Source organism: Megascapheus bottae, chromosome 25, assembly GCF_031878675.1.
Source record: "Megascapheus bottae isolate mThoBot1 chromosome 25, mThoBot2.hap1, whole genome shotgun sequence".
In the NCBI taxonomy this organism is placed as follows: Eukaryota; Metazoa; Chordata; class Mammalia; order Rodentia; family Geomyidae; genus Megascapheus; species Megascapheus bottae.
The window spans coordinates 22126659-22687912 of NC_143533.1; the positions used below are offsets into that span (position 1 = coordinate 22126659).

Genomic DNA, 561254 nt, shown 5'->3' on the forward strand with positions numbered 1-561254 from the left:
TTAAATGGACCTTAGGTTATCCATGCTGGTAGTGTTTCTTTTTATAAAATTTTTCGTTGTTATTTTTTTTTTTTGCCAGTCCTGGGCTTGAGCTCAGGGCCTGAGCACTGTCCTTGGACTTTCTCAAGGCTAGAGCTCTACCACTTGAGCCTCAGCACCACTTCCAGCTTTTTTCTATGGTATGTGGTACCTAGGAATTGAACCCGGGTCTTTGTGCATGCTAGGCAAGCAGTCTATCACTAGGCCAAACTCCCTGCCATGATCATCAGTTTTAAAAAGTTTTACTCTCAAAACTTGGTGAATTAACTCTTGGTGCCAAAACATTTGCTACTGAAAAAGTGCTCCAGGGATCAGTAGTGTTAGCTGTTCCTGAGAACCTGTTAGAAGTGCTCACTGGCCGGTTTCATTCTGTCCCTGTTGAATCAAAATCAGACACAATATGTCCTAATGGTTTGTCTGCACTAATTACAAGAACCATTGACCTAACCCTACTAGTTCAGAAGGAATTCTGTCAACCAGTGGTCATCTGGCCCAGAGAGATATTTCTGGCAAACATGTCTGATCTTGGGAGGGTGCTTTAGTGTCTGTCTGGGGATAGAAGGTAGGGATACTGCCAAACATGACTTTATAAAGGATACCTTCCTATTACACTCAAAGAATTACCTTGTTCTAAATAAAGCTCCCCTCATCAAATGTCCAGGACTTCAAATGAACCCTAGTCTCAATTGGTTCTGAAGCTTTCAAGTGCATAGACCCTATGACCTTAAGTGTCTTTCTTATTAAAATAGATGGCTGTTCTGTCCATATGTAGTTCAATAAGGCTGGAATTAGGAAGGCCTGAAGCTATTTTTTTTTTGCCAGTCCTAGGCCTTGAACTCAGGGCCTGAGCACTGTCCTTGGACTTTCTCAAGGCTAGAGCTCTACCACTTGAGCCACAGCACCACTTCTGGCTTTTTCTATGTATGTGGTACCGAGGAATCGAACCCGGGTCTTCATGCATGCTAGGCAAGCACTCTATCACTAGGCCACACTGCCTGCCCCAGGCCTGGGGCTCCTTCTACGAAGGTGGTACTGGTGATACTAGTCTACTCCGGAGGCTGAGATCTGAGGATCGGGATTCAAAGCCAGCCCGGGCACCAAAGTCCGTGAGACATTGATCCCCAATTAACCACCAGGAAACTGGCAGAGGAGCCACGAGTGAAAAAGAGGCTCAAGGACCGTGCTCAGGCCCTAAGGTCTCTTCCTTCCTCTTACACCCAGCGTTGAAGGGAAACTTCCTTTGGAGGGTGCAGTGCGAGCCAGACCGGAAGGGGCGGGCTTTCGGCGGCGGAAGACGCACTTCGGGCGGCGGAAGAGGCGGGGCTTCCTTAGCAGGAAGTTCGACGCTGATGATGATGGCTGTGTCGCGGAAGGTCCTGTAGGGGGGAGGTCCCGGGCCGGATCCCTGTTTACCTTTTCCTCGGGCCTGGTTCCGCCCGCCAGCCTAGTCCGTACCGCGCCGGGTGGGACGGCGGCAGCGACTGTCTCCTGGTCACCATGCACGACGCTTTCGAGCCGGTGCCGATTCTGGAGAAGCTGCCTCTGCAGATCGACTGCCTGGCTGCTTGGGGTGAGCGGAGGGGCCGCGGGGTCGGGCCGGGGAGCGGCCGCGGGGTCCGGGCCGGGGAGCGGCCGCGCCCATTTCCCGGCTCACGGAGTTTTCAGTGTCGATGGGCAAAGCGGCGGGGAGTTGTGAGCCTGCCGGGGGCCTTGAGCTGGCTCAGATGCTTGGGTTGTTTTCCAGGTGAAGGACAGGCGATCTCTTGGTTATTGAGCCTGTCCCTGTAAGTGTGCACCTGCCGTTGACTTGGCTGTGGGCAGCTCATAGACGCTTTTAAACACGATTTCATCATTATTATAGAAGTGCTGAAGAGAAGACAATTACACAAGTTAGGTAATCATTAGATTTCTTTTGGGACAGTGTTCCCCCTTCCCTTCTTTTTTTCGGTCCTTTACCTTTTTTGAACTCAAGGCCTAGGCACTGCCCTTGGGCTTTCTCAAGGCTAGAGCTCTACCACTTGAGTCACAACACCACTTCCAGCTTTTTTTTTTTTTTTCTATGTATGTCAGGCCGAGGACTCAAACCCTGGTCTTTGTGCGTGTTAGGCAAGCTTTCTTCCAATAGGCCAAACTCCAGGCCCAAGACCTTGTCTTTTAAAGGGGGAGCTAATAGCCTGCCTGGCTGAGATCTGAGGATCATAGTTTGAAGCCAGCCCAGGCTGGAAAGTCCCTGAGGCTTTTAACTCCTGTAAACTCAGAAAAAAGAAGTGGTGCTGTGGCTCAAGTGGCAGATTGCGAGCCTTGAGCACAAAGAGATTCAGAGTCAGCACCCAGGCTCTGAGTTCAAGCCCCATGCTAAAAAAGTGTGTGTGGGAGGGAGGAGTAAAGAGAAGATGAAGTAGATTTGTCTTAACCTGTAACACAAAAACAAGCAAAAATCCTTTTTCCAGGACAGAATGTGAAACTAAAAAGTCTGTCCGTAGACATACTCCCCCTTTTTTTTCTTTGTTGATTGTGGGTCTTGAACTCTGGACTTGGGTGCTCACTCTGAGCTCTTGCTCTAGGCTAGAAGAGCTCTATCACTCTGAGCCATAGCTCCACTTCTGGTTTTTGAGCAGTTAACTGGAGATAAGAGTCTCAGGAGGACTTTTCTGCCCAGCTAGCTTCTAACTGTGATCCTCAGATCTCAGCCTCCTGAGCAGCTAGGATTATAGACATAAGCCACCCTTGCCCAGCTTAAAAACTTAACTCTTAATCTAACAAAGTGATTGCCTTACATCCACAGTGCCCAGCTGTATGTAGAAGAACATCCTAGCAGATTGTCAGGAAACTGTGGCTTTCAACTACATTTTGAGTTTATCCGTGAGTGGGTGTTTCTGATCAGAGTCCCTAACTCTTTCCTGTTAATGTCCATAAATGAAAGGTCTTTGAAAAGGTAGCTTAGACCCTTAATCAGATTTTACTCTGAGCAGGATACCCAGAACAACCCCGTTGGCGCTGATTGTGATGGCATCCTGTGCACTATCAGTTAACACTATCACCCAGTCATTCTTGCAGATTTGTTTGTTTGGGTTTTTGTTTTGTTTTGTTTTTTGTTTGTTTTTTGCTGTCCCTGAGTTCTTCTACTCAAGGCAGCCTCCCTACCCCTGAGCCAAGCCCTACTTGCCTGTTTTCTAGAGGTTAATCGGAGATAAGAATCTCAAGTCCTTTTGTGCCGGTGCTGGCTTTGAACCTTGACCCTCAGATCTCAGCCTCCTGAGAAGCTAGGATTATAGGCATGAGCCACCATGCCAGGCCTTGCAAAAGTTTTAATGGCCACTCCAGCTGGGTTCCTTCACTAAAAGGCTTTACCTTAATGTGTGCCTCACCTTGTTTAGCACCAACCTCTCTAAAATTATGTCTCCCCACAAAAAAAGCTGTTCTACTCATTTAGAAAGGATCTTCCTCTAGACATCTCAAGAAAGCCTCCATATCCTGGAGGAAAATGATCTTGGAAGAAAATGAACACAATGAAAAACCTGAAGTAATGCATGGAGAAATTTCTTGGTTTCTTCATCAAATATCTATTACGTTCCTAGAGGCATTCTATGTGCTAGAAACAGAATGAATATAAAAGTATACTCCTAGAGTACACCCCAAAAAGTGGAGGACAAAAATGTGAACAGATTGTGATTCAAGATGAATGGTCCTAGAGACATAGGCTGCCCATTCCTGAAGCCTATGGGAGGTGTACCCAACTTAGCCTTAAACATATGCCTCTGAGAAGGATGGACACTGCTTATCACACATGACTTAGCTTGTCAGACTACCAATTCTTTGCTGGGCATTGGTGGCTTTTGCCTATAATCCTAGCTTCTCGGGAGGCTTGAGAATTGATGATCCCTGTTTGATGATTCTCTGTTTGAGCAGAGAAGCCCATTACATTTTGTAATGTATAGAGGGGTTACAGTTACATTTTCCAGACAGTAGGTGTATTACTTCTCACACATTGATACCCCTTCTCATGTTTTTGTCCCCATTTCCCTCCTCCCACCCCTTCCCAATCATCTTGTTTTCCCCCCTTCCCTTTCCTTTTTCAAATAAACAAATAAACTTACATACAATATGCCAGGTAACAAAATCATATACAGTAACAATATGAGATTAACCAAAGGGCAACAAAAAAGAAGAGAAATAACATAGTACATTAAGAACAACAATCACGCTAGATAAAAGCTCTTGTTTCTATATCCTGGGGATCCTTTCATTTAGCCTCATCCTGTATGACTTTATGAAGCCCATGAAATTTTTTTACCACCATTTATCCAGCAAAAAGCCAGAAGTAGAGATATGATTCAGGTGGCAGAAAGCCAGCCTTGGGGTGGGGAGAAACAGGTAGAATACAGGGCCCCACGTTCAAGCCCTAGTACTGGGGAAAGAAAATAGTGACTCTCCAGTCCTTCATAGGAACCTCTTTAACTCCACTTTGTCTGGGTAGAACATTCTTTTACCTGTGCCTTTCATGCACATAACTTTGAAACAATAGTTTTGTCCTGTTTTGATTATTAACCAAATGGGAGAACTGATTTATTGTGTAGATATTGTGCTATCCTTCTTGCATCAACTTGAGCTTATATTCTGACTTTAGCAGATAGTTACTGCTTGAGGTGGAAGGTTTTCCAGGAACTCCTGTGGGTCAGATCATGCAGGAACCAGGAAATGGAAGTATGGAAAACCACTGATTGTTTCTCCCAAAACTTCAGAATTGTGTAATCGAGCATTTTCATTTAGATGTCTAGTAACATGGCCCAAACTATTGCTAAAAAATAATGTGATTTTTTTTTCTCAAAAACGTAAAAAGGAAAAAAATTTTTTTTTTCTTCAAAAATTGGCTGGCTGAAGTCAGGATAGGACTACTCCTGTAATGCTTTCTTCAAAACAGGCATGTGAATTGAATAGAGTTTTCCATGTTCTACTTCAGCAAAATTTTCCAGCAATGTGTTATTGCTAATATATGGGGTTTTTTTTCTATTTCAACATATATTAAGAATATCAATGTCTTGCTTTGCATTGTTCTGCTTTTCCTTTTGAAATATAGAAGAAAACAATCATTATTTTTCTGGATGACTAAGGACATCTACCTGGAGAAATATTCCTAATATGAAACCTGATCAGTTTTCATAACTATAATTACTGCCTTTCAACCTCTGGCCCACACCCATCCTTAGCAAGTGAATCACAGCGTGTGATAAGGAGTAAGATCAATTGAGGTTAAAATCCCAACTCTGCCATCTCTGCCCCTTGTGAATGGACAAGCTATGTATCTTTATGTAGCCCTCTACTTCTTTAGCTATAAATGAAGAGTTAAAAAACGGATGTGCTTCAAATACATCGAGTGTTAGTTGTTGAAGTAGCATAAGATACGGATTTAGCATTTTTGGGAATACCACCGATGCTGAATAAAGGTTGTTTGTACAACTAACCATAAGAGTTATGATCCATGTGTGGTTTTCAGCTAATCCATCACTAACACTGCTAGTGTGTCTAGGGTCCTTCATGGCTGTATAGCTCAAAGGCAAGGCTGGCTGAAGTCAGGATATGAGTCACTAGGTAGGCTTTTCTAGGAAGACTTAAACCAATGAGACATTTGAATGAGGAAACTGAAATAAAACCTTGCCCTTTGAAGAAGGAACACTGTCATTGCTATACCTGTTGAAAGGAAAAAGAAGCTGTGACAATGATTCAGAGTCTGGCTCCCAAACTCCCTTCCTCTTCTGGGCATAGTTTACAGTTGAGTTCACAAGCAGAAGATGCAGATCTGAAGCCCCTAACGCTGTGGGTTCTCTTGACCACGTCTCATGTCTAAGAATCATCATCATGAGATGTCTGGTACCATTAGTGAATGAGTGGTTTGTACTGCCTGAGATTGTGTGTCAAGCAGACACTACCTTTTCTGGTTGTAAGACAGAGACTCAAGAAAGAATGAAAGGACAAAGATGTTAGGCCAGCTGGCGATCATTTGGGGCTTCATGCTGCAGATAGTTTGGATTCCCAGAGGTGAAACAAGGCAGTTGCACTTCTCAGCTCTAGGACCTGACTGATTTTCTCAATCTGGCCATGCAGGATCTCAGCAGAGGCCATCCATCTCCAGTTACTGGGTCACATGGACATGATGGTAGTAATTCTGACATGCAAGAAAGAAACCACTGTTAGCAACCCTTAATTTGTGGATCTTAGAGACAAGGTACCAGTGGGACTGTGGCCTACTGCAACCACGCAGAAATGAGGAACTAGATGGTGTTGTATGCCACCTTGGTGCTGTTGGCTGGTAACATTGGATGTGTTGGTCAGGCTCTCAGCCACATACCTGTTCCACTTGTTCATACATGAAGAGCAGAACAACAAAGTTACAGCAAGGAAGAACTGAGCAACAGAACATAGGACATCAGCCAGCAGTTATTCTTCTTGGTAGAGCCCTTGTAGCCCAGAAGGAGCCTACAGTGACGAGTACCCTGCCCCCATGGGGAAGGACAGGCTGTGGAAAAACACTCTAAAGCTGTGGATCGAGAGAAGACCCCAAAGCTTAGAGTGCAGCTTCCATGGAAGCCAAAGGCAAGAAAAGCAGTAATTTCAAAGCTGGTGCCTGTACTGGGATAATTCTTGTCCTTTTGTGGGCTGTCCTTTGGTTCAATGACTATGTCTGAGGTGGCTGATGACGGAGCCGCTAACAAATGTCAGGGGCTATTTGTGTAAAAGGAAAAGTAAAGGGAGAAAAAACACCAGCAAAAAGTCCTTACATCTTTTTGGTCAGTTTAGTTTTGAAACAGTGAAGCCAGGGATCCTCTCAGTATTGTTCACATAGTAATTTTGCAGTAAATGTTCTTGATTGAGTCTCAGACATTTCTCTTCTTCCCTTCCTTTCCTTCCTTCCTCCCTCCTTTCTGTACAGTGCTGCAGATCAAACATAGCGCCTCACGCATGCTCGACATTCTATCCCTGAGCCACAATCATAGTCCTCTTAGCCATTTCTTTCTTTTTTTAAAAAAAAGTTCTTTTTTCAGTTCATATTAGTTGTACTAAGGAATTTCACACAAGCATTTATTATACTTGCAATCAGAGTAATGCCTTCGGTTGTTCTCTTGTTACCAGTTCCTCCTCTGCCTCTTTTTTTGTCTTTCAGTGCATTTCCTAAAGCCATCTTCATAAAGAGATAGTGTATTTCCATATTGCTCATCTCTTAGACATTTCTTGCATATAAACGTTTCTTTGATTTGCGTAACACTTGCTACCAGAAGCAATCCATTTGCTTGATTTTTTGATTATTACAAACAAATGTATCGGCTAAAGAAATAGGGTTTTACTAAAGCTAATTGACATTTCTCTGGGCTCTCTATTTTGCAGAGGAATGGCTTCTTGTTGGAACCAAACAAGGACATCTTCTTCTCTATAGGATTCGGAAGGATGTTGGTAAGTGTCAAGTTTTCTAGAACTGAAAATGGTGGATTAATGTGCATGCAAAAAGAAAGTATTTTTTGTTTTGTTTTGTTGCCAGTCCTGGGGCTTGAACTCAGGGCCTAAGCATTGTCCTTGGGTTTTCTCAAGGCTAGTGCTCTACCACTTGAGCCACAGAACCATTTCCAGCTTTTTCTAGGCATGATAGGCAAGCACTCTTAACTAGGCCAAACTCAGAGCCCCAAAAGAAAAGTTTTGATTTGACTGAGATACAGTTTGAAATCAGTGTTACATGGACGTAAGAGCGCAGTGGGAATATGGGGAGGAGCATTTAAGAACCCCCAGAGTTCTGTTTTCCAAACTGCTTCCAGTACTCCTCCCCTCCTCACTTCCCATAGTAAGAAATACCACTGATGAAAACGAGACCCCTGGATGAACGGTGTGCTGTGGGAGGGGGAAATGGGGACCCATGAATGTAGATCTCATTGACTTGTGAGTGGTAGACTAGAAAGAGAAGATGTGGGTTTGCATCCAGTTTTACTTCTCCAGCCATGTGACTGTGTGCAGGTCCTTTCCAATGTTAGCTTTCTCTTCTCTAAACTCTGTATCGCCAAGCTGTTGGGGCTATATACAATAATAGACTTTCAAGGACTTTGAGTACTAAAGCTTTAAACAATAAAAAAAAAAAAGTGAAGTATTTGAAACTTAACCCTGCTAAAGAGTATCTATCCTTTGTTTGTTTGTGTCAGTCTTGGAGCTTGACCTTAGAGCCTGGTCACTGTCCCTGAGCTTTTCCACTCAAGGCTAGTGCTCTACCACTTTGAGCAACAGTTCCACTTCTAGGGTTTTTTTGGTAGTTAATTGGAGATTAGAGTCTTACTGACTTTCCTACCCGGGCTGGCTTTGAACCTCGATCCCCAGATGTCATCTTCTCTTCTCTTCTCTCCTCCCCTCCCCTCCCCTCCCCTCTCCTCTCTTCTCCTCTCCTCTGTCTGTCCCTCCCTCCCTCCCTTCCTCCCTCCCTCCCTCCCTTCCTTCCTTCCTTCCTTTTTGCCAGTCCTGGGGCTTGGATTCAGGGACTGGTCTCTGTCCTTGGGCTTTCTCAAAGCTGGTACTCTACCACTAGAGCCACAGCACCACGTCCAGCCTTCTCTGTGTATGTGGTACCAAATCCAACTTGGAACATTGCACATGATGGGCAAACACTCTACTACTAGGCCGTGCTCCCGGCCCCAGATCTCAGCTTCTTGAGTAGTATCTGTCCTTTATTGTAGAAAAAGCACTTTATTCCCTTTTCCTAGTTTTATTTTTATGCTGTTTCTGTGGAAAATGAATGTTTAGATATTATGTCCTAAAGCAAACATTGAAGCCAACTTTCATTATCCAACTACAAAAAGCAGTTCTATAGCCCAGTGAGCATCTCCATCACACATCTGATGTCTGAATAACTCTAGGTTAAGTTTAGTTACATTGTCACTGGAGAGTACCCATGGTCTCTAGAGCCTGGATGTCCCCAAGATCCTTCTGGAGAAAGCCTCGTACAACTGAGTTCACTAATGTGCTTGTTCTTATTGTATTGCCATTTGCAGTGATGATACAAGAGTAATGGTAATTAAATCTGCTGGCCCTCAGCCAGACTAAGGCAGTAGTGCTAGCCTGGGCTACCTCTTGTGGTAGTTTGTTGTTGTTGTTTTCTTAAGCTAGTTTCACTTAAGAATGATCTTGAGTTTCATTTAAGAATGATGCCACAGAAAAATTATAATTGTTTTGTATTTTGATCTCTGGTAACACGTGTTTAAGCAATCCCTTTTGATGTAATGGGAAATACACATGATACCCCTGCCAGATGCCAAAGTGCCAGTGGCCGATGGCTGTCTTGGGGGAAAAATACTTTTTGTGTGGTTGAGTTACTTGATGAACTGGAGAGTGTCGTTTTTGCTTGACAGAATGACTTTGATTTTTCAGATTGTTTGGATATTTGGTAAACCTTCCTCTCTCCCCCCTCCCACCTAAGCCTTGTCGCTTCAGAGAAAACAACTGGCAATATTTGTTAGAAATGATCAAGTTCAGGAGAGAATTAGAATTCTGGAAAGCATGACCTCTCCCATGGGTTTGACAGATTCTTAACACTTCAGGATGGCAAAAATTAAGTGAAATTTAGTATTCTACAATTGCATGTGCTTGCATTTAGAAAATGACATTATTGATAGAAACAATATTTTCCAGATGATCCGTGCATGAAGTTCCTTAATCATGTGTAAGTAAAAGATCCATTCAAAGTAGAAAATAGACCAGTGGATTTTTTTTTTTTTTTTTTTTTTTTTGCCAGTTCTGGGCTTGGGTCAGGGCCTGAGCTCTGTCCTTGGGCTTTCTCTATCACTTGAGCCACAGCACCACTTCTGGCTTTTTTTCTATGTATGTGTTACTGAGGAATCGAACCCAGGTCTTCGTGTATGCTAGACAAGCACTCTACCACTAGGCCAAACTCCTAGCCACCAGTGGATTTTTTTAAAATATAATTTTATTGTTATTATTAAGGTGTTGTAAAAAGGAATTACCATTTCATAAGTCAGGTGATGAGTACATTTCTCTTTTGGACAGTGTCGCCCTTTCCTTTGCTTAGACCAATGGTTTTCGTTGTTGCTGTTTTGTTTTTTTGTTTTTTACTTTTTTACAAAAACAACCAAAATATTATTTATTTAATATACATTGCAAGGACTTAGGGATTTAATTTAAAAAACAGAAACATAACAAAATAATACCATACCTCAAGATAACAAGAGTCCTGTGCAGAGGTCAAGGAAGAAAAGGGACAGGCAGACATAGGAAAACACAGACAACACAAGAGAGGCAGGACAGCTCAGTTCAGGGGTATTAGCTGGAGACTTGTTTTGAGTAGGTTTCTCGTAGGTACTTCTTAAAAGTTGTGGGGTTTTTTCAGAGCTCGGCAGCATGTGTGTTCAAAGAGCTTTCCATGTTTGGCTGTCCTAGCAGGCTCTGGATAGAGAGCAGGATAGACCAGTGGATTTGAAGGTGATTGTTTTTGTGATTGTTGTTGCTGTTGCTTGTGGGACTTGAACTCAGGACTTGGGCACTATCTCTAGGCTTTTGTGCTTACAACTAGAGCTCTACCACTTTGAGCCACAGTGCTATTTCACAGACCAGTTGATTTTATTTTGACATAGTATGAAAAATTAATGATAGGATTGAGATTACTTCCTCATAGCAAGAAATTTTCATTACCAAGTTTTATAGTTCCAAAGATCACATGATGATCCATAATTATCTGAAAAAGCTGTTAAAGTATTTTCCCAGCCAGGTGCTGGTGGCTCATGCCTGTAATCCTAGCTACTCAGGAGGCTGAGATCTGAGGATCCTGATTCAAAGCCAGCCTGAGCACTAAAGTCCATGAGACTCTTATCCCCAGTTAATCAGCGGGAAGCTGGAAGTGGTGCTGTGGCTGAAGTGGTAGAACACTAGCTAGCCTTGAGCTGAGGAGCTCGGGGACAGTGCCCAGGCCCAGACTTCAAGCCCATGACTGAACAAAAAAATATTTTTTTCCTTTTCCAACTATGTATATCTGTGTAAGGACAGATATTTCTTAGATACTTCAAAATAATATATTAAAATAGATTAACTGTAGAGCTGGAGTGGAGTTCAGCGTTGGAACATTCGCCTAGACTAAGAGGGCCCATGTTTGCTCTTTTAACACTACAACAATTAAAAATACAGTGTTTTGAATGCAGAAGCACATGTGAGAAGCAGATTTTTAATGCAGAAGCACACGTAAGAATCTAGCTTTTTCTTTTTTTTTTTTCTCTGATCATGGGGCTTGAACTCAGCCTGGGCTCTGTCCCTAAGCTCTTCAGCTCAAGGACAGCACTTAACTCCTTGAGCCACAGTGCCACTTCCAATCCAGCTGTTTTCTATCAAACCTTTAAAGAAGGTTTGCAAAAGTATAAAATAGGACTTTTTTATTTTGGAAAGATAGTTATCTTTTATTACAGTATGTTTTATGCTAACATAAATAGTCTAAATACTGCTCCTTTGAGTTAATATATTAGCTAATATAATATGTTTTAAATATAATGTAAGTGACGATGTACTTCAAGTGTTTACTAATTTTAACGTCCAGTTTGGTAGGTATGCATAGAAATAACTCCCATAAAAACTTAATTCTCAGTAATTTGTATGATTAATTATGAAGGGATCCTAAGACTAAAAGTTTGAGTATCTTTGTCATAAAGAATTTCAGACTGGAAGTGACTGAATTATTTTTTCTCTTACGGATGTCATATCAGAATACCATGGCAGGTTCTAGAATCTCCCTGCAGCTCCAGGGTGGCCCCAACTGCGCAGAGTGACACATGAAGGAAGGAAGCCCGTCATTGGTGGCATGAGTCCTTGGCTGCCCCAGAGAGCCTGCAGTGACTCCAAGGGATCCTGGGTACCTGGGACTGTAGGGAAGAGCCTGGGATTGCAGTATGAGCTGCCTCCACAAGGCGGAAGAGGGTAGCTGGGCATGGCGCAAGTGCAGGGTCAAAGTCCTTTCCTTGCTTCCAGGTTCTGTTCCTGGCTGCTCCCTAGCTGCTGAACCCTTCAGGCCCCTCAGATATAAATTTGGAATAATAGTAATAACTGTGCTATGGAAAGGACAGTTGTGAGATTCCAGAAAATACATATACATTTTAACCCAAACTTGATACCTAGTTATTGCTTAATGATAGCTACTGTATTATGATAATTACCGTTTGATTCTTCAGTGACTTTTGGGACTGAATACAATCGTCCCTTGCTATATTGCAATTCACTTATTTCAGTATTTCAATATTTCAATGTTTTTTGCCTAAAATTTTTAAAAAATATATAAAAATGTTAATTAAGGCAGCCGGAGCACGGCCTGGTGGTAGAGTGCTTGCCTAGCATGCACGCAGACCCGGGTTTGATTCCTCAGTACCACATACATAGAAAAAAAGCCAGAAGTGGTGCTGTGGCTCAAGTGGTAGAGCTCTAGCTTTGAGAAGCCCAAGGACAGTGCCTAGGCCCTGAGTTCAAGGCCCAGGACTGGCCAAAAGAAAAAAAAGGTTAATTAAGGATAAGAGAATAGGAAAGGTTGGGCTGGGAGTTTGGCCTAGTGGTAGAGTGCTTGCCTAACATTTAAGAAGGCCTGGGTTCGATTCCTTGGTGCCACCTACATAGAAAAAGCTGGAAGTGGTGCTGTGGCTCAAGTGGAATAGTGCTAGTTTGAGAAAGCTCCAAGATAATGCTCAGGCTCTGAGTTCAAGCCCTAGGACTGGCAAGAAAAAAAAGAGAGAATGGGAAAGATTTATAGGAGAATGGGAAGGGTTTAAGGATATATAAATATGTATGTATCTACAATAATATAGTACTGCTACCTCATGGATTTTCACCTATTACAGGGGTCTCTTGATTGTAACTTCCATGATAGGTGAGGGATTTCTGTATTTTTGTCATCGCCAGCAAAGCCTGAGGTCACATGATCTCATGACCCATAACTTTCTTCCCCTTTTTTGCAACAGTGCCAGCAGATGTAGCATCGCCTGAAAGCGGCAGTAAGTGTAGCTCCGTTATATTGCACTAGCTCTGGAGATGGTGTTTAGAGTGGCTCTGTCCCTGTGGTGTAGGCGTAGGGTAGCTGGCCTAAGATGTAAGTGTGCTTCTGGCTGGCTTCTACTGTTTGGGCTCTTTAGATTTGACTATTAATGTTTATATTCTTCGTATGAAACACTTTGCCAAGGTATTTTGTAGGGGAAGATGTCACACTCTCAAGTACCTTGCTGCTTCAGTAAACTTTCTGCTGATGCCAACAGCGCATGTAACCCTCTGTTCTCAAGTTGCAGTGGAAAGTGCTTCTGTGCTTAGTAAAGGCAGCTGCCTATCAGATCTCTGACTTCTAGTCTTTTAGGAATTGTAAAGGTTTATGTAGGAGAGCAGAATAAAGCAGTGTTTTTGTTGCTTCAGTATGTATCTATGTTTATTTCTTTTCTATAGGTTGCAACAGGTTTGAAGTGACCCTAGAGAAGTCCAATAAGAACTTCTCCAAAAAGATCCAGCAGGTAGGGAGTAATGGTTATGACTGTGGTAATATTGGACTTGTCTGCAATTGCTCTAATGGTCTCTTTTCATTACTATAACAAAGTGTCTTAAGCAGACTACTATATAAGGAAAACAATTTGTATATGTTCAAGGAAGCTGTTGGCATCAGCCTGGCTCTGGGGAAATCTCTCATGGCAGGAGTACTCTTTAAGAGGGCGAAGGCCCATGTCTCCAAGCAGGAAGCCAGAGAGTGAGTCAGAAAGGGACTTATTCTTTTACAACAGCCTCCCTTGCGAACCAGTTCCAGGGTCTCGTGAGAATTACTTCACTGCCTCCTGACTACATGCCCCACCTCTTAACATCACCACATTAGAATCAAGCTTTCGACACATGGACACTGGGACAATATTCATACTGTAGTACCCTCCAAAGCCAGGACTTTTAAAATAATGTTATTTATTAACTCGTTAAATTCTCTTTCCACTTCCTTTTCTTTAGGGATGATTGCCTATGTATCATGTGTCTGTACTCCTGTTTCACAAGCAGAAATTGTGGTTGCATATCAAAATGAGTCATCTGCCTGCAACTGATCTAGACTCTTCAGTCCCGATTTTTAATCACTGTTAAATGGACATTTGCCTAAAACCTTGTTAGAAATGCTTAATTGAGTCTTATGATTTCCTGTTTTCCAGATCCATGTGGTTTCCCAGTTTAAGATTCTAGTCAGCTTATTAGGTAAGAAAAAGTTTGCTTTTATATTTCACATAATAATAACAACAATAGCAGCAACAATAATAATAAACATGTTTGGGGCCTGGTGAGGTGGCAGTACAGTCACCTTCTTGCTTCCTTACTTCCAATTCACTCCTTGTAGCATCAGTTACCAGTTATGGGTAGAAAAGAAGGCCTCAGAACAGAACGTTTAGCTATTTTGCAAAAGAGAAATACAACAGCCACATAAATTCTCTACATTTTCAGTATAATTGTTCTTTTTTATTTTTTTGCTATTGTTTTAATTTCTTACTGTACCGGATTTATAGATTAAGTCTTTCACAGGTGTGTAGTAATAGAAATGACAGTGTATATATATGATTTTGTTGCCATCCCAGCTCCACTGGGAGTCTTGCAACAAAGGTCTCTCATGAAAGATTATTTTACTAGCTTTGACTAGACAGATCTTTAAATGTTTGCTGTGGGTGTATATCACATAATATTTGTTTTGTGTCATTAGAGCTTCCTAATATAAATAGCTATGAAAGTCATTTCTTGCACAGATACTATATTATACATTACTAGATTTGAGAAAGACAAGTGTGACAGAGCTCTTTCTAAAATCTGCCTGAGTAGTTAACAAAACCAATATTACACCATTATCAACACCTGCCCATTTCCTTCTTGTGTAGATGTTACACAATTACATTTTTTTCTGTCTTGAAGTAGTTATATTAGAGAATGTGAATATTTATGGTGACATTTTACCTCCTTCCATATAGAAAATAACATTTATGTCCATGACCTGTTGACATTTCAACAAATTACTACAGTTTCAAAAGCAAAGGGAGCATCGCTGTTCACATGTGACCTGCAAGTAAGTGGACACAGATGGGCTTCTACAGTGGACTTTACACAGTACAGTCCTTCTTACCATCCATGGGGAAAATCACACTGATGACCCTAACCCAACAGACTCTTACGGGACAGTATTTAATTTAGGATTATATTAGACTTTCCTCTGTTCTAGTGCAAAGCTGAAATTTTGTGATAATGATGTGCTAATTAGAATTCAAACATCTATGTGATAGGACTCAATTCACTGAAGTATTACTGTACCTGCTTCCGGTGGGGAAGTGAGACTGTAATAGTATCATGAACATAATTATTCATGATGTTAGATTGACTGGCTCTAAGCAGATTACTATAGCCTGTTTGTTTTTTTTTATTAAAGAATTTAACGTTGATTTTTACATCATATTTTAAATGACAAGTTTAACAAACAAGTGTTCAAGAAGGGAATCTATTTACAATCACTGGGACTTAGTATTTAGAACTTAATCAAAATTAGGCTAAGGATTTGTATGTCATAGAAGCATATTAATTTATGAACTAAAACATTATAGAGTCATAGGTTTTCATGTCTATATAGTTAAGTTTGTATTTCCATTACCATGTCCATATATAGCCTGTTTTTGTTGTTGTTTTGTTTTGTTTTCAGTCCTGAGGCTTGAATACAGCGCCTGAGCACTGTCCTTGGGCTTTCTCAAGGCTCGAGCTCAACCACTTGAGCCACAGCACCACTTCTGGCTTTTTTTCAATGTACCTGGTACCAAGGAATCAAACCTGGGTCTTTGTGAATGCTAGGCAAGCACTCTACCTCTAGGCCACTCCCAACTAGAATTTTCATTTATTTATTTATTTTTTCTTTTCAAAAAGATTTCTCAGCTGGGCACCAGTGGCTCATACCTGTGCGTTGGTCATAAGGAGTTTCTTTCCCCAGCTCATTCAAAGGATTGGGAGTGTCCTGCTATCACTGACATGAGCTGATTCCTGACCCAGCTCATGACAACCATGTGCTAGAATAATTTCCTGGCATATACAAGGCCCTGGGTTCCATTAAAGAAACGATGATAATAATAAAGGAAGTAGTTATACTCAAGGAGTTTCCTCTGGCTCGTGTACATGGTGCTAGGCTCTTGGCAGCCAGCCTTGGGGATGAAGTGTTTCTGGATGTGTGATAGAGAATAGTGTTCTTCCCTGCTCTTCCAGCAGCATGACCTCATGTCCATTCTAGGTAGAAAATGTGTCATGCCACTGTATATGACAAGCATTGTGAGTGCTGTGGGTGTCTCTTCCTAGCACACGGAGACTGGAGAGGAGGTGTTGCGACTCTGTGTGGCGGTGAAAAAGAAACTGCAGCTTTACTTCTGGAAGGACAGGGAGTTCCATGAACTGCAGGTAAAATCAGTGTGTGCCTGCTTGTGGGGTAGGAGCTGGAGCTGTAGCCAGCTCATGGCGTGAAAGACTTCTTGTTTGCTGCGCAGTTCTAGGGAAGTTCAAGACTCTGACTTCTAGTTCTACCCAGTCATCCTCTTGATAGGAAGCACCTGAGAGCGCCATCATGTCCCCTTGTGATAAAAGTCGGCAACCTTTTCAGATGTACTTTGTGTAGTTCCTGGGTGACTTATATGAAGTGTGGTTTCCTGACTTGTTCTGAAAGAATTGTGTGCAGACTTACACCTATAATCCTATAATAAGACTATAATCCTAGCTACTCAGGAGGCTGAGATCTGAGGATTACAGTTCAAAGCCAGCCCTGGCACTAAACTCTGTAAGACTCTCATCTTCGATTAACCACTAGAAAATCGGAAATAGGGCTGTGGCTCAAGGGGTAGGGCAGTAGCTTTGAGCTGAAGAGCTCAGGGACAGTGTCTAGGCCCAGAGGAGGAAAGTTCAAGTCCCACGACTCAGGGGCCGGGGCCGGGAGGTGGGGGGAGAAATGGTGCTCAGTCAACAACGAGGGATATTTTGCCAATGGGAAGTGGAACGGTAGAAAGGTGGTGGTATTTTTCCATTGAACTCTTGCTCTTTCTTTAGGGGGACTTTAGTGTACCCGATGTGCCCAAGTCTATGGCATGGTGTGAGAATTCTATCTGTGTGGGCTTCAAGCGAGACTATTACCTGATAAGGGTAAGGCCTTATGATTTTGCCAATATTATTGGTTTACCTTGGGAAAGATGATTGATTGGCAAACCAGGGTCTGTGTGTGTGTGTGTGTGTGTGTGTGTGTGTGTGTGTGTGTGTGTGTGTGTTTATTCCTTTAGCACTTTCCACAGATGCTTGTTTAACAAGCCAGAAAAGCCAACTCTGTTTTCTACATGGTGGTTCTCCTCAGCATTTAACTTACTATTAGAAAAGATAATTAGTATTATCATGCCCTGCTGTCCTAACCTGTGTGTGTCCAGGAATTCTGTAGATCTGTATCAAGTAGTTTTAAGACTGAGCACCTTATCCCCCAGAACCTTATTAATGTACAATAGCAGTCATTCTTTTGGGTATGCAATTCTGGGTTCTGAAAATGCTTGGAGTTTTGTGGCATTAGGCCACAATCAGAATTCACAACAATTACATCATTCCAAAATTCCCTCAAAGTTTCTTAGATTTTCTTTTCAATTCTTTTTTTTTTTTCCCTTCAATTTGAGCTGGTGCTCAAGACTGGTGCTCTACCACTTGAACCACAGCATTACTTCTGGCTATTTCTAAGTAATTTATTGGGGACAATAGTCTTACAGAATTTCCTGCCAGAGCTGACTTTCATCTGCGATCCTCAGATCTCAGTCTCCTAAATAGCCAGGAGTTCAGGCATGTGCCAGCCACTGGTAGTGTCCAGCGGTATTGATTTTTTTTTTTCCATTCCTGAGGCTTGAACTCAGGGTCTGAGCACTGTCCTTGAGCATTCTCAAGTCTAGAGCTCTACCACTTCAGCACAGCACTTCTTCCAGCGTTTTCCTGTGTATGTGGTACTGAAGAATTGAACCCAGGGCCTTGTGTATGCTGGCAAACATTCTACCACTAGGCCACCCTCCCAGCCCTGTTGACTCTTGGTTTATGTAATTGTACAAAGGGATTTCAGCTCAACATGTCAGATTATGAATATGGGTGACTCTTTTTGTGTCCTCCTGTAACAGGTGGATGGAAAGGGGTCCATCAAAGAGCTCTTTCCAACAGGAAAACAGCTGGAGCCCTTAGTTGCACCCCTGGCAGATGGAAAAGTGGCTGTGGGTCAGGATGATCTCACCGTGGTGCTCAATGAGGAAGGCACCTGCACACAGAAATGTGCCCTGAACTGGACAGACATACCGGTGGCCATGGGTGAGACCAGCAGCTTTTGTCCACTCTGGGCTGAGATTGTGTCATTCCTCTTGAGTAGTATTAGCAGAGCAGTTCACATTGTCCAATTCACTTAGTTCTCCTTTTATGACCATTAAAAAAGAGCTAGTCCCCGTGCCTACTTTGGAGGCAGAGATTGGGAAGATTGCAGCGCTAACCCGGGCTACATAATACATGCACATGGTGCAAATGGTAGAGCCACCTGCCTGGCAAGTGCAAGGCCATGAGTTCAAATCCCATTACTGATTTAAAAAAAAAAAAAGGTGGAAGAAGAGAGAATGGAATAGACAGATATAATCCAGGAGTTTATATTGGACCAATAAAAGTTAAGTTTTGAGTCGTGGAAAGTTCAGTAAAAGTGCTCTGGCATGCACCTGTAATACCAGATACTTAGGAGGCTGAAATAGGAGATTCAGGAGTTTGAAGGCAGCCTGGGCAATGCAAGCCACATGGTAAGATCTTGTCTGAAAGAAACCAAAGTAGTGTTAGGGGTGTGTGTGTGTGTGTGTGTGTGTGTGTGTGTGTGTGTGTGTGTGTGTGTGTTAAAGGAAAGCAGTCCTTACCATTATGAGGATCAGATAGAGAACAACCACTCTGAGAAAACCCAGTAGACCATCAGCCATTGTCCTGGTCTGTGTGCTGCTGTAACTACTACAGACCAAGTTACTTAAAAAGAAGAGACCTGGGTTTCCCCACAGTCTGACAACGAGGAAATCTGGACCAGGACACCAGTGTGGTGTCTGATGAGCCCTTTGGGCTGCATCCTCAGAGGCAGAAACAGAAAGACAAAGGATAGTATGTCTGTCCATGGCAGAAGAGCCGAGGAGAGGACCATCCCCTCTGCAAGTTTCACTCCCAGCAGCCCCACCTCTCAACACTGCTGCACTGGGCTTTGACTTTCCAATACGTGTGTGTTAGAAGTACCAGAACATTGAAATCATAGGCACCAACAAGTGGAGCTTTGTGTCTTCGTCCCTGCACAGACCTCCAGCAGGATTACTGGCTGGAACCAGATAGGGCAGGCATACACTGTCCTCCTCTTGCCCTTTCCTTTTTTTTTTTTTTTTTGTGGTTCGACCTGGGTGCTGTCCCTGAGCTCTTCAGCTCAAGGCTACCACCCTACCCTTGAGCCAAGCCCCACTTCCATTTTCTAGAGGTTAATTGGAAATAAAGTCTCAGGTCCTTTATGTGCCTGGGCTAGCTTTGAACCTTGATCCTCAGATCTCAGCCTCCTGAATAGGATTACAGGCGTGAGCCACCACACCCAGTCCTTCTCTTGCCCTTTCTAAGAGAAGGAAACAGTTCTGCCACCAGCTTCTCCATGCGCGCCTTTTGTCTGGCCTGGCTTAGTGTGACCCATGAGCAAGGAACACATGGTACTTTCCTCCATTTCTTTTGGCATCACTCAGGCAAAACAACATTTACCTTGTTGTTTTCACTTTTTTGAGACATGTTGCCCACCACACCCAGCCAAAGCAGTGCTTTTTCCTTCTGTATTGCAGCGTAGGGTCCCAGCTTGGTACATGCCCTGTGGTGTTTGAAGATTCATTTCAGTGCACCATAGTACAGGCAAACGAAAGTCAGCCCATCCAAAGCCCAGAGTTGAGCATGTTCTCTCTCGCAGAACACCAGCCTCCCTACATCATCGCGGTGTTGCCTCGGTATGTAGAGATCCGGACGTTTGAGCCAAGGCTTCTGGTCCAGAGCATTGAATTGCAAAGACCCCGTTTCATCACTTCAGGGGGGTAAGGAATTTTTCTGTAAGCCACCACAGGATCCAAAAGTCACCTGCGTCCTCAGGAGCGTTGCTCTCTCACCTAAGTGTTCCTAATCCTGCCTCCAGATCCAACGTTATCTATGTGGCCAGCAATCATTTCGTGTGGAGACTCATTCCTGTGCCCATGGCCACCCAGATCCAGCAGCTTCTCCAAGACAAGCAGTTTGAGTTGGCTCTGCAGCTTGCAGTAAGTGTGTCTCCAGTGTGGGTCTGAGTTGGCGTCCTCATTTTCGGACAAGGTGAATTTGCTGTAGACGTTTGTATTTAGTTGGGACTCATAGAATAAATACTGAACTAAAGTCAGGGGGTTTCTACCTGAAAAATACTCATGTAGCTAAGCGATTTTTACCTTGGTCCTGTGTTATCTATCCAAATGTAGAATGCATGCCAATTACAATAGTATCTTCTAGAACTAATAGGAGTAAAGTAATTGAGTGGTTTTGAAAATGTAAAGGTAACACAAGGTGGTAGTCATAAATGTCCTGTGTAGTCTGGTTGACTGCAACAAGGAGATGGCCTTCTCAGATCTCTAACACAGCAGACGCTGGGTTTGGATAAGTTGACTTTTTAGACATCCTAAAATCATCTCTATTTGTTACATTCAAGCACAAGTCTTACTGTATTGCTGTATTATTCAGCTTTTCATCAGTGTAACAGAATGCTAGACACAGACTACTTTTAGGAAGAAAAGAGGTTCATGTAGCTCATCACTTTGGAGGTTCAAGGTCCAAATGGCATAGCCTGAGCTCTGGTTTTAAGTTGCCGGTTCACTGTGCCACCTTCTAACATAGAAAGGGATAGCAAGAACCTTGGCAGGTGCCAGCCAACAATTATCCCTCTACTAGAGCACAGGGGCCAGGCTTGTTTCTTTTATAAAAGCCCTCTCAAACTATATCACGTACCATGCCTGATAATTCATGTCTAATAATCCCAGCACTTAGGGAGGTTGAGGCCTTGAACTCTTCATTCTCCCAAGTGATGGATTACAGCAAGCACCCCCACACTTGGCTTTTCTTTTAAAAAAACAAAAACAAAAACAATATGGGTAATCACATATTGTGACTGTTTTGGTTTTTTTTTTTTTCCCCTGCCAGTTGTGAGGCTTGAGCTCAGGGTCTGGGCACTGTCCCTGAGCCTCTCTGAGTTCAAGACTAGCACTCTACCACTCGAGCCACAGCACCACTTCCAGCTTTTTCCATTTATGTGGTGCTGAGGAGTCAAACCTAGGGCTTCTTGCATACTAGGCAAGCACTCTACCACTAAGCCACATTCCCGGCCCTGGTGACTACTTTTGAAGAGCAACATTATTATTATTATTATTATTATTATTATTATTAATTTATTATTATTTTTTTTTGTCGGTCATGGGGTGAACTGTGGGCCTGGGCGCTGTCCCTGAGCTCTTTAGCTCATGGCTACCACCCTACCCCAGGGCCTGGGTTCTGTGCCTGAGCTCTTTAGCTTAAGACTACTGCCCTACCCTTGAGCCAGGGCCTCACTTCCTGATTTCTAGTGATTAATTGGAGATAAGAGTCTCACAAGAGTCTCATGGCTTTGTAGTGCCCAGGCTGGCTTTGAACCACAATTCTCAGATCTCAGCCTCCTGAGTAGCTAGGATTACGGAGCGAGAGCTACCGCGTTCGGCTGAGGAGTAACATTAATTTTTGAATGTACAATGTCTGATTTAAGACAAAAGTTTAGTCTTCAGAGTTAGACACCACTAATACCTCACATTGATGATTTCTTTTTTGGGGCATTGAATTTGAACATCTTAAGATCCTTTCTTTCCATTCATGCATCAGGTAAGGAGCTGGGGCCACATGCAGCTGCATGCCAACAATGGTTGCTCTTGGAAAAGGACAGAAGAGGGAGGAAGGGGATCGGAAGAAGGGAGGGAAGAAATTAGTACAGACTAGTCGAAGAGGATGCAAGGGGAAAGGGTTATCAGGAGAATCAGAGCTGGTAACAGCCCCGTTGATTAACTTTTTGCTATGAGCCATGCTGGCTGTTCCTTGTGGCTTTCCACATTCTGGGCTCTTGCATGCGTGCCACCACTCAGCCTGTGTCACATTCCCAGCTATGGGCAACTCCAGTTAGTCCCTCCTGGACCCCCATTCACACTCTAGTGACAGGTGCTTCTGTGGTTATTCTCCCCCTATATTGTGTTCAAACTAAACTTGCCTTTATGCAGATTAGGCCAGTTTTTTCCATTACTGTCATTGTTTGTATTCCAGGATCAAACCTGATTGTGTATCCTAGGTGTCTCTGGCGTATGATAGCTTCTCTATCTTTCCTCTCTCTCCTAGAATGGACTGCATAAATACTTGTTGAGTGAGTTCTTGTCTTCTTCAATTTCTTAGGAAATGAAAGATGATTCAGACAGTGAAAAGCAACAACAAATCCATCACATCAAGAACCTGTATGCCTTCAACCTCTTCTGCCAGAAGCGCTTTGATGAGTCCATGCAGGTCTTTGCAAAGCTTGGCACAGGTAACAGGCAGGTGTGGCCTTGGGGCGGATCTTTCATGTGCTTCATCCTCATCCACATTTTTTCTGTGTGTATCTTTTAACAGATTTATGATGATAACTTTATGTGTACTTCATTAATTTTTGTTACTGTACTGCTGTGTACATTCCTTAACTAAAATTTGTAATGACATCATAATGAGGAATTGAACCCAGGGCTTCATGTATGCTAGGCAAGCACTCTGCCACTAGGCCATGCTCCTGGCCTGCTTAAGACTCTTAAGTGTACTGAAAAATGGAGTCTTTCATCTTTGTGGCATTCACAACTCTCAGAGTGGGAAAGAAATCCTTAGTGCCACTTGAACACAGCACAGTCATGCACTGTGAGTTATGAAGTTCCCAGGGGCAGCTGGGAAGAGCTATGTAGGTCACGCGCAGTATTTTATTATTTCATCCCAGTGTCTGTGGGACTGCAGTAAATTTCAGTGAGTTAAACGGTAGTTACTTTTCATAGCAGGTTACTTTTCTACTTTATATTATTGCCAGTTATTTTACCCATTCATCAAACGAAATCTAAATACCCACAGTTTTGTTGTATATAAATATATATACATATATACATATATATGCAGTTTACACAAATAACATTTCCCGGCCTGTTGTCTGGATTTTTTTTTTTGGAATTTTTTTTTTTTTTTTTTTTTTTTGCCAGTCCTGGGGTTGAGCACAGGGTCTGAGCACTGTCCTTGGACTTTCTCAAGGCTAGAGCTCTACCACTTGAGCCTCAGCACCACTTCCAGCTTTTTTCTATGTATATGGTACCGAGGAATCGAACCCGGGTCCTCGTGCATGCTAGGCAAGCACTTTAACCACTAGGCCAAATTCCTGGCCCCTTTTTTGGAAATTTTTATCCTGTACTTCTAAGAGAATTCCTAAGTGTTGAGTCTAGTTCTACATATGCCTGTGTTTTAGAAGATACATCATGCCATTTTGTAACATTTCACATGGAGTGTTCAGATCATAACTATGCAGCTCATTGAGTTCTTCTGAATTTAGACGTGTTCTGTTTTTCTTTTTTCAGTGTGGAACTTACCTTGTGTAGTTAGTCATACTCATGTTTTATTTTATGCTTAAATTGTCAGACTCCTTTGCAGAGGAATGATGCCTACCTTTCTTGTAGATCCCACGCATGTGATGGGCCTGTACCCTGACCTGCTGCCCACAGACTACAGGAAACAGCTGCAGTACCCAAACCCACTGCCGGTGCTCTCTGGTGCTGAATTGGAGAAGGCTCACTTAGCTCTGATTGACTACTTGACACAGGTACGTGTACCACAGGTATATGGCAGAGTGTAGCTGGAATTCACAGTACTTGCTCCTCTACAGTAGGGAACTGTACACATTCTGTGAGTGCTTTTGAAGTCTGTGTGGGGCACTGCTTCTTTATGCTTTCTTTGCAACTTAATGATACCATCGAGCTATTTCATATCAAATTCTCAAAGCAAGAAACACCCAACTCCTAATACAACTCACAATAAGCTATTACAAGAACTTCAGGGTGCATTTCAGTTAGAAGAAAAAGAATAAGGTTTTTTAATACAAACCTTTTCTCACTTCATTTAGGAGTTCACTTACTGCATTTCATTTACTATTATCAGTTACTTTTTAAAACTTGCTTTTGTTACTGTAGTCTCATATGAAACTGTGTACTATTTCATAGCTTGCTTTTTAAAATTGAGCCGTATATTGTGAAATTCTTTGTCAGTAATATTTTTCTTTACCATATTTTCTTGGAGGTGAGTATTTAGATTTAATGTCTTTTAATTTACTGTTACAGAGAGATAGGTGAAACTTTTAAGTCAACACTTTAGTCTTATTGTAAAAGCTTCTTAGCCCACAATTTCTGCCATAGGAAGCTATTGTTTATAGGCTGTGTCCCCAGAAACCATAGGAATATTTCCCTTCTTCAGTATTTTGTAGACCTGTATAAGAGATATTGCAAGTATTGCCTGCCTCTGCATCAATGAGTGACTGCAGGTCTGCTCAGGTATGCTTGCGCTTAGCCTGGGCACATTCTTGATGTTGGGCTCCAGCTGTGGGGTATCCAGCTGTGACTGACAGCCCCTAAGGCTCACACACACTTGCCTCTGCATGCACACTGCACAGCCCCATGCCTAGAGAAGAGGTTCCTGGAATCTTTCCCAGTGCCGCCAATGTCTTTGCTTGAGGTATCTGTGCATACTTTCTTCCCTGGCCTTCACTGACTCTGTGAATGCATGAACTTAACTGACATCAGAATTGGTGTAGAGAGTTGGCAAGGCATAAAGGCCATAGGCTTTGCCAAGTATACAAGAATGCGAACTGGAAGATTCCACTCATAAAGCTTTATTTTTTCTATGCCAGTCTTGAACTCAGGGCCTTGGGACTGTCCCTGGGCTTCTGTATCCAACACTAGCACTCTACCATTTGAATCACAGCTCCACTTTTGGCCTTTTGGTAGTTGATCGAAGATAAATGTTCACAGTCTTTCCTATCTAGACTGGCTTTGAACTGTGATCTTCAGACCTCAGCCTCCTGAGTAGCTCGGATGAGCCAGGGTCACACAGTTAATTTTTAGCTGTTCAGACTGGGAATCTATATTGCATGCTGGCCTCAGACCCATAGTCTTCCCATCTCAGCCTCCCAAGTTGCTGGGATTATAGCTGTCACGTCCAGGTATATGGAGTTTGAGACTCGGCGAAAGCTAGCCTCAAAAACAAATAGAGGCTGGGCGTGGAACTCACTGGTAAAACCCAAGTTCTGCCTAGCCTAAGACCCTGGACTGCAACGACAAAACAAACCTAACAGATAATTGTTGTTAATTTGTGGTAATTTGGCAGTCGTCGATTTTGGTCTCAGTGTGAGAGCCTGTTGATTGGTAGCATGAATGGATACCGAGCGGCTGAGTTACCCAGTAGCTCAGGTGGTAAAGACTGAGATGCTGGCCAGGACCACCCCCTCATTTCTGGTCTTGGCAGAAACGAAGTCAGTTGGTGAAGAAGCTGAATGACTCTGATCACCAGTCCAGCACCTCCCCGCTCATGGAAGGCACTCCCACCATCAAATCCAAGAAGAAGCTGCTGCAGATCATTGACACCACCTTGCTCAAGTGCTACCTCCACGTGAGTGGTCAAGCCCTCCATCTCCTTGCTCCGGGGGCTGGCAAGGGGGCTCTGTACGAGAGGGGACTTCCCACTAGTAAGAGTGGCGGGAGCCAGCTCCCATGGCCTGGTGTAGCCAAGTCTGTGGAGTTAGGAGGATAGGGTAAGGTACTCGTCTAGAATCTTACAGCTGACTGCTCTTCCCTGAGAAGACCAGAGAAAGTGTCTCAACATTGAGACACATTGTGCGAAAGGACATAAATGCTTTAAAAGTCCCCATGTCACCTCTCTGGCCTTTCAGCCAGGGGTGAGCGGTGAGGGAGAGGTGAGCCCCCTGGCAAGCAGCTTCCACTAAGGTCCTCTGCCCCTCCCCCAGACGAATGTGGCCCTGGTGGCCCCCTTACTGCGCCTGGAGAACAATCACTGCCACGTGGAGGAGAGCGAGCATGTGCTGAAGAAGGCCCACAAGTACAGCGAGCTGATAATCCTGTACGAGAAGAAGGGGCTCCACGAGAAAGGTGATGGGAGGAGGGCTGTGGGCTGGGGATGGGATGGGATGTCTCGCCTGGATGGCTCATGACCTTGTTCTCGGGCTCTGGGGCAGCTCTGCAGGTGCTGGTGGACCAGTCCAAGAAAGCAAACTCCCCGCTAAAAGGCCATGAAAGGACAGTGCAGTATCTTCAGCACCTGGGTGAGCCACCTTTTGAGAGCAGTGAGAGACAGCTCCGCCGCCTGGACCTGGTCCCCCTCCTTTGCCCAGTCTGGGTGGTCAAGTGTCTTCCCATCCTCCACTCCATCCTTCCCTCCCTCCCTTGTGCCCAGCCAACTTTGTTCCTCTGCTTTGCCACTAATACCTTCAGAGACCAAACTGACCGCTGATTAGCGTGTGGCCAGCTCAGCAGGGCCTTGTGGAACCTGACTGGCAGGTGTTTGAACAGGTGCTTGAACATCCATCTTGTCCACAGATGACTTCTGAGGCCACAGACACACCTGTCCTGGACAAACCTCTGACAAACCTCTTCTTTTCCTGTAGGCACAGAAAACCTGCTTTTAATTTTTTCCTACTCTATGTGGGTACTGAGAGACTTCCCAGAAGATGGCCTGAAGGTAGGTTATGGAGCCCCTCAGAGGTGTGACGTAGCTGGGGAGACAGTAGTGGATGCAGGGGGAGGTGGCAAAGTGGCATAGAGAGCCACCACCGCTGCCACAGCATGATCTGCCACACAGCTGGGAGTCACTGCTGCCTCTTCAGAAGTGCCTGTGACCCACCGCTTGGTGGAACTGCACGCAGTCAGCTGATTCTGCTGCTAGAACTCAGCTTTGTTCCAACAGATATTTACCGAGGATCTCCCAGAGGTAGAGTCTCTTCCACGAGATCAAGTGCTCAACTTCTTAATAGAGAATTTTAAGGGTCTGGCTATTCCTTATCTGGTAAGATATGTTTTGGCTTTCTGGACTATATAATTCAGTTGTCAGGCAGCTCCAACTTCAGGGGTCATATCCCTTGGGGTTTGGTGAATATATATATAAAGTTGATTGAGTTTCCTCTAAAGAAGGAAACCAAGCTAGAAATGGTATTGTTGATGACACTGTCTGAGGCTAGTAAAGTGCAATAAAAGAATGATGATTTAAGGGGGGGAAAGTCAGACCCATTCATGTAGTCAAACTTAGCTATCACCACAGGAAAATCAAATAGATTTTACATACCAGAATGCAAACTTTTTTTTTTTGTTTTGGGTCAGACATGGGACTTGAACTCTGGGCCTAGGCACTGTCCCTGAGCTCTTCAGCTCAACGCTACCACCTTACCCCTTGAGCCACAGTGCCACTTTGCGCTTTTCTAGTGGTTAACTGGAGGTAAGAGTCTCATGGTCGTTCGTGTCATTAGTGGTTAGTGTTGTTAGTGTCTGGTGTCTGAGCCTCCGCATCACATCCAGCTCAGAATGAAACATTTAGGATTCTAGGATAAAATTAGTAAAAGGATTTTAGGGTAGAAATGGGGGGAAAAATCACTTCCTGGCATTGCTAGGCACATCGTGACATTTCCTGGTGGTTTAGAAGAGCTATTCCTTGCTGGGAGTGGTGGCACATGCTTGCCACCTAGAGAGCCCCTGCTGAAACAAAAGCCAAAAACAGAAAAGCTATTCCTGCCAGGCGTGGTGGCTCACGCCTGTCACCCTGGCTACCCGGGAGGCTGAGATCTGAGGATCAAGGTTCAAAGCCAGCCCCTGCACAAAAGGACCTAAGACTCATCTCCAATTAATCTGTAGATAAGGGAAGTAGGGCTTGGCTCAAGGGTAGGGTGGTAGCCTTGAGCTGAAGAGCTCAGGGACAATGCCCAGGGGTAGGGTGGTAGCCTTTAGCTGCTTGAGCTGAAGAGCTCAGGGACAGCGCCCAGGCCAAGTTCACGCTCCATAACCCACAAGAAAGAAAGGAGAAGAAAAGAAAAGAGAAAAGAAAAGAAAATCTATTCCTGGTGATATCTGGATGTAACCTGTTGGCCTTTAAAAATGCAAGGTAGACTCGGAAGCCAGGTACCAGAGTGGAGGATACTAACCAGACAGGCCTCTATGTCACTGCAGGAGCATATCATCCATGTTTGGGAGGAGACAGGTTCAAGGTTTCACAACCGCCTGATCCAGTTGTACTGCGAGAAGGTGCAAAGCTTGATGAAGGAGTACCTCCTGTCCTTCCCTGCAGGTACCAGCTCCCACTGAAAGGCGGTTGGCACGGGCCACAGAGGCAGACTTCAGGTGCCGTGTGTGTGTGTGTGTGTGTGTGTGTGTGTGTGTGTGTGTGTGTGTGTGTGTGTGTGTGTGTGTGTGTGTGTGTGTTTAGAGGGGTTTCTTTTTTTTATTGAAAGATTTTATTAACGATGATTTTCTTTTTTTTTTTTTTTGCCAGTCCCGGGCTTGAGCTCAGGGCCTGAGCACTGTCCTTGGACTTTCTCAAGGCTAGAGCTCTACCACTTGAGCCTCAGGACCATTTCCGGCTTTTTTCTATGTATGTGGCACCGAGGAATCAAACCTGGGTCTTCGTGCATGCTAGGCAAGCACTCTACCACTAGGCCAAACTCCCGACCCTTAACACTGATTTTTACATCATATTTCAGATGTCAGGTTTAACAAACAAGTATTCAAGAAGGGAATCTATATGCAATCCCTGGTACATAAATTTTAGAACATCATTAAAATTAAGCTGAGAGTTTGTATGTCATAGATACATATCTAGATATGTATAGATATATATATCTATATAATGTAACATTATGTCTATAGAGTATATATCCCATCATAGACTTTTTTCATTGATTTTTATTAACACTGATTTTTATATCATGTTTCAAATGTCATGTTTAGCAAGTATTCAAGAAGGGAATCTCCATATGCAATCACCGGCACATAGATTTTAGAACATAATTAAAGTTAAGCTGAGAGTTTATATGTCATAGATACGTATCAATCTATATAGCATTGTATCTATAGAGTATATATCCCATCTTAGATTTTTATGTCTATGTACTTATATCCAAGACACAAGACCGTATCCATAATCTTGGGTACCGGAATATTGAGTCATCGCTCTTGTACTGTTTGGATCTAATATCCACTTATCAAGCCATGCGCCTTTTGTTCCTTTGGTCTTAACTTACCTCGCTCAACATGATTTGCTCTAGTTTCATCCACTTCCCAGTGAATGCCAGTATTTTGTCTGTCGGCTATGTAGAATTCCATTGTATATCTGTACCACATTTTTTGTATCCATTCATCTGTAGTAGAGCATCTGAGTTGTTCCATCACTTAGCTGTTGTGAATAGTGCAGAGGTGAACGTGGGTGCCATGTGTGGTTTGAGGAAGCATGCCTCCCTCACTGTGCTCTGCTCAGGGGCACTGAGTGACCACGGCCTGCCATGTGAAACTCACATTAGGATCTGGACATGTATGAGAATCCTCCCTGGAGGAGAACAAAGGCAAGATGACAGCTGCGCCCTTGAGAAACTCATTGGCCTGCCAGGGTTTCTGTACTCGGCCTGCTTTCTTAAGCTGTTGTTTTTGGGACCGTAAAGTAAAAGAACACTTGGAAACCACTGCGGAGATCTTTCTGATCGGAGGTGTTGGGGGTAACGTCTCTAAACCATTCCCTTTTCTTGACTCCACATGGCTTCACCACAGCATTCTTTCATATCATGTTTGGTTTCCTTGAAAGGTAAAAGCCCTGTTCCTGCTGGAGAAGAAGAAGGTGAGCTGGGAGGATACCGGCAGAAGCTGCTCATGTTCTTGGAGATTTCCAGCTACTACGATCCAGGCCGACTCATCTGTGATTTCCCTTTTGATGGTGAGTGTCTGGCTTAGACCCGAGCCACTTTAGCAGGATGTAGTGTGGAAGTGTCTTTCCCTTTTCCCTGTTCCCACAGCAGTGGGCCTGGGAAGAAGCCAGTATTGCTGCTGGAGTTCCTGCTTGTCGAGTCACTTTCACACCATGTAGGTGGGAACCACTGCTAACTGATAAGACAGTCATGTTGTAACCTGTCACTGTTCTGGAACATGCTCTTGGCCAGGTTCATGGCTCAGCACATTCTACAGTCTGGCATGGTTTATCTGAAAGAGACAAGTTTGTCTGATGTGTAAGCTGGGAGTGTTTGCTTACCTCCCCATAGTGCCTGGCCTGGCAAGGACATTATTCTGTATGTGGCTATCGTAGGTCCTTACCCCATCTATATTTTGTTTTTGTGTTTGTTTTCATTTCCTGGGGTTCATTTTGATAAATATGATCAGATACACATAGGCATTGTGCCTTTGTGTTCCTCTCCTTTGAGCTCACTGTGTGTGAATGTCTAAAATCCTGCATAGTGTATCATGTCCCCATGTATTTAGATCTAGCTTCCACGTATGAGAGAATATGTGTTGTTTGTCTCTCTGAACTTTGCCGATTCCACTTAACATAATTTATTTTAGGTCCACTCATTTCCTTGCAAATAGCATATGATTTCTATCTGGCCATTTTAAAAATATTGTCATACATGTATAAGGGTGGTTTCATTGTGCCATTTCCATACATGCATACAATGCATTCCATCAGTCTCACCTCCTGTAAAACTGTTCCTTATCACCCCTCTCCACGTTCATAAAAGAATTTCTAAAGGCTTCCCTGTTCATCTATACTTTGACCATGTTCACACTCATTCACCCTTCCTGTGTACCCTCCCCACTCCTGCTGACCCACCACCACCAACAGAACCAGTTTTCCCTGGTGTTCATTGTTCTAATAGCAGAGTCCCTGCTGTCGTCCTTATATAACAGTGGTGACACGCGTACGACCCTTTTCTCATCTTAGGCCTCTTAGAAGAACGTGCTCTCCTGCTGGGACGCATGGGGAAGCATGAGCAAGCTCTCTTCATCTATGTCCACGTCTTGAAGGATACCAAGATGGCCGAGGAGTAAGTCCCACCTTGTCCTTCACCTCCCACACAGCAGGAGAGGCCAAGTTCACCCTCATGCTCCTCTACTGGAGCATAAATCCCCTCCCATACCAACCCCTAGTTGTAGGCTTGAGTGGGCCATAGAGATGTCTCAGCCCCTGAGTATGGTTCCCCTCCCTGCTCTTACCACTTTCTCCCTTGCAGATACTGTCACAAACACTATGACCAAAGCAAAGATGGCAACAAAGATGTAAGTAGTGGTAACCCAGGGAGCGTGGGTGCATTTCCTGCTTCTCTGGTAGTCTTAACCCCTTCCGGTTATGACCTCAGTGCCACAATGGCGATTGCTCAGTAAGACAGAGCATAAGGTGGCCTTTGAATATGTTTACTGAGGGAGAGGCAAGGTGACCATAGGTTGTAGTTTGTTGATAGTTCTTGATTGCATCAGTTTCCATCCGTATGATTATTAGTCACATTTGCAGCTTTCTCACGAGTTCTGAATCTATGTGACCCAGCTCTTAAGGAGGAAGTAGGGTGCTACTTGGATCCGAGATGCTGCTGAGTGAAACACAGGACAGCTACTAATGATCATCTAGTTCCGCAGTCAAGAGTGCTGAGTGCAGAAATCCCGTAGCACTAGAAGGGAATGGGAGCTGGGTGCTGGTAGTTCACAGCTAAAATCCTAGCTACGGAGGAAGCTGAGATCTGAGAACCACATCTCAGAATCAGCCAGCCCAGGCAGACAAATCCAAGAGACTCTTAGATAGCAGAAAGGTCAGAAGTAGAAGTGTGACTCCAGTGGTCAAGAGCCAGCATGGCAAGAGAGGCCAAGAGTTCAAGTACCAATACCGTCATTTTTTTTTTTTAAAGAAGAAATAACTGTGGTATACTATTTTCTTTCTCTTTTTTTTTTTCTTTTCTTTTTTTTTTTGCCAGTCCTGGGGCTTGAACTCAGAGCCTGGGCGCTGTCCCTGAGCTGCTTTTGCTCAAGGCTAGCACTCTACCACTTGAGCCACAACTCCACTTCCAGCTTTTTCCCTTTATTTGGTACTGAGGAATCTAACCCAGGGCTTCATGCACGTTAGGCAAGCACTGCCACTGAGCCACAATCCCAGCCCCTGGCATCCTGTCTTTGGTTTATTTATACCTGATAAAATGTGGCCAGAGTCTCAGCTTTCAAAGCCAAAGAAAGTGAGATCCTTTTCCAGTTACGCTGGAGTGTTAACAACTTGTAAATCTTGTATATGGGGTATTTGGATCATGGCTGAGTGTCAAGTGCGTGGTAATGGCTGTTCTCTAATCTTTAAGACTGCCCAGTGCTGAGGGAGGGTTCTGGGAGGGCTCTACCTGTCTGACTATGTGACTTTTATCAATGAGACAGGTTTATCTGTCCCTGCTTCGGATGTACCTGTCACCCCCCAGCATTCACTGCCTTGGGCCAATCAAGTTGGAGCTGCTAGTGCCTCAGGCTAACCTCCAGGCTGCCCTGCAAGTGCTTGAGCTACACCACAGCAAACTGGACACCACCAAGGTCATGGTCCTCCCCAGGGAGGTGGGGTGCCAGGGAGAAGAGGAACGGGACGACGCTTCCATGGCCTGAGAGCTCTTGGCCTCAGGGCTTTCCTCATTCTCACACCTGGGCCGCCTCATTCTGTGGCTTCTCTTTTTCCAATCCCAGGCCATCAACCTTCTGCCAGCAAACACTCAGATCAATGACATACGCATCTTTCTGGAAAAGGTCTTGGAAGAAAACGCACAAAAGAAACGGTTCAACCAAGTGCTCAAGAACCTTCTCCATGCCGAGTTCCTGAGGGTATGAGCTTTCCAAATTCCAAGGTGGGCTTTGATGCTCAGTTGGAGACCATTTCTATATGGCCGGTTCCTTCTGAGGAGCGGCCACGTGTAGGCATGGAACAATGCAGCTCAAGCTGATGCAGCACCAGCCTGACATTTCATTGCAAGTATTTCAGCAAGGAGATTCTTTGAAGGCTGGAAGTGAACATAGAGCTTCTCCCCTAATCTTTCCCAGGTCCAGGAAGAGCGGATTTTACACCAGCAGGTGAAGTGCATCATCACAGAGGAGAAAGTGTGCACTGTGTGTAAGAAGAAGATTGGGAACAGGTGAGCTTCCACTGCGAGCAGCACTCAGACTTGGGTAGAGGTCCATCTCCTGCAGGGAGGGAGGGCTTAGGATGGAGTTCTGCCCTCTAACCAAGGAGGTTGTCCTGACTCCTTGGACTTGAATGTTGAAAGAGAAGATCATACCATCTGGCAGTGGATTCTAAGAGTTTAAATCCTAGAAATGGAATTCTTGCCTCAGTACTGGGATTGCAGGCATGTGCTACCAAATAGCATTTGAAAGTGGTTGGAATTATTTTATAGGATACATTCTTAGTTTAGTTTTCTCCCCCCTCCTTTTTTTTTGGTGGTGGTTATGGGATTTGAACTCATAGCCTGGGTGCTGTCCCTCAGCCTCTTTGTACTCAAGGCTAGCTCTCTATCACTGGGACTTTTGTATCCAGGCTGGCTTTGAACCTTGATCCTCAGACCTCCGCCTCCAGAGTAGCTAGGATTACAGGCGTGAGCCACTGCTACCCAGCAGTTTAGATTTCTCTTTGAGACATTCCCTTATGCCAAGCCTCTGAAGCGTGCAGCTCTGAAGGTAGGGGAAAAAAGAGCTTTGAACTTGTAGCAGCATAACTTGGACAAACTCTGAGCCAGTGACATACTGTATTAAACCAAGTTCCATAGTCATTGTCCTTTCCTTACATGGTTGGAAACATCCTTCTCTTTTGAAAGATCCAGCTCACTGGCGTTTGTTAGAGTAACACAAAACTGGTTCTCATGAGCCAGATCTGAGCAGTGAGCCATACAAACTAGCAAGCAGGTGCTCTCCCACTGACTATACCTCTAGCCTTGCAGTATTTTTTTTTTATTCTTTATTTAAAAGAATTTTGTTTTTCAGTGTTAGGATTTGAGGTCAGTGTATAATTTGCAGGGCAAGTGCTCTACTGCTGATCTATACCTCCAGCCCCGTATAACAATGATTTTTTTTTTAAGAATTTATTAACGTTGATTTTCACATCATATTTCAAATGAACGATGATTGTTTTTGAGACAGGGTCTCACTGTTTGTCCAGAACCATACCTGAAATATGATCCACCTATTGTATACTTCCTGTTATAGCTGGGATGACAATTAATTGGAAATGTCCCCTTGCACTTGAATTCTGTGCACCCTAGCCCTTTTCTTGTTCTTTCTAACAATGGAGAAACCTTTGGCAGGATGTTCTTTGGGGTTTGGTGGGCTGCTTTGGGGTGGCTCCTGGAAAAAGGGCCTCTTGCAGGTGCTAGAGAAGAGTTTCGTCAGAGGCTTTCCTTCCCCTGAGCTGTTCTCTTCCCCTGCAGTGCGTTTGCAAGATATCCCAATGGCGTGGTCGTACACTACTTCTGTTCCAAAGAGGTAAACCCAGCTGACACCTGAGCCCAGCAGCCCATATCCCAGCAGTGGACAGCTCGGCTATCCCAGAAAGGTGAAGGAACAGCCGGCCTTAGGAGTTTGAGGTTGACACCACCAGGTGTCTCCCGATTGGACACGTCTGTCTACATTGCGCCCTGGAGCGTCTCTGAATTAATAGACTCACGGTCTGCCCTGGCCAACTCTTCAATAGAAAAAGAGATTCATCATACTTTACACCATTATGTGGCAGGCGGCTCCAGGGAATTTAACACCTGGTGGGACAGGGTGAGGTACACCAGCTTGCCTTTGCATACTAGTCACCTAAATAACGGGACTCTGGCTCAAGTGTTTGTGCTCACGGGGTTGCTTATTGGGAGGTTTCTGTTAAGACAAGTGCACAGATTTGTGAAGACCTCTCAGAGTGGCTGCCTGGAGTAGCCCATGGGACAGTACCGGAACTACTCCAGCCACAGACAGAACAGCTCTGACTTCTCCACAGTGTCCCCAGTCGTCACCCTGCTTTTGTGTCAGTCTCCCTTTCTTTCTATTTATTTTGCCCCATTATCTCCCCTCAATGTGCCAACTGGGTTCTGGACCTTGGGCATGGCCAACACTCAAACGAGTGCAGTGAGAAGCAAGAGGAAGTCTGCTTCCTGGGAGCACATGGACGGTCAGTGGTCAGCGATGGTGTAAGTAGCTCTTCTTCATGCAGAGCTGTCCGTGCAGATGTTAAGGAGAGTGCCTCGTTGCGTGGGGTCTGTGGTTGCCGAGGTGGGTCCCCAGAGGCATTGCTTCCTGCCTCGCTCACCAGCTGCTTGAAAAGGTTTTTGTTTTTGTTTTTGTTTTTTTTCCTTTATAAGCAAATTACTTGTGTTTTGGACACCTTTCTCTTTTCCAGCCACTTCCCATCCTCTTGTCTTCCAGCTGGGCCTGATCGCTCCCTGCCCTTGTGTGGCAGGGTTAGAGGAGTACTCAGATAATGCAGTGGCCTAGCCACTTGATACACAGTGGGGCCCGCCCTGTGTTCTGGCTGAAGGGCTGGTGATGAGTAGATGAGACCACTAGACATGCTCTGAAGAGACAGAGTGAGAGCTGACATGGGGCTCCTCAGGTCTGTGAGCCCAGCAGCACATGGAGAAAGAAGCCATGCTCCCAACTAGCCCCAGCTTTCCTCAAGAAGCATCACTGCCCGGCTGAACAGCACTGGACACCCAGCCGGCCCTCCACTGCAGGAACCTGCCCTGCCGTGTGGGCCCTGCCTTCCCAGACCGCCCTCCCGTACCTTCCAGTCTCTTGATAAGGAAGCAGTGGAATAAAGAGTATTTCCTCCTGTGTGGTATACATACATGATCTCGTTCTTCAAACTCTTCCTCCTGTGGACTCCCACCGACGTATGGAGAAGACTGGGAAGGAACGCTCTGTCCTAAGGACCGATGGAGATGTCTTAACTGCTCATAATAAACATAACCAAGCAGGAAGCCAAGCCTCCTTGGGTGTCTTTTTTTACCCCATTTGTGGACTTCATTGAAAATGACAACGAAAGGGTAGTGCTTTAGACAAGAAGAGAAAGGGATAAGCCAGTCAGTGACTAGGAAACAGAAAAACGCTTGCCTTAGAAATGCTTTTATCTCTGCAGCCAGCGGGGCCAGGGCGAGGGTGGGTGAATAGGTTGGCCGCACAGGTGCCGACAGAACATTTCCATCGTTACAGTCACGAGAAGTCTCGAATTCCAGGTAGCCCAAGTAGCCTGCCCTTCATGTAGCAGGGCCCTGTGACTGGAAGGTTGGGGGTAAGGGGCTAGAATTGGAGGGGAATAGAGGCGTTTGAGAAATATAGAAAATAGTCCACGTTGGCCAGTTCCATAAAGATTTGGTCCATGTTGCGTGCTTCTTGAGCTGTCTGGTCATCCTAAGTTCATCCTGAGGGCAGTAGAAACTCTTCAGTTAGGAGTGATGACTTCATTGAAACTATCTTCAGTTATGAATGATGACTTCACTGGGTCATGCAGCAGATGACTTCAGAGAATAATACATCCCAGAAAGGACAGTCGGGAGCCTGGCTTCTAGGCTGGCTCTGCCATCCACTGCTGAGGTTCCAGGAGCACCCTCCACGTTATCCACGGAGATCATGAAGTACGTGGCCATTTTTGAGGCTTCCTGTCCCCACCCAGCTCTTGCCATTACAGTCCGAATTGAGCGGAAACGTGTTCTCCCACCCGCACATGCTGGGCTTGCCCACTGGCAGACATCACATTCCATGTGGTTCTGGCAGTTTCTGGTCCCAACTTGTCCCATTCCATTTTGGAGTTGAATCACCTCTTGGATGATGCTCTTTCTGCCTCTGTAGTAGAGTTGACAGGATCGTGTATTTGCTTGCTTGAAACGGTTCGGGCTGGTCTTGAACTATGCTGAAGTGATTCGTACACCTCTTCCTCCTGGGCTCTGGGACTGCAGGCATGTATCCCAATGCCTAACCATGTGACTGGATCTTAGCTAAAGAAAAGAAATGTAGCTCCTAACAGTTCACTGCCCCCAGAAATCTTTTGTTTTCTTAGAGACTCTTTTGCTTCAGCAAGTTAGATCACTGTCCAGAAAAAGATATCAGATCTGTGTTCTGAGGCTTACAGTAGTAAAGAAGACTCCAAGCTTTCATCCCTAATAACCTGCTTCCTGACTCCCCTGCTTTATACCACCTGACCGTACCCCTGCCTCTGTTCCTGAACCACCCAGGTATTTCCACTGGTGGGAGCCACCAGCTCTTCTGGCTTCTCCTCACCGTTTTGTTCCCATGCTTAGTAAGGGTTTGGCATACAACAGACTTGTAGTGTTTGGGGAATAACAGACTGAGCCCAAAAGAGATGTGAAACATCTTCGCGTCTTGATGAAACACGGATCGATCCAGAGGTGTCCTCTCGGCTTGACTTGAGTGGCTGGTTTCAGGCTTTGCTAGCATCTGGAGGGAGCCTCTTCCGCTGTGCATTGTGGACATTGTTAAAAGGGCTGTGTGGGTCCTGGTTGGAAATAGGAATGCCTGGGCTCTCCTGAACCCACTAAAGAGGGAGTAGGACTGAGGCGCAGATATTTATTTTTCACACCCAGCTTAATGATCACAGGGGCTGGGTTGGGCCACCAATGCTAATCAGCGACTTCCAAGGGTTTCTTGGAGCACTGCCTGCCTCTTGCCTGAGAAGTGCAAACACTAGTCACTTCCTGGAGCTCATTAAACCCCACCTCCAGCAAGGGCCACTCAGCCCCAAGTCTTAGCACAGTGGCTGCTCTCTCCTCCCCGCTCCAGTGTTACCTGTCAGACCTGAGCTGCAGATCAAGTGGCTCTGGAGAGCAGGCAGACTCCCTGCTGGGACCTGGGCTACTTACTATGTTCTGGGACCTCTGGTCAAGATGGCTGGTGGGCAAGGGGCTGCCTCTCCTGGGGGCAGTGCTGCTGGGGAAGAGAGAGAAGAGGAGACCAAAGTGGAGGCACTGGCAGGTAACATATTGGTCTTACCTGAGCAATGTGACCTGGAGAGTTCTGGAAGCCAAGGTGCTGTTTGAGAACTAGGCTAGCTCCTGCATTGGGTGTTGATTTGATAGGACCTCTTGCCTCTGACTTAGAGATACTGGCTAAAGCTTTGCCTTTTTTTTTTTTTTTTTTTTTTTTGCCAGTCCTAGGCTTGAGCTCAGGGCCTGAGCACTGTCCTTGGACTTTCTCAAGGCTAGAGCTCTACCACTTGAGCCTCAGCACCACTTCCAGCTTTTTTCTATGTATGTGGTACCAAGGACTCGAACCCAGGTCTTTGTGCATGCTAGGCAAGCACTCTACCACTAGGCCAAACTCCCAGCCCAGCTTTGCCTTTTGACAGTTCTCTCGTAGTAGAAAATGGAGAGTGAGTTTTGTGACCTTGGCATTTGACTGGTTGGTTTTGCCAATAGTGAGGGATGGAAGTTTGTAGCATCATCAGTTGGCAGCTTCACTGTCAGCAAGCTGCTATCTGATATAACCTCCTCTGAGCACGAGCTGCAATTTCCTGACTCATCAGACCAGTACCAGCCAGGTAACTCTTGGCTCACTTCCCCGACCCACTGCCTCCTAATCTGTCTTAAAGCCTTTTGTATGGAAGCTAATGGGAGTCGTGGATCCCACCTCTCTCTTAATATCTTTAAACGCATCCCCCCTAGCTCTCAAGCTACAGCAGAATCACTGGTGTCTCCGAGAGCTGCAGGTCTAGGATCATATCCATACTCAGTTCAGCCATTTCATAGTGAAGCTTAGATTTGAACCAGGCTCACCAACGGTGAACCTCCCATTGCCTGCTTTCATTCTTCAAAGGCCTCCCTGTTGGGAGCCAGAGTAGAATCAAATTGTACCTTGATTTGCATCAGACCATGGCTTTATTGTCTTATTGTTTTATGGCCTTATTCTGTTTAAATGACCTGAGATTTACCATATGAATGTAACAGTTGGAAGTTCCCTGGTTTCAAGAAGGGATATAAGCTGGAGTTGAATAAACGAGGCAGTCTTTACTTGGGCTGCAGACATCCTGGACCCGGTGTGTCTGTCTCTTCTATTTTTCCTAGTCCTTGCCCCCTATTTCAGGAACCCCAATCTGCGAACCCTGGTTTGCTGCCGGCTGGCCCCGGCACCTCCCCAGTACAGAACTTGTAGAGTGGCACCAGCGACCCTGGGCCAGACTAATGGGACAGGAGCTAAGAACTTCCCAGAATTGAGTTCCTGGAGTCCTCTTGTTTTCAGCAGGAAACCCATCCATACTATGACCTTCAGGTGAAGGTGCTGAAAGCCAGAAACATCAAGGGCACGGACCTGTGTGAGTGACCCTCTACCCTGTCTTCTTTCCTAGTCTTAGGGCCTCCTGGAGCTCAAGTACATGTGTGCATGTGTGTGTTCTTACATATGCATGTGTTCGTGGGCGTGTGTATGTGAGCATGTTATTCGAATCAGGTAGTTTCAGTGAATTATACAACAGTCTGCGATGCTGAGTGACCTTTCAACTGGCCATGATGGACAGGCCAGTTGAATAGGAGGTATACCTGGTCAAGATGGAACCTGGGACTCCAGAGATTTCCCTTGTCGCTCTCCCCTGTGCCAGGCCCAGTCTCCCCCAGGAAAGCTGTCCTTGCAGTAAGCTGAAGGCTAAAGACCTCTCCCCCATCTTCCTTGCAGTGTCCAAAGCTGATTGCTATGTACAACTATGGCTGCCTACGGCATCCCCCAGCTGCGCCAAGACAAAAACCGTGTCTAACTGCAGTGACCCCGAGTGGAATGAGACCTTCCACTACCGGATCCATGGGGCTGTGAAGGTGTGTGCTAGTTCAGGGCCAGGCCCTGGGAGGCAGGGATCTCCTCCTGGGCGCTCACCTCAGCCTGCCCTGTTTCCAGAACATCCTGGAGCTCACCCTTGGTGATGAGAACATCCTGAGCAGCGACCCACTGTCTGTGCTGTTGTTTGACCTGGGCGTTCTCCAACCTGGCCAGCCCTATCGACATAGCTTCCCGCTCAACCGGCAGGTGAGTCCTGGTGCATCATCAGGAGCCGTGCTCCAGAAGACAGGTCCTCTAAGTCCTCCAGAGCTGCTGACTCAGGGGAGAGGGACCCCAGCAACACAGACCAAGCGTCCTCCTCAAATACTGCCGGCATCTATCTCCTTGAGAGCACGGTCTTTTATCTGCCTCTGCGGCAACTGAATCCTTAGACCATCTGGCACACGTCTCTGAATGAGTGACGTTCCATATGGAGGCTTTCTTTTTGTCAGTTGTAGGGCTTAAACTCGGGGCCAGGACGCTGTCCCTGAGCTCTTCAGCTCACAGCTAGTGCTCGGCCACGTTGAGCCACTGCGCCACTTCTGGTTTTCTGGTGGTTCATTGGAGATAACAGTCTCATGGACTTTTATTTTTATTTTTTATTTTTGCCAGTCCTGGGGCTTGAGCACTGTCTTTAGGCTTTCTGAAGAAAACACTCTATCACTTGAGCCACAGCACCACTTCCAGCCTTTTCTGTGTATGTGGTACTGAGGAATCGGGGCTTCATGCATGCGAGGCAAGCACTCTAGGCTACACTCCTGGCCCTTTTCATGGACTTTTGTCCTGGGCTGGCTTTGAAGTGCAATCCTCAGATCTCAGCCTCCTGAATAGCTAGGATTACAGGCGTGAACCATGATTGCCTGGCTGCGTGGAGCCTTTCTATGCCCATGAGAAGCCACGCGTCTCCTGTCTTAGTTCCAGGAAAGGAGCAGGGCTGGAGGCAAGGACAGTCGCATTTCAAAACAGGAGCCTAAAAATAAAACAAAAACTAACAAACAAACACTGGTGTCCTCTGCTCCCCCCATGTAGGACTCACAAGAGCTGCAGGTGGAATTTATTCTGGAGAAGAGGTAAGTCGAGGCAGAGCCCAGTGCCCGCCATTTCCTCCTGTGCTGGCCTTGCAGAGGGAGCAGCCTGCATCGTATGCCCGTTTTTGCATCTTGTACTAGTCCCCCTAAAACAACAGCAACAACAATAACCCTACCGTGCTTCCAGGCTCTTTCGATGGTCTTGGTCAGATTGTTGTAATTGCTCTGCAAGGGAGCCAAATACCCCCCACACCTCTCATCTCTTGCAGCCAGGTACCTGCATTGGAGGTCATCACCAATGGAGTCCTGGTGGTAAGCTGGGAAAGGTGGGCTTGGGGCTGACTGTGGAAGAGGGGGCACGAGGGGGTCCTGCTTGTCTCTGAAGGACACTTAAACCCTTCTCAGAGGGGAGGCATGCTAGAAAGATGGAGAACATGAAGACCCTTTCCTGCCTTCCCAGGGCCCCATTCCTCTGAGTCCTGGGCAGGAAGCATAGGACAATCTTGGGGCTACTACAGAAGACCCCTGTCCATAAAACATAGGCCCTAGAATGTCTGTTTCTTGCCCCATGTACCCCCCACCCAATCTTGGTCTAGTCCCTGGGGCTCCCTGGCTCCTAAGGCATCTGCTTTCCTCAGGCTCAACCCTGTCTGAGAGTCCAGGGCACCCTCAAGACAGACAGGACCACCTCGCCTCAAGAATTGGGTGAGTCTGGTGCACAGCTTCTTGTCTTACCCTCTGTCCTGAGGGCAGTAAAGGAGGAGTGGGGGCTGCTATGACCCTGAAATGGGAAGTTCTTCAGTTCTCACTGCTCAACCAGACAGAGGATGGAATGGATGACCCCTGAAGGAGTGATCTTTTTGTGTCTACAAATGGCCAAGCATACAGCATTCAGGTTGTAGCTGTCAAGCTATAGTTCTACAACAGGCATCTTCAAAACCTCAGTGGCACATAAGAAACAAGGACTTAGCTCTTGGGTGACAATAGATCTGGTGCTTGGCAGAGCTCACCTGACTGAGACTGGGCTTGGTGGGGGATGGGCAGCTTATTGCTTCTATCTCTCTTTCTTTCACCTCTGTGACAAGCAGACAGGCCCGGACATGTCCCTGAGGCCTTACGGACCCAGTAGAAGTGAAAGACAGCCAACTCTACATCCTCCTGTGATCTTCCAGCTAGGAAATGAGGCCTGAGCAACTTGTTTCTCTCTGACCATAAACCTCCCCTGAGGGCAATGAGTTAGAATGAGGGCAGTTGAAAACTGGCAAGTCATAGAATAATAAATCATACATATTCTGTATAAGTAGAATTATATAGCTAATAATATAATTTCAGGATTATCAGGCTAGGAACAAAACTCCACTCCCTCCCTACCCTCACTTTTCTCCTTCTCTAAAATACTTCCACGATGCTTTTCCTGTGGCCAGCGTGTCTGAGAGTGACGAGGGAGATGAGTGTGGGGGGAAAGAGGGAGGAAGGGTTGTTGTGTTCAGGTGATGCCATCCTGAGACACACGTAGGCTCTCCTGATTCCACTCTTCCGCACAGGCTCCGGGCAGATCCAGCTGGCAGTGCCTGGAGCTTATGAGGAGCCACAGCTCTTGCCCCTGCAGCCAGGTCTCCTGCCCACCTTCACCTTCCATGTGAACCCTGCACTGGACTCCAGGCTGAACGTGGAGATGAAAGAGAAGTTGGAGATTGTGCAGGTGAGTGAGCTTTGGCAAAGCCGGGCCCGTGGCACTGGAGCAGCACCTGGAAAGCATAGGCTCTTCTCTTCTCCGTCGCTTTTTGGTGTCTTCTCCACAGGGTGGCCCGAGCACTGAGCTGGATGAGGAGAGCATCCTGCTCTCTTCTCTGCCCTTGGGCCTAGAATTGCAGCGCCATGTGGTCCTGAAGGAGGTAAAGCTCTGTCTGGAGGACCCCTGTTTTTTGACTGACAGCCAGGGGTGGTCTGGGGAAGGGGGAAGGGACAAGCTCAGAGCAGTTGGGAGCTCCAGCATGCTGTCCACACAGACCAGTTACTGGACAGCAGGGCTGGGGGGGGGGGTGGAAGGGCTCCTGAGAGAGTCCTGCTCAGTGTACTCAGGGTATGGTTGCTATGTCTTTCAGGGCCAAGAGGTGACTCTGAGTATGAAGGCAGAAATGAGGTGAGTGAGGCTTCAGGCAGATCCTTGGAGTCTCCTGGGGTCTTTCTGAGGGGTGGGACTGAATGTGGGTCTGCTCCCATGATCCATGGGTGAGGCCCCAGCTCTCCACTGAGTAGTCACCCAATACTCACCTGCCCCATCTGAGCAGCTCTGGGGACCTGGACCTGCGCCTTGGCTTTGACCTCTGTGATGGGGAGCAGGAGTTCCTGGACAAGAGGAAGCAGGTTGTGTCCAAGGCTATAAAGCAGGTGCTGGGATTGGCTGAAGCTCCACAGAGTGACCAGGTATGGGGTGGAGGAGGAGCTGGCTCCCAGAGGCTCTAGGACCAAAGCCAGCCCTTCTTCCTGAAGGGAATTGTAGTCTAGGAGGTAACAGGATGTCCAGGGGACGGAGGAGGAAGTTAAACAGGACCAGGACAATGGATCCAGTCAGGAGTCAGAAGAACTGGAATGAGGGCCTAACAGTCTGGCGAAGGCTGGCTGTCTTCCTCAGCTTGGGCTGCCATAAAACCACCATACACTGGGAGACTTCATAGTAATGTTTTCTTTTTTGGGGGGGGGGGGTCATGGGGCTTGACTTGGGCCTGGGAGCTGTCCCTGAGCTCTTCAGCTCAAGGCTACTACCCTAACCTTGAGCCACAGCTCCACTTCCTGTTTTCTGGAGATTAATTGTAGATAAGAGTCTCACGTTCTTTAGGTTCTTTAGTGCCTCGGCTGGCTTTGAAGCCTGATCGTCAGATCTCAGCCTCCTGAGTAGTTAGGATTACAGGTGTGAGCCACCACACCCGGCTTAGAAATGTTTTCTTACAGTTCTTGGAGGCTGGAAGCTCCATGTCAAGGTGGGCTGTGTGTACTGAGTGCTCAGGGCCTGGGCCTGGTACCACCAAGGAGACATGCCCAGAGAACTCATCGTCAACGTATGTGGCCCCTGGGCGCCTGACTACTCGAGCCCAGAAACAACAGGGCCCTCAGTGAACTGAGGCCAGGGAGCACTTTTTCAAGACGGGAGAAGAAAAGCCAGGGAAAGGAAGCAAAAATCAAGGCAGAATGATAGACTAATTCTTGTAAGGCATTAATGATGCCTGACGTGGGGAGGTAGGAAGACAGCACGATAGTGATACTGATTGTCATGATAATCATGTCCAGGTACCTGTGGTGGCTGTGTTGGGGTCTGGGGGCGGAACCCGAGCCATGACTTCCCTCTACGGCAGCCTAGCGGGGCTACAGGAGCTTGGCCTCCTGGACACGGTGACCTACCTGAGCGGGGTCTCCGGCTCGACCTGGTAAGTGGGGCGCAGAGTAAAAGTGAGCCATGGAGAGGCAGAGGTATGTCCCAGAGTTCTCGTGCAGTTCACGGGAAGGGGCTGGATGGAGCCTGTCATGAAGGAAATCAGGAAGACCAAGAGGTTCCACTGAAGGGGGGCCCTCGGGGAGGGGCTGAGGGCATCAGGGATACATGGGGGGCGAGTCCCTGACAAATTGTATGTCTCCCTCCCTGCTGGGTTGCCCTGCCTCTCACTTGCAGCCTTCCTCTCCCGCCTCCCCCCAGGTGTATCTCCACCCTCTATAAGGACCCAGCCTGGTCGCACGTGGCCTTGCGGGGCCCCATTGAGCATGCGCGGGCTCGGGTCTGCAGCAGCAAGCTGGGGGCAGTGTCCACAGAGCAGCTACAATACTACACTCAGGAGCTGGGGGTCCGGATGAGCCATGGCCACAGCGTGTCCCTCGTGGATTTCTGGGGCCTCCTCATTGAATATTTCCTCAACCAGGAGGTAAGCGAATGTGGCTCATTTCTGTGTCCCCTCTCTTCCCAGCTTATTTCTGCCTTGTCTCTCAGGCTAAGGTACAAGCCTTGCAAAGCTGTCCCTCGAGGATGAGCTCTCCCCAGGGGAAGGGGTGAGACTAAAGTGGACCCACAGCACATGACCATCTAAATTTCCTAAAGTGGTGGAGGAAGGGGCAGGCCACAGGTTTTGATTTTGTTTTGGGGTGTGTGTGTGTGTGTGTGTGTGTGTGTGTGTGTGTGTCTCCTGGGGCTTGAACTCAGGGCTTGGGCACTGTCCTAGCGCTTTCTCAAAGCCAGCGCTCTACCACTTGAGCCACAGCACCACTTTGGCTTTTTCTGTGTATGTGGTACCAAGGAATGGAACCCAAGGGCTTCATTGTATGCTAGGCAAGTATTCTACCACTAGGCCAAAGTCCTGGTCCAAAGGTCACAGTTCTTAACCTTGTGTTTCACCTGCACAGCTTTTCAAAGCCACCCTTGCCTGGGCCCCACTTCCTAAGATTTTGCCCTGGTTTGCTTTGAGATAGTTTCTGCCAGTACAGTCGTGGTGGTAGCTCCTAGAACCATAGGCCCAGATGGTCACAGCTCAGAGCTGCCTGCTGGGACACAACTGACCCCATGTGTGGCTATCAGTTGTGGGTGTGTGCCCCACCTTCTAAGTAAAGAGACTACATTTTAAATTAATTTAAATGATTTAGTTAATGATTCCTTGCATTCTGATCTGTTTTGTTTTATTGATTGGGAATTCCCATAGACTCTGAAATACAGAAAACCCACAGTGGCCAGAGCTGCTCCCTTACACAGCTGCCTTTACAGCCCTGGTCCTGGGCTCTAAACGTTTTGTCCTATGCGCATGCCACTGTCCATAAGATGTGGACCTCAGGTGATGGAGACCCTAAAAAGGCCAACCTGCTTCTCTTCTCTCCTTTCCAGGAGAACCCTGCCAAGCTGTCTGACCAGCAGGCCACGATCAGCCAGGGTCAGAATCCTTACCCCATCTATGCCTCTGTCAACGTTCACACCAACATCAGTGGGAAAGACTTTGCAGGTGCCTGGGTGTGGAGGCCAAGGAAGAAGGCCTGGGAATGGCGGTAGGAGGGTGGGTGAGGGGCAATCAGGTGTCTTGACAAGATTCCTGCTCTGGCACGAGTGTCCTGGCAGGAAGCCCCTCGTGACCTCCTCTTCCCCAGAATGGTGCGAGTTCACCCCCTATGAGGTCGGCTTTCCCAAGTACGGAGCTTACATCCCCACCAAGCTCTTTGGCTCCAAGTTTTTCATGGGAAGGCTGCTGCAGCTCCAGCCCGAGCCCCGCATCTGTTACCTGCAGGGTGAGTCTAGACTGAAGGGCCAGGGGACAAGCAGGGCCCAGGCCATGACCTGACCCGGGGTCCCTGCCTGCCTCCGTAGGTATGTGGGGCAGCGCCTTCGCAGCCAGCCTGGATGAGATCTTTCTGAAGACCACTGGCTCCGGGCTGGGCTTCCTGAACGGGTACAAAAGCAGTGTGAACGTCCCAGGTGAGGCAGAGACCCCACTCCTGCCCCCACAGGCCTGGCAGAGGGATGAAGAGTGAGGAGGGGATGGAGAAAGATGTGTCTCTCATTAGATTCAGAGAAGTTCTGAGAAAATGACTTCTAGATTAGGGTCATTCTAATCTACATGTGCCAGCTGTGATAGGGCTCGTGATACAGCTCCTGGTAGGCTCTTACCTGGTATTTGGGAGGCCTGCATCCCATCTCCAGCACCTTTACCACACACACACACACACACACACACACACACACACACACACACACACACACACACACACCCCTCTAAACCTTCAACTCAGCAGTCCCTTAGAAGACATCTTTTTTTCCACTCTATCCCCTTAAGGCTGAGTGAGGGTTTTATCATACGGGTCCCTTAGGATTATAACACATCCCCATCATGATCCTTTTTATGATTTGGATTTATTATTTCCTGCTGAGTCTTGTGGCTCACACCTGTAATCCTCATACTTGACAGGCAGGAAGATGGCCATGTCTGTGGCTGGTCTGGGCTACATAGGAAAACCCTGTCTCAAAGAAAGATGTTCCCCTTCCCTCAAATTTCTTTTTCTTTTTTTTTTTTGGCCAGTCCTGGGGCTTGAACTCAGGGCCTGAGCACTGTCCTGCGACTTTTCTCAAGGCTAGAGCTCTACCACTTGAGCCTCAGCACACTTCCAGCTTTTTTCAATGTATGTGGTACCGAGGAATCGAACCCGGGTCTTTGTGCATGCTAGGCAAGCACTCTGCCACTAGGCCAATCTCCCGGCCCCACCTCCAAATTTCTTATCTCTTTATATAACCTCTCTCTACTCACTCATCCACCCAGTGGGCCACATGCCCTGCACGTGTCCTGTACTGGGCCCTGTCCTGTGTATCGCACCTATACCTACCACACATAGCAACCCAGCCCAGGATTCTTCCTGTTTACAGCGTAGAGCTCTAACTCAAACTTATTTTCAAGAGGGCAACCAACTGGTCAACTGGTTAACAAATGCAAAGTCACAGGTAATTTCCAAAGCATGGCAGCACAAGAGAAAAAAAGCAGCGGTCTGGGGCTGGGGTGTGGGTGGGGAGGATATGAAGTATGGAAGCCAGAGGGGCTCCCCTGAACTGTAAGGGCCACTGGACCAAGGAGGGTGCCACTCTCTGCTGCCTTTCACTCTTCCCTTCTCCCTCCTCTAGATGACTCTTCAAAGTCCCAGCCTCATGACCCCACACGGCTGCCAACCAAGCTCTTCACGCCGCAGGGACCCCTCTACCAGGCCATGCTCGACTTATTCACCTCCCGCCTGACGGCCGCCCAGACCTTCAATTTCACTCGGGGTCTCTGCCTTCACAAGGACTATGCAGCTGGAATGGAGTTTGTGGCCTGGAAAGGTTGGTCTTTCCTTGGGTAGGGTGAGACTGGGTGGGGCTGGTGCTTTTGGTGGGGTGTCTGAGGCCTGAACTGTGATCGTGGGCTCCTTGAGGCCTGCAGGAAGAGTCTGATGACTCAAGCTGGGAGGCAGAAGGGAAGAGAGAGGGCTGGGGTGGGAGAGCCTGGCTGTCAGAGAAAAGGCGAGAACTCGGAAGAGAAGGTATGACTTCAAAAGCAGGGGCGGCTGGACTTTCCCGTGCATCTTGCAGACACACACCTAGATGCCTTCCCGAACCAGCTCACACCCATGCAGGGCTGCCTGTCCCTGGTGGATGGAGGCTTTGCCATCAACTCACCTTTCCCACTCACGCTGGTACCCCAGAGGTCTGTGGACCTCATTCTTTCCTTTGACTACTCCTTGGAAGCCCCTTTTAAGGTAAGGGGGGAGAGAGGGATGAGGTGAAGGGCAAAGGGAGAAGAAGACAGTTCTGCTGAAGGCCATGCGGGGTGTTCGGAGGCCACCCTGTGTGGTAGCCTTGACCTCTGCTCTGTGGCGTGTGCCTTTTCAATGGCGGTCCACTGTCCCCGCTAGAGAAGAATTGTCGGGGTCATGAGAGGGAGTGGGAGAGGACACCAAAGGAGGCGGGCATCTTCTAGACAGTCCCAGATGACGTCTCATATTCCTTTCCTGCCCCAGGATGGGCCTGGGCCTCCCGGCTTTCCTTGCTGTGGTAACAACCACCACCAAGGTCCCTTCCGGGTGAGTCCAAGGGTGACTCCCTCAAACACTGCAGGGCAGCAGACAGAGGTCATCGCGTGCATGTGGGGCTGGTGATGCCACTGGCCCAGCCCCTCTCTCTTTGTTCTCCTCCTGGCCCTGTTGGGTCCAACGAGAGCCTGAGATTAGAGGACAGATAAAGACTGCTTCAAAGCTGCCCTTGTAGTCACCCCGTCAACCCTGTGACACCCCTAACCAGAGCAGAGCGGGGGTCCAAGAAGGAAAGGCCAGGTGACAGGGAGGAGTGAGGATGCCACTCAAGATCTAAAGGCAGTAGATGGTTCCTTCTTGGCCATTACTGATTACAGTGAATCTACTAGTCTCCCTGGACGTATATTCTCATTTTTATCTGACAAGCGACAGAGCTGCCTGAAGTCAGGATCTGTTGGGTCCGGGCTGGTGCAGAGCCAGTGTGGAAGGCAGGCAGGGCCAGGAGCTCACCTCCCCCGCCAAGGTCTTACAGGTGGCGGAGAAGTACTGCCAGGACCGAGGGATCCCCTTCCCCAGGATAGAGCTGGGCCCCGAGGACTTGCAAGAACCCCGTGAGTGCTATCTGTTTGCCAGTGCCGATGACCCCCGCTCGCCCGTAGTGTTGCACTTCCCGCTTGTCAACAGCACCTTCCGCACATACCTGGCCCCAGGTAAGGGGAAGTCCCACTGTCCATCTGACCTACACAGCACTGGGGCGAGGGGAGGTGGTGATGGATGCATTCCTTAGCAGTGTACAAAGCGTGTCTCTGGAGGGCCTGGGCTGGCAGCTGTTGGCCTGGCCTCCCTTGGCTTCAGTGTTTTTAGCTGTGCCATCTTCCCTGGTGAACAGGGGCTCAGTTAGGATCCAAGGGACACCCCGTTCCCCAGGGGACCCCAGCCTAACCTCTCTTCCGTTCCTCACCCACAGGCGTGGCACGGCAAACAGCTGAGGAGAAGGCGTTTGGGAACTTTGACCTCAGTGGGCCAGACACCCCGTATGGCATGGTGAACTTCACCTACCAGCCTGAGGAGTTCGATCGGCTGGTGGCCCTGAGCCGATACAATGTTCTGAACAACGTGGAGACCGTGAAGCGTGCCCTGCTGCTGGCTCTGGACCGACGACGACAGGCAGGCGAGAAGGCTGAGGACTGAGCAGGTGGGAGTTGGAGACCTGGGATACTAGGACAGCCTTGTCAAGGGAGGGATGGAGGGGTGGGGGCCTTGATGAAGTTCTGCTTCCTCCCCCTCCCAACACCTACCCTGAGGCCCCTCCGGCCTGGAAAGTTGCAGGCCTGTAGTCTGGCCCTCCCCTGTGTTTTTCCAGCGCGGTGGGGGACGCTAGGTGGAAGAGGTTGCTCATTTACCAACGCGTTGTGGACAGAAGCAGACAGCAGCCTTGTTGACCCCGTCAGGGCCCAGGCGCTGATAGCCTCCCCAGAGTGGGGGCTGAGAGCCCTGAGGTGTGGACTTCCATCCTTACACGGAGACCCCAAGTGCCCGGATTCTGTGCTGTCCAAGAATAAAGAGTGGTCATCGCCATGCTGACCATGTGTCTTGCCAATCACACTCCTATTTATCTCTGGCCTTTCCTCTCCTCAGAGGTCACCATCCTTCTCTGCTCACCTTCCTGAAGCCTGGCCTCCAGCCATGGGCTATGCGCTTGTGAACAACTCCTGAATGAGTAGAGAACTACATTCATGCACATATGAATGCTTCCTCGTCTTTGGGAAGCACTCTGATGGTGGTTGGGTTCTCATTCTATTGTAGGTAGCCATTAGGACTTGGTCTTATATTTTTTTAAACTTCATTGATATAGGGCCGGGAGTTTGGCCTAGTGGTTAAAGTGCTTGCCTAGCATGTGCGGAGACCCGGGTTCGATTCCTTGGTACCACATACATACAAAAAAGCTGGAAGTGGTGCTGAGGCTCAAGTGGTAGAGCTCTAGCCTTGAGAAAGTCCAAGGACAGTGCTCAGGCCCTGAGCTCAAGCCCAGGACTGGCAAAAAAAAAACAACAACAACAAAAAAAAACTTCATTGATATATAGTATTTAAGCACACATTTTAAACATTATCAGTGAACACCTTTATTTTTTGAATTTTTTTTTTTGTAGTACTGAGGTTTGAACTCAGGGCCTTGCACTTTGCTAGCCAGGTACTCTTTTCCCTCAAACCACATTTCCACTCCTTTCTTGCCTTAGTTATTTTTCAAGAAAGGTCTCATGTTTTTGTCCTGGCTGGCCTGAACTATGATTCTCCTATTCCTGCCTCTGGTGTAGCTGGAATCCCAGCAGGCACTACTGCTTCTTCTTTGTTCTGTTCTTTAACGGTGACGATAGTAATATAATATACCTTAAGGCATTCTGCTCTTTGTTCCATGAGCAATTTCTTTGATGTAGGTTCTTCTTGTCTCTCATGAACTTTGCCTTCTTTATTAAAATATGGTAATTCACAATTGTAGTTGGTACTTCATACATTGCTTCTCTGCCTAAAGCAATTTCAATTTGGTTTCTAGATATTTGAAAAAAAAAAAATCCTGCCGGGTGCAGGGCATGGTGGCTCCCGCCTGTCATCCCAGCTACTCAGGAGGCTGAGATCTAAGGATCAAGGTTCAAAGCCAGCCTGGGCATAAAAGGACCTGAGATTATTTCCAATTAACCTCTAGAAAACAGGAAGTGGGGCTTGGCTCAAGGGTAGGGTAGTAGCCTTGAGCTGAAGAGCTCAGGGACAGCACCCAGGCCAAGAGTTCAAGCCCTGTGACCCACGCACACACACACACACACACACACACACAAAATCCTGACTAACTCATTGGGCAACTGAGCGGATATTGCTACAAAACTCCTGACTTAATCGATTGGGCAACTCTTTGTTTCTTTATCTATTAATCTCCACATTATAAAAATATTGGGCTGGGAATGTGGCTTAGTGGTAGAGTGCTTGCATAGCATGCATGAAGCCCTGGGCTCGATTCTTCAGTACCACGTAAACAGAAATGGCTCTGTGGTTCAAGTGGTAGAGTGCTAGCCTTGAGCAAAAGAAGCTTAGGGACAGTGTCTAGGACCTGAGTTCAAGACCCAGGACTGACAAAAATAAATAAATAAATAAACAAACAAATAAATAATATATATAGTATATTTCATATAGTACATATAATATTATACATTATATGTATATACTAACTACATTTAAAACAGTAAATATGCATATAATATATACACATATGATACATAATGCATATACACATATAATATGTATGTGTACTATTCTTGGTTGCTCCATAATACTTTGACCCTATCTTTTCTCAACTGCACCATATTGTTATATTATCATTTTAGCAAATATTGATTATTCATGTTATGACAATTATGATTATGTGATATGTTTCTTTTTCTTTTCTATGGTGGGGAAAAAAGGTGAGCAGAACTCTGTTAAGACGATCCCAGTTTAGTGGACGCCATCCAAAGCGCCATGATTAGGAGTGCTATGAAGGCCACCAGGTCCATATGTTGCTCCTCTGCAGGGACGTGCCTTCCCAGGCTAGCCCTGGGCACAGAGGGCCCCTGCCCATGTTTCCTGAATTTCAACCAAATTATTCATTTGTATATTATGGTCCTCCAAGTTCAGGGGCCAAGACGCCAACTTTTCTTTCTCTCCTCCTCCCGGAAGTATGGCAGCTTGCTTCTTCCAGCATATGTTGAATGGGCACCTTCTAGAATACTCTTCATAGAACTCACAGTTCAGGGCCTGGGAGCATCGCCTAGTGGTAGAGTGCTTGCCTACCATGCATGAAGCCCTGCGTTTGACTCCTCAGTACCAAATATTCAGGAAAAGCTGGAAGTGGTGCTGTGGCTCAAGTGACAGAGTTATCCTTGAGCAAAAAGTGTCCAAGGGCTGTATCCAGGCCACCAGTTCAAGCCCCAGGACTGGCAAAAGAAGAAAAGGGGGGCTGGGAACATAGCTTAGTGAGTGAGGGGGGGAGGAACTGTACCGGGGTTTGAACTCAGAACTTGGTGCTTGATAGCCAGTTGCATTACTGCTGAGCCAATGCCTCCAGCCTTTTTTGCTTTGGTTATTTTTTTACATGATCTGGCCTAGACCTTGAGCTTCCTATTTACACTTCCTTCCATAGCTGGAATGGCAGATTCCAGGCCCAGTTGTTTTCTTTTGAGATGGGGGTCTTGCAGATTCTAAAACACTTGAGCTGCTCTACTGGTGGAGAGGCTCAGAGGAGAAAGATGGATTGTACACTGGTCAGAGGCTTCCTGAGGTGAGGACCAGGCCTGTTTCCACACCCCTGGCTTTCTGTAGGGTGGCTGGCAGACGCTTAATAAAGATTTTTCAAACAATCCATGTTTTGGCTTGGCTTTCCCCTGGCCTTTGCTTTGGGAGAGGCCCATCCTCTCCAATAGCTGAGAAGGAGGGGAGGGACCAGGGGACGCGTTCTGCTTAGTCCTGAGTGGTTCAAGTCAGGAAATCACTCTTTCTCACTTGTCAACAGAATAACTACTTCCTTATGAGGCAATGCACAGACCTGCCCGGGCCTTGCCGTTCCGTGGTCATTGGTGCCCGATGCCAAGGTGTGTGTCATCCATCCTCACTTCACACCATGCCCTTACCACGAATGGTACCAGTTGCTTCAGGAATTTTACCTGGAATTGAGCCTCCACAAGGCATCGGCAACCTCTCCCCTGCCCCAGCTTCCGAGAGCTATTTCAGGAGAAACTACCGGGAATGGAGAAAAGGAGCCTTTCTTTCCCGGATTTAAAGTGGAAAGGGGCTGACATGCAAATGAAAAGCCCAGAACGCCATCTAGTCATTCAGACAAAGCTTGATCCAGGGATTTCCTCTTGCCTGCTCTGCGGTGGCTCACGCCTGTAATCCTAGCTACTCAGGAGGCTGAGATCTGAGGATCAAGGTTCAAAGCCAACTTGGGTACTAAAGACTGTGAGACTCTTATCTCCAACTAATCCAGAAAACTGGAAATGGGGCTGTGGCTGCAGGGGTAGGGTGATAACCTTGAACTGAAGGGCTCAGAGACAACGCCCAGGCCCAGGGATAGGGCTGTAGCCTTGAGCTGAAGGTCCAGCGTTCAAGCCCCATGACCCACAAAACAAACAAACAAACAACAACAAAACTTCAGAATTGTTAGCCAGTCTCTGATATTCTTACAATAGTTAATATAAAAGAGCATCACAGATACAAATGGCATAAAACAGCAACCATTCTGTTCAAGCTCATAGATTCTAAGGGTCATAAATTTGGAATGTGCCCAGACTGGAATTGGAATTATCTGAAGGCTCCTTTACCCAGGGCTCTGCAACCTGGCTCTGCCTCCAGTACTGATGGGCAGCCTGTGTGCTTGGGCTTCTTCAAGCATGGCAACCTGAATGTCAACTAGAGGCTCCAGACTCCAAGGATCTCGGGAACGTAGGAGAAAGCTTCTTACCATCCAGCCTTGGGAGTCAGTGGTGCCACTTTCCTCAGTTCTGGAGAAGTATAACTCCATGACAAGCCCACCAGATTCCAGAGGAGGAGAATCAGCCTCTAGCTCTTGGGAGAAAGGAACAATTCTAGAAGATTCTAGCGAAACATGGAAAAGAAGGTATTGGAAAGTAAAATCTGCCATGACTCCTACCATGTTTATCTCATCTATAAGTTATTGCAGGTGCCCCCGCTACTTGTAGCGCTGGAGTTCTGATCATTTATGTCTTGGAATTCCAAACAAATCATGGAAAAATGTCCTCAAGGCATAACAGGAGAGGACTTTTGTGTTGATCAGGGGCCAATTTAAAAAAAAATCTTTAAATCACAATTACAGGTGCCTGATTCGATTTTTTTTGTAACAGACTGGGTTCTGTCTTTAGATATTTCAGGTCTTGTTTCTCTTCCTCTACCCGGTCCTTGTGGCACAGAGGACAGAGCTGTACTTCAGGGGCCACCTCTGGCCTCTGTTGTCACAGTGTCAGATGAACTGGCACAGGGTAGTATTTCTGGAAACTATCCCTCAACCAAACCTCCAGCCATTGCTTTACTAGCTATCAAACTGGCCGCGGCTCATGTAAATGTATTCCGTGAAAGTGGACTAAGTGTATCTCTTATTCTCCTTCTCCCATCCAGGCTAAAATCCATGAGGACATTTCTTCTTGCAAACTAGACTTAACCATGAGCATGAGAACCTACTGCTACCCCTCTCAGAGACATGGGAGGGATATGCCATTAAGAAGAGTCCACACTTAAGCATCCTTAGCTTTATGATTGTGCCACCTCCATACAGCAGGTAGTAGCACATCCTCCTCCTCCTCCTCTTCCTCCTCTTTCTTCTCCTCCTTTCCTCCTCTTCCTCCTCTTCTTTCTCCTCCTTTCCTCCTCCTCCTCCTCTTCTTTTCCTCTACCTCTTCCTCTTCTTCTCCTCCTTCTTCTCTTCCTCCTCCTTTTCCTCTTCCACCACCCCCTCCTCTTCTTTCTCTTCTTCCTTCTTTTTCTCCTCTTCCTCCTCCTCCACCCCTCCCAACTAGTCTTATTATGTAGCCCAAGACTTGCCTTGAACTCATGATCCTCCTGCCTCAGCCTCCCTAGTTCAGGTACCCCCACCCCAGCTGAACCAGTCTCTTAGGGGAAGAGGAAAGGGTGCTGGATGACATTGACCTGGGGTGGAGTCCCAACCTGTTTATAGGACGGTGACACTTCCAAGGCTGGCACATTCACGGCTGGTCCCATTCTGTTGGGACAATCAGCTGCCATCGGCCAAGGAAGGACTGGGGCTGGAGCAGAACTGAAAGGGCTGATATGGAGAGCCTGTTACGTGGCCATCCTCACCAGGTAAGAGTATCTTCCAAGCCTGTGGGCACCAGTCAGGGCTTGGGCCTAGGGGAAGGGTGCATCTGAGAAGCCTGGCACAAATGAAATCAGGGTGATTCTGGTCTCTTAGAGGGGTGAGGCAGAGGGTGAGTGGGCTGTGCTTTGGGATGGGGGATTGGGAGAGCAGCGGGGGGCCCAGGATAAAGAGTACTCATCCTGAATAACCAGACAGCAGCACCTCAGGACCTCCACCAGCTCCCCACAAAGGTTTATGTTCCATGTCAGAGAAGAGTGTCTGCAGGGCACAGAGGAGACCTGCCAGGCCTGGAGCTTACCGCCAGTCATGGACTTCCTGGGACTGGATGAAGTCCTGCGGGTGTCGATATATGTGTCTCAGAACCTCAGTGAGCCCAAATCCTCACCCATTGCCAATTGCTTACTGGGTCCAGGAGCTCTAAGGTTGTATCAGGCCAGGGAAGCTGGTAGAATCGATTCTCGTTACCCCTGCCACGTGTTTTCCCCCAGCCCAGATTTCTCATCCTTTATTGGGGACCAAGGCAAATAGAACTGGCTCCACAGATCCCTCTTGGCCCCCTGGAGAGTGCTCACAACAGGGGCTTATGTACAGATCTGACCAGCCTCTTTTCCCTTTGGCCTGAGCTGTACCCAGAGAAGCAGCTTTAGACCTACGTTCTTGTAGAAATGACGTGGTCAGAATGGGCTAGACACCAAGGAGCCCTAGGGGAGATGGAGAGGGACCCTTCACTTCGCAAAATGACATCTCCTGTGTCGAAGACCCTTTACATCCCCAAGCCAGCCAGTTGTGGAAGTTTCCAAAACTCCCTCCTTTCCTTCTCTTCGCCTCCTCTGGGTCAGGGGTTTGGGGCATGAGTTGGCCCCTTACCTGGGAAGCACCCAGACCTGCCTGGGTCTCACCGAGCAGATCTGCTTCCAGACTCCAACTTAGCTCCCCTGGTACCAGCTGCAGCTTTGCTGGCACCTTTCCTGCTAGATCAGAGGCCAGAGCTCACTGGAGAGGCAGGAGCTGGGCTGGCAGGCTGGACATTTGGGACTTGTTCTGCCTCTGTGTGGCTTAGGGAGGGGCAGGGCCTGAGGCTCTCCACCCAAGCCTTGGGAATGTAGACTGACACAGGAGTTGTAAGCTTCTGTTTGGAAGTCTGAGCCTGAACTCAGTCATTATGAGTTGAGCAACTTAACCTTTCTTTGTCAATCTTAATTTCTTCATGGAAAAACATGCTAGTACTGTAGGATGAGATTTGGGGGAGAAAGATAAAAGGAGAGACCATTCAATAATAGTACAACAGCTAGACACACTGTGAGTATTTAGTCACAAGAACAATTGTCTAGAGAGCATTTACTTTGGTTGTTATTTGTTTGGTTAGGGCAGAGCTGGGGTTCAAACTCAGGGCCTAGGACATACCTAGCAAGAGCTCTAACCACTGAGCCACACAGGCCTGCTCCAAACCTGACTGGGTGTGCGGATATGTGTCTGGGACACTGCTCACATTTTTTTTTTCTTGCTAGGCGTTCACATTTTTGTCTTAGATCGCCCCGTTAAGTCAATGTGGCTACCGTTCCCCTGCAGATGACGAAATGCAGAAGCTTAGTGACCTATCCAGGGTCCCCCAGCATGTAAATCACAGGACAGGAGTTTAAATGCAGGGGATGTAGCTCCAGAGCCTGCCTCTGCTTCCTAGAAGAGACTCAGCGGGTCCTTCCCCAGAGCTGCCACTTCACACCTGTTCAGGGTTAGCATGTCCATGGGAATGGCACTCCTTGGTGCCCTGCCACCAGGGGCCTGGCAGAGTCCTTCCTGGCTGGGGTGAGGACTGCCAGTACACATTCCCTGCCTAGGTGATGTCCTAGCCTGACAACCCCATTCTGAAGGTCCCCCATGTGGGGGCTTCCTGTCAAGGGGATGCAAGGCCTATGGTCCTGCCAGGTCCTGTGAGTCCCCTCAAATCATAACAGGGAGCATAGAAAAGTCTGGGCAGCCAGAACTGTGAGGAAACACCCGGGATCCCTCTGGACCCTGGCAGTGCCAGGGACTTGAACATCCCCTAGTGTCTTGATCCCTGCAAGGCATCCACACCCCATTGTCCTGTGCCTTTCCTCCTGCTGTCCTCTCCCCATGCACCTTCTGTACCCTCTGGGCTCTCCCCACTTTCTTCTCCCTCATCACAGGCTTTGTCTGAGGCATCATGTGACCCAGTGAGTATCTTAACATACAATAAGCATCCACCCACTGCTCACTTGCCCGGCCACGGCTCCTGGCATTGCCAGCTTCATAACCAAGAGCACAGGCAGGCCGTGCGTTAGTACCTGTGTGTGTCCCAAAAGCCACTGGTCTCCCTCAGCCTTAGCCTTCCTTGAGGAAACTGGAGGGTGGCTTATGAGGAGGCAGTCACACACGTCACCGAGGGACTCTCCTTCCTGGGAGCTCTGGATGAGAGGTGGCCAGTGAAGGAGATCCCACAGACTCCACCCCGAGGTGATCTGTCATCCCCTGACAGTTATAACCTGGAGCCATGACCCCAAGGACAGTGGGGGACAAAAGGCCATTTGGTCCCCAGAAAACCTGACCACATTACTGGGGCTTAGGAGACGGGGGAAGGGTTGCATCTTACAGCCCCAATTCCAGGTGTGGGTGAGAGAATGTGGAGGGCTCAGTTTCATGTGCCTCTCCAGGAGGAAGCCTGCGCCTGCTGCCGGCTCACTGTGAAGGTCCTGGAGGCACGGAGGCTGCGCAGGACTGACTTGTGTGAGTGACTGTGTCCTGATCTCTGGAAGGTCCAGGGGTGACGGGACCCAGGGATGACAGGATCCAGGAATGACGGGACCCAGGGTGACGGGACCCAGGGGTGACGGGACCCGGGGGGGACAGGATCCAGGGAGGACGGGACCCAGGGATGACGGGACCCAGGGATGACGGGACCCAGGAATGATGGACCTGGGGATGATGGACCCAGGGATGATGGACTCAGGGATGATGGGACCTGGGGATGACAGGACCCAGGGATGATGGACCCAGGGAGGACGGGACCCAAGTATGATGGACTCAGGGATGATGGGACCCAGGGATGACGGGACCCAAGTATGATGGACTCAGGGATGATGGGACCCAGGGATGACGGGACCCAGGAATGATGGACCTGGGGATGATGGACCCAGGGATGACGGGACTCAGGGATGACGAGACCCAGGGATGATGGACCCAAGGATGACGAGACCCAGGGATGATGGACCCAGGGAGGACGGGACCCGGGGATGACGGGACCCAGGGATGATGGACCCAAGGATGACGGGACCCGGGGATGATGGACCCAGGGATGATGGACCCGGGGATGATGGGAGATCCCCAGGCCATGCCTTGGGGCTGCGCTGTACTGGCCATGGTGGTCACTGGGGTCTTGGTGGAAAGGTAGTGAGGCCCCTGGACAAAGATCTGAGGGATTCTCTCTCCTGTTGCTTCCTTTGACCTTGGCAGTGAGTGAAGCAGACCCGTACGTGACCTTGCAGTTGCCAACTGCTCCTGGAATGAAGTTCAAGACTAAAACAGTCACCAACTCCAGTCACCCTGTATGGAATGAGACCTTCCATTTCCTCATCCAGAGTAAGGTTAAGGTAAATTCCAGGTTACCACTGTCCACTCATTAAGCCCAGGCCACACCCCTCACTTTGGAAGATTTGGGAGGGAGTCACACTTCTTCCAGGCTTCCCAGAAACTCTGCAGATGAGGGGTGCTTTTATACTCTGGACTGTGTTCTGTGAGTGAACGTGTGCAGAAATGAACATGTCTTTACCTTCCCTGGACTTGAGACCGATCTCCATTGGTGCCTCTCGAAGGCCAGCTGTGATGTGGAGACAGCAAGGATCTCCTGAAGGGGCATTATGGGGTTCAAGGAGGCACTTTCTAGAAGACCATCACGTAACATCTGGAATGACAGGCACACACCACCATCAAGGTGGAACCATTGAGGTGGAATCTTTTGGAGGGGAGCCGAGGCGGGGGTCAGTCCCGAGGCTTGAACTCAGGGCTTGAGTACTGTTCCTCAGTTTCTTTTTGCCCAAGGCTAGCACTCTATCACTTGAGTCACAGTGCCACTTCTGGCCTTTTCTGTTTATGTGGTACTGAGGAATGGAACCCAGGGCTTCATGAATGCTAGGCAAGCACTCTACCACCAAGCCACATTCCCGCCCTTAAAGGTGGAACCTTATGAACTGTATTTTGCGGGAGGTAGGATTGAGCTGTCCTCAAATTCCGATCTCAATCACCCCCACATCTCTGCCTCACAAGTTTTAGTCATGGTGCCTGGCTCAGGATTCTATTTTATTATTTATTTATGCCTGTCTTTAGGCTTGAATTCAGGGCCTGCGCTCTTTCTTGTTCAGGGCTAGCACTCTATTACTTTGAGCCACAGCTCCACTTCTGTTTTTTTTGGTGGCTAACTGGAGATAAGAATCTAATGGGGACTTTTCAGGTGAGGCTCAGAGCTCAGCCTCTTGTGGAGCTAGGATTACAGGTGTGAGTCACCAGTGCCCCGCTCTCAGAGTTTATTTTTGATAAAAGCAAAAACTAGCAGAGGGACACAAGGGATTTTATTGGATATCCTTATGTCTCTTTTAAGTTTTACAGTTACATGTAAGCTGATGTTGTTTTACAAAGACGATATTCTAAATTGCTGGGCTTTTTTTTTGTGTCCCCCAGAATGTTCTGGAGCTGAGTGTGTATGATGAAAATTTAATTGTAAAGGATGGCATCTGCTTCAGGGTGTACTATGACATTTCAGAGGTCCTCCCTGGCAAGCTGCTCCAGAAAACCTTTTCTCCGGGTCCCCAGGTGGGTAGAGAAGACCCACCCCGTCCAGCTCCAGGTTGAGAAGTTGCTCCCTTTCTTCTGCCTTTTGCTGTCTGAGCTCATCCACCGGGCAGTGAGTAAGCCCCTCCCAGAGGGATTTGCTGGTTCACAGGAAGGAACCAGCCCAACCCCTACCACTCACTCTGTGCCACAGCTTTAATCATGAGGAGGAAGGCTTGAATTTCCTAACAGCCACCTGAGGGCAGTATGGAATCATCTTTCCTGCTTGCTGAGCCCAAAGCCAGTTTGGCATCTTGAAATTCTTCCTGCTGATAGCAGAGAGAGAGAGAGAGAAAGGAGTGGGGCGGCCTCAGAGGAGACCCGGCTAAGTTTGTCATTCCCTTCAACCTGGCCCAGAATCTGGGGCGGGGGGGGGGGGGGCGTTTCCAGGGAAGAGAAGGACCTGTTTCTCTGCAGACACTTACCTAGCTGAGGTTAACTAGGGCAAGGAGTCCTTCTTGCTGCATACCTCAGTTTCCTCATCTGTGAGTTAGACATAGTCACAATAGCATGCCTCCCTTAGAGGCTGCGTGATGACCTCAGTGTCGTGTCAAATGTACGAATTGACTTGCTCACCCTCTTTGGTTTCAGGGACAGGAAGAGCTAGATGTGGAATTTCTGCTGGAGAAAACGTGAGTAATATCCCACAGCCCAGTGTCTGGGAACCCAGTTCTGCTCAAGGAAATGGCTCTGACCTAGATCTGGTGTTGGAATGTCCCGCTGTGATCTGCTGATACTCCTGCTACCGGGTCCCCTCCCTCCCCCACCACCTGCCAGAGAACTTGGGAGAGGAAAGCCAGTGTTTCCCCTGGCCTGCTTTCTCCTCTCACCTTTCTTGCTGCATTTCAGCCATCTCCCCAAGCCTGGATCTTAGCCAGGACATCAGAGCCCACAGTGTCACTCAGAGAGCCCCTCGTATGTGTGGTCAGTGCAGAATGTCTTTCTTTGCCTCTGCAGGTCTAGACTGAGTGCTTTGATTTCTTTTCCCCCCAGGTCGGACCCTCCAGAAAATCTCATCACCAATAATGTCCTTGTGGTAATGATCTTCTCCAGGCCTAGGGGAGGGGGGCTCGGGTGTGGGTGAGGAGGGGCAAAGCTTTGTGGTAAGACACCCCTTCTCCAGAGCCTCCCAGCCAAGTGGTCACCTGGGGCTGTGGGGCTTGGCAGTCTGGAGCTAAGGGGTGCCCCACCGGCTCCAGAAGGATGGCCTTTGTTTGGCTCTTCTCTAGAAGCAGCAAATTCCCAAAGCTGCAATGGCCAGGAATGGCCACAAGGTGGTGAGCGCGGCGTGAGCTGTGTGGCCGGGGCAGCGGTCTCAGGTCTGCAGGATCTGCACGTAGAGCACAGACCTTAGAGTGCTGCCTCCAGGGATATGCAAGCGCCTATGTGATGGGCCAGTTCTTGGTTTTGTTTTTATCTGGTCCTGAGGTTCAAACTCTGGGTGCTTGAGTGCTGTCTCTGAACTCCTTTTAGCTCAAGGTTAGTTAGTGCTCTACCTCTTGAGCCACAGTGCAATTTCTGGCTTTTCCTGTGGTTAATTGGAGATAAGAGTCTCATGGACTTTCCTGCCGAGTCTGACTTTGAACCACGATCCTTGGATCTCAGCCCCCCTGAGTAGCTAGGATGACGAGTGTGAGTCACCCGTGCCCAGAGCTAGTTCCGTTTTTGGAAGAATGCGCATTAAAATGGAGTCACATCCATGGCAGCTGCCCCTTCTGTGAGGCAAAGGGGCCTGTAGTAGGTGGATAGACGCAGCAGTTCCTGGAAGGGTGCCAGGGAAATGGCAGGCTGTGCTATCAGTCAACATGCTGTACAGGGAGAAGCTGGGGGCCAGCCAGCGTGGGGGAGCAGTCAGGAGGTGTGCTGGGCTACCATTCCAGTGCTCTTCTGCCACCCGAACTGTGGTCTGGGGTTTGTAGGCCCTACTCAGAAGGACTTGCAGTCAAAGATGCCTCCGGGCCCCAGGGTTCAAAGGTAGAGGAAGAACCATACTCGCAGAGCTTCCAGAATCTGAGCAAAGCTAGGAGAGCTGGGATAGGATGAGGAGGGGCTCTCTTGGCTGCTCAGGCTGCTGGGCTGTCAGGGTCTCTGATCCAGTTCCATTCAGAATCCCGTTCGTGTTCTGTGTGTGCTGGTGGATCTGGGACAATTGAAGAGCTCAGGCTAAAGGTTGAGGGGATCTCAGCTTAACTGCACACAGGTGAGCCTCTGCCCACAGTGTGATCTGCCCCAGGCTCGAGAACTGTCACAGCTGGACGTCTGCGTGGACAGAGCAGAGAGCGCCATGGTGGCTGCAGGTGAGACCTAGCTCCTCTTAAGCTTTCTGGACCGCTACTCATCCACGTAGCGATGGTGGTACCTCAGTTCCCAGCTGGGGCTCTTGGTCCCCTCAGGCTGACCTGCTCACTGGCTTCCTAGGTCCAGAGGAGCTGGAGTTGGTATTGAAGGGGTCCTATGAGGACACACAGACGTCTGCCCTGGGCACAGCCTCTGCCTTCAGCTTCCACTACCTGGCAGCCCAATGCCCAGAGCTGAGTGGACACCTGAAGGTGGGTGTCCATGTCCCCCTGCCTTTAGCCAGCTCCAGCTGCTGCAGGCCCTCCCTGATTTCCCACCAGCCACCCCTGGCCCCCGTGGCTTTGTCGGCCTCCCCAATCTTCCTCTGTCTACCCCGTAGGAACAGAAGGAAGGTGAGCAGGGACTGGGGCCTGCAAAGCCATGGCAGCCTTTGACCTCCCTGTGGCTCTTCCCTGAGGCTCAGTATAAATCCTCATCTGTATGCACCCAGAGGCTGAGCAGCCTGGCGCTGCCAACCTCTGCAGACCACCTGGCTCAGGGTGCTGCAGCCGGGTTTCTCCTGCTTCTCCAGCACGCCGAGTATCTTCCTTACATTCCTCTGCCTCTTCTTCCACCTCCTCTCTTCCTCACGTCTCAGATCAGATGGTCTCTTGTCAGAGGAATCTGCTGGGCCCCCCACCTCAGACCCCATCCACACACCCACCTTTGATACTCTATGATATCACATTTCATATGTCCTTTCTATTACATTCCTTACATCAGCTCCTAACTTTGGTTTTTGGTGGTGATGGTGATGGTACCGGGGTTTCATCTCATTGTCTTGCACGTTCTAGGCAGGTGCCCTCTCACTTGAGCCACACTTCTAGCTTCCCTTTTTGTTTTTGCTTTAGTTACTTCTCAGATAGGGTCTTGTATTTCCTGCCTGGAATCTTCTAGAGTTTCTGCCCTGCCTCCGATGTATGATCTCCCATGTAGCTGGGATTACAGCTACTTGTTTCTTGAGATGGTGGTCATGGATTTTGCCCAGCTGACCTTGAATCATTATTTTCCTGATCTCTGCCTTTCAGGCATCTAAAGCTATAAGTGTATGGCACCATAATTGGCTTTAAAACCTGAATATGTATGTATGTATGTATGTATGTATGTATGTATGTATGTATGTATATGTGTATGTATGTATGTATGTGTATATGACTCATTGAGAACAATGACTTTCATTCTCAAATGAGTAATAGCCATTATTATTTTCGTCATTTTTCCTAACCACAATTGTTACAGTCGGTTTATATTAACCAGGGAGAGATGGTGACTGTCTTGTTTACAGTCTAGATACTCAGTTAAAGTTTGTTCAAGGAATGAATGCCTATTTCTCTCCAGAGCTCCAGAGGCAACAGCTGTAACTCTGACATGTTGGCTGGACACCTCTCTGTGCCCCTAAGGTCACTGGCCTTGGGGGAAAAGGTGACAGTGGACATTCCTGGTACAAATGTAAGTAATTGCTACTACTATGACTTCTGGGGAGGAGGAGGAATCCATGGCCTTAGGGAATCCTTGTGTCCTCTCAGGGTCTAGAGCATTCTGAGCAAGTTCTCTTACTTTGATTCCAGGCCCCACCAGTAAGGCTGCAGCTCAAGGCAGACAGCTGGTAAGGGAATTCATATGTGTGGGGAATGGCAAGGGACAGCCATCGCAGAGGCAGGAGGCTGTGGAGTTCTTGGAGGTCACTTGGCAGCTTACGATGGCCTTGGCTCACCAGGAAGGGACCTGTGTAGACCCTCTGCCCTGTGGCTCCTGACCTGTGACCTCTCACCCATGGATCCTGACCTCTAACCCTTGACTCCTGGTTCTTCCTCTGTCCCAGCCCTAAGGAGCTGGATATGCACCTGGGCTTCGATCTGTGTGCAGAGGAACGGGCCTTCCTGAGCAGGAGGAAGCAAGTGGTAGCCAAGGCCCTGAAGCAGGCCCTGCAGCTGGACAGAGACCTACTGGAGGACGAGGTCTGGGGGTGTGGAAGGGGTGTGGGAATAGAACCTGACTTCTATGCCCGTTCGACACTCTGGTCCCCATAGAAGAGAGAATGAAGGTGTGGGAAGATATGGGCCTTGAGGGAGCTTTGGGGTTCTTGTTTTCCTGGGGGGGCTCTGGCTTAGCCTGAGAGCTGCCCCTTGTTGGGTAAGGACTGGTCCTTGCTAAGGTAGCCTGTGTCTGTGTGTGGCCCAGGTCCCTGTTGTGGGCATCGTGGCTGAAGGAGGAGGTGCCAGGGCCATGACCTCATTCTATGGCCACCTACTGGGCCTGCAGAAGTTGGGCCTCCTAGACTGCGTGACTTACCTGAGTGGCATCTCTGGCTCTACATGGTAAGGGTCAGAGATACATTGTGTGTGTGTGTGTGTGTGTGTGTGTGTGTGTGTACAAGGTGCAAGCTTGCACCTTTCTTGGGGCTTGAACTTGAGACTTGGGTGCAGTTCCTAAGCTTCTTTCGTCCACCCTACCACTGGAACCACAGCTCCACTTCCGACTTTTTTGGATGTTTGTTGAAGACGAGAGTCTCAGGTTGCCTTTGAACCACGATCCTCAGATCTCAGCCTCCTGAGTAACTAGGATTACAGGCGTGAGCCATTGGCGCCCAGCTATAGATAGCTATGTTTTCTAAGTAGGCAAGAGCTGGAAGAAGACTGAGGATGGGAGAAAGAGTGGGAGGCTGTGTGCTGGGTGTCAGCTGCCTACCATCCTGTACCTTTCCATCCCCTAGGACAATGGCACACCTGTACTGGGACCCAGAGTGGTCACAGAAGGACCTGGAAGGGCCCATCAGCCATGCCCGAGGGCATCTGGCCAAGAGCCAGTTAACAGCCTTCTCTCCAGAGCACCTGGCATGCTACCGCCAGGAACTGGCGCTGCGGGCCAAGCAGGGGCACCGCACGACCATTGTGGACCTGTGGGCTCTGGTACTGGAATCCAAGCTCCACGGCCAGGTAGGACCCTGCACAGGTGGTGTGAAAGAGGTATGCCCCTGTGTGTGTGAATGTCAGAGGGACCAGTGTGTCCCCTTAAAGAATGTGATGATCACCATCTTTTTCTGCCTAGTTGAGTTAGGTTCTTTTCAGTAATTGTCAGGTAACAAGTTTCCCAAGAAGTTTCGTCGGTGTTTTTGAGTCTGTTAGGATTTCTAAGCTGCTTTTTTTTTTTTTTTTTTTTTTTGCCAGTTGGGACTTAGACTCAGGGCCTGAGCACTGTCCTTGGACTTTCTCAAGGCTAGAGCTCTACCACTTGAGCCTCAGCACCACTTCTGGCTTTTTTTCTATGTATATTGTACCGAGGAATTGAACCTGGGTCTTTGTGCATGCTAGGCAAGCACTCTACCACTAGGCCAAACTCCCTGCCCTCTAAGCTGCTTTTATTTTATCGATCCTGGTGTTAAAAGCCCAGATTTTGGAACCAGAGTCCCCGGGTTCTAATCACAGTGCATTTTGCTGTGTGTGTGTGTGTCTTTTGTCAACTGTTTGATCTCTCTGTGCCTCTGTTTTCTCATCTGGACAATGGAGCTGACAGTGGTGCTGTGATCTTAACAAGGAAAAGAATTGAGATCCTGTTTCCCATGGTCTACCAAATAGCTGAAAGCACACATTTAAGGTGTTTATTGATAGGGAGGTCTCACTAACTTTTTGTCAAGATTGGCCTTGGACTACGATTCTTTGGTTCTCCACCCTTCTGAATAGCTGTGATCGGGGGTTTATTATCAGCTCTCCACAGCTTTTCCTGCGCACGGCTGGCACTCTGCTGTTTGAGCTATAGCTCTGCTTCTAGCTTTTTAATTGAAGATAAAACTTTCTGGGAGTTTCCTGGGCTGGCTCCAAACCTCAGTTCACAGCTCTGTCCGTCTCCTGGTGTCGCTAGGGTTCCAGGTGTGAGCCTTGGACCATTTAGATGCTTCTTACCATTTCCCTGGAGGAAGCTTCTGCTTTTTCACCTTTCCTTTCCCGAGTAGAAGGTCTTATGTTGTGTTGGGGACGAGAGTCCCAGGGTCCTCTTCAGCTGATTTTAAGCTTTCCAGGAGGGGAGGAGGAGAGGAATAGGAAAGGGGTAGGCCCTCCCTTGGCACGCTGTCCACATCCATCCACTGCGCATGTGGGCCGTGGGACGAGGGGCTGCGCTTGCTGCTGTCCTCCTGACTGTTCCTCCCTGGAGATACACAGAGCAGGAACCTGCATAGCCAGGAGTGATGATCCAGTATTTGGGGCCAGTCAGAACTGGCTGCACACATTACCCATGCCCACCACCGGCCTCCAGAGGAACACTTACCTCTGCACCCCCAGCATGCACCCCTGCCGCCGTCCTGGTAGACTCTCTACCACCAGGGCCCTCGTGTCCTCCCTCCCCAGGTGACAGATCACAAGCTGTCAGGACAGCGGGCAGCACTAGAGCGGGGACAGAACCCGCTGCCTCTCTACTTGAGCCTCAATGTCAAGGAGAACCAACTAGACACCCTCGACTTCAAGGGTACACACCGAGCTACCCCATCCTTCTCCTCCCCAAATCCTCCACACCCCAAGTATGCCGGGAAGAACTCAATCTGGCAACTCCTGGTCGGGTTGCACAGCTTTTTTGGAAGGGTGGTGGCACAGGCAGGGGTGGGTGGGAGCAGGGAGCATCTGAGGGTGGGGAGAGGGGTCAGCCCGGAGTCTGCATTCCTCCCATCTGTGGAGCTGGTGGAGGGTCACCAGGCCCTCTCCCCTCCCCTGCCCGTCTTTCCTCCCACCCCATAGAATGGGTGGAGTTCTCCCCCTACGAGGTCGGGTTCCTGAAGTACGGGGCCTTCATCGCACCCGAGCTCTTCGGTTCTGAGTTCTTCATGGGGCGTCTGATGAAGAGGCTCCCTGAGTCCCAGATCTGCTTTCTGGAAGGTGAGGGGTGGTCCCTCTGAAGGCCCCAGCCAGGTGTCTTCCTGGGCATGACTCCTGAAAGTCAGGCCTGGGCAGACTTCCCCCGGGGGAAGTCGGGGAGAGCTGGGCAGTGGGAACGGCGAGTGCAGGGAGAGTCCTCTGTCTGCTTCCCCTTCCCATCAGCACCCAAAGGTGGCTGACTTCTCTTGGGGGTACGGGGTGGGGCCTTCAGCTATCTGGAGCAACATTTTCTCCTTGAACCTGCTGGACACCTGGCATGACCTCACCTGCTCTGGAGAGGACTGGAAACAGTGCATTCAGGACAAGATCCAGAACACAGGTAGGAGAGGGGAAACTGAGGAAGGCCTGGGGTGAGCCTAGGGGAGGAGGTGTCTGAGCGGAGGAGTGGTGGAAGTTTCCCAGCCCCTCACCAGAGCCACATCTGTTTCTCTGGCTGCAGAGAAGCAGCCCCTGGCATCCTCCCAGAATGCCTCGTGGGTGGAGGGCTCATGGCTGCAGCCTGGCACGGCCCTGGCACAGGCATTTAAGGGCTTCCTGACCAGCAGGCCACTGCACCAGCACAGTGCCAACTTCCTCCACGGCCTCCAGCTGCACCAGAACTACTGTGAAGAGAAAGCCTTCTCCACTTGGGCAGGTAGGGCCAGCCATGTGCGCGTGGCTAGATGCCCAGCTGGGGCCGGGCCCAGAGGAGTCTTGAGAGTCACAGCATCCATTTCCAAGGTGGGGTCTGGAGACGATCCCCTGGGGAGACCTCCCAGAAGGCTGGGGGTGGGTATGTACAGTCTGGAAGCGACATCAGAGGTTAAGGGGACAAGGACACAAACATGGTGGTGACCCAGAGGGGTGGGTGAGCTATGGCAGGTGGCTGCCTCTGACTCTCGCTAACTCCTGTGCCAGACTGCCAGCTCGATGCCACCCCCAGCCAGCTGACCCCCCAGGAACCCCAGCTCTGTCTAGTGGACTCTGGCTACTTCATCAACAACAGCTACCCTTCCATGTTTCGGCCAGGCCGCCAGCTAGACCTCATACTGTCTTTCAACTACTCACTTGACTCACCTTTTCAGGTACCTCTGGTCCCCACCCTGGGGACCCCAGACCCTCTGCCCACTCAGACCAAGCTCCAGGGCAAGCAGCCAGGCTACTGAGGCACAGTCCCATATCTCCTTGTCCCCAAGGGACACAACAGGCTTTCATCCACAGGCCTGCCAGGGGCTTCGGTGAAGACAGGAGTCACCACTGCTTGGTGCTGGGCTCCAAGGATGGGAAGCTCTGTGGGGAAGAACAGCTGACAGTGCTGTCTTGATGCCACAGAAGCTGGCTGGGGTTGGGACTGACCCAGCATTCTCCCAGAGCACTGATCTGGACACTGATCCTCCCTGTTCCCTGCCAGGCCCTGCAGCAGACTGAGCTGTACTGTAGGGCCCAGGGGCTTCCCTTCCCCCGAGTGGAGCTCAGTCCTGAGGACCAGTGCCAGCCCAGGGAGTGCCACCTCTTCTCCGACTCCGCTTGTCCTGACGCCCCTGTTCTGCTGCATTTCCCACTGGTCAACGCTTCCTTCAAGGACTTCTCAGCCCCAGGTGAGGGCAGCCCTGGCCCCTCACAGCTCTACCCTGGAGAGGCTTGAGGCCAGCTGCGCCCAGGTTTTGCACATGCCACTACCACTTCCCTGCCCCACAACTCCCACCAGCCTTGATAGCTGATACCCACATCCCTGCTTAAGGTCACTGTCACCATCCCAGGCTCCTTTGGCCTCCATCTTCCCCTAGAAACCCAGAAGCCCCTGCACACCTCGTCATCCTGCTTTGTATTGGGGAGGGGGCTCTCTATCATCCTATCCAGTCCATTGTGGGGCCCCTTCTCAGGAATCTGGGCCTCTCCTAAGCCATGCCCTCCAAATCTTATCCCTTATCACACTACTTTCTGTCTTCTCCTTCCAGCCATTGCAGAATCGTATCTCCTTTGAGTGAGAAAGACTAATTTCTGTCCTCCTGCACTATTCCCTGCTTTCTAGTTCTTGCTGTCATTCCAAATCTTCTAACTCTTCCTCTTCCTCTCCCCCCCCCATTCTTTTTCTTTCTTTCTTTCTTTTTGTCGGTTGTAGGGCTTGAACTCTGGGCCTGGATGCTGTCCCTGAGCTATTCACCTCAAGGCTACCGCCCTAACCCTTGAGCCACAGGGCCACTTCCAGTTTTCTGGTGGTTAATTGAAGATAAGTCTCATGGACTTTAGTGCCCATGCTGGCTTTGAACTGTGATCCTCAGATCTCAGCCTCCTGAGTAGCTAGGATTATAGGTATGGGCCACCACGTCCGGCACCACATTTGTTTCTTAACAAAGATTTGTTTCTCACACACAGCAGAAATTCTCATTTTAAGCTTTCATGAACTTAAAAGAATCTGTTCCTAATTCATTGGGCTTCCTTGTTCTGACTGTTTCCATTTTACCTAGAAGTAATGTAGGGAGCTGCTGAGAAGTCAGAACAACAGAGCAGTGTCCTGCTACTTACTTTTAACTTTTCTGGGCGCAGGGCCTAGAGATCCGGGAGAAGGAAACCAGCGGCTCATGTGGGAACAGCTCCCTTGTGCTCCCCTGGGTGGGCCTGACCTTCTCCCGCCTCTGTCCCCTCAGGTGTCCAGCGCAGCCCTGCAGAGCTCGAGGCTGGTCAAGTGGATCTCAGCCAAGCCACCTCCCCCTACGCCCTGTTCAGCATGACCTACAAGGAGGCCGACTTCGACCGTCTGCTGGGGCTCAGTGACTACAATGTGAGAAACAGCCAGGCCGCCATTCTGCAGGCCCTGAGGACCGCCCTGAAGCCGAGGGCCCCAGAGGCCAGGCCATCAGGGGTGCAGACATGAGGCTATTGAGGGGCCCACGACACTAAGGGCTACAGGGGAGCAGAACTCTTCCAGGCCTGGGGCACCTCAAAACCACTCTCACCACTCAGAGCCACCCAAATTCTCCATCGTGTCCAAGATTGCGTTGAAAGGAGTTGAGAAGATTTCTACCCCAGGACCCCAGGCCAGGGCCTAGAACAGTGGTCAACATGGGGATTACTTTCATCTCTACATGGATTAGGTTTGGGGTGACTTTAGGCCCCCACTCTCACTCTAAACCCTCCTCCTCATCCTCCGTTCAGAACACAAGTCTCACGCTTCTTTAGTTGGATTTATTTCTCAGAATTTTATTCTTTTAGATGATACTGCAAATGAAATTGTTTTTCTTAATTTCATTCTCAGATTGTTTATTGCTCTTTTGTAGAAAGGTGATTTATTTTTGTATTTGATCTTAATATTCTATAATCCTTGATGAACCTATCAGTGCTTCTATGGTTTTGTGGATTCTTTAGAGAGATCCTGTCATCTACAAATGAAGATGGTTTTACAATGTGTGTATGTGTCTGTCCTGGTACTAGGCTTGAACTCAAGACTGGCACACTACCACTCCAGCCACAGTTCCACCTCCAGCTTTTTGGTGGTTAATTAGAGACGAGAGTCGTAGGGACTTCCCTGCTTAAGCGTGGCTTTTAACCACAATGCTTAGAGCTCAGCCTTCTGAGTAGTGTAAGTCACCTGTGCCTGGCTGGATCTCATGTTTTATCTTGGGCCAGTCTTATAACAGAGCTGGAGGCATGACTTGATGGTGTGATGGCCTAGAAAGCACAAGGCCTGAGTTCAGACCCCAGTGCCACCAAAAGAGGAAAAAAAGAAGGAAGAAGAAAACCACCATTATTAAGTACAGTGCTTTTCTGGAGCTTGCAGTTTTAGAGTCATCCCAGCAAATGGTCTGGGGACCTGCGTTCTGCTCAGCTTGTGATTGTGATAGAAGCAGTGTAATGGGACTCAGAGTGCTGGCGGCGTCCCCTTGAAGGACTTTGTCCTCAGCTTCAGGCACGCTTGCCTGATGAATGAGAGGTGCAGGTGTAGCAAAGCTCTTTTCATTGAGACCTTAACAATGCAGAGCCGCCGGCTGGTGAGCTCGACACAGCTCTTGTATTGGTCTGGGCTGGGGCTAGTAGGAACTAGGCAGGGTTCCAGGAAGTCCTATCAGTTCCACCCTAAAGAAGGCTGTGACACCAGCAGATGTCAAGCCCCCACCGATAGGCTCCTGAAGAGGTTACACAAGGCTCAGCTTACAGCCAATGGCCCCTCCCAGCTGAGCCCAGAGACAACAGGCAGAGACAAGAAGCCCTGTGGCCTGTCTCAGCACCTGTGCTAGGGCTAGGCTGCATGTCTGTCCTCTAGTCACCACAATGGTGTGCCCACCATCAACCGAGAGTCATAGCTTTTTCCTTATCAAGTTGAATCTACCTCAACAATGTGAGAAAGGATTTGTATTAACAAAATTATAAAAAGTTAATAAGTTACAAACAAAAAGGAGAATAATATGAAATGGATTGCCTAATAAAACCCAACACAATCTCAGTCTGTGTCAAAAGCTCTTAAACTAGGGCATTTACGCAACCTGATATAGGTTCCTTATGGTGGTTTGTTTAATGTGGCTGGGCCACAGCACCTAGATATTCTAGATGCTTTCCTGGAAATAATTTTTAAAAAATTAGATTAACAGCCGGGTGCTGTGGCTCATGCCTATAGTCCTAGCTACTCAGGAGGCTGACATCTGAGGATTGTGGTTCAAAGCCAGCCCAGGCAGAAAAGTCCATGAGACTCTTATCTCCAATTAACTTACCAGAAAACCAGAAGAAGAGCTGTGGCTCAAAGTGATTGGGTACTAGTCTTGAGCACAAAAGCTAAGGGAATAGCACCCAGGTCCCGAGTTCAAGCCTCACAACTGAAAAAAAAAATTAGATTAACATTTCAATTGGTGTACTTTTAATAAAGCAGATTACCTTCCATAATGTAGGTGGGCCTCATCCAATCAACTGAGGGAATAAAGACTAACTGCCCCCATCAAGAAAGAATTCTCTCAGCAGAAATTAAGGGGAATCTCAGGTTGAAGTCAGCCCGGGTCATAAAAGTTTGTGAGACTTAGGCCAGGAGTTTGGCCTAGTGTACAGTGTTTTCCTAGCATGCAGGAAGTTTGACTCCTCGGTACCACATACATAGAAAAAAGCAGGAAGCGGTGCTGTGATTCATGTGGTAGAGCTCTAGCCTTGAGAAAGTCCAAAGGAAAACACAAATAAGAGGATCACACTCAATCAGGGCCAGGCAACTCTTATCTTAAAAATAACCAATGCAAAAGGAGCTGGAGGCATGACTCAAGTGGTGGAGCACCTGCCTGACTAGCACAAGGCTTTAAGCTCCTTCCTCAGTACTACAACAACAGAAAAGGAAGAAAAAAAAAACCCACAAAACAATTGATTGCCTCTATATCGAACATTTTCTTGTCATTATTCCTAAACACTAATGCAATATAACAATAATATATAGAGACTCCAATTTTTGAACTGTTGTAAGTTACCTAGACACGGTTCAAAATAGACAGGAGAGTATGCTAAGGTTATATACAAACACTATTCTCTGTGACATCCTGGAATGGCTGAGGGGCTGAGGGAGACTCGTGCGCGTGCGCATGACCCTGCGCCTGCGCATGCTCACACACGGTTGGTGGGTCTGCTAGTCCTCTAGAACCCAGCGAGGCGGGGACTGCGCAGGCGCACGCGCGTGCGCACAGGCGTTCTATAGTTCCCGCGCTTTGTAAGAAGCCTGCGGAGGGCCATGTACGCAAGGAAGAGCCAAGCGCTATCCTGAAGGGTGAATGAAGGTTTCCCTTGTTTCTCTGGTGACGGAGGGGACGGGAAGGGGTGGGTGTGAACACGGTGAAGGTCCTGAGCCCCTTGGGCCGGGCTGGTCACCCCACCTGACACCTGGCATTGAACCACTGAGGCAGAGACCCAGCCCGGGCCCGCCCGACGTCACGGCCAGGGGCCGGATGAGGAAACACCAGCTGGCCTTCAAGTGTGTCGCTCCTGCCCATTAGTACAACAGGACCCAAAGTACGAGTCTTGGGCTTCTCCTGGTCAGAAAAAAACAACTTGTGAGCATGGAGGAGGGGCTGGAAGTGTTTGCAGCAGTCCCAGGGAGGCCACGTTCTCTGCCCAAGGTTAGGTTATGAGGCAAAGAGAGGGTGGTGAAGTAACTTATTCATAGGCCACTGAGCCAGCTGCAGCCGGAAACCAGGACCCAATCCAGGCCATCCCCGATGCGGCCAAGGCCCATTTTCCCAGACAGGACGAGCCCTGGGGAATTCTCCATCCCATGCAGAGCCAGCACCCAGAGCCATTGGTAATAGTAATCTCTGGGTTGGCTAATGCATCCTAAGCTGGGAGACTTTCGGAATTTCTCATCCTCTCAGAATTAGGACGCTGGGTTTGTGGTGCAACCTAGGTCTGACTTACCCAAGGGGAAAGGCAGGCTGCTTAGGACTGAGGGTTTCTGAGGTTGGAGGAGGTTCTGGAGACCCTGGGTAAGTAGGGCTGGGTGCCCTACCTAGCACCTGGCATTGAGCACTGAGGCAGGGGCAGACCTGGCTGCCCTAACTCTACTGCTTAGGTATAGGAAATGAGGAAGACACTAGGTGACCTCCACATATTTCTCACCTGCCCACTCATATACTGGGGCCCAAGGCACAAGTGATTGGCTTCTACTGGTCAGAAGAAACAACTTGTCCTCCTTGTGGTAATGGCAGGAGGAGAGGCTGGAAGTGTTTGTGACCCCGAGGAGATCTCTGAGAAAAATAGTGGGTGATTTTTTGATCCCAGATCTCCGAGGGGAGGTGGTAGCCTTATGGGAATGGAACGTTGAGGTTGCACTGACTACCTGGAGCAGAGTGTGTGGTTGTGGGAAAGGTCCAGAATTCAAATCCTGGCACTGTGTGCCTTCAGATCATTATTCAGGTTTTTAAAGCCTCTTTCCTCACCTTTGAAGAGGGATAATAGTTTCTTCTCAGCAGTTCTGGAAGGAGTTACACAGATTAGTATCAGTGAAGGATTTGACATAATACCACACACCCAGTTGGTAGATAAGTGGTGCCTGTTTTTTTTTTAATGTAATTTTATTGTTACTATTAAGACATTGTATAGAGGGGTTACCATTTCCGAAGTAAGATGAGTGCAATTCTTTTTGGACAATATCACCCCTTCCTTTACTTTTTCCCTCCAATCCCTGCCCACAAGTTGCATAGTTCATTTTCCACATAATGTATACTGAATGCCATACTTCATTTATTCACTCTTCCTCCATTTCTGTATTCCCCCTTAATCCTCCCAAAGATAAAGGCAAACCAAAAGACAACCCCAACAACAATAAAAACCTCTATCTCCATTTTCTGGAATTTGTTTTAATGGTATTTTAAATGTTGAGAGGAGTTATACCTTTGGGTTCCTCCCCTAAAGGTATCCTCCTTTAGTCTGACTGTGTATGGATATCTAGAGTCCTGGATAAGTTATTATGTCCACTGTATTTTAGATCTTGCTTCCACATATGAGAAAAAACATGCACAGTTTGTCTCTCTGAGCTTAGCTTACCTTACTAAACATGGTTTGTTCTAGGTCCACCCATTTCCCTGCAAAAGACATTCTATCTAATGGACAAGTAAAACTATTGTATATACATACCACATTTTCTTGATCCACTCATCTTTTGTAGTATATATAAGCTATTCCCATAACTTGGCTATTGTGACTAGTGCAGCAATAAGCATGGATATCTTAAGTGTCTTTACCATATCCTGACTTGTAAGGGGGTTGTTATTTTTTTTAATTCATGTAATTATTTGGAGGATATACTTGCATCCTTATTTTGATACAGCTCTATGGAACTGTAATACCTTTTTTTTTTTCCAGTCCAGGACTTGATTTTAGGGCCTGAGCACTGTCCTTGGACTTTCTCAAAGCTAGAGCTCTACCACTTGAGCCTCAGCACCACTTCCGGCTTTTTTTTCTATGTATGTGGTACCAAGGAATCGAACCCGGGTCTTCGTGCATGCTAGGCAAGCACTCTACTGCTAGGCCAAACTCACAGCCACTGTAATACTTTTATGTCCACAATGATCCCTTGTTCAAATATACCTTAGGCCTTTGGTTGATTGTAACACTTGCTCTAATTCTGGTTTGAAAATCCTAAACATCAGTGGGTAAAGGCTGCAGTTCAGCTGTGTACCACCAGGGCAATGTAGAGAATGACTGACTAGAATGGCCCAGGTAATCTCTAGACAACAAGCATATGCATCACTCTATAAACCTTTCTACATTCATGTATGCATTTATTCATGTATTTACATATTCACTGCTAACAAGTGTTTACATGCATAATATGAAGCAAAAATACACGTGAAAAACACCCAGACGAAGCATCTCACAGTGCATCACACATAGCCCTGAGGCATGTAAGATTTTCCTCTGTGTGTCTAGGAGATCCATGAACAGAAAAATGGAAAAGTACATTTTGTTGTATTCATGTAATACAGTGTTAAGTTGCTATGGAAATGAGCATTGTACCTTACACAGAGCAGCAGGGTTGGATTTCATAAGCCTAATGCTGACTGCAAGAAGTCAGATATACATGGGTAATACGGAGTGACTGCATTTACATTAAGTGCCAAAATTGACTAAACTAATTATGCCATTGGAGGTGTACCTTGGTGAAGGGGTGGAGCAATTAAAAGGAATCATAGAAGGGTTTGTGGGTTCGCTTCTTCATCAGTGTGCTTGTTACATAGATGTGTCTAACAGTCGTTAGAGTATGTTTTCCTTACTTTCACTAAATACCTGAGGCTGGGGAATGTAGAAATTTGTTTCCTACAGCTCTGGGTGCTAGGAAGTCCAGGACTGAGGGGTTGCATTTGATGAGGGCATGTTGTTAGTAGGGACTCTGAAGCCACAGGGTGGTAGAGGATGTCACATGGTAAGAGGGGCCCAAGGCAGCCAAAGTGGTTTTGGTAACAGACCCACTCTAGAGCTAAATCATTAACTGATTAATTCATGAGTGGATTAATGTATTCAGATTCATGTATTCATGAGGGCAGAGCTCATATTACCCAATTACTTCCAAGGCCTCAATATCATTAGCTTATGACTTCGGAGATTAGTTTTTTCCATCACACAAATTCAAAACACAGAAGACAAGTGAAAAATCTGTGTCTATGTCTAGCATGCACCAAATGGGGAAAGGAAGAGAGTGGAAGCATGGCCTGCCTAGCAAGCCCCAGGCCTTGAGTTCAAATTGAAGTACTGCCAAAACATAAAATAGAAAACTCTGTGGGGATAGCAGCAAAAGAATGGTGAACCCTCATCAGCATAGAAAACCAAAGTAACCTTGCATTTCCACAAGCCAAGCAAGTGTTCCGATCACTCCTCCGTGCAAAACTCTGCCTGGTGGCCTGGAGGAAGGGAGTGACCAGGTCTGACCTATCTCAGTATGTCATCTTGCTGGCACTGAGGAGTGGCCAGGGCAATCGCCTTGCTCAAGACAGTTGATCAGAACCTTTCCTTAAAGTAAAGGTGCTCATGAATAAACTTCCTGGTGCTGGGCAGAAGCCTGCTTCTAACCTAGGTTCTGGCCTTCCTCGGCCTGCCAGGATCTTCCTCTCCTTCAATTCTAGGTCAACCCTTCATCTTTCCTACCTAGGGGAAACCAGAAATGGTGCAAGTGTGTGTGTGTGTGTGTGTGTGTGTGTGTGTGTGTGTGTGTGTGTGTGTGTGTGTGTGTGTGTGTGTGTTTAAGCTCATACTTACAATTGAAAAAGTCCTGATGGATCTGTTAGTAACTGGACAGCCGACAGCTCTTGAGTGACCTCCTGGAAGTAGGAAGAGGAGGACAAGGGCAGCCAAGCCCTTCTCATCTGGGAAGGGGTGTATACTCCTCCCACAACATCAGGAAGTTTCCCCAAGTTGTTAATGCTGCCCTTCAAAATCAGTAGGGATATACAGCTTCTGTTTACCCACCTGAGCCCCTTCCCTTCCTATTTATCCATTTGGAGGATTTTTTTTTTTTGCCATTCCTGGGACTTGAACTCATGGCCTGGGGGTTGTACCTGAGACTTTTTTTTTCTCACAAGGCCAGTGCTCTACCATTTGAGCTAATGCACCTGTCTGGCCTTTTCTGAGTAGTTTGTTGTAGATAAGAATCTCACGGACTTTCCTACCGGGGCTGGCCTCATACTGTAGTCCTCAGATTTCAGCCTCTTGAGTAGCTAGGATTCGAGATATGAACCACCAGTGCAAGGCACATTTTAGCGAATTTTTAAAAGTGTTTCATAAGCTCATTCAGTTAGAATACTTCCGCATGGTGATGTTTGTTTAGGAGAACAAAGTTTAAACTTCTCTAGGGTTGTAAAAAAAATTAATTAATGTACAAATCAGCCTGGATGCTAGGCAAGCATTCTACCAGTAAGCCACATTCCCAGCCCCTGCCTTTCTAGGCAGGCACTGTACCACTTGGGCCACATCCCCAGCTCCTATTTTTGTCATTTTTAACATAGTGGAACTAGGGAATATTGTAAGCTAGCAGGTTCATCATCTACCAAACCAAAGAGAGGGCTTGCTAGCACAGAATAAATCATCAAATTCTATTCTGGCCCACAGATTCCACCGTTAGCTTTGATAAATACAATGCTAGGTTTTTATTTTCAGGGCTTAAAATAGAGATCTGGGGGGGGGGGGGAGGTCCTAGCAAGAGCCAAAGGAATGAGTCTCCTCACTCTCCCCTGAATCCAGTCACCTCACCTCCATCCCTCCCTCTCTCCCCACAGCAGATGGAGTTGCACACTTCTAAAAATAGCCTCTGAGCAGTGACAGCTGTCTCTTGAGTTTGGCTCCCAGCCCTGAAGTGCAGGACTAAGAGAAGCACGAGGTGCTTCATTCCAGCTCTCTGCAGACCCTCATGCAGCACAAGAACATTCTCTCCCCTAGAGTCGGCCCAGGTCGTTCAAAACACTCCCAGAGACTCAGGACTTCTATTGCTAAGCATTCTGGCTTCTTTTTCTCCTTAATAATTTACTTGGCTTATCTTCTAGGCGATTGGATGGCAATGGTGCCGCTTGCTTCTCTCTTGAAATTCCCCTGAAATTCCCCGAGGATGCTCCCTCCACAAGGTCACTTGGCTTTTAAGAACCAGCTCCGGTTCCACACAACCTGTCTCAAGCCCCGGACACAAGGAAATGGCTGAGCTGCATCTCCAGGTTGGGGAAGGCCACCCCGGCCCACAAGGGGATGAAGAATTCAGCAGAAGGGAAAGAGACTGCATGCAGTTCAAAGACACACGGGGCTTGGAAACTCCAGACTTCCCATCTTTCCTTCCCATGGATCCTTGTGGCTCTCAGGTATGTCTGTGTTCTGGGGCAGGAGGAAGGGGCTCTCGGCCCCTTCAGTGTGACCCCTGCTTTCCTTACTCAGAAGATAACCTGTGTGGTAGCAGAGTTAAGAGGGCTTTCCCAAAGGACTCTCTTCCCCACTCCCCCTTCCTCATCACCTACCTGCCTGACCTTCCTCTATGCTCAGAGGCCATGCATCCTAACTCTGCACAGTGCAGAGCTTTGACGCTATGCCTTATGTGCCAGCTTCTCTGTTAGGCATCTGCCTTTGGTGAGAAATGGAGGCATCGAGATGCTCAGCCCTGCTCCCCTTACTCTCAGGCAGCAGTGACCAGGTTCCCTCCCCCCACCCCGCCACAGCCCCATCACCTCCCCAGGGACCCAGCTGGGCTCCTGCCCCTCTGTGGATACCCCATCTTGATGAGGCCACCCTGAGCCTTGGCTATGGATGGGGTGGCCTGGCCCCAGGTCTCACCTGCCACCTGTTTCACCATCACACTCACCATAACCCAGCTCCACTCCCTAACTTGGCGGGCTGTTCCACTGAGGTGTGGTGACTCTTCCTAGAGTCATAAATGACAAGAAGTCCCCAAGACTTCCCTCAATCGCCCCCCCCCAACCCTGCCACAGTGAAGCCTTTCTCCACAGCCCCTTCCAGAAGTCTCTGCGTCATGGAGACGACTGGGCCTGCGTTGGCATGCTCGCAGGGGAGACAGGAACAGGGGTGACCAGGCTGGTGACCTGTCCTCACCTGCCCACCTGCACGGCATGCTAAGCCTCCTGACTCACATCTAAAGGTGGCAGCTGCAAGGTGATGGCCGGGCAGCGATGACAGCGCAATGTTCAGTGTTTGTGAAAGTGTCAGCCACCCTGGAAAGGGCAGGAACCCGCATTCCATCCCGTCCCTGCACTGTCTTCTAGCAGTTTCTTCACCTCTGGGGAAACAGTGGTATGGTTCGCGCAGGATGTGGAGTGCAGCACCGTTGTCCCCCCGTCCTGTCATCACTGTAATATGCATAAGAGTACTTTCTAAAGGCGTTTGGAATACACAGCAGGCAGATCCACCAATAACCCAGTTAACCCAATGCAGGAGCCATTCCTTTTCAGTCCTTTTCTCTTTAGATAATGTTTCCGCAAATGTGCTTATGATATTCATTCATTGCGTTCACCAGGTCTTTTACCCTAGAATAGTTGAGGATATCTTCTAGATTGCAAGCTAAATGACTTCCTCTTCCTCCTCTTCTCCTCCTCCTCTTCTGTCATAGTGATGAGGATTGAACTCAGAGCATTGCAAATGCCGGACAAGTGTCATACCACTGTGCTAAACTCCCAAGCCCTTCGTATGATCATTTTTAATGACTGGATAATATTCTCTTGTATGTATATAGGTGCCAGACTTTATTACAATTTATAGTGAATTGTCAATTTTTATGGGTGTTTATTTTTTTTCTATGAATTTCCATGGAATTTCCTAGACACTGGTCAGTTGACCGTTCTCTAGTCAGTTGTAAAGTGTGAATAAGAGCGAATAAGAGTGAAAGGGCCTCTGGGTGCTGGTGGCTCGTACCTATAGTCCTAGCTACTCAGGAGGCTGAGATTGAGGTTCAAAGTCAGCCAGGGCAGGAAAAGCTGTGAGACTCTGATCTCCAGTTAAGCACCAGAAAATCTGGAAATAGAGCTGTGGCTCAAGAGGTAGAGGGCTAGCCTTGAGCACAAAAGCTCAGGAATAGTATCCAGGCCTGAGTCCAAGCACACAGACAAAAGCGAAGGGGTTATTGGTTGGCTCTGCAGAAGAGGGAGTTAGATATATGTGGGTGGCTTTTGTGGCAGAAGGTCGTGAACATGGCATGTGGGCATGGTAGGGTCTTCATTGCTTCTGTGGCGGCATTAGAGGGAATGGCCCATAGCTCACAGGGCCTACATAGCTTCCCTCCATCCCTCCGTTTTGCTCTTGGTGGGATCCTTCCAGGGCTGTTCTGTGGACGAGGCCTGGTGTGTTTCTGGGCACAGTCAGAGGTCCCCATTGCTGAATGGTACATTATGCAACCACACTCCTGCAAATGCAGCTCATCACACAAGCTGGGCCTCTTTTCTGTAGTTCCCTTCCTACCCCTGCTCTGTGGTAACTTGGTGCACACTCCCTTAAGACCAGGAAGCAGGCCTGGAGCCTCCGTATAGCCCAGGAGCAGGGATTTATGGCGCTCCCACCATGAGCCTGGTATTTTGAAGTAGAGCACAAAGTAGGTCAGGTGAGCGCTACCCACATGAAACCCACACTAGTGGGGGATCCAGAGGACAAATCAACCCAGGAATGTTTCCCATAGCAAATATGAAACAGGTGATAGCAAGTGACTGAGAGGTGATGACATCAGACAGGGCTAACATTTGAATGAAACGTCTTTCTCTCTTTCTTCCCTCCCTCTCTTCCTTCCTTCCTTCCTTCCTTCCTTCCTTCCTTCCTTCCTTCCTTCCTTCCTTCCTCGTCATCCTTCCCCCTCCCCCCTCCCCCTCTCCCTCTCTCTCTCTTTCTCTCATATTAAGCCGTGAACTCAAGGCCCTACTCATGGCTTAGGCAGGACTCTGCTACTTGAGACATGCCCATTCCCTTTTAGCTGTTTAGTGTCTTGCATTATTGTTCAAGCTAGCTTGGCCCTCAGTCTTCTTACCTATGGCCTGCTAAGTGGCTAGGATTATAGGTGTGAGCCACCAGCATCTGGCTCTACTTTTCATTTTGATTTAACTCCTGTGAGATGTCCCTTACACTACAACACCAGGACAGAAATGGTAGAGTGAATGGGAGTAGAGGCTTCATTCTGTCTTGAGTATCTGTCCATCCATCTGAAATTTGCCATGCAGAAACCCAAACCTAGGGCCTTATACATGTTAGGCAAGTGTCCTACCACTGAGCTACACAGCCAGGTACCCTGCCTTTTTGATATTTTAAATTTCAGTTACTATTAAGCAGTGATATCAGGTGAGCAGCTGATAAAAGACTGGACTCGGGAGTTAGGTTGAGGGGAATAGACTATATGGATGTATAAAGCGGAATCTAGATGGCATTTAAAGCCCGGGTCTCCAGACTGCGCTGTCCTCTTACTGCCTTTCACATGCATGCAGGAGAGAGAGCCATCAAGAGACAGAGGGCTGGGTGTGGTGGTAACCATCTGTCATTTCAGGGCTTGGGAGACTGAGGTAAGAATTGTAAGTTCAAGCCCAAATGGATTTTCATAGTATAGTCTTTGGCCAGCTTGGCTTGCATAGGCAAGATCCTATCGCAACATAAAAGAGAGAAGCCAGATGCTGATGGCTCACACCTGTAATCCTAGCTACTCACGAGGCTGAGATCTGAGGGTTGTGTTCTAAGCCAGCCTGGGCAGAAAAGTCCCTATGAGACTCTTATCTCCAATAAGTGGTGCTGTGGTAGAGTGCTAGCCTTGAACACAGAGAGGCTCAAGGACAGAGCCCAGGCCCTGAGTAAAAGACCCAGGACCACCAAAAAAAATTGTATATATATATGACAAAACTAAAGGGAGATTATATGAATATGAGGTTAGAAGGAAGCAGTGTGATTACTTTTCCTGCATCCCACACTATTGTCTTTCTAAGCACGGAGGAGGTGGTTTCAGGAAGCACCAGATATCTGGCTGCTTGTCTGTGTCTTTCCTCCCCCTCCTGACACAGACCTGGTTGCATGATGGGTGGATGCTTGACTGATTGGCTGCTGGCTAAGGACTTAACAGCTTCCTACTATCTCTGAAATCAAACATGATATCTACCTCCACCTAACTCCAGAGGCCTCTGCCCAGCTCCCACCCTCCAGGGTTCACACCCTATACCACCTCTCACACCCTGGCTTCCCAGTCGTGCACACCTTTTCTGCACCTCCTACATGGTGTGAGGCAAACTTGTTGTCACTTCTTATTTCTGCTGTCTCTTGGAACCTTGCTGGCATCTCAGTTTGGTTCCTCAGTTCTCTTCAGGCCTGTCTCTCTATGCTATGCCTTTCTCTACTGGGCTTCTACCAAGAAACCGTTGGTTTGCCCCTAAGCCTCACCAGCCCTCTCATACCCATCCACTTCACTTCCTGGCTCAGTCCCCTTGGTGGCATCCATCCATCAGGACAAAAGAGGAATTCCTTACCTACCTGTCACCTACATTTCCAGATACTTCTTCCTCACTGTGCCGCAGACAGGTTCCGTTCTGAAGCAAGCCCACCTTTTCTACCTCTAGGCTCGCCTAAGCTGTTCTCCTCACTTGAAATGCTCGTCTTGTAATTCACGTGTGCTCAACGGTGAGTTTTTCTTCAGGCTTCAGCTTAAAGGTGGCCTCACCTACGCGGTCATCTGGATTCCTGCTCCATCCCCTGTGACCTGGTTCCTGAGCTTTATGGCACTCTGTTCTCTTCATAACACTTGGTGACAGTGAATTGTTTGTGATTATTTGCCCACTGCCTATTACGCATACTTCATGAAAGCAGGTGTCATATTAACTTTGATACCCAAGGCCTATGGCATAATTTGTACCATGTAAGACTTGGCCATTGACGAGCTAGCTTTTCCCATCTTCTCCGGTCTGTGCAGACCGGTAGATTCTCTGTCTCCCAAGTTTACTTAGTTCATCCAAACTTGTTGCAAAATGATCAAAACAGCCCTAGCTACTACAGTTCTTCTTAAATGGTTTTTGTTGTTTTGTGTGCTGTCCTCAGGCTTGAAATCAGCATTGGCACTCTACCACTTGAGTCACCAACTCCACTTCTGGAATTTTTGTTAGTTAATTAGAGATATGAGTCTCATGGACTTTCCTGCCCAAGCTGGCTTTGACCTTAGATGCTCAGATCGCAGCCTTCTGAATAGCCAGGATTACCGGCATGAGCCACCAGCATCTGGCCCATTCAGGTTTATTGTATGCCAGATTCTCCATGGCATGCTATCAGATTCTCATGGTATTCACGATAATCCTGTAAATGAGTCTCAGAGAGGTAAAGCGACTGACTTGTGTCACCCAACCAGGAAATGCCAGAGCCAAGACACAAATGAAGGTTTCTGACTCCTCATCTCTTTCCTCTTCATTTGTCAGTAAGGGTTTTGTTTTTCCCAAGTCTGTGGATGCTTTTGTCATGAGCTCTTTGTAAGTGACCTCTTGCAGTTAGTGTTTTGGGGTGTCTACCACCTGCATGTGACATGTGCAAATATCCCCTGTGCCTTTTATGAGAGCATGGTACCCCACAGAACAAAAGGCTCCATGAGAGATGATAGAGTGAGTACCACTGGCAGCTCCTGGCTTACAGGGGTCCTGTTTGTTCCTAGCTCCCTCCCTCTCCAGGCCAAGCTGGCTCTGTCCTATCCTCTCCTCCCTGCCTGTCCACAGTACCATCATTCCAGTAGTCACATACATATTAGTCAGCAGAGGTTGGCCTGGCTTCCCCGAGGCCTCTCCCACAGGTCCCCCAGTCAGCGGATCAGATTAGCATCTGTCCTCGGAGTCCAGGGCTGACCAGGAGAAAGGAACAGAATGTTAGAGCTGCAGCTGGTCATCGGGATTCTAGGCCAAACTCCTTGCTGGGTCAGCTGTGTCCTGCGTGTCTCCTGACCTTTGCGTGTCCTCCCACCAAGGCTCTTATTTCTGCCAGCAAGTGTGACACAGCATCTTTTGTTGGGATTTGTATGTGTGTGTGTGTGCTAGTACTGGAACTTGACATCAGGGCTTCACACTGCCGCTTGACTTTTTCTGTAAAAGCCTGTGATGTACCTCTGGAGCCATACAAGAGGGGTCCCGGGGCACAGGAGACACGAGGTCCAGTGGGGGCCAGTGTGGAGAGACTTGAGTGGGAAAGGTCCACGTCTGGAAGATGTGCCTATGCATAACCATGCATGCACGTGTGTGTGTGTGGCCAAGAGTGTGGACTGTCAGGTCGGGGTGAGGAGTGTGGGGAGCCTTTGCTTCTTTGGCTGGGAGTGTGCGGGTCTGTGTTAGCATGGCTGACCACCATTTCTTCTTCTGGTCCTCAGGGCGAGAGCTGTGATCTCATCTTCCTGAGATTACAGGCATAGCCACTGGTGCCCTGCTTGAGAAGTCTTATTCTTTTTTTGGGGGGTGGGGTTTATAGAATTTTTTTCCTTTTTTTATTGTGATTAATAGAAGGGTTACATTATATTAACCAGATAGAAGGTGAATAACTTCACAAACATTGATACCCTTTCTTATGACATGGTCCCCATTTCCCTCCTACCCTCCTCCCCGAGAAGTCTTATTCTTAAGCTGTAAAAGTTCTTTGTATATCCTGAATACAAACCCCATTGCACAGAGGATGTGCAAACACTCCTGTGGGTTGTCTTTGCAACTTTCTTGTTGCTGTTTTTTTTTTTTTTCTTGAAAACATGAGTTTGTAATTTTATTTATTTATTCATTTATTTTTGTGGGTCATGGGGTTTAAACTCAGGGCCTGGACTCTATCTTTAAGCTTTTTTCTTTCTTTCTTTGTTTAAAGCTAGGGCTCTACTTCTTTGAGCCACAGCTCCACTTCCTGTTTTCTAATTGGAGATACGGGTCTCATGGGCTTTTTTCCTGCCAGGGCTGGCTTCCAACATGGATCCTCAGATTTTAGCCTCCTGAGTAGCTAGGGTTACAAAGATATCAACCACCAGTGCCTGACTTAGTGTTTGTAATTTTTGATAACAAATCTATTTTCTTTTTTTGTAACGTGTGATTTTTGTGTCGTGTCTAAGAAGTCATACCTTGATCCAAGGGATGAGAAATTACTCCCATGTTTACTTGTGTTTACTGGTTCTCACATTTGTACTGGTCCTGGAGCTTGAAATCAGGACTTTGTGCTCTCGCTCAACATTTTTTGTTCAATGTTTGTGCACCACCACTTAAGCCACAGCTTTACTTCCAGCTTTCTGGTAGTTAACAGAGGTGGAGTTTCATGGCCTTCCCTGCTGGGTCTGGCTTGGAACCATACTCCTCAGATCTCAGCCTGTTGAGTAGCTAGGATTATAGATATGAGTCACTAGCACCCAGTTTCTTGTTTATTTCTCTTTAGGCTTATTCATTTATTTATTTATTTTGCCACTCCTGGGCTTAAGCTCAGGGCCTGAGCACTGTCCTTGGACTTTCTCAAGGCTGGAGCTCTACCACTTGAGCCTCAGCACCACTTCTGGCTATTTTCTATGTATGTGGTGCCAAGGAATCAAACCCGGGTCTTCATGCATGCTAGGCAAGCACTCTACCGCTAGGCCAAACTCTCCGCCCTCACTTTATTTTTTGTATATAGTGTTTTGTTTTATGTTGTGATTTTTAATTAAGAAAGCTTATTTATTTTTATAACTGGACATCTGTGTTGTATAATAAATTCAAGTATAGACATATGTGGATGTGCACTTCCTATTCCATTGACAAGTTTGCTAACTTTTTCAGGAGCATCATCCATTTGGAAAAAGCATTTCTTATATTGATACATTCTCTTTATAGTTTTCTCTTCAACTACATAGAATTCAGTAATGGTAATACGTTATAATTCATAGATATCACTACCAGTAATAAGCAGGTAGGTGATTTCTAGTCCTTCACCATTAAGAAAAATAGGACAAACCAACATTTTTGAGGATGCAGGATTTATCCGATATGGTTTTGAAAGAGTGGAATTTTTTGGGCATAAATAATGTAGTGGGGTCTGGTAGCTCAGGCCTGTAATCTCAGCTATTGAGGAGATTAAGATCTGAGGATTGAGGTTTAAAGCTGGCCCAGGCAGAAACAAATCTGAAAAACTCTATACCCAGCTAATCAGTGAAAAGGCAGAAGTGGATATGTGGTTCAATTGATAGACTGGCAGCCTTGAGTAGAAAACAAAACAAACTAGAGTGGAAGGCCCACTACCGGCACGTGCGCATGCATGAGCACACACACATATACACAATGAGAAATAGCTTGTAAAATACATTAAAAGATAATTAGGACATATCTTACACATATAGAAATGAGTAAACCACATCTCTGTCAATATGTGTGAATCTTACAAAGATAATGAGTGCATAGAAAAATTGTGCTTATAGCAGAATGTATAGTATTATATACTGTTGATGGGTCTGTTTTTGGAAGTGTTGGGGATTGAACTTAGGGTTTTGTGCATGCTAGGCAAGTATTCTACCTTTTGAGCCTTTCATCTGTACTTTGGTTTTGAGATAGTGTCTTGCTAACTTTACCCAGGCTGGCCTTGAATTTACAATCCACTAATCTCCAGTTCCTGAGAAGCTGGGATTATGACCGGTGCACCTGGGTATAAATAATTTTAAACATGCACAGATAATACCAGATCTAGCTTAGGTATGCATACCTCTGTAGAAAAGGCATAAAGAAACTCGTGGGAACACGGGGTGTGCATTCAGTTAGGGCGTCTCCATCAGAGATGGAGGGAAGTGATGGGGTAAGACTCATTCACACAGGAGGCTCCAGAGGCACCTTTTAGGCTGGCTAGTGGACTTAGGGGTGTTTATCTGGTTATTCTGTATATGTTTTGCATATCACAAATATTGCTTAACACTCCTTTTTAAAGAAGGAATTCAGATTGTAAGATAAGCTGGCTCTGTTTTTCCTGGATCAGAAAAGCATACTCTTTGCATTTGAGTGCTCTCGCTCTCTCTCTCTCTCTCTCTCTCTCTCTCTCTCTCTCTCTCTCTCTCTCTCTCTCTTCTCAATCTCGCTCTCCTTCCCTCCCTCCCTCCCTCCCCTCCTCTCTCTCCCCCTTCCCACCTGTTGGCGTCTCCAGGTGTGATGGTCCATGTCTATAATCCCTGCACAAGACATAAGATGAGGATGGCTGAGACTTGTCCGGGGTAAAAATGTGAGACCATTAAAAACAGACATTAAAGCAAAAAGGGTTGGAAGTATGGGTCATGTGGCAAAGCACATGCCTAGCAAGTTCAAGGCCCTGAGTTCAAACACTAGTACTGAAAAAAAACAAGTCACCCTGAAAACATAATCATTGAGATCAGTTGTGAAATTGTCATTAAAATTTTGTGACTTTTTTTTTGGGGGGGGGTCATTGGGCTTGAACTTGGCCTGGGCTGTCCCTGAGCTCTTCAGCTCAAGGCTACCACCCTACCCTTCAGCCAAGCCCCATTTCCTGTTTTCTAGAAGTTAATTGGGGATAAGAGTCCCAGGGACTTTTAAGCCCAGGCTGGCTTTGAACCTTGATCCTCAGATCTCAGCCTCCTGAGTATCTAGGATTATAGGCATGAGCCACTGCGCCGGGCTATCATTTTTAACATATATATTTAATTGACACATAGTTGTGCACATTTATGAGGCAGTTGTGAGTTATTTTCTCAATTAGCATGGGACATGACTTCATTTCCTCAGACTGCTACCTGCTTCTTCCTTGGTTTTATTTCACTGGCCTGCCTCATCTTGCCAGCCTTTTCCTTCTCTCAACTCAGCCTTCCCTCTGGCAGAGGACAGCTGCTTGCCCACCCCCAGCTGGGGGACTGGGGAGGGTGTGTCCCCTCTCAGCCCCACCTCAGCTTGCCAGATGTGGAATGGAGTGATTCACAAGGCTGGTTGGTCCCATGACTGGGAGAGGCTTTCTCTGTACTGGGGATTTCACAAAGGCAGGCTTGGGATATGTGAGCAGTGGGTGGACATGTGACAGGATTGACTTCAAGTTGGGGACCTGAGGGTAATACGGGAGGATTCTTAAACTGAGGGGAGGAATTAGGGCAGAGAGAAAGAAGACTTTCAAGAGTTCTTGACCCATCATCCCCCAAAAGGGGGCTCCTGAAAAGTAAAGCACAGATACCCTATAAGAGGACATGTCCAATCTAAAAACTTAGAGCATCTCTGTCTTCTCCACAGACCCTCCACAAAACCCAGATGTAGCTACCAGCTACACAGCCAGAACTCCTTCAGCCATAAGTGGCAGAGTATCTGAAACTAAATTCAGATAAGCATAAGCCAATAGAAAAAAAAAAAGTGTGTATCTGGAAAGTTGCAGAGATGTGTAGGCTTCGGGGAGAGCTGGATCCAGCACTCCAGGCACCATACTCAAAATTTTCTCATTTTCTCTACATCTCTCCTCGTCCTCGTCGTCATCATCGTTGTCGTCCTCCTCATCCTCCTCCTCTTCCTCCTTCTCCTCCTCCTCTTCTTTCTTCTTTCTTCTTCTTCTTCTTCTTCTTCTTCTTCTTCTTCTTCTCCTCCTCCTCCTCCTCCTCCTCCTCCTCCTCCTCCTCCTCCTTCTCTTCCACCTTCTCCTCCTCCTCCTCTCCCTCTTCTTCCTCCTCCTCCTTTTTTTGTGGGTCATGGGGTTTGAACTTGGCCTGGGCACTGTCCCTGAGCTCTTCAGCTCAAGGCTACCACCCAACCCTGAGCCAAGCCCCATTTCCTGTTTTCTAGAGGTTAATTGAGATAGGAGTCTCTGATCCTTTTGTGCCTGGGTCGACTTTGAACCCTGATCCTCAGATCTCAGCGTCCTAAATAGCTAGGATTACAGGCGTGAGCCATTGTGCCCAGCTCCTTCTTTTTTTTGAGAGGGTGAATTTGGATCCTTTACTGGAGTGCCAGTGATGTGCAGGAAGATTCCTGTCACAAAGACCCATAGGCCCTCAAATACACTTAACACTGTTAAAAAAAAAAAAAAACAGCCATGAGAGCTGGAGAGAAAAGAAAGAGCAGAAATACAACAAACCAGACCAACTCCTATGGGGAGCTGAAGTGGGATGCCATGTTGACCGGAGATCCACGGAAAGTCTTAAAGACTATCTTTCCACATGGTGACAAAAATGACCGGCAGACACTCACAGCTTACTTCTTCCTTAGAGATTATAGTCTGCAGAAAAGAGGGTAATTGTGCAATCCTTCAAAAGAGGAAGAGGAAGAGTGGGAAGGAGAGAAGAGGAGGATGACTGATTGTGAACCAATCACCGAGCCTAAGGGGATAGGAATGCTGCTTTGCAGGATAAGGAAGATTTCCTGTGGTCCTCAGCATCATCAGATCCCACAGGAAAAGTGTTCTCTGAGCTGAGGAAGGGGAGAGACTCTGGAAGGCAGTGGTCCTCTACCAGGATGCCCCACACATTCAGTCACTAAGCACCCAGGTCTGCCAGGTCAATGGAAAGCTGGCCCCCACCAGCCGCAACCAGGCAGGCTGGGTGCCCTTAGTCTCAATGCCCTATCTTCTACTCCCATCTTCGTTAGAGCTCTTCAGGCCAGGAGCCCTGCGGTGAAGAGGCTGGCAGGGCCAGGGAAAGGCCTGGCAGTGGAATGGGATTGGGCCCTCCCAGCACACATCCCCTCACCACTGCGCTGTGTCACAGGAGCCAGTCAGCTATCCGCTTCTCCATCTCCTCCCTGCAAAGTTAACAAAACCTTAAAATCAACCGAGAGGCTCAGAAAATCTCTGGCATTAGGTCTTCCCAGGAAAACAGCCCCTCTCCACTTTCTCTTCACCTGCCTGAACCAGCCATCACCTGACTGTGAGTCAGCAAAGGATCCCAGGCTCTGAGGTCACTTCCTCATTGCTGAGGTCATTTCCTGAACCACCCTAGGTCTCGCCTCTCTTGGTCAGTGAGAAGTTCCCCCATCTCTGAGATCACTTCCATATCCTCCATGGTCTTCTTGAGCTCCCGGCTCCAATACTAGAAAAACAGGAAGCACCAAACAAAAAAAGAAATTCAAAAGCCAAAATTTTTGTCAATTAATAGAATATGTTTAAACAAATCTTTGTCAACAAAATTCATCAGAAGGTTGGGCTTCATTTCCAGGGCCTGAGAAGAGAGGCACCAGCTTTGTTAGCAAGGCACATTAGAATAAACGAGTGAAGAGATAGTAAGATTGATGGGAGGGTGAGGGTCAGGTGAGGCCAAACCATTAACCACCATATGGCCAAGATGGTAAAATTCTGAACAAGTCATGACGGTAAGAAAACTTGGTGGAGAGGCTGGGAGCATAGGCTGGGGTAGAGTGGAGTACTCGCCTAGCATGCATGAAGCCCCGGGTTCGATTTCTCGTTACCACATACACAGAAAAAGTCAGAAGTGGTGCTGTGGCTCAAGTGGTAGAGCGCTGGCCTTTAGCAAAATATGTCAATGGACAGAGCTCAGGCTCTGAGTTCAAGCCCCAGGACTAGTGGTAGAGTGCTTGCCTAGCATGCACAAAACCCAAGGTTCAATTCCTCAGTACCACATACATAGAAAAAGCCAGAAGCTTGCATGAGATGGAGATGTTGAACCGGATTATATAGGGAGAGGCAGAAGGCAAGAGATGCAAGAGCACCATAGCAGATGCAGAGTGATCTCAGAGCCTGGGGAACCCCTCTCACTGTCTGAGGGAGACTTGACCAGGACGGTTCAGGAAGTGACCTCAGCAGATGAGGATGTGACCTCAGAGCCTGGGATTCTTTGCTGACTCAGTCAGGAGATTGACAGGCAGGTGATTACTGGTTTCAGGCAGGTGAAGAGGAAGGGGGCGGGATTGTTCTCCCAGGCAGATCTCACACCTGGAGTGTTTGGTTGACCTGGATTGGTTGTAACTACTTTCTCACTGGGACAGTTAGAAATGGACCTTCCAGTCATAGCCTGAGCTGTGTATCTGATATCTGGATTCCACACTGTTTCAGTCACTTTATTTCCCAGCAAGAGGATAGGCATCTGCTCCCCCAAAGCCTGCACCCCAGGAAAGAGCGATAGCAACTACTCCCAGGCCTACATGTAACATACACAACTCATACACAGACACCTCCATAGCCTCACATACACATTCACATACAGTACACCCCCACACTCTGTATGCAGTGGGGCGTGGCCAGCCCAGCTTCTGCACCTGTCAGCCCTGCCCTTGGCCCTCCCCCATCTCCTATCTGGGAGGAGGTCGTTAGGAAATTACGTCAGCCAAAATGGAGCAAGTAGGGAGCTATTTTGCTCCACTAGAACTTGACTGGAACCAAACTCTCAAAACACAGAACAAAGGGAAGGGGTAACATTGTCCAAAAAAGAAATGTACTCACTGTCCGACTTATGTAACTGTAACCACTCTCTGTACATCACATTTATGTTAACAATAATAAAATGGAAAAAGAAAAAAAGACAGAGGACCAGGAGTGGGGAAGACTAGAACCTTGTAACGTGGTACTTTGTGTGGTGGAACTGCACTCGGATCAGCTGAGTCACCAGAGCTGGGCTTGCAAGTGAGTACACCTGGCCAACTTTTGCCCTGTGGAATCTGGAGAGATGCCCTACAGAGCTGCTGTCAGCAGACTTGGAGGAGCCCTGAGCCAAGCAAGAGTGAGGGCTGCCTGGCCCTTCCCTGGGGAGAACCTAGGGCGGGCTTGGGATGAAGAAGATAGCAAATGGGAGAAAGAGGAGGGTGAGCAGGGAAGTAGAGCAGAAAGGGAGGGAAGCGAGGAGATGGAAAAGGGGAGGAGTCGCTGCAGCCCGAGGCTTTTTCACGAGAGTATATATGACGGCACTGTACCATAAATCAATCTGATCTCGCTAGTCCACTCCTGGGTGTTGGGGCCAAGCAACTGGAAGCTTATCTTACGTAAGAGCCTTGTGTGTGAAGGTTTCAAGTAGTTTTATTCATAATTGCTGAAACATTGGAAGCAATTTTGCCCTTTCTCTGTTGCATAAACAAACTGTAAAATCCTAGTGAAATATTACGCAGAATGAACTCCTCATACCCAGCAACTGCACCGATGAATCTCACAAGCCCCACTTCTGTGAAACCCACAAAAAGTATGTCCAATCTGCAGTGATGATGGGAATGAGTCCTGGTTAGAGGCCCCCGTGAAGCAGGATTCTGCTCCGGCCTGCTGGGGTGGCAGAGGTGAACTGAAGATATGGTGGATGTCTGCCAGCCAAGCCTCCCCTCTGACACCTAGGGTCTATGTTCCAGATTCCTCTGCAGCTCTAGCTTTCCCCAGCCCTGTTCAGTGGAAGCCAACGGTGTAAGACAGCTTGAGGGGCTGGGAGTGTGGCTTAGTGGTAAAATGCTCGCATGCATGAAGCCCTGGGTTCGATTCCTCAGTACCACATAAACAGAAAAAGCCAGAAGTGGTGCTGTGGCTCAAATGGTAGAGTGCTAGCCTTGAGAAAGCTCAAGGGCAGTGCCCAGGCCCTGAGTTCAAGCCCCAGGACTGGCAAAGAAAAAGGACAGCTTGAGGCCCATAAGAAGAAACACATTTGTTCAGGGACCATTTGCAAGCTACAGCTTGCCCCAAAGAACCACACGAGCCATGAAGGAGGCACACCTCCCTTCAAGCTCACCAGCTCACGTTGTCCGTGCTCACCACTGACAGTCCTCTGGAGTAGGAGAACTGAAACACGCCACTCAAAAACCTCCCAGGAGGGGCAGTGATAAGAGTGCTTGCCTAGCTTGCATGAAGCCCTGGGTTCGATTCTACAGTACCACAGAAACGAAAAATATAATTAATAGGTTGGGAATGTGGCTTAGTGGTAGAATATCTGCCTAGCGTGCATGAAGTCCTGGGTTTGATTCCTCAGTACCACACACACAGAAAAAGCCTGTGGCTCAAGTGGTAAAGTGCTAGTCTTGAGCGGGATGGGAAAAAAAAAAAGCTCAGGGATAGAGCCAAAGCCCTGAGTTCAAACCCCAGGACTGGCACACACAAAAAATGTAATTAACTGGGCGGGAAGTTTGGCCTAATGGCAGAGTGCTTGCCTAGCATGCATGAAGACCCGGGTTCGATTCTTCGGTACCACATACATAGAAAAAAGCCGGGGGTGGTGCAGAGACTCAAGTGGCAGAGCTCTAGCCTTGAGAAAGTCCAAGGACAGTGCTCAGGCCCTGAGCTAAAACCCAGAACTGGCCAAGTTAAAAGAAATGCAGTTAACCAAAGGATAAAGCATTACATTTTTTTAAAAAAACCTCCCATGGGCCACACTGTGGACATGAAAAGGACCCACTTTTTTCACTTGCTGCTAAACCTCCAATCTCCTTTCCCAAATTCCATGCCTCTGCTGATGCCAAATCCAGAAAAAAAGAGCGCCCTTTCCCCTCTTTTCCTCTGGGTCTCTACCCTGCCTTAAAGGTCAAGTTCTTATTTTCCCACCTTCAGGAATCCCCTTCTGACCTTCCCATCCCTGAGTGGCCACCATCTCTGAGTAGCTCATTTTAACCTCTTTCACAGAGATCCCAAGGCCATTTGCATTATGTGTATAGGAGATCCTTTGGCAGACCCAAGGTTTCTGTGTTTCAGCTGTTAACTGGACTATGGCTTACCCCACCTCACCGTGAATTAACCTCTAGGGCCCAGCTATGGGCAGCCACATGCTAAATCCCTTATCTCTGTCTTGAACACCGTCTTCTGAGGCAGGAGCTATGGCATCTCCCTTTATTACAGATAGACACATTCAGACTTAGAGCTGCTCAAGGTCTTGTAACTTCTATGTATTGGAACCTGGACCCCTTTACCACTCTGTGCACAGTCAGCGCCAGTGTCGTCCTCCCTGGGGACACTGGTAATGAACAGATTCCATGTACAAAAGGTTATGAGCCAGAGAGGAACACAAAAATAAAACTACCTCCTTGAAAATAGACCGGAAGTTTGCTTGTGTGTGTGTGTGTGTGTGTGTGTGTGTGTGTGTGTGTGTGTGTGCTGGTAGTATGACTTGAACTCAGAGCTCTCATTTGGCTTCTTCACTTACGGTCGGCACTTTGCTACTTGAGCCTCCTCTTTATTTCTAGATTTTGCTGGTTAATTAGAGATAAGAGTCTCACTGACTTTCTTTTCTCCTGGCTGGTTTCTGGATGCTCACATCTTAGCCTCCTGATTAAGATGGCAGACATGAACCCCTGATGCCACAGTCTTAGGAGCAGAGACTTTCTGAGATGGCCAGATCTCTGAGATACAGGTGCAAGGTACTTCAAGAATGCTTACTGTTGAGCTGGCCCTTAATTTTTTTTTTTTACAAAATCAAAAGAAAATGGGAAATATTTGTGAGACAGTTGAATTGATGACACAAACTTTAAACCTACATTGGAATGAAGGTCCTTTCTTGTTCTATTTCTATTTATTGTATTTTATTTTTTATCAGTCATGGGACTTGAACTCTGGGCATGGGCATGGTCCCTGAGCTCTTCAGCTCAAGGCTACCACCCTACCCCTTGAGCTGTAGCACCACTTCCAGTTTTCTGGTGGTTAATTGGAGATGAGAGTCTCATGGACTTTAGTGCCCAGGCTGGCTTTGAACCTCAATCCTCAGATCTCAACCTCCTGAGTAGCTAGGATTACAGGTTTGAGCCACCACACCAGGCCCTGTTTGTTTGTTGTTGTTGTTTTTTTAATCTTTATATTGTGAAATAAATTAAGTCTTGTTAGCTAGAAGTTTTGAATATATTAACTTGAATGATTTATATTTTAAAATCTCACATGACCCAGACTCTAATGCTCATTTTACTTCTTTTTCTCCACCAACCCTGGGGCTTGAACTCAGGGCCTGAGCGCTGTCCTTGGGCTTTCTCAATGCTAGACACCTACCACTTGAGCTACAGCACGATTTCCAGATTTTTCTTTTTCTTTTCTTTATTTTGGCCAGTCCCAGGCTTCAGCTCAGGGCCTGAGCACTGTCCTTGGACTGTCTCAAGGCTATAGCTCTACCACTTGAGCCTTAGCACCACTTCTGGCTTTTTTCTATGTATGTGGTACTGAGGAATCGAACCCGGGTCTTCATGCATGCTAGGCATGAACTCTTACCAGGAGGCCAAACTCCTGGTCCCTCATTTTACTTTATATTTGGAAAATCACAGTTAATTATTGTGTCTGTGTTAGGAAATTAAATTTTACCTATCATGGGGAAAGCCTTTAGGAAACACAAAGTGGACTCTCAGTTGCCCAGGACAGTGGCTTTGTGCCCCTCCTCAGTGCTGTGTGTGTGATAGTTAAAGCCTGAAGCCTAAGGGCCACACTTCCTTCCTTCGTGGTGTTCCTACTTTATTAGCCTTGAGCATGGTATATATCCTCTCTCTGACTCAATTTTTATTTAAAATGAGATAATCACAGTATCTATTTCACCGGCAGTATAAAACATTGGCCCAACCCTGTCACTTTGTAAACATTCAATAAGTTGGAGCCACTTTGTCTTGATATTTGAGTGACATTCTAGTAAGTGAATGTGCCAGAACTAATTTTGCCACTCCTTGACTGATGGGCATAGGTGTTTCTAGTGGATGAACTAGACAAGCCATTTTTGAGTCCTGAAAAAGATTATGGTCTGGTAGAAAGAAGCAAAAAAAAAAGAAGAAGAAATGAGATCATCCAACATGTCATACATTAAAATAACCAGAGCAAGAGAGAAGCAGGCGGTGGATATTGTAGAGTCACGATGGGTGAGAAAGAGCCAGTCTGGACACAACAAGTTCTCCATTCAGTCTAGGGAATCAGGAACACAGAATCCTGATATGAGAAATAATTTGGCACAATCAGGGAAGGAAGGAAGGCTGCGTGGCTAGAATTTAGGATTAATGAAAAGAGAATGTACTTGATCAGTAAACCACAAAGACCTCCCAGAGCCACAGCAAGATGTCAAGAATGTGCAGAAGTTGAGGTCAGATGATAATCAGGGTGATCATGTGATCTGGCTTGTTTTGAGAAGATGGCCTCTTAATTTTCGTGTGTGTGTGTGTGTGTGTGTGTGTGTGCGCCCGCGCACACACACGCACACACCCTAGGACTTGAACGAAGGGCCTAGATGCTGTCTTTGAGCTCTTTTTGCTCAAAAGTATCAGTCTACCACATTGAGCCATTGCACCACTTCTTGGTCGCACAAACTTTCCTACCCCCGCTAGCTTTGAACTGTGATCCTTAGATCTCAGCCTCCCGAGATAGCTAGGATTACAGGTGTGAGCCACCAGTGCCCAACTTCCTTCACCTCTTTCTATGGCCTTTGAGGGACTTTGGAGCTGTCTGTGCCCACTCAGGATACTTTGAGGACATTCTTACTGTGCCCGATCAGTGACCGTCTCTTTTGCTGAGGAAATCCGTGGTGCCTCTGCGGCCATTCTCCCATCATCACCTGTCATAACCCAGCATTCACGTGGTCTGTGGTGAAAGCTAATTCACTGCTTTAGTTTTCATTTCCCAGCGTTCATCTCTTTTAGAACTCATCTTTTTTTTGTTCAGGACAGGTACTCAATTTGGAATCTGACATTTTCCCTGGTAGGATTCTGCTCTACTACCTGAGCTATGCTTCCAAACTCATCTGTGTGAAGTTAGGATGGTATCTTTTTTTACTCTATTAAAAAAAAAAAATCACATGCTGGTAGCTCACACTTGTAATCCTAGCTACTTAGAAGACTGAGAGCTGAGGATTGTGGTTTGAAGCCAGACCAGGCAGGAAAGTCTTTAAGACTCTTTTCTTCAACTAAAACACCAAAAAAGGGCCAGAAGTTTGGCCTAATGGTAGAGGGCTTGGCTAACATGCATGAAGACCCGGGTTCAATTCCTCAGTACCATATACATAGAAAAAAAAGCCGGAAATGGCGCTGAGGCTCAAGTGGTAGAGCTCTAGCCTTGAGAAAATCCAAGGACAGTGCTCAGGCCCTGAGCTCAAGCCCAGGACTGGCAAAAAAAAAAAAAAAAAAAAAAAAAAGCACCAAAAACCAAGAAAAGCCAAAAATGGAGTTGTGGTTCATTAGCCTTGAGCAAAAGAAGCTCAGGGATAGCTCTCGGGACTCAAACCAAAAACAAAACAAAACAAAACACCTTGGCCATAACATCTGTTGGATAACACCAAAACAAGCAAGCAAACAACTCCTCTTCAGTTCAAAGATTACAGTTTCCTTCTTTGACTTCCATTGACCTTCTGGTTCTTCCCATGTGTCAATCTCCGCTACAGCCCATCTTTTTATGTGGCCTGAAGTGCTATGTCCTTCTATTCTGTGTACTTGACTGGTTTTCCATGTCATCTGTTAAGCTCTTCTTTTACCTTTAATGTGCAGTCAGTTTTACCGTCCTTGAAGTGTCAGGGGCTGAATCCTAACCCCTGTCTCTGTTCCTGCTGGCTCTCTTCTGTGCCAGCAACGTATTGTTTGCCCTCCAGTGGCTTTGTGGTTTATCTTAGGGTCGATGGAGCAGGCCTCTCCCCCTTTCCCATATTATTAAGGAGGATTTTTGCTATCCGTGCATATTTACTAAGAGAGGAAATTGAAGATGTACTTTAGTGGTTAACTTATGCTTACAGCATCTTTCGTTTACTATAGATTTTCAAGCTGGGGCTTGGGGCTTGAACTCAGCCTGAGCACTATCCTTGAGCTTTTTTTTTTCCCCCTCAAGGCTAGAGCTCTATCACTTGAGCCACAACGTCACTTCTGACTTTTTTCTATGCATGTGGTACTGAGGAATCGAACCTGGGTCTTTGTGCATACGAGGCAAGTTACTTTTACCACTAGGCCAACTCATCCGAGTATTATGTAACTATTTGCTAATATGTTACTTGAAATCATCTTTATACTTTTAAGATTGGATAACAACTAATGTTAGTATCGATGTAAAGTATCAGTGTAGGGTATTAGGGATTTTGTTTTGTTTTGTTTCATGTGGGTCATGGGGCTTGAGGCCTGTGCGATGTCCCTGAACCCTCCAGCTCAAGGCTACTGCCCTACCCTTGAGCCAAGCCCCACTTCCCGTTTTCTACAAGTTAATTGGAGATTGATTGGAGTCTCAAGTTCTCTTTTGTGCCCTGCCAGATTTTGAACTAAGATCTTCAGATCTCAGCCTCCTGAGTAGCTAGGATCACTGGCGCGAGCCACCACATCCTGTTTAGGGATATTTTTTGAAGGGGGTCTGTTGTTATTTGTGTGTGTGCTTGTTTGTTGAGACAGTGTCTCCCCGTCTCCGTATTTTGCTAGCTGGCCTGGAACTCTGCATCTTCCTACCCTACCCTCCCAGATACTGAGACTATTTGATGTACACTACCACACCCAACTGAAAAAAAAAATCACTTGTGGTTTTAATGGTCAGTCTCTATTCATGGTTAAGACATTCTCCCTTGAGTTTATTTTTATGAGGTGTAAAGTTTGGGACCTCACTTTATTTCCAATGGGAAGCAAGCTTTGCCAATAATGAATAGCCATCCTTTCAGTGCTGATTGAAAAATACTTCCTTTACAAACATTAAAATTCCATGCCCAGCCAAGGGCTGTGCCCAGGCTGTTTTGTTAATAACAGAGGACACTGGCATACACCACAGCACATTTGACACATTTTATGCATGGAGAGACAGAGGCTGAGAGCTGCAAGCTCCAGCCAGGTGTGCAGACCGGCCAGGCCAGCTAAAGAGAAGCTATGGGCAGGTGGGGACAGGCTCCTGAGCCTCTCGAGGGGTAAAGGCAAGCGCCTCCCCCCTGGCTTCTCTGGGGAGGGAGGCCAGCCAAGCTGCTGCCAAGAGAAATGTACATCTCAAGGCCAAGAGGATTCCACAGTGTGCTCGGTGGGAGTTGAGAACCGGCCCAGAAGCCCTCACGTTGTCACCATGCCATGGTGGGGCCGGGGCCTCTTGCTTAGCTGTCCTCACTCACCTCCCACCCCACCCTTTCCTCCCCAGGATCCTCAGTTTCCCCGGCTCCCGTGAGACTTCACACTGGACGCTTGCTGTTCAGGGTAGCCTTCCTCTCCCCAAAGTGAGGACTGCGGTGGTCTCCCACAGCCGTGCCCACGGAGGCGGACAGCCAGCCGCAAGGCAGGCAGGAAGTGCTTTCTAGCAGGTCTGCCCCTTCCATCCTTGGGAGTTGCAAGGTTGCGCTTTGGTCAGAGGCTCAGGAGAGCATGGAGGAAGTATGCTCCACCCACCCTCGCCTCCTAGGCCGCCCATTTCATCCAACTCGGCCCTGTGCTTGAGGAGAACGTACTGATGAAATGGACCCACCGTTCTGCCACCTGTCCCCTATCATTTGCATGCCTCCTAATCTTCTCTCCCCATCCCTACAGGGTTTCCTACTTCCCCCATTTCAACACCAGCCATCCTTTTCTTCTTAAAGGTCAGCTTCGGTCATGTCACTTCCGTAGGTGGGCCAGTCCCAACACCTGGGATGCCAAGACAGGAGACTTTCCAGTTTTAGGCCAGTCTGGGCTAGGTAGAGACATCTCCCAGAAACAAACAGAAAACCATCCACGACTCTCCATTGCCTGGTCACTAAGCCAGAATTTAAGCCCGGCCTCGGAGAGCTCTGTATAAACCCTTCCCATCTGGAAAGGTCTGTCGTTCACTTACACAACTAAGATTCCACCGGAGGAAGTGACCACCGACTCTGTGGCTCCACACTGGTTCCTTCACGAAGCCTGCCTTCCCCCTGCCCAACTTCACCACCTCTGTGTCCCCATCTCTACCCTCCCACCTCCTCTCCCTACCCAGGCACCAGGCAATTTTCATACCTAAGCATACCCTGCTTTCTGACCTCCCTGCCCTCATGCATGTCCTCCCCACCTCCTAAGATGCCTTCAACGCTCCTGTCATTAGCTGTTGAACTCCTAGCCAACCCGTAAGGCCCACTGCACATGCCACCTCCGTGAAGCCCTCTTGGGGGCCGTTCTTGTGCTCTCCAGCTGGGGATCCCTTTTCCATCTTGTCTGCTCCCTAGTAAGTTCAGTGCGGTGACAGATCCCAATACGCCACGGGCCTTCCAAATGCAAAGGACGTCCTGTTAATCCTTCTAGAGTACCTGTCCCTGTCACTGTCACCCGTCACCCGAGGGAGACTCAGACCTCAGCATTGGACTCCTCAGCTGGACTTTTAGCAACTACAGGCTGCGATCTCTTATCTTCGCAGCGTAAGTGCACAAGTGAAGTGGGATTAGGAGAGTCTGTGGAGGAGTGTGGCTGCTATGTTTGTGTCCTTGGCAGTGGAGTGGCTGGCAGGGCAGGAGGGACGCGTCAAGGGTAGCTGCTCCTCCCTCTATAGAGGGCCAGGCACGGATGGGAACTCAGGTCCCATCTGTCCTGTGTTCATGTTTAGAGCTCACCCACTGCTCTATAAAATCATTCCTATCTATGGGCCAGAAAATCCGGTTGTGAGGCCTCAGGCAAAGCTCAGGAAGGGAACTCCTAGAGTCCAGCAGGCCAAGGGCAGAGCCGTTCAGCCTGTCAGGCCCCTGCGCCAGCCAACCCTACACAGAGATAAGGATCATCGGGGCGGGGCTGATGCAGCCTCCATGCTGCTGGGGACCAGCACCGCCTCCACCCAGCCTCCCAAGAGGCCTCTGCCTCTCTCACACAGGGACCCCCATCCTGAGCCTGGTCTCTCATGAGGTCCCTGCGCCCAGCCTCTAGATTATTCAGGAGCCACGGGGCTGAAGTGGACTCAGGAGGGAGGTCGCCATCTCCCAGGAGGGGCCCCATCCATCATGAGCAGCATGAACTGGAGGGACGGGACTTCCTTAAGTCAGCTCGGGAACCCTAAAGCCACAGGGTCCAGCTTCTTCTTGTACCCCCTGGGTCCCCTGTTGGCCTCTAAATTTCTAAGACCTGAGGACCTGTGGTTCCCTTGGTACTGAGGGGCCTCGGCTCAGGCACCCCATCCTTCTGGCCCACCGTGGCCACTCCCTGGACCATCCCAGCCTCTGCCCAGAGGCACCGGGAGGGTGGAGCTCTGAGTCAGAGTATAAGTTCCTGATCTTGCCACCCAGCTGGAGAGCCGCCACGATGCTCCCGAGGCAAATGCCCGTCTGGGTCTCCCACTCCCAGACAGACCTGTGCGAAGCCGAAGATGACAGGTGCTTACCCACCTGTGCCTTGAAGGTGAGGGTTCAGTGCTGGAGGCAGGTGGGAAGAAAGTGAAGGGGAGGGACCGGCGGATGGGGCAGGACACGAAGCCTAGGAATGGCCAGTTGGTATCGTGTATTCCCGAAACCATGGCTCAGGAGCCTCTTCCTACCACCTGGAAGAAATGTTTTAGTCCAGGGCTGGAGTCCTCGGCAAATGCTGAGCCACGAGTATCCACCAGGAGGGGCTGTTGTGGATGTACTAAACCTCCATGCGCTGTGTGTGTGTGTGTGTGTGTGTGTGTGTGTGTGTGTGTGTAGTGGGTTGAGAATTGAGGACTTTGTCAGTCAGCTGCCATCAGCCACAAAGCTGCGCCCCCAGGTTTATGGTGTTGGCTCTGGGATCTGGCCAACACCTCCCGGCCTCTCAGGGAGACCCGCTCACTGGGTTGTGGATCTGTCAGCCTGCCTGTCTAGGCGTAGAAACACCACGGGGAGGACTGCCAGCTAGCTCCTCGAGGGCAGCCACCTCCTGCTCAGTACCTCCTGAGGCCCTTTCCCTGCCCTCACCAAACCGCTGACAGAGCCAGTGGAGCCCTGCAGGGTGTCTTGTCCCTTCAGGGGAAGAGATGAAGATTCTGATAAGTCTCCAAAGGGCCCCAGAGGGGCACGTGTCCAATGGCTCTCAGCCCTGGCCAGGAGAGACGTTGTCTCCTGGCTTACTCACAGGACTCCTCGGGCTGGCACTTGTTCCTGCCTTTCCAGCCTGGTACAACTTTCAGAATCTGGAACCAGGACAGATCTGCCACATACAGGGTGACAAAGTAGCTGAGAGCTGAGGGCTCAGAGTATGACCCCATAGCTCCTCCTGGACAAGCTAGTTGTCCCTCTTGGGTTCTGGGGGGTCTGAACCCAGTATTAGGAATTCCTGCCATGACTCTCCACCCAGTCGGGATGACAAGAAGGGAGGGAGCTGTGACAGGCCCCTCGTGGATGATCCTTCATCTGAGATACTGCTTGGACTGGCTGAAATCTGTTTGGGGGCTCCCAAATATTCCCTTCTCAATAATTGCCTTTGGGGAGGCTGATATATCCTACAAGGCACCACGAGGCTGGTCTGAGCTCTGATGCAGTGTGGCACAGGCCCAGTGGCTACACTCAGCTCTGGAGAGAGGAAATGCCTCCCTGGCGGAACCTGGCTCACCCTGAGATCTAGAACTTCTGAAACTCTCCTCTCTCCCCCTCCCTCACCAGGAGTCAGACTCTGGCAACCCATCTGTAACTAAATATTCCCTCGGGCTGATTTATGGCAACAGTTGGACCCTTGAGTATAAGGAGAGCCATTAACCAGTCTGGCTCCCGTTCTGAGTTGTGAGGGTGAGGGTGGTTTCCAGGTGGAGGGAAAGGCGGGGTAGGCGGATCCTAGCTCTGTAGCTTCTATCTGTGGGAGCCTATAGGATGCCATCTTTCCAACCTGAGTGTGTTCCCCTGGGAAAAACTGGGGTCTCTTCCTCCCAAGCTGGCTGAGGCTTAGATAAGAGCCCATGGGCTCAGCACACCAGATAATAAATTTTGTTCACCACAGCCTCCAAAAGTCATCCTATAAAAATAAGAGTGAGCAGAAGCAGCACTGGATTGTAGAGCAGTCAGACCCGAGATTCAAAGTGGGTGTCTCTTTTCCATGAGAACCCTGGTCCTAAGTAGGTCTTGGGGCAAAGGGGAGTCCTAGTAAGATCCAGCCTAGAGACCAAGGCCAAGGCCAGGGAGGGGGCTGGGCTGTGTGTCTGCAGCCTGAGCAAAGGCTTCTGTAAGGGCCAGTGTCTAACCTGGCCCATCCCACTCAGCTCTGCTTACGGTTCAGGAAGCCGATTACACCTCAGTGCTACTTGCCTCCGCTATTAGAGCCCTGAATGCTTCTGGCTCTTTAGTCCCAGGATCTGCCACGCTGGCATGATAGGATTTGGCCTAGCCCTACCCTAGAGCTGTAGTCTAGTGGCTGGGTGCCTTGTATTCCTACTGTTACAGAGTTTAACTTTCACCCTAATCCCTGGACAGGACATCCTGTTTCAAGGCTAGGCCATGTCCCTGTTTGTTTGTTTGTTTGTTTGTTTTGTTTTGGGGTTTTTTTTGGGGGGGTCAGTCACAGGGCTTGAACTCAGGGCCCGAGCACTTTTTTTGCTTAGACTAGCACTCTGTAGCACCACTTCCAGTTTTCTGGTGGTTAATTGAAGATGGGTCTCATGGACTTTCCTGCCCAGAATGGCTGCTTCGACCCTCAGATTTCTGCCTCCTGAGTAGCTAGGATTGCAGGGGTGAGCCCCTGGTGCCTGGCTCCTTGACCTTTTGATTTCAAGCACCGACTTGGATTCTACAATCACAATAGTTTCTGGTTTCCATCCATCTATTCATAGACTGTGCTGGGCTCTGCTGTTTCTTTTTATTGTGTCCATTAACTCTGCTATGGAGTTTTGGACAAAATATGTTCATCCTTGCCATGGAGGATCTACTTTTCACACCTGGTTCCTTTGGTTCCATGTATGGAGTATGGTCCGCCCTCCGTACTCCCCACCCCGTGTCTCTCAGCAGAATTGGGTCTGTCCTGCACATTTCTGAGATAGAACGTGCCATCTGTGGTAGACCAGCCCGGCAAGGAACCCTCTGGAGTGACTAGAAAATAGCAACTTTTCCAACGCCCCAAATGACTGTGTTGTGTTCCAGGCACTCTCAAAGCGATTATGGGATGTGTTAGAAGAAATGCTGCTGGTGGGCCGGGCATGGTGTGGTTTGCACTTGTCATCCAGCTACGCAGAAGAGAGATTGGGAGGGCCATGGTTTAAAACCAACCCTTTGCGTGGGAGCAGAGGTGGGGTGGGGGACAGCATGACTTTATCTGAAAAACAACTAAAGCACAAGAGGGTTAGGTACACCACTCCAGTGGTAGAGATAGCATCTACCTAGCAAGCACAAAATCTGGAGTACAAAATACAGCAGCTCCAGAAAAGAAAAGAGACGCAGTTTGTAGAAGCATAGCCAGTAGAAGTTTGAGTGTTATTTGGGTGGGGGGAGGGTGGGCATTGAGAGAATTCGAAGTGAAAAGCAGGCATCTGTCAGGAAAACTGGTGATAGTAGGAGATGAAGATGAAGGCAGAGGAGACAGGGCGACCCCTGTGTTCACCTTGGCCAGGGGTCACTTCAAGTTGGACACCCAGTGGTGGCAAACGAAGTTTGAGAGTCAGAGCTGGATTCATATTCCCACCGAGACCCCCGAGCCCGGGACTTAGCCCCAGCTTCTCTTACCTGAACACCACGGTTACCGCGGGCGGCTTTGGAGGTGATGGTGAGGACTAAGCCAGATCCTCGACGGGGAGGTTGTGCGCAGATAAATTCGTGGTAGATCCTCCACAGACGCTCGCTGCTATTGCTGAATTAGACCAAGAAGGGAGAAGTGGTGGAGCTCTTTGGCAGGCGTTGGGGTTGGATGACCTGAGAGGAAGTTTCTGGAAGGCAGAAGACCTTTGATGAGGTTTTGAGGTGACTGTGCCATGTTTTTTCCCTCTCAAAGCAGACACTTGGAAGCTGGGCTGTAGACAGTCCCTCCTACAGACACCAGAGTGGCTGTGATGGCTGTGAGGGTGCTGGAGGGTCCTGGATTAGAGACACGCAAAGTGTGGATAGGTTCCAAGGAAAGACTCCTGCCTCTCGTGAGGCTTTGGCAACTTCTGTCTGGCCTTGGGGTCTCTGAAAAAGTGGGCAGCAGAACTTGAATTGGCAGGACTGTGCTTCTGCCAAGGGTGGTTCCTGCTTCTCACCAGTCCACACCACAACTCTCTGTGCCAGGAGAGAGCGCCCAGGAAAGTTCTCATGGTTTCAGAGCTGACCCCACAGAGGGCTAACTCATAAAAGGCGGACCTTTGTAGAACTGTGCATTCACCTCTTGCTGTGGTTTTGAGGTAGCTGTTTTGGGGAGAGGAAGAGACCCTGAAATCTCATGTCTGTATTCAAGAACTGAGTAACTCAACTTTCCTGGGACCACAGTTCTATTGAAGCCGCAGAAAAGTCTGGCGAGGACTAGAGGGCACTCACGGGGCTGGGAGCATCTATCAGAATCGAGGTTGTTTAAGGTGACCAGGAAGTCTCTGGGGAAGGGGAATGAGACATGGGGAGGGGGCCCAAGGGAGGTGGAAAGGCCTACACTGAAGCTAAGCGCCAGGGTGGGGGTGAGCCCCGGGCATGAGGGAGTCCTAGTGAGCAAATGCCCAAGCTTGCTGGGTGCCAGTCCCTCTTCTTAGGCACACTCCACCTGCCATTTAGGGTGAATGAGGGGAATTATCTTCTCTCTGTGGGATGGAGATTAAAAGTTTTTCAGTGAAGGAGAGGGGAAGCCCCCCCCCCCCACCAGGATCCCCGCTTGCACTTTCTGTATGTAAGCATGCTTCAAGTCTTAGTCTTAAGAATGTTCAGAACCCACCAGGCAGAGGGGAAAGCAGATACCAAGGCAAACAATGGGGACATAGCATGCAGGTGGCAGCGAGCCCTGCCCAGGGGACTGGCCTCGGGTGGCAGCTGTGTGAGTTCACCGTCCTTTCCATCCTCAGGAGGGCCAGTACCCGTGCCACGAGTTGACAGTGAGGATCATCCGGATGAAGAATGTCCGGCAGGCCGACGTAGGTGAGTGGATATTCCTGTGCCTGCCTGCCTGCCTTCTCAGCTTTAGAATTTGGATGGAGGCCCTGGCTGGAGAAATGGTCAGGGGTGTGTGGTGTGTGTGTGTGTGTGTGTGTGGTGTGTATCCTCTGGTTGTATTGCACACTCTTTGTGGTGTACGTCTTCTCAAACCCCTCGCTCTGGCAGGCACCCCGGCACTTTCAAGTGTGTGCCTCTGTCTCTCCCCTCCACTATCTCCCCATCCTCTCCCTACACTGCAGCCCCCATCTCCCTGCTCCTCTTTCTCCCCTCCCCTCTCCTCTTCCCTCCTCCCCTCTCACCTCTGTACTATCCCCGACCTCCACTCTGTCCTCCCCACTTTCTCCTCTGTGTCCATTTCCAACTTGCTCTTCCATGAGATGTTGGGGTGAAGAAAAGGCACCAGTCGCCGGCCCTTTCCAGAGCTCCTTCACATAGAGCCCAAATCAGGCTGTAGCGGCGATGCCAGAGCCCACGGCCCCAGGTCTGCAGCCCAGCATCCTGACGAAGTGGGACACAGGACCGTCCAGCAGTGTCGTCTTTGGCTTCTACTGAATTCTGAAGCCTAAGAGAAATCAGAGAGGCTCCGCGTCAGGGAGAAAAAAGTGAAGGCATCAGATGACAAGATGTGTCCTATACGTTATTTTTGAGTTGGCCTTCAGGAGATCAGCCCCTCCCCATCCTGCCCTCCAGAGAGGCAGCCTGGCTCCCCCAGGGAGAAGAGGCCCCGTGTCCCCTGACCATGGCCACAGAGGCACCCCTACTCACTAGTGACCACACAGGAGTGGCTTAAGACCCACAGGATTCCCTAAAGATAAAGGCGGGCTTGTGGCAACAGAAACACAGCCATGATGCTGAGTGTACATTTTGATGAGGAAAGATGTCCAGGCCCCCAAAAAAGCTGTAGAGGAGGACATTGCAATCCTGTCACTTCAGAACTTAGGGCCAGAGGACACAGAGCAGGGAAGGATGGGAAAGGTTCATGGAGTGCCAGAGTTCTGTAGGCATCCAGAGACTGGAAGTCTATCTAGGAGCGGCTCTCCTGGGTCAAGGCGGAGGACAGGGGGTGGGGGAGGCATCTGTTCCAGCATTAGCCTCCAAGCGAGCCTTGGAGGAGTCAAGCTGAGCCTCTGAAGGGTGAGGCGTCCAGGGCGCAGGCCAGTGGAAGCAGTCTCCAGCAAGCTTGGGCCACTGACTGCCACACAGCTGGCCAGCTGGCCAGGGCCCTATCCTTTCTAGCTTCTTAGGGCTTTTCTAACACACCAGTGAGTGGTCTGAAGAGCCAGTTCCCTGGACAGGGCTATGGCCACTTTGCCTTCTCTGCCCACAACTCAGTGGGTCCCTCACTTGGCTCCCTATTGGGCAGAGGTCACCCCTCCCCCCAGGAGCGCCCTGGTTCCCACACTCTGGCTCCTCCTGAGGTGTGTCTGTCCCAGCCACTCCAGTCATCCCGGTTGCACACTATTGCACACTACACTGCCTCTGCGTGCCTGTGCCTGTGCCTTCTTATTGACTAGGGTCCTTTCTTCTCTCTTTTCTCCTTGCCACACCTGTCCCCTAGTCACTGGTGGGTGGTGTCTGGCTCTACCTCTATTAGTCTCCTCTCCACCTTCCCCACATGCCCTTCTGGTGTGCAGGCGCCCTTTGAGGTTCTCTTTGGGAAGTCCTTGTTCTTTGTGCTTTCCTCACTTCTCCTGAGTAACTACAGGGCCCGTATGGCATTGGAGGGTGCCAGCCCCCAGTTACATTGGGCCTGGACCCCACCATTGTCATGGGCTGGGCTGGGTTGCCATCTTCCTGGTTAAAAATAAGATGCCTTTCAGCTCCCAGGTCAGTCTTGATCATCCTTCCTAGCTGCAACCAAATAAATAGCTCCCGAGCTTGGGCCTCAGACCTATGCCTTGTTTTCTAAGGTTTTGGAAAGGCTAACAACAATGAGATTTCAGAAGTTCAAGGGTGACAACCTTAACTAGAGCAGAGAGAGTGCTGGCCCAGCTCAGGGTCAAGGCAGGGAGACCCTCAGACCAGAGACCTCCCAGCCGTCGAGACTTTTATTCCTCTTGAGAAAGCAAAATAAAACCTCCATCAGCAGCCCAGGGGGGTCAGGTGGGTGTCTTCAGAGGGACTGGGGACAGAGTGTTCTGATCTGTGAAGCTGTTTGAGTCCTGTCTGCCACCACAATCCAGGAAGGAGGCACAGCAGATGAGCAGGCACCTTGTCAGTCCATGAGAAACAAGAACTGGAACCCGTCTTTGGCTAGGAAATGTCCTGGTGTCCCTGCAGCCTCTGACTGGGTCACTGCAGCTTCGCCATCCCTTATGGCTCATGGGATAGACACTGTCCTTGTAATCAGCGAATGGTGCTGCCTCCAGATTGGCATCTGCGTGCTGGTAATCTTCCCTGTCACCCCTCGCAGAATTCCAAGCCATGGCTGTATTTACAGTGGGAAAGATTTCTGCAAAGGAATTTTTTTAAAAAAGCCTACTATAGGGGGCTCCTACCTATAATGCTAGCTACTCAGTAAGATCTGGAGGATTGAGGTTTGAAGCCAACTCCAGGCAGAAAAGTCCACAAGACTACATCCCTCACAAGAAGCCACACTGGAGGCATGGCTCACATGCTGAGCTGGTATTTGAACTCAAATACTAACCTCTCAAATTAAAAAAAAAACAAACCTGGGGCCGGGAGTTTGGCCTAGTGGTTAAAGTGCTTGCCTAGCATGCAGGAAGACCCGGGTTCGATTCCTTGGTACCACATACATAGAAAAAAGCCGGAAGTGGTGCTGAGACTCAAGTGGTAGAGCTCTAGCCTTGAGAAAGTCCAAGGACAGTGCTCAGGCCCTGAGCTCAAGCCCAGGACTGGCAAAAAAAAAAAAAAAAAAAAAAAACCTGAAAAATAAATTCACGATTGGAATGTGTGTATCTTTCGGGAGTCTTTTTCTCTTAAGTGGAGATGTAAACTTAAGGCTCAAGTCCTGAGATATTGCTTCAAGAGTTCAGTGGGAAAGTTTGAAGCATAGATTGGTGATGGGAAAGTGACACCAGGGGGACAAGGCCTTACCAGTGCTTCATGTCATGTACACTAAGAGTCAATAGTGAAGAGTTGGTCTGTCCCCGCCTGAAAACTCCCACATAGGGGACAGACCTGAGGGAGATGATGTCCCCAGCCCAGAGGAAGGACTGGTGTCCAGGAAAAGCCAAGGGAGGGGTCCAGGAAGTCTGATCAGGTCCTAGGCGGTCTCTCTTTGTACTGAACAATGGGACATAATGAGGGGCTTACCTGGATGTGCAGTGACTCAGTCTAGGATTTCCCGGGTTCTGACGCAGCACTATAGCAGGAAACTGAGTTTTTTCATTCATCCATTTATTCACAAGAGAGTGTCTGTTCTGTCACCAGGGCTAGATACTCTCAGCCTCGTGGCCACAGAATCAAGTTGTTCCTGGTGTGACAGAGCTGTGGGTAGCTGTACTATGCCATGAGAAAAGCCAGGGGCTTGGGGACAGGGATACCTGGGCAAGACTTGGCACTCAGGAAGGTTCCCTGGCAAAGGAGGCGAGAGAAGAGGCAGAGGGGTCCAGGCAGAAGGAGCAGTACCCGCAGAGGCCTGAGAGGGAGACATCACGGCACCTTTGGGAAGTTGGAAAGCCACTGAGTTTGGTTGGAGTCTGGAGTGTGTGTGTGTGTGTGTGTGTGTGTGTGTGTGTGTGTGTGTGTGTGTGTGTGTGTGTGTATACATGCGTATGTACATGCAGGGCAGAGGTGGGAATGAAAAGACAAAGCTGAAGTGGGGAAGATGGCAGGAGAACCACATTGGAGGGCAAGGGCTCCCCACTTAGGGCAGAGGGGAGCCCTTGGGGATTCCCTTTGGTTCTCTGGGGGGAAAAGTGTGGCCTAGGAGGTTGGGAAGTGGCCTCTATGAAGGCACAGGGCAGGGAGAGTGACAGGTGGCAAGAGCTCAGCGGGCTCAACACTAGAGTCAGAGAGGACACTGGGCTCCTGGCCAGGACACCTGAGTGGATGGCGAGAGGAACGGGCCAGGCACAGGGCCGGCCGTGGGTGACGTCATCATTTCCTTCCAGTTCTGAGTTTGGTCGTTCTTTCTGCTGGAGCTAAGTCATTATTATGACATCTAATGGAAGCATCCTCCTACCTTTTTGGGGTTTCGATTTTGCCATTTTGAGGCAAGGTCTCATGAGCCCAGGTGAGCCTCAAATCTCCATCCTCCCGTCTCAGTCACTCAGACAGGCGCCACCTCACCCTTATTCAGCAGGAGGAGGGCTGTGAGTTCTTATGCTTGAAGGGCGAGCTGTATGTATAACCAGATGTCAGGAGTGAAATCAGAAGCCAGGAATGCCTGTATGCAAACTGTGGTTACCAGCACTGATAAAGCTTTCGGCATAGGAGAGATGATACAGGACTCTGTCAGTTCCGGGGGACAGCCCTGGTTCCTTGCTCATCTGTGATTATTAACAATAATTATGAAGTCATTGATTCCATTTTGCAATCTAGAACTCCCATCCTGATTAGCTTTACCCTCTTGAAGACTTATGCAACTGCCTAACTTCCACGGAAGTCTACAGATGTGACTTAGCCAACATATCTCTGGGACAGGGACAAAAACAGACATGGCACCTTTTCCTCCCTCTTCTCAGGCAGAATGGACCAGGGAAGCCAGGTTGGACTGGCTATTCTTTGCCTTGTCCCTTAGACTCCAACCGGAAGGTTGGGGAGACCTTGTTCTAATTTGGAAAGGCCCTATTGGGGTCAAAGCCTTTGTCCCTTCTGCAAGGCAGGGAGGGCACCATCACACTTGGTTGTTCACTGGACTTGGCTACACCTCACCGGGGAAACTAGGATAGGTTTGGAGAGCTAGCTGGGCACAGTTGAGGATCGGGTCCTGGGTCCTGCTGAAGAGCTGGCTCCTGAGCTTTTCATGGCCCTTTCACAACAGACTTTCCCTTCCCCATCCTCATGTCTCCTTAGCCCAGAGGAAGAATTTGATTCTAATCTTGTTTCCCTGGCACTAAGTCAGGAGGAGGTCAACTGGACCTTCCAGATGGTGATGACGCAGAGACTTGTGTGGTCATAGCCTTGTCCCCGAACCAGCAGGTGTTTGCTCCAAGAGTGGGGTATGCCTGTCTCAGGCCACCTGGGCTCGTGGGAATGGTCAGTGAGATCTGCCTGCTCCCTCTTAGGGCTCAGGCCTGGGAGCGGGGAAGGCTACAGCTGAGAGGAGGCCTTGCTCCGGGAGATTTGTCTGGGCCTCCCTTTCGAGCCTGTCTGCACTCATGGTGTTTCCGTTCCCTTCTCATCCATCCTCGTCTTTCTTGGACAGTGAGCCAGCCAGACTGCTTTGTGAGCCTCTGGCTGCCCACAGCCTCTCAGGAGAAGCGGAGGACCAGAACCATCTCCAACTGCCCAAACCCCGAGTGGAATGAAAGTTTCTGCTTCCAGATCCAGACCCAAGTGAAGGTGAGAGACGGGGATGGCACCTGCCTGTCCTGCCTGCCTCTCTGAGTGGATGCCTCCATGACAACCAGACTCTGTCCCCTCTCCCCCTCCATGGGCACACACCAGAATGTGCTGGAGCTGAGCGTCTGCGATGACGACACTATGACCCCAGATGACCATCTCTTGACAGTCCTCTACGACCTCGCCAAGCTCTGCTACCGGAAGAAAACCCACGTGAAGTTCCCCCTTAACCCAGAGGTGGGTGCCGAGGCCAGACCCTCAGCCTCCTGCCAGTTATTCCCGTGATGCCTTTTGCCTAGGCAGGGGGAGCACTACCGCTTCCTAGCTGATTGACTGTGAAAACGATCCAGCTTTCTTGAGGTCCTGTGAATCCATCTGCAAGCCATGACAGTAACCATCCCTCCACACAGGGTGACTGCGAGGCTTAGGTCCATGTACCCAAGGCAGCCAAGTGTGTGTGGGTGGTGCAGATAAACATGTCTGTAGCATGTCCTCAGACACAGAGCCCGGGGAGGGTGCAGGAGTGCAGATCTGCAGGTGGTCAATGCAGGACGAGTTAGTGTGTCCGAGCACCCAGAAAATATCCTTGGGGGAGCAAACATCGCTGCTTCCACCTCAAGTGAACTCTGCTGGGAAAACTGAGGCCCCATGAGGCCATGGCTTGGCTTAGAGAACAGTGGAGGGCTGGGGATAGACCTGCAAAAGGGGCCTCTGGAAACAGAGGAAGGCCCCCATGCTGGCTCATCCCTACATACAGGCAGGGCCTCAGAGCAGAAAGAGATGTGGATATAGTCGCAGACACAGCTCACAATCACCTTCCTTCCCCTCCTGCCAGGGCATGGAAGAGCTGGAGGTGGAGTTCCTGCTGGCCGAAAGGTGAGTGGGCCTCAGCCTCCTGGAAATGAATTCAAGGTCATGACCTTCAGGTGGTTTTCAGAATTGGCTTTGCCTTTTTGCCATCCTCTCCTCTCCTAATCTGGCTTCTGGCACTCACTCTGTGCCTGGACTCTGCAGGGAGCTTGCTCCTTGTAATGGGGTAGGTCTGTCTGTCCCTTCTCCCCATCCCCTTTGCCTGCCTGACTTGGGATTGGCCTGGGGATGCAAGGAGGATACCTCCTCAGAGTTTTTTGTCCAAGGGATCTTGGAACTATATTTTTATGAACTTTATTTCCCCTTGACAGCTGATTGGCAAACAAAAAAATGAGCTTCACAGTGTATAAACTCGAGGACCTCTTCTCCATTTCTTATTGGACAGGACTTTTGGGAGGCAGGATTCCTTGGCTTGTGATGTTGAAATATGTCAAAGCTGATAGTAACAGTGGACCGAGGAGATAATCATCTTGAGTTAAATGTGGTCTTTTCTTCTTCCTAGTGTTAAGTAGGTATATTTCTTTAAAAAAATATTTTTTTTTGCCAGTCCTAAGGCTTGAACTCAGGGCCTGAGCACTGTCCTTGGACTTTCTCAAGGTTCTACCACTTGAGCCTCAGCACCACTTCTGGCTTTTTTCTTTGTATGTGGTACAGAGGAATTGAACCTGGGTCTTCATATATGCTAGGCAAGTACCCTACCACTAGACCAAATTCCCGGCCCCAGCTGGGTATATTTCTCAAGAACCAAAGGGCCGTGCTATTTGTGGCTCACTCTGTTTATATTGTCACCTTTATGAGAAGTATGTCACGAATAGAGGAAGTAACCATGCGTTCCCATTTTGTTTTTCAGTCCCTGCCCCCCCGAGACCCTCATCACCAATGGCGTGCTGGTGGTAATTATCCCTGTGGGTTCCTGGAGTTCAAGGTGGCCTCTGGCTGCTGCTGTCAGCAGAGAGGACCCAACTGGGCCCAGACGGAGTCAGGCTAAAGGGCTCACCAAATGGGGTCCAGGGCAGGTGGTGGCAGCAGCCCGGAGTGGAAGAACATAACTAAGCATCATCTTGGCGTAGAACCCCACATTCTAGAAAGATGACCCCCTCCTCTTCGAGATCTCCCTGGCAATAGAAGCACCCACCCAAAGCCGCCTCCCTCCAGACTCAGCCTTGATCCTGTCCTTCACAACCTCAAAATTACTACAAGCTCAACCACAATGTTAAAATTATTTCACAATCAGGCCTGAGTGCAGTGCCTCATGCCCATAATCCCAGCTACTTGGGTGGCAGAGATTAGGAAATCTTGGTTTGAGGCCAGCCGAGTCAGAAAGCTCAAGAGAACTGCCATCTCAGCCATCAAGTTGGGCGTGCTGACGCATGCCTTCCATCCCAGGTCCTGGGAGTGAGTCATCAGCGGGAGGGTTAGGGTCCAGGCCAGTCATGGGCTAAAACACAAGATCCTTTCTGAACAGTAACAATGCAAAAAGCCTGGGGACCAAACGAGTAGGGTTCAATTATGAGGTTGAATTCACACTCCAGTATGAACCCCTCCCACACACACATAATTCAGTTGTTGGTACCAATATTTAATTAAGTGTCTCCCTGGGTTCAAGGAGACCATCCTTTCAAAAGGTGTGGAGTCTTCAGGCAGTTGTCTCATCTCTGCTTCTTGCAAAGGCAATTCCAGTCAAAGTTCTTAGTTACAAAGCACTGAGCTGACCCCTGCTTGGGGTCAGATCTTGGCTGCCCTGAGAACATGACGCCCTAGGAAACTGAGGTTATGGGTCAGCTTCATTTTCCAATACCTGCCTTTGAGTGGGGCAGCAGGCCTTGATGGGGTTCAGTAATGAACCCAGATTGGGTTTATTTAGCATGAGCCTAGGACCAACCAGCACTGAATTTGTCCTCTCTAGGAGAGGGAGGGTGGCTTGTGCTCCCCGGGGACACTCATGACCCATCTTGCTTTGTGACAGTCTCGACAAGTCTCCTGCCTGGAGGTTCAGGCCGAATGCAGAAGGATGCAGAAGAGGAAGAAAAGTGAGCATCTCCTCCTTGGGGAAGCAGGAGGCTGGTATATAGTAGGTCCACCTGGCCAAGTCCAAGCTCTCCTGGACTGGGGCAAGGAAAAAAACCAAAACTCAGAGTCATCGCAGTTTTGGGGGTTAGGACACGCTGTCTCTTCTGGCTGGCTGTATAAAGGGCATGTATTCTTTCTGGCACCCACATGGCCCTAGATGTCTCCAAGCCTAGCCAGTGTCCTGGAACCTGCCATATGGCAGCCAAGTGGGAGCTGGTAGCCCTCGGCTCCTCTAGTTGCACCCCTTCTTCTGGGTCACCTCACTATTGACATATGTGGCAATTTGTAGCTGGATAGAACCTCGAAAATCCACTACTCGCCCTGTTCAGCCAGGCTCACCGGTTGGCCCAGGGGGTGATCAAGTGGTGTTCCAGACTTGGGGAGCAGGCAGGGATGAAGAGGCCTTTGCTCCTAAAACAGTGGCATACTGAGGGCCTTCTTTCTCTGCAGGCAGGAGACTTTGGGGGCTGTTCTGGCAAAGCTCTGCTGTCTCTCAGTAGGGTTCTCTGAGGACTCCATCTCTCAACATGGTTTAAATGCAGGTGCTAGAGCCCTCCCTCGGCCTGCCCTGCCCTAAGGGAGACACTGGGGAGGGGTATGTGGCGCTGGAGACCCCTCCTGACACCTCCAGATAGGCTTTCAGCAGGGCCAGGTGAGGAGTGGGAGGCTCCCTGGCCTCACCTCTTGTCCTTTCTCCCAGAAAAAGATCTCTTGGTGACAGTGACCGAATCCTTTGAGAGTACCCAGCGCATCTCGCCTTGCTCAGCCCCCTGCGGCGTCCCCAACTCTGCCTGCTTCCACTACCCCAAGTATTTCCAGCCTCGGTTGCATGTGGACCCGCCCAAGAGTCACTGGAACTGTGGGGTATGAGGCGGCATGGTGGAGGGAGAAGGAGGGGACTAGGATGGAGATGGGCTACTGAGGGAGACGCTCACCCCCTCACCAAACCTACCCATCCTTCCAGCTTTGCTGCTGTGGTGCCCACAAGCACAGCCCGGTCTGCCAGCCCCTCCACTGCCTCTCCGAAAACCAGGCAATGACGCTTCCTGTGGTGAGAGCCTGGGTCTGGGAAGTGGGGGGTGGGGAGAGCCAGGGGGGCGTAGGGAAGGTGTCATGGGGCAGGAGACACGAAGTCCAGTAGGAGCCAGTGTGGAGAGACTTGAGTGGGAAAGGTCCACATCTGGAAGATGGAAGCAGAGACGCCATGTGCCTGCACATAAACTTGCATGCACGTGTGTGTGTGTGTGTGTGTGTGTGTGGCCAAGTGTGGACTGTCAGGTCGGGTGGGAGTGTGGGGAGCCTCTGCTTCTTTGGCTGGGAGCGTGCTGGTCTGTGTTGGCATGGCTGACCAGCATTTCTTTCTTGTCCTCAGGGCGAGAGCTGTGAATTACACCTGAAGTCTACACCCTGGTAAAGTTGCCTGTTTCTGTCCTTCCCCTCCCGCACTCCTCAGGCAGTTGGGAAGTGCTGTCATTTCCCTGATGGCCGGTGACGTGAACTCCTGTCCTGGGTTCATCTGACCGCTTGCACACCAGACACCCGTGTGTCTGTTCGAGTCCTCTGTCCACGTTTCAGGCAGGAAGTCTTATTATTAAGCTGCCAGAGTTCTTTGCATATTCCGGATGCAAGCCTCATCAGATAGAGGATGTACAAATACACACTCCTATTCCATAGGTTGTCTTTGCAACTTTCTTGGTGATGTCTTTTGAAAAACAAGCATTTGCCATTTTGGATGGCATCTATTTTCTTTTTCCATCACCTGTGAGTTTGTGTCATATCTAAGAAGTTCATACCTTAAGCCGGGTGCAGTAGCTTACTTCTGTAATCCTAGCTCCCCTGAAGGCGGAAATCTGACTATCGTAGTTCAAAGCCAGCCCGAGCACAAAAGGACCGGAGACTCTTATCGCCAATTAATCTCTAGAAAATGGGCAGCGGGCAGCGGGGCTTGGCTCAAGGATAGGGTGGTAACCTTGAGCTGAAGAGCTCAGGGACAGTACCCAGGCTGAGTTCAAGCCCTATGACCCACAAAAAAAAAAAAAAAAAAAGGCATACCTTGATCCAGATGGGCTTGCAGCAGGGCCAAGCCAAATATTTACTCCCATGTTCCCTTCTAAGCATGACTCTAGCTCTCATATTTAGAGTGGATGGATTTTTAGTTACTTTGTGTTTGTGAATGTGCCAATTCTGGGATTTAAACTCAGGTTCTCGCTTAGCTTTTTTGCTCTAAGCTAAACCTCTGAGACTTGAGCCTCACCTCTACCTCCAGCTTTTTTGCTAGTTGAACCATGATCCTTGGATCTCAGCCTCATGAGTAGCTAGAATTATACATATTAACCACCTGTTGTCCGGCTTAGTTAACTTTTGAACACAGTATAAAGTGGGGATCCATCCTCATTTCCTTTCTTTTTCTTTTGTCTTTTTGTCAGTCGTGGAGCTTGAATTCAGGGCCTGGGCACTGTCCTTGAGGCTTTGCAAGACAAGTGTTCTACCACATGAGCCACAGAGCCACTTCCAGCTTTTTCTGTGTACATGCTACTGAGGTATCGAACCCAGGGCTTTGTGCATGGTAGGCAGGCACTCTATCACTAGGCCACACTCCCGACCCCAGCCCAATTTCTTTTGAATGCATTCGTCGGAAAGTATTCTTTCTCCCATTGAACTATCTTTGTGCAATTGCCAAAAAATCAAGTGGGCATAATTTCTGTGTATCCTTTGATTAACTGTCTGTCCTTGGACTCATTCTCTAGTGTCACTAAGGCTCAGTTTTGCTCCTGTCAATTGAGCTCCTCTGGGGATCTAGTGAGATCCCGCCTGTGAGTTACCCACCTGTGAGTGAGATGCTCTTTTCACTATTTATACTGGATTTGTACTCATTCTGTGTGGATGCCAGAGACACAGTTATTCCCAGCACCTGAGTCCACAGGCCAGCACTGGATGTAGAGGGCCTGTGCTGGGGCAGCTGGCCCTCTGCCTTCCAGGAGACCAGACTTGGTTAGCTGAGACTTGTGTTGGAAACTGTCCAAGTCGGTGTGGGTGAGGGGCAGGGCCTTGAAGATGTAGGGATGTAGGTGGGAGAAAGGAGAGCGGGACCTCAGGGGGAGGCTCCCTCTTGTGGTCAGCCTCTTGTGGTCTTCACAGGAAGGAGCTTAAGGTGAGCTCAGGTCAGGTCAAGTTCATGGATGCCAGCCCCAGAGCCAGTGCAGGGGGTGTGGTTAAATTTAAAAAAAAGAATAGAGTAACCATGGGGCCTGCTATGGCGCATCTCAAAAACCTGTGGGGTGATGGGGTGAGACTGGGGGTGCATCAGCACCCAGGAAGATATGTGTCTCGGAATACTGGGAAGGCACAGGAGAGACCCCACCATAGACCAGGCCCCTCGTCACCTATGTGTGGCCTTGGGGAAGCCTCTGTGAACTTTGCAGACCCTTCCAAGGAGACACAGGGCTCAGTGAATCCCTCTGGGCAGTCCCAGAAGAGGTCCTGCGGCACACGGCCCCGGGGGACTCTGAGGCTTTCACACTGGGATCTCAGTATTGGCAATGGTTCTGGGCTCCCTATCCTGGTTTCCAGACAAGAATGCTGGGTTCCATGTTCCAAAAGGGATTCATGACAGAGCTGGGCTTTAAGCCTGAGTCCATCTCACCCAAAATCCCCATCAGCCCCTCGGAGGCAGAGATGACAGGCCGGCTGGCTCAGTTAGGGTCCCTTCTCCCACAGCCCCGACACGCTGGACGTGCGGCTGGGCTTCAACCTGTGTGCTGCGGAGCTGGAGTTCCAGCAGAAGCGGAGGCCAGTGGTGGCAGAGGCGCTGAAGCAGGTCCTGCAGCTGGAGGAGGACCTATGTGAAGACGAGGTGGGTGAGCAGGGCCACCAGCCCGGGCTCAGAGCCCCCCTAGCCATGCTGGTCCTTCCAACTCCCCCCTCCTGCCACCCCAGCCCTTCCCTGGCCCAAGGGCAGTCCTACGACCACCTTGCCTCGGGGACGTTTCCTGGTGAACGAGCGCCCCACCACTCGGCTTTGTGTCCACGGGGCTGGGGAGGGAAGAGGATAGAGGGGAAGACCCCAGTTTTATCATCTGTTAGCTCTTCTAATCCTACTTCCAGGCATTTACCACGCTGGGTAAGGCAGCACCGTGGGAGTGGCGCTGAAGTCTACTTCTAGACCAGCTGGGTGGCAGGCCATTCTGCAGGCCCAGTCCTCTCCTCCCTGGCTTTGCCCACCAAGCCCTCTGTGCCCCTCAGGTCCCGCTGATTGCCATCATGGCCACAGGGGGTGGAGCGCGGTCCATGACAGCCATGTACGGCCACCTGCTGGGCCTTCAGAAACTGAACCTCCTCAACTGCACCACCTACATCGCTGGCCTCTCCGGGGCCACCTGGTAAGCAGCTAGGAAGCCCTGTCCGGTGAAGCCCAGGACGGCAGTGAACAGGCCTGGCCTGGGAGGCAGGGAGGGGTTTCCAGCGACCTCGTCCCTCCTCCTGCCTCAAGTCAAAGGGACTCACAGCCAGGCACCGGGGGCTCACGCCCTCACCCTAGCTTCTCAGGAGGCTGAGATCTGAGGATCCTGGTTCAAAGCCAGCCAGGCAGGAAAGTCCCTGAGCCTCTTATCTCTAATTAACCACCAGAAAATCAGAGGTGGCTCTAGGTGGAAGAGTGCTAGTAAAAAGAGCTCAGGGATAGAAGTCAAGCCCTGAGTTCAAGCCCCACGACCACACACACTGCTTGGGAAGTTTTGCCATGCAGTGCAATTGTGATTAGAAGTAACAATGGTCACTCTGCCTCCTACCCCTAGGCCCTCCCCCCTGCACTCCCCCCACCAACCTCGTTCTTCCAGCCTGAATCCAGTGTGCTCAGCCCAGAGCTGAGCTGGCTGCAGCAACTCTGCTTGTGTCTCTTCCAGGACCATGGCCAACCTGTACAGTGACCCTGAGTGGTCTTCCAAAAACTTGGAGCCTGCTGTCTTTGAGGCTCGGAGACACTCGGTGAAGGATAAAATGCCCGCCCTGTTTCCAGACCAGCTCTGTAAATTTCGAGAGGAGCTGCGGCAGCACCGCCAGGAGGGCTACAAGGTCAACTTGACAGAGTTCTGGGGCCTGCTGATTGAGTACAGTCTGTGGGACAAGGTAGGCACTCAGCCTCTCCTGGGTCCCACACGCTGTGGGCGTCTCCTCATCTGGGCTTCTGAGCCGCCGTGGCCAGTAGTCGTGAGCTTCCGAAATGCATCATGGGTGTGCCACTGCCTCACATTGCCTGTGGAGGATGGGGGTGTTGGAAACAGCATGTCCTTCAGAGCCGGGCCAAGATCCCCGAGTGAGAAAGCAAGGAGGAAACCAGGCAACCGTGCTGTGAGTCTGACTGCAGTAGGGAAGAGAGGCCAAGTAAGAGCACCCTAGCCTGCCATGTGGCCTTCAGAAGAAGCGTTAGCCGGATTTGGCTATGAGCAGGGGGAGTCCAGAGGGATGAAGGCCACCCCTACTAGGGGTCCTCTAGCCCTGAGATTCTAGAACAACCTGCGGCCGTGAGGGACAGCCCTGAACTGAGGACCCGGCTCCACTTCCCTGTGGTGGGCTGGTGGCTAGCGCAGCGAGGCCGCCTGCATTCCCTGGGTCACATTTGGGAGCTGACAGCTAGCGATCCTGCAGCCTGTGGGCGGCGGTGGTGAGGATCCCACAGCTGTGGAATGGCGGCAGGTGGATTGTGCTGTCCCCCTGGCCAGTCCTGCCCCTTGGGAACGCTTGTCAGCTTCCTAACCATCCATCTCTCCACAGAAAAATGAATGCAAACTGTCCCAGCAGCGTGCTGCTCTGTGTCGGGGCCAGAACCCCCTGCCCATCTACCTGACCATCAATGTCAAGGATGATGTAAGCAACCAGGATTTCAGAGGTAACCCTGGTGAAGAGATCCAAAAGGGGACTCTTCTTAATGGCACAGACACCTAGCACCTTGTTCAACACACACACACACACACACACACACGCCACGTTGCCAACCTCCATATCAAATAGCAATGCCCAGAGCTGATTAAATAAAATCAGCTTTGTTCGGCTGCGCAAGTGAGGCTGCAGGATGGAGTCCCTCAGCTTATTGGGGGTGCATTTGATGGGCTTAAGCTGCTTGGAGGGAAGGACTGAGCACTTTATCCTTCCTCGGGGTTACTTTTGGGCCTAGTTAATCTGGCCTTGGGGAGCAGTGATGAAGCAGCTTGCAGAGCTATTTTGCCCAGTCATGGGCGCCACTGTATGGCCAGTTAGGGGAACTGCGGTCTTAAGATTCCAAGCTTCCCAAGGCATTGGGGTGGGAGTGGAGGGTGCTATGGACATAGCCCTTGCCTGAGACTGACACCCTCTCTGTTGCTTCCTGTGCAGAGTGGTGCGAGTTCAGCCCCTACGAGGTGGGCTTTCAGAAGTATGGGGCCTTTGTCCCCACCGAGCTCTTCGGCTCAGAGTTCTTCATGGGACGACTGAGGAAGAGGATCCCTGAGTCCCCCATATGCTACATGCTAGGTGATTTCTGGTTGGGGAACTCTCCTGGCTGCCCAGTTCCACGCTGGAAAAGCCTGCCTTCGAATTATGGTCATCACAGGAAGGACCTCATCGTGATGCAGGGCTACCCTTCAACACATGACCTTCCTGGCATTTGTCATCATCACCTTCATTCAGGACATGAGCTCCTAAGCCTACCTCCAGAGACAGAACCACCCCCATATCCCCGCAGCCCTTGAGGCCCAGAAGGACCTGACTGGAGTCCCGAGGGGACTACCCCAGCATCCTGGTGTCCCATGCTCTCCCTGGGGTCCGCACAGAAGCAGGCTGGACTCTTCTGTAATTCCAACTCCCACACTGGCCCACCTTCCCTGAGGACTCAGTGCCTGGGACCCAAGGAGCCAGAGGGGACCACAAGGTCAAGGGCAGAGCCACCAGGGAAGCCTGGCCTAGCTCTCCTGTTCCTGCAAGTTCCTCTGAGTACAGGCCTGGCGGAGACGCCCACACTTACTCCTTCCCCTCAAAATGGCCTTGCACCCATCAAAGGGGACATCAGAGGCCAGGCTCACCTATACAGCTGCAAATGTTTTCACGTCTGTCTATTGGGCCTAGCAATAAAACTTACCTTTTCCTGGAGTCCATGTGAATAACTTAACATGAGTATTATTATTGATGCCACATTAAAAATAGTATGAAAACGCCATTTATGCGTCCAGAACTTCCACTCACGGTGGCCTCCCCGCTAGGTCTGTGGAGCAGTATCTTCTCCCTGAACCTGCTGGATGCCTGGAATCTCTCCCACACCTCGGAGGAGTTTTTCTACAGGTGGACCAGAGAGAAACTGCATGACATAGGTGGGTGAGCTGCTGGGGAGGGGGGTGTGGATCAGGAACTGTCCCCGACCTGTCATCCGAGCCATCTTCACTGCAGCAGCAAGGAAGGCTGGATTAACAGCGGTCAGGTGTGGCTTTGCCCAGAGTTCCCACTGTTGTGATCACCTTCCGGGCCTTTTCCCTCTGCAGGAGATGAGCCGATCCTACCTGAAATCCCTAAATGTGACACGGACAACCTGGAGACCACAGTGATGATCCCGGGGTCATGGCTGTCTGATACGTTCCGGGACATCCTCACACATCGGCCCTTCATGTCTGAGTTCCACAACTTTCTTAATGGGCTGCAGGTGCACACCAACTATCTTCAGCACGGCCAGTTCTCCAAGTGGAAAGGTACCTCCCTTCCCTGCTCCTGCCCCGGGGAGCCTTCCCCAGGCCTGGCTCTGTGGGGAGGAGGGACACATCGACATGGAGTCTGCCATGCAGAAAGGAGAATACCCCTCTGGCCATGTTCCTTGGCTGGGAATGAGGTGGCTGGCTCCCTCACAGCCAGTCCTCCTGCAGTCCTCCTGCAGGTATCACCTTGAACTGTGCGGATGCTGTCAGCAGGGGGCGCTGCGAGCATATAATTATTGGCAGTACAACCTCAGCAATAAGAGCCGGCCCAATTGTAGAGGGAACTGGACCCAGGGTAACCCTAATTTATAGGATGGCTTATACTATGTTGTAAGCCCTATGGCCAGGTTATAATGGGTTTTCCAGGCTATAAAAGACATGGGATTTGAACTTCAAGATCAGCCCAGAAGATCTGGGGGACCCCTGGACAGAAAGAGGTAGCCTGGAAGTGTAGACTGTGGAAGGAAGTCCCAGGCAGAGCTCTCAGCCTCCACCAGGCGCCTCCAAACTCTGGCTGGCAATCAGGACACCAGGCAGGTTGGTGACTGGAAGGCTTGGCTTTTAGACACAGTGCTGGACAACTTTCCAAACCAGCTGACACAGTTCTCGAAACACCTGTGCCTGCTGGACACGGCCTTCTTCGTCAACTCCTGCTACGCGCCGCTGCTCAGGCCCGAGAGGAAGGCCGACCTCATCATCCACCTGGGCTACAGCGCCGGCTCCCAGACGAAGGTGACGACCGAGCACTCAGGATGGGTGTAGGACTCGGGAGAGGGGAATGACGCAGGGTGTGAGGCTGGGTAGCCAGGGTGCACACAGTGGCTTCACAGAAACTCACTTAGCAAATCCCAGTTTTCTTCTCACCTTTGAGCCTTTGCCACGCTTGGCTATTCTCCAAATGCAAATGAAGGGGATTAAAAAAAACTTAACCCAAACAGAGCAGCCGATCGATCGATGGATCGTCAGGCGGTGTACCATTTGCAGAGCTTATAATGTTATAATGTTCTACTTCATCCCCAGAGACCGTGGTCCGAAAGAATTTTATTTACTTTGCGAACATTGTGGCTCTCTTAGGGAAAGACACCACTGTTGCTCTACATTGTGTGTGTGTGCATGTGTGTGTGTGTGTGTGTGTGTGCACGCGCACATGCGCGCACATGCCTGTCTGTCCTGGGACTTGAACTCAGGGCCCTAGCACTCTCCCTAAGCAGCTTTTCTCAAGGATAGTTCTCTGCCACATTGAGCCACAGCACCTCATCTCATTTTCTGGTGGTTAATTGAAGATAAAAGTCTCACAGACTTTCCTGCCTAGCCTAAGTTTGAACCAGGGTCCTCAGATCTCAGCCTCCTGAGTAGCTAGGATTTAGAAGCAAGCCACTAGTGCCCCGGTTGTTCTACTTTGCTATATCCTAGCCCCGAAGTTGGGGATGCAGGAAGAAGTACAGACAGACATTTGGGGCGATGATGATGGTGGCCTGTGTTTATAAATGACAGTGTGCTGTCCCATATGACCTGGCGTGGTCCTCACACCAGCTTCTGAGGTGGATGGCAGAGCTTGTGCTATCCACATGTTACAGATAAGGACACTAAGGGACAGAATGGGCAAGAGGGTACAGGTGTGGCAGCAAGGCACTTCTCACACTTAAGTCCTGAATTCTCTCCATTGCATTATTTTTGTTGTTGGTGGTGTTATTTTCTTCAGGCTAGCACACTACCACTTGAGCCATAGCACTATTTCTGACTTTTTCTATGTATGTGCTCCCGAGGAATCGAACCCAGGTCTTTGTGCATGCTAGGCAAGCACTCTACCACTAGGCCAAACTCCCGGCCCTGGTGGTGTTGTTATTGATGTAAGACTGGAGATTTCCCCTAGGGCCTCAGTCTTGGTAAACAGGTGTTCTACCACATCTCTAGCCTTTTATTTTACTTTAATTATTCTTTTTAATAGTGTTTTTGTCCAGGGTTGGCCTTCATCAGATCTTCTTATCTCTGCCTCCTGTGTAGCTAGAAGCACAGATATACACTTATGTCCAACTTATGGAGATGGGATCTCTCTAACTTTATGCTCAGGCCAGCCTCAAAAAGTCATCTTCCTGATCACTACTTCCCAAGTAGCTAAGATTACCGTGCTCTATCACACTTCTTTGGAATCCAGTCTCGTGATACGTCAATTCTAAATTCTGTGCCTATCCATAGGTGCCTGCCCCGCCACATCTGGGTCGTCCTTAGTCACTGCTACCCTCACAGGTCTATCCAATTCTGTGTGTGTGTGTGTGTGTGTGTGTGTGTGTGTGTGTGTGTGAAACTTCTTATCAGCACTTCTACAACCATGTGGGAAAAAACACTCACCACTGGATTTGCATCTGTACAGCCTTGGTGATTTACATTAACCTGGTTTTTGTCTAAATATAACCACAAATTCACTGGCAGCGTGGCTCAGTGGTAAAGCCACAGCCTTGCAAGCCTGAGACTCTGAGTTCAAACCATAGCACCTTCACCACTCAAAAAAGTGAAATCAACATATAAAAAGACCGCAGATTGGCCAAGTGGTTGGGGACGGGAGTTGTTGGCTGGGCAAGTCAGGAAGCTGGGCCCAGAACATGGTGATTTTCACAGCAGTCTCACGCATCGGGTCCTGTGCTCTTGCAGCCCCTGAAACAGACCTGCGAGTACTGCACGGAACAGAACATCCCCTTCCCCAGCTACCAGTTCCAGGAAGGCGACGATAAACACTTAGAGGAGTGCTATGTGCTGGAGCAGCCGCAAGAGCCCACGGCCCCCATCGTGGCTTTCTTCCCGCTCGTCAATGACACCTTCCAAAAGTACAAAGCACCAGGTGAGCTGCCAGGACCAGGGCCAGCTCGCCCAGGGCACAAGAGCTCTTGTCTTTGGACTTGTGGAAGCCGTCCTTCCCTCCCTCCTTCCTTCTCTTCCTTCCCCCTCTATTTCCTTGGCAGTTACTGGAATTAGAACTCAGGGCCTTATGCTTGCTAAGGCAGATGCTCTACCACTTGTGCTGTATCTCCCACCTTTTTTTTTTTTTTGCCAGTCCTAGGGCTTGAACTCAGGGCTTGAGAAATGTCCTTGATCTTTTTCCTCAAGGCTGGTGCTCTGCCACTTGAACCACAGCACCACTCCTGGCTTTTCTATGTATGTGGTACCAAGGAATGGAACCTGGGTCTTCGTGCATGCTAGACAAGCGCTCTCCCACCAGGCCAAACTCCCATCCCCTGCTTTAGTTATTTTTCCTACTGGTTCTTAATGATTTTTGTCCAAGCCCTGGCCAGGACCACAATCCTGCCTCCAGCCCAGGCAGGGTTACAGCGGCATGTTGCCACACCCAGCATTTATTGGTTCTCACATTTCCCTTGAGCTGGCTCAAACTGAGATCCTCCTGTTTTTTGTCTCCTAAGTTGCTGGGGTGCCAGGCCTAAGCCACTGCACTCTGCCACATGTACTGATACTCAGCTGTAGGTCCAGCAATCCTAATCCATGCCCCTACTCTGAGGAGCATAGAGGTGCGTGTGTATGACTGTCACGCTGCATCCACTGCCTTAGCCTCCTGAGGGCCTGTTCTACCCCGTGACAAGTGTTTGACCATAGGTTTAGGGATGGGCAGGGAAGACAGAGATAGAAGCAAATCCTTACAATCACGTAGTAAAGGTTGACAGCGACTCTCCTGCTGCCCTGCTGCCTCTAGGCGTGGAGCGGACTCCTGAGGAAATGGAGCTGGGCCAACTTAACATCTATGGCCCCAAATCTCCATATGCCACCAAGGAGCTGACCTACACTGAGGCCGCCTTTGACAAGCTGGTGAAACTCTCGGAATACAACATCCTGAATAACAAAGACAAGCTCCTTCAGGCCCTCCGAATGGCGGTGGAGAAGAAGAAATGCCTGAAGAACCAGTGTCCCCCCTAGGCTGCAGGACGACCCATCCATCCTGTGGTACTGTCACAGGCCGCTGGCTTTGCACACGGGGGCTGAGATGCCCTGAGGCCCGCCAAGGAACAGTCAGGCTGGCCTAGGTTTCCTAGAAAAAAGTTAAAATTTCAAAAGTGTGAGACAAAGGGAAGTAAAGCCTGCCGTGGGGTCGATATGACACCGGGAGGAGTCTGATGGCCGCCATAGCTTAAACCGGCAAAATGTGGACTGCGAAAGAGACCTCAGACTCAGAGCCTGACGTGGGGGTCCCCCCAGCTCTCCCCTCTTCCCCCCTTCCTCCCTGGCCAGCCTAAGGGAGAGTGCAGGAAGCCTGAGGAACACCCAGGGTTTCTCAGGAAAAAAACAAAACTTAAAAGTTTCAAAGTGATTGTGTCCTTAGGCTGGAATCTCAGTGTCCAGCATCAGAGAAGGACCAAGCAATGTGAAAACTGTAGCTCCGGGTCACACATTCAGGGACTGGGGTGGGGGGTGGGGTCGCTGCTCGCAGAGAGACTCCCACTGCAGCACCTGTCAGCGGGCTTACCACTGTCCTCTGGCTTCCAGTGCAGCTATTTATTTCTAAGTATGAATCCTCTTATTTATCACATCCATGCCACTGCTCAGCTCTCATACATGACTCAATGAAGCTACAAAGGAAGCACTTGTGGGGGCAGGGGCAGCTAGCCCTTGAGAAGGAGATCTATCTTCCTGATTCTCAGGAACCTGAGACTCGTTGGGAAAGCCCCACTCCGAAAGAAGCCCAGTCAACAAGACAGTTTTCCCTGCAGGCTGGAAATGTCACTGGAAAGAGATGGCCCAACTGATAGAAGGTGAAAGGAGAGAGCAGAAAAGCAACAGACCCAAGGGGAGCTCTGTAAGCCTGGAAGGCACAGCCTTCCTCCTGAGAAGCATGGTCTCTAATCTGCCCTTTGCTATTGGGAGGTGCCTAGCCTAGGCACCCAAAGTTTAGCCAAAGTGGGTGCCCGTGTACATCATTGCTACTCAGAATGCAGCGGGGAACTGACTTAGAAAAGGCTTCCCAGCCACACTGGATGCAGCCCTCGCTGGAAGGACGCTTTTTGCAAGAGCCCTATGCAGGACCTGTTGTCAGGTCAAGGTGGCCAGGCGCTGGCCCTATCAGAACACAACACGAAGCTGATAAAGTCATGTGTCACTTGAGTACCAAATAAAACAACCATGTGGATAAATGTTGATTTGACTGCTTTCATGGCCTGATGTAAGTGAGACACTCGTGACTCCCGCCCTGATCTCTGCCCTGGCCCGTCCCCTGCTCGTCCTTCCTGCCTGCTGCTTGCTAGGGCTGGAGCAGGAGTGGGCTGCTTCTGCCCTCCTGCCTCTGCTGACTTAGTGTCCTCCTGTTGGGTCCTCCCCCTTGTGGAGGGACCTCCTCTGCTCTTAGGAATCCAGGCCACCAACTAGGGGACTCTAACCGAGTCTGCACAGGCTGCCTCAAGCCAAAGGCTGCCAGGAAGGAAAGGTAATGCATCTGAGGAACCCTGCCTCAAGTACAGCAGGCCTGACACAGTCTCTGCTTCTCTGGAACCTAGATTTTGGTTGAGGAAAATGTGGAAAGATTTTAATGCATGCTTGATGAACTGTACAGTACGTTAGCTACCAAAATGACAACAAGGTTCTTGCTCTGACAGCCATGAGCACACATGGTAGTGCAGAGGTCCCAGAGGCGGCAGCTCACCTCAGTCCTCCCTCCCTCCTCAGCACCTTCCTTCTCTTCTTTTCCCAAGAGAGCAGCCTGGTAGCAACTCAGCCTCGGGACAACCAGCCACCCATTCCATATCACATCGTGTGTGTCTCTCCATCCCCAGGAAAACACTTCTCCCCAAGGTCACCAATGTCTGCTAATTTTCAAATGCATGGAGACAGTTGCTTCTAGCCCTTCACAGGCCTTAAGGTACTTGATCATTCCCAGATCCTCTCTTCACTGGATTTGTCAACAGCAGCTTCATCTACCACAGCTTGCAAATAATCACTGCATGCCAGTCACTGAGGTTGTTTGGACCAAAATAAATGAGAGACGAACCACAAGGAGCTTCCTGTGTCTCCTGCAGGAGTCTCATGTGTACATCCAGATCCTCAGATCTCAGCCTCCTGAGTAGCTAGAATTAGAGGTGTGAGCCACAGGCACCTGGCTGAGACTCGTTTCCAAGTAGCCACCCCAACAGCCAGAAGTGGATCTGTGGCTCAGGAGGTAGAGCACTAGCCTTGAGCAAAAACTTCAGGGGCAGCACCTAGGCCCTGAGTTCAAGGACTAATACCAGCACCAGGAAAACAATAATAATAAGGAAGTTAGGTTCACCCAGGAGTGATTTCTTTTTCAAGGCATTTGATCTTGAAGTTGTGACCATATTTGTTTATCCACCCACCTACTGATGGTCACTCCAGTTACTTCTTCACTGTTGTAGTAGTTCTGGACCTGTGGGTGTGCACATCCTTCTCCAAGACCCTATCTTCCATCCACTCTTTTGGCTCTCTATCCAGAAGTGAATTGCTTAGAAGGCACCAAACCAACACATACACTCTCTCTCCCCCTTCTCTCTCTGTCTCCCCCTCCCTTAATTTTTCGAGGACCCACATCCAGTTTTTCGTGGTAATGTGCCTTTGCTTTTGTAAATCCCAGTGAAATTGGGGGTGGGGAGAATAAATGCCCTGCCAGAGGAAGAAGGAACCTGCCTGTCAACTTTTTTTTTTTTTTTTGCTTGTTTTTTGGTTGGTCGTGGGGCTTGAACTCTGGGCCTGGGCGCGGTCCCTGAGCTCTTCAGCTCAAGGCTACCCCCTTACCCCTGGAGCCACAGCCCCACTTTCCGTTTTTTAGTAATTAATTGGAGATAAGAGTCTCGAGTTCCTTAGTGCCCAGGCTGGCTTTGAACCGCGATCCTCAGATCTCAGCCTCCTGAGTAGTGACAGGCGTGAGCCACCGTGCCGGCCATCGCCTGTCAACTTTCTTAACCTGTGGATGAGCAAAACCTTCCAGAAGCCCAGACAGCCTGCCGAGGGAGGTTCTCCTTTGAGAGCTAGATTTGCTCGGCAGCTGATGCCACCCGGTCAGAGGTGGGGCCCCGGCGGTCAGAGGGAGGGAGGCCCGGGGATGACGCGTCTCGGAACTACCCGGACGCGCCACACCCTCCCCCCCAGCTTCCAGACCCGCTCCGTCATCAATGACTCCTTTCTATTGGCTGACGCTTCCACCCCTCGCTTGGCAGAGGCCCAATGAGGAAAGTCCTGTAAGAAGTCTTTTGAATAATAAACTGCGCCCGTGACGTGGCGGCGGCTGATTGGCTTCGGCGGCACGGGGGCGGGGCGAGGTGCGGGCGGCGGCGCGGGCGGCGGCAGCAGCTGTTCAGAGCGCGCGCGCGCGGGCGAGGGTGGAGCTCGCGAGCTGCCCGGGGGGTCGCGGAGCGCCACAGCCGAGCGGGCACGGCGGCGGGATGTTCAGCTGGATGGGGCGGCAGGCGGGCGGGCGCGAGCGCGCGGGCGGCGCGGACGCCGTGCAGACGGTGACGGGCGGCCTGCGCTCGCTCTACCTGCGCAAGGTGCTGCCTCTGGAGGAGGCGTACCGCTTCCACGAGTTCCACTCGCCCGCGCTGGAGGACGCCGACTTCGATAACAAGCCCATGATCCTGCTGGTGGGCCAGTACAGCACCGGCAAGACCACGTTCATCAGGTGAGGCCGCCCCGCCGGGCCCGGCCCGCGCCCCGCCCGCCGCCGGGGCCGCGTCCTCCTCAGGTGTGCGCGCGTCACCTGCGGGGGGCGGGCAGGGGTCCCCGGCCTCCCGCGGCCTCGGGGAACCGGGCGTGTGGGGGGGAGGGGGGCACCCTTCCCTCCCTCTCCCCCCTCACGGAACCTGCTTCCTCCGAATCCCCTTTCTCGCAGTCGCTGAGGTGAAACATCCCCCCCGCCCCCCGCAGCCCTGGTCGGCTCCATCCCGTCACCTGGGCCTGAGGACCCAGGGGAGGGAGGGAGGCAGGGAGAGAGAGAGAGAGGCCGTGGACGGTGAGAAGTACGGTGCAGTGATGCGTAGGGCTGGAGGTGGATCTGGAAAGGGGTGTGGAGTCCCGGGAGGGGGGAGAAATAAGGTCTCTAAATCCAATGCCTGGCCCCTGGGCGGAACGAATGAATGAACGAGTGAATGAATGAATGCATTCGCGGGCACTTGCCGAGGTCCCCTCGTGCCACTCGCCACCAAGTCTCGGCTCACCTCGCCCGAGGAAGTTAGCTGCGCGTGGCCACCGTGCCAGCCTGAGGGAAGTGTCAGGTTACGCTGGTGAGTTTCCATTTCTCCGCTGGGTCGTGGCCTCCCGGCTCACCCCTGACGACCGACCGAAGGCTTCGGAAGCCGTGGCTGCGCTGCCCCACGGTTCAAATCATAGAGCTTCCTCACGAGTGGTGTTTGATGAGAGATCTTTGCCACCGAAATGGATTACTTTTCAAATAAGCTGTTGTCATCCCCCCCCCAAAAAAGAAAGAAAATCAGCTCCTTAAAAACTTTCTTTCTTTGATAAAGGAGACTGTTTTTTTTTTTCTGGGTTAAACCTGCTATCAGTTGAAACAAAGTGAAGCGTTTTAGAAATTGTAACAATATCGTCTGCAATTGAGATTCAACAGGTGTTAACTGCATTGATAGTTGGATTCGTGTCATTTCTAGGAAGTAGTGACCTCTTTTTTTTTCTTTTCTTTTCCTCCACTCCAGTGACCTAAATAGCTCTACAAATAGAGTGGTTGTGGAAGGGGAGGGGAAAAATAGAGTAGTTGTCACTCCAAGAAGTTATGTTAAATGCAGGCCTGAAGATAGGCTGTGAATGAATTCTGTAAAACAAATAAATGGTGTATCGAAATGTACTTGTAGACAGAAAGATGAAAGAGAATGTTACAACTTATCTATGAGTCTGTTGAGAGTATTAAACATTACCCCAGATGATCAAAAATGAATGATAGATTTCTGATAGCTTTGGTCCATATCATTCTATTATTTCTTTGGAAGGAAGTTTGTGGAAGAGTTTTAAGAAAGGTCCTGAGATCTGACTCCTGGTGATTTTTATCCACCCTGACCTGTTCTCTCCAGGAGTTACAGTCCTAAGGTGAGGTAGGAGTCAGCAACAGGAAGCCACTTGTTTTTTGAAGCCTTTCCTGGACTAAATGGCCAGGTCATTGGAAAAGAGGCACAAGGTAGATAGGAAGCTTGGTGAGAGGACACTCTTATCTCTGGATTTGATTTCAGAATGGATTAGGAGGAATGATTGGGTTCTGAGAGGAGAGCCCTTAATGAAAGTACAGCTGTCCTAGAGATCTGGAATAGTTAAACAGAAGGATTGGCTCAGGGTGCTGGTCTTCCTGAACCCCTTCTTGGTTAGATCCCAGTTAGTGACCTGTGCTTTTTTGTTGTTGTTTTGCTTTGTTTTTAGCCATGGAGCATTCAGAGCTCACACTTGTGAGGCATCTGTGGAGGGCACACTCATTGATTCTCGTCTGTCTGGCTTCCAGTACATCTCAAAAGGTCACTGATAACCAAGGCCTGCACTGACTGGAAGAGGGGGCATTCTTCCCCCATTTCCCCCTCCTCATTCCACCTCAGGTTAAAGTGTGACTCAGCAAAGCCTTTAGTAATGAAGACTTACTCTTCCTGCCATTTGTCCTTGGGAGCCCTATTAATACGTGGTGGTCAGGGGTGAGTCAGTTAAGTATGCCCCTTGTCCTGATGAGGTTTCCTAGGCGATATGCATGGGGATCCTGGGTGACTAGGACCTATGTGCCTCTGCATGGCCCATCCTGAGAAGCCAGCCAGGGTCAGGAAGAGGATGGATCACGAGCCAGTTTGGAAACTCTCCTCCTAAGACAAGACCCTCATTTCAATAACAACAAAGCTAGGTATGGTTATGTGTGCCTGTAATCCAGTGGGAAGTATAAGGCTAGTCTAGGCAAAAAGCAACCCCTATCTGAAAGCAGAACTTTGCTTGTGCTTGTTACCCTGCTGGTGAAAATAACCAGAACTAAAAAGAGCTGGTGACATGACTTAAATTGTAGAGCATCTGCCTAGCAAGCATGAGATCCTGAGTTCAAACACCAGTAATACACACACACACACACACACACGCGCGCGCGCGCACACAAAGAAAAGGAAGAAGTGGTGCTGTGGCTCAAAGAGTAGAGCACAATCAACATAGTCGTATAAGGTGATTGTGCTTTAAGATTTTAAATAATATTTAATAGGGAGAAGAGGACCGGGGGCCACTTGCAAGATAGAAAGCAAGCCCAGGGGTGGGCTGAGAGGATAAAAGGACCGGGGACAGAAAGAAGCCACTCTAAATATGATTGGGACTGGCAAGAACTCAGAAGAGTGAGAGGCCACAGCTTGAGACTTGTGCTTCCTCCATTTCTCCCAAGGCAAATGTTAGATGTTCATTTCTATTAGAAGGGAGCCTGGCTGTGTTCCAGAAAGTACCCAAAGGAGAAGTGTTCCCCTCCCTGGGGAGGGGAAGTGTTCCCTGGGGCCTGCCACAGTGGAAGCTCAGAAGGATCTGGGCACATTGTCTGGAAAGAACTCAAACTTGCAGCTGTACCCAAAGAACTACTCGGTGATTTTGAAAAAAAAAAAAAAAAAGATATTAAATGCGGGAAAGTATCAGGAAATTGGAAGCAGGCATTTTCCAAAAAGGGCAGGGGTGGGGGGAGTGGGTTCTAAATAAAAACAAAGGAAGGCCCATTTCATTCCCTTGGGAAGCTGTGATTAAAGAGAAGTGGAGGAACTCACGAGGAGGCAGCCTGGTGCAGTTTGGGGAGTGTTGGGGGGTCAGTGGGCTTAGGCCAGGGCCTGGATGCTGTCTCTGATTTTTTTTGCTCAGGGCTAGTACTCTACCACTTTGAGCCACAGCTCCACTTTTTTTTTTTTATTATTTGTTTGTTTTTTTTCCCTGCCCAGGCTGGCGTCAAACCACAGTACTCAGATCTCAGCCTCCTGAGTAGCCAGGATTACCGGTGCGAGCCACCCACGCTGGCACATCTTTTATTTTCTTTGCATGTGGATGACCTCACAAAAAGCAAGGCAACAGAGAAGGGTAGCCAGCAGCACTGGGTGCTTCTGGGAAAAGAAGCCAGGGTGACCTTCGCAAGAGTGGAGCGGGAGGGAAAGTGGTGGATGTGAGAGCCGATGGTGATGGGTTGGGTGTGAGCAGGAGGTGAGGCGTCAAATATAGAAAGTCCTCAGCAACTGGGCTCTGAAGGGAGGCGCCATGTTCCGGTCACTGGCATTGAGGCTGCCTTAATGAAAGATGATCATGACCTCAGCAGAGTTAAAAGTGGACAGCAGATGGGGGCTGCAGGGACAGAACAGCTGGTGTTTGTCAGCCAAGAGGAGATAGAACTTGGAGCAGGAATTTTGAGAAGGGCAGGAAGAAGAGATAAGAAAGATCATAGTTTGGGTGCCAGAGCAGGCAGAAAGTTAGTAAGACACATCTCAGCCAGCAAGCCAGGTGTGGTGATATGTGAGTTATGCCAGCTTGTCCAGGTGGGATAGGTAGGTATGATTGCAGTCTCAGCCTTGAGTAAAAATACAAGACCCTACCTGGAAAATAACCAAAGCAAAAATGGCTAGGCAGTTGCTCAAGTAGTAGAGTACCTACCTAGCAAGTGACAGTCCCTGAATTCTGAAAACCTCAGTTCTGAAAAATAAAAATTATACTTATGTATATTTGTGAATGTTCTAGGGCTGGCTTCAAACCACTATTCAAACCACTAGGATTACAGGGCTGAGCCACTTTCGACAAATGGTAGCTCCAGTTCCTCTGAGTTCATTATTCTTTATTTTCCAAATCACCATTTTCTATTATTGAGAGAAGCCTTAAAATTACATTGTTAAGTGCTTCCAAAAATATCCCATTGAGATCCATTTGTACAGGGCTGGATTATATCTCTAAATTACATGTTTGCTCTTTGCCAAGCAGGAGGCCTGTGCCACTTAGAGATATCTTCTGTATCTCAGAACAGGAGTGTGTGTGTGTGTGTGTGTGTACATTTGTGCATTTGTGTGCATGCATATATGTGCTTTCCTCCTGTAGATTCTGTAGGGCTTCTAATGACCTTAGGGCCTTTATCCTCTCCCTAGCCTACTGAGCAGCTAGAATTACAGATGTGAGTCACCAGTGCCCAGTTTTATGGGAATGTCTTTGATGTCAAGACTTATAATGTATCAATCTGACCGTTGTAAACTGTGATCAGTCTTCATAGGGGTTTCTTTTCCGAAGTAACTTGACTGTGGACTCTCTTTCTCCTTTGCACACTTGTTAATAATCTGCCGTCATTGCGTTACACAGAATAGTGTAAAGGAAAGGCCAAGCAGCATTTCAGGAAACTCTATGCATTGCATCTGTTTCAGACAAAAACATCGAAATTATAACCTTTTAAATCAGTTATCATTCTTAGTGTGATTAATTTGTAAGATATTAAAGCATCAGCCAAAAGCGTGTCTCAGGGCAAAATAATAAAGGTAATAACATTAAAGTTATAACTATAGTTCTCCATCTAGAAGGCACAGGAAGGGTTGGGGTGTGGCTCTGCAAAGGTCCTCTTACTCAGTAAGCACAAAGCCCAGCATTAAATAAAGAAAAAAAAAAAAAGCTAGGTGTGGTGTTCACATCTGTAATTCTAGCTACTCAGGAGGCTGAGATCTGAGGATCGTGGTTCAAAGCCAGTCTGGGCACTAAAGTCCGTGAGACTCTTACCTTCAATTAATCACCAGAAAACTGGAAGTGGTGCTGTGGCTCAAGGGGTAGGGCAGTAGCCTTGAGCTGAAGAGCACAGGGACAGTGCCTAGGTCCAGAGTTCACAGCTTGAAGCCAGCCTCTGGCAGGAAAGTCTTTGAGACTTAGTCTTGAATTAACCAGCTATAAAGCTGGACTGGGGGTTTGGGTCAAGTGCTAGAGCACTAGCCATGAGTAAAAAGGCTGACAGAGAGTGGTCAAGGCCCTGAGTTCAAGCCCTAGTATCAGCATTAAAACAACAGACAAAACCACTCCACAGGGGCCGGGAGTTTGGCCTAGTGGTAAGAGTGCTTGGCTAGCATGCAGGTTCCATTCCTCAGTACCACATACATAGAAAAGCTGTAAGTGGTGCTGTGGCTCAAGTGGTAGAGTACTAGCCTTGAACAAGCCTTGAGCACTAGCCCAAGGACAGTGTTCAGGCCCTGAGTTCAGTCCCCAGGACTGGCAAAAAAAAAAAAAAAAAAAAAACAACCAAAACAATATCATGAAAGACTGGAACACATCCATGGCTCTGACGCCTTCATCAGCAGGGTGGGAGGCGCACAGGGAGGTGGCAGTTCCAAGCCCAGCCCAGCACTGGGAAGTTTGCATTCTACTGATTGCTGGTCAAAGGTAGAGGACCTGCCCAAAACATTCCAGGGTTTGGGTTCAACAGACTGCAGTTTCGAAGATAAAGTCAGTAAACAAGCAGTCTCAGTGATCACAAATCAATGATTTAACTGAAGACAGTGGGACGAAGATTTCACATCAGAGAAGACAAGTTGTTAAATAGAAGTTGGGTGGGATATATATATATATAGATATATATATAGATATATATATAGATATATAGATATATATATAGTGAGGAGCCAAGTTTTATTTCTTCAGTAATTTGAAGCAAAGTGAAACTCTGAAGTAGAAGAGATATTTAAGGATATTCTCAGCATTATTTATAATAGCAAGAAATGGAAGCTACTTTTTAATTTCTGTCTGACTTTGAAGCTTTCTACCTGCTGTGTGTGTGCTATGGCACTGAATAGCACCTCCAGCCCCCAAATGGATGTTATTTAAACGTCTGGAAGTTAAGAAATGGCAAACTAAAATGATGCATACTCGATTTAGAATAATATACAGTTGTCCTGCTAGATGGCTTATGTCTTGTAATCCTAGCTACTCAGGAGGCTGAGATCAGGAGGATGGTAGCATGAGGCCAGCATGGGCAAAAAGTTTTAAAATCTGCATTTCAACCAATAAAAACTGGGTGTGGTAACATATACCTGTTATCCCAGCTATCACATAAATAGGATTGTGCTCAAAAAAAATGTGAAAGCAAGAAAAGCTCTCAGACTTCTTGTTACAGTTTAACTTCATTTGTATAGATTACAATCGCACTAAGTCCATGGTAAAACATCCACCATCCACCCTCCCGCCCAGCTGCTCAGAATACAAGTATCTGTTCCTTTTTATGTTGACAGCTTGGCCCGGATCCCTTGGAGCTTTCAGCACACCACTAGCAGGGCAGGGAGGACAAGGGAAAGGAGCCCCCTCCCTACCAGACGTGGTGAAAGTGCTGGGAGGAGGCCCCACCCTCACAAGCCACCAGACATAGAACTCAGACACCAACTAGCAGTGTAGCTTGGCCTCCACCTGGCTCATTGGTGTGTGTGGTTGGCTGGATTACCTGCAGTGACCATTCAGACAAGTCCAGTAGGAAAGTATCTATCAAAGGTCACTTCCTTTGTGACCTTGAGCAGGTTATTCAGCCTCTTTGATTCCCATTTTCCTACCTGTAACATTGTAGGAACCAAGTGAAACAATAATATGTTGTTCCTTCTCAGTAAATGCCAGGTGGTGGTACTGGATTTTTTTCATGAATAGATGTTATTTAGGGAACATCTTTAAATAATATCTCTATTCTAGGTATCCACAGCATCCCAGAAACGTAGAAACACTGGGAAAAGTTAGAATTGGCAATGGCATTGATGAAAGATTCAGAATCTAGCTCGCTAAAACCACTCTCATTTTCCATTTTCCATGGAAAATCTAGGTTTCAGGCTGGGATTATGGTTCAAGTCATAGAACACCAGCCTAAGAAGGGCCAATCACTGAGTTGGACTTGCACTACCACCAACACCAAAACAAAAAACAAAGAGAAACTTAGCTTTTGAGGGTGACATCACTTCTCAGAATGACACCAAAGTGTTTGGCAGTTGATTTCAGTCCCTCCCCCCCCCCCCCCCCCGAAATAGGCACAGACTTCATCTGGGCAGCCAGGACTTTTTAAACAAATAATTTGGCCATGGGTGTGGAAGCTTCCCACCCCTTTCCTGGGCCCTTCCCTGGCTGAAGAGCTCCCTGTGGCAGGGCCAGGATAGGGCTCTGTCCCAGGCACCCCCAGGGCTTTGCAGGAGCCACACATAGCCACCTGCAGCAGCACAGTGAGCACAGCATGGCTTCACACACAGGGCAGGAGCTCCCCTAAGGGAGGAGGCCTTAAGCTGGTGTGGGGTGCTCTGAGTGGCTGGCTGGCTTCTCTTCGTGTGTCAATGGGACCGTGAATGAGAATTGCTGTGCTGAGCAGAGTACCCTTCTAGCCCTGGAGGAAAGACAGGTCTAGATTTCAAGCTTTTCTCTCTCTGTCTCTTTTCTTTTCTTTTTTTTTTTTGCCAGTCCTGGGCTTGAGCCTAGGGCCTACGCACTGTTCTTGGACTTTCTCAAGGCTAGAGCTCTACCACTTGAGCCTCAGTACCACTTCCGGCTTTGTATGTGGTACCCAGGAATTGAACCCGGGTGTTTGTGCATGCTAGGCAAGCACTCTACCACTAGGCCAAACTCCTGGTCCTAGATTTCAAGCTTTAAATGTTCTTTATCAGCAAAAACTCAAAACTGCTGGCTTTCCCTTTTTCTTTGCAGTTCAGTATGCATTTCTAAGTTTTTAAGGGAAGAGGTGGAAATCGCATCCTGGTGGGCAGCTTGCTGGCCTCTTGCGTGGTGACATGAGGCTCAGCTGCCCTTTCTTCTCTCTCTCCCACCAGATACTTACTGGAGCAAGACTTTCCAGGCATGAGGATCGGCCCTGAGCCCACCACCGATTCCTTCATTGCTGTCATGTACGGGGAGTCTGAGGGCAGCACCCCCGGGAATGCTCTTGTCGTGGACCCTAAAAAGCCATTTCGGAAACTGAGTCGCTTTGGAAATGCATTCCTGAATCGGTAAGGAACTGCTGTCGGTCACCCTGTGTAAACCTGCTCTTGTTATTTATTGCCAATTACATATAAAAATCAGAACACCAATCTGTGGTCTGTCTAGAAGAGAGAAGTCAGAGGACCTGCTAATCAGATTCAAATAGTTCCCCATCACCCTTACCCATCCATGCCCTCACTGCGTGGAAGTTTTTCCACATGATGTCATCTCACTTGCCAAGTTTTGCTTTTGTTTCCTGTGCTTTTAGAGTCTCAGCCAGAAAAGCATGTTTCTGGCCTAGAAGAACTAACATTGTTATAACATCCAAGTTTTCTTTTTGAAACCCTTTCCTATCCCTCCCATCCAGCCCTCTACTTCCCTCTATTGTGATCTTAGAGATTGGGGGAGCAGCCTGGGTCAGAGGGTACAGAGCTGGGGGAGCAGCTGGAGCCCAAGGAAAGGAAGTAGAACTGGCCCCAAGGCCCAGCAGGAGACTTGAGCTACACTTCTCCTTTCTGGATGTTTCCCAAAATAGGAATGGTTGATCCTGTTGACTGCTGCCAGTCCAGAGGCTGAGGTTCCTCACTGTATAACCCTGCACCCTAGGGGGCATCATTGTGGGGGGGCAATAGTGGAATGAACACATGCCCCTGCATTGCAGCCGGTGCCTCCCATGGAAAGCCACACTCTGTAGGGCCCCGATTGACCTGGAGATAAGCAGTAGATGGAGTCACAGTTAACAGTGACATGTAGAAAACTTTCCCCCTGGAAGATTCCATCACCCCTTAAATCCAGAGCTATAGGAGACCCTAGTGATCCAACACTGAGAGAAAGTGGGGAAGGAGCCCTCCTAGATGGGCCTCCCAGGGAGCTCTGCCCACCAGGCAGGCAGCTAGACTTCCTGTCCTAGGACTCAACCTACAAGGTTCTAGGATCTCTGGAATGTGAAGGCTGGTATCTGTCCCCCTGGAAGGCTGTTCTAGAATCCTAAGATTTCATTAACAACACCGGTAGTCTTAGCCTTTGTCTCCTGACAAAGGCCGACAAGAGAAAAAAACTGCTGCTTTTCCCAAATTCTCATTTCATGAAGCCTGAGTTCACCAGAGGAAAGAGGGAAGAATGGATAGTGGGTTGTTCTATTGTCATCATGAGAACAGTTTGTTAGCTCAGCGCTACTGGCTCATACCTGTAATCCTACCTACCCATGAGGCTGAGATCTAAGGATGGTGGTTCAAAGGCATCCCTGGCAGAAAAATCCATGAGACCCTTCTCTCCAACTGACGAGTAAAAACCTGGAAGTGGAGCTGTGACACAAATGGTAAACTGTCAGCCTTGCAAGAACTGTCTGATGCCTTGAGTTTAAGCCTCAATGCTGCCACTAAAATAAATACATAGCCTTTTGTTTTAATCCCAGATTCATAGCAGGTAAGTGTAGGACACAAGTCTTCAGGAAGGCCTCTGAGTGGCAAATTTTATGACCTCAGAACTTAAAATGCCCTCTGAATAATCTGTTCCAGACTTGGCTCAAGCATTAGATATAGAAACCTAAGGTGGCCGGCTTTACATCCTTGGCGTGTATAGTAAAGAGGTGAGTTGGTGCACAGAAGGGTTAACATACTTCTGCTGGGTTACTTGGCCTAAGGGACAGTGCTGGGATTGGAGCCTAGGTCACCTGGCCTCTGAGTTTTACTAGGGAGCACATGGCTCATGTGAAATTGGCACCATGTAGGTATGGTTGTAGCAGCCCTTGGGGAACACCAGAGGGATTGCAAAGGCTGGAACCTCTTTTTTTTTTTTTTTTTTTGGCCAATCCTGGAGACTTAACTCCTTAACTCCGGGCCTGAGCACTGTCCTGGGGCTTTTTCAAGGCTAGCACTCTACCACTTGAGCCACAGCATCACTTCCAGCTTTTTCTATGTATGTGGTACTGAGGAATCAAACCCAGGTCTTCATGCATGCTAGGCAAGCGCTCTACCACTTGACCAAGCTCCTGGCCCCTGGGACCTCTTTTTACATGCCTATTCTTCTGGAAACAAGGTGAAAGCCCTCAGGGTCAGCAACCAGGCCCCAAGTTCAATCCCCAGTACCAGCACATACACACACCAAAAAAGAAAGAACAAAAACAGTTGTTTTCTGTGGAGAGTTTTCACACATGTCATGGTAGATATGGTCTTCTCTTTTCTACCAAGAGCATCTGTCCTAGAGGTCAAGTGAGAAGGCACATGCCTAGAATCCCTGGAAGCAGAGGGAAGAAGATTGTCAGCTGAGGTTGGATGGGTAAAAGTTTGAGACCCCTTCTGGAAAGCAAACTAAAGCCAAAAAGCAAAAGGCGCTAGATTGTGGCTCAAGTGGTGAGGTCCTGAATTCAAGCCTATTCTACCAGATCAACCCCCAAACACCAGCCAGTTCATCACAGATAGTGCCAGGTGAGACCCAGAGAGTGATAGCACTCAGGTTCCATAGCTGCTTGCTTTTTTTTTTCTTTATTTTTTCCATTTTTTGTCTGTCCTCGGGCTTGAACTCAAGGCCTAGGCACTGTCCTTCAACTTTCCTCAAGGCCAGCTCTCTACCACTTGAGCCACAGCACCACGTCAGCTTTTCTATGTGTGTAGTACCAAGGAATCAAACTGGGGTCTTCGTGTATACTAGGCAAGCGCTCTACTGCTAGGCTGAACTCCCAGCTCAGCGGTGCATTTCTAAGCCCTGAAGATGAACTTTCAAAAATGACAAGGCACCAGAACAATACAAGTAAGGGTCGGGGTCTAGAACACATGTTGCCGGGTGGAAATGGTTTGATGGGATGTTGCTGCCCTTGGGGAAAGCATCCGCTGGCCACTTGTGTTGGAGCTGGGCCAGAGACCAGGGTCATTGCCGTCACATGCTTGTCAGGAGGCTATCTGTCACCTCTTGAGGACTGGCTGCTGTCCATGGCATCTGGCACTGGGGCCTGATGCGCCAATTATACCTGGGACTGTCCAAGGAAGGACAGATCCCCACACCCCTGAGGTTTGCCTTATTTTTGTTGGTTGAGGGGCTTGAATTCAGGGCCCCGCACTACCCCTGGGCTCTTTTTGCTCAAGGCTGCCGCTCTACCACTTGGAGCCATAGCTCAATTTCTGGTTTTCTGGTGGTTGATTGGAGATAAGATTCTCACAGACTTTCTTCCCTGGGCTGGCTTTGAACCTTGATCCTCAGATCAAGATGCTCGTGAGTAGTTAGGATTACAGGTGTGAGCCACTGGTGTTTGGCTTGCAATCTGCTTTAGAGTGGCCTGTCCCTACCCCATGTGCTTTCTTCATAGAGTGGGATCCAGTTCTGCACACAGAACCCCAGCTCTCTCCCCCACTCCCCCCCAGCACTGTGCTGTTCCTCTTTTTGGCATCTTGTTGTCGAGGTGGAGTGCGCTGGGTTACTAGAATATGAACTGAAAGCAGGCTCCCACGTGGGCTGCCCTCCACATCCCGAGGCCTGGGAGTTATTGAAATGCCCTCTCTGTGTGCCGAGAGTATGCGCAGCGTGAGTTTTGAATCTGTCTCACACTCCTACGAGTTTTGTGGTTTGGAAAGTTGGTGCTGTGATGAGGGGTTTTGAAGGACCTCAGGCTCCCTATGGGAAGGGGTGGTGTGAAATCATTTGGTGCAGGCACAATGTGCTCAGGGTTGCCATACGTGGAGGGCTGGCTGGCAGACAGGAAGGGCCAGGGCCACCCCAGCAGTGCTCAGAGCTCTGCTCTCCCCCTCCACTCCCCCAGTTCTAGACAGTGGAGGAATAGGCTCCTCCTCAGAGCTTAGGGACTGTGCTGGTGACTGCTGACAGTGGGCAGTGGGGCTTGGAGTGTACAGGGAACAGGAGAAAAGCAACAGTGAGGAACTCTCTTGAATTCTCTGAAATTTATTTATTTATTGGTGGTCCTGGGATTTGAATTGAAAGCTTCACACTGGTATGCAAGCAATCTACCACTTGTACCACATTCTTGAACCCTTTTTGTTCTAGGCTGTTTTTCAGGTAGGATCTCCTACTTTTTACCTGGGCTCAATCAGCCTTGGACAAAACTCTTATGCATGACTCTTGAGTAGTTGGAATTATAGGAGCATGCAACCACTCCCGGTTAGTTTGTTAAGATAGGGGTATTTATGCTTGGACCACAGTCCTCACGACCTGATCTCTGCCTCCCGAGCGGCTAGGATTACAGAGTGATTCATTGTACCAGCTGATTCCTTCTATTTAGCATTCCAAGGTTTTTTAACTGTATAGATTGAATTCTGTTTGCCCACCACCAAATATGTTAGATTGCAGCCTCAGCCAGCCGGGCATTATGCGTGACCTGGAGATGCCACTGCTGCTTTGTGCTGCTGGCTTCTCCTCCTGCTCAAGGATCCTATTAGCTTTTCCTCTGTCTTCCCAGCTGACTTGGGAATACAAGAAAAATATGTGAAAGCCTCTCCTGTCCCCTGTCCCTCTCCCCTACTGGAGGAAGCATCTTCCCACGCAGAGGCAGAAGCTGGCCACTCATAAAACAGGAAGAGGGGAAGCATTCCATTTCCTCCGAAGACAGCCAGGCAGAGCCCGGTGTGGCCTGTCTGTGGTCACTCACAGTTCACAGGAGGAATTCGGAAAGCCCTGCTCAGCCTGTGGGCCAGCCACCTCAGGAAACTGAGGCTTAGGGTGGGACACACTCTTGTCCACAGAATGGTCTTGGTCAAGGCTGAGCAGAACTCGAACCCGGGTTTGCTGCTGCATAGACCAGGTCCAGGCGGCTGACTGCACATAGCATGGGGGCCTCCAGCTCCACCAGGGTCCCCTCACCCTGTCCTTTCCCCTGCTCCCAGGGTATCCCTAGACCTCCCACAAAGGACATGGGGTGGGTGTTGCCAGTGGTGACTCCCTAACTGGGCCTAAAGCCCCAGGAGGTGTTGAGCTAGACTCTAAGGCTTAGGAAGTTAGATGGGGTCCCTAGGGCCTCAAGCTCTCAGGCCGGGGACTGAGGGTTAAGGGGATAGTACTCCACAAAGGAAATGTGGGACTCCGGGGCAAAAGCTCAGGGAACTTTGCTGTAGGAGCACAGGCTCCCTGACTTCCAAGTCAGGCTGATCTGGCCTGGCGCTGAGTGACTCTAAGCTATGACTTCACTTCTCTGAGAATGACCGAGACTAACAGGAGGATCAAATGAGGTGATGCATGTACGGTACCCGAGCATTAATAAAACACTGCCATGGTCAAAATTACCAGTGTGAGACCACCTCAGCCTACCCCCACGCCTGTCCATGGACCCGCCTCTGTCCTGAGGCACCACTGAGCCCTAGCTGCTGCTCTACACAAAGCTACCTAGATCCCTAATTCTAGCCTCCGCCCATCTCCACACCCCGTCCCCCCACATACTTTACAGGTGCCGGGGAGCCCCTATTGCTCACAATTACCGGCCTGTATGGAGCCGGCTTCTCACTCCACCTCGGCTCGTGTCTTCCAGGTTCATGTGCTCCCAGCTGCCCAATCAAGTCCTGAAGAGCATCAGCATCATCGACAGCCCTGGCATCCTGTCAGGGGAGAAGCAGCGCATCAGCCGAGGTCAGTGCCAGCTCCCCCCCCAGGAGGCTCTGGGGAGCATCTGGGGACACGTCTTTCTAGAGTCTTCATTCCTTTACCTTGTCATGTACTTCTGGTACTCAGCTCAGTCCCTGAGGTCAAGAGTTAGACTCCTCATGGAAGGTACCTAACGGGTAAGGAAGGGCTGCTCCAGGCTTCCAAAGCCAATCAGCTTCTTTCTGCAATCAGGAAAAAATAAATAAACTCAAAATGTTTTTCTCATAGGCATCTAAGTCTATTTTCTTCTTTTATAAGAGTAGCAGATGTTTGCTAGAAAGGATTGGCTCTGCATGAGGGTATAGAGCAGATTCACTATCACAATTATGAGTGGCTTTCTCTCATCCACAGAGGCTTGTTCCTATGGGAATCCGAACCTTCCTCACAAAAATGTGATGGCCACACATGCCCGCTACAGCTTAATGTTTCACCTGCGCTGTCATTCACCACTGTCTTTCCCTGCAAAATGTTCATGTTATGTTGCTCCTTTCAGCAGTGGTCTGGGCTCCATGAAACACATGGACAATCTGTTTAACTAATTTGTTGACATGGTGGTGCCACCAGTGTTTTACAGAGTGTCACAAGTGATCAATTTTTTTTTGGTGTCTTCGTATACCAGTGAGTGCCAGTAGATTTTGTTTTTGTTGTTGTCTTACTGTAGTTTAGGCTGGCCTCAAATTGTATTGACTAATCTCAAGTCTGGGATTACAGGCATGTAATACCAGGCCCAGATTCCTCCTTCTCTACCTCCTTCTCCTCCTCCTCCGCCTCTTCCTCCTCTTTCTCCTTCTCTTCCTCCTTCTTCTTGCCATTTTGGAACCATTAGTTTGGTCCATGAAAGGTGGCAGTGAAAGTGTTTTATTGTGAAAGAAAAATAAAGCAGGACCATAGTGCATAGCTTTTCTGAGCCACTCCTGCTTTATTCTTTCTATATGTCTGACCCAAATAGGCTGGAGGAAGTGTGTGGCATTGGCAAATTTTTGTTCTTACCACCAAGGTTTAAGATTTCTTGGGGCTGGGAGCATGGCCTAGCATGCACAAAGCTCTGGGTTCAATTTCTTGGTACCACATACACAGAAAAGCCTGAAGTGGTATTGTGGCTCAAGTGGCAGAGTGCCAGCCTTGAGAAAGCCCAAGGACAGTGCCCAGGCCCTGAGTTCAAGCCTCAGGACTGGCAAAAAAAAAAAAAAGATTTTACTGGTAGCCTTTGGCTAGTTCTCATCTCTGTGTTCTTCAGTGTTTCTCTTTGGCTTGGCAGTCACAAGCATCTGGCCCTCGGTGTTGAGGCCTGACCTGATGCTGTCCAGCAAGCTTTGAAGATGCTTCCTTTTTTAACACTGTATGATACGATCTGACTCACATCCTGGTCTGACTGCCCATAGCACGTACTTAACTCACATCCTTTACCCGGAATAGCACAGAGGACTCAAGGCTGGGCCCTGCTCTCTGCCAGCACAGCCGCTGCCACGGTGGGTGCTCAAGCTGCGGGTAACAGTGGATGACAGCGCACCATGGCCAGGCATCCTGGGCCAGGGTGTTGGGGCATGGTTGGTGGTTGGAGTGTCACGATATCTCCAACAGGAACCCTCCCCCCCAAAATAAGGAAGTACCTTAACCCTACTGTAGCATAAACAATGGCAAACAGGGCTACATCCTCCCCAGCCATGCCCACATCCTCACCTCCAGCTCGGCCTTCCCCTGCATCAGCGTCTGTGCGGGATGATCTATGCAGTAAAGACTAGCTGAGTGTATTGATGGAGCTCTGCCTCTGAAAAGGGAAGGGTAACTGGCGTCCCTCAGCCTGCCTCTTCCACGTCCCCTCCTGCAGCTGATGGATTAGCCCTGAACAAGCTCACTGACTTGCTACCCGCTAGGTAGGTCCTGCACACATTTAGAATCCACTTGGCATGTATACTCCCAAAATACAGTAATGGCTACCAGGGACTGTGCAGTATCTACACTGCCAGTCACTTGGGATTTATTACCTGGTTTAAAGCCTGCAGCTGCAAAGCTGGCTTCACTCCTGCTTCCACCTTCTCCCTCTCCTCCTTAGGACCTTAGTAGATGAAACCAGTCACCTAAGAGATTTTGGAGTGCTTGCTACACTCTGCAGACATGCCTGCTCCTTAGCTTAGCTATAGCTAACAAAAACCCTTCAGGAACAAAATCTTGCATTCACTTACTGAATAGTAGCTTTCTTGGCTGTTATGAAGACTTACTTTGCCATCTAGCAAGGATAAAAAATGTTCTTATGAGCCAAGTGCTCATGGCTCACACCTGTAATCCTAGTTACTCAGGAGGCAGAAATCTGAGGATCACTGTTCAAAGCCAGCTCCCAGAGGGAAGTCTATGAGACCTTTACTACCAATTAACCACAAAAAAAAAACAAAAACAAAAACAAAAAAAAACAAATTCAGAAATAGAGCTATGGCTCAGTGTGGTAGAGGCTTGAGCACAAAGCTCTAGTACCAGCACCAAACAAAAAAGTTCTCATGTATTAGTGGTCATTTTAGGTGTATACATTCTTACTGATTCTTTCCTTGGTGGTAAAGAATGCGTGCACTCTTGTGATGTAGCCCCAAGTGAGTGGGGCCGAGTCTGAGCTGGGTCGCTGTGTGGAATGCCCTCTACTTTGACAGGTATCCATACCACTGACCGCAGTGAGGAGGACACATGAGTCCTGGCTTTAACTCCCAGTCTGCTGTCAGCCCAGTTCCTCCACTTGGCTTTCTAGCATATTGTTGATTGCAAGTAGAACAGACATAAGCTGGACATTTTCTGGACTCGGCATGAGTACCAGTGTGTTCCTGCCTGCTTGGGACGAACCTTGGGTCTGGCTCTGGCTTTGATCGTGAGAGCCCTGTCGAAGCAGGAGAAGGCTCTCAGCACCTGCAGCATGGCTGTGCACTGGTCCAGCTGTTTCAGCTATGGTTCCTGCTGCCATGAGGGTGGCAGCCTTCCATAGTCTTTACTCTGGCAGCAAAACAGTACAATTTCCCCTTTTAAAAATGTGAAAACTAGTCAAATGCTGGTGACTCACTCCTGTCACCTACTCAGGAGGCTGAGATCTGAGCATCACAGTTCCAAGTCAGCACAGGCAAGAAAGTCCATGAGACTCTTATCTTTAGTTAACCAACAAAATGCTGGAAGTGGAGGTCTGGCTCAGGCAGAAGAGCAGGAGAGCAAAAAAGCCAAGCAAGAGCATGAAGCCCTGAGTTCAATCACACACATGTAAATAACTCTAGAGGGGAAAAAAATCCTTGATCTGAATTTCCCAAGGAGTCTGCTATCTAGAATCATTACCATTGTCAAATGAAAACTGGGGATTTTTCCTCCCCTTGTGTTGAAGGCCTTGTCCCTCCCCCTGTCCATTAGAAGGCAGTGACTAGAACAGAAAGGATCCTATCAGTAAAAGCAGTAACCGGTGGTAGTATACACACAGGAGCGTCCACACACATGTCAGAACCCAGCAAAGTGTGGCTTGGGTTTAACTGTGGCAGACCTTTCCTCTGGCACCCGCTGTGTGACCCATTGAAGGAACTGCCAACAAAGCCCAACTCGTCAAAGCCTCCCCAAAGAATTGCCTGAGCTGGGAGCCTGGGCTGGGAAGTCAAAGCTGTGATTAATAAGGGTATGGGGGTGGGGGAGCAAAAACAGACCATAATCAGGGAAGTACAAACACATCTACTTGACAAGTTTTTCTAACTTTAAAGACAAAAGACCGGATTTTGATGGCTGCCCAGGAAAGGGGCAAGAACATTTAGAGAAATCCAGATAAGAAGGACTTTCTCATCTCAGGCTCTGGTGACAAAAAGGATCTAGAGAAACCCATGAAGGCTGGCCGTGGTGGCTCACACCTGTAATCCTAGCTACTCAGGAGGCAGAGATCTGAGGATCTAGGTTCAAAGCCAGCCCAGGCACAAAAGGACCTGAGACTCTTATCTCCAATTAATCTCTAGAAAATGGGAAGTGGGGCTTGGCTCAAGGGTAGGGCGGTCACCTTGAGTTGAAGAGCTCAGGGCCAATGCCCAGGCTGAGTTCAAGCCCCATGACCCACCAAAAAGAAAAGGAAAATAAAAGAAACCCATGAAGCAAAGGAGAATATGTCTTCCCTCCTGAAGACCTGGGATGAGTGACTCCCCAGGGGTGCTTGGTGTAGTCTTCACCCTCACCCTGGCAGTACTGGGGTTTGAACTCTGGACCACGTGGATATTAAGTAGGTGTGCTGCTACTTGAGTCCTGACTACAATTCTCTCTCTCCCTCGAAGCTGATATGACTGACGTACACCATCACGCCCAGTTGTTGGGGTTTTTTTTAAGACTTGTTAACTTTTTGTCTATGCTGCCCTTAAAGTGAAATTCTTCTTTGGCTACTTCCCCAGTAACAGGAATTCCAGGTGTGTGCCACCCCACCTGCCCAGTGCAGGGCTTCTTGATGGTTGTTGTTGTTTTATTTCTTCGCTTTTTCGCTTTGTTCAGGCTCTCGGCCCTCTGAGGAGCAGAATTTAGGGGGTGTCAGCATGAAGAAACCTAGATAACACAACACAGGTCCTCAAGGCTCAGATCACGAAGCCACTTTTCTATTTCCAGTTTGAGTTCAATGACCCGACTCTAGGCTTTGTTTGATTTGGCATCAGTGGAAAATTGTCTACCCCAGGGGCTAGGGCGGATAGCTGGTAATTTGTAGGCAGATCCTGTTTTCTAGCTGGTAGAAGGAGTCTCAGGTTGGGCTGTGAGAGGCAGGCAGAACACCGTTCGCTCCTTGGGACTCGGCAGGAAATTCTGATTTCATTCTGTGTCAGGGAAGTGTGGCTGGCAAACACATTCATGGCTTCTTTTTCACGGGAAATTCCACACCACCTATGTGGCTCTTCAAGCCCCAGATGTGAGCACAGGCTCACTGCAGCACAGAGGGCAGCTGCAGGCCTGGCCACTACAGGTAGACGTTAATATTTTAAATGCATAACTGACCGTGAGGAATGACAGTTTTGACGTCAGCCTAACCCGAGGAGTTTTCCATGGGAAACAAAACCAATTCCTTTGAGGATGCAAAGGCCACTTGTCTTCCTTTGTATGTGGAACAGCCATGGCATACGTGGAGCGTGGAGAAATGGGTAAATCAGGGTTCCTCTGTCTTCTGAGTAATCCGAGTATTCCTTTGTACTTAGTACATTGTTAGGTGCTTCCCCTGCCTTGCTAACCAGCTGTTCTTCACAAAAGAGGAGACAGTTGGCCCATTCTATAGAAGAGAAGACTGAGGACTGAGAGTCAAGTAGTTTACCTAATATTGTCATACAGCAAAAGTGGTGGCTGTTCTCAGCAATTGTAGTCTTCTCCGCCTGGATCTAGTGGACCCATTTTATTTATTTCTGGCAGTGCTTGGATTTGAAGGTAAGGCTTTCTAGTCGGGTGCTCTACCACTGAGCCATGCCTCCAGGCCTTATGTCACTTACTGGTCAACAGAATTCAGTAGAAGTGATGCTTCGTGGCTTCTCAAGTCTGAATCATAAGTCCTACTTGTAGATTCTGCCTGGATCTCTTGGAATGTCCGTTCTGGGGGAAGCTGTTCAAGATGGTTGAGGACCTAGACCCCAGTACTGAGAGGAAAAAGGGGGAAGGGGCCCAGGCAGCCTGCAGTTTGGGCCCTCAGAACCACCAAAGGCAATGAGTTATTGGTAAACCACTAAATGTCAGGGTAACTGGGGACTCAAACTAGTCAAGCTGGGTCCTGAGCCATGTTGTTAGCCACCAGAGACATGGATATACAAACAGGCTCAACACCCAAGCCAGTGACCTCATCCAGTGCCACAGGCAGTGCTTGATGCTGTCCCCTCCAAACAGCAATTCTTTTTCCCCTCAACAATTTCTGATGACCTGTTCTCACACTCAGGGCAGTGGTAAAGGATGAGCTTTCTTACATCGATCGGGAAGCTGAGTTCACCTGTACCTCCTAAGTCAGATACCTGTTACTTTAGGCTTGACACAGCAAGCTAGGTGCTGGCAGCCTCCTTGGCACATAGGCTGGGGGAGGAGACAGATGATCCTTTATACAGAGAGAAAGAACAGTGCAAGTTGGAACAAGGCTTCCTTCTGCCTGTGCTGAGGGGATGGGGGTCTCTGAAAAGCTGGCATTTAGGTTGGATGTAGCAATGCAGGGAGGGACTCAGGGTGAAGGCTCACTGGTACAGTGCTTGCCTAGCAAGCAGGAAGCCCTGGGTTTTGAGCCCCAGTACCACCAAAGCAATGAGAGTTTGCCTAGTTGAGCTGGGAGCACTGTGTGTAGGAGAAGGTACCACACGGATTAAGGGAAAGCAGGAGGCTCTGAGAATCTCAGATTGCGTGAGCAAGGTTAGAAAGGCCTTGCTGATATTAGCTAAAGGCCTCAGACAAATGCAGAAGTTTTACTCTGAGAGCAACAGGAAGTTATTGAGGTGCTATCTTTTTTTTTTTAACTCTCTTGATTACCCAGAATCATCTTTATAAACATCTGGGCATGTCTGTCCTTGTCAGAGACTGACCAGTCCTGGGACTGACTGCTCCTTCGTTTCTGTGGGTTCTCCTGGTTGGCAGGTTTTCCCTTTCCTTGGTGCTGGGCTGTGCCTGTTTTTTGTATGGTCTCCCTGCTCCCCTCCCACCCCTTCTGCTCTGGAGCTGATGTGGCTGGTTTAGGTGCACTGCAGACTCTAATAGGGATTCCAGGATGCAGCTGTTACGACCTGGGGGATGTGTTTAAAGTTCTGCCTCCTGGCTCCCAGTTCAGCATGCCTGGGCAGGGCACAGAGGCTAATGTCTAGAGGTTGTACTTCGGGAAGGCCCCACTTTGAGGATTGTGGGGTTGCATTGGGCCACCACTCCTGAGCCGACCCCTCTAGACATCTGCCATCCCCAGTGAAAGACAGGATGCTGGTGAAGTTGGACTACAAATTGGCTTGAGCTGCCCTGTGTCTCCTTTCCCCCAGGACAACAGGGAGGACATGAGTCAGGGGGTGGGGGGTGAGCCCGGCATTGGACAGGGCTCTGTGACTAACCAGTGGGTCCCAGAGCAGGGCCGGAGCAGGGCCTCGACTGGGAACAGAGGTAATTCTGCCTTGCAAGAGTCTCCAAGTGAGCAGCCTTGTAGGCTGGAAGGGGACTCAGGGCTTGAGCTGGCTGTCCTCCACGGGTATGTACCGCCACAACATGTACAAGCTCCCAAAAGGCATTTTGGACTTCCTTATGAGTTTCTCGCTTGTTTTTTGAAGTGTAAAAGATTTGAAACCTAATCTTCCTTGGGATCATGGGGACATTCTTAGACCGCTGTCATTGTATTCCATTTTGTTTTGTTTCAGTGCCAGTCCTGGGGCTTGAACATATGACCTGGGTGCTGACTCTGAGCTTTTTTTTTTAAGCTAACTATCACTGGCCACAGCCCCACTTCAGCTTTTTTGGCACTTCATTGGAGATAAGGGTCTCCTGGACTTGCCTGTCTGGGCTGGCTTTGAACTACCAATCTTAGATCTGAGCCATTGGCCCCTAGACATTTTATTTTTTAATTGTTTTTGTTTCAGTAGCAGGATTTGAACTCAGCCACATACTTGCTAGGCAGATACTCTATTGCTTGGGCCACACCCCACTCTCAGCCATTTTGCCCTCCTGTGTGAATCCAAATCCTGACATAAACCACAGGTTCCATTTTCATGCATACAAATAAACTACTGCACCATATTTGTCCTCATTCACCCCCTTCATTATCTCTTTCCCTCCCCGCCACCCCCCCGCCCCGTCTCCATAGCATCTCCTCCTGGCTAACAGACCACGGCTCTTTCTTTTTATAAGGAGCTCCCAGCCTGGTCTCACATGGTCCCTATTGACTTGACTTATCTTGTCACCTGTGGCTTGATCCCCAGAATAACGACTTGTGTGAAGTCCCTTGGCTTTAAGAGCAGGTAAGCTTGGACTGTGTTGAGGGAGCTGGGCTCCGGCCTCTGGCTATCCACCATAGTGGGTCGTTGAAAAGGAAGGACAGGTGTCAGGACGGGGTGGGGTATTCAGAGTCAGGGTCAAAAGTTGCTTGGCAGCTTGGTTCCAAACTTGTCATCTCAGTGTACCAATTGCTCTTTAGAAAGTGGTGGCTTGAAGAAACATTGTCTTTCTGCCCTTGTGAACCATAGCATGACAAGGTGGATGCAGTCTTCAGGCACTTGCCTTCTTACACTTGGGTGGAGTCTGATACTGGCATTTTGCCTCAAGAAAATTTAGTACCAGCAGTGTTTGCCAAGCTGCCTCGGTGTGTGTGATTTATGGGTGTATTGTGCAAAATCCCCTGGCCTGACACACACAAAGCCCACTCGAAAGATGAGAGATGGCCTGTTTCCATGTACGTGGTTCCTTGGTTCTGTTCATGCTGATACAATAGTAGAGGGCTGAGTTTGAGGAATTCAATTACTTCTGAAACATCCTTTAACCTTTCGTCATTTCCTTCTATATAGGGTTGTTTGGAATTAGATGATGACTGAATTTCTTTACCCCTATGGGAAACATATAAGAGCCTAAAAACTGGCCCTTGTGGAAGGCTACAGTGGAAGGAATAGAATTAGACCTGTTACTTGCTAATTTTATTATTTCAAGTTAGTCATTTCAGTGCCCTAAAGCCTTCTACATTCTGCTGCGATTCCTATAACTAGTGGGTACTTATACTATACAAATTCCGAGCTAAACTGACAGTCCTGAGAACTGACAGAGAAAGTTCCTATCCAGAACTGCCATAAACAGCTGAAATTTTAGATCCAGAAAGAATCCCGTGTGTGTGTGTGTGTGTGTGTGTGTCTGTGTGTCTGTGTGTCTGTGTGTCTGTGTGTCTGTGTGTAATAGGACTGGATGAATGCAGGGTTTTATGCTCTCATTTGTTTTTTCTGCTCAAGCTGGTGCTCTACCGCTTGATGCACAGCTCTACTTCAGGCTATTTTTTGAACTGTGATCCTTAGATCTCAGCCTCCTGAGTAGCTAGGATTACAGATGTGAGCCACCCGCACCTGGCCAGCTTGATTGTCTGTTGTCACTGATTGTCCCTCCTCTCTGTAGAATCTAAGGCCCAGCCTAATGAAGTGTGTGCTTATGCTCATGCTTCCAGGACCTCTAAGTGCTCCTTGGTGAATTTTTACCAACTTCCCTCTCCAACAGTGAGCCTAAAGCATCACCTAACACTACTGTCCCTTTCCAGTGCCAGTCCTCTTTAAATGTGCCTGCTTCTTGGCCTAATTTTTAAGCTGAGATAGAAAGTGAGATTAGAAACTCAGTTTTCCCTTTCACTTGGTCACCTGGCCAGTAACAGCAGAGCTCACGGGGCTCCATATTCTAGAACCTTCCTCCATCCCCATGTCTGTGGCCTGGCATGACAGTGCGGCTCTCCCCACCATCCTGTGGGAGCATGTACCCCCCACAAACTACTCAAGCTTATCTCCACAACCTTCCCGCAGGAAGGAGTAACAGGCCAAGCTTGCCTTATTTATTTTAGGAGACAACTGGCACAGAAAAACTGGCTTATAGGAGCTTGGACTGAATCCCAAAGGGAGGAGTGGGAAAAGGAGTCAGGGTAAGCAAAGCCTGTTTCCTGGGCACACCTGGTCCCAGTTTCCTGTAAATGCTGCTGTGTGCACAGGCCACCCCTAGGTCAGGTACAGTGAGACAGGGAGCACTCAAGGTCACGGCCACAAGTGAGACATTTCGGAAACTCATGTGGAACCTCCCCAAAAGATCTCAGGATTTTTGTGTGCACATCTGGCAATCACACATGACCACGGCATGTGCTCTTCCTGGACGAGGATGAATGTCGCCACTTTCCACCCCGCATCCAGGGGTCCTGCACTACCCCTCAGCAGCTCCCCGCCCTGCAATGTTGGCCTTCCAGAGTATTGCAATGAACATATAACATGCCTACTTTTTCACTTTTATGTAAAAATGATCTCTGTTCAATGTAGAACACTTGGATAGCCACGCATCACGAAGAAGTGCCTTCCAGGGTGCCCATGGTGCTGGGTGAAAGGGTAAAGGTGCTGGATTTGAACTCTGGCTCCCCTGGGAAAGGGCTGTGTATCTTAGTGTGTTTGATGGCACCCACGCCAGGCATGGTGGAGGACCCCAGATAATACCGATAGCCAGCTCAGGGCGAGGCAGGAATGGAGGAACTCAGTAAATATTTGCTGCCATTGCTTACTCTTAGCTGTCATTTTTCTCTGGACCACAATAAAATGTCCAGACACAGACTTTTCCAGTTGCAAAGTAAACGCAGCCTGGAAACAATGCCAAGACTCCTCGCCCATGTTTAACTGAAGTGGCTCTGTAGAATGTGTGCCTATGTGATCTCAGATATTAGATGTTTATTTTGAGATGATTTGCACTTCCTATAGCTGGTAACCGCCTTTCTAGAACAACTTATTTTAGAACTGTTTAAGCAACTAAATCCTTCTGACTTTCTAAAAACAAGTTCATTTTATTTTTTGTTTTGTTTTTATTGGTACTGAGTTTGAACTCAGGGTTTTACACTTGCTCTGCTGATCCATGGACAGTTGAACCATGCCTGCAGCCCAGCTTTTTTCTGGTTATTTTAGAAATACCCAGGCTTGCTTTGAACCATAATCCTCAGAGCTCAGCCTCCTGAGTAGCCAGGATTACAGATGTGAGCCACCAGTGCCCAACTTAAAGTTATACTTGTTCAAGTTCGTTCACTTGATTAATCCGGATGTATCTTATTTTCATTTTTACTGTAGCAAAAACCTTGAATGTGACATCTACCCTCTTAGCAGTTTTATCCCCTACTTCCCACTTATCTAAAAAAGAAAAAAAATGGGGAGGGGAGCAGTATTGGGTCTTGTGCCCGCCCTCGAGCCCCCAGCCCTCACCAGCTTAATGCAGTATTGTTTGTTCACTGTGGGCATGCTGTTGCATTGCAGATCTCTCAGACTCATTCCTCGTGCACAGCTGGACCTTTCCCCCCCATTCATGAGCAGCCCTCATTCCCAAGCTTGGACAGCCAGCACTCCTGTCTCAGGCAGGTCTTAAACTTGACTAATGTAGACCCCACAAAACTGACACTGTATATCATCTGGCTGGCCTTCTCTGCCTGCTTTATTTCCCTCAATCAGATGTCCTCAAGATAGCTCGTATTGCAGAACTCTCTCCGTTTCAAAGGCTGGATACTTTTCCACAGTATGACATGCCCCATTTTCTGTGTCCACTTACCTATTTGTGGGCACCTGTGCTGTTTCTAGCTCTTAGCTTCTCAGCGATGCTGCTGGGACGTGGGCTGCACTTGGCCCTTGGAGATGATCCAGGTGGACTTCTCAGCAAACACCCGGACGTGGAGCATCTGGGTCCTATGTTAGTTCTACCTTTAATTCGTTTGTTTGTTTGCTGGTCCTGTGTTAAGCAGTAGATCCTGTGTGTCTAGTGGCGAACAGAATGAAGAGTAGTCTCTACCCTGGCGGGGTTGCTGTCTTCTAATCACCAAATAAATATACCATTACTCAGTATGGTGCGTGAAAGGAAAATTAATGGAATATACAGAGGGAAGCCAGGCATGGACATGCCTCTACTCCTGGCTACTCTGGGGCTGAAATTCAGAGGATTGTGGTTCAAAGTCAGCCTAGACAGAGAAGTCCACAAGATTCCATCTCCAATTAACCAGTAATGGTTAGAATGGAGGTGTGGCTCAAGTGATAGAGCACAGTCCGAGCGAGCACAAAGCCCTGAGTTCAAACTCCACTACTGTCTAACATACACACACAGAGGGAAGATGGGCAAGCTGGAAAAGGACAGTACTCCCAGCTACTCCCAAGGCTGAGGCAGGATTGACACTTCAACGCTGCCGACCTGAGTAACTTATCCAGACCCTGTCTCGAAACAAAAATTAAAAAGGGTTATGGGGTCAGCTCAGTGGTAGAGCCCTTGCTTAGCATTTGCAAAGCCCTAAATTTGATCCCCAGTACTGAAAAAAAAAAAGAAAGAAAATATATCATCAGAGGAAAGTTGATTGGGGTGATATAGAGTTCTTGCAGCAGGATTTGTGTGTGGAAAGAGCATTACCACAACCCAGCCCTGTTGTTCCACAGCCTGTGGTCCAACCTGGCAGGCGGCTGTGCCAGGCAGGAGCTCCAAGGACAGGCCTATCTAGAGGAAGCAGGAGGGAGGCCTTTCCTGCTGGGCACAAGGCGGGCATCGGAGCCCTGGAGAGTCATAGGTGGAGACAGGCCAAAGGAAAAGTCTGGACAACAGTGGAAAGACAGGGAAGTGGAGGGTGCCTTTGGGGCCTCAGGTGGTTTGTGGCATGGGACAGGAGAGCACGAGAAAAGGCTACATAGGAGGAAGCTAGTCATGGAGACCTTATTGACACATTTTTCCTGGAAGAATTGGGCCTCCACACTTTTGGGGGGTTCCTCTAAGGAGCAGGAGCCATTTGAGGGCTGGAATAGATAGGCAGGAGCCTCAGGGTAAGGACATCTGGGGACACCTCCTAGCATTCATGGTGCCGCCTCTAATGAGTCCTCAGTGGACTCTGCTGGAGGACACAAGGGTGGCCACAAGACCCCAGGTCACAATGACAGATCCACACACAAGCACCAGGCAGGGGCAGGGCCTGCTTGGAGCCCAGCTGGCTTTGCAAAGAAGCAAGGTTTTCTGGCGGTTAATTGGAGATTAACATCTCATGGACTTTCCTGCCTGGACTGGCTTTGAACTGCAAAAACTGGACGTGGCTCAAAGTGGTAGAACCCTAGTCTGGAGAGAAGAAAGCTCAAGGACAGTGCCCAGGTCCTGATCAAGCCCCACGACTGACGACGATGACGATGATGACAACGAAGAAGAGGAGGAGGAGAAGGAAGAAGAAGAAGAAGAGGAGGAGAAGGAAGAAGAAGAGAAGGAGGAGGAGGAGGAGGAATCAGGCACTGGGACCAAGGCCAGCCTCGGGCACAAGAGGAAAGTGGGCAGCAGAGCATGGCCTTGATTCTGCCTCCCATTGTCCTGCATCCTCTTATTGGAACACATTGTGTGTTTGAAACCTAGGTAATTAGAAACTTGGCTCTGGAGAGAAATTGAAGGATTTCCCCCCCACACACACTCCTCTTCTGTTCAAAACAAATTGACAAATTTGCTTTCCGCTGGCCCTGCCTCCTCCCTCCCCTGTCTCCCGTAATTACCTGAGCCAGGGAACAACTGTGGCCCCAAGTGCCGTTTCCTGGCAAGCCTTTCTTGGCTTCCACAGGAAGCCCCTGATTGGGTAGACAGGGCTCCTTCCTTCCTGGCCCCCTCCCCTTGTTCCTGGAATGCAGCGCCAGGAATGCCAAGCTGGAATCTTCCCATGACAGATTATCTTTCCCAGCTCCCTGTCTCTGGACAAAGATAGAAACTAACTTTGAACTGATGATATCTCCCTCTCTCTCTCTCTCTCTCTCTCTCTCTCTCTCTCTCTCTCTCTCTCTCTCTCTCTCTCTCTCTCCTCTCTCTCTCTCTCTCTCTCTCTCTCTCTCTCTCTCTCCTCTCTCTCTCTCTCTCTCTCTCTCTCTCTCTCTCTCTCTCTCTCTCTCTCTCTCTCAGAACATCTTAAAAGAATTGATATTTCAGGCTGGGAGTTTGGCCTAGTGGTTGAGTGCTTGCCTAGCATGCACGAAGACCCGAGTTCAATTTCTTGGTACCACATACATAGAAAAAAAAAAGCCAGAAATGGTGCTGAGGTTCAAGTGGTGGAGCTCTAGCCTTGAGAAAGTCCAAGGACAGTGCTCAGGCCCTGAGCTCAAGCCCAGGACTGGAAAAAAAAAAAACAAAAATTGATATTTCTAGACTTGAGTGAATAGAAAATGTGAAAAACCTATTGAGTTCCATGTGGATAGTTTTGTAATTATACAGAACTACATATGCATGTGCACTGCATGCATACACATATGTGCACATGTGTTCACATGCATGCACCTGGGCACTGCCTCACTGCACCTGGGTCTCCTCCATTCAGCATTCTTGCTCCTCATCTGTCATCGTGAGCACCTCTCTTGTCACCTAAACCGAAGGCCGGTGCCTGTGAAATGGTCTAACCTTCTCCACAGGACAGTTCATATTTTACATTAGCCTCTTGAAGTGCCTTCCCCATCCCCTCCCTTTGGTAGAAATGAGGTTTGAACTCAAGGCCTTGGCTTCGCGAGGCTAGTACTTGACCATTTGAGCCATGCCTTTTTTTGCTGGTTATTTTAGAAACAAAGTCTCATGAAATTTTCTGCTTAGGGTTGGCCTAGAACAGAGATCCTTCCAGTCCCAGCCATGTATTGAGAAACTTTTCTACCCAGACTGGCCTCAAACGTCAGCTTCCCAAGTAACTACGGTTGCAGGCCTGAGCCTGAGCTTCTTTTTCCTCTCTTTTTGATAATCTTGGCCTTCAGCAGAGATCTGCAGGCAGTCACTGTGCCTACAAACTGCCAGCAGCTACCTTAACAGGCATTGCCAAGGTACAGGGCTCCGTCATCCTCAGAGATTCATTTCAGTTTCCTGGTCCATCAGCAGTTCGCAGATGAATGCAAGCAGCCGTGGGTGCTTGCTGGATCACTCGTTTATGTTTGCTTTGCCAGCTTCACTGATATACAACATAGGATAAAATGTAGCCATTTTAGTTGTGTGGTTTGGTGGCAGATTTGTGGACACATGTAAGCCTCACCGTCATCTTTAGTGGGGATCCCTTCACCCAAGCCAATTGGCAATCATTCCTATCCTCTCTCTAGCCACAGGCCACACCAACTGCCTTAGCTTTGCCACTCTAGCATTTCTTGAGGGTGGAATGCCCCGTTTGTGCAGATGTTGCAGCAAGGATGTGGCTCACACTTTACTGCTGGCTGGTGGCTAGCCATGTGCCAATGCACCATGTGTCCATCAACCTGTTTGGGACTGGGCTAGGAACCTGAGCTTTATAGCTGACCCTCAAGGACAGTTCCATGCACATCTGTGGCATTCAGTAATAATAATTATATGGGCACCAGTGGCTCACCCCTGTAATCCTTGCTCCTAAGGAAGCTAAGAGCTGAGAGTTGGGATTCAACACCAGCCTCAGCAGGCAAACCTGAGAGTCTCTTACCCCTAAGTAACTAGCACAAAACCAGAGGTGGAGCCCTGGCTTAAGAGTTAGAGTGCCAGTCTTGAAAGGAAAAACCCAAGTGAGAACATAAGACCCTGAGTTCAAGCTTCAGTTGGTCCCTGCACACACAGACACACACCCAAAGAACCGAGCAGATCTGAGGCCTTAAAAAGGAAGAAACATCTGATGGGTATATGACATGATAGCCTTGGGGATATTACACTGAGTGACAGCAGCCAGTCACCAAGGGACAAATAACTGTGTCATTGCTCTTGTTTCTACCAAGTGCTAGGATAGTCAGATTCCTACCCAAAGGAGAGAGGATGTGGCCAGGGGCTGGGTTCAGCATTCCCTTTGAGGACAAGAAGGACATCCTGGAATAAGGACTTGGCCACAGGATCTTGTGTAATCCTGAGTGCACACGTGCAGTGGATCTAACCTGCATAATGCATACTAGGCCAGTTGCTCTTGGGCTCAGCTAAAAAGGTTCCCTAGTCCAGAACCTTTTGTTTAACACCTTTAAACCAACTACTGTGAACTCAAATTTAAGTTAAAGTGTAACAGTTGTGTCACAGCCTAGCAGTCAACCGAGGCCGCCCAGGAGAGAAGGTGCTGTCTGGCTGTGCGGGCGCAGGCGGGACAGCTGCAGATGGTGAAAATGGGGAACCAGGAGGGCAGTGGCTCTCCAGTCGTGATGCATGGTAGCGAAGCAAAGAGAGCTGAATCTGGGTAATGAAAGCAAAAGTGGGGATTTGGGGGGCCCAACCATTCCCAACTTGTCCACTCAGTGTGCACTGAAATAATAGCATGTACTTGTTTTTTGGGCCCTATTAAGGCTTGAACTCAGAGCCTTGCATTTGCTAGGCTATGCCCCAGCCCTTTTTGCTTTAGTTATCTTTGAGAAAGGGGACGCATGTTTTTGCCTAGAGCCAGCATCAGACTATAATCCTCTAGTCTATGCTTCCTACACAGCTGGGGTGTTTAACAGGCTGGTGACACCATGCCTGGCTTGTTTGGTGAGAGGTCTTGCTGGCTTTTCACCCAGGCTGTCCTTGCACTGAAAAATCATCCTATCTTTTTCTCCTGAGTAGCTGGGTTTGCAGACATGAACCATCATACCTGGCCACACAGCATTTTCTTTCATAGATTTCCAAATCTTCAAGATACCAGGTCCTGTCACAGGGAGATCCACTGAGAAAGCACTTGGGGTCTGAGTCAATCATTGCTTTGGAAAAAGCAAGCTCAAACAGGTCCTTCAGTGGGTGGGTCTCAAACAGCTTCCTGGCACCCAGGAAGCCACAAGTTCATTCAGCTACTGAGGGCTTGGCGCTGTGGCCTGAAATCTGGGGCTATCTGGAGCACAAGTCAGTCTCGTGTAACAGCTGTACTTACTGTTTCCCTTGGAGACCTTTTGTGTGCTGGCAGAGAAAACATCTTTACATGCTATGCTGTCACCTATTCAGTAAGTCTTTGATTTTCTTCTAACCAAAACTGACTGCTTAAAGAAACGGGAATAAACTGGCCCGCACTGCAAGCTCTGCATTTGTCCTCCTCATTCCCAAAGAATCAAGGGGACTGCAGCAAGACAGAGCCAGAACAGCAAGAACCCAAAGTACCTACTGACATAAGCTCCACCGGGTTCTGCTTCCTCCCGTCACACTAGTTATTCAAAGACGTCCCTGGAACCTCGTAGTTCCTAATGGATAATTTTCCTCTAGCTACTTCCTCACTAGCCTCCAAGCCCGAGCACCCTCCATCCCAGTACCAGCCAGGGTCCTCGGTGGACATTAATGCTTTTGGCATTAGAGGTTTTATAGATCCATGGACTGTTGATTCACATTTTAATTTTTTGAGTGGAGAAAGTATTATTAGAGTTTAAACTCTGGACTGTGGCTTTATTGAGCAGGTGTTCTACCAATTGGGCCACAACCCCAGCCCATTTTTGCTTTTTTAGTTCATTTTTCAGATAAGAGTCTTGCTACTTTGTTGGCTGGCTTGAACCACAGCCCTCCCATCTCTGCCTTCCAAGTAGCTGGGATTATAGATACATATCACCATATCATACTTCTACTCTTAACATTTTACATGAATGTAACTGTGTGGCACTTACCTGTGATGTTTTTACTTAACACTTTTTTTTGTTACTTTGAGATTTACCTTTGTTGACAAATGAAGATCTTGTTCCTTGTCACTGCTCTATAGCAGTTTGTTAACTGAATATACTAGGCTTTGGTTTAAAAAAAAAATACTGAAATCTGCGTACAGTGGCCCATACCTGTTACTCTAGCTACTTAGGAGGCAAAGAGCTGGAGGATTGTAAGCCAAGATGCTGGCTTTTCCGCTGAGGAACCTGAGATTAAAATAAGCTTGGGGGTCAGTCAGGCCTGCCCTGTTCGCTCCTCGTGGGAACCTGCCACCCTGGGGAAATGCCTGAGAGTCTTGACCTTGGGCTTGAAGAGTGTTTACTTGACTGGAAGCATTGGTAAGTGGCCAAAGAGGGGTTGGTGGAATTTGTTATGGTCCTGGTCATTTTAAAAAAAGAAATTGGCTAAGGGCCATTTCACAGAATGGCTGTGAGACATCATTTTACACAACACAAATATTTAGGACACACTTAATCTATAAAAAGTTCCGATGACAAATGGCAGTCACAACTTTGCCTGGGCCAATCCTTGACCCAACACACGACACACTTGGATTCGAAGAAGGCGGTTTCTCCTCTCCCAAGCTTGCCAGATGCCCCAAAGTCTTCTAAGTGGCCTCTCCGGTCTCTTTCCTCTCTGTCTCTGTCCAAAAAGTGGTGCTTGTCAGAAATAAGAGCTTCCTGGCTGGAAGTCTATGGTTGTATGGAATCGCTAGCCGGTTCCCACAGTGTTCCAACAGACTGTGCTGGGCGACATCCGAGAATCACAAGGACTTACTGAAGTTACCCTCGTGTACTGCCCACTCTGTTCCCTGAGAGGGGTCCCCAGGTTCCCCCACTCACAGGATGCCTCCAGCCACCCCCGGGGCGGGGGACATTGACCTCCATATGAAGTAACCTTCTGGTCATGGGGCCTGGGCAGCCTCCTGCAGGCGTGCTTGTCCCTGGACTATGTGGTGTGATGCTGTGCCCTCCTCTCCACCCAGGGTATGACTTCTGCCAGGTCCTGCAGTGGTTTGCGGAGCGGGTGGACAGGATCATCCTGCTCTTCGACGCACACAAGCTAGACATCTCAGATGAGTTCTCGGAGGCCATCAAGGCCTTCCGGGGCCAGGATGACAAGATCCGAGTGGTGCTGAACAAGGCGGACCAGGTGGACACGCAGCAGCTGATGCGGGTCTACGGGGCTCTCATGTGGTCGCTGGGAAAAGTCATCAACACGCCCGAAGTTCTGCGCGTCTACATCGGCTCCTTCTGGGCGCAGCCCCTGCAGAACACAGACAACCGCCGACTCTTCGAGGCTGAAGCCCAGGACCTCTTCAGAGACATCCAGGGCCTGCCCCAGAAGGCTGCCGTGCGCAAACTCAACGACCTCATCAAGCGAGCGAGGCTGGCCAAGGTGAGCTAGGGATGGGGGGCACCTGGACAGCCCCCTTGTGCTGCAAGTCTGCTGCCCTCCTCTCCAAAGGGAGAGGAGTGGGGAAAGGGCAGGCTCCATTCCCGCAGCCCTCGGGGCTGGAGTGTGTGCTGGGTTAAGAGTAGAGCTTTGCAGCCAGGCAACAGTGGCTCGCGGCTGTAATCCTAAGACAGATCTGAGAATCAATGTTCACTGGAGGCTGGGGTGGTTTGAAGTCTTTGCCATCACTCGGGGGCTCCCCAGTCTTACAGCTGAGCCTCCTAGCATCCCCAGACATGTGTGCCTGGTAAACTGAATAGAGGTCAGATGGCAGCCAAGTTCTAACATAGATCACATCACTCTTCCAGGACAAAGTAGAGGAAAAAAGTAATTCCTTAGAAAATCTATGTATTACTCGTAATGCTGGAAATCGGCACTCAGTTCCTCAGAAGCGCCCAAGAGTTTTAACCAGTGCAACTTTCCCAGGCCCTGCCCCAGGGCTTCTGCCTCACTTGTGTGCCTGTGTACACATGTGTGTAAGCTCTCCAGGGATTTGATGATGAGATTGGGGTCCTGAGGTCCCTCAGGCTCCCTGAGGGATAAGATATAGGGTAAGCAATCCCTCCAGGGTTGACTCATCTGTTAGTGACCACTCCAGGATGGGTCTCTAGAGCCACTGGTGACACCCTACCCTTGGTTTTCTGGTTACAGTAAGCACAGACATCCCCTCCTTCCTGTATCTCCCCCCCCCCACTCCCATCTCACAGCAGCTGGTGTCTGGTCTGTGCAGGAAAAGCAGGGAGCAGCTGTCTTCTGTGGCCCTGTGCATAGCAGCCTCTCTCCTAAATCAAAAGAACACATTCTGGCTGCCACTGCTCCAGCCACAAGACCACCATCTCCTAGATTCCACTGTACTTCCTTGAGATCTCCCAGTGAGAACATATACATTCTGTCTCATGGTGCTCTGTGAGTCACCGTCCTTTATCCTGTCTTCCTGCTGCCAGCTGCTTCCTGTCCAGAACTATGTATGGCTGCTTTTGTTCCTGTCCTGCAGGACAGTTGTACTAACTGCTTTGCTGATCTATGGATCTGCAGCTCTCCTAAAGGGATTGTTCCTTCATGCTTTGCCTTGGGCCTAATGCCTGATAACAGGAAGTCTGGTTTTTGCCCATGCAGCAACTGACCCCCTGACAGCTGGTGTGGTTGAAGTCAACTTCTAGAATGTTGAACAGCCCACACTATTTAATAACCAAAGCTGGTAGCTCATCTGATAGCCTTGGCAAATCTCAAGAGGTTTATTTATTTATTTTGGGTGTGTGTGTGTGTCTATTTTTTAATGCTGACAGGCATTTTTAATTTCCTAGTCCTTGCTGAGGGTCAGGTGACAAAAGATACAACTATTCTGTCGTCTCTGTAAATCAGAGCAGGGAACTGGCTGGAAGTATCACATACCATCCCGGTAGAGCAGGGAGATGGACAGACTGCACAGCCTACATGGAGAGAGCCACAGTTGCTGCTCTGTGTTCTCACACTGCACAATGAAAACCCTTGTGCTAGGGTGTGTGTGTCGGGGGCGGGGGGAGGGGGCATCAAATTTGCTGAGCTTACTTATAGGAAAAGGCTGGCTTTCCCCCCCCCCCAGTTCCTAAGAATAGTGTCTGACTTGTTCCTTTTCACAAAGAAAAATATGTTTGAAGCACAGAAACTTCTAGCTCCAGCATGTCAGGGCTATGGTACATGGGGAGTTCCAGGCCAAGCTGCAGGGACAGGAGAAGAGGCATGGCTTGAGTACAGGGCCCTTAGTGGGGAACTGATAGCTCTCCCTTTGGATTTTGTACTATTTATTTATTTATTTATTTATTGCCAGTCCTGGGACTTGAACTCAGGGCCTGAGCACTGTTGTTAGGCTTTCTGAAGGCTAGAGCTCTATCACTTGAGCCACAGCACCACTTCTGGCTTTTTTCTATGTATGTGGTACTAAGGAATTGAACCCCGGTCTTCAAGCATGCTAGGCAAGCACTCTACCACTAGGCTAAACTCCAGGCCCCTGTACTTGCATTTTTTTAAATTGTGTTGGAACCCAAACCTATAGCTGCCTTGTACATAGTAAGCAAGAGACACTGAATGACACCTCTAGGCCTCTCTCTGTAGTTCGGTCTTTGTTGTTTGGTACTAGGATTTGAGCTCAGGTCTTGTGCTTGCTGGGCCATCTCTCTGCTGCTTCAGCCATACGTCCAGCCCTCTCTCTACCATTCTACCTTCCATTTGTGAGCTTATTTGTGGTTAAAAGGACAAGGAGCTTTTTCACTTTGGAGTACTTATCTTCATACAGTTTTCCTTTTACAGGCAAGAGTCCTGCCAGGCTGACCCAGTTTGCATTGCATGTCTTGCTCTGTCTGGTCTCATCAGTCACCGCGCACAGGCCCCCTTCCTCCTTAGCTTATCCAGGAAAGCCTGTTGCCCAGAAAGGTGAAGAGACTGCCCTGAGTTTCATAGCCCATGTGTTAGAAAATTCACATTCCAAATCTACAGAATCAACCTGCTTGGTCCAGAGTACTCACACAGAATCCAGAGTAGACGGTGTCTGCTGAGGGTCTTACTTCCTGGCTTGTCATTCATTTCCTGGCTATTAATCTGTCATTCTGTGTATTCTAGAAAATACACACTCCACAGAAACCCTAAAAAGCTGAAACGTCTATTGAAGTGACATTTTGAAGCCATGTCGATGTCACCTAGTTGGTGGCAGGTCTGAGCTGTTGGAGGATCTATTTATAGATGTGTAATTCTGCAGAATCCATGGCCCACCCAGGGAAAGCAAAGGTGTCCACATTTTAATCCCGCTCAGAGTGCCATAAAGAAGAGATTTAAGGGCTAGGAGTTGGTGGCTCACACCTGTTATCCTAGTTACTCAAGAAGCTGAGACCGGAGGATCACAGTTTGAAGTCAGCCTTGCAGGAAAGTCCATGAGACATTCATCTCGTTAACCACAAAAAGCCTTAAGTGGAGCTGTGACTTAAGTGGTAGATCCGTAGCCTTGGGCACAAAAGCTCAAGCCCCAGGACTAGCAAAAAGAAATTAATAATACAAAGAAAATAGATACTCTTTTCCAAGAGCTCTGAGGTTTAGTGGTTTCTCTACTGAAATGTAATGATTTAAACTACTAGGGGTTGAACCCAGAGCCTCACACCTGCAGGGGAAGTGCCCTACCTCTTGAGCTACACTCCTCTCCCCGCGCCCCTTTTTCTATCATTTGAGCGTTTTTGTTTGTTTGTTTGTTTTTGTTTTTAAAACTAGGTTCTCCATAATTTCACCTAGACATAATTGGACCTAGACTAGCCTCAAACTGGAAATCCTCCTAATTCTCCCTCGTGAGTGGCTGGAATTATAGGCATGCGCCACCATACCCTGATATCTATCCTTCTGTGTGTGGGGGGCAAGGTGTCATGGGATTGAACTCTGTCCCTGAGCTCTTCAACTCAAGGCTACTGCCCTACCCCTTGAGCCACAGCACCACTCCCAGTTTTCTGGTAGTTAATTGGAGATAAGAGTCTCATGGACTTTAGTGCCCAGGCTGGTTTTGAACCTTGATTCTCAAATCTCATCCTCCTGTGTAGCTAGGATTACAGTCATGCGCCATGGTGCCCAGCCCAAAGTCATCTTTCTGTAATAAATAATCACAAATAAAAAGCCAGGCAAGTCCACTAGCAGACCCCACCCTTTAGAAACACATTGCCCAAGAGTAGGAAAGGTCTCCACCCAATTGGAGGTCTTGCTCAATTAAAAAAAAAGAAAAAGAAATGAGGAAACATTTGAGGAAGGAACAAGTGCAAAGAAGAAAGAAAAGAAGAGCTCAGTGCTTTTTCAGGGTTCACTGTAGTTCTGTGGAATTTAGTGTTCTCTTCTTAAGTCTCATGTCAGGGAGAGCCTGGCTTTTTTTTTCTGTCCGTGCTGTGACATTCCTTCTGAGGAGGTGTTAGGCATTCTGTCGTTCATGGATGCTTCCTGACTTGCAGTGAAGCCCGGGCCCAGTGCATGTCGAGAATGCTAATCCCGCTCCACCTTGGAGCTTTAAAAATAGCTCCGCTGCTGCTCCTGCCCATATACGGAGTCCATATGCAGAAGCCTGTGTATGAAGGTCAACAGCAGCCTTTGCGGACCCCTTCAGTCTCCTCTAAGGCCCTGGCTAGCTTGGGGTTGAACAGACTAACAAACCCTCACCCAACAGAAACAGTCAAACACTTCTCTCCGTCTTACTCGCTCATTAACCCAGGTCACCTCTTAAACGTTTGTGTTTATATCATTATAAACCTTCATGTTCTTGTTTTATTTTGTTTTTTTAGTGGCACACACCTGTAGTCCTAGCTTCCTAGAGAGTGAGATCTGAAGAACAGATGTGGGTCAAATCCAGCCCCAGTGAGTGGCGGTGCATACTCTAATCCCACTCCACCTTGGGCTTTAAAAATAGCTCAGCAAAATCTTGGACTAGATATGTGGCTTAAGAGGGAGAGCAACTGCTGTGAGCAGAATAAGCTGCAGGAGAGCAGGAAGCCTTGAATTCTGGCACAAAAATAAATGTAAGATAGATAGATAGATGGATAGATAGATAGATAGATAGACCCACTCTGAAAATGTACTAGTCCTCCAGTTTTAAGTGCTCTCTAGCAGATTATGTCTTCAGATGAGAAATGTGACACTCTGCCCTTTTCCGGATGTTTTCCCTACACTGCAACCCAGAGCCACATCTCAGAAGGAGGCACCCCTTATATCATGAGTGTTGGTACTTTCCCTTCCTCCAGCCAGATCCTCTCCTGAGCACACACACACACACACACACACACACACACACACACACACGCGCGCCTATCACTGAACACATTTATTGATGTTTACCTGTTGGAGTATAACTCCCAAAGCTAGAGAGAAGGACTCCCTCTCTGCTCCCCGAATGATTAGTCTAGAGAAAAATGATCATTTGGGTGACTCTGGGTCATCACCACTGAATCATTGGAAGCTTTTCAAATTTTATACAAGGACAAGGATAAATTAAAAAAAAAAAACATACAAATGTCAGAGCTCTCAGAGACCAAGGCCATTCACTTGTGGATTAAATGTTTGAGACCAAGTTTATCTTAGTATTATTCAAATAGAGTTGATTAATTATTCAGTAAGGACTCAATAGCCTGAAATCACCATCCTGGCTCCTGCTTCTGGCCCTTAGCCAACAGTTAATAACTGATAATGTTCTTCTGTTTCTAGAAGACAAAGTTTGTTCAGATGTAGGGTCTCTGATTCCCATCTTAATTCTGTGAGACAAATGTTGTCATTTCCAGTTTGCAAATGAACAAACTAATGTGAGGGATCAGGTGACTGTCCCTCAAGCTGTCCAACAATTTGGTGGCCATGGCAGGAACTGTTGGTGTTCTAACACTAAGGCTATCCTCCCCTCCTCCCTCCTCTTTCTGAGCACTCCTCTCTGTTCCCCATCTTCTCCAGTCAGGGGTGAGGAATGTGGCCTAGTGGTAGAGTGCTTGCCTAGCATGCACAAAGACCCGGGTTCGATTCCTTAGTACTGCATACATAGAAAAAAAAAAGCCAAAAATGGTGCTGTGGCTCACGTGGTAATGCTCTCGCCTTGAGAAAGCCCAAGGACAGTGCTTAGGCCCTGAGTTCAAGCCCCAGGACTGACAAAGAACAAACAAACAAAAAAGCCAAAGGTCCCAGGCTGTCCTCTTCCAACGGTCTCCAGTGCAGCATTTCTTTAGAGAGACATCTTTGACACAGAAGGCAGAAATGAGCTTTTGGCATTGTCTATAGATTTGAGCCACTTAGCCTGTCCCCTGGGTACACCAGGCGCCTTTGAGAACTGACAGGACAGGGCGCTTCCTGCAAGAAGCCACAGACCCTACCCACATTCCTGTGTGTCATTCAGAATGACTTTGGGCCATGATGTGTTTTGGGTGTGTCAAAGGGAAAGCAAATGGTTTCTCCAAAACTTCCCAGTGAATCAGGAACAGTAGACATCAGACCTCAAATCAGCTTTCTAAACTCTTGTTCTGTAGGACACAGTTCATTTGGAATTCCAGCTTTTCAGCAGCTTCTGGAGCATTTTGACTCACCCACAGGATAGAAATGAGGCAAGTGGAAGCTGGTGCCAGCTCCCCGCCTCCTAGCAAGCTAATCTGTGCTTCCAAGATTATAATGCACTGCCTACCTTCATACACTTTTTCTTCTTCTTTTTTTTGGGGGGGGGAGGGGGGCTGCTGACACAGGGGCTTAAACTCAGGTGCTATCCCTGAACCTTTTTGCTCAAGCTTAGGGCTCTACCATTTGAGCCATAGCTACACTTCTGGCTTTTTGGTAGTTAATTGGAAGTAAGAGTCTCACAGACTTTTGGACTGGCTTCAAACCGTGATCCTCGGATCTCAGCCTTCTGAATAGCTGGGATTCCAGGCGTGGGCCGCCAGCACCCAGTGAGATAAACTCCTTAAAGCTAGAGTGCAAGCTGGACCCTCCCACTGGGTGCTTGTGTTCAGATGTGTTCAGGACTGGAGGAGAAGGCAGCAGAGTGGAGACTTGTACAGGACACTGACGCAGTCTGGAAATTATAGCTGAGAGCAGCATGTGGGCACCTGACGAGTAGGAGGAAGAAGGGAAAACCAGCTACAAGGTCTGTGTGGCAAGGCCCTGGAAGCCTCGTGCTCAAGACAGTGTGTTGGCAGGGGACCCATCACAGGGGGACCTAGGGAAGGTGGGGGTGAGCCACACTGAGGAGCGGGAATGAGCCATCCCCATACAGGCTCCCGACAGCTCACACTTGGCCCCACGAGTAGGCAGCAAGGGGTGCTGGGGGCCCTGCAAGGGCTGACAGCTGTCCCAGGCCTGGCCTGGTCCCTGGGAGAGGCAGGGAGGATGTAGTAAGAAGCCCGATGGTGGATGGCTGGGCTCCTAAGCAGGCCGCTCTGAGCCAGAGGAGGGGTACTGACAGGCCGGCCCTGAGGTCCCCAGCAGGCACAGCCAGGAACCTGACGCAAGGACAGCTGCTGGGCAGCTGCTTCTCCCCCACCGCCTGCGGCAGCCCCCACAAGTCCTCCGGGACTCCCCAGCCCATCCACAGTGAGCCAGGCGGCCATTGTCCAAGGGAGGAGGAGGTTCATCCTCCTTCCTGTTCACTGGGCCGTGACCAGAACTGTAAACCAAACATTCCCCAACTTCAGCTTCCCCTGGTTATCGCTGGAATCTAGTAAATACTTCATGTTGTTTTTTGTTAAAAGTAAGCAGGGTTAGTAGTGACAGGAAAAAAGAAAAGAAAAAGAGAGAGAGAGACTCCACATCTGTTCCTTGAGCCATTCCGGTGGCACCTGTGAGGTTATGGGAACCTCGTACAGATAAGAAGGGTTACACTGAGCTGGTGTTCAAACCTTGGCCACATGTTTCTAGCCTGGCCTTGCTTGTATGTATCTGTATACACAGACCCTCCACTGAGCTGTAGAATGTATCCTCCTCTCCCTCAGTTTAATTCCTGTTCTTCTGCAAGATCATAGTGAAGTCTGTTTTCTTTAATCAGATTTTCCATAGCTCGATCCGCATTTTCTTTTTATAACCACTGCTCTGTGTTCCATCCTTTCTTGCTTTCATTACTTATTTGACTCATGAGTAGCTCTGTGGAATTCAATTGCTACAAAGAAAGTTGTTTCAGATTGTGTGTGTGTGTGTGATATGTATGTGTATGTGTACTGGTACTTGGGCTTGAACTCAGAGCCTTGAGTTCTTACTTGGCTTTTTCTCTCTCAGCTGCCACTCTAGCTATGCTTCCACTTCCAGCTTTTTCCTGGGTATAGATAGATTTTCACATTCAAGGCCTGGGCTGGCCTAGAGCCTTGATTCTCAGATCTCAGCCTCCTGAGTAGCTAGAAGTACAGGTCTGAGACACAGGCACTCAGCTCACATAAAGCTTTTGTAAACAGCATAACAGTCTGACAGTCCTGAAGTCCGAACTTGGTGGGAAAGTAGAAAGGCCAAGGAAGGCTGGCACAGGCCTTCATGGCGGTCCAGGGCTATTTGGCCCCAGGGTGATTGATCTTTCTGGGACTTCTCCCTTGTGAACCTGGTGTTCCTTCTCAAAGAGACCCTCTACCAACCGCCTGGTCCCAGACAGCTGGCCTTGCACAGCCACGACTGTAATGCCACCGGAAGAGTGGTGTGGTCTTGCCTCATTGCTCACTGGCCCAGTTTCGGCACAGATCAGCCATTGACATCAGGCTCCAGTTTCACTTCCTGGAGCTCCCAGGCACCAGGAAATTTTCTCTGAGGTCTGGTTAATCAGAGCTCAGGTCCTTCCCATATAGGCCCTACCCATCCCACTCCCTTCTCCTCCCTCTGCCCCCCCCCCGCCCCCCATGCCAGAATCACCACTGAGAAACAGCAGTGAGCGGGAGCCATGGAATTTCCCCCAAGTCACTCGTCCCCCGTTGGATGTCTTTTAGAACAGAATTCCAAAGGACATCTTCTAGGCAATTCCACCTTACCCCTCCCGGTCCCCAGCCAAACATCCCAGCTCACCTGGGAAGCACATGGCTCTCAGCAGTGTTCTGGCCTCTCTGGTCCTCCAGAACCAGCATTAGCACACACATTAGGTCAGCAGTCCTTCGGGCTCTTGCTGCCTGGAGCTGGTGCCTGGACACCACCCACTGTGATAGTTTCCCTTCTGCCTGGACCCAGCACTGCCCTCCCCTTGCCCACAGATCCTACCCAGAAGCCACCTCTTCTCTGGACCTCAGGTCTGTGGTCTTATTTGTCACATTCTGACTCCCTGTATTTTCCTGGTTCCCCTTCTTCACACTTGACCCTCCCCCACCTGTTTTGTTTTCTTTTTCTGCTGGTTCTAGAACTTGAATTCAGGGCCTCACATTGTTACTCAGCTGGCTAGGCTGGTCTTCTACCACTTGAGCCACAGCTCCACTTCTGGCTTTTGTTTTTTTCTGTGTATGTGGTACCAAGGAATCGAACCCAGGACTTTAGGCATGCTAGGCAAGCACTCTACCACGAAGCCACACTCCCGGCCTAGTCTAGCTTTTTTGTTGGCTAATTTAAGATAGAATCTTGTAGATTTTTCTGTCTAGGCTGGCTTCAAACCCAACTCCTCCTGGTCTCAACCTCTTGAGTAGCCAGGATTTAAGTATGAGCCATCAGAGTCCAGCTCCACCTGACCCTTGACGATAGGATTTCTCTGCTCATTCTTCTGAGTGGTCCCATCTAACTCCACTGCCCTTCCCCGATCCGTTCCTATACAAGCTTCAGCTTCCAATCTGTCGTTCATGCCAGTGCTCCAGATCCCTCTGTGAACATTCCATCCACCCTGAGGCTTCCCTTCTCCCGTGGAGCCTTGCCCACCCTCCGTGCTCGAGGGCCATGGCTCCACGTGGTGTCTTGTTCGTTCCTTTTCTCTGAAGCAGTTCCAAACAGCCTGTCCTCTCTTGGTATCCCTTTCAGGTACATGCCTACATCATCAGCTACCTGAAGAAAGAGATGCCCACTGTATTTGGAAAGGAAAACAAGAAGCGGGAACTTATCAGCAGGCTGCCAGAAATCTACATTCAGTTGCAGCGAGAATACCAGATCTCTGCTGGAGACTTCCCTGAGGTCAAGGCCATGCAGGTACTGGGGACCTGAGACAGTGTCCAGGGAGAGGGTGGAAATGCCAAATCGCGTCATCCAGCTGCTTTCTGGGGACACATAAGAGGTCCGTGGTTTAGGAGGAAGGAAAATGTAAATGTATTCATCTGATTGGTGATCCAGAAGGATACATTCCTGTGGATCAAGTAGAAATCTCCCATCTTTTAAGACCTTTAGCTAAACAGGACAATAGTTCACATGAGGAAGTCAGGTGAGCAGCCCGGCCAGAGGGGATGTGATTTATGGCGCAGAAGAACAAGACGACTCCAAACCCTTCATAGTTGGCTTGGTTGTCCTGCAACCAAGTAAGATGAATCTCAAGGCTGATGTACTTTCAGTGTTTAAACAGCCGGAGGCGGGGGGAGGGGGGAGACAGAGCCACTCTGCCCTTTCCCACCCTCCGTGCATTTGAAAACCGCCCTGGTGAACATGGAATCCACTGAGCCAGGAGCCAGTCCAGGAACTTGGGCTGATGGATACAATTATGGATGGATGTAATCATCCCAATGTAAAAAAAAAAAAATGGCTGTTTTGGATGAGCCTTGCTGGTTCTCGTGCCCTTCTGGAAGGCAATGATGGTGGTGTTTTGTATTCCACGCTCCCTGGCCAGGCCTATGGGGACCACAGGGACGGGAGTGTAGGGTTTATTTCCTGTGTGCTTCCCGAGCAGGAATAGTAAGACTTCCTGGGTTTTCCCTTCTTGGGTTTTTCAAGAACTCTGCCCTCAGAATCCCATCCTCCTCTTGCATCCTCTTCCCAGACACAAGGTCATTGTGTGCTTGGGGCTCAGGCTGGATCATGAGGACAGGGTAGGTGTTTGTACACGCAGGGGAATCCAGACTGCTTACCCAGCAGCCCTGGGGTTTTTGTGTAGGAAGTCTCTTTCGCCTCTTCTCTTCATCCTCCGCCTCAGCCCAGTTCTCCGTCCCTTCGGCTGACCTAGGCACTTGGCAGCAGGAGCCTAGAGTGCTGAGGTTGGGGTGCCATGCTAGTTGGGACCTCTAGTCAGCCAGAGGTGGTAAAGGACACAGGAACTAAAGCACCCTTTAGAAAGCAGCCTGGTCACCCACTGTTCGAGGCAGAGGCCGGGCCATGCGGAATTTGCACATAGCCAGCAAGTGTACAGAAGATGCAACAGGCTATTCAGCTTTGGCCTTGCCCCCCACCGTCCAAGTGCGGGGCTCCCCTTCCAGATTCAAGAATCCAGAGGATTCTTGCCCCAGCACACCCCGGAGGCCACAATTTTGATTCTGTGTTGAGAACAAGGATGACATCCAGCTACAGGGGACAGCGTAAATAGAAATGGCCCATTCTTGTTGTGTGGCTTTTAGGAACAAGCTTTGATAAGAAGGAACACCATGGACAGAGAAGACACATTATCTCTTTGAAATGCAGGTTATTTGACAGTGTGGTTGTATATTAGAGACAAAGCCTGTAAATAAGTAAATCAGTATATGACGAGAATATTAGCAGAGACTATTTCTAGGTTTGTTTGTTTTTTAACCAGTCCTGGGGCTTGAATTCAGGGCCTGGGCACTGTTCTTGGGCTTTCTCAAGACTAGAGGTCTACCACTTAAGCCACAGCACTACTTCCAACCTTTTCTATGTATGTGGTACCATGAAATTGAACCCCAGTCTTCGTGAATGCAAGCAAGCACCTTACCACTAGGTCAATTTCCAGCCCCAGACCTGGGTCTTGAACTCAGAGCCTGAGCACTGTTCTTGGACATTTTTTGCTCAAGGCTAGCACTCTACCACTTGAGCCACAGCACCACTTCTGGCTTTTTCTGTGTATGTGGTACCTAGAAGTCAAACCCAGGGCTTCATGCATGCTAGGTGAGCACTCTACCACTAGGCCACACTCTCCACCTTCCAGGTACTATAAATTATTTTACATTTTATTTATTTATTTATTTTTACCAGTCCTGGGACTTGAACCATTTTTTTTCTCTTTTACACTAGAAGTATAATGTCTGTGTCTGTGGTACTGATACACCACACACACACACACACACACACACACACACACAAATACACAAATTCCTAGCCGACCATCACATTGCTCTCTCCAAAGTCAGACTTTTCCATGAAATCTCCCTACCTGGTCTCCAGAAAATCTCATACCAGGATGGCGGTCTTTCTCTGCTCCATAGAGAAGTACTCAACAAACTAGTAAAACTTCCGGGGAAAGTCAGATACCCTTGATGGAAGGTTTCAGGTAGCTGTTAGGGTTCAGGACCAGGGACAGTTCATCTCTTGTGATGGACAGGTGCTTTCTGTCCTCTGTGGGGAGGTGGGGTGTGCGGGACAGCGGGGAGAAGGAGCGTCCCCCAAGGATCCCCTGAGCCACCGAAGAGCTCAGAGCTCTCAGTTCCTGTGTTCACTGGGACAATCTCTTCTCCCTCCCCATACTTGCCTTTTCCCTTAACACTGACTTTTTTTTTTCTCCTATTTCATGTCAACCTTTTCTCACTGTAAGTAAATTAAAGTCTTTTTCCAAAGCCAGCTGAAACTAAACATCTGGGTGTTTTTTCTCCCCTTTACAATAAATGCTGTAATAACCCAGTGCTGCTGCGTAGACTTGTGGGTGGTCCCGTCTGTGTGGGACACGTAAGTAGAAGCTCTATTTGGAAAAAAAATAACTAAAGCAGAAAAGGGCTTGGGTGTCACTCAGGTGGCAAAGTTCAAGTCCCCCTAGTATCACCGTCAAGAAGGCAGGGAAAGAAGATTTTCTCCAGGTTCGAGGGGGTGGGGGAGGAGCACACATCCAGCAGCAGAGACCAGCAGCTGTAGAAAAGCCTGTCACGGAGCGTGTGCTTTCCCCTCCTGCAGGAGCAGCTGGAGAACTACGACTTTACCAAATTCCACTCGCTGAAGCCCAAGCTGATCGAGGCCGTGGACAACATGCTGAGTAACAAGATCGCGTCCCTCATGGGCCTCATCAGCCAGGAGGAGATGAACATGCCCACGCAGCTGGTGCAGGGCGGGGCCTTCGACGGCACTGCCGAGGGCCCCTTCAACCAGGGCTACGGGGAGGGCGCCAAGGAGGGCGCCGACGAGGAGGAGTGGGTGGTGGCCAAGGACAAGCCCATCTACGATGAGCTCTTCTACACTCTGTCGCCCATCCACGGCAAGATATCGGGCGTCAACGCCAAGAAGGAAATGGTGACCTCCAAGCTGCCCAATAGTGTTCTGGGCAAGATCTGGAAGCTGGCCGACTGTGACTGCGATGGCATGCTGGACGAGGAGGAGTTCGCGCTGGCCAAGCATCTCATCAAGATCAAGCTCGATGGCTATGAGCTGCCCCACAGCCTGCCGCCCCACCTGGTGCCCCCGTCTCACAGGAAGTCCCTGCCAAAGGCCGACTGAGGGCGGCCATGAGATAGGGTGGAGGGGTGGGGGGAGGGCTAGACCTGGGCCTGCAGCCTGCTCTGCCACTGACCCACTGAATGACTTTGGACAAGGCTCTGCCCTCTCTGTGTGCCTCAGCTTCCCCCTCTATCAAATTTGGAGGGTCTATTTTAGATACCAGATGAGCTCCTTGCACCTCCAAACTCCCCGAATTTCTGTACAAGTACTAGAAGGAAAGGGAGAATGGACAAGGGGATTGCAAGTTTTAAGAAGAAAGGGAAATTAGCCAAAGAATACCCACAACCCTTAAGAAATTGGACAGGTAGCCACGGGTGTGGTGGAGCCACAGGAGCTACAGGAAGTGAGCCGGGCCTCACCTGGAGCAACTGAGTCTTGTGCACTGTGCTGGGCTGTTTGTCATCCTACGTCTCCCCGATACCTGTCTGTATCACAGGGCACCAAGGAGCAGCAGAGATAGCTTATTTATTTCGCCTGATGTGTTTCCTGCTCTATTTAGAGTAGACAAAAGATGGAGGAGAGAGTTTCTGCTCTCTCCAGACTGACTACCAAAGAGAAGATGGATGCCCGGCTTAGAGAGGAGGCACCATGTCTGTGCCCTGTCCCTTCTGCAGGCCCTAGGCCAGCAGGGCATGTCTGCCCCAGCACACCCGCCCCGCCCCGCCCTCCCAGCACCTCCGAAGCCTCGTTCACTTAGGAATTTGGAGCTTGTAACCTCTCTTCACCCCTGCAAGGCCTCCTGTTGGCATTTCAGCTCACATTGATGTCAAGGGAATTTGCTTTGCGGATGAGCTTACCAAACAGATTATAGCAGAGTCTGGGCAGACTTGAAGTACAGCATGGAAAAGAGGTGGTTCGCTTCCATCGTCAATGGGGTTCCGGGGCCCCCAGCGTCCGCAGATGATCTTGGTGGATAGCAGGACTTAAGCGCAGCCAAACCACATCTTGTTGTGTGCCACGTCCAAGGCCCTGAGGTCACTAGTGAAAGAACGCAGGAGAGAGGTTCCAGGGCCTCAGCCTTGCCTGGACTGTTGGATAAGACATCAGTCCAGTCGGAGTTCCACGCCGAATGTTGTAAAATACACATTCTTCATCAACCCTTTTCCAGAACCTTCTCTGAGTCCATGAGGTCATTTCAGGAATGCCCGTCTCCAGGCCGGACGTGGCATGGTTCTCTGTTCTCCCTAGTGCTTCTCCCCCGCCAGACCCTTGAGTAAAACCTCAGAGGGAGCACGTGTTCAGATACCTCCCACCACTGCCTCTCTGCTCAGGGACACAGCTCCAGGAGGCAGGCAGGTCGGTCCTCTGTGTGTCTGTGGGGGTTTTTTTGCTGGTTTTTTTTTTTTTTCCTGTAGCAGAAAGTAACAGAATTAGTAACAGCTGCATCATGGAGGCCCTGCCAGCCCCCAAAAGGAATGAAATCAGAATGGTTCCACTGAGCCTTCCAAAGACCACATTTCTTTTTCACCTGCCTCTGGTGATGTCAGTGTACACATCCCCTAACTTACTTTAAATAATTCTGTTTTCAGAGAAGTAATTATGTAGTATTTTTCCTGGGGGAGGAGGGGGAGAGCATACAGCCCAGCTTTCTGCTGGTTATTTTGGAAACAGAGTCTAGGAAACCTCGCTGTCCAGGCTGGCTTTGAACTGCCATGCTCCAGGTCTCAGTCTCCCAAGTAACTAGGATTGCAGGAATAAGCCATGAGCATCCAGCTGTGTGGTGTGGTTTGTCATCCGGATGAGCACTTTTTAATTAATAAGACCTACGAGGGGACTGCAGGATGGCTCTGTGAGCTAGCACAGTGGGATTACCAGAGGACAGCTTATGGAGCCCCAGTTTATCCAGAGCCTCAGTCAAGATGCCAGGGAAGGCTGACTTTGTATTTCGAATTGTCCTGTTGCCTTTAACTGCCCAGTTGATATCTATAAACATAAATATATACATATATTTATATCACGTGTGTGTGTCCTTTTATATTTGTCTGTTTGTTCATGCATAAACCTCACCACGTTTTGCCTTGAAAGGTGTAAGGGGAGATGCGGAGGCATAGGTAACCCTCTCCCTCTGGGATCTGGTAATGTTCTTGGGGGGAAAGGGAAGCATACGTGCTCTTCTATTTTTATTTGTATTGTTAATATAAGTCGGGTAAAGAAGAGTACCTTTCTTTTGGGACAATGTCTATCTCTTCTCTTACTCTCTCCAGTTTTTCCCTCTTATCCTCACTCACAAATTATATAGCATCTTGTGAGTATCATTGCTGTATTTGTTCGCCCTTTGTCCCAACATTTCCTTGCCATATAAATGAACAAATAAGACAAAAAGAAAAGAAGATGAAAGCCAGGCATCAGTGGCTCACACCTATAATCCTAGTTACTCAGGAGGCTGAGATCTGAGGATCAGGGCTTCAAAACAAGCCAGGGCACAAAAGTTCCTGAGACTCTTTATCTCCAATTAACCCCCAGAATACCGGAAGTGACACTCTGGCTCAACGTGATAGAGCACTAGCCTTGAGCTGAAGAGCTCAGGGACAGCGTCCAGGCCCTGAGTTCAAGCCCCACAACCGACAAAAAGGAATAAGAAGACCGCAACAAGGGGGGAAAATAACTTAAACACTTCATATTCTCTCTTACAACATGAAGTCATGTATCATGTAGGGTTCACTAGACCTATGGTGAGGTAGAGATCAGGAGGATTGTGGTTCTGGGGTAGTCTAGGCAAAAAGTTAGAAAGATCCCCTCTCAACTGAGAAAACCACACATGGTAGTACATGACTATGGCCTCAGCTATATAGAAGGACATAGGAGGAGGCAAGCCCTAGACAAAAGCATAGAACCCCATCTGAAAATAACTAGAGCAAAAGGGGGCTGATGACATGACTCAAGTGGTAGAGTGCCCCTTGTAACAAGGGCAAAGCACAAAATTCAAAGCCTAATACTGAAGAGGCTCAGAAGAAAGGGAAACGTGTTGGCGACCACGTGAGGCTCTGTGTCTTCAACGCCAAGTTTGCTGACTGCAGAACACCAGCCCCACTTCCTGTTGTGCACACCTCACCTCGATCACATTGCTTCTTGGCTGGGCCAGAATCACCTTAAATGAGGAAAGGTTAATGTGGGCTCAGGGTGGCAGAGTTTTTAGCTTGTGGTCAGCTGCCTCCACCCTGAAATGAAGTAGAACCTCAATGGAAGGGGATGAGGCTGTTCAACTCTTAGAGGCCAGGAAGGAAAGGGGGCACAGAGAGGAAGGGACACAGACTCGGGACAAGCTACACCCTCTAAAGAGTCCCCAGTGCGCTACTGGTAAACCCCACATCCTCTCATAGTCCATTCATCTGCGAATCATTGCTGCTTTGGTCCACTGATGAGGTCAGACCCATTAAGACCCCCAATTACCCTGCTAGCCCCACCTCTGAATCCTGCTGTACTGAGAACCTACCTTCCCTCCCTTAAACCATACAGCTTCAAGACACCCAGTTTTCAAAATAGCCCCTCCTTGGTGCGTTTGTACACAGGGAGAGTGGCAATGCTTTCCCTGATTCCCAAGAAAATCTAAGAGTCTCCAAGTCCTGTTTTCACCAGCCCAGGGCCTCGTGTAACCCAGGCCTGAGCAGTTCTGAAGTAGGGAAGTGAGTGCTTGCTCCTCCCCTCTTACTCTCCAAGCTGTAAGCTGCTAAACAGGGCCGCTGAGCCCATCTGAAAAGAAGCTTCACTCGGCAACACCCCTAGCTCTGTCGGGGGGACACAGATGGCCAAGTAGCTTCTGCCCCTTGTTCCAGCCCCACAGTGCAGTCCACTTCTTTCCTCCCAAGGCTCTCACTGTCACTCATGTAGCATGACCCAGGCTACTCCTTTCCCCTGACGGCCCTCCATCCCTCCAGGGCCATATCTACTTCTCAAGTGAGCCCTTGGTACTTTTCATTGGTAGGTGGCAGCTTTAGCTCAGGGCTGTGATTCTTCCTGCCGTCTAGCAGGAGTTACTGAACTCCTGTATGTGTCATGGGGTTGGGTACATGCCTCCTTCCAATCTTCCCCTAGCCTTGTGGCCTGTGGGTCCCCTAAGGGCTAGCTTCTCTCAGGGAGCCTGTACCTCTCCCTGTGCCCCAAATACACATTCCTTTCAGCAGATCATCACGGAGTTTATTCCAAGATCTAATAGAGTGTTTCGGGCAAGTGATCCTTTACCCAGTGCAGTTGACACACAGTTGGTCTGTTTTATTTTTTGTAATCTCACAATCTCTACTTGTTGATCGACAATCTTCTGAAGCCAAGTCTACTTCTCTCCTGGCTCTGGGGCTGCCTGGTCGTGTGGCTCTCAGGGAAGAAAGTATGTATCCCTTAAGCTCATTTTGAAAGGAGGTGAAGGAGTGAGTCAGGGAGAAGATGTGGTCTCCCCTTCACACCATCCACTACCCCCCATTCTTCCCATATCCTTCCTCCCAGGAGACTCCACGAAGAGGCATCTGGCTCTAGACAGGCTGGAGGGGAGGCTCCACCCTCACCTGAGAGAGCCTGAAAACCAAGACTGGGGGAAATGGGGAGATGGCAGCTTCAAGCGCTTCAAGGAAGCATCACAGAGTATTCCTTCCCTCCACCACCACCCCGACCCCAGAGGCTCAGGCTACCTAGCTCTGCACCTGCCTCGTGTGTACCCCCAATGGCAGACACTGGGGCTTTTCCCCCTGATACCCGTCTACCCTGCTGGTGATGCAGACCTCCGCTGTCCTCTGAGCCAAGAATTTGGGTGAGTAACTCCCTCCTGGTCACAGAAAAAAATCTTCAAAAATGGACATGTGGCCTAATTTAACCCGCTGAGAGCCAGGATGCCCACCTGACCACCAGGGGGCAGGGTGGAGGAGAGCCTCTATGGTTCTAGGGAATTCTGGAGCCACCTCCTCCCATCTGGGCCACGCCCTACAGCTGGGAGAGGATAATGTCGCCTGTGTGTCTTTACCCCTGGCAGTAGGGAAGGGAGGAGGGTGGCCCAGCTCCACCCTGGTCTCTAATGCCTCTTCCTCCATGCCTGGCTCCTGCGGTCTTCAATCTCATCTAGCTAGACCAAGGTGAGCAGCCCCTCTCCATTCCACCACCCTCACCAACCCAAGGTGCAGAGTCAGCTTGCTGTGGCTGAGGGCCTGGTAGCCAGGGCTCTGAGAAGAATCTGGAAAGTGGGGTGGGGCAAAGGGTCCTGGATACCAGCCTATCAACACCAGGTCTTGCTGGCTTAGGCTCCAGGTCACAAGCCACACCAACTGCGGGGGACAACGTGGCTAAGCCTAGCCCCAGACCCCCCCTCCAGCAGAGAGGTGATCAGTACCCAGCCTCCATACCCAGACCTAAGGTGAGTCCACCCCATCCAGGTCCAGCCATGGCCTCTGACTATGAGGCAGGCCATATCCGAAAGCTGCAAGCTCGACAGGCATGCATGCAGGAGAAGATGTTTCACCAAGTGGGTCAACAACAACTTCTGGCAGGGCTGGGTGAGTGGGGCAGGGTGCCCTTCCCCCAAGCTGACCTCAGGTAACCTTTGGGGTCACCTGCCTCAGGCTGCTCTGGCTTCTACAGTGGAGCAAAAGACAGAGGTCTTTCCTCTGGAGCCATGGCTCAAGTAAAGCCATGGATTGCAAGAGTGGTCTCTCAAGCCCTAGTACACACATACCTGCACACACACACACACACACACACACGACTGAGACCAGCCAGCCGAGCCTCCCCCCGCCCCCCCAGGTGCCGATTCCTCTCATCGGACCAGAGAATATTGTGGACAGAGACCAGTCACCCATCCTCGGTCTCTGGATCATCATTCTGCAGTTCCAGATTCCCCACATCTCCCTGGACAGGGTATGTCAGCCCAGCCCACTGTGACCTAGCCCAACCCTGGCCTCCCTGACATTCCTGGGACTGCTCTGTGACGCCTACAGCAGGTCTTGACATCCTTGACTTCAATATTCCAGCCCAGAATGCTGGAAATGTTGCTATATTCTGAAGGGAGGACTAGAAGCAGGCCTCAGACCCAGCCTGGACAAGTTACCACTAGGGAGGGGGAGCCTGGTCTGTTGTCCCCTGCTTGGCAATAGAACCCTTAACGTTCATGCTCCATTAGAGAAGATTAAACATGCAAAGTCCCCGGTATCTCCAAGACCAATGGTCTAACTTTTCCCATCCTACCTCTTCTTTCCCTGCAACCAGATTAGAAAGAATCAAGAGTGGAAAAAAATTATATTTTGTTCATTTTTGTAGTCTTACGATTTCTCCAACAGCACCTGAAATTGGGTTCTGTAAGTTAGGAAAGCAATGAAACCCAAATGAAAAGAAGCTACAGACAGCCAAAAACCCCAGGCCTGTTCAGGAGGGATTGAAAACAGACAACACTGAAGCCTTTCATAGCCTGTTGCAGCCCTGAAAATTTAAGCCTCTGCCAGAGATTCAGGGGGGGCAGACTTCCCCCACCCTTAATGGGGGCCCAATCTCTGACTGCACCTCCTTGTCACTGGAGGACGTAAACACCAACCTCAGTGCCTACCAGGGAGATGGAAGGGGCCAGAGGCCCCCAAGGCCAGGCGCAGGCCAGGTGTAGAAAGCCTATGATGATAGGGAAGGGCCAGACTTTCCTGCTTCGAGGCCCCAGGTCAGCTAGCTTCATGACTTGCCTCTCAGAAGGGTCAAAACTAAGAGCCTGGAGGCTGAGATCTGAAGATTAAGGTTCAAAGCCAGCCGGAGCACAAAAGGATCTGAGACTCTTATCTCCAATTAACCTCTAGAAAATGGGAAGTGGGGCTTGGCTCAAGGCTAGGGTGGTAGCCTTGAGCTGAAGAGCTCAGGGACAGTGTCCAGGCCGAGTTCAAGCCCCATGACCCACAAAAAAACACCCCCAAATCCTAAGAGCCCCTGCCACTGTGGTCATCAGTTGCAAAACAAAAGCAGCTGCTCTGTGGTAGCTGCTTCCAGACACAGGGCTTCCCAGGTGCTGCCCATCCTCCTCCCAGGATAAAATCGGGTCAGCAGCAACCCTCTCTACCACAGCTACCCACCCCCTGCCCCCCGGGCGGTGACCACACTGCCCTGTCCTGCCAGAAGGAGTTCGGAGCCAGTGCAGCCCAGCTGTCTGCCAAGGAAGATGTGGTGTCAGCGGAAGACGGCCAGCTACGCCAGCTTCTCCCGCAGCTGGAGCGACGGGCTAGGTTTTAATGCTCTCCTCCACGCACACAGGTACAGCCCCAGCTTCGTGTCCACCCATAGAACCCATAGGCTCCCGGCCTCACCTGCCCCCAGGCTTTGAGAAGTCAAAAGGATCGAAGTCTGAATCTCTGCTCCGGGACAGGCCACAGAGATGGCCAGGTTTGCCTTCGGTTCCTGCCTTCACCCCGTGGGCCTCTGGGTTCCCTGCTTGTCTTGGTGTCCCCGCCCCCGGCCCAGCCCCTGTGCCAGATTAACCTTCCTCTCCTGCTGGAGCCTGCTCATCCCTCATCCAGTGTCAGGTGACCATCATAAGAAAAACGCGGCGGGAGGGGGGGGGGAGTTTGGCCCAGTGGTAGAGTGCTCGCCTAGCATGCACGAAGACCGGGGTTTGATTCCTCAGTACCACGTACATAGGGAAGAAAAAGCTGGAAGTGGTGCTGTGGCTTGAGTGGTAGAGCTCTAGCCTTGAGAAAAGTCCAAGGACAGTGCTCAGGCCCTGAATTCAAGCCCCATAACTGGGAGGAAACACACACACACACACACACACACACACACACACACACACACACACACACATACACACATACACACACACACACACGAGTGGTTCACCTCGCTCATCCCAGCACAAATAGGATCAGAAACCCAGGCCAGCTAGGTATAAAGTGAGACTCTATCTCAAAATTAACACACACACACACACACACACACACACACTCAAAAAGAGGCTGGCCCAGTTGCTCAAGTAGTAAAAGCTCCTTCCTGACAACAGCAAGGCCCTGAGTTCAAACCCCAGGGCCACCAAAAAGATTTTTTTAAAGGAAAATGAATTTTTTTTGCTTGAGCTCAGGGCCTGAGCACTGTCCTTAAACTTTCTCGAGGCTAGAGCTCTACCACTTGAGCCTCAGCACCACTTCCAGCTTTTTCTATGTATGTGGTACTGAGACATGGAACCCAGGTCTTTGTGCGTGCTAGGCAAGCCCTCTACCACTAGGCCAAACTCCCGCCCAGGAAAATGAATTTGATACAAGTTGAGATTGGCCAATGGAAGCACTTGCTCCCGTTTTAAGAGACTGACAAAGGAAACCAGAATGTCCTGCTGAAAAGCGCTTCCTGCCTTTCACCACCCAGGCCAGACCTGCTGGAGTACAGCTCCCTGCGTCCAGAGCGCCCACTGCACAACCTGTCCTTGGCCTTCCACGTGGCTGAGCAGAAGCTTGGCATTGCACAGCTGCTGGACCCTGAGGATGTGGCAACCCCACAGCCAGACAAGCGCTCCGTCATGACCTACATCTCCCTCTACTACCACGGCTTCTCCTGCCTGCACCACGGGCAGACTGTGCAGAGGAGACTCGCTAAGGTTGGGGATTAGGGGACACAGGACAGTCACATACCGGCTGTGTGGCTTCGGCCAATTTGCCTAACTTCTCTGAGCTCCATTGGTAACATGAGATGATAACAAAGTTGCTGTGAGTGTGCAAGGGAATATAAGTAAAGTATATGCCTGGTATACAAGGGCAGGCAGGGGACCAGTGCCCCCTTCTGTCCAGCCCCTTCTTGTCACTCACAAACTGCTAGGCTCTTATTGGGATTAGATTTAGAAAGCCAGGGTCTGCAAGGGCAGGCATGGGAGAGGCTCTGCTGGGTTAGGGGCTATCTGGCATCCATGTTTCTGGGAGGTTCTTTAACTCTCTGGATGCGATGGCAAAGCCTGAGGCCTGGGAGGGCTGTCCTGCGGGTACCTGAGGGGGTGGTACAGACCAAAGATTCAGAATACAACTGTTTTAGCAGAGTACATGCCACAGGGGAGAGCAAGAGATTCAGAGAGGGGCAGCCTGCAGGCTGCCAGAGAGGAGGCTAAATAAGGTAGACAGAGAAAGGCAAGGCTATTTCAGCATAATTACGTTAGTGGAGCCCCATACCTGCATCTGAATGCACACTGCTTCCTCTTCCCTGGGTGCTGAGGAGGGAGGTGTACCCTTTCCTATAGGAATGAGCCATAGCCCCCTAGGGCAACTAGCTAACACCCATGCAACAGGAGAGGCCTCCATTGCAAGCCTGACTTTCCCTCTGCCTCCACTAGATCTTACTTCAGCTCCAGGAGACAGAGGCACTGCAGACTCAGTACGAGCAGCTGGTAACGGACCTGCTCCACCGGATCATAGAGATGCAGATGCAGCTGGAAGCGAGAGCTTTCCCAGACATACTGTCCGCCATGCACCAGCTTCTAGCAGCCTTTGCCTTGTTCCGAAGCCAGGAAAAGCCACCCCGACTGCAGCTCTTCCAGCTGCAGACTGCTCTTTGTGCCCAGAACCGTAGGCCTTTCCTACCTCGAGAGGGCCTTGGAGCAGGCAGAGGCTGCCCGGAGCCAGGCCCTGCAGCAGAGGCTACTAAAGCTAGAGCAATTGGAAACTCTAGCCTGGCGCTTCCAGCGCAAGGCAGCGCTTCGGGAGAGCTTTCTAAAGGATTCAGAGCAGGTTCTGCACCAAACCAAGGTCCAGACCCCCCTAGCTAACTCAGTCACTGAGGAGGCAGCCTCCCAGAGGCTGGGCATGCTAGAGGCCAGCATCCTGCCCCAGGAGGGGCTTTTCCAGGCTCTGGCTCAGATTGCAGATGACCTCTGGCAGGAACGGTATCACAGCTGGGCAGATGTGGTCTACAGGTGAGCTCAAGCACAGGAACCATTCTTACAAGCTAAGGCTTTGCTTCCACACCCCTCTCCGACATTTCTGCTCTGTCCTGGCCATGGAATGACTTAGGGATTTGGATGCCTGATATTCATACCAGTAATTCATCCCTTTAGGTAAAGAAGTAGCTTTTGTGTGTGAGTATATGGGTAGGTTCATGTGCGTATGCTGGTGCTTGCACTTAGGGCCTTCCAGTCTCAATTGGATTTTTTGCTCAAGATTGACTCTAGGGGCCAGGAGTTTGGCCTAGTGGTAGAGTGCTTGCCTAACATGCACGAGGACCTGGGTTCGATTCCTCAGTACCACATACATAGAAAAAAAAAAAAGTGCTTCAGGAGGTGGAGGCTGTCCCTGACCAGCTGGGGGAGCTGCAAGTGGGGCACGGGGGAATCCAGGGTGATGGTGAGATTCTTTCCCCAGCGCTGGTGTCCCCAAGAACCAAGCTCCCAGCACCACAGGACCGCAGTGACCACTGGTTTTCTTTGGCAGTTGGCAGCCAGCTTCCCAGCCTGTGGCCAACAGCGGACAGAAGTAATGGAGCTGCTGCAGAGACCTGACCTGCTAGAGGCCCAGGTCTTGGCCTGTGGGGCACATATGGGCCACCTTGCCCACCAGACTTCAGAGTTGGACTCCTCCTGGGAACCAGTGTGGAGATGCTCCAGGCTAAGGCCCAGACACTTGACCACATCTATCAGAACCTGGTGTCTCTTGTCAGGGCCCGGTAAGAGCCTGCTCCAACTTCTCAATTCTTTCTTTTTCGCTCATGGGGCTTGAACTCAGGGCCTGGGCACTATCCCTGAGCTCTTTTGCTCAAGGCTAGTGCTCTACCACTTTGAGCCATGGCTCAAAACTTAATTGGAGATAAGAGTCTCATGGACTTTCCCCCCCCCTTCTGGCTTCCAACTGTGATCCTCAGATCTCAGCCTCCTGAGTGGCTAGGATTACAGACATGAGCCACCAGCACCCAGCCTCAACCTTCTCTCAATCTTCCTAGACACCTCAATTCTTTTTCTTCTCAGGCTCAAATAATGCTGGCCTGGCAACTTCCTCTACCCTTACCAGCCTTAAGGCTGAGTCCATTCAGGGAAAAGATGTAAGGGGCACACATCTGATCCTAGTAGGGGAAACTGCCACCACCACCACCACCACCACCTTGTGCCTAGCCACTGAGGACACCCTGCGTGGGTCTTGTGGTCCCACAGGCGCATGCTGCTGGAGCAGAACCCACAGCAGGTGCAGTACCTGCACAGCTGTGAGGAGAAGGAGGAGGAGGAGGAGATCTGGTTGCACAACTGCAGAAGAAAGTTGGTGGAGAAAACAACCTTGGGCCGGGACCTCAAGGAGATCCCAGTCGCCCTGCAGAAACCCAAGGTGCGCCCCCAGGTCCTGAGCTCCCCGCTGGAACACGCGCCCTTCTCCTCCTTCCCCTCCGTCACTGCGTCGCCCCACTCGCTCTGCTAGGTCCTAGAGGCTGAGCTGCACTACCTCACGCAAAGGGGTCGCCACCTTAGCACCCACGGGCCCAGGAGGAGTCCAGATCCCCAGGAGAGGGCGGAGGCAGTGCGGAGAGCTTGGGAGCAGCTGCGGACCGCGGCCGGGCGGGGCGCCTCGCTGCCAACAGCCTTACACGTGGCGCAGGTGGCCGAGGGGCGGGCGTGTGGGCGGGGCGGGCGGGGCGCGCATGCAAACAGCTCTGCTCATTGGGCAGTAGGGGCGCGGTAGGCGTGGCCTGCTCTAAGCCACGCCCCTCCCGCAGGACCCAGCGGGGGCGGCGGAGGCCGCTTCGTGGCTGCTCGGGCAGCGGCGGGCGGTGCCCGGGGAGTCCTCCTGCCAGCGTGACCAGGCAGGGGCCGGACGCCACCAAGCGCAGGCCCCGCACGGCCAGGCCGGGGCTGAGGACCTGTGGCCGCGCCACCTGCGGCTGGAGCATGGCGTGCGAGCCTCCGCGGCGGAACTGCAGCGGCTGTTCTAGTACAAAAATTGCAGGAGTCCATCTGGACATATCAAACTTGATCCTGGTGGCACACAGCTGTCATTCCTAAAAGAGGCGGATAATCACTCAGGCACGCCCAGGCAGGAAGCGAGACCCTATCTAAACACAGTCAGAAACGGGGCTTGGGGGCATGGCCTTCTTAGCAAGCACAAGGCCCTGAGTTCAAACCCCAGCACTCCTGGAAAGCAAAAAGAAACATTCAGGCCAAGAGCGTAGCCTAGTGGTAGAGTGCTTACCTAGCATTCACGAAAGCCCTGGGTTTGATTCCTGGGTACCATATACTCAGAAAAAGCCAAAAGGGGTGCTGTGGCTCAAGTGGCAGAGCACTTAACCTTGAGCAAAAAATGTCCAAGGGCAGTGCCCAGGTCCTGAGTTCAAGCCCCAGGACTGATGTGAAAGAGAAAGAAAGAAAAGAAAGAAAGAGTCATAATTGTGGCTCCAGCTATGCAGGAGACTGAGACAGGAAGCTCTCTTGAGCTCAAAACTTCCACGTGTAACATAGCAAAGGGATACAGTGTGGCTTGGTGTGGTAACTTGCTTAACCTGTGTGACACAGGGGTGGGGGGCAGGGGGAGACCATCAGGACTCTACCCTGGGCTCGGCCCTATGGGGTGATTGAGCCCCAGATTCAGGACAGGGAGCGGCAACGAGGTCAGAGAACCTGGAGAGGCGCACGGGGCCGCTGAGTGAGCAGAGCCAAGGCCCGTGGGGAATTGAAATGAGTGGGTGCGCTGTGTGCCGGCTGGATGAAGGGACAGGGCACAGCGGGGCTCTAGCTGGCACTGGCCTGCCCGGGGGCCCGGCATGGACAGCAGTGTGGAGAGAGAGCGTCTTTCCTGCGGGCAGCAGCCTCACCCCAGCCCCCCACCCTCTCTGCAGCTCCGCAGGGCCCAGCTGGAGGAGGTGGTCTCCATGTTTGGTTTCTGCAGCTCCTGTGGGGAGCTCGGGTCCTGGGTGGAGAAGCAGGCAGTCCTGTTGAGAGCACTACAGCCCCAGGGCGACAACTTGGAGGTCATGCAGCACAAGTATGAGGTGAGAACTACCGGGTACCCAGAAAGGTCCAGGGCTCCTTGCTGTCCCCTGCCTCCTTTCACCTCTCCCCACATGGGTCACGCCTGTGCTCCTTTCCACGTGCTATCTGAGGAGGGAGCCGAGGTCGATGGCCCTGCTCTGAGGCTAAGGATCCAAAAGCTAGCTGACCAGAGGCAGGTGGCGGCACCATGCCATGACCAGAATAGTCCCTTCACAGCCCTGGGGGTGGGGCATGGAAGAGAGAAGCCCACCTCCAGTGACCTGTGTCCTTCTCCAGAACTTCCTCACTGCCCTTGGCCTGGGCCAGGGCCGCTGGGCTGAGGTCGGAGCTGTGCTGAGCAGCTGAAGCAGAGGTGTCCTGAAAATGCCGCAAGAATCCAGCAGATGCAAGAGGACCTGAGCCAGAGGCAAGAATGAAGTTGACACAGGTGGAGGGGGCGCGGGGAGGGGGGACAGGGCTTGGGCCTGGGCCTGGTGCCTCGTGCCATGTCAGGTAGAGAGAATGGACAGTGAGCATCAGGGACCAAGAGGGAGGCCCTGGGATGGATGTGGAGGTGTCCTCATGACAGAGATGGCTCTGTGCCCTAGGTGGGGACAACTGGAGGCCCTGAAGGAGGAGAAGGGTCTGCAACGAGCACAGTGTGCAGAAGTGTGCAGTTTTCTGCAGGAGTGCGGCCCCATGCGTGCCCAGCTGAGAGACGTGATGCTCTGGCTGGAGCCCCTGGAGCCAGGGTGCGCCGAGGACAGCTGCGTGCCCTCAACAGACCCAGCAGAAGATTCTGATGCTAGAGAAGAGAATCCAGAGCCTCAAAAGATTGGTGCAGGTCCAGCAAGGTGTGGGCAGGCAGTGGAGGAGGAGGAGGGCAGAGCAGAGTGGTGTGGGGAGGACGAGGCAGGAATTAAGAGGAGAAGTTGACTAACGTGCTGTTTGTCGGAAGGGCTGGGGCAGAGGTAGGGACAGTGACATAAGGTGTCGGGGGAAGGAAGTGTCATGTGCTGGTGCTGCTTCTGGGCAGGGATGGGGTTGGCTTTGAGTTGTTGCCACTTTCTGGCGGGACACAGGTCCATGGCAGTGTCCCTGGGCCTGTGACCCCCAGGGTGGCAGAGTCGGGCCCTACGGAGTGCCAGCCGCTGCAGGAGCAAGTAGAGATGCTGCAGAGGCTGCTGAAGCCGTGAAGGGACGAGTGGCCCGGCGGGTCCACGCCCAGGCGGAAGCTTGGGTCCAGCGGAGCTTCCTGCAGGAGAGCCGGCAGCTTCGGCTGTGGATGCAGCGCCTCCAGGCCCGGCTGCGTGGCGAGGAGGAGCCGGGGGACTTGGGCTCAGCCCAGCGGCTGCAAAAGGAGCATGGAACCCTGCAGGAGGAGATCTGCCTGAGGCAGGAGAGGTGTGGACTGGGGCAGGAGGGTGGCCATGCAGGAAAAGCCTGGAGGGTCTGGATAAGGTGGGAAGCCAATGTGGTCACCAGGGGAGAGGCGTAGCATGACGTCTAGCATGGTGTTTGAGGCGGGTTTATAGGAGCCATCCAGGATGCCTGTGTTCTTCAGGAAGGGTCCTGGGACACTGGTCCTCTGGGACTGTGCTGGTCCAGGTATGGCCACTGCCCTTTGGGAGAGTGGATGGAGGCCTTCTGGTCTGGCTGTCTTTGCCATCCTGGGTAATATGAACCCTTGGCTGCTGGAGTCAGGCGGGTCAGGAACCCACCATGACACCGAGAGGCCCTCATAACAGATGCACCTCTCTTCCCCGGGCCAGTGTGGAGACACAGCTGTCAGCCAGGGCCACTGAAGACAGACAAGGAACCACGGGGCTAGCTCAGGCGCCTCCTGCTAGTTCCCAGAGCTCCCTGTGAGGGGGGAGGCAGGCTGGCCCGGCATCCCGCTACACTTTGACCTCTGCCCATTGTCTCGGACGGGCCGCAGCAGCTGGAAGCTCAGGGTCGCCGCATGGCTGCCATCAACTCCCCACACTCCCAAGAAGTGGCCCGTGCTGTGAGGCTCCTGGGCCAGCACAGCCGCCCGCAAGCTGGAGGAAGTGTGGGAGCAGAGCCGGGACTGGAGCTGCAGAGGTTTGGTGAAGAAATGGGTGGCTTCACGGCCACCTGTGCCACCCTGGATGCTTCCTGTGCCTGGGCAGCCTGGGGTATGGGTGTCGCTCCGGCACCACCCGGAGGCTCATTTGCAAACACCAGGTACAGCACCCGAACACGGGTGGGCACGGGGCGGACGTGGGTGCTGGTGACCATAATGAGGACAGTCTGTCTCACCCTACTTCCCAAAGGCAGAGTCTGTCTGCGCTTTTTTCCTGAAGACTCCATCAGGCCAGACCCCCACCCGCCAGATCCTGAAGCCCCACTCTCCTCCCCAGCACTGGTTGGTAGTGCCAGGGCAGCTTGGCCCTGTGACTGGAGAGTGCTCTCCTCTGTCGCCTTTACTGGACGCGCCTCTCCTCGTGGGGTGTCTCCGCTGCCTCTTGCTGGCACTTTGTCATTTCAGCCTCACCTCGTCTGGCCTGCTTCATCTTCTTCCAGGCTCTGAACACCATCCCTTGAGTTAACAAATGCCCTCCTTGAAAAAGCTGCCTCCCACCGGGAGTCTTCTGGTTTTAAAGGGATGGCAGCCTAGAAGCCCCCGCCCCAGCCCTGTTCCTAGAGCTGGGGCCTCAGGCCACACAGCCCGCCCTGAGACTGAGGAGCTTCATTGAGTCATCCACAAAAGTCACATGAGATGGCCTCTGTGTCCCCTGCAGGGGGCAGGCCTCGAGGCAGCTCCCCTGTGGGCTTCTGAGCTTTGGGCAACTTAAGTTGTCTTAAGTCTGTCCACCTCTTCCACGTCAGTGGCAGGTCTCACATCGTGCCTCGTGTGTCCTCCCTCAGGCCGGCCACACTTCCCAGCCCTTGTCCCTGAGAAATAATGAGCCAGGAGCAGGCGGCTCACGCCTGTAGTTCTAGCTACCAGGAGGATGGGATCTGATCCGGCAATTCAAAGCCAGCCTAGGCAGGAAAAGCCATGAGACTTTTATCTCCAATTAACCACCAGAAGGGGAAAAAATAGAGCCATGGCTCAAAGTGGTAGAGCAAAAGAGCTCAGGGACAGCACCCAGGCCCTGAGTTCAAGCCTGAGAACTGACAAAATAATAATTATAATATGCTCTCGGAGGGCAGAGAGCATGTCTTCATTTTGTCACAAAGTAAACCCACCAGCAGGATTGGGTGGATGGGTAGATGGATGAGCGCAGAGGGGACTGAGCTGAGGGGTGGATGCTGAGTAGATGTGTTATACCTGGATGGACGGGGGATAGATGGACAGGTACAGAGGCTGCCCCGGTGAGTAGGTAGGAAGGAGGAGGATCATCTCCCAGTCTGAGCCTTGCATGCACGCGTCCTCACCTTGGCAGATGTGTCAGGAAGAGTTGGCTCTTCGCTGGAGTTCCATGGTGGAGCTTGAACAGAGCGTCCAAGACCTCCCTGGCCCCGAGGCCCCCGGGCAGCTGGATGTGGTACAGAAGAGGCTCTGGGAGCAGCTACAGGCTCTACAGGAGCTGTCTACCACTTGGTGAGGGACATTGTGACCCTGCCATCAGGAGATACACGGCCACAGCTGGCTGTGTGCTCCTTCCCCAGCCGCAGGCCCGGCCACAGGAGGCCGAATCTTCTGTGTGTTGCTCGCAAGTCTTTCCATAAATTCTTCAGTGGAGACGTGCTGGGCGGGAACTGAGCCCGCCTCTTGCTATCCATTCTTTCCCACACCCGCCCTCCTCCTCCTCCTCCTCCTCCTCCTCCTCCTCCTCCTCCTCCTCCTCCGCCTCCTCCCTGGGTCTACCAAATCCCAAGTCACACAGCCCCATCCTCAGATCAACCTCCAGTGACCGGCCAGCTGCTGGGGGTGGGGCGGGGGGAGGGGGAGGAAAGCAACTGATTGACTTCTGGGGACTGATTGGCTGTCACTACAGGGGCCAGGAGCTGGAGGGGACCCTGAGGTTCCATGAGTTCATGAGCAAGGCTGAGGAGGATCTGGCGAGACAGTCAGAAGCAGGTGGTCAGGGCAGCCGAGAGCCTGGGAGAGGAGTATGAGCAGGTGCAGGTAAGAGGCTGGGGGTAGGGAGGACATTTGAGGCCGATGGAAGGAGGGCTGGATGGGAGGGTGCAGTGCCAGGCGAGCAGACTTCAGGAGTCAGGCCCCATAGACTCAAGTCTGCATCGCCTGGCTCCCCGGGGGGCCTGCTCTGACTAGCTGGGGTCACCGTCACCCACTCCCCTCTCTCCCAGCACCTCTGCGCTGAGTTTGCAAAGTTCCAGCGCCAGGTGGAGGTGGGTGGCCAGCGAGTGGTAACCTGCCAGCGGCTGGCAGAAAACCTGCAGGAGTGTGGGCACCGCATTGGCACCAGGGCCCACCAGAGGCAGCAGGACCTGCAGTGAGTGCCGGGCAGGAGGGCTGGGTTGGGGGGGAGCTGGGCAGGAAGCCATGCTTCGAGGGCCACGGGGCGCTGACTGGGGCTGCTCTTGGGGAAACTGAGTCACCACAGGATGCAATCTAGAAAGGAGAGCAAATGTGGCCTCTGCCCTCAAGGCGTCTCTGATCCCAGCAAGATCAGAGAAGCAAATGACTGCTGGAAGGACATCAAGGACCAGGCTGGGGGGAAAGGCAGGGATTTGGCGGGACCTCAGGAGGAAGAGTAATGGGAAGCTGGTGAATGGCTGCCCCCCCCCCTTCCCATGGCAGGGCCTCTTGGCTGGAGCTGTGGGAGGTGACCTAGGCCTGCAGCCACCTGCTCTGAGATGTGGAGGCCACCCTCAGAGCTCACAGAGACCTTCTGGAGGCCCTCACCCAGCTCCAGGTGTGAGCCTCGGGGATGGGCACATCTCCAGAAGAGGATCCTCGCTGGTTCCGTCGTCCTCTTCCATCCTTGGCCCTCTCCTGCCTCCCCTGCGACGTGGCCCAGGACCTGTGGGGACTAGAGGCCCAGCTGCGGCGACACGAGGGGTTGGAGCAGTTGCTCAGGGGCGGGAGCAGCAGGTGAGAGCCCAGCCCTGGGCCCCTCTGGCCTGACCCCTGCCACCTGGATTCTCCAGCTGGGGCCATTGCAGATGGCAGAGCCCGAGGTGGGCCAGGGTCTTGCAAGAGGAGTTCATCTTGGGGTGGTCAGCACCCCAGCCTCTCCCCCTTTTCTTCCCTCTAGCTGCAGACGCTGCTGGAGGCTGGTGGCAGGCTGCAGAAGCTGGGGCAGGGGCCTGGGGCCCGAGCTGTGCAGCAGAGGCAGCAGGCAGTGACGCAGGCCTGGAAGGTCTTACAACAACGCATGCAAGGGTGCAGGGCCCGCTTCCACGGGGCGGGGAGGGCCTGGGTGGGCGTTTGTGGTTACCCTCCAGTTCAGGAGGGAGACGTGTGGACAGGAAGAAGAAGAGCATGGACACCCCTCCCCCGCCCCGGATGTCAGTGTGGCGCTGGAGGCTGGCCACAGGGGTGTGGCCTAGCAGGGGCTCCTCAAGTTCAGGTTGGCATCCACCCTGGGGGTGACAGGACCACTCTGCAAGTCCCCACCAGCACAGAGGAGTTAGAACAACCTGGAAATGGGTCTAGAACCCAGAGACCCAGGGGTTCTCGATTGCCGTCTGCAGCTGCAGCTGCTGCTTCACACCGGTAAGCGGCTCCGTGCTGAGGGTGGAGAGTGGGGTGGGGGTGGAAATTCATCTGCAGGGGATGTGGACCTGTCCTCTGACCCTAGCTGTGGCTGTTCCAGGAGTCTCACTGTCCCGGTGCCTGATAGTCAGGGGAGCCATTAACGTGACACTTGAGAAAAGGCACAAATTTAGCCCCCTCCCTAGCATGTCACCCTCTGCTTGTCACGTGCTTAGAACCGACAGAACTATCTATACTTGCTCCTCTGAGCAAGGAGAAGCGTGGACAGGGCGTTTGTCCACAATCGACAGAAAGCTTCTGGTGGAGGGCGTGGGGGCAGCGCGGTGAGGGGCTGACGTGGGCAGGGTTTGCAGACCCGGGGCCTCACAGCATCCCTGCTCCAGGCAGCGTGGAGGCTGGATGTGTGCGTGGACTTGGAGTCCGAGGGTCCCTGCCAGCAGCCCAGCCTCCCCAGCTCCCCATGTTCTCCTGGGATCAGGTACAGGGCAGCCAGCATGCGGACAGAGGTGCAGATGGAGGACGGCTCCCCAGAGCCCAGGCTTGGCGCCCTCCAGTGGCTTCAGCTGGAACTGCAGGCCCGGGAGGGCCTTCGGCAGCAGGCCACCCAGCTGGGCCAACAGCTACTGCATACAGGGGCGTCCACCCAGGAGGTGGGGCCCCTTCCCTGGCTCTCCTGTGTCATGCCACCTTCCAGCCTGAACCCCCGCGTGCTCATCCCCAGGTTCAGGACGGGCTGCGCACCCTGCAGGAAGAGCGTGAGCAGGTGTCGCAGGCCTGGGTGGGGAAGCAGGAGCCGCTGCAGGCCGCCGTGCAGAAGCAGCAACTCTTCAGACGATTCAGCCCCCTGGAGAAGCCCCTGGCCTCTCAGGAGGTGAGTCTCCTGTGCCCCAAACCCAGCCACCTGCCCCTCTCCCGGCTTCCTTCCGCCCTCTTCTTCCCCCGTCCCTTCTCCCCTGGTTTTGGCCTGTGTGCTCACATGGGGCTGGGAGGCCAGCATGAGCCCTCCCACATGGCCACGGGTGCCTGGAGCTCCACCAGCCCCCAGGCCAGGACCCAGCCAGAGGTTGGCCATACCCTCTACGTTGTAAAGAGGCCAAGAGGCCGCTGAACCCCATCCTGGACCCTTGTGAGGGAGCTGGGGCGGCCGCCTGCACCAGGGCTGCCAGCCAGGCCAGCGGCCGCCCTCCCCCTCCCCCTCAGCCGGGGGCTTCGCGTTCTGCGTGTGAGGTGACTCACCATCAGGACTAAGGTTCGTGGCCACATTGGAGGCCAGAAGGTTGGGGTCCCGGCCAGTTGTGTGTGGAGAATCCACCTGATCCCGGCACTAGCAAGGCCAGGCTCCCAGGCGGAGGGTCCCCCAAGACGCCGCCCCTCCACGTCCTGTGCTCCAGCCGGGCCCAGGGCCAGAACCATTGGACTGGGCCCTTCCTGCCCTGTGCCTGAGCCAGCCACCCCACCCCGGGCCTGGGCAGAGCCAATGTGTCCCCCAGGCTGAGGACTGGGTCCTGGATCGAGTCCAGTGGCTGAGGGAATGGGCTCCTGGGCACCCGAGAGGCTACGGGAAGCACTTGGGCACCGGGCCTTCAAGGCTGAGGTCCAGGCACATGAGCCAGTCCTCACCAGGTGAGGCCCAGGGAATCGTGGCCCCAGCCACTGTCCAGGCCCCCCCCGCCCCTCCCCCTGCCCTGGCCCTGGCCCTGCCCCCCACCCCTGCCCAGGCTGCACTACATGCAGACTGTAGAATGGCTGAGCAGGGGACCTGGCCAGCCTCCCAGGGTCCCATCTTCCAGCAGGGGCAGGCCCTGCTGGCGCTGAGTGGCCCGCGGGCAGGTGACACCTCCCAGCAGCTGCAGGCTCTGCAGGAACTCTGGGGGAAGCTGAGGCAGGCAGTGGGCCACCGGGACCGGGACCTGGAAGACAAGTGGAAGTTTCTAGAGTTCCTGCAGCAAGTGGAGCTTGCGGAGGCCTGGATCCAGGAGAAGGAGGGGGTTTAGCTGGGCAGGGAAGGGGCGGGAGGAGGGAAGCTACAAAGCCCCTCTCTGGCTGCCCAATGGTGCCCTAACGTTGGGTACAAGGGGCCTGGCACCTGTGCCAGTGCCCCGAATACTCCCCTCCTCCCGGGCCTGCGCAGGAGGTGACGCTGAACGTCCAGGACCCAGACCGGGACCTCCATCACTGCCTGCAGCTCCGCAGGCAGCTCCATCAACTCCACGACGCCATGCTGGCCGGGGTGAGGGGCCCTTGGGAAATCCAACCCGGCATCAGAAGCCTCCACGCTGCTTTACTGCCCCAGGGCTTAGGCTGCGGGAGCCTTGATTTGCTGTGCTCTGCAGTGCACTGGTGCCGGCTCTGGCCACGCTGGTGTGTGCGCCGGTGCTCACGTGTGACTGCGCCCAGTGTGGCTGCTCGGCTGGCTCCGCTGTTGCCCTTGGCTCTTAAGATGTCGCTGTGCGGGGAGCCTTTGCGCTACGTCTGCCATTTATTGTGCATCTATTAAAAAACTTCCTGAGCAGTCGTGCAGGTGCTCAGGGCCCTCCCGCGGGTGGCTCGGCCGGGCTGTGGTCCTCACTTCGGGGGATTCACATGCACCCCGCCATACACAGTGCACAGCAGGCCACGGGTACATGAGGAGCATCAAGGACTTGGCGCTGCAGCTCCACAACCGGGACCCCGAGGAGGTGAGGATCGGGCATCAGCGCCAGCTCAGCGACAGGCCAGTCCCGGACCAGGCAGGAGCAGTGGGGCCCCCTCAGGCCCTGAGGTTCACCGCCACTCTTCTTGGGCTAGGAGGACAAGTTTCCATGGTGACCTGCGACAGTACCAGCAGCGGCTTGAAGGCACGCTGGAGAGGCCCGCCCTCTCCCGGGAGCTGGACAGGGTCATGGAGAGCATTGGAGAGAAAGTGAGTGGCGAGGTGTTTTGGGGGTGCGGCCACCAGGCTCCTGCTCTCGATCTGGGGCCTGGGCCCTTTGTGGGTGCTGTGAGGGCTTGGGTAGCAGCGCACGCAGCTGGCAGGCTGTCCCTGTCTCCCCTGTCCTGAGAGTCCAGAGCTGCAGCGAGCCCAACCCCCACAGCAGGATTTCCCCGGGTGGCGTTGGCCACAGCACAGGTCGGCAAGCCCGGGCCAGCACAGAAGTGAAGCCCTGGGTGACATGTCCAGGTCCTGTCCCCGCATGGCGGCCAGACCCTCTCCTCTTCATCTAAGTTCTCGCCAAAGGGGTGGAGTCAGGAGAGAGAGAATGCCAGGAAGCGAGGCACAAGCCCAGGCTGAAACCCTGAGTCCCTCCTCAGCCTTCCTCCCCTCAGACAAGGGGCGTGTGGGTTGCTTTCCACACGAGGGGTGTCGGGTGGGGTGCCACGCCTCCCTGTGGTGGCGGTCGCAGTTGAGAGCTGCCCCCCTAGGCGGCCGTGGTCGATGCCCCGGTGGGCGAGGCGGATCTGGACAGTGTGCAGAGGCTGCTACGAAGACAGGAGGCGCTGGAGCGGGAGGTGGACGTCACGCACGCACACGCGGAGGGGCGTAGCTGGGGTGGACGCAGGCCCGGGCCCTGACACTGAGGGAGAAGGAGAGTCAGGACCTGTGGGAGCCCGGGTTTCCATGACCAGGGCCTCCAGGGGTCCTGGGAGCCTCTGACCCCGTCTTCCGCACAGTCCCTGGAGGGTAGAGTGGGTCGCCTCTGTCAGAGGAGCCACGTGGCAGCCAGAGTCTCGGCCTCAAGCAGCAGGAGCTGATGGACAGCTGGCGGCGGCTTGGGAGCAGGGTGGGGAAGTGGCAAGAGCCCTTGGCCTTGTCCCCTCACTGGCCATCGCTCCAATGCCCTGGCCCCCACATGTGACTTACCCATTTCCCCTAAGCTTCTGCAATGTCACCATGATTCCTAGTGCATGCCCTGGACTGTAGAGGATGATGCCGGGGTGGGGGTGCGGGGTGCGGGCTGCTTGGTGGCCCTAGGACCAGCTGATGAAAGCCCCGTGACCAGGAGGGACTCACTGGAGCCCAGCACCAAGCTCACAAGTACCAGCTGTCAGTGCGGGAACTGCAGGCGCGGGCACGGCGGCTGCCGGCTGACATGAGCGCGCGGGGCGCCCCCTGCAGCCCCGAGGGAGCCCTGCGCCTGCTGGAGGAGCACCTGGAATACAAGGCGAGCAGGAGGGGCCGGCGACCACCTCTTCCCGGGGCCACCTGTCCGCGTGCCTCTACCTGTCCTGGTCTTGCCTGCGTCTCCTGCCCTCCTCCGTCCCCCAGCACGGTGGGGTCTGAGCACAGCATACTGCAGGTGGAGCTGGGGGTTCGCATAGACGCCGTCAACCTGGTCCGCAGCCCTGGACAGCGCCTGCTTGCTGCTGCCAGACACCCCCTGGCCTCTGGCACTGGCCAGGCCCTGGCTGCTCTAGAACAGGAGCTGAGCAGCCTGCAGGGGCCTGGCAGAAGTGCGAGCCGCAGCTACAGCAGGCCCTAGAGCTACAGGTACGAGTCTCCCAGCAGCCCGGGGCCAGCTCAGAGCCAGAGGGGCCTCCATGAGCCCCGCTCTGACTGGCTCCTCGCTGGCCTTCTTGCCTCTTTTTCACCAGCTGTTTCTGCACTCTGAGGAGAAGGTGGAGCGCTGGCTGTGCAGGGAGGAAGCCGCCCCCGCCGAGGGGCTGGGGTAGGCGCCCAGGAGGGACCCAGCCACCACTCTTAAGCGCAGCCATCACGGAGCACTTCCCTTCCCACACCCGGCTCAGCCTAGAGAGAGCCGGAGGGACCCGAGCTTTGCTGTCCCCATCCGCTCTACGGATGAGCAGAACTCGTGGAGATCTCAGAACTAAGGCCTGACGGGGTCTCACGGGAAGCGCAGAACGTGTGGAAAATGGCACGGCCCACGTATAAATGTGGGCTCTGCCTTGGGCGTCGCTGCCCAGAGCCAGAAGCAGCATGAGGAGCTCAAGCAGTGGGTTTGGGCCAGGCAGTGGCAGCGTGGAGGAGTCTGGTGATGATTCTGGGGGCGAGGGTCCACCCTGATGGGTGTGGAAGGTCTGGAAGGACGGTTGGGGTTCAGCGTGGGGGGGTGGGTCCAGTGGGTGGGATCAGCTCCCTGGTCAGTTTCAGCTCTTGCTCCACCAGGACCCCTTGGCTCCCTTGGAGACCCTTGTGTGGAGGCACAAGAGGCTTGAGGAGGGGCTGCGGGCGCAGGCGGAACACGTGAGCACCCTGGAAGCCACAGCCCAAGGCCTGCGCCAGGCTGGACACCCGGAGGCCCAGAGCTCCTTGGACAGATGCCAGGAGGTATTTCTGAGGTATTGATGGCTCTGGGGTGGCGAGAACTGACAAGTTTCTTCCCTTGGGCTGAGGGTGTCCTCCTGTGTCCCTGCAGGGTTGTCCCTCTGGGCGCGCCTGTGACCTCGACTCCTCCAGTGACCACATTTTACCTTAGTGACCCTCTTTAAAGACCTGTCTCCAGATGTGATCGCATTCTGAGGCTCTGGGGCTAGGACATCAACATAAGAATTGAGGGGACAGAGCCGGCACGGGGGGGGGGGGAGGGGGGGTTCACGCCTGCCATCCTCGCTACTCAGGAAGCTAAGATCTGAGGATCAAGGTTCAAAGCCAGCCAAGGCACAAAAGGACCCGAGACTCTTATCTCCAGTTAACCTCTAGAAAATGGGAAGTAGGGCTTGGCTCAAGCGTAAGGGGCCAGTCTTGAGCTGAAGAGCTCAGGGACAACGCCCAGGCCCAGTGTTCAAGCCCCATGACCCATTAAAAAAAAAGAGAATTGGGGAACAAGCCAGGTATGGTGGCTCATGCCTGTAATTCCAGCTAGTTTAGAGGCAGATAGGACAGTCACGACTCCAGTCCTGCCCAGGCAAAAAAGTCAGATAGCTCCAAGAGCAGTTGTGCACGCTAGGGCACATGGCACCCTGCGTGGGAGGCGGACGTGGGCCCACACGTCCAGGCGTCTCGCGAAGCCGTGAGTCCACACTCCGTGACTGTCCCCGTTTCAGCCTCCACCTGGCACTACAAGGAGGGGGTGAATGCCTGTTTCTGGAGTAGGACTAGGCTAGAAGAGATGCATGTGTGTCTCCTATATACTCCCCGGTCCTACAGATGAACCTGGCCCCGGAGCCCCTCCTCCTGCAGGAAAGAGGCGCTCACGGATCGAGTGAGGACGCAGGGTCGCTGCTGCAGACCTTCCTGCAGGATTCCCATGAGGTCCCGGGTGTGGGGCAGGAGGTGGAACAGGGGCCTCCAGAGCACGTGAGCTGGAGTGGAGCCTGACTCTTCCTCTGCTCAGGCGGCTGAATGGCTGCAGGAGAAGAGCCTGGGGGCACTGGAGGAGGGGTGTCGGGACCCCGCCACGCAGTCAATGCAGCTGCGGAGGCAGCAGAATCTGCAGGCTGAGCTGGACGCTAGCGCCCAGCTGCCACAGGAGCTGCAGCCGGTGAGGCCCTGCAGGGCTGGGAGCTGGGAAGGGGCACAGAGCCGGTGGCTGGCACCACACTACACACGGCAGGCTCCGTGCCGGCAGAGATGTGGCACGCAGTCGCTTCCTGGGTCCCTTCTCCACAGGCAGAGCCTTTTCCGTAACCTCGCGAGTGTACTCAGTGCAGCAGTGGTGTGGGCGTCCATTTTAACATCCCCTCGCCACTGCCGAGCCAGGCCGGGCGGGCATCAAGCTCTCAGCCTCGTGTGCCTCATCACTGTCCCCTCATTATGCGGAGGAGGAGAGGAAGAAACCCGCTCGAGGCCGGTGGGGTGGTCATGGGAGCTGGCGTAGGCGCCCAGGTGCCAGATGCTCTGAGTCTAACGTGGGCCTTGGGTGCAGGAATGACGGAGGCTGCTGCAGGGCGGACACAGGAGCTTGAGGAGCTGTGGGCTGAGCTCCAGGCCACCTGCCAGGAGGAGGAGGCCCCTCTCCAGGAGGCTCGCGCGGTGAGGCCGCCGCACAGGACTCCAGGCTCTCCCCGCGTGCTCACCCCGCCCTGCCCCAGGCCCTGCACCTGCAGCGGAGCCTGGAGGAACTGGAGAGCTGGCTGGCGCCCATGGAAGTGGAGCTGAGGGCCCCTGTTGGGGGCCAGGACCGGCCTGAAGTGGACGAGCTGCTGCGGGCCCAGGCGAGCTCGAGTCCGCCACCGCCAGGCGGGCAGGCAGGCCCAGGCCCCGGTGAGGGAAGACCAGCGCCTCAACAGCGCCGCGAAGGAGAGGGCGGGCCCGGCGCTGGTTCAGGGGCAGATCTGCCCGGCTGCAGAAGGCTGCCCGCCCACCCCCCTCCACCCCTGCCTCAGCTCCTGTCCTCCCTCCTGCCTGCACTTAGGGACCTAGAGTGGCACAGCCCCTCCACCATGGCAGGTTCCAGAACCTCCGCGAGGCTGTGCGGAGCGCGGGACACACCGGGAGGCCCAGGCCCTCCTCCTGCAGCCCCTCAGGGACGCTGGCGAGGAGACGGCCTGGTGCAGGAGAAGCTGCCCCTGGCCACTCCCGGGACTACGGGCAGAGCCTGAGCGCCGTGCAGCACCTGCAGGAGAAGCACCAGTTGGGGTGCTGGGAGGACAGGCTTGGGGCCAGGGTGGGGACACTAGATGCTTTGGAAGGCCCTTGCAGGGCATTCCTCGGGGCGCCGTGGGCTTCAGGCCACGCTCAGGGCCTCCTCCACAGAACCTGGAGAGTGGAGAGAGCAACCATGAGGCCCTGACCTGGGTGGCGGTGGGCACAGGGTGCAGGCCGGGCACTCGGCCTCCGGGGAGGTGACCGCGAGGGTGCGGCAGGTGGAAGGCGCCGTGGACCGCCTGCGGGTGGCAGTGGCGCAGAGGAGGCTGCTGCTACAGCAGGCCCGGGAGACCCGGGAGCTTCTGACAGAGGTGAGACATGGACTGGGGGTGGGGAGAGGGGGAGCTTGCAGGTGTTGGGGTGCTAGGCCTCATGTCTCATTACTAAGGCAGACTACCGAGAAAGCAGGGCGCAAGCTTTCCTGTTTCTAAGCAAGTTATTTTATTTTATTTTATTTTTTGCCAGTCCTGGGCTTGAGCTCAGGGCCTGAGCACCGTCCTTGGACTTTCTCAAGGCTAGAGCTCTACCACTTGAGCCTCAGCACCACTTCTGACTTTTTTTCTATGCATGTGGTGCCGAGGAATTGAACCCGGGTCTTTGTGCATGCTAGGCAAGCACTCTACCATTAGGCCAAACTCCCGGCCCCTGTGAGCAAGTTTTTAGCTGGCCTGAATCACTTGTTTGAACCTGAACCACTTCCTAATGGTGAATATAATCACAAATAAGAACCAAGTAGAACAGTGACTAAAATTCGGTGTGACTATCGACAAAAAGAAAACCCATGCCTGAGAATAGAGAAGATGCATTTATTTTGGTTTTGTAAGGAAGAAAAAAAAAAAACAACGAAAAGATAAAACCTGAGTGCTCAGGGCCCCTCAGACCAGCGGCACTCTCGTGGGCTGGGCACTCTCGTGGGCCCGGCAGGCACTCGCAGAGGCACAGGCACTGGGAGCTGATGAGGCTTTAAGCCCTGCGGTCTAGATAGCGATCTGCGCCCTGGGGTAGGGCCGGGGAACACTGTTGGGGGCACACTGTTGCCCCAGCTTCTTGTGGCTGGCCGAGCAGAGCCCTGCTCTGGACAACAAGGACGTTGGCCAGAACACTGAAGCCACACAGGCCCTTCGGCGGCGGCTGGAGGCCACCAAGAGAGACCTGGAGGGGTTCAGCAGGCACATCGGGCAGCTGCAGCCCTCCTGGAGGGCAGACAGCACCCAGACAGGTAGGCTGGAGCTAAGCGTACAGGCCCGGGCTGGCGGAGGCCGGCCCAGCCTGTGAAGGAAGGACGGGGACCAAGCCACCTTCTGTGCTGCAGCCCCTGGGTACAGGCCCAGCTCCGGGAGGTGACAGGGCCCACAAACAGCTGCCCCAGAGAGCAGAGGGCAGGGGCCGGGGCCCGCAGGAGCAGCTGCAGCAACACCAACTGCAGCGGGGATCCTGCCCCTTGACGCCTGGCTCACCTCCAAGCTGGCCGCTGCCGAGTCCCAGGACTGCGGGCGAGACCTGGAGGGCGTCAAGGTGAGGGCTAGCAGACCTGGGGTGGCTTCCCACATGGGGGGCTTCTGTGGGGTCACCTCCAGAGGTGAGGGGTGCAGACCTCCTCGTGGGCTGTGGGCAGTGGCTCCAGCATCCCCGGCCCCATGGCCCTGCAGGCACTGGAAGAGGAGTTCGAGGCTTTCGGAAGGGAGGTCCTGCGCCTGGGGCGGCCAAGCTGCAGGCCCTGTGGGAGCTGGCAGCCCCCCTGGAACAAGGAATACCAAGGTGCCACCCCCAGATTCAAGCCCAGAAGAGCAGTGTCCGGGCCACTTGGGAGAGGCTGGAGCGGGCGCAGGTAGGAGTCCGGGGCTGTGTGGGTGCGTGGTGGCCTCTAATGCTGAGAAGCAAGAAGACCGAGGCCCACGAGGCCCGCCTCCAGTCCTCTGCTGAGCTGCCTCCTAGCGTGCCTCTGGGAACCAGAAGCCCTTCCCGGCTGCAGCTGGCACATCCCCCAGCTCTGGCCTTCAGTCCTTCGTCCCCAGCTCCCTCCTGCCTGCTTTCAGGACTCAGCCTTGGCAGTCTGCTCCCCAAGCCCCAGGCAGTCAGGCCCTACAGAAGATGGGGTGCTCTGCAAGGCTCCCCAGAGGTGTTGCCTATAGGCCTGCACAGGCCCACCTGGACCCCTAGAGCCCCTGGGCCCCCGGGCTGCAGGGGCTCGGCCTGCCCTTCAGGAGGGCCCTGGGCACCCCCTCACCACCTGGAAGTCCCCCAACATGGCTCGCCTCCATGGTGCCACGTCTAGGACACTTTCTGTGCCCGGGGCTGTGAATGAGTCCTTGCTCAGCAGCTGGCCCAGGAGGCCACTGGCTTAGGGGAGTGGGCTGAGGCGCAGAGCCCAGCCCGCGGGTCCTCCCTCCCCCTCCAGAGCCCAGCTGCAGCGCATGAGGTGCGTGGCTTTGAGCAGGCAGCATGGGAGCTGCAGGGGGTGGGGGGGGCCTGGGTGCAGGAGAAGAGCGCCCCTCCGAGCCCACGCCAGGCACAAGGGACCTAGATACTGTAGTCTGCTAAAGGCACAGACGGGGCCTTGCATCTGGGGACTGCTTGGGCACCCCCAAGATCCCAGTCCTCTCCCGTCTGGGCCCAGGGTCTTAGGTGTGGTTGGAGGGCCTTACCTTGGGTTCCATTACCGAGGGAGCTGGAAGCGGTGGAAAAGGAGGTTGCACGGTTACAGATGGACGCCTGCCAGCAGGGCCGGAGATACCCTGCCACCCAAGAGGGCCTGACTGCGCGGCTGGCCAAGCTGCATGACACCTGGGCCACGCTGCGGGGGAGGACCCGGAACCCAGGCCAGCAGCTGGAGCAGGCCATCTGAGGTGTCCCCCTCCCCCTGGCTCTCCCTTCAGGACCCCCTCTTCTCTGTCCGGGGGCCCTGCATGATAGGGCACACTGTGGACAGGCCCAGAGGAGGCGCAGGAGAGGAGAGGCGGCCAGCACCCATGGCCCGGCTGCTGGGCTAGGTCCCCTCAGCCAAGACAGGGCAGGCTGCCGGGGGGCTGTCTAGGCAGACGCGCAGCTGGCTGGGACGAGGGACTGTGGCCACCTGTCCCCACTGGGCCACGCCCGCTCTCGTTCCCACTGGTACCTGTGCTGCCAGGCCCGAGCCCACATCCTGAGGCGGGACACGGGGCGCGGGCGACCCAGGAGCCGCGGTCCCGAGGGTGGAGGGGCAGGGCCTGCCTCTGTGTGGCTCTTGGTGCCGGGCAGGCATGAGCCCCATAGTGTGTTTCCAGGAGGCAAAGCAGGGGGGCCACACAGCTCCAGCAGCAGTCCCATGGGGAACCCCAGCGCTGCGCCAGCCTCACACGCAAGGAGGGACAAGCCAGACTGCCTGGGGAGGGGCCCAAGATGGGCTCCGGGGGGCTGGAGATGAGACTCGGGAACAGGACAGGAGGGTAAGTTGTGAGCCCTGCTCCTCCTGCTCCTCGGTGGCTTCCACAGAGCCCTTGGACCTCAAGGTCGAGTCACGGCCAGGAGCACAGGCCTTCCCCTTGGTGACATCCCTGGCCACCGTGGAGCAGTGCCGTGGCTGGGGCTCTAGGATGGGGGGGGTCCCTGGCGGGGAGGGGGTTTGTCATTGGTGCTGGGCTGAGGAGCTCTCGGGAGCATGGGGTGGGGAGGAGCGCTCGTTCCCTGGGCCCAGGCTCACGGGCTACGCCTGAGGCTGCCGTCCTCGGTCGTGTCTGGATCTCTACGCACTTTCCTCAAAGGAATATGGCGGGCAGGCGTGGAGGGCCCCCCACCCCCGTCTTGTCCCTGGCCACCTCCCACTGTCACCTGTCTGCTCTCAGCAGGTCCTCCCTCTAAGCTGGCTCCAGGCTGCGCTCTCTGGTCCTAGGGGATTTTTTGCTCCATCCTCGGCTGCATCCTTGATGTGGCAGACAAGGCTCCCCAACCCCCCTCCTGGCTCCCCGAACCCCTCCCGGCTGCCCATGAACTTCCAGAACCGGGCCGCGGGACGGGACGACGTACTGTATTCTCCTTGCAGCCCCGGGCCCTGACGTGAACCCCGTGCATAGCGAACACCCCAGCTTCTGTCCGTCCTTCCCTGGCTGTGGTGCTCTTCCTGTGCCCTGCTTGGCTTTCTGCCACGTGGCATTAAGTAGTCCTCTGGCCTGTGCCTGGTGGAGGACGGGGCGCTCTCCTCCAGGCCTCCGTCCTGGGAGCCCGGGCTGTGTGCGGGGCAGCCAGGGCCCCCCTTTTCAACGTGGCTGTGTGTGGAATAAGCTCACACCGCGCCTTATGTCTGTAAGAGCTCTAATTAACGTACACGAAGCTCACCATCTGTCCCCAGCCCCAGTCCTCCCCTGCTCCCCCGGGGAGGTGGCCCAGGCCGAGCCAGGTCCCCGGCTCCCGTGCGGGGCTCTCCATGGGGTGCGGCAGGCGTGGCTCTGGGAGCTCGGGTGGCGGTGGTCACCGCACCTGCCGCCGCTGCCTGCGCCGCTGCACGGCCTGGCGCAGCGCGTCGAGCAGCTGCGGTCGGCTGCTGAGGATGTTGTACCGCGCCAGGCGCAGAAGCTTGTCCGTGTCCTCTGGGCTGTAGGTCACCTGCGTGTAGTGGTAGGGCGAGTCCACGGGAGACAGGTTCACCTCCCCGGCTGCCTTCTCCTCGGGTGTCCGTGGCACACCTGTGGGGACGGGACAGTTAGAGGGCACGCGTGCGTGCGGGACGCCTTGGAGACGCAGAGGCAGCCGGCACGCACCTGGGGCCGAGAACTCTCGGAAGGAGGCGTTGACCAGAGGGAAGTGCAGCAGGGCGGGGGCTTCGGGCCGGGCTGGGTCCTGGAAGGTGTGGCACTCGCGGGGCTCGCGCTGCTCCGCCGCCGTAGGTGAGATGTGGGGGAACGGGATCCCCTGTTCCTGGCAGAATCTGTCCAGAAGCTGCAGCTGCTGCAGGCCAGGCAGAGGGGTAGGGGAGGAAATATCAGGGTGCCCCTGCAGGCCGAACAGCACACTGGCTAGGCCACACAGTGCTGCACCCCCAAAAGGCTGGCGACTGTCGCTGGCAGCCACTCCAGGGACCCCACACCGGAGCCCACCACGCTGCGCCTGCAAAACCCTCTCCCGAGCCCCAGGAGCTCTCAGCAGCATCTGTCCAGGCCAGGACCGCCCAGGGCTCAGGTGCAGCAGAGGGGGCCAGCACCCCACTCCACGTGCAGGCCAGGCAGGGGCGTGTCACAGAAGCCGGTGCATGCCACTGGGTGCCACTGTCTGAGGAAAGCTGGCCTGGTGAAGCCCGGGGCAGCCCACGCCCCCAACCTGAAAGGCCCCGTGCAGGTTGTAGTCCAGCGACAGGATGAGGTCCACGTCCCGGGTGGGCTGCAGGAGGGGTGGGCAGCTAGTGTTGATGAGGTACCCGACGTCCAGCAGGCACAGGTAGGGATCTGTGGGCGTCAGCTGGTTGGGGAGTCCATCGAGCTTGGTAGCTGCAAAGATTTGGGGTTGGGGTGAGAAGGGGCAACTGTCACTGAGCCCCAGGCTTCTGTGGACTGGTAGAGACAAGGTCCCTGCTGTCCTCCCAAAGAAGCACCCCAACTCAGGGAGCCTGGGCTCACCCCCTCCTGTGCTATGTCCCCCAGACTGCTACTCTGCCACAGTCCTTCAAGCTGCAGTGATTGATGAGGGAGCTCGGCTCCTGGGCTTAAAGGCCGTGGTGCCAAGGGAAGGGGTGTGGGCACGGGCTGCCGGCAGGGCCGAGGCACCGCGGGAGAATGGAGCCGGGCCGGTGGTCAAGCACACCTTTCCAGGTAGCGAAGTGCGGGTGCTGGAAATAGTCCTTGTGAAAATGGAGACCACGCAGGAAGTTGTGGGTGGCTTGGGCAAGTGGGCGCTTTGTCAGAAGGTCACTGAAAAGCCCAGCGATCCTGCCAGCCGTTGTGGGGGGCTCTTCCATCTTCAGCTGGGGCACCTCCTCTTTGTCTGCACAGGCAAAAGGGGGGGATAGTCAGGAGGTGGCTGACGGTGGAGGGGACAGTCGGGGTCCCCAGAGGCCTGACAGAAACCTCCGACCGGCTGCCCCTCGTGTCCTGTGAAAGAGCTTGAGCAAACACCTACCCAGGCTGGCTCGGTCCTGAGCCCAGCGGTCCCAGAACTGGCCGGGCTCCGAGGCCCAGTACAGGCTGTCCTGGAGGCTGGCGGCGTACAGGTTGCTCCAGATCCCTGCGAGCAGCCACGAGGGAAAAAGTCTTTCTCTCACTGCTGCTGCCACGTGGCCCTTTGTGGACCAGGAAACGGTGCCGCAGCCAAGCGAGGCAGGCTGGGGCCTCTCTTCCTCCCTTTCCCTGCCCTTCCGGACACCCCTCACCTTCCAGGAAGCAGATGCGGGATTCGGGGAGCTGCTTCACCAGCCGCCCCATGAAGAACTCAGAGCCGAAGAGCTGGGAGGGGATGAAGGCCCCGTACTTGGGCAAGCCCACCTCGTAGGGGGAGAACTCGCACCACTCTGTGAAGCAGTTAAACACCTCGGTCTCAGGCCTTACAGAGCAGACCCGAGGCTCCCTCCCCACCCCAAACAGCCCAGGGGGCTTGGCAGAGTGGCCGTCTCGGGACCCAGTGCAGGGGAGGTGGCCCAGGTACCACAGTGGATGCATCTCAGCACTAGGGCCACTCACCCCCAAATTCAAAGGTCGTCAGGCTCTGCGCCTTGGTGTTGAGGGCACAGTAGATGGGCAGAGGGTTCTGGCCTCGGGTCAAGGCCTCCTGTTGATCTGAGAGTTTGTGGTCCTGGGGCTGGGGAAAGAAGGTGCGAAACGAAGCCACATCTTCCTGACAAGGACCTTCCACAGCTGTCCACCAGGAACAGACCCCACCGTGCCCGGCTCCACGCCTGTACCTCATCATGCAGCAGTGCCTCGTTGATGAGGGCCCACAGGTTGGTGAAGCAGGGCGGGTGGCCCAGGCGGGTCCGCTCCGCCAGCTCCTGCTGGTAGCGCTGCAGCTGGCTGGGAGCCAGAGCCGCCAGCTTGCTCTTCGTCACCTGGGCCCTGAGCGAGGCGGTGGGCCCTGCCAGATCCTTCTGCGACCACTCTGGGTCCTCATATAAGTTGGCCAGAGCCCTGGGAAAAGGCCAAGCCAGGGAGCTGTCTTACGACGGCCCGCAGGCACTGTCCCAGCCTCCCACCCCACCCACTCCTCCCGCAAGCCCACCGGGCCACCTGCAGGCTTCATGGCCGAGGCGGCTCACCAGGTGGAGCCCGAGGCCCCTGTGACATAGGAGACGCAGTCCAGCACGCCCAGCTCCCGCAGGCCGGCCAGCTGTCCATACAAGGAAGTCATGGCCCGGATCCCACCGCCCGTGGCTGCGACAGCTACCACGGGGACCTGGAGGAGGGGACAGGGGATCAGGGCATGGGATCAGCCACCCCTCTCCCCTGAGGAAGCGGCGAGGTGAGAGGCCATTCTCTCTGGACAGCTAAGGTCCACTGAGCTGGGACCAGAGCTCTTGAGAGCCAGCCTGAGGACGACACTGCCAGAAGCCGCCTCAGAGCGAGGAGTCATTCCGCCCCCCCCAGCCCCTGAGGATTCTGGGATCGCTTTCTGGAAGCTCAAGGCCACCTCTTAAGTGTCTCACCATGCTGAACACCCTCCCTCAGGAGAGGGCCCCGGCCAGGAGGCTGCCCTCATCCCTCCTCCAGAAGGAAAGCCAGCCCAGGACAGAACGGGTCTAAGGCCCCCAAGTGAGGGGAAGCCGAGAAGGGGGGGCAGGCAGGAGGGCAGCTGCAAGCTGAGCTTGGCACCAATGCTCTAGTGTTAGGCCTGGGACCTGCACAAGCTGGCGGGGGTGGGGGGGGAGGACAGAACCCAACGCTGCTGAGCCCCCGACCTCGTCCTCATGCAGGTCTCCATCCAGCTGCAGGAGCTGCTTCAAGGCCTTGGCCGCCACCTGCCTCCTCCTGCTCAGGAAGGCCTGCTCCTGCGGGCACAGTCCGCAGCCCAGCCGCACGGCCAGCTCCCCTGGTCTAGCAAAGAGTCCACAGAGCAACTCAGACAGTTGGGGGGTCTCCCCTGCCAGGCTCCACCCCTCCTCAACGCTGTCACCACCGCCGCGTGCGATATGGAGAGGCACGCAGGTCCCTGGTGTAAGGGCCTGCCACCGTGGACCCCCTCCAAGCCTCACCCCCAGCTCCAAGAATGCCAGAGGACAGGAAAGAACTCCTGAGCCCGGGAGGGCTGACGGGGGCTCCTCTGCGGAGGGCACCTACGTCTGCCTCCAGCTCTGCTGCCGGCTCCTCACCATGCTCCCCTCCCCCAGCAGCCTAAGCACAGCAATCACAGGGCTGCAGCACGCGAGCTGCCCCAGGCCTGACCCCTCCAGGCCAGATGCCCAGCCCCAGGCTGCTCACCCTTCTTCCTTCTTCAGCTCCACCCTCATCAAGGGCTCCTGGAAACCACAAGCACCTGTATCAAAACAGAGCCCTCCACTCCGCCCCGGCCTGCACCCCGTCCTGCACCCCGTCCTCACGGGACGTGCAGGGTCCGGTGGCTCCTTCAGGGCCAGGGCTCCTGTGGAGCTGCCTGGCTCGGGGCGGGTGGTACCTGGGATGCGGGGAAGACGAGCCGCACCAACTGGCAGGAGGGCAGGGCCTGCAGGGGCACCTTCAGCTGCTGCTGCGGGTCATTCTGCAGGGACGACGGGGGGACACCAAGAGTCATCACTCCTCTCACCAGCTCCCTCTGGAGCCCCAGGGAGGCACGGGGAGGGAGCAGAACGCGACAGCACCCCACACCCAGCCCAAGAGCTGTCGGTGCCAGGGAGAGCAGCAGGGCGCTGAGGAAGAGGGGCTGGGGGAGCCCTACCTGCAGGTGGATGCTCAGCTCCTGCTCCCAGCAGGCCGGGCAGTGGAAGCAGAAAGGGCCTGCGCTCACAGAGGCCTCCTGGGGACCCTCACACGCGCCAGGAAGCACAAGCTGGACTCTGCTGTCCTCTGACTCTGCCGACAGAAACTAGAAAGGTCAGGGACGGGGTCTGTGCCTCTGAGACCCCACGAGCTGGAGGCCTTCCCCCTGGGTCCAGGCAGAGCAGCCTGGCTCTGGCGCCCGAGCGCACGCCCGCGGCAGTCCTGGAGGTAACTGGAATGGAGGAAGGCCAGGGCGGTGGGCCAGGGACTCACCTTTCGGGGGCCCCATCTGCTCCAGCTGAACGTGCAAGCGGGAGAGCTCCCGTGCCTGAGAAGCCAAGCGAGGCCCTTAGGTGCCAGCATGGCGGTTGGAGCCCCTCCTTCCCCGTACCCCGCTTCCTGCTCCTCAGCCCTGCCCCTTCATCCGGGGAGCCCCCGGGACTACAGGTGCCCCCAAAGTGTTGCCCTCACTCACCACCAGGATGCCATTGCTGGTGAGCCGCTCCGCATCAGTGGTCCTGAAAAGAACCCCAGTGACCCCTGGCAAGAGCCTGGGCTTGCCTCCGTGGGAAGGGCGGTGGATGGGGCTACCACCCCACCCCTTACCCCTGCCCCTGCCCAACTCACAGACTCTGCAGCCGAAATTCAACTTCCAGCCGCTCCTGCACCTGGAGAGAGAGGAGGGATGAGGAGGGATGAGGAGGGTGCGTGCACATGAAGACGCCAGCCCAGATGCAGCTGGGGCTGCGGAGGTCAAGTGGCGGGGAAGGGACGCTGCCACTCTCCAGGCTGCTCTCAAAAAGCTGCCCTTTCTCAGAAGCCAAGAAGGAAGGCTGGGGATCCCTGACACAGAACTGTAACTCCTCTGCACATCAACACTGTTAACAATAAAACATGTTTAAAAAAGAAAAATCCAAGGCCCGGGAGTTTGGCCTAGTAGTAGAGCGCCTGCCTAGCATACATGAAGACCTGGGTTTGATTCCTGGGTACCACCTACATAGAAAAAACTGTAACTCAAGTGCTAATCTTGAGAAAGCCCAAGGACAGTGCTCAGGCCCTGAGTTCAAGCCCTAGGTCTGGCAAAAAAATAAAATAAAGGGCCAGGGATAGGACTGTCCTTCCATGAAAAGTAGCTCCTAACCAGGCGCAGTGGCTCACGCCTGGAATCCTAGCTACTCAGGAGGCTGAGATGTGAGGATCTCAGTTCAAAGCCAGCCCGAGCACTAAAGAACGTGAGACGCTTAGAGGACGTGGTGCTGTGGCTCAAGGGGCAAGGGTGGTAGCCTTGAGCTGAAGAACTCGGGGACAACACCCAGGCCCAGGGTTTAAGCCCCATGACACGTTTAAAAAAAAAAAAAAAGTGGCTCCGAGCTGGCAGAGACCTCCGAGGCATGAGGAACACAGGCTGCTCGGTGGAGAGGCTGCCTGGTGCTGAACAGTCTTACCCGAGAACTCAGTGAGAAGCTCTGGCGCCGGGACTCCCCAATTCGCAGGGTCCCCACGTCAAACAGCACAGACAACAGGGGGTCATCCTTGGTCAACAGGTCCTGGTCGAAGACCTTCAGTTCCATGATATTCTGGAAAGGGCAGCACAGTAAGCTGGCTTGGGCAAGAAGGGGTGGGGGGCGGCAAGCAGGGCTGGTCTGATCCCCGGGCCACCTTGAGCTTGCAGTGGATACGGAAGTGGAAGCTCTGATTCCAGACAGGGTTTCTGCTGTTCTTTACGGTGCGTGTCTGCAGCACGTGGCTGGAGGCCGTGGGCAGCCATAGTGTCACATAGCAGTCAGAGGGGGTGACTGTGGGAGAGCGAACAAGCCATCAGGGATGTTCAAGTGCCCTCCGTCCAGTCCCCCAGCCTCCGCCCTCCATGTTGCCCCTCCAGTCCCCCCCCCCACTGGGACTGTCCACTGTGAGCCCCCCTCTTCCTCGGCGGTTCCGGCACACTCACACAGATCCCTGGAAGGCAGCCCCTGGGCCTGCAGGACGCGCACAGTGAGCAGGCAAGTTCCAGGCACCTTTGCCTGCAGAGGAAGGCCAGGGCGGGTGTGCTGTGGACGGCTGGGCCTTACTGTGGGGTCAGACCCACTCGGGGCCATCAGAGTGCTCCATGCCCCTGCCCACTACCCATCTGCACCTGTACACCCCACCCTGTGATGCTCTTCATGGAGTCATATACACTGCGTCTCCTCCCACACCCCACCTCACACCCCAGCCAAGCAGCACAGGCTGCTCGTGGATGGCAGGGAAGAAGCATGGTGGGGCTTCGGGCACCCCAGGCAAGTTGCTGTACTGTCCCCCCATCCTAGAAGTGGATTCTGTAGATCCCCCCCCAGACGGCCGTCCCCCAGGTTGTGGTGCTCTCTGGATTGCTGCTTCTAAACCCACTCTACTCCTGCATGGTCAGCGTGCCAGGGTGGGGGAAGCGGGGCAGGGGGCAGGACTGAAGGGTGCCCGTGGATCCCGCCCAGGGACTGCCTCAGGTCCCAGCTGGGAAAGTTCATCTACCTCTGGCAGTCCTCAGACCCCCGCCCCGCCCCAGAAACGGAGCCAGGGACAGGATCAAGCAGTCACTTTCTCCAGGGCCTCAGGTAAGCAGCTGGGAACCTGAGTTTTCAGGCTCCAGGACAGGGAGCTGGGCCCGGAGCCCATTCCTAGCACCTGCCTGCCTCTCCCTGCCTTCTGCCACCAACACACAACCCTCCCAAACCTGAGGGGACATGCCCTGATCACGAGCGCTGCACAGCCCTGGACAGAGCCAGGTCAAAATGGAAGCCCAGAGACCAGTTGGGGTCTTACCAGAGCCATGCGGCCGAGTCCTCAGGAACAGGAATGGTGGGGCAGTGGTCACAGGCCCAAGGACTGCTGGCTTTTAACACAGCGCCACGGTGCCCCAGCTGGCACGAGCGCCTCCTCAGCCCCTCCCACTGGTCTCCTCCGCTCCGCCGAAGCCCACACCCACTACTGAAGCAGCCACCTGCCTGGGAATGAGGCATCCGGAGCCTGCACAGCAAGCGGGCTGACCCCGGGTTCTCAAGTCTCTGTGCTGTCCCTGCTGGCCTGCCCTACCCAGTCGTGTGTAGAGGAGGGGTCTCCAGAGCCAGCTGTCAGGGGCTGAGCAGAGGCGAGGCTGAGGAGGCCTGGAGCTGTAACCCACGGGAGCAAGCACCATGTTGTGAGCAGGATCTTTCACAACCTCCTGTAGGACAGGAATTCCCGGTCCTGACTGGAGCCCTGAGCAATCTGGGATGAGTACCCCAGGCCCATCGTAACCCAAGGGAGTGGCTCTGCCACATCAAACAGTCCTTCAAAGCCATCTTGCCACGGCTGCCACCCTTGGAGCTGGGTGGCTGGGCTGAGGGACTGGTGCTCAGGCCAGGGGCTCTTCCTAAGGGTGGGGCGGCCAACCCTTCTTCAGTGGCAGAGTGGGAGGGTAGGTGCTTCCGTCACTTTCGGCTCAGGTGATTTCCAGAGCACCAGACCCAAGCATCTGCCCTGGATCTGGGGGGTAAAATAAACTAAGCCGGGGCCTGAACCACTGAGGTCCCAGCCAGGCAGGTCCAAGAAGATTGAGGTAGCCTGCCTGCCCCAGGAGGGGCTACTGTGGACAGTGGGTTTGGGGAACAGATGAGTTCCCAGGCCTGGAAGTGGCTCGCGCCCCCAGCTAGGGTGACCTGGAAATGTCCGCCTGCACCTGGCTGAGGAAAGCAATTTCACCAGGGACAATGGGAACAAATGAACGCGGCTAGCTTTATTGACCGCTTCCTCTGCGCCAGCCACGCTGGTCCTTTCAGATCCCAGCCCAGCCCCACAATGCCCCTGCGAGCCCAACCAACGTGGTCTCTGACGCCAGAGTCACTGCTGCGGGCAGGCAATGACTCACCAGGGTCACGACATGGTAAGAGGCTCTGCTGTACTCACTTCCTGCTCTGACCTGTGTGGCACCTTCCCAGACTCCTCACCCAGATCTGCCTGGCATTTCCTGGTCCTCCTGACCATACCTCAACAGTCTCCCTGGCATCAGCCAGCACATACTCAAAATCCAGGTCATGTCTAAAGTAGACCAGCCCCGGGGCCTGGAACATCCCCACCGGTCGTCCTGGCCTGGAGGGGAGCGGGGGAGGGAGGCTGGAGCACCCCGGCAGTCCTCCCTGGCCGTGGTCAGTTGAGTCCAGCAGCCCTGGTGAGGGAGTCGAGCAGCTGGAAGTAACTATACTTGAGGTCGTATTCCATGTCATACCAGAAGTTCACTGTGGAGCACAGGGACGGGAACATGTCACAATGGTCCCACCCCAGAGGCCCCACTGGGCCCGGGCACTGCCACCCCAGGGTGGCCTGCTCTCCTCACCAGCAATGCAGCCATGGGACTGCTGGACGTGGTGGAACCACAGAGCTGGCAGGTAGAGCAGCTCGCCGGCCTGCACGGTGCAGTGCAGGGCCCGTGCCTGACTGTAACTGGGGTACCGGGCCAGGTCTGGAGCCAGGGGGTCCAGAGGGATCCAGGGCACCTAGGGACATGGCCGGTACGTGTCACAGACCCTACTCTCTTCAGGCCTAGGGACATTTCGGTGCAGATCTTCTGTGCCTGCTGTTCCTGGTCTGCCCCCACCCCAGGAAGCAGACACACCTTGTCCATGGCTTCTTCGTCCACTATCTTAAAGGTGCCTTCTTCGGTTAGCTGGTAAGTGGCCTGTGGGTACAGCTCTGAGGCCGGAGGGGGAGGCGTGGGGAATCTCAGTGGTCTGCCAGCCCACGCCAGCAGGTCCACGTGTCCCCCGTGGCAAAGCCTCAGGCCTGGTGCAAGCCTGCTCAGAGCCCCTGCTCCTACCGTAGGGGATGAAGGGCCGGTCGCTGGGTGGATGCAACAGGAAGCGCTTCTCCCCCGAGACCACGCAGTACAGATTCTCGTAGTGGTCCCTGTGCACTGCCAACAAGGAGAGCCAGCGCACAGGCCTGAGTGCCAGGCAGAGGGGCCACCGCCCGCCCACCCTGCCCACGGCCACAGGAAGAGGGTGGGAGGTCAGCGCGGGAGGAGACGCTGAGGTCGCTGGTGGGCGTCGCAGACCTCGACCCACCGGGACTGGATGCCAGCCAGGCTTCCACCAAGAGAAGTGACACCGAAGAGCTGCCGAGCCCCTGCCCTCTAGCTGGACTTCTCAGGACAAGAACACGTGCATCCAACCCAATGCCAGCGGCACCCCCAGCTGCTAGGAAAGGATACCTCCATGGTGCCACGCGACCTGACAGGAGCCAGCCCTGACTGGGCTCATTTTTTCTTTTTTGCCAGTCCTGGGGCTTGAACTCAGGGCCTGAGCACTGTCCTTGGGCTCTTTTTTTTATTATTTCAAGGCTAGAGCTCTACCCCTTGAGCCACAGCATCACTCTGGCTTTTCTGTGTGTTACCGAGGAATGGAACCCAGGTCTTTGTGCATGCTAGGCAAGCACTCTACCACTAGGCCACACTCAGGGCCTCATGACTGGGTTCAATCTCCGCTCTACCTCCCTCTCCCGCCATGACCCCTCCATGCCCCTACACCCACGTGATGTCACTGCAGCAGCCTCCCCGAGCCAGAAGTTCACAGCGTCAGGCATCTTTCCTGCAGGGCAGCGTGCGAGTGAGAAGGCAGCGGGCACCTCCCTGAACCCCAGGACTGAGGCAGTCGGGAGCACTCCCCTGGGGCAGGAGGAGTCCTCCTCCTCTTCAAGTCCTCCCGCCTGTGGCCCCCAGAGTCCACCCCAAAGGGTGGATGAGCGGCAGCGGGGCTGGAGGTAGGGCCCGATCTCCCTCTCACCTAGCGCCTCCGAGGCCCAGGGCACATGGGGCTGCAGGTCGGGCAGCAGCAGGGGCAGCTCGGTGAGCAGGTTGGAGCACTGCTTCTGCACGTACAGGACGCCGGGGTGCCGGGCCCGGCCCTCCAGCACGTCCAGCACCCGGCTCAGGGGCAGGCGGCGCTCGGCGGGCAGCACGAAGCGGTCCCCTCGTACGGCGTCCGCGTACCCGTCCGGGGTCACAGCCACGCTCACCTCGGTGGAGCCCACCGTGGCTCTGCAGGAAGCACACTTGGCTGGAGCCCGGCTCACCCCCACCTGCACCCGCACCCGGGGGAGGCCGCCCCACCTCAAGTAGGGGAGGGACCACTTGCGGAGGGCCGGCCAGTGGCGCAGGGCGTTGCGGATGATGCAGGGCCTGTTGGGGCACACCCAGTCCCGGTAGAAGCCCAGGGGCGTCGGGGGCTCGTCCAGGTAGGGCACAGCAAGAGGCACGCTGAGCTCTGTGGAAGAGGGAAGCGGCGCCTGGTGTCTGCCACTGTCACCACTCGCTGGCTGCACGAGGAGGAGGCACGCAGGCGCGTGGGGACACATGCAGAGCTCGTCCACACCCAGACCCTCTGCGGGGCGGCTCTGCATCCCGCACAGTGCCCGCGGCTTCCCTGCCCTGGAGGAACCCACCTCCAGCACCCAGGCAGGGCCTGGTCTGGGTGGGGCCTGGCTCCGTGGGGCCCCTCCACAAGCAATGCTTATTGCACACCCGGGGTGAGGTCAGCAGCCGATCCGCCCAGGGTGGGCATCGGAAGACGTGTCCATCGCTCCCACGCGTGGCCTTAGCCACTCAGGAGGCTGAGCTCAGAGGACGATAGTTCACAGCCAGCCGGGTCAGGAAGGTCCCGATCAACTGCGGCCTGGATGTGCTGTGTGTGGCTCAAGTGGCAGAGAGCCAGTCCTGCTACCCCTGGTGAGGAAGGCAAACTACCAGATCCACGCTGGAGGGCAGGGGCTCACCAAACAGCATCGCCACTTTACAGGTGCCCAGGAGCACTGTGGACCATCGGGCAGAGAGCCTGCAGTGGCCCCGGGTCGTCCCTTCACTGCAATCCTTTGTGTGCACGGTGTGCGTGTGCACGTGTGCACTGGAGGTTGACTCAAGGCTTTGCACTTGCTAGGTGGGCACTCTACCACTTGACGTACGTCTCCAGCCTTTTTACCTTTTTCTTTTACCAGTCCTAGGGTTTGAACTCAGGGCCTGGGCACTATCCCTGAGCCTCTTTGTGTTCAAGGCTAATGCACTACCACTTGAGCTGCAGCACCACTTCCAGCTTTTGAGTAGTTAATTGTAGATAAGAGTCTCATGGGGACTTTTCTGCTTAGGCTAGCTTTGAACCATGGTCCTCAGATCTCAATCACCTAAGTAGCTAGGATTTCAGGCATGAGCCCTGGCTTCCAAATAGGTTCTTGCTTTTCCACCTGGGCCAATGTGAACCATGCTCATTTTTTTTTTTTTTTTTTTTTTTTTGCCAGTCCTGGGGCTTGCACTCAGGGCCTGAGCATTGTCCTTGGGTTTTTTCCTCTGCCACTTGAGCCATAGCACTTCCAGCTTTTCTATGTATGTTGTACCAAGGAACCAAACCTGGGTCTTGGTGCATGCTAGGCCAATCTCCTCGCCCAGTGCTCGTCTTATTCATACTTCCCATGTAGCTAAGATGACAAGAGCATGCCACCGTGCCCACCTTACTACCGGTTAGGATGGGGTCTTCCAAAGTTTTCATAGGGCTTGACCTTGAACCACCGGCCTTCTGGGTAGCTAAGATTAAAGGGCTGAGCCATTGCACCTGGCTGAAATCTCTTTCTGGCTTAGCCTCCATTGCCACTTCTGCCATTCGACTGGCTTCCTTCTTACTCCTGCTGATTTCACATCTGTCTTTCTCCTCTCTTTTCCTTTCCTGCTTCGGGTCCTCATACTGATGAAGCTGCCTTTCTCAACTCCTTGTTTATCTCTAGTCTGCTTGCAACCAACCTGCATGTTCTCCCCTCCAGACTGCACTTAGCCAACTTGCTTACAAGGCTATGTGTGTGTCTGTCACCCGGGTCACAGGTAGGAGGCAAACCCCTGCGACCACCACCTTTAACCTCTCACGAATGAGCTCTTCACCTGCACAGAGCAGCCTGCTCAAACGCTGAGCCCATCCACCCAAACCACAGCAAAAGACCACAAAGTTCATGTGCCACCGCAAAAAACAACCCACAGAAGGACTCGAGTGAAAATGAAGAAGGCTAAACTGAAGAACCAGTAAAGCAACCCTAAGACAAATGGCTGATAAAATAAAAACAGATCCTTAAAAAACTAAAAGCAGCTGGTGCAGTGGCGCACGCCTGTAACCCTAGCTACTCAGAAGCCTGAGATCTGAGTGCCACAGTTCAAAGCCAGCCCGGAACAAAAGACCATGAGACCCTTATCTCCAATTAATCACTGGAAAAGGGCTGTGGCTCAAGAGGTAGGACATCCAGACCCAGAGTCCAAGCCTCATGACAGACCGACAAAAAAAAATGAAAAAACATCGATCAATCTCATTCAGTGTGTGTGTGTGTGTGTGTGTGTGTGTGTGTGTGTGTGTGTGTGTGTGTGTGTGTGTGCTGATCCTGGGGCTTGAACTCAGGACCTTAGTTCTGTCCCTAAGCTTCTTTTGCTCAAGGATAACACTCTAACATTTGAGCCACAGCTCTACTTCTGGAGCTAAGAGTCTCATGAACTTTCTTGCCAGGGGTAGTTTAACTGTGCTCCTCAGATCTCAGCCTCCCGAGTAGCTAGGATTAAGACATGTGCCACAGCATCTGTCTACACCAGTCGCTTTAATGAACAGAAATGCGAAGCTCCCTGATACCTGTTCATAGAATTCAACAACTAATTTTAAAAAATCATAGCTGGGTGCTGATGGCTAGCTTCTCAGGAGGTGGAGATCTGAGGATCATGGTTGGAAACTACAAAGGACAGAAAAGTCCCTGAGAATCATATTTCCAATTAGCCACAAATGGAGTTGTGGCTCAAAGTGGTAGAGTGCTAACCTTGAGCAAAATAGCTCAGGGACAGGGCCTGGGCCCTGAGTTCAATCCCCATGACCAAAAATAAATAAATCATTATGATCAAGTTGATTTTATTTCAGAAATGCAGAACTGGTTTAATATATGTAAATCAACAAAATAATACACAACAGAGCCAAAGACAATATCACATGATCATCATCTCAATGCAGAAAAGCCTTCAACAAAAACCTAGCATCCATCACAATAAAAGCCCTGGAAAAGCTATATATGACAGACTTACAACCAACATCATACTACATCGTGAAATCAGGAACAAGCCGGACACCGTGGCTCACGCCTGTAATCTTAGCTACTCAGGAGGCTGAGATCTCAGGATCACAATTCAGTCAGACTGGGCAGAAAAGCCCATGAGACTCTTATCTGTAATTAACTACCAAAAAAACCAGAGGCAAAGCAGAGGTGCAAGGATAATGCCCAAGTCTTGAGTTCAACACCAGGACCAGCACACACACACACAAAAAATAGGACATCTGAATAGCCAGGTGCCAGTTATTCATACATGCAATCTTAGCTACTCAGGAGGCTGAGATCTGAGGATCCAGGTTTGAAGTCAGCCCAGTTAGAAAAGTCAGTGAGACTCTTGGGGCCGGGAGTTTGGCCTAGTGGTTAAAGTGCTTGACTAGCATGCATGAAGACCCGGGTTCGATTCCTCGGTACCACATACATAGAAAAAAGTCAGAAGTGGTGCTGAGGCTCAAGTGGTAGAGCTCTAGTCTTGAGAAAGTCCAAGGACAGTGCTCAGGCCCTGAGCTCAAGCCCAGGACTGGCAACAAATAAAAAAAGAAAAGTCAGTGAGACTCTCTTATCTCCAATTAACCACTAGAAAACCCAGATGTGGATCAGTGGCTTAAGTGGTTGAGGGCTGGCCTCAAGCACAAAACCTCAGGGCCAGTGCTCAGGACCTGAGTTCAAGCCTCTGGACTGGCAGGAAAAAGAAAATCTGAAGAGGGTTGGGAGTTTGGTCTAGTGGTAGAGTGCTTGCCTAGCATGCACAAAGACCCAGGTTCCATTCCTCCGTATATCACATATATAGGAAAGCCAGAAGTGGTGCTGTGGCTTAAGTGGTAGAACTCTACCACTAAGGCCCTGAGTTCAGTCAGTTCCCAGGACTGGCAAAAAATAAAATAAAATAAAAATCTGAAGAAAGAAATTGATCTCCCAAGTCTATGGATAGGTAGAATTAGAACAGCCAAAGGAATTTCAGGCCCAAAAAACAACAGCAAAAAAGACCAGAGGTATCACAATTCCAGATTTCAAGCTTTACTACACAGCTGTAACATCAAAACAGCTTAGTATATAAACAGCTTGGTCATGATAATAGCCTCAAAGACTAGTGGAATAGACTAGAAGACCCAGAAATAAGCCCATATACCTACAGTCCTCTGACATTTGATGAGGAAGCTAAAAATATATGCTAGAAAAAGAGCCTCTTCAATAATTGCTGTTGGGAAAATTGGATTTCCACATGTAGAAGAGTAAAATTGTATCCTGTCCCACTGTATTAACTAGCACAAACTCAAAATGGATCGACGACCCCAATATCACTCTTGAAGCCTTGAAACAAGTACAAGAGAGAGGAAGAGAAACATTACAAGTTATTGGCACAGGCAGGAACTTTCTGAAGAGAAGCCCAGGGTTGGGGTCTCCACTGGTGGCTAGGAGTTTGGCCTAGTGGTAGAGTGCTTGCCTAGCATGCACAAAGACCCAGGTTTGATTCCTCGGTACCATGTACATAGAAAAAGTGGGAAGTGGTGCTGTGGCTCAAGTGGTAGAGCTCTAGCCTTGAAAAAACCCAAGGACAGTGTTCAGGTCCTGAGTTCAAGCCCAGAACTGGCAAAAAAAAAAAAGAAGAGACAGAAAGAGAGCGAGAGAGCAAGAGAGCGAGAGAGCAAGAGAGAGAAAGAGAGAGAGAGAGAGAGAGAGAGAGAGAGAGAGAGAGAGGGGGGGGGGGAGAGAGAGAGAGGGAGAGAGAGAGAGAGAGGGAGTGTGTCTCAGGGGCTCAGTAAAAGAAACTTAACAAATGGGATTCTATGGAAATAAAAAGTTTCTGTATAGCAAAGGACACAGTTGCTAAGCTAAAGACAGACAACAGACTGGGAGATCTTTACCAGCTATACCCCACCAAGGTCCTAATATCCTAAATGTGCAGGGAGCTCAAGAAACTATCCCCCCACCCAAAGTAAACACAAAGGAGCTAAATCAAGACTTCTCAGAAGAATAATAGTTAATAAACATGACTGGCTACAAAGGAAATGCAAATCAAAACAACAGTGGAATTTCCACTGGAAAGATTGGCCAATATGTAGAATTTGAACAACAACCAATACTGCTGTTTACATTCCCAGTACATACATACTGGAGAGTATTTTACATAGAACTACCCTGTGAGCCAGGCTTACCACTCCAGGGCATCTACCCACAACATTACAAGTCAGGATACCGTAAAGACACCTGCACATCCATATTCACAATAGCCAAGTGATGCAAACAGCCCAGATGCCCTACAACAGATACATGGCTCAAGAAAAGGTCTCACAAACACACACACACACACAGATATATACACACATATGCATGCATCTATACAGTGGAATTTTACTCATCCATCAGAAAGAATAATATGTCATTTGCAGGGAAAAGGATGGTCCTAGAAAAAAATCATGTCAAGTGAAGCAAGCCAGGCTTACAGAGAGGCATGTTTCCCCTCGTATGCATACAAGTATGCATTTCCACGCATACACATAGTAAAGGAGAGTATGCTTAGGCGAGGAATCCAAAAGCGTACCTCCTCTGAGCAACTAAATTACTATTTATCAAAACAAATACCAGGAAGTGGAAACATGTTTTGCAGGAATGGAGGGAGGGTGCGCAACATAGCATTATATTCAATGTACCTTATATTAAAAATGAACTGTAAGTTGAGGGGAGGGATGGAGAAAATGGAGAAGGAAGGAAGGAAGGAAGGGTTGACAGTGATCAAGACGCATTGTACTTATAACCTGACATGGAATTGTGGCCCAGATGTACAACTCCTCCTCCATCATCATCATCACCATCACCATCATCATCCCAGAAGTCAGAGGGGTTTATGGTGTCCACGAATGCAGCAATACCCACATGGAATGAGTAGCTGCTCAGGAAATGTGTACCAGGTGAAGAAGGGGCCATCCCGGGCTAGATGGTTGCTGTCCTGAAGGAACTGGATTTTCAGGTGTGGCTCCATCCGATCCATCTGGCCTCATCCTGCCACTCCCTCAGGAGGATTCCTTATAGAATACAGGGCGCTCGGCAGCATTCAAGCTATGCCATCTTCAGGCCCAGCTGACCTTCCCAGGGCAGGCTGCCCCTGCTCTGCCCTCGACGCTGGCCGTGCTCACAGACTGCAGCACCTTTCTCCTGGCTTACAGGGGCTTCGCTTTTTTACTTTCACCCTCAAAGTCCAGCCTGCTGCAGTTATGCAACCTGTTGCAAATGACCAGCACATGCATTTTCACCGCTGAGGTCACTTACGATCCAGGTCTCAGAGCTTTGTCTCCACACTGGTCACCTTTACTATCTGTGAAGAGCATGAGTCTTTAAATCGGAAATCCAAACCAAGGAGAAGCCCGGTGGCCAGGGGAAAACTGAAAAGAAGGGAGGAAACGCAATCCTCTCAGTGTTACTTACTCGCCTCTTTTTCCTCAACTGGGGCTTCAAAATGAGAATTTCGGGCTGGGAGTTTGGCCTAGTGGTAGAGTGCTTGCCTAGCATTCACGAAGATACCTCGGTACCACATACATAGAAAAAAGCTGGAAGTGGTGCTGAGGCTCAAGTGGTAGAGCTCTAGCCTTGAGAAAGTCCAAGGACAGTGCTCAGGCCCTGAGCCCAAGCCCAGGACTGGCCAAAAAAAAAATGAGAATTTCAAAAGAAATCCAAACAACTTCTTCAACCCAATAACTCTTCTGCTAAAGACTCTGACAGGAACACTCACAAGAGAGTGCTCCTGGCAACCTGGCATCTTCACTGTTCCCCCAAAACACCAGGAGCTGCAGGGTCTACACCTAGTAGTTTTGATTTTGGGGTATCTGAACTCAAAGCACTAATGCTTGTTAGGCAAATGCACTACTGCTTGAAGTAGACCTCTAGTTGTTTTATTCATTTTGTTTTGTTTTTGCTGGTCCTGGGGTTTGAACTCAGGGCCTGGGCACTGTCCTTGAGCTACTTTAGTTCAAGGCCAGCACTCTACCACTTAAGCCACCAAGTTACTTCCAGCTTTCTCTATTTTATTTTTTTGTTAGTCCTGGGCTTGAGCTCAGGGCCTGAGCACTGTCCTTGGACTTTCTCAAGGTTAGAGCTCTACCACTTGAGCCTCAGCACCACTTCCAGCTTTTTTCTATGTATGTGGTACCGAGGAATCCAACCCACGTCTTCGTGCATGCTAGGCAAGCACTCTACCACTAGGCCAAACTCCCGGCTTCCAGCTTTCTCTAAGCAGTTCATTAGAGATAAGAGTCTCAGGTTGGCTTTAACCGTAATCCTCAGGTCTCCACCTCGTGAGTAGCTGGGATCACAGGCATGAGCCTCCGGTGCCTGGCTTCATGTATCTTTCAGACCAGACTGTTTTGTCTAGATGGGCCTGGACTTCTTACATCTCTGGAGTATCTGGGATCATAGACACAGGCCACCAGCGCACCTGGCTTCCTGAACCCATCAGGAACTTTTACCGAGTACGCCAACACTCGGCTGTCCCACCCTCACTCAGAACAGCATTTCTCTGAAGGCAGAGATTTTTTTGTGAAGTGGTGTTTTCCAAACACAATGAACTTGTTCAAACTAAAAAAGAGATACTTAAAAGTTATTAGTTAAAGCTGAGAGGCGATGTCCCAGACCTATAATTCTAGGTTCCTTTGGGAGACTGAAATCTGAGGATGGTGAGTTGAAGCCAGCCCGGCTGGGCAATAAAGTCCATAAGCATCTTATCTCCAACACACCAGAGTTCAAGCCCCAGGACCAACAAAAACAAACAGCTGGCTAAAGGACTACTGAAAAGAGTTGTACAGCCAACCACTGGTGGCTCACACCTGTAATCCTAGCTACTCAAGAGGCTGAGATCTGAGAACAGCTCAAATCACAGCCCCGGCCGAAAAGTTCATGAGACTCTTACCTCTAATAAACTACCAAAAAGCCGAAAGCAGCACTGTAGCTCAAGTAGTAAATAGCTAGCCTTAAGCAAAAAAGTTCAGGCAGTGCTCAGGCCCTGGGTTCAGGCTCCAGGATGGACATACACAAGTGTGTGCATGCTTGTGCTCTCTCTCTCACATTCACACACGCTGAAGACATGTGATTGGAAATGCTTGATTGAAAACATTGGGCAGATTAAAAGTAAATTACAGGGTCTGGGAATGTGGCTTCGTGGTAGAGTGCTTGCTTGCCTAGCATGCATGAAACCCTGGGTTTGATTCCTCAGTACCATATAAACAGATACAGCTGGAAGTGGTGCTGAGGCTCAAGTGGTAGAGAATCCGTGTTCAAGCCCCAGGACGGACAAAAATTAAATAAATTACAACACTAGTGTGAAAAACACTGCAGTAAAGATATGTGGAATGACCTCCAAAACAGATGCACAGCAGACACTGGAACGTGGATGAAGGGGTGACGTGTACTCATTACGTGACATATGAAATGGTAGCCCTCTGCACAACACCTTAATAATACCACTCTTTATTAAAAGATGAGGGCCAGGAGTCCTGTGGCAAAGAAGCCCATGGGAGTCTTTCTGGGGAGGTTCAAAGTGGGCCCTGGAGTGGGAGGGAAGCTCACTTCACATTATTATATGCAGAGGGGCTAGCGCTGCAGTTCAGTGGTGAAAAGAGGAGGAGCTGGGCGCGGTGGTGGGGACGATGAGTCAATCTGCACTACACAGGAGACGAATTCAAACACACATCTATAGAGACGAGACCGGCCGAGCCCCGAAGCCCGCGAGCCTCTCACCTCCACCCACCACCAGGAAGCCCGAGTGGGGCTGCGGCTCGGGGGTCGCGTGGCGGCCTTGAGCTCAGGCGCTCAGGGACAGAGCTCAAGTCCACGACCAACACACAAACTTAACCCCCCAATCCCAAGCAAAACCAAAACCTAGAATCCCCAGGAGAAGGCGGACGAGACCCAGCGGAAGCGCCGGGCTCCGCGCCGGGCTCCTCCCCGGGCTGCCCCCGCAGGGGAAGCCGCCCCGGCCTCGAGGGCGCGCGGCCGCCGCGGCAGGACGAGAACCTCCCGCGCGGCCCGCTCGGGGGCCGGGACGCCTCAGGCGGCGCGCGCGAGCTCACCTCGTGCCGCCGCGGGGAACTCTCGTAAAGTGTGACGCACCGCGTCCAAAGCCGCCTCCGCCATGACGCCCGACGCTGGGACCCGCCCCGGAACCCGGCCGCCTGACCTTTACCCCTGCCTCGCCGCTCCAGGCCCCGCCCCGCCCGCGCAGGCCCCGCCCTCACCGCCCCGGCCACGCCCACCAGGGAGCTACCCGCTCCCGACCCCGCCCACCCTGGAGCCTTGCTGCGGGCCCCTCGCTCCTCCACCACCCCAAGACCCACAGGATGCCTCGGGTGGCGTCGCTGGCCGGGCTTGCTGAGATCCCAGTTAACAAATTGACAAGTTCATACATCAGTACAAACAGATATGTTAAAAAGTCCCGCCCCGTGCAGCAGGGGGAGACAAGCGCCACAGAGGGACAATGTATAAAAGTTATAAATAAGGGGCTGTCAAAATGGGGGGGGTAGAGGGTGAGGGGGAGTCTGGACAGGGACGGCGGATGCCGCTGGCCTCAGACATGCAGAAGGGAACCGGGTGCCTAACCACAAGGCCCCTCACCTCACGGGTGGGCAGGGGTCAGGAAAGGGGTGGCTGCATTCCCACAAACCTTCGCAGGAAATGTACCCCTCCTGGCCGAGGGACGGCTGTCCAGGGATCACCAAGAACCTGCTGTGGGGAGGGGAAGCCCTATTTGGGGTGGGTTGTGGCTAGTAGCATGGGTTCCTCACCCTCTCACAGGCAACGTTGCCAGGCGTCCACGCCCAGCTAGTTGAGGCTCTTGGGCCAGATTTGCGTTTGGTCAAGCAGATAAGAGGAAATGTGGTCTGGGTTTGCTTCAGGCACTCAGGCTACCGCAACAAGCTGGGTACCCAACTCTTTATAGCCTGTCCACAGAGCCTGGAGCCACTTGTGCAGGCCTTCGGGGCTGCCACAGCAGAGCCCAGAGACCCATGGCTCACCCCAACTCTGCTCCTACCTCACTACTCAGTCCTGTCCTATACCTACTATGCATTCTCCTTCCCCAACTGCCCTTTCAATTCTCTTCAGATCCCCTTTCCTCTGCCACTTACCTGTCCACCTACCACTTCCAGTGTCTTGGGGCTCCTGCTCCTCCCTCAGCCTCCAGGATCTACAGCACCCTTGGGCACCCAGCTCTACCTTCCAGGAGGTTCTTCCTACCTGGAACACACGTCCTGTGGGCCCTCTCCCATCACCTAGACTGGGAGCACCAAAAATCCAGAACTTGGGCTTACTGTGCTCCCTTCCTTTTAATGGTCCTCAAACAAGTTTTACGGTAGTGAGGCTGAGGCATCATGTGAGGCACTCACATGTGTGTGTGTGTGTCTGTGTGTGTGTGTGTCTGTGATTTCACTGGTGGCCTAAGTCCTGTAAACCAAGAGGGAAATTCCAACAAAGGCTTCTGACTAGGCATGGATGGGGATACAGGGAGAAGGTGGGGTCCTTTGGGCTTCAGCAACACTGGAGGAAGCCTCAGGAACTGGGGAAAGGAGACCAGAGGCTCAGGTTTGCCCAGCAGGGGCTTTACTGTCCTGCAGTAAGGTCCCACAGCTGGCCCCACAAGGGCACGCCAAACAGAAAAGGGGTTCTGGGGAAGACACAATGCTAGGGTGCTGGGGGGTGGGACTGGAATGTGGGGGCTCAGGTCTAGATGCCAACTCAAGTTTCCTGATTGCTGGAGATGCCAACGCAGACCAGGCAACTCCGCTTTTCTGCACTATCAGGGATTGAGGGTAGCCGGGAGGGTGCAGCTGGTGTGGGGGAAGAGGAAGTAGAGGTGGAGGTCTACAGATGCCACAGCACCTGTCACCTCTACCCCACTAAAGTACCCTGTGTGTATGCTCCACCCCAGGGAGCCAATCCCTGAAGTAACTTCAAATGGCTTCTAAGAGAGGACCAGCCTGTCCTGGTATCCCCGACACGAGGCAGGCTGCCCTCCTACCCCTCACAGCACCAAGATGACAAAAGACCCAAGACCTACCCCTGCTGAGCCCCTGGACGGGCTTCGAAGGCAGGAGTTCCAAGGAGGCGAGGCAACAGTCAGGGAAATAAATTAATAAATACAAGGGCCCCACAAGGAGCGGCCAGGAAAGCTGCCTCCCCTCTGAGCACTGACTCCTGCTGTCCACTCCAAGCATCGGGGAGTGGAAACGGGCCGCTGTGTGGAACAGGGAAGCGTTTGCTTGGGCTTGGAGCTCAGAGTCTGCGTTCCATGCGACGCTCCACAGCCTGGAGCAACAGCTCTGAGTACTGTTCTAGCAAGGCCTGCGTCTGCTCAGCTCCCACAGCTCCAGGGCTCCCGCCGGGGCTGCACCCTGCAGACCCAGCCAGGGCCTCTAGTTCCTGGCGCACAGAAGAGAAGGTGTCTCTCAGGAGCTGAACCATGTGACTTTGCTCTGCTGAGGGCGTCTTACAGCTGGCCACCTGCAACGAGATCCCGCTCAGGATGTGAGGTAGAGGAACCACAGCGGAAGAGCCTGACAAGTAGCTACACACAGAAGGGAGAGGGGCTCCATCTGGGTCAAGGGCCAGGCTGGGAATCCATAAATAATAATCAGGAGATAGGAGACACAGACGGAGTGTGAAGGGTGAACCAGAGGAGCCCTTCACACTACAGAACTGTCTGTCCTGTTAGCTACTCCACCTGACAAAGCTTGCAGGCTCTGTGCCCTCTTCAAAGGCTGGGACCTGCTGGGCTGTCCCGTGTCTAGGGTAGTCAAATAAATTTTTGGGTTATGAAAAAGGGATATGGGCCGGGAGTGTGGTCTAGTGATAAAGTGCCTGCCTCACATACCCAAAGACCCGGGTTCGATGGGTACCACATACATAGAAAAAGTTGGAAGTGGTGCTGTGGCTCAAGTGGTAGAGTTTTAGCCTTGAGAAAGCCCAAGCCTTCAGAAAGCCCTGAGTTTAAGCCCCACGACTGGCCAAAAAAAAAAAGAAAAAGGGACACAATTATTACACTAAGACAAACACAAACTTGAATCATCTTGGGCAAACTAGTACATATGGCCTCTTCATGCCAGCCTTCTGTCTAAAGTTTCTAGTTCTTAACCAGAAATGAGCATTATTCGCTTCAGGAAGCCTGGCATGCCTCTAACCCGCTCACCTATTCTGCCTAGCAGGTTCCCGAGAGCCAGCGGCTCTGTGAAACAGCCTCATCAATGATTGGTCTAGACACTCAGCTATTCTTGCTTTTGCTGTGGGCTTGAACTCAGGGCCTTTGTGCTCAAGGCTGGCACTCTACCACATGAGCCACAGCACCAGTTCCAGCTTTTCCTGAGTAGTTTATTAGAGATAAGTCTCATGCAGACTTTTCTTCCTGGGCTGGCTTTGAACCCTGCTCCTCAGATCTCAGCCTCCTGAGTAGCTAGGATGACAGGAGTGAGCCACTAGCCAGTGCCCAGCCTGACACTTGCTCTTTCGTGGCTGACAGGCTCCCTTCCCGCTGCCTGTGGCCCAACACTCACCCCGTGGTAGAGCTGCACTGCTTGGCGCACACTCGCACGGAGCTCCGCCACAAGTTGTTCGCACTGCTCCAGACTCACAGCCGGCTCTGAGAGGGACAGACACTGCTCAGGGAGGCCCAGCAAGCTGGCTGACCAGGGCTCAAAGAGCAGGAAAGGCCTGCCCCTCAGCACTGTGCTCCCCCACCTGCACTCAGTAACTGCCTCTTGCCGCACCCCTCCTTTACCTTCCCCACCAGCACACACAACAGAGACTCAGCGCAGAAGGCCAGCCCAGGTCCAGAGGGCATTGGCAGGCTAAGGAGGGTCGCCAGGAGACCATGAAGATTGGCAGGCGTGTTTTGCCATCAGGGGTATGAGTAATGACCAAGACAGGAGCAGACAGGACAAGAACGCCCAAGGCTGACGCACAGAAATGGGATGGAGAGAGAAAGCAGCCAACAGAGACGAGAGAGGCCGGGGCAGGAGATGAGGACTGGGGAGCTGTGCCCACCTGAGTCCTGGCTCAGGGCTACCCCTGGCCCGGTGCTGTCCATGGGGTTGGGAGTCTTCTCAGGGGGTGGGGGCTGCAAGTTCTCGGGACCTCGGAGGAGGCTGCTGGCTGGCAGTTGCTGGGCACAGGGGCTGTTAGGTCCAGGAAGAGCCTGGTGCTCGGTCCTAGGCTTGGCAAGGGCGCCCTCCCCCAAACATGCCAGCCGCTCAGATATACTGTGAGCCTTCCCTAGGTCCACTGAAGTGCCAGGCAGCTCGGCTTCGCCAGGGGCCTGCCCCTTGGTTAGGGGTGAAAATGTGGCCAGGCTAGGTCGGTCGGGCAGTGGTTGGGGGATGTCCAAGACGAGGTGTGCGCGGCAGGGCAGAGCCAGCTTGCTGAGGGGTGAGGCCCGGATGGGGGCAGGAGTGTGAGGTTCAGCTGCCTGGTCCAGGTTCTCTCTAACAGAAACGCTGCGGGCGATGCTGGCCATAGAACCGGTGGTGGGGTTCTGGTGGGAACGGGGCCGTGATGGTCGGTGATCAGCTGGGGGCGGGGAGCCCAGGCCCTCCCGAGACTCCATCTCCCGAGTGTGCAACGGGCCTGAAGAAGGCTCCTCACCTGTAGAGGGGATGGAGCTATTTCAGGCCCGGAGGTGAGCACAGGCAGTGGCACACAGGCCACCCCAGTGTCACAGTGGCTGGCCCTGCTCCTCCCCACGCCCAGTCCCGATTCCTCACCCTGTGGTACCAGGCTGTGTGCCGACGAGGCCTTCCGGAGTCCAGCTAAGGGGCTGGTGACGGCCCCTCTCTTGGAGGCCCGGCTGCTGTCGGGGCTGCTGCGGCGGCGTGGCAGTAGCACGGGGACTGCCTGCTGGCTGGGGTGACACGGAGGGGTCTCCACCTCCATGGGTGCCCCAGAGGGACTGGCACCATTGCCTTTCAGCCCCCCAGATACCGGTGGCACCTGGACAGGTCTGGACATCAGGGCCGAGCTTGAGGAGGATGGGGGTGGTTCCCTGTGGGGAAGAAACACGGAAGAAGACCCAGAGAAGGTTCAGCGCTCCTCCCAGCCAGGGGGGACGGTGCTCACTGCACTGCACCAGAGAGGCACTAGGAGAGCACAGGCACAGAGCCTGATGGGGTCCAGGCGAGGCTGACCACCCGCAAGCCAGGTGTACAGAGCCCCTGGAGGGGGGGCGGGGCTGCCTGCTGGGCCAGTGACCTCCATACCTGAGCGGGGAGGTCTGTACTTGCAACAGGAATCGTGAAGAGATGCTCCGCGACTCTGTCCTCTCCGGGACCCTCACTGGACCCCCTGCCAGAGCACAGAAATTGTGAACTGAGGCACAGTACGTAAAGCCCTTACCCAAGATTCTGCCTCCCCTAGAAGGAAACCCCAAAGTATCGCCGGCCAGGCAGGCCGGGGACAGACTGCCCGCCTGAGTGCCGGCCCCGGAGCGCACCTGGAACAGCCCCATCGGCCAGCGTTTCGAAGTGCTGCTTTAGGAACTGCTCCTGGTCCGGAGTGTGGGGGCTGCCCTGCTGTAGCCCACAGAGACCCGTGCCCGCCTCCTCCTCCTCCTCCTCTTCGTCACCCTCAGCTGGCTCTTCAAGGTCTGAGGAGATGCCATCTACACTCAGGGGCTCTGTGCTCTCGGAGTCTGGAGTGGAGGAGGGGAGAGGCATCACACTGCACCCCACTGTCACCAGGGCTTCAGCCCTGCCTCAGCCAGGGGCCCCCCTCTCACCTTCGTTGGGGTGCTCAGGACTGGAAAGGCGGCTGCTGCTGTAATCCACCGAGCATGCACTGTCAGGGCTGTGCTTTTCTGAGCCCCTGCCGCCTGGGTACCCTCTTCCCAGGTTTCCTCGGCTTGGGGCCTGTACCTGGAACTCACTGCTGGGGCCCAGCAGGGGAAAGGAAAGGCGGTGAGCAGAGACAAGCGGCAGCTCCACTACACTCGGACCTGTGAGTGGGACTGGAGACGCGGTAGTAGCACAGCGGCCCTCCCCAGCTGAGGGAAGACAAGTGGCACAGCCCAGGTCGGACAGGGAAGGACCCTTGCCTGGTATCCATGGTGAGACTGTCGCTGGGCTCTGGATAGACAATGCCATCTTCAATGGGCGCCGGCTCCAGATCTTGGGCAAAGACTCCTTCCTCTTGTGACAGCAATCGGATAATGCGGGGGCAGGAACAGGGCTGGGAAGCCTGACGCCGAGGGGGCTTTTCATTCTAGGGGCACACAAAGGGGCAGGGGAGGCTGTGTGGAAGAGCACTGGAGGTGGTAAGCATTTGGCGCACATCAACTGTGGAAAAGCTGGCCACCCCAATCCTGAAGACAGAGCGGGGAAGCCAGGCAGGCCCCACCTGCTACAGCGAGCCCCTGGAGGAACCGCATGGCATACTTGGCTCCCAGATCCAGCCCCACTTACTGTCCAAAGCAAAGGCCATCCTGGCCTGTCCACCCATTACCACACCATACACTGTGATCCACTGGCCACAGAGCAAGCACAGCTGCACCCACGCTCAGTCCTAGTGCTGGCCTGAGCTGGAGCACGGGGAGAAAACCGGCTCACCTGGCTGGCTTGGGAGGTGGCAGGGAGCTGCTGTCGGTGTTTCCTAGGACTGCATACGGCCACAGCTGGGGGGGCCGGGCTGGGCTCCTGAGGGCTTGGGGTCAGGGTTTCCAGCTGCCGCAGGTCGAGCATGGAGCGAACACTCAGTTCCACGCCTGGCTGGGCCCAGCGGCCCCTTCTTCTAGGTCCTGAGTTGGCTACAGGTGCTGAATCCAGGAACTCCACAGGCTCCTGAACCTGGTGAGGTTGGCGTGGAGGAAGAGTAAGAACTCCACGTGATCAGCAAGCATGCTCCCTACTGCGTGCCGGGCGCTCCATCCTGTAACCGCCTTACAAAGCAGGCCATCCTAATGAAGGGAGTTGGACACTGCACGCAGCAAGTGGCTGCAGGTGAGGCTGCCTTCGGTTCATGCTCACGGCTGCTCTCACCTCACAGGGAGCCTCTAGTCTCAGCATTTACCCAGGGCCATGTGCTTCACAGCTACAACTCTATACTCTGAAGAAGCCCCGACAATGGGGCTGGGAGTTTGGCCTAGTGGTAGAGTGCTTGCCTAGCATGCACCAAGTCTGGGTTCAATTCTTTGGTGCCACATACATAGAAAAAGGGTGCATGTGGTGATGTGGCTCAAGTGGTAGAGCTCTAGCTTTGAAAAAACCCAAGGGCAGTGCCCAGGCCCTGAGTTCAAGCCAGGACTGGCGAAGAAGAAGAAGGAGAAGGAGGAGGAGGAGGGAGGGAGGAGGGAGAGAGGAGGGGGAGGAGGAGGAGGAGGAAGAAGAAGAGGAGGGGGAGGAGGAGGAGGAAGAAGAAGAGAAGGAGGAGGAGGAGGAGGAAGAAAAAGAGGAGGAGGAAGAAGAAGAGAAGGAGGAGGAGGAGGAGGAAGAAAAAGAGGAGGAGGAGGAAGAAAAAGAGGAGGAGGAGGAAGAAGAAGAGGAGGAGGAGGAAGAAGAAGAGGAGGAGGAGGAGGAGGAGAAGGAAGAAGAGGAGGAGGAGGAGGAAGAAAGCAGCAGCAGCAGCCACCGCCCCAACAGGACTCCAAAGACCCTTCCCAAGTAGTACCAAGGCTGAACCAAAAGTCCACACTTGATGCCCTGGTGTGGTGAGGGTGCACCAGATTCCACACCATGAGGCCATGGGACCTCGAAGCCTGGACTGCTCGGGACTGCTCTGAGAGCCCCTGCTTCTCCTGTGGCCTTTTCCCTTAGCTAAGGCCTCAGCTTACCTCTAGCTGGAGCCTTGACAATGACTGTTTCTCCAGAGTTCTGCTTTTTTTTTTTTTTTTTACTTTCCTTATAACCACTGGGCTCCCACTTCCAAGTACCTTCCCTTGTCTCCTCCCAACCTCAGGCTGCCAGGCCTAGGCAGATGAGCAGGTGGCACATCTGACTTCATCTAGCCCAAGAAGGAAAGACCAGGGTACCCGACCGCTAACCCAGAAACAACCCAGCGCCTTGAATTCTCCCCATTCCACACAGGCCTTCTTGGAACACAGGCCAAGGGCACGTGGGCAGACTATGCCCAAACGCCTTGCAAGGCACCGAGAGGCCTTCCCTTCCCCACCCCCTCACTTCCTGTCGGCTTGGAAGCACATTTCAGTGACGGATGCTCACCCGACTCATCTCCCAGTGGGACAGGCTTCGGAGAAGAGCTGGGCCAGGGACTGTAGCTAGAAAGAAATAAGCAATCACAAGGACTATCTCTGCCTGCTCACCCCTGGACCCAGCGCCCCACATCAGCCTATCCCCTGTGTGGGCGTAGGCATGCCTCAGTTTCCTCAGCTCCCACTACTGTCACCCCATGGTTCTAGAAAGGGCCTATTTATCCACTACACTAGCATCACAATGGACTGCCACAAACCTGGCTCTTTCTTGGTGCTCTTTGCAAGGATGGGCAGAGCTGGCAGTTCTTCTTCTTCAGTACCCTCATCTTCTCCTTCCTTGTCACTGTCTGATGAGAGAGCTGGTCCAGAAGAGAGTATCACTGGAGCCTGGGGCCTGATTCCAAGACAAGGAAGGTCATGGCAAGAGAAAACTCACTGGGGGAAGAAGCCAACACGAATGATGGGTCTTTTCGTGAGAAGGACGGTGGAGGACCAACAGATCACAGCTAGCCGTCTGGACATCCACCTGTCACTTGCCCGAATTCTGTTCTTACCGGGCAGGTCCAGAAGCCCTTTGGGTAGAAGATGGTCCTTGCTGCTTGCCTCCTCGCTGACGCTGGCGCAACTCAGCCAGACGCTGCCTCATGCTGATGGTCATCTCAGAGCTCAGGCGCCAGACAAAGATGCAGCTAGGGTAGAGGATGGGTGAGGGAGAGGCGGGTAGGACTCTAACGAGTCCTGCTTCCCTGAGGACTGGAAAGGAGATCCAAGCTGCCCTCCACTGCTAGTTCAGGCCCAGCAAGAAATATCCCTCTTCAGCCGCACTTCCCAGAGGTACATCTCTGTAAGATGAGGAAGGAGAGTGGCGGTATGTGTGTGCGGCCCACAGGAAGACTCTGGCTTCTGCTCACCTGTCCCCTGACACCGAGATGAGATGTTTGCAATCATTACTAAACTTCATGCCAGTGACAATCTCTGTAAGAACAAAGAATATGGCCTGTGAGCTGCACTGAATTCCCAACCAAATGCTTGTCTGTCCTAGGGTGGGGATGAGGGTTAATGGGGGGAGAGGTTCGAGTGCAACCCACATCCTGGGGCTCCCTGCTCCCAGTCTGGATGTGGGGGAGGGGAGAGGCATCTCCAGCTGCTTTAGTCAAGGGGTGGGCATGCTGGGGTGGGGGTGGTCAGAGCTGCTGGGACTTCCCTTAACAAGGACTGAGGGCAGAAAGAACAGAGTCCTATGGATAGAGAAATGGGAGCTACACTCACCTGAGTGACCAAACATGGTGGCCACGCACTCGCCAGAGGAGAAGTCAAAAATGGAGAGGTTCTTATCAGAACAGCTGGTGGCAATGTAGATCCCTGAGGGGTCTGTCTGTACCTGCACAGTGGCACACAGCTGGCTGGGCACACAAGCACCAGTCCCCTCTTCACCCAGGGCCACTCTGCCCCCAACCTAGCCCCGTGCTCATCCCGCTCGGCCCCTACCTTAATGAGAGTGCCATCCTCACCCTGCGACCCTTTAAACAGCTTCTTCTGCTTCCCACTGCTAATGTTAAAGATCCTGTAAAGAAACAGCTCGTTTATATACTGAGGCACACTAAATGGGAGAAACTCCAGCAGTCACTCCCAGCCCATTCTTATTCTTTTTATGCCAGGCCTAGGGCTTGAACTCAGGGCCTGGGCACTGTCACTCTACCACTTTTACTACCTGAGCCACAGCACCACTTCCAGCCTTTTCTCTTTATGTGGTTCTGAGAAATTGAACCCAGGGCTTCATGCATGCTAGGCAAGCACTCTACTAAGCCACATCTCCAGCCCCCAGCCCATTCTTTCTGGGAGCTACCCCTAACACCAAAACATCTACTATTCTTAGTAAACACAAAGTACTTATTCTGTAGTCTCAAGGAAATACAAAGTCCTTGTCAAAAATACGGGGCTGGGATGTAGTAGCTTAGTAGCTACTTGCTAAGCAAGTACAACAATCTGCCTTTAATATCCAAAAGAAAAGACAAAAAGAGGCGGGGAATGTGGCCTACTGATTGATAAGAGTGCTTGCCTAGCATGTATGAAGCCCTAAGGTTGATTCCTCGGTACCACATACACAGAAGAAAGCCAGAAATGGTTCTGTGGCTCAAGTGGTAGAGTAGTAGCCTTGAGAAAGCTCAAGAACAGTGCTCAGGCCCTGAATTCAAGCCCCAGGACTGGCAATAAATAAATAAATAAATAAAAAGAGAAAAAAGAAAAAATAAATTAAAGACAGATGTGGAGTCTTAGCAGCATGGAGCTGACCCGCCTAGAGTATGAATGAATCCTAGAGTATGAACAAACAGGACCAAACAGGCTGCAAAGGGAATGCCCACCGGATGTTCCGGTCCTGGCAGCCAATGGCCGTGTACTTCCAGCTGGGCTCCACGTCCATGTCATAGAGGGTTGTCTTCCGTACCACATGGTGTGTCCGTGTGAACTGCACTCCATCTCCAGACTACAGGAATGAAGCACAGGGGCAGACCCACACCAAATCTATCTCCAGGTCCAGTGCTCCCACCCCAGCCACTCGCACAGACACCAGCACTCGTACCTTCTGTGCAGTGCGGAAGTAGATGCTCTTGTCGGCTCCACAGCTGATCATGCGCACTTGCCCATCGCTGGCTGAGGAGGAGGGGCTTAGCTGTTCCCATATCCTACCACATGGGAGCAGCCTTTTCCCTGTCTTCCCACCATGTGTGAAGAGCCCCATTCAAGCTATTCACTTGATAAGACAACCAATCATAACGCTTCTCTCTAAACCCAGGTTTTCCTTTCTATCCATCCTCAGCCCAACCTGGTTGGCTCTGGATCCCCTAGACTGAAAGTCTACATCCCCCTGCCTTTACATCCAGCCCCAGGCCTCCCTACCAGACCCTTCTCGTGGAAAACTGGGGCGGTAGTAGGTAGCGGGGATGTGTCTCCATCGCCTATTCCTACCTGCAAACTTGACAGCAGTGATGGAAGATGAGTGCTCATCCAGTGTCTGCTGTAGGCTGTATTCCCGCCCAGCATCCAGCACGTGGATCAACCGGTCCCGGCTTGCTGATGCCAGCAGTTTCAGACCTGCAGGTGAAAGAACATCACAGGCTCACATATGCCCAGAGCAGGCTCTTAATTAAGTCTGGCCAAGACTCCAAGGGAATTAAGTCTTATAACCCTAAGCTACATCAACCATAGAGTAAGGAATGTCATCCCCTCTTTACCTGTGAAGATCAGGTGGTCCAAAAGACTGCAAGCCCCACAGAGGCGCCCTGCCAGGAGGAGCCTGCCAGGAGGAGGCTATGGTGGGCACCCCCTTACCTGTGTCTGGCTTGGAGTACTCCAGGCATAGGATCTCTGAATCATGGGCCTCCACCTTGAGCATCTCATTTAGGGACTGCAGTTCATGTACCCTGCAAAGATGACAGGGGTGAGGAGGTAACAGGCAGGCTTCAGGAAAAAGGACTTCCTTCATCAGTTCTTCCTCATTCATTCATTCATTCTTTTTAAGCTTAGAGAAAAGCTGCATGAAGATAAAGATTCTGCTGTCTTTATTCAGTTTTGCCTAATATTAACCTTTTATCTAATGAGTGCAATTATCAAAATGGGACTTTTTTTTTTTTTTTTTGCCAGTCCTGGGCTTGAGCTCAGGGCCTGAGCACTGTCCCTGGACTTTCTCAAGGCTAGAGCTCTACCACTTGAGCCTCAGCACCACTTCTGGCTTTTTTCCTATATGTGGTACCGAGGAATCGAACCCGGGTTTTCATGCATGCTAGGCAAGCACTTTAACCACTAGGCCAAACTCCCGGCCCAAAATGGGACATTTTTTAATGGTACTTTTTTTTTTTTTGGTCAGTTGTAGGGCTGAGCGCTGTCCCTGAGCTCTGCATCTCAAGGCTACTGCCCTATCCTTGAGCCAAGCCCCACTTCCGATTTTCTAGAGGTTAACTGGAGATAAGAGTGTCAGGTCTTGGGGCCAGGAGTTTGGCCTAGTGGTAGAGTGCTTGCCTAGCATGCACGAAGACCCGGGTTTGATTCCACATACATAGCAAAAAGCCAGAAGTGGTGCTGTGGCTCAAGTGGTAAAGCCCTAGCCTTGAGAAAATCCAGGGACAGTGCTCAGGCTCTGAGCCTAAGCCCAGGACTGGCAAAAAAAAAAAAAAAAAAGTGTCAGGTCTTTTGTGCCTGGGCTGGCTTTGAACCTTGATCCTCAGATCTCAGCCTCCTGAGTAGCTAGGATCCATCACGCCCAGCTTCTTCTCTTTCTCCTTTTCCTTCTCCTTCTCTTTCTTCTTCTTTTTGAGACATTCCCTCCTAAAGCTCTGCTCTTGGGGACCTAACCACACAGCCACTGTGGGAGGTAGTCACATCCACCCAGTCCTGGAGTTACTTACCTCAGTGTGCCCATACGGTCTCCCGAAGCTAGATGCTGTCCATTGGGGCTGATACACACAGAGCGGATGCCCACACGGGGATCCATCAGGGACCCATCAGCTTTGTCTCCTCCGGGCAGTTCAGTGTCCAGTAGGGCCTGAGTGTTCCCGTCCACATAAATTATCTTAATGAGATCCTGGTGAAACAGGTCAAAGAGACGGATAAGGCAGAAGAGACATTATACTGCTGCAAGAGGACAGGAGTGTCGGGCAAAATAAACCCTTGTTTCATAGAGACTACAAGATCAATGTCTGAGGACCCAGTTCCTCAGACCACGGGACAAAAGTTGTGGGCACCGGGTACTAAGTATTCAGAGGGGCCCTGGGACACAGGGGTACTGCACGTGCAGAGGGTCCCCAGGGCCTGGCGCTCACATTGCTGAGGATGTTTCGGTGCAGGGTAGAGCCATGTACCCCGGAGCTCTCTGTGTTCCACAGGCGGATGGTGTTGTCTGAGGAACAGGTGATAAAGGAACTAGGAGGCAGACAGGCCTGGTTGCTGTCCTTCACCTCAGGGTAGACCTGAAGGGACAGAAGCAAAGAGTCAGACTTCTATTTAGGGAACAATCTTAAAGCTGCCCAAGGAGACGAAAGGGAATGAAATTAAAGACAAGGTTGTCCAAGGCTTAGTCGGTGTCTGGCACAAAGTAAGCAAGACATAGCTGTTATGTATACTACACAGTTACTGAAGGAAAGCCTGTTAACCTAGCACCTACTGTATGCTGGGCCCTCCTCTGGCTCCCACTGACATCAATTAATCTTATTCTCAGAACAATTAGATGAATGAGGCACATCATTTACAGTTGAGGAGACTAGTGTGGTAACCTGTCCAACATCACGGAGACCATGATGAGGCAAAACTAAGATGGACAAGGACACGCTGAAGAAGACTGAGGTGGATAGCAATAAGGCTCCAGCTCAGTCCCCAGGATCCATGCCAGGGATGTCACTGGAAAAACAAGGAAGCAGCGGGTACATAAGGTCATCCTGAGAGTTCCCACTTTTCTGTCTTGACATTGGTGACTCAGCTAACCCCGACTGAGGCCAGCTAGGTCACTCCACATACCTCCACACTCCAGACACAGGAGGCATGGTACAGAGCTGAGTACACCTTGCCCACTTTCTTGGGGTCCCTCACATCCCAAACGTAGATGCTGTGGTCATTGTACACACAGGACAGCCACTGGTTAGTTGGATCAAAGGTCAAGGCAATCGTGTCTGGATACCTGGCATTGGGTCCTCCAGAGAAGAGGCGACTACAGGAGAAAGGGACAACTCGGTAAGGTGGAAGGGAGTGAAGAGAAGGAGGGCCCCTCCAGGTTTGGGAGTAGAGACTCAGGAGGAAAGACTGGTCCCCAGCAGCCATCAGTGGGAGGGGACCCGCCAGCCCTGGCTGCTGGTTTTGGTGCCTCCCTATGAACAGATGCTAGCCCCTCACAGATCATCAGTGTCAGACAAGGGGACTCTGTGGCTGCGATGGGAGGAAAACAAAAACAAAAATCACAACTGTACGCAGATCAAATCAAGATCACCACACAAGCCACAACAAATGGAAATGGGAATGCAGATCAGTAGTGAAGAATTTGCCTACCCTAAGTGAGGCCCTGGGCTCCATTCCCATACACCCAAACCAAAACCTGCTTATATCCTTGCCTAACAAACCACAAAAATGACCGAGTACTGAGTACTGCCCTCTCCCATCTAATACAATTGGTGGCGGCTTCTTTATCACAACAGCTTGACCCCATACCTTTCCGTGTAGTTCTTAAAGCTTGTCAAGATGTCCAATTGTATAACTGCTCCCTCACTTCCTGTCTTTCTTTTTCTTTTTTTTCTTTTTTCTTTTCGGTTATGGGAATTGAACTTTGGGCCTGGGCATTATCCCTGAGTTCTTCAGCTCAAGTCTAGGATTCTACCACTTTGAGCCACAGCATGCACCACTTCCAGTTTTCTGGTGGTTAATTAGAGATGAATCGCATAGACTTTCATGCCCGGGCTGGCTTTGAACCGTGATCCTCAGATCTCAGACTCCTGAGTAGCTAGGATTATAGGCCTGAGCTACAGGCACCTGGCCCCGCTCACTTCCTGACAGCATCAAATAAGAACAAAACTTTAATCATCTAACAAAAGATCATATCCTAAACTAGGTGCTAATCCTAGCTGCTTGGGCAGCCAAAAGCAAGCCAACCTAGACAGAAAATGTTTTGGACACCCCTTCTAACCATGAGCAGGGAGTAATAGTACATGCCTATCGTCTTACCTATGATGAGAAGTGTGAAATAAGTGGACCAGGGCCCTTGCACACAGAAAACAAGACCCTATCTCAAAAATAACTAGCACAAAAAGGGCTGGAGGTGTGGCTCACAGACAGAATGCCTGCATAGCAAAGAAGAAGCCCCCGAGTTCAAACTCAAGTACTGTTAAATATAAGTAAGTGAAGACTAAGTCTATAGAAAGCTCCTCCCAACGCTGAGATATTCCACTGTCCTCACACAGGGGTTCCTTGGTGACAATAAGTACCAGTAAGCCAAGACTGCTTGTTTCCTGGTCATCTGGCCTCTGATAAACTTGATTCTTTTGATTCCTCAAAGCATGGGCAAAAAGGCTGGGCACAGCACGAGGGTCCCAACAGAGACCGGGGCCCACAGAGCTCACCTGGCCTCAGTGACGCTGGCGATGTCCGTCCCCAGCGCGTGGGGTCGAGGCAAGGTGCTGAGGAAGTGCAGGTTGGCGGGGTTGAAGAGGCGCACAGTGCCGTCAGCACAGCCGCAGAAGATGTAGTCCTGGCTCACAGAGATGCAGTGTGCCACTGTGGTCTGGGGACAGAGTGGCTCAGGTCAGGAAGGGCCACGTGTCCACTCTGGCTTGTCTTCTCCTCCCCACCTCTCCATCAAGTCACATCACCTGTGGCCACGGTGTGGGTGAGGAAGAAGCAGCCCAGCTGCTCTGTCCTGAGCCCCTCACTGTCACCAGAAATGCCCTCCCTCCAGTAGTGGCCAGAGGGACCACAGGCTTGTTAAGTTGGGGGCTGGAAATCAGGGATCCTTCTAAGGTACAAAAGATTTTGGCCAGGCCGGAGTTTGGCCTAATGGTAGAGTGCTTGCCTGGCACGCGTGAAGACCCAGGTTCGATTCCTGGGTACCACATATATAGAAAAAAGGTCAGAAGTGGTGTTGTAGCTCAAGTGGTAGAGCTCTAGCCTTGAGAAAGCCCCAAGGACAGTGCTCAGGCCCTGAGTTCAAGGCCCAGCACTAACAAAAATTAAACTAAATTTAATTAAAAAAAAAAAAAAAGATTTTGGCCAAGAAGACGAAGTAGGAAAAGCTGAGCAAAGAATCAAAAAGAATAGCCTATGGAAGAGAGAAAGATCTAGAAGCACTTACTGTGAAGCTGTCTGTGTTCTGAGCAGAAGAGGAAAGCAAGGGAGACACAGAGAGAGAGACAAAGAGCAAGAGGAGGCAGGTCACCAGGGCAGGTCACCTGGGCCAGCACCCCAGGCTTCCTTTTCCTGCGGTCCCCTCCTGCACGTACAATGCCAATTCTCCTGAGCTGAGACCTGGGCGGGCCTTTCCCCAGGAAAGGAGGTACTTACCCTCAGCTCCACCCACTTGTCCAGGAGCCTGCGGTCACTGAACTCGCACAGCAGCCCTGAAGATGTGATGCAGAATGTGCTGTCTGCTTTCTTCCCTCGACCACAGGCCACGTCCGTGAACAGGTTGTTCCGCAGCTCCCCCAACAGCCCTGAGCGACCCAGCAAGGGCACAGTAGCGTTCACCTGTGGAGATCACAGCACTGTTATCCAGCCATTTACTCCAGACTCTGGCCCTGCTCATGAAGCAAGTAGCCAGCCGCTGTTCTTTAAGACGCTGTGAGCCAGCAGAAGAGGCCCCACTGGAGCCGGGGGGGGGGGGGGGCGCTCGGTGTGGGCTGAGCCCCAGCACCTCACCTTTGAGGTCTTACTGTCATCCAGGTACCAGAACTTGATGTGGCGGTTGCCTGCAGTGACAAAGTAGCTGCAATCTTCAGAAAAGGACACTGCTGTCACACGACTAGACACCTTGTTGGAGGCCACCACAATGTTTTTCTGGAGGGAAATTCATAGGACAAATCAGAGCTATGCCTCTTTGGGATAAGAAGGAGGAGACTCACCAGGCCCCATGGCTCACGCCTGTAATCCTAACTACTCAGGAGGCTGAGATCTGAGGATCACAGTTCAAAGCCAGCCTGGGTACTAAAGTCACTGAGACTCTTTTATCTCCAATTAACCACTAGAAAACTGGAAGTGGGGCTGTGGCTCAAGAGTTAGGACGGTAGCCTTGAGCCAAGAGCTCAGGGACAACGCCCAGGCCCAGAGTTTAAGTCTCATGCACACACACACACACACACACGAGGAGGCTCTGAGAAGAGAGCTAGAAGGAATTTCTACATGAAAAAGTACTTGTTTGGCCTAGTGGTAGAGTGCTTGCCTATGCATGAAGCCCTAGGTTTGATTCCTTGATACCACACACACATAAAAAGCCGGAAGTAGTGCTGTGGCTCAAGTAGTAGAACACCAGTCTTGAGAAAGCTCGAGGACAGTGCCCAGGCCCTGAGTTCGAGCCCCAGGACTGGAAAAAAAAAAGATTAAAAAATTTTGTTTTGCTTTCTGTTGGACCTGGGCTCTGTCCCTGGGCTCTTCAGCTCAAGGCTAGTGCTCCATCACTTGGAGCCACAGCGTCACTTCCAATTTCCTGGTGGTTAATGGGACTTTCCTGCCTGGACTGGTATGAACCTTGATCCTCAATCCTCAGATCTCAGTCTCCTGAGTAGCTAGGATTATAGATATGAGTCACCAGTGCCCAGCCAAAAAACTTTTATTTCAGGATTTGCTACCCAGAAAAAGAGGGGTCTGGGGGAGCTGATTTTTGGAAGATTTCCTCAGGAGTACTTGAAAATGTAAGTTAGCCCTGCTAGCTCCATGTGTGCTCATGGGTGCTCTTTTCTGCCTCAGGTAATTTTTGAGAACGATCTGGAGATTAGCTAGGTGGGGTGAAGCAGCTCAGGGCAGCAGCTTCCTTTCCTGCGTCATCACTGACCCCCACACCACTCCCAGACTGCCTCCCACACAGCCCACTCACCTTCCAGGCCCAAACGTTGACGATCATGTCATGCTGGTAACCCACGGAGACAATGTACTTGGCGCTGGGGGAGAAGGCCACACAAGCCACACCATACTTATGCTCCTGCAGCTCTGCCACCTGGCTGTGTTCAGCCACGTCCCAAACCCGCACGGCAGGCATGTGCCCACTCTGAAAGGGCAAGAAACATAAGTGAGGACTGTAGGGAGACGTGCTGCCACCTTAGCCTTCCAGAGTGGGCCCTACCTTCTCAGCCACTGGACACCATCCTTTTACTGCCCCTGGCTAACAGCCAAGAGCAGGGGGCCAGACATGAGAAAAGTGCAGAGGACATATAAGTATGATGACAAGGGGGACAGTACCCCATTTTATCTGAGTGGGGGTCCATACCTCTGTTTGGTCAAAGCTTCTTCAATTAATCTAGAGGTTCATTCTAGAATCTGCTACTACTCATGTCTACCTCTGCCCGCTAAATGCCTCCCTGAGACATGGTGAGAGCAGGGGAATTCCTTGAGGGCCCAGCAGAGGCCTTGGGGGTGAGGGTTGTTCTCAGTGTGTTTTCCTTTACCATCATAGTAAGTGAGACCTGGGACATTGGTACCCAGAGAACAAATAGCTCTGGGGCAGGCCCAGCCGTGTGTGTGTGAGCGAGCCCTCAGGTGATTCTCATATACACTTTAGGGGCAGCAAAACCAGGTTTTGGCATAAATTCAGAAAGCCAAAGCGACAGTAATATGCCAGTAATGGCATGGCTGTGGCTTTCTGCCGCAGGCAGGGAGTCCTCTTCCTCACTCACCTCTCCAGTGACCAAGTACTTGCCATCAGGGGAGAAGGCAAGGGCAGTAATGGTTTTCCTGCAAGAGAGAGGCAGGCTTAGATAGGCACTGGTGAGTATCCCGACCACACCAAGCAAGGGTGAGGTCGGCAGACTCAAGGGGCACCGTGGCACTTCTTTGGAGGCCTTGGGCCAGTGCCCTCTTAGTACCCACCTACCTGGAACTGTTGAGGATGTGGTGCTGCTTGTGCTTCCGGGGATTGAACAGCACAACCACACACCTGAGGAGGGAAGACAAAACTATAAGTGAGTCCCAAACTATGGCTCCCCCAAGACTTCCCCGGCCACCCAGAAGAAGGAGCAGGGACTATCAGCTTAGAGAGGCTCCACTGTTTCCTTCTTACCCAAGATGACCTATCTCTGCAGTTTCAGAGGGTAAAAGTTCCAGCAGGAGCCTAAAGCCTGTGTCACCACCCCCCTGAGACAGCCCATCTTGTTTCACGCCCACAGAAGGCAGCAGGACACAGGTCTTCTCACATTCCCAGGAGAGGATGCACCAGGGAAGAGGAAGTGTGACTTGGCAGGAATTCCCCCCATCCTGCCCTGCACATAATAGATGAAGAAGAGCAGGGAGACTGTATGGAGGGTCAGAATACAGGAAGGCCCATTATGGTGAGCAGAGGAGGGAGAAACAGTACTCCTAATTAATCCGATTTGGAAACCTTCCAACAGAGAGAAAGACAGAGAGCAAGAGACCACCTCACAGTCTCTCTTTCCCCACTGCGGATGCTGCATGAGGACAGGATGGCTAGGGGGTCTGTGTAGAGGTCTAGTAGAGATCTGCCCAAAAGAACATGAGGGCCTGTTCTCAAAAGCACCCAGGAATCTCCTCATGCTACCTGGTGAGCTTCCAGCAAGTTCCTCAGTCGGCTAGGGAGGGGGGGGTGGGGCACAGCTGACTTCAGTCATTGGCCTTCTACCTCCAGGTCCCCGCCAGGCAGGGTGGGCCCTTGCAGTAACTTGGACCAAGCCCTCTCCCATGAGGGCTGGGCTGGGCTCAGCTGAGCAGTCAGAGCCCAGGGGTGCAGAGACTGCTCACCCTAGCACAGCAGGGAATAGTCTCAGTCTCGGGAGGAAGGCTGGACCTCCACATCCCCCTCCTGCAGAGGCCTAGGCCTGCTGCCATCATGAGCTGGGCCTCTGAGACTGGGTGCCTTCAGACTAAGTAAAATCAGAAGGGGACCCTATGGCCCAGACATACCTCTAGCCTTATCTATCATTATGACCCACTCCCGCATGCCCTACTGCTCATATACCTTTTCTAAAGCACATCTCAACTTGTAACATTCTATATAATTTACTTCATGCATTAGATTGCCAGCTTTGTGGAAATGGTGTTTTTGTCTGTTCTGTTTACTGTTAAGTCGCCAGGGTGTGAAGGGCAACTGAAATGGTAAGTCATCATCCCCAAACCACGTAAAGATCCACAGAAAAGAATTACAGACCAATTTCCCTTTGAACATAGATGCAAAGCTCTTCAATATTAGCCAACAAAATCTAGAAACAAATTCTAAAAATTATACATTATGACCAAGTAGGCTTCATCTCACAGATGCAAGGCTGGTTTAACATATACAAGTCAATAAATGTAATTCACTGCAGCCAAGGAAGGACAAGAATTAACCTAACCTAACTAAAGATGTAAAAGAGGGCTAGGAGCATGGCCTAGTGGTAGAGTGCTTACTTAGCATGCACTAAGCTCTGGGTTCAATTCCTTGGTACCAAATACACAGAAAAAGATCTGGGATGTAGCTCATAGGCAAAGCGCTTACCTAGCAAGCGTGATGTCCTGAGTTCAAACCCCAGAACCAAGAAAAAAAGAAAAAGAAGGCAAATACACAGAAAAAAAACCAGTAGTAGTGCTGTTGTTCAAGTGGTAGAGTGCTAGCCTTGAGAAAGATCAAGGACAGTGCCCGGGCCCAGGACTGGGGGGGAAAAAAAAAAAAATATATATATATATATACACACACACACACACACACACACACACATATATATATTTTTTATTTACTTTTTTTTTGGGGGGGTGGGGGTTGGTCCCAAGGCTTGAACTCTGAGCCTGGGCATTGTCCCTGAGCTCTTCAGCTCAAGGCTAGCACTCTATCACTTGAGCCACAGCGCCTCTTCTGGGTTTCTGGTAGCTAAATAGAGATAAGAGCCTCATGGTTTGTACCAGGGCTGGCTTTGAACCTCTGTTGGGGACCAAGTATGGGGTCAGAGTGACCTTGGACCTGCACAATTGAGTACACAAGGAAATAAGCTGTTACCTATTTGAGACTTGATTGCTGTTTTGTACGAATGTAACCCCTGGCACTTTCCTGGTTTTAAGTATTTAAAAGGTTGGAACTTAAAATAAATAGGGCTACAGTCTTAAGTTCACAGCCTTAGGCTATAATCCTAGGCTGCAGTCTTGGGCTCCCGACCCCATCTTTTTTTGTCTTCTTCTTTTCCAAGTCCCTACCCCCTAAGTCAGGAACCCCCATTCTCTGCCAGCTGGCTCCAGCAAACCTCGATCCTCAGATCTTAGCCTCTTGAGTAGCTAGGATTACAGACGTGAGCCACCAGTGACCAGCTGGTAAAGATCTTTACCAGTAACACATCAGACAAAGGCCTAACATTCAATATATACAAGGAGCTCAAGAACCTAATCCCTCCCAAAGCTAATAAACTAATCATTAAACGGGCAAGGGAGCTAAAGACTTCTTAGAGGGAGTTAAGAATGGCAAAGAAACACAAATCAAAACAACTCTGAAATTCCATCTCACCGCAACATTTTGAATTCAAACAACAAATACTGGTGGGGATGTGGAGAAAAAGGAACCCTGTTGCACTGCTGATGGGAATGTAAACTAGTACAACCACTCTGCAAAGCAGTCTGAGGTTCCCCAAAAAACTAAACACAGACATTCCTTACAATCCAGCCATACCACTTCTGGGCATCTACCTGAGCATCACAAACCAGGACATGATGAGGACACTTGCACAGCCATGTCCACTGCTACACCATTCACTATTAACAGCCATGATATGGAAACAACCCAGATGCCCCACAATAGATGAGTGGATCCAAGAAATGGGATACGTATATGCAATGGAATTTCACAGTCATTAGAAAGAATACAATACTGTCATTTGCAGGGAAATGGATGAAACTAGAACAAATCATGTTAAGTGAGTTTAAGCCAAGATCAGAGAGATAAAACGGCACACATGTTCTCCCTGGTATGGGGAAGTTAGATCTAAAATGCACTGGGATATGATAAATCACACAGGATTCTAGATGCTCACATACTGCGAGACCAGGAGAGGATAGTCTTAGGAGAGAATCACATAGGTACAATATCCAAGTGCCTCTTCATATGTATATAAAATAATTACATACTGAAATGAACTCCAAAGGTATGGAAACACAGGACTTTTTTCTTTTTCTTTTCCTTCTTTTTTCTCCTTCTTCTCCTCCTCCTCCTCCTCCTCCTCCTCCTCCTCCTCCTCCTCCTCCTCCTCCTTCTTCTTCTTCTTGTTTTGTGTGTATGTGTGTGTGTGTGTGTTGGTCATGGGGCTTGAACTTTGGGCCTGGGAGCTGTCCCTGAGCTCTTCAGGTCAAGGCCACCACCCTACCCCTGGAGCCACAGCGCCACTTCCAGTTTTCTAGTGATTAATTGGAGATAACAGTCTCAAGGTCTTTAGTGCCCAGGCTGGCTTTGAACCGCGATCCTCAGATCTCAGCTTCCTGAGTAGCTAGGATTACAGGTGTGAGCCACCACGCCTGGCAGGTCTTTTTTCTTAAATTGTTTTTTCCTTTTTCTGATGACTCTGTATTCTTTACCTTATATGCAGTGTATTCATGTGCACATCTGTGGGAGGGTAAGAGGGAGGGCACAGAACCTGAGAAAAATGTGTAACAGTAGTGTACACTGGACACTGATGAAAGAGAACTCTGCAACTTATGGATGGAGAGGGAGAGAAGATGACAGAGATGACACGGTATGAAAGGAAATGTAGTTATTACCTGACATATGTAAGTGTAACTCCACTGTATATCATCTCTAACAATAAATTTTAAAAAGCGGTAGGGGGGGGAGTTAAGTCACTAGCTACAAGATCTCAAAGCTGGCTGCTGAGGAACAGGCTAGTGGCAAACCCTTGGCTCAGGGCCCACGTGGCAAGTCCATGGTTCTTCCAAAACATTTGGGATGGCTCAAGTGATGCCCCAGAGCAGCACAGGGCAGAAAGAACAAGAGCAGCTAGCCAGACTTCCCTGCTAATACAGTGTGATTTTTTTTTTTTTTTGCCAGTTCTGGGCTTGAGCTCAGGGCCTGAGCACTGTCCTTGGACTTTCTCAAGGCTAGAGCTCTACCACTTGAGCCACAGCACCACTTCTGGCTTTTTTCTAAGTATGTGGTACCAAGGAATCGAACCCGGGTCTTCGTGCATGCTAGGCAAGCACTTTAACCACTAGGCCAAACTCCCGGTCCATACAGTGTGATTTTGGACATGTTTTTTGCTCCTCTGAACCTCCATGTCCTCATGTATAAGTAGTTTCTACACAAAAGAACTGTTGTGGGAACGGAAGACAATGTACAGTCAACCATGGTGTCTTATGCTATTTTCCTGAAGGACATCCTAAACAAGGATCAGAGGAAACAACTTTCCAGACGGTCAACAGTTTCAACAGGAAATCCTCAGTGTCCTATCCAGGATTTTCTAGATACTCCCAAGTTTCCAGAAACTGGGCTCATTCTGATTGGAGGAGCACAAACTATTCCTCCAGATTCACTTTCAAAGAGGGAAGTCGGAGAGCTTTAATTATCCTAAGAGACAAAGAAGCTAACATGCCTGCTGTGGGCATGGCTGCTGGTCTTCCATGAGTTCCACGGCCATCTCTGTTCTGAGACGCTTCACAAGACCGGCTGGTAGCGTACAGCTCCTGTGTGCTCAAAGGAGCATCTCCGCGAGCAGTAATGGCAGGCAGTCTGAGAACTCACCTCTCCCTCATTCTAGTACAGGCACCACAGCTGCTCAGCAGCACCTCAGACACATGAACTGACTCCTCCTTTCCCTGGGACCTCTGCACATGACAATTCCTCCATCTGGGACATTCCCATGTGAAATCTCACTGGCCACTTTCTCTACGTCATTCAGGTTCAGTACTAACGTTCCCCATCACTGAGTCCTGGCCCCCAATTTGTTTTTCTTTTGAAAAAAGAACTTGAAAAAAAGGGCTGGACCTCAGGCCCTGGGCTCTATCTCTGAGCCTCTCTGTGCTCAAGGCTACTGTTCTACCACTTGAGTAACAGTGCCACTTCTGGCTTTTTCTGTTCATGGGTACTGACAAATTGAACCCAGGGCTTCACGCATGCTAGGCAAACTATCACTAAGTCACATTCCCAGCCCACGGCCCCCTAATCTTATAGCAGCCCCCCAGCTTCCCTTATTCACTTACTCTATGTCCCATCACCCTTTTATTTTTATTTTTTCGGAACACTTGCTACTCTTCTTTTTGTGTGGGGGTCATGGGGCTTGAACTCTGGGCCTGGGCACTGTCCCTGAGCTCTACAGCTCAAGGCTACCACCCTACCCTTAAGCCAAGCCCCACTTCCCATTTTCTAGAGGTTAATTGGAGATAAGAGTATCAGGTCCTTTTGTGCCTGGGCTGGCTTTGAACCTTGATCCTGAGATCTCAGCCTCCTGAGTAGCTAGGATTACAGGCCCGAGCTACTGCGCCAGGAAACACTTGCTACTCTCTAACACCACCTTACTCACTTCCTTGTTCACATGCTTCTTGGGCCTGAGCCTGCAGAAGCAGTGACTCTGCCTGGCTTACTCACCAAGGTCTCTGGATAAGAATGAACGTGTCGGGCCGGGAGCATGGCCTAGTGGTATAGTGCTCGCCTAGCATGCACAAAGCCCTGGGTTTGATTCCCTAGAACCATATACACAGAAAAAGTCACAAATGGTGCTGTGGCTCAAGTGGCAAAGTGTTAGCCTTGAGAAGCCCAAGGACAATGCCCAGAGGCCCTGAGTTCAAGCCTCAGGACTGGCAAAAAAAAAAAAAAAAAAGAACGAATGTGTTATGGGGCCAGGAGAGTGCTTGCCTAGCATGTATGTAGTTCTGGGATCAATTCCTCGGTACCACATACTCAGAAAAAGCTGAAAGTAGTGCCTGTGGCTCAAGTGGCAGAGCACTAGCCTAGAGCAAAAAGTGTCCAAGGACAGTGCCCAGGCCCTTAGTTCAAGTCCCAGGACTATGGGAAAAAAATGACTGTGTGATGAACTGTTACGGAGGAAGTTGGGCCCTGCAGTGCAAGTGAGAAGCCATGGGACAGGCACCGCGGGCTCTGGGTGCATTATTCTATGAGTACCGGGACAAGTGGCCTCCCAGCCCGTCCAGCTTGTCTCACAGAGCATGGGGAGCTCTGTGCTCCTGCAAGACAGAGCTCACTAGAATGCATGTCAGGAGGAGATTGTGTCTGCTCCTGCACCCTGAGCGATGCTGTGAAGCTGGGGTCTTGGTATAAGTTCCAACTTGGGTTGAGTACACAGAGAACCTTCGCAGAAGTGAGTTTCCCCTTCTCTCTACTTAGAGCAACCAAGAGGCTACCTCTTAGCTGCTGGGGAGGCCTGGTCTCCCTGCCACGAGCTCCCCACTCACAGGTCCAGGTCCTAAGAGCACTCTCCAGCTCTCTCTGGCAAGGGCATGCTCCACAGTGGCAGCAGGGCCGCCAGCTTTCCCAGCTAGGGAAAGCTCAACTCACTGAAGGGTGCTCAAACAGACTAGGCCCTGCAAGAGGCTGCCTGGGCTCCACTTGGGGTCCCAGTGTGTGGGTTACTAGAAAAGCTGGCAGGAAATGGAGGCCTACACAGCTGGCAGATGACAGGATAAGCTGACAAACTAAAACCTGCCTGACGAGAAATGGGGACAAGGGGCTACAAAGAATGAGGAAGTAAGGACAAAAAACTTGGGAAATAACAGTAAATCTATGGCATCACAAACTTACAGGAAACAAGCCCAGCAATCCTCACTATTTAACCCATGGACGCTCTGTACGAAGGAAAATGGCCAGGATGGCAGGAATGGGCTCAAGTGGTGTCTTCCCATGGCCTGTCTAAGCCACATGCTTGCTTTCTTTGCCATACTTCTTTTCTGATAAACTTTCCTATCATCTTTACAATATTTGCATATTACCCGAATTCTTCACTTGCCAGACTCAAGGACAGAGTTTCATTAGCTGCTCTAAACTTTCTGGTAACATATTTGACGCATTACGTCCTTTCCTTTCCTCTCCCCTTTCCTTTCTTTAACTTGGGCTCTCTGAATGGTTATAATAGGGTGAGAGAAGCGGGACCACAGAGACAACACTCAGCCTGGAGTCCCAGTCCACCTCCTCTGCCCTGCCTGCTGTGCAGTCTCATTTCCTCTCAGAAAACTTTGTTTTGGTTTGATATTTGCTTCTAAGCCTTTGGGAGCATTTTCTGAGTTTTGTTTCTCTTCTTGTTTCTAGGATACCTGAGCTGGCTCCCAGAGTAGCAAGAGGAATAGGAACAAGAGAGGGGGTGGAGGGTGTATTAGGATTAACAGATAAGAAGGGAGGGAAGACTGGGGAGGGGAGGGGCAAACCAACTGGGGTACCCAGATATCCCAAAAGCATCAGGGAGCTCCAGCAGGAGCACAACTAAAAGACCCAGAAGTTTACATTTGTAGAGAGACTGAAGTTCTAAAAAACCCAAAGCCCAAGTTCAAACCAACCAGGGTGCTGCCCAGGGCTGCCCAGGAAGTGCATTCAGGAAGCTTTGGAAGTTACACCAGGGGAGCCACAGACACCACCAGGAAGGACCAGATGCCCAGGCGCCCGCACGGGGCTGGGATCCGCACAAAACCCAAAGGCTCCAGGTGTGAGGTCCAGGGAATGTGAACTAGAGGGAGGCAACGGGGCCCCAGGGTGGGGACACAGGGCTCTGCCAGCACATGCACACAGAGCAGCACCCCAGGCCTTTCCTGCCCATTCTGGGCCTAGCCTCAGCCCCACCTCCAACAAGAAGGAACCTGGTTTTCCAAGCAGAGGCAGGAATGAGTGGAATTCCCCCGAGGCAGGCAACAGGAGTTATCCCAACAGCAGAGGCCTGGAGGGGAGGACGGAGGCCAGCTCTGCCTCTCCCGCAGCACCCCACCTACAGACACCGATCACCAAAGGACTCTTCAGGAGAGACACTGTCCTCCACAGGCAGGGGCAGAAGTCTCCCTGGCACAGAGAGCTGCCCTTAAAGGAGGCTCTTCTTATGCAAATGGCAGGCAAACAGCCCAGAGGAAGAGCAGCTTCGCCATCCCAGGCTATCTCTACAGTCACAGCTCGGTGGCCAGGTTATAGTCAGCTATCCCATCTTGAACGAACGGTCACCTCTTTCAACCTGCTTACTTCTCAGTGTATGAAGGTGGCAAAGGCAACAACCCCACATGATCGCTCATGTAAAATGTTTTAAAAGTATCTGGCATGGAACAAATACTTGATAAAAGTAGTTGTGGTCTTTTTGTAATGAGATGGCGAAACTAAGCAAATATATGACTGTCAAAGTTGCTAGGACATCACACCAGGGAACTTGGCACCCCCAGGGTTGAGGCCCTTCTCATGTTCATGTTCCTGTGCCAGCAAGAGACAGAGGCTCCCAGGAAGAGCTAGAGGTAGGAAGGAGGGGCCCTCCTGAAGGTATACTTCTGTGGAACCCTAAGAAACTATGGCTGGGGGGTAGAAGGGTGGCAGAGAAAGAACTCCAGCGCTAGTCATTGAGAGATGTCACAAATGACATCCTTCAGGTGATTTCACAACTGACATTTCTCAGGTGACTTCAGCAAGGGACTCTATCATATCAGCATTAGCCACAGTAGCTAAAAAGTTGAAAGAAGCCAAATGTCCAGAAAATAGATAAAAGTATAGTATATCGGGGCCAGGAATTTGGCCTAGTGGTAGAGTGCTTGCCTAGCATGCACAAACACCCGGGTTCAATTTCTCAGTACCACATACCTAGAAAAAAGCCGGAAGTGGTGCTGTGGCTCAAGTGGTAGAGCTCTAGCCTTGAGAAAGTCCAAGGACAGCGCTCAAGCCCTGAGTTCAAGCCCAGGACTGGCAAAAAAAAAAAGACTAGTAGTAGTGACTGAAGGTGGTTCTGTAATATACACTATGTGTAGATGGGGAAGTTGTAGAGGACGCCCCAAAAGCAAGACAGGATGATAATAAAAACAACACCCAACAAAAAGCCTTTAGACCGGGCCGGGAGTTTGGCCTAGTGGTTAAAGTGCTTGCCTAGCATGCATGAACACCCGGGTTCGATTCCTTGGTACCACATACATAGAAAAAAGCCAGAAGTAGGCTGGGAGTTTGGCCTAGTGGTTAAAGTGCTTGCCTAGCATGCAGGAAGACCCGGGTTCGATTCCTTGGTACCACATACATACAAAGAAGCCGGAAGTGGTGCTGAGGCTCAAGTGGTAGAGCTCTAGCCTTGAGAAAGTCCAAGGACAGTGCTCAGGCCCTGAGCTCAAGTCCAGGACTGGCAAAAAAAAAAAAAAAAAAAGCCTTTAGACCTACCCTGGCAAAACATTAACTCAGAGAGAGCGCCTAGAAGAGATCATAACCCCCCCCCCCCCCCCCCCCGGTGGTCCGGTATGGCTATCAACCTCCCGAACAACAAGATCTGTTCCAAGGCACTTACCCAGCTGGGTAGGCAACTAAACCTGATCGGGGATCACAGGCAAGTCCACTGCCTCCAGACACCGTTATTCCCAGCACCTTCTCCAAGGTCACCTGTGAGAGGAAGACAGAGGGACGTGGTTACAGACAGCCTGGCCTTCAGAGGGAGGTGCTACAGACAATGGGCAGCTTCTGCACACTAGCTTCCCGATGCCTAGTCTTCAGGAGAGGGGGCTATGACTCCTCCAGGCTCTGTTCTGGCCCTAGGCCTCTTGATCTCATGGGAAAATGCCAGTAATGTATATCACTTGCATTTAACTGCGTTCTGTCTTCCGGGACCACAAGAAAGAAAATAAACTGGTTAAAGGGCAGCTCAGGCCAGAGGAGCAGGCATTCCCCAACCCAGGAAGGCACCACATTTACACTTGAGTATTGGGTCCCTAAACAGGGTTCTGGGCTCTATGAGTTCAGGAGAGGTCACTGATCTTTGCACTTTGCCAGCCAAGAAGAGAAGGGCACTATGATCTACCAGGAGCCAGAAGAATGTTAGGTATTAATTAGGTGACTCATAATATTCCTGACCTTTGCATTCCGGCATGCTTTTCCCCTCTATCCGAGGACTCCACCACCCAGTGCCTGCCAGATCACAGACTTAGAGCCTAGGAGGTAGAAACAAAGCTTAATGCTCTGTTTTGCAAATCATAGATGCTCAGGGTACTCTAATTATTATTATTAAGCCACAACTCACACAGAGATGAAAGCAAAAAGGGCTCTCAAGATTCAGAGAGGACATAGCCATGTGAGCCATCGCTCTCCTCAGTATTTTGCTTACACTGTCTGCGGCCATGCTGAACTAACTTCAAATTCATTCACGAGTCTTTCTACTAAAAGATGCCGTGTAAGGTCTGGATTGCCCTGCACCCTGCTTATCACTTCACCTCTCGCTCTGCTCCCATCCTGCAGGTCATTCTGGGAACAGACTCCTTCAGTGTCATCCGTACTTCCTCTACCACCAACCTCAGGGATGTCCTTACTCTTCCTTGGCTCCGAGAGCAAAGCTTCTGAACTAGAATGGCCAGAACAGGACAGGCTGTGATTTGCTAAGAAAACTGTCTCTGGGGGCCGGGAGTTTGGCCTAGTGGTAGAGTGCTTGCCTAGCATGCTCAAAGACCCGGGTTCGATTCCTCGGTACCACATACATAGAAAAAAGCCAGAAGTGGTGCTGAGGCTCAAGTGGTAGAGCTGTGGCCTTGAGAAAGTCCAAGGGCAGTGCTCAGGCCCTGAGTTCATGGCCCAGGACTGGCAAAAAAAAAAAAAAGAAAGAAAACTGTCTCTGGGGAATCAGCTCTAGGAAGGCAATGTGAGTCAGAAATGAGTAAAGGATATAGACACTTGTGGCAGGGTGAAGTCTCCCAGTACAGACCATTTTCTAGAAAGGGAAGCGCAGAATTAATTAAGATAATTACACTAACTGATTTTCCCAAAGGGAGAGGTAGGAGCGTTTATAGAGCACTGGTTTAAACTGTCATGTCCATGGGCCACTCACTTTAGTCTGAATCAAGTTATGAAGAAATGTCCTGTGGTAGCCCAAGGTCAGAATAAGCCTACAAGATAACATAGCTGAGCCTGTTCTCCAAGAAGGTTCCCAAGAGTCTCTGGGGCTATGGGCCAGGAATTAGATGGTAAAAGCAGGTTAGGCACAGCTCACCAACCCACAGCATGAACCACACAGCAAATTTTCCCGTTATCCTCAGGCCTAGCTAAGACACTAAACCTAGCGTGAGATAAACCAACTCGACAGACATCCTTGATAACTGGATCTGATTTATGCCTCCTGCCATCTCTGCGTCTCAGCATAACAACCCCTGGCATACAGTCACGTGGCACCGACTGGCGAGCATGAAATCCTGCTGGGAAGTCTAGAGATGATACTCATCTGTGTGTCTAATTAGCCCAGAGGGAGGGTCCTCAGGAGTTTTACTACTGTATCTACTGTCTACTGAAGGGAAGAGGAAAAAAGTCCAGGTTGGCACAATCCACAGGGTGGCACGGTCACCCAACCAGGTGCACTGAGCTGCACGACCGAATAGTTCCCATTCTCTTCACATGGCTCAGGTTTAAGGCAAGTCATTTGGATTCACACTTCCATTGATCCCTTACCTCCTTACCAGTGTTGGTCCCCAAAATCAGACCAAGGCTGCTGGTTCTCAGCCATCCTGCCCTCTGAAGGAACCTGGGTGGGTGCTTTGTGGGTAAAGGATCCAATATCATTGAGAATTAATTGTAAAGCTAGCCTGCATTTTCCAACAGCAATGTAGAGCAGGAAGATATGATTTTCTCTGACTCCGAGGATTTTTTGATCATGATCCATGGGTATATACATGTACATCAAACTGAAGTAAACATTTCCTTAAATAGTACTTATTTTCTTACAGCAAGATTCTCTCATATATTCTTTATCACTAAAAGATAATTCGATCCCATGACCTGTAGACAAGCTAAAGGTCTAGTTTGGGAAGCCAGCTACAGACTCCTTGGTCCTGCCAGGCTTGGAAACTGTCTCTGCTTGTGGCACCTTTGTGTTCTTCTGCCACTGTCCTCCTAGGCTGCACAGAGGAATGAACACACTTCCTGACTAGGGAAACACTTCAGGCAACACTTTGCCTCAGCTCACGACTTATTTTCAAAGCATATATGGGTTTTTGCTTTTTCTGGCTTTCTTTTTTTTTTTTTCGGGTTTTCTAAAACAGGGGTTGGGTTGAGGGGGGTGAAGCAGTTTCCTTTGGCTCTGCGGAGAGGGAGGAGCAGAGAAAATCATTCAGGGGGCATCAGCTGGTTTTTATTTTATGTTCTTAACTCAAACCAGCTTCCTGTTTGCAGGGAGGTTGGGGACTGAGCTCCACTTTCAAAGGACCTAAGAGTCCGGAGCTCCTGTGAAGCCTCCAGTATCTGGGCTTATTTTTACAAGACTCCAACACAATGGGCTTTGTGTTTTGATTCTCTCCCTCTCCATATATCCTTGCAGTCTCCCAATAGGTAAGCAAAAATCTACCCACACTAGAACATGGCTGGACACCCTTGAAGCACCACACACTGAGTACAACCAGGACACCAATGGTGTCTAGGAAATGGTTTTGTGAACACTGACATGCATATTCAGTGGCAGGCACTGGCACACACATCACAATGGTGGAAATCAGCACAGGTTTTTCTGACTGTGGGCCAGTGCACCAGTGAGTTCCAAACACTGGCATCTCTCACCGGGGTATGACCATAACTCTGCTTCAGGCCTTGCTCCTGTAGTCTTTCCTCAACATGGAGGTCACAGAGGTTTCTCTAAAGCTTAAGGGATCACATTACATTATTCTGCCTGAACTGCCCCTCCAATGGCTTCCCATCTCCTTTAAGTTCAAGTCCAAATACTTGACCCAGATTTACAAGGGCCTAAATCATCCACCCTCTGGCACCCTCTCTGACCTCATTTCCTACACTCTCTTTCTTCACCCTGCCGCGGCCACCCTAAAACCTCCAGCACCTTCAGCAGTCTCTAGCACAGCCCTTTGCATAGGCTGTTTTTCAGACTAAACAGTTCTTCTCTTAGCTATTCACAGAGCTAATCCACTCAGGTCTTGGCTCAAAGGTCTCCTCCTCTGAGAGGGCTTTCCAGACTGGCTTTCCAGTCTTCATTCTCTCCACTTACCCAGCTGTACTTGTCTCCCTAGTATACAGAGGCATTAATGATCTTGCTTTTATCTCTATCCAGGTAGGTTATGTCCTCCCCATCAGATCGTGGGCTCCCTCAGGAAAGGACCCCTCGCACTTTGCCTGGCACACATAGGCTCCTGATAGACATCTGATGAATAAGCGGACACCTGGCAGAGGCTTTGGGAACACTCAAAGATCAGATTTGAGCAAGCTCAGGAAATACTAGAGGCATTTCAGGTCAATATACTTGCTTTCCACCCAAGTATCTAAAATGAATGTGCATGTACAGCAGAGGACAAGCACAAACGGAGCTTCACAGTACAGATTAAAATGATGGCAGATACCTGACGTCCACTCTATTACCCCAGATGTCCTATTGTATATTGCATACAATTAAATATTGCACAATCAATGCTAAAGGATGTGCTGTGTGCTCAGGACATTATACCCAGCATAGGTCTGTTATTCACATCCCTGGCATCGCTCTGTTTCCCTTCAAACAGTTTCTTAAACTCATTTGACCCAGTAATGTGGGAGAAAGCATTTGTAAAGTCCAAGAATATGTGTTTTTATTTGATTTAGATTTTTCATTTAAGTGCTACACAATATAAAGCTACACATTTATATAATGCAGTACTGTGTCACTGTTTTCTTTCCCCTATAGAGCTTGAACTCAAGGCCTGGGTGCTGTCCCTGAGCTATGTTGCTCAAAGCTAGTGCTCTACCACTTTGAGCCACAGTGCTACTTTTGGTTTTTGAATGGTTAACTGGAGTCTCAGGGGGCCAGGTGCAGTGGTTCATGCCTCTCATCCTAGCTACTCAGGAGGCTGAGATCTGATGATCAAGGTTCAAAGCCAGCCTGGGCACAAAAGGACCTGAGACTCTTTTTTTTTTTTTTTTTTTTTTTGCCAGTCCTGGGCTTGGGCTCAGGGCCTGAGCTCTGTCCCTGGATTTTCTCAAGACTAGGGCTCTACCACTTGAGCCAGAGCACCATCTCTGGCTTTTTGCTATGTATGTTGTACCAAGGAATCTAACCCTGGTCTTCATGCATGCTAGGCAAACACTCTACCACTAGGCCAAACTCCTGGCCCAGGACCTGAGCCTCTTATCTCCAATTAACCTCTACAAAATGGGAAGTGGGGCTTGGCTCAAGGGTAAGGCAGTAGCCTTGAGCTGAAGAGCTCAGGGACAATGCCCAGGTTCAGGGGTAGGGCAGTTGCCTTGAGGTGAAGAGCTCAGGGACAGGGCCCAGGCCAAGTTCAAGCCCCATGACCTGCCCCCTGCCACACACAAAAGTAAAGATGTAACCTATCTGGGTTCGCCCAGGAGTTTTGCACGGGAGTGTACCCCAATAAACTTTTCTCTACTTGCAAAAAAAAAAAAAAAAAAAAGTAAAGGATAGTAATAATAACCTCTTTAATCATTAACATGTTTATTAAAGGAAATGTTAAAAAAATAGGAGGAAAAGTAGCACTGTTTTACATTTTTGCCAGTTATTTAATGTCTGCCTTAATAGAAGACAGCTGGATTTTCATATCTGCATCTGCATTTAATCTGTTGTGCTGTTTTCTAGTTGAAGCGTATGAAGAAAAGCTGGCCTCTTTTGGATATACAGTTAGAAAAGACATGACCAACTCCCTAAAAGGATTTTTGAAATCCCAGAGGTTCTCTGTGTGTCCTCTTGAGAGCCAATGATCTATCCTCTTCTTGGTACTAAAGCTTCTTCCCATGTGGGAAGCAACCCCAATAGTGAGAGTTCTGGCTTCAAGCATCATTTGAGGAGACTGAGACAGGTCCTGTGAGAAAATAGCTGTTTACAAAAAGTCTAGATGTCTTTATCTTGTGTGATTGCTGTTCTTAATGTACTATGTTATTTCTCTTCTCTTTTGTTGCCCTTTGGCTAATCTAATATTGTTTTGTATCTGATTTTGTTACCTGGTATATTGTATACATGTTTATTTGTTTATTTTAAATAGGAAAGGAAAAGAGGGAAAACAAGATCATTGGAAGGGTGGAGGGAGGGAAATGGGGACAAAAACGTGAGAAGGGGTATCAATGTATGAAAAGTAATACACCTATTGCCTGGCTACTGCTAACTGTAACCCTTCCATACATTACCCCGACAAGAAAAAAGAAAAAAGTCTAGGATGTAGCCAAAGTGCTGATAGAAACTTCAGCTGGCAACTGGTCATACACCCGATACACTTTGGCTCTAGGAATACTGCTTCATGAATAAATGAAACTGCAGAACTCAGAAGCGAGTGCCCACTCTCCACGTCCACAAGGGAGGCACCCACACTGTGACCAGCTTTTGCTTTGGCAAGTATAGAGTATTAAGATGCTGGAAAGCCTAGACCAGCCTTAAACAGGTGTCATCTTTCCTCTCAGGCTAGGCTACCAGTGGGCAGGCTTACTCCAGGCGTCCTGCGAGACAGTTGGCATGCCCATCTGTCCCTATGTGCATAGCTCAGGCTAATACTGCATTTACCTGAGAGAAAGGAGGCAGGCAAAATTTCCCTCACTCTAATGAGATAAAGGGATACCTTTATAATAGCTTATTCCCAAGAAAGAAGGAAAGACTAAAGCCATGTGTTTAAGTGCTCTTTTGGCTCTCATTAAAGTAGATGGAAAAAAAAGGTGGCTCAGAGGTGAAAGACACACCTCTCATTTTTCATACTACATTGCTCTTGCTCATAGTTTGTACTCTACCACTTGAGCCATATCTCCAGTCTATCATTTTTGCTGGTTAATTGGAAATGGAGTTTGAAGAACATTTCTCTCCTTCAAACTCCAACTTCCAGGTCTGAGCCTCCCGAGTAGCTAGGATTATAGGTCAAAGCCACAGTGCCTAGTTACAATTTATTATTATTTTTGTCAGTGCTATGGAAATGTGATTCTTTGTTTTTTTTCTTTTTTGTCAGTCATGGGGCTTGAACTCTGGGCCTGGGCGCTGTCCCTGAACTCTTCCATTCAAGGCTACACCCTACCCCTTGAGCCAAGCCCCACTTCCCATTTTCTAGAGTTTATTTGGAGATAAGAGTCTCAGGTCCTTTTGTGACTGGGCTGGCTTTGAACCTTGATCCATCCTCAGATGTCAGCCTCCTGAGTAGCTAGGATTAGAGGCGCGAGCCACTGCTCTGGGCTATGTGATTCTTTTTTATGATACTGTTGCACATACTTTTCTTTGTATATTTTAATAATAGATAAATGGTTTATGTAATAATATTTCTTACTCCGAGAGAGAGTGAGAGAGAGAGGGGGGACGGGGAGAGAGAGAGAATGCCCAAAGAAGAGAAAAAGAGATGGAGCAGGATTAGGGAAGATAAACAAGAAGCTTTCTTGGAAGACGATGGGGTCTAATGGCATACAAGGATTTTGACAGGTGGACATACAGACAAGGAATTCTCAGAAGAGGAAGTTGGATAAGCCAAAGTTGCTGGCATGCAATAACAGGGCAGGCGAACAATGATCATCCTAAGAGAATATTAAGGTGGGAGGTGAGATGTAATCTACCAGGAAAAACCTGGAATGCTGAAGTGTGCGGGAGAACCAGTAGGCTTTTCCAAGCCATGGAAAAACTCCCAGCAGAGGACACACTTTGGTAAAAATGCCTGTAAAACACACATAGTCAGGGAACCCAGCTTGGAAGCTTTTTGAACAGGTCAGGTAAGTAGCAATGAAAATCTAGACCAGCATGAAGAAGTTTGAATGAAGAACAAATTATGCATTCAAGACCCACCCAGGAAATAGAACGGGCAAGACTGGGCACTGTATGAACATGGAGAGGAAATAAGACGCAAATTCTGAACCTCTGCAGTTAGTGAACAAGGCCACGCCATAACCAAAAAGAACAGCTATATCTGGACAAAGATGAGCACAGATGCTAATGCGTGTGTTTGGCATGTTGAATCTGACACAGAACCCTTGATTTAACAACGTAATGATAGAATTCAAGCTCGGAGGAAGGTCAGGGCTAGAAATAGGATCTTAGAATTCTTCACATGAAGGTGAAAGTCCTGAGACAGGAGAAGACACAGGGAAGTGGGTGCGGGTGAGACTAAGCACAACACTTCGGGGACATTTTTCTTTAAGAGTATGGAGGTGAGGTGCCAAATAGAAAAGGAGAACCAGGAAGTCAGCAAAAGAGTTTCTAGAAAGGAGGAGCAGTTCATGTAAGTGCTCACAGAAGTGCTAACAGGGGAGGAAAGGAAAGAGCTCTCAGAGTCTGGAGCCAGCGGTCACAGAAGCCCCACAACACTGGGTTCCAAGAAGTCCCAGATCCATAAGCACAACCCTAACCCAAGTGCAGAAAACCTGGGTAGAGCCTTGTAAGCTTTTTCTTACCTGTCTGTCTGATCGGTCTAAGAGCTCTAGAGGAGATGGCACGAGCCAATGAATGCACCACTTTGTGGAACCAAGGCAATGGGCCCTGGTAGGGGAGAGGTCCAAACACAGACCTGTGGCATTAACGATTCAAGTTTTTTCTCTTAGTGTGAGTGACCACTTATTACAGGCAGTCTGCCAATGGCATAGGAGGGACTGCTCCCTGGAGATAGAGAACTAAGGCCAGGGTCACAAAGACCAGGGTCAACCAGGATTTGGTAACCTCCAACTGAGAAGGAATCTCCAGCAACAGGGAGGGAAACCATCTGGTTTTGTTGCCATGTTTTGTTGCCACTTGCTTCTCCCTTCCCTCCCCTCCCTTACCCGGCTTCTCAATCCCACTCAATATGAGTTATAAATATCTACACTGTAACTCACTGCAGCCAGACTTCAGCATGCCATTTCTATAAACAAGCATGTTAGAGACCTGTCCAAGGAGCTGCACTCCCAACCTTCCCACCTCCCTTCCTGCAGGTTAACAATAACTATTTTTGTCTGCTGCCCACACACTCCACTCTAATCTCACAAGGCAGATTCTCCACTACATACTAAGAATTGTCACTTATGCAAGCTACAGAAGAAGCCTATGGCCTGCAGCCTTTTTGCCTAGACATAGGCAGCTGGGCAGGCACCCAGTGGCCTGGGAGATGAGAGGGAGACTTTAGCTGTTTCAGAGTACAAAGTGCCAACTGGTCAGAGGCAGACAGAGACAAGGCACATCAGCCATTCCAAAATAGGCAAAGAGGCTTCGCCTCTCAATCCAGCTCCTGCTCTCTACCCAGTTCCAGCTATATCACAAAGGCTCTCAAAACCAAGTCACAGAAAAACCAGGCTCTCCTGCTTAACAGTTCAGAATTACTTAGAGCTGCAACTAGGATTGCAATAGCCTCAGTTTCTGAGGGTGGGAAGGTAATTCTACCATGGCTTAGGGGAGATGACATCAGGGATCCCTCTAGGCAAAGGGATACTACCTGGAGACCAGGAAACTACAGCAAAGGCTCCTAAGCCAGGCCTATGGCTGGGACTACTCGGAGTACTTTCCAAATAATAGGAGTCCTTTTCCCATTCCTACATCCCCTTCCTGGAAGACTTCTCTTGTTTGGTAATAGGGTCTTACTATGTAGCCATCCTCAAGCTCCCGGGCTGAAGCAACCATCCTGCCTCAGCTCTGAGTAGTGTATAGCAACATCCGCAGCTCTGCAACAAGATTCCAAACTCAAAAACGAGCCAAGGTTGAATTATCTGTGTATGAAAGTTCTGCAGAACGGGGCCTGGCCTATACTCTTAGGTTTTCACAGGTTCAGGAAGGACTGCCTGAGAACAGGAGTTGGAGGCCAACTTAGCAACTCAGGGAATTCCCAATGTCAAAAATGTTAACAATGGGACCGGGAGTTTGGCCTAGTGGTAGAGTGCTTGCCTAGCATGCACAAAGACTCGGGTTCAATTCCTCAGTACCACAGACATAGAAAAGGCTGGAAATGGTGTGTGGCTCAAGTGGTAGAGCTCTAGTCTTGAGAAAGACCAAGAACAGTGCCTAGGCCCTGAGTTCAAGCCCCAAGACTGGCAAAAAAAAAAAAAAAAGAAAGAAAGAAAGAAAAAGGCTTTTCTGAGGGTTCTACTGATGACTCAGGTTGTAACTGAAAGCATACTGCCACTTGGTTTCCAAATTTTAGATCCTTCAGAGACTACTGTAAGTTTTCTAAGTCTTGGAAGAATACCTGTGGGGTATGAAAGTGTCTTGCAATACAGTCTCTACAGCTACAATACTGGATGTATACTCTGAGCCAAAATGGCTCTCAGCACTTTACACAGAATATCTAATTTAGTACTCCTGACAAGTCCATGCATGACTAGTATTATATCCATTTTACAGATGCAATCAAATAAGCAGTACATGGAAGAACCAAGATTTAGGCCTGGGGCTCTTTGGTCTCCAGAACCATAGTGCCCTGGGGAGGGAGCTCTGATTTTCTGCCCCCAGAATATTACCATTTCCATAAGATTACGCAGGAGGGGCCAGGAGTTTGGCCTAGTGGTAGAGTGCTTGCCTAGCATGCACGCAGGCCCGGGTTCAATTCCTCAGTACCACATACATAGAAAAAAAGCCGGAAGTGGTGCTGAGGCTCAAGTGGTAGAGCTCTAGCCTTGAGAAAGTCCAAGGACGGTGCTCAGGCCCTGAGCCCAAGCCTAGGACTGGCAAAAAAAAAAAAAAAAATTGGAAAAAATTGGAAAAAACAAAAAATATTTTTAAAAAAATTATACAGGAAGACCCCAGGTCTTTCTGTGGGCACCAGGGACATGTCTGAGAACTATAACAGAAAGCACAGAGCAGCTGAGCACAGTGGTATACCGCTGTAGTCTACTTAGAAAGGTAAGGCTTGAGCCTGGGAGATCAAGACCTGCCCAGACAACTTAGCAAGACTCTATCTCTTTACAAAGAAAAGGGGCCAGGAGTGTGGCCTAGTGGTAGAGTGCACGCCTAGCAGGCACGAAAACCTGGGTTCAATTCCTTGGTACTACATACCTAGAAAAAGCTAAAAATGGTGCTGTGGCTCAAGTGGTAAAGCTCTAGCCTTGAGAAAACCCTAGGACAGTGCTCAGACCCTATGCCTAAGCCCAGAACTGGGAAAAAAAAGAAGATGAAGAGGAGGAGGAGGAGAAAGAAGAAGAGGAGGAGGAAGAAGAAGAGAAGAAAAGAAAAGCATACAGAATGGATTACAAAACAGAATAAGGGCCAGATGCTCATGGCTCATGCCTGTAATCCTAGCTTCTTGGGAAGCTGAGAGCAGCAGAACCTTGAAGCCAGCCCAAGCAGAAAAGTCCAAACAATTCCATATCTCCAATTAATCAGCAAAATATAAGACTGAAGGTTTGGCTCAAGTAATAGAGCACCGCAGTGAGCAAAAGAGCTGAGCAAGAACTTGGGGTGCTGAATCCTAGTTCTGGTCCCAGTACCAGTTCCAAAATAAAAGGAAAAACAAAAAGGGGAGGAGGAGAACAGGAGGAATAGGAGGAAGAGGGAGAGGAAAGGAAAATAGTCAAAGGGAGAGAACAGCTCTGTTCTCTGGCAGCTCTGTGTAGGTTTTGTGGTGTGTGTGTGTGTGTGTGTGTGTGTGTGTGTGTGTGTGTGTAAGAACTTACCACTAATTGAAATAAATCTTTAAAAAAAAAAAAACCAGGGGGAAGCCGGGAGTTTGGCCTAGTGATAGAGTGCTTGCCTAGCATGCATGAAGACCTGGGTTCAGTTCCTCAGTACCACATACATAGAAAAAAGCAAGAAGTAATCCTGTGGCTCAAGTGGTAGAGCTCTAGCCTTGAGGAAACCCAAAGATAGTGCTCAGGCCCCGAGCCCAACCGCAGGACTGGCAAAAAAAAAAAAAAAAAAAAAAAGGCTTCTGATCCTTCTTCCCTGAGATGTTGCAAAGAAAGAGGAAGGGCGGGTTTTCCCAGCGCCCGAGGATCCCATGCGGTCACAGGGCCTGTCCACGTCCAGGCAATGCTGTCCTTGTGGTGTCAGAAGTAGGAAAGTCTGATTTTATATGGAGAGGGAGACATGAGAGAGCTTCAGACCACAAGGGAGGGAAGGAAGGCAGTCCAGTTAAAGGGCTGGGTGGAGCACAGCCACCACCACGTGTCCAAGTCCAGAGAGCAGTTTTAACTGCACAGTGCCCAAACATAACTGGTCCTGGAGAGAGCTCAACTCAAGCAAACAGCCGGAAAGTTTCCACAGGAAAGCCAAATATCTTGCTACACCAAGACCACAATCACTAAGCTTTATAAAGCTAAAAAGCCCAATCATTTAAAGGAGCTAATTTTATTTTATTTTTTATTCTATCGGTGGTGTGGCTTGACCTCAGGGCTTGGGCACTGTCCCTAGGCTTTATTGCTCAAGGCTAGCATTCTACCACTTTGAACCACAGCACCACTTCTGGTTTTCTGGGGTTCAGATGGAGATGAGAATACCATGGATTTCCTGCCCAAGCTGGCTTTGAACTGCAATCCTCAGATCCTAGCCTTCAGAGTAGCTAGGATTACAGGTGTAACCTCCTGGTGCCTGGCTGAGTCTAATTTTAAAGCTCATGTCTGTAATCCTAGCTAATCTGGGGGCTAAATTCTAAGGACCTCAGTTCAAAGCCAGCCTTGTCAAAAAAGTCCATGAGAATCTTATCTCCAATTAATCACTAAAAAACTTGAAGTGGAGCTGTGACTCAGGTGAAAAAGCTCAGGACAGCACCCAGGCCCTGAATTCAAACCCCAGAATTGGCAGGCGTGTGCATGTGCGAGCTCGTGTATATACATACATACACACACACACACACACACACACACACACAAAAGACCTAATTTTATTCATAAAGTCTATTTCTTGGTTTCCACCTTTGTAAGCAAGAATATAAACTGCCCCTTATCTGGACCAAGTGTACATGGTAAATGTGTGTCCTAGAGTATGAAGGGGGTAGGGAAAGGCTCTAATGGCCCTATAATCATTGAGCCACTAGTCTCCATTCCCAATGCCAGTGCCCCAGTTTAGGGCTTTAGCACCTCATTCTTGCTGTCAAATCAACTTCCTTCCAGTCTACAAACCTTGCCTTTTCTTGCCCTTGGCCCATCAGAATAATTCTTGCCATTGGGCTCTGGTGGCTCATTTCTGTACTCCTTGGGACTCAGGGGCTGAGATCTGAGGATTGTGGTTCAAAGCCAGCCTGGGAAGGAAAGTCTATGAGACTCTTAGATCCAATTAACTACCAAAAAGCTAGAAGTGTGGTTGTGGCTCATGTGGTAGAGAAGATTAGCTCAAGATCCCGAGTTTAAACCTTAGTACTGGTATACACCAAAAAAAGAAAAAAGAAAAAACATTCTCATCATCCCACCTGGTATCTCATTTGACAGAAAATTAGAATTGATTCTTATTCTTTGTAATTCACTGGCTTGACTATTTTTAATTCTAATAAAAACTCCTCACCGCCATAACCAGGAAATAGCTTCTATACAAGTTAGTATCAAAGAGAACATTGCTTTTCCTTTTGGTCAGAAGTTGCAATATTGTTGATACAAGTTAGAATATCTGCAAAAGAAAGGTTAGCAGGAAAGGTCACAGTAAACAGCCCTACAGAGAGGTTTGTTAACTGTTGGAACAAAAAGAGGCTGAACCTGGCTTAAATGGAAGTAGAAACTTGAAGGCATAAAATCTTGAGGAAAATTCTTTGGTATCTGAGAAATCTAGAGGCCTTGATAATATTAGCCACCTATTATAGCTATGTTATTTAGGCTTTACAATGTATCTTTTTTATTCTTTCTTTCTTGTCAGTCATGGGGTTTGAACTCTGGGCCTGGGCATTGTCTCTAAGCTCTTCAGCTCAAGGCTATGGCCCTACCCCTTGAGCCACAGCACCGCTTTCTACAATGTATCTTCACATTGACTAAATCCTATTTAAGCCTAACTTAAGCTCTGGGAAGCATTAGTATTCCAATTTTACAAATAGGAAATAACCTAGCTCCCTCAGAAGGAGGGAGACTGCCCCTCACACTCAACACACACTTAGACACATGCTGGCCCAAGGAATAGCAGCCTGGGTACTATTTGGGGGTTGGTAGAAACAGAGTCTCAGGGTGGGCCTGAATCTGTACAAAAATTCGCCCTGTGGTGCAGAAGAATGAACTCAGGGTTTTCTGCTTTCTAGGCAAACACTACTATGAGCCATGCTACTAGCTGTCCCTTTTTCCACTGGTTATTTTCAAAGTAGAGTCTCACTTCATAACTTGGTCAGCCTGGGCTGTGATCCTCCTATCTGTGCTTCTTAGTGTCATTGGTGATGACAGGGGCATGCTTCTGTACCAAGCTATTGACTGGATGAGGATGGAGGCCTCAGCTGATCTTGAGCCACAATCCCCTGATTTCTGCCTCCCAAGTAGCTAGGATAACAGGCTTGAATCTACTGTGTGTGTGCGCGTGCGTGTGTGTGTGCGCGTGCGTGCGTGCGTGCGTGCGTGCGTGCGTGCGTGTGTGTGTGTGTGTGTGTGTCCTGGGGTTTGAATTTAGGATCTGAGTCTTGTCCCTGACCTTTTTTGCTCAAGGCTAGTGTCCTACCACTTGAGGAAAGCTTCGCTTCCAGGTTTGTGGTGGTTTATTGGAGCTAAGAGTCTCATGGACTTTCCTGCCTGGCCTGGCTTTAAATCACAACCCTCAGATCACAGCCTCCTGAGTATGGATTACAGGTATGAGCTGACTGAATCCGCCCTTTAACAAGACTTCTGTTTCCTTTCCATCGCAGCCCCAGCCCTAGTGGTCTGCATATTAACTTTTTTTCCTTGGCTTATGTTTTTGGGAGAGGGTCTCATTATATATACCAAACTCCCAATCCTCCTGCCTGGAATTACAGTGGGACGACAATCCACTGCCCCCGACACTTGAGAGGTACTGTTCACTTGCCAGTTCTGGGTTATGAGACAAACAAGTTTTGTGACAGCTTCTGTTGATAAAAGCATCCTGGGAGGAAGGCATCACAAGCAGAAAGGACATGATTAGAATAGTCTCTGGCCAGTTATTACGGGGCAGGAAGACAATCATGTCTAAAGGTATAAACTCTCCAAAAGGAAGGATGGCCTGCCCGCCCCAAGCTGGGACCAGATAATCAGCTGCTTGACTTTCTCTAAGGTAGGAGCTGAGAGGTGCCAAGGGTCAAGGTTTGTGAGCAAGCTCTGGGCTTCTCACCCCCCAGGACGGCCAAATGCCCGTGGGCTGCTCTATATTATCAGTCCCCCTGGATTGGGGAGCCTCTACCCAGGACAGAAAACCAGGGGCAGTATAGGGAAGTGGCCCTGAGATCGAGCTTATAACATAAACATACTTGACTATTTGAGCAAATAAATAAAAATAATATAAACTGAGATTAGGTAAGGCCAAGTATGTGCTCAAAGGAACTTTGCAATTGTGGACCAACACAAATAAAAGAAGAAAGGTAGGCAAATGACAGTTTCTGCTCATGTTCAAATTCACTGAACCCCACTATTATCACCTAGGTCAGCTCTGATAGATGGTGCACTTTAGATCCAAGGTTTGTTGTTGTTGTTTGTTTTCTTCCACAGATCGAGATATTTCAACCCAGCTATTCTCTACAGCGTTAAAAATAAGGTTAGGTCCAGGAGTTTAGCCTAGTGGGAGAGTGCTCACCTAGCATGCACAAAACTCTCGGTTTGATTCCTCAGTACTACATACACAGAAAAAGGGAGAAGTGGCACTGTGGTTCAAGTGGTAGAGCACTAGCCTTGTGCAAGCAGTGTCCAAGGACAGAGCCCAGGCCCTGAGCTCAAGCTTAGTTGTGGACTAGAGAGATAACAAGGGGGTATTTGGGAGAAGAGTCCTAAGGTAGCACTACTAACTATACAACTACACCTACCCTGTCCCTCGCCACCTGACATGTATCAGCCTCTACTTCACCACCAGCTCTGGGAGAGCAGCAACTGCTGTGGCTTACCATCCTGGAACCACATAGCTGCCCCCCCCCACCCCACGCATTAACCTGACACTCAAGAACCCACAAACCCCCAACTTGTACAACTCCTAACAGATCCATAGAGCAAGATGTGGCTCCGGAGATCTGGTCGGGGAGGTGAGAACAGGACAAGGACATAAGGGATAAAGGTTTGTGAACAGTGGCTCTAAAATAACAGCCTGAGAAATTTGTTGATTTTTATAGGAACTGTTGGGGGAAAAGTATATTTTGTAGAGGAAACACTTTTTACAAACAATACAGGATGTGACTCTTGGCTCTCACAATACAAGGCCCACTTTTGTGCGAGGTAACGTATTTTGAAAATAAAGATTCCCTGGAGGAGTAAGAACAAAGATGAAGTGTAAAGTCTGAAATTAACAAAGCCCAGGTCTCACCAACAGCCCAACCCACTGCCAGCTGTGTGACCCCTGACTCACCTGGCCCCTGGTCACTGCACAACCAGGAAATGGGAATAGTGAGGTATTTCTGAGCTGGGCACAATGCAAATGTAATTGTACATATATAATATTCACCACAGTATCTGGCACCCAGCAAAGGCTCAAGCTGACAAAAAGACCCCCAAAACCTCTTCTCTATCTTCACACAGCATGACAGCATTTGCATCTATCATTCATATACTTAGAACACCTCAGCATTATTTTATTTTCTGACTTGGGTTATGGTTACATAGGGGATTATAATTATTCACAATATAATTTTATATATCATACACTTTCCTATGCATTAGGAAAAATCATTTCAAAATGTGTGTATATATGTGCATGTGCACAAACATGCACTGGTCTTAGAGCTTGAACTCAGGGCCTGTGTACTGTCTTTGAGTATTTTTTGCTCAAGGCTAGTCCTCTATCACTTCGGACCCACAGTGCTACTTCCAGCTTTTTCTGAGTAGTTTTATTGGCAATAAGGTCTCATGGACTTTCCTGCCCAGGCTGGCTTTGAACCAATATCCTCAGATCTCAGCCTCTTGAGTTGCTAGGATATAGGGCAAGAGCTACCACTGCTTTGTTTTTACCTGCCAACATCTTTAAAGAGAGCCACTGAACTAATGAAGAAATGGCCAGAAGCAATAGTAAGGAAGACAGATGAGAAGTATGATAAGAAGTGAGGAATGGATGCAAGCGCAGGATGGGGAAGAGCCAATGCAGGAATATTTTCCTAGCATGCCCAGGGCCCTAAGCCCTAGGCCTGGTCTCCAGTACAAAAAAAGTAACCAAAATTCCAGAAAAACCAAAGAAACTGCCTTTTCAGGATTCCTCAAAAGAGCATTTAAGAAAGGAGCCCATATGGCTTCACAAAATTTCAAAGAATTGTTCCAAGATCTTCAAGTAAATTTAAAGCTCAACTATGAACAGAGAAACAGAGGAAGAAATAGGTCTTTAGCCTTCTTTGATTTTACATAGAGAAATGAAGTGTGTAACTTAGCAATACAGTCTAAAGAAGTTTTTTATAGGCTAGAAAAGCAATGAAAATGCATCATAATTTTTCTCTGTGATGAGAGTAGAATTTGCTCCCAGAAGTCTAAAAGGAGACTGTGACGTATAAATGGTGTACTTGGGTTCGGAATGTAGCTTAGTGGTAGAGTGTATGCCTAGCATGCGTGAAGCCATGGGTTCAAGTCCTCAGTACCATGTAAACAGAAAAAGCCAGAAGTGACATGGTGCAGTGGCTTAAGTGGTAACGTGTTAGCCTTGAGCAAAAGCAGCTCGGAGACATTGCCCTACACCTGAGTTCAAGTCCCAGGACTGGCAAGCAAACAAGCAAGCAAACAAACAAACATGGCATCTTCTGAAACTGGACTTTGGCTAAAAAGAAGCATCACGGTGGTATCTGAATATGTCTATAATCTCTGAACTGGGCAGACTGAGAACATAGTAAGGCAAATTCAAGGCCAGGCAAATTCAAGGCCAGCTTGGACTATATAGCATGACCTTAACTCAATAATAATAAAAATTAAAATTAAAAAAAAGAGAAGCACTACAGACTTGCTGCTATAAATGCTAGGTAGAAAGAAAAATTTTGAAAAATCTGAACATTTAAAAGTAATAAGCCTTGCCAGGTGCCAGTGGCTCACACACATAATCTTATTTAGCCAGGAGGCTGAGAGCTGATGACTGTGATTCTAAGCTAGCCCAGGCAGGAACGCGCATCTCTTACCCCTATTAACAACAGAAAAATCCCAAAGTGGTGCTGTGGACCAACTAGTAGAGTGCTTGCCTTGAGCAAAACGAGCCCAGGGACACCACAGGAAACAAAATTGAAATCCAGCCCAGCTGGGTGCTGGTGGCTTAAGCCTATAATCCTAGCTACTGAGGAGGGTGCGATCAGAGGACCGCAGTTCAAAGCCAAACTGGGCAGGAAAAGTCCTTGGGACTCTTAATTGCCAATTAACCACTAGAAAACAGAAAGTAGTTCTATGGCTCAAAGCTATAGAGCATTATCCTTGAGTTGAAAAAGCTTAGGGACAGTGCTCAAGCCTGAGTTCAAATCCCACAACCATCAATAAATAGACTTCACTATTATTCTCCTTATAATTTTTTATTTTAAGAAGTAATAACAAAACAGGGTAACAAACACATAAAAAGGTATGCATATCTTGATCTGTACCTCTCTGTAATGAGTATGAAAAGAAAGTTGACAGAATCTGGCCTTGTCCCAGAGTGGAGTGCAGAGTAGAGGGCAGAGGAGAGCAGGAAAAGACTCCTACAAACACAGGGAACTCTTTTCTTAGCAGCTTGCAATTGGAACGTGAAGTAGTGAAGTAAAACCAACAGAGTCTCCGAAAACAGTGAGACACAGTGCTCTCAGAGAAGCTTAGCTCGAATAAACATGTCCCAAATTTCAAGGCCTGGACTGTTCCCCTAACAAAGGGCAATAAAAACAGCTCTGAGCCCTGCTGGAGATCTGGAGATGGGGGGCTCCAGAGGAGAGGGGTTACTCAGGTCAGGCCCAAGCCTCCTGTCTACCTATGCTTTTTTGTTGCTCAGGAAATGAAAACACACAGGTGACAAATTAAGAGAAGTGAAGCCAGAAGAAACAAAGTCCTAAAGACATGAAAAAGTACTGGCAAGGAGGTAAGACTGACCCCATAGTGATGGTTGAGGCTTCAGGTTCAATCCCTAGCACCACAAAAGAATGAAAAAGTGACCCAGTAACTTGCCCTAAGCTGTAGAGAGAGACAAGAAGAAAGAGAGAGGAATAAGGGAGGGAGGGAGGGAGAAAGAAGGTGAAGAGAGAGGAGGGAGGGAGGGAGGGAAGAAGGATGGGAGAAAGGGAGAGAGAAAGGGAGGGAAGAAGACAGGGAGGGAGAGGGAGAAGGAGAGGGAGAGGGAGAGGGGGAGAGGGAGAGAGAGAGAGAGAGAGAGAGAGAGAGAGAGAGAGAGAGAGAGAGAGACAGACAGACAGACAGAGAGACAGAGAGAGACAGAGAGAGAGACAGAGAGAGAGACAGAGAGTGTCTTAAAAGAAGGTAAGGCCAGGTAGGTAAGTGAAGGCTTCCCAAGACAACTGAGAGCCTGGCATGGCTGGGCTATTTTTAGACAGCAGAGAAGAGGCACTGTGTCCAGGGATAAGAGAATCCAGTGGAAATCATTTTCTAGGCAAAGGCAGCTGTGGGAGTGATGGGCAAGGAGGGAAAATGAAATGGAGAGCAAACAAAGTTAGATCACCAACATTCCTCACAGCATTCCACCTGCTCTGAGGATTTCAGGACACTTTACAAGCCATAATGCAAGAGCACATGAGACACAGGTATAATGGTACATACCTGTAATCCCGCACTCAGGAGGCTGAGGCACTAGAGGCATAAATTCAAGGCCAGCCTAAGCTATAATGCAAAGTTCAAGGCCAGCTTGGAGATAAAAGTTTAACGAAGTTCACTCACAAGGATGGTGAGAAGCAGAGCTGTGGCCCAAGGGCTTCTATTCCTGATCATCCCTCTAGGTAGTGCCCAGAGTATGGCTCAAACACAAAACACCGTGGATTCCTACAAGTTTCAAGGGCAGTGGTTTAAAGGAGTGTTGAGTGGCCTAGACTAAGAGATACTGTAAAGTTTCCTATTCCTGCTCACAGAGAAAATTCTTGATTTCCCTTAGTAAGGCACCAGCTGGCTCCTCACATCTCATAACGGTGCGGTTCTCTCAAATCCATCACCGACATAGTTAATGGATCCATCTGTCTAGAACAAAGACCAGAGCTAAAGACTACTGGAGGAAAAGAGCACACCTGAGCCGATTTGATGTACTAAAGGCTCAGGAAGGACTTGGGTAGCAAACCAGCAGATTTTTAGTCAGGATTCACAACTAGTAGTGAGCTTTGGGTGGAACTCATATATTCCAACTACCAAACTCTACCAGAGATTCTGCTTTCTTACAGCTAGATGGAAGACCCAAAATGTACACAAATAGTCTGATGCCTCTCTCCCCTCCAAACCTTGGCCCCAAGATGAGAGCTATCAAGTTTGACTGAATGATACAAAATGCTTTCCCCTCTATTAAACGGAATAAAGTCTGTCAGCATTAATACCTGGGTTTGTCTGGGCTCAAGCATTGAGCAAAGACAAAGTAAATTATTTGCCAGTTTTTTTTTTCTTTTTTTCATGAAAGTCACCTAGACAAACTCTTCTTAGAGCCACCTAATAAAAGGCTCACACGATCAATCATGCAATGGGAAAAAATAAAGTTAAATTCATACAGAGCTAAAAGGAAGTTACCTTACCCACTGCTCTCAGAGAGGATTATTATATAAACTAGATTAGATATTTCAAAGCCTCCTTCACTTTTCAACATGTAACTACTTTCCGACACAGACAATCTTTTTGTATCCAATTTCAGTCCTGCCTACTCAGTTTCAGCCCATTTCTGTCCTTTGTTAAAGCAGAACAACACCCAGCTCCCCCACATAAAATCTTTCAGAACTTTTAGGCAAAGGGGGAGGGTGAGTTATCAACAGTGCCAATACTTCATTCTTCACACAGCCTCGCACTGGTGGCTCGTGCCTCTGACCCTAGCTACTGAAGAGGCTGAGATCTAAGCAGAGTGCTCCAAAGCCAAGTCCAGGCAGGAAAGTCCATGAGACTTTTATTTCCCATTAACCAGGCCATGAGGCAGTAGCTCAAAAGTGGTAAAATGCTAGCCTTGAGCTGAAGAGCTCATAAAGAGTGTCTAGGCCCTGAGTTCAAGCCCCACAACTGGCCAGAAAAAAAGAAATGAAGAGGGGGGTGACCCAGCCTCTACTTGAGATGCCAGCAACTGCCTCACAGGGTTTGAACTGGAGGGGTATTTACAACTGATAACTGAGCTGTACTTAAGAAACAACAAATCTTGCAAAAGATCTTAAAATGCAGAAATTCCCCTCCTCAAAAACAAAACACACGGGCTGGGAGTTTGGCCTAGTGGTTAAAGTGCTTGCCTAGCATGCACAAAGACCCGGGCTCGATTCCTCGGTACCACATACATGCAAAAAAAAGCCGGAAGTGATGCTGAGGCTCAGGTGGCAGAGCTCTAGCCTTGAGAAAGTCCAAGGACAGTGCTCAGGCCCTGAACTCAGGCCCAGGACTGGCAAAAAAAAAACAAAAAAACAAAACAAAAACAAAAACAAAACACACACGACAAAAATCCCAGCTCTATTCTCACTGTAGTAATTAAAATCCCAACCTCTACTGGCCTTTTCATTTCAGCTTCCTATCACATTTAAACCATATTTTCTCCTGAATCCAAAGTCCTTGCTAGAACTGAGGGTGTGACTAAAGCAGCAGAGGAGGGCTTACTCAGGGAGTACAAGTCCCTAAATTCAATCCCTAGTACTGCACTGCAAATAAATAAAGCTATATACATACATGTATAGATACATACATGTACACATACATACATACACACACATATATAAAATAAAAATGGAGCAATACTTTCTCACACATATACCTTCCTCCTCTCCTACTTTTCTTTTCTTTTTGCCAGTCGTGGGCTTGAGCTCAGGGCCTGAGCACTGTCCTTGGATTTCCTCAAGGCTAGAGCTCTACCACTTGAGCCACAGCACCACTTCTGGCTTTTTCTGCGTATGTGGTACGGGGAATTGAACCCAGGGCTTCATGTATGCTAGGCAAGCCCTCTACCACTAGGTTACACTCCTGGCCCCTGTTCTTTTTCTTTTTGTCTGTGTGGGGTTTGAACCAGGGTCCTATCCCTAAGCAATTTTGCTTAAAGCTAGCACTCCACCACTCTTCCTGTTCTGGTGGTTAAATGGAGATGAGAATCTCATGGACTTCCCTGCCTGGGCTGGCTCAGAATCCTCCTCCTCAGATCTCAGCCTTTGAGTAGCGAGCGTCACAGGCATGAGCCACTGGGGCCCAGCTTCAACTTTCTTTTTCATTTTGTTATTCCTCATTTTGTTTTCTCTTCCCAAGAGGTCATAAATTTATTCTTCCAGACTCCCAAGTTTATCTAACTTTGACACCTTTAAACTGTTCACATTCATTTTATTCCTTAGTACCAACTACATACTTGACAATGCCCTACACAGTGTGAAGAAAAGAAAACGAAGCCTGAGGCTGGTGGCTCACACCTGTAATCCTAACTACTCAGGGGACTGAGATCTGAGAATCATGGTTTGAAGGCAGCCTGGGAAGAAAAGTCCCTGAGACTCTTACCTGCAGTTATTTACTCTAAAACTGGAAATAGAGCTGTGGTTGACAGAGGGAGAGGGCTAGCCTTGAGCAAAAGAGCTCAAGAACAGAGCCTAAGCTCTGAGTTTAAGCTCCACAACCAAAAAAGAAGAAAATGCCCCTGACCTTAGGAAATGAACTCATACATAGAAAAACAGTAGAGAGGGCCAGGAGTTTGGCCTAGTGGTAGAGTGCTTGTCTAGCATGCACAAAGACCCGGGTTCGATTCCTCAGTACCACATAGGTAGCAAAAAGCCAGAAGGGGTGCTGTGGCTCAAGTGGTTAGAGCCTTTGCCTTGAGAAAATCCACGGACAGTGCTCAGGCCCTGAGCCCAAGCCCAGGACAGGCAAAAGGAAAAAAAAGAAAGAAAAAGAAAAACAGTAGAGATTGGTTTCAGGGAAATGAGGATAGTTGGCAAAGACTCTAGAAAATATGGAGATATATCTAGAACTGAATGTACAATATGGTAAAGAGGAAAAGCGAGGCTACTTTGGAGAGACAGAATAGTATGAAGAAGACGGAATCCTAGCCTGTAATCCTAGCATAGACTCAGCTGAGGCGAAGACTGTGAGCTGATGGCCATAAAGTGAGAGTATGTCTCAAAAAATCAAACAATAACAAAATCAAAGCAAGAGGCTATCTGAGGTAGGAGTTACACAAAGACCCTCTTATAATTCCACCTTTGCCCCTCAAAAGGCATGCTTTTTCATTTCAAAATCAGCTATCCTGCCAAGTGCTGGTGGCTCAGGCCTATACACCCTAGCTTCTCAGGAGGCTGAGATCTGAGGATCACGGTTCAAAGCCAACCCCAGCAAAAAAGTCCATGAGAGTCTTATCTCCAATCAACTATGAAGAGCCAGAAGTAAGACTGTGACTCAAGTGGTAGAGTACTAGCCTTGAGCAAAAGCAGCTCAGGGTCAACATCCAAGCTCTATGTTCAAGCCCCAAGACTGATGTGCACACAACAAATTACCTATCTGTACAGCGTAAACTTCCCATGATTATCCGCAGCTACCACACATTGAAACTACCTGCAGAGTCTAATAGAGTAGTCCACGTGGTTTACCACAGGAAGGCTTTTGAAGTAATCCTAGGTAGAGAGTCTTCACTGAGGAATGTTGGGAGGGAGGCATCTCCCGGGTTATAGGGTCACAGACGGCTGTTGCTTCTGTGTTAAAGATCAACACTAGTGCTCATGCTCTATCACACCATTCAAGGGTCAGGTCATTCCACCTCACATCAACATTTCCTTCATATACAACGTTTAAACCAGCACCCCATGAAACAGGGACTCTCAGTGGTGGCGCCAGGGATGCCCCTTGTTCTGCTGTTTTCCTAGAAAACTCCTGTCCTCTTGCTTTGGACTCATAGTTCAAGCATCCTTTCCTTTACAGAGTCTTTCCTAATTCCCCTAAATTGAGCATAGGAACCTCCCCAGTGCTTCCATGAATAATTTAACACATACTTCTTAAACAGCACATACCACACATGTTGTAATTACTTGTTTTTTTTTTCCAGTCCTGGGCTTGAGCTCATGGCCTGAGCACTGTCCTTGGACTTTCTCAAGGTTAGAGCTCTACCACTTGAGCCTCAGCACCACTTCCGGCTTTTTTTTCTATGTATGTGTACCAAGGAATCGAACTTGGGCCTTCGTGCATGCCAGGCAAGCACTTTAACCACTAGGCCAAACTCCCGGCCCCTAATTACTTGTTTTTATGTCTCACTACCACAAGCTCTTTGATGTCAAGGATGCTTTATATTCATCGCTGAACATCTAGTAGGCATTCAACAAATCCTTGTCGAATAAATTAGTGATGAATGACACAAGAAGTCTTAAGAAGCAAGGTCCGTGGAGCCAGGTGCGGTGGCTCACGCCTGTAATCCTAGATATTCAGGAGGCCGAGATCTGAGGATCGAGGTTCAAAGCCAGCCCAGGTAATACAAAGCCAAGAGACTCTTATCTCTAATTAATCACTAGAAAATAGGAAGTGGGACTGAGGCTCAAGAGTAGTAGGGTAGTGGGGCCGGGAGTTTGGCCTAGTGGTTGAGTGCTTGCCTAGCATGCACTAAGACCTGGGTTTGATTCCTCAGTACCACGTACATAGAAAAAAGCCAGAAGTTGTGCTGTGGCTCAGGTGGTAGAGCTCTAGCCTTAAGAAAGCCCAAGGAAGTGCTCAGGCCCTCAGCTCAAGACCCAGGACTGACAAAAAAAAAAAAAAAAAGAGTAGTAGGGTGGTAGCCTTAAGCTAAAAAGCTCAGGGTCAGCTCCCAGGCCCAGGGGTAAGGTGGTAGCCTTGAGTTGAAGAGCTCAGGGACAGGGACAGCACCCAGGCCCAGAGTTGAAGCCCAAGACCCACAAAAAAAAAAAAAAAAAGGTCTATGGTATCTTCTGGATTCCAAGCCAAAATCATAGTAAGTATTCCCTAGGTATTCTTGGCCAAAGATGATATACATATTATGTACAACATTTCTCTCCAGAAAACAAGAGCCCAAAGATATGAGAAGATTGGTCTAATACTGCTGACCACTGCCAAGTTATTAGCCCATAGAAAGAGCAGCCTTGGTTCTAAGAATGTAAAGAATATACAAAGAATTGTAGTTAAGACTGTTTCTGATTTGGGGGTTCATCCTCCTGCCTTTAGAGAATAGGAACAGTAACTTAGTAGTAAGAGTCCTCAGAAGGGACATTATCTCCACAACCATAGAGCTCTGATTTGATACAACCCCTGCTACAATATACAGGAAAACTGATCCCCTTTACACCAAATCCAACCAAGATCCTGCTAAGGGACAGAACCCTGCCATGCGGATAGCACTCTAAATCATTCCTCATTGGGTTTACTCATCTCTAAAGAGTCACAGCAAGGAAATAAAATGCTATTGTTGCAAATGACTCTTCCCTTGGTAATCCTGTACCATACAAAGCTATTGTGTTTATAGACTGCTAATAAGATACAACATGCAATCTGATCCTCTGGGAATAAAGCCTTGGATTCCCTCAAGGGATTAAAAGAAGTTAGTCTGGTGCTGTCCCTCAAGGTGGTAGAGTGCTAGCCTTGAGCGGAAAAAGCTTAGGGACATTGCCCAGGCCCTGAATCCAAGCCCCATGACTGACAAAAAAAAAAAAAAAAAGGAAAAGAAAGAAAGAAAGAAAAGGAGAAAGGGGTGGGAGAGGGAAAGGAAATTAGTCTACTTTTGTATGCCCAAAGTGTGAGGCACAACAAAGTCAAATAAAGCAGGACCTCAGTGATTGTATTTGCACACACCTGTAATGCTAGCACCACGGAAGCTGAGAAAAGAAGGGGATCTAGAGTTTGAGGCCATCCTGAATGACCTACATCAGGAGACCCTGTCTTAAAATGAAACAAGAAGAAAATACCACACCTAAGGATCAATAAGTGTATCCCTTTCCCGTAAGTGAGGGGATACAAAAGGACTTTGCCTCTGAGAAGCATGTGCCCCAGAAAGGCTATATCCTGTAAAACTGTTTTTCTGGCAGGCATGTGGTTTTGGCATGTTATGGTTTCTAAGAAACACATAAGCTCTAGGTAAGTCAGCTAAGGTCCATTAAAAAGATTAGCAAAAACAACTAATTACTTAAAAAGATCAGCAAAAACAATTACGGGTCAACAACTCGCACAAGGTGTTTTGGTGTTACTTTTCTGCTATTGATAAAGCTTGCCATAGTCCCAGTTGTTACATTAACATATACATCCACATTAGTCATAGCTTAGTCCTTCTCAGGGTATGTGATCCCACCGTCCTTTTCCAAGGAGGGAAACTGAGTCACGGAATGTCAAGCGGCTTCCTCAAGCACACTCTTGGTCTGTAATGAGGTCACGGTGAAACTCCACTGGTTTTCAGTCCTCGTGACCTCTTCTCATGAATGAATCCCCTGCTGTCTATTTCCCTTCCACCTAAAGCCAGGTCACGGCTTTGCTTTTAGTTTTTTGGGGTTTTGTGTGTTCTGAGGGTCAGACACGAGAGCATTGGGTCTTCTAGAGTCAACTGGGGTGTCTCCCTCTCTTCTCTCCCAAGAAAAACGGTGGTGAGGGGGGGGATTAACCGAGGGAGGGTAGGAGGGATGGCTGGCCCGCCATGGCAGGACTCACCTTGGAGCTGAGGTCCTCTCTCCGGTTTCCCGCCTTACTCCTGCGCAATTTGATGGACGGGGAGCGTAGCAAGTTCTTGATCCGGCTCGTAATGGTCGACCCTTCCACGGTCATCATGACGAGGGGGGTCCCCGGGGACGACCCCCTGGGGTGGCGCCCTTGGGATCCGCCTCAACGCGGACACAGCCTTCGCGCTCCGCTCGGCCTCGCAGCCACACACCTTCCCACGGGCCTGAAATGGCAGAGGCCGCCGCGGCGGCTGCCTCCGGGTCGGGCCTTCCCCCCCCCCCCCGCTCCTCCCCATCCCCTCGCCCCCGCCCCCCGCCCCCCCGCGTGGCCTCGCACCACGTGGGAAGGACGAAGAAGCCCCGTGAAGAGCCGAGGGGAGCGTGGGGAGGGGCGGGGTGGGGACGAGGGCGGCGGCGGGGAGGGGTGGGCGGCGTGGGGGTCCGCGGACGGCAGGAACGCCAGGCCCGCGCCGGCCGAGGGACTTCAACTGGAGAATGGGACGAGCACCGGCAGGGCGGGCGGCCCCGTCAGGCTCCCGTTAACGCCCCACGGTTCCCATGGCAACGGCGCGGGCGGAGCGGGAGGTGGGGGGGTCCCGGGAGGGGCCCGGGGCGGCCGGGCGCGCGGAGCCGCCGCTCCCCTCACTCCCGCCCCGGGGCAGGGGCGCTCGCTCTCCGCCCGCGCTCTTCCTCCTTCCCCCGCCTCGGAAACCCCGCTTACTCGTCAGCGCCCCCTCCGGGACCAACCTTACCAGCCCCGGAGCTCGAGGGCTGGCCGGTTCACGGCGCCCTCAGACATCGCGCTCGACGGCTTTAGCTCGGCGGCGGCGGCGGCGGCGGCGGCCGCAGCTATGGTGGCACGAGCGGCTCAAAACGCGAACTAACGCCGGGGCCAAGCGGCAGGCGGAGGGGGCGTGGCCTGGGCCGGGGAGGTGTGGCCTGGATCCTGGAGGTCGACTCCCGAGTGGACGAGCGAGGCCCGCGGGGCGGGGCCAAAGCAAAGGCCTCGGAAACTGGAGTCCGAAGAGGACTTGAACTGCGGGTTCTGCTCTGTGTAATTGTGGGTACCGCTCTTTCCACGAAGGTCAACATCACACGACTTCAGAATGGAGGGAGCCGGGCCTTTTATGGTATTATCAGGGTTGGTCCCCCCCCCCCCGCCCCCAGAACCTCACCTCCTAGAGCTCCAAGACAATAACCACGCCCCTGGGGCACTGGCTGAAACTCTCAGCTCCCAACTACAAGGTGGAGAAAAGGCCAAAAACAGCTGAGAATTCAGCAGCTGGAAGAGTTCCTCATTTCAGCCGGCCTAGCACATTCACGTAGAAAGGATTTTTTCCCGGGAAAATCTGATGCAAAGTGGCCGAGTGTTCTAAACTGGGCAACCTCGTGGAAAAAAGGACAGGCCCGGGGCAGAACTTGAGGCGTGGAAAGTAAAAGGCACCAGTGAAAGATATGTGTCATGGTTTTAGTGCTCTCCACTTAAATCAGTCCTTTGTTACTTTTTTTTTTTTTTTTGCCAGTCCTGGGCTTGAGCTCAGGGCCTGAGCACTGTCCTTGGACTTTCTCAAGGCTAGAGCTCTGCCACTTGAGCCTCAGCACCATTTCTGGCTTTTTTCTATGTCTGTGGTACCAAGGAATAGAACCTGGGTCTTCATGCATGCTAGGCAAGCACTCTACCACTAGGCCAAACTCCCGGCCCCTTTGTTACTCTTGAACTTAATATTTCCGCCCAAACTGATACTTACCAAGGCCACTTTCAATCTTGTGGCAGTAGATTCTGCAGCTTTTCTAGTTCAGTGGTGGCAAGTATATGTTCTTCAATAGCAGGTAAGCCAGTTTATTTCCTAGAACCCCTGAACACTCACCTGCTTACCTTCTGTAAAAGTCCGCCTAAATCAAGACATGCTCCAGTGTAGTAGAACACTGAGGTATCTCACCCTCTCCAGGTCTTTTTTTTTTTTTTTTGCCAGTCCTGGGCTTGAACTCAGGGCCTGAGCACTGTCCTTGGACTTTCTCAAGGCTAGATAGAGCTCTACCACTTGAGCCTCAGCACCACTTCCAGCTTTATTTTTTCCTATGAGATGCCGAGGAATCAAACCCGGGTCTTCGTGCATACTAGGAAAGCACTCGATCACTAGGCCAAATTCCAGCCCCCCTCTCCAGGTCTTTAGGGTACCTTGGAAGATGCCATCCTAGTAAGAGAGAGGGATCCCTAAACGTTGCTGTGAATCAACTTATACAGCCAAAAGGCAAAGCAGGAAAGTGCTTAACGCACTCTAGCCATGTGTCAAAAATAACATTTACAAACTATGCAATGGGTATTGGCAGCAGGGGAAAACTGGAGTGAAGGGGTGACAGTCCAAAATAGAAATGTACTCACACCATTTACAAAGCTTACTGTGGAATCATTTATGTATTGCCAATCTGTCCTTGGGCTTGAACTCAGGGCCTGGGCACTGTCCCTCAGCTGCTTTTTTTTTGCTCAAGGTTATAGTGCTCTACCACTTGAGCCACAGTGCTACTTCCATCTTTGTTTATGTGGTACTGAGGAATGGAACCCAGGGCTTCATGCTTGCTACTAAGCCACATTCCCAGCCCCCAGTTACCTCCTTTAAGACAAGCTGGAATAGCAGCCAGAAGCATAAACCTCCATTATACCACCTATGCACTGTAGAGCTAATCAAACTAAAATGGGCCTTTCTAATTTATTTCCTAAATCTGGAAGGTGCAAGGGCTGTTAACTACAACCATAGAAGTAGGTAGGGTATTCTTTAACCCTTTCCTGGCCTGTGATTCGACCAGGCCAAAGCAGCTGAAAAACACTAGTAAATGGTGCCACCTGGTGTCTTCTTGTGTGCTACAGACCCTGTACCTGACATTGCCACTCAGACCACACAAGTTGTCCCCAATTCCCTTCTGGTCACTTGTGTGTGTAACAAACATTCACGCAAGTTAAGTGGGTATACAGTATCATTGGTCATTCCTGGCCTAAAGATACTTTGGTTTAGCTCCTAAGAAAATCTCAGAATGATTCTCATCTAAAGCTGAGTTGCACAGGCAAATCTAAGCTCCTGATTTCCTGTCAAAGATGATATACAGAGATCTTTGTCAACAATAAAAAACCTAACAGTGTAATGGTGTTTAGGTCAAGAATCTAGGTACTTATTTTTGTCTTGAACTCTGGGCCTGGGCATTGTCCTTGAGCTCTTCAGCTCAAGGCTACCACCCTACCCTTGAGCCACAGCACCACTTCCAAGAATCTAGATACTTCTAAGACCAAAACTATACATCTTAAAATTCTTCACAATCCACCATGGGGCTTGGTGAGATGTCAGGACAAGATAGGCCATTGGCCATTTCCATGCTTCATGACTACTCAAAAATAACAGGCCCAGGTCTAGGGGGAATAGAAGTGTTGTTTTTTCTTATCAGACTTGCCATCCTACTATCCAAAAGTGGGCAGTCACTCACCGAAATTACTTCATTATCTATACACCATTTCACTTTTATTGTTTGTGCATGTCCTAAACACGTACACAAGTGTTTGTCAGGTTCTCAAATTCTCCATGTCTGGGCATAGATGTCACACAGTTATCTTAAGAGTAAATGATTTTAAATTCACTCTATGGAAAATAAGGGGCAATTCTAAGATCCTAGAAAACTAACAGGCTAGAGTAAACATTTGCTCATCAATTCAAATATTTATTGAGCACCTTTACATGCAAGGCACTGTAGGACAGTTGTGGCCAGTGATTGCAGATGCAAACAGGATGGACCTTAAGACAATACTTCTAATGCTGCTTTCCTACTTAATACAATCTCTTCTAGCAGTTTAGTGATAAAATTTATAGGTTTGTCTCAAAAATCTCTACCAACCCTCCACAAACAACCCTGGTACTATTAAAGTTGTATCAAATTGTTGTCTTTATCACTCAGTTTAAAAGTTGTAAAGTTGTATGTATCAAATTAGTTCTCTTCAAATACATTTTGTTTTCCTTCCTTCCACTGGCAGTAAAAATAACCACTTAAGCTTTATTTTTCCCTTATTCTGTCAGTCATATCCATGTTTACTCAGTAGCAGTATGTCACAGTATTGATGTCCTTGTGGCACTTTCAAAATCAATTTCATGCAAGAAATGTATCCTGATTTCTTGTTACCCATCATTCTCCAAGTACCTGAAAAATGTCCTTCCTACGCTGTGCTTTTTTTTTTTTTAATAAAGTTTAAAGAAGACAAGGGCTATCACTATTTTGTAGACCAAATATTTCAATCAGTATAGTATGTGTGGTGGTGGTGGTGGGGAATCTACCAAGCCTTACAATACAAATTTTGTTTGCAATGTCAGCTTTCTTCAGTGTTCTTCAGTGTTCAAAACATCTTCCTCTTCTATGAAGTTGAAGTAAACTATATGAAACTCACATGACTGAATTTGATCTATCAGTGACTTATATAACAGCTTCATGTTTACAAGATTCTCTTAATTAAAACCCCTACAAATTACAAACCTAGTTAACATCTTGCCTTTATGAACTATTTTTCTTAGCCACTAAGATTGTTTGGTCCTTTCTCAAGGTTACAAACAGCCTGGCACACAGAGGTACTATGAGGCTAGCTGTTTTTTCACTGGAAAATGATTTCTGAGACAAATCAAGCCATACAAAACCTTGAGACCTCTATGAATAATATAAGGATTAGGTATACCAAAACCTCCCCCGTAACAGTATGTAAAAGAAAAAAAAATTGGGGGTGGGAGGTCAGTTGTGGGGCTTGAACTCTGGGCCTGAGTGCTCTCCCTGAGCCCTTCAGCTCAAAGCTAGCGCTCTACCACTTGAGCCACAATGCCAAAAAAAAAAATTGCTAACAAATTTGGTCTACAAAATAGGCATTCCTATGATAAATTATTTTTAATGACACTCCCCCTTCAAATACACACCTCCTTAAGAATTCTCTACTCCAACTCAGCACAAACCTCCAGAGCAAGTCCTGCTTTAATTAGTAGAACTGGTTTATTTCAAGTTTATACATCTTGCCTTTCAATCACCAAACTTCTGCTATTCTTGTTTCTAAAAAAATAAGTCACTTTGAAAAGCAGAAAATGAAAGATATATATTTAATATATAAAAGAAAATGCTAAATCTGACATAATTATATCCTTAAAAACATTCCATTTATTTACAGATGTATAAAAAGGCGGATTATTGGTCTACTGAAATCATGCTTCTTATATAGGATGAGAGCTGTCTTCCAGGTTCCTCAAATCTTCTCTCTCAACTTCACCTGTCATAATCATACATGTAATTTTCACAGATCAATTTTTCCCAGGGTCAGGTTAAAGGGTAGGAGTTTGGGGGACACTTGGTATTTGTCAAGCCTGCAAGACTGTTGTGGACTGAGCCCTGATCACTCCTACATCTGTCTTGGGAGAACACTGGTATCCTGGGGCTTTGTAATGTCTGCAGCCTTCCCGAAGACCTAGAATCATCCTTCATTTCCATCTTTGTATAGCTCTTCTAAACACAGCCAGATACTCACCGATCAAGAAATGACTTTGACCTGTTTTGCTTATTCTCTTATTTTAAAAAAGCGCAAGTATTCAGAAGCTAAAATGGTCCTTCTTTTCCTGAGGATTTTTCTTCACTCCCTTGCCTGCTCCCTGTCTCTCAGAAGCCACAAGAGCCTTGGGAAGGCAGGAAAACACAGGGAAATGACAAGCAATGAGAAACTGTTGTAACCCAAAGACAACTATTAACAAGGGAGACAGGGGCTGGACTCCATGGACTAAGGCATTGAATGAAATCTGTGGGGTAAGGGTAAAGGGATAATGGGAAGCTGAAGAGCACTCTATTTGCTCTGTAAAGCTACTTCAGCAAGAGGAAAGGTTAAGTGCTGTTGAGCAGGTCTAGAAAGGCAAGCAGCATAAAACAGAAGTTTATTCCCACTGCTCTTTGCAGAAGTTTCCCCATCTTTGCAATCTGCTGTTATAGGAGTAACAGAAGGGGAAATCAATTATGGAAGATAATTCACTGGCTAGATCCATTCCAAAGTTGGTCTCACAACCTGGGACATGGGTTAATAAAGGCAGGGGATAGAGAAGAAATAGCATCACCCAGGCACAGCCTAGGCACTGGAAGCTCTTGTGTTAAGTGTTTAACAACACAAGCAAATCCTGTCAATAAAGACAGAACAAGGGTTACATTCCAAAATATAATTATTTAAGAAAGGCAAAATGCAGCAGCTAAATCCCAGTCTATACATTTTCAGAATAGTGATTCTTGCCCCCAGGAGTTTCTGAGACCCCTCAAGTGCACCATGATTATTTACAAACTAAATAGGAAACATCATTTCTATACCCAATACAAATCTCATCTTCTAGGTTGAAAACTTCAGCCTTTGAGAAATCTATGAAAACAACTATACAAAAATATAAATATCTCTTATCTTTACACGGCTGCCAGTCCTTCATACCCTGACAGCTAATGAGTGAAAAAGCTCTACAGATCACTGAATCCATGATTGCAGATAAAAAATATATCTTATAATTCAAATACTGCCGTACTTCCCTGGTAAAGAATGCCTATGGTGACTTTTCTTTACATCCTGCGCAGATAGCAGTGAACGAAACCTTCAAGCACCAGGAGCTGCTTAAATTGGGAAATATCCAGCCCCACTGTTTAGTTTGGCCGTGATTTGTAGTTGGAGAGAGAATGCTTTTCATTTTAGCTGTCCCTTAGTGATGTGGTCTGTGGAGGAGGAAAGGACCTCTCTAAATCCACTTTCAAAATCACACATTCTGGGTAAACACCCCAGCACTGTGAAATAATCCTTCCAACATCCCAAAAGACAATAAGGGAGGACTACTTTTTTGTTTTAAACATCTCAAAAGAATTTCCTTAGTAATAAAAGCTACAAGTATCCCTATTTTACCTGAAGGCTTCAATTTATAATTCTAACTGGAAAGGTAAGAGAATGGAGACTACTTGGGTATGAAAGAGAAGCCTGCTGAATGACATCAAGTCCTTTACTTTGGTATTCCATGGTACCCATCCTCTCTCTTCCTTTTTGCTGTGTCTTCATGTATGTAGGTGTGTGTGTGTGTGTGTATGGTTTTTTTTTTTGACACTGGGTCTTACTTTGTAGCCCAGCCTGCCTTTGAACTCATGACCCTCCTGTCTCAGCCTCTCAACGGGTAGAATTACAGGTATGTGCCACCATGCACATGAGAGCTCTCTCTCTCCCCGTTACTGAAATACCATGTAAAAACGACTTCTTCAGGATTCCTTCACACCAGTGCATCACATTCCTTAGGCCAAATCCAACAACTATGACAGTTTCGCTGATAGAATGCCAGTCTCAAGCAGTTTTTTCTCTTGAGGGTACCATTGTGGAGCCAGTCTTGTTATGAATTCCTTTGATAAGAGGGAAACCTCAGGTCTAGTAATGGATCACATCGTCTTAAAAGAGGATGAAAGGATCCAGCACCACAAGTGAGGGAACAAATGTCAACACGATCAGAATTTCATAGTATTTCTTATACAACGATCAGCACCCTACCCTTCTCATCAATATCCACCACGGAAGTCAAAGACCTTAGCATGACACAATATAAAGATGCCCAGATAAAGGAAGCAGGATTCCATTTCCAATCACAGCCTGGTTCTTGCTTGAGGACAAACAAGTTCATTTCCCTGAAGAACTTGGTGAGACTCCACAGTTGCCCAATTTAGCTACAACAGGAGCCAATGTAGGCATCACCTTGCTCTCCCGGCCTTCCTGGTCACTCCCTGCTAAGTTTATTTTGTGGCCAGCTGACCCAACTTTGGCAGATATAGGTGCCAAACAAGGCATTACTTTGAGACTCTGACCATCTGTATCACTGGGAGGATGGGCCACTTTTAAACCTAAAGGTGCCAACTTTGGCATAGGCCTCCACACAGTCTCTGTGTTGGTATTCTCCAGGCCAGTCTTCATATGTAGGACTGGAGGTGAGGTCACAATTTCAGGCTCTGCAGAGATGCCAGAAGTACTCTTCTTTCCATCACTAGATTTCCTGTGAGAAAGGAAAGAATCTTTTACCTCAGAGTCAATGACAATCTTAAGGACATCTGGCTCAGATGCTGTTTCTCCAAGTTGTTTTTCATTCTCAGAGAAGTCATCATCTTCCAACTGCAAGAGGAGGGGGCTGATAGAGTCCCTCTCTCCTTGAACATCAGTTAATTCTTTCAAACTTGGCCCCAAGTGGCCAACCTGGAAGGCTGTTCTGTTCCCAGGAGGAAGTTTACTAATAAAAGCCCGCCGAGAATCTCCTTGGAACTCTGTATCCATAGAGCCGGGCATATCAGACAAGCCAACAGTGTCGTCATTTAGTTGTTGGTTAAGAAAGGCAATCTCATTGAGCAATGAAGTCAGGGTCTCATCAGTGTCATCCTCATCTTCCATGTTGCTCAGCAGTTCACCAGGACCAAGAGCTGCTTCCTCTATAGCTGAAGTAACTTTCCTCAGCTCCATCTCTAGGCTTGAGTCCTTGAGATCTTTCACCTTAAACTTATGAAAGGAAGACTCCTTTGCCTTCAGTCTCTCTCCTTTCAATTCACCCTCTTTTCGATTATACCGAATTCCTCTCATATCACCAGAAGTCTTTTTAGGTAAAAACCCGTGTGTGTCCTGCATACTGGAAACATCTAATTGTGAAAAGCCAGAACCTTTATTTGCCAGAAAAACTTGAGTCGGACCCAATGCCACCCTGCTATCTCTCTGGTTTCCTCTGGAAGAAATTCTACCTAAGGAGTTGTCTTCCGTCCTGATGGTGTCTCGGAGGTGGTCAGGTGGCTTGCCATCAGGAACTTCATGAGCATATTTGTTGCCTCCAATATCTACCATATCCTCTTCCGCAGCCAACGATGTCACGTTAACAATTCGTGGCATCATAAATAAGTCATCGTTTTCTGAAAAATGAAAATTAAAACACATGTAGATCTACAGTAGTTCTCACCTTTCTTTCCCACATCTCTCGCTCTCCCATCCCCATATCAATTATACCTTTTTTGTGATTGCTCTTTTTTTATTAAAGAATTTTTACATCATATTCAAATGACGTGTTTAACAAACAAGTATTCAAGAAGAGAATCTCTATATACAGTCACTGGCACTTAAGATTTTAGAACATAATTAAAATTAGGCTGAGGGTTTGTATGTCATAGATATGTATTAATCTATGTAATACAACATGTAGAGTCACAAATATTTGCCTATGTAGTTGTGTTTATATTTCCAATACCATGTCCGTAGCATTGGGTATGCAAATATTGAGTCATTGCTCTTGTACTGCCCCCAATTATACCATTTTTTATGAAGCTGGACTCAAAATTTTCCAGTTGGTTTATGTCCAGAAGATAAAATAAATAACACCAAGTATAATCAAAAGACTGATATTGGGCCAAGAGTTTGGACTACTGGTAGAGTGCTTGCCTAGCATGCATGAAGACCCCGGGTTTATTTCCTCAGTACCACATACACAGAAAAAGCCAGAAGTGGTGCTATGGCTCAAGTAATAGAGCGCTAGCCTTGAGAAAGCCCAAGGACAGTGCCCAGGCCCTGTGTTCAAGACCCAGGACTGGCCAAAAAAAAAAAAAAAAAAAAGAAAGAAAGAAAAAAGAAAAAAAAAAGCTCTCCACTAATTTTGGGGGAGAGTTAATACTGAAGATTGTCCTCAACAACAACCATTGAGCACTACTCCCCACCCTCATTTCCCCCTCCTCCCTCTCAGTCCTTGGGCTTGAATTCAGGGTTAGTACATTGTACCTGAACTGCTTTGTGCTCAAGGCTAGAGCTCTACCACTTGAGCCACAGCACTAATTCTGGCTTTTTCTGTTTATGTGGTACTGAGGAATCGAACCCAGGGGTTCATGAATGCTAGGTAAGCACTCTACCACTAAGCCACATTCCCAGTACTTTATTTATTGAAATAAAATTTCACTATGCAATTCAGGGTGGCCTAAAGCTCTTATGTAGCCCTACCTGGCTACAAACTTGTAATCCCTCTGCCTCAGCAGAAATTCATCAGTGCTGAAATTACAGGCATGTATTGCATCCAGCTCTTCAAACCAACTAATATCTTAACACAACACAGCAGTGAATCTTGATCTTGTTCATCCAATTAATTGCTAATGGGAAGGGAAACTAAGCTCTACAGCAGAACTAATATTCCAGAGTGAACTGGACAGAGAGAGGCAACAAAGTAGGATTTTAATACCTACAAGGGTACCGGTTTATCTTAACAGAAATTGAAATCGTCAAACACGTGACTTCCTTTTCAACTTTACCCCAGGGAAGTAGTACTCAAATGGAATCAGACTGAGAATGTGGGAACACAACATTTCTGAGTACACCACAGATAAATATTTATCAACACCAAGAGGAAAATAGATGACACTATATGAAGTGAAATATACCCCACTGTATATCACCTCTAAAGTAACAATAAAGTAAAATTTTTAAAAAGCTCCAGCTCAGGAACAGGGACAGTATACAGGACTAGAATTCAAGACTCCAAACCAGCAAACAAACAATCAAACCAAAAACCTACAAATTTCACCAGAGTTCATCCCACAGTTTCTAATTCCTGACAAAATACAATAGATCAAGCTAGATGGAAGATCCATCTCTTAGCAAGGCAAATGCCAAAATAATAGCTCTCAACTGTGCACTGGTAGCTCATGCCTGCAATCCTAGTTACTCAGGAAGCTGATATCTGAGGAGTAGTTTGAAGCCAGCCCAAGCAAGAATCTCTACGGGAGTCTCAAAATAACTAATAGTAGAGCACAAACCTTGAGCAAAAGAAACTCAGGGAGGGCTGGGAATGTGGCTTAGTGGTAGAGTGCTTACCTACCACGAATGAAAGCCCTGTGTTCAATTATTCAATACTACAGAAAAAGCCAGATGTGGTGCTGTGGTTCAAGTGGTAGAGTGCTAGCCTTGAGCAAAAAGAAGTTCAGAGATAGTGCCCAAGGCCCTGAGTTCAAGTCCCAGTACTTGAGGAAAGATAAAAGAAACTCAGGGACAATACCCAGAAAGAAAGAGAAAGGGGGAGGAGGGGGAGAGGGGGGGGCCCTCAGGGACAGCACCCAGGAAGAAAGAAGGAGGAGGGGAGAGAGGGGGGAGAGGGGGGAGGAAAAGAAAAGGAAAAAAAGAAGAAAGCTCTTTATCATTACAAGGCTTCCTCTAAGATGCCAGGGAAGACGTGTTTTACTATCCATAGTAGACTACACCACATACCTGATTGAGCCACAGTACTGCCGACAACTTCAGATTTCAAATCAGCTTCTAAAAGAGGAGAAATAGTTACCACTGGTCCTGGGAACAGAGGTCCTTTTAAGGTGAGTAATTGGCCTTGTGGAGTCATCACTAGGTTAGCAGAAGAATGTGGATTATTAGAGGGTGAGGCATTTTCTGCAAAGAAAATTAGAGATCAATTATGGATAAAAGACTTTCAACTAACTGCTACTATACTAAGACATAGACTATACCCCCAAAAACTTGACTGGAAAAGCAAGAAGTAAATTTCAAATTGAGTTAGAGAAAATAAATTTAGAATTTACTTTTTGCAACAACTCTTCACTAAGGATTCATTACCTGTACAGTGATATTACTAAGGAACAAAAGCTATTTGTTGAGGAATACAGCTGTGGAACACTATCTCAGTGAAATGCTTCTGATAGTGAGTCAAGATGAAGGCATATAAAATTCCATATCCAAGCTCCTGTCCTTCACACCTCTACCAAAGCATTTGAGTTTCAAACCTCAGTTTCCCCATCTGTAAAATGAGATAACTGGTCATTCAATTCTTTTCTAAAAACTAACACCAAGTCAGGCACCAGTGGTTCTCTCCCATAATCCTAATTCTAGCTACTCAAGAGGCAGAGATCAGAGGATCATGATTCAAAGCTAGCCATACAAGAAGTTCATAAGGGTTTGATCTGCAGTTAAGTATCAAAAAACCCATTAGTGGCGCTGTAGCTCAAGTAGCAAATCCTTGAACAACACAGCTCAGGGACATGCCCAGGCACTGAGTTCAAGACCCAAGATTGCTCCCTACCCCTGCAAAATAAAAGGCTGGGTGTGAGCATAGGCTAAGTGGTAGAGTGCTCCCCTAGCATGCATGAAACCTTGGGTTTGCTTCCTTGATACCACATACAAAGAAAAAGCTGGAAGTAGTACTGTGGCTCAAGTGGCAAAGTACTAGCCTTGAACCAAAAGCATCCAAGGACAGTGCACAGGCCCTGAGTTCAGGACCCAGGATTGTCCCCGCCAAAAAAGATATACTTTCTCCAAGGATATAAGCAAGTAACATAAAATCAATTATAGTTCACTTCCAAACTCAAGACAGAAACTTAAAACCAATATATTTGTTCCTTCCTAGATCTAATAAAAAAAGACAGAAACAGAGCCTGATTTAACAAAATTTAAAATTTCCCCTTTCTTTTTCTTCTTATTCTTTTTTTTTTTTTTTGGTCCATGGGGCTTAAACTCTGGGCCTGGGCCTGAGATCTTCAGCTCAAGACAACCAGCCTATCCTTCAGCCACACTACCACTTCCTGTTGGTTAATTGGAGATAAAGAGTCTCTTGGTATTTAGTGCCCAAGCCGGCTTTGAATCATGATTCTCAGACCTCTGCCTCCTGAGTAGGTAGGATTACAGGTGTGAGCTACCATGCCTGGCAAAATTTTCCTTTTCTTTAAAGACAGTTTCACTATGCTGCCAAGGCCAAATTCATAGACTTGAGTGATTCTCCTACCTCAGCCTCTCAAATTGTTGGATTGATTATAGGCACATATGGGGCTTGAGCTCAGGGCCCGAGCACTGTCCTCCAGCTTTCTCAAGGCTAGCGCTCAACCAATTGAGCCACAGCATCACTTCTGGCTTTTTCTATGTATGTGGGGTGCTGAGGAATCGAACCCGGGTCTTCGTGCATGCTAGGCAAGCACTCTTACCACTAGGCCAAACTCCCAGCCCCTCACTTCAAAAATTTTTAATTCCAACTTATCTGTCTCAGCTTGACCCAGATTGTCTCAACTTATCATTATTAAAACTACAGAAAAATCAAGAGTTAGTTGGTGAAAATCACATACAATTAAAAATTACTATGGCTAAATGGGGCTGGGAGTTTGGCCTAGTGGTAGGATGCTTGCCTAGCATTCACGAAGACCCAGGTTTGATTCCTCAGTATGACATATATAGAAAAGCTAGAAGTGGTGCTGTGGCTCAAGTGGTAGAGCACTATCCTTGAAGAAAGCCCAAGGCAAATAACTAAATAACAAAAAAAGTAAAAATGCCTAAATGTAGAGACTACAATCAGAAGTAAAATTTAGATGTTAACATGAGTGTCAATTTCTCAGGATTTGAGTGTGTAAAGTCAGAAACTGAAATTTATTAGAATCCATGTTCTACTGTTTGCTCAACTCATGTTTAATTCATGTAATTAAAATTATGGCCAAGATATTTGTACTATTATTTCTTTTTTCTAAACTGTAAGCCTTAATAACCTTTTTATCTCTTTCACAATTTGTCCCGCTTTTTCATCTCAGTGTATTGCCATCATAGTATATTAAAATACAAATAAGAAAATTTAAAAAAATTATGGCTAAGGGAAGTCATTCAAGCCACATAACCAATGTTCGTATACATTAAGGAAAGCAAAGAATGTCCCTCCTACCTGTGGCCTGGTCTCTTTTTCTGGAAAGAATCAAAGGTTTTCCTCTCCTGTTGTTTATAAACATCTGTCCGACATCTACAGATGATGTAGAAGATCCTTCCTGCTGTTTGCTAGTTATGGGAGACACATCAAACTCATCTGATCCCATCTTCTTTTTTCTTTTTTGTGCCTCTATTGCTTGTTGTTTCGCATAAATATACTCTAGCTTCTTCAGGACCACTTCTTCTGTCTTACCTACAGGTTGATAGGAAATAAATTATCACTCTGTGCATGAACCCACAAGATAATTTGAAACACAATCAACTGAAATCCAGTTGATTTAACTATATTCCCTAAAACTATGGAAGGCAAGAGTGATCACAATCGAGACAGTATGTCCCAGTAAGTAAAAAAAAAAAGTCTTCTGTAAACCTGAGAAGCCAAGGGGCCAAGAGGCCTATTAACTTGCCTAAGCATGCACAAAACCCCAGATTTGATTCCTGGGTACCACATACACAGAAAAGGCTGAAGTGGTCCTGTGGCTCAAGTGGTAGAATGCTAGCCTTGAGAAAGCCCAAGGACAGTGCTCAGGCCCTGAGTTCAAGCACCAGGACAGCCAAAACAAACAAACCAACAAAAAAACAAAACAAAAAAACAAAACCTGAGAAGCCAAGCCTTAAACTAAGTTGAGTCTGAAAGACCTAGTGAGGATTTCTCTTTGCTGAAGTTATTTTACCAGAAGACATTCATATATCTTACCTGAAAGAGATGATACCTTCCGAATCAAAATATTTCGTTTCCGACTCAGGAGATTTTTCTGTCCTATCAGTTTATCTGCTTGATCTGTTAGTCCCTGAATTTCACTGAAAGCCTAGAATAGAATAGTAATATTATATTAAGTTAATCTTTGCTTAAAATAAGGAACTATACCATTTCTTTAACATTTCAACTTTAGAAAATATTAGGGGCTGGGGGCCAGAAGTTTGGCTAGTGGTAGAGTGTTTGCCTAGCATACCAAAGCCCTGGGTTGGATTCCTTAGAACCACATAAAATGCTGGAAGTCCTGCTGTGGCTCGAGAAAGCCCAAGGACTAGCAGAGAGGAGAGAGAGAGAGAGAGAGGAGAGGGGAGAGAAAGAGGGGAGAGAAAGAAGAGAGAGGGGGGGGGGAGAGAGAGGGGAGAGGGGAGAGAGGGGAAAGAGGATTGTGATTCAAAGCCAGCCCAGACACTAAAGAATGGGAAACTATTTCTTTTAGTCATAGGGCTTAAACTCTGGGCCAGGGCATTATCCCTGAGCCCAAGACTACCGCCCTGTCCCTGGATCCACAGTGCCATTTCTGGTTTTCTAGTGGCTAATTAGAGATAAGAGTCTCTTGGTCTTTAGTGCCCAGGCTGGCTTCGAACCAGATCCTCAGATTTCAGCCTACTAGGCTAGCTAGGATTACAGGTGTGAGCAACCCACAACCAGCAAGAACATAATTATCAGAAAACAGGAAGTGGGACTATGGCTCAGGGTGGTAGCCTTGAAGGTGAGCTCAGCGACAGCTCCCAGGCCCCATGACCCACAAAAAAAAAAAAAAGATAACCAGTTTCTAACTTTATGTGAAGGAAAAATAGTTCTGCCAGTTAAGAACTTAAACTTTCAACTAAAAGCTATTCTAACTTAACATGATTTAACCTTTAGGGGTTAATTCACTAGCTATCATTAACTAGTTTATACTGAACTCCTCTTTAAATACAAGGAGCTCTATTTCAATCTACCTCAAATAACAATGGCTTCCTTGCATCTCATATCCTAAAATTCTCTTACTATTTACACTGAATACTTACCCGAGTAAGAATGAGGCTTTTTGAAACCTTGGAAGTATGAAGTAATCCCAATGTGATCTTCAACTTTTCAAAGAGATCCCTCATTTCACCACGCCGCCGCCGTTCATTGGCAGTGTGTGTCCGACGATAGTAGGCAAAAGCTTCTGTTTCTTTATGTGGCTTGTCACTCCAGTAATCTTGTTTCAGTTTTGGATGTATAGGTGGAACCTGTTCAAATAAGACTGCTTCTTCAACAACCTTCACAAGTGCTGCTCCATTTTCTCCATCTCAAACCGCACTTTTCTATCTCAAGATACCCATCACTTTCTGTCCAAACTGTTTAACAGCCTCTCAACAGCTTGTCTGGCTATCAGTCTTTCATCCAAATCTAATTTCAATACTGCCAACAGTTCATTCTAGTATATCACATTACAATAATCATATCACTTCCTAGCTTAAATTTCAGGGGTTTTCAAAGGAGAAAGAATCTGGATGGAACTCAGGGGAACCCTTTTTCCAGGGCATCTGGAAAAAGTTAATTTATACAAACTCTAGATATAATTTTTGTGAAACAAATGACATTAAAAAATTAATATCAAAATATTGTCAGGCGCAGTGGCTCACGCCTGTAATCCTACTACTTTGGAGGCTGAGATCTGAGGATCAAGGTTCAAAGCCAGCTCAGGCACAAAAGCACGAGATTCTTATCTCCAATTTAGTGGGGCTTGGCTCAAGGGTAGGGCAGTAGCCTTGACCTGAAGAGCAGGGACACAACCCAGGCCAAGTTCAAGCCCCATGATCAAAAAATAAATAAATAAAGCTGAAGATCTTTCACTTTCATATATGGTAAAGAACTGTCACTTCTTTTAAATACCTTTCTCTCCAATCATTCCTAACTGCTAAAAATGAGCAAAACAAACTGGAGTATGGCCTAGTGGTAGAGTGCCTGCCTAGAATGCATCAAGCAAGCCCTGGGTTTGACTCCTTGGTACCACATACAAAGGGCTGGAAGTGGTGCTATGGCTCAAGTGTCAAGAGTGCTAGCCTTGAGGAAAGGCCAAGGACAGTGCACAGGCTCTGAGTTCAAGCCTGGCATACACACAAAACAAAATCATAGAAAAACCAACTATGTAACACCATACCTGCCTGTACCTTTTTATTCATGTCACACGTACTACTCAAGCCTCTACGATGAGCCTCCAGCTTGCTCATGTCTCCCTTCCCAATCACCACAGCATTCCAAACAAACACACCAGTCATTCCCAGCTCAGAAAAGCACAAAGATGGTCACTGCTCAGACGGAGTGACAAAAAGACTACCTCAAAAAATAACCAAAGAAGCCACGTGCTCATGGCTCATGTCTGTAATTCTAGCTACTTGGGAGTCTGAGATCTGAGAATTACTATTTAAAGCCAAGCAAGTACAAAGCTTCAATCTACAAGTAATACATATGGGGCTTAAAAACTAATGAATTTATAGTAAAATACCAATATGCCTTGCATGGATCCTCAGAAATAATGACATCTCTATTCTTTTAGTAGACTGTCAAATAATAAGCTTATTTTTTCCAGTCAATGCTATTTATTGATGTCTTGCTCTGCAGAGAAAATTTAGTTCACACTACTTCTACCCTTTGTCACATCATCTAATAGTTGTATGACAAACATTCGTTCTGTGAATCCCTGAGCAATCTGACTATAAACCATCTGAATTTCTTGGTTCATGGATAAACAAGCGGAGTACTTGCCTTTCCACTTTGTAAAATGAGGATCTACCCTTCTGGTGATTTTAGCTGGAATGACAGTGGCGTCTCACCACACCTAGCTATTTATTGGGTAAGCCAGAGCTGGCTTTGATCATGATACTGCCAATCTCCACCTCCTGTGTAGCGGGGGTTACAAGCATGAGCTACCAGCTCTGGGTATTGCCTTTAATGTAATCCTGATAATGTCCAAAACCCACTTACATATAAAGCCCGCCCCCCCCTTTTTTGGCTCGGGTTCTAGGGATTAAGCTCAGGGCCTGTGTGCGTCCTTGAGCTTTTTCAAAGCTTGAGTCTGGTTCTCTACCACCTCAGCTACAGCTCTACTTCTGGCTTTTTGGGGATTAATTGGAGATAAGAGTCTCATGAACTTTCCTGCCCAGGCTTACTTTGAACTATGATTCTCATATCTCAGCCTCCTGAGTAGCTAGGGTTACAGACAAGAGCCATAGATGCGCAAGCATATAGCCATTAAAGAAAAAAAAATCTAAATCAATTCCTTTTCTCAGGTCCTTGACTGCTCATTGGCTAGAACTCAACCAACTGAGCCTCTAGCCCCTAAATCCTTTTTTTTTTTTTTTTTTTTTGAGGGGTTGTATTGGTCTGGGCCTGGGCACTGCCTCTGAGCTCTTCAGCTCCAGGCTATCATCCTACCCCTAGGCCTGGGCATTGTCACTGAGCACCTCAACTCAAGGATACCACCCTACCCCTTGAGCCACAGCTCCACTTCCACTTCTGCTTTTCTAGTGGTCAAGTGGAGATAAGAGTCTCAGGTTCATTTGTGCCCAGGCTGGCTTTGAACCATGATTCTCAGATCTCAGCTAACTGAGTAGTTAAGCATTATAGGTGTGAGCCACTGCACCCAGTTCCTAAATCTTATATTCTTATCTAAATCTTTAGAGTAAGCAAAAATATATGATATATGCAGAATGACTACAACCAAGCAACTACATCTCCCAACTATTTCTTTTCTTTTTTTGCCAGTCCTGGGCCTTCAATCCAGAGCCTGAGCACCATTCTTAGACTTTCACAAGGCTAGAGCTCTACCATGTGAGCCACAACACCATTTCTGACTTTTTTCTATGTATGTAGTACTGAGGAATTGAACCCGGGTCTTCATGCGTTCTAAGCAAGCACTCTAACACTCTACCCATAGGCTAACCTCCCAGCCCTTTCCCAAATATATATTTTTGGGGGGTCATAGGGCTTTAACTCTGCCTGGGCGCTGTCCTTGAGCTCTTCAACTCAAGGCTATCTCCCTACCCTAGAGCCAAGCTCCATTTCCCATTTTTCTACAGGTTAACTAGAGTCTCAGGTTCTTTTGTGACTGGCTGGCTTTGAACCTTGATCCGACTCAGATCTCAGCCTCCTGAGTAGCTAGGAGTATTTAAGACAGGATAATACAGAAAATAGCTTAAACTATACAACTCTCTTCCAATTCTATTTTGAGGGTAAAGGTAACATCTTGCTTTAATTATGCTACCAGGATATTATCCACTGAAGACCTGAAAAAATTAAAGTTTAAAATTTCATGGGTTCTAGAACTGCAAGCCATCGTTACAGAGCTTATGCCGGGTGCTGTGGCTCATGCCTGTAATTTCTAGCTACTTAGGAGGCTGAGATCTGAGGATCGCGGTTCAAAGCCAGCTCAAAGGAGGCCAGGGCTTTACCCATGAGACTCTTATCTCCACTTAACCACTAAAAAAGTGGAAGTGGAGCTGTGGCTCAAGGAGTAGGGTTACGGTAGCCTTGAGCTGAAGAGCTTGAAGACAGTGCACAGGCCCAGAGTTCAAGCCCCATGAATGAAAGAGAGAGAGAGAGAACCATGAGCCTACATAAGGAAGAATGCTGTCATGTTTTATACTAAATCATTACAATGATTCATTTTGAACAATTGTCATAAACTCCATGTCCATTTTAACTTTTCTAAATTACCTCATCTCACGAGAAACAGATACATTAACTAACTGGTTTTAAAAAAAAAGAAAAAAGCCCTAGGAGGAAACTTCATAAATAAGCTGACTGCTTCAATTCTAAGACAAACATTAGGTTTTATTAATTATCATAAAACATATTCTAAATACCTTTCTGCTCTTTTCAGCAGCCTTTTCCTCTGTAGAGATAGGAGTACGGCACCTATAAAGACAGTATTTTTCAATGTCTTACTGAAATCCAATAATCTAATACCTACTGTATAGCCATCTTAAATCATCTCAAATCATTTAAATTTTACAACCAGTTTTTCCCCCCAAGGTACAATAGATGTACACATTATTTAATCAACAGCATATTTTATATTTCTAAGTATTCTAGTCATAAAAATTGCAAATTACTTTTTTCAATCAAAACTACTTAAGACATACAAAACTGTATATACAGGCCAGGAGCATGGCCTAGTGGTCGAGTGCTTGCCTAGCTTACACAAAGACCTGGGTTTGATACCTTGGTTGAATATACATAGACAGAAGCTGGAAGTGGTGCTGTGGCTCAAGTGGTAGAGTTTTAGCTTGAGAACACCCAAAGACAACACTCAGGCCCTGAGTTCAAGCCCCAGGATTGGCAAAAACCTGTTGAGTAAGCCTTCTTTGTCAGTTATTCTGGTATTTTATTGTTTTACCTAACATTTTAAAAGGGAATGATTGTTACTCATGCTTAAAACACCTGGAGTTCAAGATTTCTTCAAACTAGCAAAACTATTATTTTAATACCAGTCTACAATATGCTAACAATAACCAAGACAAATAAGTTATTTTCTAATTTCAGCTCTTCTTTTTCACCTATACTAATCAGAGAAAAGAGAATTAAAAAAAAAAAAAACCCAACCAGTTACCCAGAAGTTGGCTTTGCTTACGTTACAAACAATAGGAATAACAATCTCAAAGATAAGGAAGACTTACGGCTGTTTGAACGACTGTGTGTGAACTGCTGTGGTCTTCTTGTTCGCAACATCAATTTCCACTGTGAGCTCTTCTATGGTCTCAACATCCACCTGCTCATCATCCTCAATGTATTCCATACAGTTATTCTGAAATACATTATAAATAATGTGTGGGTAAGCATGTACATCCAGACTTTTCAATTGCATGCTTCCCTTATAAAACTAACTAGTGCCAACATTGCTCTTATACCTCAATTACTAATAACTCAAATTTTGTTAATCATAAAAAGGATCTTAGGGGCTGGGAGTTTGGCCTAGTGGTAGAGTGCTTGCCTAGCATGCATGAAGACCTGGGTTCGATTCCTTGGTACCACATACTTAGAAAAAGCCAGAAGTGGTGCTGAGGCTCAAGTGGTAGAGCTCTAGCCTTGAGAAAGTCCAAGGACAGTGCTCAGGCCCTGAGCTTAAGCCCAGGACTGGCAAAAAAAAAAAAAAAGGATCTTAGTCAGAAAACACAGACTAGCATAAATCACCCAGAACTAGCAGTCACAGATATATCAATAATCAGAGTGAACAGATTCCCTATAAAGCTTCACAACCCTTCACAGAGCTTTGTAATTTCAAGAGGACAAAATTCAGGTACGGATACACTGAAGTTTCATAAATCCTAAGATCAAATAAGAATAAAACAAAATAACTGATGGAGAAAGATTAAAAAAAAGGAAAATTTTTGTTTGGGGGCTAGAAGTATAGCTAAGTGGCATAATGCAAAGATAGCCCTTAAACATTCATGAGATTACAGGATTGCCTGGGTTTGATCTCAAGAAGGAAGAGATGAGTGAGGAAAAGGAAGCAAAAAAACCTACTGGGACTACATGACTAACTTAATAAATGCCCATAACTCTACACATATCAACAAACCAAAGCAAATAATATATATAGATAGAGATAGAGATAGATATTCCAGTCTTCTAAGCCTCTAAACTCCACACAATGAGCTTTTGTGGAATTTTAGATTCCAAAGAAAATCCAAAAATCCAAAATTATCATATTTCTGTACTTAAAAAAGGGGGTGGGGCAGGAAGTTTGGCCTAGTGGTAGAGTGCTTGCCTAGCATGCACGAAGACCCAGGTTTGATTCCTTGGTACCACATACATGGAAAATAGCCAGAAGTGGTGCTAAGGCTCAAGTGGTAGAGCTCTAGCCTTGAGAAAGCCCAAGGACGAACCCAGGACTGGCAAGAAAAAAAAAAAAGTTTAGGCCAGAAACTAAGGAATATGCTACCTGTTACCTATACTTACACTACACTAGAAAAATTAACTCAAAATTAAGTATCCCAGTCATCTTATTACAATTCTAATTTTAGAACTGAACAAATTACCCTCAAATCCCTGGCTCTGTAAGACTGTTAAGACATTAAATGTAAACTATTAGTCATGTGCCCCCTTCAATTTAAGCATAATTCAAACAATACACATTAACTCTAGGAACTAAAGAATTCAAATAATATCTGAAGTTAGTAATCATTATATGCTGTAACACATATTAAATGCATATATAAATGCATATTATAAAGCATTATATATATATTTATATATATAATGCTTTATAATACTGACTGAAGACTGATGACCTATGATATGGATTCTGTTGCTTATTGTTTGGGGCAATTTTATTTTCATTTCTTGACAGTATTAGGTCTTCAGAGCTTTGCATTTGCTAGGTAGGTGTGCTTTAATATTTGACCCACAGATCTAGCCCTGGTTTGTTCTTTTCTTACATCTCACTACATAAACCAGACTCGCCTGGAACTTGAGATTCTCCTGCCACAGCCACCCAAATGCTGGGCTTACCACTACAACATACTACTATGCTGTCTTGTTATTTATAAATAACATCCAATGATAACCTTCATAATGGAAATCTTAAAGAGGCACAACTTTTCTTATGGTATTCTAATATAATGCTGGTAATGAGGATAAAGATAATTTAGGTATAGGACATGTCCTTTAACTATGATATAGAATTTTAGAGATCAGGAAGTGGCGCTGTGGCTCAAAGTGGTAGAATGCTAGACTTGAGTTGAAGAGCTCAGGGACACCACCCAGGCCCCACAACAGACACACACACACTGAGGAGAAAAAAAAAGGTATTTTAGAGATCATTTAAGATGTTGTCCCTTTAAAAGTCAGTGTGGCTTTTCTGTTAGATTTTGTAACACTACATTCTTACAACACTTTCTTGTACTCTAAAGATCTACTTAGTCACTGATAGAAATAATTTTTACTGGTTGTAAAGTTAGACTGTTTTTGTTCTGATGTTTAATTGAACTGACCATGGGAGACTACAAAAAGCACAGTAAGATCTTGGATACGTGTCCCTAAAAATGATTAGGCTACAGAGAAAATGTAAGACAAATTGCATATAATCACCAGCACTAGTTCCATATTTATAATAACTATAGAATATTAAAATAAACATTTTGAATTTTACACTAATAAACTTTTTGTATTTTATCAGCATTAAGTATTAACAAAGGAATGCAAGTTAACACAAGAAAAAAAAACAACTCAGGAGGAGATTCTAAAATACAACTCAAATAGAGGACTATGTCACCTACTCACTAAGAGAGTGGCACAGTGTGAGTTGTGGGTACCCCAAGGCCACTGGCTATTGTCTCCTTGTTTTATACCAGACCCTGCAACCTGTTCTCATAAAGTTTTATTGGAATGCTGTCACATTCATTCACTTTTATATTGTTTGTAGCTCTTTCTAAAGCACTAGTTAAGTCATCTACCCTGCAAAGTCAACTTACTATCTAGTCCTTCCCACCGTATATGTAGTACCAAGGAATCAAACCCAGGGCTTCATCCATGCTAGGCAAGCACTCTACCACTAGGCCATGCTCCTGGCCCCAAGTTTGTCTAATTTTTTATCTCTATAATATCTAAGTCTCAGGTACTTAACAAAATTTTTAAACAATAAAGGTCACGTTACAAAATACAATGATTGAAGCTCAATAAATGAAAATTCTAGCAACAGTAATTTAAAAAACATAAGAATTATACAGTGAATCAGGTACTGGTGGCTCACACTTGTAATCCTAATTACTTAGGAGGCTGAGATCTGAGGATCACAGTTCAAGGACAACCCAGTCAGAAAAGGCCATGAGACTCGTCTCCACTTTGTCACTGAACACCTAGAAGTCAGTCGGGTGCAGTAACTCACACCTGTAATCCTAACTACTCAGAAGGCTGAGATCTGAGGATCGCGGTTCAAAGCCAGCCCAGGCATTAAAGAATGTGAGACTCCTACCTCCTATTAACCACTAGAAAACGGGAAGTGGGGCTGTGGTTCCAGGGGTAGGGCTGAAGAGCTCAACGCCCAGGCAGAGTTCAAGCCCCATGACCCACCAAAAATAAAAGTAGGGCTGTAGCTCAAGTGCTGAGTGCTAGCCTTCAGCACTAAAGCACAGGGACAGCACCCAGTCTCCGAATTCAAGCCCCAGGACTTGGCGCACATCCACACCCACAAATATGTAAATAAATAGTATTTTCCAGTTTTTTTCCTAAAAGTAAAACTTCTCTATTTCTTTTTTTTTTGGGGGGGGGGCAGGGGTTGTGGGACTTGAACTCTAGGCCTGGGCGCTATCCCTGAGCTCTTTAGCTCAAGGCTACCACCCTATCCCTTGAGCAACACCACTTCCATTTTTTCTAGTGGTTAACTGGAGGTAAGAGTCTCATGGTCTTTAGTGCCTGGGCTAGCTTTGATCTGAAATCCTCGGATCTCAGCCTCCTGAGTAGCTAGGATTACAGGTGTAAGCCATCGCACCCGGCATAAAACTGCTTTTGCTCACTGGCAAGAACTCTACCAACTGATCCCTGTCTCTGACCCCAAAAACTTTTCTCTAAATAAAGGTAAACAGGTTCTCTTCCAGAGCTGGAGATGAGAATCAAGTAGCGGAGCACTAGCCTAGCCAACATGAGTTCCAAATCCTAGTACTGCGCCCAACCCCCACAAAAAATGGAAGACAAAAAACCCCTGGGTTGTCTTAGTTCTCAGGTCACTTATCCATTCTGTTTCTTTTTAACCCTACCAGATAATATACAATCAGTTCCCAGAGGAAAGGTCACAAACTACAACCATCAAACAGGCATAGTGGTTTCAGGACAACTTGCCATAAAGGTTCAAGCCACTCTCACCATATCCACTCTCACCATATAGCAACAGACAAGCCCTCAAAAGAATGTGGCCTATGATAAATCCTAAAAACTACAGTCACTAATCTTGACTAATCATCTAATTCTAGAAATCCAAACATATGTGTGAGGTCTTAGTGATCTTCTGGCAAATCTAATGTCTCTAACAAATCATTTAAGTCCCCGAGGTTTCAGTCACAACAAAAATGGGCTCACCACCTTTGCTACATCATCAACCTCCTCACTCTGGTAGCCAGAAACAACATCCACAATGTCATCAATAGAATCATCGGTTTTCTCATTCTCATCTTCCTCATCCTCCTCTTCCATATTCAAAACAGTGAAGTCAGCATTGGTCTTCCCACCCTTTTCTTGTGGAGGTTGTATTCGTTCTCCTGTCAGTAGTAAAGGATCCTGAAAATGTCCATTCCCTCTGCTTCCTTTTGTAGCTCCCCTAGGAACAGAGAAGGCTGTAGGACTAGAAATCCTACTCCAAGAATCACAGTCAGTTTTTAAAACTCTGTTATTCTCAGCAGTTCCACTTTCCCCAAGTACATCAAAGATATCCCGTTCTTCTTGAACCATGTCTGAATTTTCTTGACATAGCTCTGTTTCTCTAATTAACTGCTTGCTGGCCTCTTCTTTACATTCTTGAGATGCTCCAACACATTTCCGGGTAAAAGGGCCCTTCAGATGTTTGCGCCATCTCTCCCTAATACTGTCCTTACCCAGAGAATTTCCACACTCCTTCTTGGTCCCCAGCTGCTCAGACTGCAGTTCAGTAACTTTGGTACCTGGTAATTCCAGTTTACTTTCTTCCTTAGAGATGACAAGATACCCACTTGGCTTTTCCTCTGGGTTGTCCAATTTTTTTTGCTGTTGCACTGTCACATCACCACGTTTCTGAAGCTGTATTTTACTTATATGTTGCGCTGTTGTATTACTGGTATTTTCACAAATAATCTTAGCTTTTAGAGCACTCTGATTTTCTTTGGAATCATTACCTCTCATCCCACATTCTTCATGATTATCTACACAGTCTTTACCTATGTGGAATTCAGTAATACAGGAATGGTCAGAAGGTTTGACAGTTGCAGAATCATCTTCTGTTAGAGACTTCTCATCCAAGTGATCACTCCCTTCTTCCAAAGAATGATTCGGGGTTTCTTCTGAGGTAAGAGTTCCTGAGTTTTGCTTAATTGTATTAACCTCAGGGTCTACAGCTTCTCCTTTTAGATGCAGTGCCTGCTGAGATTCCTGCTTTATAGAGTCTATTTCACTTTTCTCATCTGCATTCTGAGATTCCTTCTTTATCTGAAGGGAAGTAACATGCTGAAGGACAGAGTTAGGAACAGGCTTTTGTCCTGGCAGCTGCAACAAGGCAAAACTACCAGATTGGAGGGGAATAAGACTGGCTGTACCAACAGGCTGCCCTCCTGATTTGGTTTCAGAGCCTGTTTTATTTGCAAAGCTTTGTGGTTCAGGAGGAGAAATCCTCAAGGTCAATGTACCAGCCTGAGAGACAAAGCCCGGTCCAGAGGAAATCAATGATGGGGCCTGAGTGATAACGTTCACTGATGGAGAAGATCCAACAGCCTGAATAACAGGACTCATGACAGAGAAAGCAGAAGATGAAGCAGAGGATGGTGGAGCCTCAGACGGTTTGGAAGGAGCTGGTAACCGAATTCCCATTATTGACCCTGGTGAGAAAAAGAAAAATTTTAGTCATCAATGGCAACATTAAGACTTCCAAGGTATGCTGTTGTTTTGGGGTAAGTGACTTTTTAAATTTTCTTTTTGCCAGTCCTGAGGCTTGAATTCAGGGCCTAGGCACTGTCCTTGGTCACGTTCGCTCAAAGGCTAGAGCTCTACCATTTGAGCCACACCACACTTACAGCTTTTTTCTATGTATATGGTACCAAGGAATCGAACCTGGGTCTTCATGCATACTAGGCAAGCACTCTACCACTAAGCCAAACTCCAGGTTGCCAAGTGATTTTTTTTTTTTTGGGGGGGGGGGGGGGGTTGGTCATGGGGCTTGAACTCTGGGCCTGAGCTCTGAGCTCTCCAGCTCAAGGCCACAGCCCCACTTCCCCCTTTCTAGTGACTAATTGGAAATAAGTGTCTGACGTTCTTTAGTGCCTGGGCTAGCTTTGACCCTCAATCCTCAGATCTCAGCCTCCTGAGTAGCTAGGATTATAGGTGTGAGCCACCATGCTCAGCTTGACAAGTGACTGTTAAAGTCTGTGAACCAATATGCTACACAGCCAACTGCTTTAACAAAAAAAAATCTAATTAAAGGGGCCGGGAGTTTGGCCTAGTCGTTAAAAGTGCTTGCCTAGTATGCACGAAGACCTGGGTTCAATTCCTCCATACCACATACATAGAAAAAGCCAGAAATGGTGCTGAGGCTCAAGCGGTAGAGCTCTAGCCTTGAGAAAGTCCAAGGACAGTGCTCAGGCCCTGAGCTCAAGCCAGGACTGGCAAAAAAAAAAAAAAAAGAAAATCTATTTAAGGAATAAAAATGAAAGAAAAATAAAGTTAAAAAAAAAAAAAGAAAATCTAATTAGAAAGATGGACTTTATACCTGGGTTCCGAAACATGACTGGTTGTAAGCTGGGCTGGGTGTTAGAGCCTCGAATCTGATGCAAAGGAAGGAGTTGGACAATTTGCCCATTGGGGTGCCTGAATAGGTTCATTCCACTTGGACTCCTAACAGGCTGTAAGACCATCCGTTGTCCCTGAAGTTGAGGGCTTGGGGCAGGTCTAAGGTTCGGAGAGCCTTGCTGCACTGGGATCAACAATAGCCGAGGACCAGTGCGTTTCACTGGGTTAGGAGAGACCTGTGGATTAGCCACTGGAATTTGAGTTGTATTTTCTGAAACACAGAAAATGAAAACAAACTATGAGAATTCACATTTAACACATATAAAGGAAATCTGATGTAAGTTTGGACAATAAAGTAGCTTCTAACTTATTATGAAGTTGATGGAACCTGTCCTTTTGTAAATAGTTTTATGGCCAAGAAAATTTTAAACCCAAATATCTGACCAGCTATTGTAAATCTTTATATTAAGAACAGTAAAAAAGACTGTCAGGAGTTGGTGGCTTATGCCTGTAAGCCTATCTGTTAAGAAGGTTGAGATCTGAGAATCACAGTTCAAAACTAGCCCAGATAGGAAAAGTCGACCAGACTACAACTAAGCATCAGAAAACTGAAACTGCAACCATGGCTGAAAGTCAGAGGGCTAGTTCAAGCCTTAAAACTAACTAAATATAAAAAATAAAGAAAACATCAATAGCCAAGAACTGAACAAAAATACATGTTAGCCTCTAAATGATATGCTATTAACACTAAAGAAGCAAGAAAATAGGGCCTGAGAGCATAGCCTAATGATAGAGTACTCGCCTAGCATGCACAAAGCCTTGGGTTCGATTTGTCGGTGCCACATACTCAGAAAAGGCTAGGAGTGGTGTTGTAGCTCAAGTGGCAGAATGCTAGCCTTGAGCAAAAAGTGTCCCAAGGACAGTGTCCAGGCCCTGAGTTCAAGCCCCAGGACTGGCAAAAAAAAATAAAAATAAAAAAAGAAGCAGCAGCAAGAAAATAAAGTTTAGCCGTAGAAGAGACAAGGGCCTAAGCACGGTCCTTGGGATTTCAAGGCTGGTGCTTTACTGCTCGAGCCACAGCACCATTTCCAGCTTTTTCCATGTATGTGGTACCAAGGAATTCAACCCATGCCTTTGTGCATGCTAGGCAAGCTCTCTACCAGTAGGCCAAACTCCTGGCCCCAAGTCCACGAGACTCTTATCTAATAAACTACTCAGAAAAAAAGCCAGAAGTGGTGCTTTGGTTCAAGTGGTAAAGTGCTAACTTTGAGCAAAAAGAAGCTGAGGGAGAGAACTCAAGCCCCAAGACTAGAAAATAATAATAATAATAAATACAAGTCAGCCAGGGGGTGGTGGCTCATACCTATAATCCTAGCTATTCAGAAATAGATCTGAGGATCATGGTACAAAACCAGCCCGGGCAAGCAAGTCTGTAAAACTGCTATCTCCAATTTATAACCAGAAAACTGGAAGTGGCTCTGTGACTCAAGTGGTAGAGCAGTAGCCTTGAGCTAAAAAAGCTCAGGGACAGTGCCTAGGTCCAGAGGTTAAGTCCCACGACCAACAATAAAAAATAAAGACAGTGAGAGAGAAAGGTTGAAATCCATACGATTTAGAACCCATAATGATGTTAAAATATACTGAATAATTTTGAAATTCAACAGGAAATCAAAGCAGTTTCACCATAACCTCAATCACAACCTATATGTTAATGAGGCACTGGTGGTATAGTGATAAGTATAAAGGCCTTCCGCAAATGACATATTCATGTCATAATAAAAGCAAATTTAGGGGGTGGGTTGTGGGGGGGGGGAGGGTGATGGGTACCAAGACATGTGAAAGGGTATCAATGTATGTGAATTAATGCACCTTCTATCTGGCAAATATCATGTAACCCTTTTACTAATTACAATAAAAAATTATATAAAAAAAGCAAATTTAATTGTTTCAATCTTATTTCCCAAAAGACTGAGAGTCAGGATGTGTTATTGAATGCAGAATTATTTAATAAGGAAAATAATAAGCAAACAGAATTGCTGTTTGAGTAGTCATCTTCCTTGAAATCTTTCAGTCTTTTAACCCCTCCCCTTTTTCTTATTTTGGTGCCAGTAGTGGGGCTTGATTCAGGGCCTGGGTACTGTTCCTTAGCTTTTTCACTCAAGAGCGGCATTCTATCACTTGAGCCACAGCTCAAAACCACTTATAGCTTTTCAGGAGGTTAATCAGAGATAAGAGTCGCACTAACTTTTCTGACAAGACTGGTTTCAACCACAATTCTCAGATCTCAGTCAACATTACAAGCATAAGCCACTGACACTCAGGTTCAGTATTTTACTTTTGCTGCATATGCTTTGGATGGATCAAACAATTTACTTTACACCTAGGTACAACTGGATATAAAAATTTGTAGCCAAAGGCTCCAGAAGTGATAACTATTTGACCTCAAAATCATTTGAGTAGTTAGGCAAGCTGAAGAGCTCAGGGACAGCGCCCAGGCCCTGAGTTCAAGCACCACGACCAACCAAAAACAAACAAAAATTCATTTGGGTTTGTGACAGGACAGACACACATGTACCATATACCATATATATGAAAATTTTATAAGACCTCAATTGACATTTATAAGCATTCAAATGGATGTTGGGATAAAATAGTTCTCACCCTTGAACCCAAAAGAAAACTTATACATTTATCTAATTTAACAAGCCATGGACATCAACAATGAAGTATGTCTTAATATTTCTATTTCAATCAGTTCATGCACAATAATTAGATAAGGCAAATCAACGGCAACTCATAAATGATTTTTGCTAGTTAAGTGGAGTTAGAAAAATATTTGAATCCTTAGCAAGAGAAAATAAAGCTCTTAGCCTGGCTGCAGCACAGGCAGAAAAGCCGCATCATCTTTTCTAAACTCAGGGCCTGGGATACTGTTCCTGGGCTTCTTTTGTTCCAAGGTTAAGCACTCTACAACTTGAGCCAGAGCACCACTTCTGGCCTTTTCTGTTTAAGAGGCGCTGAGGAAATGAACCCAAGGCTTCAAGCATGTTAGGCAAGCACTCCACTTCTAAGCCACATTCCCTGCCCAAAGTATGTATTTTGTCTGTTTTAGCCGATCCTGGGGACTACACTCTGGGCCTGGGCACTGTCCCTAAGCTTTTTTGATCAAGCACTGTACTACTTCAGTCACAATGCCGCTTCCTCATTTACTCTTTTTTCTGCAATTCATGGACCTTAAACTCAAAAGTCTGGGCATTGTCCCTGAGTGATTTTGCTCAAAGTAAATAGAATACTACTTTGAACCACAGCATCTTCTGGTTTTCTGGTGGTTAATTGGAGATAAGAGTCTCACCAACACTTTTCTCTTCCTTTTTGTGATCAGTCATGGGGCTTGAACTCTGGGCCTAGAAGCTGTCCCTAAGCTCGTCAGCTCAAAGCTACAGTCCTACCCCTGAGCCTGGGTGTTATCCCTGAGTTAGCTCTTCAGCTCAAGGCTACCACCCTACCCCTTGAGTCACCGTGCCACTTCCCATTTTTTACTGATTAATTGGGGATAAGAGTCTCAAGGTCTTTAGTGCCCAGGCTGGCTTTGAACTGAGATCCTCAGATCTCAGCCTCCTGAGTAGCTAGGATTACAGGGGTAAGCCACCAGCACCCAGCTTTTATTTTCATTTTTAATGAGTCATGCATACATATATTTCCTCCAAAGTAACACCTACACAAGTTCCCTCCTTAGAGACGTTCACCCTGGCTTACCACACAAAGCAAGTCACACTTCCTGTTTCCACTTTTGTAGCTATTCTAATGGCTCAGGGCTACATTCCCATTTTCATTACTTCAGAGTTCTTCAGCCAGTATCTCTATAATGTTTTTGAGTGCTTTACTATTTCCTCAGGAACAGCGCCATCTCCACTAAACACTGTCAGATCATCTAACAAAGAATCAGTTTCTTGTGTTGCAATTACTTGCCTAAAATTTAGAGTTTCATTTTGCAAAATGCAAACGTTTTGAGGAATATTATCAAATTACAACATAAATACCTTGTTACTTCTGTGTGTGTGTGTGCGTGTGTGTGGGCACGTGTGCCCACGCACGCCCACACACACACATACAAAATTAACTGTTCAGGATAGCAAATGGTAACAACTCAGCCTTACCTGGTCTCTGGCTCACTGGTGGACTCCCATTAATTCCTGAGAGAATAATGGGAACAGTGCCCAGAGATGAAGTTGGTGTGGTCACCACGGAGGAAGATGTAGCTGTGGTCACCATAACTATGGAGGTGGAGGCAGTGGAAGCAACAGGAAGAGTTATGGTTGGAGGAGATGCTATCAAAGATTTAGTAACAGCCACGGAAGCTACAGGAGTAGTGATCCCAGTAGTTTTGACAAGGTTCACAGTGGCTGTAGGCTGGGAAGATGTTACAGGAATGTTGGTAGTGTCAGAGATCTCAACAGCCCCAGCACTGGTGGCACCAGAAGAGTAAGTAGTTTCTTTAGCTCCCACATCAGAAACAGCTGTCATAGACGTCACAGCAGTAACATTTTCTACAAGAACTTGAGGGGTGGTAGTAGTGACAGTTGCAGTCACAGGACTGCACACCTGAACAGGCTCAGAAGACACCACAGGTGTGACAACCATTACTGGAGAAGGTCTGATACTAAACTTCTGTGGCCCTGTCAGAGGTTGAGGTGTGCTAACCCCAGGTATCTTCTGCTGCAAGGCTCCAACTTTACTCATCACAAACTGTGTGAACACACCACCAGGAGAGGGTCGAGCCGCTGCAAATAAAAATTTGCAGGTTAAAAATCTCAGATCTCTATTTTACCCTTCTAATGACTGTGCTTACAGTATAGACATTAACCACTTTTTACATGGTCAATTTCTCTTTCACAGTATTTCTTACCAATTTCTGCCCACAAAAATCTTATTTCCCTCAACCCAAAGCAAACCCTCAACCTCTAAGGAGAAAGGGATTAAAATTCAATACTCCTGGCCAGCCACTGGTGGCTCATGCCTATAATCTTAGTCATTCAAGGCTGAGATCTGAGGATTGAGGTTCAAAGCCAGCCCAGGCAGGAAAGTCTGTTAAGACTTTTGTCTCCTATACACTAATCAGACAAGGCCTGATGTGGAGCTGTGGCTCAAGGGGTAGAGTGCTAGCTTTGAGCATAAAGAGGATGAGGGACAGTGCCCAGACTTGAGTTGAAGCCCCAGGACCAGAAAAAAAGAAAATTAAATACAAAATTATTGGGGGGGGGGAGTAAACAGGGGCAAAAACATCAGAAGAGGATCAATGTGCGAGAAGTAATGTACCCACTACCTGATGAATGTAACTGTAACCCCTCTAGACATTACCCCAACAATAAATAAATAAAATTCAGCACTCCTACTCAATATTTTTTTGTGTAATATATTCAAAGTATAAGAATACTAAAAAAAAAAAAAAAAGTCAGGTATGGTGGCTCATGCCTGTAATCCTACCTACTCAGGAGGCTGAGATCTGAGCATCAAGGCTCAAAACCAGCCCGGGCACAAAAGGACCATGAGACTCTTATCTCCAGTTAACCCCTAGAAAATAGGAAGTGGGGCTTGGCTCAAGGGTACCGTGGTAGCCTTGAGCTGAGGAGCTCAGGTAAAACACTAAAAAAGAAAAAAACAGCCGAATACCCTTTGATCTCCTAAAACAGCTGGAAGGAGAGAATATTTTTGCTTTAAGTTTAGCAGTGTTGGGTGTTTGAACTCAGCCTTGTGCTTGCTAGGTAGGTACCCTACGACTTCAACCACATTTTCAGGCCCTAATTCTAACTCTAAAACCTGTTCCCATCATTTCCTTCAACCTCAGCACTTCTACTTCTTTATAGTCGTCCTTTTATAAAATAAGTACTGCAAATTCCTAAAAGTATTTTTCAGAAGAGAGTAGGACTATACTGATTTGTTTAAATCACAATGAAAGAGGCAAAAAGTATGTTCCTTTTAAGGCAGATAAGGTCTATCCTCTTTACACAACTCTACCCTTTAGCCGGACACTTCATTCTCCTTTTAAAGGAGTAAGAATGAAGGCAAATGGGTAGTTTTACTTAACATTCCTAAACACACTTAAAAAAAAAAAAACAAAAGGAATTCAATACACCAACTATACATACTTTCTAGGCTAAAACAAAAATGCTTCAAGAAGGCAATTTATTAGACTAGCACAAAAACATTAAGCAATAGAAAGTTTTTCAGTTACAAAACAGGGTTCTATAGAGCATTTCACTATTCTGAAAATTATGCTTCACAAGATCCTTCTATTTTGTTGGTAGCTGAGATGTGGGATGGTTGTGGGGCGTGAACTCAGGAACTGGGGGCTGTCCTTGAGTGAATAGCACTTAACCACTTGGAACCACAGTGTCACTTCTGGTTTTCTGGCAGTTAAATAGAAATAAGAGTCTCACAGACTTTCCTGACAGGGTTGGTTTTGAACCACAATCCTTAGTTCTCAGCCTCCTGAGTAGCTTTGATTAGAGGCATGAGCCACCACAACCAGGCAAAATCTTCTATTTCAAGTCTATACTAATCCACCCCACTACCCTTTACTAGTTTCTTGGATTCATCAATTCAATGAGCACGCATGTGGTTGGTAAAAAACCCCAGTTTTCATATGGCAAGTTTCACCAAAACAAAAGTTTGTCAGTCATGGGGCTTGAACCCAGAGCCTGGGTGCTGTGCCTGAGCTTTTTCACTCAAGATTAGCACTCTATCACTTGAAGCCATAGCACAACTCCAGTTTTCTGGTGGTTAACTGTAGAGAAGAGTCTCATAAACCTTCCTTCTCAGGTTGGCTTTGAACCACAATTCTCAGATCTTAGCCTCCTGAGTAGCTAGGATTACTGGCATGAGCCACCAGCATCCAGCCTGACCCCCCCCCCCAAAAAAAAAATTACAGAACGTATCTTCCCTTTTTAAAACTAAACTGAAATCCTATTTCTTTTTTGTTTTTTGGTCGGTCATGGGGTTGGACTCTGGGCCTGGGTGCTGTCCCTGAGCTCTTCAGCTCAAGGCTACCACCCTGTCCCTTGAGCCATAGCACCACTTCTGGTTTTCTAGTGGTAAACTGGAGATAAAGGTCTCATGTTCTTTAGTGCCCAGGCTGGCTTTAAACTTTGATGCTCAGATCTCAGTCTCTTGAGTAGTACAGGCATGAGCCACCACACCCAGCTATCCTTAGTCATTTCTGTATTAATATAGCCAGCTTCAAAAACAATCACAAAACCAGAGTTCAATTCATTTAGTATTACAGGCCATCAGAAGAACCACAAAAGTAAAAAATATTCAAGATAGACATCGATAAGTTTTTACGTCAAATTCATTGTTTCTCTAACTTTATAACCTTTATACCTGTAATCATTGGCCAAAAAAAACTTAGTAGCAGCTCTTTCCAAACCATATATTCTCTCTAACTTACCAATTGGCCTTTTTGCAGGGACAAACGCCTTCGGATTCTTCCCAGAGCGATGTGCTGCCGTGCCAGAGGATGCCATTTTGGAATTGGACGTTGAAGGCAACAGGGTACGTGGTTTCCTGGATACAGCCACCTTGGCATTGGATGCTACCTTGGAGATGACAGTACTGAGGGTTGAGAGGTCCAGGACTGAGGGTCGCAACCTGCCTGTGATATAAGCAGCTAGCCTATTGGCTGGATGCAATGCCCCCATCTGTCCCAATAGCAACTTAGCCTGCGGGTAACTCTTACCATTAACCTGAAACAAGTGGCAAAGAGAAATTCTGTAAAGATAAAATTCTCTTGCTAACTTAACTCCTCTCCCTTGCAGGGGTTTCACTCTTACAAGGTTTTAAAAGCCTATTTTTCAGATGTAAAAGGGAAAAGGAAGTGGACTTTTTCTACTCAGGATAATCTGAGTACCTGAGAAGTGAAAAAATGTCATAATCTGATATTTTTAACTAGTCTCAGCTCCCTCATTTCAGTTTGGAAACAGAATCTTAGAAAGCCATCGTTTCTGCATCCTAGTCATATAAAGACACATGACTGGGCCAAGAGTCTGGGCTAGTGTTAGAACACTTGCCTAGCATGCATGAAGCCCTGGGTTTAATTCCTTGGTACCACATGCATAGAAAAAGCTGAGAGTGGTACTGTGGCTCAAGTGGTAGAGTGCTAGCCTTGAGAAAGCCCAAGGGCAATGCTCAGCCCTGAGTTCAAGCCCCAAGACTGCCCCCCCCAAAAAAAACTTAAAAAAACACATGATCATGCCCAAAGAATCATACAATTGTTTTATGTTAATTCTGGTGGAACTATTAATACCAGTGAAATAAATTGTCAGCAAAGACAGGTGAATGCATTCCACAGAATGTCTCTGGTAAAATCAGACACGTAAGCTGGGTACCAACAGCTCATACCTGTAAACAAGCTATTCAGGGTAGCAGTTCAGATTCTGCCTGGGCAGAAAAATCTGTAAGACTCTCATCTCCAGCCAAAAGCCGTAAGTGAAGCTATGGCTCAAATGGCGGAGCATCAGCCTTGAGCCAAAAAGCTTAGGGACAGCTTCCAAGGCCTGAGGTTCAAGCCCTAGGACCAGCACAAAACAAGATACTGTCTTCACACAGACAAAAGATGGGCTCAAAATGAATGTTGGCATAAACAGGTAATTCTAGGCAGTCCCTAAACTGTCAAAAGAGTGAAATCAACAACTGAAATACATTTTCTGTGTTGCCTATCTTGGGCAACAACATAGATGCTTTCTGTTTTGTTTTGTTTTCAAAAAAGAAAAATGTTCCCAAGTTTCTTGTCTATTTCCTCAAGATCATATTGCTGAATGACTGTACAGAAGACAATCTTTTCTATAACCCAATTTCATTATTTAAAAATGGAGTTTAAGAGTCAGGGTGTTGGTAAGAGTGCTTATAGCAGCTGGGTCAAGTTGGGTAATATCTGTAATCCTAGCTACTCAGGAGAATGAGATCTGAGGATTTCTGTGCAAAGCCAGCTCAGACACTAAAGACTGGGCACTAAAGACCGTGAGACTCTTAGCTCCAATTAACCACTAGAAAACTGGAAGTGGCACTGTGGCTCAAGGGTAGGGTGGTAGCCTTGAGCTGAAGAGCTCAGGACAACACCCAGGCCCAGGGGTAGGGCAGTAGCTTGAGCTGAAGAGCACCCAAGCCAAAAAAAAAAAAGATTGCTTATAGCAAGCAAAGAGGTCTTGAGTTCAAACCCCAGTATCATTTTTTAAAAAAGTGTTAAAAGAGAAATTTACTTCTAAGTAGGAGAACTAAGTAGTAAGAACAGTTATACCAATTCAGTGCATGTTCAAAAACACACAATTACTCTTTGTTACTTATAAAATTGTAATTACTTCCAATGAGATAAAGAATAAATCTGTCTAAAGTTTGAAACAAACAAACAAAAAAACAAAAAAAAAAGTATGTTGTCAAGGGCTGGTGGGTTATATCAGCAATTCAAACTACTCAGAAGGCTGAGATCTTAGGACTGAAGTTCTCGAACCCAGTCTACGTAGAAATCTTGGTAAAATTCTTATCTCCAAGTAACCAGCTTTTAAAAGTCAGAGTGGAGATGTGGCTCAAGTAGTAGAATGCCGGCCTTGAGTGAAAGAGCTAAGCAATAGTATGAAGTCCTGAGTTCAAACCACAAGTATCACTCCTGCCCTCCCCCCCCACAAAAAAAAATTGCCTAAAGTAATCTTTACTACAGATTTTTAAGCTATATAGTTATATATACATATATGTTACATATATGCAGCCACATACATATAAACATAAACATAATGTATGAAGGTAATTTTCTTCAGTACATTTTAATCTCAACCCATCACAGAAGGTCAGACACATAATTTTCTATATCTAGTATCATGTCAGTTCTCAAAAACTTTTGGATTTTATATCATTTCAAAATTTCAGATTTTTGTATTAATTAGTACCTAATTATTTGTGCAAGTTACATTCCATTTTGGTTTTCTTTTCTTTTCAAGTGACAAGTTCAGCCAGGTATTGGTGGCTCAAGTTTGTAATCCTAGCTACTCAGGAGGCTGAGATCTAAGGACTGGGGTTCAAAGCCAATCGGAGTAGGAAAGTCTATGAGACTTGTACCTCCAATTAACCACCAGAAAACTGGAAGTGGTGCTGTGGCTCAGAGGTAGAGCACTAGCCTTGAGCTAAAGAGCTCAGGAAGAGTGTCCAGGCACTGAGTTCAAGCCCCACAACCAACAAAAAGCAAAAACAAAAGCAAGGGGCTGGGAGCTTGGCCTAGTGGTAGAGTGCTTGCCTAGCATGCAGGAAGACGCAGGTTTGATTCCTTGGTACCACATACATAGAAAAAAGCCGGAAGTGGTCCTAAGGCTCAAGTGGTAGAGCTCTAGCCTCGAGAAAGCCCCAGGACAGTGCTCAGGCTCTCAGTTCAAGCCCTGGGACTGGCATAACAAATAAAACAAAAACAAAAAAATGTGAGTGCTTGCCTAAGCATGCACGAAGACTTGGGTTCAATTCCTCAGTATCACATACACAGGAAAAAGCCAGAAGTGGTGCTGTGGCTCAAGTGGTAGAGCTCTAGCCTTGAAACAACCCAAGGACAGTGCTCAGGCCCTGAGCCCAAGTCCAGACCTGGCAAAAAAAAAACAACAACAACAAAAAAAACCCCACACACACTTAACAATGACCCAGCTCTTGATAGAATTCTTGATACTTTTTTAAAATGTATGTTTACCTAAATTCCTTTTCTCTGAAATTCCTTATTTTCTCAGACACCCCAAAAAGATAAAAATGTATGCACTCTTTCGGGAAACATTGCATTGCCTTTCATGTGCCAGAGACTGATGGGGAACACAGTGAGAACCAGTTCTTTGTTAAAGTCAGGCACCTTTGGTAAACCTTAGGGAAGCATATAAACTAAGCCAAGGCCATCTGCATAGCGTAGGTTTTATGGCTCAGTTGTACTCAGTTATAATGAGATTCTGAAGCAAGTAGAGTTCTCCCTAGATCTTTTCTTTTTTGTTTTCTTTCTTTCTAATACTGTTTAGCCCAGGCTGGCCTAAAACTGACTCAGGCAATTGTCCTGTTCTGCCCTCCTGCGTAGCTCAAACTACAGTACATACCACTATTCTGCTCTCTTCTTATCTCTTTCAAACGTTAATTGGTGAAAAGTTGTCTATACGCATTTAATGTTCTAGCAAGAGAAGAAAACTTTTTTCACTATGACTTACTTTTTAACTCAGAACTTGCCTTTTCAAACAACTTTCTAAATACCAATGTACCTTTACTAATATACCTTGTATGAATTACTTAATAACAAGGAATAGAGATATGTTACACAACAATGGCCATACAGACAAATCTCACAAATTAAAAGGGAAAAATATTAAGGAACTATAGTTCAATTTGTAAAAGTTATATGTATTTTAATAATCACTTACTAAATTAACATTTTCCCCCAGACTAGGCTGTAGTTCCATGGTAGAGCACTTATCCACCACGTGTGAGGCCCTAGGTTTAATTCCTATCATGCGTATCTCCCATTAACCATTCAAAAACTGAAGTGGCACTGTGGCTCAAATGGTAGAGTGCTAGCCTTGAGCACAAAAAGGCTAAGGGACAGTGCCCAGGCCCAGAGCTCAAACCCCATGACTAAAAACAAAACAAAATACAGCAAAACCTCAAAGAACATGACAACAACCACTCCCTCTTCCCTCTACCCTAACATTCTAAACACAGTTTTGTCCTCAAAGTTGTTTGCTACTAACTAAGATCAAGATCTACAGTAAATCCTTGATTCTCTTTGCTTGGTTCCCAAAGTATTACTGGAGCCAGAGCAGTAACATTTAAGAGCAATTTTCTAGAAAGATGAAACTATGTAAGCTAATAAGGCTCTGTATTTCTTATGAATATGAATGCATCTAACCTAGACTTAGTTAAAAAAGGATAATCATTTTACTACCCAAATAATGTAAGGCCACAAGGGCTCTGAAAAAAAAAAACAAAGAACCCCAAGATGTTACCTAAATATAAAAAAAGGTGCTATACCCAGATTAAAGATAATTCTCACCTGGATAGGCCCAGATGTGCTTGAACTGGCTTTACGTTTACAGGCCACAAGCTTCCCTGCAGGAGAAAGCCCTGCATAAAAAGGCAGACCTTTGCCTCCATGTAATCTCTCCCTCACTGAATCCAGGGCATCTGTCTGCACAGAAGAGGTATCATCCACTTTCCCAGGGGACAATGAACCATCAGGAGTCTCTGATCCAGATTTCTCAGCCATATCATCTTGATCTTGACATGATGGCATAGAAATTTTCACACGGGAAGAATAAACAGGAGGATTCTTCTCACCCCGGCTCTTTCGCTGAGAAGCCAACTCAATGATGAAGCTGCCCACCTTAAGTGACTGTGGCATGGTGTTGTTGATGTGCTGAGATAAGATGCTTAAAATTTTGCTCCGGTCCTCTTCCCAGTTGCAGTCTGAGATGATCTCTATCAGTTTGGTAGGACCACCAGGTGACCTCTGATGCACGTAAGAAGTAGAAGAGGATTCCCCTTCATTGCAGGAAGACTTCCAGCTCTTTTCTGATAAAACAATTTAGAGATAATTCTACTTCATAGCTGTTTTGCACTGAATTTTGAAAATAATCCAAAATTTGCTCAGTCCAATTCCTATACTTTAACTAGTAATTTAACATTCTTAATTTGGGAGTTATTAAAAAACAAAACAAAAGAAAAAAACAGCAAGATCTCACAGAACCAGACAATTCTTTTCACTATCCACTCTCAGGCCGGGAGTTTAGCCTAGTGGAAAGTGCTTGCCTGGCATGCACGAAGACCCAGGTTCGATTCCTCAGTACCACATACATAGAAAAAAGCCGTTAGTGGTGCTGAGGCTCAAGTGGTAGAGCTCTAGCCTTGAGAAAGTCCAAGGACAGTGCTCAGGCCCTGAGCTTAAGCCCAGGACTGGCAAAAAAATAAAAAAGGGAATCAGTCCTCTTAACACTGTACTATATTATATAATAGAGGTAGCAGCTTACAAAGTGTGACCTATAAACCACATTAAGCATATTTCATATAGATTACTGCTGATTCATTTGGTTGACTTGAAACATGAAAATGACACAAACCTAAGGAACAGGAAAAACAAACAAACAAACAAGTAACTAGGCATAGTGGTGGCACCTAACTGAATCCCAGATACTCAGGAGGCAAAGATTACGAAGATCTCAATTTGAAGCCATCCTGAGCAAAAAATTAAGAGACTCTCACCTTAACCAATCAGGAGGGATGGGTAGTGTGTATAATCCTAGGGTTAAAAAGCGTAATAAAAAAAAAAAAAGGGCCGGGAGTGTGGCCCAGTGGTAAGAGTGCTTGCCTAGCATGCACAAAGACCAGGATTTGATTCATTGGTACCCCATACATAGAAAAAGCCAGTAGTGCAGTTGCTCAAGTGGTACAGCTCTAGCCTTGAGAAAGCCCAAGAAATACTGCTCAGTCCCCAAGTTCAAGTCCCCAGACTGGCCATAACAACAACACAAACAGGTAACTTCCTTTGTTGAGGTCACTCACTACCTCTCATCATAGCAATTCTGGAAGTAGTCTCTACTAAATAAATCAGCAGCAATGTCGTTCTCTTTCTGCCTTTGCTTTGTATGAAACACATGAGGCATGTTTCAATGGATAGTGGTGGCAATGTTGCAAGATTTGGAATAAGCCAAAAAAAAAAAAAAATTCACACACAACTTTCCTAAATTTCTCATGTCATAATATACTACCCCAAATTGAATTTTCTTTTCTTTTTGAAAACATGACTGTTAAACTAACATAGTAAGGAAAGGCTTATCTCAAAATTTTTGTTGGCAATTAGAAAACAAGGTTAGGCAACATTTCCTGGATTGGGAGATTAGGGTTTCTGCCATGAAATAATACAGATCTACATAATTATTATCCAATGGCAAAGTATAGTTTTCATTCTGACCTTGTGATTTATCAGAATCCTCCTCTAAGTCACATACAGGCTGCTGTTCAGAATCAGGTTCCTGAAGACAGGATAAACAGAGAAATACTTCAACACATATGCAATAACTATAGATAGTACAACACAAGCATTAAATCTCTCACAGAAGTATTATTACAAGATTATGTAACCAGCAATTTCATATCTATACTCAGAGATTAGAATCATATTATACAACCAGAGGAAAAAAGTCTTGTGCACCAACAATGTTTTTCATACTTACTGAGTTATTAAAATAATAATTTACAATATACAATAATATACTCTAACACAAAAGGAAGAATAATTGATGCTTAGGAGGACAAGTTTTGGTTACTGACAAAACTTCACCTATGAAGAAAGTGTAGTAATTACAGATTAATTAATTTAAACCCAGCTGTTTATTACTCCAGGATCAAAAAAGTCAAACACAATGTTTACTAACCCTGAGGGATAGATCACTGGAGTAAATATGCAGAGGAGAATCATCTACACGTCATGTAAGCCTAGGGAAGACTAATTTTTTTATAGCAATGCAAATTCTAATACCAGCAATAGGGAACTGGAAGTTAAAGGGCTAATTATGTAACGAGTAATTCACCTTTGTACTATGGTTCTCAGGACTAGACTGGTACGAACTCTGTTGATGAAATGATGGAGATGGGGATAGGGATGGGGATGGTTGTCTCTGTTCCTCTTTTTTTCGTTCATATACTCGAACTCGGGCACAAGTCATCATACTTTCAAAGTATAAATAGACTGGGTCTTTGTCCTCTTCCCGAATCTGTAAGTTTCATACAATAACATTTCATAACAATAGTGAGAAATTGTTTCTTAAGGCTCCAAATGAAGGATGCTTAATTGTTGCTTCCATTACAATAGCGGAAATTTTTTAATGCCAGCTCTAAAATTAAACAGTAAAAGTACAGTTGCTATGTGCTGAATCTTTTGGTGATCAGAATGGATCTAATTCTCAAGAAATTTTAGAACTCACAGAAAGCACAGCTTTTCATAATTGCTTCAAGAAAAAGTTGTTTAGTAAGTTAATACTCCTCGTGTTGCACAAGTTTTAGGTAGTTGCTTTTATTTTTTATACTTACTTATGGACAGTAACAGTTTTAGATAACCACTAGTACAGAGACCACACACAGTCATATGTATCATGGAGAATCTTTAGCTTCACTATTTGTCCTGACACATCACATGGCATCAGTATCCAGTTACTTTAAATCTGCAAATTTACTGCTATTATGGTATATAAAATACCCCTTCAGGGGCGAGGAGTATGGCCTAGTAGCAGAGTGTTTGTCTAGCATACACAAAGCCCTGGGTTTGATTTCTTGGTAGCACATACATAGGAAAAAATCAGAAGTAGCCAGGCACAGTAGCTCACACCTGTAATCCTAGCTACTCAGAAGGCGAAGATCTGAGGATCAAGGTTCAAACCCAGCCCAGACATAAAAGGATCTGGGACTCTTCTCTCCATTTAACCTCTGGAAAACGGGAAGTGGGGCTTGGCTCAAGGGTAGGGTGGTAGCCTTGGGCTGAAGAGCTCAGGGACAGGACCCAGGCCAAGTTCAAGCCCCATGAATCACAAATTTTAAAAAAAAGTGGTAGTAGTAGTAGTAGTAGTCAGAAGTGGTACTGTCGCTGATGTGATAGAGCACTACCCCTTGAGAAAGGCCATGGACAATGGTCAGGCCCCAAGTTCAAGCCCCAGGACATCCCCTCAAAAAATATATATCCATACATATGCATACTATATATCTTCAAAGCTTCTACCAATACATGCAACACTAATAATAATCTTAAAAAGATTATTCAAGTCACATTAAAAAAAAAAAATCCCTGTGAGCTTCATGAAGAGTTAGCTACTAATACTACTACTCACCGTACTTTTTTTTTTTTGGGGGGGGGTCAGTCGTGGGGCTTGAACTCTGGGCCTGGGCACTGTCCCTGAGCTCTTCTGCTCAAGACTACTGCCCTACCCCTGGAGCCACAACGCCACTTCCAGTTTTCTTGTGGTTAACTGCAGTTAAGTCTCATAGACTTTAGAGCCCTAGCTGGTTCTAAACATCGGTCCTCAGATCTCAGCCTCCAGAGTAGCTAGAATTACAAGCATGAGCCACAGAGCCTGGCTCACCTGTACTTTTTTTTGGGGGGGGAGGGGCAGTCCTGGGCTTGAGCTCAGGGCCTGAGCACTGTCCTTGGACATTCTCAAGGCTAGAGCTCTGCCACTTGAACCTCAGCACCATTTCCGGCTTTTTTCTATGTATGTGGTACTGAGGAAACGAACCTGGGTCTGATTATAATTCCTCATCTTTACAGATAACCTTTGGAAATTTCAATTTAAAAAAGAAGAGGAAACTTCAGACTTACCACAGGATTGGGTTTGGGAGTATATGCCCGAGCAGGTTTAATTCCAGTGACTGATTTGCCTTTTACAGTAGGCAATATTTCTGGCTGAGGCATCAATAATGGTTTCATAGGCTCGATGACAGAAGGTGTTGGGATATAAACAGGCTCTGGATCAACTTCACCTTCTACTTTCACCCACAATGGGTAATGCCGAACAGGCCGCTCAGGCTCTGTTTCACAAATAGCTTAATAACAACAAAGGGTAAGAATTTTAAGGTGCTTTTGATTACAGATGTTCAGTAGTGAAGAAATGCCAAAACAAAGTATGTTCCCTCACAAAAGGCAGTAACTTACTGAAATCAGATGATCCCTAAAATATCCTATGAGAGATGCCCTCATGTATGTTCATTTATTTATCAACCAAAAATTTGTTGAATCTATCAACCCGATAGTATGATATACTAGAATAAACTCAGCTAGGAATAAAACCCTTAGAGAGAGACACAGAGAGAGAGAGAGAGAGAGAGAGAGAGAGAGAGAGAGAGAGAGGGAGAGAATTTGTATGTGTATCCTATGCATCTTCTATCAAACTTACTTTTAAGCTAGCTGGTACTCTACCACTAGAACCACACTTTTACTATCTTAAATTCTATTTTTAACTTCAATTTCCAGTTGTTTACTCTTTTATACTGTATGGTGATATGTCTTGCAAACTTATCAACTAAAGTATAGTTCTACTACCTTTTTTTAGTTTTCTATTATTAAAAGTTTTTATTAGCTGGGTGGGTCGCCCAGGCCAAGTTAAAGGAGCCCCATGACCCCCCCCCCAAAAAAAAGCCAGAACTTGAAGTGGCACTGTTGCTCAAGTGGTTTAACACTAGCCATGAGCTGAAGAGCCCAGGAACAGGGCCAAGCCCAGAGTTCAAGTCATCACTCTTGTATTATTTAGATTTAATATCCACATATCAAGAAGACCAGGCCACTTTTGTTTCTTTAGCTTATCTCACTCAATATGATTTGCTCTAGTTCCATCCACTTCCCAGCTAATGTCATTATTTTATCTTGACCACTAGCTTTTTTACAAACATTTTTAGGATTTTTTTTCTTTTTTTTTGGTGGGTCATGGGGCTGTCCCTAGGCACAAGGCTACTTCCCTGCCCCAGGGCCTGGGCATTATCCCTGAGTTCTTCAGCTCAAGCTTAATGGCCTACCCCTGGGCCTGGGCGCTGTTCCTGTTCCTGAGCTCTTCAGCCCAAGGCTACCACCCTACCCCTGAGTCAAGCCCCACTTCCCATTACTGGAGAAGAGTCTCAGGTACTTTTATGCACAGGCTGGTTTTAAGCCTTGATCCTCAGATCTCAGCCTCCTGAGCAGAGAGGATCTCAGCCTTCTGTGCAGCTAAGATTATAGGCGTGAGCCACCATGCCAGCTAGGATTTTTTTTATCTATGAATCTAGATATCTTTCTCATATCCATTCTTTGCCAGTTCTGGGGCTTGAACTCAGGTCCTGAGCCCTATCCTTGGGCTTTCTCAAGGCTAGAGCTCTACCACTTGAGCCTTAGCACCACTTCTGGCTTTTTGCATTTATGTAGTACCAAGGAATCCAACCCGGATCTTCGTACATGCTAGGCAAGCACTCGACCACTAGACCAAACTCGCAGCCCCTTTCTCATATCTTAATATACATTGGGCTTAAACCTGCAAATGTGCACATATGGGTATTTTTTGAGATAGTGTCTGGCAATGTTATTCATAACCGAGGCTCAGCCTTTAGTGTACTGTGACTACAGGTGTAATGTTAAATGTAAGTAGTGAAAGCACATATTCTTCCTCACTTCCAATCTTTCAAGGAAGAATAACCAATTGTAAAGTGCATCAAAGATTCTCTTTATTAAATTGAGGAAGCTCCTTTCTATTCCTAGTTTGCTCAGAATTTTTACCACGAATGGGTTTTGTCAACTGTATAACAATTTCTACATATCAGGTAACAGTGGCTCATACCTGAGAATCTTAGCTAATCTGAGGCTAGGATCTGTGGATCACTGTTGGAGCCAGCCCAGGCATTCAGTACAGATAAAATCATGGCATGTTATGTGCAACTAACCAGTAAACACAGCTGGAAGTAGAGAATGGTTCAAATGGTAGACCAAACATGAGCAAAAAACTGTGAGTACTGGCCAGGAGTTTGGCCTAGAGGTAAAGTACTTGGATAGCATGCACTCCAAGGACAGTGCTCAGGTCCGGAGCTCAAGCCTAGTACTGGCAAAAAAAAAAAAAACCTCTGAGTACTGGCATAAAGGAAAAAAAAATCTGAGGTGTTTATATGCCTTTTTTATATGGTAAGGAAAACTACATTAATGGATCTCTTCCATCTCTTCCAGCCCGCCCCTATACTTTCAGTATTAGATATGAATCATCCCCAAGCTTGCTAGGCAGGTATCTACCAACTCTTAATACTCACTGTATTCCAATTTTTTTCTCTTCTTCTTTTCTTTTGATTGGTCCTCTTCTTCCCTGACCCCAACTCCTCCTTCCTTTGCCTCTTCTCCCAGAGCATCATAAAATACTGGATCCCGATGTGAAGCCTTCCTCTGGAAATGCTTAGTTTTGGATCCCCCTTTAACAAGTACAACTTTTCTTTTCAAACAAGTGCAGCCAAACATGCAATCTGGTCGCTGGCAGTGAGCCGGTTGGCGCTTCTCCAAAGCTAGACTGGAACATACACAACCCAGACGACAAAAGTCGTTGTTGCATGGAGGAGCTCGTTTCCTTATGATTGTGTGGATAGGTTTAGTTTTAAGAGATGCCTAAAATTAAAGCATAAAGTCATAATTTTACTAAATCATCCTCTATCACCACCAATGACTTATAGTCACATATTAGTCAGCTATCTTCTCTGCAAGTACTAATTGTATAAGAATTAAAAAAAAAAAAATAGGGGGCCAGGAGTGTGGCCTAGTAGTAAAGTGCTTGCCTAACATACACAAAGCCCTGAAATGGATATCTTGGTACCACATACACAGAAAAAGCCAGAAGTGATAGTGTAGCTCAAGTGGTAGAACATTATCCTTCAGAAAGCCACCAACACTGCACAGGCCCTGAGTTTAAGCTCCAGGACTGGTGGGGAAAAATAAAAACAAAAAACAGCAAATATATTCATCCATATGGCAGAGGATTAAGCTTGAGATTTTTAGAATAGCCAGTTGCCATTTTATATATATAGTAGATCTTTACTCAGGAAGTAGAGATCAAAAGAAAAGAAAAACAGCGAATACTTACTTGGGCAGTAAGCAGAGTTGTCAAAGAAACATCTGCCCGTTCTTCAGTGATATAGGTCCTTGGTTTTCCTTCCCAGAGTGCACAATCTTCCAGGTCCATCAGCTTCACCTGAGATTTAGACAGGCCTGGAGGGCGAGCTCCCTGTTGCTGTTGTTGCTGTTGCTGCTGCTGTGCCTGTCTTAAACTAATCTGCCTTGGAAATACATTTTCATCTAAAGATGGCACAACAAAATTATTAGCCTGATTATCCACGATGGTGCTTGAAAGATTTTTGGTAGTCTTATCTCCTGGAGTTGCATGAGAGTGTTTCTGCTTTGGTGAAACAGGGTAGGGTAAAATGGACTTATAAGTTGATTTAGTTCGGCCACTGAGTGCTGTCTGCCTATTTTGAGACTTTGCCTTTCGTGCAGCAGTGGGCACAGAATGAGGCTTCAAAGAGAAAGAGGTAGAAGGAGAAATAGTAGATTGCTTCTTTAGTACACTATCAAGTGTTCGTACATAGCTGGTACTCTTGGTAGGCATTTGGTATACCACAGGAGACGTGGGGGCATTTGAAGAGAAACCCATGCTTGTTTCCATAAGCTTGCCTTCATTTTCCAAGTATTCATCTAGCTTATCACTACAGAAAGCAGAGCGGTTTTTCAGTGAACCTTCTGAATTCCCACCTAGAAATAAAGAAGACACAGATATTCAATTTAGTGTTGTAGGTGTAACTCAGTGATCAGGAGTACTTGCCTTGCATGCTCAAGGTTCAGGCGAAAGAGAAGGCCAGATGATAGTGGCTCATTATATATATATATAGGATCATGGTTTGAAGTCAACATAGACAGAAAAGTCTGAGTACATTTCCAAAAATAACTAGCAAAGCGTCATGCTAGAAGTGTGGCTTCAGTCAAGCAAGCCTAGCAAATACAAGATCCTGAGTGCAAAACACAGCACCAGCAAAACACTACAAAGCAAAATAAAGCAATCTAGAAAAGATATTCTAAAGATGAGGAAAGTAAGCTACAAGGTATTACAAGTTCTGGGGACCAGGAGTTTGGCCTAGTACTGGACTGCTTGCCTAGCATGCATGAAAAACTGGGTTCGATTTCTTGGTACCACGTACACAGAAAAAGCCAGAGGTGGTACTGTGGCTCAAGTGGTAGAGCACTAGCATTGAGAAAGGTCAAGGATAAGTGTTTAGGCCCCGAGTTCAAGCCCCAAGACTGGCAAAAAAAAAAAAGAAAGAAATTACAAGTTCTAAACTAACTGTCTCAGACAGAAAACATAAACCAAGTAAAGAAACTGAGTAACAAATACTAATTACATGAAAATTCATTCTTTAATCCAGACAGCAATTACATTAAAATCCATAATACAAGATTGTAAGCCATGGCTTAAATTCTGGGTTTTTACATCTTTAATTTTACATGTGTTTCTTAGAATAATTTATTGTGTTTGACTCCTACTCTACTACTGGTGTTTCCAAAATACGGACTGACTTACTTATATTGTATAGTAGATTTTTTTACCATAGAGTCTAGACATTATAAGCGTCAAAGCTCTTTTGCTATAGGCTAGCATTCTACCACTCTGAGGTACAACTCCACTTCTACTTTTTGAGTGGCCACTTCTACTTTTAATTAGAAATGAGTCTCATAGGACTCTTCTGCCCAGGCTAGCTTCGAATCATGATTCTCAAATCTCAGCCTCCTGAGTAGCTAGGATTACTGGCATGAGCCAGTAGCACCCAGCTTTATGAGCTACTTTTATCTCTGACTACCAAGTAGCTGGGATTAGTGTGCCCAACCAAACAAAAAAAAAAAAATTGGCTATAGGTTTTAGAAAACATTTAGAATGTTAAGAAAAAAAAAATCAGGGCTGGGAATGTAGCTTACTGGTAGAGTGCTTACCTAGCATGCATGAAGCCCTGGGTTCATAAAACCAGAAAAAGTGGAAGTGGTGCTATGGCTCTTGTGATAGAATTCTAGCCTTAAGCAAAAGAAACTCAGACAGGTCAGGCTAGTGGCTCACACCTGTAATCCTAATTACTAAGGAGGCACAGATCTGAGGATCAAGGTTCAAAAAGCCTGGGCACAAAAAGACCCCAGACAAAAGGAACAGACTCTTATCTCCAATTAACCTCCAGAAAACTGGAAGGGTGGCTGGGCTCAAGGGTAGGGCAGTAGCCTTGAGCTGAAAAGATCACAGACAGCATCCAGGCCCAGGGGTAGGGGTCGTAGCCTTGATCTAAAGAGTTTAGGGGCAGTACCTAGGCCAAGTTCAAGCCCCATGACCCACAAAAAAGAAAAAAGAAGTGGGGGGAGAGAAACTGAAGAGACAATGCCCAGGCCCTGAGTTCAAGCCTTGGGACTGGAAAAACAAAAATAAAACGAAACAACAACAACAAAAAAAACAAGGATTCAGGGTGTGAGTTTGGCCTACTAGTAAGCCAAACTGGCCTACCGGTAAGCCTGGCATGCAGGAAGACCTGGGTTCCATTCCTCGGTACCACATACATGGGAAAAAAAAAAAAAGCCAGAAGTGGTGCTGAGGCTCAAGTGGTAGAGCTCTAGCCTTGAGAAAGTCCAAGGACAGTGCTCAAGCCCTGAGCTCAAGCCCAGGACTGGCAAAAAACAAAACAAAACAAGGATTCGCCTGTGTAGGAGCAGGCAGGCACCATATTGCTCCCCTCTCCCGTGGGAGAAATGCTCTAATAAACCTCCTTACAAACTTTAAAAACACCAACCAGGCATACTGGTACATACCTTAATCTCAGCACTTTGGAGGCTAAAAGAGATGACCAATCATTCTACACTAACCTGGGATACCAGATTCCTGTCTTAAAAAAAAAAAACCCTCCAATTACCTTCATTTCTATTTGCAGAAGCACCATGAAATTTGCCTCTCCATCCCTTGATCTTGGTGAAGTCATTGGTCTTCCCTGTCCTAGAAACAAAGGGAAAGCCTGCATCTATAAAGAAAAAGAAAGAGATGACCAAAATTTTATCAAGCCAATATATCACACCATTACTACAACGACTTAAAACGTATTCATTTACTTACAAGACTCAAAAGATTTGCTCTAAAATACCATAAATATCACTAATAAAGATAGTTCGTTATTTGCATTATAACTAACATACACTTTAAAGGAGAAGGAAAGTAACTTTACCAATGTTAGATGCTTACCAGGAGAGGCAGGGTTGGTTCCTGTAAGGTTCCAAAAAGGAAAGCTAGTGGCTGGCGCCAAAGGCAGTTGTACTCCCAAATATTTAAGATCAATGCTCATTGTTGGATCCACTGAATTCAATTTTAATCCCACTACAAAAAAAGGGGGGGGGAGAGACAGAGAGGGGGGGAGAGGGAGAACAAGGAAGAGGGGGGGAGAGGGAGAGAGAGGAGGAGGGTGGGGGAGGGAGGGGGAGGGAATGAGAGGGGGAGAGAGATTCACTTTCAAGTAGTTCCACAATCCATGCCTTGTAATATGACCTATTTGTTTAACATCTCCTCCCCACTTCTGCTGAATGTAGGCATGGTAGAATGTGGAAGAAAAGTAAAGCATATGTGATTATGTGCATGTGACAACAGAAGCATAAAAGAAGAAAAAAAAAAAAAAAAGATGAGGGGAAAAGGGAGGGAAAGGGGAGGAAGGACAGAGGAGGAAGCAAGCAAGGAAGCCACCATGCCTTCTGAAGATCTGCTAAACCAGTCTGTTTCCAAAGTAAAAAAAAATATTTAAACAATTGTTCCTGGTAAAAAATCTATTTATTTATTTATTAAATTATTGGTTTTGTTTGGTAGTAGGACTTAAACTCAGGCCTGGGAGCTGTCCCTCAGCTTTTCAGGAACAAATTAGTAAAAAGAACAAAACAAAAGAAAACGAAAAGAAAAATAGACTTGCATATATTTTAAAGAGTATTACCTTCTTGAAGACCAGGATGTATCACCTGCTTGTGTCTCAAGGACTTCAGATCTTCTATTAATTCCTTTTCCAGTTGGGAAATTTTTGTTCTGCTGCCTACTCATAAAACAATAATAAAATTAAGTATTCTATACTACAAAAGAATAAATACTGTATACTTCACTACTATAGCCCAATGCACAATCTATTTCATTTTATACCATTGTGTAATACCTGGATCATTTGTGGTTGATGCCTGAATACTGGTAGGTTCTTCTGTTGTTCCATCAACTGCATGAACATCTAGAGCTTCCTACAGAATAAGAATAGAAATAAAATGTAGTCTACATCACTCCTACTAATTTACAATTAGGATTTTAAAAGAAAAAAAGGGGGTGTAAATACCACCATGTTTACAGTGATAATTCTATACAACCAGAACATTAACCATTTTTGTTTCATATCTCTTAGTATCAACATTATTTTAATCATCAAGGGACAGGGATAAAGCCCAGAGCTCTTGTTTAGCGTGTATAAGGTTCTGGGTTTGATTATCAAAACTGTAAAAACTACTGCTCTACCATTTGAGCCACAGCACCATTTCCGATTTTCTGGTAATTAACTGGAGATAAGAGTCTCACGGACTTTGGCGCCTAGACTGGCTTTGAATGCAGATTCTCAGATCTCAGCCTCCTAAGTAGCTAGGATTACAGGCGTGAGCCACTAGCGCCTGGAGGTAATTTTTTTAAAAGACATAATGTCTGGCCTAGTAGTAAGAGTGCTTGCTTAGCATGCACGAAGACCCAAGTTTGATTCCTCAGTACCACATATATAGAAAAAAAGGCAGAAATGGTGCTGTGGCTCAAGTGGTACAGCTCTAGCCTTGAGAAAGCCCAAGAACAGTGCTCTGGCCCAGAGTTCAAGGCCCAGGACTGGCAAGAAAAAAGACATAATATCTAAAGCTATTTTAAATAAAGTGTCTTAAATGACGCCTGTTCAACTAAACCCCACATTATGGAGACACTTCCCTCCCCCTTCTCCAAGCTACCTCATAAATGGACACACTCACAAAACTATATTGTAAGCACCAGCCAATATACAGTATGTATATATATATATATAGATAGATAGATATAGATAGATATAGATATGCATGTGAGCCTTAAATAGAATGTTGAAAACTATCCTCTTACCTTTGATTCAAAAGAAACAAAGAGAACACCATCCACATCTTCCAGATCAGGCTTCACATCAGGAAAGGTATTCCCAGAGCCTACAGGTGTGTTCTTTGTAAAAGTTAAAGACTTCCCGATATTTTTAGGTTGTCTGCCTGCTTTGGAAAGTTTCAATTTTCGAGGCCTCCCTCTTCTTCCAGGGGCATTTGGAGAAGCATTCTGATTAGCAGTCACAGACTTTGGCGCTGCTGCAATCTTAAGCATAGTTGTTCGCTTTCTGCCCAAGTCCTCTTTTCCTGAAAATAAGTCTCCTGCTAAACCATTTGTACTGCTATGTGTTCTTTCTGAGGAGCTAATACTGTTAAATACATCAGGAAAACTCCACTGAGGATCCTTAAGTAAGGAATATTTTTGTGCCCCTCTGAGGTCTGGTGACTGTTTTCGAAGACCATTTTCTGATTCCTTGGCTAAGCAGAAGCTAGTCCCACTACAATTTTCAATATACGCAGGCAAATATTCTAATTCTGACAACATAGAAGACTTATCCTTCCGCGACGTAGAAAGCATGTTATCAGGTAGTTCAGAAACCTTCACTGTGCTTTTGGTAACTGCACAAGGCTCCAGACAGACTACTGGCATCTTTGCAGTATCTAGTTTGAATGTTTTAGCTTTAGAAACACCTAAAGGGTTGTTTGTTACCCATTCAGAAGATGATTGGTCAATTTCTAGATGATCAATTTTATTGTGCCTCTTTAGTTGTTTCTCTAGGATAGGGTCATCATCACTGTTTGAGTACACATCTGTTTCTTCATCAGTCTCTTCTTGTTTCACAGTGATCCCTTCTGGGTACTCCCCAAGTTCATAGTCATAATCATCTAGAGGTTCCTCTTTAACAACAACATTAAAGCTTCCATTTGGGTCTAATGGTGAGTCCATATGGGAGCCATCTTCACAACTGTTGGCCAGAAGACTAGAAATAGGGGAACGATAAAGAATACAGAACAGTCAATAAACAAAACTCAAAGAGGAAAAAAAATTCTAAAACTAAATTAACCTGCCAGATTTCGTCAACTATTCTTCAAAAACAAGGTTCTCAAGAGTTCAGCAAAATTCTAATTTTATATTTTAATCAATTTTTCATGAAAATATAAAAAAGCAGTATTTCCTCATCATTGTAAACCACAATGGAAAACACTATAATACTTACTTTGAAAGTCAGCTGGCACTGAGATAAAAATCAAACTCTTAAAAATACTCACCTCTGTGATCCCAGCTACTCAGGAGGCTGAGATCTAAGGACTGTGGTTTAAAGCCAGCCCAGGAAGGAAAATTTGTGAGACTCTGATCTCCTATTAATCACCAAAAAAACTGGAAGGGAAACTGTGCTAACCTTGAGCACAAAAGCTTCAGGGCAACATCCAGGACCTGAGTTCAAGCCCTAGGATCAGCACCAAAAAACCCCCAAAATTCTACACACTAAATATTGTCAATAAGGCAAAAACATGCCCATCATGAATTAAACATTCAGCACAGTAAAACAGGAAAGGGCTTTTTAAAAAATTATCCACTCATCTATTTATTTTGTTCATACTGGGACTTGAACTAAGGACCTAGATAGTTCTCACTCAGCTTTTTAACTCATCGCTGGTACTCTATCACTTGAGCAGCTTGTTGCTTGTTAACTGAAGATAAGAGTTTCTCAGTCCCACACATATATTTTATAATATATTTATCATATTACTTGCCAATACTTTATATTACATTATGAATAAAAATTAGTATACCCTAAGCCAGGCACAGTGACTCACACCTGTAATCCTAGCTACTCAGGAAGCTGAGATCTGAGGATGGAGGTTCAAAGCCAGTCTCAAAGCCAGCCGGGACACTAAAGAACTCTAAGGAAGGAGAGACTCTTATCTCCATTAACCACAAGGGAAAAAAAATAAATAAATAACGGGAAGTGGAGCTGTAGCTCAAGGGGTAGGGTGGTAACCTTGAGCTGAAGACCTCAGAGACAGCACCCAGGCCCAGAGTTCAAGCTCCATGACTGACCAAAACTAAAAAAATTTAATATTCTACTGCAAGTCTGTAATATGCATATATTTATAATTCTAGCAGGTGTTACAAAATAGATAAATGGAGAAGACATTAAGCCAAGTAAAATATATAAGACACAGAAAAACCAATATTGTAAAGTATTAGTAAAAGAATGATGGTTACAGGCAGAGTACACCTGGCTTAGTGGTAGGTAGTGCTTCCTAGCATGGATAAAGCCCTGGGTCCCATTCCTCAGTGCCACATAAACAGAAAAAGCCAGAAGTAACACTGAGGCTCAAGTGGTAGAGTGCTAGACCTAAGCAAAACAAACTCAGAGACAACACTCATACCTTGAGTTCAAGCCCTAGAACTCTGGCTGGGAGCATGGCCTAGTGGTAGAATGCTCACCTAGCATGCATCAAGCCCTGGGTTCAATTCCTCGGTACCACATACTCAGAAAAAAGCCAGAAATGGCGCTATGGCTCAATTGGCAGAGAGCTAGTCTTGAGCAAAAATTGTCCAAGGACAGTGCCCAGACCCCAAGTTCAAGCCCTAGGACTAGCAAAAAAAAAAAAAAAGAAAAAAGCAGTACCAACAGCTCAGAGACAGTGCCCAGGCTGAGTTTAGTCCACAAAATAAAAAATTAATAAAGTAGAGAAAAGTAAATATTGACCAAAGAGTAAAGGATGTTTGGTTATTTTCTCTCCCCGCTCCCCCACACCAGCCCTGGGTCTTAAACTCAGGACCTGAGCACTCTACCACTAGACCACACTCCTAGCCCATTGCTTTGTTTTATATTAAAAGTATTTTCTGGGCCGGGAGAGGGGCCTAGTGGTAGCACACTTGCCTAGCAAGCACAACGCGCTGGGTTCAATTCCCTGGAACCACACACAGAAAAAGCCAGAAGTGGTGCTGTGGCTCAAGTGGCAGAGTGCTAGGCTTGTGCAAAAAGTGTCCAAGGACAGTGCCCAGGCCCTGAGTTCAAGCCCCAGGTCTGGCATACACACAAAAAAACCCCTTCTCTGTCATTGGTTGCCAGTGGCTCACATCTGGAATCCTACTCAGGAGGCTAGGATCTGAGGAGAGTGGTTCAAAGCTCTTATCTCCAATTAAAACACTCAAAAACTGGAAGTGGAGCTGTGGCTCAAAGTAGAGCACTAGTCTACACCAAAAAAAAAAAAAAAAAAAAAAAAAAGTTCAAGAACAGCACCCAGGCACTGAGGTCAAATCCCTTGACCAACAAAAAAATAAAATGAAATAAAAACAGTTGTGGTTTATTTTATACTAGTTTATATCTATCAATGTTTACAATATTCTATAGAAGCAATGTTTCAAGTCCAAGATCAAACCTCTTTTAAGTTTTGCAGAAATGTTATTACCTACCTTTCAGAAATCTCTTGCTTCAGTTGAGGAAGTTCAAGTGCTGACTCGGTATCCATAATACCAAGGATGTCTTCTTTTATATTAACAGAAGGCTGTTCCAAACCTATGCCTGATGTTTCATGACCTCTTGACATAGAATCAAAATCATTTCGCTGGATCTCTGACCCCTCACCTTCTTTAAGACGAACCCGATGGCCAGGAGAACTGGGAACACTATTTCCTTCTTGGTCAGAATTGTTCTTTTGTTTTCCATCCCTTTGGGGCTTATTATTCAGACCATCATCCCGAAAGCCTTTGGCAAATGGATTATAATCTATTTTCAACTGCGTAATCTGAATGTTCTGATAAGCTGTTACTGCAAAGAATTCTGTCTGTGGGAAGGTAAAAGTGTGGACACCAGGACCATTTAATTGTATCACTTCTGTAGCTTTTTCTGCAGGCACCAAATGAAGTCTTGGCAGATAACGATGCATAGAGTGCAAGATAATATGACCTTCTTGGTCCAATGTATTGTTGGTAAGTTTAAGTTTATAGAAAGACACTGGTTGATGCATCCAATAATGACCTGTGGAAGGAGACTCTGGATGAATGAAAACTCTCCCCAAAATATGAGGTTCAGCTTTCCCACTGGGTTCCCACCAACGTCCATTCCATTTGTAACGATGATTATCCACGGGAGATATATCCATGACAAGAATATATTTTAAATTTGAATCTAAACCGGTTATCCAGTAGCGACAATAAGGAAACATGCGTCGTCCCTGCTTAGTCAGAATCATTTCTGTACTTCTACTATGGAACTCATTCCACATACTATTGTTATCAAGCGTAACGGTGATTCTTCCCACCGTACAATCAGCTGGAAGGCAAATCTTGCCTTTAGATTTTCCTGGTGATGGAACCTTATTAGCCAAAGCACAGGCATCTTGATTAGTAACCAAAATTCCTTGATCAGTTTTGCCATTTCCAGGCTGTTTTAGGATGACAAAGAAGGTAGGTGCTGTTCCTGTCACTGTCCCACCATCTTGATTAGTTAATATAATCTGCTTCTCTTCCATGATTCCAGTGAAAAATTCAATAGAAAGATAACCGTAGTTAGCACATAATTATATTGGCCTTCGCATTCTAAAAACAAGCAAGAAACAAAAGTACTTTAATCAAATGAATATACTACAAACAAAAATAGAACAATTGGGCCAGCAGTGTGGCGTACTGGTAGAATGCTTGCCTAGCATGCACGAAAGCCTTGGGTTCAATTCTTCAGTACCACATACACAAAAAAAGTCAGAAGTGGTGCTGTGGTTCAAGTGGTAGAATGCTAGCCTTGGGAAAGCCCAAGAACAGTACCCAGGCCCTGAGTTCAAGCCCCAGGAATGAAAACAAAAACAAAAGAAAACAACAAAAACAAAGAATATATTATCAGCCCCACAATATTCTTAAATTCTTCTAAGACACTGCTTATATTCTGCTCTGTATGGGCATCCATTCGGAAATATCAGGTATCAATCCACCTATCTATCTACATATCTATTTTTGGTGCCAGTACTGAAGCTTGAACTCAGAGCCAGGACTCTATCCCTTCGCTTTTTTTGCTCAAGGCTGGTGTTCTACTGGTGGCTAAATGGAGATAGGAGTCTCAAGGACTCTTGGAGATAAGATTCTTCAAACCTTGGCTGATTTTGAATCTCAGTCTTCCCACCTCAGCCTTCCTGAGTACGTAGCATTATAGGCATGAGCCACCAGTGCCCAGCTACTCCTATAATTTAAGTTAATTTTAATCTATTTTAAACTAGTCCTATCCAAGACCTCCTATCCAAGACTTCACTGTAATTTCTCTAAAGTCACACAAAAAAGTAAAACTGTTCATTTTAGAAAAACAATATAAAGGCATAAAAAGGAGATAAAAATGTGTATTGTAAGAAAGATTTCAGGATGAATTGACCAGAAAATTATTTTACATAGCTCAAATTCACTTAAGATGGTAAAATGTTTTGTTCTACTTCTATTCCAAAGAGCTAACAGAATCAACTCTTTTCTCTCTTCAGTTTCTAGGGCTTGAACCCTTGGCCTGGACATCAAGACTAGTGCTCTAGGGCCGGGAGTTTTGCCTAGTGGTAGAATGCTTGCCTAGCATGCACAAAGACCCAGGTTTGATTCCTCGGTACCACATACACAGAAAAAGCTGGAAATGGTGCTGTGGCTCAAGTGGTAGAGCTCTAGCCTTGAGAAAGCCCAAGGTCAGTGCTTAGTCCCTGAATTCAAGTCCCAGGACTAGCAAAAAAAAAAAATTCAAAGCCCAGCCAAGCAGGAAAAGTCCTTGAGACTTGCCTCCAATTAACCAGCAAAAAATAAATAAATAAAAACAAGTGGGGATGTGGCTTGTATGGTAAACAGTGAACACGCTGTCAACACCTCAATACCAGCATCAAAAACTTAAAAAAAAAAAAAAATTAGCCAGGTGCCAATGGCTAATGTCTCTAATACTAGCCAAGCAGGAGGCTGAGATCTGAGGATCATGGTTCAAAAAAGCCAGCCCCAGCAAAAAAAAACTGAGATTCTGATCTCCCATTAACCACCAAAAAAACAAAGTGGCACTGTGGCTCTAGTGGTAGAGTGCTAGCCTTGAGCTAAAGAACAAGGCCCAGGGTTCAAGTGCCACAACAGACTACCCGCCTCCCCCCAAAAGAAAGAAGAGTGGCGGTAGTGGTAAAAAGTCCATGCCTAGCTATCACAGGTCCTGAGTTATCCCAAACCTATAAACTACATTACATGAAAAGGTTCAGAACTTCTTAAAACTTTTATCACATATATTTAAAATTTTAGTATATACCTGTATCTACTTACTTACTTTTGCCTCAATAAAAAAATTAGATACAGAAAAATAGTCCCCGGTATGGGATGTAGCTCAGTGGCAAAGTACTTGCCTAGCAAGTGCAATATACTGGGTTCAATCCCAGCACCAAAAATGAAAAGACAAAAAATAAATAAAATAAAATCACACTCAATTTTATATAGGCACCTAATAATAAAACAAATATGTGCATGCAACTTGAGAAAAATTAGACCTTTCAGGTGATTTTGTATAAGGGCTTAAAAAACTAAACCAATCAATTTTTTTCAGCAATTAATCCAAAGGCATTCAAAGACCTAGGAAGTCAGAGATATGGTTCAAGCCAAGGTCAAATTCAAACTTCAGTACTGTTTAAAAGAATTTATCTTTAAATTTATAAACCTAAGACACAAAACTTTCTCTATTTAGAGTTAGAATGCTTACTGATTTAAGAACAAATAATATTTATTGGGCCCCAGTGGATCAGGCTTGTAATCCTAGCTACTGAAGGGGCTAAGCTCTGAGAATTGTAGTTTGAAGCCAGCCAGGGAAGGTAAGTCCATGAGATTCTTATCTCCAATGAACTTCCAAAAATAGAAGTGGAGCTGTGGCCAAGAGCCCTAATCTTGAGCAAAAAAAAAAAAAAAAAAACAACCACCTGTCCAAAAAGAATTACACTCACTACCTATAAGTCCTCTTACATCACCTTTACAATTACAAAAAAAAAAAAAAAAAAAAAAAAACACACCAAACAACAACAACAAAAAACCCCTAGGAACAGGCCTTCAAACCCTATCACAATCATACTGAAGCCAGGAGTTGGTGGCTCACACCTGTAATCCTTGCTGCTCAAGAGGGCTGAGATCTTAGGATCACAGTTCAAAGCTAGCCCAGGCAGAAAAGTTCCCATAAGATTCTTATCTCCAACTAACCTCTCAAAACCCAGAATTGGAACTGTGGCTTAAAGTGGTAAAGTTCTAACCCTAAGCAAAAGAGCAAAAGCTCAGGGACAGTACAGACCCTGAGTTCAAATCCCAAAACCAAAACCACACACACACACACACACACACACACACACACACACACACACACACACACACACACACACACACACACACACACACACACACACAAAATAAACATATCGCTGTTCTTTGGAGCTACATTATTTTAAGCAAAGTATAGACAATTGAGAATAGTCAGCTGCTTCAGACATACAAACACCACTTTAAGGTCTAAGATAACCATAAGTTAATTGTAAAAAGCCAACTAATTTTAGAAACTGCTAGGATACTCACAAAAAAAAAGGGGGGGAGGGGGACTTCCATCAAGTATCTAAAAGTTCTGTGTACATAGCTTGCTAAAGGTTTTTTTTTTGGTTGGTCATGGGGCTTGAACTCTGGGCCTAGGCCTTGTTCCTAAGCTCTTCAGACCAAGACTACCGCCCTACCACTTGAGCAGGTTTTCAGGTGGTTAATTGGAGATGAGCGTCTCACAGACTTTGGCCTGTGCTGGCTTTGAACCTCGACCCTCAGATCTCAGCCTCCTGAGTAGCTAGCGTTGCAGGCATGAGCCCCAGATGCCCTGCTCTTGCTAAAACTTTTTAAAGAACCACAGTTCTGGAACCCGGAGCATAGCCTAGTGGTAAGAGTGCTTGCCCAGCGTGCATGAAGCCCTAGGTTCAATTCCTCGGTACCACATGCACAGAAAAAGCTGGAAATGGTGCAAAAAATCAAAAATTTAAAAAATAAAAACAAAAAGAACCACAGTTCTAGTATACGTACACTCCACATTCAAAATTTTTCAGTTCAGGTTTTCACCATCAGGCATTTATTTAGATAAAGCAACTATTATAAAGCAATTGCATATAAACCAAACTTTCATTATGGGGGAAAAAGTCTCAATAATATCTTGAAAGGTCACACCATAGTAGATACAATTATTTTTTGCAGAGAATGATTTAAAACAATGTTCTGAAACTTTTTTGTCTTTATGCTATATGAATTTTTAACAGTGATCTCTCTGGGAAATCTTTAACTACTGCTGTAATAGTAAACTCAGCCCAATGAAATACATTAGTTCACTGTGTAGTTACCTAATTCAATCATCTACATGCTGCACTAAATTTTTTTTTATCCAAATCGCTTTTGTTTTTCTAAGAAAGTTTAAACTATACCAATCAAACTCTAAATCAATTATACTACTTCTAAAATACAAACATTCAAAGGACATTCTGAATGTTTTGAATTATTCTTTAAAAGGTTAAGTAAAACTGTTTTGAAAACTCAAATCTTTTCCTTTTTTCTCGGTCCTGAGGCTTGAACTCAGGGCCTGAGCACTGGTCTTGGGCTTTTCTCAAGGCTAACGCTCTACCACTTGAACCACAGCACCAATTCTGGCTTTTTCTATGTGGGTGGTACCGAAGAATCGAACCTGGGTCTTCCTGCATGCTAGGTAAGCACTCTACCACCAAGCCAAACGCTCAGCCACTGGAAACTCAAATCTTAAAAAAAAAAAAAAAGAAGTCTGCTCAAAGTTCAGTATTTACCAATGTATACTGGTAATTTTTTTGGCCATCCTGGGTCTTGAACTCAGGTCCTGGGCACTGTCCCTGAGCTTTTTTTTTTTTTTTTTTTTTTTTTTTGCCAGTCCTGGGCTTGAGCTCAGTGCCTGAGCACTGTCCTTGAACTTTCTCTACCACTTGAGCCTCAGCACCACTTCCGGCCTTTTCTATATATGCGGTACCAAGGAATCGAACCCGGGTCTTCGTGCATGCTAGGCAAGCACTTTGACCACTAGGCCAAATTCCCGGCCATCCCTGAGCTTCTTTTGTTCAAGGCTACTCGTTGAGCCGGCCATCCCTGAGCTTCTTTTGTTCAAGGCTACTCGTTGAGCCGGCCATCCCTGAGCTTCTTTTGTTCAAGGCTACTCGTTGAGCCATAGTGCCTTGTCTGGCTTTTTCGGTTTAGGTGGTACTGAGGAATCAGACCCAGGAGTTCATGCATGCTGGGGAAGCACTCTATTACTAGGCCTTATTTCCAAAACCTAAATTTTGTTTTTAAACTACACTAAGTATCGGAAAGGATGCGAGCAAACAAAGACACTTTGCCCCCCAACATTGTAAATTCTATAATATACAACTCTTCTGGTTCTGCTTTAGAGCACACATAGCCAAGTCCTAAAATACTGCTACCCCCCCCTTTTTTTCCCCATAGATCAATTGTTGCTGAATAATTTTCCAATCGAGAATCACAACTCCAGGCTAACAAGTTCTCAATCCTAAATGTTACTAAGCGGAATCTGTTTACGGTAAAAAGAGAAAGCCGTCCAATTTGAAGTGTGCCAAACTACCCGGAGCACCTTTCCTCTAGCTTGTGTTTTGGTTAAGTGGAGTTCACACAACTGCTGGACACACAACTCGACAACTACAATAAGGGCGAGTGTCGATCCCGTGCCCTGGGGAGGAAAAGGGCCAGTCGGGCAGTCGCTGTCAACTCTCAAAGGCCCCAAACCACCGCTTGGCAACTGCAGAGCACAGCTGGCCAAGAACCTCGTGGAAAAACAAAACAAAACAAACCAGTGCCGCGGGGCAAGCTCTTCCGGGGGAGCGCCCGGCGGCGGCCCGCGGGCTGCACTCCGCCGCACTCCGTCACCGTGGAGACGGCCCGCCGGCCCGCCCGCCTGCCCGCCTCCCCGCGGCCGTCCCCTCCTCGGGGGCAGCCGGGCCGCGGCGTCGTGCTCTTTCGAACACATGAAGCGGAGCACGCGCGGAGAGCGCGCGGGTGGGGCCTCCGCCTCCGGAGACGCGAGCCCCGGGCGCAGGCCTGGCCTCCCACCACCGCCGCGCTTCCGCTCTTCTGCCCGGGGCAGGAGGCTGCTCCAGGGCTGGAGAGGCCAGGCAAGCCTCGACTGCCACGCTCCTCTCTCACGTCTTCTCTACCACCTCCCAACTCCTCCCTCGCCCACCTCGGTAGCAACTTCCCGGCGTCCCAGAGGCGGACGGCGGCGCCCACGGCCGGCACGCGCCCGTCACACCTGCCTCCCCACCGGCGTCCCCGGCCGCGGCTCCTTTGTTTACTCGGCCCCCACGCCTTCGCACGCACTGCCTCGCTCTGCTCCTTACACTCGCGGTCGCCCCTCCACCTCCCGAGGAACGACGTGCTAGAAGCGGTGGCTGCACAGGTGTCAAGACGCTGCCGCCCTTTCGGCGAGGTCGGCGCCGCTTCCCTCGGAAATCTGGAACCCAGGACCGGAGCGCCCGGACGCACGGCGCGTGCGGGAGCCCGCCGCGGCCGGAGGGTCACGGCTCCCACCACGCGGCGCGGCGCCCCACGCACGCGAGCGCTTCTCACCCCGCCCGCCTCGTGGCTGCAGTCTCTGGCGTCGATGCTCCCAGCCAGCGCGCGGCGCGGCGCGACGCGGAAGTGCGCCCGGCGGCGGCGGCGGCGCGCGAGGCGACCTGCGCAGCCCCGCTCAGGGGACCACAGGCGCGCGCCAAGGGCGGCCCCGCGCAAGGCCCGGCCCGGCCATGGCGTGCGAAGATCTCTCAGCAGAACGCGGCTCGAGCCGTTCCCATACACCGGAGCTTCAAAGTCTGGAAAAACTCCAACTGGGCCAGCACCGAATCGACGACCTCCACCCGGGCCACAGTTACCGTGCAGGGCGGGGCCGGCCTCGGAGTCCTTCACGTCCTGCTGGGGGCGTGTTATTCGGTTCGGTTCGCACACCGTGTGTCCGCTCCAGCTGAAGAGCCTGCGCGCGCACCGGGCGTCCACGTCACCGCGCACGCGCGCCTACCCGCTCTCAGCGGCTGCGCAAGCGCAAAGGAAGGCGCGAGCAGCGGCTCCCTCGCCCCTCCCCCAACGCAGGAGGCCAAGCGGCCTGGGAGCGGCGAGCGACGAGACCCTAGGGACCCGCCCCCAGAGCCGAGGCGGCCGCCGCCAACGCCGCCGCCGCCGCGCCGCGCCGCGGCCACCCAGAAAAGCCAACGGAAGCTTCGAGAACGGAAAGAGGCGAGGCAGGAAGGAGCGGCCCAACAGACTGCGCCTTGTACTCGAAGGCTTCGTGAATATTCGGAAAGCACTGCCCGCCAGGCCTTCCACGACCGAGCTTCCCACCCCGCGGCGCCCGCCCGCCGCCCCGCCCCTGCGCCCCGCCCCTGCCGCGCCCGGCCCCACCCACCCGGCGCGGCGGGCGGCGGGCGGCGGGCCGCAGCAGCCCCGCGGGGAGCGCGGACTTCCGCCCCGGCCCCCGCGCGGGGCTCGCGCGGCGTCGGGAATCGGCGAAGCTGAGACCCGCCGACGACGGTGCCTCCTGGCAGCACTCAGGAAGACGACGAAAAGTACGAGCTGGGCAAGAAGAAGAGCTGCCACTCCAGCGCCTCATTCACGAAGGTCATGCTACTCAAGGCGGCGCCGCGTCGGTTTTGCTCCTTCAAGACATTTAATTAACGCAGTGCAAAGAAAAGACCGCCAGCTACTTTCTGCCAGCCGGTTAAGTAAACCGCCTCTTCCCAACCAAATATCAAGTGCTCTCCTTTATCCCTTACCAGCTTTCTGGTGGGCTGCCATGCCAGCAAAAAGGAAGATTTGTTTAAAGTGAGACAAAAGAAAAGCTGAAGTTGTGGCCGACGTCCTTGAACTCCTTACAAATGGCTGTCCTGTGGGATGTTATGAGGAGAATGAGATTGAAAGGAACCAAGGGGGGGGTAGATCCAACAGGATCGGAGCGACCTACTTTCCAAGTAGATAAGATCATCTTTCTCTTTGTTTTGCTCTTCCTGACAACTTGGGCAGAACCTAGGATGGAATAATGAGAATGAGAAAACAAGCACCCAGACTTAAGGAAATTTTGAAACTGACTCACTCCAGCACTCAAGAGGAACCTCCCAAGACCACTCTGTCTTTAGTAGGAAGCTCACACCTGAAATCTCAGAAGGCTGAGATCTAAGGATCCCTGTTCGATGCCAGCCAGAGCTGAAAAGTTTCCATGAGCCTTTTATCTCCCATTAACTACTCAAACTTTGGAAGTGGAGCAGTGGCTCAAAGTGGTAGAGCACTACGCTTGAGCAAAAGCGCTTGAGGACAGCATCCAGGACTGAGTTCAAAGCCCCTGGCCAGCCAAAAATAAATACGAGTATCCCACTTCATCTAAGAAGGCCCTTTTTCTCAAGGGTCTAAAGTTTCACTATACATAATTTGTGTGTGTGTGTGTGTGTGTGTGTGTGTGTGTGTGTGTGTGTGTGTCCACGCGGATGCCCATGCCAGCACCAGGCCAAAGTTGTATTTTTTGAGACAAACTGTGTTGATTTAGCATAAAATACCTGTCCCTAAGATTTGACTAGTTGTTAACCTTGTATCCCAAGAGATAAGTTGGCACAAAAACATTTTTTTCTATTTTTAGACTGAGATGTGAACTTGGTACCTCACACTTTCTCTCACTAGCTAGCATTCTTATCAACTAAGCCATACCTCCAACCCTGAAAAAATAATTTCTAATTGGAGAACCTGTGAGAACAATCTGCATGGAAGACGGGGAATAGAATGTTATTTCTGGTGATCTTTCCCTACTCTAGGCAAACTATGTAATGTCAGCTACTTGAAAAAGCAAACCTATTTCCTGTGGCACTCTAATACTTGAGGCCATGAATCCAGTCCAGCTTTTTGCTGGTTAATTGGAAATAGCATCTCCAGGATTTGTTTGCCTGGGCTGCCTTCAAATCTCCATCCATCCTCAGATGCTAGCCTCCTCAGTTACTAGGATTATCGGCATAAGCCATCACTGATGTTACTAAATTACAAAATTTGACACTGTTTCACTTTATTACTATAATTCGGTTATCATAACTTAGCATGTTGGTTCAGCCTACTACATAAATCCCTTGATTTTCCTTAATTAAATTTTCAAGGAGATTTTACTCAAGTAAAATCATAGGAATGCATAGAATGAATGTAACAATCTGGTCTAAAATATACATGGTTTAGATGGTTTATAAGTACAAAAGAGCACACAAGTATGTTTCTCATTTTCAACAAATATTTGAATGCTATCTGATAACGACGGGAAAAAACTGGCACATTATAAACTGCTCAGATGGCTGCATTAGCTGGGTGTCAGGGCTCATGCCTATAATCAAAACTACTCAGGAAGCTGAGATCTGAAGATCACAGTTTAGAGACAGCCGTGACCAGAAAGTCCATGCATGAAACACTTATCGCCAATAAACTTCCAAAACAACTGGAAGTAGAGCTGTGGCTAAAGGGACAGAACACCAGTGTTGAGGAAAAAAAAAAAAATCACAAAAACCTCAAGGACAGTGTCCAAGCCCTAAATTCAAGCCCCATGACTGACAACTGACAGAGAGACAGAGAGAGACAGGGGGGGGGGGGAGAGAGAGAGAGAGAGAGAGAGGAGGGAGGGAGGGAGGGAGGGGGAAAGAGAGAGGGAGGCCTAGATATAGAATGCTTGCCTAACCTGCTCGAAGACCTAGGTTCAAGTCCTCTGTATCACGTACCCAGAAAAAACCAGTAGTACTGTGGCTCAAGTGGTAAATCGATAGCCTTGAGAAAACTCAAGGACAGTGCCCAAGCCCTAAGTTCAAGGCCCAGAACTGGCGAAAATAAATAAATAAATAACTCCATTCCAAGGGACAATGAACAAATGTAGTGGTACTCACCAGACACTATGCTGAAAATGAGCCAGGCCCGGTGGCTAACACCTGTGATCCCAGCTACTCAGTAGAGTGAGAGCTCAAGATCAAGGTTCAATGCAAGCCCAGGCACAAAAGGACTTGAGACTCTTATCTCCAGTTAACCTCTAGAAAGCAGGAAGTAGAGCTTGGCTCAAGGGTAGGGTGGTAGCCTTGAGCTGAAGAGCTCAGGGACAGCATCCAGACTGAATTCAAGCCCTATGACCACAAAAAAAAAAAACAAACAACTGTGGGAACAAAAATTATTTTGGGAAGCTTAGCCTAGTGGTAGGGTGCTCACTTAGCATGCATGAAGCCCTGGGTTTGATTCCTTGTTCCCACATACACAGAAAAAGCTGGAAGTAGTGCTGTTGCTTAAATGGTAGCGCTCTAGCCTTGAGAAAGCTCAAGGACAGTGGTCACATCCTAAGTTCCAGCCCCTGACGGGCAAAAAGAAGAAGGGGGGGGAGAGGGGAGGAGGAGGAGGAGGAGGAAGAAAAAGCAGCAGCAGCAGCTTGTAGTTTGCATATTGGAGTGCAGGACACACTCAAAACAATGGGAAACTGGGCACCCGCCCATACATAATTCTAGCTACTTGGAAAGCTGAGATCTACTGTTATCTCCAACTAATCATTCAAAAACCAGGAGTATCGCTGTGGCTCAAGTGGTAGAGTGCTAGCCTTGAGCACAAAGAGGCTCAGGAACAGAGCCCAGGCTCTGAGTTTTGGCCCAGGACTGGCAAAATGACAATAAGTAAATAAAGTAAACCAGATGGGACTTTAAGTATCACCTAAAATAAAGAGATTTTTATAAACTTTACTAAAACTTTTGGCTATGATCTAACCAATGGAGGACAGAGAATAACTGTTACAAGAACGGGAAAAGATGTATTTTTCATTATTTAGAGAACAATAGCTTCTATAATCAAACTCCTGTAGATAAGACAACGTATTTAATATAGTGAGGATATTATCTCTACAGAAATGGGGAAAAAATGTTTTTAGACTAGTTGACTAGTAATTTCTGAACTATGCCAACTCAACATGAAACCTGGGACATTTTTCCCACAGACTCTTATCTTCAATTATCACAAAAAAAAAGCCAGAAATGGAGCTGTGGTTAAAGTGGTAGAGCCCTAGCCCTGAGCAAAAGCTCAGGACAGCACCCAGGCCCTCATTTCAGGCCCTAGGACCAGCACAATAAATAGTCATCCCTCTCTACATCAGGACATAGAGGGTTTAAAAAACAAAATACATGGGGCCAGAAGCATGGCACAGTGGTAGAGTGCTTGCCTCACATGCACAAAGCCCTGGGTCTAATTTCTTGGTATCATATACACAGAAAAAGCTAAAGTGGCTCAAGTGATAGACCTTGAGAAAGTGCTCAGGCCCTGAGTTCAAGCTCCAGGACTGGCAAAAAATATATATATTGATACCTCAGCTATCCAGTGAGTTATGTTCCAGAGATCCCCCAAGATAAGATGAAAAATCCACAAACTAACAATAAGTGAACAGCAATACAGTGGGACAACTATTTAATGCTGCTACTTTACGGATTAAAAAAATAAAACAACTTGATTCTACTTTTCCAGCAGAGGGCCGAAAGGATGGCACTGTCACAGTTTTGCAAAGAAATCTACCTTCTTAGATAGAATTTTCATTAGTGGAATAGTTCAAGTACTTACTCTCTTCATGTGCCATTATATAGTTTCTTTAAAGGAGGGCCAGGAAAGCACTCCCCCTCAAAAAACAGAAAAAGCACTCCACAGCTACAAGTTGTAATCCATACAAAGATGACAAAGACAAGGGAGACTCAACAGTATTTCACTAAATGCAAAAGCTATATAGATTCTAAAAACTGAAGATTATTCAAATAACTTGAGTGCATTGCATAGCACAAATAATCTGAATATAAATTTTAAATTACAAACATTATACACAGCCAACGTTTTCATTCCCTTCAACATTCTCTAGGTTATCTATCCTATTACATTATCCATATGAAAACAAAGACATGATCACTTAATTTGCTAAGCACCAATTCTGTGCAGGCAGTAAACAGCAGCTAAATTAAGTCCCCTCAGGCTGGAAATGTGGCTTAGTGGTAGAGTTCTTGCCTAGCATGCATGAAACTCTGGGTTCAATTCCTCAGTACCACATAAACAGGATAAAGCCAGAAGTGATTGTGTGGCTCAAGCAGTAGACTTTTAGTGTTGAGAGAAAGAAAGGATAGTGCCCAGGCCCTGAATTCAAGCCCCAGGACTAGCAAAAAATAAAAGTTGCCTCAATAAGCATAATTTCTGAATGAAAGATACAGCAATCAAAGTGCAAAAACAGTGTTGACTGTGTGCAAAAGGGTTTTAGGAACAGAATATTCAGAACCTAGGAGATCTAGAAAGGCTACAAAGGGAAGGCTTTTCAGTAAGGTCATGAAGAAATAGTAAAACTAGCTGGGCACAGTGGCTAATGCCTATAATCCTAACTATTCAGGAGGCTGAGATCTGAGGATCACAGTTCAAAGCCAGCCCAGGCACTTAAGTCCTTGAGACTCTCATTTCCAATTAACCACGAGAAAACCGAAGTGGCCCTGTGGCTCAGGGAGTACGGTGGTAATCTTGAGCTAAAGAGCTCAGGGACAACACCCAGGCCCAGAATTCAAGTCCCACAATGAACAAGAAAACAAAAAGGAAAAGAGGCCTGGGAGCTTGGCCTAGTAGTAGAGTGCTTGCCTAGCATGCAGGAAGACCCCGGTTCTATTCCTCAATACCAAATACATAGAAAACACTAGAAATGGTGCTGTGGCTGAAGTGATAGAACTCTAGTCTTGAGAAAGCCCAAGGACAGCGCTCAGGCCCTGAGTTTAAGCCCCCGGACTAGCCAGAAAAAAAAGAAAAGAAAAGAAGAAATAGTAAAACTAATGAAAGAAGCTGGGCACTAGTGACTAAAGCTTGTAATTTTAGGTACTTAAGAGTCTGAGATTAGAGAACCGAGGTTCTATACCAGCCTGATCAGGAAAGGCTATTAGACTATCTCTCATAAACCAGCAAAAAGCCAGAAGTGGAGCTGAACTAGCACAGTGCTAGCTTTGAGCAAAAAGGCTCAGGGAAAGCACCCAGGCCTTAAGTTCAAGTCCCTAGGAACAGCACCAAAAAGGAAAGGAACGATGGAAAGATGGAAGGAAGGGAGGGAGGGGGCAGATGAGATAGATATTGCAGACAGCAGCTATAAAAAAAAAAACACAACAAAACGAGTTGACTTCAAATATAATGTTTGAAAATACAGTGAGGCGTGGATTAGAGAATTAGATAGCAAAGCATCATGCTTATTATGTAGACACTACAGCTGTGCTAAGACTAGAATATACATCAGCATTACCAGACGAAACAGTCAGTTTCAAACAGTAAACAGTCAGAAAAAAATAGGAAAGATAAACTGGAATAGTTCATAATAGATACTTTTTTTTGGTATATGTGTGTGTACTGGTCCTGGGGCTTTGAACTCAGGACCTGGATGTCCCTAAGCTTTTGTGCTCAAGTTTAGCACTCTACCACCTGAGCCACTTCAAACATTTTTGTTGGTTAATTGAAGAGTCTCACATACTTTCCTGCCTAAACTGGCTTTGATCTTTGATCCTCAAAATCTCAGCCTCCTGAGTAGCTAGTGCCTCAGGGCCTGGGTGCTGTCCCTTAGGTTCTTTTTACTCAAGGGTAGTGCACTATCATTTGAGACACTCCACTTGTTTTTTTGCTAGTTAACTGGAGATAGCCTAGGCTGGCTTTGAACTGTCTTCAGAGTTTACCCTCCTGAGTAGCTTGGGTGTGCGCCACTGGTGTCATGTCCAGCTATAGGTCTGATTTTTGTTAAGAACTTGATCACCTAGGGCGGGAATGTGGTTTAGTGGTAGAGTGCTTGACTCGTATGCATGAAGCCCTAACTCCACAGTACCAAATCAACAGAAAAAGTCAGAGGTACGCTGTGGCTCAAGTGAATAGAGTGTTAGCTTTGAGCAAAAAAAGCTTAAGGATAATGCCTAGGCCCTCAGTTCAAGCCCCGGGACTGGCAAAAAAGAAAGAAAGAAATAGAAAAGAAAGAAGGAAGGAAAAAGAAATTAATCACCTAGGCACACCTATAATTGAGTTACTCAGGAGGCTGAGATTTGCGAATCATGGGAGGAAGCCAGCCCAGTGGGGAAGTCTGTGAGACCCTCACCTCCAATGAAGTACTCAGAAAAAAGTCAGGAGCGTGATTTTAATAGTAAAGTGCCAGCCTTACGCAAGAAAAGAAAAAGAAAAAGACACTCAGAAACAGCATCCAGGCTATGAGTTCAGGCCCTATGACCAGTTTAAAAAAAAAAAGAGGTTGAATACTGTCAAAATAGATTACTTACAACTATGAAAATAGAACACAGAAACCTTGGCTGGGCCAGAGGAGCAGGAACTGTGATAGAAGAGAGACTGACTGGAATACAGCCTATTAAACAATGAAATACCCCCCCCCCCAACTAATACAAAGAGGAGCTGGGTGTTAGCAGCTCTTATCTCCAATTAACCACCAGAAAACCAGAAGTGGCACTATGGCGTAAAGTGCTAGAGTGCTATCTTTGAGTGAAAACGCTTAGGGAAAGTGCTCAGGGCCCACAACCTGAGGGGGGGGACAGGGAGAACAGGGAGAGAAAGATGCAAATACAAAACTTTCAAGTAAAAGTGCTGAAAATTGGCAACAAACTAAGATAACATACAACTCTGAGAACCTAAGCCGGGGCATAAGTAAAGCCCCTCATACTACAGCACTTTGTACTTACTGACCTGTTGTTGCTTTTTAAGAGTACATTTCTTTTTCATCCTGCTTCAGTTCCTCAACTAAATCTTTAAGGCTTCGTGTGCAAGAAGCCATGTTTTTTTTTTTTCTTTCATAAGTCCCCAACACCTCTGGCAACACCCATGTACAATATGCACTAACTACATGCTCATATTTGAATGACAAAATAATCAGCCATCCTTAGGGCTCACAGACTGAAACTCTCACACCCACAGTTCACACCAATAATCCTCCTTCTACACAACAATTTAAAGGACATTCCTGGTGTGAGTACTGCTGAGCCTACTGGATTTATTACATCAGGTTCCTTCTCCAGCAAAGAGCTCAAAGTACACATATAATGCTAAAATAGAATTCTTGACTACTGAGAAGGTAGGTGGCAAAGTGGGCAAGTAAAGCAAGAATCTATTATAATAGCTTGCCACCAAACAATAAGCATTATACAACCCTAGAGTTTAAAACACTCCTAACATGTATCTGAACTAAAACTCTTTTGGGTTTTTTTTTTGTCGGTCGAGGGGCTGGAACTCTGGGCCTGGGAAAAGTCTCTGCTTTCTTCAGCTCAAGGTGAGCTTGAACTCTTAATTGACATCACCTCATTAAGCTTTGTACTGGCTTATTTAAGATTACAATGTGAATCATTAAAACCAAAAAGTTAGCCAGGTGCCAGTGGCTCATGCCTGTAATCCTAGCAACTAAAGAGGCTGAGCTGTGAGAATTACGGTTCAAAACCAGTCCAAGCACTAAAGTCTGTAAGACTCTTATCTCCAATTAACCACCGGCCCCCCACAAGCGGTACAGTGTTCACCTTGGGCAGAAGAGCTCAAGGACAATGCCTAGTCCCAGAGTTCAAGCCATGGGGGGGGGGAGGGATGCTTCAAGGTTAAAAAGAGAAAGAGAGAGCATCAGGCACTTGTGGCTCACACCTGTAATCCTAGCTACTTAGCAATCTGAGTTCAAAGGTAGCCCAGGCAGGGAGACTCTTAATTCCAAAAAAACAAAAACAAAAAAGCCAGAAGTGTAGCTGTGGCTCAAAGTTGTAGTGCACTGGCCCTGACTTCAAGCCCCATAACCACCAAAAAAAAAAAAAATATATATATATATATATATATATATATATATGGCTAAAGTGACCTCAAAAAAGTACGTTCATATGTGACTATCTACTAAAGGCATAGTATAGCACTGCTGATTTCCCAGCTCCAATGCCAATGTCAGATATTATCATTACATCTATAACCATCTCTAACTATTGTTTATAGTAAAAATTACTATCCAGGGCCAGGAATTTGGCCTAGTGGTTAAAGTGCTCGCCTAGCATGCATGAAGACCCGGGTACGATTCCTTGGTACCACATACAAAATAAAAAAAAAAGCCGGAAGTGGTACTGAGGCTCAAGTGGTAGAGCTCTAGCCTTGAGAAAGTCCAAGGACAGTGCTCAGGCCCTGAGCTCAAGCCCAGGACTGGCAAAAAAAAAATTACTATCCGTGTGTGTGTGTGTGTGTGTGTGTGTGTGTGTGTGTGTGTGTGTGTGTGTGTGTGTGTGTGTGTGTGTGTGTGTGTGTGTGTGTGTGTGTGTGTGTGTGTGTGTGTGTGTGTGTGTGTGTGTGTGTGTGTGTGTGTGTGTGTGTGTGTGTGTGTGTGTGTGTGTGTGTGTGTGTTGGTCCCATAGCTGAACTCAGGTCTTGGGCACTTTCCTGAGCTTTTTTGTTCAAGGCTGGTAGTGCTCTACCACTTGAACCACTGCTGCATTTTCTGCTTTTGGGTGATAAATTAGAGATAAGAGATCACAGACTCTTGCTTTGAACCATGATGGTCAGATCTCAGCCTCTTGAGTAACTAGAATTACAAACATAAGCCACTGGTGCCTTGGTTCATTGTTTTGTATTGGATTTTTTTTTTTTTTTTTTTTTGCCAGTCCTGTTTCTCAAGGCTAGAGCTTTCCCCTTTGAGCCTCAGCATCACTTCCGGCTTTTTTCTATGTATGTGGTATTGAGGAATCGAACTTGGGTCTTCCTGCATGCTAGGCAAGCACTCTACCACTAGGCCAAACTCTCGGCCCCTGTACTGGATTTTTTTTTTTTGCCAGCCCTAGGGCTTGAACTCACGGCTTGGGCACTGTCCCTGAGATGCTTTTGCTCAACACTGGCACTCTACCACTAGAGCCATAGCGCCACTTCTGGCTTTTTCTGTTTATGTGGTACTGAGGAATCAAATCCAGGGTTTCGTGTATGCTAGGCAAGCACTAAGCCACATTCCCAGCCTTACTGGTTTTTATTTATGTGATTATCTTTTCTATTATCTTTTCCCTAAATATTAAATATTAAAATCATTAACCCAAGACTAACAGAATTCATTATTTTTTCAGTTTAGACTCTGCTGCAATGTATCCTCTACCCCTGAAAAACTGGCTAGAACACAGTAGGAGATACAATTTTTGTAAATGAATATTGAAAAAGCAAATCTGTCTTTAACTTCACGGTGTTTCTACCAATGAAAGAGTGAAGGAGCATATTATGTAGTAACTATAAATCTTTGCTTTTATGCAGTCTGCTCTTGTAGCAATGCTTGAAACAGCTATTCTATATGGATAAATGGACAACTGTTGGGTCATTTTTAAAATATATTCACTAGTACAAACCTCCTTCCACCTTTCTCTTTCACTTTCCTACTTTATAATCACATTCCTCAAAATGGATCTTTGATTGTTCTTACAAGTTTTTAGAAGGAACTTTAGTTAGAAATATGCAAAATTATAAACCATATGACTTACTGCAAATCTTTCTCTTGCTATGATCTCTCATTTTGCTATTGGAAAAAATGGAAATAACAGAACTTACCTCATAGGTTTGCAATGAAAACTAAATTACTTAAGAAATATACATGCAAGCCGATGCAGTGGCTCGCGGAATCCTAGCTACTCAGGAGGATGAGATCTGAGGATCAAGTGTCAATGTCAGCACGGCACAAAAAGACCTGAGACTCTGATCTCCAATTAACCTCTAGAAAATGGAAAGTGGGGCTTGGCTTAAGGGTAGGGCAGTAATGTTGAGCTGAAGGGCTCACGGACAACACCCAGACCCAGCGGTAGGGTGGTATCCTTGAGCTGAAGAGCTCAGGGTCAGCTCCCAGGCCGAATTCAAGCCCCATGACTCATAAAAAAAATAAATGAAATAAATCAAATTAAGTAAATATATACAGGAAAACAGCATACATAAAAACCAGGTGTGGTGGTATGCACCTGTAATTCCAGCGGTGTGGGAGCTGAGGCAGAAAGATCAGTTTGAGGCAAGCCTGGGCTGCTAAATGAGACCATGTCTAAAGGGACTCATGGGGCCAAGAGTGTGGCCTAGTGGTAGAGTGCTTGCCTAGCATGAACAAGGACCCAGGTTGCATTCCCTGGTACCACATACATAAAAAAGCCAAAAGTGGTGCTGTGGCTCAAGTGATAGCGTTGTAGCCTTGAGAAAGCCCTAAGACAGTGCTCAGGCCCTGAGTTCAAGCCCCAGGAGTAGCATAAATAAATGGACTCATGAGGTCATGGATGTATCTCAGTCGTGGAGCACTTGACCAACATAGCTACAGCCTACAGGTGTTAACTGCTGTTACCATGACTCCATAAATTTTTCCAGATTCAACTCCCATAAAATTCAAAGGCTCTTAGCAGTAAACCAATGGGTTTTGTGGAATGCGATGAAGTTCAATGGTAAAGACCAGGCCCAGCATGTCTGAGGCCCTCGGGCCGATCCAAGCACCAGAAAACACACGGGTAAGCATCGATAATGACGATATAAAATGGACGCACGCCCCATTTCCACAGGCCTGCAACCCTTGCCTCAACTGAAGTAGGGCTGAAAGCAAAAAAAAAAAAAAAAAAAAAACAAACATGAAAAACACAAGGAGAAAAAAAAATCAGAAAAGCAAAGGGAAGAAGGCTGGGTTTTAGCGCCTGCAGCGGCAAACCCCAGCCTTAGAGGTACGCAGTGCGTACAGGCAACCGGTAAAGACGGAGGATGTCCAGAATAGCTGAGACATTACCTGTCACACTGTAATGACTGGGGAAGGAATGGGGGGGATCCAGGCTTCTTGTTTGTTTGGGGAGGTGGGCGCCCATCACAGCTAGGCCCTCGGCCTCCCCGACCTGAAGGGAGGCCCTGAGCCCGAGGCCTGCGCCCCCGGGGCTCGCGACTCCGCCATCCCGTCTCCCTCCTCCACACCGCCCGACGCTCGCCACGCTTCGAGCCAGGCGGAGGGGAAGCGGAGGGGAAGCGGCCCATCTGGCCGCCACGGACGCCCGGAACGCCCCGCCGCGGGGGCGGGGGCCGGGGCCGGGCCGGGGCGGGGCCTGGGCGGGTGAGGCGGCCGCCGCCGCCGCCGCCGCGCACGTGACTCGCCACACCTCCCCGCCCCCCCCCCCCGTCCCCGCGCCAGCAGCACGCGCTGCCAACCTCATCATGTGACCTTCACGCGGCCCCAACGCTGCCCCTGCTGGGCGATTCTTTCCAGCAGCCATTTTGCCGAGGACTTGCCGTCCGTGCTCCCCGCGGAGCCGGGCACCGGGGGGAAAGCCGTGATCAGATGTTACACGCCGCACACGCGCGTCGAACAAAAAGCGCTCCGACCTTGGAGGGCTGGGGCGACACTCGCTGTACACGTCGCACCCCAGGGCGCCGGGGAGAAGCGGCCGGTGCGCCTCGCGCAGCGATTGGCCGAGGCGCGCACGTGACCCTCGCAGTTTCCCCCCCCATCCCCCGCCTCGCCGTTTCACCCCCCCCACCTTCGGCCGGCGAAAACACCCACGACACACTCTTAACACCTCGCGCCAGGCACACGCCACCGGGCGCGCGGGGACCGACAGGGCGCGTAGCGAGTGGAGCGCCTGCGCATACCTGCCGGAGCTGACGGGATTCGGCCCACGCGCCGCGCCGCTCCGCGCCGGGGTCCGGGAGGCCTCGCGCTGCCGGACCACCTGCCTCGTCATTGGCTCCTGGGCGTGGTCACGTGGTGCGCCCGGCCCCGCCCCCGCCCGCGGATCGCCTGGCACCGCGCTCGAAGCGGCGCCGAAAAGTCGTTCGCACGCGGAACCGGAGCGTGGTCGGAAGTGGTCGCTTCGGCCCTCGCGGAGTTCCACCCGCCCAGGGGGACGGGAGCGGGGAGGGAGGGAGGGAAGCGGGGTCCCGAAGCTAAGTAAGGTGCCCCCCTCCCCCGGCGGGGCCCGTCGCCGCGGGGCCCGTCACCCCGGTGCACGCCGGGACGGGCCTGGCGCCCCGCACCGCGCTGCAGGGCACGCCGGGAAGAGCCCGGCTCCGCGTCCCCGGGCTGGCGGTCAGACGGTCCGGGGAGGTGGCCGAGAGCAGGCTCGCCCGTCCCCGCGCCGGCCTCGCTGCTCCGCCGAGCCGCTCCCTGAGGGCGCGGGCGTTTCCCCGCCGGGGAGGGAGGCTGGCCGAGGCCCGCGCCGACCGCGCGCCTCGTTTGGAGGCGGAGGCCTCGGCCTCCCGCGGTCCCCTGGAGGGTTTCGTGGGGGGAGGAGTGGGGGGCCCTCCGATCCCCGTGACCGCTTGACCCCACGAACACCCTCCGCTAACGCCGAGAAAGGTCGATTCTGGAGCAGTTACCTACCTACCTCCAGGCCACAACCTCATTTTCTATTCCAGTGAAGCCCCTGCTGCCAACGGGTCACAGCTCCTCTGCTCTGACGTCACACGGTGATCACTGTTGAAAGCCATGATCAAGTATGAGCTGTGTGACTGGCTCGAATGTCTCAAGCTCCTTATTCATAGGCTAGAAATTAAAATATGGGCTGCAGATGATTGACGTGGGAGAAGAGCAACAAGCTGAGCAAGTGTTAGGTACCACCAAAAAAAAATGAATATATATATATAATGTTACTAAGCTTACACTGACAGTCTAGGTCATACTTCACTGGTTGCAAGCTGCTTCATATCCCTCATTATCAGGTAAGTGTTTTCTACATTAAAAAAAAATTAAATAGCATAGTAAAAACAATCATGTCTGTGTGAAATTTGAAGATTGTAAAACAACCTAATGTTCTCAGTTTAATTTTTTTTTATTATAAAGGTGATGTACAGAGGGGTTACTATTACATGGTCAGGTAAATAATTGTCTTTTTGGAAAATGTCACCCCTTTCCTCCCTCTCTCCCAGTTTCTCCTTCTCATCCCCACCTACAAGTTGTATAGTTAATTTTTAACATAGTATCTAGCAAGTACCATTTTAATGTTCTTCATCCTAACAACTCTCAGAAAGCTACTACTGTAGTATCACCATCTTCTGAGTCACTCTTGAGCAAGAATCTGGGAAAACGTTTTAACAAATTCTCCAGACACTTTTGTGCACAACTTGGTTTGAGATCTATTGATTGTAATGGAAAAAGCTTTGAAGTCAGACAGGTCTGAGGGAACTTCCAATTCGTTCAAAGATGGTTACCACCATCTTTTGTCCCTCTAACTAAAAACGGGAAATAATCATAGCTCATTTGTGAATTGCTGTAATGATTATAGGATAAAAATAATTAGAAAAAGCTGGGTGCAGTGGCTCATGCCTGTAATCCTAGCTACTCAGGAGGCTGAGATCTGAGCATCCCAGTTCAAAGCCAGCCCAGGCATTGAAGTCAGTGAGACTCTTATCACCAACCAATCACTAGAAAAGGGGAAGTGGTGCTGTGGCTCAAGGGGTAGGGTAGTAGCCTTGAGCTGAAGAGTTCAGGGACAGCACCCAAGCCCAGAATTCAAGCCCCACGACCCACAAAAATAATAATAAAAAGAAAACCTGTCCTAAGGCCAAGAATGTAGCCTAGTGGTAGAGTGCTTGCCTAGCATGCTTGAAGCCCTGGGTTTGATTCCTCAGTACCACATACTCAGAAAAAGCCAGAAGTGGTGCTGTGGCTCAAGTGGCAGGGTGCTAACCTTGAGGAAAAAAAAAAAAGTATCTAAGGACAGTGCCCAGATCCTGAGTTCAAGCCCCAGGACTGGCCAAAAAAAAAAGAAAAGAAAACCTGTTCTAGTCCCAGTGATAAGCATTTTAGAAATGTGAATACTAGGGGCCTGGAGTTTGGCCTAGTGGTAGAGTGCTTGCTTAGCATGCATGAAGACCCAAGTTCAATTCCTCAGTACCACATACATAGAAAAAAGCTGGAAGTGGTACTGAGGCTCAAATAGTAGAGCTCTAGCCTTGAGAAAGTCCAAGGACAGTCTCAGGCTCTGAGCTCAGGCCCAGGACTGGCAAAAAAAAAAAAAAAAAAACCTACCAGAAATGTGAATAGTAGTTAGCTAGCTGTAAAGATGACATTTGAACTAGTACCCTGTACACTCTCTTGCTCATTGGCTCACTTGCTCTCTACTACAGTATATGTGTGTGTATGTGAGCATATACATATTTTTAGCTATGCTGGAAATTGAACTCAGGACCTCTCACTTGCTAGGCAGCGACTGTCTCACCTGATCTCCAGCTCTGTTTTACATTACCTATTTTTGAGGTAGGGTCTCATATCCAGTCCAGCCTGGGCTTTCATCCTCAACTCATGCTTTCCCTTAGAAGCACAAGCATATGCCACCACACCGAACCATTAGAGAAAGTCTCATGAACTTTTTTTTTTCTTCCCTCCATCCCCCTCATGAACTTTAATACCAAGATGGTCTTGAACCTCAATCTCCTAATGTTTGCCTTTCATGCAGCTAAGATGACTACAAGTAATGAGCCACTGTACCCAGCTTTGCAATGCAGCATATTCTTGAATCGTTTTTTTTTTCCTTCACTATTCTGTTTCTCCCCTAGACAGTGCTAGAGCCACACTAACAGAATCTTGCATGAAGATCTTTTTTAGACTCCCTGATGACTGGTGCCCATCTGTTGGGAGGCAGCACATTTCCCACTTTCATGTTAGTATAAAAATGTGGAACTTGGGGCTGGGAGTTTGACCTAGCATACTTACCTAGCATGCACGAAGACCCAAGTTCGATTCCTCAGTACCACATACATAGAAAAAAGCCAAAAGGGGCCAGGAGTTTGACCTAGTGATCAGAGTGCTTACCTAGCATGGACGAAGACCTGGGTTTTGATTCCTTGGAACCACATACATAATAAAAGCCAGAAGTGGTGCTGTGGCTCAAGTGGTAGAGCACTAGCTTTGAGAAAGCCCAAGGACAGTGCGCAGGCCCTGAGTTCAAGCCAGAACTAGCAAAAAAAAAAAAAAAAAAGATTGGAACTATGGAGTATAATGGAGTAAAACAATGGAGACTTGAACAGGCTAAGAGGGTAAAAAGGGCACCTCATGGAGTTTCCCACTATGGAGACAGCCTCAACACTTTTCTGTCCAGGGTACTGACAACAGCACCCTCTCAGCTTCACCTTTCCAGCAGCCTAGGACGACAGGCACTCACCACTGTACTCAGTTGTGAATTGAGAGCCTCACAGACTTTTCTGCCCTGGCTGCTTTGAACCTCAATCTTAAGGTCTCTGTTCTGAGTAGCTCCGATTGTAGGCAATGAGCCACTAGCCCTAGCAAAATCATATGTGAAAATCTATCAAATCATTTGTACAGGAAGTTATTAAGTCCAGAATTTTTGGCAGATAATTCACCAAGTACTTAAAAATATTATAATGATCTTAGAAGTTGTTAGGATCATTTATACTATTCTCAAACATTTCTGGTTCTCCCAGAAACCTGGCATAATTGCTCTTCTTTGTACCTCTAAAGTTAGGAGCAACTGTGTGAGGTGATAAATCCCTTTCACTTCTTGGTAGAGATTTTCCAAAGGCGGAGGAATACTGGGTATGTACTCAGGGTATGAGCTTGCCAACTGTATGTGCCTACCACCTGAGCCATGCTTCCAGCCCTTCTTGCTTTGGTTTTCACATAGGTTCTCTTTTGTTGCCAGTGTTGGGGTTTAAACTCCGGGTCTGGTCACAATCCCTGAGCCTCTTTTGCTCAAGGCTAGTAATCTACCATGTGATCCATGCCTCCACTTCCAGATTTTTGTGTGTGTGAGGGAAGATGGGGGTTGAACTCTAGCCTGGGCATTGTCCCTGAGCTCTTCAGCTGAAGGCGACCACCCTACTCTTGAGCCACAGCCCCACTTCCCATTTTCTAGTGATTAATTAGAGGTAAGAATCTCTCGGCTTTCTATTGCCCGGGCTGGCTTTGAACCCTCAGATCTCAGCGTCCTGAGTAGCTAGAATTACAGGCGAGAACCACCACTCCCAGCTCCAGATTTTTTGGGGGGGTGATTTACTGGAGATAAAAGTCCCAAGGAGCTGTAATCCTATGGACGAAAGTCCATGAGACTCGTATCTCCAATTTACCACCAGAAAACCAGAAGCTGCACTGTGGCTCAAAGTGGTAGAATGCTAACCTTGAGCTGAAGAGCTCAGAGGTGGCACCCAGATCCTGAGTTCCAGACCCACAACCAACAGCAACAAAAAACACTCACGGACTATCCTCATATCCCAGCCTTCTGCATAGCTGAGATTACAGTATGAGCCACCATTGCCCAGCTGCAGAAAGATTTTTGAGTTTTTGTCCAGACTGTCCTTGGATTATAACCCTCCTATCTACACCTCCCAAGTACCTGAGATTACAAATGCAAGCCATAACACCAGTAACACCAAGCTTCCGAAGAAAGCTTAAATATCAGTGTGTGCCAGGTACCAGCACACCTGTAACCCAAGCTACTCCGAAGGCTAAGATCTAGACAACTGTAGTTCATAGTCAACATGTGAGACTCTGTCTCCAAAATAAATAGCAAATCTCTAGGGTGCAGGCATGATTTAAGTGGTCAAGCACCAGTCCAGCAAACAATCCAACCAAAAAACAGGAGGCTCTGTTATCAAACTGTAGCACTGGGGGGAAAAAAAAAGAATCTATCTGTTGCTCAGCCAGTTTTCCCTTTCCTTCTATCACGGTTACTAGCAGTGCGCCCCCTGGTGGATACCTCCTGAGCCCGGTCCACAATGAGAATGGCCCCAGGTAGATAACCCAGTTAGCCAGTGAACACAAAACTTCTTTCCTTTTTATTATCACTAAGCTTTTTGGTTTCTTTTTCTTTGTCAGTCTTGAGGCTTGAACTCAGGGCCTGGGCACTGTCCCTGAATTGCTGTTGCTAGTGCTTTTGCTAGTGCTTTTGCTAGTGGTAGTGTTAGGGCTCTACCACTTGAACCACAGGCCACTTCTGCAGGCTTCGTGCATGCTCAATGAGCACTCTATCACTGAGCCACCTTCCCTTCCCAGTATATGCTTTTTTGGGACAAAGTCACCCTTCCCTGGCTCAGATCTCGTGTTATTTTAAAACTCAGATTTGGTGGATTGTTAGCACACATGATTTAGCCTACCCTGAGTGATACAGAAACAAAGTAAGTTGCTGGAGCTGATCAAAATCAAATCTGTTAAGGAAGACCTCAATTGCCAATATCCAAGCTGTGATACAAATTTAGAAAAAGAGAAGTAGAAAGAAAGGTAGGTATGGTGGCACACTTGGAAGGATTAGGCAGGGATTGTGAGTTCAAAACAAGTTCAAGGGCAGCCCAAGCTATCTTGTGAGACCTTATCTGTAAAACCAAAAGTTTCAGTAACTCTGTAGTAGTAGAATACTTGCAGATACTGGGTTTAGTCCCCAGCACTGGGGGATGATAAGTAGAACCCTAGAAGCATAAAAACATGTTCAGAGTGGTAGGGGGAAAATGCTCATTAGGGCCGGCGTGTAGCCTAGTAGTAGAGTGCTCACCTAGCGTGCACGACACCCTGGGTTCACAATTTCTCAGTACCACATACTCAGAAGAGGTGGAAGTGGTATTGTGTCTCCAATGGCACTAGCCTTGATCAAAAGTGTCCAAGGACAGTGTCCAGGCCTTGAGTTCAATCCCCCATTAAAAAAAAAGAAAAAACTTTTTGAAATGCTCCTTAGAACCTTGGGGGTTTGGGGTTGGTTGGTTGGTTTTATGGCAGTCTTGGAATTTGAACTCAGGGACTTAGTAAGCAGGTACTGAATTTGTAAGCCATGCTACTAGACATTATTTTTGTCTTCTGTTTTTTTTTTTTTTTGGTACCAGTATTGGGCCTTGAACTCAGAGCCCAGGTATTGGCCTTGAGGTTTTGTGATCAAGGCTAACATTCTACCACTTGAGCCCCAGCTCCACCTGTGGCTTTCAGTGGTTCTTTAAGGCGAAGGCTCTGATAGACTTTCCTGCCTGTGCTGCCTTTGAGCCATGATCCTCAGACCTCAGCTTCCTGAGTAGACAGGTTACAGGTGGGAGCCTCTGGTACCCATCATGTTTCCCTTTAGACGCACATACATAATATAACATGTACATACACACATTATGTTTTTCAGCTTCAAACATGACGTGTACTGTCATACCTAGACAATCATCTATGTACTGTCACCCTGCTTTTTTTTTTTTTTTTGCTAGTCCTGGGGCTTGAACTCAGGGCATGGGCACTGTTCCTAAGCTTCTTTTGCTCAAGGCTTAGTACTTTACCACTTGAGCCATAGCACTACTTTTAGCTTTTTCTGTATATGTGGTACCAAAGAATCAAACCCAGGGCTTCATGCATGCTAGACAAGCACTCTACCACTAGGCCAAACTCCTGGCCCCATCCTGTTGTTCCTTTATGGAATTTCTTACAAACATATAATGTCTTCTCTCTTTAACTGTTCCCCTGCTTTTACCCAAGAGAACCTAAGTTCCATGATAATAGAGGCATTATCTGTATTCTCAATGTCTTGAATATATCCTTGCATATAAAAGATAGTCAAAAAATATTTGCAAGCCATATATGTGATAAAGGATTAATTACATGTAGACTATATAAAGAACTCTGGGGCTGGAAATGTGGCTTAATGGTAAAGTGCTTGCCTAGCATGCATGAAGCTTGGGTTCGATTCCTCAGGACCACATAAATAGAAAAGACCAGAAATGGTACTGTACTCAATGGGCAGGGTGCTGGCCTTGAGCAAAAAGCTCAGGGATGGCTGGGAGTTTGGCTTAGTGGTAGAGTGCCTGACATGCATGGCCTGGGTTCAATTCCTCAGTACCACATACATACGGGAAAAACGAAAAAACTCAGGGACAGTGTCCAGGCCCTGAGTTCAAGCCCCAGTACTGGCAATCAATCGAGGGGGGGGGGTGGCTATTTCAGAGACCGAGAAGGTTTCAATTCAAACCCAGCCCAAACAGAAACATCATGAGACTCCATCTCCAAAATTACCAGCAAAAAATAACCAGTCTAGAGATATGACTCAAATACTAGAACACCAGCTGAGCAAGCCAGCCCCATGAGCAGGAAGCCTTGAGTTCAAACCCCAGCACTGCAGCACTACAGAAAGAAACAGAGAGGAGGAAAGGAGAGAGAATTGCTTGAACTTAGGAGTTTAAGGGCATCCTGGGCAACATAGAAAAGACCCCTATCTCAAAAATTAAAAGAGAGACAGGGACTTAAATTAACATTTCTCCAAAGAAGAAATACAAGCACCAATACACACATAAAAAGTTCCATGAAGATCACTAAAGAATCTCACATCAAAACCACAATGAGATTCTGCCTCATACCTGTTAGAATACCTGTTATCAGGAAAACAAAATGGATCCTGGTATAACTTGGTGACAGAGTATTTAGGTAGCCTACAGGAGACACAGGGTTTGATACTTAGCATTGCAAAAAAAAAAAAAAGTATTGTCATGGATGTAGAGAAATTGTGGATTGAAGTGTAAAATGGTGCAGATGCTACAGAAAATAGTATGGCGGATCCTCAGAAACCTAAAAATAAATTACCATATGGTCTAACAACTCAACTTCTGGGTTTAAACCCAAATGAATTGAAATCAGGGTCTGAAAGAGATCCTTGTACATCTATGTTCAGAGCAGCATTTTTCACTGTAGTCAAATAGTCTATCATCAATAGATCAATAATAGATGATAAAAGTGCATTCTACACATGGAAAATGTATTATTCAGCCTGTTAGCATAATGGCTCATGACTTTGCAGGAGTCAGAGAATAGGAGGGTGGCAGTTCAAGTACAGCCTGGGGAAGAGTAAGGCTTAGTAAAATTAACCATTAATGGTGGCCCCAGCTACAAAGGAGCCTTAGGTAAGAGGTCTCAGTGTGAGACCAGCCTTAACAAAAATGGGAGAATCTAACTGGAAAATAACTTTAAAAAAAAAAATCAGTCTTGGGGCCGGGAGTTTGGCCTAGTGGTTAAAGTGCTTGCCTAGCATGCATGAAGACCCGGGTTCGATTCCTCGGTACCACATACATAGAAAAAAGTCGGAAGTGGTGCTGAGGCTCAAGTGGTAGAGCTCTAGCCTTGAGAAAGTCCAAGGACAGTGCTCAGGCCCTGAGCTCAAGCCCAGGACTGGCAAAAAAAAAAAAAATCAGTCTTAAAGAAGGAATAAATTAGCCGGGTGTGGTGGCTCGCACCAGTGATCTTAGCTACTCAGGAGGCTGAGATCTGAGGATCACGGTTCAAAGCCATCCCAGGCACAAAAGGACTCTTATGTCCAATTAACCTCTAGAAAATAGGGAAGTGGGGCTTAGCTCGAGGGCAGGGTGGTAGCCTTGAGCTGAAGAGCTCAGGGACAGTGGCCAGGCCGGAGTTCAAGCCCCATGACCCACCCACCCCCCAAAAAAAATGGAGAAAATTTAGGAATGGGAATGTGGCTTAGTGGTAGAGCACTTGCCTGACATGCATGGAGCCCTGAGTTTGATTCCTCAGTACCACATAAACAGAGAAATCCAGAAGTGGCATTTGTGGCTCATGGGGTAGAACACTGGCCTTGAGCACTAGCTTGGGACAGTGCCCAGGCCTGAATTCAAGCCCAAAAAAAAAATGCTGGTGAGAATACCAAATGAATGGTACTATCACTTTGGAGGGTAGCTTGGCAAACTTACTGAACATCACCCTACTCTATGGTCTAATAGTCATATGCTGAGGTGTTTACCCAAATGGCTCAAAACATGTCTGCATAGAAGCCTGCACACTTCTGAAAAAAAACTTTATTCCTTATTATCCAAAGCTGGAAGCTAACAAAGAGTCTTTCCATAGCTAAGTGGGTAAAGCTGCACAGTGGAAATATCCAGTGGGGGGGGGGAGGCTATCAAGCCAGGAAAAGACAGCCAAATCCTAAACACACTGCTACATGAATGAAGCCAATCTGAAAAGACTACTGTGTAATTCCAAGTACATGACAGCAAGTAAAGAGACAGTAAAAAGATCAGAGATTCAGAGAAGATAAATAGATGGAATATGGGATTTTTAGGACAGGAAACTACTCTGTGAGCCACTCAATTACATGCTTGGCAGTCCTCTTGGAATAATTGCACAGTAGTGAACTTTCATATGAACTATGGGTTTTAGGTAATAGTACATCACTGTTGATTCATTATTATAAATGTGTATAGTAATGAAAGATGTCAGTCATGGAATTTGAACTCTGGGCCTGGGGTGCTATTCCTGAGCTCTTCAGCTCAAGGCTACTGCCCTACCCCTTGAGCCACAGCCCCACTTCCTGTTTTCTAGAGGTTAATTGGAGATAAGAGTCTCACGGTCTTTAGTGCCTTTTGCCTAGCTTTGAGCCAGGATCCCCAGATCTCAGCCTCCTGAGTAGCTAGGATTACAGGTGTGAGCCACTGCACCTGGCTACTTCTGGCTTTTTCTATGTATGTGGTACCAAAGAATCAAACCCAGGCCTTTGTGCATGGTAGGCAAGCACTCTATCACTAGGCTAAACTCCCAGTCCCACCAATTTGTAAATAATGACTATCTAATAACTGTTTTCTGTAGGTCGTGGGGCTTGAACTCAGGGTCTAGGTGCTGTTCTTGAGCTTTTCACTCAAGGCTAACACTCTAATACTTTGAGCCACAGTTCCACTTCCAACTTTCTGGTGTTTAATTAGACAGAGTATCACAGATTTTCCTGCCCCAGCTGGTTGCAAACTACAATCTTCAGATCTCAGCCTTCTAAGTACCTAGGATTACAGGAATGAGCCACCAGTACCCTGCTAAATATCTTAATAATATGTAATATTCTGAAGGGGTATCAATATGCAAGAAGTAATGCACCCACTACCTGATGAATGTAACTGTAACCCCTCTATACATTACCCTGACAATAAAATAATAAAAAAATAATATTCTGAATATTCTGGTCTGTTAAGATCTCTCTCTGTCTGTCTGTCTCATAAAAATCCAGAATGTATTGAAAACTATAATTCAATGATAATAAGACAAGCCCAATATTTTTTACATGGGAAGATTTTAACTGACATTTTTATTAAGAAAAAAAGATCTGCAGATGGCTAATAAGCATATGCAAACATTCATGATGCTACTAATTATTAGGGAAAGGCAAAACCACAATAAGATACCACTTCACATCCTCCAGAATGTCTAAAATTAAAAAGACTGTCAAGTGTTGGCTAGGATTTGGAGCAACTAAAACTCCCATACTTTGCTGCTGGGAGTGTAAAATGGTACAGTCATTTAGAAAACAGTTTGACAATTTTTTATAAAGTTTAACATCTACCTACTTACATTGTAAAAGGCTGTTGCCATCAGTGACTCCATCTTGATTTTCCCCGTTTCTCTTTCTCATTCCTAGATTATAACCTATGCGTCTACATTTTAGAACTTCTTGTTTTCAAAATAAAAATAAAGCATCATACTGGGTACAGTGGCTCACACCTGTAATCCTAGCTACTCAGGAGGCTGAGATCTGGGGATCGAGGCTCAAAGCCAGCCAGGCACTGAAGTCCATGAGACTCTTATCTCCAATTAATCACTAGAAAATGGGAAGTGGGACTGAGGCTCAAGGGGTAGGGTGGTAAAAAGCATGGTGAGCCGAATGCCTGTGGTTGGTGCCTATCATCTTAGCTACATGAAAGACTGATCTTGGGAAGATTGCAGGAGCACAAGAAAAATGGTCTGCAGGACTCCATTTAATGGCAAAAGTTGAATGTGCAAATAGACCCCTCTAATCCCAGCTTTAACAGGAAGTGAAAAATAAAAGGATTACAATCCAGGTATAAGCCCAGAGAAAAAGATTTGTTCTCACAACCAGTACAATAAAAGGCTGGAGGTATGGCTCAATGGTAAAGTGCCTGGCTAGCAGATGCAAAGCTATGAGTTCAAACCCTAAGCATAGCTAAAAAACAAAAAGCAAAAAATATTGGCCATCCCTTAGAGATTACCTCTGATCAACATCAAAACAAACTGGAACCGGTATTGTGGCTCTGTGATATAACACTTGCTTAGCATGAGGCCCTGGGGTCATACTCCAGCATGCACACACACACACACACAACCTCCTGAGAAGGTTTTCTGCACCCATCTCTTTTTTTTTTTCCTGGGCTTGGACTCAGGGCTTGAGCACTGTCCTTGGACTTTCTCAAGGCTAGAGCTCTACCACTTGAGCCTCAGCACCACTTCTGGCTTTTTGCTATGTATGTGGTACTGAGGAGTCGAACCTGGGTCTTCGTGCATGCTAGGCAAGCACTCTACCACTAGGCCAAACTCCCGGCCCATGCAGCCATCTCTTAAACAGTCCCCTATTTCCTCAAAGATTGGAAGGCAGAACTTGAGACATTAGTCCACCCCTTTTACAGGTTCCTCGCCTACTTCTGTTTTATCTTTTGAGGGTTTTTTTTTCCATTTCCTTTTGATTTTTGCTTTTTAATGTTTTTTTTTGCCAGACCTAGGGCTTGAACTCAGAGTCTGAGCACTATCCCTGAGCTTCTTTTAGCACTCTGTCACTTGAGCCACAGTGCCATTTCTGCCTTTTTCTGTGTGTGTGATACTGATGAACTAAACCCAGGGCTTCATGCCAGTCAGTCCTCTCTCTCTTTGATTAAGGTGTTTGAAATGGAAATCAAAGATGCCAGCCAAGAGTAAAAAGGCTGAGAAAAAAATAGAAGGCCCTTAGTTTGAACACAAGGTCCTATATCAGCATAAAAAATAAGCAAACAAAGCAAATCTGGATGGGCTGGGAGGTGGCTTAGTGATAGATTGCTTGCTTAGCATGCATGAAGCCCTGGGTTCAATCCCTCAGTACCACTGGCACTGTGGTTTAAGTGACTGAGTGCTAGCTTTGAGCAAAAGATGCTCAGATCCAACAAACAAAACAAACTTGACTACTTAACAAGGGTGGCCAAATTGGGGACATCGTCAAGCATGTGCATGGCAAACACAAAGCTGGGTTCAAATACTAGCACCAAAAAAAAAAAAAGAAGCAGCTCAGGGACAGTGCCCAGGCCTTGATTTCAAGCCCCAGAACTAGCAAAAAAACAAAAACAAAAACCTAACCAGGAATATGGCCATTTTTGCTACTCTCCTCACTGAAAGGTGGGATTTATTTCTCTATGAGAGAGAGAGAGAGAGAGAGAGAGAGAGAGAGAGAATCAAACACAGAGCCTATGAGTTAGGCCTTTGCTCTGCCCTGAACTATACCCTCAACCCACGTGCTTGAATTTCTGCTAAGCTTGTGACTGCTTTGCGCAAAAGTAAACTGTAGACATAACCAGACATCATAGAACATCCTTCTAAGCTTAGTACTTGGGAGTTTGAGACAACAGCTTCTCATGCTCGAAGCTAGTCTGGGCTATATAGCAAGACCCTGTTTTTGAATAAATGAATGAATGAATAATGAATAAACGCTGGGGACCTGGCTAAAGTAGTATAGCACCTATTTAGCAAGTATGAATACCAGTACTACCAAAAGAAAAGAATACAACACCGGTGATGATTGGTACCAGTTTGGGGTTGGTCTGTGAAAGACTGGCATCCTCTTCCACTTCCTCCTTTTTAGCATCCACCCACTATATTGTAAGGAAGCCCAAACAGTTAAGTGGAAGACACTTCTAGCCAAAAACCTAGGCAAGAGCCAAACTCAAATTACCAGCCAAATACATGAGTCACCTCTGGAAGTAGACTATCCAGCTCTAGGCAAGCTCAACCAGCTAATGCCACTGAGAGCCAAAAACATATCAGTTCCAGTTAACTGTGACAAAATTTCAGTCACATGAGTAAACAAATATTTTTATTATTTTAGGTCATTATGATATGAGGTGATTTTTTTACATATCAATAAAAATTATCAAAACATTATAGTAGATATAACATCAGTAGTTGCCTTGAAGAAGAGGCAAAATCATGGCCAGGAGTTTGGCCTAGTGGTAGAGTGCTTGCCTAGCATGCACGACAACCCAGGTTCGATTCCTTGGTACCAAATACATAGAAAAAAGCTGGTAGTGGTGCTGCGGCTCAAGTGGTAGAGCTCTAGCCTTGAGAAAGTTCAAGGACAGTGCTCAGGCCCTGAGTTCAAGGCCCGGGACTGGCAAAAAAAGAAAAGGCAAGACCAGAAAAAAAAAAAAAACACGGGCCTTCCGGGATAATAAAAAATGTTTTCTATTTTGATTAGGAATGCAGATATTAGGATATATCCTATATCAAGATTCAAAGCTGCAGTATAATGTACATAAATTAAATTATATCTGAATTAAGTTGACAAAATAAAAACCTTTCAGGGACCAGGAGTGTGGCCTAGTGGTAGAGTATTTTCCTGGCATGCACAATGCCCTGGGTTCGATTCCTCGGTATCACATACAGAGAAAAAGCCGGAAGTGGTGCTGTGGCTCAAGTGGTAGACTATTAGCCTTGAGCAAAAGTGCTCAAGTGCAGTGGGTAGGCCCTAAGTTCAAGCTCTAGGACTGGCAAAAAACAAAGGAACAAACAAAAAAAAAAAACCTTTCAGCTGGAGGTGTGGTGGCTCAACAGTAGTGGGCTTGCCTAGCAAGTGTGTGGGTCCTGAGTTTAAACCCAATTACCACCGAAAACAATTTTGTTTTACATTTTGATGACTGCTTATTAGCTGGAAAGAATAAAGACCAAACTCCATGGCACGGTGGGAGATAGTTCACGAAGACCCACCAGCCTGAATTTCCACGCTACTCCCTGCTTTACAGGAAAACTAAGCACAGTGATTTGCAGTTGCGCGTAGATCCAGGCTGTTCTGTCTTCCAGGCATGTCACTGTGGGCATGTCATTGTTCCCATCTCAAGCTGCTGAAGTCCCAGGCATCTTGTGACGCCTACCTTTACCCACTCCTATATTGCCAGCGTCTTAGTCACTACCTCCTCTATCCAGCAGAATGCCTTGTGAATATTTTTTATAATACCACAAATTGCATTGTAAGATTTTGTTTACAGGTTGCTCTCTTTCCCTGACTTCCTTCAGGAAAGAAACAAGTTCTGATTCATCTCTGTGTCTGCAGAGAGCTGGAGAAGAGGAATGGCAGAGTAATGAGAATAGAGCATGGAGACCCCCAACTAATCCATTCACCATTTCCTGAAAACCTGTCCAGTATTTGCATTACAACCACACACACACACACACACACACACACACACACACACACAATCATAGATGTGAGCTACAATCAGAAAAAACAAACAGCCTATATCAGAGAAGCTGTAGCACCTTCAAATAAGTTACCAGGAAGTAAATTTTCTTTTTGTCTTCTGGCTTTTGTGGTGGTTAATTGGAAATACCCCGAGCAAAGAGGCTGAGGCTGAGATGAGAAGGGACGACGGGGACCCATGAGTGTTCACAAGTCAAACATGGGAAAATAATGATAAGGCTTGGAGGAAACATCCCAGAGGAAGAGTACAGCGATATGTCTGCTGGAAACCCATGGAACCTTCCTCCATGCCAGCTGCGGAAGAGCATGGAAGAGCAGTAGAGCTGCTGAAGACGGTGACCAAGAGGCCACAACAGCAACACGGCAGATGTGCACACAGGCAGGAAAGGAGAGGAATTCTCACGGCAGAGGCTGGGTAGCAAGACTGACCATGGGATGAGGCTAAGGAGACAGAAAGCAAGGCGAGTTCTTGGGATCTGGAGATAATGGCAGTGCACACAGACACTGAGAGTGGGGGTGGGGGCGCAGCAGATGGCAAAGGAATAATCAGGCAGTGACTCATGGAGAATGGAGGCCCACAGCATTTGGCAGGAAGAGGAAGAGGAAAATGGGACAGTAGCTTAAAGAGGATGGGGTCAGGACATATGGAGGCCTTTTTCTAAACAGGAAAGACCTGAGAGTATTTGAGAATGAGAAGGGAGTAGACCAGGGAGGGGGGGAACAGCCAAGACTAATGAACCAATATAAAATATGAAGGGAAAAAATTAATGTGGCAATTTCCCCCAGGAAAATGGGAGAGGGTAAGATTGAGAGAGGCAGATGACAGACTAGGGAAATAAGCTGGGCTTTTCCGTAAAGCAGAGAATTGAAGGGCCTGAGGAGAGGTGCCCTGCTTGTGCAGTGCCAGGGGTGGAACTGGGGTCTGAGGGTAATCAAACACAGGGATATTCTTGGATGAAGTCTTTGGATGATGGAGGTCATGACTGGGGATGTCAATCAAAGGTAGAGAACCTGACGAGCAAGCACAAGAACAAGCGCCGAGTTCAAACCACAGCACCATCAAAGAAAGCAGGTGACTCCTGCCTGCCATCCTAGCTTCTCAGCAGATTGAGATCTGAAGAACATGGTTCAAAGCCACCCCAGGCAGGAAAGTCCGAGACTCTTAATTCCATTAACTACTTAGAAAAGGCTGGAAGGGGCACTGTGGCTCGAGTAGTAGAGCACTAGCTTTAAGCAAAAGAAGCTCAAGGACAGAGCCTAGGCCATGAAGAATAAGAGGAGGAGGAGGAAAAGACTGACATTTACTAAGCATTTTCCATGGCACTAACCCAGACTATTTATAAGATAGTAATTTATTTATATATGAATAAATATACCCATATGATGCTCACTGTTTTTTGTTTGCTTGTTTTCTTTTTTGCCACTGCTGGGGCTTAGACTCAGGTCCTGAACACTGTCCTTGGGTATTCCTCAAGGCTAGAGCGCTACCACTTGAGCCACAGGACCACTTCTGGCTTTTTCTGTGTATGTGGTACCGAGGAATCCAACCTGTTTCTTTGTGCATGCTAGAAAAGCATTCTACCACTAGGCCATGCCCTTGGCCCCTGGTCACTGGTTTTTACTACTATTTTGTAATCAAAGAAACTGAGTCATTAAGAAGGGAAATAACTTCAACAAGGTCACCCAGCTACGAAATGGTAGAACACAGACTTCCACTCCCAACACAGGAAGAATGTGAGGAAAGGAATGAAAGAGGAAAATGATGGGAAGAAAACTGGGGAACTAGAGACTTGAGGTATAAGAGGTCTTGGACTAGCCAAAATGAACAATGTGTCCCATAATTCCTTTTTTTTTTTTTTTAGTCAGTAGTGGGACTTGAACTCTAGGCCTGGGCACTGTCCATGAGCTCTTCAGCTCAAGGCTACCGTCCTACCCCTTGAGCCACAGCACCACTTCCAGTTTTCTGGTGATTAATTGGATATAAGGTTGCAGTGCCTGGGCTGGCTTTGAACTGCTAGCCTCTGATCTCAGCCTCCTGAGTAGCTAGGATTACAGGCGTGAGTCTCCACACCCGGCTGTCCCATAGTTCTTGCAGTAGTAGAACCTCTCCACTCAGTTGTATAGTCTACACTGGTATTCCTCCTCATTCAGCCCTTCCCAGGCTGTTGGAGGGCATTGCCATCCTCCCTTTCAAGTTCTTAGGCTCTCAGTCTGCCCTTTGGACAGGGCTGTCCTGATAAAGCTGAAGATGGTAGTAATTACAGTGGCTGTTATAGATGGGGCTTGATCCCATCCGCACACCTGGATAGCCTTATCAAACCTTATGGAAGGCCTGTGGCCTAGTGGTAGAGTGCTTGCCTAGCATGCATGAAGACCTAGGTTCCATTCTTCAGTACCATATACACAGAGAAAAAACAGAGGGGTGCTGTGGCTCAACTGGTAGAACACTAGCCTAGAGAAAGCCCAAGGACAGTGAGGCAGTGCCCAGGTCCTGAGCTTAAGCCCCAAGACTGGCAAAAAAACAAAAAACAAAACCTTATAGAAGTGCTTTTTTTTTTTTTTGTCAGTAGGGGAACTTGGACTCTGGCTGGGCCTGGGTGCTGTCCCTGAGCTCTTCATCCCAAGGCTACTGCCCTACCCCTTGCGCCACAGTGTCACTTCTACTTTTCTAGTGGTTAACTGAAGATAAGAGTCTCAGGATCTTTAGTGCCTGGGCTGGCTTTGAACTGCAATCCTCAGATCTCAGCTTCCTGAGTAGCTAGGATTACAGATGTGAGCCACCACATCCAGATTAGAAGTGCATGTTTTATAATAGTAAATATTAGAATTGGGTCTCAAAGCTGGGCCTGGTAGCTTATGCTTGTTACTTATAGATACTTGAGTACGGGAAGACCACAAGTTCAAGGCCAGGCTAAGCTATAAAGCAAAACCTCAAAAACAAAAAATAACTCCTAAATCTGAACTTGCTAAAACTTTTTCCATAATTATTTACATCACCAAGGAAACAGAAGGATTTACAAGCTAGAAGCCAAACTGCTCTATTCTCTTCCTCAAATGCCAGTGTTATGTTGGCAAGGATTCTTAGATGACTGAGAACAGAAAAGCAGCAGCACTAAAAAGCGCCCAAACGCCTCACACAGAGACATCAATCACATATGCCACAATGTGAATTTCAGCTCACAGAAAGGAAAGTGGGATTCAGTACAATTTGCAGGAAATTTGCTTCACTGATATTAGTTCCTCCAGTAGTAATACATGTTAGTAATTTTCTTTTTCAAATCAAAACAGGATGAAGGGAACATCCAACTTTTTCATAAGAATTCTTTTGAGGTATTCTAGCTCACGTGCACAGGTACAGCTGGAATGATAAGGCTTCATGACTCACAAGGACAAACCCTGCGTCCAATACAGTACAGTGAGGGACCAACTGGCCGTCAAAGTTACATACAAAGGCATAGTGATCCATTGTTCCTGAGACTGGAATGAGGTGCACCCAGCGCAGACAGGCATGGGTTGAAGGATGTGTCATGTGAAGCCGCCCACAGACAACTCTGGGAACGGTTCCTGAAATGGGAGGAGGCTGTCATCACCTCTCCTCAGTAGCACCATGTGCCACCAGAAATCATTTCGGTTTTGAAGTGCATTTTGGTGTGCTGACACCCCTCCCCTTCTTCCCTTCCTCCTCCTCCTCCTCCTCCTCCCCTTTCTGGGAGACAAATTTGATCCTCACTAACCTCTGTGGTTTGCTGTGAGAAGAAGGAAGTCTGCGAGGTGGGGGCGGATCCATTTCCAGACCCCTATGAAGCACAGCAGCTCTGGGCGCCACCCAGGCAGCATGCCCTGAGCCCACCTGGTGGACGGGGTGGGAAGATGGGCTCCCATACAATCCACAAGTGCTCAAAGGAGAACAGTTTAAGATTGATGGGGAGACCTTTGGCTTCTTCTTTCTCTGCAGACCAACGAGAAGAATGACTCCTGGCAACATTTTGCTCTTTTCTGGGAAGAGAAGCCTACAGTTTTTCTCACTGCACTGTGTGAAGGCCCGGAAAAGTTCAAAAATGCATGACACTAAAGCAGGAATGAGTTTAAACTGTCAAACGATTACACTGACAGTTCACTACTGTAATCCAACCCCAGGGCCTGTAGCTCTCCAGTATCAACACACAACATCTCCTAACAGAAGGAGGAAGGAGTGGAGGGGGGACAGGTCTTTCTGCCACCCATCACAGACTGAAGGCTTGGGGTCATGGCTTCTGACCTTAAGCTGTCAGCAAGTCTTTCCAAGAAGGTTCTGTGCTCCTCCTAGCTCCAGTTTTAAAAGTTTGACCAGGCTAAACCCAGGCCCCTTTACTTGAGTTTTTACATCCTCTTTCATTTCTTCTTGGTCGCTATTCAGCTATACAGACTAAAATCCTTAGGTTTCCACAAAGCATCAGTGTTTCTTGGTCATTTTTCAGGAAACTGAAAACACAGTAGCATTATCTTCTCTGACAATCTTACTGAGGAATGGAAGGCTTATGGAGTTCCGAAAGGAATATAATCCTACACTATCACCATCACAGAGGTACTTAGGTTGGAGTCTTCTAGAAAACTCTTGTTGTTAATGACAGCTGGTGTGAGCCTTACAGTGAAGGCCCACAATGCAGAAGAAGATTCAGAAACATTTGGTGGCATATCCAGGAGCAATGTGATCCAAAGAAGTGACAAAAGCCGGTGCGGTGGCTCACACCTGTAATCCCAGCTACTCAGGAGGCGATCTGAGGATCGAGGTTCAAAGCCAGCCCAGGTTCTAAGGTGAGACTCTTATCTCCAATTAATCACTAGAAAAGGGGAAGCAGGGCTTGGCTCAAAGGGTAGGGTGGTAGCCTTGAGCTGAGGAGCTCAGGGACAGTGCCAGGTCCAGAGTTCAAGCCCCATGACTCCCCCTAAAAAAAAAAAAACAAAAAACTACTCAGTTCTACTACTATCCCCACTCTGACCATGGACCATGTTCCAGAGAGAGAAAACCTGAGAAGGAAGCCCTCAGTGATTCCCAAGGAGGTAACCTGGGAACGCCAGGCATCATCATTCATTTAAATTGCAAGGGTTTGAGCTGGGTGCCTCTAATTCTAGCTACTCACGAGGCTGAGATCTGAGGGTCACAATTTGAAGCCATCCTGGGGAAGGAAAGTCCATGAGACTCTGACCTCCAAAAAAACTGCTCAGAAAAAGCCAGGACTGGCACTGTGGCTCAAGTGGTAGAGCGTTACCCTTGAGCAAAAAAGCTCAGGTAAAGCTTGCAAGGTTTCTTTTTTACTGGTCCGGGGCTTGAACTAAGAGCCTGGCACTGTGCTTGAGTTTCTTTGTGCTCAAAGGTAGTGCTCTACCACTTGAGCCACAGTGCTGCTCCTGAATTTTTCTAAGTAGTCCGTTGGAGATAAGAGTCTCACAGATTTGCCTGCCCGCGCTGGCTTCAAATCGTGATCCTCAGGTCTCAGCATCCTGAGTCGCTGGGGTTACAGGTGTGAGTCACTGGGGTTCAGCCCAGCTTGCTTCCTTAAGCATATCCGAAGGGAACCCAGGTTAATATTCTCACAAGCCAAATCCTGCCTTTCTGCCTTCCTCTCACCCTCCCACCAGAGCTGTTGCTGGGGCTGCTGCTCCCCTTTTCTCCTCCCCCCTCACCATCACTCACTTCCTTTCTGGATTCAGCATGAGTCTTCCCCCCACCCCCCAACTCCTCCTCACTATTTTCCTCCTGCTCCCCTGGAAGGAGCAAACAGCTCCATTTAAGGACTCAGAAACAATGGAAAGGCAGCAGTTGGCTGAGCGGGTAAGTGGAAGACATCTCAGGAAACCGGACTGATACCCTAGGGCCTGCGGACCTGGATTGGTCTGGAGTCTCCCTGCTGTCCTATTGGCAGTCACTCTAGGGACTCCAGATGGTCAAAAAAAAAAAGATGGCCCAAATGACAGAATTGATATTTCAGCCCCATAGAAATATCAAGTCCTTGTTGTGGATTCTGGAATACTGGTTGAATCCATGGTTCCCCCCCACACCCCCAATGGCTACAAGGTGGCCCTAATGTACAGGGTGACCTCAGGTCCAAGGTGATCCCACAGAAGGGCACAGGGTCTGGATAATGCCTGTGGAGGATGTCAGTGCTGGACCATGGGCCACTCAGAGGTGGGAAAGATAGCACTGGGGACCAGGCAGCTCTTCTGTTCCCCCGTGAGCACATCAGCTGTACATTCCTTCTCCCACATATCAAAATGCTCTGCTGCATCTCTTGTGCATGGAGAGTCCAGCCCTGTCTACATCTCCTGGAGAAAGAGGCCCCGCCTGGTGTTGAGAGTTGATTATACCTTGGTTTAACTTTGTTTGAAAATATTACTAAAGTTAGAGCAACTATAGGGTGTCCTGCTCACCCCAGTCAGAGTTTACAGCTAAGAAAAGGGGCAGAATCACAGGTCACAAGCCAGAAAAGAGGGATGTGAATTACCTGCCTGCTCCGAACTAACAGGAAGAGAATCTAAAAAACAGAGGGAGAGAAGAGTTCTCCTCTCCAACTTACACTGAGAATAGAAGCATCTGGAATCCCTGAAGCAAGCCATCTGGTCAGGACATGGGCAAAAATGGCGACCATCCAGACAGCAGACCTTCAAGCGAAAATAAGCTAGATGCTAAGCTAGAATAGACTAGCAGGGAAACACAGTATTTGCCTGGAAATAGTGATGAAGGTAGAACAATCCCAGAATTCCAAAGCTAACAAGAAACTTAAAAAAAAAGATTATTTAGAAGCTGGCGCAAAGCTAGGCACTGGTGTCTCGCGCTTCCAATCCTAGTTACTCAGAAGGCTGGGCTCTCAGGATTGCATTTCAAAGCCAGACCAGGCAGGAAAGGCCAGTTAACCACCAGAAAACCAGAAGTGGTGCTGTGGCTCAAAGTGGTAGTGTTAGCTAATCTTGAGTTTAGAGAAAAGGTCAGGGACAGCCCCCAAACCCTGAGTTCAGGCTTCACAAATTACAAAAGAAAGAGGGGGAGGGGGAGGGAGAGAATGCGTACACACATGCACATGTGTGTTGGTACTGGGGCCTGAACTCGGGATCCGGGTGCTATCCTTGAGCTTTTTCACTCAACGCTGGTTCTCTATTACTTGAGCCATAGCTCCTCTTTGAGCTTTTTAGAATTTCATTAAGTTTCCTGACTTGGCTGGCTTTGAACCTTGATCCTCAGATTTCAACCTCTTGAGTAGCTTGAGAGTCTTTTAATTGAGAAGAATTTCCTATGTGTTCATATAGCATTCCTTATCTGTTCATATAGCATTTGATTTAGACAGTGATTCTCATGAGGGTGGAGAGTGAAAAAAAGCACGGGCTGGCAGGGGATAGGGTTGATAAGTAGGCATTTGTATTTCACAGTTACACAACCTAACTTGGATTACCTCCTCCTCCTCCTCCTCCTCCTCCTCCTCCTCCTCCTCCTCCTCCTCTTCTTCTTCTTCTCCTCTTCCTCCTTCTTCTTCTTCTACTCCTCCTCCTCTTCTTCCTCCTCCCCTTCTTCCTCTTCCTCCTCCTCTTTCTTCTTTTTTTGTGCCAGTCCTGGGACTTAAACTTAGAGCCTGGGCACTGTCTCTGAGTTTGTTTGGTTTTTTTTCCCGCTTAAGGCTAGCACTCTGTAACTAGAGATAAAAATCTCACAAACTTTCCTGTCCAGGCTGTCTTTGAGCCTTAATCTTTAGAATACAGCTAGAATTACAGGTGTGCGCCATCGGTACCTAGCAGATTCCTTTCTTTTACTCTTTCAGAGCCACTGCTCAAGAAGAAGGAAAGAAGAGTAGGTATTTTGTGGGTGTCAGCATGCCTTCTCTTAGCCCATCTAGAACAGCAACAAAAACAAACTGATTATCATGCCAAGGATGTAGTCACTCTGGAATTACCTCAGACTGTCCAATCAATCTCAGGAATCACATTAGCACATTCCAAGAATTCATACATGATTTAAGATATGAGTGAAAGCCTCACTTACAAACATATACCTATAATCCCAGCACTTGGAAGGCAGAGGCAAGAAGACCATAAGGTTCACACCAGCCTGGGCTATATATTAACGCTCTGGCTCAAAACAAAACAAAACAAAAAAGTGTATCCTGGTGCTGGTGGCTCATGCCTGGAATCCTAGCTACCTATATCCTCAGATCTGAGGATCATGGTTCAGAGCCAGCCAGAGCAGGAAAGTTCCAGTGAAATGCTTGCCAATTAACTACCAGAAAGCCAGAAGTGGTGCTCAAAGTGGTAGAGCACTAGCCTTGAGCAAAAGAGCTCAGGGACGGGACACAGGTCCTGACTTCAAGCTCCATAACCACTACCAACCAAGATATCACAATATCTAATGTTCCAAATTATGCCATAGACCACAGTAACAAAAACAGCCATGGAAATAGACATGTAGAACGATGGAATCGTGGACCCATTACAAATTCAAGTGGCTACAGCCATCTGGTTCTTGACATTAGTGCCAAAAATGCACAGTGGATAAATGACAACGTTCTCAAAAAGTGGTCCTGGAAAACTGTGTGTTCACATGTGGAAGACTGAAACTAGGTCCCTATTTCTCACCTAGGGAAATAGCAATTTAAATGGACGAAAGCCAGGCATGGATGTACACATCTGTGATCCCAGCACTTGAGAGGCTGAAGTAGGAGGGTCACCAGTTCAAGACTAACCTTAGCTACTCAGTAATTTCCAAGACACCCTGAGCAAAGCCCTAACACCAAACAAACAGCAACAACCAACATCTTAACCAATACCAGTGGCTCATGCTGCAATCCTAGCTCCTCGGGAGGCTGTGAGTGTCATCTCACCTCGGCCAGCATGGCACTCAACAAGAAAACAGCAAATGGTGGTGCAGATGAGGGGGCAAGTGAGCTGGGAACAAATGGGAATATGTTAGTGCCGCCACTATGGAATTCAATATGAAGATGGCTCAAAAAAATTAAAAACTGAGGGGCCGGGAGTTTGGCCTAGTGGTAGAGTGCTTGGCTAGCATGCATGAAAACCCGGGTTCGATTCCTTGGTACCATATACATAGAAAAAAGCCGGAAGTGGTGCTGAGGCTCAAGTGGTAGAGCTCTGGCCTTGAGAAAGTCCAAAGACAGTGTTCAGGCCCTGAGTTCAAGCCTAGGATCGGCAAAAACATAAATAAATAAATAAAAATTGAACTGAAACCAGAGTTTTTAGACACTAGGTACAAACAGGAGTTCCACATATCAGGCCTGGATTCCTAATAAGAGACAAAGCTGGTAAAGGACAGGAAAAAATTTATTGCGTCAGGTTCCAGATTCCAGTCCTCCAGACAATTATCTCCTTTGGTTTTAGAAGGGGGTTCTGGAGAAGTTGTTATCACTATTTCCTCAGTCAGAACAAACAAGTCCTGCCCAGAGGGTAGACAGTACTGTGGAGACTCTTTGGTTTCTTGGGCAAATGTCTCCTTACAGAGGGATCAGCAGAGATCAGTTCCCAGATCCCAAGATGACAGCAAAGTAACACAGAGAACATCTTAGAGCAAAGACAAACACAAAATGGAGGTAGGGAAGCCAAACTCTTCTTTTTTAGGTAATTCATGAGCCCAAGGAGTCGTTTTCAGCAAAAGTATCTCTTTCAGAGCTATTCTGCTATCCAGTTCAAACTACTCCTGGGTGTACACTGGAAGGAATCAAAGTAGCCTTCCATAAAGACTGCATACCACCTGTAGCATCTCACCATTCACAATATGGATCTACCCAGATGCCCATCAACACACGAATGGACCTGGCAGTGGCTCATGCCTGAAATCCTATCTACAGGACCCTTACATCTAAGGGTTAAGACTCAAAAGCCCTGGGCTGGGAGTGGCAAAGCGCTTGCCTAGCAAGTGCAATGTTCTGGGTTCAATCCCCAGTGCTGAAAAAGAAAAGACAAAAAAAAAAAAAGAGGTTCAAAGCCCTGGGCCAGGAGCTAGTGGTAGAGTACTTGCCTAGCATGTACAAAACCCTGGGTTCGATTCCTCAGTGCCACATACACAGAAAAAACCAGAAGTGGTGTTGTGCCTCAAGTGGTAGAGTGCTAGCCTTAAGAAAGCCCTGAGTTCAAGCACCAGGACTGGCAAAAAAAAGAAAAAAAAAGATTCAAAGCCTAGCCAAGGAGGAAAGTCCTTGAGACTCTTGCAAAAAAATCAGAAGTGCAGCTCTGGCTCATATGGTAAGTAGTAAACAAGCTGTTGACACGTCAATACCAGCATCAAATTTATAGAAATCAAATTTACAGAAATAGGGCTGGGAATATAGCTTAGTGGTACAGTGCTTGCCTAGCATAAACAAAGCCCGCGTAACAGTACGACATAAACAGAAAAAGCTGGAAGTGGTGCTGTGGCTTAAGTGGTAGAGTGCTAGCCTTGAGTAAAAGAAGCTCAAGGACAGTACCCAGGCCCTGAGCTCAAGCCCCAGGACTGGAGGCATGGGGAGAGAGAAAGAATTGGTGCTTGTTTGTTTGTTTTGGCATTAGGGGTCTCACATTTGCTGGGGAAGTGCTTTATCTTTGAGCCAATTCCTTTATCCTTAATTGACTTTCCTTGCTTTTCCTTTTCTTTGAATTGGCTTTCTTTTCTTTTCCTTTTTTTTTTTTTGAATTGGCTTTATTTCCTTTCTTTTCCTGAGGTTTCAACTCATGGCTTCCTAACTAGTAAGCAGTCTACTTTTTTTTTTTTTTTTTCTAAAGAGATCTTTCTATATATTATAGTCTGGTCTTGGACTCCAAAGGCTCCAGTCTCGGCCTTGCAGGCACTCCAGGCAAACAACACCATGCTTAGCAGGAGGTTGGCTTTATAGACAGAATGAGGTTGAAGCAAGCAGAAACAGAACAAAAGGAAACTGGTCATTTCAAAGTCATTCTCCTTTCTAGGTAGGAACACAAAAAAACTGAACAATGGAAAAGTAACTGATTGGTTAACATCAAGTTATTTCCACTTACCTTTTTTTTTTTTTTTAGCTTAAAGTAAAAGGAGCTTCACTATCAATCATACCTAGAAATTTCAGGAATTTTACCTATCATCACTTCTGTTTCCTTAGAAGATGCAATGAAGAACTTGGTTGCGGCTTAACTACAACCTAGCTTTTGAGAGGCAGAGACAGGAAGATTATGAGTTTGAGATCAGTGAGGAATTAAAAAGTTAAGACTCGGGCTGGCAATGTGGCTTAGTGGTAGAGTGCTTGCCTAGCATACACGAAGCCCTGGATTTGATTCCTCAATATCACATACACAGAAATAAAAAAACATTAGTGGCGCTGTGGCTCAAGTGGTGGAGTGCTAGCCCTGAGTAAAAGAAGCTCAGGGAGCCAGGCGAGGTGGCTCATGCATATCTTCCTAGCTACTCAGGAGGCTGAGATCTGAGGATCAAGGTTCAAAGCCAGGACCTAAGACTCTTATCTCCAGTCAACCTCCAGAAAACGGGAAGTAGGGCTTGGCTCAAGAGTAGGGCCGTAGCCTTGAGGTGAAGAGTTCCGGGACAACACCCAGGCCCAGGGGTAGGGTGGTAATCTTGAGCTGAAGAGCTCAGGGACGGCGCACAGGCCTAGTTCAAGCCCTTTGACTCTCAAAAAACAACAGAAAAAAGAAGTTCAGGGACAGTGCCCAACCCCTGAGTTCAAGCCCCGGGATTGGCAAAAAAATAATAAAAAATAAATAAATGAAAAGTGAGACTTAAGGCCTTCGTCTTGAGCCTGTCATCCTAGCTACTTGAGAGGCTGAGATCTAAGGATCATAGTTGGAAGCCAACTTTGGAAAGTCTGGGAGACTTATCTCTAATTAACCACAAAAATACCAGAAGTGGAGTTGTGACTCAAGTATAGAGCAGTAGCCTTGAGGAAAAACACTAAGAGATTCTTCCCAGACCCTAAGCTCAAGCCCCAGGATTGGGGGTTGGGGGGAGGGGAGGGAATAATTATTCAGTATATATAAACAATTTCTACAGTCAGTACCTAAAATGAGCAAAGAGAAATCCGATAATTTCATAAACATGTCAATGAAAACTCAAAGTCATTAGCAATTAAGGATATCATTTCACACCCATCAGATTGTTAAAAATGAAAACATCTGACAATATTAAATACTATTGAGAAAGTAGAGCAACAAGATCTTTCAGTCAGTGCTGGGAAAATGTCACTTGTACACCACTTTGAGCGCTTGGCACTATTTAGTGGGTGGAACTCAATTAGAGTGTTCTCTCCCCTGTGTCTGAGACCTAAGGAAGAATGTTCAAGTTGTGTATGATAGTATGATAGTACCTATTTCTGGTCCCAGCTATCCAGGAAGCTCAAGTAGAAGGATGAGTTGAACCCAGGAGTACAAAGCCAGCTTGGGCCTCAACCTTATTCGTTTTCTGTTTTTGTTTTTGTTTTTTTTATTTTAAAGTTAATCACAGAATTGTTTGAATGACTACCAAAAAAAAAAAAAAAAAGCCAACAAACTAGCCTTGAGCAAAAAAGCTCAGGGATAGGGCTGGGAGTTTGGCCTAGTGGTTGAGTGCTTGCCTAGCATGCATGAAGACCCGGGTTTGATTCCTTGGCACCACATACATAGAAAAAAGCCAGAAGTGGTGCTGAGGCTCAAGTGGTAGAGCTCTAGCTTTGAGAAAACCTAAGGACAGTGCTCAGGCCCTGAGCTCAAACCTAGGACAGGCAAAAAAAACCTCAGGGATAGTGCCCAGGCCCTGAGTTCAAACCCCAGAAGCAACACACACACACACACACACACACACACACACACACACACACCACTTGGTGCCAGCAGCTCATTCCTTTAATTCTAGTTACCTAGGAATCAAAGATTGGGAAAATTGAAGTTCTGGACCATAAGGGCTATGAAAGGATTTGTAATTAAACTTCCAACTTATAGGTGACCAGCCCAGGTGGCCCACTAAGACCAAGAAATGCTACAAACTTTTTTTTTTTTTTTTTGCCAGTCCTGGCCTTGAGCTCAGGGCCTGAGCACTGTCCTTGGATTTTCTCAAAGCTAGAGCTCTACCACTTGAGCCTCAGCACCACTTCCGGCTTTTTTCTATGTATGTGGTACCGAGGAATCGAACCCGGGTCTTCATGCATGCTAGGCAAGCACTTTAACCACTAGGCCAAACTCCCGGCCCCTCTTTTTTTTTTTTTTAAGTTTTTCACCCACCTAAAAGTTAATGAAAGGCTTCATTCTTGCCTAAGGTGAGACAATGAGTTTGTCTTAAGAACCACAGATCTTTTATTTATACGTCCAAGCCCATAAAGTATGGCTTAGAGGTCAAATGTAGTTTAGCAAACCTCTCCTCCTTGGGACAGTGATTTTGCCCCCTGTACTGGTTCTGTGAGGGGCTCAGCATGTCAAACACTTTACCCTGCAATAAGAACTATGCCAGAGCAAAGAGCATCATGGAGCTGTCAGGCCTCTGCTCTATTGAAAATGTATTTTGTTACTCATAAACTTTTCATATTTTTCCATTTAGCTAGAATCTCCCACAGTGATGCCAAGAGCCCAGGCACATAGTAGCAGCTGGCACTCCAGTACCATCAAAGACACTTTTCATGTTGTCTGTGGGGCTTGAACTCAGGGCCTGAGCATTGGCCCTGCACATTTTTGCTCTCTACCACTTAGCACATACAGTTTAGCTTCAGGATTTTTTTTGGGGGGGAGGGGGTCATGGGGCTTGAACTCATCCTGGGCACTGTCTCTGAGCTCTTCAGCTCAAGGCTACCACCCTACCCCTTGAGCCAAGCCCCACTGGCCATTTTCTAGAGGTTAATTGAAGTCTCAGGTCCTTTTGTGCCCGGGCTGGCTTTGAACCTCCATCCTCAGATCTCAGCCTCCTGAGTAGCTAGGATGACAGGGGTGAGCCACTGTGCCCAGCCAGCTTCAGGATTTTTGTGGTTAATTGGCCTAGAGGATCTGGAGCTACAGGGCTCCCCCTGAGGTAAACACCTTTTCTGTGCCCCACGAGGCTGGAGGCACTGCTCTCCCCAGCTGCAGGGTACAGGCTCCTCAGGCTGTGCCAAGCAGCAAACAAAGGGGCTCATGTCCTCAGGCCCTGCCCAGCCTCTCCCTGCAATGGCCAAGGCTGAGCGAAGCCCCATGTGACCCTGAGTATGAACCAGCTCACAAGGGAACTGGAGGGAGTTTGTGCCCGGTGTGCCAGATATCTACAGATATGCTTCCTCAGACCTGAGACTGCTCAGCTGGGTAGAAAGCCTGGGGTTACCTGGAACAAACATCATGCACAGCCATCTGACTTCCAGCTTTTGCAGTTTTCGAGTGAAAACAATGTAAAGTTCAGTGGGGCACGGTGGCTCACCCCCATAATCCTAGCTACTTCGGAGGCTGAGATCTGAAGATCTAGGTTCAAAAGGACCTGAGACTCTTATCTACAATTAATCTCTAGAAAATGAGAAGTGGGGCTTGGCTCAAGGGTAGGGCAGTAGCCTTGAGCTGAAGAGCTCAGGGAGAGAGCTTAGGCCAAGATCAAGCTCCACAACACAACAACAACCAAAAAAAAGTAAAGTTTGGGGCCAGGAGTTTGGCCTAGAGGTAGAGTGCTTGCCTAGCCTGCACAAAGCTCTGGGTTCAGTTCCTCGGTACCACATACATAGAAAAGCCAGAAGTTGTGCTGTGGCTCAAGTGACAGAGCACTAGCCTTAAAAAAAGTATTCAAGAACAGGGTCCTGGCCCTGAGTTTGGGCCCCAGGACTGACAAAAAAAAAAAGAAAATTTTGGGCTGGGAGTCTGACTTAGTGGTAGAGTGCTTGCCTACTATGCACAAAGATCAGGTGTTCAACTCCTCGATACCACATATATAGAAAAAGCCAGAAATGGTACTGTGGCTCAAGTGGTGGAGCTCTAACCTTGAGAAAGTCCAAAGACAGTGCTCAGGACTTTGCATTCATGCCCCAGGACTGGCAGCAAAAAAAAAAAAAAAAGTAAAGTTCTCTTCTTGCCAATGTTCTATGTGCTACTAGCCTTTCATGCTTTAAGAACACACACACACACACACACACACACACACACACACACACACACACACACACCTTTGCTCTATTCCAGGGACTCAGGAATTTGGACAAAGGTTGCCTAACTGTTACTGACCTTTGGCTGCAGTCTTGTTCACAGTCATTATACTTGGTTACAGTTGATGCTCAAAGGCCAAGTTAAGTATTAGTGTGCTGCTGTCCCCTGTGTGCCAGAAACAGTGGTTAGTGGTTAATACCTTCAGCATTCAGTTACTGTACTCTCCTCTGCACCCACAATCATGTAATGAATGTCTAAAACTTGCCTTACTTTACACTTAGATGCAAGGGCTTTGGCCATGGATAAAGCAGACAGCATTGTTGTGTTTACACAATTTACATTGGGGCAGGGAGAGATGATTATTATAACTGCAAGAGAGAAACGAGAATCCTGCAGATAAACTGTACGGCTGCTGGGAGAGAGCTTCAAAACCAAAGGTCCTTGAGCTGGTCTGGATCAGGAAGGCGGGGGTTAGGGGAGAGTGAGGATGTTGTCCAGAGGATCACTCAAAGGAAAAAGAAAGAGGGGCTGGGGGCAGAGTTCCATGGTAGGGTGGAAAGATACAAACTAGGAAACACCCTGTGGCTAATTCTGAGTGTTACTCCTTTTTTTGTGTGCCAGTCCCGGGGCTTGAACTCAGGGCCTTGGTGCTATCCCTAAGCCCTTTTGTGCTCAAGACTAGCACACAACCACTTGAGCCACAGCTCCACTTTAAGCTTCTTTTCATGGTTAACTGGAGGTGAGAGTCTCTTGGATTTTCCTTCTCAGACTGGCTTTGAAACGCAATGCTCAGATCTCACCTACTCAGGAAGCTGAGATTTGAAGATCGTGGTTCAGAGTCAGGCAGAGGAGGAAAGTTCCCGTGAAACTCTTGTCTCCAACTCTTTGTCCTTGCTCTGTGCTCTTCTGACTCTGGGCTTCCCAACAAGTAGCTAGGATTCTAGGTATGAGCCACAACCTGGTCGGTGATTTCTAAATAGGCTAGACTTTGCCTCACCCACTTATACCCATTACCAAAGCTCATGTCCTTATTTTGGTGCCGATTGAACTCAGGACTGTTGGGAATACGAGGCAAGTCATCTATCACTAAACTTCATCCCCAGACTCCTCCCCCATGTATTTAAAAAGATGTCCATGATGAAGCTGCAGTCACTTAGAAGATGATCATAACAGAGCTCGCCATGCTGTCAGAGTGCTGGGAAGAAGGGGCTGGCCCAGCTCCAGTCTCTAACCCAGTGGGTTTCACCCTACACCTAGCACTGATTAGCTTTTGCATTCTGGCTCTCTGTTTTATCTGTTTGAGAATGATAATCATATTCCCACTTCCAGGAAAGATAAAGTAAGTGAGAACAGATATGAAGCTTTAGCCTCCACAGTACCAAGCACAGAACAAGTGCCCATTTCTGACAATTATTACTTGAGAGAAAGGGTCTTCCCTGCAATAATTCCCAGCGTTAGCTTGTGACCTGCAGTTAAAGTTCATCACAAGAGGACAGAAAAAAATCTGAGAGCTGTAAGCCTGGAATTCAAGTCTTGCGAGCTACGTGGGAACTAGATCTAGAGAACAGGCAACAGGTTTTGCAGGATATTTGTTTTCAAAAGCATCCACCCATTCCACTGCCCTCAGCTTGAGCCATAATAGTAACAGGTAATGGTGATACCTCATTCCGTCTTCCTCTTCCCTGCACCTGAGCTGTCCACACCTGCCATGGACTGCCACAGCTTGCTCTAGGAGCTTCTGAACTGAGGTGGAAGTGGGAGTACCTGGAAGAAACCCCGTTTCCTTCCTAATTCCCAAGGCTCACAGTTGAGCTGTTTATTCACAGGGCCCAGGTGGGAGGATGAAGGCTGAGGACAAGGCTGGGGCAAAGTGGGACAGAGGATGGGAGGCAGCACACAGTCTCTGTCTGGTTAAAGAATTTGGTCAAAAGGTCCAGGGTGGTGATCACTGGTAGAGTGGGGGAGGGGCACTGGGATAAAAGGTAATTGGCATTTTTAATTTTTTTCATCTTGCTAATTATCTAGAAAGACTATGCATTATCTTTAGTATGATAGGATCATTATGTTTTCTGTTATTTTTTTTTTCTTCCAGTCCTGGGGCTTGAACTCACGGCCTGGGCACTGTCCCTGAGCTTCTTTTGCTCAAGGTTAGCACTCTACCACTTGAGCCACAGTACCAGTTCCAGCTTTTTCTGTTTAAATGATACTGAGGAATCACACCCAGGGCTCCATGCATGCGAGGCAAGCACGCTATCACTAAGCCACTCCCAGCCCTCACTAGGTTTTATCTAATTACAAAAGCACTGCGCTTAATGTTGAAAACTTAGCAAAGAGGGGGTAAAAGTCCCCATCATCATGTCTTATAAAGATAGCAGCTGTTAACATTTTGGCATATGTCTTTCCAGACTTTTCTCTATGCAGATATGCTTCATTTTTGTAATCTGTAAGAAAAAAATAAAATAAACATTTAAAAGACAAAACCTTGGTTCTTGAGTCTTCAATTTTATTTTCTGTTTTGAAACAACCTGGAAGTGTTCCCAACAGCGAGGGCCTATCCAGGCGTTCCAGGGCTGGGGTCACTCTTCAGGAACTCCCCCCTTTCCATGCCAACTATCAAGCCTGCTTTCACTCTAGGACTCTCTGAGTCTGGTTAGAGAGGGGAGGGTGGGGCGAGAGTCATCACGGACCTGCTGGGCTCTCACAGCTGCCTCTGTTAGTCTTGGGTGTCCGGAGGTTTGGAAGCATGCTGGGGGGCGGTAGGAGGGCTTGGAGAGGGACTCCCCAACTCCTCCCGCCTCATTTGTTCTGGGGCCAGCCCCTCAGGGCCCCTATCTGTTGCCAGACTTAGTGCTCTGCTATTACAAGATGGTCTCTGCTAGCCTGTGGTACCCCTGCATGCTGAAAGGGGTGGCCAGACCAGGGGAGCACCCTTCCTACCATCTCACCCAGCCTACACAGGATGGGGAATCGGAGAGGTGACAAGGATTCAGTCCTGGGGGTCCCACCATCTCCTGCCGCAGAGCCTGGGACCTGACCACCAACCCTTTACTGAATCTCACCTAAAGGGGAATAATACAAGGGCATCTCTGTGACTCGGAGGAGAAAATCTGGACCCAAGCATGGTGGGCACTGCTGAGCTCCCCCAGGCAGGAGGGGGCTCAGTGCATCTTGCACTGAAGCAGCAGATAGGGGAGAGGGAGAAGGTAGGTGCCCACAGGGCTAGACCTTCCCTCTCCCACTGCAAGTCATATCCATCCTAACCATGGAGACGTAACCACCAGCACCCCTCTTCCCAGCTGCCTGGGTTCAGGCAACCAGATCTGGCCCACTTCCTCCAAGCCAAGGCCTGAACGGATGTCAGGCTGGCCAGAGTGGTTGCAGGAAGAACTGGGATTGGGCGATTTGGTCAGTCCAGGTGCCAGCACAGCTTGGGAGGGCTACCACAGGAGCCTCCGCGCCTCGCTGCCTGGGCTGGGGTCGGCTGGGGCCGAGTCAGCCAGCACAGCGGCCAGCAGAAGCAGAGGCACACAGCCCGGGAGCCTTTGTCTCCGGCTAACAGCTACTGTGGGGCAGCAGCCCTTGCTGTAGGAGCAGCAGCCTCTGGGTCTCACTGAGGGGGCTCTCTGGCTGCCGCTCCACATGAGCAGTGGGCTCCGGTGGCTCTCCTGGGCTGAAGATGTACCGACAGTCACTCGGGGTACCTCCCACGGCCCCCACATTACTGCCATCTTCCTCTCCAGCCCCGCTGCCAGGCTGGCTGGGCAGCTCCGGGCTGCCTCCCTCGGCAAGCTGCTCTGCTCTCTCAATGTTGATGTACAAAGGGTCCTGGCTGGTGGAGAGCACAGACAGGTGGCCCAGGATGGTCTCCAGTTCCATTCGCAGGCAGGTGAAGCTCGGGCGCAGCTTTGGGTCAGCGTTCCAGCACTGGTACATGAGATCATACCTGGGGTAGAGAGAAGGGGGAGGAGTGGCAGTGGTCCTGACACAGAGGCCCCTTAAATCATATGGCACTGGGACTGAAGAAAAAACACCTAACACTCCAGTGGGTGAGGCTTACAATGCATCAGTCTTCCACATTTAGGGCAAATGTTCTACCATTGAGCAACAACCTAGACTTGGAGTCGGGGGTAGATTTCAGCATTGTCTACATTTTGTCCCTAGTCCACGTGAGGCAGCACCCCCTCAGGTACTTTGAAATCCTCACCGTCTGCAGCTACCTCCGAGACTGAGACATGCTTCCAGCCCTGCTTCCCTGGCAGGAATACTTCTGGGCATACTATTTTAGGAGTTTTACAGACTCTGCAGAGCCTATCACTGGTTCCAAGGAATGACTCTGGTGAGAAAACCAAAAAACCCAAAACTCTCCAAAATCTAAGTGGAAAGGGTCTAAGACCAAGTGTGATCAGAGCACGTGCCTGACTCTTACAGACGCCCACAACGAAAATCCCAAGCAGCGTCTCATGTACCAGCTCTAACGACAGGGCCCCAGCAATGTGACGAATCATGCCCGACCCCGGCGGACTGCGGGAATGATCCAAAGCCATGGGTACATGACCAGACAGGAACACATTCTCCGAGCTCTGCAGAGCCAGCTGGCACCTGTCCATCAGGATTCCTGGTGGAGACGAGTGTCCATCAACCCTTTACTGACAACACCCACTCCAGATCAGAGGCCAGGGTTTGTCTCCACTTCCACTACAGCTTCAGGTAAGGGCAGAAGCTTCTGGGAGGTAGAAGTTTCCCGGGGGACAGAGCTGGTTCCTGTACTTGAACTCCACTCTGGTACAGATAAAGTACCCACAGCCTGCAGCCAGCACTGCCAATCCTATGCCCTAGAGAAGGATGCCACGTGCAGAATCAGCCTTCCTCTGCCTGGCCTGGTCTTGACAATCCTATAGCAACTAAGGAAACTAAATCCCCTGGATTACTGTGCACTCCTTCCCACAAGTTCTAGCAAAGCTTCTTTGGGGACCCAGAAGCTTGGACCGAGTCAGGGAGTAAGACTAGAACAGACCAGTAACACTTGATTTCACGGTTGAAGGCACATATTCTTATAAAACCAGAGGGATCTAGGTTCCAACACCAGCTTACTCACTTAGTAGCTGTGTAACTTTGGCTATGTGACTTAACCTTTTTAATCCTATTTCCTCATCTACAAAAGGGGTGGGGAAATAAGCCTTTTCCTTATGGCGTTGGAGAAAGATTGTATAAAATATCCAAAGTGTCCAACTACTAGCAGAAGCACTAATATTACCTTGTAACAGAGGTTTGCTCACAGTGGAGTTAGGCCTGTTCCCACGGCCTTGGGCTTGCAAGAAGGAGGCAGTTTCCTTCTTCCTAGCATCTTGGGTTCCCTCTACCTTCTACTCCCTCAAGAGAAGGCCAAGGCCAAGAAAGGAACCTGGCTCAGTGCCACGCAAGGAGAGCATGGAGCAGCCCAGTCTTTCCCAGGCCTGTGCAGTCTTATCTAAGGAGGATGCCACCAGACCAGAAAGGATTTCTTAGACTGGCAGGGCCCCAAGGAGGTGGCAGGAGTGAGGAGAACCTCCAGTGCCAGTCAACTCTGTGCCTTCTACCCTTGGTTTCCCAGATCTCCCCTAGAAGCGGAGAAAATAAAGTGACATGGCAGATAAAGAGGGAGCGAGTTACCTTTCTCTCTAGCTACAAAAACATTTCTTTCTTTTTTTTTTTTTTTTTTTTTTGCCAGTCCTGGGCTTGAGCTCAGGGCCTGAGCACTGTCCTTGGACTTTCTCAAGGTTAGAGCTCTACCACTTGAGCCTCAGCACCACTTCCAGCTTTTTTGTATGTATGTGGTACCAAGGAATTGAACCCGGGTCTTTGTGCATGCTAGGCAAGCACTTTAACCACTAGGCCAAACTCCCGGCCAACAAAAACATTTCTTAAAAAAAAAGAAAAAAAAAAAAAAAGCAAGCAAGCTGGGCAATGATGGCTCACATCTATAATCCCAGCTACCGAATGGCTGAGATTTGAAAACGGTGATTTCAAGTCAGCCCAGGCAGAAAAATCTGTGAGACTCTTATTTCCAAGTACCCAGCAAACAGCTAGAAAAGGAAATGTGGCTAACACGGTAGAGTATCCACCTTAAGTAAAAATGTGAAACCAGAGTGTAAGACCCTAAGTTCAAGCCTTAATACCCGCATGCGCTCGCCCACATACGCGTGTACACACACACACACACATACATGCACATCCACACATGCGCACACACACACACACGTGCGCGCGCACACATACACACACGCACACACACACACGCACACACACACACACACACACGTACACTTGAGGTTATGAGCTGCCCCTGGCCCTGTGGTGGCAGCCATTTACCAAAAGTCCAGGTCCTGATTCCATTTCCATCCCCTGCCCAGGGTACTCACACGTCCTCCATGCACTCTGGAGGCTGCTTCAGGCGGTTCCCGCCAATGAGGTAGTTGTAAATCTCAGCATTTTCAATGCCAGCATATGGCGTCTGCCCACGAGTCATGATCTCCCACATGGTCACTCCAAAGGCCCACTGGTACAAAATTGAGGGACAGGGTGTCATCAGGTTTCCTGAGCCAAGCAGAGTCATAGCTCTGGGGTAAGCACACATTAGGGTGTGGGGCCTCATAACTAGACAGAGAGAGCCGATCTGGACAGCTCTTGAGGGTCCCCTGGGTCCACCCACACAGGAGTCCACACTGTCTGCGTTACCCCCAAGTGTCTCACCACATCGCTGTGCACAGTGTACAGGTTGTCAGCCAGGCTCTCCAGGGCCAGCCACTTGACAGGCAGCTTGGAGGCACAGCCCTGACGATAGTAGTCCCCGCTGTAGATTTTCCGGGAGAGTCCAAAGTCGGCCACACACACTGTCATGTCCTCGGCCAGCCTGAAAAAGGTGTTGGAGGGCACAGTCACCCTTTCCCGGTGCTCACAGCCTCACTAAAGCCAGGCTATTTTTGCCCCCAGGTTGTCCCCATGCAGAGCTAGCAGGCTGTCCCCACAGCGGAGCTGACCAAGGGTGATCAGGCTGGTGCCTACCAGCCTGAGCCCTCCAGAATGCCTACATGCAGTTCCGGGCAGCCAGGTCTCGGTGGATGAAGTTCCGGGAGCTCAGGTACTCCATGCCGCAGGCAATGTCCACCATGAACCGGATCAGGGTCTGAAGGGGCAGGTTCTAGTAGGCAGACAAGGCAAGGTCGGGCGCGTCCTGCCCACCCAACTAGGGTAGGACAAATGGAGTTTCCTGACCAGAAAGCCTAAAGACTGTCCCCAAAATCATTGAAAGGAGGAGAAGACGGAGGCTAGGACATTTGGCAAGTCTGAGGAAGAACCCAAGAGCCAAGACCGTAGCCGGAAGCTCTACATGTCCGTCTTCCAAGAAACCACAGCCTGCCCTAAAATTCCCAGCAGGCTTCTTGTGGAGGGAACAGGAAGCTATGGTAGATGAAGGCAAACTCCGAGTCCTCCCTCTCCCCACCAGCTCCACAGACCCAACCCTTCAAGGCCTCGTTCCTCTCCAGGCCTTGATCTCCACTCCCACCTCAGGTACTTACGAAAGGGTTCTCCCCAATCCGAGAGGCAAGAAGGAAGGCATGCAGGTCCCCATGCTTCATGAAGGGCAGGATGACCATGGGGATAGGGAGTCGACCTTTAGCCCTGCTCCGGAGGCTCACCCCTGGGGACAGAGAGAATCGGCCTGAGGGGTAGGGTGACCATGGGGGATAGCTGACCTTTCCCCTGCTCCGGGGGCTCACCCTAGGGACACACGAGGGTGAAAAACAGCTCAGGGGCTCACCCACTGGTCCCCACCTGCCGGGTCCTTCCTACATCCCGGTTTGTGCTATTTCTTTTCTTATGGGTTCTGCGCTGGTGTGAGGACGACCAGGAAAGGCTGGGGTTACTGCTACAAGGTCCCAGAGCATCAGCCCGTCTTGTCGTCGGCCCACAAGGGTAGGCTTCATGTACAGACCTTTGAAACAGTCTTGGCACACAGTACCTTACCTGGAGCAGGGTAAGACATTTGCCAGCACTCTGCCTGCTACCTGGCCACCAGCTTCCTTACCATGTAAATGCAAACTGTTCTCCTGCAGGCTTCCCTCTCTTGTTGGTGGAACATATGTTTAGCTCTCTTCTATATCTGCCTCCCCCACAATGGGCTCACCAACAAGCTTGGCCACGTGTGGATGGTCAAACTCCTTCATGCAAGCTGCTTCCCTGAGGAACTCTTCAATGTCGCTGGAGGCAATGATGTCAGCTGGAAGTAACAGATGGGGGAAGGGAGCGAAATGAGATGTGTCCTCAGCTCTGACAGAGACTCCAAAGTCCAAAGTCTTTTCCTTTAAATGTCCTGAGGTTTGGACTGGGTGTGGCTCCAGATCCAAGTTCATCTCTCTATCTCTATCTCACATACATGCACACAAGTTCTGAGCTTCACAGGGGAGCAGGAAAACAGTTCAGCTACAAGCAGGAGAATTGGCCACAGAATAGCACTATCCAACGAACTCTCTACTGGCATGCAGCTCCAACAACCCAAACCGTAATCAGTCCAAGAAAGAACTCAGAGGACAGGACAGTGACTGCTGACGTCAGAAAGCAATGCTGGGGCACAAATCTTTGTGTGGGTTTATGCTTCTGAATTATTTATGTGGTTTAGACAACATCCCTATTAGTGTCTACTAGTGCCTACTTGCAAATCTTTTATTTATTTATTTTTCCAGTCATGGGACTTGAACTCTGGGTCTGCGCACTGTCCCTGAGCTCTTCAGCTCAAGGCTAGCACTAAACCCCTGGGCCTGGGCATTGTCCCTGAGCTCTTCAGCTCAAGGCTATTGCCCTACCCTAGAGCTGAGTCCCACTTCCCTTTTTCTAGAAGCTAACTGGAGATAAGAGTCTCAGTCCTCCTTTTTGTGCTTGGGCTAGCTTTGAACCTTGAACCTCAAATCTTAACCTCCTGAGTAGCTAGGATTATAAGTGTGAGCCACTGTTCCCGGCCTAGCACTCTACCACTTTGAGCCACAGCACCTCTTCTGGCTTTCTGGTGGTTCACTGAAGATATGAGTCTCAGGGACTTCCATGCTTGGACTGGCTTTGAAACCTAATCCTCAGATCTCAGCGTCCTGGGTAGCTAGGATTGCAGATGTGAGCCACTGGCACTTGGTTCACCTTGCAAATCGAGTGAAGGCAGAGCCCACGCCAAGGATTAGTCACCCCTTACTCTCACTCCGCAACCTCTATTCTCCACTTACCTTTCAGCATCTTCACAGCCACTTTCACAAAGGAGCCATCTTCCTGCTTCAGCTGGGCCTCCCGCACAGACCCAAACTCTCCTAGGATGGAGACAGTGGGAAAGGGTCTCGTGGGCCTGCAGCTCCCTACTCCTTTTCCTCTACGACAAGCTAAAGCCATCAGCCTCCAGGGACACTGGAGGAGGCCAAAGCAGATCATGCTGGGAGTGGCTACTCAACAGTCTCTATCCTTAGCCACCATTCGTCCCCTAAACCCCCTAAACCTCCAAACTCATAAGTCTACAACGCAATCATATCTTGTTTATGGGAGGTGATCCAGGAACAACCAGAGTCAGCCTGGAAGGTCAAGCTCACGCCAGCCCTGTACCGCCAACACACCTTTGCCCAACATCCGGCCCAGGGTGAACTGCTGCTCTGGGATGAGCACGTCCTCCAGCTTGTCCTTCAGTTCATCACTGATGCCCAGGCTATCCACTGCAGGGAGGAGGTGAGAAAGGGGGTCAGCCAAGATTGGCATCCCAACTCAGTACCTAACACTGTAGCTCAATGGCTAGCGCTCTAACCACTGACCCATGCCTCCAACACCTAGGCCTGCCCCTTGATCCAAGATTCAAACCTCTCCCCCTGCCTCTCTGATCCACTGAGGAACCTTGGCTGGCACACGATGCAGATGGTACGTCCTCCTGAGGCAGGCCTGTGTGCATTTTTCACGACTTTGAACCTCACACTCATCATGATTCAGACATGGACCAAATTAAGGAGTTGGTAAAAGAATGCAGGTGAGGGCCAGGAGTTTGGCCTAGTGGTTAAAGTGCTTGCCTAGCATGCACGAAGACCCAGGTTCGATTCCTCGGTACCACATATATAGAAAAAGCTGGAAGTGGTGCTGAGGCTCAAGTGGTACAGCTCTAGCCTTGAGAAAGTCCACGGACAGTGCTCAGGCCCTGAGCTCAAGCCCAGGACTGGCCAAAAAAAAAAAAAAAAGAATGCAGGTGAGGAAGGAAGTAGCCCACATTTCCCCTCATGAGTCTCCCACCACTCACGTGTGGCTTCAATTCGTTCAGGCCTTTCTCGATTGAAAGACCGGGCTGCTCGGAAATGAACGGCTGGCTCTCCACGGGCCATGACACTGTCAAAGGCTTGTCTGAAGGAAAACCCAAGACTCGGGATCAGTTTCAAGTGTTGGTTTGTCCTTGCCTCTCCCTCCATGGCTCCACCCCCTTACCCAAACCGTGTCTCCTTCCGCCTCTTCCGAAGGAGGATGAGGGCCAGTGCGGCAGCAGTCACCAGGGCTGTGAGCACACCCAGCACCACGGGCACCCAGGAGGTGCGGCTGTGAGGAGGGCCCTGCTGCCCTGTGGGAGGGAGGAGCGGTGGCACGAACCGGGCCGACACAACTTTCCCAGGATCAGGGGCCAGGAGTGACACACGTCTGTCATTCCAGCTACTCAGTTGGTGGTGATTGGGAGGATCAATGTTCAAAGCCAGCCCAGACAAAACAGTCAGAAGGCCTACATCTTAATTGAAAGCTTAGGATGCTAGCACATGCCTGTCATTCCAACAGTGTGGGAGGAATAGGGAGGAGGAGGGCAAGCCACGCAAGCCTGGACACAAATGTGAAGCCCTGTCTGAAGGTAATTCTGAAAGCAGAACGAGCTGGACATGGTGCCCCGGGCGGTGCTCACACCGGTCATCCTGGCTACTCAGGAGGCTGAGATCTGAGGATCACGGCTCAAAACCAGCCGGGTACTAAAAAGTCTGTGAGACTCTGATCTCCAATTGACCACCAGAAAACTGGAAGTGGCACTGTGGCTCAAGGGGGACGATGGTAGCCTGGAGCTGAACAGCTCAGGGACAGCGCCCAGACCCAGAGTGCAAGTCTCACAACTGACCAAAAAAAAAAAAAAAAAAAAAGGAGCTGAAGGTAGAGCCCAAGTGGCAGAACACCTGTGAGGTACACGCAAGGCCCTGAGTTCAAACTTTATTACCATCGAAATTAAAAAACCAAAGAACCGAAAAACTGTCCCAGGATGGCTGACTGGCCTGGCCTGACTTCCTAAATCAGTAAGCACCCCAGTGAACAAGGCTGCAGCAGTAGATTCAACAGTTCTTATACTGTTACAGGCCCTGCAGGCTGTGTAACCAGGAACTTCTGAGCCAGGTGGGAGGTGAGAAGAGGGGATAAGACATAAACATCAACCCTGGTCTCAACTGGTTGACTTTAAGTAAGTTTGGGGCCTACTAAGAGAACAGGCAACCACCTGCCTCCTCCTGCTCTTATTTCAGCTCCCAGTCCTGGAGCTTGAATTCCGGGCCTGGGCACTATTATTCCTGAGCTGCTGCTTCTTCTTCTTCTTCTTTTTGGGGGGGTGGGGGTGGGGGTTGTTCATGGGGACTTGAACTTTGGGCCAGGGTGCTGTCCCTGAGCACTTCAGCTCAAGGCTAGCACTCTGATACCACTTGAGTCACAACACCACTTCCAGCTTTTTCTGTGGATGTGGCACTAAGAAATCAAACCCAGGGCTTTGTGCATGCTAGGCCAGCAGCCTATCACTAAACCACGTTCCAGCCCTCTTCCTGGCTTTAAAAGCTGATTCCTTAGCCCCACCTTCCTCACCTGCATGATCGTGGGATGACACCATCAACGGCTGACTCCAGGGCCCACAGCCGACTTCATTGGAGACGCAAACACGAACAATCAAGTCCTTTTGGGGATCCCAGTCTGTGAGATTGGCCATGGTCCCCTCCACTGTCAGCTCACCCTGAGGCCAGGAAATACCCACCCCACGCTGAGCCTGAGGACAAGGCCTCCAGCTGGTTCTGGGAGGACATAACAAGGCTGAGCCAGGAGCGCGGGGAGTCTGGGGAACTGTGAGTGTAGGGCTGTGGGAACACAACCTTCAGGGAGTTAATCACATTCCTGCTCTGGGCTGTGGGGCTGGGGCCAATCCAGAACACAAACAAGGCTCGGGCTGGTGGGGGATGGGAAGGAATTGGACTGGGGACAAAGCCTTATCTGTGCCCTTCCTCAGTGGCTGAGGGGAGGAGAATATGTTCTTATAAGCACGTGCAAAGTGACCCCCAAGCAATCCCAACACAATCCCTACAGGACCCAGTAAGGAGAGGGGCTTGCTTGCCTAGGGGCAAGAAGGAGTAGTTCCCAGAGGGTGGGGGGGAGACCAAGAAGCCCTGAGACATTCTGCAACTTTTCAGGTTCTCTAGCCCTGGGCTAACTAACTCTGCAGTAGAGCAAGTGGAGGAGTACTTACCTGGGTTCCATTGTCTTGGACCCAGGACAACTGGTAAGGTCCCAGAGGAGCTTCAAATGGACCCTCTGGGACCACTTCTTCCCACTCCAGGATGAGGCCTGAGTCTGTGCGGATGGCACGGAGGTTCTGGGGAGCGCTGGCTGGGGCTGTACCCAAAGAGACAAAGTTGCTACGGTCCCTCACTCCTCTGCCTCACTATTCCACACTGGACCAACAGCCAGACACTGAGCAGCTCAGAGAACAAAGGATAGGGAAAGGCTTGCTTTCAGCTACAACAACAGCTCCCACCCACTGTGCCGGGTCCGAGGATGGCACCCTGCCCCACAGCTCTGCTATGTTGCCCCCAGGTAGTCCTGGGTTACAGTCTTACTTCCCTCACAGCACAAGGCACAGAACAAGGCAAGTTCCTGCCGTAGCATCTTTGTGCTTGTGCCACTGCCCTGTGTTTTCCCCTAGCTGTCACAGGCATTCTTTTTCCTCCATACTTCACTTGCACCTTGTCAACGAGGTGCTCTAGACTACCCACAACAGTTCTCATCACATCTGTTCCACTCACAGGAACTACAAACAACAGTGGCAAGGAAGGTGCGCAGAGTCGCTCAGTAAATGTTCATCAGCTCAGTAAATCATTCACCCGAGGCTGAAGAAAGCTTGTATTTTCCCACTTAGCCACTCTCAATGAACTGCATTCACAACTCCAGCCAAGCCCACCTCTCTCTTCTCCCATCCTGCCCAACCTTCTTACCCAGGCCCTTTGTCTGAAAGGGCACCCAGTCAGCATAGGGGGACGGTCCCAAGGCATTGGCACAGCGCACCCTGAGGCTGTAGTTGGTGGCAGGCACCAGGTCCCGAAGCAGGCAGGTAAAAGGTGGCACAGGGACGACAACAGCCAGGACTTCCCAGTCTCCTGGGGTCTGTGTTACCTTCAGAAAAGCAAAGAGGCAAGGGTGTAAGAGGACGAGGTGATGGGAGATGGCACACGTATGGTCCTGTACCCCCATGCCTTTGCAGAAGCTTGTTCCTTAGGCCTGTAGGACCTGCTCTTCCGAGCAAAGCCCTTCACGATTCACTGCAGGGATGGAAAGTGGTAGACCACTTGAACCACAGTGTCACTTCCAGCTTTTTTTCTGTGTATGTGGTACTAAGGGATAAAACCCAGGGCTTCGTGCATGCTAGGCAAGGCCTGGAACATCAAGCCACATTCCCAGCCCTGGCTGTATATTTAAGCATCAATCTTCAAATACTTTCTTATAAATCAAAAGTTTACAGGCCAGGAGCATAGCCTACTGGTAGAGTGCTCCCTTAGCATGTATGAAGCCCTGGGTTTGATTCTTCAGTACTATATACTCAGAAAAAGCTGGAAGTGGGCTGTGGCTCAAGTGGCAGAGCCCTAGCCTTGAGCAAAAAGTGTCCAAGGACAGTGCCCAGGCCTTGAGTTCATGCCCCAGACTAATCAAAACAAAAGGTAAGAGAAGTTTTCATCCACGTAAGCAAAACTTTTCCAGGGAGTAAGTCTAAACAGCTTCTTAAAGCTTTTGCCTAACACATGCCCTGGGGTCCAGGGCATGGCCTAGTGGTAGAGTGCTTGCCTAGCATGCATGAAGCCCTGGGTTCTTGGTACTACATACACAGAAAAAGCCACAAGTGGTGCTATGGCTCAAGTGGTAAAGTGATAGTCTTGAGAAAGCCTGAGGAGAGTGCCCAGACCCTGAGATCAAGCTCCAGGACTGGCAAAAAAAAAAAAAGAAGGAGGGGCCGGGAGCTTGGCCTAGTAGTAAAATGCTTGCCTAGCATGCACAAAGACCCAGGTTCAATTCCTTGGTACCACATACATAGAAAAAAGCCAGAAACAGGGGCTGGGAGTTTGGCCTAGTGGTAGAGTGCTTGCCTAGCATGCACGAAGACCCAGGTCCGATTCCTCGGTACCACATACATAGCAAAAAGCCAGAAGCAGTGCTGAGGCTCAAGTGGTAGAGCTCTAACTTTGAGAAAGTCCAAAGACAATGCTCAAGCCCTGAGCTCAAGCCCAGGACTGGCCAAAAAAAAAAAAAGGAATAAGGGAGGGAGAGAAGGAGGAAGAGAGGGAAGGAAAGGAGGAAGGAAGGAAGGAAGGAAGGAAGGAAGGAAGGAAGGAAGGAAGGAAGGAAGGAAGGAAAACATTTTTGGTACTCCCCACCCTCATCTGCTCCAGTGATTTGCTTTCCGGGCTTGAGCAAGTCTGCAGTCTTAATTACCAGAGCATGCCACAGGATCTTCCTGCCAAAAAGCAATATTCAAGAATGTGGTACCACAGTTACAAAGTGCCAGGGCTGTCAGGTGCCAGTGGCTCACGCCTGTCATCCTAGCTACTCGGGAGGCTGAGATCTGAGGCTCACCATTCAAAGTCAGCCAGGGCACTAAAGTCCATGAGACTCTTATCTCCAGTTAACCACCAGAAGACTGGAAGCCAGAAGTGGTGCTGTGGCTCAAGTGATAGAATGGGAGCCTTGGGCTGAAGAGCTCAGGGACAGTGCCCAGAGTTCAAGTACCACAACTGACCAAAAAAAAAAAAAAAGGTGCCAAGACTGGGCAGCCAGAATAAAGTGTGAAGTCCCGGAGAGCCTGCAGGGCTCCTCCCAGCCAGCCTACCTGCACTGTACAGGACTGGAGCAGGGCCCGGCCATCAGCACCTGGTATCCAGGCCACACTGGCATTGCTGCTGGAGAGCTTTGTCACGGTGATGTTGAAGGGAGCCGCAGGGGGGGCTGTGGACAGAGACACAGAGTCAATGAGAGTGTAGAAGAGGGAGCAGGAAGCCTGGCTCAAGTTGTCATGGCACACCTATCCGTGTGGTTGGTGGACCAGAGAAGATTAGAGGATGGAACACCCAGGCTGTGGAGTCAGACTTGTGTCTGGGCAGGGGGTGTGGGAGTCTGGAGTACCCTAACCTAAAGATGACACAGTGGTGCACAAGCCAGAAACCAGCAGGGCACAACTGCTCGGATCTGGGAGAGTGTCTGTGCTGAGAAGAGACTGCCTCTCTTTGAATAAGGAACTCAGGCCAAAGAATAAGATAAGATGGCATGTGGGGGTGTCTCTGGAGCCTTGGAAAAGACAAAAGGAGAAAGAGACCGCTGCCCCTGCAGCCTCAGACAGGCTTCTCCCGTCTCCCACCCTCCCTCAGTGCATCAGCCATTTGGGTCTCTTCTATTATCGGCCAGACTGCTTCCCCAGCCCCCACACGAGTGGCAGAAACAAGGTTGAGTGGGAGCCTTGACCATCTCCTGCTGGCTCCTTCTCCTCCCCACCCCCAAGGACTCTGCTTCGTGATGGGAAATCTGCTGTGACGTCAGGATTCTATTCTTATCTTAGCCACGGCAGGCTCTCAGGTGTTCTCACTAGGAATGGGAGCTGTGCCAACTACCCCTCACTCAGCAATCCAGGCATGCTTGGGGGAAGCTGTTGCACCCATAACTTTACTAATTAGATGGCTAGCTGAGAAAGCCCTTGCCTTAGTGGGCCCCCCCCCCTCAGTCCTACCTTGAAGTCGAACAATGGCTGAGCGAGAAGTGGCAAGCCCTTTTATGTTGTGGGCTTCGCAGGAAAACTCCGCACTCTGGGTCACCCCTGGGGCCAGAAAACCTCAATCAGTCCCTCAAGCACAAGTCCCACCTGGGTGGGCTTGAGGAGGGAGGGCACTCAGGTTCAGATGTACAAAATATCTCCAATCAAAGGAAAGGGCTGGATAGTGGAGTGCAGTGGATTGGAATAAGGACTTTGGAATCTAATGAGCTTACTTGAGGCACCTGTTTTCTCATCTCTCCAATGGGAGAATTTGGAGCGTCAGGTAAGTTACGTAAAGAGTAGTGCACACAGTAAGCCCTGGAGAAATGTTACATGGCACCTCCCACCTCACTGCCATCTCCCACAGATGGCACAGAGCTGCCTCCCTTTCCTGGTCACTCCTTTATCATGCACACCAGAGCTTTTTTGTTTGTTCTGTACCCAGTTATTGTTGTATTTGCAGATTCTTTGCCTCGCAGTAGTTCTCTCCTTATGTGTGTCTTACCCCCCACCCCCAATTATTCTCAGTGCTTTAGAACTGGAAAGGTGGCTTCTCTCTCCTTTGTGTTCCCTCAGCCCCCCTGGTGCCCAGCACAGTGTGGTGTGTGCAGTAGGAGTTTCTTGAGTGCCTATTATAGAGCAGGCTGCCTGAGGGTCCTGACCACGCACATCCGGAGGAGAGCGAGCGGCTGAACCAGCCTCTTCTCCCAGAGGACAGCCCTTGCTCCAGCAGGTCAAACTGGTAGGGGACTGGGTGGGTCAGAGCCCCTCCCTTCTCAGTTTGTGATGGAAGTACCGAGAATTTGAGAGCTCAGGAGGGTCTGCAGGCGTGGGTGCTTTGGGTTTAACTGTGGAAGTATAGACAGTTACTAAGGAAAACATCTGGAGATTTCTGGAAAGGGCCACAAGGTAGCATCTTTGTGCTACCCTGCCTCTCCCCTTTGCCCTCACCCTCCATTTTCCTATGTGCAGCCTGAGAGTCTTGTCTTTTCCCTGTCTGGCAGACACTCCTCCCTAGCTCTGTGTGGGCTGATTTCTAGCTCCTTCCCCCTGGGAGGGGAGAGGATGATGGGTGCCCCTGGTCTCACACAATTCCTTTCCCAGGGCCATCTGTGCATCGTCTAGACCGCTGTGAAGGAGGCAAGGAGGCCCGGGGCACCCTTTTTAAGTATTCACAGCAGGATGGCCAGTAATCAACCCTCCCCGCCAGCCTAGCACACCTGGATAATAAGCTTTGCAATGGCACAGCTCACGCATCCAGGCATCAGGGTTTATTCTGGACACCCAACAGCAAACTCAGATCCTAACTCTGTCAGGCTCACCATAGGCAAGAACCCGGTGTATTCCCCGTTCAAAGATAACTCCAAGGGCTGCATACCTGTCACATTTAAAACAGAGGGAGAGGGAGCAGGTCCCCCAACCTTTGTGTGTCCTCTCCACCAGATAATGGTGACAGGTTCAGGGGGACCCACAGCCTCACAAGACAGCTGGAAAGGGGTATTAGGTGGAACTGCCAGATCTTTTGGCTCCACAGTGAAAAATGGCACACCTAGGAAGAGAAAGGAGTGGGAGTAAGGATTACCACCTCTTAGCATCCCACCGCCCAGATGACAAGCTTGCTTCCCACTTGAAGTAATCTACGCAAAAGATCCCCACAGGCTACTTAATGGTGCGGCAAACTGGAAAACACGTGTCCTACTTGGGGAGCAGGGGTGTTTCTATTCAACCGTTTCCTTGGGTATAGCTTTTCTGCTGCCCCCTTACGTGAGGCTGCAGGCCCCCACACTTCCCTCCCAGACCTGCTCCGACAGCCTTTCTCACAGTAAGAGGCCGGGGTGAGGGGAGAGCTGGAGGAGGGGCCTCCAGGCAGGGGGAGTGGGTGGGCACTTTCCAGAGTTCTGCTGGCAGATCTCGGCTCTTGTTCAGGGCCTTTGTTACTTTCTTAGTCACTTTGTTTTCCAGGGCTGAGCAGCTCTGAGCTCCTGCAGCTGCAGAGCTGCACTCCCTCCCCCTACCCCTCCCCCTTCCCCCTGCTGGTTGGGCCACTTGGTAGGACAGGGTCCAGCCCCGGATGAGTACTTGAAGCAAGCAGCTCAGATAACAGTGCGTGCACTCTGTAGGTTGTGGGTCCTTGTGGCCCTTTTGGTTCTCAGGTATCCAGAATCTAGCAGGTGGGGGTTTCTGATGTCTAGGTGGGCCTAGGGCAGCCCAGCTTCCACTGCGTTCTCCACTCTTCAGAGGTATGGTGGCTGGCAGCAGCATCTGCCCCAGGCCAACACACACATGTGGCTCTGTGGCTCCGTGCCTCCTCACCTTCTACCGTGAGCCACACTGGCTGGGAGATCTCGGTTTCTCCCTCATCCTCCACTTGGCACCAGTACCGGCCTGCATCCGAGCGCTCTACTGACTTCAGGCTGTGGAAACAGACACCAGGCTTGTTTGCCGGGGTCAAGAGGGGAAGATCTGCTAGGTAGATTTGGTGGGTTCATTCTGCCCTGCTTCTGGAAGATTCCACAGGTTGCCAAATTTTCAAACCCTACACATCTGACATAGCAACAGCCCCAGGCTGGCCTCCCACACCTCTGTCGACAGTCCTGCACCTGAGGAAGCCAATCCAGTGCTGCTCGCTGACTGAGATGTACACCTGGTTCCCATTGTGAACCACAGCCCCGTCCTTCATCCAGTGGATGTCAGGCTCCTCCAGCCCCTCTACGCTGCAGTTGAGCTTCACTGGCTGTCCCTGGGACACTGTCATCTTCACTGGGGCTCCCATGAGCTTCAGGCCTGAGGGGTGGAAGGAGACTGTGTCAGCCTGTTTGAGGTGGACCCTTCTCTCTCAGGACGCAGCTTCCGTGACAGGGGCTCATTCTTCACCAAGAAGGAAGCAGAGGCTGGACAGCTTGAACCTGGGCTGGAGCAAGGGCATGACAAGCAATCCAGCTGCCATCCCTACCACTGCCATGTTTCTCTTAGCGCTAAGGACCACTTCTCGAAGCTCCCTAGGACACAGCTACCAAAAGGACAGCAGTGACAAACTGAAGCAGTGGGGAGCTGTCACCTCCCATGTAAGCACTGCCCGGAGAAATGAACGTGACACCCAACCAGTTCAACAGGCTGCCACCTCTCCACCCAAGGTGTCAGTCCGGGCCCTGAACGGCTGCCCGCACCCCACCCTGCAGAATGAGGAAGGCTGAGGAAGGGAAGGAGGGGGTGCTCCCCTCAAGTAGAGAACATATGGCTACAAAACCACGTCAGATCAAACACATGGCAGCCTTCCTGACAGCCGCTTGCTCTATTAATACCTGAGTGTGTGCAGGGGAGGGTGCTAGGAAGGTGGGAGGCCGAGGGGAGGGGTGGGGTCCCAAGAAGGAGCTGAAGAACCAACCCTAAGCCACTGGAACCTTCACTTCTTCTCTATCCTCCCGACATGTTTTTATGCAGATTGGCAGGTGAACTACTGGCACTGACGAAATCAAGTCAGGGCTCTTCCTGCCCTTTGCTGTGTAACTCTAGGCCAATTCCAGGGGGCTCTCTGAGCATCAGCGACGTACACCCTTTCCCCTCCCCTCCCCAGGACGGGCATGGCAGGAAACCTTCTCAAGATAGGATGCCAGCTGGGTGGCCGCTGCCCTGCCCCGCGTCTGTACCCTACTCCCTTCACTCCTTCAGGCGAGTCACAGGACCCGGGGGGGCAGCTTCCCACGCCGTGTGCACCAGCGGTCCCAGACGGGTGCGAGGAAACTTGGGGAACGGGGTGCGGCACGAAGCTCTCCCGCCACCCTAAAAGCCTCCGCGGCCACGGAGAATCCCCACCCGGGAGTCGGAGGGGACGCCCAGGTGGACCCGTGGCTGAGCGCCCTGAAGGCTCGGAGGGAGCCCCCGGGCGCGCGGACGCTGCGCTCTCGCAGCGGGCACCTCCCGTGTGCGGCAGGGCAGCCTCGGGTCCTCAGGACCGGGGAGGAGGGAACACACGGCCAGGGAGCTCGAGGCGGGAAAATCCCGTCTCAACACCCCCCAAGCTTCCCCACTCCCCTTCCCGCCGCCCCTCCGGAGGAGCTCCGGGCGCCACAAAGTTGGGGGCGGGGGCTCCGGCCTGGGGCCCGGGTCCCCGGCCCCGATCTCCGGCGCGCGCAGGCCTGGGTCTCACCCGGCCGCCGTCCCCGGGCTCCGACCCTGGCCGCGCCCCTCCGCAGCGCCCCCACGCCCCGCCGCCCCCCGGGCCGGCCCGTACCTGCGGCCGCGGACTCCGGGAGCAGCAGCGAGGCCAGCCCCGCCAGCAGCAGCGGCAGCGGCAGCGGCGGCGGCGGCAGCGGCGGGAGCCCCGGCCGCCCCATGCTCCGCCTCAGCGCCATCGGCGGCGACGCCGCACCATGCCGGGCCCGGCCCGCGAGCGAGCGCCGGGAGGAGGGACGAGGAGGAGGGGCGGGAGGGGAGGAGACGCAGGGCAGGGGCGGGGGCCGGCCCGGGGGGCGGCGCCCGCCCGGGGCCTGCGGGACCCGCGTCCGCGGTGAGGGGCGGCCGGTGGCGGCCTCGGCAGCCCCGGGTCCTCGGGGCCGACGCAGGGCCACCGCGCTCCTTCCACGGCCGTCGCCGCCGCCGCCGCCGCCGCCGCCGCTGATTCATGTTCTCCGCGAGCCGCCGCCGCCTCCTCCCGGCCACCCCGCCCCCCGGGCCCGGAGGCCGAGTCCCGCTCGGGCCGCCGCCCCGCGCCCCCCGCGCCGTCCCGGGATGGGCACCCCGGCCACGCCCCTGCGGCCCCCAAGCCTCCCCAGCCTCGCGGGAAACCCCGCCACGCCCGGACCCCGGCCCGCGCCCCGGGACCTGCACGCCCCGCGGGAGGGGGCACCCGGGCCGCTTCCGGCTGCCTCTCTCCCCGAGTCCCACGTTCGCGTTCGGCTGCCCTCTTGGTATCGCCAGGGGCTCCCCGATACAGGTCCCCGGGGCCGCCACCCTCGCACCTGCTTTCCCTGCGTCTCCCCCGCGCCCCCGCCCGTGTCTCCAGGACCCAGTGTGAGGTGGCTGCGTTGCACTCAACCCCAGGGCACCCCGCACACGGGAGGAGGCCCTCCACGAGGAAGCCAACAGATGCCTGCAGAACGAGTGAAGGAACGAACGCCCGGCCTCAGTCCTGGCCGCAGCTAGCGCTCCCTGGGGGTGGCCAAGCCCACGGACCAAACCCGGGGAGGCGGAGCTGCTACCAAACCACGCCCGCCGGGCGTTCCGGCTCCGGGTCCCACTCGGCGGCCCCCTCCCCCGGCGGGGGTCCTGGGCGCGCGGACTCCCGGCGCGGCCGCCTTACTGCCTCTGTCGGGATGCTCCCTCCCCAGCGGCGGCCGCGGCGGTGCTGGCTTGTTCACCACCCCAGTGGCCACGGCGGGCCGGCGGCAGCCTCAGATGGGGGCGCCCCCAGGCGGCGCGGCCCGGCGGCCGTGTTTCAGGACCCTTTGAAGAAGGAAAGCCACAGCTCCTGGGGCTGAGGGTAGAGGCTGAAACGACCCTACCAGTGGATCACGCCTCGAATCCCAGCTCCTCAGGAGGCTGAGACCCAAGGATCCCACTTGAAGCCAGCCTGGGCAGGAAAGTCAATGGTGTAAAACCCGAAGCCGGAAGGAGAGCTATGGCTGAAGTAGTGGAGTGCCAGCAGTGATGCAAAAGCTAAAGGACAGCTCCTAGACCCTCAGTTCAAGCCCCAGCATCGGCACTTCCTGCCCCTACCCCTCACACTAGTCGGCTCTGTTCTCTGGAAGGAACTTCCAATTTCCCGTGAAGAGGAGACTTGCGATTCCAGCGGGCACTGGAAAGAATCCTGGAAGCTGTTGAACCCAGAGCCCAAATTCAGCTTCCACTTTACTTCCTTCATTCCCTCCCTGGCCATTCTCCAGGCTGAAGGAGTCCTAGCCCAAGGGCCATCCTTTGCCATCCATCAAAATGCCATGGGTGCCTTTGCATTTTCCACTTACAGCCTTTACAAATGTCCTAGTCCATCCCATACCTGAGGCACATCACTGTCAGCCCAAGCAGCCTGGGAAGAGGAGCCCCAGACGACATCCTGTTTCACTCCCCTAGAAACTCCACCTAAGTCTTCCTAACAGGAATGGGAGGGAAACCTTTCCACTCCTATGGAGGGTGCTTTGTTGTTGAGCTCTTACAACCCACTTGTCCTTCCTATCTCCCTTCTCTCTCTCTCTCTCTCTCTCTCTCTCTCTCTCTCTCTCTCTCTCTCTCTCTCTCTCTCTCTCTCTCTCTCGCCCTCTCTCTCTCTCTCTCTCTCTCTCTCTCTCTCTCTCTCTCTCTCTCTCTCTCTCTCTCTCTCCCTCCCTCCCTCCCTCCCTCCCTCCCTCCCTCCCTCTCTCTCTCTGCACAGTACAGGAATGTGTTCCCGGGGGTATGATGTGAGCAGGTGTGATTTTGTGGAAGAGGTGTGTAGGTGGCTGAGAGGGTGTGCATTGTGATGTATGAGGGAGGGTGTGCATTTGTGCAAATTCTAAATATGACTGACACTTTGTGGGTGGATGGGGAGAAAGTGTGTGTGTGTCTGTGTGTGACTGGAGGAGGTTGGCTGCCTGAGCAAATGCATGCCTGCAAAAGTTCCTTCCTCTCATAAATACATTGCTTTGAAGACAACTAATCAAATCAACAGGAAATGTATTTGACCTAATGCTAAAGCAGCTGTCCCCTGGAGTTCCTGTTCTTAGAACAGAAGCAGAGCTAGCTAGCTATCCCAGGGGAAGAGACAGGGGACTGGGTGCAGGGATGAAAGGTGGATGAGTGAGAAGGGCTAGGGGAAGTCCTTTTATGGCCAGATCTAGTTAAGGCTATGGCTTCTTCCTATTCTGGTAACATGTAAGTCTCTGATTATTCTCTGCTATTTATTTGTAGTGCTAGTGAACCTTTTTGCTTCGGCTGGCTTTGAACTGTGATCCTTCTCTCAGCATTCAAAATACCTAGGATTACAAGCATGAACCACCAGTGACACAGCCTAGCCCTATACCTTTTATGGCCCAGAACTGCTCACAAAGGCAAGGATCCAGAGAAGACAAAGGTAAGCCTGGAAATTAAAACCACTGAGCCTGGACACAGGTGGCTCGTGTCTATAATCTTAGCTGCTCAGGAGACTAAGATCTGAGACTTCTGGTTTGAAGCCAGCAGGGGCAAAAATAAATAAATAAATAAACTCTCCGGGGGGGGGGGGGGAGAGAGACAGAGAGAAAGAGAGAGAGAGACACACAGAGAGAGAGAGAGACACACAGACAGACAGAGACAGAGACAGAGACAGAGACTGGAGGCATGACTCAAGTGATAGAGGCCAGCCAGAAATGGAAAAACCTAAGAGCTCAAGGTCCTGACACCAGCACAAACAAAAACATTGCCACAATAGCAGGCACCCTGATGCCAGCTTTCAGTGATGCCAGGAAGCGGCTGCTTTTTCAGATTCAAGGCTTCCTCGCTCTTCCAGAGGAGAAAACAGAGGAGAGCTAGAGAGCCAGGGGAGTTCTCGTTGACCCTAGGTCAAGGACCCATTATTTGCTAACTACTGGCTTGTGAGGCAAAAGGTGGCAGATCTCATTCAAGAGATGTGGCTAGTCACAGACTCTATTCCTTGTGACCTTGCAGGCAGAGAATGTCTGCCTTTGGGGCTTGCAGGAAAATTGCCTGTTCCAGGGGTGGTGGGGAGTGACAAGGGGCCTGCCAAACATTGAGACAAAGATGTTGACAACCATACCCCAAGAAAAGTAAACCAGACAGGCATGCCCCCACTTTGACTTTCACCCACAGAGGCACTCTCAAATGAGCACATTTCTCCCTAAAATCAGATTTAAGGAGTAGGAAGGAAACAATAGGGTTGGGAGTTTCAGGAACACAGTCCCAAACAATAGGGAAGAAAAATTGTTCTCTTCAAAATGTCAGTGGGGGTAATCCTGAGAGTTTTATGTATGTCATGTGAATGTTTGGCTAGCTTAATTTCTCTACTTCTTTAATTGTGGCCTGGTAAGTAAGGACTTCCTAGTTCTACTTTTTTTGGCCAGTCATAGGGACTGAATTCAGGGCCTGAGCACTGTCCTTGAGCTTTCTCAAGGCTAGAATTCTACCACTTATGCCAGCCTTTTTCTATGTATATGGTACCGAGGAATCAAATCCATATCTTTGTGCATGCTAGGCAAGTATTCTTACCAGTAGGCCAAATTCCCGGCCCTCTAGTTCTATTTTTATTCATTCTCTCATTCATTTATTCAAGCTTTTCTGAGACAGAGACTCACTAGGTAGCCCAGACTGGCCTCAAATTGTCTTTATTTTTGTTTTTAGCCAGTCCTGGGGCTTGAACTCAGGATCTGGGCACTGTCCCTGGGCACTTTTTTTTTTTTTTTTTGCCAGTCCTGGGTTTGAGCTCAGGGCCTGAGCACTGTCCTTGGACTTTCTCAAGGCTAGAGCTCTACCACTTGAGCCTCAGTACCACTTCCGGCTTTTTTCTATGAATGTGGTACCGAGGAATCGAACCCGGGTCTTCATGCATGCTAGGCAAGCACTTTAACCACTAGGACAAATTCCCGGCCCCCCTGGGCACTTTTTGCTCAAGACTAGCACTCTGCCACGTGAGCCACAGCATCATTTCTGGTTTTTTCTGTGTATGTGGTTCCAGGGAATCTAACCCAGGGATCTGTGCATGCTAGGAGAGCATGCTACCACTAGGCCCCGGTCCCAGCCCCTGGCCTCAAACTTTCAAATCTCCTGCTTCAGCCTCTCTGTGCTGGGATCACAGTCATGCACTACCACACAAAGCTGTACAGCCCTTAAAAGACAAAAACAAAGCCAGGCACCAGTGGTTCAAGCCTGAAATCCTAGTTACTCAGGAGCCTGAGACCTGAGGATTGCTGTTCAAAGCCAGTCCAGGAAGAAAAGTCCCTGTGAGATTGGCTTTTTTTTTTTTTTTTTTTTTTTTTGCCAGTCCTGGGCATGGGCTCAGGGCCTGAACACTCTCCCTGGATTTTTTTCTCAAGGCTAGGGCTCTACCACTTGAGCCACTGCACCACTTCTGACTTTTTGTTATGTATGTGGTACTGAGGAATCGAACCCGGGTCTTCGTGCATACTAGGCAAGCACTCTACCACTAGGCCAAACTTCCAGCCCCCCTGTGAGATTCTTATTTCCAATTAACCACTCCAAAACCAAAAGTGGAGCTATGACTCAGGAACAGGGTGCTAGCCTTGAACAAAAGAGCTCAGGGACCATGCCCAGGCCTGAGTTCAAGCCCCCTAATCCACAAATACAAAAACCCCTCACCCAAGCAGGACTACTGGCACATTTGTAGTCCTTATTTTGGAAGCTGAAGTGAGAGTTCTGCTGAATCCACGAGTTTGTGACTAGCATGTATAATGTAGAGATCCCTAGCTAAAAAAATAAACTGATCTATACATACAGATGGCTACATGTGGAAAAATGTATAGAGATGCATATTATATACGATAGTATAAACACATACATTTGTTAACTCTGTCATCTGTCAAGGGCCTAAAACGTAAAGACTTCCCAGTAGCAAAGGGCAAACCTACTATCCATAGCCTACATTTGTGGGGGGCGGGGGGAGAGGGAGGCTTGAACTCAGGGTCTCCTGCTGTCTCTAAGATTTTTTGGTAAACACTAGCACTCTACCACTTGACCCATAGTTTCATTTCCAGCTTTACTGGTAGTTAACCAGAGATAAGAGTATCTTGGGGCCGGGTACAGTAGCTCACACCTGTAATCCTAGTTACCCAGCAGGCTGAGATTCGAAGGGGATCCCAGTTCAAAGCCAGCCAGCCACTAAACTCCATTAGACTCTTATCTACAATTAACCACTAGAAAACGGGAAGTGGTGCTGTGGCTCAAAGGATAGGGTGGTAGCCTTGAACTAAAGAGCTCAGGGACAATGCCCAGGCCCAGAGTCCAAGTCCCATGAACAGCCAAAAAAAAAAAAAAGAAGAAAAGAATACCTTGGAGTCTGGCACGGTGGCTCATGCCTGTAATCCTAACTACTCAGAAGGCTGAGAGCTGAGGGTCACAGTTCAAAGAAGCCCAGGCAGGAAAGTTTGTGAGACTCTTATCTCCAATAAACTACTCAGAAAAAGCTGGAAATGGTGCTGTGTTTCAAATGGTAGAGTGAATGGGCTAGGAATGTGGCTTAGTGGTAGAGTGCTTGCCTAGCCTTCATGAAGCCCTGAGTTTGATTCTTCAGTACCACAGACACAGAAAAAGTTGGAAGTGGCACTGCGTCTCAAGTGGTAGAGTGCTCGTCTTGTGCAGAGAAGCTCAGGAACAGTGCCCAAGGCAGACAAAATAAAGGAAAAAGAGTCTTAATGGAATTTCCTGCCTGGGGGGGGCTACAAACTGCAGTCCTCCGAGGTCAGCTTCAGCAGTAGTTAGGATGACAGGCCTCCGTGCACAGTTTGGTGGTGGTGTTGTCTTTTTAGATGGACATCTCGTCACCCTACAGGACTGGAATTACAGGACTGTCACCACACCTTACCCACACCGACCTAGCAGGTCACAGAAGGGACTGATGGGCAGAAGTGGTGGACGAGGGTGGTTTAGGAGGCTCAGCAAGCAGACGGCTTCGGTTTTAAAGGAAGACCTTGTGGGCTGCGGGGAACGGGGAAGGGGTGTGTGTGTGTGTGGAGCGGGAACCACTTCCAGGAACGACTCAGGGCCAGGGGCCCGGGCAGGGACCACCTGGCCGACGAGGCGGTCCTTTTTTCTTCTCACCATTCCCGCAGTCTCTCTGGAGGTGCGGCTTTCTTCGGGCCCCGTTTCTGGATGCCTGCGGGGCGGTCACCGCGGGGTAGGCGCGGGGCGGTGCGTGTGACCGCGGAGCTCTCGCGCCCGCCCCACAGGCGCTGCCCGTGGGCCCGCAGGGCCTCCAAATGAAGGTCGGGGTACAGCTCTCCGGGGCTGCGACCCCACGGCCGCTCAGCGGCGGACGAGGAGCGTCGAGCGCGCGGCGGGGCGTCGAGCGCGCAGCTCCTCACCGCGGGCGCGGACGGGCGGGCGGGGGCGGGGCCTCGCGGCGCACCGGAAGTACCTCGCCGGCGGCGCCGGAAGCGCGTGCCAAGATGGCGGCGCCCAGGCGGAGCTCGAGCAGGTCGGTGGCGCGCTGGAGGGGGCGGCTGTGGGTGGGTGACGAGGGGGGTCGGGGTCGGGGTGGAGACGGCGTGGCGTTCTGGTGCAGATTACCAAACCTGTTTTGTTCTGGCGCCATCAGCCCGTACGGGAGAGGCTGCAGCCGCTGGGGTGCGTAGAGCTCCTTTCTGGAGAGGGAAGTCCCGCACACTGCCCCGAGACGCGGAGATTTCTGGTGGCTGACCCTTACCTAGATCCCCAGGGACAGGCTTGTGGCCCGGCTGGGGCTGGGGCAGGGGCAGGGGCTGTGGAGGTGTGGGGGTGGGGCTGGGCAGGAGCTGGGACTCTGGGGTGGGGCTGGGACTGTGGGGGTGGGGCTGGGGCTGGGACTGGGACTGGGCATGAGAGCTGGAACTGGGGCTGGGACTGGGTAGGGGGACTGGGACTGGGGCTGGGACTGGGACTGGGCAGGGGGGCTGGGACTGGGGCTGGGACTGGGACTGGGCAGGGGGCTGGGACGGGGGGGAGCCTGGGGCTGCGACTGGGCAGGAGAGCTGGGACTGGGGCTGGGCAGGGGGGCTGGGACTGGGGCTGGGACTGGGACTGGACAGGAGAGCTGGGACTGGGGCTGGGACTGGGCAGGGGGGCTGGGACGGGAGGGGGGGGCCTGGGGCTGCGACTGGGGGCGGGGCCGGGACTGTGGGGGTGGGGCTGGGGCTGGGACTGGGACTGGGACTGGGCATGAGAGCTGGAACTGGGGCTGGGGCTGGGACTGGGCAGGGGGGCTGGGACTGGGACTGGGCAGGGGGGCTGGGACTGGGACTGGGCAGGGGGGCTGGGACTGGGACTGGGCAGGAGAGCTGGGGCTGGGACTGGGCAGGAGAGCTGGAACTGGGGCTGGGGCTGGGACTGGGGCTGGGACTGGGACTGGGACTGGGCAGGAGAGCTGGGGCTGGGACTGGGCATGAGAGCTGAAACTGGGGCTGGGGCTGGGACTGGGGCTGGGACTGGGACAGGGACTGGGCAGGGGGCTGGGACGGAGAAGGGAGCCTGGGGCTGCGACTGGGCAGGAGAGCTGGGACTGGGACTGGGCAGGGGGGCTGGGACGGGGGACGGGGGGCGGGCCTGGGACTGTGGGGGTGGAGCTGGGGCTGGGACTGTGGGGGTGGGACTGGGGCTGGGATTGGGACTGGGCACGAGAGCTGGAACTGGGGCTGGGGCTGGGACTGGGGCTGGGATTGGGACTGGGCACGAGAGCTGGAACTGGGGCTGGGGCTGGGACTGGGGCTGGGACTGGGCAGGAGAGCTGGGACTGGGGCTGGGCAGGGGGGCCTGGGGCTGCGACTGGGGGCGGGGCTGGGACTGTGGGGGTGGAGCTGGGGCTGGGACTGGGCAGGGGCGGCTGGGACTAGGACTGGGGGGCGCTGGGACGGGGGGGGGGGGCTGGGGCTGCGACTGGGCGGGGGGGTGACAGGGGGAGCCGTTCATGAAAGCAATCCGAGAAAACCTAGTGGTCCCTAAGCGTCACTTCAACTTACCCCCCTCCCCCAACCAGTTGTTCGAGGTGTAATTCCAGCAGCACATTGGTTTGAGACAAGTCTTTCTGATGTTTGTGGGGGAAATTAATTTGTTTTTTTTTTTTTACCAAAGTAAAAATTGCTATCAGTTGCTAAGGCTCTTTTGTGTGTAACAGATGGTGCGGTTAAGGGCAATGCGTGCAGTTATTTTAAATCCACAAAAATGTTATTCTCTCTCACGCTCAAATGACTTCTTAGCCCTCCTCTTCCTCAGCTATCCAATGTGAATAAAGATTGTAATCTACGTAGTATGGTTGTGAGGATTAAATGAAGAGCCAGTAGTTGGAACTCCTGAATTAGATGCCAATGGTAAAATGATCATTATGCTGCACTCAGAGATACTTGTCCATAGTCCTAGCTGAGGCAGGAGGATTGCTTGAATCCACAAGTCTGAGAAGAGTCTGGATACCATAATGAAATCCTACCTAAAAGTAAAAATAATAATAATGAATTACCAGCTGTACTTATTATTGTACCTAATATTTACTGTACCTACAGAGCATTTAGTACATACTGGCCTAATTACTTCATTCATTTACTCCTTGCAGGTATATGGGATAGAGATGACCATCTAGATAGCCCCTGTATTTTTATTTTTTAATTGAACTATAATTTACACACCATAAAATGTACCATGTTAAAATATACTTTAGTGATTTTCAATATAGTTAGATAAGATTGCAACCAATACCGCTATCTAACCCAAGAACATTTTTATAATCTCAAAAAGAAGAGATACCTATTAAAGGAGAATTATTTTTTTCCAACTTTTCCTAGCCCTTGGAAATCACTAACATGCTTTTCATTTCTCTACATTTATCTATTTCAGACCTTCCACATAAATAGAATCATACATTATAAGACCATTTGAGGAATTTCTCGCTCCTGCCTCCTTACTTACTTATACCTCTCCTTAGTTTATTCTGTTTTACTAAAATAAATTCCTGTTAAACTTCCAAAAACATCCCTTGTGATTGGCTTCATTCACTTAGCATGATATGAGTTGTTGTATGCATAACCTTTTCATTCCTTCTTATTGACAAATACTATTCTATTGTGTATACGGTACTTTGTTAGCTCATTATTCAATTGATGGACATTTTAGTTGCCTCTGCTTCCAAGTTAAAATAATATAGTTCTGAATATTCAAGAATATGTTTTCATTTTTCTTCAGTGTATAACAAGGAGTTGAATTACTGTGTCATCTGGTAGTTCTAAGTTTAACATTTTGAGAAACTGCCAAACTGTTTTCCATAGTGACTGACTGCACCATCTTACATCAGAAACCTCATACATTTACCAGGAATGTTTGAGGTGCACCACACCTAGTAACTACAAGGACCTGAGTTCAAGCCTCAGTACACACACACACACACACACATGGGTGTGTTTTTTGTGTTTTTGTTGTTGTTGTTGTGGGTCGTAGGGTTTGAACTCAGTCTGGGTGCTGTCCCTGAGCTCCTCAGCTCAAGGATACCATCCTAACCCTGGGCCTGGGCATTTTCCCTGAGCTCTTCAGCTCAAGGCTACCACTCTACCCTTGAGCCAAGCCCCACTTCCCTTTTTTTTTCTCTTGAGGTTAATTGGAGATAAGAGTTTCAGGTCCTTTTGTGCCCAAGCTGGCTTTGAACCTTGGTCCTCAGATCTCAGCCTCCTGAGTAGCTAGGATTACAGGCGTGAACCACCACACCCAGCTACAGGATATATGTTTTCTTGCAAATAGTACTGGTTGCTGGGTACCAATGGTAGCTCACACCTGTAACCCTACCTACTCAGGAGGCTGAGGTCAAAAATCAAGGTTCAGGGGCCAGGAATTTGGCCTAGTGGCAGAGTGATTGCCTAGCATGCACGAAGACCTGGGTTCGATTCCTTGGTACCACATACATAGAAAAAAAGCCAGAAATGGTGCTGAGGCTCAAGTGGTAGAGCTCTAACCTTGAGAAAGTCCAAGGAAACAGTGCTCAGGCCCTGAGCCCAAGCCCAGGACTGGCAATAAATAAATAAATAAATAAATAAAAATCAAAGTTCAAAACCAGCCCAGAATCTGGGTCCTCCCTGCTTCACGATAAGGAGAGTCCAGGTTCCCATGCTGAGGGTCCCTCATTTATTCCTCTTAGGGTTGAGTGACAGGCACTGGCCACAGCACTGAAGCAGTGCTACAGAGAGTCATACTGAGGAGGCAACTTGAGTGTCGTCATGCTGTCCAGACCAAAGCCAGGGGAGTCCGAGGTGGACCTGCTGCGCTTCCAGAGTCAGTTCCTGGCAGCTGGAACAGCGCCAGCTGTGCAGCTGGTGAAGAAAGGGGGCAGGAGAGGTGGAAGTGCTGGCCGGGACCAGCCTCCGTCACTGGACCATCGGGACGTGGTGGTGCTGGATGGTGAGGCCCCGCATTGTGAGGCTGAAGAAGAGAGGGACAGCCTTGGGGCCCCTCCCTGGCTGGGTTCTGCTCATCATTATTTCAGATACTGCAGAGTTTGGGTTGCTGCAGCCAAAGTGCCACAGCTTGAGCCAGGGCCCCTCTCAGCTGCCTTTCTTTTCTTTAACCCCATAGCCTTCTGTGCCTTCCTGTGGAGATCTGAGTGCTCTCCCTTTTTTTTTTTTTTTTTTTCCCAGACCTCCCAGATTCTCCTCCAGCTTTGATTCCTGCCCCCCCTAAGAGAGCCAGGCCCAGCCCTGGCCGCCCCCAGCCTCAGGATGAAGACCCTGAGGAGAGACTGAACAGGCATGACCAGCACATCACTGCTGTCTTAACTAAAATTATTGTGCGTCTCACACTGGCTGGGTGTGGCAAGATACCTGAAGGGTGACTCGGGCCTTGATGGTGGGGGCAAGGCTTTTGAGAGGGAGGGGTGCTTTAGGAAGGTAGACTTTCCCCTTTGCAGTCCGGGTGGATAGAGGTTGGGTTGGAATTGCAGAAACTGCGTGAAAGTTGTTATGTGTTCCTGTGGAATGAGGCAGTGGTCTGACAGAACTGCCAGTGGGACAGGATCGGGCACAGGGAAGTCTCTGCATCTTCTTTGCCTGTGCTTTGTTGCCATAGGAACGAGATACAAGTTCAATGGCTGTGAATCTGCCTGTGCCCAGTGGCGTTGCGTTCCCCCCTGTATTCCATCGCTCACAAGAGAGACAGGTAAGCAGAGGTTCCTTTGGTTGGTGCTTGGGGTCGTGGAGAGTCTCATCTTCTCCGGTGACAGTTTCAATCATGTAAGCAGCTTCAACAGCTCTATTTTTAAAGCATTATCATGTGAAACACATCATATACATTGTCTCACTTTATCTCATGGCAGCCATGTCAGGTAGATGCTGCTATCCCCATTTTTTCACATTGGCAAACTGAGACCCCTAAAGTGATAAAGATAGAGCTGGGAGTTTGGCCTAGTGGTAGAGTGCTTGCCTAGCATTCACGAAGACGAGTACCACATACACAGAAAAGCTGGAAGTGGTACTGTGGCTCAAGTGGTAGAGCTCTAGTCTTGAGAAAGCCCAAGGACAGTGCTCAGGCCCTGAGTTCAATCCCTAGGACTGGCAAAAGCGAGAGAGAGAGGGGCGGTAAAAGCTATAACTACAACCCAAGTTTGCCACATTTCAAACTCTAGGATTTCACAAGGTCTTAATTTTATTTTTGTTTTTGAGTTCCTGGAGATCTAAGGCCCCAGGCCTTGGGCATGCTAAGCAGGTGCTCTATCACCAAAATGACGCCTGCAGCCTGGACTCGGGTTTTTCAGAGGTCTAAGAGATTCTATGACCCCCTGGAGATTGAGCAGGCTCATCTCTCTGTCCCAGAGACCTGGATATATGGAGTTGGGGTGGAGTAGATAGTCAGTCTCCATGACCTGGGCTTTTTGTTTTTTGCCCCATAGGGGAAGCCAGCATCTGGTAAGGGAAGCATCTTTGCCCGGGAGATTGCGGCAAGGCGGGCTTCTGAAGGCAGGCCTCCATCCACCAGGGAAGTTGTGCCCAACCTAGACCCAGCACAGGGTGAGCTGCTACTGAACATGCCTAGGCCACGTGTGTATATGTGTGTGGAACTCAGGTCTTCATGCGTGTTAGGCAAGCAATGTATCACTAAGCTGCGTCCCCAGCCCCTGGACCTGTCCTTTTTACAAGACTCGGCCATGGGGTCACTTTTGGATTGACATCTTCTTCCCTACCTCAAACAAGAGGTATATTAGAAGCTGAGCACTGACTGGTAAGCTCCTGCCTGTAACTCTCGCTACTCAGGAGACAGATCTGAGGTTCAAAGCCAGCCTGGACAGAAGTTTATTAGATTTATCTCCAAGAAATCACCAAAAAGCTGAAATGGAGCTTTGGTTCAAGTGATAGCCTTGTGCACAAAATAAATCTCTGAGAAGCACCAGGTCTTGAATTCAAATCTCAGTACCAGAACTAAAAGAAGGGGAGGTGGAGTGGAGTGTTGGAGTCGTCTCAAGAGAAAGTCTTCCCATGTACATAGCGCACTAAGTATATGGACGTGGCAGCCTGGGGTCCTCTCTAGATCTTAGGTACATGCAGGAGCAGGCTTTGATGCTGCTCTAAAAGAAAGGGAAGGAAATGTTAGATGTGGTGGTATACCATGTAATTCCAGCGCTTGAGACAAGAGGATCACAAGTTAATGCAGCCTGGCCCACCCAGAACATGTCTCAAAAAGAAAAGGAAAGAGAGGGCCGGGAGTTTGGCCTAGTGGTAGAGTGCTTGCCTAGCATACACAAAGACCCGGGTTCGATTCCTTGGTACCATATACATAGAAAAAAAAAGCCAGAAGTGGTGCTGAGGCTCAAGGGGTAGAGCTCTAGCCTTGAGAAAACCCCAAGCCCAGGACTGGCCAAAAAAAAGAAAGAAAAGGAAAGGAAAAAAAAAAGGACCTCTTTTCATGAGAGTGTTGGGGGGAGGGGGCGTGACTAGCTGTAGCCTCCTCCCTGGAGCACCTGGAGTCTTGTGTAAAGCCCAGTGGGATCTTGGCTCTGTACCAGGCAGGCTCTGGGGCTTTGGGCCAATAGACTTCAAGAAGAAAGCCCAGTGGACTCAGGAAGTCAAGGCAATGGGACTGATCATATTTCTCTTCCAGTGGTGACCTGTGAGGTCCCCAGCCCCAGAGACCAGGGTGGCCAGCCACCACGGAACAACCACAACTTCCAGAGACCACACATGGTCACAGGGAAGGGCCTCGGCCAGGAAGCCGAGCAGGAGGCCCAGACCATCCACGAAGAGAATGTGGCAAGACTGCAAGCCATGACGCCCGGGGAGATCCTGCAGGAGCAGCAGCAGCTCCTAGCTCAGCTTGGTAAGGGCCAGGACGTCCCTGCCAGCTGGGATGGGGAGGGCTGTATTTGCTGAGGAAGGCTTACTGTTGATGCCAGGAATTCTGTTGGGGATTTCTGTTTTCAATTTGTCCCAGCCCTGGGATTTGAACTAAGGCCTCACACTGTCTTTTAGCTTTTTTGCTTAAGGCTGGAGCCCTGACACTTGAGCTCCTGCTCAAGTGGCTTTTGGTAATTAGAGGTAAGAGTCACAGCCAGGCACCAGTAGTGACTCAGGCCTGTCACCCACTCAGGAGGCTGAGATCTGAGGATTGCTGTTCAAAGCCAGTCCATGCAAAAAAAGAAAAAAAAGCCAGAAAAAGCCAGAAGTGGCATTGTGGCTCAAGTGGTAGAGCACTAGCCTTGAGCACAAAGAAGCTCAGGAACAGTACCCAGGCCTTGAGTTTAGGTGTCAGTACCAGCAAAAAGGAAACAGCAAAAAAAAGTGGTAAGACTCACAGGCTTCGGCTACTCAGGAGGCCGAGATCTGAGGGTCTGAGTTCAAAGCCAGTGGGGGCACTACAAAGCCATGAGACTCTTGTCTCCAGTTAATCACTAGAAAATGGGTAGTGGGCTGTGGCTCAAGGGTAGAGTGGTTGTCTTAAGCTGAAGAGGTCAGGGACATTGCCCAGGCCCAGAGTTCAAGCTCCATCATACACATACACAAAGACTCACAGACTTTGGGTGCCAGTGGTTCATGCCTGTAATCCTAGCTACTCAAGGAGTCTGAGACCTGAGGATTGTGGTTTGAAGCCAACCTGGGCAGAAAAGTCCCTATGAGACTTTTATCTCTAATTAACCATTCAAAAACCAGAAGTGGAGCTGTGGCTCAAGTGGTAGAACACTAGCCTTAAGCACAAAGAGGTAAAAAGAGTCAGAGACTTTCCTGCCTGGGATGGCTTCATATCTCCATCCTTATATCTCAGCCTTCTAAAATAGCTAGCATTACAGTAACAACTGGCAAAACATACTACACTTTTAATAAGTGCCGCATAAATTTACTGAGAGAGCTGAAGGCACGTGTCCACTAAATACCTTCTCGTTGGTCTCAGCTAGTACTCGTGTGTTTATTCTACATACTCTTACTGTGGACCTCTGACCTGGTACCAAGCTCAAGGTCATGTCAAGCATAAGAACCTAGGCCAGGGAACTGTGAAAGGTAGAAGGAAAGGCCCTAGAGGCCCCGCAGGTGAGAGGACACTCATTGAAGGGACACAGGAGAGTGCAGGGGGCTGAGGCCAGAGGTGGGAGCAGCTTATCTTGTCCTTGACACCCAGACGCAGGCAGCTTTAAGCAAGTGCCAGGTCTGTGGGAGCTGGGGTGTGTTTGCCCTCACTTACTCTCCCTCCTGTGCCTGTAGACCCTAGCTTGGTGGCCTTCCTGAAATCTCATGGCCATACCCGTGATCAAGTGGGAGAGAAGGCCACCAAAGAGCAGAAGCCAAGAGGACCTCTGCTCCACATCACCAAGGAGGAGCCCGTGGCATCAGCCTTTACCAGTGAGCCCAGGAGGGAAGAGAAGCTGGAGCCAGCAGCCTCAGGTTTGGAGGACAGGGCCCATCTTTGGTATGGATCAAAGTAAATGGGGCCAGGAGTATGGCCTAGTGGTAGAATGCTAACCTAGCATGCACAAAGCCCTGTGCTTGGTACTATACACACACACATATATTTGCGCGTGCGCGCGCGCGCGCGCACACACGGAAATGATCAACCTTTTCGTGGGGAGGGGGATGGGAAGAAAGAAGCTTCTCTGCCCTTGGAATTAGAATGTTAATCCTCATTAGTGCCTCTAAATTGGCTCAAATCAGGATTCATTTGCTGATGCTCATCTTCTTCCTGCACATGCTTCCTGTTTTCTTGTCCTGTGGCTGCTCCTTCTCTCCCTACCCTGGTAAGAGCAGCATGCAGCAGTCAAAGACTCCTCCCTGGACAGAGCCGCTATCCAGCTCTGGCTCTAGCCATCCTGCCATGCTTTCTCCCTCTTCTCAGTCAGAGTTGGGGGAAATGGAAGGGCAAGGGTGCTGGGAGGGGAAGTCTGATGAAGGTCTGTGGACCTGCCAAGCCCAGAGGCCAATGGAAGCACTCATTTTCCAGAAACTAGATTATTCCATTAGGGATTAACAACAGAAGAAATTGAATTACATCAGCCATGAACCTCCTGCTCCCTTAGGAGTACTGGGCGGGTCAGGCAGGTCGAGGGGGGAGGAGGCCAGAGGACCTTGTTGGGGAGATTTCTATGTCCTAACTCCCCCTGGAGCCATCCCATCCTCTTTGTCCCTTCCTCCCCCTCCCCCCCACGCCAGCTTTCCTTCACAGGGCTCCTACTTGAGGGTGGACTGCTATACTTTCCATGGTAGATGAAGCCCTGCCTCCTGTTCTCTTCCTCTTTCCTCATCTTTATCCTTTCCACTCCTGACAGATCACCTCTGTCTAGGAGACATTCGCCTGTTCTAGGAGTGTCACTCCAGGTCACACACCATTTAGCCAGAACTGAGGGCAGGTAGAGATGTGGTGCTGCTGTGGTACCTGGGACCCCTGTGGATGAGTGAAGCGAGCTTAGGGAATGCTGTCACACTTCCATCTTCCCAGATGCGGCACTGCCCGTGACCCCCCACAAAGAATGGCTCCATATGGATGCTGTGGAGCTGGAGAAGCTCCACTGGACCCAGGACCTGCCCCCACTCCGGCGACAGCAGACCCAGGAGGTGAGGAGGGCCAGCTGCCTGGCCAGGTCGGGTGAGACAGGAAGGGGCCTGCTGCTCGTGCACCTAGAGCTCAGGCTCTTCTCTCCACGTGAGCCCGCGGAGCAGCTCTCCTTTGCTGTCACTCTCCTCTCCCAGCTCCCAGGCAGAGGCCTGGACAGGACAGTTGCTGCCTGAACCTCATCTTCTTTGTCTTCCACCAGAGAATGCAGGCCCGATTTAGTCTTCAGGGAGAGCTTCTGGCCCCGGACGTGGACCTGCCCACCCACCTGGGGCTGCACCACCACGGAGAAGAGGCAGAGGTGAGGCTCGGGGCCCGGGGAGGACTGAGCGGATCTCAGCACGTGCTTCTCATGACTGTGTCCATGGTGCTGACTGATCTTGACCTCTCCCGCTGCTGGGCGCTCACTCGCCAGGCCTTGCAGCTGCTTCTTCCCCAAGCCATTCCATCCCACCAGGGCTTGGTCCAGCTCAGACTCTGCCCCACCTCATGAAGTTTCCAGCTCCCCTCGCTCTCGGAGCACATGCTGCGCCTCTCACCCTGGAGCCCTGCCGCCAGCTCCTGCCTCACGCCCCCCGTGCTCTCCTGTGTCCTTGCTCCACCTGCCACTGCAGCCTCCACTGCTGCATCATCCCCCATCTGCCTTGCACCACCACTGCTTGTGTGCATGTCTTGCTTTCTTTATCTCGAGGCTCCATGGAGCAGAGGCAGGGAGTTTCACTTACTGTTGTCTGTTGACACCTCGTTAGGTATTTTGTGGGTACTGCTTTGTATCTTGGTGCCCTCTGATGCCTCACCCCTGCCCCAGAGAGCAGGGTACTCCCTACAGGAGCTGTTCCACCTGACCCGAAGCCAGGTGTCCCAGCAGAGGGCTCTCGCCCTGCATGTGTTGTCCCAGGTCATTGGCAGGGTAAGTGGACTCCTCTTACCTAGACCATCCCCCACCGCCTCCCCGACCCCCTTGACCTTAGACTTCCCCATCTCTTGCCCTTTCTACTGTGGGTCATAGGCGAGTGGGGCAGATTGCAGGGCCACAGGCAATAGGTATCCGCATCTCCTGTCATTTTATCCTTCTGCACCCAAGGCCCAGGCTGGCGAGTTTGGGGATCGGCTGGTGGGAAGCGTCTTACGCTTGCTTTTGGATGCTGGCTTCCTCTTCCTGCTGCGTTTCTCCTTGGATGACAGAGTAGATGGGGTCATCGCAGCTGCCATCCATGCTCTCCGGGCTCTGCTGGTGGCTCCCGGTGACGAGGTACTGTGGGAATCGGAAGGGGGTTGAGATGTCAGGCCTCTGCTCCTCCTGCTAGCCGTACCCTTCTGCTAATAAAACTCCAGGAAGCATGGAGAACTAGGTGGTCTATCTCACCCTGTTTTCTTAAAGTTCCCCGAAGCCCAGTTTGCTATGCTTTGTGTGGGGGTTTTCACTGTTTCCCTAGAACTGTGCCCTGCCTTTCCTCCTCTTCCCTACTTGTCCCCTATCCTCTGGCAGGAGCTCCTGGACAGCACCTTCTCTTGGTACCATGGAGCTTCGGTGTTCCCTCTGATGCCCAGCCAGGAGGACAAGGAGGAAGATGGCGAGGATGAAGAGCCCACACCAGAAAAGGAGAAAAAGAAGAGCCCTGAGGAAGGAAGCCGACCTCCACCTGACCTGGCACGACATGACGTCATCAAGGTAGAGGATGCTTTCCCACGTGTCGGAGGTCAAGGGTGTTGGGCAGGAGAGGTCATCAAAGCCCAGAGCTCTGCAAAATTTGGTAAAGGATTTCTCTCTCTGACCCCAGGGCCTCCTGGCTACCAACTTGCTGCCTCGGCTGCGCTATGTGCTAGAGGTGACCTGCCCGGGACCCTCTGTGGTCCTCGACACCCTGGCTGTGCTCATCCGCCTGGCCCGCCATTCCCTGGAGTCCGCCACAAGGGTGAGGATGGAGAGGTCACTACAGCGCAGGGCGCTCCACTGTGCTGCTCCTAATCTCACCCTTCTTCCTCCCTGGTGCTTTGCTTCCGTCTCCCACAGGTCCTGGAGTGCCCTCGGCTGATAGAAACCATAGTTCGTGAATTCCTGCCTACCAGCTGGTCCCCTGTAGGGGCGGGGGCCACCCCCAGCCTACACAGAGTACCCTGTGCTGCTGCCATGAAACTGCTTCGAGTCTTGGCCTCGGCTGGTAGGAATATTGCTGCCCGGCTGGTAAGCAGACACAGACCAAGGGTGTGGTGGGTGACAGGACTGGTTTGGGCTGGATTGGGAGCTAATCATGGCCCCTGAACTCCGGGTGGCCAGCTCATCCTCTCCGGCTTCCTCTCTGGCCCAGTGGCTAAGAATTGCCACAGAAAAGCTGGGCGCGGGGGGCTCACGTCTGTAATCCTAGCTACTCAGGAGGCTGAGATCTGAGAATCACGGTTCAGAGCCAGCCTAGGCACGAAAAGTCTATGAGACCAGAAAACCGGAGGTGGTGCTGTGTCTCAAGGGGTAGGGCGGTGGTAGCCTCGAGCTGAAGAGCTCAGTGACAGTACCCAGGCCCAGAGTTCAAATCCCAAGACAAACCAAAAAAAAAGAAAGAAAGAAAGAATTAATTTCCTCAGAAAACCAGGTGCCAGTGGCTTATGCCTGTAATACTAGCTACTGAGGAGGCTGAGATCTGAGGATTGCTGTTCAAAGCTAGCCTGGGCAGGAAAGTTCATGACGCTCTTATCTTCAGTAAATTACTTTAAAAACAAACAAAAACTGGATGTAGAGCTCAAATGGTAGAGCACTGCTAGCCCTGAGCAAAAGAAGCTCAGGGACAGCACCCAGGCTCTGAGTTCAAGCTCCAGGACTGACAAGAAGACCAAAAGAGGAGTTGTACAGAAAGCACGATCATCTGATGCCCGCCCCTCCCGCAGGCCTCTTCCGTCTCAGGATGTGGGCTGGGCTCCCTGGCCCAGCTCAGACCCAGAGGAGCCACGTGGAGGCAGGCCTCTCACCTGTAGCCACACAGACAGGAAATCGTGCCCAGACAAAAGGAGGGAGGGGGAGGGGACAGGGCCACGTTGAGCCCCTTTCCACAGTGACAGAACTGGACACTGGTTGGGTGTGTGACTCCAAGCTGACCCCGATCCCCACGACTTCCACCCACTTGTAGTGGAGCAGCTTTGATCTCCGGAGCCGCCTGTGCCGCTTCATAGCCCAAGCTCCCAGCGAACTGGCCTTGCCTCTCGAGGAAGCTGAGGCACTGAGCACGGAGGCTTATCGCCTGTGGGCTGTGGCCGCCTCCTATGGCCACGGCAGTGACCTTTACAGGTGCGGGGCTGGGGGGGGTGGGGAGGGGGGGCTCTGTACACCTCTCGGCTTCTGCATTTGGCCTAACCTGACACTTCAGCTGTGTGCAAGGTTCCAAGCTGGGAGAGAGGCCAAGAGGAAGCGGCTTCTTCTGGCTGTACCCCTAGGGGAAGGCGCTCCCCGCCTGCAGATGCCCGGCCATTGCTGTGTGTCTGCGTCTTTGTCTCCTGCCTGTCGTGACGGCATCTTCGTTCTTCCTCAGGGAGCTGTACCCAGTGCTCCTGAGGGCCTTGCAGGCTGTGCCGACGGAGCTCGGCGTCCACCCCTTGCCACCCCTGTCCGTGCAGCGGGTGGCCTCACTGCTCACCCTCCTCACCCAGCTGACTCTGGCTGCGAGTGGCATCCACCCGGAGCCCATCAGGTAGGCCAGCCCTGAGCCTGCCGGAAGAACATTCTGGCAAGCCGGGAGCAGGCAGGAGCACTCCTGCACAGGGAAGGAGTCCCAGCTCCTCCCTCACTGGCCCTCATGGCCCTCCCGCAGTGACTCTGCCGAGGCCCCTGTGCCAGCCACCGCTTCCTCAATCACATGGACGCAGGTATCTGGACTCCAGCCTCTGGTGGAGCCATGTCTAAGGCAGGCCTTAAAACTACTGCCCCGACCTGAGAGGTGGAATGCCCTGGGCCCGGTGCCCACCGCCTGCCTGCTGTTCCTGGGTGTCTACTACCAGGCCTGGAGCCAGCAGGTGAGTGCTTCCTCAGCCTGTCTTCCTACACCCCACCTGCCCTTCCTATTCCCCCCTTTGTCTACCCTGTAGAGTGTGAGTACGCGTGCGTGCGTGCGTGCGTGCGTGCGTGCGTGCGTGCGTGTGTGTGTGTGTGTGTCTGGCTATGTTGCTCAAGGATGGAACTTATGGCCCTAAATGCTAGGCAGGTGTTTCATATTTCTGAGTTATACCCTGAACTCTACCCTCTACCTTTTTTTTGCCAGTCCTGGGGCTTGAACTCAGGGCCTGGGCACTTTCCTCGGACACAGTTTTACTCAAGGATAGTGCTCTGTCACTTGAGCCACAGCACCACTTCTGGCTTTTCTTAGTATGGGTACCAAGGAATCAAATCCAGGGTTTCGTGCATGCTAACCAAGCACTTACCATGAGACTGTGCTCCCGGCCTTTTGAATCTTATCCATGCTCCTCTTCCAACCTCCTTATCCCTGAGGGGGGACGTATTAGGGGAGCCAGAGACAAGCAGCAGCATGTCTTTCTGCTCTCCGTGTACTCCTAGACCTCATGCACCAGAGAGTTCAGGGCCTCTTCTCCTTCAGAAGGGTCAGATTGCAGGATTCTCCCAGCTAGTTCTTTGGGGCTCTTGAGACGCTAGGCTCAGGCATAAGGGCTAGGAGACCAGACAATCTGAGCTATCGGCTCAGTGATCCCCTCGGCCCTGCAGCCAAACCTGTGCCCGGAGGATTGGCTTCAGGACATGGAGCGCCTGTCGGAGGAGCTGTTGCTGCCGCTGCTGAGTCAGCCCCCGCTGGGCAGCCTCTGGGACTCTGTCAGGTATTTTCCACGTGTACAGCCTTGCGGGGAAGCAGCTGTTCTGGGAGGGCGGGGTTCCGCTCCCTGGTCTATCCCCCAAAGGCACTGAGGCAGGCACCTGGGCACCAGTCTGCACAGCCAAGCCCCCTAGTCTTTTCCACGATGGCTCCCGTCAGAGGCCCCTGGTGTCAGCTTCTCCATCTTCTCCATCCTGCCTGCAGGCACTACTCTCCCATCTGCAACCCCCTGTCCTGTGCTCCAGCTGCCGAGGCGCTCTCCAGCCTGGTGTCGCTGGGTTGCCCAGGAGGCCGTCCCCCACTCAGCCTAGCCGGGCCAGCCTCCCCCTTCCCCTGCCTCACTGCCCTCCTCCGTCTCATCAACACCCTGGTCAGCATCCACAAGGGACTGTGTGGTCAGGTAATCCTGGACGCCGGCCAACGTGGTCAGGACCAGGGGGAAAACAGGGTGGGGGAGGAAGGAGGCCTCTTCGGTCAACACCCCCGTTTCTGAGTACGTGTGTGGGAGATGGCCACCTGCAGGCTCAGAAGACGTCACTGTTGGTTTCCAGCTCTGAAAGCTTGCTTTTCCACAGCTGGCATCGGTACTGGCTGCCCCCGGACTGCAGAGCTACTTCCTCCAGTGTGTGGCTACCGGTGCCGCCCCGCTCCTCACACCCTTCTCCGCCTGGGCCTTCCGCCACGAGCACCACCTGCAGTACCTAGCCATCTCCCTGGCCCAGAAAGCGGTGGGTCTCCCTGGGTGTGCATTCGGCCCGTACCCGGCGACCCCTCCTGCACCTCCAGTCTGTTCCCTCTGCCTGGCCCACGTCCTCGTCCTGTCCACACTGTCCTTCCCTCATCACTCCTGCCTTTCTCTCACAGGCCTCACTGCAGCCACTGCCAGCCACCAACGCTGCCCTCTTCCATGCCATGGCCTTGGCCCTGCTGAGCCGCCTTCTGCCCGGAAGTGAGTACATAGCCCAGGAGCTGCTGCTGAGCTGTGTGTTCCGGCTGGAGTTCCTCCCGTAAGTCTTCACCCCAGGCGCCAGCTTAGCCACTTGGCTGCTGCCCCTGAGGCCTGGGTCTGATTCTTGTTATTGTACCGAATCTACCTAACCCGCTTCCTACTACCCAGAGAGACTGCAAGACTCCACTGTCACCAAGTTGTTAAACCACGTATGGAAGCTACCTCTAAGCCTCTAACTTAAGTGCCTGTCCTATGTCTGGTATTCCATTAGTTATTTATAGGTTTTGTTTTTTTTTTTGTCAGACTCTGCGTGCGTGCGTGCGTGCGTTTGGGGAGGGTTGGCAGACGAAGGTTTGGACTCCGGGATCTTGCATTTATTTGTTGGGTGGGTATTCTTCCACCCAAGCCACACCTCCAGCTTTATTGATCTGTATTGGAAGCATTTTACCTGTGCCCCAAGAGAGACTACCGCTGATCCAGCACAGAGATGAAGTGAGCTTGCCCTGGCAGTGCCTCCAGGGCCTGTTCTTTTTGCTCCTCCATACCGCCACACGGGAGAAGGACCCTGCCCTCTGGGTCCTGAGCTTCCAGCTCTCATCTTTGGCTCTTGGGTTCTGTTGCAGGGAACGTGCAGCAGGGGGCCCAGAAGCGGCTGACCTCTCTGACGGGCTGTCCTTGGAGAGCAGTGGGGATGCGCGGTGTGGACGAGGGACTCTCCTCACTCGGGCCTGCCAGGACCTCCCCAGCATCCGCAGCTGCTACCTCACCCACTGCTCTCCATCCCGCCCCTGCCTGCTGGCCTCCCAGGCCTGGCACCGAGGAGAGACGCAGCGAGTCCCGGCCCTGCTGCTGCCGGTGCCTAAGGAGCCACTGCTGCCCACCGACTGGCCCTTCCAGCCACTGCTTCGCCTCTACCACCGAGCTTCAGAAACCCCCCTGGGGCTCCCTCCCGCTGACGCTGTGGGCACCGCCACACGGGTCCTGCAGTGGGTGCTTATTCTGGACAGCTGGCGTCCTGAGGCCTTGTGGGCAGTACCTCCTGCTGCCCGCCTGGCACGGCTCATGTGTTTGTTCCTGGTGGACAGCGAGCTGTTCCGGGAGACACCAATACAGCGTCTCGTGGCAGCTCTCCTAGCTCGCCTCTGCCGGCCTCAGGTCTTACCGAGCCTCAACCTGGACTGCCCGCTTCCTGGTCTCACGTCTTTCCCCGACCTCTATGCCAGCTTCTTGGATCATTTTGAATCTGTGTCTTTTGGGGACCACCTGTTTGGGGCTCTGGTCCTCCTTCCTCTGCAGCGCAGGTTCAGTGTCACCCTGCGCCTCTCCCTCTTTGGAGATCACGTGGGAGCCCTGCGAGCTTTGGGCGTGCCTCTGACCCAGGTAACCTTCTCCGCCCAGGAGGCCCTACTGGCCGCAAGCTCACTGGGCACCCCGGGAGCGCTTTGCTAGGCCTCAGCTCCCTCATCTCAACTTTTGGGGGTTTTGGTGGAGTACAGGAATCCACAGAAAGGGTTATATAGTAGTTGTTTATATTATTAATAAGCCAGAGCTTCTTGCTTAGGAGGTTCCACAGTTTCCAGATAAGAAATTTGTTAAAGTTTCTTGAACATCACAGTGGCTCAAGCCTATAATTCTAGCCACTTGGGAAGTAGACATTGGATAATCCTTGTTCAAGACTAGCCTGAAGAAAAGAAAAAAAAAAACGCCTGAGATAAGTGTTCAAGACCATCTCACACCTGTTCTCCTCGATACCGGGAAAGCTCAGTCGTCCCCAGGGAGTAGGGAGATAGGAAGGCCGCTGTGCAGGCTGGCTTGGGGCTCCTTGGTAGAGTGCCTGCCTCATGGAAGTGTGGGGCCCTGAGTTCAGTTTTATTGTTTTTAGCTCCTTTGTGTGTATATAGACTTTTTATGAGATTGATAGGGCATATCACACTATATACATAACACCTTGTCTGGCAATGCCCATTCCTACCCTCCCCCGCCACTCGGTCCCATCTCTTTCGTCCCAGTTGCCTGTGTCCCTGGAGTGCTATACAGCGCCTCCGGAAGACAACCTGGCCCTCCTTCAGCTCTACTTCCGGGCCCTGGTCACTGGCGCCCTCCGTTCATCCTGGTGCCCTGTGCTCTATGCTGTGGCTGTGGCTCATGTCAATAATTTCCTGTTCTCTCAGGACCCAAGGAGCTCAGTAAGTCACGTGTGTCTGTCTTCAGCTGTCTGTGGGCCAGGTTGGGGGGAGGTTGTGCAGAGCCAGTGGGGTGCCAGCTCTTGGCTGGGGCCACTCCCTCTGCTCTTGCAGGATGAAGTGAAGGCTGCTCAGAGGCATATGTTGCAGAGCACTTCTCTACTGGCAGATGAGGTATGTTTGGGGACCACTAAGAGAAGAGTGTTTCGGGGACGGATGTCCACAGGCTCTCCGTACCCACTCGTAAAGTTTCTCCCCTGTCCGCAGGCTCTCCGCCAGCACCTCCTCCGCTATAAGCTTCCCAGTCCCAGCCTCCCGCAGGGCTTTGAGCTCTATTCACAGCTGCCTCCCCAGAGGCAGCGGCACCTTGAGAGACTCACGTCTGGGATCCTCCAGAGTACAGCATCAGAGACCTAGCAGAGTTGCTGCGTGCCATTATGGAGGCATCTTCCTTGGGCTCCTCCTTGGACACTGGCCAGAGAGAAGGGCATCAAGTTCCAGAGGAGGCAGGCGACACCAACGCACAGAGCTTGCCTTCTTTCCTGAGTGCACCTTGTTGGAGCTTTGGTGGAACAGAATGAGCCTTACTGTGACTTCTGATCCGGAACTCGGGATCTGGGGCCTTGGGTCTGTGCGAGGAGTGAAAGGTGACTTAGCTAGTTACATCCTTTTTAGGGACAAAACAATCCAAGCACCCCCAACCCTCCCCCTGTCTTAGGCCAGGATCTGTAAATTTGCACTGTATATTGAAATAAATTCTTTTGTAGTCTGACGGCTGGTTTGGACTGATTTGCGTCCTATTTGTCCTGAGTTAAAACCAAGAGGTGCGTCATTGGGGAGATCATGATGGGAAGGAGTAAACAGTCCACATGTGGGGACGGTGAGAATGTGGGTCCCAGTGCCTGAGTGACAGGAAATGCTCCTGGGTAGACTACTTCTTCAAGAACTGTCTACTAGAAGCGGGGGTGTCGGTGCAGCCAGCATCTCGTCTCCTCGTGCTCGCTGTTTTAGAGACTCAGACATGAAAGAGCCAAGCCTGGGCATTGCATAGCAAGACCCCGCCCCTGTTCCAGCTGTCGGGGCCATTACAAAACTGCTCATGAGCAGCACAGCGCTTCCGGCTTGGGAAAGTTGGGGTGCTGGACATGCCACCCAAGTGTTGTTAACTTTATGTGAAAGACCTAATGGTGCTACTGTGGAAGGAAATAAAAAGCTGAAAGCAAAGCTTACTCTGTATGATGGCTTTAGAAGATGCATGCTGAATGCATCTCAGTTGATCAGACCCTGAGAAATGATTTTGCATAACTTGAACAATCTGTATATAATTCATTCTTCTGAACAGATGCTTTAAAGTTCATTTAATATTAATATGTGAAATTCAGATCGCATCTTAGCCATTTATATACTTAAGAATTTCTGATAAAAATGCAGTGTTAAGCTCGGCGCTTGTTGCTCATGCCTGTAATCCTAGCTACTCAAGAGGCTGAGGTAGACGTAAGGATTGCAGTTCAAAGCCAGCTGCGCAGAAAAGTCCTCGTGAGACTCTTTATCTCCAATTAACCACTCCAAAAAAACAACTGAAGCTGTGTCTCAAAATGATACAGTGTTAGCCTTAAGCAAAAGAGCTCAGGGACGGCACCCAGGTCCTAACAACTGACAAAATAAAAGAAACGTAGGATTAACTTTCTTTGGGTCGTAAAGGATCCAAAGTATTTGCTGAAGGAAACCTAAGCAGCATCCGGGTCATGATCTGAAAAGACAGGCCATGTATAGCACTGTTAGGAAAGATGGGACTGGCGGTCTTTCACCATGGAGCTGTTCCTTGGTTTAGTTCAGGACGTGAGCATAGGTGCAGTCACTCTTCACAATAAAGATGAGGCTGTCTCTGTTCCCTGTGGACAGCCAGAGAAATCAGTGTGATGGAGATGCTCTGGCCTAGGTTTCTGTTAGTCTCTGCTCTTGTTTATACAATGCAGAACAAACCACTCTTCTCTGCCCTTTTGAAAACTCTGTCAGTGTGAACTCTGACCCCCATGTTTCCCTCCAGGCAATCATGCCCTATTCTATAATATTACCTTGCTGTGCTGGGTGTTTTCAGGGTCCTCGTTTCTTGATACTTCAATCACCATGACTAATTTATTTACATGGCTTTAAATAGGACCACACCATTAGACTGCCTTACTTTGCTGCTTAGTTGAATAAAAAAAAGCAGAGATAATATGAAGTTCTCGTCTGGTGCAGTGGCTCATGCCTGTAATCTTAGCTACTCAGGAGGCTGACATCTGAGGATTGTGGTTCAAAGTCAGCCTGGGCACTAAAGACTTTGAGACTCTTATCTCCAATTAATCACCAGAAAACCAGAAGTGGTGTTGTGGCTATAGGGACAGCTGAAAAGCTCAGGGACAACACCCAGATCCAGAATCCAAACCCCAGGACTGATGAAAGAAAGAAAAATAAATAAATAAATAAATAAATAAATTCTGGGCTCATGTACAAGCTGCAGTGAGAGGAAAAGGGATCCACATATCCTGGAGTTATAGTTTATGGATATAATTTTACAGTGCTTTTCTCTCTCAAATGATTGTCTAGTTTGAATTCATTTTCTCCCCAGTATCCCTGGAGAGTACGTAGGGCAAGAACCAAGGGAGTTGGAGTGGTGAAATTTTTAGGCTGCAGACTGATATTTATGCAAGTGAGTTAGGAACTGCAGAAGCTTGGGTACCTTTGGTTAGCAGGTCAGAAGTTCACTTCCTCCTCTGTAAGTGAGAAGACTGTCAGCAATGCCTACCTCAGGATAGTTGAGGGTCAAATGAGAATGTACGTACAAAACGTGTAAATGGTGCATTCTAAAAAGAAGGAAGGAAAAAGCAAATGATCAGCAGGCACATACCACCCCCAAAAAAGAAAGAAAACTATGGCTGCACATAGTATGACACTTCACCAATAACCTAACTTTTCACGTACTTGAAGCCTCTACCCTCACAGCCACCATTTTAAGCTGAAGATGGGAGACAGAGGCCGCTGGAAGGCCAGGCCTGGCTCTCCGGGTGTGGTGGGAGGAGATCTCGGTGCAGGGGACCCGGTGCAGGGGACGCGGCGTGGCTGTGCCATCCCGCACCAGCCCCAGGGACGCGCGCCCGGCCTCCCGCGTCCTGACCAACTTCGCAGCCCTCGCCAAGTGGCCGGGGTGTGGCCGGCACCGTCCTGGACGCAGGGCCCGGGTGGGGGCTCCCCGGCTCCTCCCCGAGCGCCGGCCCTGCGGCCCCCACGCCCCGCCTTCTCCGCCTCGGCGTTCGGGGTCTGCGGGAGGCGAGGGCAGACCGGCCGGGCGAGGACGGCGGGTCCGCTCCGGGGATGAGCCGCTCGGCCCGGCTGCTGCTCTGGCTCGGAGCTGCGGGTAAGGCCCGGGGGCCGCGGAGCCGGGGTCGGAGCGCCCCTGGGCCGGGATGCGGGCGGGCGCGCAGCCTCGGCGGGCGGCCTGGCAGGGGTGTGGCCGCCAGGCAGGGTGAGCTGGGGCGGAGAACCCGTCTTTATCTCCGATTTCCTCCATCCCCCCCACACCTTTCAGGCGCCATCCTGAGCGCCACCTCGGCCTCCCAGGCGCCTTCTCCGCCCGTCCCCCCCGACCCCCCAGACCCGAAAGTCAGCGCCGCGCCTCGGGGATCGGAGCCCGCTTCTCCCCGCGGTGGCCTCGGTGAGCTCTGCCGCCTGCGCCTCGGGTGAGCCCCGCGCGCCCCCCACCCCGGCCCTGACCCGGGGGCGCCGGACGCTCCCTCCCCCCTCCCTGCCTCCCAGCCGCCCAGGGGCCTTGGCTGTTCAACTCGTGTGGGGCCAGCGGCCGGCGGGGGCCCACGCAGAGGCAGTGCGACGGGGCGTACGCGGGGAGCGGCGTGGCGGTGACCGTGGAGGCGGCGGGGCCGCTGCGGGGCGCGCAGCGGTGGCGGGCGCCCGGCCCCGGCCAGTATCTGTGAGTGCCCGGCGGGCGGGCGGGGCTGAGGGGCGCCCGCCGGGCCGGGCTCCGCGGGCGAGTGCGGGGAGGGGGAGTGCGGGGAGGGGGAGGCCTCGTGCCCGCCCCTGCTGAGCGGCCCCAGGAGGCGGACACCTCCGGATCGGCGCCCGGCGTGGCACGCGCTTCCCGCCGGCTCCCCAAGAACGTTCCAGACGCCGGGCAGCCGCGGGGCGGGGCGGGAGCCGGGGAAGGAGCGCGTGGCCCGCGAGCCCCGCGCTCCCCCAGACGGGCCCCGGGTGTGCGAGCTTGGGCTTCCCACCCCGGGCCCCTCTCCCGCCTCGGGATCCCGGACGCCGGGCCTCGGCGCCTTCGTCCCGCAGGATCTCGGCCTACGGAGCGGCGGGCGGCAGGGGCGCCCGGAACCACCTGTCGCGGGCGCACGGCGTCTTCCTGTCGGCCGTGTTCTCGCTGGGGCGCGGGGAGCCGCTCTACATCGTCGTGGGGCAGCAGGGGGAGGACGCCTGTCCCGGAGTAAGCGGGCGGGGGCGCGGGGCGGGGACGCGGGGCGCGGGACGGGGACGGGGAGGGGACGCGGGACGGAGAAGCGGGGCGGGGACGCGGGGCGCGGGACGGGGACGGGGAGGGGGCGAGGGATGGGGACGCGGGGCGCGGGACGGGGACGGGGAGGGGGCGCGGGGCGCGGAGGGGGCGCAGGGCGGGGTCGCGGGGCGCGGAGGGGCGCAGGGCGCCCGGGCCCCCTCTCCCGCCCCAGAGGCGCCCATTGTCCCGCGGTGCCCGCAGGGCAGCCCCGCGAGCCAGCGCGTCTGCCTCGGGGAGTCGCACGTGGCGGCGGAGGGCACCGGAAGCGGCCCGGGTCGGCGTGGCGGGGCCGGCGGCGGCGGGGGCGGCGGGGGCGCCACCTTCGTCTTCCGGGTACGGCGCGGCCGGGCGGCGGGGTCCCGGGCGGAGGGCGGAGGGCGCGCCCCTGACGCCCCGCGCCTCCGCAGCTGCGCGCCGGGGAGCCCGAGCCGCTGCTGGTGGCGGCGGGGGGCGGCGGCCGGGCCTACTCGAGGCGGCAGGACCGCGCCGGGGCCCGGGCTGCCCCGGAGAAACTGGAGAACCGCTGGGCGGCGCCCGGGAGCGGCGGGCGAGGCGGGGCCGCAGGTGAGGGCGGCGCGGGCGGCGGGCGCGGGCGGCGGCGGGCGGCCCCCCCGGTCCCCGCCGCCTGCCACTCCGCCGTCGCTTTGCAGGTGGAGGGGGCGGCTGGACGTCCCGGGCGCCCTCCCCCCAGGCCGGCCGCTCCCTGCGGGAGGGCGCGGAGGGCGGCCAGGGCTGCGCCGAGGCCTGGGCCGCCCTCGGCTGGGCGGCGGCCGGCGGCTTCGGGGGCGGCGGCGGGGCCTGCACGGCGGGCGGCGGCGGCGGCGGCTACCGGGGTAGGTGCTCGACCCGGGGTCAGCTCCGCAGGCCCGGCCGGGGGAGAGGTGGGAAACGCCCCGCCCCGCGCCCGCGGGCCCGGAGGTCCAACCCACGCCCTGAGGTCCACCCTCCTAGTCCAGTCAGGAATGCGGACGGACGGACAGGCAGGCAGGCAGGCAGGCGGGCGGGCGGGCGGGCGGGCGGGCAGGCGGGCAGGCGGACGGACAGATCCCCGGATTTTCACTGAAATCGGGACCCGAGTCCAACCCAAGTTCTCTGAGTCAGCCAAGATGAGCCCAGGAGGCAGGAGGACCAGGGGTGGGTTTGTTGGTGATTGACATATGGCCCCCAATCCAGCAGTTTCCGCACAAAACGCAGATTCCTGGGGTGAGTTGGGTTTGGGAAGATGTTGGTCAAAGGATATAAAACTTCAGTCGGATAAGAGGAAGAAGTTGGAAAGTTCTGTTGTCTATCCTGGTGACCGCAGTCGGTAACAGGGTATTTATCAAGAGGATACATGTGCTTATTGGCTCAAACCAGCCACTGCGCAGTGTTTCAAAACATCACACATACAATACATGCACGCAGTTTTTGCTTATTCTTTCAATTACTGTCCTTGATTTAAAAAAATAAACTTGGGCCGGGAGTTTGGCCTAGTGGTTAAAGTGCTTGCCTAGCATGCATGAAGACCCAGGTTCGATTCCTCGCTACCACATGTAGAAAAAAAAAAAAAGCCGGAAGTGGTGCTGAGGCTCAAGTGGTAGAGCTCTAGCCTTGAGAAAGTCCAAGGACAGTGCTCAGGCCCTGAGCTCAAGTCCAGGACTGGCAAAAAAAAATAAATAAATAAATAAATAAACTTATGGATGGGGTTGAGAGGGAAAACTGGGAAATAGCAAGAGAAGAGGTGGCATTGGCCAAAAAGAAATATACTTTTTATCTGACTTCTATAACTGTCGCCTTTTGTTCCTCACACTTGTAATACAATAGAAATAAATAATTAAAAAAACAAATGCAAATTTCCAGCAAATCTCCAACAGCCTGAATCAGAAGCCCCAGGACAGCATGCCAGGCAGCTGACTTTTGGGCAGTACTGGTGTTTGAACTCAGAACTTCACACTTTCCAGGCAGTCATTCTACTCCTTAAGCCAAATCTCCAGCCCTTCTTGCCTTTGGGTTACTTTCCACATTGTTGGGTTGTTGGCTTTTTGCTTGGCTGGCCTGACTGTGATGCTACGTCTTGTGTGTAGCTGGAAGTATACATGTACACTACTATATCTGATCCAGTCAGGTTTTAGTCAGCCCTCTGGGTGGTTCTGAGTTCCTCCAGAGTTTGTGGCGCATGTGTGTAAAGCAGTAGAGCCTCTGCTGCGATCTGGATTGTACTGTTCATAAATCTACGTTTCCACAGAAATGGGATAGAAAGGGAGCGTGTGGGTTGGGTTTCTGACATTCATGGCTGAGGACTCAGGGAGACAGCCCGGCCTCCACTTGCACATGAGTTGGTCCCTAGCTCTCTAGTCCCTCAGCCCCCACTTAGGCATCCATAGTGCCTGTGTGGTAAATGGCAGCCAGTCGGGAGAGGCCGGCACAGGGTATCCCTGTTCTTAGCACAAGCCAGCTTTCTAGCAGAAAGGCCCCTGCATGCCCCCCTTTTTCCCCTTCACTCCCTGACTCTCCTGTTTTATAGTCAAGTTCTCCATCACTCACCTTCCAGGAGGTGATGCCTCAGAGACTGACATCCTCTGGGCTGATGGAGAAGATGGGGTTTCCTTCGTACACCCCAGCAGCGAGCTCTACCTGCAGCCTCTGGCAGGTATGGACCCCCCTGCTCAGCTTGGCCCAGCCATTCTCAGTCCCTGCGCTCACTGCCACGGGAGCCAGCGGCTCTGTCTACACTGGGAGCTACTTGGCTCTTACAGCTCAGGATCCCTAGAGAAGTGCGGTGTGCTTGTGAGGGCTGTGATGCCAGTGTGGCGCAGTCCAAAGCGTTTTATCAAGCATCTTTGCCATGAAGTCTCTTGAACTGTTGTGGCCTCCAGGGTCCCCGATGGAGGGCATACAGTTTTGAAATCCCTAGGTGCTCCCGCCACCCTTGGCATTGCTCCTTCTTCTAAACTCGTGGGCTACATACAGTTAACCATGCTGATAGAAAAGACATCTGAGCTCCTGCTCCCGCCCCCCACCCCACCGTATCAGTTCTTTGCTGTCAGTCACAGAGAACCATGGAGAAGTGGAAATCCGCAGGCACCCCAATTGCAGCCATTGCCCTTTGCAAGACTGCCTGTGGCAAGCAGAATTCCACCTGGCTGAATGCATCTGCCCAGAAGGCATGCATCTAGCTGCTGACAACGTCACTTGCATGGGTATGTCTTGCCTTTCCTATAGGTTTGCACTGCTGGCTCCTAGGTGAGGAGGGACTGTTGGGGACTGGAAAAAAAAAATGGCAGAGAGGCCTGTTGTGTACTAGGCACTGGGCTGGGTGCATGTGCACGTGGTGCCTCATAGAGCATGAAGGCTGATGTAGGAGGTGAGATGGATAGTTACATAGATAATAGATATATGCCTAAAAATGGCAGTTGCTATGGGAGATGCCAGACTCTCAGGGGACTGGGGTTGTTTTTGTCTAGGATAGTTGGCATCATGGGTAACACTGAGTTAAGTCTGGAAGCATGGGTCAGGTTTGAGAGTAGTCAGGCATGGTGTAGCCAGGCCTGAAATCTCAGCACTGGTGTATGTGCAGGGGAAGGGGACTGAGGCAAGAAGACAACTCTAGCTCAAGGCTACCTTGGACTACGTAGTGAGATCGTGTCTCAGAGTTTATGTGGGGTGTCTGCCGATGGCTCACACCTGTCAGCCTGGCTACTCAGGAGGCAGAGGTCAGAGGATTGAGGTTCAAAGCCAGCCTGGGCAGGGAAATCCTCAAGACTATTTTCTCCATTTAGCCACCAAAACGCCAGAAGTAGAGTTGTGGCTCAAGTGGTAGAGCATTAACCTTGAGTGATAAATCTAAGGGGCAGGAAGTGACGCTGTGGCTCAAGGGGTAGGGGGTTAGACAGCGCCCAGGCCCAGCCCAGAGTTCAAGTCCCACAACTGACAAACAAAACGAAACTTAAGGGACAGCACCCAAGCCCTGAATTCTTTCCCACTAGAGATGTCTCTCTTTCTCCCTAGACCCTCCCACCCCAGCAAGCCCGCTGGTTCTGATGGCGGCTGTGGTGGCAACACTGACACTGAGCCTGCTTACAGCGTGTGGGGTCCTGATTCTGGGTACGGAGCGTCTAGCAGGCATGGCTGACTGAGGCGGCCCCTTGTCCGTGGAGCCCGGCTGGGGGGTCCCAAGGCAGATATGACCAGGAACCCTCCATCTCCCGGCCCCTCCAAAGCAGTGGGGGGAAGAGTCCTCTGGGCTTCCAGGAGGAAGGTGGCTGGGGTGAACCACCTGGTGGCATCTGGAAGGTGTCCTGGGCCAGGCGGCCTGATGGGCAGGAGCAGGGCATGTGTCTGTTCTTCCCACCCTCAGTGAGCCAAAGAAAGTGGCAGGGCCTGCGGGGGGCGAGGCTGCCAGGCCCTGAGCTTGAGCTGAGCAAGCTTCGAACCTCTGCCATCAGGACATCTCCCAATCCTTACTACTGCCCGGTGGGGCTGGGGCCAGCCCAGTCCTGGCCTCTGCCTCCAGGCATCACCGAGGTCTCCCCAGCCGATGTCACTCTGCTCAGGTGAGTCACCACCTCCTCCTCACACCTCGTGAGCACTGGCAATTCTCCCTGCGCCGCTCTGCATTATGGACCCCAAACCCTGGTGTAGAGGTGGAGGCCCGTACATACTCCAAAAGGGAAAGGAGCTTGTTCAAGGTCAGCCTCCATCCCCGCGCCGCCGCCGTGGGAGAGGCCTGGCGACCTGACTTCCGGCGTGCACAGGTTGTCTTTTCCTCCCCTGGCCCCTGGCTCGGACGCCTCCCTTGCTCTGCCCCTCCCTCCTGCCGCTCTCCTGCCCAGCTCTGGGAGCCAGCCTCCCCCTTGAAGGGTTGCGTCTGCCATGTCCATCATGCAGAGCACAGACAGGGCCAGCTGACCACATCAGGGAAGGAGGAGGAGGGGCAGAGGAGATGGAGAGGGCACTGGACCCTTCTCCGTGCCCGTCACCCACCTCCTTCCAACCTGCCTTCCTGTAGAGCCCTGGGCCACGGGGCCTTTGGGGAAGTGTACGAGGGACTGGTCATGGGCCTTCCTGGGGACTCCAGCCCCCTGCAGGTGGCTATCAAGGTGAGTGGTGGGGGCCTGCGGCTGGGGTGCAGAGCGGGGCCCCGGGGATGAGCAGCTGCTGGAGTCTGGGTTAGCCGAACCGTCCACATCCTCCTGAAGTGTCCAGCCACACTCAGGGCTCGGCTGTGCGCTTCTTCCCCAGACCCTGCCGGAGCTCTGCTCCCGCCAGGACGAACTGGACTTCCTCATGGAGGCACTTATCATCAGGTGCATCCGGGTGGACGCGGGCCAGGGGCTCGAGGGAGAGAGAGCCCAGGGCTGCTTGCAGGGGTGAGGGGCTGGAAGGGGAGCCCGGGCTGCAAGCAGAGATGGCTTCTCTTTCCCCCGGGATGGAGAGGCAGGGAGGCTAAGGCAGCAGAGGCTGTCTGCCATTTTGTGGAGCCTAGAATGTTTTTGGTTCGTGCGCCGCTCAACCCAGCAAGTTCAGTCACAAGAACATCGTGCGCTGCGTGGGGCTCAGCTTCCGGGCTGCCCCTCGCCTCATCCTGCTGGAACTGATGTCTGGAGGGGACATGAAGAGCTTCTTGAGGCAGAGCCGGCCACGCCTGGTGAGGCCTGTGTCCCCACTCAGCCCGTCCTTGCATGTCAACCCCTGCCGGGCTAATGTGCCTCCTGCCTGACCAGGGCCAGCCGTCGCCTCTGAACACGCGGAGCTTGCTGCACTTGGCTCAGGACATAGCCCAGGGCTGCCACTACTTGGAGGAGAATCACTTCATCCACAGGTGGGGAGCCGTCCTGGTTTGGGGAACCCCCACCCCAACTTGCTCCTAGGAGCAGCTGTTGCACACCACGTTTTAAGGAAACGGACCAGGAAGGACTAGAGTTTCTGCATCCCCCAATGAGGTCTTGTCCTGATTCTCCAGGGACATTGCTGCCCGAAATTGCCTGCTGAGCTGCACGGGGCCCGGCCGAGTGGCCAAGATTGGGGACTTTGGAATGGCAAGAGACATCTACCGGTGCGGGGGTGCGGGTTTGGGGGGAGTGGGAAGGCGGCGGCTCTAAGGGGGGCTGGCAGCACCCGAACTTACTGTTCCTCTTACAGGGCCAGCTATTATCGCAAGGGGGGGCGGGCCTTGCTGCCGGTCAAGTGGATGCCCCCGGAGGCCCTCCTGGAGGGGGTGTTCACATCCAAGACAGACTCCTGGTGACTGAATCCTCTGCCCTCCCTTGAGGCGAATCCTGGCCCTTCGGGGCCACCTCCCGTGAGAGCGGGGCATCCCCGTGATGCGCTTGCCGCCCTGTTTCCCACCTCGATGCAGGTCTTTTGGGATTCTGCTCTGGGAGATTTTCTCTCTGGGCTACACGCCCTACCCTGGGCGTACCAACCAGGAGGTGCTGGACTTTGTGGTCGCAGGGAGCCGGATGGACCCTCCGAGAAGCTGTCCAGGGCCTGTGTGAGTTGAGAGTAGGGGGGGGGGGGTGTCAAGACGGGGGCGGTGGGTACAAACCGCTTCCTCTCCCCAGGTACCGCATCATGACCCAGTGCTGGCAGCAGCAGCCCGAGCTCCGCCCCAACTTTGCCAGCATCTTGGAGCGGCTCCAGTACTGCACGCAGGTGCGCCACCGCCGCCGCCTCCTCCTCCTCATGCCTGACCGCCCTGCTCCGGCAGGTCAGGAAGCAAACCATACCGTAAGCCTGTGGCCCCTTGGCCTCACAACTCTCCCACTGCAGGACCCTGATGTGCTGAATTCTCCCCTACCCGTGGAACCTGGCCCCACTGTGGAGGAGGAAGGGGCTTCTGCAGCAGAGAACAGGGCTTCGGAGGTCCTAAGCGTCTCACAACCCCAGAACCCGAGCTCACAGAGCTTGAAGAGCTGGGGAGGAAACCTAGGCACCTGGCTGTCCTCTGGCCTCAAGCCCCTCAGATGCAGAGGCCTCCAACCTCAGAATCTTTGGAACCCCACCTATGGCTCCTGGGCCCCAAGGGCCCCTGTGCGGGATGACTCAGGCATTGACCGTAGCAACAGCTCCTCCCTGCACCCCTTCCCAGGCCTCTAGAGGTGGCTTGTTATTCCTGTAGCCTGTCCCCTGCAGGCCAGGCTGCATGTTTGGGCCTGTCTCAGGGCTGTCCTGGCAGCAACAGATTTTCCATTCTAGAAACCAACTCGGGCCTCCTGGGAAGAACCTGGCCACTCCCAGCTTTGGGTTTTGGGGGCCAGAGGCCATGGCTTGCCCACCCTGGGAGTCACTAGGGAGTTCTTTCATCTGTGCAATCCCCAACCTTGCAGCTGTTTCAAATAAAAAGCTCTTCTCATATCCTGCAAGTGATTGTGGCAGTGGATTCTGGGAAGGGGTGAGAATGGACCAGAGGAGGAGGGGAGGGGAGCGGATGAGACTGGAGTCACAGAAGCTGGGTCTTTACGTTTTATTGGGAAGGGGAGTCCATTGTAATGTAGGAAGTTAGACCAATAGGTCTGTGAAGTAAAATTTTTTCTGGCTGCTTTAGAGTGGTGCACGGAGAGCAGTCTCAGAAGAGCTGGGCTGAGAAAGAAGCCTGCGTTCCTTCCCTTCCTGTAACTTAGCGCCAGTCAGCTCTGGGAACCTGAGCCTTCTTTGGAGGCCAGATGCCGGTACCGGCAGTGCAACCCCCTTGAAGACTGACGTCTAGTCCTGCAGGATTGGGTGGACGTCCCGCCCAGCGGGATTCCAGTCTCTTGCAGGCATGCACAGAGAGGGGGCACAACCCTAAGTCCACACACCTGTCCCGAGGGCCAGCCCAAGTGGGGACAAGGGCCCAGCCTCATCTCTCAGCCAGGCTGGCCAGGATGCCAATTAGATTGTCCAGCCCCAGCAAATAGCCGTCTTCACGGTTGCCCTCCTCCCAGGGTCGTCGGTGGTCCAGGATCTGGCCATCGGGGAGGGGTGTGGTCTTGCCAAAGTCGATGAGCCACACGCCAGCGCGGTGGCAGTGATCATGCACGAAGAGGAGAGAGCTGCCGATCACCTGCAAGCCCCACACAGTCAGGCCCTGGCCTCCAGAGAGGCCACCCGCCCCCCCCTACCCCCGGGCCCAGCAGCCTCTCACCTCATGCCTCCTGAAGAACTCGGAGACCTCCAGAGTGTCCCGGATCTGCAGCAGGCGGTTCAGATACCTCCTCTGGAGAGGAAGGGGTGGGCACATTAATGACACACTACAGGAGGCCCTTCCAACTCAGAGCAGCCCCTCAACTGGGCACACATGCCTCTGAGAAAGACACCGGTGGCCACCGAGGAAAGAGTGAAGCCGGACACGGTGACCGCTATCAGGGGATCCCACAGGCTGGGGACACTAGAACAGATGGGGGGGCAGGCACACCAGGGGTAGCCACACACTCCCAACGGCTCGGGGCTCTGGGAAGTGGCTCTCACCAACACTTCTGCGTCCCCTTGTACAAACTCCTCGAAGACACGGGTCACCTGCTCCCGACTTCGCGTGGTCTTGAAGTCGGTGCTGCAAGAGCCGTCGGCTTTCTGAAGGAGGTGGGCAGGGGGTGTCAGGGGCCGGGTCCCGCCTGGAGGGAGAGGATCATGCAAGGGGTAGCAGGGCAGCGCCACCCTCCACCCCAGGTCAGCCCCTGGGAGGAAGGGGGGCGCGGAGGCCGGGGCGGGGGAGGCCAGGCCGGCCCTCCCGGCCCACCTTGACGCCTTCGATGCGGAAGCCCAGCGTGGTGCTGGAGCTGATGCCCTCCCGCCACTGCATGTAGCGCGGCTTGGTGACGGCGCGCTGCGCGTGCTCCTCCTCCGTGGGCGCCTCGGGGTCCACCGCCAGCATCTTCTTGTACATGTCCTTGCGCAGCTTGGGCCGCTCGCGGGCTTTGGTCAGCTCCTCCTCCAGGTAAGTCCTACGAGGAGGGGCGCGGGCCGGGGCCGGGTCGCGGGGGCGCACGGGGGTCCCACCCGGGAGTGGTGCGCGCGTCCCTCCCGCCCGCCCGCCCGCCCGCCCGCCCGCCCGGGAGGCGGCACGGCCGAACCTGACGCCCATCTTGCAGTCCAGCACGCACGGCCCGTCGAAGCCGTCCAGCAGGTCCTGCAGCTGCAGGTAGCTCTCCCCGTCGCGCTCCACCTCGCCGTGGAAGGCGGGCACGCAGCCGCGCAGCGCGTCCGCCATCAGCCGCGCCAGGCAGTAGCGCTCGGGCTCCGAGCTGCGCTTCAGGATCAGCCCGCTGGTGCCCGCCGCCTTGAAACTCCCTGCGGGCGGCCAGGGCTGCGCTCAGGCTCCCCAGGCTCCCCAGGCCCCCCAGGCCCTCCGCGCCTCCCCGCGCCTCCCCAGCCGCGCTCACCCGTGTGGCCCGCCAGCTGCACCCACGAGTAGCGCCTCTTGAACGGGCTGATGACCGGCAGGTTCACCATGGTCCGGATCTTCTGCCAGTGGCTTTTCTGAAAGCGACACGGGGGGGGGGGGGAGTCCCCAGTTTGCCAAAGCGACATCTCCAGAATGCCTGAAGAATGCACCCTCCACCCCAGCACCCCACCCCAGGGGAAGCCGGGACCCCTGGGTCGCTGGTTCACTTGCAGGCTCACTCACGCATGGTTTATGGGGAGAGGCCTGGCTTGAGAAGGTTACTTGGCTTCTTGAACAGACCGGAAAATAAATATAAAGCCCCAGACTTTGGGCAGGTTACTGAATTGTTCTATGGTGATTGCTTCTCTTTTTTTTTTAAGGGGTACTGGGGCTTGTGCCACCCTGGAACTCTCACACCCCTCAGCTCTGCCAGGGGGCAATTCTGAATAGGTCTGGGGGGAAGCCAATGCCTCAGGCGATTCTGGGGCCTAAGACACCAGCCTCTGGGCATCAGAGTATAAGTTTATAAAATGTGGTGGGAATCAATCCGCTTGCCGCAATGTTGGCTGGTAAAGGAAGCTTGAGCATGGCGGGCACGAGCTGCCCTGGCCCATTCCTTGGCATGCAGCAAAAGTCAGAGACATCTAGATCACCCATTCACTCACTTGCGACGCTAGCTCCTTTCATTTCGAGAAACTGATACTGAAGCAGCGCTTCACATAAGGCCAGCCTGGCGGCTTCCGAAGGGAAAGCCCAGCTTGCCTTTGTTTTCCATGGACTCCTGACTAGCTGGCCCTCGGCTCTAATCCATGAGCTGCAAAGCAGAGGGCTACTCATCTTAACTAAAACTGGCAGGGAGCCAGATGCCCTAACATCCTCAATACTCAGGAGGCTGAGATGTGAGGACCACTGTCTGAAGACAGCCCACACAAGAAAATCCGAGACTCTGAACTCCATTTTACCACAAAAAAAAAAAAAGCCAGAAGTGGAGCTGTGGCTCAAGTGGTAGAGTGCCAGTCTTCAGCACAAAAGCTCAGGGACAGTGCCCAGGTGCTGAGTTCAAACCCTAGGACACACACATACACAAGCAGCCAGGCAGGCAGGTACGGAAAGGTAGGAGTTATTTTGGAGAAAACCCTTTAACTTTGGACCTTAGTACCTCCATCCAATCCCAGCCATATCTATACTCTCTGCAGCCAACAGATCTGTGTCCATTGTCCCCCACCCAGGCATGCTTGCTTTTCAAAAGAGTTACATGTGTGTGTGTGCGTGTACCCCCACAAGACCAGAAACCAACAGCCCTGATGCAGGGGAGTGTCAAGATGGAGAGCTGAGGAGGTGACATACGCGGAAGGCTGCTGACCAGACAGCCTTGCACACAGGGAGGAGATGGGGGTTGGTGACAAAGCACTGAGCAGTTGGCTCCGGTCCTGGCTTTCTCACTTTCTGACTGAGTGAACACAACCAAGTACTGTCATCTGTGTGGGCCTGTTTCCTCTGGGAGGACATAATGACTGTCCTAACACGAGCCACCATTTACTGGCTGCCTACTGCATGCCAGGCACCTTCGCATCTTCCTTCAGACAGCATTGCTCTCTCGTTTCTTCCCAAGTTCCCACATGGCACACTGGGGCGTGATCACGTGTCCAATCCCGGGGATCTGGGGGTGTAGCCAGAAGCAGCCCACTGGCAGTATGACATCTCTTTCAAAACTCCCTTTTAAAATCTTTAAATACATACAAGGTTTGCATTCTGCGAACATAATAAAATCCAAGTTTTATTCTAAAACTCCCCTCCTCCAAACCCTTAAGTAAAATTCCAGGGAAGTGAGTAGGGCATCACGTGTAGAAGCCCCATCCTAGACCTCCTCTCGTGTTCACTCGAGGCTCATGAACCGCTGCCCAGGCCCCCAAGCGTTTCAGGTGGTATTATTGGGCCCATTTTATGGACGGTTCAGAGGCGTTAGCACCTCCTAACATTCCGCTGCTACAGAAGTCCATGTTTCTGCCTCTACCACTTCAATTGCTTCCCCATGATACAAATGCCCTAGCACTTTCCTGAGTGCCTGTTACCATTCTGTCTGGCTAGGAGGGTTCTGATCTCGGAGGAGACACTGAGATACATGGTGGGCCCTCTCTCCACCGGCTACGCACCTTTGCTTTCATCTGAAGGAAAAGATTTAATAGGAGTTTCAGGAAGGTTTAGGGGTCTGCAGGCAGAATCTGGAAGACAGCTCTAGTTTTGTAACCACCCTAAGTGGAAAGGGAGCTAGCTGGGTATGGTGGCATACACCTGTAATCTAGCTACTCAGGAGGCTGCGATCTGAGGATAGAGGTTTGAAGCCAGTCCAGGCAGGAAAGTCTGTAAGATTTAGCACCAATTAGGCATCAAGAAAGCCAGAAGTGGAGCTGTGGCTCAGTGGTAGAGCACTGGCTTTGAATTCAAGCCCCAGGATTAGCTCCCCTCCCCGCCACACATACAAAAGTGGAAGGGGAACCAACCATGGGTTTTACCAGGTAAGGAAATGAATTATCTTTTCTTCTGGGGTCTTGAAAATACACGAGGAAGTTAAGGTGGAAAGAGGGGCCCAGTAAAAATAGGTTTTGTTGAATGAGCCAGGACTGGTAGCGCATGTCAGTAGTCCCAGCTACAAAGAAGACTGGGGCAGAAAAATCACTGGAGCTTACTAGCTAACAGACCAGGCTGGGAAACCTAGTGAGACCGAGTCTCAACTTAAAAAAATGCCAAGTGCTACATGAGCCTTTGGCTGACGTGTGATAATGGCATCCATTTGTCCCCATGCCAAGGTGAAACGGGGCCACCTCTTACTCTATCTACCTTGGCTTTGTGTCTCACAGGAGCTAAGAGCCGCAGTGACTAAGGCTGGTGGTTCTAAGCAGGCAGGTAACAAAGGGCTTTCACACTCATTATCCCAGCACAGCCCTCACAGCCACCTCCTGAGGTTTCTTATGACAGGATCTAGAAGCCTTGCCAATGGTGGATTTGGTCAAACAGGAGAGGAATTGATGCCAGTCTCATGGAACCTGACTCGCTGCCATCTTCCACCTCAACCTTCTACGAAAGGTACCCTTCCATGGAGAACATAATGCATTCACAAATTAATGTATCCAAAGAGCTTTTGGAGAATCATGCCTGAGTGGGTGGGATGGCAGGTAAGGGGGTGGAGATTTTCTCTCATGAACAACAGGCAGGGAAAGATATTTTGAGAAGGTGAGATTTTTATTATGTGGGTATTTGGGAAGCAGATTTTTGATGTAACAGGGTGAAATGGAGAAACCAGGAAAGCCAAAGCCTCGCCCTTTGGCCCAGCCCTCCCTTAGAAATCACACACAAAGCCAGGCACATGAGTCACACCTGTAATCCTAGCTACTCAGGAGGCTGAGCTCTGATGGAAGTTAGAAGCCAGCCCAGGCGGGAAGGCCCATGAGACCTTTTTTTTTGGCCAGTCCTAAGGCTTGAACTCAGGACCTGGGCACTGAGCTTCTTTTGCTGAAGGCCAGCTCTCTACCACTTGAGCCACAGAACTACTTCTGACTTTTTCTGTTCATGTGGTACTGAGGAATCGAACCTAGGGCTTCATGCATCCTAGGCAAGCACTATCCCACTAAGCCATATTCCTAGCCCTCCATGAGACCCTTTCCTCCAACTAATTACAGAAAAGGAGCTCAAGAACAGGGCCAAACCCAGAGTTAAAGCTCCAGGACAGAAAAGGGAGGGGGAGTGCAAGGAGGGAGGGAGGAAGAGAGAGAGAATCAACACACAGCCAGAGTCAATTTGGGCATCACAGGGGCAAAAGCAAGGGTCACTGTGCCACAGGAGAAGTGCACATTCAGGGCTTGGCCGAGTCCTAACTCAGCCTCTCCTTGCCCAAGCTCTGTTTGGAAGCCTTGAGGATACCTGTTCCTCCTTTTACCCCAGCCTGCGTGCCTCCTGCCAGAAGAGACCCTGTACTCTGAAGCTGGCTCCTTCCCCTTGTCTGTGCCTCCACTCATCTTGTTTCTAGTTGAAGCTCTCTGTCAGCCCAGCACCCACTCCATGTTCCAGTTGTCCTATCAAACTGGCACTCCCTGTGGTAGGGGTGGGGGAGAGCAATCAGTTTAAATTTATAAAATGATTTGCACTAAGGTATGAGTGACCCACGCCTTCACCTTCCCATGGGCAATTGCCTTTTTAAAAGGCAGTCTGTTAACCTAAATTCTGCTCTATAATTAGTGGAAAGTGATGTGTGGGGGTTCTGAGTGCGGGAAGGGGATGGCATCCAGGTCTCCTCACCTAGCCTGGAGCACCGAGGAGAGAAAACCAGATGAATTCACCACCCTCCCTTCTGCTCTATCTGCCTTGCAATTGTTCTAGGAGGCAGTCAAGGCCCAAGAACAGTCTTGACTGCTGCCCTTGGGGCGAAGCCTCGTGCAGGCTCCCTGCGGGGACCTTCCCCTCTATCACAGGAATGGCCTCTGGACAGGGAGGCTGCCTCCGTCTCAACCACCCTGCTCTGGGAAGCCGGTTCAGGCTTTTAGAAGGCAAAGCAGGTTGTATTTGTCAGACGGAGGCAGGAAGAGCCTGTCTGGGTACCAGGTGTGCCCAGGCTGAATTGGCAGGGATAGGCCAGGTGGCAGCCCTGGAGTGCAGACATAGTACCTTCTCCCAGGTGTATCCTTCGGACTGGGGAGTCCTGGGAGGGGACCTGGGAGGGGACCTGGGAGGGCGAGCTGTGGGCTGGCTTCACGACCACAGAGGCAAAGTCCAGCCCAGGGTCCTTCTTCGAGGACACAGGCAGTGTCAACAGCTCCAGGCTTATCTGCACTGCCCTGGCTGTTTGCCTTAGGGGAGGCCCTGGCGGGCTGGGGGTTGGGAAGGCCTAGAAGATGCAGCCTCGGGCTGGAAAGGTCCTCAGCTGCCACACCACCAGTCCCGGAGAGGACAGAGGCCCCGGGTCAAAGTGGCTGCTCACGACGCCCTGCGGGCCCCGACCCCACTCCGGCTCCGCCGACACAGCACTGAGGCTCCTCCACTCCCGCTGGGAACCCGAGGGCGGACACGGGGTGTGCCGGCGCCCCGGCCCACTGCGCCCTTCCTCCCCGCGCCGCCTCCAGGACGCTGGGAACTTGGGCGGGGAGAGGCCGACGCACCGCCCGGGGGGCAGGCGGGGATGCTGGGGGGCCGCGGGAGGGGCGTCCTCTGCCAGGGCGCGTCCCCTTCACCCGGCAGGTGTGCAAGGAGGGCGTCAGGATGACGCGGCCGCGGGGTGGCGGTCTGGAGAGGGGCGTTCCTGCTCTGGATCCCCCCTCTCCGTCGTGTCACTTTGCAGTCCCCGCTCTGGGTGTCGGAGGGCTCCAGGAGCGAGGGTCCAGAAGGCCCAGGCGCGCCCCTGCTCTCCCCGCGTCGTCCTAGCAACCGAGGCACGCGTCGGGGCGGGGTGGGGTCCCCCGGGAAGAGGCCCGCGGCCCCGGGTCTGCGCTTCGTCCCAGGGGCACGAGCACCACGTGGACCCGACACAACTGCTCGCGGGCTGCCCGGGCCGAGGGAGGCGCCCAGCGCACGCACCTCCGGGCACGGGGAGGGGTCCGCGTCGGCCCGGCGGGTAAACCTGGCCCCCGCGCGCGCGCAGGCCCCGGGGGCGACTGCAGGCCCGGGCCGCCCCGCGCCCCTCCCACCGGCGGCCGGGCCGCGCGCGCGGGCGCCCGGAGCAGACGGCGGCGGCTCGCGAGCCGAGTGCGGAGCGCAGCTCCACTCCCACTCAGGAGAGGGAAACCGTGGCAACGGCGAGGGGTGGGGGCGGCGTCCCGGGAGGGGCGGGGAGGAGGCGCGCGCTCGCCCCTCGCGCTGCTCCCCACGCGCCCCGGGGCCGGCCGAGCCCCGCTGGAAACTGCCAAGTCCCTTCCGCGGTTCGACCCCGGACGGAGGGGGGGCTCGGACCGTCCGCGCGGGCCGAGGGGAGGCCCGGACCCCCCCGCGCCCTCCCGCGGCCCGCACCTGAACCGCGTCCTCGCCGGCTTCCAGCTGCACGTTGCCGCGGCTGCGGCTCTCGCTGTCGCTCAGCAGGTCGTCCTCCGAGTCCTCGAGCACCGACGAGGAGCCGGTGGAGGACACCGACGAGGTGGAGAGGCGGCGTGGCTGCCGCAGGTGTGAGCCCGCGGCCGGGAGCCACTCGCCCTCCGGCGGGGGCGGCCCGGGGCTGGCCGGGGCGGCGTCCGGTTCCTCGGCGGTCACGGTCAGCTGAGGGATCACCGGCGCGGGGGCGGCCCGCGGGAGCCCGTTAGGGAGCTGCCCCCCGCGCCGCTTGGCCCCGCGGGCCCGGGGAGCCCCGGCGGCGGCGGCGGCCGCGACCGCGGCGCAGCGCGCCTCGAAGAGCAGGCGCAGCTCTCCGACGCTCCGGCGCGGGGCCCGCTCCAGCCCGGGGCTGCGGCACCCCGCGCCCCCCGGCTGCGCCATGCCCGTCGGGCCCCCGGGCAGGGTCATTTCCCGACGCCGGAGCTGCAGCCGGCGGAGCTGCCGGCGGGCTCCGCTGCCAGCCCGCGGCGGGGCGGGGACTGGAGCGGCTCAGCGCCCCGGGCTGGCGCCCGCCTCGGGGCGGAGCCTCCGGGCCCCCGCCAGGCCCCGCCCAGCCAGCCCCGCCCCCGCCAGGCCCCGCCCCGCCCGAGCCGCGCCCGGCTCTCCCCTCGCGCTTTCCGAGGCGGCGCGGGCGGCGCGGGGACCCGGGCGCGCCCCAGCCGGGCCGGACACCCGAGCGGCCCCCTGCGGTCACTCTGGACCGGCTTGGACATGGCGACCCGGGTCTGTCCCCCGGGCTCCCTCCGTCCCGCCCCAGCTGTTTCTCCCGCCCAGACGCCGAGTCCCATCCCAGGGCGGCGCGGGGCCCAGGCGGCTCCCCCAGGCCTTTCCCCCGGGGCTCCCCGCCCCCCAGCGAGGGAGGCCGCGTGCTGCGCGCTGTCTGTCTGTCTCCCAGCCTGGGTCCCCCGCTCCACTCCGATGCTGAGCCCTTCCTCGCCGTCCTTTCCGGAGCGGGGGAGTGGAGACTCTCCGAGTCCTCGGCCTGGCCTCCAGCCGGTCCTGTCACCTCTGGACTGACGGGTGGCCGTTCTCCTTCACATGGAATCGATTCCACGGAATCCGGTTGGAATCCCTAGCCTGGGATTTGGTACCGGGCTCTGAAAGGACAACAACAACACACGTGTGTACCGTTGACCGTGGCAGGGGAGGGCGGAGGGGTTTAGAGCATGGCAGGATCAGAGCCGAGGGGACCCCGCCGGGCCCTTGCACAAGACCGCAGCCATGAAGCTGCCCGCCAAGGCTTCCCAAGGCCCCAGACTTCTTCTGTGCCATGCTTGTCCCGAGAAGGTTGAGTCTGCCACCCTGTGCCACAGCAGAAAACATTAGGGTTGCCTGTTGAGGCTGAGGCTCCTATTTGAGCTGTGGGACAAAGTCCAAGTAATAGGCGCTCTGTGTCAAGGCAGGAGCAAACTCTGAAGCTCTGCAACCTGTTCTGTGTCTATTATACACACATACACATATGCACACACATGTATGAGCTCTGTATTTCATATATATCCTCATATAAGGGCTCCTGAGTGCTGGGATTGCAAGTGTGCACTGAGCATCTCACCCCTCAGCTGGGTGACCCTCCTGTGCTCTGGAGCCCTGCGTTCTATGTGCCCCCAAATGCTCATCCCCGTCCGTGGCCTTCAGGCTTCCTCTCTCTGCTCGAGCACTGCATTCCCCCTTGAGGGCAATGCTTTGGGCACCCAAACACTGGGACAGGGAGACCAGGACAGTGTAATGTGCATGGTGGGGCGGGCTTTCCTCCTTTGCCTTTGCTCCCCTTCACTCCATTTCCAGCACAGAACTAGCAGTCTCAGGAACGGGGCGGGGTGGGATGGAGAAATGACTGCTCGCTGCCCTCTGCCAGACTGTGGTACAGGGCAGTGGAGAGTTTGGGCTGTCATGTTTCTCCGGACAGAGCAGGTGCTCCCAGGTCGTCATTCACTTGGTGCTCTTCCAAGAGACCTTCCTGATCCCAAGACTCCAATACCTTTGACTCACTCACAGAGCAAACCCACTGCTCCCAAGCACATAGAAGAGATGGAACCGAGTGGCCCCTCATGGGAGTGGTGATGGAAACCGGAAGGGATTCAACCAGAAAACAGGCTCCCAGATACCTCCACTCTGTTTCTAGGGGAGTCTGTCTTCACATGGCAGACGGACTCCTGACCTCTTCCCCACAATCTCTGCATCATCACTGACAGCCTAGACTTCGTGGGAATGTTCTGGAATGGGTGTAATTGATAGTTTAGCAGGGACCTAGCAAATGTTCCAGTGTTCCCAGACCAGTCACAATCTGTCACTCAGCGACTCTTGTCTAGAGCAAACAATGTGTCACTACTTAGTCTCTCTTATCAGCTCAAGCCTACTGCCCTAACCCCTGGGCCTGGGCGTTGTCCCTGAGCTCTTCAGCTCAAGGCTACCACCCTACCCTTGAGCCAAGCCCCACTTCCCATTTTCTAGTTAACTGGAGATACAAGTCTCAGGTCCTTTTGTGCCCGGACTGGCTTTGAACCACAATCCTCAGATCTCAGCCTCCTGGGTAGCTAGGATGACAGGCGTGAGCCACCACCACGCTCAGTATTCCAGGCCCTCCAGTTCCTGCGTCTGCTCTTGAATGGTGGAATCTCGGGATCTCCCAGTAGCGACTATGTGGAGGCAGAAATGGCCAGGAGGATCAGAGGTTGGGCACTGGGGCTGTAGAGGACACAGGCACACGACTCCCTTGTGTGCATGGTATGGTGGCTGAGTGTCTAGCTGCTGCCCTCAGGCTGGAGCCCACTGAGCTGCAGCCCCATTTCTTTAAAAGAAAGGAAGCCTGGAAGACCCGGATTCAATTCCTTGGTACCACATACATAGAAAAAGCTGGAAGTGGGCCTGGAGTTTGGCCTAGTGGTTAAAGTGCTTGCCTAGCATGCATGAAGACCCGGGTTCCATTCCTCGGTACCACATACATAGAAAAAAGCCAGAAGTGGTGCTGAGGCTCAAGTGGTAGAGCTCTAGCCTTGAGAAAGTCCAAGGACAGGGCTCAGGCCCTGAGCTCAAGCCCAGGACTGGCAAAAAAAAAACAAAAAAAAAAAAAAGAAAAAGCTGGAAGTGGGGGCTGGGAGTTTGGCCTAGTGGTAGAGTGCTTGCCTAGCATGCACAAAGACCCAGGTTCGATTCCTCAGTACCACATAGATAGAGAAAGCCAGAAGTAGCTCAAGTGGTAGAGCTCTAGCCTTGTAAAAGCCCAAGGAGTAGCAAAAGAAAAAAAAAAAAAAGTAAAAAAAAGCTTATAAAAAAAAAAAAGAAAAAAAAAAGAAAAAGCCGGAAGTGGTGCTGAGGCTCAAGTGGTAGAGCTCTAGCCTTGAGAAAGTCCAAGGACAGTGCTCAGGCCCTGAGCTCAAGCTCCAGAACTGGCACAAAAAAAAAAAAAAAAAAAGGAAGCCTACACCGCTGTTGCTGCTGCTGGAGTCAGTCCTGCTCGGCTAGGTTCTCTCCCTCTTTGTTCTGGCCTTAGGACCATGTTCCAGGAGGGTGGGGGCGGGAGGCCTGGAGAGGCTGGGGGTGTGCCTGGCGCTAAGTGCCAAGTTTACGGAGTCAAGCACTGGCAATCTGGAGGTGGGGGTGTTGAGGCAGACTTTGAGGAGTTCAGCAGGGAAAATGGATAGACATTGCATTCAGGACAAGGTAAATGAGCTTTTGTGGTGGAGCATTGTTTGAGCTCTGCTTGTGCTCAGCAAGACAGGGCTAAGTGGAGGTGGGGCACGGGGGCGGGAGGAATAAGTCTTTTGAAGGCTTTGAGGCAGTTACCATGGAAAGGATCAGAACTCTGTTGGACTCTGCTTTCCTGCTTTGAGCTTTATTCCCGGTCCTGGTGGGGAGGTAAAGTCTCCTAACATTTAAAGGCAGTGTGTGTTGGAAAGTCAGAATGACAAGGAAGGGCAGGCCAAGCCAGTGCCTTTTAGAAACTAACCTGGAGGCAGGGTTCCTTTCCACTTCCCCAGGTGGGAGCCAAGGGGACCTCTGTCACAGGAGCTGGGTGGTTTGTTTTTTGGTGTCTGTTCTGGGGCTTGAAATCAGGGCCTCAAAGTTATCACTTGGCTTCTCTTCCCCACCTCCTCTACCCCTTAAGAGCTCTGCCTCTAAAGCCACACCTCCACTTCTAGCTCTTCTGCTAGTTAATTGTGATAAGATCCTTCCATATCAGCCAGGAGCTGTTTTGGTACAAAATTCTCTTCTTGTGGTAAGCATTGCTGTCTTAGGAAGTGGACAGAATGCTGGTTGCCAGCAGCTCATGCCTATAATCTTACTTTCGGAGGCTGAATTGACAGTTCAATACAGCCTGGACAGTGAAGTTTTTATAAGACTCTCCTCTCTAATGAACCACCAAAAAGCCAGAAGTGGAGCTCTGGCAAAGTGGTAGGGTGTTAGCCTCTTGTAAAAACAAAACAAAACAAAACTATACAGTGCCCCACCAGGCACCATGGCTTACAACCGTAATCCTAGCTACTCAGGAGGCTGAGATCTGAGGATTGTGGCTCAAAGCCAGCCCGAGTACTTAAGACTGTAAGACTCTTATTTCCAATTAATCACTAGAAAATGGGAAGTGAGGTTGTGACTCAAGGAGTAGGGTGGTAGGTAGCCTTGAGCTGAAGAGCTCAGGGACAGTGCCCAGGCCCAGAGTTCAAGCTCCATGATCCCAGCCTCCCAAAAAAAGCAGTGCCCAGGCCTTAAATTTAAGTTCCAATTTAAGTGCACGAGTGCGCACGCGCACACACACACACACACACTGGACAAAACAAAGTACAGGATAGCAGGTATATGGGCAGGTGTCTGATGTCTGGCTCTAAGTGACATTTTATATTTGGGCTATGCTCTGAGTAATACCCCTATGCAAATGAAGTGCAGAACAATCAGAGACCAGCTGAGTTTATGGGTCAATCTGCAGATCTGAAAGTGTGGTTCAGTAGGTCTGTGTCCATACCCTCTCCTCCCGCAAAGATTACGAAGAGGCTCTACATGCTATTCTCGTGTGTGTGTGTGTGTGTGTGTGTGTGAGAGAGAGAGGGGGGGGGGGGGAGAGGGAGAGAGAGAGATTCCTGGAGTTTGAATGCAGGGCCTGGGTACTTTTTTGTTCTTCATTTGAGACACATGCACTTCTGGTATGTTGGTATTTAAGTGGAGATGAGAGTCTCATCGACTGTCCTGCCTGGGCTGGCTTCAAACTGCAATTTTCAGTTCTCAGCCTCTTGAGCAGCTAGGATTATAGGTATGAGCCACCAGCACCTGGGCTTACAAGTGACTTTTTTTTCTTTTTCTTTTTGGTAGGTCATGGGGCTTGAACTCTGGGCCTGGGTGCTGTCCCTGAGTTCTTCAGCTCAATGCTACCACCCTACCCATTGAACCACAGCCCCACTTCCCATTTTCTAGTGATTAGCTGGAGATAAGAGTTTTACATTCTTTAGTTCTTTAGTGCCCAGTCTGGCATTGAAACTTGACCCTTAGATCTCAGGCTTCTGAGTAGCTAAGATTACAGGCATGAGCCACTGTGCTCGGCTACAAGTGACGTTTTCTTTTTCTTTTTTCCAGTCTTGGGCTTTCTCAAGGCTATATAGCTCTACCACTTGAGCCCACCACACCATTTCTGGCTTTTTTCTATGTGTGTAATTCCGAGGAATCAAACCCATGTCTTCAGGCAAGCACTCTACACCTAGGCCAAATTCCCAGCCCCACAAGCAACATTTTTTGAAGCAGTCTCTTGCCCCAGCCTGGTCTCAGGTAGTCACTGAAAGATGTTCTCCAGGGGGTCCAGACCCTAATTAATTTACCAAATGATCCTGTCTCGTCCTATCCCCAGGCTATTCTCCTGTAGTGTTTGCTCCATCACATTTGGGAGGCAGACTGGTTATTTCTCCAAAGCCCAGGACCTCATCTCTCTCCCCTCCCTCCCTCCACGCGCACGCGCGCACGCACGCACGCACGCACGCACGCACGCACGCACGCACGCACGCACACAAATTTACTGAGCTCTCAAGGGGATAGGGATGCTTACTATGTTGACAGTTTAGCTCTGTATGTTGGGGATATGTGGTGTTGGAGCTAACACAGAGCCTGTGTGTGCTAGGCAAACACTCTTCCAGCAAGCTACATCCCTCCCTTCCCACTTGAGATACCGTCTATGTAGACGCCAATGCTTCCAAAGTTCCATCAGCCTCCCTCCAGTTCCGCACTGCCTCAGTGGACCCACTGTTCCAAGCTCTGAGGCAGCTTAGACCTGGCACCTCCCACTGTCCGCTCTCACCGTCCCATCTCTGGAGAGGGTAAGGACCTGGGATGGTCTGGCTTTCCAGATATAGTCAGAGAAAGGTTTCAGACAAAGATAACCTCAATACAGAGGCAAGGGACCCGTACAGGTCTCTCACTTCCACCGAGTGGTTTCACAGCCCATGGACACTGCTTACCATAAGACAGAAAATAAATAGGAGAGAGAAAAACAATCCTGTGTGTAGGCCATGGGATAGCTGTCAGCATCCAATTCTCACTGGGGTTAGGTATGTGTTAGGTGCTTGTATGGACCAGTGAAAGCTCCCTGCCCCCCCCCCCTTTTGCCAGTCCTTGGGCTTGAACTCAGGGCCTGAGCTCATTTGTCCTTGAGTTTACTCAAGGCTAACACAATACCACTTGATGGTACCAAGGAATCAAACCCAGAGCTTTGTGCAGGCTAGACAAGCACTCTACCACTAGGCCAAAATCTTGGTCTTGCTTCCTGGTCTCTTATCAGTCTTGAGAAGAAAGCAGACCCAAGGGCTACTCTAGGTCTAGGCAGTACTCTACAGAGAAGCGTCTGGAGCTGCTGAGGCATCAGGGAAGGTAGTGTCACTTAGCGGGTGCAGGGCTTAAGAAGCAGAAAGGAAAGGAAGAGTTCCCTTGGACTTTCAAACATGGCTTTAGGAGGTGCTACTCAGGATGTGAGCCTTGGACTAAATCTGATCCCCTTGTTCCCAGGCCATCAGGCTTATTCACAAAAAGCTGTTCGATTTGAGTGACAAGTCAGGACTTCACAGAAACCAAGAACAATGAAAGCATTCTCTGTAAAGGAAAGTTGTAGACAGCCTTTACCCTGGACCCCCAAGCAGCAGGGCAGAGAGACATATCTGTATGTCTATATATCTTATATTTTCCAGCCTAAGAAACACCGTGACCTGACCCAGCAAGAAGCCCGCGAGCTGGGCAATCTAGAGTCCGCCGCCTGGCCAAGATGCCAGCGTCTTCTTTAGCTGGCTTTTCTCCCTGCTCTGTGCATTGGCATCTGGGCATCAAGGGTTCCGCAGCGCCAGATTGGGGGGGGGGGGAGCAGTGGTAAAGTGGCTACAGGGTAATGCAGTTTCAATAAAAATTTTATTACACAGCCATAATGTAATTGACACAAATCCAAATGATACTAAATACAGATCTACATAGTGGGTCAGAATGACTCCCACAAATCAGATGGATTCTATGAGTTTATGCCTTTTAAAACCAGAAAGAGAAAAAGGAGCCCCAGTGGGTTTGACATGATGGGAGAGGGTTCCAGCAGCCCCAAGACTCAGGAGAGCCCTGGCAATACTGAACAGTCTGTGATTCTACATTCCCACAACAGTCTACAAAGAGCTTTGGTCAATGGACTATTCAAGTATATATGATTCTAATGAGTCCACCACCAGTCCTGTGCCCAACCCAACTGTTGTCACAGCCATAAGAGAGCTGTGTTACAGCCATAGTTACCAACTTTACAGGCACAATAAAAACCATCCATTGCTGCTTCCTTAAAATTAAAAAAAAAAAAAGTAAACTAAGTTAAAGCAACACTGAGGCTGTACCTAACCAGAAAGAGCTATCAAGTTCATTTTTATGTTTAAGTACAACTGAACTCATGATTTCCCATCATCCCCCTTCCTTGTACAAAAGCAGAGCGGAGTAGAGAGCAGAGGCTCCTCTCCCTTCTATGGAGTCAGCTCTCAGCTGTTTCTTTAGCTTAGTTCTTGGTATATATAGCCAGTCATATTTTGTTCTGAAGAGATTTGTTAAATGCCACTTTTATTTACACTTGGAGCTTTACACCTGAGAATGATTATCAAGCAGTCAGCTTATCTCTTTCCAGACATCTCATCCTGACACACACACACACACACACACACACACACACACACACACACACACCCACCCCTCCGCTGGCTTCACCCTCGAGCACGACACTCTATGCTTACCATGGATCTGTACACTCGGCTCATGCTGCTGACATTAGCAACCTAATCTGTCTGTGTTCGCTCTCCACATTCATGGTGAATGATCTTAAAAAACAAAACAACATATTATTCTTGCCAAAACGTGAAAACAGGAGGAGGAGGAGGAGACGGTATACTGGATGGGAACAAGACATACTCTGTGTCCAACCAAGAAGCTGCACACGAGGAGCAAGACGCCTTTGCTGCCCCCCCAGGCACTGGCCTAGGTGTCCCTCCCACCTGCCAGGGCAGGGACCGCAGGGCAGGGGGCTAAACCAGGTATTCTGTTTTCCCGTGGGGAGGTGATGGGGGACGGGCAGAGAGGGAATCACACAGCTACAGCAGTCAGGCCTGTTTAGTAAGAAGAATCACATTTAATGAGTTTCTTTCTTGCAGTTTCAGATGCTCAAGTACAGCTGAAAAAAATCTGAAACAGCTATAGACCCATGACAGACTGATACAAAGAGTACTGCATTTTAAAAAAATGATAAAAAAAATCCACACTTACACACGCACACACATCTACACACACCCACCCACCCACACACACACACACACATTCTCTCTCTCTCTCAAATTAGACCCCCTTCCCCACAAATGTACACTTTTTGGAAACTAAACTGGTTTTGAAAACTCCTCTTCCACAGAGAGGGAAAGAAGGAAAGACAGGGAGGAAGGAAGATTATGGGCGCCCGATCTCCACTCCCTTTGAAAGGGTCAGGTGGCGAGCAGTGGGTGGTTGGGCCCAGGGCAGTCTGGAGGGAGACTAGCCAGTGCTGCTGCCACGGCACCCGGGGTCCAGCAAGAATCCCAGCTCCATGGTAATACTGAATGTGTGCAGAGCGGCCAATGAACTGTGCTGTTTAAAAAAAAAAAAAAAAAATCCTGGCAAAACACAAATCTAAAGACCTGGAAAACCCAAGACAGCCCAGATCCACACTGGATGGGGCCTAGGGGTTGGTGGAGACAAGGAGGTCTATACAAAGAATGGTTTATATTACAGATAACTGGCAGTTTAGAGTCTCTTCCCAGTTCTACTGCTGCTCCAGCCCACAGAGGGCAAACCACAGGAAAAGAGGAGAGGAGGGGAGGGTCACCCATGGGGCATGCAGGGCTGGAGGCAGCAGGCTGGGTCCGCTCAGATAAGCCCCCGTCGTTTTTTGTAGTCCTCTAAGTTCAGAGATCTCCTTGGAGCTCCATCCTTGGCTGGCGGAGCCTTGGAGGTGATGGCCAAAGCCTTTGACTCTGTGGGAAAGAAGAGCAGATGGGTGTGTGAAGGACCCAGGGCAGCCTTTTTGTCTTGGGCCTCTTTCAAGCAACCTCATTGCAGCCTGCTGCATCTCAAAACAAACCCGTGGCCTGTCTGACCCAGCTTCCATAGGTATTGAGGAGCAGGCCCGCCCCCCGCTTCTCTACAGTCAGGTGGAGACCTTGCTGGCTGAGGGATGATGCCACCACACTTACCTGAGCTGGGAACCTGTAAATCAATCTTCACATCAAAATCATGTACTTTGAACAAGTCTTCTGAGAGGTCACTGGCTGACTTAGAATTTAAATCCTTGTCTTTTCCCTGGCCCTGCAATGAGAAAAGGAAAATTACTAGAGCATACATGTAAGTACATTTTAAGCAGGAGCAGCCACTGATGTCAAAGCTCTTGCTCTCTTTAAATTGATTTTTATTTTGGGGGCTGGTACTAGGTTTAAGGCAGGCAGTGTACTGCTTGAGCTATACACCCCATCCTGATTTTTAAAACTGACTTAGTCTTTTTTTTTTTTTTTTTTTTTTTTTGCCAGTCCTGGGCTTAAGCTCAGGGCCTGAGCACTGTCCTTGGATTTTTCTCAAGGCTAGAGGCTTAGCCCCACTTTCGGCTTTAACCACTAGGCCAAACTCCTAGCCCGAGTTATTCTTTTTTTCTCTGCAGTGCTGAAGGAACCCAAGGCCTTGAGCATGCCATGAAAGCAGAAGGCTACTAAGTTACGTCCTCAGCCCTACAAGCCGTTTCCCATCCTTTCTCCTGGGAGGGAGGACATGTATAGAAGCCTTTTTAGGGTACAAAGTGAAACACAGAAGGATGGCTCATGGGCTCATATCTCCATGTGAGTGAGTATGAAGGTGGCTTGAGACAGTTGGCCATATTCCAACCCACGATTTCAGGAATTCCGAGGACTATTGGGGCTCCACAGGTAAAAACCTGAGGTTGGAAATTTGCATTTATTTGTTTATTTATTTAGCACTGTCCTTGTGCTTTCTCAAGCCTAGAGCTCAACCACTTGAGCCACAGCGCCATTTCTAGCTTTTTCTAGGTACGTGGTACCGAGGAATTGGAATTGAACTCGGGTCTTCATGCACGGTAGGCAAGCATGCTACCATTAGGCCAAACTTCTGAGTCCCATGATCACAACTGTCAACCGCTAGGGCAATGGAGGCCAGACTGCAGGCAGAAGCCCAGGTTCCTCCCCGCAGGTGAGGTGCCTGCTCATGGGTCCGCCAGCATCTCACTGATCAGCACTCACCTTGCTCATTTCCTTTGGAGCATCAGGTAACACTCCAGAGCCGTATTTTGCATTGAGCTGGGCTAAGATGGCAGCTTGAACAGCTGGGTCTCGGGACTGAAAGAGAATTTTAGTTATTACAGAGACAGTCAACACGTATAGAATCCTGCTGCCAGACTCTCCCATCTATGATCCCCAACACCACAAGCGCCACTGTGGAAATTACCAGTCCTGCAGGGTACTCCAAGGCAGTAGAAAAGGCAAGTAAAGGCTCCAACCCTGGCCAGCCCAGCCAACACAACATGCCAGAGACTCTGGGTGAGAGATCCAAACTCCAACACCCTCCCTATCTCCAAAACCAACATGGTGCCACAAGAAAACTCCACATCTGACCTGGTGTGTGGCCACACACAGGCCCACTGAAAATACGATCTGTGTAATATGAAACATAAACGAACCTCATCCCAAGCTATCTTGCCAGACAGAGATGAATATTCTAAAATATCCTGAGCTCTGCAACACTTCTGGCCCTCCTCTGCATGTTCGATGCTGTCTAAAGTCTAGCTGCCCTCCCCGCTCCCCCCGCCCCCCAAGTTCAGGGTAGGGCCTAGGATTTCACAAACCCAGGCCAGGTCTTACCTGTATGCCCTCTATCAAGATAAAAAAAGAAGTATATAATCACAAGCAAATCCCAGCTAGGAAAGCATTATTTTTAACTCCATTATTAATTTCCTAATGGAATTCATTTCATGCCCTAGAATCTAGAAATGTCCTCTCCAGGCACTCACGTTAGAAACGATGGTGGGTTTACACTGCCGCCGGGTGAAGGGATCCATCTGCTGGTTTTTCATGTTGTGACTTTCAGCCTGAAACAGAGAGCATGCCTTTGCCCTAAGCTGCCATGCACATAACATCTACAAGAACTGGGACAAGTCCAGTGCTTTTCCCTCAAGACGACCAGAGCTGAGGCTGGGCGTTCACAGCTTGGCCTAGCATGCCCTCATGAGGTTCAGGGTTTATTCCTCAGCACTGCAAAGCAAAGCAAAACACCAAGGCACACCAGGTGGATAGGAATAACAACGGAAGAAATACCAACTGGTAGAAATGGAGGAAGGGTGAGACAAGATGGGAGACTGTGTCCATTTCATTCCACACCCAAACCACACGAGGTGTGTGTGCTACAGACACCGCACTGACGAGTGCCCCAGTCAATGGGAAGAAGAACCTGGGCAGCATGCAGACAAGATTTCCTACCATTTCATTACAGTGTGCTTCAGGGATCCAAATAAAGCTGCCTTACCACAAGGGCCTTCTCGGATTCCACAATGTTCCACTCCCGGTTGCGCTGGTTGATGTAGCTACGGGTGAGTGAGAGGACCGAGTCAGTGAGCTGGCTGTGTGAGGACGGATGGCCACGGAGCTCTGACCCCAGTGATGTGTGGAGTCTGCCCAGCCACGCCTACCAGGCTACAGGTGGCTGACAACTGCGGCCACGGATAAGGGCCCCACCAAAACAGGCGTGGTAACCCACCTGATAGCAGATATGTTCTTGGTCCGCTGGCGGTCCAGGGCCTCTGCGCGCTCCTCCAGCTCGTTCAGCTGGTCTTGGATTTGTTTGGCCTTGTCCTGATCGCCCAGGTCCTCAGCCATGGCCTACACCCAGAGAGACATGCGAGCTCACGCCGATGGCGGCATGAGCAGGCAACACCCCCCCCCCCCCCCAAAAAAAACAAACAGGAAGTATGGGACACAGAATCTAACGAGATCAATTTCAATTTATAGGGAAGAAAATGGCCTGCTTGGACATGTCAAGAATGCTTTGTACCGCTTAGAATTAGCCAGGAATCTCCCAATCCTGCCACCACAAACCTGGCAGAGGAGAGGCAGCTTGCAGTTCACCATTCCCTCACAGAAGAGGTAAAGAGGTAAGAACAGGGCCTTACTTTTTCCTTCAGCAGCTGGGTCTTCTTCATGGCATAGTTGGGTGGAGCTTTTCTGAATCTTTCTTTCTCTTTTACAATCTGTACCAGGGAGGACAGAGAGGAGACACCAGCAGTGAGGAACTCCTGCAGTGTTTCTGTGGACAGGCGAGGCAAGCCCATTTTGGAGGCAGGCTGCTAGGTTCAAGGAGCCTCTTCTTCCTAGAGCACTGTCATGCCCCAGAGAGCGAGTAAGCTCACTCCAAGGGTACCATGCTGCTTCCTGCAGGCTCTTCTGGGACAAACACCAATACAGAGCAGCAGCACAAAGCCTGGCCCTATAAGACTAGCCATTGTCCAAGAGGATACAGATCAAAGAATTCTATCAAAGGTTTTTTTGTTTTTGTTTTTGCCAGTCCTGGGGCTTGAACTCAGGTTCTGGACACTGTCCTTGGACACTTTTTGCTCAAAGCTAGAGCTATGCCACTTGAGCTACAGTACCACTTCTAGCTTTTTCTATGTATGTAGTACTGAGGAATTGAACCTGGGTCTTAGTGCATGCTAGGCGAGCATTCTACCACTAGGCCAAACTCCCGGCCCTATCAAAGGGTTCTAAAGAAAGATCAAATCTAGGTGAATACACATCCCTGAAGCCTGAATACATGTTAAGTGGATATTGTTTCATCTGCAGATGAGAATGTCCAAAAGCCTGTTTATAGTTTATGCAATATTAGGATTCATTCATCTTCCTGCATAAGTAAAAATGAAGCTCCAGGTTCGATTCCTTAGTACCATGGGAACAGAAAAAGCTGGAAGTACTGCTGTGGCTCAAGTGGTGGAGAGCTAGCCTTCAGCAAAAGAAGCTCAAGGACTCTGCCTAAGCCCTGAATTCAAGCTCTAAGACTGGCAAAAAAAAAAAAAAACCAAAAAAAAGTCAAGCTAAAGGGAAAGGAAAGACCATCATTGACAAAGGTTCTGAAAGAACTTCCAGGCTCTGGGTACAGGTTTCAGGCTTCTTACCTCTTCAATGTCCTGATCATTGAATTTATAATTGAGAGCTTCTTTAATCGACAACTCCTTCTTATTAATTTCATCTAGGGTGGGCAACTGCATGCCAGCAGAAAACATCTGGAGCAAAACATAGTGAACGGGTCGAGCGATTCAGGAAACAGGCTTGACTACTCAAGAACCACCGCGGGGCAGTCTCCAGCTACTTACCGCTTCTTTCCACTTCATGAACTCACTTTCGGTGAATTCCTGGTTTGAGACAAACTCTAGGCGGAACACTCGCTGGTCACTGCCATGCCTGCAGGAATAAGAGAGGCATCTCCAAGAACGTGCTTGTTGACTGCAGCCCTAATGCAGCGTATACTACCCAGCCCACCTCTGCGCTGATTCTTAGCCCTTCGAAATTATCTGGACTTACAAATCCTTGAAGGCTAAAACACCAACCTTCAAAAGCTACAGATCAATCAAGTCAAACCTCAGGAGTAACAATCTGACGTAATGCAACTTCCCAGGAGTTTTGTTTTTCTATTACCAGGGTTTGAATTCAGGGCCCAGTGCCTGCATGGTGTCTTGTCACTTGAGCCATGCCCCCAGTCTGCTTTTTGCTGACTATTTTGGACGTGGAGTCCAGCAGACTTTTCTGCCTGAGGCTGGCTTAGTAAATGGGATCCTCTAGATCTCAGCCACCTGAGTAGCTAGGGTTATAGGCAAAAGCCATTAGTACTGCTTTTTATAATCTCATTTGTTCAAACATTATTTATGCCAACTACAGAATTTTTGTTTTAGGCAGTACTACAAATTGAACTCTGGGCCTTGAGCTTGCTCAGCAGCTTTACCACTTGAGCCACACCTCCAGGCCCTCCCAGGTTATAGGAAGGGGCAGCCAGGCTTGAAGCTGACAAGACTAATGGGGGAATCAGTGCTTCAAAAGTCAATTTACAATCAAATCCCCCCAGTCAAATGGCGATATGCAGCACCATGGGATGACCTGAGTGGCACACAAGCAGAACGCGGTCTTTCTACGGACCACTGTCTTGGCGCAGTTAAGGGCCTTAGTGCCATTCTCTTCGTGACTCTCTAGCCACTCTAGCCCAGGTGGATTTTTAAAAAACAAACCAGGGGAGATGATGGGGAAGGGAGGAAGGAGGGAAATGGAGAGTCCATGGTGATCAAATTAGGCCAGGGTGGGCTGGGAGTTTGGCTTAGTGGTAGAGTGCTCGCCTAGCATGCATGAAGCCCTGGGTTCGATTCCTTGGTACCACATTCTCAGAAAAAGTCAGAAGTGGTGCTGTGGCTCAAGTGGCAGAGCACTTAGCCTTGAGCAAAAAGTGTCCAAGGACAGTGCCCAGGGCCCCTTAGTTCAAGGACTGGAAAAAAAGAAAAAAGAAAAAAAAAAAAACTAAAACCAAAACCAACAACAACAACAAAAAAACCAAATTAGGCCAGGGTTCAGCCATGGCTATTACCTGCACTGGCAGTGTGGTCCTGGAAAACTAGGTCTACTCCTTCCTACATGGGGTCTTTAGAATTCTCAGGCTCCAAGAGGGCAGGGGTTTGTGTATGTCTGTTTTGTTCTCTCCTTTATCCTGATGCCTAGAACAGTGCCTGGCATATAGTAGACATGCAGTGAGTATCTGTAGAGCGAATGACACTGCCATTTTACTGACATGGAAACTAAGTCAGGAAAGGTGCCCTGACTTCACCGATGTACCTAGGTGAGAGGGCTGGAACCAGAAGTGAGGCTCTGACCATGCTCACAAGCCAGGCCTGCAGGGGCCTGGCGGAGGGTCCTTCTCTGTGTCCTACCACTTCAGCACCCTTCGCGCCCCACGGGGGAAAGCAACTTCCCCACAGGCTGGCGGAACACGAGCCTCCCTCCGCGTGCCCGCGGGGACCGCCAGTGCAGCGTGCCATGAGAAATCACATCAGAGTCACAGGTAGTGCCTCTCACCGTAGCTGTAGCCCTTTGTTTGTCCTGGTGCCACCCAGCTGGTACACTTTGGCAGTTTCCACCACACCTGTGATCTCAGCCACCTAAGGAAAACACAGACGGACGTCAAAAACACACTCTCCTGGTTTTCCGCACCACTTTTCTTTTGTTCTCTACCTGAACACAGACTGAGTCTGCGCCATAGAGCTCCCGCCTGGTTCTGGTCTAAAATTCGTCTGGCCAAGAACAGGAAGCCTCGTACCCAAGGTAACAGAGAGAAGAGGAAGTTAGCTGGGACTCCAGGCTTGGACTACTGAACCTAGCTCCAGAAGCCAATTGTTTGTTGATTTTGGATACAAGGTCTTGCTATGTAATCATGGAGTCAAAACTTTCAATCCTCAGGACTGCACCACAATTCCAGCCAATAATCTTAACAACAACTTGCTTCTACAACAACCTCCTCCTCCTCCTTCTTCTTCTTTTTCTTTTATAAATTGATAGCCTGAGGTAGTTGTAATAGGAAAGAATGTTGACTAATATAGTTAAGTGGTGGTAGAAGAGTAATGGATTTGCTCAGTAGCTCAAGTTCTAATAAGGGAAGCATTATACTTAACAATTTTGCTTTGTTTTGTTTGCATGGGTGTTTTTGATTGTTGGCAGTGCTGGGGTTTGAATTTGAGGTCTTATTCTTACTACGAAGGCATTCCATCATTGGGGAGCAACACGTCCAATCAGAAAATCATTATACTTAAAACCAGGACAAGTATTGAGGGAAAGAAATACCAACCTGGGCCAGGAGCGTGGCCTAGAGGTAGAGTGCTTGCCTAGCATGCACAAAGCATCAGGGTCGATTCCTTGGTACTACATACACATAGAAAGCTGGAAGTGGTGCTGTGGTTCAAGTGGTAGAACTCTAGCCTTGAGAAATCTCAAGGACAGTGCTCAGGCCCTGAGTTCAAGCCCCAAGACTGGCAAATGAAAGAGAAAAAGAGGGAGACGGAGAAGGAGAGGGGGTGGAGGGAGGTAGGAAAGGAAGGAAGGAAGGAAGGAAGGAAGGAAGGAAGGAAGGAAGGAAGGAAAAAGAAAAAGAAAAATACCAACCCGATAAACTGGTTTGCTGTTGTGGTTTCCAATGCCGATCCGTACAAAACATCCTGTGACAGTTTTTGCAAAGAAGGGCATGTGACACCACCGCTCTAGCTTATGCCGTGACAATCGAACCCGATTCAATTCCTCGGGTAGTGAGACTGGTTGTGATTTTGGAGGGATCTCTTCTTTCCTGTGAGGAACCGAGGGGCAACAGGATGTGTCTGTCAGCAGAACTGAGAACGGGAGGGGTGAACAGCTGCCCCAAAGTACAGGATTATTTAGTTGGAGAAAACCAACCCCAGAAAACCAGAATGCTGGAGTCGGGAGTGTGGCCTAGTGGTAGAGGGCTTGCCTAGCATTCACGAAGACCCGGGTTCAATTCCTTGCTACCACATACATAGAAAAAAGCCAGAAGTGGTGCTGAGGCTCAAGTGGTAGAGCTCTAAGCTTGAGAAAGCCCAAGGACAGTGCTCAGGCCCTGAACTCAAGCCCCACAACTGGCAAAAAACAAAACAAAACCAAAAACAAAAACAGAATGCTTCCCCGTATTATGAGTGCTTCTCACTATTGTGCTATGTCTTGACTAAGGTTCCATTCCAGGTGAGAAAATGGGTGGAAGCCACGGGCCATGTGAGCCAGGCCTGGGTGAAATGTCCACGAGCTGGCCAGCAGCCAGGGGCAGAACAAACAGATGTGTTGGAAACTGAGGTCAGTAGGTCAGGGAAGTAAAGCAAAGCAAGTGCATGGTCCAAACGGGGAAGCTTTCAGACCTATACCAAGCTGGTCCTCAAAGAACCGCTTCTCCTGACTCAAGAGCCCCGCAGCCAGCTTACTCTTCTTCTTCGTCGGATGAAGATGTGCGGGAGGAGCGGTCTGACTTTTCACTGGACTTGTCGTCCTCTTCCTCCTCCTCATCATCAGAGTACACCTCGCTGGTTTTTAATGGCTGTTTTTTGGCGAGGAGCTCAGCTAGAAAGAAGGGAACAATTTTTACTCACAAAAACACACGGAACGATCCTTCATCTTCACGGGAGAGGACTCAAATGAGCAGTGCCTTCCCTAGACCGGCGGTGATAAGCAAGGTTCTAGTGAGTTAAGACAGAGTTAAAAACCATCAAGTGCCAAGAAAGAAATAAAACCCCTAAAAAGCCTTTTATATGTAAGAGATACGTGTTGCAATGCCTGTAGCTGAAATACAGTGATGCAGGGATTTACTTAAAAATTATCTAATTAAAAAACATGGGAGCCGGGTGAGGTGGCTCACGCCTGTCATCCTAGCTACTCAGGAAGCTGAGATCTGAGGATTAAGGTTCAAAGCCAGCCTGGGCACTAAAGTCCGTGAGACTCCTATCTCCAATTAACCACTAGAAAACCGGAAGTGGCTCTGTGGCACTGTGGTAGCCTTGAGCTGAAGAGCTCAGGGGCAGTGCCCAGGCCCACAGTTTAAGCCCAATGACTGACAAAAAATAAGGTGGGGGGAGACTCAGTAGGAGTGGCCAGCGTATGTAAATAGTGGGATCACCAAAGGGGATCGTACTGTTTCCAACGTACATTTGGAATGCTCTATAATAAGCAGGCAACAGGAGGAATAAAAACAGCAATGGGAAATCAAAAGCCACCACTACAGTCCCCACGCTCACCTGTCCTGTTCTTCCGTTTCTCTCGCTCTGCTTTCAGCTCCTCCATGGCTTGAGACTTCTTGTCTAGTTTTTCATCCCGCTTGGAACGTCGTTCCTTGTTGTGGGACGTTACCTGGAAGGGAAGGGTACACAGGTGGCCTTTGTTATAGTTGGTAAGACTCTCTGTACCTAATAATGAATTCAGTCCTCGTGAAACTCATTGACTACACAAACTTAAATTTATACAGGGGACACAGCGCCCTCGTGTGGACAAAGAACAGAACAGCAAAAGCATCCAGTCTCAACTGCTTAGTACAAGTTTAAGAATTACACGAGAACGGCTCTTGGTAGCTCACACCTGTCATTCTAGCTACTCAGGAGGCTGAGATCTGAGAATCACAGTTCGAAGTTGGCCAGGACAAGAAAGTCTGAGACTCTTTATCTCCAATCAACCACCAAAAAAGCTGGAAGTAGAGTTGTGGCTCAAGTGGTAGAGGACTAGCCTTGAGCAAAAAAGCTTAGAGACAGTGCTCGGGCCCTGAGTTCAAGCTCCAGGCCCAGAATTTAAAGGGGTGGGGTGGGGAGAATTACACAATAAAATTGTGCTACAAGAACAGCCTAGATTATGATCTAGTACTTGCGGACATGTCATCATGAACACAGATGACTAATTGTCCCGGTTCTATTTGTATCAAGTCTAGTATGACACACATTAAACACCACAGCCAATCTGGTTCTCTTGGACAGGAAGTTTACCAACTTTCCTTCAAGGAAAGCTCATATGCCGCTGGGTACCTGTTTTAGAAGTTCAACCAGGGTTGCTAAAGAATACAGGGCACAGACAGCATGTAAGAGGCTTGTAATCACTGAGACAGGCGGATGCATATAAAGCCACCTCTGCCAGGAACACCCCTATACGGTTAACTGTGGGAGAGAAGAGGTCTATAGAACCTCCTACCTGAGATTCTTGAATTTGTGTCAGCTTTTTCTTTTCCTGCTCCTCTTCTTGCTTTTTCTTTTTTTCTTTCTTTTCTTTTTTTTTGGCTGTTTTTAGTTTTTTCTTGATTTCAAACCTGGTTAAAAATATATATTTTTTTCCCAAAAAGTAATGAATTCACGGAAAGATTGATTAATTTCTATTAGTTAGGAGAAAGGAAGAAGTAGGAGTTAATAAAGTTTGGTTTCTTGCAAGTAACTCTAATATCTTCCATGTACAGTAAAGTAAGTGTTAAGTACAATAAAGTGCTTGAAAGTATTAAGTTGAAAGGCTTAAAACGTTTGTGGTATTATTGTACTTATTTATCTTTAGAGTTGGTCAGCGGCAATTCTTCTTTAGCCAGCACGTAAGAGAACAGCTTTTTCTGGGATCAAGGGAGGAGGCAGAACTACAATACTGTTCTACAGGCAGAAGATGCCAGGAGTTTTTTTTTTTTTTTTTTTTTTTCCGCCAGTCCTAGGCTTGAGCTCAGGGCCTGAGCACTGTCCTTGGGCTTTCTCAAGGCTAGAGCTCTACCACTTGAGTCATAGCACCACTTGTGGCTTTTTTCTATGTATGTGGTACCGAGGAATTGAACCTGGGCTTCATGCTTGCTAGGCAAGCACCCTACCACTAGGCCACACTCCCAGCCTGTGATGTGAGGATTTTGAAGTGTACAGGACAGGATTCCCTGCCTCAAGTCCCAGCCCCATCCTTAGTCCAAGGTCTACCCCCTCCTTCCTTCATGAGGAAGAATGTTCCTATCTCAGCAACATGTGAATACACAGTGGGCTCTTTTAGGCATTCCAATGTAATTCCAAGGCTCATGCCAATGTTCCCTCTCTCCTTATAGCAAAAATCAGGCTCTCTATCAGTCACGCCTGTAATCCTAGCTACTAAGAGGCTGAGATCTGAGGATTGCTGTTCAAAGACAGCCAGAGCAAGAGAGTCTAAGAGACTCTTATTTTCAATTAATTACCCAAAAAGCTGGAAGAAGCTCAAGCATCAGGATCAGTGTGTTCGCTCACACGTGCAGGCACACACACACACACACACACACACACACACACACACACACACACACACCATTTCTTGAGATATAGTCTTTCTATATAACCCAGGCTATGTGTAGATGTTCTTGTCTCACCCTTCCAGTGCTGGCATTAGAGGCTTGTGCTACCACATTCACCTAGATAAATATTCAACTCTCATCTCTACACTCTAAATAACATTGCCAAATTTTTACTTAAATAATATAAACTATTCAATACTGTTATACTCTTCATTCTATTATTAAGGGAAACATCTATTATTAAGGGAAACAAACAAAAATATGTACACAAGTAATATGTACAAAGTCTGAGACAAAGCACTCCTCACTTGTAAGCTGCCGCTGCCTGGTGTTTTGTTGTTGGTCTTCGACTTCTGGGGGCCCAAATTCAAGGGTCTCTGAGGTTTTTGGTCCAGGGTAATGCTCTTACTCTTTGAGCTACAGCTCCATTTTTGGGTTTTAGGTATCTAATTAGAGATAAGAGTCTCTCACCTTTCCTGCATAAGCTGGCTTTGAACCTTGATCCTCTCTGATCTTAGCCTCTTGAGTAGCATGCAGCGTCAAGTCTCTTAATAAGGCTTCTTGTTATGTTCTCAACAGTTTGAGAAGTAAAAATTTCACAAGTCACCGCTAACCTTCTAGCAATTCTAGCATAACACATTATCTATTTGTTCCAATACAGGTAACTTTGGAGGCATTCACACTCAAAACATTACTCACTGTTCACTGAAAGCCAAACATTCTTGTCTAGCAAAATTCACCATACTTGATATGGTCTCTAGAGGACAAATGGTCTCCCCGAAGCAACAGAACTGGCCAGTTTCTGAAAGTGCTTTGGTTTTATCTTCATGATATTGGATACATAGCAAAGGCTTTGAGTTCTTTTATTTCCCAAAACAAAAGCCAGTTTATTTTTTACTCTGAATTTCTACTAGGACATAAGGAAGAACTTTTGTCATATTGGAAAAATTCCAGAAAATTAAAATTGGATCAAAATCCAATTTAACATTTCAGCTCTTTTCTATTTGGTACGGAGGATTTAACCTGAGGTCTTGTCCGTGTTAAGCAAGTGCTCTGTCACAGAACTAAATCCCAGTCAAATATTTCAGCTTTGAAAACTGGGACAAAAACATGGTATAGTAGTAGAGAGCTTGCACAAAGCCCTGGGTTCAATTCCTCAGTACCACACACACAGAAAAACCCAGAAGTAGTGCTGTGGCTCAAGTGGCAGAGCACTAGCCTTGGGCAAAAAGGTGTGCAAGGACAGTGCCTAGACCCCGAGTTCAAGCCACCAGAAAAAAAAGAAAGAAAAAAAGCATATTGTGGCCACATGCCACAATTTTTCCTAGTAGCTTACCTGTTCTGAAACACAGACTTAAATAAGCAGTGTTCTTACAAAGAAACCTCAGCACATTACTTTTTTTCCCTGCTATTCTGGGCCTGAACTCAGGGTCTGGGCACTGTCCTTGGGATTTCTCAAGGTGATGGGCTTTCCTGGCTCCTCTAGCTTTGAATTTTGATCCTCAGCTCTCAGCCTCCTGAGTAGCTAGGATTATAGGCATGAGTCACCAGTATGCACCAGAGGTGATTCCTTGGCACCACATACACAGGAAAAAGCTGGAAGTGGAGCTGTGGCTCAAGTGGTAGAGCTCTATCCTTGAGAAAGCCCAAGGACAGTGCTCAGGCCTTGAGTTCCAGGGCCAGGACTGGCAAAAAGAAAAAAGGAAAGAAGAGAAAAAAAAAAGTGTGGAGAAGACACACTAGTTTTTGCCTGCTCAGAGCTTACTCTTCATTAGCTTAACTAATGTCTACAAAGCCAAAATTTCTATCTAGTCTCTAACAGGAATAATATATTTTTCATAGGGCTGTTGTAAAGATAACAGTACATATAAATGTCTCATCAAGGGGCCGGGAGTTTGGCCTAGTGGTTAAAGTGCTTGCCTAGCATGCATGAAGACCCGGGTTCGATTCCTCGGTACCACATACATAGAAAAAAGCTGGAAGTGGTGCTGAGGCTCAAGTGGTAGAGCTCTAGCCTTGAGAAAGTCCAAGGACAGTGCTCAGGCCCTGACCCAAAGCCCAGGACTGGCAAAAAAAAAAAAAAAAAAAGAAAAGAAAAAAAATAAATGTCTCATCAAGAAAACAAGAGGAGGCTGGGAGTTTGGCTTGGTGGTAGAGTGCTTGCCTAGCATGCAGGAAGACCCGGATTCGATTCTTCAGTACCACATACATAGAAAAAAGCCAGAAGTGGTGCTCTGGCTCAAGTGGTAGAGCTCTAGCCTTGAGAAAGCCCAAGGACAGTGCTCAGGTCCTGAGTTCAAGGCCCAGGATTGGCAAAAACAAAAAAAAACCAAGAGGAGTAATGCATATTGGTAAAAGCTGATGGAAGAGTAAACAGTAAGTCTGACTCAAATATAACTATGTTGTCATTATTATTATTATAATTATAATAATAATTATTATTATTATTATTCCATTCTTAGAGCTTGAACTCTGGGCCTGAGTGCTATCTCTAAGCCTCTTTGTACTCAAGGCAAGCACACTACCATTTGAACCAACACACTGCAGCACTGCTTCTGGCTTTTTCTGAGTAGTTCACTGGAAATAAAATCTCACCGACTTTCCTGGAGCTCGCTTCGAACTGTGATTCTCAGATCTCAGCCTCTGAGCAGCTAGGATTGCAGGAGTGAGCCACTGGTGCCCAGCTTATAACTAGGTTATCTGTTTTCACGATGTTAACAATCACATCTCCAAAGTGCCAGTCTCCATCCAGATGCTCCTTGACTTACAATTGGATACCATCTTGATAAACCCATTGTAAGCGGGGGAAAACAAATACCGTAACTAAGATGGGTGCTGGTAGCTCATGCCTATAATCCTAGCTTCTTAGGAGGCTGAGATCTGAGGATCATGGTTCAAAGCCAGCCTAGGCACTTAAGACCGTAAGACTCTTATCTCCAATTAACCACTAGAAAACCAGAAGTGGCACTGTGGCTCAAGGTTGAGGGCTGTAGCCTTTAGCTGAAGAGCTAGGGACAGCCTCCAGGGCTAGAGTTCAAGCCCCAGGACTGACCAAAAAAAGAAATTACTGTAAGTAAAAAATGTACCTACTTTATTGAACATCAGATCTAGAGCTTAGCCTAGCCTGCCTCAAACATGCTCAGAAACTTAAATTATTGTACAGTGGGGCATAAGCACGTAACCCAAAGCCTATTCTATAATGAAGTATTCAGAAGCCCAGATCACTCACTGAAAACAGCATGGACTGTGAAGAACAGAATGGTTGTGTAGGTAGTCTCATGCCATCACAAAGCTCAACCGTTTCTACAGGTCAGATGGACAGGAAAGAAGAGCTACCAATCAACACCAGATGCAGGGCACTACAGCCTCACCTTCTTTTCAACACCTCCCGCTTTTCTATGCGGTTGAACAGTTCTTGTTCTCGCTCCTTCTCTGTCATCTGTTCTAGCCGAGCCCTGTCTTCTTCGTCTCCCATGAGATCCTCTCCATAGCCATCATGGAATTCTTCGTCCTCTGAGGAGGAGTCTGAGTCGGAACTAGAAGAGGAGCTGTTGCTGTCAGAATCTGACACTTCACCTGCAATGAAGGCCCAACACAGGAGCACGTCATGCTACAGCAATCCCGCAGTGTGGACACACATCGCCCTTTGGCTCTTCAGGTAAAATGGCACAGGACCAATTTAACTCCCTAGGGGCAATTCTTGGTACAAGTAAACAGGTTACTTGGACTTTTAGAACACTGATCAATTTTTATTTTTCTCCTGGTCCTGGGGCCTAGGCAATGTCCCCTCTGTGCCACTTCTGGCTTTTTCTGAGTAGTTTGGTGGAAATAAGAGTCTCATAGACTGTTGTGCCTGGGCTGACTTCGAACTGCCATCCTCAGATCGAAGCCTCCTGAGTTGCTAGGATTATAGGCATGCGCTGCCAGTGCCCAGGATAGTGATCAATTTTATGACTGAGTGATTTCCTGATGACCTTTGATTTTTGACAGGAGGAAAGGGAGTGTATAAAAAGACAGCACACAGGGCCAGGTGTTTAACTTGGTGGTAGAGTGCTTGCCTAGCATGCACGAAGACCCGGGTTCCATTCCTTGGCACCACATACATAGAAAAAAGCTGGAAGTGGTGCTGAGGCTCAAGTGGTAGAGTGCTGTCTTGAAAAAGCCCAAGGACAGTGCTCAGGCTCTGAGTTCAAGCCCAGGACTGGCAAAAAAAATAAATTAATTAAATTAAATTAAAAAAGACAGCATACACTGTGAACAAATACTAAATTGAGAAGTTTATAAGAATTGTGTTTGAGCCAACACTTACAAACACGGCTTAAACCAGGTTAGACCAATTTCATACTAGTCAAGTTACGTATCATCTGGAAATTTAAACGTTATCACTGTAGTTCTGGAACAAGCTGAGATGCTAAACTAGTGGGATTAGCTGCTAGAGGCTTCTGTACTGATTCACGGCTCTCCTTCGCTGTCAGCCCGTGGCACTCCTGGAGGAGACTACCACAGGACTGCTTTCAGTGTTGGGCTTGGGCCTCCCCTCCCCACCCCTTAGGAATGACATGCTTTTGCCTTGCTTCAAAGGCCATAGAAAAGCTAAGGAGCACTCTAAAGTACAGGTCAGCCATCAGGTGGGTCCCTTCTGCCCTCCCCTCCCTTTGCTGGTCTGTCATCCCCTCCCCTTCTCAGGTGGCCTTGGCGTACCTTCCTCAGGTGCAGAGCTCTCGGCTGAACTGTCTTTGTCTGAACTGCCTGAGGAGGCAGTTTTGTTGGCTTGCTTCTTCATGGCTCCTTTCTTTTCTATTTTTCTGGCTTTTCCTTTCTTCTTATTTTTATTGCTCCCAAATGTCCACTACAATGATAAAAGAAAAAAGAAAACTGAAATAGGAATAGGGACTTTCAGTTGTTGGGAAAACAATGGAAAAATCCAACTTAAGTCTTCAGCCAGAAATGGGGTTACAGATCTGCAGTCCCAGAATTGATGAAGCAGAGGCAGATCAAGCTGGAGACCAATGGAGGCAATACAGAAGACCTTACAAAAACAAAAAACAAAACCCTTCCCCAAAGAGTTATTTTTGATTTAATAAAAATGATAGGTCAGGCACAGTGGCTCATGCCTGTAATCCTAGCTACTCAGGAGGCTGAGATCTGAGGATCGCGGTTCAAAGCTAGCCGAGGCACTAAAGTCCAGGACACTCATCTCCAATTAACCATTAGAAAATTGGAAGTGGTGTCAAGGCTCAAGGGGTAGGGCAGTAGTCTTGAGCTGAAGAGCTCAGGGACAGTGCTCAGGCCCAGAGTTCAAGCCCCACGACCAACAACAATAGCCACAGGTTGGGATGGAGCTCAGGGGCAAAGCACTTATCTACCAAGCAAGGGTTTGATCCCTAGTACCAAAAAAGAAAAGACTGGGGAAAAAAAGAAAAAGAAAGAAAGAAAGAAAGACAAGACAGTTACAAGGTAGGCACTGGTGGCTCACGCCTGTACTTCTAGCTACTCAGAAGGTTGAGAGATGAAGATTGAGGTTTGAAGCCAGTCCGGGGAGAGAAGTCTTTGTGAGACTCTTTATCTCCAATTAACCACTCAAAATCTGCAAGCGGCACCGTGGCACAAGGTAGTATGCTAGCCTTGAACACAGATTTAGGGACATCTTTCAGATGGAGCTCGTCTCACAAACAAACAGCTACTCCAAAAAGAAATGTGCTCTACTTATGTAATCGTAACTGCTCTGTATATCACCTTTAAAATAAGACTTAAGCTGGGAGTGTGGCCTCGTGGTAGAGTGCCTTCCTAGCATAAATGAAGCCCTGGATTTGATTCCTCGGTACGACATACATAGAAAAAGCTGGAAGTGGCGCTGTGACTCAAGTGGTAAAGCTCTAGCCTTGAGAAAACTCAATGACAGAGTCCAGGCCCTGAGTTCAAGCCCCAGGATGGGGGGTGGGGGGCGAGGAAAACAGCAACACACAAGTGGCTCAAACCTATAACCCTGTCTGCCATTGAAGGATCAAAGTCAACCTAGGCAGAAAAGTCCTAGAGACTCATCTCTAATTAACCAGCAAAAAGCAAGAAGTAGAGGTGTGGCTCAAGTGTTAAAGAGTGCCAGCCTTAAGCAAAAAAGATAAGAGATAGGACCTGCGCTCTGATATTCTGAGTTCAAGTCTCAGTATAGGTATTCTCTCTCCCTCTCTCTCCCTCTCCCTCTCCCTCTCCCTCTCTCTCTCTCTCTCTCCCTCTCCCTCTCCCTCTCCCTCTCCCTCTCCCTCTCCCTCTCTCTCTCTCCCTCTCCCTCTCCCTCTCCCTCTCCCTCTCCCTCTCCCTCTCCCTCCCTTGGTGGTGGTTGTAGGGCTTGAACTCAGGGCTGGGTGCTGTCTCTGAGCTCTTTTGCTGAAGGCCACTCTATCTCTTTGCGCCATGGCTCCACTTCTGGTTTTTGGGTAGTAAGTTGGAGGTGAGATTCCCATACGGGGCTTCGAAACTTGATGCTCAGATCTCAGCCTTCTGAGAGGCTAGGATTACAGGTGTGAGCTACCAGTACCCAGCCAAATATATATTTCATATGAAAAAAAATGCGGATTTAAAAAAAAACTTCAGTTAAAACTATAACCTTTGGTTTGGAGTTTCTGAGTAATAGTAAATTTGCATAACAGATCTAAAAACTAATATGCAAGCTACTACAACAGACAAGTGAAAGTATCAATGTATGGCAAGTCAGCTAAGTTAACTAAAACAGAGAAAAGTTGTTCATGTTTTCTGTTGCAGAGATAATGAGAACTGCTAGAGGCTGGTGTGTTGAGTGTTATTTACGCTGGTAGGGAGGGAGAGTCTTGAGAAGGCAGGGAGTGAATCTTGTATCTAGGAGAAAGGTGCAGAAAACACAGGGTGAAAGGGTGACTGATGGCTGCTTTTAGGCATAGATGGCAGTGGTGATACTAACTCCCTGGAAGCAAAAGTAGATTATTAAGTTTATGTGAGTATCTTATTTAACATCTAGAAACCTTATACTGTAACAATGTGGTTTTGTGTTTGTGTGTGTGTTGGTTGCAGGGCTTGAACTCTGATCCCGGGACCTGTCCCTGAGCTCTTCAGTTCGAGGCTAGCACTCTACCCCTTGAGCCACAGTGCCACTTCTGGTTTTCTGGTTGTTAACTGGAGATAAGAGTCTCACGGGCTTGCCCTGACTGGCCTTGAAGCAGATCTCAGCCTCTTGAGTAGCTAAGATTGGTGAGCCATCAGTGCCCATCTGTAACAATGTTTAAAGCGAATCATAAACTTAAGATCTAATTATAAGGAACCTGAAATGTACATCATCAAATTAACAGGCAGGCAGGCAGGCAGGCAGGCAGGCAGGCAGGCAGGCACAGTTAACCACTCCAAGGATACAACAATCACCATCAGCACTTTCATTATTTGGCTGAGGATCAGTATGGGGTCAGCCCTTTAACAATGCACAGACTATGTAGTTTGCTATGGAACTTGTATCTCCTTTCATGGTTTAACTTGATGTGAAAGTTGTTTGTTTGTTTGTTTTGGCCAAACTCCAGGCCCTTGATGTGAAAGTTTTAAGTATCATCTTCACCTTTCCATCTTCACAGACTTCAATACCTCCAACCTTGCACAAGCTACCATCAAGAACTGTCACCTGGGCTCTCTTCTGGGGCAGCATGGACCTCTTCTGAGAAGTTTCCATCTTAGAAATTTCCCACAAGAGATGATACTAAAACCCACAACTTCTTAGCTTACTGTTGATACAGTACTGTATGTATGTACGTACTTATGTATGCATGCATTTTTAGACAAGTCTTGCTATGTGGCCTGGGGGGACGGGCTCAAATTCTCAGGTGCATTATGTCATTTAGTTATCTCAATTGCCACTTTATATCTTAGTACTCAAGAACTAGGTGGAAGAGAAAATGAAAATAAAACAGCCACATGTCATAGAATATTGGGTGAGTGAAACGTAGCTTCTCATAAGTAAATCCACATTTCAAATCATAATGCTTTAATGCTTCCATCAGATCTACAGATAGTTCTTAATTCCATATTAAAACGTCAAATTCTAATGCTCAAAGAAAAATGTTTTCAGGCTAGCTTGAAACAACTGAAAATAGGCCAAATTGTTCAACTCCTTAGTCTACTGAGCTAAAATATATTAACTTTCAGTGGTGACTATATAGAATTCAGTAACATCAATAAACATGTAAGATGTTTTGTACTGGTTCTTGCTACAACAGCACGGCCACTCAATGTGATAAAAGTGGTTGATTTTCAGATGGAGTATCTTTGCCCTTTGTCCTTCTACCCAGTGGGAAAATGAGGCTGAGTGAAAGGCTGAGCTACCAGGGTCACGTATGTGCCCCAATGGTTAGCTCTATTTTGCCTACAGATTTAGTTTTCTAATGACACAGCCAAACTCTAGACTCCTGGGTGGGGGGGTGGGGTGGGGGTAAAAAGTGTTTATGAGAGCAAAATGCCCTAAATGTGAAGTCATAAAAGTAAGCTCAACTCAGGAGGCTCTGGAGACTGACCGCCTGGTTCTTGGTCCTTCTACTATCTGCTTTGGTTTGCTACAGTTAGTAGTGGCTGGCAGCCATTTTGTGGTCTAACGCATTTATCTCTCAAAGAGGAGTTAGAAAACAACAGGGTAAAATAGCAGGAAATATTAAGGCTTTGATTTACAAGGGGCTGTCCTGTCTAAACCTGAAGGTGAGAATGGTATTTATTGTTCTTCTAGCAAATTTTCTCAAGAAATAGATGACAAAGCTGTCTCACCTCCCATGAGGCTGATTCAGTCAGGTTCATGACGCCAAAGGCAAAGAAGCAAGAGCCAATGCAAGACAAGTATTAGGAAAATTAGTAACATCAGTTAATGGTTTCAACCAACACGTTATACATTACAATCCCCCGTCTGTCTAACTGGATCTTAATGTGCACTGAACACACTAGCCAGCCAAAAGGCTGACCTGGAGGTATAGCTCAAATAACAAGCACTAGCTGTAAGACAAAAAGCCAAGCAAGAGCACAAGGACCTGAGTTTAAGATCAGACAACACCACACACACACACACACACAATAAAAAAAAGAAAAAGAAAAAGAAAGCCAGGTATAGTGACACAACCCATACAGTATCATACAGTAACTGGGAGGCTGAGGCAGAGGACTGCGTGAGCCTGGAAGTTCAAGACTAGCCTAGGGAATACAGTGAGTCTCTGTGTAAAACAACAAATAAGATAAAGGGAATCTCTACAGTAACTGCACTCGGAAGACTCTGACCCAACAATAGTCAAGTAGAGAATGAAAGAGGTCCAAGAATAGTTACTGCTTGTGTCCTGTTCTCTCTCCCCACCTCCCTCCCTGCTCCCTCTCCCCTTAGGAAGCTTTTCTCTATGTAGCCCAGGCCAGGCTCACACTTTCAATCCTGCTGCCTTAGTCTCCTGATTACAGGAATTATAGGCACACAGCACTGTGCCCAGATATTCCTTGTGTCTAAAGGAAATGCAAGACTACAAACATGAGGTACTGTAGACATGACACAGACTCAAGCAAGAAGAATATAGAAAAGAAAAGAGAATCACAGCAGCTGATGTTTAAACATGAAAAATAAAAAGTGTGGGCCGGGAGTTTGGCCTAGTGGTTAAAGTGCTTGCCTAGCATGCATGAAGACCCGGGTTCGATTCCTCGGTACCACATACATAGAAAAAAGCTGGAAGTGGTGCTGAGGCTCAAGTGGTAGAGCTCTAGCCTTGAGAAAGTCCAAGGACAGTGCTCAGGCCCTGAGCTCAAGCCCAGGACTGGCAAAAAAAAAAATAAATAAAAAGTGTTTGCAGGAATATTGAGACAAGAGAATTATGTCAAGATTTTCCTGGACTGTCTATGTGTTTTAAGAAAACTGAAGCAAAGCTAAAACTTTTCCATGAACACTGCTGATTTTTAACAAACTGTAATTCATAGAGGAATTACAGCTTTTCCATTAAAAATAATAATAAACTTTCACTACCTCTTGCTGGGAAAAGTAATTTTAGGTCTATTCAATTATTTAAGACCAAGAGAATATCACGATAGTCATTCGGAACTCAATTTGCATACATAGAACTAGTAAATGCTGTTCAGCTGTTAATTAAATTTCATTATGCTAAATTTATAGAAATATCAATTTCATTATATTAGACAAGCATTTAGAAATTTACTGTTAATATTATTTTCCTAGATGGTAGTGGAAGAGATAAAACAGAAAGGTGGTATATCTCTCTGCAGAAAATCAGCAAAGGGAAAGAGCACTTGAAATGCAGCATTTCACCACCACCCCTTCCACCTCGCTTCCATCCAGGCAAGGTATCTTAGGGCCTTTCAATATTGGTGAGAAATTTGAGAAAGATATCTTGGTTTAGACAATGAATTAGATTTTCATAGGCTGTGTGTGTGTGCGTGTGTGCATCAGCCCTAGGGCTTGAATTTATGGCTTGGGTACTGTCCCTGAGTTCTTCAGCTCAAGGCTACCTCCCTACCCCTTGAGCTGTAGCCCCACTACCTGTTTTCTAGGTCTTTAGTGCCGGGGCTGGCTTTGAACCTTGATCCTTGGATCTCAGCCTCCTGAGTAGCTAGGATTACAGGCGTGAGCCACTGCACCGGCTGTACAATGAATTCTTGACTGCATTCTCCTCTACTTGCCCCTTCACTGTCTATTCCTTTCTCCTTGCCCTTCTCCTATAAGTACCCGTTTCTTGGAGGTTATTTTGTTGTGCTTTGGCTTAGTCTTTCTACAAAAGACTAACTCGTCCCACTGGAGTGCTCCCTTACACAATCTTCTTTCCTAAACAAGTTCTTACAGCTGTTAGGTCTTCATTTAATGACATCTGGCGGGTTATCGGGGACTCGCTATCTACCTGCCTCACTGGCCTGGCTTCCATACCCACCTCATCATCACTGTCGGACGTCTCTGAGTCTGACGAAGCGGCAGGCTGGCTCACGGGTGGCTCCTTCTCCTCAGAGTCACTACGCTTCCGCTTTGCCAGGGACAAGAGCTCCTAAGAGAAGTAGGACGGATCTCATCAGAGATTGTTTCTCAGCAGAGAAACAATGCCACAATGCCCCGCGTCTTCTACGCCTTGGTGCTTCCATGCAAGCACGCCGTCATGGGGATGTTTGGTACCAGTTCAGTCTGAATGTCAGTATTCCTAAATGCTAAAAACAATGCTCCAAACCTGCCCAGTCCCTCATGAGAATACCACCCCTACAGCTACTCCGGGCTCAAAGCACCTATTCACTGTTTTTCCATGCTATGTAGTCAATAATGCAAACTTCCTTTTGTTTTATTTTATAGGAAAATGGTGTCTATGGCGCTATTTACATATGTTCACAAACGGCAAGTTTCTAGGGTCATTACATTCTGAAGGTTTAAATACGGGGGGGTGGGGGGTCGTGGGCTTAGACTGTGGGCCTGGGTGCTGTCCCTGAGCTCTTCAGCAAAGGCTACAGCCCTACCCTTTGAGCAACAGCGCCACTTCCACTTTTCTAGTGGTTAATTGGAGATAAGCGTCTCATGGTCTTCTTTAGTGCCCGGGCTGGCTTTGAACTGCGATCTTCCGATCTCAGCCACCTGAGTAGCTAGGATGATAGGCGTGAGCCACCATGCCCAGCGAGGAGGTGTGTTTCTGTTGCTTCATCCAGAGTGTGACAACAAGCAGTAAGGGTGCTAGCCCCTCCCTCCCTGAGAATCCAACCTGACCACCCCACAGTCCCTCACTCCTCTGCCCGGTGCTGGTGATGCAGTGAGGACACATCAGTATGCCTGGCTTCAGGTGCACCAGGGTTCGCTACCACCCAGCTCCCCGTCTCCCAGCGCTCCTTCCTTATTCAGTCCAGCTACTCAAAACACGCAGCGGCGCACTGTAGCTTACGTCTGTAATCCTAGCGACCCAGGGGGCTGAGATCTGAGAAATAAACTTTGAAACGAGTTGAGCAGACAGAGGCAAGAAACTCTTAGCTCCAACTTAAAAAAGCCAGGATGGAGGTGTGGCTCCACCCAGAGTACCTGCCCCCTGTGAGTAAGATTAAACCAGTCGAGGGCACAGGCCCTGAGTGTAAACCCTGGTATAGCAAAACAGATAAATACAATCCAGGGCCTAGCATGCACAAAGCCCTGGGTTTATTCCTCAGTACCACATACACAGAAAAAGTCAGAAGCCGTGCTATGGCTCAAGTGGTAGAATGCTACCACTTGAGGAAGCTCAAGGACAGTGCCCAGGCCCTGAGTTCAAGCCCCAGGATTGTCCCCATCCCCCCCAAAAAGCAACTCAGGAACATGAGGGAGGTAAAGTACTTTGCCTAAGCTGTGTGACTGACCTAGCAATGTAACTAGTACCTAAGAGGCAGGATTTGAACCTGCCTTTAATTCAATCACAATCTACAAGGCTAAAATGTTTTCCCCATATGCCAAAAGAGAGAGAAAGTCCAGGTAATAAACACTAGTAGTAGTATTCCTTGAGGATGACTTTACTATATAGGTCAAGTGCCAAGACATATTTAAATAATAGACTGCTACAAAGTATCTGTTTTCTCCTTCCAGCCTCTTTCTATTTTAGGAAGCACCTCCTTGCTTGGCCAGAATGAGAAAATGACCTTCTCAGATTAAACAGCTGACACTCTTTCTTCTCCACAGCAGCCAGCCAGGAAATGGCTTCCATCTCTTTCCATGAGAGCTAGCACACCACACCACACCCCCCTTCCATACTCCCATAGACCAAATGCACATTACAGCAGTATTTGTGGGTTTGGTTTAAAAACAAAACAAAACATGGAGGTAGAATTTACATGCAGAACAGGTACCCTTTCTAATGTATGTGTTTGACAGTGTTAACACTTCCTGATCAAGATACAGGGGAAGCCATCATCCCAGCAAATTCCCTCATGCTCCTCATACCCCTCCCTCTCAGCCTCCACTGCAACCACAGACTGCTTTGTCCCTTCAGATGTGTCTCCTGCAAAGCTTGTCACAGATGGACTCCCACAGTTTGCAATCTTGAGTCTGGTGTCTTGAGCTGAGTATTAAGGCTTTGAGAGTCACCCAACTGTAGCATCTATCGGTAGCTTCTGAAATTCTACTGCACTAGATCAGTATTTACCCACTCACCAGATGAAAAACATCTGGTTGCTTCCATTTGTGGGCAATTTTATGCTCATGTACAAATTGTTGAATAAATGTAAAGTTTTTGATTCACTTGGTTAATTACTTAGGAGTAATGATAATTTGAGGTGGCATTACTATTACTTTTTCTATATTACCTAACACCAATCTATAGACTCTAAGAACCTTCAGATCTCAGCCTCCTGAATAGCTAGGATTACAGGTCTGAGCGACCAGCACCTGCCTTTTTATTTATTATTTTTGCTGGTCCTAGGGTTTGAACTCAGGGCCTGGTCACTGTCTCTAAGCTTATTTTGCTCAAAGCTAGCGCTTTAACACTGGAATCATAGTGCCACTTTTGGCTTTTTCTGAGTACTTTTTTACAGATATAAGTGTCATGGACTTTTCTGCCAGGACTAGCTTTGAACTATGATCCTCAGATCTCAGCCTCCTGAGGATTACAGACTTGAGTCATCAGTGCGTGGCTCCTGTCACAGTACCAACTCATCATCCCAGAGATCCAGATACACTCCTGCTCATACCGTATAGTACATCCACATACATTTCACGGTATCAATGTGACTATTGTGCATAAAAGCAGGCTTTAGGAAAGTTATGGGATTGGGTCCTGGAGGCTTTATAAGAAGAGAGGGAGACCTGCAAATATACAGGGATGGGTGTACTCTCAGCATATGCTACAGCTATTTGGAATGCCAGCCCCTCAAACTAAGCTAAAGAAACCTTTTCTCATTATGAATCACTTGTTTTGCTATATTAATGGAAATCTGACACAACTCATAATCAAAGCCTTACCTGAAACAATAATTTATTATATGCAGTAGATGGCCATTAAAAGTTACTATACCTGGGGTGGGGGGGTGGTTCTGGTGGCAAATATCTGTAATGCCAACTGCTTGGGTGGTAGAGACCCAGAGGACTATGGTTGAGTCCAAAAAGTTAGTAATACATCCCACTCAACAAGCCATGTGTGACATACTTGTATATCATCCTCACTAGAAGCAAGATACAGGCAGGAGACTGAGGTCTACAGAATGGAAGACACTATACAAAAAACTAATCAGAAGTAGGAGCCAAAGGAGTAGCTCAGGAGTGGCATTGTGGCTCAAGTGATTCAGGGACAATACCCAAACCCGCAGTTCAAGCCCCAGGGACCAAAACAAAACAAAAACAAAGGAGTAGCTCACAAGTGGCCGAGTGCCAGTTTAGCAAGTAAGTATGAGGCATTGAGTTCAGGTACCAGGTTAAAAAAAAAAAAAAAACAAGGGGAGGTGGCTGAGAATGTGGCCTAGCAGTAGAGTGCTTGCCTAGCATGCAGTACCACATGCACAGAAAAGGCAGGAAGTGGCACTGTGGCTCAAGTGGCAGAGTGCTAGTCTTGAGTAAAAGAAGCTCAAGGAGAGTGTTCAAGCCCTGAGTTCAAACCCCAGCACTAGCAAAAAAAAAAAACAACAAAAAACAAGCAGGACGCTAGTGGCTCACACCTATAATCCTAGCTACTCAGGAGGCTGAGATCTAAGGGTTGCAGTTCGAAGCCAGTGTGGGCAGCAAAGTCTATGACACTGCTATTCCCAACTAAACACCGAACAAGGTGGTGTGGCTAAAGAGGTAGTGCACTAGCCTTGACTGCAAAAACTCAGGAATAATGCTTAGGTCTGTAAGTTCAAGCCCCAGGACCAGCACAAATCCACTCGAAATCTTCACAACCTTGTACGTGTGACCATCTGCTTGTAGGAGTGATATAACTAGCGCTGGTACTAAAAAAGCCAACCTGAGTCGCGGTCCCCACACAAGTGGGGGGTCACCTCCAGGATTCACCTCACTATAATCCCTATGTTCCGTCTCACTCGGTGAAAAACTTGTGTTATCTTCACATTGCTAAAGAAATGGAGGATGGGCTCACAGCATACTATAGCAATTGATGTGCTTAGAATAACGCTGGTGTCCAACATACCGTAGCACAGCTGTGGAGAGATGCCATATCTGGCTTCTTCAGCAGTTTCCTTAGCATTGCTTAAAGCCACACTTAAACTAGACAGCCAAAACTGAGATACTAAAATAAAGCAAGGAGAAAAGAGTAAAACCCTTATGAATAAAACTCAACAGATTTTACAGCTATTAGCATGCTAAGCTCGTTTTCGCTTACTTATGCCACAACTAGAACTAACAGTAACTCACTAGGGTGCCCAAATGTCATGGTTTTCCCCACAATTGTCCTGGTTTAGAAATGAGAAGCCCTGCATTCAGCAAACTCCTTAGTCCAGGAAGCTGAAATGGTCACTTACTACCAGTGCCCTTATGAGCCAAGCACTGGATAAGAAGTAATAAAGAAAGCTGGGTGCTGGTGGTTTACTCCTGTAATCCTAGCTACTCAGGAATCTGAGATCTGAAGACTGAGGTTCAAAGCCAACCTGGGCTGAAAACTGAAGTGGCACTGTGGCTCAAGTAGTAGAGTGATAGCCTTGAATTGAAGAGCTCAGGGACAGCGTTCAGGCCCAGAGTTTAAGCCCCATCACTCAAACACACACACACACACACACACACACACACACACACACACACACACACACACACACACACATACACACACACACACACAGAAGTAGTAAAGAAGAGGTCTCCGACCTCAAGGAATTGAAAATCAAAACAATAACCAAGAGTTAAAATTCATGTAAGTGCTAAGAAAGAACGAGCAGGGGAGGCACTTAGGCAAACTAGAAATTCTGAGAGGCAAGAGGGAGTGGGGTACTCTGGAGAGAGAACTCTAGAATGGGTCACTAAATAAGGCCCTGAAGCTGGTCACATCCTGCCTCAGTCAAAGAACTGAAAGAGAAATAGTGACTGAAATTTAGCAAGCAAGGAGAAGAATGCAAAGAGATAAATTAGAGAAAGAAGAAACCATATCAAGAGCTGGGCAGTGGGTATGGATGACTCATCTGTGGAGTCCTCAGGAAGATGAGATCTGAGGATATGGGTCAAAGTCAACCCTGGGCCAGGAAGTCTAATCAACTACCAGAAAAAGTCAGAACTGTGGCTTAAGTGGTAGGATTCGAGCCACAAGCAAAAAGAAGCTCTGGGACAACACCTAGGAAGGGTCCAAGACCCAGGAATCTAATCCTAGCTACTCAAGGGGCTGAGATCTGAGAACCAAGGTACAGAGGCAGTCCAATCAGGCAAACCTGCAAGATTCTTTTCTCTAACAAACCATCTGGAAGTGGAGGTGTCGTGCAAGATGAACACGGGCCTTGAGCAAAAAAGCTAACTGACAGCTCCCAGACTCTGAGCTCCAGCCGTCCCAGCACACACACATAAAACACACAAACTGTGTGAAAGTGAAAAAGAAGAGCTTCTATTAGTGTTACTTGTTTTTACTTAGCTCTCTTTTCCTAACATTCTTTCTTTTTTTTTTTTTTTGCCAGTCCTGGGGCTTGAACTCAGGACCTGGACAATATCCTTGGACACTTTTTGCTCAAGGCTAGTGCTCTGCTACTTGAGCCTCAATACCACTTCCAGCCTTTTCTGTATATGTGGTACTGAGGAATTGAACCCAGGGCTTTGTGCGTGCTAGGCAAGCACTGTACCAGTAGGCTATGCTCCTGGTCCCCCCAACACACTTTCTAACCAATACTTGTACTCTTCAAAAGCGGGGTATCAGTATGACAACAGAGTAGTTTGACAGTGTCTGTCGGGTATGTAAACAAGCAGGTAGAAGACAGTTGTAAGTGCCAGCTATCCATTTGATATCTCCACTTGGACATCTGCTTTGTAATACTACCTATAATCTTCTGAGCTTGACTTCTCCCTTCCCCAGGGTAAAATCAGAATTCCTCATCATCTGTACTGCTCTCTCCACTCATTGTGGGATTCCTGCAATGTCAGGTGGGGCTTGATCTTTCCTGCTTCCTTTCTCTGGTGCCAGCTGGTCCCTCAATCATAAACCCACAATGCCTTTCTCTTTACTCTTCATTCCCTTAATCTTCTCTTCTTTAACATCCGCTTAGTGGTATGTTTAAATGAGAATTGCAACATACCCTTGTAGTATCTTTTTTCTTCCTTCACTACTTGGGCACATTTTTAAGGAAATGACTTTGAGTATTTCCCTTGCCATGTTTCACTCTTCTTTAAGGTGCTTCTAGGTGGGAATCATTCCCATTTTGTTCAGTAACAGCCCTGTTTCTAGCACAATCTTTACCCATGAAGGAACAATATTCAGACAGAACCTATGTCTCAAGATAGGTTTTATATTTTTCCTGAAAGCCTTGCTGTGTAATGCTGTCTAAAGCTCCTACAAAACCTTCTTGTCAGACTCTCCTTCCCCTCTTGCACCTTTTTCATGTACTGGGAAGCTAGGCAAGCACTCTACCTCTTGAGCTGTATCTCCAGACCTTTGCCCGGGCTTTCTTAGACGAAGACCCTCCTGCCTTAGTCTTCTAAGTATACTACCAGGCACTCATTGGTGGCTCATGCTTGTAATCACAGCTACTCAGGACAGAAAAAAGTCAGAGATTCTTTTTTGTTTTTTTGCCAGTCCTGGGCTTGGGCTCAGGGCCTGAGCACTGCTCTTGGACTTTCTCAAGGTTAGAGCTCTACCGCTTAAGCCACAGTACCACTCCTGGCTTTTTCTATGTATGTGGAACCGAGGAAGCAAACCTGCATCTTCGTGCATGCTAGGCAAGCACTCTACCACTAGACCAAACTCCCAGCCCGAGAGAGATTCTTATCTCCAAGTAACCACCTAAGAACTGGAACTGGAGCTGTGGCTCAAAGTGGCAGAGAGCTAGCCTTGAGCAAAAAAAGCTCTGGGTACCAGGGTTCACACCTTGCTACTCAGGAAGCTGAGCTCTGAGGATCATGGTTCAAAGCTGGTCTGGGCACAAAAGTCTGTGAGACTCTTATCTCCAATTAACAACCAGAAATGATGCTGTGGCTCAAGTGGTAGAGCGTTAGCCTTGAGTTGAAGAGCTCAGGGACAGCACCCAGACCCAGAGCTCAAGCCCCAGGACCAAAAAAAAAGCTCAGAGCCGGGCGTGGTGGCTTATGGGAATGGTGGCTCATGTCTCTAATCCTAGCTACTCAGGAGGCTGAGATCTGAGGATCAAGGTTCAAAGCCAGCCCCGGCACAAAAGGACCAAAGGACCTGAGACTCTTATCTCCATTTAACCCCTAGAAAATGGGAAGTGGGGCTTGGCTCAAGGGTAGGGTGGTAGCTTTGAGCTGAAGAGCTCAGGGACACCACCCAGGCCCAGGGATAGGGCAGTGGTCTTGAGCTGAAGAGCTCAAGGACAGCACCCAGGCCAAGTTCAAGCCCAATGACCCCCCCCCCAAAAAAGAGAGAGAGATAAGGACAGCACCTAGGCCCTGAGTTCAAACCCTATGACTAAAACAAACAAATCCAAGAGAAATTATTAATGGAATTGCATACAATTTGTAATAGAAATCAAAACTTTACAAATTAACAATACTTCCAAAAATCCATTGTTACCTTCAGAATCTGCCTCTGACTAACCTAATACTTATTAATGAAAGTGTAACTTAAAGTCTTCCAGGTTTTTTAGGGAAGACTTAAGGAAGGATACTTTGTAGCACTAATATCTTTATGTATAACTTCTAAAAATATATGTCCTAGAAAATATTTAGGGGCTAGGAATGTGGCTTAGTGGTAGAATACTTGCCCTGCATACATGAGGCTGTGAGATCAATTCCTCAGTACCATATAAACAGAAAAAAGCCAGAAGTGGCGCCATGGTGCAAGTGGTAGAGCTTTAATCTTAAGCAAAATAAGCTCAAGGACAATGCTTAGGCAGCTCTGAGTTCAAGCCCCAAGAATGGCAAAAAAAAAAAAAAAAAAGATAATAATTAACTAGGAGGTTTATTCTCTCAAAGACAAATTTAATTATTCATACTTCAAGTTGATAAGCAGAGAAATAGTATATGACAAAATGATCACCATTTTAAATAAGAAAGGAAAGCCAGGAGCCACTAGTTTACACTTATTAACCTAGATACTCAGGAGGTTGAAACCTAGAGGATCTCGGTTTGAAGCCAACAAAATATCAGACTAGAGAAATGGCATACTCAAGTAGAAGAACGTCAGCTATGAGGGAGCAAGAAAGTGACCTAAAACCAGTGGAAGGAAGGAAGAAAAAGGAGTGAATAAGGCATTTCAGCATATATTTAACTCAAAATTCTTTTGATGAAAGAAAAAAAAATGTACAATAAACCAGCAAGATGCTATACTAGAGACCTGGTGTAGAGGATCACTGTCTGAAGCCAGCCAGGCAGGAAAGTCTGTGAGACTCGTATCTCCAATTAAATCACAGAAAAAGCCAGAACTCCTTAAGTAAAAGGAGCTCAGCAACAGTGCCAGGCCCTGAGTTCAAATCCTAACAACAACAGAAGGAATTCCTAGAGGTTGGGAATGGAGCTCACTGGTTTATGCTTAGCGTGTACATAGCATGCATTAGACCCTAGGTGTAATACCAGGATTTATAATAGATAAATAAAAATCATCCCAACAATTCAAATCACTTCAGAGACCCAGAACCAGCAGCTTTACTAGTTGAACATTCCTTTCGATATATGCATGCCCTTAATTTAGACACACTATGGCACAGACTAGAAGTTACTTGTCTCCTAAACTAGTTACAGAACCTTATTAAAAAGATTAAATTACATAGTAACAGTGGTCTCAGTCACTCACAAATCATAACAAGTGGGCCTGTATGTCCAATTAACCACTCTAACATCACACGTGGTAGAGTGCTATCCTTTATTTTTATTTTTGGTGGGTCATAGGGCTTGAACTCACCCTGGATGCTGTCCCTGATCTCTTCAGCTCAAGGCTACCACCCTACCCCTGGAGCCACAGGACCACTTTGTTTTCTAGTGGTTAATTGGAAATAAGAGTCTCAAGACTTTAGTGCCTGGGCTGGCTTTGAACCTTGATGCCAGATATCAGCCTCCTGAGTAGCTAGGATTACATGCATGAGCCAATGCACCCAGCTGAGTGCTCCCCCTTTTGCCTTAAGCAAAAGAACTCAGGGACAGTGTCCAGGTCCTGAGTTCAAATCCCACAACTGACCAAAAAAATAGATCCTAAAAATCAGGCTAGTGGAACTTCTACTAAAGGCCTCTGGTAAAAGCATTCAGAGGACAGAAATCTTTCTCTGATTCCTCTCAGAACATCCCACACTGCTGACAAGATAATCAGAGAGAAGGTTGTGGTACCCCTGCCAGGATCTGGCTCCCATCTGATAACAACAGTAGTTCCGATTAGACCTGGAGCTGTGTTCACACCTGTGACCCTAGCTACTCAAAGCTGAGATCTGAGGATCACAATTTGAATCCAACCAAGGCAGCAAAGGCTGTAGGACTCATACCTCAAAAAAATATATATATATAAAAAAGCCAGCAGTGGAGTTGTGGCTCAAAGTAGCAGAACACAAATGTCTTGAGCACAAAAGCTCAGGGTCAATGCTCAGGCCCTGAGTTCAAATCCTGACACAAAGAAGGGAAAGGAAAGGAAAGGAAAGGGAAGGGAAAGAAGGGAAAAAGGAGGAGAAAAGGAAAAGAAAAGAAGGCCAATGAGTACTTGAAGGGAAGCTTGCAATTGCTAAAATGTACTAAACATTAATTACATATTTTATTAGTTTCTTTTTACATATATTTAGAATTGGATTTAAAGCTGCATTTCCCACTTGAGAAAAGCTCTTTGTGGGTCAAGTAAAACATCTAGCACCAGTAGAAGCACTCTACTCATGCTATGGGAAACCACTGAGGACAGACGACCATGGAACATAAGTCTTTAGAGTAATAACCTTTTCAACCCATTGGTCAATTTTCTCTAAATTATCTAATTACTTCAGAAATGTGGACTGCAGCCACATGGTAAATGGTGATGAAACCTTACTCTCATTTTAGAATATGAACAATCAGAATACTAGCAGATTAAGTAGGTACGTTGGAAATCCTATAGGCCTTCTATTCCGGTAGATTTGGATTAAGCTCCAAGTCTACCAGTTCCAGGTTGTGGGGGTTACTTCTTCAATCTTCATTTTCCTCATATGTAAAGTGGGAAAAATGAATCCAACTTCACCATGATTTTAAACGAAGCTCAGTGACAGAATATTTGCCTAGCATGTACAAGGTCCCCAGCACCTCAGAAGAAAAAGCGGAAAGAAAAAAGTAAGTAAAGTGTGCTGTGCACTCCATAGATTTAGTAAAAAAGTAGCTGATGCCATTATCTGACATGGCTACACTTGCGGATGAGAACACAGCTTTGAAAAAAACAGATTCTAATCTTAATTACCATCTTAAAATTATCAATGAATATGGATGGGACTGGGAAAAATGGGGAGAATGATGGAAGAGGTGGCACTGAACAAGACACATCCTACTTATAAACTGACTTGTTGAACTGAATTTGTACAACTACTTTAATAATAATAATAGTAATAATAATAATTTTCAATGAGACCTTTACAGGCAAGAACATATTTTTGGTAGACGTTTGAGAAGACGTTCCATGAAAACACTTCTGTTTTATTCTTTCAATTCTTATCCTCAAGCCCTTCTCTAACACCTTGGGGTGTGTGTGTGTGTGTGTGCGTGCGCGCACGTGCCAGTCCTGTAGTACTAGGGCTTGAACTCGGGACCTGGTCGCTGTCCCTGAGATTCTTTTGCTCAAGGCTAATGCTCTACCACTGCAGCCAGCTCCACTTCCGGCTTTATTAATTTTGTATGAAGTCATTTATTGGAGATAAGAGAGTCTCGCGGACTTTCCTTCCTGCCCAAGTTGGCTTTGAACTACTAGGTTAGGATTCCAGGGCTGAGCCCCCAGCACCACTTTAAAAAACCTTTCAGTACTTAAAATTTGTCTAATTCATGCCGGTGGCCCTGCATCTGTAATCCTAACTACCCAGAAGACCAATCTGAAGATTGCAGTTCGAAGACAGGTGGGGCAGGAAAGTCTGTGAGTCTTTTCTTCAATTAAATCACTGGGGGGGGGGGGGGGGAGCCAGAAGTAGCGCTGCGGCTCAGGTGGCGGGGTGCGAGAGCCTTGAGCAAATGGAGCTTGGGGACAGTGTCCAGGCCCAGAATTCAAGCTCCAGGATCAGCAAAAAATAAATAAAAACAATAAAGATCATTCCATGCCTTAACACTTCACACTCCTACTTCCGACCTACTGTAAAGACCTGGGAGAGTTTGCAAAGGTCGCCTCCCTAGCGTTACACGCGTTTCATCCTCACAAGTGTCCCAGCAGCTACGCCAGCCTCGTGTTGGTTTTTACACTTAAGACCCTGGACGCACAGCTCAGAAGGCAGCACACGCCCGGTGTGGGAATCGAACTGAGCTCCTTCTCACTCAACTTCTGCTTCGCGTGGTCCCCTCTCTACCGCTCGTGGGTGGAACACGGAGAAAACGCCCCTGTGTGTTTCCCGGTGTCGCCGGGCGCAGCTTCCTCTCTCCAGTGTCTTCCACCGTTCCCCGACAGCTCACAGCGAGGCCGAAGCTACTTTCAGGGCTGCCCGTGCCGCTGCAAGCCGAAGGCCGACTCCGGGACGCCGCCGCGAGCCGGGGCGGCGGCTCCTCGGCCCGCTCCCCTCCTCCGGAGCCTTCGCCCTCGGCCGGGCATCCCACCGGGCACCCGCCTCCACCCCAAGCCGACCCCTCCTCTGCCGGGGACTCGCGCGCCCAGTCCAGTCCTCCTCGCCAAGGGTCCCCGCCTCGGGAACTTCGTCCTGCTCCCCCTCAGACTCTTCCCCCCCTCACCACCGCCCCACGCTCACCCCTGCACCTCCTCCAGAACCTCGCGGGCCGGCAGGGCCGGCGGGCGACACTTCCTACCCCTCCGGGCCCAGGTCTCCTGGCCTGCGGTCGGCCTCCCCGACCCGGCCCCCCGGAGATCCGCGGCCCCCTTCCGTCCTCCGGAGCCCCGAGGCCCATCGGCCGGTTCCTGCCCCGCCTCTCGGTCCGCGGCGCCAAGTCCTGGGAGCTGGGTCTCCAGGCCCCGACCGGACCCCGAGGGGCTGGGCCGCGGGCGGGAGGGCGGGAAGGGGGCCGCGGCAGCAGTCAGGGCGCGGGGCAGCCCGGGCGCTCGGGTCCGGGGGCTCCGGGCCCGGCCGGCTCCTGGCTCCCGTGGCCCCCGGACACAGCCCTCCCGCTTTGCCGGCCCCGCGCCTCCGCGGCCTGTCCTGACCTGATCCAGGTTCTCGTCGCTGCCGCTGTCCTCCGTGTCCGAGTCGATGACGACACGACCTTTCCGCTTCTTCACCATGGTGGTCCCGCGGCTCCCACGCCGGACGCCGCCCGGACTCCCTTCTTGCCCGCCTGCCAGTGGGACCGCCACTGCCGCCGCTGCCGCCGCCGCCGCCGCTCGACCCACACAAAGGCGACCGCGCATGCGCGCTCCGCTCCGCCCCTGGCCCCGCCCCCCGCCCGGCGCACGCCGTTCGCCGGCGCCTGGAGCCCCGCCCCGTCCCGCCTCCGACGCAGCGTGGGAGGCGGGGCCGCGCGCTGGCGGCTTCCGGGCGGGCGCTCGCAGCCTCGGGACCCGCGGCTCCGGGATCCTCGGCTGTGTGGCCTTTTCACCTGTCGCCGCTCGGGTCTGGGGCTGGCGGGCGGGGAGGGGGGAGTCGCGCTGAGGGAAGCTCCCGGGTCTGCCCCGCTCTCCAGCTGTGTGGAGGGCGACTTCGGGGACCGCGAAGTTGCCCGAGCCCCACCGACCGAGGGGACGGCTGGGCCGCGGGCGCCGGGGACGGCCGGGCCCGGGGCCCGAAGCGCGCCTCTGAGACCCCGAAGAAGACAGGGCCAGGCGGAGAGGCGGGCGTCAGGAGCGAGCGGGGTTCCCGTGGCCCGGGAGCGGCGCCGGGCCGCGGTGACCCGGGAGCGGCCGCCGCCGCCGCCGCCGCGCCCTCCCGCGCCGAGGAAGCTGTGTGGAATCGTCTCCGGGAGCGCCGGGCCGGAGACCTGCTGGAGACACCAGGAAGCGCCCCGGCCACGTCGTCGCGAGTGAATGGGCGAACACCGCCCCGTCCCAGGCCAAGGTCTCAGGCGCCCCCGAAGAACTGCTGGGCCCGCGAGTCCGTGACGAGGCGCAGGAGCTGGGCTCCGACGTCCACCCGAGACGCGAGGGCCAAAGAGCCTCTTGCGCAGGAATGATGGAGTTCACTCCCGCTGGTTGGCCTCTTTCGCTTTCCATTTGTCTTTCACCGGACGGATGTGGCTACTCATAGGCCGGGAGGGTCTCCATCTCTGGGTGATCATCAAGGAGACACCTCGAAGAATGGTGCTTTACTAATCTCCTGCATGTCTCTTAGGTTGACAATCAAGAACGGCCACGGCCATCGCAAGATTTAACTGTTCCTGCAACACTTTTTTTTTTTTTACTACAAGTGTCACCAAGTGCCATTTCATTTGACTCAAGAATAATCCAGAGCAGCGTTCAGGTGGCTCATTCCTGTAAATCCTAGCAACTCAAGAGGCTGAGATCTGAGGATCATGGTTTGAAGTCTGCCCAGCTAGGAAAGTCTCTGAGACTCTTACCTTCAATTAAGTACTAAAAAAGGGGAACTGTGGCTTAAAAATTAGAGCACTAGCCTTGATCACAAAAGCTCAAAAACAGCACATCAGCCCTGAATTCAAACCCCAGGATCAGTACCAAAAATAGTAATACAGTAAAAGTAATAATTTGCAGGATGTGAGGACATTAAAGTGTTATTTTCCAGCTCTTTCCCTTTTGTTTTTCCCCTCAGTACTGGATGGGGATTAAAGCAAGCCCTGGTCACCCCTACACATTTTTTTTTTTGGGGGGGGGCCTGGCCTGAGGCTTGAGCTCAAGACCTGAGCACTGTCCTTGGGCTTTCTCGAGGCTAGAGCTCTACCACTTGAGCCATTTCCGGCTTTTTCTGTGTGTGGTTCTATAGAATCAAACCCAGGGCTTTGTGCATGCTAGGCAAGCACTCTACCACTAGGCCACATTCCCAGTTCCCTTACACATAATCAAGCAAGGTCTCTACCACTGAGCTATATCCATAGTCCAAATTTATCTTTTTTTTTGTTGGTTTTGGAGCTTGACTCTGGCCCTGGGTACTGTCCCTGAGCTCTTCAGCTCTAGGCTACTACCCTACTTCTTGAGCTACAGTGCCACTTCTGGTTTTCTGATGGTTAATTTAATATGAGTCTCACAGATGTTCATGCCCTGGATGGTTTTGAACTACAGGCCTCAGATTTTAGCCTCCTGAGTAGCTAGGACTACAGGCATGAGCCACCAGCACCTGACCTGCCCCCAGTTTATAGAGTACAAAATTAGAGCCAGGTGCTGGTGGCTCATATCCATAATCCTAGCAATGCAGGAGGCTGAGGGCTGAGAATTATGGTTTGCATTCACCCTGGGCAGACAAATCTGTTTTAATCATCTCCAATTAACTACCAAAAAGTCAGAAGTAGACTTGTGGCTCAAGTGATAAAATACCACCCTTGAGGGGCCGGGAGTTTGGCCTAGTGGTTAAAGTGCTTGCCTAGCATGCATGAAGACCTGGGTTCAATTCCTCGGTACCACATACATAGAAAAAAGCAGGAAGTGGTGCTGAGGCTCAAGTGGTAGAGCTCTAGCCTTGAGAAAGTCCAAGGCCAGTGTTCAGGCCCTGAGCTCAAGCCCAGGACTGGCAAAAAAAAAACCAAAAACAAAAAAAAATACCACCCTTGAGTAAAAAAGCCAAACGTTGAGGCCCTGAGTCCAAGGGCCATTAAGTTACTAGCTTGCTTTGAGACATATGATTAATTACTCAGCAATTGAGCCATATATCACAGCTGGTAATAGCACATTTGGAATAAGCTATATAAAATAATTCTATATTTAGCCAGGCACGATGCTCACGCCTGTAATCCTCGCCCTGGCACAAAAGAACCTGAGACTCTATCTCCAGTTAACCTTTAGAAAATGGGAAGTGGGGCTGTAGCTCCAGGGGTAGGACAGTAGCCTTGAGTTGAAGAGCTCAGTGACAGCACCCAGGCCCAGAATTCAGGCCCCATGACCCACAAAATAAATAAAACATTAAAAAAATTCTGTAACTTGGGGCCAGAAGTGAGACCTAGTGATAGAGTGCTTGCCTAGCATGCATGAAGTCCTAGGTTTGATTCCTCAGTGCCATGCACACAGAAAAAGCTAGACGTGGTGCTGTGGCTCAGATGGTAGAGTGCTAGCCTTGAAAAAGCCCAAGGACAGGTCTCAGGCCTTGAATTCAAGGCCCAAGACTGGAAGAAAAAAAACAACCTTTCAAGTTCTTTATGAAAGCCAGCCTATTTAGCAACATAGTAATTTCTTATTTACACATTTAACATGTCAAGGAGAAGCCTGATTTCTGGGCCATCTTTGTTTGGGGGCTATAACTCCTGTGAAAATCTGGGTTCATAAGTGTACCTACTCAAGTGAACATTAATAGGCAAAATATCCGCACTTAAATCACATTAGTGCCACCATTGTCTCAAATGGGTCCCCTGAAGAGTCCTGAATACTGGGTTCACTGGTGCAGACCTTTGTCAACTTCATCTTCCATCCTCAAAAGCTGCCAAATGACCCCCCACTTCCTCCTTCAGTCGGGCCTTTGCTTGCTTATTTTGAAAGGTTTCTTTATGTAGCTCAGCATGGCTTCAAATGTCTGGTTCTCCTGAGCGCTAATAGTACAAACTGCACTTTATATTCTATCTCGTTGTTTGAACAGTTTTTCTCCACTACTGACAAATGTGTATAGGGTTTAAAACAAGATGGCATGTTGGAAGATGATTGACTATTGCTTCTTCTGAAGGAGAATCTTTTATATGATTTTTAAAATACAGAAACATGTCTTAAGCAGGTGGGTGCCTCAGGTGTACAATGAATTAAAAAATAGCCTTTTCAGCCAGGCGTGGTGGCTCATGCTTGTGATCCTAGCTACTCAGGAGACAGATCAGAGGATTGTGGTTCAAAGCCAGCCTGGGCACTAAAGACCAAGAGACTCCTATCTCCAATTAACCATTAGAAAATGGGAAGTGGTGCTGTGGCTCCAGGGTTAGGGCAGAAGCCGAAGCCTTAAGCTGAAGAGTGCAGGGACAGTGCCCAGGCCCATAGTCCAAGCCCCAAAACCGGGGGAGAGGGGAAGCCTTTTCTGGAGCATGGTCTGTGTACAGTTTCTTTTTTCCCAGTCCTGGGGCTTGAAATTGGGGGTGGGGGGCAGTGTAACTGATCCTCTCTATGCTAAAGGCTAGTGCTCTACCACTTGAGCCACAACAAGCCACAGCACAACTTCCAACTTTTTACCAGTAATTTTACTGGAAATAAGAGCCTCACTGACTTTCCTGACCATGCAGGCTTTGAGCCGTGATCCTCAGATCTCAGTTTCCTGAATAAGTATGATTATAGGTATGAGCCACTGGTGCCTGTCTCTTTATACGTCTTGTTTACCTAGATGGGTGAGAGTTTGTCATAAGTAATAGATTACATAAGTAATCTATTTCCATGTGGTATAGTTTCTGTGGCACCCAGTTTTTGTTTCGATCCGCATTTCTGGCTTGCACTCTTCCCAGTACGACTTCCCTTAATTGAGGACTAGGGAATGTTTAGTGAGAGAGGTATATTTCTATCTAACTTTACTCTTCAGTTCATCTATAAAGGTAGACTCCATCGAGCAGCCTATCCTAAGAGATAGAGCAGGCAGGAGAAGGAAGAAACTTCTTAATGTGGGGAGACTGATGCAGCTTCATGTTGATGGTGTGCACAAGATGTGCTAACGGAGACCCACAGATGGAACTGGAGCTGGCAGGATAGGATGCTGTGGGGTGCATATCCGAGACCCACCATTGAAGCAAATCCAGCAGACGTGGATTTCTGAGATCACTGACAGCTCTGTTAGAGGACGGTGGGGAGATGAATCTGAGGCGCACCTGGGCCTTGAAGGTCAGGGGGAGTTAGCAATCCACAGGTCCTACTCGAAAGAATCACAAGTAGGGAAAAACGCTAACAAAAACACTTTGCAGTTTGCGGGCGGGTTGTAGTCCTCAGTTTATTCGCAAAAGGAAGAAAAGACAAGAAAGAGAAGCCAAGCGTTGTGGGGACCGAGGGGCACGGAAACCTCAACTCGTCGAGCGGGAACTTCAGGGACGCGCGGCTGGTTTCAGGCCGGAAGGGGACAGCAGCTGGACCTGCACCGGAAGTGTGGGGAATCGGGCCGGAAACAGCGGCGGACCCGAGCGGAAGCCTCGCACAGCGTCCGGGAGGAGGAGAGAGGGCACGGGCTCGCTCGGGGCAGGTGAGCTTTGAGGGCGTTCCCCCAGCTCCGCGGCCCCCGGCCCCCCGCCGAGCCCGGGAGCTGGACGCCCGGACTCCTGGGTTGGTTTTCGGCCCCGGGTAAGTGAAGTTTGGCACCTCCATTTCCTCAACGTTTAGTGACCGTGAGGTTTGAACTCAGCCCATGAGCCACGCACTCCCAGCCAGCCAACCCCCCTGGCTCTCCTTCCCCCTGGGCTGTAGAAGAGCCTCTCTCGGCTGGGAGCGTGGCCTAGGGGCAGAGTGCTCGTCTAGCATGCGCAAAGCCCTGGGACGACGCAGAAAGAGTCGGAAGTGGGGCTGTTGATGAGTGGTGGAGCCCTAGCCCTTGGCGGGAAGGCCCAAGGGTAGTGCCCAGGCTCTGAGTTCAAGCCCCAGGATTGGAAAAAACAAACCTCAAGGAAAGAAGGGCGTCTCAAAGATCAGCAGGTTTAATTGAGGGCAAAAGAGCAAATTGTAATCTTCAAATCTGTACAGCTTCATAGGCCAGGTGTCAATCTATGCTTTCTAACCTTACAAGGTTGAAATGTTAAGATCTAGAGTCCGTGTGGGGGCCGGGAGTTGGGCCTAGTGGTAGAGTGCTTGCCTAGCATGCACGAAGACCCGGGTTCGATTCCTCGGTACCACATGCATAGAAAAAGCCAGAAATGGTACTGTGGCTTCAAGTGATAGAGCTCTAGCCTTGAGAAAGTCCGAGGACAGTGCTCAGGCCCCTGTGTTCAAGGCCCAGGAATGGCAAAAAATAAAGTCCATGTGGCTTAGGTCCTAAGGTGAATTACTTGAGTATTTTACTTTTGTAACCTATTGTTTCTGTAAAAATACCGCATTAAAACTTGCTTTAAAGTGGACACCAGCTCTTTGGGTAGCTTTGGCACATCGATTTCCTTGGGGGCTCATCAGCTGTATCAAGATGGGATTTGTGTTTTGACGATATTTTCCCCAAATGCTCATTATAGACCATAAAGGTTTATAGAATTAGAAAGTACATGTAAGCCAAGCATGATGTGCACATCTTCAGTCTCAACATTTGGGAGACTGTGACAGGACTTTGAGTTTAAAGCTAGCATGGGTTACATAAGTCGTTGCAGGGCCTGGACTAAATAGTGAAATGCTGTCTCAAAACAACAACAAAAACTGAATTTCTTAAAATATGCTCTTTGGGTTGAACTGGTGATGCCTTTATTGCCACATTGGTAGCTAACTCTTCAATGTTTCTTCTGTAACAGGTGGAGTTTGTGAAGCTTCTTTCTTGGATAGTCCAGGGAGAAAGTCCCATTTGGACCTTTTGTGACCATGGTTTTGGGTTGCAAATTGCTGAATCGCATGAATGGCACTTACATTCTCAGTAAACACCTGACGCCAAATGTTACCTTGCATCCTTTTTGGGGAATTCACTTTGCCAATTATTGTTCCAGTAGTCTTAAGAAGCCAATGGTTACTCATGACACAGTTTCCCAACAGAGGAAGACAGCAGAAGGTTTACAGGAACACCCCCCAAAAGATGTTGCTTTGGATGTAACTTCTCCTGAAGAAAAGATTGAGATGGACTTCGATAAAGCAATTAGAGATGAAATGAAGAACCATTTCAAGCGTTTGAAAGATGAAATAATGAATCACTGGATAGGACCAGGAGGCCGTGCCCTTCATGAAGTCTTGGGGGAACAAGCCAGGGTCGTCTGGCAATTCCGTGGAAAGGAAGATTTAGAGAAATGGGTAGTGACTTCTGATAAGATGATTGGAGGCAGAAGTGAAGTGTTCTTGAAAATGGGCAAGAACAACCAGAGTGCACTGCTCTATGGAACTCTGAGCTGCGAGGCTCCTCATGATGGGGAGAGTAAACAAGGGGGGTTCTGTTCAATGATATCCAGGATTCCAAGGGTAGGTAAGGTTAGGCCCTGGGACCTCATTTCTTAGTGAGCTGGGTGAACTTCCTTACAGCATGAACTGTGAGCTTTGCTTTCTGTCAGTGACCACCTCCGGCATAGTATGTATGATGTCTTACCTGCTGGATGTCGGGATAAGAATTTGGTCCAAGTGTAAAATGAAAGCATTGGGGGAAGCAGGACGAGGTACTTGTTTCTGGGCATTGTTTAGGACCAAAGAACGTTGCTAAGTATGAAGAATCCTGGGAGGTTAGGATCTGAAAGATATTTGGAGCTGGTCACCAGTGGCTCATGTCTATAATCCTAGCTACTCAGGAGGCTGAGATCCGAGGATCGAGGTTCAAAGCCACCTGGGCATGAAAGTCCATGAGGCGCTTATCTCCAGTTAACCACCGACAAAAGAAAAAGAAAGGTACTTGGCAGGGGCAGGGGGTTTGGCCTAGTGGTAGAGTGCTTGCCTAGCATGCACGAACACTCGGGATTGATTCCTTGGTACCACATACATAGAAAAAAGCCGGAAGTGGTGCTGAGGCTCAAGTGGTAGAGCTCTAGCCTTGAGAAAGTCCAAGGACAGTGCTCAGGCCCTGAGCTCAAGCCCAGGACTGGCAAAAAAAAAAAAAAGATATTTGGGTAGATTTGCATTTCCAGTGCTTAGCAGCTAGAGGTTCCTTCAAGTAGGTATATAGTCAGTTTGGGGGGGTCCATTGTTTAGCTGGACTGGATTTGAATTTAGGGCTTCACTCTCACTTCTTTCTCTTTTTTAGTTAGTTGTGGGCCTTGAACTCTGGACTCAGGCACTCTTCAGCTCAAGGCTAGCACTCTACCACTTTGAGCCACAGTGCCACTCCCTCACTTAACTTCCTGCTTAAAGTTGTTCCACAACTTGAGCCATTCCTCCACCCTTGCTTTCCCGCCCCCCCTCCAGTCCTGAGGGTTAAACTCAGGGCCTGAGCACTGTCCTTGGACTTTCTCAAGGCTAGAGCTGTACTACTTGAGCCTCAGTACCACTTCCAGCTTTTTTTTTCCTGTATGTTGTACCAAGGAATCGAACCAGGTCTTTGTGCATCCTAGGCAAGCACTCTACTACTAGGCCAAAGTCCTGGCCTCCTCCCCCCCCGCCTTTTTTTTAAAGATATTATTAACATTGATTTGTTTAGATTGTATTTCAGATGTCAAGTTTAACAAATATTCAAGATTGCGATCTCTATGTGCAGTCACTGTCACATAAATCTGAGAACAGAATTAAAATTAAGCTGAGAGTTTGTATGTCATAGATACCAGCCTTGCTTTTTGCTGGTTCTTTTGGAGATGAAGTCACATGTTTTCCTGCACAGATTGGCATGAAAGCACACTCCTCCTTTTCCACCTTCAGCTGCCATGCATGACTCTTTATATTTTGGAAGAGAATCTCAATAACTTCACAGGGCGGCCTCAGAGTTTTGATCCTTCTGTCTCTATCTTTATTTTCTGTACTTTTCTGATAAGGTACATATCATGCAACGGCCACTCAAGACTGGTTTTTCTAAGGACCAGGAAAAAAGGATATTCACACACTGAACAGTACCCATTCCATGGAAAAACTGACTTAGAACTGTCTTGAACATTGACTTAAAATATTTGAGTATTTCATGCTCAAAAAAATCACCAGGTTTCGTGGTAGACGGTATATAAAGGTAGACGAGGTGGTCACCGGTGCTCAGGCGGCTGTGGTTTGTGAAGAACATTTTGCTGACAGTGGGGAATGAAGTAAAATGAACTTGTCTTTCTGTACCCTAGGGCGCTTTTGAGAGGAAGCAACCTCATGACTGGTCTTGTTTCAATACCCTGTATCTCCGCATCCGTGGGGATGGACGGCCTTGGATGGTGAATATCAAGCCGGACGCAGCCTTCATCCAGGGGAGTAATCGGTTATTCAGTTACTTCCTGTTCACGCGCGGAGGGCCTTACTGGCAGGAGGTCAAGGTAACAGCACAAGTCTCCACTGTTTATGACAGTGAGACCTTGTCAGATTATGGTAACATTGTAGTTTCTTTCTCTTACTAATACTTCTTGGAAAAGTTGGGAAAAGTGTAGAAGGATAGAAGTGGACCTGCAGGATGTGAATGACTTGTTCTTTGTTTTAGCTTATTAATAGATTGTGTGTGCGTGCACACACACACACACTCACACTCAGGGGCTTATCCTCTTTCTGTGCTCTTTTGCTCACTGCTCTACTATTTGAACCATGTTTTGTGTGTGGGACAGGTCCTGAAGCTTGAACTGAGGGCCTGGGAGCTGTCCCTCAGCTTTTTAAAAAAGCTCACAGCTAATATTTTGCCACTTGAGCCACTTCTGGCTTTTGAGTGATTGTTTTTGATCCGAGTAGCATGGCCTCCCTTGCCTGGGCTGGCTTCAGATTGTGATACTGAAATCTCAGCCTCCTAAGTAGTCAGGATTACAGGGGCTATTAGTCTCTAGCTCTCGTAGTTATTTGGTATTTAAAAAATTTAGCTGAGCCCGGTGGCTCATCCATGTCATCCTAGCTCCTCAGGACCTGAGATCTGAGGATCATGGTTTGAAGCCAGTCCAGGCAGTAAAGTCCTCAAGAGACTATTATCTCCAGTTCACCATGAAAAAACCACAAGTGGTACTGTGGCTCAAGTGGTAGAGCACTTGCCTTGAGCACAAAGAGGCTGAGGGACAGTGCCTAGGTCCTGAGTTCAGGCCCCACAACGAACAACAGCAACAACAACAAAAAAATACATCTTTGTAGAGGGTGCATCATTTTGAGATACACTGAAAACGCATAAAGAACCTTCAAGTATTGATTTTAAAAAAAGCAGTTGACCAATAAGGGTTTTTTTTTGGTTGTTGTTGTTGGGGGTGGGTACAAGCAGGAGAAGGTTAGGGGAACAGGGGTGAAGGAGGGTGAACATGGTTGAGATAGACGTTTTGGCATGTATAAAAATAGAACAATGAAAGCCAGGCACGGTGGCTCATACCTGTAATGCTAGCTGTTGGGGTGGGGGAGATGGGGAGGCTGAAATCTGAGGATCGTGGTTCGAAGCCAGCCCAAGCATGAAAGTCTGTAAGACTCTTATCTCCAATTAACACCACTAGAAGTGGCACTGTGGCTCAAGGGGTAGGGTGGTAGCCTTGAGCTGAAGAGCTCAGGGACAACGCCCAGGCCCAGAGTTCAAGCCCCAGGATGAACCAAAAAAAATAGAACTGAGAATGTGGCTTAAGGAGATGAAAATTGTTTCTTTGAGACACATGGCTGGGCATTTTTCATAATTGCATATCTTATTTATTCAGGTTGAGGGTGTAGCTCACTGGTAGAACACTTTATCTAGAAAGGGCAAGACCCTAGGTTTGAGTCCTAGCATTGCCAAGGAAAAACCAAACTTCTTGTCTGGGTTGTTTATTGAGATAGGATCATCTTGGTATGTACCTAGGACTGGACATGAACCTGAAGCCTCAGTCCGTCCTCTTTCCTCAGAATCCCCAGTAGCTGTACTGCCAGCTTACAGAATTTAAAGATGAACTTCATTATCCCTGCAGTTCCACGCAAATCTCACTTTCCTGTGTTCTAGCGATGAAATAAAATGGGTCTTTTCTTTCAGATTCCTTTTTCCAAATTTTTCTTCTCGAATAAAGGAAGAATCCGGGATGTCCAGACCCCGCTGGTGTCGGACAAGGTAACACTTTCTGGTGTTTTTCACTCAGGATAACAAAACTTTTTATGGAAGTACTTGAGCTCTGGGCCCTGTCTTGGCTAGGCAGGCAGCCTTGCTGCTAAGCCATGTCTTCCCATCTGGAAGGCTGACAGATGAGATAAAATTCCTACTTCAGGCCATCTTTGTTTTTCAGATATAGTCTCAGATTAATGTGATATGCGAGTCCTATTTTATGGGTTAAGTTCCTATGGTAGAGGAATGTTGGTGTGGTCATCTCTTCAGCACCCAGGAATTTCACTTTAACAGGTAAAATAAGATCCAGGCAGGCACTGATGGTTCATGCTTATAATCCTGCCTACATGGCATGCTGAGGTCAAGTAAAGTTGAAGAGACTCCTCCTCCACCCTGTAGCACGCGGTACATGCCTGTGATTCCAGTGACTACGGGAAGGCTAGAGGAGGTGGATTGTGGCTTAGGTGTGTGCTTGCGTGGGATCTGAAACCCTATCCTAAAACCATCCTTCAAAAAATAAGGCTGGGGGCCGGGAGTTTGGCATAGTGGTAGAGTGCTTGCCTAGCATGCACGAAAATGCTCAAAGATGTTCAATGCCTCAGTATCACATACACAGAAAAGCCAGAAGTGGTGCTATGGCTCAAGTAGCAGAGCATTAGCCTTGAGAAAGCCGAAGGACAGTGTTCAGGCCCTGAGTCTGGGGGGGGGGAGGGGGAGAGAAAAAAAAAAGAGAAAAAGGCTGGAGGTGGCTCCGCAGTGTTGCATCAACTAGCAAGTTAGCAAATCTGAGGCTGATTTCAAATCTGATACCACCCTTCTCCTCTCCCCCCCCCCCCCCCCCCCCCCCCCGCCACAGACACACAGACACAGACAAGTTCAGGAAAATTGCAAAGAATCTCCATCAGGCATGCATTTTGTTTTGTTGCTGGTCCTGGGCACTGTCCATGAGCTGCTTTTGTTCAAAGCTAGCGCTCTACCCGTAAGCCACAGCTCCACTTCCAGCTTTTCCTAAGTCTCTTGCCTAGGCTGGCTTCAAATCCTGATCCTCATATCTCATCCTCTTGAGTAGCTAGAATTTCAGATGTGAGCCACTGGTGTCCAGCGCCCTGTTGGCATTAAGTTGAACTACCTCCAGGAGTTGGAAGTAGAGTGAAGCAGAGTGCTACGCATCATAGCCCTAATCAGGGCTGATGTAAAGACCCCGGTAACAGCCATTATCTCCCGAGATTTGAAAATGCTAGGGACAGGATTGGTGCATTAGTGTATGAGATTTTAATCAGTTTCTCTGTATTTTAAATTTAGGTTGCATCTATAGGATTTACCCTGGCTGATAAAGTGGATGGTCCCTTCTTCCTGGAAATAGATTTCATTGGCGTTTTTAAAGATCCTACACATACAGAAGAATTCGCATACGAAAATTCTCCAGATATTAGCCCAAGGCTATTTAAATAGAGAAGAGCATGCGACAGCTTTGTATTTGGGGTAGAATCTGTACAACATGTAAGGCATGTCTGCTTTTTACTTTTTTTGTGGCTGGGGTTTGCACCAGTACTGTGCAAGTACTAAGCGCCACATAAAGCCTTTAATAGCTTCCAATGAACACTGGGATGTAGTCTTAAAATGGCAAAGTGGTGTTGCTAACAGAAAGCAGAGAAGCCAAAAGCCATGCAAATAACTTGTCAGATGAGTTCCTATTACAGATCTGACATGGCTGCTCACAGCTCTCCACCACTCCTTCCCTAAGTCATCTTTGAGGAGGAGAAAGATGCCAGAAGAGTCATGAAGAAATGAAAGCTAGTAACGATCTCACAACAAAAAAAGAAGGAAGAGCTTGTCTTTTAAATGTTAAAAACTAGAGAAAATAAAGATGTTATATTTCTGGCCTTAATGCCTCCTCATTTAAAATATTAGATCCTGGATAAACCAAAAAAACACCTTTTAATTAAGACCAATTAAATTTGATCAGTTCTTCCAAGTGACAGAAAGGGGCACAACATCTTTACATAAAGTACTTCACAGAAAGAATCGCTTTATCAATACTTTGCCTAAAATCCATTTTTTTCCTTGTTGTTGTTGTAGGGCTTGAACTCAGGGCCTGAGCACTGTTCTTGGGCGTTTTCAAGGCTAGAGCTCTCCCATGTAAGCCACAGCACCACTTTCAGCTTTTTTTTTTTTTTTTGCCAGTCCTGTCCTTGGACTTTCTCAAGGCTAGAGCTCTACCACTTGAGCCTCAGCACCACTTCCAGCTTTTTTCTATGTATGTGGTACCAAGGAATTGAACCCGGGTCTTCGTGCATGCTAGGCAAGCACTCTACCACTAGGCCAAACTCCCGGCCCACTTTCAGCTTTTTTTATGTGGTAACAAGGAACTGAACTCAGGACTTCATGCATGCTAGCCATGCTCCTGGCTCCTTATAATTACCTTTTAAAATGTTTAACAGTTTTATTGAACTATAATATATACAGCATATTAAATTTTGCAATCATTACTTTTTAATGTATTTCTACCATTCCCAAAGAATCTTTCATGCTTTGTCACCATCATCCTTTATTCCCACTCCAGGTAGCTACGAAGCTTTCTTCATAGGTATACCTTCCCTGTGTGTTTTTTATTTATTTTTTGTGGGTCATGGGGCTTGAATTCGGCCTGGCCCTGAGCTCTTCAGCTCAAGGCTACCACTCTACCCTTGAGCCAAGCCTCACTTCCCATTCTCTAGAAGTTAATTGGAGATTAGAGTCTCAGGTCCTTTTTGTGCCCAGGTTGGCTTAGAACCTTGATCCTCAGATCTCAGCCTCCTGAATAGCTAGGATTACAGGCATGAGCCACTGCGCCCGGCTTCCCTGTGTGTTTCATGTTAGACTCATACAAAGTTTTTGTTACTGTCTTCATGTAACATCTTTAAAGTCAACTCATGTCATGCTTTCTTTTTATTGTTGGTTGTGGGGTTTAAACTCAGCCACAATTCTATTTCTGGTTTTTCAGAATCTCATAAGGACTTTTCTGCCCAGGCTGGTTTCAAGTCACAATCCTGAGATCTGTCTCCTGAGTAGCCAGGATTTACAGGTTCAAGCTACCAGCGCCCAACTTATATCAGTGCTTTTTATTGCAGTAGAATACTCCTGGGCCAAACATGGTGCTTCACGCCTGTAATCCCAGCGACTCTGTCTAGAAGGCAGAGAAGGGAGGACCAAGGCTTGAGAACAACCAAGGCAAAAAGGTAGCAAGACTCCATTCTTAGCAAACCAGGTGTAGAGGCTAAGGTCTGAACTATGGAAAAAAGAAAGGGAGAAATACTATTATTTCTTGAGTGTATGAAAGAACATAGAGTTCCAACTACCTTTAGCTGCTCCTCTCAATCTTAGATGACTTAGGTTTACAAAGAACAACTCTACAGCAGTGAGAAAAGTTTTATTTATAAAATTCTTAAGTATACAATTCCGAAGTCCTACACAGGTACAAGGAACAGGATGCAAATTTGTCTTTTTCTGTAAAGTTTCCTACGTGTGGCAGTGCATACTGACATGTACAAGCAATGAACGTTTTCTGTGGTAGTGGCAGTGCCACCTTCGGCACAGTTCTTTCTCACTGACGTCATCTAGCCCTCTGAAATCTTTATTGGGATCTGTAGATTATATTTTTAAATAAGCAGGTATAGAATGAGCTGTAGGATTTTACTTTTAAGAACACAGTAACATGAAAATGACAATGATATGGACACAGGTGCTTATACTCCTTTGTTTTCAGTTACAGTACCGGTGCCATAATAGAATCATTTGCTCAGTTTTAAAACAGCTAATTTTCTAGACTAGATTTTCTATTTTATCTCTACTAAAGCTTGTGGTTTAAGTAGCTGCCATCAGGTAAATGCTTTTGCCCAGAAGAACACTATAATCTGTTCATGTTAGAACTAAGAAATCCTGACATTTAAAATCTAAGTTAATAATCTCAAGGACAAGTCTTATTAGAAAATAGAGTTATAGAGACTTAGGTAAAAACTACTGCAAAAAATTCTCCTCCCTGGATTGGGGGCTTGAATTTTGGGCCTGGACAATGTCCTGAGATTCTTTTGCTCAAGGCTAATGCTCTATGCCACAGCGTAGTTTATTGGAGACAAGGTCTCATAGACTTTCCTGCCCAGGCTGGCTTTGAACCGTGAACCTCAGATCTCAGCCTCTGAGTAGCTAGGATTGCAGGCGTGAGCCACTGGCATCCAGCCAATTTTTAGCTTTAAGGTGATAACTTTCAGAGCTATAGGACTTTTAGAACGCAGGGACAGTACACAGATAATAGTTAAAAGTCAACAATGAAAACAGAGTCTATGACTAATGAAGAGGGGACAGTAGAAAATATTTACAAAAGAAAAACAGGAATGAAGAAGTACCAGCCAGAGGTTAAAAAATCAGTTGTCTGTAACCATACTGAGGCCTCTTCGAGCACTCAACACCTTTGCTTTCTTCTCCTTTCGTTCTTGCTCATGCTTTTTCCGCTGCTCTTCCCTAAGAGCAACAGGTCATAGATTAGTTCTAGCAAACTGCTGCTGCACCCAGCCTTGTAGGAGTAACACTGGGCATGTGGGTACTGCCCTTTGAAGGGTTGGGTTTGTTTTTGGGGGGAGTCTTGGGGCTTGAACTCTGGCCTGGGCCCTGTCCTGAGCTCTTCAGCTCAAGGCTACTGCCCCACCCCTTGGGCCACAGATCCACTTCCCCTTTTCTAGTGATTGATTGGCTCTGAAGGGTTGGGTTTTGAAGGACTAGGCGGTAGAAAATGAGGCCACATTAGCTGGATGTGGTGGCTCACATCTGTAATCCAGGCTACTCAGGAAGCTGAGAGCTGAGGATCAAGGTGCAAAGCCAGCCCAGGCACTAAAGACCCAGAGACTCTCATCTCCAGTTAACCAGGAGAAAACAGGAAGCAGGGCTGTGATTCAAGGGATGGGGCAGTAGCCTTGAGCTGAAGAACTCAGCGATAGCGCCCAGGCCCAGAGTTCAAACCCCATGACCCACAAAAAAAAAGAAAATGAGGCCACTGTGTTTGAACTCTTCTCATGCCACTCTTTTTGTTCAGTAGCAGAGAATAAGCTCAGAGCCCTCTGCTTCCTAGGCAAATACTCTACCATTTGAGCACTCTAGCCTCTTAACTGTGTTTAGGCCATGTAATCCATCTGCCATGTTAACACCACAGCACGAAGCTCCTGACAGTGCCCGCCTCGCACTTCCAGACTCTGCGCCAATGGAAACACACTTCTTATAAAGTAATACTGTTCTCTTGTCAAGGAGAATGGACTATGACACCCACTTCTAACCTTCCTAATACTACTAATGACACCAGCTTTTGGAGGTGCTTTTGTGGTTTGAGATAAAGTCTCAAGGGGCTGAGAGTTTGGCCTAGTGGTAGAGTGCTTGCCTAGAAAGCATGAAGACCTGGATTGGATTCCTTGTGCCCACGTACATTGAAAAAGATGGAAGTGGTGCTGTGGCTCAAGTGGTAGAGAGCTAGCTTTGAGAAAGCCCAAGTGCTCAGGCCCTGAGTTCAAGCCCCAGGACTGGCAGGAAAAAAAAAAAAAAAGTTTCCAACTGAAAAACGATTGACTTACCTGGTTTGGAGAGGAGGTTGTTTGTAAGATTTCTTATAGAAGCTAACTCTGCTTGCATGTTCATTGAGAGAATTATTTTCTTTAGATTGTCCCCATGGTTTCAGCTTGCCTAATGTAGAACAAACGATTTACAAATATTTTCTTATTTATATATATATATTTATTTATATATATATATATATATATATATTTTTTTTTTTTTTTTGCCAGTCCTGGGCTTAAGCTCAGGGCCTAAGCACTGTCCTTGGATTTTTCTCAAGGCTAGAGCTCTACCACTTGAGCCTTAGCTCAAGCACTTCTGGCTTTTTCTAAGTATGTGGTACAAAGGAATCGAACCCGGGTCTTTGTGCATGCTAGGCAAACCCTCTACCACTAGGCTAAACTCCCGGCTCTACAGATGTTTTATTTACATTGCCATTAACTTCATCTGTGGCTACTTGTTTCCTAGCATTTACACTATTTTATACACAATTTCCAATATATTCTAAAATTACTTTGATTCCATATTACAGATAGAAATCAGGTTGTCTTTTTTTTTTCTTGCCAGTCTTAGGGCTTGAGCTCAGGACCTGAGCTTTGTCAAGGCTAGATCTCTACCATCTGAGCTGCAGCACCACTTCTGGCTTTTTCTATGTATGTGGTATCAAGGAATCAAACCTAGGGCTTCATGCATGCTAGGCAGGCACTCTACCCACTAAAGGCCCAGGCCCAGGTTTTTCTTATAAAAATAAAAATGTGTCATATTTTGAAATTCTTTTTTTTTTTTTTTGCCAGTCCTGGGGCTTGAACCTAGGACCTGGGCACTGTCTTTGCACACTTTTTTTTTTTTTTTTAACCAGTCCTGGGCTTGAGCTCAGAGCCTGAGCACTGTCCTTGGTCTTTCTCAAGGCTAGAGCTCTACCACTTGAGCCTCAGCACCACTTCCGGCTTTTTTCTATGTTTGTGGTGCCGAGGAATCGAACCCGGGTCTTCATGCATGCTAGGCAAGCACTTTAACCACTAGGCCAAACTCCCGGCCCCTCTTTGCATAGTTTTTGCTCAAGGCTAGAGCTCTACCACTTGAACCACAGTGCCACTTCCAGCTTTTTCTGTATATGTGATTCCGAGGAATCAAATCCAGGGCTTTGTACATGCTAGGCAAGCACTCTACCACTAGGCCATGCTCCCTGTCCCTGAAATTCTTATAAAGTCCCAGAAAAAAAACTTATACCACATGCAGCAAACTAAAAATTGACCCTAGCCTTTCGCCATACACAAGCATTAACTCAAAGTGGACCAAAGACCTCAACATCAGACTGGAAACCGTGAAACTGCTACATGATAAAGTAGGAGAGACACTAGAACTCATAGGCACAGGCAAAAGATTCCTGAACAGAATCCCAGGGTCACAAGAGATTGGAGAGAGTCTGGATAAATGGGACTACCGAAAAATAAAACGTTTCTGTACAGATAAAAACATAGTTGCAAAAGTAGAGAGACAGCCAGCCAACTGGGAAAAGATATTCACCAACAATACATCTGACAAATGTTTAATATCCAGTATCTACAGGGAACTCAAGAAACTAATCCCCCCAAACCCAATAAACCATTCACTAAATGGGCAAGGGAACTAAAGAGACACTTATCAGAAGAAGAGATTAAAATGGCAGAAAAACATATGAGAAAATGTTCATCATCTACGGTCATAAAGGAAATGCAAATAAAAACAACCCTAAGATACCACCTTACCCCAACAAGAATGGCCAAGATTTTGAACTCAGACAATGACAGTTGCTGGCGGGGTTGTGGAGAAAAAGGAACCCTACTGCACTGCTGGTGGGAATGTAGACTAGTTCAGCCACTCTGGAAAGCAGTGTGGAGGTTCCTTAAAGAACTGAAAACAGACCTTCCCTATGATCCCGCCATACCACTTCTGGGCTTCTATCCTGAACAGCATGACCCAGGATGTTCTAAGGACACCTGCTCAGCTATGTTCATCTCTGAACTATTCATAATAGCCAGGCGATGGAAACAAGAGTACAAGGGCGAGGACTCAATAACTGCATACCCAAAGCTATGGACATGGTAATGGAAATATAAACATAACTATATAGACATAAAAACCTATGACTCTATAGACATAATGTTTTATTTCATAAATTAATATGTTTCTATGACATACAAACCCTTAGCCTAATTTTGATTAAGTTCTAAATACTAAGTCCCAGAGATTGTAAATAGATTCCCTCCTTGAACACTTGTTTGTTAAACTTGTCATTTAAAATATGATGTAAAAATCAACGTTAATAAATTCTCTAATAAAAAAACTTATACCAAAGAATATCTTAAATTCCAAAAGAAAGTTTTACAACCAAATATCATTTATGCCTATATCATATAGGTATTATGCTTAATATTAAAACAGCAGTTTAAGCTGGGGTCAGTGGAACATGCCAGTAATTAACCGAGTTATTTAAGAGGCTGAGATCTGAGGATCATGGTTTGAAACCAGCTTGGGCAGGAAAGTCTATGAGACTCATCTGTAATTCACCTCCAGATAATTGAAAGTGGCACCGTGGTTCAAAGTGGTAGAATGTTATCGTTGAGTGAAAAAGCTCAGGGATAGTACCTAGGTCCTGAGTTCAAGCCCTACAACTGACCTGTTTCCTCCCCTCCCCACAAAAAAAGGCATTTATTTTCTATGCTTTTCTGTATTCTGACCCTATTACCCTATTAAAATGAATTCAGAATGGAATGGGTAGGAATAGTCTGATGGCAGCAGAACAACTGGGACTAGATCCAGCAGTTCTCATTTCTAGATATTTACCCAGAAGATTCATAATCAGTTTATTTTTAAAATTTTTTGTCAGTTGTGGGCTTGAACTCTGTGGCCAGACACTGTACCTGAACTCCTCACTTCAAGGCTTTTGCTCTACCATTTCAGCCACAATGCCACTTCTGGTTTTCTGGTAGTAAACTAGAGGTAAGAGTCTCACCGACTTTTGTGCCTGGGCTGGCTTTGAACCTTGATCCTTGGACCTCAGCCTTCTGAGTAGTTAAGATTATAGGTGTGAGGCCGGGAGTTTGGCCTAGTGGTTAAAGTGCTTGCCTAGCATGCATGAAGATCCAGGTTCGATTCCTCGGTACCACATATGTAGAAAAAAGCCAGAAGTGGTGCCGAGGCTCAAGTGGTAGAGCTCTAGCCTTGAGAAAGTCCAACGACAGTGCTCAGGCCCTGAGCTCAAGCCCAGGACTGGCAAAAAAAAAAAAAAAAAGATTATAGGTGTGAGTCACCAGTGTCCAGCTGCAAAATCTGTTTATTGACCAGACCTGTAATCCCATATTAGAAGACTACTTGTCACAATAACCAAGTTATGGCATCAGCCTAGTACCCATCAACAGATGAATGGCTAAAGAAAATGACCTGTATAAATAAGGGGATACTGTCAGCCTTGACAAAAATGGAAATCCTATCATTTGCTACAATACAATATGGATTGGAATTGATACCCACCATGTCCAAGTCAAATAAGCCATGCATGCGGAAACATACACTGCATGTTCTCACGTGTGAGAATTGTGGTGGAAGACAAAGGTTGAGAGGATGGGAGAGGAAATTTCAAGAACAATAAGAGGTCTATTGCATGACATGATTCTGGGTAGCAATATATTATATACTTGAAAGTTGCTAAGAGATTTTAAATATTCACTACACAGAAAGAGGCCAGGAACGTGGCCTGGTGGTAGAGTGCTTGCCTAGAATGCACTTGGTTTGCTTTCTTGGTACCACATACATAAAAAAAGCTAGAAGTGGTGCTATGGCTCAAGTGGTAAAGTCCTAGCCTTGAGGAAGCCCAAGGACAATACTCAGGCCCAGAGTTCAAGACCCAGGACTGACAAAAAATTATTTAAAAATTAAATTAAAACGAAAGGCTAGACTCATTTGTGTAGCATATTTATAATAGTGTTCAAAGTAGACAAAAAAAAGGGAAGTTATGTGATAACTTTTTAAATTTTCTTGATTTTTAGCTGAAATTATATTAATTTTGAGTTGTGATATTGTTTACAAGTTATAGTGTTGGTTAAAGTGTACATGATCCAATCAGTTTTAAATCATATGTCTATTTGGTTCAAGGACAGGGAAGGAATTCTAGTAAAGTGTGGTTTCCACTCAGGTAGTAGAGTTTTCATACAAACATTAATTCATTTTTATTGTTTGGAATCAAACCTAGGACTGGCCTCATGTATTCCATGCAAGCATTTTACCATTGATGTCTTCTCGTCTTTGCACAACCATTGGCAGGCCTTACATACCTTTGTGTGGCTCATAGTTGAGGGGACGAGACAAACTTGCTTTCAGATCAAATACTCGTTTCTTATCCGAGAGTGGAGTCTTCACTGCCATCGTTGTCAACTTGAATGGAGTAATGACTAAAAAAAATGACCCCCAACATTAGAGGGCTTACTTAGACTAAAGACCTAGTATAGTTCTTTTCATTTTTTAAATCAAATGATCACATCTCTTGTCAGAAATAATCTGGTTTACACTTGATTTTATAAGTTGTGGGAAGGATTTAAGGAAAGAGTTATACTTAATTTTGCGAAGTTATATGGTTTTACCAGAAGCAGAATTTCCCTTAGTGGTCTTTAACTTTGGTGTTCCGAGTACAGCCTGGTTTTGGGGGTTAATTCCAGATAGAGACACGTGTGGGGACTTTCTAGCCGGAGTCTTGGTCAGTGAACGCTTATGCTCGTTATCTTTAGTAGCGGCTGAAAACCTACAATGACAGGGTGAGCAGTGTGAGAGTACTTACAGCAGGAGGCTAAACCACTGTCCCTCACCAGGCAGCTAAGGATGTCAACCATGGTAAAAGAAGCTTGTGGTATAAGCCTGCAGGCTTCAAGTTCAGGAGCCAATTGGAGATGTTCTCCTTTTCCTCTTCTTTCTGGTATAGCTTCACTTTTATATTTAAGCCAATGGAAAAATTTGTTTTTAGCAGGCCCCCATCTAACTAATTAAATGAAGATTATCTGTGTGTGGTGTGTGAGTGTGTGTATAAGACATTTATATATATATATCTTGGGGCTGGGAGTTTGGCCTAGTGGTAGAGTGCTTGCCTAGCATGCACGAAGACCCGGTTCGATTCCTCAGTACCCCACATACATAGCAAAAAGCCAGAAGTGGTGCTGAGGCTCCAGTGGTAGAGCTCTAGCCTTGAGAAAGTCCAAGGACAGTGCTCAGGCCCTGAGCTCAAGCCCATGACTGGCAAAAAAAAAAAAAAAAAAAATATATATATATATATATATATATATGTCTTATAAATAAAATTTGTACTTAAGGACATTAGATTAAACCAGAAAACAATCCAAATGAAGATTCTATCTTATAAAACAACACCTTTTTTCCTCAATCCTTTTTTGCCTCCATTTCTTTTTCCCCCTTTAAGCAAACACTAAAACATATCAGATTTTTTTTTTTTTTTTTTTTTGCCAGTCCTGGGCTTGAGCTCAGGGTCTGAGCACTGTCCTTGGACTTTTGCAAGGCTAGAACTCTACCACTTGAGCCTCAGCACCACTTCTGGTTTTTTTTTTTTCCTATGTATGTGGAGCCGAGGAATCGAACCCAGGTCTTCGTGCATGCTAGGCAGGCACTCTACCACTAGGCCAAACTCCCGGCCCCAGAAGACTGCTTTTCAATGGTAGATCGCTTGTCTAATAGGTCGGACTGGGTTCGCTCTTCAGTACCAAAAACCCCGAAAACCAAAAATCACAACATATTTTGTAAGTTCAACCCGCAGGCTTCCCCATTTACACTTTGGAGGGATCTCTTCACCTGACGTTCATTTTGGTTGCCGAGAGCGTGGTCCGCTTGGCAGAGCCCTTCAGACACGCGGCGCTCTGCCTCGCAGGCTTTCGGGACTGCCCGGGAGAGCAGCACGGCTGCGTGGGCGTGCAGGCCACAGGGAGTCTTCCTCTTGCAGGAACTGGAGTCACTACCCTTCCCTTACTGCCAGGCTGCTTCTGGGAAAGAAATGTACCACTTTGAAAGCTTGGCTGCCTCCACAGCCCGTGTGTCCAAACGGTCAAGTTCAGAAGAGTCTTCCATTACCCAACGTCATGCCCACCCATGACCAGCATCCTTTCCTCCCTAGCAACCCGTATGACACCACGCTGGTGGTTGTGTTGCTGTGGTGATTCAGATGGAAAGAGCAATGTCGAGATTTGCTGAAAAAATGTGGTACAAAAAGCCTCTCCCAGCTGCCACATAGCCAGTCACTTCACAACAGAACAAATGCAGCACCACCGTTGCTGACAGCCAGAAAGGAAGGAGGAAAACACTGATTTTCCCACAAAGGATACAGTAGAGGGCTGATGAAATACAAACATCAAGATTGCCTTCTATGGGGCCGGGAGTTTGGCCTAGTGGTAGAGTGCCTGCCTAGCATGCAAGAGGACCCAGGTTTGATTCCTTGGTACCACACACATAGAAAAAGCTAGAAGTGGCGCTGTGGCTCAAGTGGTAAGGCTCTAGCCTTGAGGAATGCAGAAGGACAGGGCTCATGCCCAGAGTCCAAGCCCCAGGACTGGCCAAAAAAACCAATTATCTACTACATATTCAGCATATGGAATCTACATATAATCCCATATAGTTCATCTCCTGTCAAGCAACATTTTAGTATTTTCTTTTTGCTCTAACATTTTCATATAAAATCTTACTTCTTTCTGGGGTCTGGCTTCCAAAACAATCCACCTACCTGTAAACCCAAAGAAAAGGGAAGAAGGTAAAAGTAACGTTCACTGTGAAATGGCTATGAAGGATTCTACTTGGTCACCTTAAATATTTTCTATTATTACTTCAGAAGGAAAGGGTAGAGAAGAGGGGAGGTGGGGGAGGGAGGGAAGATCAGAGAGAAATACTATTTAGGAATCATACTTCAGTCTCATTAGGAGCATGAAGTTTAGCTGGGTTTGATGGTAGCTCTATATCCTACCACTCCAGAAGCAGAGGCAGCAGGATCAAGAGTTTAAAACCAGCCTTGGCACAGTAAGACCCTTGATTTAAAAAAAAAGAACACGGTTTGTTTTCTGCATACCTTCAGTTCACTAAATGAGTTGTGTTCTTCGAAGTGTTTCCTTTTTCTCTTAATATATTCATCAATGGATTCCATTTCCTTAAAACGAGCTTCGTGAAGCTTCTTAAAGTCTAGGAAGTTCCCCCCCAAAACGAAAATGAGCAAGACAACATCCATTTTTTCCACCTTCTCTGTGTCTTTTAACTTCACTATCATCTCTGCTAGAGTTCTAATTTTTTGTTGATGTTGTTGTTGGTCACTGACCTTGAACTCTTTTTTCCTTGAGCTCTTCCACTCAAAACTAGTGCTGTGCCACTTTGAACCACAGCACCACTTCAAGTTTTCTGGTGGATAATCAGAGGTAAGAGTCTCAGGGACTTTACAGTCCAGGCTGGCTTTGAAGGTGATCCTCAGATCTCAGAATCCTGAGTGGCTAGGATTACAGTAGCCATGAGCCACTGGCGTCAGTGCCTGGCCAAACTTCTAATTTTAAAACACTTAAGTTTCTGGAAACCTGGAGGAAATCATGTCGATCTCATAAACTGTCAGGTGTTCAGCATCTTGATGTTGTCTACTTTCCTGACATCTTGGTTTACTAAGGAAAAGACAGTCTTGTTTTCAACTACTAACATGGGTCAAATGGCTACACCCCATCATTCCAAATTGGATTTTGCGAGAGTGTGATTGTGTAAACTGGAGGTCAAGCCCAAGGCCTGAAACATCATCTATTACTAAAATATAACCGTCTATCCCCTCAACACTGGTATTTAATTTATCATGCTTAGAAAGCTTAGACAATTCTAGACTAGCTAGGTAACAGTGGCTCATGCCTGTAATCCTTGCTACCCAGGAGGCTGAGATCTGAGAATCATAGTTTGAAGCCAGCTCAGGAAAGGAAAATCTTACCTAAGGTGAGACTCTTACCTCCAACTACTAATTAGAAAATCTGAAGTGGTGCTACGGCTCAAAGAAGCAGAATACTAGTTTTCAGTAAAAGAGCTCAAGGACCGTGCCCACCCCTGAATTCAAGCCCCAGGACTGGGACTGCCTAGCATGCACAAAGCCACAGGTTCAATTCCTTAGTACCACATACCCAGAAAAGGACAGAAGTGGTATTGTATCGCAAGTGACAAAGTGCTAGCCTTGAGCTGAAAGTGTCCAAGGACAGTGCCCAGGCCCTGAGTTCAAGCCCAGGACTGGCCAAGAGAGAGAGCTAGAGAGAAGGAGAGAGGATTAAAGGTGATGGCAGCACAGGTAGAAAAGTCCCTGTGAGACATTTTCAGTTGATTAATCAAACACCAGCAGTGTCACACTGGCTCAGGTGGTAGAGCACTAGCCTTGAGCACGAAGACGACCAGGAGTTCAAGCTCCCCAAAAAACAAAAATTAAAAATGTGAGGCTGGGAATGTGGTTTAATGCTATAGCACTTGCCTAACATGCATAAAGCCCTGGGTTCGATTCCGTAGTACCACATAAACAGAAACAGCAGAAATAGAGCTATGGATCAAGTGGTAGAGCGTTAAGAAGCTAAGGGACAATATCCAGGCATTGGGTTCAAGACCCATGACAAACAAAAACAACAAAAAGGTAACAAGTTTACAAGTCCAAAACCAGATTGTCCTACATTAATTAGAAACTTAGTGGTTACTGTGCCCAGAATGTCTTGGACATTTGTTCATCCAGTATTTGCAGGACTCGCTGACTGGTAGATGTATATGCTATGTTAGGTCATCAGTCATAGGAAAAATATTCTCAATCTGGGTATCCACTGGCCAATACAGGAAGTACAACTGTTTCCATTTTACATTGAGGAAGTCAGGTTAAGGAAAACCTGCCCAAAATTTGGAAATGAGAAAATGAGAGCAGAGCATAAATCGTAGCTCAGCTTCGGTGAATTTAGCTGCTCCAGCCCAGCCTTCCCTCACGTTTGTACACACACTTACTTGGAGTAGCAACTGCAGTTTTTTTACTGTTAGCAAGTTTGGAAATTCCATCTGTGTAGAGAGACTTTTTTTCTGGAGGTTCCTTCAAATCTTCATTATCTAAATTCAAAGACACAAAACTAATTAAAAAAAAAATGGTTTCCAGTAGCTCTAATGCTGGAGTAATCAAGATGACTTTTTAAAAATGATCATTTTGGGCAAGTGCCCATGCACTGACATCAAGCCCCAGGCCAAAAAACAAAAGCACAAATGAAAACATAGGGGCCGGGATCGTAGCCTACTACTAGATTGCTTGCCCTAGGCTCAATTCCTTGGTATCACACACACAGAAAAAGCCAGAAGTAGCCTTGTGGATCAAGTGGCAGAGGGCTAGCCTTGAGCAAAAGGTGTCCAAGGACAGTGCCCAGGCCCTGAGTTCAAGCCCCAGGACTGGAAAATCAAACGGAACAAAAAAACATACATTTTATATCTCTAAATAAAATTTCTCTAATTACTCAAAAAATACATTCAGCATCGCATATTCTCACTGACATGTGGAAGTTAGATTTAAAATTCAACGGATATGACAAATTATACAGGATGCTAGATACCCATATGTAGTGAGACAAAAAGAAGATAGTTGTAGGAGAAAAAGACTAAGTTGTAATACCTAAGCACTTCTTCATATGTATATAAAATATTCATAGTGAAACAGACTCCCTCCAAAGTAAGGAAACAAAAGACCTTTTCTTTTTTTTTTTTTTCTTTTTTACCAGTCCTGGGGCTTGAACTCAGAGCCTGGGCACTGTCCTTGGGCTTCTTATCTTTTTGTGGTCTGGGCCTGGGCATTGTCCCTGAGCTCTTTATCTCAAGACTCCTGCCCTATCCCTTGAGTCACAGTGCCACTTCTGCTTTTCTAGTGGTTAATTGGAGATAAGTGTCTCAGGGTCTTTAGAGCCTAAGAGCCTGGGCTGCTTTGAACTGCAATCCTCAGAGTAGCTAGGATTACAGGTGTGAGCCACTACATCCCTTTAGGGCTTTTTTTCTTTTTCTTTTGCCAGTCCTGGGCTTGGGCTCAGGGCTTGAGCATTATCCTTGGACTTTCTCAAGGCTAGAGCTCTACCACTTGAGCCTCAGCACCACTTCCAGCTTTTTGCTATGTATGTGGGGTACCGAGGAATTGAACCCGGGTCTTCGTGCATGCTAGGCAATTACTCTACCACTAGGCCAAACTCCCGGCCCCTAGGACTTTTTTTCTTAAGGCTAGTAGTCTGCCAATTGAACTACAGCACCACTTCCACCTTTTTCCTATGTACATGGTACTGAGGAATCAAACCCAGGTTTATGTGCATGTTAGGCAAGCATTCTACCACTAGGCCAAACTCCTTCCTGGTACTGGACTTTTTTCCCACATTTTCAAATGACTCTGTACTCCTTGTCTCATATGCAATGTATTCACGTGAACATTTGAGGGAAGGTAGAGGGAGGGCACAGAATCAGTGGAGAATGAGTGACAAAGTGCAGCAGTGGACACGGATACAAGTGAACTATGCAACTTGCGGGCAGAGATGGGAAGGAGGGAATGGAGAGAATGAGCGAACAGATAACACTATACAAAAGGAAGGAAATGTGCTTATTACCGGATACATGTAAAAGTAGCCATGCTACATATTCCCTCTAAAATCGCCATAAACTAAAGCGTTTTGGGGTGGACTGGGACACCATACTAATGAGATCAGTAGCTCCCCAGGAGCAGATCAGTAGTTCAAGGCCATGCCTAGGCAAAAAGTCAAGCACGCCTCATCTCAACCCATACGCCAGATATGGCGGCGTGTGCCCATCAAACTAGCTAATCAGAAGATGTAAACAGGAAGAATCACAAAAGGAAAAAAAGGAAGGGGAGGAGGAAAACTATGCTAATAAACTTCTTGAACCCTACATGCATATGATAATGTGCTTGTTGTTCAAGAAACACACCTTAGTAATACAGGGACCTATCTGAAACCAAACCAGTGGAGGAGGTAGACAAATAAGACTGTCACTAGACTCCAAGGCCGACGTAGAGCGGCTGAGACAAAATAAGGACTCTCCTGTTCCCAACAGGTACTGCCTTCCCTGCACTTGGCGGCTACCAGTCTTATTCTACTTCCTATAAAAGTCAGGGCTTGAAATGTAGTTCAGTGACAGAGCTTAATGTTCTGTTTATGATCCTGAATACTCAGGGAGAAAAGAAAATAAAAAATGACCTGAAGCCGGGCACAGTGGCTCACAGCTATGATCTTAGCTCCTCAGGAGGGTGAGATCTAAGGATTATGGTTCAAAGCTAGCCTGGGTGTCTGTGAGACTCCTATCTCCAATTAACCACCAGAAAACTGGAAGTGGCGCTGTGGCTCAAGGGGTAGGGCTGAAGAGCTCAGTGACAACAGCAAGGTCCAGAGTTCAAGTCCCATGACGGTTAAAAAAAAAAAAATGACCTGATAGCTTTCTGCATTTGGTTCTAGCTTTTAATTACAAAATACTTAAACATTCTATAAGCTGGTGTTACGAGCTGAATTATAGTTCCCACTGGGATAAGTTCAAGTCCTAATGGCTGGTACCTGTGACAATGACATCAAGAAACAGGCTTTTGAAAAGCCATGTTGAGCCTCTTTGGGTAGATTTAGATCATGTAAGATTGGTGCCATTGTAAGATGAGACAGAGACAATGGTGTGATGGGGAGGACAGTGGAAATGTGGCTTCAGGCCTAGGAGTATCAGGCATCAACAACTATCACTTAGAACTCTTAGAAAGATGAGAACATCAATCTCCATACCTTTCATTTCAGTAGGGCTTGTGGAAACTATATTCCCATCTCCTTGGTCTGGCAGAGAAGGAATTTCTCCAGTAGTTTTGGGATCCTGGTTTTCCTGCTTTTCCTCATTCTGGAATGGAGTAGGATCACTTATTTTTATCTTGGGATGATCCTGCTGCAATTTTAAAAGGAAACAAACTACATGAATGTCTCTTATGTCTGGACGCAGTGGCACACACCTAGAATCCCATTTACTTGGGAGGGGGAAGACTGGCTCTGGGAAGGCCACATATCAACATGAAAACGTTGAGTGTGGTGGTGAGAAGCCACAGATAGGAGGATCTACGACTGAAGTCTGAATCTACTGAACAAAACTGCAAGATCCCATTTGAAACATAACTATAAAGAAAAAAAGGGGGCCGCAAGTTTGGCCTAGTGGTAGAGTGCTTGCCTTGCATGCACGAAGAGCCGGTTCCATTCCTCGGTACCATATACAGAGAAAAAAGCCAGAAGTGGTCCTGAGGCTCAAGTGGTAGAGCTCTAGCCTTGAGAAAGTCCAAGGACAGTGCCCAGGCCCTGAGCTCAAGCCCAGACCCAAAAAAAAAAAAAAGAACTAAGGGTATGGCCCATGTAGACAACTCCTTAGCCAATGAAAGGCCTTGAGTTCAAATCCCAGAACCACTGAAAGTAAATATTGTATGAAAATAAGGAGAAAGGGTCGGGAGTGTAACCTAGTAGCAGAGTGCTTGTGTAGCATGCATGAAGCCCTGGGTTCGATTCCTTGGTACCACATAGACAGAAAAAGCCAGAAGCAGTACAGTGGCTTAAGTGGTAGAGTGCTAGCCTTGATAAAGCCCAAGGACAGTGTTCAGGCTCTGAGTTCAATCTCCAGGATTGCAGAAATAAAGAAATAAAGGAAGGAAGAAAGGAAGGAAGGGAGGGAGGGAGGGAGGGAGGGAAGGTGAACAAAGAAGAAGCAAAGTAGGAGAGGAAGACTTGTGGGTGGCAGTGACAGCTCTGCTTCTCTGCCTTCCCAGTGCCATGTCAGTAAACTGCAAGAAGCAAGATGGTGAGTTTGCTTATGGCTGGTAAATTCATGCTAAGGGACCTAGCCACCTATATAAAGTCAGAAAACAAGAAAGAAGGACCTTGTCTAAATGAAGAAGAACACAACCACAGAATATGCAGAGCAACTGAAGGAAGCCATAGCAACCCCACTGTTGAATGATGTAAATGCAGAGTAATTACCAGGCCAGGAGCAGCCAAGGAAAGAGAATGTGGTACAGTGCTTGCCGAGCATGCACCAAGACCTGGGTTTGACTCCTTGGTACCACATACTTAGAAAAAGCCGGAAGTGCTGCTGTTGTGGTTCAAGTGCTAGGGATCTAGCTCTAAGAAAAGCCCAAGGACAGTGCTCAGGCCCTGAGTTCAAGGCCCAGGGCTGGCAAAAACAAACCAACAAATATACTCTGGAGTTTGGAGCTGCAGCACAGGGTTCAGCAGCCATATACAAGGGAAGCTCCCTAACACAGTGCCAGCGCTGGCTCAAGTGGTGCTGTTGTTCAGTTTGCACACTTCATTCACCTGGGAGTCAGACTTCCCATGGGCTCTCTTGTGCCTGCGCCTCTTCCTTTTGGTGACATGGACAACTGGCTCCTCACTGCTGGGCTGTGTCCCAGTCTCATCACAGAAGAATGCTGCAGTTTCCTCTTCATCCTAAAACGAGAGACCGTGATCTGCCATGTTCTCTGCCATATGCATATACATACAAAAGATTGCTCTGAGACCACAGTAAAGGGAAAAATCAGAGTAAGGTCAGAATAACAGCACCTGCACTACTAAAAGTCAAAAGTATGGCCAGGATCTGGAACATCCCACACAGAACTGATTATAAAAGAAATCACTGTATGAGACACTGGGGGTGTGGCCCAGCGGCCTCTGCCAGGACTTGAATTAAATACCAGTGACATGGGAGAGAACACCGAATGATATGGCTGCCCTGTACAATGGAGCACAGAAGAGCCAAGTATGGTGGCATATGCCTGTAATCCCCGTTCTTAGAAGACTGAGGCAGAAAGCTGCGACTCCAGGTCAAGCTTGGCTAAGTTATAAGCCATGTTGTTTGTTCTAACGGTCTACAGTGCATCGACTATTTCCAATTCATTGGGAGGACAGTAGGCAAGGCACACAAGTTTCTTCTACTTCTTTACCTCCCCTCCTGGCCTGTCTCTTGTGATGGTCCTCAGCTTGAACTCAGGACCACTGGCTCAGCTTGCTTGCTCACATAATAGTCTACCATACCTCCAGCCTGGCTTTGGCTGCTTAATTGGACAGGGAGTCTTACAAACTGTTCTGCAGCTGTCAAGCTTCCTGAGTAGCTATGATTACAGACAGTGCCCTCTGTTTAGGACCTTGTGTTCAATAGGTTATATGGCATTTTAGATCATTTACAACAAATAATTATGAAAAGTTTAAGTATCTAATTATTAATGACCTATGTGGTAATAACCTGCATACCTTAAACCATCGTAATTAGTGTTAATTGCTCATTAAACACAATTGTTCAGATGATAGAAAATACTACTTACCTGACTATTATTTTCTTTCCTTGCTTCCAAATTGAGGTGGGCTTTCAAAGATTTTAACAACTTGTCTGCCTGCAGAAGAGATCATTAGAGCCAAGAAATAAGCAAGAAAAATATGCTGGAGAGTTTCATTTTCAAATTCATTAAATGTTCTCTGGTCAGGCTGGAGGACCAAGTCTGGATGGACAAAAATGGCCCTTGAGTTCAGGGGCCTCATCCTAAGGGAAAGTCAGACAAAGAAAAAGGCAACTGCAAGATACTATGCATTAAGCTGGGTGTGGTGGTTCACACCTGATCTGAGGATCACGGTTCAAAGCCAGCCCAGCCACTAAAGTCCATGAGATCCTTATCTCCAATTATCCACTAGAAAACTAGAAGTGGTGCTGTAGCTCAAGAGATAGGGTTGAAGCCTTGAGCTGAAGAGTTCAGGGACAGCACCTAGGCCCAGAGTTCAAGCCCCATGACTAACAACAACAACAAAACCACCAAAACAAAACCTGTGCTTTAGAAGGTCAATAGCATTGGGTTCTCTGTCTCTGTCTCTCCCTCTCTCTCTCTCTCTCTCTCTCTCCCTCCCTCCCTCTCTCTCTCTCCTTTTTACCTAGCCTTTGAGGACTAGAGGCTATCAATTTATGGTGGCCTATCCACTAAACCTTATGCTCAGTAAAGTATGGTAGGAAGGGCTGGGAGTTTGGCCTAGTGGTAGAGTGCTTGCCCAGCATCCACAAAGACATAAGTTTGATTCCTTGGTACCACATATATAGAAAAGGCTGGAAGTGGTGCTGTGGCTCAAGTGGTAGAGCTCTGGCCTTGAGAAAACCTCAGAACAGTGCTCAGGCCCTGAGTTAAAGCCCCAGGACTGGCAAAAGAAAAAATGGTAGGGAGCCTGAAATGTGTATTGGCATATGCCAGATGTTTTGCTTAGGGCCTGAACCTTGGTTACATCCTCCAATCCACTCAACCAGAATGCTTTGCACCAAGTTCTCAGGCACTATTCCATCTACTATAAAGTGCTGTATTTCCTACTTGTCCCTTGGGGACAATTTCTCTTGGGGTCTTGTCTAAGATGGAGATGTTCAGCATATTAGATGTCAAACATTCTTAGTTCTTCCCTCGCCCACTCTCCCTTCTCTTCTTTGGTCATGGGCTAGGCACAGTGGCTCAAGCCTGTATCCTAGCTACATAGGAACAGGGGATTGAGTTTTGAGGCCAGTCTGAGGAAACAAACAAACAAAAAAAAAGTTGTAGAATTTCCAGCTTCTTATCTCACCAGCACTTGGGAAAGGTGGTTTGTGGCTGTTATCCCAGCTAGCAGGTAGATGCAATGGTTGGGCTCAGTAGCTCTCATCTCCAGCAATGTGGGGAAGCACAAACAGGGTCACAGCCTAGGTAGGCCTGGGAATAAAGTGAGAACCTTCCTCTGCTTCTGGCTTTTGGGGATGCAGCCTCGGACAAAATTTACTTGGTAGGGCACAGCTGTAATCCTAGCACAAGGGTGGCTGAGAGCAGAGGGCGGGGTTGAGGTTACGTAACTACTCTATCACATGAGGGGGAAAAGAAAAGGCCAGCAGTGCAGTCTAGTCGTAGAGTGCTTGCCTAGCATACATGAGGCCCTGGGTTCCATTCCTTGGTACCACAAACACAGAAAAAGCTGTGGCTCAAGTGGCAGAACAAGTGCCTTGAGCAAAAGGCAGCTCAGGTACAGTGCGTACAGGGCTACGGCCCTGCGTTCAAGCCCCAGGATTGGCAAAACAAAACAAAACAAAACAAAAAACACGAAAAGAATCCAGCCAGGTAGCATGAAAACAAAACACGAAAGGGTTGAGTCTGAGGAAGGAAACTAATCATAAAGGATTGGGGATCCCTTAGACACTGTAGCCTGGAACTATTCTCCAAGACACTTCTTGATTCAGAAAGAACTATGCTTTGCTCCTTCTGCTCCAAGTACTGAAAAAACACGTACGGTGACGAGAGCACATCTTCAGAGCACGATCGCGAGGGCACACGCTCCACTCAGGGTGGATTCCCACCTGTCCCCCAGCCCCGTGAAAACTCGGACGAAGGTGTCACTGCTCTTGAGCGGGGGCACCGCCGTGGCCCCACCATGGCCCCAGTCGCACCAGACGGGAGCTCATCCGCAGGGGCTCTGAGACGCCCCCCCCCCCCCCGAGGACGTGCCGGGGGGCTGGGCACGACCGCACTCGGACTCCACTTACGCCGGAGCGTTCCGCGCCAGCCTTTCCTAATTGACGCCCCGCCAAGCCCGTAAACACCGGGATAAAACCCAACCAGCCCCCAAACGCCAGCCTCGGCGCCACCGCCGTTCCCGAGTTCTAAGCAGCGAGCCCCAGATCCCCGGGCCCGCTCGGGGGGCCAGGCCGCGCCTCCCGCCCGGCCCCGCCGCCCTCCGCCGCCCCCCGCCGCCAGCCCCGCACCTTCAGGTTAGCGCGGAGGCCCAGACTCTTGGCCAAGTTCTGCAAGTCTCCGTACTTGAGGGAGTCCAGCTCCTTGGCGGTCGGGACGGTCATGGCGAGCCTAAAAAGCCAGCTGAAACGCCGGGAACGAGAGCTTCTCCTACCCCTCGCGCCACCCCGAGCGTTAGCCCGAGCGCGCTGTAGGTTGAGTTTAAAAATGAAGAATGCCGCTCTCCCATTGGTTGAAAATGCCGTGGAGGCGGAGTCTGGCTCTGACCAATCGCAAGGCTGATTTCCGACCCGACGGACGCCCGCCGCCCCAGTTCACGGGGTGAAGAACGACCTGCGAGGCGGGCCCGGGCGAGCGGCGTCGTCCAATGAGAACGCGGGAGCCCCGCTGGGGGCGGGACTTGGTGCGTGTTCGAAACAGGCGCGCGCGCTGCGGGAACATGGCCGCCCTGCGCCGTCCGCGTTACCCCGGGCCGTCCCAGTGTAGCTTTCGTCCTGGCGTTCAGGAGGCGACCGCGGACGACTCTTCTAGGGCCAGCTCCATGGAGTGGGACACGCAGGTGGTGAACGGGTCCTCGCCGCCCGGCCCCACGCAGGTGGGAGCGGCGGAAGCCCCCGCCGGCCCGCGGCTGCCGAGCTGGCTGCAGCCGGAGCGGTGCGCCGTGTTCCAGTGCGCGCGGTGCTTCTCGGTGCTGGCCGACTCGCTGCACCTGGCCTGGGACCTGTCGCGGTCGCTCGGGGCCGTGGCCTTCTCCAGTGAGTGCGGGGAGGCCCGAGGGCCGGCCAGCCGGGCGGGATCCGGCCGGGCGCCGCGCCCCACGCCGCGCCCGGTGTCCTCGCCCGTTTCTGGGGTGGGTCTTGGGGCTTGAGCCCGGCCCTGTCAAGCCGCGGCTGAAGGGCCTGAGACGCAGCTCCACCTCCACACACACACATATATATATTATATATATAACCTTTATAGTTATATGTGAAGATAAATATATAATTCATATATAAATTTAAACATACATATAAATATATAAATATATGTACATGTATACGTATATATTTTCCCCCCTGCCCGGGCTGGCTTTGAACCTTGATCCCCAGATCTCAGCCTCCTGAGAAGCTGGGATGACAGGCCTGAGCCTTCGCTGTTTTCCTTTTCAAGCGCCCCCACCCCCCCTCAGGGGTTTCCATGTTTCCATTCTGTCTCCATTTTGTCTCCCCAGGAGTCACAAACAACGTGGTTTTGAAAGAGCCCTTTCTGGTTGGTCTCAAAGGCTGGCTCAAATACAGGTGGGTAGAGAGTTTGGGGGGGGGAGGGGGGAGGCTCTAGTCCTGGACTGTATGAGGAGGAGGAATGAGGAGGGGACACAGATGATGCGGTGCAAGCAAAGTTTTCTGTTTATTTCCTTTACATAAGGTTCATGAAGGAAACCGACCCTTGAGTCTTATTTATGAGCAATCTACATATGTGTGACATGTCTCTCACATTTAAGTTATGCTAAAATGGACATGAATCTTTCAATTGATGGCATCTTAAATTTAAATCAGGATCCAAGATTACTGATTATTAATAATAATCCAAGACATTGCACCATCATTTTATTGTTGACAGGTTTATTGCAAGTAATTCCCCAAAGCATTATTGTAATGTGTACATATGCGTATGTATGCATGTTTATAGGTATATATTAGGATGTACGTAAATATCCACACATATATGTATACATATATAGTTTTATGCTGATTAGGTCCTCCAACCTTGGGCCTGTCTGTGTCTGCCTCAGAAGCAGCAGGAATTACAGGCATAGAAATGGATACTTTTCTTTTTTTGCTGGCCTTCAGGCTTGAACTCGACCTGGTCACTATCCCCAAGCTTTTTGCTCAAGGCTAGCGCTCCACCACTTGAACCACAGTTCCCTTGCAGTTTTTTGAGTAGTTTGTTGAAGATAAAGAGTTTCATGGACTTTTTGTGCCTAGACTGGCTTCAAACCGGGATCCTCAGATCTTGGCCTCTTGAGTAGGGAGGATTACAGGCATGAGCCACCATAGCCTGGCTCAAATGAATATATTTTTTATTTATTCTCTGATTATCCTTCTTGCCACATTCTGTCTTTTCCTGCAGCACTTACAACCTTCTATTCTGTAGTTCCTGTGGAATTCCTATTGGCTTCCATTTGTATTCTACCCATGCTTCTTTGGCTGCTTTGAGAGGTCACTTCTGCCTTTCTAGTGATAAAATGGTTTGGTGAGTAGATGTTTTATCAAGTAAAACTTTTTATTTTCAAGAATCTCTTGTGAAAAGCTAAGTATTTGTATTAGAGATGATATTAACTCAGGTATTATCCAAAAAGAATAGCAGTGTATATGACATAATTTTTTTTTTTGCCAGTGCTGGGCTTGAGCTCAGGGCCTTAGCACTGTCCTTGCACTTTCTCAAGGCTAGAGCTCTACCACTTGAGCCACAGCACCACTTTCAGCTTTTTTTCTATGTATATGGTACCAAGGAATCGAACCTGGATCTTCATGCATGCTAGGCAAGCACTCTACCACTAGGCCAAACTCCCAGCCCCATGACATAACTTCTTAATATTATGATTGTTCTGTTTATATTCTCATCATGTTGTCTTAGTGGTTACCCCACAAAATAATTCAAAATGGTATTTGACTTATTTACTCATTTGGACTAATATTTGTTCTATATTTCCATCTAGCTATCTCTTAAGAACAAAAGCTGTAGTAAATGCATCCAAGATTGATATTCAGAATTTACCTCTTCCAGAAAAGATTGCAGAGGTAAACTTTTCATGATTGTACAGTTCTTTTAATGTAGATAGATCATTTTAAATGGTACTGGGAATTGAATCCAAGAAGTGTTTGAGCTGTGTCCCCTGTATAGACAGACTTTTTATTCATAATTTTTTCAGTCATGGGATTTGAACTCAGGCCCTGTCCGAGTTTTTTTGCTCAAAGCTAGTACTAAACCTTGAGTCACACCTCCATCCTCTTTGCTGGTAAGTTAGACATGGGCGTCTCTTGGGGACTTTCCTGCCCACTGACTTCCAACCCTTATCCTCAGATCTCAGCTTCCTAAGTCACTAGGATTACAGGTGTGAACCATCCACTTTTTATTGTTATTTTTGAACTTTGGCTTAAATTCAGGGCTGGGTGTCTCACCTGGGTTTCTTACTTTTTCATTACCACTTTGGGTATGACTACAATTCTTTTGCTAAATAGTTGGAGCTAAGAGTCTCTTGGATTCGTCAGCCTAGACTGGCTTTGAACATCAGTCCTCACAGCACAGCCTCTTGAGTAGCTTAGCTGTGAGAGGCATGAGACTGGTTCCTAGCTAAAGAATTTTTTTTTTGGTGGGTGGGGGGAGTGTCAGTTGTGGTTATTGAATTCAGGGACATGGGTGCTGTCCCTGAATTCTTTTGTTCCAGGCTATCACTCTACCACCTTGAGCCACAGCCCCACTTCCAGTTTTCTGTTAGTTAATTGGAGGTAAGAGTCTCATGGATTTTCTTGCCCACGCTGGCTTTGACCTGCAATCCACCTGAGTAGCTAGAATTACAGGTGTGAGTCACCAGTACCTGGGTAAGGTTGATATTCCTAGCTCCAAATAGTGATATAAAATAGCTGAAATTTGAAGTGGCTTCCAACTAACAAATTGAGAGTTAAAATACATGATGTCCTGACAGTTATGTATTTCTTTCTCCAGCTGAAAGAGACAATAATGCTAACACATGCTCGCTTAGATTCACTCACCAAGATCCTGAAGGAAATGACTTTTCACCAGTCCAACCCAGAAAATTGATCCTTGGTTCGTCAGATGCGACCATCAGATTTAAGATGATGACTCTTCAGCAATCAGTGCTCTCTGGTAATTTCTGAAAGAACCTGGCTTCAAGAATGGGGTTTGGCTGGGTAAGGTGTCTCATGCCTGTAATCCCAGCTACTCAGGAGGTTGAGACGTGAGGATCTCAGTTCAAAGCCAACCCAGGCACAATTAATCACTACAAAACATGAAGTGGGGCTATGGCTGCAGGGGTAGGGTGGTAGCCTTCAACTGAAGAGCTCAGGGACAGTGCACAGGCGCAGAGTTCAAGCTCCATAACTCACCAAAAAAAAAGGGGGGGGGGGTTTATAGCCAGGCACTGGTGGGTCATGCCTGTACTCTTAGCTACTCAGGGGGCGGATATCTGAGGATCACCTGGTTAGGGAAAAACCATGATTTTTATTTCCAATTAACCATTAGAAAACTGGAAGTGGTACTGTGACTCAAAGTGGTGAAGCACTAGTCTTGAGCGGAAAAAGCTTAGGGACAATGCCCAGGCCTTGAGTTCAAGCCCTATATAATCAGCAACAACAAAAAGAATGGGCTTTGTGTAATGTGCCTTATGCTGACTTCTATTCTGACCTTCCAATAGATCTGTGAAGCTGTTTATAGATTAAAAATGTCTTTCTAGGTTTTATTGCTATTTGCCTAAGTACTTGTTCTAGTTTAATTTCCTAAAGACATGTCCCTAAAGACATCTTAGACTGCAAATTTAGAGTTTTGAGTGCAGTGTCTAACAAAGTGTGGTTAGTTGGAAATACAATTGGTGTTAATACTGATTTACCTGCATTTCTTCACGGAGCCATTATGTAAAATAAATGCAATATTCTGTCAGTCATATTTAATAATTTGATGGCAATGTACTGTCTCTTATGTTGTAAACTGAGCTTACTATTATTGGAAGTAATAAAATTTCACTTATTTTATTTTTATTTTTGTCAGTCATGGAGCTAGACCTGGGCCTTGCCCTTGAATTCTTTTGTTCAAGGCTACTTCCAGTTTTCTGGTGGATAATTGGAGATAAATAGTCTCATGGCCTTTTCGGCCCTGGCTGGCTTTGAACCATGATCCTCAGATCTCAATCTCCTGAGTAGCCACTCCTACAGGTATAAACCACCAGTGCTGGGCAAAATGTCACTCTTTTAAGTACTTACCAGAATATCTAATACATAAGGTATTATGCTAAATGATGGGGATATTTTTTACAACGCCCAAAGTGGAAATAGTCAAATCATTATGTAAACACAGAAAATGAGAATTGAAAGGGTTTTGAAGCCAAGGAACAGCACTATAAGCACATGTATCAGGTGACTGATTTGGTCTGCAGTTCAGTTCGGGCTTCTGAGGGGGTGAAGTCTTAGCAGTGGCCTGACTTAAGAATTATGAGGCATCAGAATATGCAGAATCCCTTCAAAAGCCTGCAGGAACTGCAAAGGCTTTCAGCAAATGAAGCTCAGGGACAGGGCTCCAAAGCCTGAGTTCAAGCCCCAGGACTGACAAAAAAAAGAAATAAGGGGCCGGGAGTTTGGCCTAGTGGTTAAAGTGCTTGCCTAGCATGCATGAAGACCCGGGTTCGATTCCTCGGTACCACATACATAGAAAAAAGCCGGCAGTGGTGCTGAGGCTCAAGTGGTAGAGCTCTAGCCTTGAGAAAGTCCAAGGACAGTGCTCAGGCCCTGAGCCCAAGCCCAGGACTGGCAAAAAAAAAAAAAAAAAAAGAAAAAAAAAAAGAAAGAAGTGAGAGCCTAGGACACTTGGCTGCATCTTGAGCTTCTTAATGGCAGACACCTTCATTTTTGTATATCAAGCTGTAGCACAGTACCAGTCAGTGTTTACTAAATGACTAGTCTCAAAAATGAGAAAGTATACTATATGAAGCCGGGTGTAATCCTAGCTACACCTGTAATCCTAGCTACTCAGGAGGCTGAGGTCTGAGGATCAAGGTTCAAGGCCAGCCTGGGTGTTAAAGTCCATGAGATTCTTAACTCCAATTAACCACCAAAAAACCAGATGTGGCACTGTGGCTCAAGGGGTAGAAACTCACACCTATCTACATATCAAGACACTCAGGTCCTTTTTCTTTTTTGGAGCCTGAGTCAGCATAGGCCTATGGAAAGGCTTTTTCTCTCATTAACCCAATTCACATGAAATTACTCAATTAACAACAGACAACGGAATTTCAGTGCATTCTCAGCCCATGCTGCTTTATTGCTAAAGGTATATATATATGTATATATATACACACACACACAGGTGCAGAGTTTCCAAACTCATACAATAGTTCCTTTTTACATGAAGGAATACAATTTCTTCTTCAAACTCCCCAAAGATGCATAGATTAAAAAAGCAAGCTGCCTTTTGTAATACTTCAAACATAACCAATAAAAATTCATTTAGCATTATTTATGGAGCAATGGAGAAGATGTAGAGCAAGTGCACGCAGTGAGCAGTTTGGTACTTAAAGGAGAGTGAATTAAACCTTTGTGAAAGATAATCTAGTATTAATCCTTTTAGTTACAGAGCGGTGACTTTTTTTCCTTAAAAACTACAACTGTTGTTTAAAGCAAAGTACTGCTAGAATTCCTTTCTTAACTCAGGGAGGGTCCATGCTGGGATCAAGCCTAGTGCAGAAATCAATTAGTCAGTGACCACATACCACCAGCAAAGGAGACAATGTTTTCAAAATAATCTGTAACAAAGCAGAGCTGACTCCAGTGGTAGACGAGTATGAGAAGGGGGTGGAAAAAGCCAGTACTAGCACATGCACATGCTGCTTTAAACAACAAAAAAACTGTGCAGTCTAGCTGATTCAGCAATAAAACTTTGGTTATAAAACAAAACAACACAGTAATGAGAGGACTCAAACTGCAGATGGTAAGAGTACTTGTGTGACCCCTCCCTGTGGGGTCCTTCAAGACGGATCAGCACTACAATAGAAATTGCTCGGTTACCTACAAATCTTTAAGTACACGTGTACTGGTCCCATGCACCCTCAAGATTCTGGATTTTTTGTTTAAAAAAAAAAATTAGCTATGTTGCCTCAGCTGGCTTCACAATCCTGCATAAGCCTGATCGCAGGAGTCACCAGATAATTCTGCTCCATCTGGATCAAGTTCCTAGTTTTTTAAGTAACCCCATACTGAACTCTATATAAACCTCACCAGACAAACCCTGCATCTAGTTATTTAACATGCTGTATACTGCTGTCCCCTAAAAACTGGTCTATTTTTCTATCTTTTCTGAAACTCTGCACCTTTCTGATTATTCTAACCACAGCAATTTATTTCCTTAGCCAACATGCTTAGTGTGCGTCTTGTTTTTAAACATGCTTAGGAAATAACTAGAAAAGAGGATGAGCCCTGTTATGCTCTATTCCTGACAGTTTAAATGTGATGTAATTGCCCATTTATCTTCTTCCTATTTTCAATGGAAGATAGAAAAGAAAAATTGGACTAAACCCACATTATTGGTTTAAGTATCTATTGCTTTGTTATTAAGTGCATATATAAAGTTACCACCTAATAAATGTGAATTTCAATCATGCAACAGAATATTCATATTCTAAAATGCGGTATGGACCTGCCCCCACTATTGCTTGCATTTTAACTAGGCTCAGTGCCAATAAACATGCAGAGTAAATCCCTTGATTCAAAAGAACTATAGAAAATAACAATACATGCAAAATTTCCACTGAAAATATGAACTAGTAAAGTAATTCCTTAGAAATGCAGGCACATCTATCATAATGCTGCTTCAGAACAGATGCACACGCCCTACACAAAAGGTTAAAAATTAGGACCAATATCCTGTTATGAAAGGCTTATAAGGAAATCCTGCCCTTTGAGTAAGAGATGATGTAAAAACAGGTTAAGACAGAATTGAGAGATGCACAGTCTTAGAGAATGCTAAGTTTTCTTGGCCATTGGTTGACAGCTCTATCACTGAGCATATGCAGTATAGGGAGATGTAAAAATGCTCTTAGGCAGAATGGTTTCTTCTCTTATTCACAGAAATGAGCATTACCTGCACAGTTCCCTGGGGAAAAGAAGTTGAAGAGCAGAGCTAATACAATGTAAACTCAAGCACTAATGCCCTGAAATTTAACGTAGCCCTCTACCTTTTTAAAACTGTGGGCCAAGGGATCCTTCCAAAATGGTATAATTAATAGCCAAGCAATGCAAGAACTAGAAGCAGTTTGCTTGCACCAACAGCACCATGAGAATGTAAACTCCTGGAGGCCAAGGGTCTCTATATTTTGCATATCACAGGTACATAGAGAGTAAACATGAGACCACAGTAACTTTGACAGTAATTAACCACATACTTTGAGACTACAAAAACGTGTGGCCTATTTTAGCATTATGTACTGTTAGCATGGCTGTAAAGGGTGGTCTTTAGTTTTAATTATTGACATCACTGTAAGTAGCCATGTCCCCATGATCACACGGACGTTGGAATATTGCTTGGTTGTTACAATATTTAACATTGACTGACAGCATAGAACATTTAAAGAGAAAGTACAATTTTATACAGTCTTTTCCCTGTCCTTTGGAGTTGCCATATATAAGAAATATTTAAGAGAGTCTTAGCTCTATTATCATATATCTTTTACTATTTTCCCCTGGAAAAAACAAGGCAAGCAACATAGACCCAGTCTTTTCAAGGATCTTCAAGGTGCTAAATGGCCAAGATGGACATGAGGTAAAAAGGAGTAAGAAGTTACCCTAGTTCCACTATTAAATCCTGATGTGAGCTATGTACTTCTCAATCAAGAAACAAACTATTGCTGGGTGACCTTGTTAACAGAATCAATTAGCAGTCACAGGCCATAAGCTTGATCACATCTACATTAGGCAAGGCTTTTAAAAAAACCAATATACAGTCTTTGGCTAATCCCCAATCTCTTTGCTTCCTACCTTTAAATCTTCCTAATTAAATCATAATCATAAGGAAAGGCTCACTAGCTAAGTCATTTTTATTTTTCTTCCTAATCTCTAACTCTCTTCTTAAAAAAATGCACAGAAAAGTACATCACTGCATACAGAAAATGCCTGTTGCTTACAGGAACAAGCAAACTTCAAGGGTTGGTTTCACTGGGATGACAGGAGTCCATTTGCTTCTAGATCAGCACTAGAAAGGTTGGAACCTTTCTAAACCTCTTCTTTGGAAAAACAAGTAAGTTCTTTAACTTTTCCCATACACAAAACTTGCTATTTCCATACACACAGTCATATACATTCATACTTTTAAAAAGAAAGTATCTTTTATGAGTTCTTTTTCCTTCAGTGGAACTCTCAATTGAAGAGCCTCTAAAACTCAAATGGTCACTCACTCTACTGTACAACTTTGCAGATGCAATTTGTTATACACACAAAACTTATTGCTACTAAAATTCTACCTCTTGAATATTATTAGTTCATTTTATGGCTTTTTTACAACAGGAAATATTCTTTCCTATATGTGCTATTTTGTATTCAATACCTTTTGTTCTTTCTAATTGAAATGATTTTCAGATTCTCCCAGGCACTGACCTAAGAGGAAAGCTACTTAAAGTACAATATGAGCATCTAAACCTGGGTCCCTATCAGAATCTATGTATTCGTCTTGCTTGTACATGACATGCCACATTAAAATACTTTTGCATGTCCTAACATACTAATATAGAATCTGTGTCAAAATATCCTGCAGTCTCTTAATACTGACATCTAAAAACCACTCTAGAAAACTGCCATTTCCAAGTTCTAAAGGCAGCTTTTAGAGGTAGGATTCCTTTTTACACAAAGCTACCCTCTGCTTTTACAGCAACTTTTTATCTCCTAAGGAAAATAAGGAGTGTTGGAAAAAGAAAAAAGAAAGCTGCTCCCTTGGTATAACCAAGGGAAAGAGTCCACTTACATGGCAGCCTATGCTTAGCTAAATTTATAGACCTCATAAGAAACTCTAGAATCCTATCCATACACAATTCAGATTTGAAATTAGGAATCACCTGTAACAATGCAGAACATATCCAAACTGTAATATTCCACTAAACAAGAGAGAAAGGAAAATATAAATGATCAGCAGATTAGATAAACATTCCCCAAAGCAATTAACATTGCATCTCAATGAAACATGCAAAATGTGAAATAGTTTCTAGACACAAAGGGGAAGGAGAAAAAAAAAATGAACCCAAAACAGAATGTGAAAACAGTCTAAGATAAGCTAACTTCAAACAGCAATGCAAAAATCTTAAAATGGGGTGTGGTACCTCAGTGAAAAGCTTGTACATACTCAAACACAAACATTTCTAAAGATGAACCCACATTTCTGTTCATAAATGAGTCTTTTTGGCCTTTTTCTCCTTTCCTTAGGGAGAATATCAGACTCAAATACTTATGAAAAAAGAAAGCTTACAATTTCCAATCTTTACACTATTGGTTATAATCACTAATTCATTCTTTAGTTTAAAATTATTACTAAGTTCATGCACTAACCCCTAATATGGCACTACAATACGCTACCAAGCACTAATGCTTACAAAACTATACACGTCTCAAAATGGAAGACATTGGTGATTTTGTTGTTCTTAAACAACTTGTAACATTTGTCCACAAGTATTAAAATATACATATATATATTTCTATTGCACATATCCCGTTTTTATGTTTACAAAGGAGGAATTGCCAGCAACCATAGATGTGTTCAGGAAAGGAAGGACACCCAGCTATGGACGGAGGCCTAGTTCTAAAATATAGTTGTTGCCATGAAGAGGGCCAAAATAGAACAGGAAAAATAGAAATGTATTAAATGCTGTGCAGCCACAATTGGAAAGTATCCACCTTGTTAAATGTCATCTGGTACCAATCATTCAGACTGTGGGAATGATTTGAAAGAATACTGAAAACTGATTCTGGGCTCTGAGCTCAATAATATAAAGCTTCTGGAGAAAGGAATCTGATGCCGTTTCAGTAAGTGGATCAGAGCTAGTTTCACAGTGCTTATGTACCCTGTCCACAGATGGGTAAGATGGTAACAGACAAGAAGGTGGAGATTCTGCATGAAATGATAGTCTTAGCCTGCCCAGCGGGAGCCACCTGGCTCCATTCTATTAAAAGAAAATAAAACGAAAGTTGCTAGAGGGGTTATTGAGAGAAATCTTTTAAGTTACATTTAACTGATGTCACTTCTATTATCTTCTTCCATTCAGCAGTTACTTCGATGTTTTTAACTACACTATTTTATGACAGAGTTTTTAGTTTTGATTCAAAATGATTGACCAATCTTACTAATCATTAGAATGCTCAACATCTGAGCCAGGCATTAGCTACTCAGGAGGCTGAGATCGTGGTTCAAAGCCAGCCCTGGCACTGAAGTCTGTGAGACTCTTATCTCCAGTTCACCACTAGAAAACAGGAAGTGGCACTGTGGCTCAAGGGTAGGGCCGTCCCAGCCTCTGAGCTGAATTGCTGAGAGACAACGCTCAGGCCCTGGGGTAGAGCAGTAGCCCTGAGCTAAAGAGCTCAGGAACAGTGCCCAGGGACAGAGACTAAGCCGCATGACCCAAAAAAAAAAAAAAAAAGACTGCTCAACATCTGCTATTTTGGCCACTTCTATCACAGTGAAAGTTTGGGAAATCCATCTTACGGTCCCAGCATCACAGCACCCACAGCCCTGAGCAGCCACTGCAGAAGACAGACACAAATAACACTACCTCTTCTTAATCACCTAAGGAGTTAAAAAATTCTTCTTCCGCTCACAAAATCTTAAGTGTAAAAATCTGACAATGGTCCTGTTGATTTAGACTTCAGGCATTCACTTAGTGTCTGTTCATCATAGTGTAATTGTTACGGGCTAAAAAAGGAAGATCCATTATTTCTTATTGAAACTGTATTTCTTTAAGTTTGGGTTTTGTTGTTTGTTTTTGCAGTGCTGAATTTCTTTTCATTTAATGACTCATCAGATGCATTCATGTTGCTAGAAGTGAGGTGTTTTTCTAATCCTGAACTCCTTCTAAATCTACAGTGACCTGACCACAGGATAGGAAGTGTCTCTTCTGATGCCATTTTCTGGTGAGAAAGTTCAGTTCCAATTGGGAAAGTTAACTGACTCCCATCATTTTCAGCCATCACCTGGAAAAATGAGCCAGATGTCCAAGTATGCATCTTGGGACAAAGGAAAGTTATTCATGCTTTTATCAAAAAAGAAAAAGGGAAGAATTGCCAAAAAGAAGAGGTCATAAGACCTGTGCTTCTTTTTCTTAGACGAATAGATCGTCTACATGGAGTTTCCTCATGTTTCTCCTTCTCTTTTCCAAAGTTGAGGGCAGGATAATGTCTGCATCTTCTTAAGTTGAAAAGTCACACATGCCACTTTTCTTCCAGCCTTAGCCATTAAGGTCATGTAGTATATGACTCCACAAAATATGGTGAAGAATTTTGTCATATGGCAGCCTCTCGGGTTAAGGAGGTAAACAGGTTTCCATCACTGGATTTGATACTGTTTTCTTTTAAATTTTCTTTTTCATTTAAAATTATTTTCTGGACATAGTGTCTATGTACATAGTCCAGGCTGATTTTGAACTTACATCCTCCTGCCTTCAAGGACCCTGCATTTGCCAGTGCTCTTCCACTAACCTAAATCCCCAATCTATGCCTTTACCTCTTGAGGCTGGGTCTACAAATGCATGCCACCATGCTCAGTCTGGTGTTTTCTTTTTAACATTCATTATACAAAATGCAAACATGCATTCACAATATTACAATCTCATCCTTCTACACAATCTGGTCCTTCCTCAGAATAATGAAAAACAAAAATTTAAAAATACCAAATATCCAAACCCTTCTGAAAAGGCAAAAAAAAGTTAACAGCTTCCTTTCCCAAGAGAAAAAAAAGCCTCCTTTCATCCAAAACTTTGGAATGAAAATGTCTTCTGTATAGAAATGTGGTAGATCATTCAAACATGAAATCAACTTCAGTAGCTCGTCTCTATGTGTTGCTTTCTCTTTTAAATCACCTCAAACATTCAACTGTAGAACTGAACCTCTGTTCTTGTGCAGGAAACTTATGTCACAGGAAAAGCCAGGATACAGAAATGTGTAACTTTCTAGCATCTATTTCATCCCAAATTACAGAAAGTATCTGGAACTCACTGCTGTAGTCTCAAATGTACTTTATCAGATATGGTGGAACAACTGACCAAATCTGGAAGATATATGAAAAAACAAAAAAATCAAAACCCTTAAGTCATTCATTCTTGTTCGTCTTCTTGTTTGCAACAAATGGGAAAGAATAAATACCATGACCAAAGCTCCTGTTTTCCAGCTTGCAAATCATCTCTAACAATTTATCAAACTACATTGGAAGACCCACATCAGCTGCTTTATTTCTTCCAGGAAGGTCAGCAAGACAATTACATCCAAAGGGGTATCTGTGTAGAATCTGAGAGGTGGAACAAAGAAAATAGTCTTCAATCCGAAACTGTGGAAGTCATGTGTAGAAAGAAATCCATACTCAACAGGGAAAGTGGCTGGATAAAAGAAAGCAGGACTACCCACTGGAGAAGACAACATAGAAATTCCTGGGAATAAATTTGAAGTAGAATATTAGGACAGATTCTATATCAACTTTTTTTCTTTTCTTTTCTTTTTTGCCAGTCCTCAGGACTTAGGCTGTCCTGAGCCTCTCTATGCTCAAGGCTAGAACTCTACCACTTAAGCCTCAGCGACAGCCCTATTTCCGGCTTTTTCTATTTATCTAGTATTGAGGAATTGAACCCAGAGCTTCATGCATACTAAGCAAGCACTCTACCACTAAGCCACATTCCCAGCCCTACATGAGCTTTTTTTTTTTTTTTTAAATATCAGTCATGGTGTAGCCTGGGCGCTGTCCCTGAGCTTTTCAGCTCCAGGCTACCCCCTCCCCCCAGCCCTTGACCCACAGCACCACTTATGGTTTTCTGGTGGTTAACTGGAGATAAGAGTCTCTCGGTCTTTAGTGCCCGGGCTGGCTTTGAACCAAGATCCTCAGATCTCAGCCTCCTGTGTAACCAGGATTACAAGTATGAGCCACCATGCCTGGCATGAGCTTATTTTTTTATTTTATTTTATTTTATTTTTTTGCCAGTCCTGGGCTTGAGCTCAGGGCCTGAGCACTGTCCTTGGACTTTCTCAAGGCTAGAGCTCTACCACTTGAGCCTCAGCCCCACTTCCGGCTTTTTTCTATATGTGGTACCAAGGAATCGAACCCGGGTCTTCATGCATGCTAGGCAAGCACTTTAACCACTAGGCCAAACTCCCGGCCCATGAGCTTATTTTTTTTAAAACAACACTCCAAATATAATAATGTTTTTGGCTAGGTGTAGAGCTCACATATATAATCCCAGCAACTCAAGAGTTGGAGATCTGGAAGACTGAGGTTCAAGAATGTTAGCTAGACTCCATCAATAAGCTGGAGATAACAGCAATTGCTTTTCATCCAGTTACAAAGGAGGCCATAGGAAAATTAAGGTCTGAGGCCTGCCCTAGGTAAAAACACACCAGACCCTATCAGAAAAAGAAGTGAAATTTAAAAAATGATGTAGTATAGGTCAAGTAGAAGAGTGCCAGCCTAAGCATTAGAAGACCACAAATTTAAATCCCAGTATTCACTCCCCTAGTCACCACACACACAAAAAAATAACTGGGCACAGTGACATAGCAATGATCCCAACATTTAGAAGACTGAGACAGAAGGCCTCTGGACTCCACAGTGAGATCTAAACCATAAAACAAAAAATGTCTCAATATTAAACTCAGCTTTATCAAGAAAAGCAGCAATATCCCATCGCCAAATATCTACTTTGTCAAAAAAAGAAGAGAAAGAAAGAATGATGGATTTATGGCTGGAGATGTAGACTATGATATGCAAGGCCCTGGTACTTCAATAATAGTAACATCAAAACTTAACTGAAAGTATTGTGAAATACCCAGCAATATTTATCTTCTACTCAGTTGATTTTCTTCAATTAAATATAAATCTATTTTATGTATTGAATGAAAATTACTGATTAGATAAATAATTATGCTTTTTTTTCTTTTTAACCTACTATTTTGCTTTTGTTAAAATATAAGTCCAAGCAGTGGCATGCACATAAGACTACCTGTTAAGCAACAAAGCAAATTACTTGAGTCTAGGAATATGGACCAACCTGGTCAACAATGTACAGTCTTTCATCTGGAAAAAAAAAAAAAAGATATGCCAGGATGCCAGTGGCCCACACTTACAATCCTAGCTACTCAGGAGGCTGAAATCTGAGGTTTGTAGTTCAAAGCCAGCCTTGGCAGGAAAGTCCATGAGACTCTTATTTTCAATTAACCTCCAAAAAGCCATAAGTAGAGCTGTGGGTCAATGGTAAAGTGCTAGCCTTGAACACAAAGTAATAGTGCTCAGACCCTGAGTTCAAGCCCCATGATTAAAAAGGCAGATATTCATTCACATATAGTTATACTATGTAGTTAGATACAATCTGTTAGATACATTTCTGTTTGTTTGCTTCAACTGCCCCCTCTTCCAATCTGTTACATACATTTCTGCTTGTCTGCTTCAACTGCCCGCTCTTCCTCAGCTTCCAGTGTGTTGAGATTTCAAGTATTCATTATACCCTGCAGTAAGTTTATGTTCATCTTCTGTTGAAGCTAGTGGCTTGCTGACTTACTTCTATTGAGCTATAATCAAGTGCTAAAACAATATTTGGAGTGATTATCCCACCACCACTTACTTGCCAAGTCCTGAGTTGAGAATTTTGAGAATATAAAAGCACCTATGTCAGGGAAATGTTCTTCCTGTGTGATAAGGTTCCTGAAAATAAGAAGAATATTAAAATAAGGATATAACCCTCACTGGTGCTACCTGAATCAGTATACAAAATTACTCAAGTCAAACAAGCTATTCTAGAGAAATTCACTATGATGAGCTGGTACACACCTACAAATTGGAATCCAGCATGAGCTACATGTGAGATCTTGCCTCAGGAAAGCCACAAATCAATCAATTAATTAAATACCACATTAGCATTCAGAAAGAACAATCAGAATTTACTCTTTACCAAAAGATATCAAAGCCAGGCACTGGTGGCTCAGTAATCCTAGTTACTTGGGAGGCAGAGATGTGGATAATCTATGTTTGAATCCAACTCAGATGGAAAAGTTGGTGAGATTCCATCTCCCTTTAATCAGTACAATGTCAGACTGGAGGTATAGTGCTGTTTTGCCTAGCAAGATCCAGCCAAATAAGAAGGAATTTTTTTTGTTGTTGGTTAGTTGTGGGGCTTGAACTCAGGGCCTGGGCACTGTCCCTGAGCTCTTCAGCTCAAGGATAGCACTCTACCATATCGCCACTTCCAGTTTTCTGGTAACCACCAGAAAATTGGAGATTGAGTTTCACAGATTTTCATGTAGGGGCTGGATTTGAACCTTGAACCGGAGACCTCAGCCTCCTGAGTAGCGAGGATTACAGGTGTGAGCCACCAGAACCTGGAGAAGAAGGAAATCTCAGAGCAGAATGCCAATAATGCTTTTCTGAAACATAACAAATGTATAAATTTGTGGAAATTTTTTTCTTCCTTCCAAAATGTGTAACAATACATTAAGTTTCCATTATTTTTCAATATTTAAGACCTTGATTTTAGCATATTATGTCCTTTGTAAAATAGGGAAGAATGTTACATCCTTTTCTCCATGCCTACCTTATTTTTTTATGTTAAAAAAATTTTTTTTTAAGTCCTGCCATTCCACCTTTATTAAATCCAGGGCCAGCAAAGAGCAAAAAAATTTGCCAAAAGCACTCATTTGTATTAAGATATTTCCATTTATCCTATACAACATTAATATGCTACATTATTTCACTTTGCATTGGTATGGAGAGGAAAGTCCTTTCACCCCCTCACCACAGCTGGGATTACAGTTTTGGGTAGGCCTCACCAATTCAGATATATAACAGAAACTTCCAAAGAAAATAAGAATCCAGATGCCAATGGCTCGCACCTATAACCCTAGCTCTCAGATGCTGAGATTTGAGGATCACGGTTCAATGGGTTCAATGCCTGCTGAGGGAAGAAAGTCTTTCAGACTTTATCTCAATTAACCCACCCCCCCCCCCCACCAGAAAACCGGAAGTGGAGTGTAGCTTAAGGTGGTGAAGCTCTAGCCTTGAGCAAAGCTCAGGGACAGAGCCCAGGCCTTGAGTTCAAGCCCCACGACCAACACACACATACACAAAACGGAGAGAGAAAATTAAACTTAGTAATGGGTTTTTATTTGTTTATTTTTGCCAGTCCTTGGGCTTTCTTAAGGCTAGCCCTCTACCACTGGAGCCACAGCACCATTTCCAACTTTTTCTATGTACGTGGTACTGAGGAATCGAACACAGATCTTCCTGCATGCTAGCAAGCACTCTATCACTAGGCCACACTCCCGGCCCCAGTGACGGGTTTTAATAATCAATGTTGTAATATGATCCATAAGGTTAAACAAAAACCGAATACAAGTATCTAACAGCACTGAAATGCTGCAACTCCTCTTTCACAATAATCTCGGGGCCAGGAGTTTGGCCTAGTGGTAAGAGTGCTTGCTTGCCTGGCAGGCACAAAGACCTGCATTCGACTCAGTACCACAGATACAGAAGAAGCTGGAAATGGTGCTGTGGCTCGAGCGATGGAGCTTTAGCCATGAGAAAGCCGAAGGACAGTGCATAGGCTCTGAGTTCAAGCCCCAGGACTGGCAAATAATAATAATAATAATAATAATAATAACAACAACAATCTCCAAGACTATTTCTTATTCTCTCCTTATTAAAAGAGAGAGAGAGAGAGAGAGAGGAGGATGAGGAGGAGGAGGAGGACGAGGAGGAGGAGGACGAGGAGGAGGACGAGGAGGAGGAGGAGGAGAAGGGGGAGGATGAACAGGTCTGAATTCCTTAGCTTCTGCCAGAACGAATGCAGTGCCCCACGCAGGACGCCCAAGGACAAAGCGGTGGCCCGGGCGTCGTGGAAGTTCGGGAGGCGCAGGGCGGGGAGCTCGCGGTGCGGGCTCGCCGCAGGCCGGGCGCGGGGCGGGGACGCGTCCCGCCACGCCTCAAGGTCAGCGGGCGGGGGTCACTCACACCCGGGCGGCCCTAGGCCTGGGTGGGCACGCGCGGGGCGGCGGGGCGTGTCCACCGACCCCCGTGTCTTCCTGATCCCGAGGACCGCGCCCCGCGTGGGTGCCAAAGGCGAGGCCGCCGGCCCTGCCGCGCCCGCCCGCTGGAGGACGCGGCCTGGGGCCGTGCGGCCGCCCGCGGCCGAGGGTGGACGGGCTCCTCACCCCGGCCCGGGCTCCGCCCCCGGCCAGCTCCTCCTCACCCGGCCTTACCGTCCCGCCGCCAGCTCCCAGGCCCCGGCCACAGCTCCTCCGGATCCCCTCACACAGTCCAGCGAGCGCCCCGCCCGCCCCGGGACCCGAGCCCACTGGGCCCCGGGGCGCGTCACTCCGCCATCTTCGCTCCTTCTCGGCTCCGCCAGCCCAGCGGTGGGCGGCTCCCGCCGGGCCCGCCCCGCGCAGCTGAGTCCTGATTGGCCCTGGCCTCGCCCGCGCACGCGCGCCGGCTCCGCCGCGGATTGCCTGAAACGCACGTCAATCAAGGGCCGCCGAGTCCGTCTCTGAATGGCCTGACCGAGGGGGACCTGGAGCTTCAGTAACCGGGAGAGATGGGGAGATCGCAGCCCACGTAGGTAAGTGACGTTCTTTCCGCGTGGATCCCGAGTCTCCTCCGTACCGCAGTGGAGCCAGGCCGCTCATTTTAATCCAGCATTACACTGAACTGTAATGCCGATGGATTCATGGCTGGCACGAGGCAGTTTTTCATCCTGCTATATAAAAAAAAAAACATTTAGATTTTTTTTTTAATTTTGAAATGCTCAAGACCTAGTGTCGGTCGCTTATGTCGCCTCGCTGGCCTCAAATTCTTGACCCTCTTGCCTCAGCCTCTCAGGTGCTGAATGTTGCGATGACAGGTTTTGTGCCACCACAAGTAGGTCTAATTTCTTTAAAAATAAACAAAAAGAAAAGAAAATGAAAAAAAAAAATGCTGCCGGGCACTGGTGGCTCAGGCTTGTAATCATAGCTACTCAGGAGGTTGAGATCTGAGATCCTGGTACAAAGCCAGCCTGGTCGTAAAACACTCTCCTTGAGCACCAAGAGGCTCACAGACAGTGCCTATGCCCCAAGTCCAAGTCCCAGGACAGGCTTAGAAAACACACACACATAAAAAACAAAAACGGTATAGCAACATAGGAATGTAAAATGTTTCATGTTCATCTCTTAAATCATTTTGTTAATACACTAAGATTAAGGTAGGAACAGTCACACACATCCAGCAGTTCTACCACTGAGTTATTATTCTCAAAGCTAGCTCTCTACCACTTGCATCACAGCTCTACTTCTGGCTTTTTGGTGGTGTGAAACTAAGACTCAGGTTGGCTTTAAACTGTGTCACTCCTGAGTAGTTAAAAGTTACTGTTGTGAGCCACCAGCGCCTGGCTCATTTTGTTCCTCTTTTACAAGATGATGCTGACATTTTAGATTCTTGGTGTATGCTTAACCAACACATCAACTATAGTCCAACACATTTTCTGAGATCTAGTTATCTGCTTTGCTGACAGCAGCAATGATGTATCTACATCACTGACCTGACACAGAAACAAAAGGCCTTGAAGCAAGCGAAAGAATGACACATTCAAGTCTTTTCCAAAACATTAGCATCTCCGTAGTATTAAACCCTTTCCACATATTCACAAACCACAGAAAAAAAGAAATAGAGGAACAAATGGTGAACAACTGCAGCAGGGACGCTAGACACCATGTTGAAAATGAAGTATATAACCTGTGGGGGGATGGGAGGGGAAACTGGGAGAGAGTGAGGGAAGGGGTGACACTGCCTGAAATGTACTCATTACCTGACTCACGTATCTATAACCCCTGTATGTATCACCTTTTTAATAATAACACATTTTAAAGAATTGTTTTCATTCTGAAGCTGAGTCATTTTGGAGAAAATCATTCATAAAGTAATGAGTCTCCATGACCATTCTCTTAAATGACAGCCTGCAGGAGGTATTTTAATAGCAGGTAGAAATTTTTTTCACTAACAGTATGAACAGGATAGCTCTTACTATTAAGAAATTCAATATATTAACCAGGAGTGCCTTTTTTCTCCACAGTCCACAAGACAATTTTAAAACGATAAGCCTCCAAGCTATATCACCATCATAACTATATGCTCCTGAGGGTGATAAGGAAAAAGATGTGACATCAGAACAAAACTGGCAGGAATCATTAAACTTAACTGGGACACTAGTACTGACAGTGCAATCTAGCTTGAATTATATGCAGTTAAATATTATTTTGATTCAGTATTCACAGAGATGTTTCACACTAAAGATAAGCTTGTAAGTTCCAGCACATTAAATACCATGAGGTCTTTTTTCTTTTGGTGCTGTTCCTGGGGCTTGAAGTCAGGACTGAACACTGACATGGAGCTTGTTTGCCGATGCTCTACTTCCAGTGTTTTGTGCTAAATTGGAAATAAAAGCCTGACTCTTCTGCCCAGGATGACTTCAAACCACGATCCTCAGTTCTCAGCCTCCTGAGTAACTAGGAATACAGGCAAGAGCCAAAGCTTCCTGGCTTGGATTCACCCCATCCCCAACTACCCGCCTCCAGCTTTCCTTATTTAAATCGAAGGAGTCAAGAAAAAAAGTTGAATCTTACCTGGAATGAGAAAGAGCAAGGCTGATAAATCTGGGCCTAGAAGCAGACAGTGCAAGCACTAGGGATGAATGGCTCTAATTTCCAGGTACAAGTAACAGCATCAGACACCTGCATTGGACAGCACGAGACACTATTAGTGACTTCAAACTAGAAGGTCATGTCAAGTCAAATTGTTGCAAAACACACAGAATCAACCAGCTTATTTTGTTGTAACCACAAGTATTTATTGATGGGTTAAAGAATACAATAAGGCACAAATGTGGATTGAAACAGTTTGCACTACAGCCAAAGGGGAGGGAGGAAAGCCATAATTTGGGGGAACTTTACATATGCAAACCAGAGTCTCTGAAGTACCTTGCTAAAAGATCAACCAGACAATTCTTCCCTTATATACAATGTGATGTAATATCACTTGATCACAGAGCCAGACTGATACTTCATAAACAATTCTTCATTTCTACTGGAGCCATCCAGTTTCCTTATGCAGTGGATTTTTGTTTGTTTTTCCCTAAAGCATCTGCCTTCCCAAAGAATTGTTTACCTGTCTTGGGTAGCAGCTTTCCAGAGTGAAGACACAAGCAAGCAAGCAAGAAAGCAGTAAATCAGAGATTAGCCAATGACAGATACAGGAATAAATACGCATACACAGGGGTCAGCTATCAGCTGATCCAATCAAGTCTAAACTAAGCTGACTCTGGCAGTAAAAGAACAGTTGCTCTGGCTCCCTCAAACAGCTCAACTGTCACCTAAGGTTGTACCACCAGTGCCAAGACTCCTTTTTCCCGAGGGATCTGCAGTGGTCTACACTAGGAGCAAGGAAACGAATGTGACCAGGCAACTAATGATTGAGTACATTCAATGGTTTGGACGTGTGGGAGGAGCTGACTGTGGTTTCCCACACCGACATCTGCCCATGTATAAAATGCATCGACAGTTTTTGTGGGAAACTTCAAGACACCACGTTCAATTCTTTTAGGCTGGGATACATTAGGCACTTCTGTAGCTCTAAGCTTTTCTTTCTGCTTGAGAATAGGGACTGGAAACAAATTCAGGGCATGCAGCACTGAGGTGGAACCCTGTGGGTGCACAACCCTGCAGAGTGGCTTCCCAGTGCTTAAGAAAAAAAAAGTCAGCAGACGGTTCCCGTGCATACATACTGTCAGGGCAGCTACGGTGGTGGTGACAATGTCCCAAAGCTAAGCAAACTCGCAGGCATGACCATTTTCTGAACAGTCAACCCTGCCCTTACAAGAGGAGCAATGCAGGTATATGAAGTTAAGAATCAGAGGCCAGCAGTACACTGACCAGGCAAGACACCCAGGACTCAGCAATTGCCGCCAAGGTCACCTTTCAAGGACATCTCCACTCAGAAGCCTTTCGATGACACCACAGGAAAAGGGACTAAAGAAGGTTCACATTCTTCCAAGAAAAGTGTTAAGATATGGAAAGCTCCTGGAAAGGCAATGTCTAGAGACCCATTAACCATTAAATGAAGGTAGATAAAAACTGCCAGACCACCGAACCATCCTGCCAAGTCAAACAAAGACTGAACAGGCGGAGCTTGGGTGCCAAGTAGTACCGAAGGAGTGGAGGCTCAATAAAAAGCAGGGGAAAGCTGAAAGACTATTGGGTGGTAGGTGGAATGACAGTAAAGCAGGAAGCAAAGGACACAGGGCATGGTGGAGCCTCACTGGAGGGGAGGCAGCCTGGCTAGTCTACATCCAGTGAGAGCTTTGCTGGCTGGTTCTTGGTGTGAGTCCCTCTTGAACTGCCTCACACGCGCTGGATATGGAGCAACAGCAGAGAGGAAGATGGTATCTGTAAGTGTAGAACCGGTGCGTGGATACTGAATAGAAACAGACTGGGCAGGGGGGGGGGAGGTACCATTCCATAATGCCCTGTTTATATACCAAAGGCAGGTTTGTGTGGACAATACAGATTTGGGGTTGTCATGCAACAGCAGTAGTTCTCTGGGAGAAGGGGGTGGTGGGCGGACGTGGGGCTGGTGGGCAGGAGGGCAGGAGATGCCTACGTTCCAGTTCTTAAATACTAGAAAGCAAGAACAGCTTGGTCTCTGTCCTTCAGTGAAGAAATCGGATGCTCATTTTCTGTTCCACATCCACCTTCTCCAAAACCTGTTAAAAACACACACACACACAAAGAAAAGGCTTTGAGTGATGAAGCACCACCCAACTGCCAGTGCTCTCCTGAGGCACAGGCCTCCCCCGCCCATGCAGTAGAATTTCACTTGAAGTCAAGCGGCGACTGACTGACCTTAACAAATTCTGTGAAAGATATGGCACTGTCCCCATCCTGATCGGCTTCCTGGATGGTCCTGTCTGCGATGCTGCCCAGCTGCTCATCTGAGATGTTCACGCCAACCATCATGCGTAGCACCTACCAGACCAAGAATCTGCAATTACAGGGGCCTTGGCAGTGGCGGGACCGTCCCGCTCCTCTTCTCCTGCGAGCCTCTGAAGTTTGCAGGCTCAAAGGCTCATCTGCCCATCTAGGCCATTCTGGACATCCTCATGTGAGCACAAGTCAGGCGAGGTCAAATGCCTCACTGAGGGAGACTCCTTTGCATTCCTGCTGCCCAGAATGCAGACAGGGTGTCAGGTGCTTGGCAGCCATCCTGAAGCTGAAACGTGAATCATATGCGTTATGGGTGTAAGAACAAGAGCACAGTAGAAGATCCTGGCCATTCCATAGGGACTGTATCAGAGTAAAAGCCCAATCCCCAATCGCAGGAGGCAAACTAGCCCATTACTAATGGAATTTTAGTAGAGCTTTCTGGAATCCCACCTAAATTCACGCCTCTGTGAAGAGGTGCATCAAGCCAGTACTCCTTGGGGTCAGCCCACAAACATAAATATCCTTGAAGGTAACTCAGGAGGCTGAGGGAGGATTGAGCCTGGACTTCTTAGCAAGACCAGTCTCAGAAAAACAAAAAATAAGGCAGGGGAGAACACTGCTGCTGCCTGTGGGAGAGCACTGCCTGGCGGGAACAGGGCCCTGAGAGTTCAATCCCCAGCAATACTTGGATGCATACCAAACTGCTACCTTGAGCAAAATGAGCTACTCAGCAGGCTGAGAGCTGGAGGATCACAGTTCCAAGCCAGTCCACCCAAACAAGGCCTCCAGGCTCCATCTCCAGCAAAAAACTTGGCTGGTAGTATGAGTCGAATAGTACAGCATCACTGGAGCAAGCAAGCAAAGTGAGAAAACATGTGCCAATGAATGGCAGTGCCAGCAAATAAAATGCCAGTCACTTCTTGTAGGAGGCAGGGCTATGTCCAAGGGATTGACAAGGGACAAGAATGGTGAGCATAGCTCACGCTGGCACCATGGCACTGCCCTGACTCACACCAAGCCTAACCATATCTGCCTCTGCCAGCTGGTACCTGAAGGACACATACTTGGCTTGTGACGTGATGACTGTGAAGACTCGCTGAGACATTTCAGGTATTTCCAGGGCATCTGCACTGCCTTTGCTCTCTGGCAGAAGTCCACACAAAGCAGGGGGGAAATCAGTGCTGATTAAAGGAAGGAACAACGCTGACACCAAGATCAGCAGTCAGCCGGGCACAGAGAAGTCTGTGGGACTCTCATCTCCAAAAAAACCTACTCAAAAAAACCCCCCCAGAAGTGGTGTGGTGGCTCAAGGTGTAGAACGCTAGCTTTCAGCACAAAGAAACTCAGGGACAGTGTCCAGGCCCTGAGTTCAAGCCAAAAAATAAAAAATAAAAATAAAAATCAGGGGCTGGGAGTTTGGCCTAGTGGTAGAGTGCTTGCCTAGCATGCACGAAGACCCGGGTTCGATTCCTCGGTACCCCACATACATAGCAAAAAGCCAGGAGTGGTGCTGAGGCTCAAGTGGTAGAGTGTTAGCCTTGAGAAAGTCCAAGGACAGTGCTCACGCCCTGAGCTCAAGCCCAGGACTGGCAAAAAATAAATAAACAAATAAATAAATAAAATAAAAAAATAAAATAAAAATCAGCAGTCAAGAGTCCAAAACACAAGTTGTGCCTGAACTCTTCCACATACCTGTAATAGCTCATCACGGGAGATCTTGTCATCTTTATCCAAATCGTACAGTCGAAAAGCGACTGGAAGGGAAATACAGTTGTTACTGGAAATTCTGTCCTGTTCTGCCCCTTCTCCAGGAGCTGAACGTAAAGGACCCGAGACAAAACAAGGAAAGCCAATAGACTTGTTGACTTGCTCATCCTTACTTAAAGGGCTTTTAATTAAAGATGAAAAATCTCACAGACTTTTCTTGCCCAGGCTGGCTTCAAACTGCAATCCTCCAATCTCAGCTTCCTGAGTAGCTACGATTACAGATGTGAGCCACCAGTGGTACTGGGGTTTGAATTCAGGTACTCCTATTCTGCCAGGCTGTTGTTATACCACTTAGGCTCAAACAGCATCCTGAGTTCAAGCCCCACAATGGACAATAAATAAATAAATAGAGCCAGGCATTGGTGGCCCACGCCTGTAATCTTCAGGAGGCTGAGGTTTGAGGATAGCATTCCAAACCAGCCCCAGCACTAACGTCTATGAAATTCTTATCTCCAGTTAACCACCAAAAAGCCAGAAGCAGAGCTGTGGCTCAAGAGGTAGAGAGCAACAGTCTTGAGCAAAAAAGCTAAGTAACAGCTAGAAGACCTTAGTTCAACAACCAATACCAGCACATATGCAATACATACATACATACATACATACATATATACATACATACAATTTTTTCTTAAGATCTTATGCTATAGCTAACTTTTGATATGAAAATTGTTATCCATTTCCTAACCATATTAATGGAAGGAACAGGCAAACATAATGAATGTATGCTAAAACACTCACCAAATCATAGACACAAGGCTTTGCCTTAAACAGTATTTAGTCTCAAAAGAAAGCAATTAGATCTCACCAGTAAAAATCAAGTATTCAATAAATCTGAAACAAATTCATTAAAATTATGTTTGTTGCTTCTGAATTCCATTGTTTTTGGCTTTTCCTTAAGTAACATAGTACTGTGGTAAGGCTAGAAAGTATTTCAGTACTTTGAACTAAAATCTCCCCTGCCCTAGACAACAATAGGCATGTCAGGGCTTCTTGGACTCTTCCACACCGAGGGGAGTGAACTCATGCTACTTCTGTGGACATTACAGCCAAGCCCACCAACTGAACAATTCTTCATGGTTTATAGCATGCAAATTTATAGCATGATATCTTGGAATTTACTTGCATTTGGTTGAGTATTTCAAACCTTTTCAGTTTTCTTTAAGTCTCTCTCTATTGGTGCCGGTCCTGGGGCCAGAACTCAGGACCTGGGCCCTGCTCCTAAGCTTTTCTTTCTCTTTTTTGGCCACAACTCCTCTTCCCACTTTTTTTGATGATTAACTGGAGATAAGTATCTCATAGTCTTTCTTGTACAGGCTGGCTTTGAACTGCAATGATCAGATTTCAGTTTCCTGGGTAGGTAGGATTACAGGCATGGATCCCACTTAATTCTACGGTTTCCCAGACAGCTGTGTGGCACCCTGAATTCTAGTAAAAGAAGCCCTGGGGCTTCTTTCTTGCAATTTCAATTTCAACACGCCTGGAAGGAAAATGGAAATCAGATTTCAACCTCCTGTACAAGTGTTGTAAGGGGATTGGGCAACATAATATGACCCAATAAGAGCTGAAAGGAAACTCCAAGTACTCAGAGAGAGGAGGTGAGAAGAGGGACAAAAACTGAACCTTATCGGACATAGTGGCTCACACCTGTAATCCTAGCTACTCAAAAGGCTGAGATCTGAGGACCAAGGTTCAAACCCAGCCTGAGCACAAAAGGACCTCAAGACTCTTGTCTCCAATTAACCTCTAGAAAACGGGAAGTAGGGCTTAGCTCAAGGGTAGGGTAGTAGCCTTGAGCTGAAGAGCTCAGGGACAGCACCCAGGCCTAGAGTTCAAGCCCCATGACCCACCAAAAAAAAAAAAAAAAAAAAAAAGTTCAAAGCCTTCCTGGGCACAAAAGAACCTAAGACTTGTTATCTCCAATTAATCTCTAGAAAATCAGAAGTGGGGCTTGGCTCAAAGGTAGGGCAGTAGCCTTGAGCTGAAGAGCTCAGGGACAGCCCCAGACCCAGAATTCAAGCCCCATGACCCATTGAAAAAAAAAAGTTTTACAGACTTTCTTGACCCAGCTGGCACTGAACTATGATCCTCGGATCTCAACCTCCTGAGTAGTTAGGATCACAGGTGTGAGTCACCAACGCCCAGCCAGAATCCCTTACTATTCCACTTTACAGAAAGAAAAACAAACAAATGAGGCCCAAAGACCTTCAGTAACAAGCCAAAAGCCCATAGCCAAAGAGCACTACAGAAGAGATGCAAGCTTAGCCAGTTTATCTGCAGTGGCAGTGCACTTAAGCACTCTGCTTTTGTGAAGGCAACGTGTTCAATGAATGAATGAGGAAATAAATGATTTATAAGAAATGGAAAGCAAACATTTTAAGCCAGACAACTCTAGCTCCTTACAGTGCAGTTTGTTGCTTCGGCTGTTAAGTGGTTCTGGTCCGTTGATGTCTTTGCTCTTTTCGTTATCCTCAATGGGTCGGAAATGAGCCAGAGTCCTCATGAATCCCCGAAAGTTTACCTGGTCCTCTCTGATGAGGAAATATAACAGACCATTTTATCAAGGAGGGTGATTTTTGTGGTTGTTTTGTTTTGGTGAAGTGCTCACACACCCCAGGCAAAACCCTTTCCTATCCAGCTATGATCTCAGCCCTCAGGTGATCATTTCTGGCTGAAGTAAGCTGAAAATATATTTAGTAATTTGTTTTTCCACACACCTCAATACAAGCCTCATGCCAAGCTTGTGCACCAGGTGCTATTATTCCAGCTTAAAAATGACTGGTCAGGCCGGGCGCAGTGGCTCATGCCTGTAAGCCTAGCTAATCAGGAGGCGGAGATCTGAGGACTGAGGTTCAAAGCCAGCCCAGGCACTAAATTTTGTGAGACTCTTAGTTCAACCCAGGCCCAGAATCCAAGCCCCATGACCATCCAAAAAAAAAAAAAAGACTAGTCAGGGGGCTTGGTTTAATGGAAGAGTACTTACCTAGCATGCATGAAACACTAGGTATAATTCCTCAGTGCCACATAAACAGAAAAGGCCAGAAGTGGCGCTGGGGCTCATGTGGTAGAGTGCTAGAGGGGTAGAGGCCCCAAGACAGAATCCAGGCCCTGAGTTCAATCCCCAACACTGGCAAAAAAAAAAAAAAAAAAAAAAAAACTAGCCAGCCAGGCACCAGTGGCTCATGCCTGTAAGCCTAGCTAATGAGGAGGCTGAGAGCTAAGAATCCCAGTTCAAAGCTAGCCATGGAGCTGTGGTGCAAGTGGTAGAGCATTAGCCTTGAGTCAAAGAAGCTCAGGGAGACCTCCCCAGGCCCTGAGTTCAAGATCCAGGATCATCTCTCTCTCTCACACACACAGGACAAGTACTGAAAGGTATAGGACTTAGTCAAGTCAGTTGCCAATTTAATTTACTTCTATAAAAAATAGATTTAAAGTAGTTGCCAGAGCTGTTAGGAGAACCAAGACTTGAAATCACTGCTATGAACTATGCAGCAAGCAACAAGGTAAGTCATTTTAACTTACCGACTCCTCATACCACCTCTCAGGCACTTACATATTTTTAAATCATGAGTATTGTAGAGAGATTAAAGAAAGAATTCTGAAGATAGACACCTAGACATGGTGAAGTTTAAAGGGTAGACAGGAGATGTGGCTGGGAGTTTGGCCTAGTGGTAGAGTGCTTGCCTAGCATGCATAAATACCGGGGTTCCATTCCTTGGTACCACATACATAGAAAAAAGCTGGAAGTGGCGCTGAGGCTCCAATGGTAGAGCTCTAGCCTTGAGAAAGTCCAAGGACAGTGCTCAGGCCCTGAGCTCAAGCCCAGGACTGGCAAAAAAAAAAAAAAAGGATAGACAGGAGAGCTAGTCGAGATAGGACAAAATTAGGGATCGTAGGCGGAGGTAGCACAGCCCTTGATTCAGCCAAAGACAGGAGGTCTGAAAATTGCTTGGACTCACCCCTCTGAGAAGAAGGCATTGATGATCCTGTCCCCCAGTGGGTTGATGGCAAGTTCTGGAATCCTCTGGAAATCTTCGCGGCTGCCAAGAGAATCACCTTGAGTTACAGATCATTGGCCCTTAGCATGAACTCCTCTAACTGTGCACAGGAGTGCACCCTCGCCTGAGTATTCCCACCTGGAATTTACCTCTGTGACAATTACACCAAATCACTGCTCGGAAGAGCACGGCACTAGCTGCCAAATGTCTCTTACAGCAGCCAAAGGGCAGAAGGAGCCAGATTTCAGTAGGCCACATTCCAGCACAAAGGCTATGTCAATAAACCAGATGTTTCTTAGTAAATCATTCCTGAACATCACCATTCTCTTCTCATTTATGAAGTTCAGAGTGAACAGCAAACTGGGGGTATCAAACACCACAAAACTCGAATATGGGACCAAATTTTGGAAACGTTGCCATATTTTTGTTATCAATATTTAAAAATACCTAGGGAATGAAATCTCAAGAAAAGAATCCGAGGCTCTGTACACTCATTTACATTTCTACTGATAGTGTAAAAGAGTTCCTTTCCTCTTGTTGCTCTATTTTCTCTAGCACTTGTTACTCTGACTTAAGACTTCTCAAGAGATAAAAAATAGGGCTGGGGCCGGGAGTTTGGCCTAGTGGTAGAGTACTTGTTTAGCATGCACGAAGCCCTGGGTTCGACTCCTCAGCATTACCTAAACAGAAAGGCTGGAAATGGCACTGTGACTCAAGTGGTAGAGTGCTAGTAACAGAAGCTCAAAGACAGTGCCCAGGCCCTGAGTTCAAGTCAAGCCCCAGTGGGGAGGAGGGTAGTGAGGTGAGAAGGGTGGAGGTGGGGGGGAGGTACCAGGAATAGAAGTACCACGCAGTGCCAAAGCTCACACCTAAAATCCTACTCAAGAAGCTGAAATCTGGGCTGGGAGTTTGGCCTAGTGGTAGAGTGCTTGCCTAGCATGCACAAAGACCTGGGTCGATTCCTTGGTACCACATACATACAAAAAAGCTGGAAGTGGCGCAGAGGATCAAGTGGTAGAGCTCTAGCCTTGAGAAAAGTCCAAGGACAGTGCTCAGGCCCTGAGCTCAAGCCCATGACTGGCAAGAAAAAAAAACAAAAATTCATTATTTCCAGTTACCAAGCAAAAAAAAAGCAAAAAGTAGAACTTTTGCTCAAGTGGTAGAGCACCAGCCTTAAACAAACAAGCTCAAGGATAGCATGCAGGCTTTGAGTTCAAGTCCCAGGACTGGCACAAAAAAGTGAATAAATGAGTAAAATAAAAATAGAACTACCATATGATCTTACTGCTGGGGACATAGTTAAAGTGTACAACAGAAATAGCTGCACACTCTCCATTACAGCTGCATTACTCATAACAGCTAAGTTATGGAATCAGCCTATGTACCCAACAATAGATGAACAGATAAAGAAAATGTGGTCTAGATACACAGTGGAGTCAACCCTAAGGAATGAAATTGCTGGGTGTGGTGGTTCACGCCTAGAATCCTAGCTTCTAGGGAGGCAGAGACAGAAGTTTTGAGAGTAGGGAAAAGGTGATGTACAGAGCTGTTACTGTTTCATAAAGAAGGTAATGAGCACATTTTTTTTCTTGTTTTTTTTTGGTCAGTGGTGGAGTTTGAACTCTGGGCCTGGGCGCTGTCCCTGAGCTCTTCAGCTCAAGGCTACCCATTGAGCCACACCACCACTCCTGGTTTTCTGGTGGTTAATTGGAGATAAGAGTTTCACAGAATTTAGTGCCGGGGCTGGCTTTGAACCATGATCCTGAGGTCTCAGCTTCCTGAGTATCTAGGATTAGAGGTGTGAGGCACCGGCGCCCAGCAACTCTTCTTGTTTTGTTTTGTTTTTGCCAGTCCTGGGGTTGAACTCAGTGCCTGGGCACTATCCTTGGGCTTTCTCTACCACTTGAGCCACATTACCACTTCCAGCTTTTTCTGTGTTTGTGGTACTGAGGAATCGAACCCAGGGCTTTGTGCATGCTAGGCAAACACTCTACCACTGGGCCAAACTCCCAGCCCTGCACATTTCTTTTAGGACCATTTCACTTATGCCTTCCTTTGCGCTGTCACGCTCTCTCTCTCCCAGCTTTCCCTTCCCATTCCACCCACCAGGTGGGTTCAATTCCAACACAGTATATCATGAGCACCACTGCTGCATTTGCTCATCCTTTGACCCTCCATTTCTTTGCCCCCCGTTATCCTTTCAAAGACATATAAACAAACAGGACAGAAAGAAAAGAACACATACAATAAAGAAAAAAACTTCTTATTTCCGTTTCCTGGAGATCATTTGCATCAATCTTATTTTATATGATTAGAGGCACATAGGCATTGCACTTTTGTGCTCCTCCCCTAAGAGTATCCTTCTTCACAGCCAAACAACTCTTATTAAACTGCTTCAGCCAGTCAAGCACACAGCTTCACTACAGGCTAGCTGACCCTAGGAACAGATGGCTGCTAATGAGAGCCAGGGTGGGAGGCGAACAAGAAGACATTACATGACTCAGGTCACACACCTGCCCTGGAGCAAGGCGTCTCAGTCGTAGCTCTGCTGGCATGGAGGGCAGGCAGCATGATCCTTGTCCCCAGAGGCAGCCTCGGGGACTGCAGACTATTTCACGACCATCAAAGAAGAAAACCCTCAGAGCCGGGCACCAGTGTGGCTCATGCCTGTCAATCCTAGCTGCTCAGGAAGCTGAGATCCAAAGATGACAGTCTGAAACCAGCCTCAACAGTATCAAGTCCATAAGACTCTGGATTCTGTTGTTTCGTCAGTTGTGAAGCTGGAACTTGGTGCCTGGATGCTGTCCCTGAGCTCTTTTTTGCTCGACCACTCTGAGCCACAGCTCCATTTCTAGTTTTTGAGTGGTTAATCGGAGATCTCACAGGGACTTTTCTGCCTCACTGGCTTTGAACCACAGTCCTCAGATCTCAAGTGTCTCAGTAGCTAGAATTACAGGTGTGAACCATGAGCACCTGGCCCATAAGAAGCTTACCTTCAATTAATCACCAAAAACCCCAGAAGTACAGCAGTAGAGTTGTAGAGACTCCCATCCCCCCCAAAAAAGGAGCTCAAAATAATGGCCTTCAGAGAACCACAGCTCTAGAATGAAATACTAATGACATATATCGTTAATGAAGCGATGCAGTATATGAAATAAATTGGCTAAGGAGATAAGACAAAAACCCCTTGTTATACATGAGTCAACTTTATAAAAAGCAATGATCAGGAAAGAGATGCTGCATTACTGACAGGTGCAGATGGCTCACACCTATAATCCTAGCTGCTCAGAAAGGCAGAGATCTGAGGATCATGGTTCAAAGCCAGCTCACAGACAAATCTGTGAGACTCTCATTCCTCATTAACCAGATAATGTTGGAAGTGGAGATGTAGCTTAAGTGGTAGAGCACCAGCCATGAGCAAAAAAGCCAAGCAAGAGTATGAGGTCCTGGGTTCAAGTCCCTTTGCTAGCACACACAAATAAAACTGAACTGAATGGAGATGAGATGTGGGAAGATGCTAGCAGAGAGAGCTGAAATCTTGAAAGTACATCCATTCATAGGACCACCCCAATGGCCACATAAAGGAGAAGCTGGAATAGAGCAGTGATACATTTAGGGTCACTGCTCTGCATAGTTAACTCCCTTGTGGATCAATGATGCTGAAAGAGCAGGGCAGAAACAGTCCCTGCTGTCCCCATCATGGACACCCGTCATGTTTGCCCTTGGGACAAAGGCAGGTATTCAAACACTGCCAGAGTTTCTGGTTTCTGTGAGGGAAATCAAGCCAGGAACTGCCTACCTGAGAGTCCCGTTCTCTCCTTTGTCCAGGCTGGTGAACCGGCTGTAGAGGCGTGTGATCTGACTGTGGGAAACTTAAAAAAAGCACAGAGTTAGCTCCAGCCAGAGAAGGGGGCTCCAACCCCTGCAACCCAAACCCACCATAGGTGCTGGAGCTGGGAGACCCGCAACCCTTGAGCGTCAAAAGGTAAAGAGTGGAAGGAGTTACAAGCTGAAATAAATAAGCAACAACTGGAATGGGCTGTGAGGACTGAATCAAGGCTTAGGCTAGATCAATAGCGTGTCAAGAGACCGGAGCTACAGCTATAGTTTAACACGAGCGACAATGATCCTGACGCAACACACGCGTACACATACATACAACTGTGCGCTGCACCCGAGGTTAAACGGCTTAGCTTTAACAAGACACAAAGCCAAATTTCGTTGAAAAGGAAACTGAGACTTGGACATTTCAACACCCTGAACTAGAGGCTATGAAACCTGTTTTCAGTAAACACTCCTACCTACCAATTAGTTGGCTATTTTGGGCAGACACTGCTGGCTAGGTAACTGGTACCGAATGAATGGTGGGGGCACATCACACAGGCTCTCTCCTTCCTCACCCATGTCACCTCTTCCCTCAGGCCCGACCTTAGGGGAATAGATCACCCCAACCTGGCAGCCCAAGATCAGTCATCATGGATGAGCTCTGCAAGAAAGCTATCTTACGCTTCCTTTTGGCTTTCCTCCGCAAACTCAGGCACATATCATCAATAAACCAGGTGACAACGGCAAAGAGCACACTAAAGCTCTAAACATGCAAAAAAGGGGCATTTCTGGGAAATAGACGAGTCTCCCTGGCAAGACTGGAAGTCAGAAGAAACAGAACAATACAATCAATCACTGGACCAGCTGTAGAAACGGAACAATGGGCCAAGTCAACAGGACAAGAGGTGAGGCCCCAGCTGGGGTGAAAGGACACACTGGGGCCTCTGTGCCTTATTCAAAGGTGGCTCTGTTAGGTACAGGGCTGGAAGGTGAGCAGAGGCCTCAGGAGACAGAGTCACACCCTGGGCGCAGAATTAGCAGGGCTCTGGCTGCTAGAGGAAGCTGAAGTGTGAAGGGCACTGGGTAAAGCCAGCACCGTGGTGAGGGTCAGGCAGAGAGAGCTGATCCTGTTCCAGGCGTCAGGAGGGTAAGTGGCAAGGCTGAGGGCAGCTCCTGAGAGGAAAATGCTTGCCCAAGCTCCTGGCACAGGGTAAGCACTTCAGGTGAGCTATTATTATAGCCTGGGCAAGGAGAGCCTGAAGAAACACTTTTACTGCTTAAACTAATTACTCTCCACCTTCCTCCAGACTCTACCAGTCAAAACCGCCTTCCTTAGGAACTCCACCCCGGCCTCTCTCACCTAGTCTCTGGCCTCAAAAGAATTATACTTACTACCTAACTTATGAAATAGTCACTCCTCTCTAAAATACCTTAATAATAAAATATCATATATATATATATATATTTTTTTTTTTTTTGCCATTCCTGGGACTTAAATTCAGCTCATGCCTGTAATGCTAGCTACTCAACTAGCTGAGATCTCAGGATCATGATTCAAAGCCAGCCTGAGCAGTTAAGTCTATGAGACTCTTACCTACAATTAACCAATAAGAAGCCACAAGCGGAGCTGTGGTTAAGTGGTGCCAGCTTTGAGCGGAAAAAGCTAAAGGACAGTGTTCAAGTTCTGAGTTCAAGTCCTAGAATTGACACAGATATATATACACACACATACACGTACGTGTACACACACAAAGGAAGAAAAACCTGGAGGGGAAACTAATCTATGACTGCCCAAATTCCTAATTTACCAATAGGCTCAAAACAAATGTGTATACGAACAGTTAATAATCAAGAAACTGCTAGGTGCCAGGACAAACTGGCTACATGGAAATCGGCGAGAGAAATGTACAATCATGTCAATTCTGTACTGTACTGTGCTAGGGTTTCAACTCGGGACCTCAGGATTGCGCAGCGGATGCTCTACCACTGAAAGCCATACCCTCTTCCCTTTTCACGTTTTAGTTATTTTCCAGGTAGGGTCTCATGTGTTTGCTAGGCTCATCTCCAGCAGAGCTGGGCTTACAGGCGTGCAGCACCACACCCAGCCAGCTTCAGCTCTTACTAATATCACCCCCTTGAGCGCAGAGCAGGAAGGCATTCTGCCTAAGTGCCAAGCACAAAGATGGAGGGGCAGAGAAGGGAATAAAGGATATTTTGTCCTTGCTTTTATCCTAATCTTAACACAGAAGATAACCTAAGTAAAACATACAACTACGGTTGTGGGTAGTTCCAGATAATGATTATATAAAGAGGAAGTTTACCGATACCCCTTAACGTTACAGAATGTTCTACATCCGATGTTTCCCCCAAACATGAGCATGGCAAAATCTAGTTTACTAGTTTAAGAATTGAGAGACTTAAGAGATATGTAATAGAATAAACAGACCAACTGGGATGTGGCTCAATGGTACAGCTGTCTGCTGAGCAAGTTCAAGGCTGTGGGCTCCATTCCCAGGGGCT

The 561254-nt window shown here is 48.8% G+C and overlaps 18 protein-coding genes and 2 long non-coding RNA genes across 27 annotated transcripts in view; 9 read left to right on the plus strand and 11 right to left on the minus strand.

Moving 5' to 3' along the window:
* The first annotated feature begins 1459 nt into the window (after positions 1–1459).
* Vps39 (VPS39 subunit of HOPS complex) lies at positions 1460–36005 on the plus strand. Of its 2 annotated transcripts, XM_090318560.1 has the most exons (26): positions 1460–1609; positions 7420–7485; positions 13011–13043; positions 13483–13547; positions 14220–14262; positions 15021–15115; positions 16381–16479; positions 17119–17211; positions 18210–18393; positions 20036–20156; positions 20255–20375; positions 22549–22678; positions 23835–23977; positions 25672–25815; positions 26171–26312; positions 26399–26485; positions 26828–26901; positions 27127–27225; positions 28377–28494; positions 30001–30129; positions 31129–31231; positions 31418–31463; positions 32595–32744; positions 32892–33026; positions 33243–33334; positions 34622–36005. In XM_090318560.1, exons 1-26 carry the CDS (start codon positions 1537–1539, stop codon positions 34695–34697), a joined length of 2661 nt encoding a protein of 886 aa, XP_090174686.1. In that variant the 5' UTR covers positions 1460–1536; the 3' UTR covers positions 34698–36005. The 2 variants fall into 2 exon arrangements, with proteins under 2 accessions (XP_090174686.1, XP_090174687.1); XM_090318561.1 differs by lacking the exon at positions 13011–13043.
* Positions 36006–36974: 969 nt separating this feature from the next.
* Pla2g4f (phospholipase A2 group IVF) lies at positions 36975–50153 on the plus strand. The gene is made up of 21 exons (XM_090318562.1): positions 36975–38159; positions 39423–39495; positions 39852–39988; positions 40068–40196; positions 41019–41059; positions 41287–41329; positions 41656–41722; positions 42562–42719; positions 42820–42912; positions 43123–43160; positions 43309–43444; positions 44306–44442; positions 44709–44931; positions 45879–45993; positions 46136–46273; positions 46353–46460; positions 47655–47849; positions 48099–48265; positions 49062–49248; positions 49506–49733; positions 49902–50153. The coding sequence occupies exons 1-20, from the start codon at positions 38049–38051 to the stop codon at positions 49727–49729; spliced, it is 2520 nt and encodes an 839-aa protein (XP_090174688.1). The 5' UTR covers positions 36975–38048; the 3' UTR covers positions 49730–49733; positions 49902–50153.
* Positions 50154–54708: 4555 nt separating this feature from the next.
* Pla2g4d (phospholipase A2 group IVD) lies at positions 54709–70640 on the plus strand. Its single transcript, XM_090318541.1, has 21 exons — positions 54709–54854; positions 55251–55396; positions 58085–58157; positions 58884–59020; positions 60105–60236; positions 60846–60886; positions 61248–61290; positions 62488–62551; positions 62673–62803; positions 63930–64040; positions 64160–64197; positions 64414–64549; positions 64773–64909; positions 65305–65527; positions 66935–67052; positions 67319–67456; positions 67668–67775; positions 67896–68090; positions 68354–68520; positions 68847–69033; positions 70084–70640. Exons 2-21 carry the CDS (start codon positions 55364–55366, stop codon positions 70308–70310), a joined length of 2439 nt encoding a protein of 812 aa, XP_090174667.1. The 5' UTR covers positions 54709–54854; positions 55251–55363; the 3' UTR covers positions 70311–70640.
* Positions 70641–78267: 7627 nt separating this feature from the next.
* Positions 78268–127354, plus strand: Pla2g4e (phospholipase A2 group IVE). Its single transcript, XM_090318563.1, has 20 exons — positions 78268–78732; positions 106025–106097; positions 111448–111584; positions 111690–111821; positions 112420–112460; positions 113305–113347; positions 114421–114484; positions 115225–115388; positions 115489–115575; positions 115897–115934; positions 118242–118377; positions 118767–118903; positions 119426–119648; positions 120294–120408; positions 120891–121028; positions 121754–121861; positions 122030–122233; positions 122802–122968; positions 124886–125072; positions 125937–127354. The coding sequence occupies exons 1-20, from the start codon at positions 78571–78573 to the stop codon at positions 126155–126157; spliced, it is 2577 nt and encodes an 858-aa protein (XP_090174689.1). The 5' UTR covers positions 78268–78570; the 3' UTR covers positions 126158–127354.
* Positions 127355–129561: 2207 nt separating this feature from the next.
* Ehd4 (EH domain containing 4) lies at positions 129562–177312 on the plus strand. The gene is made up of 6 exons (XM_090318564.1): positions 129562–129860; positions 137968–138144; positions 143583–143680; positions 161910–162322; positions 171809–171973; positions 174824–177312. Exons 1-6 carry the CDS (start codon positions 129625–129627, stop codon positions 175358–175360), a joined length of 1626 nt encoding a protein of 541 aa, XP_090174690.1. The 5' UTR covers positions 129562–129624; the 3' UTR covers positions 175361–177312.
* A 27652-nt stretch (positions 177313–204964) lies between these two features.
* On the minus strand, positions 204965–213794 carry Pla2g4b (phospholipase A2 group IVB). The gene is made up of 20 exons (XM_090318566.1): positions 213070–213794; positions 212222–212294; positions 211933–212069; positions 211719–211850; positions 210901–210941; positions 210749–210791; positions 210547–210601; positions 210233–210366; positions 209972–210055; positions 209779–209816; positions 209259–209394; positions 208620–208756; positions 208269–208491; positions 208048–208165; positions 207741–207878; positions 207491–207595; positions 207176–207355; positions 206696–206862; positions 206140–206326; positions 204965–206064 (listed from the first exon to the last, which is right to left on the minus strand). The coding sequence occupies exons 1-20, from the start codon at positions 213076–213078 to the stop codon at positions 205850–205852; spliced, it is 2352 nt and encodes a 783-aa protein (XP_090174692.1). The 5' UTR covers positions 213079–213794; the 3' UTR covers positions 204965–205849.
* Positions 213795–213995: 201 nt separating this feature from the next.
* On the minus strand, positions 213996–225530 carry Jmjd7 (jumonji domain containing 7). The gene is made up of 8 exons (XM_090318565.1): positions 225450–225530; positions 216389–216542; positions 216063–216316; positions 215811–215867; positions 215099–215194; positions 214898–214974; positions 214619–214778; positions 213996–214520 (listed from the first exon to the last, which is right to left on the minus strand). The coding sequence occupies exons 1-8, from the start codon at positions 225511–225513 to the stop codon at positions 214432–214434; spliced, it is 951 nt and encodes a 316-aa protein (XP_090174691.1). The 5' UTR covers positions 225514–225530; the 3' UTR covers positions 213996–214431.
* Positions 225531–226957: 1427 nt separating this feature from the next.
* Mapkbp1 (mitogen-activated protein kinase binding protein 1) lies at positions 226958–280498 on the minus strand. Its single transcript, XM_090318567.1, has 30 exons — positions 280011–280498; positions 253657–253748; positions 244113–244175; positions 243916–243973; positions 243120–243290; positions 241949–242086; positions 241595–241777; positions 240658–240818; positions 239069–239258; positions 238378–238524; positions 237964–238139; positions 236891–236982; positions 236528–236653; positions 236142–236212; positions 235924–236045; positions 235049–235124; positions 234830–234941; positions 234472–234535; positions 234115–234249; positions 233818–233954; positions 233571–233626; positions 231963–232199; positions 231452–231618; positions 231137–231282; positions 230852–231049; positions 230619–230703; positions 230107–230404; positions 229411–230002; positions 228921–229006; positions 226958–227874 (listed from the first exon to the last, which is right to left on the minus strand). Exons 1-30 carry the CDS (start codon positions 280125–280127, stop codon positions 227647–227649), a joined length of 4524 nt encoding a protein of 1507 aa, XP_090174693.1. The 5' UTR covers positions 280128–280498; the 3' UTR covers positions 226958–227646.
* A 3204-nt stretch (positions 280499–283702) lies between these two features.
* Positions 283703–342650, minus strand: Mga (MAX dimerization protein MGA). 6 transcript variants are annotated; one of them, XM_090318573.1, is made up of 24 exons: positions 342551–342650; positions 335067–336191; positions 331665–332616; positions 330706–330784; positions 330493–330588; positions 329760–329891; positions 329437–329541; positions 326586–327250; positions 325768–326113; positions 323327–323550; positions 321549–321731; positions 320930–320990; positions 319016–319533; positions 314411–314558; positions 311121–311744; positions 306944–307234; positions 304576–306056; positions 300177–300304; positions 299364–299415; positions 295539–295745; positions 294469–294580; positions 293731–293964; positions 291294–291467; positions 283703–288964 (listed from the first exon to the last, which is right to left on the minus strand). In XM_090318573.1, the coding sequence occupies exons 2-24, from the start codon at positions 336122–336124 to the stop codon at positions 287700–287702; spliced, it is 9135 nt and encodes a 3044-aa protein (XP_090174699.1). In that variant the 5' UTR covers positions 336125–336191; positions 342551–342650; the 3' UTR covers positions 283703–287699. The 6 variants fall into 6 exon arrangements, with proteins under 6 accessions (XP_090174699.1, XP_090174698.1, XP_090174697.1 ...); XM_090318572.1 differs by having other exon boundaries at positions 304573–306056; XM_090318571.1 differs by having other exon boundaries at positions 314411–314705.
* Positions 342651–387362: 44712 nt separating this feature from the next.
* Positions 387363–405328, minus strand: Tyro3 (TYRO3 protein tyrosine kinase). Its single transcript, XM_090318575.1, has 19 exons — positions 405172–405328; positions 403541–403724; positions 403254–403354; positions 402319–402489; positions 400917–401003; positions 400026–400141; positions 398143–398320; positions 397398–397543; positions 396746–396890; positions 395354–395483; positions 395172–395272; positions 394507–394602; positions 394129–394209; positions 393045–393137; positions 392437–392558; positions 391948–392057; positions 391610–391769; positions 391279–391415; positions 387363–388823 (listed from the first exon to the last, which is right to left on the minus strand). The coding sequence occupies exons 1-19, from the start codon at positions 405290–405292 to the stop codon at positions 388433–388435; spliced, it is 2670 nt and encodes an 889-aa protein (XP_090174701.1). The 5' UTR covers positions 405293–405328; the 3' UTR covers positions 387363–388432.
* A 6655-nt stretch (positions 405329–411983) lies between these two features.
* On the plus strand, positions 411984–430319 carry Rpap1 (RNA polymerase II associated protein 1). The gene is made up of 25 exons (XM_090318576.1): positions 411984–412053; positions 415726–415985; positions 416222–416370; positions 416649–416738; positions 417469–417586; positions 418674–418889; positions 420266–420445; positions 421494–421609; positions 421810–421908; positions 422416–422517; positions 422692–422859; positions 423097–423279; positions 423389–423523; positions 423622–423792; positions 424727–424884; positions 425126–425284; positions 425405–425606; positions 426310–426419; positions 426620–426815; positions 426991–427143; positions 427280–427422; positions 427988–428744; positions 429374–429550; positions 429662–429721; positions 429815–430319. Exons 2-25 carry the CDS (start codon positions 415805–415807, stop codon positions 429962–429964), a joined length of 4173 nt encoding a protein of 1390 aa, XP_090174702.1. The 5' UTR covers positions 411984–412053; positions 415726–415804; the 3' UTR covers positions 429965–430319.
* Positions 430089–432694, minus strand: LOC150046606 (uncharacterized). Its single transcript, XR_016532620.1, has 3 exons — positions 432270–432694; positions 431356–431439; positions 430089–430176 (listed from the first exon to the last, which is right to left on the minus strand). It is a non-coding gene; the product is annotated as an uncharacterized LOC150046606 (long non-coding RNA).
* A 207-nt stretch (positions 432695–432901) lies between these two features.
* On the plus strand, positions 432902–441431 carry Ltk (leukocyte receptor tyrosine kinase). The gene is made up of 20 exons (XM_090357792.1): positions 432902–432944; positions 433116–433241; positions 433343–433514; positions 433877–434027; positions 434298–434429; positions 434504–434660; positions 434747–434929; positions 436627–436725; positions 437123–437275; positions 438084–438179; positions 438433–438628; positions 439084–439174; positions 439317–439381; positions 439593–439722; positions 439799–439896; positions 440038–440130; positions 440217–440318; positions 440434–440568; positions 440639–440729; positions 440847–441431. Exons 1-20 carry the CDS (start codon positions 432902–432904, stop codon positions 441171–441173), a joined length of 2640 nt encoding a protein of 879 aa, XP_090213918.1. The 3' UTR covers positions 441174–441431.
* A 95-nt stretch (positions 441432–441526) lies between these two features.
* Positions 441527–449960, minus strand: Itpka (inositol-trisphosphate 3-kinase A). Its single transcript, XM_090318577.1, has 7 exons — positions 449431–449960; positions 443435–443531; positions 443126–443342; positions 442792–442996; positions 442524–442625; positions 442201–442272; positions 441527–442119 (listed from the first exon to the last, which is right to left on the minus strand). The coding sequence occupies exons 1-7, from the start codon at positions 449914–449916 to the stop codon at positions 441916–441918; spliced, it is 1383 nt and encodes a 460-aa protein (XP_090174703.1). The 5' UTR covers positions 449917–449960; the 3' UTR covers positions 441527–441915.
* A 6900-nt stretch (positions 449961–456860) lies between these two features.
* On the minus strand, positions 456861–493391 carry Rtf1 (RTF1 homolog, Paf1/RNA polymerase II complex component). 2 transcript variants are annotated; one of them, XM_090318578.1, is made up of 18 exons: positions 493188–493391; positions 480762–480872; positions 474553–474700; positions 473223–473427; positions 468762–468876; positions 467825–467936; positions 467018–467153; positions 466197–466374; positions 465117–465199; positions 463376–463463; positions 463178–463285; positions 462182–462259; positions 461770–461891; positions 461539–461596; positions 461027–461104; positions 460260–460355; positions 459210–459321; positions 456861–458990 (listed from the first exon to the last, which is right to left on the minus strand). In XM_090318578.1, exons 1-18 carry the CDS (start codon positions 493389–493391, stop codon positions 458884–458886), a joined length of 2139 nt encoding a protein of 712 aa, XP_090174704.1. In that variant the 3' UTR covers positions 456861–458883. The 2 variants fall into 2 exon arrangements, with proteins under 2 accessions (XP_090174704.1, XP_090174705.1); XM_090318579.1 differs by lacking the exon at positions 493188–493391 and adding an exon at positions 484944–484996.
* Positions 493392–499494: 6103 nt separating this feature from the next.
* Ndufaf1 (NADH:ubiquinone oxidoreductase complex assembly factor 1) lies at positions 499495–505724 on the plus strand. Its single transcript, XM_090318581.1, has 4 exons — positions 499495–500168; positions 501950–502135; positions 503776–503850; positions 505144–505724. The coding sequence occupies exons 1-4, from the start codon at positions 499584–499586 to the stop codon at positions 505291–505293; spliced, it is 996 nt and encodes a 331-aa protein (XP_090174707.1). The 5' UTR covers positions 499495–499583; the 3' UTR covers positions 505294–505724.
* Positions 505725–508128: 2404 nt separating this feature from the next.
* Positions 508129–526401, minus strand: Nusap1 (nucleolar and spindle associated protein 1). The gene is made up of 11 exons (XM_090318583.1): positions 526222–526401; positions 523790–523858; positions 522786–522917; positions 521223–521376; positions 518431–518529; positions 516509–516618; positions 515248–515435; positions 514035–514192; positions 513729–513845; positions 509436–509544; positions 508129–508338 (listed from the first exon to the last, which is right to left on the minus strand). Exons 1-11 carry the CDS (start codon positions 526312–526314, stop codon positions 508242–508244), a joined length of 1326 nt encoding a protein of 441 aa, XP_090174709.1. The 5' UTR covers positions 526315–526401; the 3' UTR covers positions 508129–508241.
* A 173-nt stretch (positions 526402–526574) lies between these two features.
* On the plus strand, positions 526575–530885 carry Oip5 (Opa interacting protein 5). The gene is made up of 5 exons (XM_090318580.1): positions 526575–526965; positions 527421–527487; positions 528320–528442; positions 528909–528990; positions 529916–530885. Exons 1-5 carry the CDS (start codon positions 526578–526580, stop codon positions 530009–530011), a joined length of 756 nt encoding a protein of 251 aa, XP_090174706.1. The 5' UTR covers positions 526575–526577; the 3' UTR covers positions 530012–530885.
* Positions 530886–538574: 7689 nt separating this feature from the next.
* LOC150046613 (uncharacterized) lies at positions 538575–544539 on the minus strand. Its single transcript, XR_016532621.1, has 3 exons — positions 544396–544539; positions 541767–541846; positions 538575–539588 (listed from the first exon to the last, which is right to left on the minus strand). It is a non-coding gene; the product is annotated as an uncharacterized LOC150046613 (long non-coding RNA).
* Positions 544540–546991: 2452 nt separating this feature from the next.
* Positions 546992–561254, minus strand: part of Chp1 (calcineurin like EF-hand protein 1) — a 19632-nt gene continuing 5369 nt past the window's right edge. The window contains exons 2-7 of the mRNA XM_090318582.1: positions 558709–558781; positions 554871–554951; positions 553315–553442; positions 550840–550901; positions 549067–549189; positions 546992–548927 (exon numbers count right to left, since the gene is read on the minus strand). Coding sequence (XP_090174708.1) covers positions 548874–548927; positions 549067–549189; positions 550840–550901; positions 553315–553442; positions 554871–554951; positions 558709–558781 — 521 coding nt within the window. The 3' untranslated portion in view covers positions 546992–548873. The remainder of the gene's footprint in view (positions 548928–549066; positions 549190–550839; positions 550902–553314; positions 553443–554870; positions 554952–558708; positions 558782–561254) is intronic.

Excerpts from the sequence above, each read along its gene's own strand:
- Vps39 (XM_090318560.1), top strand. The coding sequence starts at position 1,537 with ATGCACGACGCTTTCGAGCCGGTGCCGATTCTGGAGAAGCTGCCTCTG. Across the intron at positions 1,610-7,419 it reads CGACTGCCTGGCTGCTTGGG|AGGAATGGCTTCTTGTTGGA; the intron begins GTGAGCGGAGGG and ends TCTATTTTGCAG. Across the intron at positions 15,116-16,380 it reads TGTTCACATGTGACCTGCAA|CACACGGAGACTGGAGAGGA; the intron begins GTAAGTGGACAC and ends GTCTCTTCCTAG.
- Pla2g4f (XM_090318562.1), top strand. The coding sequence starts at position 38,049 with ATGTTCTGGGACCTCTGGTCAAGATGGCTGGTGGGCAAGGGGCTGCCT. Across the intron at positions 41,060-41,286 it reads GAATTTATTCTGGAGAAGAG|CCAGGTACCTGCATTGGAGG; the intron begins GTAAGTCGAGGC and ends CATCTCTTGCAG. Across the intron at positions 43,445-44,305 it reads AAGCTCCACAGAGTGACCAG|GTACCTGTGGTGGCTGTGTT; the intron begins GTATGGGGTGGA and ends AATCATGTCCAG.
- Pla2g4d (XM_090318541.1), top strand. The coding sequence starts at position 55,364 with ATGGAGAGCCTGTTACGTGGCCATCCTCACCAG. Across the intron at positions 62,552-62,672 it reads GAGCGCCATGGTGGCTGCAG|GTCCAGAGGAGCTGGAGTTG; the intron begins GTGAGACCTAGC and ends CTGGCTTCCTAG. Across the intron at positions 64,550-64,772 it reads GAGACCTACTGGAGGACGAG|GTCCCTGTTGTGGGCATCGT; the intron begins GTCTGGGGGTGT and ends TGTGTGGCCCAG.
- Pla2g4e (XM_090318563.1), top strand. The coding sequence starts at position 78,571 with ATGGCTGAGCTGCATCTCCAGGTTGGGGAAGGCCACCCCGGCCCACAA. Across the intron at positions 114,485-115,224 it reads GATGCAGAAGAGGAAGAAAA|AAAAAGATCTCTTGGTGACA; the intron begins GTGAGCATCTCC and ends CCTTTCTCCCAG. Across the intron at positions 118,904-119,425 it reads GGCCTCTCCGGGGCCACCTG|GACCATGGCCAACCTGTACA; the intron begins GTAAGCAGCTAG and ends TGTCTCTTCCAG.
- Ehd4 (XM_090318564.1), top strand. The coding sequence starts at position 129,625 with ATGTTCAGCTGGATGGGGCGGCAGGCGGGCGGGCGCGAGCGCGCGGGC. Across the intron at positions 138,145-143,582 it reads GGAAATGCATTCCTGAATCG|GTTCATGTGCTCCCAGCTGC; the intron begins GTAAGGAACTGC and ends CGTGTCTTCCAG. Across the intron at positions 143,681-161,909 it reads GAAGCAGCGCATCAGCCGAG|GGTATGACTTCTGCCAGGTC; the intron begins GTCAGTGCCAGC and ends CTCTCCACCCAG.
- Pla2g4b (XM_090318566.1), bottom strand. Across the intron at positions 210,056-210,232 it reads AGCTGAGCATCCACCTGCAG|AATGACCCGCAGCAGCAGCT; the intron begins GTAGGGCTCCCC and ends TCGTCCCTGCAG. Across the intron at positions 208,166-208,268 it reads AGGCACTGCTGCATGATGAG|CCCCAGGACCACAAACTCTC; the intron begins GTACAGGCGTGG and ends TTCTTTCCCCAG.
- Jmjd7 (XM_090318565.1), bottom strand. The coding sequence starts at position 225,513 with ATGGCGGAGGCGGCTTTGGACGCGGTGCGTCACACTTTACGAGAGTTC. Across the intron at positions 216,317-216,388 it reads TGGTCCCTCCCCTACTTGAG|AGCCACGGTGGGCTCCACCG; the intron begins GTGGGGCGGCCT and ends TGCTTCCTGCAG. Across the intron at positions 214,975-215,098 it reads CCGGCCCTTCATCCCCTACG|AGCTGTACCCACAGGCCACT; the intron begins GTAGGAGCAGGG and ends CTCCGGCCTCAG.
- Mapkbp1 (XM_090318567.1), bottom strand. The coding sequence starts at position 280,127 with ATGATGACCGTGGAAGGGTCGACCATTACGAGCCGGATCAAGAACTTG. Across the intron at positions 242,087-243,119 it reads TCAACGTTTGGGCCTGGAAG|AAAAACATTGTGGTGGCCTC; the intron begins GTGAGTGGGCTG and ends ATTTCCCTCCAG. Across the intron at positions 236,046-236,141 it reads ACTTCCGCACTGCACAGAAG|TCTGGAGATGGAGTGCAGTT; the intron begins GTACGAGTGCTG and ends TCATTCCTGTAG.
- Mga (XM_090318568.1), bottom strand. The coding sequence starts at position 336,124 with ATGGAAGAGAAGCAGATTATATTAACTAATCAAGATGGTGGGACAGTG. Across the intron at positions 306,057-306,943 it reads AGTCATGTTTCGGAACCCAG|GGTCAATAATGGGAATTCGG; the intron begins GTATAAAGTCCA and ends TTTTCTCACCAG. Across the intron at positions 295,746-299,363 it reads CTGCTGAAAAGAGCAGAAAG|GTTCCACCTATACATCCAAA; the intron begins GTATTTAGAATA and ends TTATTTGAACAG.
- Tyro3 (XM_090318575.1), bottom strand. The coding sequence starts at position 405,292 with ATGGCGCTGAGGCGGAGCATGGGGCGGCCGGGGCTCCCGCCGCTGCCG. Across the intron at positions 403,725-405,171 it reads CCCGGAGTCCGCGGCCGCAG|GCCTGAAGCTCATGGGAGCC; the intron begins GTACGGGCCGGC and ends TCCACCCCTCAG. Across the intron at positions 394,210-394,506 it reads GGGCCGGATGTTGGGCAAAG|GAGAGTTTGGGTCTGTGCGG; the intron begins GTGTGTTGGCGG and ends TCTCCATCCTAG.
- Rpap1 (XM_090318576.1), top strand. The coding sequence starts at position 415,805 with ATGCTGTCCAGACCAAAGCCAGGGGAGTCCGAGGTGGACCTGCTGCGC. Across the intron at positions 418,890-420,265 it reads GCAGCTCCTAGCTCAGCTTG|ACCCTAGCTTGGTGGCCTTC; the intron begins GTAAGGGCCAGG and ends CTGTGCCTGTAG. Across the intron at positions 427,423-427,987 it reads TTCCGGCTGGAGTTCCTCCC|GGAACGTGCAGCAGGGGGCC; the intron begins GTAAGTCTTCAC and ends GTTCTGTTGCAG.
- Ltk (XM_090357792.1), top strand. The coding sequence starts at position 432,902 with ATGAGCCGCTCGGCCCGGCTGCTGCTCTGGCTCGGAGCTGCGG. Across the intron at positions 434,430-434,503 it reads GCGCCACCTTCGTCTTCCGG|CTGCGCGCCGGGGAGCCCGA; the intron begins GTACGGCGCGGC and ends GCGCCTCCGCAG. Across the intron at positions 439,175-439,316 it reads CCCTGCAGGTGGCTATCAAG|ACCCTGCCGGAGCTCTGCTC; the intron begins GTGAGTGGTGGG and ends CTTCTTCCCCAG.
- Itpka (XM_090318577.1), bottom strand. The coding sequence starts at position 449,916 with ATGACCCTGCCCGGGGGCCCGACGGGCATGGCGCAGCCGGGGGGCGCG. Across the intron at positions 442,273-442,523 it reads AAGGGGACGCAGAAGTGTTG|AGGAGGTATCTGAACCGCCT; the intron begins GTGAGAGCCACT and ends CTTCCTCTCCAG. Across the intron at positions 442,120-442,200 it reads AGTTCTTCAGGAGGCATGAG|GTGATCGGCAGCTCTCTCCT; the intron begins GTGAGAGGCTGC and ends TGGGGCTTGCAG.
- Rtf1 (XM_090318578.1), bottom strand. The coding sequence starts at position 493,391 with ATGCGCGGTCGCCTTTGTGTGGGTCGAGCGGCGGCGGCGGCGGCAGCG. Across the intron at positions 466,375-467,017 it reads TCATCCGACGAAGAAGAAGA|GAAAGAAGAGATCCCTCCAA; the intron begins GTAAGCTGGCTG and ends GGTTCCTCACAG. Across the intron at positions 465,200-466,196 it reads ACAGCAAACCAGTTTATCGG|GTGGCTGAGATCACAGGTGT; the intron begins GTTGGTATTTTT and ends TGTTTTCCTTAG.
- Ndufaf1 (XM_090318581.1), top strand. The coding sequence starts at position 499,584 with ATGGTTTTGGGTTGCAAATTGCTGAATCGCATGAATGGCACTTACATT. Across the intron at positions 500,169-501,949 it reads TGATATCCAGGATTCCAAGG|GGCGCTTTTGAGAGGAAGCA; the intron begins GTAGGTAAGGTT and ends TCTGTACCCTAG. Across the intron at positions 503,851-505,143 it reads CCCCGCTGGTGTCGGACAAG|GTTGCATCTATAGGATTTAC; the intron begins GTAACACTTTCT and ends TTTTAAATTTAG.
- Nusap1 (XM_090318583.1), bottom strand. The coding sequence starts at position 526,314 with ATGACCGTCCCGACCGCCAAGGAGCTGGACTCCCTCAAGTACGGAGAC. Across the intron at positions 523,859-526,221 it reads GCCTCCGCGCTAACCTGAAG|GCAGACAAGTTGTTAAAATC; the intron begins GTGCGGGGCTGG and ends TCTCTTCTGCAG. Across the intron at positions 509,545-513,728 it reads CAACTATGAGCCACACAAAG|GCAAGCTGAAACCATGGGGA; the intron begins GTATGTAAGGCC and ends GTTCTACATTAG.
- Oip5 (XM_090318580.1), top strand. The coding sequence starts at position 526,578 with ATGAGAACGCGGGAGCCCCGCTGGGGGCGGGACTTGGTGCGTGTTCGA. Across the intron at positions 528,443-528,908 it reads TCTAGTGATAAAATGGTTTG|CTATCTCTTAAGAACAAAAG; the intron begins GTGAGTAGATGT and ends ATTTCCATCTAG. Across the intron at positions 528,991-529,915 it reads TTCCAGAAAAGATTGCAGAG|CTGAAAGAGACAATAATGCT; the intron begins GTAAACTTTTCA and ends TTCTTTCTCCAG.